This window comes from Podospora pseudopauciseta, chromosome 3 (genome assembly GCF_035222475.1).
Source record: "Podospora pseudopauciseta strain CBS 411.78 chromosome 3, whole genome shotgun sequence".
NCBI classification, from domain to species: Eukaryota; Fungi; Ascomycota; class Sordariomycetes; order Sordariales; family Podosporaceae; genus Podospora; species Podospora pseudopauciseta.
Window position 1 is genome coordinate 156,625 of NC_085893.1, and position 523,507 is coordinate 680,131.

General features: G+C 49.8%; 166 protein-coding genes and 8 non-coding genes across 174 annotated transcripts in view; 95 read left to right on the plus strand and 79 right to left on the minus strand.

Annotated features, from left to right (window-relative positions):
* The first annotated feature begins 225 nt into the window (after positions 1 to 225).
* On the plus strand, positions 226 to 2,194 carry QC763_300420 (uncharacterized protein). Its single transcript, XM_062910510.1, has 3 exons — positions 226 to 553; positions 619 to 1,139; positions 1,207 to 2,194. Exons 1-3 carry the CDS (start codon positions 350 to 352, stop codon positions 1,781 to 1,783), a joined length of 1,302 nt encoding a protein of 433 aa, XP_062766429.1. The 5' UTR covers positions 226 to 349; the 3' UTR covers positions 1,784 to 2,194.
* QC763_300460 (uncharacterized protein) lies at positions 2,146 to 4,168 on the minus strand. Its single transcript, XM_062910511.1, has 2 exons — positions 3,289 to 4,168; positions 2,146 to 3,216 (listed from the first exon to the last, which is right to left on the minus strand). Exons 1-2 carry the CDS (start codon positions 3,534 to 3,536, stop codon positions 2,223 to 2,225), a joined length of 1,242 nt encoding a protein of 413 aa, XP_062766430.1. The 5' UTR covers positions 3,537 to 4,168; the 3' UTR covers positions 2,146 to 2,222.
* Positions 4,169 to 5,235: 1,067 nt separating this feature from the next.
* Positions 5,236 to 7,025, plus strand: QC763_300470 (uncharacterized protein). Its single transcript, XM_062910512.1, has 4 exons — positions 5,236 to 5,589; positions 5,646 to 5,910; positions 5,989 to 6,307; positions 6,379 to 7,025. The coding sequence occupies exons 1-4, from the start codon at positions 5,413 to 5,415 to the stop codon at positions 6,773 to 6,775; spliced, it is 1,158 nt and encodes a 385-aa protein (XP_062766431.1). The 5' UTR covers positions 5,236 to 5,412; the 3' UTR covers positions 6,776 to 7,025.
* Positions 7,026 to 7,434: 409 nt separating this feature from the next.
* QC763_300480 (uncharacterized protein) lies at positions 7,435 to 9,131 on the minus strand (the record flags this gene model as incomplete). Its single annotated transcript, XM_062910513.1, has 2 exons — positions 7,435 to 8,745; positions 8,836 to 9,131. 2 exons carry the CDS (start codon positions 9,129 to 9,131, stop codon positions 8,409 to 8,411), a joined length of 633 nt encoding a protein of 210 aa, XP_062766432.1. The 3' UTR covers positions 7,435 to 8,408.
* A 1,867-nt stretch (positions 9,132 to 10,998) lies between these two features.
* QC763_300485 (uncharacterized protein) lies at positions 10,999 to 12,078 on the minus strand (the record flags this gene model as incomplete). The annotated part of the gene is made up of 1 exon (XM_062910514.1): positions 10,999 to 12,078. One exon carries the CDS (start codon positions 12,076 to 12,078, stop codon positions 10,999 to 11,001), a length of 1,080 nt encoding a protein of 359 aa, XP_062766433.1.
* A 376-nt stretch (positions 12,079 to 12,454) lies between these two features.
* On the minus strand, positions 12,455 to 14,861 carry QC763_300490 (uncharacterized protein; the record flags this gene model as incomplete). The annotated part of the gene is made up of 2 exons (XM_062910515.1): positions 12,455 to 13,162; positions 13,218 to 14,861. The coding sequence occupies 2 exons, from the start codon at positions 14,859 to 14,861 to the stop codon at positions 12,455 to 12,457; spliced, it is 2,352 nt and encodes a 783-aa protein (XP_062766434.1).
* A 431-nt stretch (positions 14,862 to 15,292) lies between these two features.
* QC763_300500 (uncharacterized protein) lies at positions 15,293 to 17,395 on the minus strand (the record flags this gene model as incomplete). Its single annotated transcript, XM_062910516.1, has 1 exon — positions 15,293 to 17,395. The coding sequence occupies one exon, from the start codon at positions 17,393 to 17,395 to the stop codon at positions 15,293 to 15,295; it is 2,103 nt and encodes a 700-aa protein (XP_062766435.1).
* A 242-nt stretch (positions 17,396 to 17,637) lies between these two features.
* On the minus strand, positions 17,638 to 20,620 carry QC763_300510 (uncharacterized protein). Its single transcript, XM_062910517.1, has 2 exons — positions 19,271 to 20,620; positions 17,638 to 19,207 (listed from the first exon to the last, which is right to left on the minus strand). The coding sequence occupies exons 1-2, from the start codon at positions 20,486 to 20,488 to the stop codon at positions 17,855 to 17,857; spliced, it is 2,571 nt and encodes an 856-aa protein (XP_062766436.1). The 5' UTR covers positions 20,489 to 20,620; the 3' UTR covers positions 17,638 to 17,854.
* QC763_0047270 (uncharacterized protein) lies at positions 20,536 to 20,985 on the plus strand (the record flags this gene model as incomplete). The annotated part of the gene is made up of 2 exons (XM_062905707.1): positions 20,536 to 20,657; positions 20,886 to 20,985. 2 exons carry the CDS (start codon positions 20,536 to 20,538, stop codon positions 20,983 to 20,985), a joined length of 222 nt encoding a protein of 73 aa, XP_062766437.1.
* Positions 20,986 to 21,037: 52 nt separating this feature from the next.
* Positions 21,038 to 22,511, plus strand: CDS1 (phosphatidate cytidylyltransferase; the record flags this gene model as incomplete). The annotated part of the gene is made up of 3 exons (XM_062910518.1): positions 21,038 to 21,530; positions 21,578 to 22,383; positions 22,443 to 22,511. 3 exons carry the CDS (start codon positions 21,038 to 21,040, stop codon positions 22,509 to 22,511), a joined length of 1,368 nt encoding a protein of 455 aa, XP_062766438.1.
* A 546-nt stretch (positions 22,512 to 23,057) lies between these two features.
* QC763_300530 (uncharacterized protein) lies at positions 23,058 to 23,939 on the plus strand (the record flags this gene model as incomplete). The annotated part of the gene is made up of 2 exons (XM_062910519.1): positions 23,058 to 23,102; positions 23,175 to 23,939. The coding sequence occupies 2 exons, from the start codon at positions 23,058 to 23,060 to the stop codon at positions 23,937 to 23,939; spliced, it is 810 nt and encodes a 269-aa protein (XP_062766439.1).
* An 11-nt stretch (positions 23,940 to 23,950) lies between these two features.
* Positions 23,951 to 25,929, minus strand: QC763_300540 (uncharacterized protein). Its single transcript, XM_062910520.1, has 3 exons — positions 25,355 to 25,929; positions 25,078 to 25,270; positions 23,951 to 25,018 (listed from the first exon to the last, which is right to left on the minus strand). Exons 1-3 carry the CDS (start codon positions 25,417 to 25,419, stop codon positions 24,017 to 24,019), a joined length of 1,260 nt encoding a protein of 419 aa, XP_062766440.1. The 5' UTR covers positions 25,420 to 25,929; the 3' UTR covers positions 23,951 to 24,016.
* Positions 25,764 to 27,725, plus strand: QC763_300550 (uncharacterized protein; the record flags this gene model as incomplete). Its single annotated transcript, XM_062910521.1, has 2 exons — positions 25,764 to 27,321; positions 27,374 to 27,725. The coding sequence occupies exons 1-2, from the start codon at positions 26,687 to 26,689 to the stop codon at positions 27,723 to 27,725; spliced, it is 987 nt and encodes a 328-aa protein (XP_062766441.1). The 5' UTR covers positions 25,764 to 26,686.
* Positions 27,726 to 28,526: 801 nt separating this feature from the next.
* On the plus strand, positions 28,527 to 29,930 carry QC763_300560 (uncharacterized protein; the record flags this gene model as incomplete). The annotated part of the gene is made up of 3 exons (XM_062910522.1): positions 28,527 to 28,861; positions 28,921 to 29,703; positions 29,766 to 29,930. The coding sequence occupies 3 exons, from the start codon at positions 28,527 to 28,529 to the stop codon at positions 29,800 to 29,802; spliced, it is 1,155 nt and encodes a 384-aa protein (XP_062766442.1). The 3' UTR covers positions 29,803 to 29,930.
* Positions 29,931 to 30,223: 293 nt separating this feature from the next.
* On the plus strand, positions 30,224 to 32,221 carry QC763_300570 (uncharacterized protein). Its single transcript, XM_062910523.1, has 4 exons — positions 30,224 to 30,443; positions 30,512 to 30,883; positions 30,939 to 31,349; positions 31,411 to 32,221. Exons 1-4 carry the CDS (start codon positions 30,405 to 30,407, stop codon positions 32,044 to 32,046), a joined length of 1,458 nt encoding a protein of 485 aa, XP_062766443.1. The 5' UTR covers positions 30,224 to 30,404; the 3' UTR covers positions 32,047 to 32,221.
* Positions 32,222 to 33,435: 1,214 nt separating this feature from the next.
* QC763_300580 (uncharacterized protein) lies at positions 33,436 to 35,064 on the plus strand (the record flags this gene model as incomplete). Its single annotated transcript, XM_062910524.1, has 1 exon — positions 33,436 to 35,064. One exon carries the CDS (start codon positions 33,436 to 33,438, stop codon positions 35,062 to 35,064), a length of 1,629 nt encoding a protein of 542 aa, XP_062766444.1.
* A 2,711-nt stretch (positions 35,065 to 37,775) lies between these two features.
* Positions 37,776 to 38,486, minus strand: QC763_300585 (uncharacterized protein; the record flags this gene model as incomplete). Its single annotated transcript, XM_062910525.1, has 1 exon — positions 37,776 to 38,486. One exon carries the CDS (start codon positions 38,484 to 38,486, stop codon positions 37,776 to 37,778), a length of 711 nt encoding a protein of 236 aa, XP_062766445.1.
* Positions 38,487 to 39,240: 754 nt separating this feature from the next.
* CEL3A (glycoside hydrolase 3) lies at positions 39,241 to 42,700 on the plus strand (the record flags this gene model as incomplete). Its single annotated transcript, XM_062910526.1, has 2 exons — positions 39,241 to 42,235; positions 42,294 to 42,700. Exons 1-2 carry the CDS (start codon positions 40,441 to 40,443, stop codon positions 42,698 to 42,700), a joined length of 2,202 nt encoding a protein of 733 aa, XP_062766446.1. The 5' UTR covers positions 39,241 to 40,440.
* A 1,407-nt stretch (positions 42,701 to 44,107) lies between these two features.
* Positions 44,108 to 45,488, plus strand: QC763_0047370 (uncharacterized protein; the record flags this gene model as incomplete). The annotated part of the gene is made up of 2 exons (XM_062905708.1): positions 44,108 to 44,372; positions 44,428 to 45,488. The coding sequence occupies 2 exons, from the start codon at positions 44,108 to 44,110 to the stop codon at positions 45,486 to 45,488; spliced, it is 1,326 nt and encodes a 441-aa protein (XP_062766447.1).
* A 388-nt stretch (positions 45,489 to 45,876) lies between these two features.
* Positions 45,877 to 46,763, plus strand: QC763_300610 (uncharacterized protein; the record flags this gene model as incomplete). Its single annotated transcript, XM_062910527.1, has 2 exons — positions 45,877 to 46,382; positions 46,449 to 46,763. The coding sequence occupies 2 exons, from the start codon at positions 45,877 to 45,879 to the stop codon at positions 46,645 to 46,647; spliced, it is 705 nt and encodes a 234-aa protein (XP_062766448.1). The 3' UTR covers positions 46,648 to 46,763.
* A 6,621-nt stretch (positions 46,764 to 53,384) lies between these two features.
* Positions 53,385 to 54,254, minus strand: HET-S (Heterokaryon incompatibility protein S; the record flags this gene model as incomplete). Its single annotated transcript, XM_062910528.1, has 1 exon — positions 53,385 to 54,254. One exon carries the CDS (start codon positions 54,252 to 54,254, stop codon positions 53,385 to 53,387), a length of 870 nt encoding a protein of 289 aa, XP_062766449.1.
* Positions 54,255 to 64,326: 10,072 nt separating this feature from the next.
* Positions 64,327 to 66,577, plus strand: NMD3 (ribosome-binding protein; the record flags this gene model as incomplete). The annotated part of the gene is made up of 5 exons (XM_062910529.1): positions 64,327 to 64,364; positions 64,493 to 64,527; positions 64,577 to 64,732; positions 64,789 to 65,100; positions 65,158 to 66,577. Exons 4-5 carry the CDS (start codon positions 64,970 to 64,972, stop codon positions 66,575 to 66,577), a joined length of 1,551 nt encoding a protein of 516 aa, XP_062766450.1. The 5' UTR covers positions 64,327 to 64,364; positions 64,493 to 64,527; positions 64,577 to 64,732; positions 64,789 to 64,969.
* A 196-nt stretch (positions 66,578 to 66,773) lies between these two features.
* Positions 66,774 to 68,321, minus strand: QC763_300680 (uncharacterized protein; the record flags this gene model as incomplete). Its single annotated transcript, XM_062910530.1, has 1 exon — positions 66,774 to 68,321. One exon carries the CDS (start codon positions 68,319 to 68,321, stop codon positions 66,774 to 66,776), a length of 1,548 nt encoding a protein of 515 aa, XP_062766451.1.
* A 47-nt stretch (positions 68,322 to 68,368) lies between these two features.
* ESF2 (RNA-binding ATPase activator esf2) lies at positions 68,369 to 69,667 on the minus strand. Its single transcript, XM_062910531.1, has 2 exons — positions 68,959 to 69,667; positions 68,369 to 68,883 (listed from the first exon to the last, which is right to left on the minus strand). Exons 1-2 carry the CDS (start codon positions 69,615 to 69,617, stop codon positions 68,556 to 68,558), a joined length of 987 nt encoding a protein of 328 aa, XP_062766452.1. The 5' UTR covers positions 69,618 to 69,667; the 3' UTR covers positions 68,369 to 68,555.
* Positions 69,668 to 70,067: 400 nt separating this feature from the next.
* On the plus strand, positions 70,068 to 71,753 carry QC763_300700 (uncharacterized protein; the record flags this gene model as incomplete). Its single annotated transcript, XM_062910532.1, is given in 4 exon segments — positions 70,068 to 70,157; positions 70,176 to 70,634; positions 70,702 to 71,586; positions 71,640 to 71,753. The coding sequence occupies 3 exon segments, from the start codon at positions 70,230 to 70,232 to the stop codon at positions 71,751 to 71,753; spliced, it is 1,404 nt and encodes a 467-aa protein (XP_062766453.1). The 5' UTR covers positions 70,068 to 70,157; positions 70,176 to 70,229.
* A 1,011-nt stretch (positions 71,754 to 72,764) lies between these two features.
* On the plus strand, positions 72,765 to 73,717 carry QC763_300705 (uncharacterized protein; the record flags this gene model as incomplete). The annotated part of the gene is made up of 3 exons (XM_062910533.1): positions 72,765 to 72,881; positions 72,935 to 72,993; positions 73,051 to 73,717. The coding sequence occupies 3 exons, from the start codon at positions 72,765 to 72,767 to the stop codon at positions 73,715 to 73,717; spliced, it is 843 nt and encodes a 280-aa protein (XP_062766454.1).
* A 206-nt stretch (positions 73,718 to 73,923) lies between these two features.
* ERG8 (phosphomevalonate kinase) lies at positions 73,924 to 75,771 on the minus strand. The gene is made up of 2 exons (XM_062910534.1): positions 75,200 to 75,771; positions 73,924 to 75,144 (listed from the first exon to the last, which is right to left on the minus strand). The coding sequence occupies exons 1-2, from the start codon at positions 75,466 to 75,468 to the stop codon at positions 74,073 to 74,075; spliced, it is 1,341 nt and encodes a 446-aa protein (XP_062766455.1). The 5' UTR covers positions 75,469 to 75,771; the 3' UTR covers positions 73,924 to 74,072.
* A 1,663-nt stretch (positions 75,772 to 77,434) lies between these two features.
* QC763_300720 (uncharacterized protein) lies at positions 77,435 to 81,507 on the plus strand (the record flags this gene model as incomplete). Its single annotated transcript, XM_062910535.1, has 2 exons — positions 77,435 to 77,813; positions 77,962 to 81,507. Exons 1-2 carry the CDS (start codon positions 77,778 to 77,780, stop codon positions 81,505 to 81,507), a joined length of 3,582 nt encoding a protein of 1,193 aa, XP_062766456.1. The 5' UTR covers positions 77,435 to 77,777.
* A 780-nt stretch (positions 81,508 to 82,287) lies between these two features.
* QC763_300723 (uncharacterized protein) lies at positions 82,288 to 82,898 on the minus strand (the record flags this gene model as incomplete). The annotated part of the gene is made up of 2 exons (XM_062910536.1): positions 82,288 to 82,564; positions 82,612 to 82,898. 2 exons carry the CDS (start codon positions 82,896 to 82,898, stop codon positions 82,288 to 82,290), a joined length of 564 nt encoding a protein of 187 aa, XP_062766457.1.
* Positions 82,899 to 84,905: 2,007 nt separating this feature from the next.
* CBH1_1 (Exoglucanase 1) lies at positions 84,906 to 89,920 on the minus strand. The gene is made up of 2 exons (XM_062905709.1): positions 86,345 to 89,920; positions 84,906 to 86,273 (listed from the first exon to the last, which is right to left on the minus strand). The coding sequence occupies exons 1-2, from the start codon at positions 86,754 to 86,756 to the stop codon at positions 85,099 to 85,101; spliced, it is 1,587 nt and encodes a 528-aa protein (XP_062766458.1). The 5' UTR covers positions 86,757 to 89,920; the 3' UTR covers positions 84,906 to 85,098.
* QC763_0047490 (uncharacterized protein) lies at positions 88,560 to 89,633 on the plus strand (the record flags this gene model as incomplete). The annotated part of the gene is made up of 1 exon (XM_062905710.1): positions 88,560 to 89,633. The coding sequence occupies one exon, from the start codon at positions 88,560 to 88,562 to the stop codon at positions 89,631 to 89,633; it is 1,074 nt and encodes a 357-aa protein (XP_062766459.1).
* Positions 89,921 to 91,788: 1,868 nt separating the features above from the next.
* On the minus strand, positions 91,789 to 93,394 carry QC763_300740 (uncharacterized protein; the record flags this gene model as incomplete). The annotated part of the gene is made up of 3 exons (XM_062910537.1): positions 91,789 to 92,120; positions 92,180 to 92,779; positions 92,845 to 93,394. The coding sequence occupies 3 exons, from the start codon at positions 93,392 to 93,394 to the stop codon at positions 91,789 to 91,791; spliced, it is 1,482 nt and encodes a 493-aa protein (XP_062766460.1).
* Positions 93,395 to 94,145: 751 nt separating this feature from the next.
* Positions 94,146 to 96,340, minus strand: QC763_300750 (uncharacterized protein; the record flags this gene model as incomplete). The annotated part of the gene is made up of 4 exons (XM_062910538.1): positions 94,146 to 95,088; positions 95,145 to 96,106; positions 96,181 to 96,200; positions 96,268 to 96,340. 4 exons carry the CDS (start codon positions 96,338 to 96,340, stop codon positions 94,146 to 94,148), a joined length of 1,998 nt encoding a protein of 665 aa, XP_062766461.1.
* A 63-nt stretch (positions 96,341 to 96,403) lies between these two features.
* On the minus strand, positions 96,404 to 97,055 carry QC763_0047520 (uncharacterized protein; the record flags this gene model as incomplete). Its single annotated transcript, XM_062905711.1, has 2 exons — positions 96,404 to 96,479; positions 96,925 to 97,055. The coding sequence occupies 2 exons, from the start codon at positions 97,053 to 97,055 to the stop codon at positions 96,404 to 96,406; spliced, it is 207 nt and encodes a 68-aa protein (XP_062766462.1).
* Positions 97,056 to 97,537: 482 nt separating this feature from the next.
* On the plus strand, positions 97,538 to 101,279 carry QC763_300760 (uncharacterized protein). The gene is made up of 3 exons (XM_062910539.1): positions 97,538 to 98,048; positions 98,148 to 99,421; positions 99,477 to 101,279. The coding sequence occupies exons 1-3, from the start codon at positions 97,857 to 97,859 to the stop codon at positions 101,227 to 101,229; spliced, it is 3,219 nt and encodes a 1,072-aa protein (XP_062766463.1). The 5' UTR covers positions 97,538 to 97,856; the 3' UTR covers positions 101,230 to 101,279.
* Positions 101,280 to 101,326: 47 nt separating this feature from the next.
* Positions 101,327 to 104,024, minus strand: QC763_300770 (uncharacterized protein; the record flags this gene model as incomplete). Its single annotated transcript, XM_062910540.1, has 2 exons — positions 101,327 to 103,848; positions 103,915 to 104,024. 2 exons carry the CDS (start codon positions 104,022 to 104,024, stop codon positions 101,562 to 101,564), a joined length of 2,397 nt encoding a protein of 798 aa, XP_062766464.1. The 3' UTR covers positions 101,327 to 101,561.
* Positions 104,025 to 104,562: 538 nt separating this feature from the next.
* QC763_300780 (uncharacterized protein) lies at positions 104,563 to 106,036 on the minus strand (the record flags this gene model as incomplete). The annotated part of the gene is made up of 3 exons (XM_062910541.1): positions 104,862 to 106,036; positions 104,717 to 104,793; positions 104,563 to 104,652 (listed from the first exon to the last, which is right to left on the minus strand). Exons 1-3 carry the CDS (start codon positions 105,958 to 105,960, stop codon positions 104,563 to 104,565), a joined length of 1,266 nt encoding a protein of 421 aa, XP_062766465.1. The 5' UTR covers positions 105,961 to 106,036.
* Positions 106,037 to 106,263: 227 nt separating this feature from the next.
* Positions 106,264 to 108,194, minus strand: QC763_300790 (uncharacterized protein). Its single transcript, XM_062910542.1, has 3 exons — positions 107,990 to 108,194; positions 106,856 to 107,935; positions 106,264 to 106,788 (listed from the first exon to the last, which is right to left on the minus strand). The coding sequence occupies exons 1-2, from the start codon at positions 108,018 to 108,020 to the stop codon at positions 107,679 to 107,681; spliced, it is 288 nt and encodes a 95-aa protein (XP_062766466.1). The 5' UTR covers positions 108,021 to 108,194; the 3' UTR covers positions 106,264 to 106,788; positions 106,856 to 107,678.
* Positions 108,195 to 111,578: 3,384 nt separating this feature from the next.
* Positions 111,579 to 115,109, plus strand: QC763_300800 (uncharacterized protein). The gene is made up of 3 exons (XM_062910543.1): positions 111,579 to 112,017; positions 112,087 to 112,884; positions 112,949 to 115,109. Exons 2-3 carry the CDS (start codon positions 112,093 to 112,095, stop codon positions 114,383 to 114,385), a joined length of 2,229 nt encoding a protein of 742 aa, XP_062766467.1. The 5' UTR covers positions 111,579 to 112,017; positions 112,087 to 112,092; the 3' UTR covers positions 114,386 to 115,109.
* Positions 115,110 to 115,513: 404 nt separating this feature from the next.
* Positions 115,514 to 116,064, plus strand: QC763_0047580 (uncharacterized protein; the record flags this gene model as incomplete). The annotated part of the gene is made up of 2 exons (XM_062905712.1): positions 115,514 to 115,928; positions 115,996 to 116,064. Exons 1-2 carry the CDS (start codon positions 115,731 to 115,733, stop codon positions 116,062 to 116,064), a joined length of 267 nt encoding a protein of 88 aa, XP_062766468.1. The 5' UTR covers positions 115,514 to 115,730.
* Positions 116,065 to 116,534: 470 nt separating this feature from the next.
* QC763_0047590 (uncharacterized protein) lies at positions 116,535 to 117,805 on the plus strand (the record flags this gene model as incomplete). Its single annotated transcript, XM_062905713.1, has 3 exons — positions 116,535 to 117,161; positions 117,232 to 117,384; positions 117,446 to 117,805. The coding sequence occupies 3 exons, from the start codon at positions 116,535 to 116,537 to the stop codon at positions 117,650 to 117,652; spliced, it is 987 nt and encodes a 328-aa protein (XP_062766469.1). The 3' UTR covers positions 117,653 to 117,805.
* Positions 117,806 to 132,585: 14,780 nt separating this feature from the next.
* On the minus strand, positions 132,586 to 134,457 carry QC763_0047600 (uncharacterized protein; the record flags this gene model as incomplete). Its single annotated transcript, XM_062905714.1, has 3 exons — positions 132,586 to 132,912; positions 132,979 to 134,065; positions 134,155 to 134,457. 3 exons carry the CDS (start codon positions 134,455 to 134,457, stop codon positions 132,719 to 132,721), a joined length of 1,584 nt encoding a protein of 527 aa, XP_062766470.1. The 3' UTR covers positions 132,586 to 132,718.
* A 574-nt stretch (positions 134,458 to 135,031) lies between these two features.
* Positions 135,032 to 136,645, minus strand: QC763_300820 (uncharacterized protein; the record flags this gene model as incomplete). The annotated part of the gene is made up of 2 exons (XM_062910544.1): positions 135,823 to 136,645; positions 135,032 to 135,753 (listed from the first exon to the last, which is right to left on the minus strand). Exons 1-2 carry the CDS (start codon positions 136,346 to 136,348, stop codon positions 135,032 to 135,034), a joined length of 1,248 nt encoding a protein of 415 aa, XP_062766471.1. The 5' UTR covers positions 136,349 to 136,645.
* Positions 136,646 to 136,837: 192 nt separating this feature from the next.
* On the minus strand, positions 136,838 to 139,100 carry QC763_0047620 (uncharacterized protein; the record flags this gene model as incomplete). Its single annotated transcript, XM_062905715.1, has 4 exons — positions 138,841 to 139,100; positions 137,854 to 138,758; positions 137,706 to 137,801; positions 136,838 to 137,652 (listed from the first exon to the last, which is right to left on the minus strand). The coding sequence occupies exons 2-4, from the start codon at positions 138,374 to 138,376 to the stop codon at positions 136,838 to 136,840; spliced, it is 1,434 nt and encodes a 477-aa protein (XP_062766472.1). The 5' UTR covers positions 138,377 to 138,758; positions 138,841 to 139,100.
* A 390-nt stretch (positions 139,101 to 139,490) lies between these two features.
* Positions 139,491 to 140,705, minus strand: QC763_300830 (uncharacterized protein). The gene is made up of 3 exons (XM_062910545.1): positions 140,521 to 140,705; positions 140,179 to 140,321; positions 139,491 to 140,122 (listed from the first exon to the last, which is right to left on the minus strand). The coding sequence occupies exons 1-3, from the start codon at positions 140,696 to 140,698 to the stop codon at positions 139,670 to 139,672; spliced, it is 774 nt and encodes a 257-aa protein (XP_062766473.1). The 5' UTR covers positions 140,699 to 140,705; the 3' UTR covers positions 139,491 to 139,669.
* A 2,653-nt stretch (positions 140,706 to 143,358) lies between these two features.
* QC763_300840 (uncharacterized protein) lies at positions 143,359 to 148,019 on the plus strand. Its single transcript, XM_062910546.1, has 4 exons — positions 143,359 to 143,416; positions 143,523 to 145,008; positions 145,071 to 147,066; positions 147,091 to 148,019. Exons 2-3 carry the CDS (start codon positions 144,407 to 144,409, stop codon positions 145,450 to 145,452), a joined length of 984 nt encoding a protein of 327 aa, XP_062766474.1. The 5' UTR covers positions 143,359 to 143,416; positions 143,523 to 144,406; the 3' UTR covers positions 145,453 to 147,066; positions 147,091 to 148,019.
* Positions 145,770 to 147,654, minus strand: QC763_300850 (uncharacterized protein; the record flags this gene model as incomplete). The annotated part of the gene is made up of 1 exon (XM_062910547.1): positions 145,770 to 147,654. The coding sequence occupies exon 1, from the start codon at positions 147,297 to 147,299 to the stop codon at positions 145,770 to 145,772; it is 1,530 nt and encodes a 509-aa protein (XP_062766475.1). The 5' UTR covers positions 147,300 to 147,654.
* A 167-nt stretch (positions 148,020 to 148,186) lies between the features above and the next one.
* QC763_300860 (uncharacterized protein) lies at positions 148,187 to 154,185 on the plus strand. Its single transcript, XM_062910548.1, has 3 exons — positions 148,187 to 149,458; positions 149,520 to 153,815; positions 153,918 to 154,185. The coding sequence occupies exons 1-2, from the start codon at positions 149,006 to 149,008 to the stop codon at positions 153,294 to 153,296; spliced, it is 4,230 nt and encodes a 1,409-aa protein (XP_062766476.1). The 5' UTR covers positions 148,187 to 149,005; the 3' UTR covers positions 153,297 to 153,815; positions 153,918 to 154,185.
* A 1,863-nt stretch (positions 154,186 to 156,048) lies between these two features.
* QC763_300890 (uncharacterized protein) lies at positions 156,049 to 158,342 on the minus strand. The gene is made up of 3 exons (XM_062910549.1): positions 157,349 to 158,342; positions 156,777 to 157,296; positions 156,049 to 156,722 (listed from the first exon to the last, which is right to left on the minus strand). Exons 1-3 carry the CDS (start codon positions 157,821 to 157,823, stop codon positions 156,233 to 156,235), a joined length of 1,485 nt encoding a protein of 494 aa, XP_062766477.1. The 5' UTR covers positions 157,824 to 158,342; the 3' UTR covers positions 156,049 to 156,232.
* Positions 158,343 to 161,664: 3,322 nt separating this feature from the next.
* On the plus strand, positions 161,665 to 162,369 carry QC763_300900 (uncharacterized protein; the record flags this gene model as incomplete). Its single annotated transcript, XM_062910550.1, has 1 exon — positions 161,665 to 162,369. The coding sequence occupies one exon, from the start codon at positions 161,665 to 161,667 to the stop codon at positions 162,367 to 162,369; it is 705 nt and encodes a 234-aa protein (XP_062766478.1).
* Positions 162,370 to 163,066: 697 nt separating this feature from the next.
* On the plus strand, positions 163,067 to 163,711 carry QC763_300905 (uncharacterized protein; the record flags this gene model as incomplete). Its single annotated transcript, XM_062910551.1, has 1 exon — positions 163,067 to 163,711. One exon carries the CDS (start codon positions 163,067 to 163,069, stop codon positions 163,709 to 163,711), a length of 645 nt encoding a protein of 214 aa, XP_062766479.1.
* Positions 163,712 to 164,544: 833 nt separating this feature from the next.
* On the plus strand, positions 164,545 to 166,602 carry QC763_300910 (uncharacterized protein; the record flags this gene model as incomplete). The annotated part of the gene is made up of 1 exon (XM_062910552.1): positions 164,545 to 166,602. One exon carries the CDS (start codon positions 164,545 to 164,547, stop codon positions 166,600 to 166,602), a length of 2,058 nt encoding a protein of 685 aa, XP_062766480.1.
* A 665-nt stretch (positions 166,603 to 167,267) lies between these two features.
* On the plus strand, positions 167,268 to 169,991 carry QC763_300920 (uncharacterized protein). Its single transcript, XM_062910553.1, has 5 exons — positions 167,268 to 167,994; positions 168,089 to 168,158; positions 168,259 to 168,823; positions 168,893 to 169,530; positions 169,588 to 169,991. The coding sequence occupies exons 1-5, from the start codon at positions 167,865 to 167,867 to the stop codon at positions 169,796 to 169,798; spliced, it is 1,614 nt and encodes a 537-aa protein (XP_062766481.1). The 5' UTR covers positions 167,268 to 167,864; the 3' UTR covers positions 169,799 to 169,991.
* A 2-nt stretch (positions 169,992 to 169,993) lies between these two features.
* On the plus strand, positions 169,994 to 170,090 carry QC763_0047720. Its single transcript has one exon. It is a non-coding gene; the product is annotated as a tRNA-Ile (tRNA).
* Positions 170,091 to 171,714: 1,624 nt separating this feature from the next.
* On the minus strand, positions 171,715 to 172,812 carry QC763_300923 (uncharacterized protein; the record flags this gene model as incomplete). The annotated part of the gene is made up of 1 exon (XM_062910554.1): positions 171,715 to 172,812. The coding sequence occupies one exon, from the start codon at positions 172,810 to 172,812 to the stop codon at positions 171,715 to 171,717; it is 1,098 nt and encodes a 365-aa protein (XP_062766482.1).
* A 2,841-nt stretch (positions 172,813 to 175,653) lies between these two features.
* On the minus strand, positions 175,654 to 177,211 carry QC763_300925 (uncharacterized protein). The gene is made up of 2 exons (XM_062910555.1): positions 176,492 to 177,211; positions 175,654 to 176,422 (listed from the first exon to the last, which is right to left on the minus strand). The coding sequence occupies exons 1-2, from the start codon at positions 176,903 to 176,905 to the stop codon at positions 175,775 to 175,777; spliced, it is 1,062 nt and encodes a 353-aa protein (XP_062766483.1). The 5' UTR covers positions 176,906 to 177,211; the 3' UTR covers positions 175,654 to 175,774.
* Positions 177,212 to 180,099: 2,888 nt separating this feature from the next.
* Positions 180,100 to 182,060, plus strand: QC763_300930 (uncharacterized protein; the record flags this gene model as incomplete). Its single annotated transcript, XM_062910556.1, has 2 exons — positions 180,100 to 181,300; positions 181,357 to 182,060. Exons 1-2 carry the CDS (start codon positions 180,157 to 180,159, stop codon positions 182,058 to 182,060), a joined length of 1,848 nt encoding a protein of 615 aa, XP_062766484.1. The 5' UTR covers positions 180,100 to 180,156.
* Positions 182,061 to 182,734: 674 nt separating this feature from the next.
* Positions 182,735 to 185,091, plus strand: QC763_300940 (uncharacterized protein; the record flags this gene model as incomplete). The annotated part of the gene is made up of 2 exons (XM_062910557.1): positions 182,735 to 183,451; positions 183,512 to 185,091. The coding sequence occupies 2 exons, from the start codon at positions 182,735 to 182,737 to the stop codon at positions 184,568 to 184,570; spliced, it is 1,776 nt and encodes a 591-aa protein (XP_062766485.1). The 3' UTR covers positions 184,571 to 185,091.
* Positions 185,092 to 190,031: 4,940 nt separating this feature from the next.
* Positions 190,032 to 191,177, minus strand: QC763_0047770 (uncharacterized protein). The gene is made up of 2 exons (XM_062905716.1): positions 191,026 to 191,177; positions 190,032 to 190,968 (listed from the first exon to the last, which is right to left on the minus strand). The coding sequence occupies exons 1-2, from the start codon at positions 191,053 to 191,055 to the stop codon at positions 190,249 to 190,251; spliced, it is 750 nt and encodes a 249-aa protein (XP_062766486.1). The 5' UTR covers positions 191,056 to 191,177; the 3' UTR covers positions 190,032 to 190,248.
* Positions 191,178 to 193,879: 2,702 nt separating this feature from the next.
* On the plus strand, positions 193,880 to 194,341 carry QC763_0047780 (uncharacterized protein; the record flags this gene model as incomplete). Its single annotated transcript, XM_062905717.1, has 1 exon — positions 193,880 to 194,341. The coding sequence occupies one exon, from the start codon at positions 193,880 to 193,882 to the stop codon at positions 194,339 to 194,341; it is 462 nt and encodes a 153-aa protein (XP_062766487.1).
* Positions 194,342 to 197,152: 2,811 nt separating this feature from the next.
* On the minus strand, positions 197,153 to 198,886 carry QC763_0047790 (uncharacterized protein). The gene is made up of 2 exons (XM_062905718.1): positions 197,384 to 198,886; positions 197,153 to 197,319 (listed from the first exon to the last, which is right to left on the minus strand). The coding sequence occupies exons 1-2, from the start codon at positions 198,758 to 198,760 to the stop codon at positions 197,197 to 197,199; spliced, it is 1,500 nt and encodes a 499-aa protein (XP_062766488.1). The 5' UTR covers positions 198,761 to 198,886; the 3' UTR covers positions 197,153 to 197,196.
* Positions 198,887 to 199,959: 1,073 nt separating this feature from the next.
* Positions 199,960 to 200,832, plus strand: QC763_300960 (uncharacterized protein; the record flags this gene model as incomplete). Its single annotated transcript, XM_062910558.1, has 1 exon — positions 199,960 to 200,832. The coding sequence occupies one exon, from the start codon at positions 199,960 to 199,962 to the stop codon at positions 200,830 to 200,832; it is 873 nt and encodes a 290-aa protein (XP_062766489.1).
* A 10-nt stretch (positions 200,833 to 200,842) lies between these two features.
* QC763_300970 (uncharacterized protein) lies at positions 200,843 to 201,982 on the minus strand. The gene is made up of 2 exons (XM_062910560.1): positions 201,514 to 201,982; positions 200,843 to 201,447 (listed from the first exon to the last, which is right to left on the minus strand). The coding sequence occupies exons 1-2, from the start codon at positions 201,771 to 201,773 to the stop codon at positions 200,928 to 200,930; spliced, it is 780 nt and encodes a 259-aa protein (XP_062766490.1). The 5' UTR covers positions 201,774 to 201,982; the 3' UTR covers positions 200,843 to 200,927.
* A 673-nt stretch (positions 201,983 to 202,655) lies between these two features.
* Positions 202,656 to 203,748, plus strand: QC763_301020 (uncharacterized protein). The gene is made up of 2 exons (XM_062910562.1): positions 202,656 to 203,481; positions 203,542 to 203,748. The coding sequence occupies exons 1-2, from the start codon at positions 202,891 to 202,893 to the stop codon at positions 203,584 to 203,586; spliced, it is 636 nt and encodes a 211-aa protein (XP_062766491.1). The 5' UTR covers positions 202,656 to 202,890; the 3' UTR covers positions 203,587 to 203,748.
* A 1,712-nt stretch (positions 203,749 to 205,460) lies between these two features.
* Positions 205,461 to 208,736, plus strand: QC763_301030 (uncharacterized protein; the record flags this gene model as incomplete). Its single annotated transcript, XM_062910563.1, has 1 exon — positions 205,461 to 208,736. One exon carries the CDS (start codon positions 205,461 to 205,463, stop codon positions 208,734 to 208,736), a length of 3,276 nt encoding a protein of 1,091 aa, XP_062766492.1.
* Positions 208,737 to 210,653: 1,917 nt separating this feature from the next.
* Positions 210,654 to 213,171, plus strand: QC763_301040 (uncharacterized protein; the record flags this gene model as incomplete). The annotated part of the gene is made up of 3 exons (XM_062910564.1): positions 210,654 to 212,154; positions 212,212 to 212,603; positions 212,655 to 213,171. Exons 1-3 carry the CDS (start codon positions 211,861 to 211,863, stop codon positions 213,169 to 213,171), a joined length of 1,203 nt encoding a protein of 400 aa, XP_062766493.1. The 5' UTR covers positions 210,654 to 211,860.
* A 677-nt stretch (positions 213,172 to 213,848) lies between these two features.
* Positions 213,849 to 215,296, plus strand: QC763_301045 (uncharacterized protein; the record flags this gene model as incomplete). Its single annotated transcript, XM_062910565.1, has 2 exons — positions 213,849 to 213,891; positions 214,022 to 215,296. The coding sequence occupies 2 exons, from the start codon at positions 213,849 to 213,851 to the stop codon at positions 215,116 to 215,118; spliced, it is 1,140 nt and encodes a 379-aa protein (XP_062766494.1). The 3' UTR covers positions 215,119 to 215,296.
* Positions 215,297 to 215,301: 5 nt separating this feature from the next.
* On the minus strand, positions 215,302 to 216,958 carry QC763_301050 (uncharacterized protein; the record flags this gene model as incomplete). Its single annotated transcript, XM_062910566.1, has 4 exons — positions 216,051 to 216,958; positions 215,967 to 215,995; positions 215,717 to 215,940; positions 215,302 to 215,689 (listed from the first exon to the last, which is right to left on the minus strand). Exons 1-4 carry the CDS (start codon positions 216,256 to 216,258, stop codon positions 215,302 to 215,304), a joined length of 849 nt encoding a protein of 282 aa, XP_062766495.1. The 5' UTR covers positions 216,259 to 216,958.
* A 701-nt stretch (positions 216,959 to 217,659) lies between these two features.
* On the plus strand, positions 217,660 to 219,597 carry QC763_301060 (uncharacterized protein; the record flags this gene model as incomplete). The annotated part of the gene is made up of 1 exon (XM_062910567.1): positions 217,660 to 219,597. The coding sequence occupies one exon, from the start codon at positions 217,660 to 217,662 to the stop codon at positions 219,595 to 219,597; it is 1,938 nt and encodes a 645-aa protein (XP_062766496.1).
* A 444-nt stretch (positions 219,598 to 220,041) lies between these two features.
* Positions 220,042 to 220,970, plus strand: QC763_301070 (uncharacterized protein). Its single transcript, XM_062910568.1, has 2 exons — positions 220,042 to 220,549; positions 220,603 to 220,970. The coding sequence occupies exons 1-2, from the start codon at positions 220,410 to 220,412 to the stop codon at positions 220,919 to 220,921; spliced, it is 459 nt and encodes a 152-aa protein (XP_062766497.1). The 5' UTR covers positions 220,042 to 220,409; the 3' UTR covers positions 220,922 to 220,970.
* A 961-nt stretch (positions 220,971 to 221,931) lies between these two features.
* On the plus strand, positions 221,932 to 224,739 carry QC763_301080 (uncharacterized protein; the record flags this gene model as incomplete). Its single annotated transcript, XM_062910569.1, has 4 exons — positions 221,932 to 222,477; positions 222,536 to 223,819; positions 223,900 to 224,143; positions 224,210 to 224,739. The coding sequence occupies 4 exons, from the start codon at positions 221,932 to 221,934 to the stop codon at positions 224,485 to 224,487; spliced, it is 2,352 nt and encodes a 783-aa protein (XP_062766498.1). The 3' UTR covers positions 224,488 to 224,739.
* A 117-nt stretch (positions 224,740 to 224,856) lies between these two features.
* QC763_301100 (uncharacterized protein) lies at positions 224,857 to 228,361 on the minus strand. Its single transcript, XM_062910571.1, has 2 exons — positions 228,173 to 228,361; positions 224,857 to 228,080 (listed from the first exon to the last, which is right to left on the minus strand). The coding sequence occupies exons 1-2, from the start codon at positions 228,206 to 228,208 to the stop codon at positions 226,170 to 226,172; spliced, it is 1,947 nt and encodes a 648-aa protein (XP_062766499.1). The 5' UTR covers positions 228,209 to 228,361; the 3' UTR covers positions 224,857 to 226,169.
* QC763_301090 (uncharacterized protein) lies at positions 225,213 to 226,121 on the plus strand (the record flags this gene model as incomplete). Its single annotated transcript, XM_062910570.1, has 1 exon — positions 225,213 to 226,121. One exon carries the CDS (start codon positions 225,213 to 225,215, stop codon positions 226,119 to 226,121), a length of 909 nt encoding a protein of 302 aa, XP_062766500.1.
* A 514-nt stretch (positions 228,362 to 228,875) lies between the features above and the next one.
* QC763_301110 (uncharacterized protein) lies at positions 228,876 to 230,216 on the plus strand (the record flags this gene model as incomplete). Its single annotated transcript, XM_062910572.1, has 2 exons — positions 228,876 to 229,576; positions 229,633 to 230,216. The coding sequence occupies exons 1-2, from the start codon at positions 229,135 to 229,137 to the stop codon at positions 230,214 to 230,216; spliced, it is 1,026 nt and encodes a 341-aa protein (XP_062766501.1). The 5' UTR covers positions 228,876 to 229,134.
* Positions 230,217 to 230,643: 427 nt separating this feature from the next.
* Positions 230,644 to 231,090, plus strand: QC763_0047930 (uncharacterized protein; the record flags this gene model as incomplete). Its single annotated transcript, XM_062905719.1, has 2 exons — positions 230,644 to 230,806; positions 231,047 to 231,090. The coding sequence occupies 2 exons, from the start codon at positions 230,644 to 230,646 to the stop codon at positions 231,088 to 231,090; spliced, it is 207 nt and encodes a 68-aa protein (XP_062766502.1).
* Positions 231,091 to 231,114: 24 nt separating this feature from the next.
* Positions 231,115 to 231,848, plus strand: QC763_301120 (uncharacterized protein; the record flags this gene model as incomplete). Its single annotated transcript, XM_062910573.1, has 2 exons — positions 231,115 to 231,324; positions 231,392 to 231,848. 2 exons carry the CDS (start codon positions 231,115 to 231,117, stop codon positions 231,605 to 231,607), a joined length of 426 nt encoding a protein of 141 aa, XP_062766503.1. The 3' UTR covers positions 231,608 to 231,848.
* A 545-nt stretch (positions 231,849 to 232,393) lies between these two features.
* On the minus strand, positions 232,394 to 233,893 carry QC763_301130 (uncharacterized protein; the record flags this gene model as incomplete). The annotated part of the gene is given in 5 exon segments (XM_062910574.1): positions 232,394 to 232,708; positions 232,777 to 233,237; positions 233,307 to 233,356; positions 233,426 to 233,644; positions 233,653 to 233,893. Coding segments are annotated over 5 exon segments (1,011 nt in total). The 3' UTR covers positions 232,394 to 232,668.
* A 400-nt stretch (positions 233,894 to 234,293) lies between these two features.
* On the minus strand, positions 234,294 to 235,597 carry MIA40 (Oxidoreductase; the record flags this gene model as incomplete). The annotated part of the gene is made up of 3 exons (XM_062910575.1): positions 235,202 to 235,597; positions 234,721 to 235,129; positions 234,294 to 234,669 (listed from the first exon to the last, which is right to left on the minus strand). The coding sequence occupies exons 1-3, from the start codon at positions 235,410 to 235,412 to the stop codon at positions 234,294 to 234,296; spliced, it is 996 nt and encodes a 331-aa protein (XP_062766505.1). The 5' UTR covers positions 235,413 to 235,597.
* Positions 235,598 to 235,708: 111 nt separating this feature from the next.
* On the minus strand, positions 235,709 to 236,838 carry QC763_301150 (uncharacterized protein; the record flags this gene model as incomplete). Its single annotated transcript, XM_062910576.1, has 2 exons — positions 235,709 to 236,696; positions 236,758 to 236,838. 2 exons carry the CDS (start codon positions 236,836 to 236,838, stop codon positions 235,851 to 235,853), a joined length of 927 nt encoding a protein of 308 aa, XP_062766506.1. The 3' UTR covers positions 235,709 to 235,850.
* Positions 236,839 to 237,182: 344 nt separating this feature from the next.
* Positions 237,183 to 240,062, minus strand: QC763_301160 (uncharacterized protein; the record flags this gene model as incomplete). The annotated part of the gene is made up of 3 exons (XM_062910577.1): positions 239,601 to 240,062; positions 238,893 to 239,540; positions 237,183 to 238,832 (listed from the first exon to the last, which is right to left on the minus strand). The coding sequence occupies exons 1-3, from the start codon at positions 239,601 to 239,603 to the stop codon at positions 237,183 to 237,185; spliced, it is 2,301 nt and encodes a 766-aa protein (XP_062766507.1). The 5' UTR covers positions 239,604 to 240,062.
* Positions 240,063 to 243,310: 3,248 nt separating this feature from the next.
* QC763_301170 (uncharacterized protein) lies at positions 243,311 to 244,666 on the plus strand (the record flags this gene model as incomplete). Its single annotated transcript, XM_062910578.1, has 1 exon — positions 243,311 to 244,666. The coding sequence occupies one exon, from the start codon at positions 243,311 to 243,313 to the stop codon at positions 244,664 to 244,666; it is 1,356 nt and encodes a 451-aa protein (XP_062766508.1).
* Positions 244,667 to 244,882: 216 nt separating this feature from the next.
* QC763_0048000 (uncharacterized protein) lies at positions 244,883 to 246,012 on the plus strand (the record flags this gene model as incomplete). The annotated part of the gene is made up of 3 exons (XM_062905720.1): positions 244,883 to 245,090; positions 245,164 to 245,606; positions 245,662 to 246,012. The coding sequence occupies exons 1-3, from the start codon at positions 244,910 to 244,912 to the stop codon at positions 246,010 to 246,012; spliced, it is 975 nt and encodes a 324-aa protein (XP_062766509.1). The 5' UTR covers positions 244,883 to 244,909.
* Positions 246,013 to 246,249: 237 nt separating this feature from the next.
* QC763_301174 (uncharacterized protein) lies at positions 246,250 to 247,083 on the plus strand (the record flags this gene model as incomplete). The annotated part of the gene is made up of 1 exon (XM_062910579.1): positions 246,250 to 247,083. One exon carries the CDS (start codon positions 246,250 to 246,252, stop codon positions 247,081 to 247,083), a length of 834 nt encoding a protein of 277 aa, XP_062766510.1.
* Positions 247,084 to 247,130: 47 nt separating this feature from the next.
* Positions 247,131 to 247,780, minus strand: QC763_301176 (uncharacterized protein; the record flags this gene model as incomplete). Its single annotated transcript, XM_062910580.1, has 2 exons — positions 247,131 to 247,219; positions 247,327 to 247,780. The coding sequence occupies 2 exons, from the start codon at positions 247,778 to 247,780 to the stop codon at positions 247,131 to 247,133; spliced, it is 543 nt and encodes a 180-aa protein (XP_062766511.1).
* A 151-nt stretch (positions 247,781 to 247,931) lies between these two features.
* On the plus strand, positions 247,932 to 249,143 carry QC763_301177 (uncharacterized protein; the record flags this gene model as incomplete). The annotated part of the gene is given in 3 exon segments (XM_062910581.1): positions 247,932 to 248,639; positions 248,651 to 248,885; positions 248,947 to 249,143. 3 exon segments carry the CDS (start codon positions 247,932 to 247,934, stop codon positions 249,141 to 249,143), a joined length of 1,140 nt encoding a protein of 379 aa, XP_062766512.1.
* On the minus strand, positions 249,138 to 252,415 carry SFH1 (Chromatin structure remodeling complex protein sfh1). Its single transcript, XM_062910582.1, has 2 exons — positions 250,297 to 252,415; positions 249,138 to 250,225 (listed from the first exon to the last, which is right to left on the minus strand). Exons 1-2 carry the CDS (start codon positions 252,028 to 252,030, stop codon positions 250,130 to 250,132), a joined length of 1,830 nt encoding a protein of 609 aa, XP_062766513.1. The 5' UTR covers positions 252,031 to 252,415; the 3' UTR covers positions 249,138 to 250,129.
* A 1,103-nt stretch (positions 252,416 to 253,518) lies between these two features.
* On the plus strand, positions 253,519 to 255,900 carry QC763_301190 (uncharacterized protein; the record flags this gene model as incomplete). Its single annotated transcript, XM_062910583.1, has 1 exon — positions 253,519 to 255,900. The coding sequence occupies one exon, from the start codon at positions 253,519 to 253,521 to the stop codon at positions 255,898 to 255,900; it is 2,382 nt and encodes a 793-aa protein (XP_062766514.1).
* A 1,310-nt stretch (positions 255,901 to 257,210) lies between these two features.
* On the plus strand, positions 257,211 to 258,197 carry QC763_301195 (uncharacterized protein; the record flags this gene model as incomplete). The annotated part of the gene is made up of 1 exon (XM_062910584.1): positions 257,211 to 258,197. One exon carries the CDS (start codon positions 257,211 to 257,213, stop codon positions 258,195 to 258,197), a length of 987 nt encoding a protein of 328 aa, XP_062766515.1.
* Positions 258,198 to 258,246: 49 nt separating this feature from the next.
* Positions 258,247 to 259,251, minus strand: QC763_301200 (uncharacterized protein; the record flags this gene model as incomplete). The annotated part of the gene is made up of 1 exon (XM_062910585.1): positions 258,247 to 259,251. One exon carries the CDS (start codon positions 259,249 to 259,251, stop codon positions 258,247 to 258,249), a length of 1,005 nt encoding a protein of 334 aa, XP_062766516.1.
* A 1,115-nt stretch (positions 259,252 to 260,366) lies between these two features.
* On the plus strand, positions 260,367 to 260,459 carry QC763_0048080. Its single transcript has one exon. It is a non-coding gene; the product is annotated as a tRNA-Ile (tRNA).
* Positions 260,460 to 260,543: 84 nt separating this feature from the next.
* QC763_0048090 lies at positions 260,544 to 260,635 on the plus strand. The gene has a single exon. It is a non-coding gene; the product is annotated as a tRNA-Glu (tRNA).
* A 277-nt stretch (positions 260,636 to 260,912) lies between these two features.
* Positions 260,913 to 262,055, plus strand: QC763_301210 (uncharacterized protein; the record flags this gene model as incomplete). Its single annotated transcript, XM_062910586.1, has 1 exon — positions 260,913 to 262,055. The coding sequence occupies one exon, from the start codon at positions 260,913 to 260,915 to the stop codon at positions 262,053 to 262,055; it is 1,143 nt and encodes a 380-aa protein (XP_062766517.1).
* Positions 262,056 to 262,106: 51 nt separating this feature from the next.
* On the plus strand, positions 262,107 to 263,123 carry QC763_301220 (uncharacterized protein; the record flags this gene model as incomplete). Its single annotated transcript, XM_062910587.1, has 3 exons — positions 262,107 to 262,185; positions 262,207 to 262,300; positions 262,441 to 263,123. The coding sequence occupies 3 exons, from the start codon at positions 262,107 to 262,109 to the stop codon at positions 263,030 to 263,032; spliced, it is 765 nt and encodes a 254-aa protein (XP_062766518.1). The 3' UTR covers positions 263,033 to 263,123.
* A 149-nt stretch (positions 263,124 to 263,272) lies between these two features.
* Positions 263,273 to 268,194, minus strand: QC763_301230 (uncharacterized protein). Its single transcript, XM_062910588.1, has 2 exons — positions 265,739 to 268,194; positions 263,273 to 265,676 (listed from the first exon to the last, which is right to left on the minus strand). Exons 1-2 carry the CDS (start codon positions 265,850 to 265,852, stop codon positions 263,514 to 263,516), a joined length of 2,277 nt encoding a protein of 758 aa, XP_062766519.1. The 5' UTR covers positions 265,853 to 268,194; the 3' UTR covers positions 263,273 to 263,513.
* On the plus strand, positions 266,332 to 268,286 carry QC763_301240 (uncharacterized protein). Its single transcript, XM_062910589.1, has 2 exons — positions 266,332 to 267,646; positions 267,700 to 268,286. Exons 1-2 carry the CDS (start codon positions 266,778 to 266,780, stop codon positions 268,055 to 268,057), a joined length of 1,227 nt encoding a protein of 408 aa, XP_062766520.1. The 5' UTR covers positions 266,332 to 266,777; the 3' UTR covers positions 268,058 to 268,286.
* A 167-nt stretch (positions 268,287 to 268,453) lies between these two features.
* QC763_301250 (uncharacterized protein) lies at positions 268,454 to 269,584 on the plus strand (the record flags this gene model as incomplete). Its single annotated transcript, XM_062910590.1, has 2 exons — positions 268,454 to 268,756; positions 268,822 to 269,584. The coding sequence occupies exons 1-2, from the start codon at positions 268,581 to 268,583 to the stop codon at positions 269,582 to 269,584; spliced, it is 939 nt and encodes a 312-aa protein (XP_062766521.1). The 5' UTR covers positions 268,454 to 268,580.
* A 114-nt stretch (positions 269,585 to 269,698) lies between these two features.
* Positions 269,699 to 269,780, plus strand: QC763_0048150. Its single transcript has one exon. It is a non-coding gene; the product is annotated as a tRNA-Ser (tRNA).
* A 477-nt stretch (positions 269,781 to 270,257) lies between these two features.
* On the plus strand, positions 270,258 to 270,970 carry QC763_301255 (uncharacterized protein; the record flags this gene model as incomplete). The annotated part of the gene is made up of 2 exons (XM_062910591.1): positions 270,258 to 270,499; positions 270,538 to 270,970. The coding sequence occupies 2 exons, from the start codon at positions 270,258 to 270,260 to the stop codon at positions 270,968 to 270,970; spliced, it is 675 nt and encodes a 224-aa protein (XP_062766522.1).
* A 289-nt stretch (positions 270,971 to 271,259) lies between these two features.
* On the minus strand, positions 271,260 to 275,350 carry GLN4 (Glutaminyl-tRNA synthetase). Its single transcript, XM_062910592.1, has 3 exons — positions 272,835 to 275,350; positions 272,036 to 272,759; positions 271,260 to 271,985 (listed from the first exon to the last, which is right to left on the minus strand). Exons 1-3 carry the CDS (start codon positions 273,986 to 273,988, stop codon positions 271,905 to 271,907), a joined length of 1,959 nt encoding a protein of 652 aa, XP_062766523.1. The 5' UTR covers positions 273,989 to 275,350; the 3' UTR covers positions 271,260 to 271,904.
* Positions 274,282 to 275,931, plus strand: QC763_301270 (uncharacterized protein). The gene is made up of 2 exons (XM_062910593.1): positions 274,282 to 275,423; positions 275,483 to 275,931. Exons 1-2 carry the CDS (start codon positions 274,750 to 274,752, stop codon positions 275,592 to 275,594), a joined length of 786 nt encoding a protein of 261 aa, XP_062766524.1. The 5' UTR covers positions 274,282 to 274,749; the 3' UTR covers positions 275,595 to 275,931.
* Positions 275,932 to 275,989: 58 nt separating this feature from the next.
* On the plus strand, positions 275,990 to 278,687 carry QC763_301280 (uncharacterized protein; the record flags this gene model as incomplete). The annotated part of the gene is made up of 3 exons (XM_062910594.1): positions 275,990 to 276,531; positions 276,589 to 276,984; positions 277,042 to 278,687. Exons 1-3 carry the CDS (start codon positions 276,372 to 276,374, stop codon positions 278,685 to 278,687), a joined length of 2,202 nt encoding a protein of 733 aa, XP_062766525.1. The 5' UTR covers positions 275,990 to 276,371.
* Positions 278,688 to 278,853: 166 nt separating this feature from the next.
* Positions 278,854 to 279,975, plus strand: QC763_301290 (uncharacterized protein; the record flags this gene model as incomplete). Its single annotated transcript, XM_062910595.1, has 3 exons — positions 278,854 to 279,110; positions 279,168 to 279,234; positions 279,290 to 279,975. The coding sequence occupies 3 exons, from the start codon at positions 278,854 to 278,856 to the stop codon at positions 279,764 to 279,766; spliced, it is 801 nt and encodes a 266-aa protein (XP_062766526.1). The 3' UTR covers positions 279,767 to 279,975.
* Positions 279,976 to 279,999: 24 nt separating this feature from the next.
* QC763_301300 (uncharacterized protein) lies at positions 280,000 to 280,821 on the minus strand. Its single transcript, XM_062910596.1, has 3 exons — positions 280,642 to 280,821; positions 280,373 to 280,540; positions 280,000 to 280,306 (listed from the first exon to the last, which is right to left on the minus strand). Exons 1-3 carry the CDS (start codon positions 280,720 to 280,722, stop codon positions 280,091 to 280,093), a joined length of 465 nt encoding a protein of 154 aa, XP_062766527.1. The 5' UTR covers positions 280,723 to 280,821; the 3' UTR covers positions 280,000 to 280,090.
* Positions 280,822 to 281,671: 850 nt separating this feature from the next.
* Positions 281,672 to 281,878, minus strand: QC763_301310 (uncharacterized protein; the record flags this gene model as incomplete). The annotated part of the gene is made up of 1 exon (XM_062910597.1): positions 281,672 to 281,878. One exon carries the CDS (start codon positions 281,876 to 281,878, stop codon positions 281,672 to 281,674), a length of 207 nt encoding a protein of 68 aa, XP_062766528.1.
* Positions 281,879 to 282,591: 713 nt separating this feature from the next.
* On the plus strand, positions 282,592 to 287,079 carry TEF3 (translational elongation factor EF-1 alpha). The gene is made up of 3 exons (XM_062910598.1): positions 282,592 to 283,301; positions 283,662 to 286,650; positions 286,716 to 287,079. The coding sequence occupies exons 1-3, from the start codon at positions 283,147 to 283,149 to the stop codon at positions 286,737 to 286,739; spliced, it is 3,168 nt and encodes a 1,055-aa protein (XP_062766529.1). The 5' UTR covers positions 282,592 to 283,146; the 3' UTR covers positions 286,740 to 287,079.
* Positions 287,080 to 287,891: 812 nt separating this feature from the next.
* QC763_301330 (uncharacterized protein) lies at positions 287,892 to 289,589 on the plus strand (the record flags this gene model as incomplete). Its single annotated transcript, XM_062910599.1, is given in 4 exon segments — positions 287,892 to 287,957; positions 287,975 to 288,337; positions 288,388 to 288,626; positions 288,692 to 289,589. 4 exon segments carry the CDS (start codon positions 287,892 to 287,894, stop codon positions 289,578 to 289,580), a joined length of 1,557 nt encoding a protein of 518 aa, XP_062766530.1. The 3' UTR covers positions 289,581 to 289,589.
* A 1-nt stretch (position 289,590) lies between these two features.
* Positions 289,591 to 290,776, minus strand: QC763_301340 (uncharacterized protein; the record flags this gene model as incomplete). The annotated part of the gene is made up of 3 exons (XM_062910600.1): positions 289,591 to 290,068; positions 290,128 to 290,173; positions 290,254 to 290,776. The coding sequence occupies 3 exons, from the start codon at positions 290,774 to 290,776 to the stop codon at positions 289,888 to 289,890; spliced, it is 750 nt and encodes a 249-aa protein (XP_062766531.1). The 3' UTR covers positions 289,591 to 289,887.
* A 471-nt stretch (positions 290,777 to 291,247) lies between these two features.
* On the minus strand, positions 291,248 to 294,889 carry QC763_301360 (uncharacterized protein; the record flags this gene model as incomplete). Its single annotated transcript, XM_062910601.1, has 4 exons — positions 293,874 to 294,889; positions 293,665 to 293,817; positions 291,519 to 293,607; positions 291,248 to 291,462 (listed from the first exon to the last, which is right to left on the minus strand). The coding sequence occupies exons 1-4, from the start codon at positions 294,048 to 294,050 to the stop codon at positions 291,248 to 291,250; spliced, it is 2,634 nt and encodes an 877-aa protein (XP_062766532.1). The 5' UTR covers positions 294,051 to 294,889.
* On the plus strand, positions 294,406 to 295,936 carry HET-C (Glycolipid transfer protein HET-C; the record flags this gene model as incomplete). Its single annotated transcript, XM_062910602.1, has 3 exons — positions 294,406 to 295,408; positions 295,466 to 295,584; positions 295,645 to 295,936. Exons 1-3 carry the CDS (start codon positions 295,070 to 295,072, stop codon positions 295,934 to 295,936), a joined length of 750 nt encoding a protein of 249 aa, XP_062766533.1. The 5' UTR covers positions 294,406 to 295,069.
* Positions 295,937 to 297,420: 1,484 nt separating this feature from the next.
* On the plus strand, positions 297,421 to 300,153 carry QC763_301380 (uncharacterized protein; the record flags this gene model as incomplete). Its single annotated transcript, XM_062910603.1, has 1 exon — positions 297,421 to 300,153. One exon carries the CDS (start codon positions 297,421 to 297,423, stop codon positions 300,151 to 300,153), a length of 2,733 nt encoding a protein of 910 aa, XP_062766534.1.
* Positions 300,154 to 300,835: 682 nt separating this feature from the next.
* Positions 300,836 to 300,909, plus strand: QC763_0048290. Its single transcript has one exon. It is a non-coding gene; the product is annotated as a tRNA-Lys (tRNA).
* A 1,011-nt stretch (positions 300,910 to 301,920) lies between these two features.
* On the plus strand, positions 301,921 to 303,456 carry QC763_0048300 (uncharacterized protein; the record flags this gene model as incomplete). Its single annotated transcript, XM_062905721.1, has 2 exons — positions 301,921 to 302,309; positions 302,371 to 303,456. Exons 1-2 carry the CDS (start codon positions 302,163 to 302,165, stop codon positions 303,454 to 303,456), a joined length of 1,233 nt encoding a protein of 410 aa, XP_062766535.1. The 5' UTR covers positions 301,921 to 302,162.
* Positions 301,964 to 306,128, minus strand: DBP7 (ATP-dependent RNA helicase dbp7). The gene is made up of 3 exons (XM_062905722.1): positions 303,634 to 306,128; positions 302,070 to 303,288; positions 301,964 to 302,020 (listed from the first exon to the last, which is right to left on the minus strand). Exons 1-2 carry the CDS (start codon positions 306,060 to 306,062, stop codon positions 303,189 to 303,191), a joined length of 2,529 nt encoding a protein of 842 aa, XP_062766536.1. The 5' UTR covers positions 306,063 to 306,128; the 3' UTR covers positions 301,964 to 302,020; positions 302,070 to 303,188.
* A 293-nt stretch (positions 306,129 to 306,421) lies between these two features.
* Positions 306,422 to 308,225, minus strand: QC763_301410 (uncharacterized protein; the record flags this gene model as incomplete). The annotated part of the gene is made up of 2 exons (XM_062910604.1): positions 306,422 to 306,811; positions 306,864 to 308,225. 2 exons carry the CDS (start codon positions 308,223 to 308,225, stop codon positions 306,422 to 306,424), a joined length of 1,752 nt encoding a protein of 583 aa, XP_062766537.1.
* Positions 308,226 to 309,580: 1,355 nt separating this feature from the next.
* QC763_0048330 (uncharacterized protein) lies at positions 309,581 to 311,584 on the plus strand (the record flags this gene model as incomplete). The annotated part of the gene is made up of 2 exons (XM_062905723.1): positions 309,581 to 310,472; positions 310,800 to 311,584. The coding sequence occupies 2 exons, from the start codon at positions 309,581 to 309,583 to the stop codon at positions 311,582 to 311,584; spliced, it is 1,677 nt and encodes a 558-aa protein (XP_062766538.1).
* Positions 311,585 to 312,081: 497 nt separating this feature from the next.
* QC763_301433 (uncharacterized protein) lies at positions 312,082 to 312,429 on the plus strand (the record flags this gene model as incomplete). The annotated part of the gene is made up of 1 exon (XM_062910605.1): positions 312,082 to 312,429. The coding sequence occupies one exon, from the start codon at positions 312,082 to 312,084 to the stop codon at positions 312,427 to 312,429; it is 348 nt and encodes a 115-aa protein (XP_062766539.1).
* Positions 312,430 to 312,732: 303 nt separating this feature from the next.
* Positions 312,733 to 313,567, minus strand: QC763_0048350 (uncharacterized protein; the record flags this gene model as incomplete). The annotated part of the gene is made up of 3 exons (XM_062905724.1): positions 312,733 to 313,056; positions 313,212 to 313,461; positions 313,563 to 313,567. The coding sequence occupies 3 exons, from the start codon at positions 313,565 to 313,567 to the stop codon at positions 312,733 to 312,735; spliced, it is 579 nt and encodes a 192-aa protein (XP_062766540.1).
* A 37-nt stretch (positions 313,568 to 313,604) lies between these two features.
* QC763_0048360 (uncharacterized protein) lies at positions 313,605 to 314,378 on the minus strand (the record flags this gene model as incomplete). The annotated part of the gene is made up of 2 exons (XM_062905725.1): positions 313,605 to 313,789; positions 313,817 to 314,378. The coding sequence occupies 2 exons, from the start codon at positions 314,376 to 314,378 to the stop codon at positions 313,605 to 313,607; spliced, it is 747 nt and encodes a 248-aa protein (XP_062766541.1).
* A 1,080-nt stretch (positions 314,379 to 315,458) lies between these two features.
* Positions 315,459 to 315,544, plus strand: QC763_0048370. Its single transcript has one exon. It is a non-coding gene; the product is annotated as a tRNA-Asp (tRNA).
* Positions 315,545 to 315,759: 215 nt separating this feature from the next.
* QC763_301440 (uncharacterized protein) lies at positions 315,760 to 318,505 on the minus strand (the record flags this gene model as incomplete). Its single annotated transcript, XM_062910606.1, has 2 exons — positions 315,760 to 317,669; positions 317,733 to 318,505. The coding sequence occupies 2 exons, from the start codon at positions 318,503 to 318,505 to the stop codon at positions 315,947 to 315,949; spliced, it is 2,496 nt and encodes an 831-aa protein (XP_062766542.1). The 3' UTR covers positions 315,760 to 315,946.
* Positions 318,506 to 319,287: 782 nt separating this feature from the next.
* On the minus strand, positions 319,288 to 319,656 carry QC763_0048390 (uncharacterized protein; the record flags this gene model as incomplete). The annotated part of the gene is made up of 2 exons (XM_062905726.1): positions 319,288 to 319,392; positions 319,444 to 319,656. 2 exons carry the CDS (start codon positions 319,654 to 319,656, stop codon positions 319,288 to 319,290), a joined length of 318 nt encoding a protein of 105 aa, XP_062766543.1.
* A 141-nt stretch (positions 319,657 to 319,797) lies between these two features.
* Positions 319,798 to 319,869, plus strand: QC763_0048400. The gene has a single exon. It is a non-coding gene; the product is annotated as a tRNA-Cys (tRNA).
* Positions 319,870 to 322,661: 2,792 nt separating this feature from the next.
* QC763_301450 (uncharacterized protein) lies at positions 322,662 to 323,699 on the minus strand (the record flags this gene model as incomplete). Its single annotated transcript, XM_062910607.1, has 1 exon — positions 322,662 to 323,699. The coding sequence occupies one exon, from the start codon at positions 323,697 to 323,699 to the stop codon at positions 322,662 to 322,664; it is 1,038 nt and encodes a 345-aa protein (XP_062766544.1).
* A 3,296-nt stretch (positions 323,700 to 326,995) lies between these two features.
* On the plus strand, positions 326,996 to 330,796 carry QC763_301460 (uncharacterized protein). The gene is made up of 2 exons (XM_062910608.1): positions 326,996 to 327,448; positions 327,504 to 330,796. The coding sequence occupies exons 1-2, from the start codon at positions 327,210 to 327,212 to the stop codon at positions 328,381 to 328,383; spliced, it is 1,119 nt and encodes a 372-aa protein (XP_062766545.1). The 5' UTR covers positions 326,996 to 327,209; the 3' UTR covers positions 328,384 to 330,796.
* Positions 328,255 to 330,832, minus strand: QC763_301470 (uncharacterized protein). The gene is made up of 3 exons (XM_062910609.1): positions 329,623 to 330,832; positions 328,823 to 329,555; positions 328,255 to 328,760 (listed from the first exon to the last, which is right to left on the minus strand). The coding sequence occupies exons 1-3, from the start codon at positions 329,773 to 329,775 to the stop codon at positions 328,513 to 328,515; spliced, it is 1,134 nt and encodes a 377-aa protein (XP_062766546.1). The 5' UTR covers positions 329,776 to 330,832; the 3' UTR covers positions 328,255 to 328,512.
* Positions 330,833 to 331,292: 460 nt separating this feature from the next.
* On the minus strand, positions 331,293 to 333,587 carry QC763_301480 (uncharacterized protein; the record flags this gene model as incomplete). Its single annotated transcript, XM_062910610.1, has 3 exons — positions 331,293 to 332,534; positions 332,596 to 333,110; positions 333,167 to 333,587. The coding sequence occupies 3 exons, from the start codon at positions 333,585 to 333,587 to the stop codon at positions 331,293 to 331,295; spliced, it is 2,178 nt and encodes a 725-aa protein (XP_062766547.1).
* Positions 333,588 to 334,187: 600 nt separating this feature from the next.
* Positions 334,188 to 335,207, minus strand: QC763_301490 (uncharacterized protein; the record flags this gene model as incomplete). Its single annotated transcript, XM_062910611.1, has 1 exon — positions 334,188 to 335,207. One exon carries the CDS (start codon positions 335,205 to 335,207, stop codon positions 334,188 to 334,190), a length of 1,020 nt encoding a protein of 339 aa, XP_062766548.1.
* Positions 335,208 to 335,317: 110 nt separating this feature from the next.
* Positions 335,318 to 337,964, plus strand: QC763_301500 (uncharacterized protein; the record flags this gene model as incomplete). The annotated part of the gene is made up of 2 exons (XM_062910612.1): positions 335,318 to 336,890; positions 336,943 to 337,964. Exons 1-2 carry the CDS (start codon positions 335,627 to 335,629, stop codon positions 337,962 to 337,964), a joined length of 2,286 nt encoding a protein of 761 aa, XP_062766549.1. The 5' UTR covers positions 335,318 to 335,626.
* A 953-nt stretch (positions 337,965 to 338,917) lies between these two features.
* QC763_0048470 (uncharacterized protein) lies at positions 338,918 to 340,786 on the minus strand (the record flags this gene model as incomplete). Its single annotated transcript, XM_062905727.1, has 3 exons — positions 339,875 to 340,786; positions 339,184 to 339,417; positions 338,918 to 339,085 (listed from the first exon to the last, which is right to left on the minus strand). The coding sequence occupies exons 1-3, from the start codon at positions 340,460 to 340,462 to the stop codon at positions 338,918 to 338,920; spliced, it is 990 nt and encodes a 329-aa protein (XP_062766550.1). The 5' UTR covers positions 340,463 to 340,786.
* Positions 338,987 to 339,274, plus strand: QC763_0048480 (uncharacterized protein; the record flags this gene model as incomplete). Its single annotated transcript, XM_062905728.1, has 2 exons — positions 338,987 to 339,102; positions 339,193 to 339,274. The coding sequence occupies 2 exons, from the start codon at positions 338,987 to 338,989 to the stop codon at positions 339,272 to 339,274; spliced, it is 198 nt and encodes a 65-aa protein (XP_062766551.1).
* On the plus strand, positions 340,089 to 340,588 carry QC763_0048490 (uncharacterized protein; the record flags this gene model as incomplete). Its single annotated transcript, XM_062905729.1, has 2 exons — positions 340,089 to 340,106; positions 340,211 to 340,588. 2 exons carry the CDS (start codon positions 340,089 to 340,091, stop codon positions 340,469 to 340,471), a joined length of 279 nt encoding a protein of 92 aa, XP_062766552.1. The 3' UTR covers positions 340,472 to 340,588.
* Positions 340,787 to 342,614: 1,828 nt separating the features above from the next.
* QC763_301520 (uncharacterized protein) lies at positions 342,615 to 345,632 on the plus strand (the record flags this gene model as incomplete). The annotated part of the gene is made up of 1 exon (XM_062910613.1): positions 342,615 to 345,632. One exon carries the CDS (start codon positions 342,615 to 342,617, stop codon positions 345,630 to 345,632), a length of 3,018 nt encoding a protein of 1,005 aa, XP_062766553.1.
* Positions 345,633 to 351,446: 5,814 nt separating this feature from the next.
* SKS1 (Serine/threonine protein kinase) lies at positions 351,447 to 354,031 on the minus strand (the record flags this gene model as incomplete). The annotated part of the gene is made up of 2 exons (XM_062910614.1): positions 351,447 to 353,272; positions 353,350 to 354,031. The coding sequence occupies 2 exons, from the start codon at positions 354,029 to 354,031 to the stop codon at positions 352,476 to 352,478; spliced, it is 1,479 nt and encodes a 492-aa protein (XP_062766554.1). The 3' UTR covers positions 351,447 to 352,475.
* Positions 354,032 to 356,518: 2,487 nt separating this feature from the next.
* Positions 356,519 to 357,040, minus strand: QC763_0048520 (uncharacterized protein; the record flags this gene model as incomplete). The annotated part of the gene is made up of 2 exons (XM_062905730.1): positions 356,824 to 357,040; positions 356,519 to 356,723 (listed from the first exon to the last, which is right to left on the minus strand). The coding sequence occupies exons 1-2, from the start codon at positions 357,033 to 357,035 to the stop codon at positions 356,519 to 356,521; spliced, it is 417 nt and encodes a 138-aa protein (XP_062766555.1). The 5' UTR covers positions 357,036 to 357,040.
* A 1,064-nt stretch (positions 357,041 to 358,104) lies between these two features.
* On the plus strand, positions 358,105 to 358,701 carry QC763_301540 (uncharacterized protein; the record flags this gene model as incomplete). The annotated part of the gene is made up of 1 exon (XM_062910615.1): positions 358,105 to 358,701. The coding sequence occupies one exon, from the start codon at positions 358,105 to 358,107 to the stop codon at positions 358,699 to 358,701; it is 597 nt and encodes a 198-aa protein (XP_062766556.1).
* A 2,982-nt stretch (positions 358,702 to 361,683) lies between these two features.
* On the minus strand, positions 361,684 to 365,644 carry PRP4 (U4/U6 small nuclear ribonucleoprotein prp4). The gene is made up of 5 exons (XM_062910616.1): positions 364,557 to 365,644; positions 364,237 to 364,499; positions 363,284 to 364,179; positions 362,857 to 363,225; positions 361,684 to 362,327 (listed from the first exon to the last, which is right to left on the minus strand). The coding sequence occupies exons 1-5, from the start codon at positions 365,255 to 365,257 to the stop codon at positions 362,100 to 362,102; spliced, it is 2,457 nt and encodes an 818-aa protein (XP_062766557.1). The 5' UTR covers positions 365,258 to 365,644; the 3' UTR covers positions 361,684 to 362,099.
* A 246-nt stretch (positions 365,645 to 365,890) lies between these two features.
* TMA7 (Translation machinery-associated protein 7) lies at positions 365,891 to 366,853 on the plus strand (the record flags this gene model as incomplete). Its single annotated transcript, XM_062910617.1, has 5 exons — positions 365,891 to 365,918; positions 365,976 to 365,998; positions 366,089 to 366,155; positions 366,231 to 366,283; positions 366,351 to 366,853. 5 exons carry the CDS (start codon positions 365,891 to 365,893, stop codon positions 366,390 to 366,392), a joined length of 213 nt encoding a protein of 70 aa, XP_062766558.1. The 3' UTR covers positions 366,393 to 366,853.
* On the minus strand, positions 366,658 to 371,301 carry QC763_301580 (uncharacterized protein). Its single transcript, XM_062910618.1, has 3 exons — positions 370,271 to 371,301; positions 369,665 to 370,210; positions 366,658 to 369,580 (listed from the first exon to the last, which is right to left on the minus strand). The coding sequence occupies exons 1-3, from the start codon at positions 370,331 to 370,333 to the stop codon at positions 367,130 to 367,132; spliced, it is 3,060 nt and encodes a 1,019-aa protein (XP_062766559.1). The 5' UTR covers positions 370,334 to 371,301; the 3' UTR covers positions 366,658 to 367,129.
* A 1,015-nt stretch (positions 371,302 to 372,316) lies between these two features.
* Positions 372,317 to 374,110, minus strand: QC763_301590 (uncharacterized protein). The gene is made up of 2 exons (XM_062910619.1): positions 373,654 to 374,110; positions 372,317 to 373,446 (listed from the first exon to the last, which is right to left on the minus strand). Exons 1-2 carry the CDS (start codon positions 373,904 to 373,906, stop codon positions 372,593 to 372,595), a joined length of 1,107 nt encoding a protein of 368 aa, XP_062766560.1. The 5' UTR covers positions 373,907 to 374,110; the 3' UTR covers positions 372,317 to 372,592.
* A 544-nt stretch (positions 374,111 to 374,654) lies between these two features.
* Positions 374,655 to 380,205, plus strand: cta3 (potassium/sodium eff). The gene is made up of 3 exons (XM_062905731.1): positions 374,655 to 376,339; positions 376,431 to 376,630; positions 376,708 to 380,205. Exons 1-3 carry the CDS (start codon positions 376,136 to 376,138, stop codon positions 379,688 to 379,690), a joined length of 3,387 nt encoding a protein of 1,128 aa, XP_062766561.1. The 5' UTR covers positions 374,655 to 376,135; the 3' UTR covers positions 379,691 to 380,205.
* Positions 380,206 to 380,300: 95 nt separating this feature from the next.
* DPM1 (dolichol-P-mannose synthesis) lies at positions 380,301 to 381,414 on the plus strand. The gene is made up of 2 exons (XM_062910620.1): positions 380,301 to 380,619; positions 380,688 to 381,414. The coding sequence occupies exons 1-2, from the start codon at positions 380,498 to 380,500 to the stop codon at positions 381,304 to 381,306; spliced, it is 741 nt and encodes a 246-aa protein (XP_062766562.1). The 5' UTR covers positions 380,301 to 380,497; the 3' UTR covers positions 381,307 to 381,414.
* On the minus strand, positions 381,373 to 382,622 carry QC763_301620 (uncharacterized protein). The gene is made up of 2 exons (XM_062910621.1): positions 382,044 to 382,622; positions 381,373 to 381,995 (listed from the first exon to the last, which is right to left on the minus strand). The coding sequence occupies exons 1-2, from the start codon at positions 382,416 to 382,418 to the stop codon at positions 381,480 to 381,482; spliced, it is 891 nt and encodes a 296-aa protein (XP_062766563.1). The 5' UTR covers positions 382,419 to 382,622; the 3' UTR covers positions 381,373 to 381,479.
* Positions 382,623 to 383,382: 760 nt separating this feature from the next.
* Positions 383,383 to 384,429, plus strand: QC763_301630 (uncharacterized protein; the record flags this gene model as incomplete). Its single annotated transcript, XM_062910622.1, has 1 exon — positions 383,383 to 384,429. The coding sequence occupies one exon, from the start codon at positions 383,383 to 383,385 to the stop codon at positions 384,427 to 384,429; it is 1,047 nt and encodes a 348-aa protein (XP_062766564.1).
* An 11-nt stretch (positions 384,430 to 384,440) lies between these two features.
* On the minus strand, positions 384,441 to 386,085 carry QC763_301640 (uncharacterized protein). Its single transcript, XM_062910623.1, has 3 exons — positions 385,713 to 386,085; positions 385,486 to 385,647; positions 384,441 to 385,422 (listed from the first exon to the last, which is right to left on the minus strand). The coding sequence occupies exons 1-3, from the start codon at positions 385,794 to 385,796 to the stop codon at positions 385,069 to 385,071; spliced, it is 600 nt and encodes a 199-aa protein (XP_062766565.1). The 5' UTR covers positions 385,797 to 386,085; the 3' UTR covers positions 384,441 to 385,068.
* Positions 386,086 to 387,487: 1,402 nt separating this feature from the next.
* QC763_301650 (uncharacterized protein) lies at positions 387,488 to 389,665 on the plus strand (the record flags this gene model as incomplete). The annotated part of the gene is made up of 4 exons (XM_062910624.1): positions 387,488 to 387,533; positions 387,615 to 389,120; positions 389,175 to 389,348; positions 389,413 to 389,665. The coding sequence occupies 4 exons, from the start codon at positions 387,488 to 387,490 to the stop codon at positions 389,481 to 389,483; spliced, it is 1,797 nt and encodes a 598-aa protein (XP_062766566.1). The 3' UTR covers positions 389,484 to 389,665.
* On the minus strand, positions 389,571 to 391,210 carry SPS19 (peroxisomal 2 4-dienoyl-CoA reductase sps19). The gene is made up of 3 exons (XM_062910625.1): positions 390,934 to 391,210; positions 390,685 to 390,878; positions 389,571 to 390,628 (listed from the first exon to the last, which is right to left on the minus strand). The coding sequence occupies exons 1-3, from the start codon at positions 390,986 to 390,988 to the stop codon at positions 389,924 to 389,926; spliced, it is 954 nt and encodes a 317-aa protein (XP_062766567.1). The 5' UTR covers positions 390,989 to 391,210; the 3' UTR covers positions 389,571 to 389,923.
* A 624-nt stretch (positions 391,211 to 391,834) lies between these two features.
* QC763_301670 (uncharacterized protein) lies at positions 391,835 to 393,645 on the plus strand. The gene is made up of 2 exons (XM_062910626.1): positions 391,835 to 392,444; positions 392,498 to 393,645. The coding sequence occupies exons 1-2, from the start codon at positions 392,212 to 392,214 to the stop codon at positions 393,534 to 393,536; spliced, it is 1,272 nt and encodes a 423-aa protein (XP_062766568.1). The 5' UTR covers positions 391,835 to 392,211; the 3' UTR covers positions 393,537 to 393,645.
* Positions 393,646 to 393,658: 13 nt separating this feature from the next.
* PNO1 (pre-rRNA-processing protein pno1) lies at positions 393,659 to 395,889 on the minus strand. Its single transcript, XM_062910627.1, has 4 exons — positions 394,554 to 395,889; positions 394,396 to 394,476; positions 393,940 to 394,331; positions 393,659 to 393,870 (listed from the first exon to the last, which is right to left on the minus strand). Exons 1-4 carry the CDS (start codon positions 394,767 to 394,769, stop codon positions 393,783 to 393,785), a joined length of 777 nt encoding a protein of 258 aa, XP_062766569.1. The 5' UTR covers positions 394,770 to 395,889; the 3' UTR covers positions 393,659 to 393,782.
* Positions 394,933 to 398,123, plus strand: MDM31 (Mitochondrial distribution and morphology protein 31, mitochondrial precursor). Its single transcript, XM_062910628.1, has 2 exons — positions 394,933 to 396,132; positions 396,191 to 398,123. The coding sequence occupies exons 1-2, from the start codon at positions 395,295 to 395,297 to the stop codon at positions 397,636 to 397,638; spliced, it is 2,286 nt and encodes a 761-aa protein (XP_062766570.1). The 5' UTR covers positions 394,933 to 395,294; the 3' UTR covers positions 397,639 to 398,123.
* A 131-nt stretch (positions 398,124 to 398,254) lies between these two features.
* HCR1 (Translation initiation factor 3 subunit J component) lies at positions 398,255 to 400,414 on the minus strand. The gene is made up of 3 exons (XM_062910629.1): positions 399,787 to 400,414; positions 398,762 to 399,563; positions 398,255 to 398,696 (listed from the first exon to the last, which is right to left on the minus strand). The coding sequence occupies exons 1-3, from the start codon at positions 399,809 to 399,811 to the stop codon at positions 398,681 to 398,683; spliced, it is 843 nt and encodes a 280-aa protein (XP_062766571.1). The 5' UTR covers positions 399,812 to 400,414; the 3' UTR covers positions 398,255 to 398,680.
* AOX2,PaAOX (Alternative oxidase mitochondrial precursor) lies at positions 400,140 to 402,694 on the plus strand. Its single transcript, XM_062910630.1, has 3 exons — positions 400,140 to 401,549; positions 401,623 to 401,728; positions 401,794 to 402,694. Exons 1-3 carry the CDS (start codon positions 401,185 to 401,187, stop codon positions 402,412 to 402,414), a joined length of 1,092 nt encoding a protein of 363 aa, XP_062766572.1. The 5' UTR covers positions 400,140 to 401,184; the 3' UTR covers positions 402,415 to 402,694.
* A 1,472-nt stretch (positions 402,695 to 404,166) lies between these two features.
* On the plus strand, positions 404,167 to 404,891 carry QC763_0048700 (uncharacterized protein; the record flags this gene model as incomplete). The annotated part of the gene is made up of 3 exons (XM_062905732.1): positions 404,167 to 404,208; positions 404,253 to 404,321; positions 404,664 to 404,891. 3 exons carry the CDS (start codon positions 404,167 to 404,169, stop codon positions 404,889 to 404,891), a joined length of 339 nt encoding a protein of 112 aa, XP_062766573.1.
* A 147-nt stretch (positions 404,892 to 405,038) lies between these two features.
* CRZ1 (DNA-binding transcription factor) lies at positions 405,039 to 407,371 on the plus strand (the record flags this gene model as incomplete). The annotated part of the gene is made up of 2 exons (XM_062910631.1): positions 405,039 to 406,272; positions 406,371 to 407,371. 2 exons carry the CDS (start codon positions 405,039 to 405,041, stop codon positions 407,369 to 407,371), a joined length of 2,235 nt encoding a protein of 744 aa, XP_062766574.1.
* Positions 407,372 to 408,554: 1,183 nt separating this feature from the next.
* QC763_0048720 (uncharacterized protein) lies at positions 408,555 to 409,756 on the plus strand (the record flags this gene model as incomplete). The annotated part of the gene is made up of 2 exons (XM_062905733.1): positions 408,555 to 408,980; positions 409,064 to 409,756. 2 exons carry the CDS (start codon positions 408,555 to 408,557, stop codon positions 409,754 to 409,756), a joined length of 1,119 nt encoding a protein of 372 aa, XP_062766575.1.
* On the minus strand, positions 409,455 to 411,451 carry QC763_0048730 (uncharacterized protein). The gene is made up of 3 exons (XM_062905734.1): positions 410,862 to 411,451; positions 410,003 to 410,681; positions 409,455 to 409,634 (listed from the first exon to the last, which is right to left on the minus strand). The coding sequence occupies exons 2-3, from the start codon at positions 410,642 to 410,644 to the stop codon at positions 409,602 to 409,604; spliced, it is 675 nt and encodes a 224-aa protein (XP_062766576.1). The 5' UTR covers positions 410,645 to 410,681; positions 410,862 to 411,451; the 3' UTR covers positions 409,455 to 409,601.
* Positions 411,452 to 413,205: 1,754 nt separating this feature from the next.
* On the plus strand, positions 413,206 to 421,571 carry QC763_301750 (uncharacterized protein). Its single transcript, XM_062910632.1, has 4 exons — positions 413,206 to 413,979; positions 414,124 to 419,509; positions 419,567 to 419,646; positions 419,710 to 421,571. The coding sequence occupies exons 1-4, from the start codon at positions 413,785 to 413,787 to the stop codon at positions 421,036 to 421,038; spliced, it is 6,990 nt and encodes a 2,329-aa protein (XP_062766577.1). The 5' UTR covers positions 413,206 to 413,784; the 3' UTR covers positions 421,039 to 421,571.
* A 73-nt stretch (positions 421,572 to 421,644) lies between these two features.
* On the plus strand, positions 421,645 to 421,727 carry QC763_0048750. The gene has a single exon. It is a non-coding gene; the product is annotated as a tRNA-Gly (tRNA).
* Positions 421,728 to 421,778: 51 nt separating this feature from the next.
* On the minus strand, positions 421,779 to 424,204 carry QC763_301760 (uncharacterized protein). Its single transcript, XM_062910633.1, has 2 exons — positions 423,402 to 424,204; positions 421,779 to 423,325 (listed from the first exon to the last, which is right to left on the minus strand). The coding sequence occupies exons 1-2, from the start codon at positions 423,632 to 423,634 to the stop codon at positions 421,945 to 421,947; spliced, it is 1,614 nt and encodes a 537-aa protein (XP_062766578.1). The 5' UTR covers positions 423,635 to 424,204; the 3' UTR covers positions 421,779 to 421,944.
* On the plus strand, positions 422,948 to 425,815 carry QC763_301770 (uncharacterized protein). Its single transcript, XM_062910634.1, has 6 exons — positions 422,948 to 423,668; positions 423,725 to 423,970; positions 424,030 to 424,603; positions 424,680 to 425,380; positions 425,439 to 425,685; positions 425,763 to 425,815. The coding sequence occupies exons 3-5, from the start codon at positions 424,490 to 424,492 to the stop codon at positions 425,677 to 425,679; spliced, it is 1,056 nt and encodes a 351-aa protein (XP_062766579.1). The 5' UTR covers positions 422,948 to 423,668; positions 423,725 to 423,970; positions 424,030 to 424,489; the 3' UTR covers positions 425,680 to 425,685; positions 425,763 to 425,815.
* Positions 425,683 to 429,238, minus strand: aat2 (Aspartate aminotransferase, cytoplasmic). The gene is made up of 3 exons (XM_062910635.1): positions 427,576 to 429,238; positions 427,446 to 427,505; positions 425,683 to 427,184 (listed from the first exon to the last, which is right to left on the minus strand). Exons 1-3 carry the CDS (start codon positions 427,786 to 427,788, stop codon positions 426,105 to 426,107), a joined length of 1,353 nt encoding a protein of 450 aa, XP_062766580.1. The 5' UTR covers positions 427,789 to 429,238; the 3' UTR covers positions 425,683 to 426,104.
* Positions 427,858 to 430,547, plus strand: QC763_301790 (uncharacterized protein). Its single transcript, XM_062910636.1, has 3 exons — positions 427,858 to 429,166; positions 429,296 to 429,568; positions 429,633 to 430,547. Exons 2-3 carry the CDS (start codon positions 429,517 to 429,519, stop codon positions 430,409 to 430,411), a joined length of 831 nt encoding a protein of 276 aa, XP_062766581.1. The 5' UTR covers positions 427,858 to 429,166; positions 429,296 to 429,516; the 3' UTR covers positions 430,412 to 430,547.
* LCB4 (sphinganine kinase lcb4) lies at positions 430,390 to 432,910 on the minus strand. Its single transcript, XM_062910637.1, has 4 exons — positions 432,435 to 432,910; positions 432,323 to 432,367; positions 431,177 to 432,267; positions 430,390 to 431,111 (listed from the first exon to the last, which is right to left on the minus strand). The coding sequence occupies exons 1-4, from the start codon at positions 432,574 to 432,576 to the stop codon at positions 430,740 to 430,742; spliced, it is 1,650 nt and encodes a 549-aa protein (XP_062766582.1). The 5' UTR covers positions 432,577 to 432,910; the 3' UTR covers positions 430,390 to 430,739.
* A 148-nt stretch (positions 432,911 to 433,058) lies between these two features.
* Positions 433,059 to 435,671, minus strand: QC763_301810 (uncharacterized protein; the record flags this gene model as incomplete). Its single annotated transcript, XM_062910638.1, has 3 exons — positions 433,059 to 433,519; positions 433,579 to 434,706; positions 434,768 to 435,671. 3 exons carry the CDS (start codon positions 435,669 to 435,671, stop codon positions 433,356 to 433,358), a joined length of 2,196 nt encoding a protein of 731 aa, XP_062766583.1. The 3' UTR covers positions 433,059 to 433,355.
* Positions 435,672 to 436,361: 690 nt separating this feature from the next.
* Positions 436,362 to 437,439, minus strand: QC763_301820 (uncharacterized protein; the record flags this gene model as incomplete). Its single annotated transcript, XM_062910639.1, has 2 exons — positions 436,920 to 437,439; positions 436,362 to 436,870 (listed from the first exon to the last, which is right to left on the minus strand). The coding sequence occupies exons 1-2, from the start codon at positions 436,984 to 436,986 to the stop codon at positions 436,362 to 436,364; spliced, it is 576 nt and encodes a 191-aa protein (XP_062766584.1). The 5' UTR covers positions 436,987 to 437,439.
* Positions 437,440 to 440,772: 3,333 nt separating this feature from the next.
* On the plus strand, positions 440,773 to 445,465 carry QC763_301840 (uncharacterized protein; the record flags this gene model as incomplete). The annotated part of the gene is given in 5 exon segments (XM_062910640.1): positions 440,773 to 441,022; positions 441,088 to 442,565; positions 442,575 to 443,387; positions 443,469 to 443,525; positions 444,038 to 445,465. Coding segments are annotated over 4 exon segments (2,511 nt in total). The 5' UTR covers positions 440,773 to 441,022; positions 441,088 to 442,352.
* A 684-nt stretch (positions 445,466 to 446,149) lies between these two features.
* GOR1 (glyoxylate reductase) lies at positions 446,150 to 447,416 on the minus strand (the record flags this gene model as incomplete). The annotated part of the gene is made up of 2 exons (XM_062910641.1): positions 446,150 to 447,291; positions 447,358 to 447,416. The coding sequence occupies 2 exons, from the start codon at positions 447,414 to 447,416 to the stop codon at positions 446,322 to 446,324; spliced, it is 1,029 nt and encodes a 342-aa protein (XP_062766586.1). The 3' UTR covers positions 446,150 to 446,321.
* Positions 447,417 to 448,534: 1,118 nt separating this feature from the next.
* Positions 448,535 to 450,480, minus strand: SAH1 (S-adenosyl-L-homocysteine hydrolase; the record flags this gene model as incomplete). The annotated part of the gene is made up of 2 exons (XM_062910642.1): positions 449,044 to 450,480; positions 448,535 to 448,983 (listed from the first exon to the last, which is right to left on the minus strand). Exons 1-2 carry the CDS (start codon positions 449,774 to 449,776, stop codon positions 448,535 to 448,537), a joined length of 1,182 nt encoding a protein of 393 aa, XP_062766587.1. The 5' UTR covers positions 449,777 to 450,480.
* Positions 450,481 to 450,943: 463 nt separating this feature from the next.
* On the minus strand, positions 450,944 to 453,080 carry QC763_301870 (uncharacterized protein). Its single transcript, XM_062910643.1, has 3 exons — positions 452,363 to 453,080; positions 451,834 to 452,300; positions 450,944 to 451,763 (listed from the first exon to the last, which is right to left on the minus strand). The coding sequence occupies exons 1-3, from the start codon at positions 452,414 to 452,416 to the stop codon at positions 451,202 to 451,204; spliced, it is 1,083 nt and encodes a 360-aa protein (XP_062766588.1). The 5' UTR covers positions 452,417 to 453,080; the 3' UTR covers positions 450,944 to 451,201.
* A 516-nt stretch (positions 453,081 to 453,596) lies between these two features.
* QC763_301880 (uncharacterized protein) lies at positions 453,597 to 454,070 on the minus strand (the record flags this gene model as incomplete). Its single annotated transcript, XM_062910644.1, has 1 exon — positions 453,597 to 454,070. One exon carries the CDS (start codon positions 454,068 to 454,070, stop codon positions 453,597 to 453,599), a length of 474 nt encoding a protein of 157 aa, XP_062766589.1.
* Positions 454,071 to 455,069: 999 nt separating this feature from the next.
* On the minus strand, positions 455,070 to 456,204 carry QC763_301890 (uncharacterized protein; the record flags this gene model as incomplete). The annotated part of the gene is made up of 3 exons (XM_062910645.1): positions 455,070 to 455,848; positions 455,930 to 456,107; positions 456,172 to 456,204. 3 exons carry the CDS (start codon positions 456,202 to 456,204, stop codon positions 455,070 to 455,072), a joined length of 990 nt encoding a protein of 329 aa, XP_062766590.1.
* Positions 456,205 to 515,233: 59,029 nt separating this feature from the next.
* On the plus strand, positions 515,234 to 516,193 carry QC763_301900 (uncharacterized protein; the record flags this gene model as incomplete). Its single annotated transcript, XM_062910646.1, has 1 exon — positions 515,234 to 516,193. The coding sequence occupies one exon, from the start codon at positions 515,234 to 515,236 to the stop codon at positions 516,191 to 516,193; it is 960 nt and encodes a 319-aa protein (XP_062766591.1).
* A 183-nt stretch (positions 516,194 to 516,376) lies between these two features.
* QC763_0048900 (uncharacterized protein) lies at positions 516,377 to 516,689 on the plus strand (the record flags this gene model as incomplete). The annotated part of the gene is made up of 2 exons (XM_062905735.1): positions 516,377 to 516,553; positions 516,630 to 516,689. The coding sequence occupies 2 exons, from the start codon at positions 516,377 to 516,379 to the stop codon at positions 516,687 to 516,689; spliced, it is 237 nt and encodes a 78-aa protein (XP_062766592.1).
* A 4,893-nt stretch (positions 516,690 to 521,582) lies between these two features.
* On the minus strand, positions 521,583 to 522,716 carry QC763_301910 (uncharacterized protein; the record flags this gene model as incomplete). Its single annotated transcript, XM_062910647.1, has 1 exon — positions 521,583 to 522,716. One exon carries the CDS (start codon positions 522,714 to 522,716, stop codon positions 521,583 to 521,585), a length of 1,134 nt encoding a protein of 377 aa, XP_062766593.1.
* Positions 522,717 to 523,460: 744 nt separating this feature from the next.
* Positions 523,461 to 523,507, plus strand: part of QC763_301920 (uncharacterized protein) — a gene marked incomplete at both ends in the record, with an annotated part of 1,693 nt that continues 1,646 nt past the window's right edge. The window contains one exon of the mRNA XM_062910648.1: positions 523,461 to 523,507. This exon is cut by the window's right edge and continues 1,421 nt beyond it. Coding sequence (XP_062766594.1) covers positions 523,461 to 523,507 — 47 coding nt within the window.

Here is a 523,507-nt window from a genome sequence, read left to right on the forward strand (position 1 = left end):
TTGACTCCCCCTGAACCCCTGAATCTCGTTCTTAGAATCTCGACCGGGAATATTAGTAATTGAACCGAGCCATGAAGTTAAAGCTAGCTTGCGTAAAGTTTGATTTAGTGTCTTATTTGTTGTGGCATTGGCTGCACTCTTCTGGAGCCGTTGTCATGCTTAGCTACCTACATGTACCCTAACCCAGGTGTTTCAAATCATTTCCAACCCCCAACTTACTGTGACCGCAGCTTCAACCACCCCTCACACATCGCGTGCCGTGGAACACTGTCTCACCCATCACGGGACGAACCGCAGGAAACAGAAACATAACTGATCCGAGATTCCCCGCTCTGTCTCTGTCGAAGCCATGGGGTTTCATGTTCCCGATTTCCTTCGACCATCGCGGGCCACGCATCATGCAGATGAGCTTCAAGTTGGACGCGAAGGGCTCGAACCCCTGCTGGCTTCTTCACTCTCCAACGAGCCTTGTTTACCTCGTTTCAGTGAAAGCAGCGAAGGGATAATGAGAGATATCGACCGTGATGCGAATGCCGTGGTGACAGCTGCCGAGGTATGGCCCACTCCTTCTCTCAGTTCTCGTCATCTACCTTCCCTTACCTCTCTGACACCGCCCAGAACCGCGCCGTCCGCCGCAAAATAGACCTCATCATCCTCCCCCTTCTCATCTGGGTGTATTTCCTCCAAATTCTCGACAAGACAGTCTTGGGCTTCAGCGCCATCTTTGGCCTGCCCGAGGACCTTGACCTGCGCGGTAACCAGTACTCTCTCGTTGGCGCCATCGCTCCGATTGCCCAGCTGGTCATCCAGCCTGTCTCCTCATGGCTTATCGTAAGGGTGCCGCACCGGGTGCTGATGCCAGCCTTGGTTTTGGGATGGGGTCTGGCGCAGACTGCCACTCCGTTTTGCAGGGACTTTGCCCAGCTCATGACTGCGAGGTTCTTTTTGGGGGTGTTTGAGGGGGGGTGTTTACCGCTGTTTAGTGTTATTACTGGGCATTGGTACACGAGGGGGGAGCAGCCTTTGAGAGTGGCGGCTTGGTATGGGACCAATGGGTTGGGGACCGTGTTTGCAGCTTTGTTGTCGTTCGGACTGGGGAGGGTCGGGGAGGGACATGGTGGACTTAGAGGGTGGCAATGGTGCGTTTTCAACCCTTCAGGAACCCAATCCATTGGATCGCTGACCCTGATTCGCGGACATGCGCAGGATCTTCTTGTCCACCGGAATACTCACAGTCATTACCGTCCCCTTTGTTTACCTCAGACTGGACAACGACATTCACTCTGCTCGGTTCCTAACCGAGTCTCAAAAGATTGGGGCGCTGGAAAGAGTAAGAGGCAACCAAACAGGCTCATCCTCCACAAAAGAAAACTGGAAATGGAAGCAAATACGAGAAGTCTTGTTAGACATCAAAACTTGGTTATTCTTGGGAATGGCACTGGGAAACAACCTCGGGGCTCAGGTCACCGTCACGTTTGGTCCCCTCATCCTCTCCGGGCTTGGCTACGATAAATACACCACCACTCTCCTCAACATCCCATTTGGCGTCATGCAATATCTCGTCATCATGTTCACGGCCTGGGGGGCAGTAAGGCTGAGACTTAAAGCCCCGACCTTGTGCGCCATGATCCTCATCATCCTGGCTGGGCTGACGACTCTGTACACTCTTCCTCGCAGTCAGAATCAAACAGGAGGCCTTTTGGCAGGATTCTACTGTCTTGCTTTCATCTTTGGCTGCAACACGCTGGTTGTATCGTGGATACTGGCCAACACAGCAGGTTAGACTAAGCGAGCAGCCGTCATGTCCTTGTACAACGCTGCGTCTTCGACCGGAAATATCGTCGGACCATTGCTGTTTCGGACTCAAGATGCGCCGGCTTACCTGCCTGGTTTGCGAACCACGATGGGGGTGTTTGCTGCCATGCTTGTCCTTGTTTTGGTTCAGGTTGGGGTTTTGGCTGGACTCAACAAGAGGCAGGAAAGGAGACGAGTGGGAAGAGGAAAGCCGGCGCGGGTAGGGGACGTGAGCGTGGCAAGATCCGATGCAAGAGTGGGAGAAAGAGCATTTGATGACTTGACTGATCTGGAGAACGACGAGTTTGTGTATCTTTACTAGAACAACAGCACGGGAGAGCGGAGGAATGGAGAAGACATTGGCATTAGACATCAACTACACACACTGGATTCATCTCCCATACCAATCTACATAATCTCGATCTGCGCTAGAGGTAAAAGTAGCAGAACTCCCCGCCAGTGGTGGACATGACGTTGGCAATGGTGGTCGACGGGGCAGCATAGCCCATGTCAAGGACCTCGGTCAGGGGAGTCAAGGGGGAAGGAGGCTCGTTGGCCCAGCTCTGGTGGGCATAAGGACCAGAACCCAGGTCGGTGTAGCGGATGGTGCTGAAGGGAGAGCCCAGGGCCTGCCACACGGCCCACATGCGATCCATCTGGCCGTGATGCACCCAGAAGGCGGGATCACCAGGGGAGGTGAAGAGATCACCGCCAGGATCACCACCGATGTTATAGTGCATGCCTCCGTGGGGACCGATCTCGGGGGTGTAGGGGACACCTTCGGAGACGTGGCGGAAGGCATCAATGTTGGGCTGAGAGAGGAGGGTGAGGACGGTGGTCCAATTGGCGTAGCGCTGGTTCATAGCCGGGCCGATGTCTCTCTTGAGACCGCGCGGGTTGTAACCAAGACCACCGAGAGGACCAGCAGGCACTCCCTCCAGACCACCGACGGGTCCCAAGTTGATGGTCATGTTGGCGAAGGGGCCAGTCGTGACATAGCCGCCTCCGAGGCCGGCGGGAAGCTGGATGTTGCCGCCGCCGACGCCGGGAGGAGGCACGATGACGGGGCCCTCATGAGGGATGTACTCCCCGTTGCCACCGAGACTGTAAGGGTCGCCGTTAAAGAGGGGGGAGTCTTGAGGGGCCGACGAGTACTTGGGCCAGTCCCAGTAGGGCTGAGACCCGTTGTAGCCGCACTCCTCACGGAGGGCCTTCTCGTACTGGTAGACGTACCACCGATGCCATGGCTGGAAGTTGCCGCTGAAGTGGATGTTGAGGGTTTGCTGGATATGGGTCACGATAAAGTCATCGAACCGAGACCTTGCTCCCGGCGCGACACTGGCAGGTGTGAGAGGGGGAAGGGTCTGGAGACACTTGACAGCGTTGACGTAGGCGAGACGCTCAGAGGTCGAGAGAGAACCACTGGTTGTCTGGTCAGTGGTCCGAGGAAAGATCTTGAATGGTAGGAACTGGGGATGATGAAGATCGACTTACTACTCCCGACGAAACCGCAATTTGTCAACTGTGCAAGATGGCGTAAGCCCGCGCTTGCGCATCTTGCGCTCATTGAGGGCGACCTGGTTGATGACTTTCGCCTTGGCTTCCTCAAGCAGCGAAGTGATCTGCGATGGCTCCTCAGACGCGAGGTCCTCGACCGGGGTGTCTCTGGCCTGTGGGACGACATGCCCCTGAACGGAGACAGCTGCCAGGAGGACAGATCCGAGAATGCTGGCGGCCTTCATGTTTGGCTGATGGGTGATGAGGAAAGGATGGGCGTTCGTCAAGGGGGAAATTGGAGCGCTGCCACGTTTTCGCTCTGGGTGAAGAAGGGGGAGGGCGTGATCATAAATACCACCGGTGGAGGGAAGATATGAGGTTATGGCATGCTCGGGGTCGAACCCAAAGAGTGGTTCAAGTGTTCAATAGAACCAAATGCCGAGTGAAGGCTACTGCATAGCATTCTGTATCCTGCATAGTATCGTCGAAGTGGTCCATTTTCCCACTGTGCCCCTTCATGATGCCTGACCTCACGATTCCCTGCCCGTGGTCCTGGATTCAGCCACCAGCCAATGGGCACCAGCGCAAGTTGCATTTTCGCTGGGACAAGGCCGGGGTGGAAATTCCCAAATCCCAGGGATCCATTCCACTTTGAACCCTTGTTGATCCCCGACCGTGGGTCTTTTCGGCCAAAGAAGAAGGCACGGAGGGAAAGCAAGGACTTCAAGTTGCCAGCAGGTGGTGAAAAGTCGATGCAGAGTGTAATAAAACAACATGAGGCGAGGCCTGACAGATGCCAGGGCTTCTCTTTCATTCCATGGTAGGACCCGAGACTGGTATTCCATTTCAAGACTCCCTCCAGATGCGCATGACGATCTAAGCTGGCGGGGAGAAGGACAGAACAGCAGGGGCGGCAGTCGTTGCCCGTGTCTGCACTACCTACTGCAGGCTCTTATTCCCGTCACACGCACTAGTGTACCTATGGATTGCCACTCCACCCAAGACCCGGTACTGGGGTTCGGTCCAATCAGGCACACAATTGCAACGACCATGATTCATTCAAAACTCCATCCAGCGGACGACGATGTCACCGGAAAGGGGCGACCGGGTGGTGAGGTGAGAGTCAAGACGGAGAGTCCCTAGCTCAACCGTAATTTGTTGGGCTGAGAAGGGTCTTGGGGTTGTGTTGTAATCTTCTGATATGATGCTTGACCGCGACCAAAACCTGCATTGCTCGCAAGCCAGAGGGACTCGAGCAACCCGGCCTTCATGAGGTTGGGAATTGCAGCTCCCACAGGTGCTGTGGTGATGGGAATAACGAGAGTCAACATTGCCCCTGACACCCCGGTACCTAGATGACCTCCGTCAGTACAAACTGTCGGTGTGCAGAAGGACCATGCAGAACATATGCCGGCATCCAACTGTACGTTACCTAAGACACAAACGAGGTTGCAGCCAAACGAGCGTTGAGCCAGGTCTCTAGAGTGGACCCTGGATCGTCAGTCTCGTTTATATCATCCGGTTCAGGAATGAGAGAGGCAGAAGAAGAATAAACCTGGTCACCGGGTCCATCTTGGCACTGCAAGCAAAGACGAAGGATTGAAAGTTCTGCAAATTCCTCTATGGTGAATGTAATAGGATCCCTTTGTGATAAGTTTGATTGTCGTGTTTGGCCCGGGTGCTGTTCCGGTGTCCCGGCTTTCACATGAGGGATGGATGTTTTGTCAAATCTCTTCTCATTGAAACAACACACAGGTTCTACCTTGACCAAATCAAGCATGTGGTTATGTCTGGATGCCTACTTGAGGCGCATGGCGACAGGCATTGCCTCGGAGATGTTGCTGAAGATGACGACGGGTGAGGAAATGATTGACAGCGGGGACGATGCCCAACAGACCATGTCGATAATAAAGTTTCTCGTTTCTTTTGCCTGTCGACGTTCATGCTGTCTCAGATCATCTTGCCTTGTTCTTATTCCCTGTCAGCCCCAGGTTTGTAACATCTTACATATGTACAAAAACCTTCTTTGAACCTTCTTCCCTTTCCCTTCGGGTCCGGACATTGTCGATCGTTTTTCATATCCATGTCCACTGAGGGGCCTGTGACTTTTACTTCATCATCATGGCAAGCAGCAACGGCGTCTCGCTCCCTCCCGACGAGAATAGGGGTCCCGAAATCCTCGCTATTTGCGGTACGCTGGTGGCTCTCTCTGTGCTTATTGTAGGCTTGAGGATATGGGTCCGGGCTCGCATGATCGGGCAGGTCGGCATCGACGACTGGACCATCATCGCTGCCACGGTATGTGTTTCTCCCCAGCGATGTCGACCTGCGGTCTTACCTAACCCTGACACCAGACGGTCATTTTTGTGGAGATGATGATCATCATCCCGCAGGTTCACTATGGAGCAGGACGACACGTCCAGTACATCGAGCCCCCTTCCAACGTCACGAAGGGCCTTCATCTCAACTTTGTCACCCAGCCGTTATGCCTCATTGCTCTTTGCCTGACCAAGGTAAGCGTGGGCTTCTTCCTGCTCCGCTTAACTCCATCCAAGAGGTTCCGAAGATTCGTGATTGGCATGATCATCTTTACTGTCCTATCTGCAACCGGAAACTTCTGTATGTCACCTTCCACCTTTCTTTCATTCCTACATACATCGACATGTGAAAGTCCCTACTTACAATGTACCTATCAAGTAACTGTCTTCTTCCAATGCCAACCCCTCGCCTTTACCTGGGGGGGTGTCAGCGAAGGGAAATGCATGCCTCCTGATAACCTCAAGTTTGCCGCCTTCTTCAATTCATCTGTTGCCGTTCTGAGCGATATCATTTTCGCCCTTTTACCGGTCCCCATGTTATGGAAGGTGCAGCTCAACTGGAGAGTCAAGAGTGCCGTGGCGGCTATCCTGGCCCTGGGTGTTTTCGCTGCTGTTGCTGCCATTGTCAAGATTACCTTCCTGGGGTCTTACGGAAAACACGGAGACTTCCTCTGGGACTCTGCGGACCTTACCATCTGGTATGTACCTACCCCGACGTGGCCATACACTCAGCATATCCTTCTGCTGACCACCTCGTCCACGTCTCCAGGACAACAATCGAGATCTGCACCGCCATCATCGCCGCCAGCTTCCCATGCCTCAAGCCCCTCTTCAAGACCTTGTTCGACGGCTCTTCAGCCCGCATCAGCGGCTACGGCTCCGGCTACAAGGGCTACGTCCGCGACACCAACAACGGTACAAAGAGTGGCAACAGAAACACACTCCGGTCAAAGGGCACAGTCACGGTCACCGCAGGCGGCAACGATACCGAGTTCGAGCTATATGGTGGCAAGAAGTTCTCCTCGGAAGTCAAGGCTGGCAATGCTTCCAGCACGAGCATGGGTTCTGAAGCAAGCATTCTCAAGGAAACCACCAGAGGGGACGGCATCACCAAGACAACATCGGTGTGTGTGTCTAGTGTCAGGGACGAGGAGACGGGCAGATGAGCGTGGTGTCCCGCCTGGTTGACAACGGAGTATGAGTATCAAAAAGGGTCACCATGCAAAATAGATATTCAGGACGCTTCTTCCATCACACTCCATGAGAGCTTGTTTCCTTTGTGGTATTTTTTTTACCTCGGCACTTTACCCAACTATCTACCTAGGCACATAAAAATAGATGTGGCGACATTACTAGATGCAGCCAATCATTATCTCAGCCACCACAGGGTGGCATTCCGTCTCTCCACTGATACCTTGAATTGCAGAGACACTTGTATGTCCACCTGACGCAGATTGTGGGCCACTTTGGCGCGTCACAGCTATGGGGAAGTTGAAGACGGTGAGGAGGGGATCGAGGTGACTGCTTGTAGGATTGATGGGCTGCGGAAAGACGCACATCATGGCTTTAAGTGGCTACCCTGGTATGCAGCATGCAATATTGGGGATTGGAGGTGGCGAGGTTGGGGCAGCCAAATCAGCGGGAAGGCAAAGCAGGATCAAAGAGGTAGAACCCTTGATCTGTTGAATACATCAATAATTCGGCGTCCACGAATGGCATCTATTCAGACAGGCGGGCTATGGGGTAGGTCCCTAGGGGAAAGTGACAGCAGAGCCTCTGTCAGAATCAGCTTATGCATAAAGCGAAATCATACTTCACCTCATAGGCCCTTTTGTAAATATATCTGCCCTTTCCAGAGGAGACAGCTAACATATCTACTTGCTCAGCGTGGGGCCCTAGACAAAACGACTAGGCACACACAATCTCTTTGTTTACTTTTTCTTAGGGGCACTCAGGGGAGATAAGGGGCGCACAGCCCAGTCCACACTCGTCAACAAACGGCTCAGGCAAAACGTTTCAGGGAAACAAGCAAAATCAAATTTCATAACTCAATCTCAAAAACAAAAAAAGAGAGAGCATCTTTTTCAAAAGTCCCCCCCACAAACCGGATGAGACCAGATCCAAAGAGTCAAAGAAGAAACCACTTCCCCACTCATCCGCTCGTTATCCACCACTCCCTTTCCAATCCCCCTCATCCTCCTCAAGATCCCTCGGCTTCAAGTCCCCTCCCCCCTCACCACATCCTCGATAACATTGAAAAGCGGAGCACAAAAGAAAAGTCTCATCATCATCCCCTTTTCATCCCGCTCCTCTCCGTTACTTCAGCTGTTGCAGCCCCCCAGAAGATATCCAAGTGTCCTCTCAATGAGAAGAAGAAACTTAGCGGCAGAACTGCCAGTTGGTGCGGAAGATGACGTGAATGCTGCCGTCGAAAGCGTCCACCTGTGGAAGAAATGGTCGGCGTTAATGGCCCTCGTAATTAGCCCTTCTATTCTTTTTTCTCTAATGCATTCATGATGATGATGATGATGATGGTGGTGGTGGTGGTGGTGGTGGTGATGATGATTATGATGATGATGGCAGATTAATATGTGTGTTAGGTAGGTAGGTGAGGAGGATAAGGTGGGTGGGTATCTAGTAAGTGTTGTGGTGTGTGTGTGTGTGTGTGTGTGATGTTTTTTTCCCCGGAGCCGCCGAAGGACCTTGTTCTTTTCTTTCTTTCTTTCCCCCTTGGAGATTGGTTATGGTAGAAGAGTGTGTGTGGGTGATGTGTGGAGAGGTAGTAGTAGGCAGGCCAACTCAGGCGCTTGACGTGGGAACGCAACGGCGCCACTTGAGCGCGAGCTTTTGGGGAGCACTAACAGTCATGGTTCCGAAGTAGGGGGTCGCAAGAGGAGTAATGCGGATCTCGGAGTTGACGTTGAGGATGGCGGTGGTCTTGCCGCAGGCGGAGAAGGCCTCGACACCGACGCCGGCGAGCATGTTGTAGTTGTCCTCGTAAGGGGCGACGAGGTTCTTCTGGAAGACGACCTCCTGGCGCGGGTCGCCGGAGAAGGTGTAGCCGGCGCGGACGGTACCGGTCTGGCCCTGGGCGAGGGAAGCATAACCGGTGAAGCGGGTCTCGATGACGGAGAACCTAGGAAGGGAAAGGCAGCAGGTGTTAGTATGTTCCGATGCGTGCTCGAGAAGAAGATGTCTCTTGGGTCAAGTAGTAGACTTGACTCACTGGTATCCTGAGGGGAACTGCAGGTTGATGCTGATGCGGCAGTTCTTGCGGCTGTCAGTAGCGGGGCTGGTGCCAGGGCCGGCAGAGACAATGTATCTGTCAAAGGCAACATCGAAGATGGTGCCAGTGGCGTCAACGTTGACAAAGGCGTGGCCAGCAGGGCAGCCAGTACCGATGGCAGTGACACCGAGGATCTTGATGTCGCTGGCGTCGGGGACCTGAGGAGTGATCAAGGTCTGGCGCTCAATGACGGCGGCCGAGGCGGCGCCGGCAAGGAAGAGGGCGGAGAAACGCATATTGAAGGGACTGAAAGCGAAAGCTTAAAGATCTTGCAAGGTGTGGAATGAAGAGCGAAGTGGTGACGGTGAGATGAGAAGTGAGGATGAGGATGAGGGAATTCAGAATCTCAAACTTGGGATGATCAACAGTCTTTTATACATGATTTTCTCTGCATCACTTTCTCCTTCTGACCATTCCCAAGTCCTACAGAGCTGGTGATGCTCTAGTCTGAGAACGAGGACCAAAACAGACAGCGGACCTCGTCTCCGAGCCTTGCCCGTGTCGCCATTCCCATTCTGGCCGTCGACGAGACTGAATTCCACTTCCTCATCGGCCTTCCTCGCGGCCGAGTATCACGTCACAATCAATACTGCGACCCCCACTTGCTAGTCTCGCGATGCCGTGATATCGACCAGACTCACCACGGTGGACTTTGTAGCTCAGAATAGTGTCATGGTCAAAATAAGGTTGATTAAAAGGGAAGATCCATGTGAGTCCGGGGCCGTCAAGTCCCACTGCTGGCACAGCAATCTACCCCAGAATAGCTTACAGTCTCGCTTCCCGGTTTCCATGTGCCCAAAGTCGACTGTGTTGTTATTTTTGTCGACTTTTTCATCAAAATTAATATCTGCTCACGTCTTGGTAGATTGGCTAACCAGGTGGCTGGACAGTGTCGGACTGTCAGTGTCTATCAGGATCCGCTTACGCCGTCATGCTGGTCGAGGAGGTACGAAGCAACCTGATATTGTTACGGTGCTGTTGTGCCTGGTGCCTCGCAGGACGCACCCGATGTATCATGTCTGCCCGTTCGGCGACCTCACAACGGCCTCGCAAGATGCAACGCTCTTGACCTTGACAATTGGTGTTGGACGACACATGGACGCTCTGGGATCCAGCAAGGCTCGCACTTTGGTAGTCGGTCCGCATACACGGATGTCCCCATCCGACTGGTTCAAGAAGGTCGACCAGAGACACTAGACTGCGGTTTGAAATTGCCTAGGCCGAATCAGACTTCTTCTTGGAGAAGCCCCCGGCATCGTGATGCTGGGCCCGGACGTTGAATCGCCAAGATTCTTGGCCAGACGCCGTGTGTTGGTTCAAGGGTCATGTAAGGGAACTCGCGATGTCACTGTCACGACATTCTCGTCACCACATTGGCTGGCCCTATCCGGTACCGAGAGAGCCACAATATCGGCCTCGGAAGACCACCCACCATCGGAGAATTGGGAATCTAGATGAAAAGGTTAAACTTTGTATGAGGAAACATGTCTCCAAGCCGCCTATGCTGCCCCCTTTTTTCGGTTTTGTTTTTCGACCACGTTGAGGCAATCGCAGAGCCGCTCAGACCCGGGAAAACCGCGGGTTGATGCCAGCCCAGTGAAAATAAATCAACTGCATGTGAAGCGGGCGAAGGGTTGGTGGCTCGTGGGTGTCATCGCTACCTGTTCTGCAGGGTTCAGTGTCGATGTTTTCATCTGCGGATAAAGTCGAACATGCTCTTGGCGCCTGATTTTGGTTGTTTCTCCCCGCAAAATTCGTGCCTTATACATTCGCCTAGGTGCTATTTCCAACACAGAAGGTGATTCGGGACAGGTCACGGTGCCATTTGCCGTCTAATTCTGTCTGCAGGTCGTACCCAACCTGGGTCTGGCGTTTGCTCATGCGAACGTCAGGTGTTGTTCTTGGTTGAGAGAGCCTCAAGTTTTGTTTCCTCAGATATACCAAGCTCGTTCAAGCGACCTTTGACAAGCCGACATACCCGGAAGTTTGTCTGTAGGACCTCAGCATCCGAGGAGGAGAGTAAGTAGCCCTCTTTTTTGTCTGCTCGCTTTGATAGCCGAGAGGCGGCCGACCTGCCAGAACCGTATACACATACTGATGGGACTACGACGAGGACAGCAGGTACTCCGCAATTTCTGCAAACTCCCTGCCATGTTGCAGCTTCTCTCGCCAGCGCAGTGGTATCGCCTCGGCCCCGTCCCGGGCCCCCAGGAGACCTCCCGCAATGGCGCCGTTGGTATCCGTATCCCGTCCTACTCTCACAACATCGACGAGAATGTCTTCCAACGACCTCGGGTCAAACATGGCGGCCACAGCAAGCTTGAGGGACTCGAGCACATAGCCCGAGGCTCCCCGCGGGAGCTCCTCTCGAAAGTTCCTTGCGCTCCTCGGTCCGTGGAGTGCGAAATCATCCAGCTTTACCCTATGTCGGCCCCCCTCCATCGCCCTCTGCACCTTTCCCACCCCACTCTCAACCCGCCCCCCTCCTCTCCCCTCCCTCTTCTCCTTGTCCCCAACACCCTTCAACACCTCCATGCCAGCCTGCCACGCCTCTTCCGCATTCTTCCCTTCCACCAGAGCCCCCACCAAAGCATTATACACCACACAGCTAACAACACAGCAACCGTCATCATGCGTAACCGCCGAAATCCCCATGCTCTCCTCCACCATCCTCCCCTCATCCCGTTGAAACAAGGCAGTAGGTACACATCTCATCAGACTACCATTCCCCGCCCTCCCCTCCCCCGCCCCCGACTTGCTCGCATCCCCATACGCCTTGAACGCCATGATCCCCTGCGCCGTGGCCCCCCCAACATCCCTCGGCTTCCTCCCCTTCACCCTCCCCGGCCAATCCCTACCCTCAAACCAATCAACAAAATACCACGCCGCCCTTTCCACCACCCCCTCCCCTCCCTGCCCTTTTTTGTCGTTCCTCGCCTCATCATAATAAGCCAGCAGTACCGCCCTCGTAAGGTCAGTATCGTCCGTCGCATCCCCTGCCTTCCACCCAAAGTGCCCCCCGCCGATGATGTCTCTCAGAGGGGAGGGGAACTTTTGTTGGATCTCCTCCCAGGACATGAACTCTAGCGTCGCGCCCAGGCTGTCACCTGCGTGGACGCCCAGCAGCGCTCCCAGCACGCGGGAAGTGTCTCTTTTGTCTTCTTTTTCTGGTGCGGTTGACATGATGTTGAGAGTGGATAAACTCGGAGATAAACTGTTTGCGGTGGTGATCGACAATGACGGAGATAGTGATGATAAGATAGCTAGGTAGGCTCTCGGTGGTGATGATTGTTGCGGAAGGTGCAGTTCCGTTTATTGGAAAAGGGAAGATCGAAAATCAGGGGACCAAACGGTGAAGCGGGGTATATGTCTACCTCTCTTGGCTGGCTTGCGTAGGTGGTTGCCTCGCATCAACGCCTCAGGCATCGCCCCCCCACACACACCGAGCTCGTGCAAAGCATACCGTTGAAGGCTTTTTAGTTCAAATCCATCATTACGTTGTCATCATTTTCATTAAAAAAATAAAAAAAAGAAGAGCTTTTGGCTATGCAATGTCGGTTCAGTTGAGCACGCCCTCTCCTCCCTCTTCAACCTCGCTCAATTTGAGTGCCTCGGACACATCATTCACAAAGTGGTCCTCTCCCCCTGCCAGGTCCATAATCCCGCTACGAATCAGTGTCCTGCCCACCTTGGAATCCCGCGATGGCACCCGGCTGAAGAAGATTCTGACGCCCCTCTGGCGGTAGTCTCTGACAATCTCCTCCAAGACCTGCGCACCGCTCCCATCCAGGCCCGTGACGCCGTGGATGTCAAAGATGATATTTCTGTTGGAGTCTTCCCTGCGCAGTCTGGGCAGGGCAGGATGCGCCATGCTAGTCCCGTACAGCTCCAGCCGCCGCAGTCTTGTCTTGAGCTCACCCGTGTTGGCAAAAGTTAAAGGTTCTGGGATCTTGACGATCAGGCATCCCTCAATAAACTCCAATCTGTCCGGATTGGCCTCGGCATTCTCGAACCGGTTGGTGCCCGGAATGCGACCGAGGATCTGGATGCGTGGGCGCGTGGCATGCCGGATGACTTGCAGGAGTGACAAGAAGACGCCAATGGCCATGCCGAACGTCAGGCTAAAGAATATGGTGGTCAGGAGGATGGTGAGCATGAGGCCCAGCTCGTTCCACGCGTGGATCTTGAGAAAGAAGGAGATGTCGTGAGGGCATTCCTCGATCAGTGACCACGCAACGACCGAGATCAGGGATGAAAGCACTGGTTTCTGCAAAACACTCGTCAGCATCTGATCACACGAGAATTTCTATCAAAGCACAAACCGGGAGATAGTAGAGATAGGGCAAGCAAAAGGTAATGCAGAGCAGTGTCAGGCCGCTCAGGATGATGGACGACATGGGTGTTCTCCCACCGGTCGACCTGTTCACCTTGCTCCTGCCATAGCCGCCAAACCCAGGCAAGCTCATGAAGCACCCGCCAACGATATTGGCGACGCCCAACGCAACGAGCTCCCGGTTGGGACTGAGCTGGATCTCCGCGAACGACGCTCCGCCCAGACTCTTTGCGGCAACAGACGACTCGAAGAAACCCAGCAGAGCAATCAGGAAGGCGGTGCTGGTGGCTTCGCGGATATACACCATGTTGGACCACTTGAACGGCCAGCGGAAAGTGAACGAGTGCCCACTTGCTGCCTCGACCTTGCCCAGGACAGCAACACCGGCCTTGTCCCATTCAAAATAGTATGTCAAAAAGGCCGACAGAACCACCACCAGGAACCGATCTGGAATGTAGGCCACCCCCGGATATCGGGGCTGCAATCTCCTTTTGATCTCCCGACAGACCATGATGACAACAAAGCTCGTAGCAGCCACAGTGAACGTCAGCGTGTGCGCCTTGTCCAAGTTCCCGAGGATAAACCACAGTTTGTCAACACTGCTCGCGTGTCCAACACGCGCCTCCTCCGCCAGCTTCTGCAACCCCAGCTCGGGAATCAGCTGGTCAACTGCAATCACGGCACCAATGGCACTGATAAAGCCCCGAAGGAACGGCCTCGACAGCACACTATCCAAAAACCCGAGCCTCGCCACGCCGGCAATCAGCACCATCGCCCCCGCCAGCCCGGCCACAATGCCACAAATCCTCGCATGTAAAATCGCATCATTGTCCCCTCCTTCCCCCTTATCCACGCTCCCCTTGATCACCGTCCCCACAAGCAGCGACCCCGCGGCCTCGGGCCCGATAACCATCGCCGGACAGCTCCCCAAAAGCGCGTATATGAACGGGTTGAAAACAAACGAATACAACCCATTGATGGGCGGGACATGGGCCAGATTGTCCGCCAGCGACAGCGCCATGGGGACGTACATGCCCGCCACCGTCAGCGCGGCCACAAAGTCGCCCTTGAAGTAGCTCCAGCTGTACTCCCTGGCCCAGACCAGCACAGGCATGTAATACGACATGTACATGAGCGCATTGTCCCGGATGCCGTGCCGCTCAGCAAGATCCCTACTCGTGCTCATCTTTTTGCTGCGCATCCTCGCCGCCCATGTTTTTGGCCTGCGCTGCCGTGATGCATTGTTTTGCCCCTCTGCCGGGGCGGAAGCACCACCCGTTGCCGGCTCGGCTTCACTTTCGGATTGAGCTGCGCTGTCGCCGTCTCTGGCACTGCCACTGCCACAGAGGAACGACCGGGGGCTTGTCGGGCGAGGGGAGAAGGTGCCGTGGTCGCAGGGGCCGTCGTGGACGTGTTCGTGTTCCTTGAAGTCGAGGGCCGAGTCGAGGAGAGAGGTCGCTTCGGTGGGGTTTGGGCGGCTCGGGCCGGCCGAGTGTCTCCGGTCAAAGTAGCCGGTACCGGGCTGGTCGGGGGAGGAGGACAAGCCCGAGTCGATGGATCCGTACGATCCGGCTGTGATGCTCTGGCGCAGGCCGCTCGGGTTCGTCGGCGCGTGAGGATTGCCCGCCGCCATGTTCGTCCGTCTAACAGAGCAGAGGGGTGAACAGACAGGGAGGGTTTGGTGAGTGTTATTGGGCCATCAATTATGATGTTGGAAGAGTGGAGGAGCGGTCAGGTCAGGGCTGGCTGGACAGGGGAACTGTCCCCGCGGAGCCTAGGCCAAACGTAATAGCGTCTCAAAAAATGCAACGGGAGGCTTTGCGAATTGAGAGGCGAGGCAGGCCACAGGGAAGCTTGGGGCGCGCGTGTGAGGTTACTCTACGGAGTATCCCGTATGCGTTTATCCAGTGCTGGGAGCTGGGTGACCCCGCAGAGTAGGTGGGTTTCAGGTCTACACAGCCAATCAAGGAAAAAGGGTTGCCAATTGCCAAGGCCCCGTTTGCTCGCAAGCTTGATTACATTGTTACATAATTCACGATGTATCATCCCATTAATCCGGTACTGTCATACAATAAACACACTCAGCCGACTGCCCATCAGCTCGCTCTTGGGAAGCTGCACATCCTTCTTGTCAAAGTCATGTAGCAGCAGCCAGCAGATCATCCTAAACACCAGCGCAAACCAGATGGTGTTCCTCCTGATCTCCGTATTCGTCAGTCCGTGCTTCCTCCATGTTTCAGCCCTGCTCGGGGTGGGCGGTAGCCTGCCATTGCTGAACGTCCCTGTGGCCCTCCTCGAGTTGATCCCGAGTGTCGGCGGCCTGGGTGAGGAGTGTGTCGTCGTGTTTCCGGTGCCATCCTCACTCATGGTCCCCATTGTCTGCGCCGTTGTCGTCTGCTGCAGCCCCACCAAACCAAGCCCGTCGTACCCGGGCTCGGAGTAGTGAATATCCTTGGAGGCTTGGGCAGCCTCCTGGTCATAATGCTGGTTTGTGTCGTCAAGGCTGACGGCCCTGATGCGGATATCGTCAAAGTAGTGCTTGATCAAAGCCGCCTCGCGCTTCTCGTGTGGTGTCTTGAGTAGATCGTCAAAGGACACATCGCCTGTTGCGCCTTCGTCGGTCGGCATCGGTGGGAGCAGGGGGGGTTGCGCCGGTGTGCCCGGTGCTGATGCTGACATTGGGAGGTGAGTTGGTCTCCCGGTAGGCGGCGGGGCGGCAGCTGTTGGGCTGTATTCCGCCCAGTCGATGTCTCGTTGAGAGGTGTTGATTGCCAGCAGAACCTCCTGGACATGACGGCGGAGGACGTCGAGCACGACATCTTTGGACGTCTTGTTCAGGATGCTGTCACCTACCTCGTCAATGGCCTCGTGCAGATCATTGAGGCACTTGGGCGAGTATTCTCCGTCACGTTTGGGAAGTTCTTCTTCCAGGTCGCTGGCCAGTCTGTCAATGTTGGCGAGTTCGGTTGGGGGTGTGTATTTTGGCCCCTGGTCTGTGTTGATCTCAAAGTTCAGCCTCTTGCGGAACTCGCTCAGCAGGCGCCGGGGCGAAAAGGCCTGTTTGTTCAGAGCGAATGCCACGGGGTTGGGCAGATAAGTGAATGGCCGATCCTTGATGTGAAATGGCCTTGCCAGCATGGCCAAGACTTCAAAGACAACAGGAAACAAATGCACATGCTTCTTTGTTTGGTCCGAATAGCACTGCGTCGTGTACTCGTTGCACCGGATCAGGTTGAGCGTCTCGGCAATCTCGGTACGGCTCCCCAGCTGCAGCGTCTTGAGATCTTTCTGCTCGTTGATGGGCGCTTTCCAATTCCTGTCGTCCTTCTTGTCCCGATAAAAGGTCGGGACGTTCCCAAAACTGAGCTCTTTGACCTCAGACGTCGGTATCACCCTGTTCTTCTCGAACCTCGGCCAGCCGGGCTTCTCGAACGTGAACACCAGACCAAAGTCATGGACCCTGTTCCCGAGCACACTATACCCGTTCCCCTCGGCGCGGTACTTGTTGTTGTCACGGTCAAACTCCTTCCAGTATATCCCAAGCACAGCGCAGAGCTCGATGATATGACAAATCGCCGTCGTCGCGTAAGGCCTCTTCACCGCAGGATGCTTGTCAAAACTCCTCCTCATCGGCTGAATAGCCACCGCCAGCGACACCGGCCCCTCATACGGAAGAGTGACAGGGCTTCGCATGCCGCTCTCCGTCGCAAACTTCCTCCACTCGTTCGCCTCCCACTGCTTCGAGTCCCGCTCCATCATCTGCGCCGCTTCGATGGCCAAGATCCACGTCGCCAGCTCGTTCTTGTGCGTGTGGACCCGCTCCCTCAGATCGTTGGTCGGCAGCTCAACTCTGGTCTTTTCACAGCTCTCGCGCGTGCCGTCCACGTACCAAATCTCCTTGTCGTCGATGGGACCCCTCGTGTTGTCGCTGGCGGCCATGAATATGATGGGCGCCTCGTACTGCACCTCGCCCCGGAACCACCTGAAGCTGATCTTGGCGTGTTCTGCCCATTTTCCCAAGACCTCTTTGTCGCGAATCGAGAGACCGTTGATCCTCCCAATGACGGCTTGGACATACTGCAATACTACGCCAAGCAAAGCGAAAAGTGAGATGACCAGGGCGGCAATGGCCACCTTTTCCTCCACAGTGAGATTGTTGTCGCTCATCTCTGGCGCTTCATGGATGGGTGAGTGAAGCAGACCATTTTGACGAGGCTGAGAGCAGGAGATGATGAGGGGCGAGTGCGCGTAACCTGGCGGCTGAGCACTCTTGTCCCAACTTCCATGCAGCCACTCGCCTCTCTGACTCAATTGGGATTCGCGTCAAAATTTGGACAAATGCTTGGTTGGACCTTGAATATTCTGACAGGTCTGCGCCTCTGCACTGCATCGTCGATAGTAAACAATCACGAAAAAGCCAGCAGATGTCTCTAATATTACGGGGTGTTATATCTATGGGTATACCGTACTAAACAGAACAGAACAGAAACCCCAACCTAGCTCACCAAACGCCGAGCTTTCCCTTATTCCATGTCCGTCACAACGTCGCTCGTCGTGACCGCCATTAGTAAAACAATGCAAAAGTCCAAAAGAAACATACTACAAACAAGGCAACACGACAACGCATCAACCAAACGCCTTGCTCATCTCCTCGCCCTCGACAGGCGTCACCGAAAGCTCAATGAGCTCTCGAGCCAGCTCAGCCGTCGCCAGGTCGATGCCGGCCTCCAAAACCAGCTCCTCTTCAGCAAAGCAAAGCCTGGCGAGCGTAAGTAGGTATCGCTGGGACCCTCCTTGGGAGGCTGACAGCTTAGCTCCCATTTGAACCACATCTGCTGTGCGTGGGTGTGTGACCAGCGTGTGGAGCAACAGGATTGCCCGTGCGATGAATCGGGGCAACAACGATGCAAGCTTCTCTTCCTCACCGTCTTGACCGTCGGGATCATCCGCTTCGGCCTCGTTCGTAAAGCTGTGTATGCTACCTCTCGCCGCCGGATTCTGAACTATTGCTGGCAACCCGCCATCCAAGTCATACAGTCGGTCAATAGCCCAGCACAACACTGTGACAAGACGCGGGATGACAACTTCACTCCTGGCCGCCTGCACCATGCCATACGGACTAGAGGTAAAAATCAACAGCGTTCGCAAAGTCGCGGTCCTCACCTCTAATTCCTTGACAGAACCTTTGGGCGCCCACCTCGGTGACTCATTCAGAAACAACGACACAGCCTTTATCGTCTCCTTGGACACCTGGTCCAAATCCTTTGCTTTGGAGCGGGCGGGGGATGTCGCCAACACTGGGCTTGGGATGGGCCCTATGCTGTCGGGCAAAACCGACGTCCACAGCAACGACAGCATCCCATACCAGTCTCGTTCAGGGTGTTTGACCGACAGCATGCGCAGAACAAACTCGGGCTCGACCGTGCGCCAGAACTGAACGAGGGGTGAGTGCTTCGTTGTCTCTGCGGTCTCCTCGGCCCCAGCCTGGCCACGCGCCGGTGCGGCGCATCCCAGTGCAGTAAGATATAGCAGGGCGAGACACTGGGTAACGTCAATATCAAGACTCAACTGTCGGATTGCAGGGTCGGCGTGGTTGCACAAATCCCCATCAGGGCTGTGGTGCCGCTGGAGGGCAATGAGCTGACAGGTCGTTGTACACACTGGGACCAGAGAAGATGTGATGCGGGGCGCTACCACCACAGCATTCAAATCAAGCGTGTAAAGCACCAACGATGCTAAATAGTAAATCGGTGCGTGGTAGCGTTCAGATAGACAGCGCTGCCACAAGTCAATCACGAGCTCGGCAAAGTCGGCCAGCAACAGAAGCGGCTCCTTGGGGCTGCCCAACCGAGACAGCTTCTGGAAGATAACGGTGGAGAACGTCTGACTGGGATCTGAAGGGAATGTAAACCTGGAGAAGAGATCGAACGTCGGGGGCTGGTCACGGAGTGCACTGTGATCCAGGACCAGCCTTAAGAACTAGAAAGGAATCATGTGTCAGTAAATATTGCAGCAGATGGAAGGCGACCTGGATCAACTTACGTCATACGGAAGAGCGTTGGCAGTCGATATGATGATCGTTGGGGTTATTACTTCACGAGTCGCCCCACGATCTGGTCCAAGTGCGTTCTCATCCACCTCGAGGCCATGTTTCGGGCTAGCAAAGACGTGCCCGCGCTTCCTCTTCCCACCCTTGGAAGGCGTACGCTCGCCAGCAGATGGGATGGTGGGAATTGCATCCCTCCTCCGAGAGCCTTTGGTAGGGCTTGATACGACTTCCATATCGTTGAATCCGTCGGCCTGCCCCCAAAATTTGTGGTTCTTTTTCGGTGTGGATGCGCCGTCCTTCTTTTTGCTCTTTCCTCGTCCTAAGCCCTCTCTAAGATCCTGCTGGGCAAACTGAAGCTCGGTGGTAACATTGCGAGTTGTTGCCCGGAAGTCGTTCAGTTCCCGCTCATGTTTTGCCAATGTCTCCTCGTGTAATTTCCTCAAACGTGCAACCTCGGAATCACGGTCGTTCTGTATCTTGTCGTACTTTGATCGGATGATGAGGGCCTCCCCTCTGGCGTTTGCAAGCTCCGACTGGGCGGCAGCGAGCTGGGACTGGAGCTGAGCAATAATGTCACCTTGCGGCCCTGGCCGAGCCGACTGGCCTGCGTGGGACGGCTGTACCGAGTAGGGCCTTGGGACGGGAGGAACAGGCGGTCGGGCAAATTGGGATTGAGTCGGCGCATGTTGTGGGCGCGGTGGCGGGAGCGGACGGGCAGGCGGGACAGGTCGCAGAGAGGGCGGTGCGTGGTAAGGGATTGGGCGAGAGGATGGCACTTGAGGATATTTGGGAGGCGGGGGATAGACTGGCCGGGCTGTAGGAAGTGGTATATGCTGATTCCACCGTTGGGTGTTGGCGAGATTGGCATTCAGTCGGGCCTGCTGGACGGGAAGCGACTTGGTGGCCCACGAATTGGTCTGCTTGGGTCCACCAGGCTGGGATTGCTGGGCAATCTCCTCAAAGACAACGGTGTCGTCGAGGTCGTCATCTTCGTCGAGACCGTAACTGTCCTGCTGAACATGCTGCTGCTGCAACTGCGGCTGTGACTGCGGTTGATGGTGCTGGTGCTGGTGTGTAAGAGGTGGTGGACGTTGTGAGACCTGGACCTGGGCCTGGACTTGTGTCAGTTGGATGGCATTCTCCTCGAGCTTCTGGAGGTCGCTTTCGTCGATCTGGTCCAGGAAGTCTTCGTCGGAAAAGTCATCATCCATGGCCGTCGGTTGTTCGGTTCAAGGTTGCGATTGTGCATACCCGTGCCATGCCTCTCGGGCCCGCGCTTAGGTCGAGTCGGATGTTTCTACGGTTGAGGTCAACGTCACTTGCGCCAGACGCGCTTATTAGAGTTGGGCTTGACCTCTGTCAGTCGAGGAACGCGTTGGAGTGATTACCTAATCCACCCCACCGTTGGGAGCCCCCCCACTGTGCCGGCCAAGACGGACTTGACGTAGCACCCCAGTTCCCGGGCAGACCTCGAAATTTCCACTCAAGCAGGACAAACACCAAACCAACAAACCCACTTCAGTCCACCAACGCTGCTCCCGTATGTTGTCGCAAAGCGCCCCTTGTCTTACTGCCTGTGCTGACATCGTCGTCGCGCTCCCCGCAAAGAGCTCCTCGCTTCCTCCCATCTGAGCTGAGGCCACTGTCCTCCTTTGCGCCCTCCTGCCAAATACCGATTCGTCCGATTCCGAACCGCTCGGGGACCTGACGTTGCCTGTCGTTCGGGGCCAAACGCATAGACACCCCATACCTCGCCCATCATGGCCGGAAGGCAGGGCGCGGGAGCCATCGAGCCCCAAGCAGAAAAAAAGACCGAGATGGTGGCCGAACCGGACTCGACATTGTTAGCCAAGCCAAACCCCGAAGCGACGAACACTTCCGCCGCTCCGCCGGCGACAGTCTCCGAGTATGAGAAGAAAAAGGCCAACTTCATGGTCAGGACATTTTGGACCTTGGTGATGATTGCCGGTTTCTTTGCTGCTCTGCTCGCCGGTCACATCTACGTCGTCTTGATCATCACCACCATCCAAATCATCTCCTTCAAGGAGGTCATCGCCATCGCCAATATAGGCTCTCGGGCCCGCGACTTGCGCTTCACAAAGTCTTTGAACTGGTACTGGCTCGCGACCACCATGTACTTCCTGTATGGCGAGAGTGTTGTCTACTACTTCAGACATATCATTCTTGTCGACAAGGTCCTGCAGCCTCTGTCTACTCACCACCGCTTCATCAGTTTTTGCATTTACATCTTTGGTAGGTTTGGCAAACTCAGCCGTAACAACAAGGCTGACATGACTCAGGTTTTGTCATCTTCGTCACCTCCTTAAAGCCAGGGAATTTGAGGTTTCAGTTCTCACAGTTCGCCTGGACGCATATGGCGCTGTTCCTCATCAACATCCAGGCCCACTTCATCCTCAACAACATCTTTGAGGGTCTGATTTGGTTCTTCTTACCCGCCGCCCTTGTCATCACCAATGATATCTTTGCCTACATTTGCGGCATCACCTTTGGCCGCACTCAGCTCATCAAACTCTCGCCCAAGAAGACGGTCGAAGGTTTCATTGGCGCTTGGTTTTCGACCATGGTCGTCGGCCTGGGTCTCACCTGGTGCCTGCTCCGCTCCAATTATTTTATTTGCCCTGCAACAAACCTTGCCACGAGCATTCTGCAGGACATTCACTGTGACCCCAACCCCGTCTTCATCCCGCGCACCTATACGACCCCCGAGTTCTTTTTCCTGCCTCCCGGCCATACCGTGAGCATTACGGTGGCGCCCATGTACTTTCACACCTTGGTCTGGGCCACGTTTGCATCGTTGATTGCCCCATTCGGCGGTTTCTTCGCCTCGGGTCTCAAGAGAACCTTCAAGCTCAAGGACTTTGGCGACTCGATCCCCGGTCACGGCGGCATGACGGACCGCATGGACTGCCAGTTCATCATGGGCATGTTTGCCTTCCTCTACTACCAGACCTTTATCGCCGTCCGGGACTACAACCCCGGTGCCGTGCTGGACATGCTGGTCACCGGGTTGGGCGTCGAGGACCAGGCGCACGTTGTGAAGGGCATGTTGCAGATTTGGGCCAGAGATGGTGTCATTTCCCCAACGGTGAGTATCCCTCGGGAAATTCTGTTTGCAAGAGCTTCGTCTAATATCATGTCAACCAGGCTGCGGAGCAAATTTTGAACATCTTGGGTGACAACCTCGCCTCGGTGTCTCATCACCTGACAGAGTAATGCTGTTCCTCCATTGTACTATACGTGCCCCCGATGGGCGCCTGGCGCGGTTTATCGTTTTATTTGAGGATGCATTTTTTTTTGTCATGGAGCTCGAGCGTCCGTTGCGAATGTGATATGATATTCAGGGACGGACGAAGCAGTCCGGTACATGGCAATGGCTGTGGCTACGTTCTGGAAAGGCATCAGCGACAAGTTGCGGACACTTTTTTCAACATTTGTATGGGCAACTAGGTGTGTGGATGTGACAAAGTTCATACAAACGAGGTAGAGGAGGAGCCCTTTTCCCGGTTATAATAGCGACTGTAATCTACACGGAGCGAATTGCATGGGAGGAGTACATGGAAGCATGGCTTTATATTTAGGATGGCCAATTCAACATTTCAGAAACTTTTGATACCATTAGTCAGTGTCTTCGTTGTGAATCTTGTATGTATCAAGCTCGGTCGATGACTAAGCAGCCCGAGCAGCAGTGTCTTTCTTCACATAGCCTCCTTGCCAACATCAACCTTTTGGAGTGAGTGGAACGTTGTCACCAAAAATGCAATGGACAACTCACCAGCAGCCAACATCCTTGGCACCCTCGGAGCGGTAAAACCTCCTTCTTTCCTCTTTCTCTCTCTCTCTTTCTCTCTTTTCATCGCATGCTAACACCATCCCAAGATCTGCTGGTCGATCCAGCTCCTCCCCCAAATAATCATCAACCACCGCCGCCATCACGCCACCGGGCTGCAACCCGCCATGATGATGCTCTGGGCCTGGGCCGGCGTCCCCCTGGGAGTCTACAACATCGTCTCCTCCTTCAACCTCGCCCTGCAGGCCCAACCTCAGATCCTCGCCTTCCTAAGCCTCGTCACCTGGGGGCAGTGTCTCTACTACCAGCACCGCTGGACAGCGATCGAGACCCTGTCCGTGGCGGTGCCGATCGGGATGGTGATGGCGGGTGTGGAGGTCGGGCTGGTGTTCGCGCTGCGGAACAGAAACGGGCAAGACTGGGCGATGACGCTCATGGCGGCGTTGTCTGCCCTGTTGCTTGCGCTGGGCGTGCTGAGGCATTACGTCGATATATGGAAACATCGGACCGTGAGGGGGATTTCCTTCTTGTTTGTGGGGATTGACGCGCTCGGGGATGTCTTCTCGCTGGTGTCGGTCGTTTTCCAGAAAGAGCTGGACGTGTTGGGAATGGTGATTTACGGGACCGAATTGGCTCTCTGGTTGGGAGTTTTTGCTGCTGGCGGGTGGTATGACCTCCTGCCCAAGGTCCGGCAAAGGTGGGGGTCGGGGAGGGAGGGAAAGGGGGGAGGAACGAGGGGGGAGGAGTTGGGACGGGGCCAGGCCGAAAATAACAACACGGGGATAGCAACCGGGCTGGCTACTTTGCACGATGGGGCGTCATCAACATCCGTTTTTCGGACGGCATCAAGGTGATAGAGGGATAGTAGATAGAAAAAACATTGATATCGCTTGCTATATACAGGGGGTACATAAGATACATTACAGATTCATTATTGCTCGTTGACAAACAAGCCCGCCATGCCCATGCCGGTGCCAATGCACATGCTCGTCAGCAGGATCTTCTTGCCGGTCTTTCTGCACTCGCTGAGGCCGGTGACGATTTGTCTCGCACCGGTGGCGCCCAGTGGGTGACCAAGGGCAATGGCACCGCCACGGGGGTTCATCTTGGCCCAGTCGAGCCCAAGCTTGTCCCGGCAGTAGACAGCCATGCTGGCAAAGGCCTCGTTGATCTCGACGACATCAACATCGTTCAGGGTGATGTTGTGCTGGGCGAGGAGCTTGGGGATGGCCACGGTGGGGCCAATACCCATGATGCGGGGAGCGAGACCGGCGGTGGTGGAACCGACGTATTTGCCCAGGATGGGCTGACCGAGCTTGATGGCGGTGCTGCGCTTCATCAGCAGGATGGCAGCAGCACCATCGGTAACCTGAGAGGCATTGCCACCAGTGGTGCAGCCACCCCATTGAGGGAAGGCAGCGCGGATCTTGCCGAGACCCTCGGCGGTGGTGCCAGGCCGGATACCCTCGTCCTGGGTTAGGGTGACCGTTTTGGAATTGCCGTCCTTGTCCTTGATTTGGGTGGTGATGGGGACGATCTCGTCATCGAAAAGACCGGCCTTTTGCGCCCTCTCGGCTCTCTGGAAACTCTCGGCGGCGTACTTGTCCATCATCTCGCGAGTGACACCAAAGTCAGCGCTGACGTTCTCAGAAGTCCAACCCATGGGCTGCATGCAGTCGACAGCCTCCTGGGAGTGCTTGGTGACCTCCTCGTCAAAGGGCTTCTCGAGCGCATCGCCGCCAGCGGTCATGCTCTCGGCTCCCATGGCGATACCGATTTCGATGGATCCGTTGGAGATGGCGTGGGCAATGTCGGCGACGGCCTTGAGGCCGGAGGAGCAGAAGCGGTTGAGCGAGTAGACGGAGCAGGTGTTGGGGTAGCCCGCGGCGAGGGAGGCGGCGCGCAGCTTGTACGAAGCCTTGCCATCGGAAACCTGTAGACCAGAATAGTGTCAGCGCTCACTGTTTCCAAAGACACTCTGAGGGGACGGACACGGGTGCGCACATTGCCCAGGCAGATATCTTCGACGAGAGCGGGGTCGAGGTTGCTCCGCTGGTTGACCTCCTTCAGGAGAGCGTAGACCATGTACTCGATGGTGGTGTCCTTGAAGCCACCCTTCTTGGCCTTGGCCAGAGGCGTGCGGACGGCGAGGGTGATGACAATGTCGTCGGCATTCTTGGAGGTGCTGCGTATTACGGCGAGTGGTCAGCGGCCAAGTCAAAAGTCAAAGTGGAGGGAGGGGCATGTGAAAGCCCACGGGACAACTCACATTTGGGACAGCCCGTTGCCGGGGGCAAGGTGCTTGAGGATGGAGCCGAGTCTTTCTACCGCCATTGTGAGAGTCTTGAATCCGGTGTGGTTGATCAGGAATTGAGGTCTTCGGGGCAGGAAGGGACAGGAATGTCGTGCATATTATTTATTATATCAACAATCAAGGGCAATGTTGCTGCTGACGGAATTGGTGGCGTGGGGTCACTTTGCCTCGGCATCTTTCGGCGTCTGCGGTTGTTGTTCATCGCAGATGGCCTGGTTCGCGGTTGAAAGCTGGCCCCTGGCGGGGGCAACCCGGGGCTCGCGGGGGCAAGGATGGCGTTGGGGTAAAGTGACCCGACCGGCCCATTTGAACCGCTTCCGGGCCACGGCTCAAGAGCTTTTGCGGGGAACCCATTCGCTTCCACAAGGCACCCACCCGCCCATCGGCAATTGCTTTGCTTGTTGGGGTCCTCCAAGTCCAAGGACCATCAATTGAAGCCAGCTGAAGGGAAGTCTTTAAGAATACTGAGACTTCTTCTCTCAGCCTTATCCTGCATACTTCATGCCACAGCCCTGTTTCTCAATCTCCACCACTTGAACCTGCACCCGGTGCCTGCCCTGTGCGTTTGAGCTTCAGCGTGTTCGTCTCTGCTGGGCAGTATCTGTGCAGTCGTTCGTGCCTTGCATATCTCTGTGTTCAGGTTCAGATGACAGCCATTGGCAGCTCTGCTCTGACAACTCCCTCTCATCCCATAAATAAGGGCCTTTTGATCAACTGCCATCTCAGTCCTCTCACTAAGAAAGGTGCAATACAGCGGCGCTAATCCCAACACGGGCTAGCGTCTTATCTTGCCAAATCTAGGCGGCCCTGGGTGCCTGGGCAGCGCCAGCCACGAGCTTTTGCCCCATCAAGCTGAAAGGGTCTGTCTGGTCATGGAGATAACGGGCGCTTTCAGCTGGCCGCATTGTTGTGGCCATGCAATTTCTATTGCGGCCATGTCGTCGTCCTGAACATCTCTTCATCATGATTCTTCTTGTAACTCTCGTTCATTCTTGATTCCATTCCCTCCCGTCGGCAGCGTTGGCCATACTTACGCTCTTTTTTTCTTTTTTCTTTTTTTGGTAGCTTCGGAACTACGGAGTAAACGCAAATCTAGATCTCGGACCCCCCTGAGCTGACAAAAGTCCCTCTTCGCCTTGGGAACCGACCGACGACGGCCTACAACCGCGTCAACGTCAGCATCCCTTCGGTCTCTGAACAACGAGATCTGATCCGATCAAGTTCTGACTGCCCAGCTTAACCCAACGGTTTCAGTACCAGCGCTCCGTTCCGTCCGGCCCGCGTAACATGTTACACCATGTATCACCCGCCGCTGTTTTAGCAGTGGCAGCCATGATCCTCCCGTCGATCGTCTCCGCCGACGGCCCGCTAGCGTCTGACAAACGAGGTCTCTGCTTCACGCCCAACGACACGACCCGCGCCGACGACGCAGTCTGGCCCCCGGCTCTGTCGTGGTACTACAACTACAAACCTCTCCCCGAGCCCAAATACAAGGACATTCCTCAGTCCGAGTTTGAGTTTGTGCCCATGCTATGGGGTGCCCCGGAGACGAAGGGAGACACCTCGTTTGTCACGACCATCCAAGACCTGATCAAGAGCGGCGTCAACATCACCAACGTCCTCGGCTTCAACGAACCGGATGCCCCGTACTCGTGGGGAGGGAGTTATTTGGATCCTATCACGGCGGCTCAGGTGTGGGTGGACAACATCAAGCCGTTGAGTGATGTGGGAATCCGAGTGGGTCTGCCTGCCTGCACCGCCGGACAGGACGGCTTGCCCTGGCTCAGGACCTTTGTCCGCGAGTGCTCAAAGCTTGTCAGCACGGAAAACAAAAAGGAGAACTGCACGTTTGACTTTGTGACGATTCATTGGTATGGGAGCTTTGAGGGGTTGGCCAGCCATATGGGCCAATATGCTGCTGAGTATGTTTCTTTCGGTTGTGCAGTTTTGGTGGCAAGGCTGACTTTGTCACAGGTTCCCCAACAAGACCATGTGGATCACCGAGTACAATTTCGCCCATCAGAGTCTCGAGGACACGCAGGCCTTCTACAAGATTTCTGCCGAGTACTTTGATCGTTTGGATTTTGTTGAGCGGTATTCCCTGTTCGGCGCCTTTAGGAGCGACGTGTCGAACGTGGGACCCAATGCTGCCATGTTGAGCAACGATGGTAGACTGACGGATATTGGCGCTTGGTACCTGGGCAAGGAATCCACCGGCGTCAAGCCTACTGATGGTCAATCTGTTAGTGCTGCTGTGCGTCAGACCGTGTCCATAGTGAGTGCCTCGCTTATCGGTGCTGCTGCTGGTGCGTGGGGGTTATTTTGATGTGATGTCGACACGGGGACTTTATCTGGGCTTGTAATTTAATGGCTGGATGAGACGATGCGGGGCTGGCGGGTGGAAATGTTGTCGGTTCATCGTCGGAAGTTGCCATGACCTCAACTCTTAGGTCTCCGTGAGCAGAGGGCCTCTACTCAGGCCTCTCCTGTCTTGGGGGAGTTGATGTGTCTTGTGTGCTGACCACCGGTATCCTTTCAACTTCCGGCGATCAAGTTGACAATCTTTCCACCCGTTCAACCTCGCGTCGTCCCATCACTATCCCGACATAAATCATGTATATAGTAATTCTTTGTTGTAGACGGGATGACGGGATGACCACCCACTTTGTGCTGTGCTGTGAGGCGAGGTTTTGGATCGGAGACATGTGAGACCCAGCAATCTGGGTTATTGTCTCGCTCTTCTGACACGCATACGCATGACCTGCAGATAGCTTAACGATTTCTTCTTCGGTGGTTCTGGACACTATCGAATTACGTGTGAACATCCCAAGGATTTGGAACTGCATTGGTGGGTTCCGGCGCTCCAGTCATCCCCTGTAAATCACCCCCACTAACCCTGAAGCGGCAGGCTAACAGGGCCAACCCGGAGCAGGCGAGGTCTCCGGCGATGTTGCTCGAAGTGCGGGGGTGAGAGAGGTGCCCGATGGTAGGGTAGGTGGAAAGGAAGGATATTTACCTGGGACCGGCCCCGTTTTCTGCTCTGTCGGCAGATCGACCTTTGGTGTTACCCCTTCTCTCCCATCCTGTCACCGTGATAAATAATTACACAAAAAAATAAAATAAAAAAATGGCCGAGTCCGAGTCCACTCCGGCAGCTGCGCCGCAGGCATCGGCTTCTTCACCGGCTGGTTCCCCACCTCCGACCACCGCTCCTGCCGCTGCCGCTTCCACTCCGGCATCCCCGAGCGCTGCTGAGCAGCCGGCCGCCGATGCCCAAATTGCAGTCGACTCCAACCCCATCTACCATCCCCAACCACTGGAGGACGATGACGACAATGACTCTTCGCTTGGTGATGAGAATGCTCTTTCTACTGCCTCCATCAGCTCCAGCATCCTGCAGTACCGCAAGCTTCACGGCAGGACCTACCACAACTTTGGTGGTGCCGACAAGGTGGAGTACTGGTGAGTCTGAACCACCCTTCTCTGTTTTCTGATCACGTTTCACTGAAAAAACAAACCAGGGCCCCCAATGACGACGCCCAGAATGACCAGCTAGACATCAACCACCACCTCCTCAACCTGGCCCTGGACAACAAGCTCTTCTTCGCCCCCCTGTCCAAGCCCACCCGCGTGCTCGATGTCGGCACGGGCACGGGCATGTGGGCCATCGACTTTGCCGATGAGTTCCCCGACTGCGAGGTCACGGGTATCGATCTGTCTCCCATCCAGCCGACCTGGGTGCCGCCCAACTGCAAGTTCGAGCTGGACGACGCCTCCCAGCCCTGGACTTTCCCGGACAACCACTTTGACTACATACACTTCCGGTACATGATTGGGTGCTTCAAGGACTGGCCGGCCGTGTACCGGGAGGCGTACCGGTGTCTGAAGCCGGGCGGCTGGATCGAGCACTTGGACTGCACGGCGGATGTGCTGTCGGATGACGGGTCGCTGCCCAAGGACACGGTGTTTGTGGAGTGGAAGAAGGTGTTCAAGGAGGCGGGGGACAAGATGGGCCAGACGTTTGAGGTGGTGGACAATGACAATTATGTTGGGTGGCTGAAGGAGGCTGGGTTTAAGGATGTGAAGAATACGATTATCAAGACGCCGGTGGGGTCGTGGCCAGCGGATCCAAAGTGGAAGGAGGTTGGGCAGTTCAACCAGTATATGCTCGACGGCGGGATTGAGGGGCTGGGGTTGTATATCATCACGAACGTGTTGGGGTGGAAGTATGAGGAGATGCAGGTGTTTATTGCCAAGGTGAGGGCTGGGTTGAGGAACAAGAACTGGCATAGCTACTGCGTTTGGTAAGTTATCCCCCTTCGTCCCGCCGTTGGGCACAGCAGCTGACATGTCTTCTGATCTACAGGGGTGCTGCTTGGGGCCAGAAGCCTTACGACGAGTGAAGGATATGCCTGAAGGGGGGTGTGTAATACTGGCGATGAGGACGCGAGTTTTAGATCATTACGTGCCATTTATTAGAATGCCAACTTTGTTCGCGCCCACGAATCAAGTGTTCCATTCCCCGAACGCCCAACCAACCTCCAAGAGCAGCACTGCAAACTCGTAACCCTTTCTGGCAGAACCCACCTGCAACCAAGTAGAATATTTGTCAGCTCTCACTCCTCAGCCCTCCATGTTCTAGATGCGGGGAAATATTGAAGGGGAAGCAAGGTTGCGAAACATCACTATTGACGTCTTTTCTGATGGTGTGGAGACGATCCGAGGCTCGCTTTCCCTCTTTGACCGTCTTGTTGGTGCAAGGTCGGGCAAACCTGCTGCGGGGAAGCAACATGGAACATTCAGAATGCAACCTCACGCATGCATGGAAGGGGCCCAACTGCATCGTCTGCAGGCATCGGTATTCTCTGAGGGTGGTTCCAGAAAGAAGAATAAGTAGCGCTGGGTGGTACCGCAGGTATTTCAGTTGAGCCTCTTCTCGTCTTGTCTGCCTGCCACCTTCTAGACACTCACTTGGACTGCATCGTCAGTCTGCAACGGTAACATCATGGGCTCAGCTGCTGACTTCCCCAAGATTGACTTTACGGTACGCTCAACCCCCCCCCTCTCGTTGCTGACGAAAAGTCGTCACTGACAGACAATGATGATTGGCAGTCCAATTTTCAAAACATCATCAACAACGCTCTCTCGTCCACCCCCGAGACCCGTCAGGCTGTCGACCCAAGCACAGAGGAGCTTCTCTATCATGTTCCCCTGTCCAAGCAGGCTGATGTCGACAAGGCCGTCTCCGTTGCCAAAGCTGCCTTTCCCGCGTGGAAGGCGCTGTCCTATGACGAGCGGGCGGGGTATCTCGGTCGGTATGCTGACGCGATTGAGGCTAACGTTTCCGGACTCCAAGAGCTTCTGATGAAGGAGGCTGGCAAGCCTGTTAGCAACGCCGCAGGGGAGCTGCAGTTTGCCATTGCCCATGTGAGGGAGACGGCCAAGCTGAGGATCGAGGATGACTTGATTGAGGATACTGAGGAGGTTGGTTTGGTTTGCATGCTGATTTGCCAAAGGGGTCGCTGACAGCTCACAACAGAGAAGAGCGACCGTCCGGTACCTTCCCATGGGAGTTGGCGTTGGCATCATCCCCTGGAACTACCCCGTCCTTTTGGGCCTGGGCAAGCTTGGTCCCGCCGTCCTCACCGGCAACACCTTTATCTGGAAGCCATCGCCTTTCTCTCCCTACACGGCGCTCAAGCTGGGCGAGATTGCTGCGCAGATATTCCCACCGGGTGTTGTGCAAGTTCTGAGCGGTGATGAGAGCTTGGGACCACTCTTTACTGCTCACCCCGATGTAGCCAAAATCAGCTTCACGGGTTCGTCTGCGACGGGCAAGAAGGTCATGCAGGCTTGTGCCAGCACGCTCAAGAGGCTGACGTTGGAATTGGGTGGGAATGACGCGTCGATTATTTATGATGATGTTGATGTGGCCCAGGTGGTTCAGAAGGTACGTTTTGCCTGATGCTCAAGACCAAGCAAGGTACTTAATGAACCTAACACAATAAAAGATCGGACCCATGGCATTCATGCACTCTGGTCAGATCTGCATGGACATCAAGCGCCTTTACGTGCACGAGAAGATCTACGACGAGTTCCTCGCTGCCTTTGTCCAGGTGGTCAAGTCGTTCAAGGTCGGAGGAGGAGGTGATCCCGAGGCATTCCTGGGCCCGGTCCAAAATCGGATGCAGTTTGAAAAGGTCAAGGACCTGTACTCGGAGATTGGCAAGCAGAAGTGGCAAGTCGCCACCGGTGGTGAGCCTGTCGCCTGCGATGGCAAGAAGGGCTTCTTCCTGCCGCCTACCATCATCGACAACCCGCCGGATGACAGCCGCATCGTGGTGGAGGAGCCTTTTGGGCCCATTATGCCTGTTCTCAAATGGAGCGATGAGGATGAGGTGGTTAGGCGGGCGAACAACACCAACATGGGATTGGGGGCTTCGGTTTGGAGCAATGATATTGAAAAGGCCGAGAGGCTGGCTAGGAGGCTGGAGGCGGGGAGCACTTGGGTGAACAGTCATTTTGAGCTGTCGCCTTATGTTCCCTTTGGTGGGCACAAGTGGAGCGGTGTTGGAATGGATTGGGGCATTGTTGGGTTGAAGGGGTGGTGCAACACTCAGGCGAGCTGGGTGAGGAAGAAGTTTTGAGGGGGAGGGGGGGTGATGTATTCTGTCAAAGGCAACACTTGAGTTCGGTGCATGTTTTTCTACATCATTATGTTGACGGATGAAATGAACTGCGGAGTTGAAGAGAAGCACCTAATCGGCGATTGTAATACCCAAGGCATGGCACCGACCCGGGGCGTCAAACCCAACGTTGTGCTTATTCTGTGTTGATAGAAGAACATGAGATAAGTATGTCGGTCTCATGTTTCGGTCATAGAGAATGAAACGCAAGTGTTGTTGCGCGGCGCAGACACCAGCCCGGCCGCGATCAAGACATAGGTAGGACGGTAGATAAGACGACGGCCAATGGCCATGGCCGGTCTGGCTGCTCGAAACCAGATTGGCCCGCGGGCTTGAAATATGTTCTCTTTTGGCCTGCCTTGCATGCTGTGTATCTAGGTACCTAGTGATCCAACGCTTGAAGTGTGGTTACCAAGGCGTCGTCGGTCAATGAAACCTCAAACGTACCAGACCTGCAAACATTTCACACTCCCGAAATCCCCAATTCTTATAAGAGAGTCCGAGTCGCCCGTGTATTCACCTTCATTCAATCATTCATCCCCGCTCACAAACAAAACATTACCAACTTCGTCACTTCAAACTCGAGACTTTTGGTCTAACTCTACAAAATGAAGGTAAGGCTCACCGGATGGTGTTCAATGCCTTTGCAGATTGTTCCTGACGCAAATTTGAATTTAGCTTATCACCATTCTCATCCTCTCCGCCACGGCGGTGCTTGCCGCCCCAGCACCTGCTCCTGCCCAGGTCGAAGCCCGAGCCTGCCCGGAGAACCCTGATGACTGCCTTTCGACATTCACATGAACTGCTATTGGCCAGAGAAGATGCGCCTCAAAAGAAAAGTACTCGGGGAATACGGTGGATTTCATGAAGAACAGTCTTGAAGAGTTAATACATTCCTACCCTTGTGGTACTGTACTTGCTGTGCGAGCGAATGCGTGCTCGTGATTGGGCCGCTTATAACTGAGAACCTTGTCGTGGGATATCTCATGTGCTTCCAAAAAAGATGCCAGAATGATGTTTCCCCCATTGGATACCTTATGTAGGAAAGGCTCTTGTTAATGTCATGGTCATCACTCCTCGCTCCTCAACACCGTGCCATTCACGGTGCAGAGACACATCCGGCTCCGGGGTCCACTTTTCCGGCACTTCCCCTCCCCGGGCCTTGCGAGCCGCTCCCGGCTAAATGCGGAGTGGGGCATCCAACACGGCTGTAGCAGCGGACTGAGAGCACCTGGAGTCTCCCCTCATGTTCAACCTCGACCATAAGAGGCATCCATCGGGCATTCCGGCGAGACGTCGTCAAGCTGCCCAAAGCAAACCAACCAACCAATTACTTCATTGTGATTCACCATGCCCCAAGTACGAAACCCCATCCTCCCCGGGTTCAACCCCGACCCCTCCATCCTCCGGGTGGGCGATGACTACTACATTGCCACTTCCACCTTTGAGTGGTACCCAGGCGTTCAAATCCACCACTCCAAGGACCTCGCCAACTGGGAGCTCGTCACCCGCCCCCTAACCCGCAAGTCCCAGCTCGACATGCGAGGCGACCCGGACAGCTGCGGTATCTGGGCTCCCTGTCTCACCCACGATGGTGAAAAGTTCTGGCTGGTGTACACAGATGTCAAGCGCAAGGATGGGTCCTTCAAGGATACTCACAATTACATTGTTTCCGCCCCGGCTATCGAGGGCCCATGGTCGGATCCGGTCTACACCAACTCTTCTGGGTTTGATCCTTCACTCTTTCACGACCCGGACACCGGCAAGAAGTGGTTTGTGAACATGCTGTGGGATCACCGCCGTCGCCCTCTTCTTTTTGCCGGGATTGCGTTGCAGGAGTGGGATCCTGTTTCTGGCAAGCTCGTGGGCCCACGCAAAAACATCTATCAGGGTACCGAGCTCGCTCTGGTCGAGGGCCCTCATCTCTACAAGCGGAATGGATGGTATTACCTCCTGACCGCCGAAGGAGGCACCGGCTACGACCACGCAGTCACCTTTGCCCGTTCCAGGGACATTTGGGGGCCCTATGAAACCCACCCAGACAAGCACATTCTCTCCTCCAAGGACCATCCCCATGCCGCGCTGCAGCGTGCCGGACACGGTGATATTGTCGACACACCCGATGGGAAGACCTATCTCGTTCACCTTACCGGCCGCCCGACCACCCAGAGGAGAAGGTGCGTTCTCGGCCGCGAGACCGCCATCCAGGAATGCTTCTGGAAAGACGATTGGCTCTTTGTCAAGGGTGGGCCTGTCCCCTCCCTCCATGTCGAGCTCCCTGCCGCCCGGGATGAGGATCGGTACTGGGAGACGAAAAAGTATTCGTTCGATGCTGGCGAAGGACTGCACAAAGACTTCCAGTGGCTTCGCACCCCCGAGTCGGAGAGAATCTTCAACCTGGACAACAACAAGCTCAACCTGATTGGCAGGGAGAGCATCGGTTCCTGGTTCGAGCAAGCCCTCGTTGCGAGGAGGCAAGAGCACTTTTCCTACGACGCCGAGACAGTCATTGACTTTTCCCCCACCGACGAGAGAGAATTCGCCGGGCTGACGGCCTACTACTGCCGGTACAACTTTTTCTACCTCATCGTCAGCGCGCACAGTGACGGGCAGAGGGAGTTGCTGATCATGGCTTCCGAGGCGAGCTGGCCGGTGGGGAATCTGGTCTTGCCGCTGTCGAATCCTGACAGTGTGGTTATTCCCAACGAGGGCAAAGTCAGACTCAAGGTTACGGTGAGGGGGAAGGAGCTGCAGTTTTGGTACGCTCTTGAGGGGGAGCAGGAGCTCAAGAAGATCGGCCCGGTGTTTGACGCAAGTATTGTAAGTGATGAGTGTGGTGGGCATCAGGCTCATGGGAGTTTCACGGGGGCTTTTGTGGGGGTGGCTGCCTCGGATTTGAACGGGACAGGGAGGGTGGCCAGTTTTGAGGGGTTTGTGTACACGCCTGTGAAGCATGGTAGTGATCGGTATGAGGTTTAGGGTTACTTACCTAGGATCTTGCCCTGAGATAGGATCAACACGAGAGCGGTTGTGCTCGCCCCCTTCCTGCCAAGCGTGACTATGCATACACAAATTCCCCTAACAGCCAGCATACCTCAGTCTTTGGCGCTTTAGCCCAGTGCAGGAAGAGCTTTTGTACACAGCTTCAGGTGCACTGGTCAAGGGGCAGGTACCAGGATACTTACCATGACCGGTTTTGGCAACGCACCATCCCATTGCTCATTGCCATGCAGCCGAATCGAGTCTTGTCAGAAAAGCATGTATCTCCAAGGCAAAAGTTTCAATATTCAAAACTTGGTAACCTCGTCAAAGAATGGTCAAAGACCTCATAAATAGGCTCTCCAGCCAACACATCCGCCCCCTTTCTCCCCTCGTGCTCAGCTCATCATCTACCTCCTACACCTACTCAACCTTGACCTTGCCAAAATGCACCTCCTCACGATCCTCTCCCTGGTAACAGCAGCCTCAACAGCCACCATATCCCGATGCGAAGGGTGTCGTCTCATGCCCACCGCCAATGACGTGCTCGAATGCAGCCGGTGCGAAATGGACAACGGCCAATGGCGCGCATGGCCCAGCTTGAACTTGGAACGCTGCTACATCAACGCGAACAGGAATTTGATCTTTCAGCACAAGTGCGTGCTCTCACAGACAGACTCTTCTGAGGTTAATGTTGGACATGATTTGTGTAGCGGTGCATACCCCCTATCCTGCCATGTAGGCAGTGCGAATGCTGCTTTTGACCTTCCCCGTGGCGATGCTTCGATGTGGCTTCCTTGTCCTAGGATTAATGGGCAGTTGCATACGCCGTTGGCTGATTTGTGTGAGTTGATTTGGTTGTCGTTGTTCAGGTCGTTGCTGACTGAGTGTGGTTTACCTAGTTGCTAATGTGAAGGTGGATAATGGGTTTCTTTACTGCCAGGGGGGGGTATCCAAGGTCGAAGTCCAGGCGTTGGTTGAACTAGGGTGGGATGTCTTTTGTCAGCGTTGGTGGAGAGAGAACCAAGTTGTGTTCATGGGCCCCCTTGCTGGAAGATGGCGCAGCACATTCGTTCCTTCACCATCGATCTAGGCATAGCCGACCAAGCTGACGTAAGAACAATTGGCATAATTTTAGTGGATATGAACGCGAGAGGTTTGAGCTTCAGAGGACTCGTTGCTTCCAACCGTGGTGACATTCTCTTGAGTCTAGAATTGTCGGGGATGCGTTAGTCGTCAACATAATTGGAAGTCGGCAGCATTTGGCTCGCGGCAAAGAACTTTGGATGTAATCTCTCAAATCATCTTTTACTCAGCTAACTACTCCATCTTCTTGCCTCAAAGCCATACCTCCATCTCCACCATGCGTCCCCTCATCCTCACCATCTCCCTCCTCTCCCTAGGAACAGCAGCAACAGACACCTTACTCGAATCATGCCGTGACTGTCCCCTCAAGTTAACGAAAAGAACATTCTCGAATGCGGCAGCTGCCAAATGCGAAATGGCGAATGAAACCGCGGTTCAACGCTGAACCCCGGAAAATGCTACATCAATTCATGGGGATTACTCAAATTCCAGAAGGAGTTCATATTTTCCCATGCACCCCCCCTTCCTTTCTCAAATTTCTTGTGCTAACAGAGACACCCTTATTTTTCTGATTGCAGCGGGGAATATCATCTCTCCTGTGATATTTCTAACCACGGGTTCAAAATCACCGCCGCCGTCACCGCCGAAACGTGGCTTCCTTGCCCCGATGACAAGGGCGGTCGGATTGCTTCGAATGTTCTCCTGCTTCAGTCAACTAGCCTTATTGATATTCTCCTCAAATTCATGGCTGACAGTGGCTAGATCAACATGTTCATAATGTTATGGGCGTTCTCCATTGCAACAACTTGTAGGATGAGCGTGGCGGAAAATGGGGGCTTCGGTCCGATGTCAGAAAGCTCAGTTGAATAAAGAGTCCCTCGTTGAGATGGACCGATGGTATGTGTGGGCCGCTATAGTTGAAGGTATTGGAAGACATGTTGGTGTGCACACCAGATGGGCCCTGCTGATACATGTTTAGGTAGTTGAACAGCCTTATCATTGCAGTACATTGAGCTAAGCTTTTCTTGGTTGATATATTTCATCAACCGACCATGACACATATTGCCCTCCCACAAATATTATCCCAGAAAAAGCTGCTAGTTAGCTAAATCATCGGGGCTGTTCCATCTCAATGGATCTGCCAAGGCAGCCGTCGTGTATCAAAGCCGCAACCTAACCTCTGGCTGAAATCGCTCTTCCCAGGGTTTGATTAGCGTCTCCAACCTGGAGCCTTTGGTGCCCTGACCCTTTGAGAGTTTTTCCAGATCATATTTGGACTTCTGAACACAGATCATGCAGGCAGCGGTGCATAACTCGGCGTCTGAAGGTGGCGCACCCGGCTTGCGTGAAGCCACGGGGCATAGACTCGGAGGTCGCACCATCCATCTCCCTTCGCAACAAATTTGAGGCCTTTTTTCATCAACGTAGCCAAGGCCTTTGAAAGCGGAAGAAACTCTTTGTCGCCCAGTTTCAAGGCTGTCTCGACGCGACCATATCGCAGAAAGAACTCCCGCCCAACCCCTTCGGCAACAACCTCGGCCAAGACGCGGGAACTTTCAAAAGAAGGTTTAACATCAGGTGGCCAGTTGTCCTGAAAGATTCGGCCTGGAAGGTCCCGGCCGAAATTACAATACGCCACCGGAGGCTCTGCATTCGTCGTCGAGACGCGGTGCTTGAGGGTGGGATTCCCAGGGCGACAAAGCTTCTTTCCAACCGAACTGAGCACGGGTGGGGTCGAGCACAAGCTGTCTGGCCGAAGACAGGGTGAGAGGTAGGACATTGTGACCAGGCATGCCGCTGAACTCGACGCGGTCTGGTGTCATGCGGCAGACGGGTATGTTGATATTTTTGGGTCTGAAATGAACCTGTGTCAGGTCCATAAAGTGCTCCCAAACTTCCTCGTAGAGCTTGACGACGCGGCTGATTTGTCTGTGCTTAGGCCAGGGTTGAGCTTGGCATGTCCGGTCGCAATAGAGGGTTCTGATGGTCTCGTGGCTGCAGTTGTCACCGTTCTTGATGAGACATGGAGAGCACCGCATGGTAGCGCCCTGCTTGCCGCATGCTGCGCAACTGTTTCCCAAGAGTCCCTCTGGCAGAAGGCTGTGATCGGTTTCTGGGCCTGTTACGGGGGGCTGGTTGGGCAAAGAATCTTCCTTCCGACAGCATGTGATCCAAAGGTAGAAGCGAAGGGCCTTGGCTTTGTTGCTCATATCGTCGGGAGAAGGGGTACATTTGAGCGCCAGGAGCGCTACCTGCTGGAGAATCCAGAGCGGCTTCGACTCATTCACCTCGCCGTTTCCAAGCGCCTCACTTCTGAGCGCCTCCCAATGCCCCATCAAGCTTCCTAAAAGGAATAACTGCGCCTCTCTGTCGGAACCTGCGTCTCTCTGTCGGAATATGGTTTGTTTAGTATTTGCACGGCGTATCGCGAGCCGACGTACTGCACTTTCGACCAGAACTCTTTATATCCGACCCTCACGTAGTGGTCATATGTGGGGAGGTTTTCAAAGAAGTTGTCGACTGGGTCGCCGGTGATGTCGAGTCGCTTGATCGCGTCAAGCAGAGTTTGGTCGCTGGAGATGTTGGATCGCGCAAGATATCGTCAAGCAGATTTTGGCCGCCAGAGCTGACCATTTTTGCAGAAGCCGGGTAGATTGAAAGGCGGATAAGTCGAAGTGATGCTGAGAAGGAGAAAGACAGGCAGCATTGTAGAGGGTTCAACTGGCAAAGGGGTCTGTCGAAAGAAGTTTGACGACGGGATTGAGGCAGGAAAAAGAGTATCACGGAGTCGATGGGGTAAACAACCAGAAAATTCTTCGAAGCCAGTCTTTGCAATCTGAAAGAGAGAGCGAAGGTGCACACGGTGACCGTACCTTGATAAAAATGAAAAAAAAACAACCCCTCTGAATGGCTGACAAGGTCATTTCAACAGTTGAGAACAGCAAGAAAGGCGTTTATTGAAGAGGTATATTTATCAGACCTGAATCCCCTCAGGGGTCTCGTTTGAATCTCGCTCTTTTGTGGAGGATCCATTGATGTCTCCTATGATCTCTTTGAAGCCCATCGACCACCCTGTAAGGCCTCTCACCAGTTTTGAAGTGACGGCTTCAACGAGGGTCAAATCTTTGTAAGTCTAGATTTTCTCTACAATCTACACCTTTTGCGAAGCAGAGCATGTCAACTGTCAACAGGCAACGGTCATGTTATCACCCTTCCTGCCCGGATCTCATGGTAAGTTATGTCTGACACCTGACCTGACATAGACTTTGAACTGATGCTAGAAAGCTCTAGTTTATTTCACTTTTCACTGCTCAATATCGACCACTCAAGCTCCCGGCGCCTGTCGTTGGACACATGATCCGAACATGCTAACAGAGATGCATGGTATTTTACTCGGGTTCTGCTAAGGCTCGCTTGGGTCACACAGCGCAGCTTCCGCTTGCCCAAAACAATGACCGATGCAGCCCAGGTCCAATCACACAACACGCTTATAAACAACACCGCGCATTGCATCTCGAGTTGCGTCACGGAGCATAGAATTCGACTTTACATCCCTGGGTACGAGAACCACAGGCGAACAACATGACGAACTCCCTCATGCAGTACCATGACCAGCCACGCCCTCTCCCCTCGCGGGGCGATTACTGCAACGAAAACCCCATCGACTCGAGTCTTGCTTTGCGGGGATGCCATGGCGGGAATTGTCGCATTGGCTTAATTAACCATGCCTGGCAAAGCGGCCCGGCTATGACATCGTCGCAGCAGCCACAGCCGCTTCGGAACCACGTCTCCTCTGCCCGCCCTCGAGTGCCGATCGTCCAATATATCGACCGTCTGCACCCCAGGTTGAGTCATTTATCCCACACTCTCGCGAAAAGGTTTTCCCACCTCCCATTTGCTCGCATGGTGACGTCCCCTCCCGCCGCGGACCTCGTTCCTGCTTTGGACCGCCGACGAGATCTGGTGATATATTGCATCTGTGGGGCCGCGGCCATCTGACGACGATTAAATGTCGCCTCGTTCCGACTGGGCGGATCTGGGCATCACTTCTCGGAGCCGTGTCTCTACGCCAGAATGTCGTATAAGGACGAGGAACCGGCCGGGTGAGGTGCTGTGGTGGTCTGTCGTACGGCAGGTGCTGTGAGGGAATCCGGAGAACAACTTTTGTTCCTCTTTGACCATTCTCCGACTAGAGGTGTGACATCGGACGAATCACATTTTCTCCCTCGAGTTCAAGAAGCTGAGACGTCCCGAGTGCTCTGCCGGTCTTTCAGCAATCAACATCTCGCCATGGCTCTTCAAACCTTCTTCCTGCTGGCGGCAGCCATGCTGGCCAACGCAGAGACAACAGGCGAAAAGGTCTCTCGACAAGCACCGTCTGGCGCTCAAGCATGGGCCGCCGCCCACTCCCAGGCTGCCGCCACTCTGGCCAGAATGTCACAGCAAGACAAGATCAACATGGTCACGGGCATTGGCTGGGACAGAGGGCCTTGCGTGGGAAACACAGCTGCCATCAGCTCCATCAACTATCCTCAAATCTGTCTTCAGGATGGACCATTGGGCATTCGCTTCGGCACTGGTACCACCGCCTTCACACCTGGCGTCCAAGCTGCTTCGACATGGGACGTTGATCTGATCCGGCAGCGCGGTGCTTACCTGGGCGCCGAAGCCAAGGGCTGCGGCATTCACATCCTTTTGGGGCCCGTCGCCGGTGCCCTGGGCAAGATTCCCCACGGCGGTCGCAACTGGGAGGGATTTGGCGCCGACCCCTACCTTGCCGGTATTGCCATGAAGGAGACCATCGAGGGTATTCAGTCAGCAGGCGTCCAGGCCAACGCCAAGCACTACATTGCAAACGAACAAGAGCTCAACCGCGAGACCATGAGCAGCAATGTGGATGACCGCACTCAGCACGAGCTCTACCTCTGGCCCTTTGCCGACGCCGTGCACGCCAACGTCGCCAGCGTCATGTGCAGTTACAACAAGCTCAATGGCACGTGGGCTTGCGAGAATGACAAGGCTCTGAATCAGATCTTGAAGAAGGAGCTCGGTTTCCAGGGCTACGTTCTCAGCGACTGGAATGCTCAGCACAGCACTGCTCTGTCTGCTAACAGCGGTCTGGACATGACTATGCCTGGTACCGATTTCAACGGCCGCAATGTCTACTGGGGCCCTCAACTGAACAACGCTGTCAACGCCGGCCAGGTTCAGAGATCCAGACTAGACGACATGTGCAAAAGAATCTTGGCTGGCTGGTACTTGCTCGGTCAGAACCAGGGCTATCCCGCCATCAACATCAGGGCCAACGTTCAGGGCAACCACAAGGAAAACGTACGTGCTGTTGCCAGAGACGGCATCGTCTTGCTGAAGAACGATGGAATTCTGCCGCTTTCCAAGCCGAGAAAGATTGCTGTCGTGGGCTCCCACTCCGTCAACAATCCCCAGGGAATCAACGCCTGTGTTGACAAGGGCTGCAATGTTGGCACCCTTGGCATGGGCTGGGGTTCAGGCAGCGTCAACTACCCCTATCTTGTGTCCCCGTACGATGCTCTCCGGACTCGTGCTCAGGCCGATGGCACACAAATCAGCCTCCACAACACTGACAGCACTAACGGTGTGTCAAACGTTGTGTCTGACGCTGATGCTGTTGTTGTTGTCATCACTGCTGATTCTGGTGAAGGGTACATCACTGTCGAGGGCCACGCTGGCGACCGCAGCCACCTTGACCCGTGGCACAATGGCAACCAACTTGTTCAGGCTGCCGCGGCTGCCAACAAGAACGTCATCGTTGTTGTGCACAGTGTTGGCCAGATCACCCTGGAGACTATCCTCAACACCAATGGAGTCCGCGCGATTGTGTGGGCTGGTCTTCCGGGCCAAGAGAATGGCAACGCTCTTGTTGATGTTCTCTACGGCTTGGTTTCGCCATCTGGAAAGCTTCCCTACACCATTGGCAAGAGGGAGTCGGACTATGGCACAGCCGTTGTTCGTGGGGATGATAACTTCAGGGAGGGCCTTTTTGTTGACTACCGTCACTTTGACAATGCCAGGATCGAGCCGCGGTATGAGTTTGGCTTTGGTCTTTGTAAGTTCCAGCGGCGGAGTTGGGTTTGATTTCAAGCTTTGCTAACCTGATAAAACAGCTTACACCAATTTCACCTTCTCCGACATCAAGATTACGTCCAATGTCAAGCCGGGGCCCGCTACTGGCCAGACCATTCCCGGCGGACCTGCCGACCTGTGGGAGGACGTTGCGACAGTCACTGCAACCATCACCAACTCGGGTGCTGTCGAGGGCGCTGAGGTTGCCCAGCTTTACATCGGCCTGCCGTCCTCGGCTCCTGCCTCTCCCCCGAAGCAGCTGCGTGGATTTTCCAAGCTGAAGCTGGCCCCGGGTGCCAGCGGCACTGCCACATTCAACCTCAGACGCAGAGATCTCAGCTATTGGGATACCCGCCTCCAGAACTGGGTCGTGCCCAGCGGCAACTTTGTCGTCAGCGTCGGCGCCAGCTCGAGAGATATCCGCTTGACGGGCACCATCACGGCGTAGGGAGGGTGGAGAACAGAAAGGCCCAAAAAGGTGCCATGACTTTCAAAAGTGTTGGCAGAGTTGCATATGTTTGGTAATGTACTTACGGCCATGTGATGGTCGATACCAAAAGAAGATTACATTCAACTATCATCAGCATGTGATGCCATGGAAAAGGCGTGTGGGGGCCCCTGTCAATTCAAGCTTCCCCGTAGAGCTTGGGAAGGTTTCTTGTCTTGTTTAGACTTTCGCGCCGCTCCCCTACCTTCTACTCTTGTTCCTGTCCATCGTCACTAGAGGAAGGGCAGCGGGGGTGTCGATGATGCAATCGCACAAGGGCCCGGCGCTAGGATGTTGGTCAACGTTGTGAAGTTGACTCTTGAATTAGATTGACACATTGTTATCACGACATATGCATGTATCATAAGTGGGTGCATGATGGGGGATTGTGACAAAAAGGGTAGGTGGTCTCGATTCGAAAGTGTCCAGCAGGAATGGAAACTGAGATATCTCTCGGCTTCTCGGCACAGTTGTTCTTACCCGGTTCTGTGCCTGTTCTAGCGCTTGTGCTACAGAGTCACATGGCGGGCTGGATGGTGGCTTGCAGGTGAGGGTGGAAGTCGTGCATACTGATATCGTCGATAGTCGAGATATATTTGTTGAACCGCCCTGGCAGCTAATAACCTCACCAGCAACCAAGATTATTGTTCAACGGACAGCTTCACGAAACCTTTGTCATCCAGTTATCATACCATTCGACTGCCAGAGCCAGAGATCCATGATAGCCGTGGCGGAAATATCTAACCAGCATCACCGGATGACATCGCGGGATTTAGCGACCGTTCACAACAATAGGTAGAAACAATAAGGTCCGGTTGGCTACAGCAATGCAACCTTAATTCAAGCTGAGGCTAGCAGAGGTGCTTTGCCGTGTTGTTGGTTGACCTTCCTATTACGGGAGGAGGTCTCACTACCGAGAGGATCGCCACCGAGATGCCAAGACTCAAATGCCGCCCACATATCTTGAGAGCTCCCAGATGTGGAAGTGCTTGTGGGGGATAGGGGGAATCGGATGGCGGGTGCGATTGGGGAAGGTAGTTGGATGGGAGGTGGCATCGCGTCGGTACCCTGCCTTGGCGATCCGATGAGCCTCCTACCTACCTTGGTGTGATCCGTGAACGTCGCGAGTGGATTGGCCAGGGTCTTTGATGATGCTTGGACATCTGCTTGCTTTCACGGCGGTTGGGGGGATACTATCGCTGTGATATCGCGCATGAGGGCTGACCCTCGCACCATGGTGAAGGTTGAATGGCTGACGAGTATAGAAAGGGCGTTGATCCCCGGTCTTTTGGTGGGAGTTCCCATTGATCTTCAGTCCCGACGTCAACAACACCGCCGGTACCCACATCCCCGGATACCTCAGTCACGATGAAGACCTCCGCCACGCTCTTCATGGCCATGTCGGCCTTGGTCGCCGCCGAGCCCATGTCGGTGCTGCGCCAGAAGAAGCTCGACCTCTGGTCCGCCCAGAGCGAGGCCGGTGTCTTCGACATCAACCGCTACGCTGCCCAGGCCGCCACCTCTTGCGTCAACGGCAAGGCTGGCGAGTACCAGTGCAAGAACGTTGACCTGGTCTCGTTCTTGCGCCACCAGGACATGGGCTCCAGCACCCGCCGCGGTAACGACGTCTGGGGTATGCATTCCTCCCAAGACCGTCTTTCGTGAAAGACTGTGCTAACAACTTTCAGGATGGACCCACGCCGCCTCAGGCCGTGAGTTCGGCGCTGTTGGCCAGACTGACGGCACCGCTTTCGTCGAGATCAAGGCTGACGGCTCTCTCGTCTACCTTGGCCGTCTCCCCACCCAGACCACATCGTCTTCGTGGCGTGACATGAAGGTCATCGGCAACCATGTCTACATTGGTGCCGAGTCCAGCAACCACGGTCTTCAGGTCTTTGACTTGACCAAGCTCCTCACCATCACCACCCCCCGCACCTTCAGCATCACCTCCGACCTCAAGGCCCGCTTCACTGGCTTCGGCAACAGCCACAACATCGTCGCCCACGAGGAGAAGAACATGATCTACGCTGTCGGCACCGGCACTGCCGCCGGCTGCCGCGGTGGTCTCTTCATGGTCAACGTGACCAACCCCGCCGCTCCCACCTCGGCCGGCTGTATGTCGGCTGGCGGCTACGTCCACGACGCCCAGTGCGTGGTCTACAAGGGTCCCGACACCCGCTACACCAACAAGGAGATCTGCTTCAACTTCAACGAGGACACCCTCGACATTGTTGACGTGACCAACAAGCGCAGCCCAGTCACGCTCTCCAGCACGGGGTACACCGGTTCCTCGTACACGCACCAGGGCTGGCTCGCCGACGCCGGCATGCGCTACCTCCTCCTCGATGACGAGCTGGATGAGCAGAACCGCAAAGGTCCTGCCGCCAACCAAAAGACCACCACCTACATTGTCGACATCTCCAGCCTGACTGCCCCCAAGTTCACCGGCACCTACCAGAGCCCCGCCACCGCCATCGACCACAACCAGTACGTCCACAACGGCCTCAGCTACCAGGCCAACTACGGCTCTGGTCTCCGCATCGTTGATGTCCGCAGCGTTACCACCGATCCTACTGGCAAGAGCTTCAAGGAGGTTGGCTTCTTTGACTGCTACCCCGAGGATGACTCTGTTGGTGGCCGTGCCGAGTTCACCGGTACCTGGTCTGTGTACCCTTACTTCAAGAGCGGCCACATCCTTCTCAACTCGATCGAGAGGGGTATCTTCGTGCTCAAGTACACCGGCGCTTGAACGACTGGGATGGAAATGAACAGAGGAGGGTTGAGAGTAACGGGGAAATTTTGCTGTACATAGCTTCTCAGATGAATGAACATGCCTCTTGATCAAACTCGAGAGATCTGACATATTGGGACGTGCAAACGGGGTGACAGCTGATTCAGGGGCTGAGACAGTGCGCAGGATCGGTTCCCATGACAAAGGAACACTGTGCCCATTATTATGTCATCGCCAACGTGACCAAACCCTCCTCGTCAGCAAAGTGGGCATGCATGTGTTACCCCCAGACCCGTCGGGTGCCCCCGCGTTTTCCAACACTTACTTGTAGCCAAGACCACCCCAGACATCACCGTGCAGCTTCCCCCTTCTCAGCATCGAAACTTTGATTTCTTTACCAAACAAAATGTCAGCTCAGGACTACTACAATTCGTATCAGGGCGGTGGTGGTGGCGGCGGTCAGCAGCAACAGCAGCAGCAACAGGGCTACGGGTATAGCAACTCTGGCCAGCAGACGTACGACGGTCAGCAGCAGGGTCAGGGGTATCATCCCCCTCCTCCTCCTCCGCAGCAGCAGCAGCAGCAGTATTACCCCCCGCCTGGGCAGCCACACCCGCAAGGGCAGTATGGACAGCAGCAGTATGGCCAACACCAGGGACAGCATGGTCAACACCAGCAGCCCCCGCCCTACCACCAAAACCAAGACCCGGTAGCCCACCAAGAGCAGCAGCAGCAAGGAGGTAAAGATCGCGCCGGGCTTGGAAGTGCTCTGCTCGGCGCGGCAGCCGGTGCTTTGCTTGGGCACTCGGCCGGAGGGGGAGGCAGCGGAGGCGGATCACTGGCTACGGCCGCGGCCGGGGTTCTTGGAGGGGCGTTTGCGGGGAATAAGCTGGAGGGGGTGATTGGGGATAAGTAAGTTCTTGTTTTGGTTTTGTTTTTTTAGCGACCTGGGGAGGAGTTGCTGACTCGACTGAATAGACTTGACAAGCCGAAGAAGGAGAAGAAGGACAAGCACAAGGAGGGGAAGAAGGAGAAGGACAAGCACAAGGAGGGGAAGAAGGAGAAGGATAAGGAGGGGAAGAAGGAGAAGAAGGAGAAGAAGCACAAGAAGGAGAAGAAGAGTAGGAAGGGGAGTGGGTCTGATTCGGACTCGTCGGATAGCTCTGATTCTGACTGAGGGGATTGGGAATGGGGGTGTTGATATCTTGTCCCTATTGAAAACCTAGCATGCGTTTCCTGCACAGTTATCGGAAGTATCATGTTGCCACAATCATCAGCTCCATGTTGGCGGTCTATGATGAAACAACGGTTATGAAGTCTGCGCCATGAATCTCCAGAGGGAATGATCCAACTCGTAGCTACCTTGGGTGTGAATGCGATATGCAACTTTCCCAACCCTCCAGGCACAACCATGCTGCACATACTACCTAAGAGTTACCTTGAGATTTCAATTTCAACCCAAATCTCCACAACCAACCACCAAACCCAAACACCCCTCCCCAATTTTCTCACAAAAGTCGTCACAAAGCATGCAAGGCCAGCGCAATAGACACAACCCTCCATTCACCGCCCGTCACCTGCCACCCCACCGGCTCACGCTCCTCCTGCGGCCGCGGTGAGGGAGTCGGCAGTCTAGAAGCAGCGAGCCACCGAACGGGCGACCTTCCAGATCTTTGCAGCGCTCGGCATCACAGAACTCCTTGGCCAAACCGAAATCGACAGCGTAAAGTATGTCCCCGTGCCTGCCGGTTCCCATCAGGAAATCACAAGAAATATTGCCAAGGGATCAGCGCCAGCTAACTGAAATAAATGCTGCCGTGACTGGCGATGCAAAATCACACGCTCCCGCGATTCCGAGAGACCAACAGATTTTGAACCGGCCCGCTGACCTTCTCTGAGGTGAACAATTGAGCCAAAACCAATGCTGCAGAGTCAATTATATACAAACCTGACAACGTCTGATTGGTTCTAACCCCAATCACACATAAAAGACTCCAAAAATATTAGTGAAGGAGATTTAAAATCTCTTAGCTCGATGACTCTGCAAAAATGCTCGCCGGAGTTCGTCAAGCTTTGCACTAACACGTTCAAGAGATCTGTGGCACTTGAAGCCAAGATCCGGGCGCTTGGATGTGGCCAAATGGGGGTTTGAAATTGACTTATTAGGGTATAATTTTCTTGTCCAGACCGGTGTGACATTAGTCTTAAGCCAGAATCCTGGGCTTGTTTAGTCTTCTAGCCTTGGGCCGGGGCCGGCCGGATTCTGGTGTGGCCTCACGCCAGGCTCCGGGCTCGCAAGTTGGTCAGTCCACAAATAGGTGAGAGCACAAAGTTACCAGTCAAGCTATTCTACATATGCCACGGATTACCGGTCAGGCCATACTACATATAAAGCCGCTTACTGGTAATACACTTGGTCTTCAGGCGAAAGTTACCAGTCACGCCGTTCCGTGTACGTCAGGGGTTACTAGTCACATAGTTCCGTGCCCAACAAGGGCTACCAGTTATCCCATTCAACAGCCAAGAAAGGGTACTGGTCACTGCTGCCCTTGTACATGGAAGCAAACAGGGCCATAGGACATCTGGCACTTCGTCAAGAGTTGGTTTGAAAGTGGCATCAAGCATTTTCCCCATGGTTGGGTATGCACAGCAACTCGGCGTGCGGCTCCTTGCCCGCGTGAATTCCACCACAAGTGGTTACTGGCTAGGCTCGTTCCATCGTTGCGTGGGTCGTTGTCTCGAATCATCGACAGAGTTCGGTGGAGTGGTTGTGAACGAGTTCACCGAGGTCATCTCTGTCATTGATGTCGGGCCAATCATTTCAGCCGCCCCAACTTTTTGATGCCTCAGGTAGGTTAACCTCAACTGATGTTTCTGCCAACGCCGCACGCATGTCGCGAAAACGAGATGTCCAACGGCCAATCATTAGTCGCCCCTAATGGATTTTCGAGTCAAAAATCACCTCGACCCAGATAACTCTTTGCGACTGCTTGTGATGAAACGAACGACCTTTTTCATCGCCGATAGAAGTCTATATCCTGGACGCGTTGGCACGCTCCTCGTCATGAACTGCAGAGTTTCTAAGGCGTCGACCGGCCGCTCTCGCATGAAACCCTCCAATATCGCGCAACAAAAGCTGCTTGCCGCCGTTGCGAACACGGGTGCAGGTAAGCCTGCCGGCAATGTCCCTCCTGGAGAGTGGGATAGCATGTTAACTCATCAGATGCGGAGCTTCCGCCGAGCCACAGAGAGCTCCTATAACAGAGCGGCCCTTGTCTATGCGAGGAACCAGGCTCTTTCCTATCTCGGGAAACCTGACCCCGATGGCCATGCCGAGGTCTCGACTTTCACCACGGACGGCACCAACCTCAACATGTACGCACACTATGCTGCTCCATCGGAGGGCGGCACGCTCGAATACCACCAGTATCCTATCAAGTCGGCAAACCTCATAGACTCTTACGAGGGGTTCAAAGAGGGTTGAAAATGGTTCAAGAATTCACAAGACCATGCGAAAGAGCAGTCGTACACCCTGAGGGACCAACTAAAGGAACATTGGAAGCAGTGTCGCGGTGGCCTCCATCGCATTGCCGAAGGAACCCCTTTGCCTGGTGCTGAGGGCATTTCGAGGCGACGAACGGAGACGAAGACCAAGCTGGCTATGAGGTGGTCGAGGTACCCTGCCAGCCCACGCCCACGGCATCTTCTCGACCGCGCAGGGCGTCAAACCCCATTTATTCGCCGAACTCGCTCCCTCCTGTGGATGACTACGTTCCCAGTGGCGGTGGCCAGAAATGGAAAGCCTCGTCATCAGCGTCCTCTCGCCAATCCTCCAGACACAAGCACAAGAAAAGGGGCTATTGGGAGTTGGATGACAGGAGCGGCCATTACTTCCACCAGCATTCTGATGGTAGGGTCAGTTGGATAGATGATGCTTATTGAGGACTAAGGATGCCACAACATCATATAGCACGTGCATTGAGTTGATGTTGACATCCTAAACCTTAAGTGGTGTTGATCAACATGCCCGTAGTATCCACATGCTTCGGGTGCTAACGGTTAGTTCCCTTCGCTCTAAGCCCCTCGGGACAGCCTGTTGTCTTCAAGAAGCACAAGATTGCCCACAAGCTCAGTAATGGATCGCACGGTGACAGGCACCTTACCACGAACAAATAGAGATATCCATCGAGGAGTGGATGTGATCAAATTAGCATGGACTTGATATTGCCAGATCATATCTGTTTGCCGGTCGTGGGTGGCGGTTTCAACACGAGAATATGACGGTGGTGGATTCTGCTATCTGCAGCTTGCTATCTTTTAGTCCTTCTGTTTGGAGCCTTCAGTGCATTCCATTCATTTGTCCAAAATTCAACGAATTCAGCCAATTCCGGTCTGCCGTTCGGATCTCGTGACATGCATTGATCAGTCTTTTGCTTCCATGCCGTCGGGATATCGTCCGACTTGACCCGGTCTGCAGTGAGCTGGTTAAGATGTTCAATACCCTCGAAGTTGATGCCTCAATATCGCCTGCGACCATCATGCATAGGAAGGCGTCCTGATTCTGAGGCGAAGTAGGCGCCACAGAAGTGGATAGAAAGTTACTTATTCACGATGGATCGTGCAAACCTCTTTGTTGCCGGCTGCTCAGCCGTGGTGGATGTCTTCCTTTTTCGCTGCACCTTCCGCTTAACCTTGGCCGGCCCCTCGCCATGGTCATCGATGGCGCCGGCTTCACCCGACTCGTTGTCCTCTTGTGGGTGACTCGCGTGAGATGCCACTCTAGTACCGGAAGCACTGGTGGCAAAGGATAAGTTTCCCGGGGCAACAGGCCTAAGCCAGGTGTAACCGTCTTCGTCTCCATGTGAGCACCGTTTGCAAGCAGCATCTGAACAATCTTGTCGTGTCCTTAAAGTGAAGCCGCCTGCAGTGCATTGCCGTATAATCCGCCTTTTGCATTCACCTCAGCGCCATTGTACAGCAGACATTGTGATTGGTTCACAGCCTGACTTGACAAGGACAATGCGTCCTTTGGGATGCTCACACCACATAAATTATCTGCAAATCTCAAAACCCGGGCCTTGAACTTTTATTGGCAACCAAGGATGCCAACAAATTAAATTAAATTCCGTTCCTAAGCTTATCTACCTCTCGGATTCCCTGCTCTTCTGGCTTTTCTAAGTTATATTCGTCAAATAGCAACTAAATCGCTTTCTTCCGTTTTTGCATCTTATATAACCTCCCAGAAGTGAAAAGTACTTTGTCTACTGTTAGCTTCTTTCACTGCACCAGGTATTAACTACCTAGTTCTGATCTAGTTCATCTAGTTTTTTAGAAGCAGGCCCTTCCTTTAAAAGTCGACCACCTCTATTCCCTAGGGTTATACCATCACTCCCTGTAGTCACAATCGGTGGCAGATACAGCATATTCTTTTATCGTTAACAGTCATAACCATTTTGAGGGGAAAGCTTGACGCTACTTACAAGATCACTTGGTAGGATTGGCGAAACCTCTTTGCCGGACCGAAAGACGAAGTCTTTTCGTGTCCTGGGTATCGAGATCGAGAAATAAATCCTGGCGCCATAGTCCTGGTGCAGCTCACATCCGGTTTTAATTAGAGTTCGCCATCTCTTCTGGAAATTTATACCACTTCTGTCCCTCTTTTTTATTAGCTTGGATAGTGAGTGGCTTAGCACATTTACCGACTTAGATTGGAATTCTGGTGGGGCTCGATTGCTGTCAGCCTTCTCAAGGGGTTTCTCCATAGTATCTTGGGATGTTTTTGTCGAGTCTGATCATCAGACAGAGAAAACCCAAGAGAGCTTGGGGAGGGGCACGCCCATATAACATCTATTCCATACATCCTCTGGCATCCGTAATTATGGCTCGGTGTCCGAGATACTGGATCAAGGTATTGGATTCTAGGTTCAGCGTCCAGGATTCTGGCTCCCTGGGCCGCTGTTTCTAGCTCCTTGGATTGAATTGTACGTGGGTTGCCATTTTTTCCCTACGTTGCTGCTCCCAGCACTATAACTTATAGCCAACAAGGGAAAATAAGGCCCTGACTGGTTCTAAGAACCTAATTCGATCCACTAAGATCAATCTGGATTGTGTATAATGTCAATATACAGCCCAAGTAGAGGTGTGCCCTTGGCCACGTTGCACTTAACCTTTATTTTAGCATGCGCCTTCCAAGAACAATGTATGAGACAGTAATTGGTAGTTATTTTTGCATAAGCGCCAAAGTATTTAGTTGAATCCTGTGAACAGTAGGCGCTTATCGAAGCGCGCTTATCGAGAGCGCTTCTAAATGTTAATTGATTCTGTTAATCTGATTTCAAACTACAGAGGGATTAAGGCTGCATAGCCTGGGACTTTAAGTGGGTGCTTAAACTGGGACCTGCTAAGGTAGATAGATAGATCCACTACGTAGATAACTCCCGGTGCACAATTTGCGAAATGGAGAGTTGTACTGTAACTTACCGCTTGGTTGTTATTTTCCGACAGACTAGTTTAGTGGCCCCTTGCATACTCGCGTGGAGAATAGCTACCCTATGGACAATGGTGGGTCCAACATGACACGGCGCTTACGGTAACAACCGGAATTGGTTGTTATTGGTTAATTAATATAGACAGGTGCTAGATAGACGCCTGATCTGCTGCCTAACTTTGGAACCCAGCTTCTATGGAGACAGACGAAACCAGTTGGCTCATAATAGCTAATGCCGACAGGGGGCTGTAATCTTTGGCCGCTGAACTGGAAGCCATATCACAAGAGACTCTCATCCATATCCAGGGGAGCCACGGTCACCCACGGAAGCCTTACCTAGACAACTCATATCCACATCAAGGCTGTCACATCTAGGGGGAACCGCATCCAGGAGACAATGCCCAGGGGAACTAGGTCCAGGGAAGCCGGATCCAGGGAAATCGCATCCAGAGAAACCGTATCCAGAGAAACCGCATCAAGGGAGACCTTCCGAGTGTGGCCTGGAGCCAGGATCTAGGCGCGATGTGGTCCTCTTAGATCGGGCTCCATGGATCCGGCTTCGGATCCGGTTTCCCTGGATCCGGTTTCCCTGGATCCGGCTTCCCTGGACCTGTTTCCCTGGACCTGGCTCCCATGGGCACCGCATCTGGGGAAATCACATACAGGGAAACCGGTCCAGGGAGCCCAATCTACGAGGGACTGCATCTGGGGAAACCGCGTCCGGGGAAACCGCATCCAGGATCCCGGCATCGGGCCAGGGCAAATCTGGGGAATATAGCTATATATTAAACATAACGTACTTGGTTTCTTTCGTTTTCCATATCCATTATCTAGCCACACAATCCAGACTACTGCATGTCGCCCAACCCCATTTCAAAATATGCAAGCGCCTTCGTTCCAGCTTGACCTGGTCGCACGGGCCCTTATTGCTGGTGATGCGGTGCAACTCTTTGCAGAAAAGTGTGAGGCAATACACAAGGATATGGTACTGCTCCTAGACAAGACAACTCTACTAGACAATGCACATCGACAGATAGCCGTGTGGCGGGCGCCATTAGGGCATTGGACAATATGTTTAAATCCCCGGAGAATAATGTTGTCTTGAGGCTTGCCTACGTTCAGCTAGCTCGAATGCTGGGCGTTCTCAAAGACAAGATAAAACACGATCGGGCGCAAGGGCGAGTTGTTGTCAAGCCCAGTCGACGCGATGCCACTGTTGCCATTGATCTTATCTTAGTGCCACAGGAAGAACAGATAGAGAGGAGATGCGGGAGCTTACACGCCTGGGAAACCGCTGGGCTATCCTTGCTGGAGGGTACACGCTCTTGCTAGAGGACGCGCGAAGAAGGGGGAGCCCAAAAAAACCTGGAAAGAAGCATGATGCCTTTCTTCTGCTAATCCCAGGTCCACAATATATCTATTTGCCGTTAATTATCCCAGAACCCCTTACCTCCGTACTCATTTCCAATAAGGACCCTAGACTCGCCCTTCCCCACAACCGTCTCTACCGAGTTGGTTGTCTGGTCGCTGATACGGATCTCACCATGTAAGGCTGCCGCAGTGACAACATTGCCGAGCTGGACCCTTGCACGTTCCTCTGTTCTGATATCCTTGGCGGAATTCCTTCCCACAATCGCGTCGATCTTCTGCGCAGCCGCATCAGAAATAGCTGCGTCGATTCCCTCCGCCGCATCCTTGAGTATTGTTAGGCTCGCCTCGTCCTCCACCTCTTCAATCTCGATCTCCGCCAGTTTGTGACATACGGCCTCAATAGGGAAGGCCCTCTCCAGCTCATCGACAAAGCGAGCGACCTGATCGACTATTTTCTCGAGGCTTTTCCCGTCGTACAATGCCCATGCCGTCTTTTTCGCTAGGCTCGTCTGTTTCTGTCTCCGAGAAACGTGATCTTTCAGCCGACGATGCAGCGCTCGTCCAATCGGCTTCATATCCTTATCCTCGAACACCACCAGATCCTGCTGGTCCGCAACGAGCTCGTATCGCTTCGACGTCTTCTGGGCGGACTCGAAGAGAAGCAAGATTTCCTCGATGATCGATTGCGCTAATTGCACCGACTTATCGATTGGCGCGCTGGAGTGGAAACGTGGGTCGTCGTTGATCTTGACCGCCTCGCCCCATCGGCTCAATCGGGCTTTCGCAATGTCCAGTCGGAGCTGGCATCTCTCGTAGTCGCGCCCAAAAGGGCGACCCAGCTGGACATACTCAAAACAGTCAACGCAGTTATTGAAGAGGCCGGCAACGCCCAAGGTGCCAGCAACGATCCCGAATGGTTCTGACATGGCAGTTTAAGGGGAAAGAGAAGGTTGATGTTCCTGTGCCGCTGAACGTGCCCGCTTGCTGCTGAAGGCGGGGCTGGACCGAGCGATCGAGCGGGACTCACGGTCCAAGTAGACGGAACGGACTAATAAGATGGGGACCGGGGACTGCGGCGGGGCACACGGTCCACGGTCCAGTATCGGCCAATCAGAAGTGGACCGAGGACCGTCTATAAGTTAACGGTCTACTGTCCCAAGGTCTATATATATAGAGAAACTGGCTAGTATAAATAGATAGTTCCGTAATATATAATATAAGTTATAATTATTAGTATTTAAACTATTATAATAAGATAAGCTATTTATTATATATTATTTAGCTATACCGAACTAGGATTATTTAAAGTACTTTTAATTAATATTCCTTTTAAAAGTTTTAATCAAAGGTTTATTATACGTTATATATTTATTTTAATTTTATTATAGATAAGTTAAAGGCGTTAGACAGTGCTTCCTACCTAGCCTCTGATTAAGAAATCTTTGATCTCGTCGAAACATAATATTGTAGAATCTTCCAAGCCTCATCTTTACCCCCGAAGTGCTCTCCTTCGTCGTGAAGACTAATTGGCTCTGGAAGCTAACTGAGAGGTGTCATAAAGCGGCGGCCATTCGGAACAAACCTGAGGCCCGGCTAACCCATCTTTGACATTAGCGCCGCAACCTCAGACGGGTTCACTGACAAAGCAGGGATGGATGGATGGATGGAATTAATTACACGTGTACGCCCGGAGACACTAAGCTTGAAGGGCCTATTCCACGCTAACTACATTCGGTCTATATGCCTCCGCCGTTGTCTCGTCAAATCTAAGCAGGGCACTCTTACTACAATGTACAGGGCTGTTTAAATAGGTTACGGTTTTTTTTTGAGTAGGCATTTTCATACACGGCATTTCAGACGACGGACACCGTTCAGGTGTCCCTACCGTGTGTGTACCGCGATTCTTCTGGAAGCAGGACAGAAAGCTTAGGGTGAGTTTGATAATTGAAAAGAAGTTCAAATAGAGTTTGTTCCATTATGTTGTATTCCCAGGTTCTCACCTGATTCCCCCACTTTCAAACCCTTGTTGATCTGCATCGCGTGTGCCACCCGGGACCCTGGCCCGGCATCCCTGAAACCTGCGGAGTGCCAGCCAGTAAAAAGCAGCTGCGATCGAATTGACGAAGATTCACGACAAACAATCCAACATCTTCAAGGTATCCTGTCATATAGCCTCGTTCCTCAAGGTTCTTCAGGCAAACCGCAAGCGGTGTCTCTTGTTTTTGGTCACATGCACACACGATATGTGCGTTTCGAGGGCGTCCTTCGTGTCGTATGTGTGCCGTGTAACCCAGTCCCAACGCCTGTGCCTTGAGGAACGACGAGACGAAAGGTTTTTGGCGCCGCCCTCGGAACAAAGACCCACAAACACTCGTCGGAATTCGTCATGTGTTCTCGCGTCCTTTGCGTGTTCTGCTCCGTCAGAGGATGGCACTCTGGAGATCAGCATCCAAACACCGAGTTTAATGAGGTATGTTTTTTCTCAGCTCTCTGCGTAATCCAGCTGACACTTTAGACACCCTGGCGACGTGGCTGATTTTGACGACTACCACCAGCGCTTACCAGAACAATGGTGCCCGATGGTGTCCATCATCGGTTCGGTGCCCTCTAGCGAAAGTAACTCCACGGGCGTCTCCGATTCCCGCCACTTTACTATCGAAACATCAGTATATGACCCCTCGAAGACCGCCCCGGTTTATTTCTCGGTAGTCTGCTTTGTGGAAAACACTAAACGATGGCAGAAAGTCAAGACACCCCCATCGGGGGCCTTTCTCAGTGTCACCGCGAAGCTGGCCGGCCGCACAACCGACACGAATCGTCTGGCCCTTCGGGTTCTTGACCTTACATACCTGCCTAGACCTAGCTCTGCGATCGCAACGCCGACCCCGGCTGCCACTCCGACTTCGAAACGATCACGTTGGGAAGGTCGAGCGCCTGCATCGACTCCATCGAAGAAACCACGCACCTCGAGGCCTGTCGATGGAACTACCACGCCTTCCAACAGGAATGACACGCCACCTGAACCGACGCAAGCCGGAACAAATTTGCCACCAACAAGAGATACAGCGGAGTCACTATTTGTCACCCCTTCCCCATCAACTACTGTTAACCATGAAGATTCCTCGGTCGACTCTATTCCACCATCAAGCTCTGATAATGGGATACGACCGCACCGCAGCCGCCATCCCCCGAAGAAATATGCCGAGTTGGATGACTTCTTTTTTTCCATGCTTGTATACGACGTCGAAAGCAGCTTATTTCCCCGAGATTAGCCTCGATCGGAGTGTCTGCCTACCAGTCGTGAGCGCTGCTCCGCCAAAGGACTAGCCTTTCTTAGCTACCTTCACCATTTTTCGGCACACAGCTTGTCCTGTGTACCTTCAATCCGCTCTCTGATGCTCTCTTCCGTAATACGCTGCTCCTTTACACCTCCCGCACTTTGTAATTCCTTCCGTCTTCCCGCATATTCTACAAGATATATGTCCCGCATTTACAATGGACCGTGATGCTCCCCAACCTTGGTTTTCGGCTATAACTTCGGCTATCATTTCCTGGACGTCCTTCCGCGTCCGGATTTCTCATTCTCCCTTTCCGTATATAGGGTTAACTCATATAGTAACAAAGGGATCCTTCGTATTATCAAGCCAAGACATTGGCGTCTGTAAAACTCCCGCTGAGAGTTGGCTGCAATTCTCGCAAAACCGTTCGGAAGCGTCGCTACATGCCGCTTCTTGCACTTTAAGGATAGGCTGTATGGCGGTGGCAAACCGACTTATGTACTGGGCATCTGTCTGGGCGGCTTGAGGCTGGCCATTGACGAGACTGCTGGGGATATTGTGAATGAACTTCAGCTCTTCGGCGCCCCCTCGCAAGTGAAATTCGAAGCGAACTGGACGGGTATCCATGACTCACGGTAGTAAAATACGTAGGTTAAGACGGGGCAATGCTGTAGATAGAAAGAAGTTTAAAGAGAGTTCGTTTGGATGTGCTTGTAGAATTCGTTTGGATGTGTCCGTATCATATCATATCTCAAACATCACCTCCTTTTCTGGCAATCCTTACTCGGAAAAATGCGGTGACCCTGGCCTCGACATCCCTGAAACCGGCATTGATATAAGCCACTTAAAAAGCATTCTCTTCGCAGGAACCTGATGAACGAACTTTGCTACAAATATCCTAACATCTTTAATATTCCTGTGTCGTCCATCTTCGTTCCTCAACGCTCTTTAGGCAAACCGCTTGCGGTTTGTGTCGCACAACTGCTATCTTTTTCTTTTTGTATCTCACCAGTCCCAGGTGACTGCATCTGCAATAGTTGCTTCGCTCAGCTGCTCCAACCTTTTCTCCGCTGCTGTCATATTCTCTGGCACAGTATTGCCGACGAAATCCCTCTCTCGTATCTTGGGCAGGAGCATGATGCCGTCCAACGTCCGACACCACGAGATGTGCATGGTGAGGACCAAGAGCTTTTGCGGGTCGGCAACCCATTTATCAAGGGCATCAATAACCAAGACGGCGACCTCCAAGTTCGGCTCCTCTGGACCAAAGCATTACCTGGCAGACTTTTGGAACGACTGACGTTTTACACGACCACGCCAACGTTGCTTCGGTCTTCGATCTCCCTAATTGCCACTTCGAAACCGCCTCGACCCTTTTCAGATTCCTCGCTACTTGGTCCCACCGGACAGCCGAAAGAAGCAAGACCAGAAACAGCACTGTCAGTGTAGCAGCAAAATACATCCAGAAATTCTTCTGTCCTGGAGAGTAAATATCAGACATGCTGAACAGGCTGGTGACCCAAGACAGCGGCACAAACACCAGCGCGATAAAAGTCAGCCAGCTAACACTGGCAGCCTCTCGCATCGAGCGACGCGAGTCAAGCAGCGTCACCATCGACGTTGCTAACGGGAGCATGTGCTCGATCGAGCGGTTATAATACTTTAGCTGTGACAACACGTACTTGATATCTCTCAGTATTAGATTCCACGGCTATTTATTAGCTTCGTGTTGTAATTAATAGTTAATAAACTTAGAGAGATTAGAATTACCTTACACTAGCTTTATATACTCCGCCACCACCAACGCTAGAGGTTAATAATATCGTTCAGAGAACACCAATTTTACTTGCGTATGGTGGCGAGGTATGCGGCAAATGGTGTTTTTATCTCGCTGAGCTGGCTGCTCTCCTGGGATCTTTTTCAGCTTGGAGAACCGCACTCAATCCAGTATCTTTTGACAAGCTGCTCTGCCTGTTCCTGTCAGCACATCCTGACTGGAACCGTAAATATAATCTAAGCTTAAGAGCACTTTTGCTGTCTTACGCAGTTGGTATTAGGCTTGGCTGTTTGCATGTCAGTAGCATCTTCGGCTAGGCGCCTAGGCGAGGGCTAGATCGGTTGTTACCATACATCTTAAGAGGCAGGTGCGTAGCTGAAGAATGTATGGGTTAAATCCGGAGCTTAGGCGGAGAGAACTATGCTGGAAGATATCTATCACGTTCAATGGGGTCTTGGTTACCAGCCAGTAATGCCTTGAGCACCTGGCAGGTGGCTGTCAGGTGCGCCATAGGAAAACCTGGATGGGGGCACAGTTGGCAAAGAGCAAGAGAAACAACGGATTCAAGCAACTGGAGCAATAGATCGTCGATTAGCCCGCAGTTACTAGGAATCTAGGAGCAGCACTTGAGCGTTCCTAGTAACGAGCGTAGCCGTCGCCGGCGTTCCTAGGAATCTACAGAGTTATATGGAGTGTTTCTAGTAACGAGTGTAGCCGGTAGCCGGCGTTTCTAGGAACCTAGGTTACTAGGCACCACAGCACCGTAGAATCAGGTTACTACGCATGTAGCACTGTGGTGTCCAGTAACATAGACCCACAAGTGCCTTGTGTCTAGTAACGCGGACGTTCCCTCACAGGCACCCGCGTTACTAGACATCACAGCCTGAGCGTTCGCTACGGTTACTAGACATCTGCCTGAACCCAGGATGCGGTTACTAGATATCTGCCCAGGATGCATACCCAGGACCGCCTTGAGCCCTGGATGTGGTTACTAGACATTTGGCTGACCAGTCCGCGGTCGCCCGCGGATCCAGGTTCCCGGTGCGGACCCAGCACGTTTGCGTGTGTAATAGCGACGGTGCGCTTGCCATCCGCGTTCCTAGGAACGGTGCACGCCTATGGCCGGTGTACCTGACTTCCGCGGTACTTGTAACCACACGCGGCCAGGGCTTTAGTTAGCCCTACACGTATATATAGTAACACGGCCTCACCACCACTTTTAGATGTTATTCTTAGAATAACGTGCGTGATAAGCGAGTTGACCACCTTAACAAGATTTCGTGGCATGTACACATATATACGTTAGTAAATTGTTAGTGGTCTTATCAACTGCTCATCGTATTTTCGATACCAAATCTCGTCAAGGTGGCCAACTCGCTTATCACGCACATTAATATCTTTTTAACATTTCGGTTTCCGGTATTCCGGGCAGCTGGGTTTAGCATTCTGATGACTATCGATAAAAAATGTACTGAAACGGACATCAACACTATTGATCCGTTACCGCCTGTAATTAAATCACTCCGGCAGCTCCATATTACGCAAATTCGCTGCCCGAGAGCAAAGGTAGGATACGAAAACATTCCCGCGAAAACAGAACAGCCCAGAAACCACATATCAAAAAGGCGAGGATGGGAAAGCCAGCAGTACTACTACGATCTCCGGGCTCATCAGACAGGATGTAGTTACCTTCTTTTGCCAACTACATTGAGCAAGCCCTAACGTTAGCGGATTGGATAACAATACTTACAAAGACAACAATGCATAGCAGTATAACAAGCTCGGATCTCCATATCATAACTGCGTTTAGATTACTGGATGGGACAAGAACTGGTAAAGATAGCTCACGGTCTAGGCTTGCTTATATTTAGTTGAATCGCTCACTTGAACAGATTATTGCCTCCGATCGGGAGAATAGAAGGCTCCTGAACCGATGCTCGGGTTATCGCAACGCAAGTCTCGCCATCGATGTCTATGCCAGCGCTCAGGAACAGATGAATATGTCAAGGCGGGAGGTAATTTATACAGCTCTGGCTGATTACTTGAACGCAGAAGATCATCGTTAAAGATTGAGGCGGCTAAAGTCGGAGTATAGTCGAACTTGGCTAAGAAACGCGTCCATATCGGGGACGAAGGAGAGCATGTCGGCGACAGCAGCGTAGAGGTTAAGAGGATGTTGGTCGTACACAGACTGAGCATCCAGCCATCGATCATAAAACTTTACACTCCCACCCATCATGAGAGGTATTGCTGTCCGGTGCACAGGTCAATTTTGGAGGAAGGTAGTTTCGACAGAGAACTAAAGCATGTTCCTGGTGTTTGAGTGTAGTATGTGTGGTTCCAAGAGACACCTAGTAGGCCCTGAAACGACTCCGTGACGAGTTCCAACTAGGACGTAATCTCCAAGCAAAGCCTCCTCGAGTCTCACCGACGTTGAAGATCCTCGCTTCCGCTGCCGTAATGCAAAGTGTGCCGACCAAACTCATGGAGAGATCTCAGCGTCTCACGGTAATAGCAGAGTTGGCAACCAGACCAGATACGTCCTTAGATAAGCAGGGGTTTGCTGTGGAGGTGAAGAAGAACTTACCCGAGGAGCGAATGGAAAGTCACAGAATCACCTAAAGCACCGTACCGTGTGCTTCGGTGGGGTTCGTAGGCTTTTGGTGGGGGACTTCAATGGACTTGGAGCCAGAACTTCGGTGGAGCCCTGCCAGAGCCTTGACTTCGGTGAACCTGGGTGGAAAGCTACATAGTCCGCGCATAGCGCGCTGTAATTTTTACTGTGTACATCATGACGAGCGATATCATTTAAAGCCGGAACAGTGCTGCTTACCTGAGCGGCCGGCCGACATTTATGGAAATGGGGGTATCTCTGGGAACCGAAGTCGGACATGGATATTAGCCCGTAACTCATCTCTGTCACATGCAGTATTGCAACCGCGAAAGCCAAGATTAACGTCACTGACACGCGATGCGGTGTGAAAGTAGATGGCGAGTTTGGCTCTGTGCATATGACGCCTCGGTCCTCCTTCCTCTGGTATTTCGTTTTCTTCACGCTTCAAGTTGGACACTAGCTGCGTACAGTCTTGTCCACGGGGCTAGTATGCGTGGACTACTAAGGAATAAAGTGAGCTATGATCAAGCATCTCCGGTGTCGTTGAGCAGCTTGCCAACCGTCTTGCATGTGTCAACTCCCTAGTGAGATGAGCCATCCGGGGCTAAGCAACCATCTATATTCCAGTAAGATGTACGATATGATTGTCCCCTAGTTGGCCTTAAACCATTCCGGTGCGAGGTGCACGACACAAAGGATGCAGTGATTGAAATGACATAAATTCAATAGCAATTTTATGCTTTACCCGGTCGCAGCTTAGCTCCATGAACGCTTTCCACATGATTCCTGAAACGATCCAAGTGCTTCAGCTTCAACCCCTCCTCCTTGCACTTAGGATGCTCGCAGAAGATTAGATTCTCACGCTCCATTTCTTTCATTCCCCCTAAATGCTCGCTGTCGAAATGGTCGTTTATTACGGCTGTTCGGCAGTACGGAAAAGTCCTCTCCTCGTATGACTGCCTCTCGTCTCCAATGCAGCGAGGATATTGAGTCTTTTCTATAAGAAGGGGGAATAGGTCCGGCCCGGGGGACTTCTCTTTTACGTTAGCCTATACCCTCTGCTGAATACGCTTCCGTTTTACTATATTTCGCTTATTATTCAGGGCGGTTATAAGCTCGGCGGATCGGATATGTAACCGGAGAAGCTCCTCGCCACTTAGGCCCTCCAGCTGGTTAATAAGGATTTCGACTAACTCGGCCCGTTCCGTAATGTGGAGCTTAATGGCAGGTACGATATATTTTACCTCGGCTTTTTTTTCCGCCTCGCCGCTAAACTATCTTTTGATATCCTAGGTTGGGCAGTTTTGGAAGTAGTACTTGCGGTATCCGATCTTGATGTTTTTCTTTCGCTACCTTTCTTTATTCTTAATTAGTCGACTGAGGTCTCGGATCTTGTTCTCGTTATTACGTCCTTAGATTCGGTATTAAACGCCCTTTAGCTCTGCGCGCTAGCGTACTAGATTAAGACCGTCCCATCTCATTAGCCATCCTATGGATGGGAACCCCCAGTCTTTCGTCGCGTGTGTTACAAGGTAACGCCTGATGCAGACTGTAGCTATGCTAAAGTTTGCATCCAGTGCATTGAGAATTCCAAAGTTGTTTCCGGCAAAAAAGGCGTTCGGATGTAAGAGGAACTCGCGCACTGTTTGGTGAATGATTTGGACCACTTCTTTCCCTGCAAAAGTATGTTAGTAGGGCTTTCTAAGCGCAGTATGTCATCCTGTCATACAGAGTAATTCCAACAACAGGGAGCATCGTACTCGCCCCCTGCTCTTTGATTTCTAAGAAGTTTCCTGCGCAGGAAAGGACACAATGCTCAGTGGCAATTCTCTTTCTAAAAGATCCTTTCGAGGGCAAAAACACGGCTTCGAGGTCATTTGGAATTACAAGAACATGCAAGAGTTCCTGGACACCCAATGGCCGCCTGCTAAGTAACACAAGCTGGAACATCCTTTTGCGGACGGGTCTGTTTCTAGGGATCAGGGGATGTAAAGGGGTATCACTCCACAATGAGTTTTGGCATCCAAGAAAGAAGCGTGGTCCATCCGCTCCATCGATGGTCTGGTCAAACTGTCTCTGTACCTGACATCCCAGCTATCCTACCTTTCATGAACCTAGGGTGCCACAATACCTATTCTCAACCCAAAGTAATACTAGGGACAGTCCTTACCAACTTAATTCCTGCCTCAATCTCACGCTGCCGCTTCTGCGAGAGGGCTGCAGGCTTGTCCGCCACAGGCCACTGCTCCAGGAGAGCCTTGACTGCAGCCGCAGCTCTGGGGGTTGCCATGTCTTGTTCTTGTGACTGTCTGCTTAATAGCAAACAGTATACCAATTCCTCCTCGCTGCAACCGAGCTCAGCACATGATGTCTCGGTAGGATTTCAGGGTCCGCGGCACAGGCATGACAGAGAGGGTCATCTTGCAAACGATGTTCATGGCGATACTCCGGTGGAAATAGATTGTCTTGAGCCGGGCTGGGGGAGCGGTAGCTACGTCCACGTCCCGGCTGACGGCCATGCGTTCCAGGCTCCTGAGGTATTCTGCTGCCTTGTTGCGTAAATGGTTCCTCCCATGCTCACTTTCAGTTGCAGAGCAGAAGATTACGCATATCCTTGCTAAGATGGTCGCATACAATCAGCCCGAGTGTTTGGCTAAAAGCGCGTATTTGTTGAAGAACCATGTTCATGTCGGTATGCCATGGCTGAGGATATGTGTCCCTCGTGGGCATCAACGGTGATGGGATACGGTGCTCGGATTCGAGTTCTGATAGCCAAAGCAGATGTGCAGTCGAAACAACGACAAGTGTCCAAGATAGGCGTAGATGGCAGACAATGTCAGTTCTGAAGTGCGGGGGCTTTGCTTTTTCCTCTGTTAGAGGATTGTGGAGGAAAGGTGGCCAATCACAATGTGCTGCATTTTGGACATGGCAGCAACAGATCAATACATATTGACATCCTGGCACCTGACAGCAGAAGGATGGGCCTTCCACAGAAGAGACAGCAATACTCTATACTGAATGGCCCATCCTCATTGAGCAATAGACCCTCGTGCTAACCAAAAGCAAGCCTGGCAACAAAGCAAATTGATTCAAAGCATATCAAATACAAGTCAAATCAAATAGGCCGAAACAGGGCTCAAATCGATATTTTCCCATATTTAATTTGCTTTAAGTATATTTAACTACGCCTCACCCCATACTGGTTCACCACATCACCCACCGATAGCCATACACAACACTAACCCTAGAATTGTGCGCCGCTACACCAGTCCTCACCACCCCCCCTCACCACCACCCTCACCGCCACCCTCACCATCACCACCCTCACCACCACCCTCACCAGTGCCTTCGGACCCTACAATGGGTGGTAGCCGGGCCCGTTCAAATATATTCAAAAGAAATCAAATACTAATCAAATATGACCTTTTTCATCTCAAATCAAATCAAATCAAATCAAGTCAGGGCCATATCTAATTTGATTTACTTGATTGCTAGCTTTGACCAAAAGGCCACCAGGCACGACGCAAGAGGTTTGTTGGATACCTGAATAACAATTAACACAGCTCTTAACACAAACAGGACCATCCGAGGCAGTGAGAGTCCCTTCCTCCACAGATTGCGTAACTTTCGCGAAAAGCCACTTCTTGCCTCTTTCGATGATGTCTAAAATCAACAGTCATTAGTAATATGATCGTCTCGAAATGAGTCACGTGCTGGAGTGGCGGACTCGCCAAGGGTAACGATCCCCACCTGTTGAAGCCCCACATTCAGATAAACTGCTTATCAACCAGCGCGCGGGGCAATTTTCTGTCAAAATTCTTGAGAAAGCAGCGCCCCGCCAGCAGTCCCCAGTTCGCCGTCTTGCTGTGCAAGTCCCACCATATCTATAACTGCACTCTCTTCAGGCGGTACACCTTTTTCGAATACACAACAAACCCAATACCCAGAGAGACACAGATAAACACGGAAATCATGGATCTCGACACTCCCATGGGTATGGCCCCGATGCTGGGCACAGCGCGCACTGGCGCAACCATCTTGTGCTGCAACTGCGGCTCTCCCATTGATGGCACCTCTTCCGCCGGTGCCATGTGCTACGACTGGTAAGTTTTCCTTTGAATTGCTAGTCATGGCGCCTGGACTGATAAAAATGCCTCCAGTATCAAATTGACAGTCGACATCTCGAAAACCATCCCCCGCGAAGCCCATATCCAGTTCTGCCGTGACTGCGACCGATGGCTGATGCCCCCCAACACCTGGGTCAATGCTGCGCCCGAGTCCAAAGAGTTGCTTGCTTTGTGTTTGAAGAGGTTACGAAATATCACCAAGGTCCGCATTGTCAACGCAGAGTTCATCTGGACGGAACCACATTCGCGAAGAATCAAGGTCAAGATCACAATCCAGGACTCAGTGGCTGATGGTGTCCTCATGCAACAAAGTTTCGAGGTGGTCTACGTCGTGGGTACACAGCAGTGCAAGGACTGCGCCAAGTCATACACAGCCAACGTTTGGAGAGCGTCAGTACAAGTCCGCCAAAAGGTGCCCCACAAGAGGACCTTTTTGCTTTTGGAGCAGCTTATCCTCAAGCACCAAGCGCATCGGGACACGATCAACATCAAGGAAGAAAAGGGCGGTATCGACTTTTACTTTGCTCACAGAAATCAGGCCGAAGCCTTCCTTTCTTTCCTCAAATCAGTCATTCCCATTTTTGTCAAGGACTCGAGGCAACTTATTTCGCAAGACAACCACACAGGCGACAAGTCATACAAGTTCAACTACTCCGTCGAGATTGTCCCCATTTGCAGAGATGATTTGGTGGCCCTGCCACTCAAGTTGGCCCGGTCGATTGGCAACATTACGCCCCTTGTCCTCTGCCACAGGATAGGAACGTCCGTCAACCTTCTCGACCCCAACACTCTTCAGACAGCTGAAATCAGCTCCGACGTCTTCTGGCGCGCACCATTCCAGCCTCTTGCCGGTACACCCGACTTGGTCGAGTTCATTGTCATGGACGTCGAACCAACAAACGTCCGCAAGGGGAAGTGGGTTCTGTCAGAAGTGCAAGTTGCCCGCGCCGCCGATCTCGGTGTAAACGACCACACCTATTTCACCAGAACTCATCTGGGTAACCTGTTGCATGCTGGAGACTCGGTCCTTGGTTATATGCTCTCGGGAACAAACTTCAACTCTTCCGCTCTGGACGCCATTGAGAGCTCTCGTGCGTTCGGGTCGACGATTCCAGATGTCATTCTGGTCAAGAAGCACTACCCCAACAGGCGCAAGAACAGGAAGCGCAACTGGAAGCTCAAGCGCATGGCCAAGGATGAGGGCGAGTTGCTGCCCAAGGCGGCCGATCTGGAGAAGATGGAGGCCGAGTACGAGATGTTCTTGCGGGATGTGGAGGAGGATGAGGAGTTGCGGGCCGCGTTGGCGTTGTACAAGAACACCAAGAAGAAGCAGCAGGATGCGGACGCGATGAGCATTGCTGAGACGGAGATGACGGGTGTTGACGATGGGCCGAGGATCAATATGGATGAGCTGCTGGATGATTTTGATGAGTTGGGCATTCATGATGAGTAGGGGATTAGGCTGTGAAGTTTCATGGGGTGAATGGGTTGGAGTGGGAAAATATACCATTTTTGCTTTGTTTGATGAGAACTTCTTTGATACTTTGCTGTGTTCCTTCTGTGTATTGTGAGTATCGATAAATACATGCTGCATATTTGTTGCATGACGGAACTATCTTTCCTCTTTATCCACCGTAAACCGCAACCATTCAATGCTCATCCCCACAACACCCACAAACTAGCTTTCTCCACGATCCCCCTTCCCGCTCTTCTTCTCTCTTGGGCGGTCTGTCCATCCTCCGATCATCACCCCTCGATCTAGACTTGGCTCTCTCCCGCCTGTGACTCTGTTGATGAGTTTGTGACGACTGAGATTGAGACTGAGGCGAGAGTCGAGTCACGGGGACGATCTCAAAGTCGGGGGTCATGTCCCTTTTCTTTCCTAGGCACAGATTATCGATCAGGTCCTCACGAGGAGAGGAGTTGGGTTTTCCGGTTTTGGTGATGGTTGGGTCGTGTGGAGGGCTGTTGAGCTGTTTAGGTTTGGTGATGGTTAGATTTGGGGGGGTGGGTGAGCGATGGGTTGGAGGCGCTGGGGGCGCAGGGTTGGGATGAGGCAGACGAGGATGGGTGTCTTTGCGCTGGACGTGATGGCTGTGGCTGGCGGTTGAGTCGGATGTGCGCCGGGGACGGGGGAGGTTTAGCGGGGCGGGGATGATGTCGGTCACGCTGATGCGCGCAGAGGGTTTGCGGCTGGGTGTGGTTGGAGCGGTGGTGGTGTCCATTTTTGGGATGATGCCGTTGCTGTAGGGGGTGCTAGGGCAGACGAAAGATGGGGTGTTACGGGAGGTGGGATGGGATTCTGGGTACCAGGTGCGGGTGCGGTAGGATGATGTTTTGGTATACTCCGTAACGGTGTAGTCGTGCATGTCATGGTTGTTTGGAGTGAAGTCCCAGTTTGGTTTGTTCGGTGTAAGGGGGGAGGACGGCGGAAACACGAGATGAGGTGTCAAAATCGGAGAAGTTGCCCTGGATCTGCTTAATGATCGTGGTCGGGGATGAGCCAAAGGTAATGAGTATTGCCGCTCAACGATGGGGGGGTATTTCCTGCCTCGTGAGCCGGGACCCGGATCCGACCCGCTGCCATGAAAAGAGGGTGTTCTGAGAGGCGAGGATAAATTCAATCTAGATTGACGTCGAACATAAAGCGGGCCTGGGGGTGGACTGCCTCGAAACCCTTGATTGTCGAACCCTCCGTGATATATCTCCTTGCTGCAACTCGGTGTTGGTGTTCTCGATGAAACACTGTCGAACTTGTGGTCGCGACTGGTGCTGCTTCCTCTGGATTTGCGGGTGGATGTACTCTCGCTCTCACTGCCGTATCCTAAGCCGGCTTGTCCTGTAGCTGCATAAGAGCCTGTGGCAGCAGAAGCATTGACCGGAAGGCAGACCGAGATGAATGTGGACAAGTTCAAGCCATCCCGCACTGCTTCCACACACTTCGCGAACGCAGGCTCAACACTGATGACGGGCTCCTCTTTCCACATACGCAAGTGTTTCCAGTCCTTTTGGTATCGGTGCATGAGAAGGGATTCGACGGGATATCCCTTGGGAAAAGCTTTGTCTTCGTCTAGAACCCGCTTGATGTAGCCTTGGAGCTCCGCTGCCTCTTCGCGAGAGAGTCCCAGCTTGCGAATTGCTGATTCCACGCTCTGATGATACCCAGTGTCGGGGCCATCTGGATTCGAGAAACCCATCTTGTCGCAACGTTATTCGAAATGACAGCACCTGGAAACCATAAGAACGAGCATTTGACATACGAGAAGGCCAGAATTATAGATATCCTGAGAGCAAGTATCGGCACATTTTGCTATGCAGCACCACAAAGCCCTGTTGTTCCAATCACTATACGAATTGAGGTGTTGGGTGCTAGTAAAGGGTATACGCACATGCAAAAGAGATGCCGAACAATAAAAAGGGGGCTTCAACGATCAAAAGATCTTGCTGAGCACTCTTTGCACATGCTCTGGCTGGTCCTCCTGCTTCGTCTTCTTTGCCAGCGGTACCTGTGCAAACGTCCTCCTCTTCTTTTGAGAAACCCCTTCTTGGACCGCACTGCCGCCTCCATATTCCTTCTTCTCGTCTTCTGTGGCCTTTTTCCGCTTGGCCGCAGCCTTTGCTTCCATGCCCTGCAACACCTTTGCCCTCTCCACGTTCCGCACAAACTCCTTGTTCTCCTTGGTGGATTTGCTGATTTCGGCGCGCATTCTGCTGGCTCGTTCGGCGTTCTCGGCGGCGATTTGCTCTGTGAGATGGTGCCTGTTGGCTGTCAGTATGGAGTTCCAAGATAATCAGGGAGAGAGAGAGGGGGTGGGAAGGGGTGTGGGGTCCCACCATTTGAAACCATTCAAATATTTCATGGCCCACACATCATCTCTGTACCAACTCGACTTCTTCCCACCAATTGTTTGCGCATTCAAGAGATCGACCACCTTTTTAGCATCCTTCTTCTTGATAAACTCGACCCATCCCTCGCCGTAGGACCGCTTCTTGTTACCTCCGGCGTGGACGCGGCGCGCGTGGACTGCTGGATCCTCGGGGGCGAGGAATATCCTGTTGATTTGGCCGTATGGTTCGAGAAGTGATCGTAGCTTCTGGGGCTTCATGAATGGCGGTACGCGCGATAGGTAGATAACACCTGACTTTTTGATGGCAGCTTCGGAGACAACAAGGTTCTTCTTGAGCAGTGAATTCTTGACGCCGGGCAGTTCGACCTTTGTCTTCTTCGGTTTCTTTTCTTGGGAGTCTTTTCCTTCCTCTGCCTCGTCGCCGGACTCTTGGGGTTCTGAGTCGAGCTTTGCGCCACCATCCTCGTCTTGGTCTTGGTATCGCTCGTCGTCGGTAATGTCTTCAGCCTCGCTATCCTCGTCGTTTACTCTTCTGCGCTTCGCGCTGGGGCCACCCTTTTGGAAATCATCCTCCGAATCATAATCGCGGCCGACATCTTCGTCACTATCGCCGGCGTCGAGAAAAGCGTTTCTTTTGTCAGACATTGTTGTGGGTGGCAGTCGGTGAACTTTTTGAGCTTTGGATCTGGGAAAACAGCTTTAGTTGGTTGTCGATTAAGTAGATTGGCTGAACCTTTAGTTGCTGTTCCAAAAATTTCTGGAGACTGCCATTGGCCTGTGCACTGCCAAGTTTCCAGCATTGTAGCTCCCGAAACTCATGCTTGGATCAATCAGCCCAGATAGAGGCCTTGGAAATAGTTCAAGTCATCTTTACGGTATAGAAAGATCTAACAGAATAATCCCGACTGTCCGTATACTTTCGCGATATCTGGTAGTGGAAAGCGCCGCATACGCATCTGGGCAAGATACTTGATGGCAGACACAAGGGTGCATCCTTGGCTACCCACTGTTATCTTATCTGTTATCAGTGCCGCGGGAGCTTACTGGAAGCTGGACGTCGTTGGAGGGGCAGGGCAGAGGGGCAGAGGGGCAAACAACAGGCCGCCTTAAGCTTAGAAAGGGATGACGGCGCATCGCAGCTCCTCGCCAATGTGTCACCACTTGATATTCGAGCCCGGGTGATACCGCGCTCTTGTTTTCTACCCCTACACTTAACATCTTCAACCACTCACTCAGCCATCGTTACCTCCCGTCGCCATGTCTGTCGAGGTCATCACCACCATCTCCCCCACCACCGAGGAACCCATCCTCACGCGCAACGGCATCTCCACTGAGGAGCTCGACCAGATTCCCGACATTGCCACCCAGGCGTTCAAGGCATGGCGCACAACGAAGCTGGCTGACCGCCAGATCATCATCAAGAAGGCCCTCAAGATCCTCGCCGACAGGCAGGATGAGCTTGCCAACGAGCTCACCGTCCAGATGGGACGTCCCATCGCCTACACGGCCAAGGAGGTAGCCACCGCCGTCAAGCGGTCCGAATATCTGCTCAAGATCAGCGACGACGTGCTCCAGGACACGCCGGGCGAGGAGGAGAAGGGTTTCAAGAGATTTATCCGCAAAGTACCTGTTGGCCCAGTGCTTATCATCTTTGCGTGGAATGTATGCGCCTATCTGCTCCTTGTAGACAACGAGACAACGTACTAATCACAAACTTGAACACTGATAGTATCCGTATCTGATCCTCGTCAACGCCCTAATCCCCGCGTTGCTTGCCGGAAACTCGGTCATCCTCAAGCCGTCCCCCCAAACCCCGACCGTTGCGGAACAAGTGGGCAGGGCCTTCCAGGAAGCCGGCTTGCCTGATGGCGTCATCCAATATTTCCACTCAGGATCGCCCACCATCATCGAGTCTATCGTTCGTAACCCCAAGATCGCGCTCGTCTGCTTTACTGGGTCGGTCGCCGGTGGTCTTGCTGTCCAGAGCGCCGCCTCGGACAGGGTGGTCAATGTTTGTCTGGAGCTTGGTGGAAAGGATCCGGCCTATGTCCGTGGTGATGTAGACATTGCTTGGGCTGCTGAAGAAATCGTGGACGGAGCCGTCTTCAACTCTGGTCAGAGCTGCTGCTCAATAGAGCGTGTGTATGTGGACGAGAAGATCCATGACCAGTTTGTTGAAGCCATTCAAAAAGTTCTGAAGGGCTACAAGCTGGGAGACCCCTTGGATAAGGCCACTCACCTGGGCCCTGTCGTTTCAAAAAGGTCAAAGGAGACCATCGAGGCCCACATTCAAGACGCGTTGGACAAGGGCGCCGAGAACCTCACACCCGATAACGAGACATTCAAGGACCTTCCTCCCAAGGGCAACTTTGTCGTGCCAACGCTCCTCACCAAGGTCGATCACACAATGAAGGTCATGAAAGATGAGACTTTCGGGCCCGTGATCCCCGTTATGAAGGTAAAGAGCGACGAGGAAGCGGTGGAGCTAATGAACGACAGTGAGTTTGGTCTCACTGCCAGCATATGGACCAAGGACACAGATAAGGGATATGAGCTATGCGAGCAGGTTGAAGCGGGAACCGTTTTCGTCAACCGTTGTGATTTCCCAAGCCCTGTAAGTCAGAATGCCCCGTGTGGTGTGAATGCCACTGACTGAGAGATATGCAGGACCTGGCCTGGACTGGATGGAAGAACTCCGGGAAGGGTCAAACATTGAGCAAATATGGTTTTGATCAATTCGTCAAGCTGAAGAGCTATCATTTGAAGGACTACCCCAAATAGAGGTTTGGGGGTGCCCTTGATCTGCAGCAGGCAACCGGAACCAATCTAGGGAGGGCTTCAGCAAGGGCGTTGCTACGGCGCGTCCACGAGGCATTCGGAGACATGAAAATTTGACATTATTCAGCGGCAGGCAAAGCAAATCGATTTCTATTCATTTCTTCAAGGCTCTGCAAGAACAAACTGGCGGCTTGTCTCGGGGGACAATTTCCAACCTGTTGTCAGCATTCCATCACTGGGGAAAGGAGGTGCGGAAACGGCATGAGGCTTTCTCGCTTAAACCCCCCGTCCTACATTCCAAGACAGTCTTCTTCTCCCTCTCTGCAGTTCTCTGCGAGGGGCCATCATGAGTCGTGATTCGTCCTGCATATCTCGCCACTGCCTGACGGGGCAGCTGGTTGCGAGACGTGCCTTTCATGAACACGTTCCAGCAGTTTGGAACAAGGTCGATCTGATGCGGCAGAAGCATCGTGTTCTTTTATAAGCCTGTCCCAGCTGTCTTCTGCTTCTTCTCGCTTCCCAGCCTCTTTTCTTTGACGAAGACGGCACAGATTCGTTGTCTGGACGTTGCCACCGGCCTTGTCGGATTCTATATTTGCTCACCTGCCAGTCCCCATGACACTCCTTTGTCTTTGTATTTCTTGATCTTTGTCTGCTCTAGACACCACACTCGCTTCTCACTGGCTTACCGAGGAACTGGTTCGGTTCCGCTTCACTTGTTCTCCCACGTCATTCGTTCGAATTCGCATCATACACGGCCTCGCTCTTGTTCTTAATACTTTCCGGATCCGTCAGGAACTTTTCGGCCCTACCTCTGTCCCCGTATTATTATTCTTCCAACCATCTAATCTGTCTCCTCGGAGATCCGTCGTCCGATTTTAACATCACAGACTTTTCTCCTCCAACACTCGAGTATATCTCACACGTTAATCTCTTTCGCCATTTTCACTTCAGCAATTCGTCTCGTTTATCTGTCTGATCCAAAAGCAATCGTTGGATATTTATCTCAGGAAAATGTATCTCTGTTCGGAAATGAAGAGGTTATACACCTCTTTTCAGGAGATGATCACCTCTCGGAAAGGGTCACTCAGGAGAAATGGTAGAGAGGGCTCAAAACGCCCGTTGGTGATTGTGAGTATCATTCGTCATCCACTCATCGCATCATTTACTAACAGAGGACACAGTCAGCACCATACAACTTTGAACAGATCCCAGTCACGCTACCAGGTCTCACGCCAGAAGAGTATGCTCTCTCTTCATTAGTCCAATCTTTCGCTTCCATTGCTAACATCACTTTCAGAATTCTGGTCCTCCGTGAGAAGGCTGCAGCCACCAGACTAGGAATCCACGCCGACTCACCACCATCAATAGCGACCTACTCTGCGTCTGCTCCGAGTTCATCCTCCAACTCCAGCACTCCCAACCCCAACGTCACAGGTGTCCTGCCACCGCCGCCTCCTCCCATCATCACCAACCTCCACACCTCGGGCCCTGGCCGTTCCTCCTCCAGAGCTGGGTCATCGATGCGCAGCTCCTCCGCCCGCTCAGGCACCATCTCCCGTTCCGAATCGATGGCCAGAATTCCCCACCCTAGCAACCTCCGCCACTACGCCAGCTCAGAACAGGTGAAGCCGATGCCGATGCCGATGCCGATGCCGATTCCTTCCGGTGGTGGTCTCCCAGCGCAGAGCAATCACTCTCTCCTGTTGTTGGGTGATTTGGATGACGATGTCGTCTCGCCTCTGGAACTTGACTCACATTCACGACCGGGTAGCAGAAGCAGGGGGCACGTCAACAACAATGTCGATCCTGTCGGCATGTTCCCGCTTGACCTGGACTTTGAGTACCTCGAGAGGGAGTTTGAGCTTGGCAGCCCGATCAGCCCGTTGAGTCCGCCGAGCAAGAAGAATACGCCGAGGGGGAGTCCGAAGGGGAGTGTGAGTGAGAGGGGGGCGATCAGGATCTAGCAGGGAGGGGAGGCAAAACAAAAACAATGACGACAAAATTAATAATGCAGCAGGCATGGTTCAGTTTGTAGGATAAGGCTGTCTTTTTTGAACTTTTTGAAGCGAGCAAGCGGGTAAACAAAAGAATGGATGAACTAAAAATCAATGCGAGGGTGGAAAGGAAGGATAGCGAAGGAAATTAATAATTGTGGTTGTTTGTGCTCATGCTGGCATGGGCTTGGGCAACTACAGCAGACAAATGTCGAAACAGAATGGGAGCTTGACAACCTTCCGTTGGCATATTCTCTTGATCTGATTGGCGTGTGATGATGATACTGAATCATCGGTTCTATATAAGCCCTCATCTGTTGCAACATCACAACTCCTGCCACCTCCCCCCATCCCAGCTCTCCAACCTCGCCCCCTCCACCTCCCCCAACACATCCAACAACCTCGCCTTCACCCCTTCCCTGTGACTATACTCTCCCAAAAACCTTTCGACTCTCCCCACCGTCCCCTCATCATCCCTAATCACCAACGCCGCAGCATCATACCCCCCCGCGCCAGGAACCACACTCCCCACCACCCCCTCCAGCCCCTCCAGCTCGTCCAGCATCTTGGTCTGACTGTCCGGCTCGATCTCGGCCCCGCTCTCCACCCCCATCCTCTTCATCAACCTCCTCACCTTCCCCATTGCCCATTTTATCGCCTGCTCATCCCCGACTTTGAGCGCCCCAGCCAAAACCTTCACCTCCCCCTCCAGCTCGGTAAACAACCCATCCGCCTCGGCCTTGTTCCCTTCCCTCCAGGCGTTGACCAGCTTCACCATGCTGACCGTTGCCGTCCCCCCCGTGACATCCACCATTCTGATCTTCAGCCCCTCGGCAAGATCAGTCTCCTCTTTGCTGATTTCTTGATCCCAGTCGGGGGAGTTGACCGTCTCCACGACGGCTCTCCCGAACCCTCTCGTCCCTGGGGGTGGGAGGGCGGATAAGAGGGAGGGGGAAAACCGGCGGTAGACGCAGCTGCCGTAGACGGCGCTGGCGACGTCGAACCCGGAGCCGATTTTCCCCTGGGCGGCGCAGTGGGCTGCTTGGGAGAGGTTGTGAAGGGTGCGCCGGCCTGAGGGGGTGGAGAGGTCGAAAAGGGAACGGGGGAGGTAGTGGGAGAGCAAGCAGCCGGTTAGGGAGGTTACCAGGGCGGCGGAGGAGCCGAGGCCGGTTTTGTTGGCTTTGGAGATTGTTTGCCCGAGGTGGCGGAAGCGACGCTGGGGGGTGGAAGGGGAGGTGGTGGTGGTGGTGGAGTAATAGTCGTTGTCGGCGAGGATGGTGAATTTGGCGGGGTGGATGGAGGAGAGGGTTTGCTTGGCGGGGAGGGAGACGATGTAGGAGAGGACGTAGTTGAGGGTTGTTTCGACGAAATGGTTGGGTTTGAAGGGTTTGGTGCCGCTGGGAGAAGTGTTAGTGATGAGGTGTGACAAAAAAAAAGGGGGGGAGAACATACGGGTCGAGCTGGGTGACTTTTACACCGCCGTGACCTCCCACAGGGGTGTAGCCGTACACCCAGGAGTCATCGTCAAACTGCGGACTTTCGACGACAATCTCGGTGAGATGAACGCCCTGGGTGGGCTGGATGGGGTGAGAGACGACGTTGATGCGGGCGCTGAGGCCAAAGACGAGGCCGGAGTAATCCCTGTCGAGGACAATGTAGCCGCCTGCGAGAAGAACCTTGCCGGGGGCGGAGACAACAGATGAGTTCTTGTGTTCGGGCATTTTGAATGTGAGTGAGAGAGGAAGAATCTCACGATAGCTTCAAGTATGGGTTTGTTGACGAGTGCAAGGGTGAGCTCTCATGAAGGTTGAATGAGAGCCCCTGAATGATGGAGGGGTAGGTTCAGGCAGGGCCCACTTATGCGAGCTGTTGTGGGGCACAACCCTGAGGTTTGACTTTTGTCTTTGTTTTGGAAAGAAATCGTGCGCTTTAACCCTGACTTCCAAGGTCGGCCTTGACGGCCACAAAGAACACAGAATTTGTCACCGACGGCGCCGCTTGATTACACAGACCTAATGATGTATTGGGGGAAACAAATTTCAAGGTGTTCATCTGAACCAGCTTCACGTTTCAACAGAGTACCCTCGCAGCCCGACAGCCTGGGCACAAGTTTATGCCTTCCGCCTTGTGAACTTCTCAAAAGTAAGAAGAGAAGAGAGAAAAAAGCCAAAGCACGTAGTTCACGTAAGTTACCTTGGTCTATAAGAGACACGTCAAGTTTTCGAACATATTATGCCTCTGACAAACATGTTCAAGATGTCACTGGTAGGGATTTTGTCTGCAATGTGAGTTTCGACATGTTGTCATGTCTTGTCTTATACATCTCTTGTCCTACATCTCTTGGCCACACGTTGAACAAGTTTTAAAAAACCAAAGCCCACAGTTTATCAAACATTTGAATGAGAGCTATGAGACTCCCAAACGTTGTGACTTGAACCCCATTTTGACTGAACATTATCCCCTTTAGCGAGCTTGAACCCTCAAGTAAGAAAGATAGCGGTGGCGGTCATAGATGGCAGATGCTGCAGGGTGATTCATGACTACCTACCTGGTAGATGCAATTGTGCACTATACATAATCAATTAGGAAATGCGATCCAGGATTGGCCGCGGCCCGTACTCGGTGGCCGAGGATGCTCGGTGATAAGGCAGGTCGAGAACAAGCCGGGACGGAGCAGCGGCGGGTCAAGGGCTCAGCAAACGGCGGGCCGGGCACTTTTGGCATGGCAGTCCAATCATTGGCTCTGGATTTGGTTGCTTTTCATGCACATGTGACTGTTTGCTGGCTTTCTTTGGATTCCCTGATATTATCAGATGCAACTCATCCTGTTTTCGATCGTCGATCAGAGATTGATTGAGCTATTCCAGCTGGATATCGTGCACTGCCATCTCACGCACTCGTATCCTCTTCGATGTGGCATACCCCGTTGAATGACTGCAATCGTGTCTCAACTGATGCCAAATGCTAGATAGAGACAGTTCGAACCGTAAAGAACGATTGATAACAGTGAAGAGTGGATTGCCAAAGCCGGAGTACCGTCAAAAGAAAGCACTGCTTTTTTGTGTGGACGCTAAAGTTTTCGAGAAATGTCTCAACCCATGTAACGGTAACGTCCAAAACGCCCAAAGTGGTCAAGTGCTGTTCCTGCAGCTGTCGGGGTTTGGAGCGGTGCGAGCTCCGAGGGCTCGGCACTGTTAGCGATTGGGCGGGACCACCGGTATTTGACTAACAGTTAAGATCTGAGATGAACCCCAGGTTATCTGGTCCGGGAAGTCTTCGTTGACGTGCTGGAGCAGAGTGTCCCCGCTCAACCCACGTCCGAGCCTTCCGCCAAGCCACCGCCATTCGTCATCGGCCGCCCAGCAGCTCTGGGGGAGCATGGGGCAGCTTGTCGGGACGTCCACTGACAGACGGCCGCCGACGATGATGGAAGACGGTGAGCAGAGAACAGCCCGGGCCATGCCAGAGGATAGGTAGAGGCAGCCATCCCATGTGATACTAGGGTTAAGGGTTATGGACCAAGGTGTGTTAGTGGTTGATGTGTTCTTTTCTGAAGTGTTCCATACGCCGCCTAAGGCAACGGTTATTACGTGGACGTCCACATCATGGATGCTATGAAACAAGTGTCATGAATCGACGACGATGGGGGGCTGGGATTTTCCTCAAGAAACAAATGGAGAAGAAGGGATAATTGTCTGTATATCCGAGAATTAATACACATATCTCCGTGTTTTGTGTCGTTGACTGATGAGCGAGGTTCGCTCTGACTAATCCGCGCACCCATTCCGAATCCACCCGGCTAAGGACCCCGGTGACCTGGCACAGGCTTAGCTTTCGCTTCTCCAGCGCGGCGAGGGAAAAAAAAATCACAGCTACCGGTGCTTTAAGACAATATTTGAGGTGCAGTCACTCACTCCCTTCCACGCCTCAGCCCTTCGCCCTTTTGCCGTTTCTCGTCCATCCACCACCAACATTGTACCAATCACCCCCCAAGGTCAGCGCGTTTGTTTGACGGCTTCACTGTCGTCAAATGAACCTGCAATTGCGCATAACCCCTTCACTCCTTGTAAGTCAATTGCTTGACCCCGCATCGCCTGACTTGGCTACCTTTGGTTGAAGCTATTCGCGTCTGACACCTCGTCTCCGTCTGGGAACAGAACCCCTCTCCGCCTGGTGTCTCTTAAATGCCCGCTTTCAGTTCGACTGTTTGGCAGAGCTTTATCCGGCAAGGATTTACCAAGTCCATCACCCAAGGTTACGCCCAGTCGGTCGTTGCTGCCACCCACCCTCATGTTCTAAACTCACAAAACCGCCCGTCCTTTGGGCGCCGCAACCATGCCCGTATCGGTCGCCGTCTTTCGACTCTTGGGCTCCAGTCTGCTTTCCACACCAGCAGCTCGACCGTCGCCGCTGGGCCTGTTGAGCCGCAACGTTTGGGCAAGGCTGTTAGCACCAATGGCGGCCTAGATGCTTACTTTGAGCAATTGCAAAAGACCCAGCAAGTTGCCGAGGAAGGGGCCGTGGAAGAGGTGGAATCCGACAAGGAGTGGACTCAGTTCCAGTTTCAGCAGCGCATCGAGTGGAAGCCGACACCGGCTTCCATCCTTCTCGGTTCCGATGCCAGCAAAACCCTCGCCCTCGATGTCGACCCCACCCAAGTCACCAAGCGCGATGCCTCCCCAGCCATCACCCCCGAGGCCGAGGCCGCCCTTGCCCACATCGATGCGCGTCTCGCCGAGGAGATTGAGGTTCGCAAGCAGCTGGATGCGTTGGAAGAGGAGGTGGAATCCCTCCGCGCCACGTCTCCAGCTCTGGCCGAAAAGCTCGAGGAAGAGATTAGGTCGCGAACCATCACTCCTGTTTCCCATATCCGAACTCCCGCCAGCCTCGTCCGCACGCCTCCCGTCGATCCCCAGTCCCAGTCCTACGCCGACCACCTCGTGAAACTCGCCGACAGCGGACGATATGTCGAGATTCCGGCAGTCTTCGAGGCCATGCTTGTCGCCGGCATCAAGCCCATTGCTGCCGCCTACAATGTCTTGCTTACTGCCGCTTTCCAGCTGGCACCAGACAAGTCCGAGGTGGTGAACAAGGCTCTGGATATCTACACGGATATGCTTAGACGCAAGGTTGCCCTGGACAGCGAGACGTACAACATTCTTGTCAGCTTGCTGGCTTCTCGTTCGCTGGAAGTGTCTGCGCTGCAAGAGGCTCTCGAGGTGAAGCGTGTGCGGTTTGGTGGCATGGATGAGCCCGGCAAGTTCATGTTTGCCTCTCATGACCTTGAGCTTGCCATCTTGAGGGAGGAGGAGCGTCTTGACCTTGCCATCAAGTTGTTCGAGAGCTCTGTCTCATCCAGCAAGGCCGGTTACACCTCGGAGACCTACCACCAGATGATCTCAGCGTGTGCCAAGGCTGGTCGTGTGTCCAATATGCTCGAGATGTTTGAGCACATGGAGTGCAACCAAGCTGTCCCTTTTGCTGCCACTTTCCCTGCCATGATCACAGCTTTCGCCAAGTCCGGTGATTTGATCAGCGCCGTGGAATGCTACAACGAGTACCGCAACCTTGCCATCGCCAACGACAATGGCGAGCCGACGTTGCTGAAGCGCGCCGATGCTCAGGTGTACGCCTCTGTCATCAATGCCTACGTCATCTCCGACAAGCTTCCTGGTGCCGTGAAGTTCTACAAGAAGATCCTACAGGAGTATGGTGTAACTGCTGCAGAGATCAAAGACGCTCTGCTTGCTGGTGGCTTTGTCAAGGGCTTCATCAAGCGTGGCGTCTACTCGGAAGCTCTTCAGTGGGCTCAAAGCATCGAGAGCGAGATTAGAGGTCGGGCCATGAACGAAATTGCCACGGTTGCTGCCGATAATGGCGACAAGCTGACTGCGGTTGCCGCCTTTGCCAATGCCTCTCCTTCCACCGAGATGGTTTCTTCCGCCATGGCCTTGCTTGCGATGAGCATCCGCGCCGGTGATCTCGGTGCGGCAGCTCGGTATTGGGATATCCTCTGTGGTTCTGGCTTCAAGTTCACCGTGTCCTTTGTTGAACCGGCAGCCATGTATGCCGTGGCCATGATTGGTTCCGGGCAGGTGATGGAGGGTTTGACTCAGTCTGAGTGGATGTTCCAGCGCATCCGCGAGACCGTTCCCGCTGCTCAGCTCGAAGGTGAGATTGAGGAAGCCACCGAGTTCATCTCTAGGTTCATGGCCGTTCGCGGCATTGTGGATCCTCGTGAAGCTTCTCCCGTCTCTTATGCCCCCTCCCAGTCTTTCGCCCCTTCGCCATTCCCATCGACTCCAGCTGTTGCCCACCATGACGAATCCTTCGACCCCTATGCCCAGAACACCGACTTCAAGGGATCTTCATTGATTTCGGATGAGTTGGAGGGCGCCCACGGTCGCAAGGGTCCCAAGCTGAGTGATGCACTCAACCGTTTCCGCAACATCCGTCGTGCTGGTCGCCATCCTCGGTACATCACTTACGCCAAGCTTATCTCCGCCGCCTCCAGGGAGGGCAAGATCGATCTTTGCCACGAAATTCTCGCCATGGCCCGGACGGATGTGCCTCTGCTTCCTCAGTACCCAGTGGTCCGCTACGGTTGGTCGTCCATTCTGGACGCCATGGTTGGTGCCTGCTTGACTGTTGGTGACAGAGCTATGGCCGAGCAGTTCCACCAGGAGCTCCTCGCCATGGGTGCTACCCCTTCGGCCAACACCTTTGGTCTCTACATCACCACCTTGAAGGAGTCCACCAAGACCTTCGACGAGGCCACCGAAGCTGTCCGCGTGTTCCACCGCGCCAAGGCCGAGGGAGTCGAGCCTACTTCATTCCTGTACAATGCCTTGATCGGGAAGCTGGGCAAGGCGCGTCGCATTGACGACTGTCTCTTTTACTTTGGCGAGATGCAGACGCTCGGTATCAAGCCCACATCTGTCACGTACGGCACCATTGTCAACGCTCTCTGCCGCGTCAGCGATGAGAAGTTTGCCGAGCAGCTGTTTGACGAGATGGAGGCCATGCCCAACTACAAGGCTCGTCCGGCTCCCTACAACAGCATGATGCAATTCTTCCTCATGACCAAGAGAGACAAGTCCAAGGTTCTCGAGTACTTTGAGCGCATGAAGGCCAAGGGCATCGCCCCTACCGCCCACACGTTCAAGCTCCTCGTTGACACCCACGCCACTTTAGATCCTGTAGACATGGAAGCTGCCGAGTCTGTCCTCGAGATGATCAAGGCTACTGGTCAGAAGCCCGAAGCCGTCCACTACGCCAGTCTCATCCACGCCCGCGGCTGTGTCCTTCACGATCTCGAGGGTGCTCGCCGCGTATTTGACGCAGTCGTCAAGGAGTCTTCGGTTCCTCTCGTTCCCTGTCTGTTCCAGGCTCTTTTCGAGGCCATGGTTGCGAACCATCGGGTTGTCGAGACCGAGCCTGTGCTCGCCATGATGCGGTCGAATCGTGTGGAGATGACTCCCTATATCGCCAACACCCTCATCCATGGCTGGGCAGCCGAGAAGAACATTGCCAAGGCCAAGGAGATTTACGCCACTGTCAGCGCCACCAAGCGGGAACCTAGCACTTACGAGGCCATGACTCGCGCGTTCCTTGCCGTTGAGGAGCGCGAGAGCGCCAAGGGGGTGGTTACTGAGATGCTCGGCCGCGGATACCCAAGCGCCGTCGTCAACAAGGTTCTGGAACTCCTCGGTGGCGGCGGAAACGCTGCCCCAGTCGAGGCTGCCGCCGCCGCTGCGTAAGCCTGGGCGTGTTCCTGTCCTTTTGGTTTTTCTTATGTTTCATAATATTTCCTCTGTCTCTGCTTTCTCTGCGTTCTTGGCATGATACCCCCTGTGTGCAACTATGGATTGATGGATGGGGATGTGATGGGTTCAATGGGAATGGACTCGGGTTTAAAAAGGGGGGTGTTTATCTCAAGGATCATTGGGGAAAACAACGGGCGGAGACTCAACATGGGAGCAAAAGCATTTGTTTTATCTTTCTTTCTCATCATGGGAAGCGGGCGGCGTTCAAGAGTCCTTTTCTGGGATAGATATCATGACCGGGGGCCCCGGCGTTTTTGCTAGCGAGGCTCGGTCTTATGGATGGTGGATTTCACATTTTTTTTTTTCATGGAGAGAGGGATCTAATTGATGGTTTGGGATGGACGCGAGCCCGGAAAAGAGGCGGTTGCTGGTTGCCTATGGCAAGCTAGAAGATATATAACTCCACTCTATAAAGACACAATAGAAGCGTTTTAGCGTATAACCTGTCTGGATGGATTATGTGACTGTGTGACGTCGCCTCACTAACGACATCCAATGAAAACACAAACGATTAACGCAATGGAACATGGATGCCAGCTCAGTCTATCAGCCTCCACTCTATCTTTAGCCAAGCTTGAACTTTGCGTTTCCTCTACTGTACATATGACGTATAAAGGTAGGTACCAGACCTCAACCTTAACAACAACAACAATAACAACATGACTTGGCCGCTCCTCCTTACTGATTACTAATCCATTCTATACTCTTATGCGTCTACTCTCGTATGTTCCAGAGATATTCGGCAGCCTTTGTACTGGGACTGACTTTGATATGACTGATGCCCCTGCCCCTGCCCCTGTTGCTGGCCTCCGTATCGTTGTGGGTAATAGGCCTGAGCGTTGGCTGCGTGCGTCGTTGCTGGGTAGCCTGCAGGGGGGTTATTGAGAGTTTTGTGAATACAAAGTCTGAGCATACTGAGCAGTGTTTGCGTACACGGCTGAGGACAGCGTTGTTGTAGGCGAGAACGCGCTTGATGTGGTGGAATACCCAGCTGGATGAGAGGATGGAGCAGGAGGACAACTGGTGGTGGTTGGGTACCTGTAGTAGGAAGTGTGCGTGTAAGAAGCTGGGGAGTACGGGATTGGTGCCTTGTGGTTGGAAGCCCGAGCTTGTTCGGCCTTGTCCCTTTCATGGGCTGCTTGCCTCTGCCTCGCTTGACCGGTGAACTTTTTCCGCACCTCGTGGGCAATCTCACGGTCCAGCTCGACTATTTCTCTTTCCACAGGATCTCTCTCCTGGGCCACACGGTCGCTGTAATTTTCTGGTCGGTCGCCGTAGAGGTTAAGGGCGTCGTTGTTGCTGTAGTGGTGGGACGGGTCGGTCATTCTGACTTGCTTGTTTTGTTTTGTAGGGGTGTCGGGAAATTTGTCTGGATCGTGGGTGGTAAACAGTTGGTGGGTGCCTGCTGCACCAGCACCCGCCCCCGGGAAGCAATATCAAGATCTTGAAGAGCATGGAGGTTAGTGGCAAGGTCGCTGGTTGAGGAGTCCAACTGAGAGCACATGAGTAGGTACCCGTACCTTTATAGCTAGTTGGACTCTTGCAAAGTCTACCTTGGCTTTGCCTTCCAGGAATAGGCTGAATAACTGAGTCTTGTCACCCTTTTACATGCCTCCATGATCATTCCGGAGTCGACCAAGTGTCGTAAGTTCAAAAGCACTTTTGTGGCACGTTACCAAACTTGTTTCGGGTTGTGTCATGGGTTTAGCTACCGAGGGGGCGTGTGGTGTTTTCAGTGAGACAAAAGAAACATCGAGGACGGATCAAATAACTGCAGCTTGCAATCTGCCGAGACTCATGGATCTGACTAGTCTGAGCTGCATAGATCTCACTCTACACACTTCTCGTGCCCAAACTAATGCAATTACCCTGATGAGTATGTCACGTATGACAGGCATAGTCAAAGATAAAGACTGCCTCTTAGCACAGGTGCCTTTAAGGATAGCTAGCTGGCTTCAGCTGAACAGTGTAGTATATAGGTGTTTGAAAATTAGTAATAGGCCCTCTAGGATAGTCAATAGGCCCTTGAACATGGTTGATAGGTTTTTAGAGATAGTTAGTACACCTTTGAGCCGGAGCCGGACTCGGTCTGTCTTTTGTCCGCTGTCCTCTGAACATGGCCACGGGCAGCGGAAGGAGGGAAGCTCCTGCCCAAGATGCAATGCTAGTTCTCCGGGCGTTTTGCAGCGACGCTCTTTTCCACAGGTCCTTTGTGGATCCATCAGGTCGGCTGCCTGTCTGATACTGGATTCAGGACGGGAGAGACCGCAGAGCTCCATCCCTGTGTCAGTTTTTTGCTTTGAAAAGATGGAAACGAGACACTTTTTCTTTTCTTTGGGTTTCTTTCTATGGAAAAGAGCCAGCCGAGTTGGCGGGAGAGGTCCCAGGCCGGGCTCTGACATCTTTCGTTGTACTCAATCTCCTGAAGGCCTAGTAACCCTTAGTCAACAACTTGTCGCCATGTGTTAATGCCTATCCACCATATTTCGAGGCTTATTGATCAGCTTTGAGGGAACAGTTTATCAACTAGATCTCTGCACTTCATACTAAGTTTCACAAGGTCTGCCTAGCCATATCAATTCAATAGTTGAAGAACAGCATAACCATCTAACATCTAATGATAGGTATAAGCTTTGTGATGGATGGAGTTGTGGAGAGGTATTGTCTAAACTTTTTACTGGACATCAGGAGAACAACATTAGTAAGACTCCAGAATATGGCCATCTGATAATTAATTAAATCCTGATATCGCCATCTCACATCTGAAACATGGCAGGACCACCCGATACCTATCCAAGGCATGACCATCAACATTCCGCCAGCTCTGTGGCACGAGGCCAGACAGCTGTGAAACTCGATCACTCGGCCTTGAATACTCCTCTGGTTCCTCCATTCCCCCCCCCCGCGTGGCCTTACACCTCCAACACCCAACACCATTTCACCAAGCCTCGGAAGACCGGCAACACCCCACAACCCAAAGCAACCAAGACGCACCACTACCTCACGATGCCTCCAACCCAACAGACAGACCGCACACCGGCGGCCAAAGTGGAAATTGAAGCCACACGCACCACATGTCGAGAACTCCGCCACCACCTCCTCCAAACCCACGTCAAAGACAATTGGGGAGTACAGGCAGACATGTCTCCCTGCCCACCTGCTCTCTCTCTCTCGCGCTCTCTCCCGCTCATTGGTTCTCTCTCACACACACATCGCACCCCCCAGGTTCTAACAAGCGTTTAAATACCTTGTCCCAGCTCAAACGAGACGTTTGGTTTCATTTCAAGTGCAGGTCACAAGTCACAAGCATCATCAACAAAGAACAGTGGCGTTAAGGTCAAAAAAGCTATGCATCAATTTATATACGGCTGAAGCGAAGGAAAAAGGAAAAAAAGCAATATGTACTGTTGTCCCCAATCCCCATGCAAGTTTCGAAACAAGTAACTATGTACAATTCATGCTCACGACACCACCACCACAGTCAGCCGCGCTGGCCCCACCAGAGACGTGTGTTTCCACACGCGCTTAGAGGCACTGGCTGTACCACTGGTTGCTGACGACGCAGGTGTAGGGGGCAACGCACTGGGTAGGGCCGGTGTAGCCCTGGCCGCCGCACTGGCCCCAGCGGGGGACGGTGCCACCAGGGGCGCTGGTGGGAGTCTGGGCGGCGGTCGAGGTGCTGCTGACGCGGGTCGAGGTGGGGGTGGTGGCGGTGGAGGAGGAGATGGGGTTGGGGTTGGTGCTGCCGCTGTTGAAGGTCGAGCCGATGGGGCCGAACTTGATGTTGGAGAAGGCAACGTTGGAGTTGGGGGCCTCGGCCTCGACCTCGGAGGGGACACCCGAGGTGGTGGGGCAGGCACCGCGCTCGGCACCGGGGCGACCGGCGGCGTCGACGGGGTAGGTGGAGTCGAGCCAGAGCATGTGGGCGGCGTGGTCGTTCCAGATGGACATGACGAGGACCATGGGCTTGTCGAGGGCAAGACCCATCTGGCGGAGACCGCCCTTGGCGGTGTTGTCATCCGGGTCGCCGAAGGCGATCTTCTGGGCGTCGCACCAGTCCTGGGTGATGGAGTTCTGGTTGGGAACACCGGGGATGCTGGAGACGGAGTTGGGGATGACGACGCCGTTCTGGACGTAGAAGCGCTTGATCTCGGAGAGCTCGCCGGCGGCGTTCTTGAGGAACTGGGTGACGACGGTCATCTTCTTGGTGGTGTCGACGGTCTTGCCCTTGCCGTAGAACTCCTTGTTGCCCATGCGGTACGAGTTGAAGTCGCATCCGTCGGGATCGCAAACACCGCCATAGCGGTCAGAGCTGTAAGTGCCACCGCAAGACTCGCCCTCGCACCTGCTCTGGTCGAGGATGGTGCAGGAGTGAGGAGTGTAGGCAGTGGCCATGTTGTTGGCCTCCCAGATGTCCATCTCGGAGCAGCAAGTACCGTAGCGGCCGGCACCGGCGTTGACATCGTTGGTGGAGGGGTTCCATCCCTCGATGTTGGCCTCACCGTTGATGAACTTGATGTCACGGGGGCACTGGGCATCGCAGTAACCGGTGCCGTACTTGGCACCAGCCTTGTTGCCCGAGTACTTGGCAAGACCGCCGTCAAGGTCCATGGAGACGAAGTAGAGGGCACCGTTGAGACCGCAGCCAATGTTGGAGACATCGACATCGAAGGTGAACTCGTTGCCGAGGAGGTTGAAGCCTGTCAGGGGTCGTCAGCCAAGATGATCGACGCGGGTGTCACTGTGGAAGAAGAAAAAAAAAGAAGCTTACCCTGGTACTTGGTGGCGTTCTCCATGAGGTAGGTACGCGAGCCAACGTTGGTCGAGTACTTGCCCTCGGTGACGAACTTGAGGTTCAGCTGGTTACCGCTGGTGGTGATGCCATAGGTGGCAGCATACTCGGCACCCTCAACGCAGCAGTTCTGAGCGCACTTGGTACCAGTGGTGCAGATGGAGGTATCCCACTCGTTGCCAGAGTAGCAGTTGGTGCTGCCCTGGAGGGTGTGAGTCCAGCGCCAGTTGGAGTCAAGGGTGACGGAGCCGGCGACGTTGGTGCAGGAGCCACCAGCCGAGCATCTTTGCCAGGTCAGAGGGGGGTGAGACTCGGGAGTGAGCGAGCACACCTGCTGAGCAGAGGCAGAGGCCACAAGGGCAGCGAGAGCGGCGAACTTTGCGGAAACCATTATGGCGATCTGGAGGGTTGACTGGGACCTGTAGATGCAAGGCGTGCTTGATGTCGAGGGTGGTGAGATCAAGATGGGTTCGTGAGGCCTTGGGAAGCCGACTTATATAGAGATGTGTTCGACACCCCTTCTGCCCTTGGACCACCCTGTCGGCCCAATTTCCTTTGCTTCATGGTGCTGCCACGGCGAGATCAGCGACATTGCGGATTCACGGCACCCTTTCCTCCATGCAGCTGAGGTTGCCACAAGGGGATGGCATCGCTGGTCGCCTCATGGGAAACGGCTCTCGGGCCGTCAAGGCTCGAGCGAGGACCCTGGATCATGCACCGGTCCTGGACTGTGGGAGAGGCAAGCGCTGGCGCGGGGTCGACTGGGAGGAAGACATCTCCACGATGGGAACGCGCACACTGGTGGTCCGGCGGCGACAGACCCAAAGGGTGAAGCGTCACCGTAACCAAGGACGACGATGTGACTTGACGACCGGGGCGGTTGGAGGCTGGCCGAAGCACAGACGAGGGAATCGTGGAGCCGAGGACGACGGGCGATGGATCAGATTGAGGCTGCTGGATGGGACGACAGGGGGCAACTGCCGCTCATTGGAGCGGGCTTGGGAGCTTGTCCAGGACATCACGGAGGGCATCCGCCGAATGCAACCTGTCTCCATCCTGGTGACCGTTGTGTGTGTCCAGGGAACATGGTCGAACAGCTTCAACAGTTTGCGATCCGAGTAGCCGCGCGCAGCAAGGTATGGAGTACGTACTGCGCCTGATGTACTACAACACGTGTGTCTAGCAAAGGGTCGAAGAGGGCGGCTCGTTCTGGGGAATGCCTGTGACCCCGGTTTTTCCAAGACTTCCCCACATTCTTAGCACCCGTTTTATTTTTCTGCTCCCTTGTGAGCTTGCATGGTTCGTGAGATTGGCTTCAGTGTGCATGTCGAGGCCCGACAACCCGAGAACCCGGTTTCCATGTGGCCGTCAACCGGGTGACCGGTCACCAGCGTCATCAGTGGTGCCGGCGTGTTCCGTCTTAAATGGACATGTGAGAGCTGCTCAAAATAGAAGACAGTGGTCGAATCCAGGCTGAGGCTCAACAATGTAAATTAACACACGGTGCTGGCGGGCACAGCAAAACCGGGAAACAGCAGTGTTTTGCAATTTGGCTATATTGCCAGCCGTCATGCTGTCCGGGAGCTTTGGTCGCTGTCGAGAACGCCGAGCCGCCAGATCAGGAAAGGCGGCTTCCCCACACAAACTGGGAGGTGGGTTTTCGAAGCGGACCTAGGGCCGCCCTTGGCACGATCGCAGGTGGGGATGCTTGGCATCGTGAAGGACCTCGTCCCATCTTTTGTTGGTGTCCAACGGCTGGCAATTCCGGAGACAACCCAACACCGCCCGACCTGTTTGTTGACTACTCCACTCCGACTTCAAGATCAATGTATCACGGACAGCATGGGATGGGATGTGATGGGATGGGATGGGATGGGCTACTTGCACTCAGACACTTTGGGCAACAGGAGAACTGAACCACCTTTGATCGAGACCTCGAATGATTTACTTCCAGGTTGTAGGCCCCGAAATGCCATCTGCATCTTCGGACCTCACCATGCAAGCGTAAACCTTCCCTTTCCTCACCGGACATGGCGAACCTTAGCACGCCCAATACGAGGAAATGATGAGCTGATGATATCTGCACATTGGGGCTGTCGTTTCTGCTGGGGCATAATGTTTCCGTTCCCTTTTGCTCAGGTCCCGATATCACGGCACCTCGCAGCACCAGCACGACAGCCAGAGACAATGCAAGATGGGATATGAGTGGAATGGGGACCCTACCATCCTCATCGTAGTCATTGCCTGCTCGGTATGCTTCGGATGGGTGCCCATCATCACTGTTGTCAGCATCGTCCGCCACTGCCGTGCCCGCCTAAGGGCAAAACGAGGCTCGAATGGTACCAATTCTGATGCCGAAAGTCAGGGAGGCAGACCCAGCACCGCTCCTGATGTGCCCAAGCCGCTCCAGACATATCACCCCAGCTCAACCAAGGGTCTCGAGAGGAGCGCGTCAAGTCGGACACGCAGCTCCGCTGATGGCTACGACCTCAAACGTGTCGACACCAATTCTTCCTGGAATCCCATCCGTCACTCCTTTCACTACGACAACGAATCGCTTTGGGGAGGAGACGGGCTGTCCAGGAGCAACAGTCGTCATCGGCCCCCGTACTTTCCCACCCACGTACACAACACCACACCTTCACTCAGCCGCCCAGCCTCCATCCGCTCTGTCGCATCGAGCCATCGGCAACAGAGCCGGAGCCGCCGAAGCTCAATGGCCAGCAACTCTGACAACGCACCGGCAGCCTTCCAGATCAATGACACCTACTACGACACTACACCGCTACCAAATGTGACGAGGACTGTAAACCCTGTCGTCGCCAGCAGTAGTACGCCCACCTCGTCAAAGGGGCCAGGACAATCTCCACAGCAACGTCAACAGAAGCAGCCAAAGCAAGACAATCCACACCCACCGCAGCGCAACCGCCGCAGAAGGCACTCTCTTGACGCCCGCCGGGATTCGGATTCTCTAACCCGGGACATCTCCAGACCCAACACCTCCATGACAAGACGAGAAGTCGAAGAATACGAAGACCTCGACAACCAGAAGCAAAAGGCCACCCACCGTAGCCACCGACCACCCCGGCCAGGATCAGCATCACGGCGTGGCAGCCACCCAGCACCCGGCGGCAGCGAAGAGACTGACGATGACCTGTCCATGGCCGGGGCCTTGCCGCCTGCCAAGTTGCCCCCGAGGCGAGCATCGCTCCATGCACAAACATTTGAGCGTCCGGCATGGCTGGACGAGGAGCCCCACGCCATGTGAAGTTGTTGATAAGCGGTGAGAGGAACTACCTAGATGTAATGCATATGCCTGTCAGGTGTGTTCAGCCTCCTTGTCTTTTAAGGCTGACTCTTCAGCCCCAGCCAGAGTCTGCCGTCAAATGGGAGGAAATCCCGTCTTGCCTGGCTCCAGAATAGGAAAAAGGAGAGGAAGAGTGGGACTGAAGAGAACGGTTGAGGGTTACATGGCGTGAAGACAACTTGGCAGAGCAGCTTTTTTCGGTTGAGTGTGAGTGAGTGGGGGGTAGGGCGCTAAAGGGGAGGGAAAGGGGGTAGGAAAAAGTTAACAAGAAGAAAAGGTGAGCCGAGGGGGAGCACAATCAAGCTTGTGATGTGTATGAAGGAATATCTCTGGTCAGGCGCGGCTCAGTGTCAGTCTTTCTTTGTTTGGATGATAACCCGCAGCAAAGGAATAGGTAATTGATAGCCAAGTTTGATTCGGCCTGTTTTGTTCTTAAAATAACACAAAAACTCATCTCGTGAAGAAGGAGTGCTTATCTCCGTTGTCGATCAATCTCAAAACAGTTTCTCCGCGAGGTGTCGACGCTCCTCTTCGGCCTCCAGCCCCAAAGCAACACAAAGGAGCAAGCAGCCCCGGATGTGGAGAAAGCCATCAGCTGACATCGGACGACTCTTTCGGATCTGCTTGGCGAAACAACCCTTTCCCTCGAGAAGCCAAGGAGCTTGCGCATCGCTTCTTCGACGGGGCAAAACTCTCCGCTGCACAATGCGCCGAATGCAGGACAGCCCGAAGGGAAACACGGGACGAGACGAGAGACGAAGAAGACCAAGACGCGGCCTGCCCGGACTCGGGGGACCTGGGGAAAAGACGGGGCGGGGAGGAGGAACATTGGCATCGCTTGGGACACTTGGCTGGTTCTGTTTTTGCAGTTTGTGCCGTTGTCACATGGGCTTGGGAGATGGCTTGGAGATTCCACTCGAGTCAAACTCTGTTGAGCTTGTTTTGTCTTCATCTATCCCAAGAATAAAAAACTTCCGTCTGTAGACGGGGATTACTGACTACCTACCTACCTGCCTTGCCTTACCGACTCGCTTTCAAAGACCCAAGACAAACTGGAGACTCAGAATCCCGCGAATTTAGCACAGAGAGCACAATTGAAACTACTTCAATTTTCAAGCAAACTACCTCCATCAGATAAATTGACAAGAGAAATGCTGGATAACTCTTTGTCAAATACAATCAATACTGCCCATCACTTCCATAACACTTAAAATCAGTTCTCGCAAGTACAACTACAAGTAATCCAGCCAAAAAAACACCCATCATCACTGATGCTGATGTGTACAGCCTTTCGGTTCGGGCACCGGCTGGCATCTGCCTCGTTCCTGCACGTCTGCGGACATGTCGAACTATTCCAGCCGCGTTTGCATCCCTCCTGCTGCTTGCCTGGTGTCTTGCTTAGTTTCTGAAGTGATGAGCGAGTTGAGACGATTCAAGATGTAACTTACCATTAGATTATACCCAGAGCCTCGAGTTCTTCTGGACTCGCAAAGGTGGCATCCGCCTCGGCATTCCGAATAGCTTCTGTAGAAGCCTCAGAGGGGCTGGGGAGGGCTGTGGCTAGAGCCATGACGGTGGTTAGAAGAAGTGTTGTGAGTTTCATGGTGACTGTTGTTGTATGATGATTGAATGTATGAGCTGGCCTGTGAAGGACGGGAGGTTGGACACTGCTTGGCGATGGTCTGATATCATGATCAATGGAAGAGGGAGCCTGTTTGCATTTATGCTCATCCTGATCATGGCTGATTCGGAGTCCATTGTAAGTATCAGAAACCTTCCATTTTGAGTCGAGCTCTCACCGAAATTCGTGAGACATCCTGTCGATATGTTGACCAAGACTCAAACCTCAGACCATCAGCTGGGGAAATTAACAATTTGCTTTGCCTGAATGCTGCGAAGAGAATCAAACAAGCTTACCATGATTAAGATGTGAAGAAAAGTGACCATTACACACGTACCTGGAAAGTGTTGGTAGCGAAGTCGATAGATAATCTTTGGTTCGACGCAGGTGTTGTGTTACCGAGTCCTTATGACAACATCAATCAGGTTTGTGACTGATACATCACTAGGTCAGCAAGTTAAAGATCTTTATCCAAAAATTACGCACATTATATCTCTACCCCTCCAAAACAAACTCAACCACCCCATGTCCAGTCCCCTTACTATCCCTATACACCGCCTCAACCCTCAGCCCAGCCTCTTTCCCAATTCTCTCAAACTGAGTCAACGACCTCTCCTTCCCACCAATAGCAAGCATAGAGTAGTCCTTGAAGGCAGCATACAGGGGCATTGGTCTCCCCGTCGTACCACCACCATCAGGGTTGATCTGCTCGGAAACCAAAATCCTACTATCCCGGCCCATCGCCCGTGCCACATTCCTCAAGACCAGCGTTGCTATTGGATCCGAATAGTCCCGTAGAATATGCCTCAGGTAATAAAACCTTGCCCCTGTTTTCTTTCATGTCAGCCCTCGTCAAATCCTACCCCCTTCAAGTAAAGCCACAAACCTTTCACCGTCATCTCCCTCATGAAATCCCCCTCCACCCATTCCACCGCCATCATCAGCTCATCCCCTTCCGCCTCAATCCTTCCCTGATCAACCACTCCCGCCAAATCAACCACCACGCATCTCCCATCCCTCAAACCGGCACAACCCTCCCTGAACCGCCTCAGCACATGCCCCCCACCCCCACCAACATCCACCCACATCACCCTCCCATCGTCCTCCTCCTCCACACCATCCAGCACCTTCCCAAGAGGATAAACTCCCGTCACCGGCACCCTCCCCGACGCAACCCCCATCGCCCTCGTGAAACCCCTCATCCTCTCCTCGTCCTTAGCCACACTCTCAAAGTACCCCAACTCCGCCTCCCCCGTCAACACCGTAACAGGGACATGGCCCGGCCCCACCGGTTCCTTTTTCCCGTAGGTGTCAAAGTAACAAGGCAAAATGTCAGACACCCGCACGATATTGGTGTACATCAAGTCAAACATGGCCGCCATCGGCTCCGACGATCGTAGCAACAACGAGGTTGGTGTGTGACAGAGCTCTCCGTTGTGTGTAAGAGAGAGAATGCGGGAGGAGGTGAGCATGGTTGATATCCTTGCTGTTTCGGTCATTAGCCACGGTTCTATCAAGAACAAAAGGGGGAGGGGAGGGGATGAAACCCACAGACTATCCCTTCTTCCGCATTGATCTGTCTGGCGATATCGCAGCAGGCAGTCCCTTGGGTTGGGGGTGATGTGGGGAGCATGTCAAACACACCCCAGTGCTGGAACAGTCTGACGGCGGAGACGACAGACATGTTGGCAAAGAGGGACATGATGGCATCGGACGGAGGGCGGACAGCGGCTGCCAGTTCGAGCGCTGCTGTGGCCACTTTCAGGCGCGCCGGCTCGCTGCCGGAGGTGGCATCTGTGATGTCGGTGGTGATGTCGTCTGCTAGTTTGAGTAGACGGCTGCCGCTTCCAGACGGGCTCGAGCCGTTGAGACGGTTTTTGATGTGTCCGACAATCTTGCGAGCGTCGTCCTTGGGATGAGGTGTACCTGCAACCCTTCCCTCGGCTGTTCTCCAGATGTCATCATCGGTCGCTCCACGATCAGGGCCGACACTAGGCACCTCGATTCCACACAAGGAGAGGTGGACCGGCTGTTCGTCTGTAGCTGCCTTCTCTCTTGACAATAGGCTGGAAAACCGCGTTTCTGTCTGTGTAGTCGCCATTCTTGATGGCCAAGGCGTTTTGTTGCAGTTTGTGTAACTCGGAGAGTGTGCTTTGTGCTGGTTGTCAGTAGGTCGTCTTCACCCACACGGTGAAGGCAAAAAGGACGGGGATGCATTTCATGGCATGCGGAAAGCAAGGCATGTATATATGAACTTGGCTCTTGTGTATCACAGCGGCAGATGACTTCAAATAGCATCAAGCATTGCTGGTTGTTAATTGGACAACGCCCGGATCGATGGATGGAAAGCGGCCCCTTGCCGAAGAGAGATGAGTATACAGCCAGTGTTCGCCAACTTTGCAAGTCTTCCGGGACCGAAGGCGCTGGTCGGACACGCAGCCGTTCCTATACTCCGACGAAGCCTGTCGCCATGTCTGGTGTTGATGCCGACTTCGGCTGTAGGAACCCTCCCGACGTTGTCAGCCGGGCCTTGATGCAGCTGGCCTTCGTGGCCGAATCTATTGGCGGCTGCATGCCGAGTTCTGTGGCCCGCTGGGACCCGTTGCTTGGACTTCCCTTTGTTGCCGGTCGTTGAACTGATGCCGACGTTTTCGGGCCACGGTTCAGACAAAGCAGGGGGAAGCAAGCTGACGTGAAAAGTACATTTATTGAGACTTTACTGAAAAGGGTATATTCTTCTTCCTGAACTAATGATCGCTTCGGATACTCCACGCAGTCCTGATGAAACCCCCTTATCTTCCCACGCAACCGCCTAGATACCCGTCATCTGGATCGTGTCCCTGAACTCCCAATCAAAAGTGTACGTTATGGTGTCCTTGGAAGCCTGTAGAATGCCCCCACGGGGCTCCCTGGTTTGCTCGTTGTGATGAGTGTTGCGTCATTGGCGCCGACTGGTAAGCAAGCGTGGAGGGATTTGTACCAGGGCGTGACGTGGGCAGGGCATGACGGCCGTCCTTCTGCATACTTCGTGCAATGGCACTTTCCACCATATCTCTTCTCGTCTCAAGATAAGACTTGATGTCGGTTGTTGTCCTGTCAAAATGGTCTGCCAAGGTCTTCACCTGCTCCCATCTTTCTCCATACAGCTTGAGTGTCTCATTGACCTTGTCGAGACACGAGTTGCTCCGCGCGATAGCATCAGAAAGATCCTTGTCCAATCGTTCAGGAAGGGGGGGGTTTTGTTGCGGCGGTTCGGTGGCTCCCAGAGATTGCCATAAGTCACTTTCGCCTGGGTCCCGCAGCACTGTGACCAGTTGCGAGCCCATGAAGAAAACTTTGAGGGCATCATGATAGGTGTAGAAGCCCTCACTCGGGCTGGCCTTGACAACCTCGTACATCCTGTAAAGGTAACGTATGGTGTGTTCAAAGATCAGTAGGCGCCCATGGTCGGTAAGTTTGGGTGTGCGCGGACTAGGAACGACCAGATAAACAGAGCTGTAATCGAGTTCCAGATCAAACGCGGTGCGAATTGTGGCCGGAAGGTCCAATGTGAGCTCCTTTGACCATCTCTGCGTCTCGTGATATTTCTGCCACACGTACTGGATGGGATCCCGAAGAGGGTCGTTTGAGTCGGTTTGTACCAAGGTCTGGTACCAACCCGACTGCAGTCTTCGAAGCTCGAACAGAGGAAGAGATGGATCTGACCTTTCATTGTCCACAGATGGACTCGGGAGCCGCACGGATATGTCGTCATCCTTGAAGGAAAAGGGGCGAGCGTGGACCATGCTGATTGCTCTGAAATGTGTGTCAGCAGAAGTTCATGACTCGATGGTTGATGGACTGAGACGAACCTATCCAGAGCATATACACAATAAAAAGTACGTCGGCGCGCATCTATTGTGTCTTTGCTCGACTGCTGTGTGAAAGTGTGGTCTTTGTGGAAGCCCAGGTCGATACAGGCCCGGCAGGCAAAACCTATGAGGTGCCAGCTGTCAAAGTGAGCTGGGTCGAGCATGGAGTACTGCGTGAGGAGCACGAGAGCCTGTATTTGAGTGGTGTATCCGGGAACAAAGGCGCGATCGGCGTAGGGTAAAGCGCGAGCCACATACTGCAGGGCATCATAGTAGTTTCTGTCGTTCACAGCCTTGCTCTGGGCGGCAGAAGCGATGGCCATGACCATCCAAAAGAGCCAGTATTCAGAAGACCTTATGCCGCCCAGGATGCCGAGGTCTGCGGCGTCGTAAATCTTGGGAACGAGAGCTTTCAAGTCTGCGGTTGGAAACAGGGGATAGAGAGGCAGGATGTTGTCTTGGTAAAATTGGAAATTGGCCTCGGCCACTTCCTGATACGGAAGTTCGTCAGTGTTTGGGTCGGGCAATGTGTCATGTTGTGCGGCGGCCAGAACGAGACGGGCAAAGCTCATAGGGTTCGCCGACTCTTGTTGAGTGTCGAAGCCGGGAGTGGTGGCATTGACAGTCAACAGGCCAAAATCGGATACCAATGTGTTGAAGTCTGCTTTTTCGCGAGTCCGGGCAGCTTTACGATGGATGGCAGCGGTGATGTCGACCAGCGAGTCCCTCCGTTCGGAATCCTGCATCGTCATGGTGTTATCATCGACTTCATGCAGAGCCACAGATGCCTTCCGTGACCGGGCATGGTTCAGTCTGCGATCAAGCTTTTCCACCCTTGCCTCGAGGGCAGCAACCCAGCTCCGCTCCTTGCCGCGAGCAAACTGTTGGTCACTGGCCGCCGAGCATTCATTCTCACGACCAGCCTTCTCACAGGCAGTACAGGCCGGCAATTTGCCATCACACTGGCTCAGGAGTCAGTCAGGGGAGGCTGTGACGTGGGGATACATGACGGGGTTTGGGGGGGGGGGTAACTCACCTTGACTTTAGCTACCCGACCTGTTGTTATACACGAGGCTGGAGTCAACAACGATGCTCTGGATCAGCACGGAAAGAGGCTACTCACATCTTGAACAGGCAGACACGGGCCGAGACACGCGAAGGTGAGGGTTGTGGGAGAAGCTGGACCGGGTACGCATTGTGTGGGGTCTTGTTGAAGGGAGTGGAGCTCAGGGTCAACTCCCTGGCTGTGGTGCGCCCACCTAGACGGTGTGGTTGAGGTTGAGAGCAGCTGTCTGTGGTGACTTTGGCTTCTCGTCCGGGGACGGTGCTGCTACGCTGTGGATTAGCCCTTGTGAGAGGCGCGTCTCTGGTGTCGAGTGAGAATGAAATGGATTGGGAACTGACTGTCTTTGATGCGGGACAGCTGGGTGTGAAGAGCACGGGAAGTGGGGTAGCGAGCGAGGCAAGGCGGGCTGGATGGATATCCGCCCCTTGTTCGGATTCTTTCTTTCCTAGCCGTGTCCTGCTGGGTAGATAAGGTATCTGAGGTACCTCCAGCAAAAGGCGATGGAGGACGGGAAGAAGACTGATCAAGGAGTACTTGCCATCCCGATTTGCTATCTATGATCTCTTCCACCGGCTGTTTCGATTTGGCCCCCAAATGTGGCGTGCCCAGCGCAATACAGGTGAAGTGAGGCGTTCAGCCACGATATCAGACGGCTGTCAAGTGTCAACTGAACAGATCAGGGGCTGAATCGGCTTGGCGGGGTTTGAAAGGAACCTGTCGCCAAGGCTGAAACCCCACATCGCGTTACTGCGCTGGACCGTAGTGGAGACTTCAAAATCTGACGGATCAAAGTCCGTGGAAGGCTTCCAGAACTTTTGCCTAGTAGGATCAGCAACTGCCCGCATCTTGCATTTGCCATCTCATGAGACCAGATCTGAAATGGTAGATTGGCGTGACTGGGTGACTGGTGCTGCTGTCTGGTGCGGGTGGACGCTCTGATGGCGGGGTACACCTGCTGGAACAACCCCACCTTTCCTGGATCCCTGAATCCCTGCCTGCCAGTGCCCGAGTGCCGTTCCGAGTCCACAGTCAGCTGAGCAAGGTCGCTGCTCAAGCCTCAAGCCTCACCTACTTTAGGTAAGCCACGGTGGTGGTGATGGCGTGGGATATACGAGGGGTGGTTATGTTGTTTAGGTACAAGGTAACTTGGAACACAATTAGCTAGTGGCGCGCATTCTGACCTTGTCCGGGCAGAATTGGATGTTGATCATGTTGATCATGTTGACCTTTGGTGAGCTGGGTTAGGTTCAATGGAGACCTACGGCGAGGTGGACAGGGGTTGCGTGTGCCGGCGAATCGGGAGGAGGACTGCCCTGTCCTGTCCAAAAGGATGCCCGCGAGGGAACCTGGAACGTAGGCAGCGGCAGGCCCGCCAGTGCTTCTCCAACCCAGACTTTGAACTTTGATCTTTCTAAGGTAGGGGTATCACCGTCCAGTGTCAATTCTCTCGACCATGTCCAGCTGTTCCAACGCATTCGCATTATCATTCTCCTAGCCTGAGCTGCCACGGACAACCACCCAAACACCGCCGCCGGGCAGCACGTTACCCCAGCGAGGCGCCTGGGCACATCGTCGTCGCGCCCGCTCTAATCTCCCGTCGTCCGTCCTCCCCATTCCATATTCGTAACATCGAGACTCCAATAGACATGGACGCTGCCACTCTGCTGCGCCAGACCATTGGCGCGTATGCCCCGCGACCACTCCAGCCAGGCCATTTTAACTACCCACGCCGTCCGCCGCCCTCGCATCTCGGCCATTTTGGAGAAAACCTGAGCAATGGGCCGGCCCAACACCAAGGGACGGTGCATACCTTGACAGCATGCTGCAGGTGCAGACAGGTACAGCCCTCACTCCCAGGGATCCTTACCCTGTAATGCTGCAGAGCTGCTTTTGTCTGAGTAGGTACAACCTGAGCTGACGCTTGCCTATCAACGTAGAGGAAAACGAAATGCGATCCAGCCCTCCCACGATGTAGTCCCTGCGACCGCGCCGGCCAGACATGCGAGTACTTCGACACGACAAAAAACCGCAAGATGAACCGGACCTACGTTGTAGACCTCCAAAAAAAGGTCCAGCGTCTAGAGGCCGAACTCGAACAGCTCACGGGGGAGGATCCAAACGATGACGACGACATGGTAACGCCAGGCGGGCTGGTTCATTTGGACAAAAAGTCCGTCGAATCCCCTCGGTATCTGGGCCCCAGCAGCGGCATCGCGATGACGCGCATTCTCATGGAGGAGGCGAAACGCTATACCGACTCCCTCCGCATCTCTTCCTTGATCCCGGAATTACGCTCCAGGAGAATCGACCAGCGGGACCGTATGCAAAGCGTTGTCATGGGAAGCTTCAGCGGACCCTCAGGTCCCAGGGCAGTCGACTTTCCCTTGACGGCCGATATTCCTGCCAAAGAGTTCCCCACGAGAGCCATGACAGAGAACCTGTGGAGAGTTTTCAAAGAAAGAATACAAGTATTCACCCCGGTTTTCCATGAGACTGTCTTTGCTCAAGATCTCGAGGCCGTTTTCAATGGTGATACGGACCACTACCGCCTCTTTGCTGTCAACATGATGATTGCCATCAGTCTGGCCAAGGTCGACAGGTGGGCCGGATTGCCAGATACATACTACCTTGCTGCCATGGAGCATTTCGACCACGTTGTCAGACCAAAGGATCTGAAGACCTTACAATGTTTGATCTTGATCGTACAGTACTCGCTGCTGATGCCCATCAAGATTGCCGTTTACCACGTGGTTGGGCTTGCCATCAAAATATGCCAGCAATGGGCCCTCGGGGACGAAAACACATGGGCCATGGGTGACAGCGATCTTCAAAGCCTTGATTTGAAGAGAAGGTTGGTCTGGATTGTGCTCACGACCGAGTTGGGCCTCGCCCATATGCTGGGACGCCCCAGCGGGTTTTCGAGAACCGGTGACATGATAAAGGTGAAGTTCTTCGAGACGGTTCAGGATGAGGACATCACGCCAGATGCGACGCCCGAGAGCATCCTACAGGGTCGCTTCTGTGAACGGAAAACCATCGCCATACATTACTGCAAGATGCGGCTGATGCAGGCCGAGATCCGGCGGGTGCTCTACGAACAGGAACGACCGGCACGAACAACGGATGTAGATCCTTGGGTCCAACAAATGGACCAAAAGTTGAAGGATTGGCTGGACTCTTGTCCAGAACAGCCTCCCCTGTTCAAGCCTTGGTAGGTGGGCATATCAGAACTCGTTTCTTCAAATGGCTGACCGGTATTGATTCAGGTTTACAAACCGATATCACGCCGTCATGATCATTCTCTACCGGCCATCACCCCAAGTGCTTAAGCCAACTGCCAGGGCGGCTAGAATTTGCTTTGAAGCAGCAAAGTCCATCATCACATCCTCTTCGACAGGACCTGATCGGGAGCAGCCCACGTTTGACCGGACATGGGTGTTCCTGCAGACCATCAACTCGTCGCTCAATGCCCTTCTCTGGTCTATTGGGTACCCTGAAGTTCGAGCCCAAAACAGCCGCGAGGATGTCGAGCAGCTTGTCCAGGATGGCATCAACATTATCACAAACTTCCACCCCAAATGGCCAGGCGTGCAAGAGGCCATCAACCTGTACGAAGTCTTGTCAAAGGCTTGTCTGCAGAGCTACACAGCCAAAGTTACGTTTGAGTTGTCGTCCCCCATGCCCAGTGCGCCCAACGGCCACTTCAAGTCGCCGTTTTTGACTGAAGACGGCAATTCTCCCGACTCGGAGAACTCGTCACCGCAAGGCCAACAGTCACACTCGGCAACATCTCTCTTCAGCAACCAGTCGCCATTCGGGTACAACATCGAGCCCCCTTATAACTTTGACCAGGGTGCCGAATATACGAACCAATCGCCGTTTCAAAACCAGCCCGCCTTTCGGTCAAACTCAATCTTCATGAACCCGATAAGCTCCTTGACAGATGCACACGGCCGGCGACTCTCTGAACTGGCTCCCGAGTCCACTCCCTACCAAACCCCGGCCGCAGAGCGAAAGGCAGGCACGCCGCCGATGCCTACAGGGACAGCAAGCTCGCTGCCAACTCCGCCAGAGTCGCTCCCGCCACCATCGGCAAAGTCCAGTCACATGAGCCTTTCGCCACGATTGGTTGGCACACCTCGAGGTCCAAGCCCGACTCCCACGCCAACGCTCCATCATGCAAGCCCACTGCCAATGGTCACCCGGCACAGTCCTGTTCCCGCTACTCATGGACTTGCTGAGTACGGCTTTGGGCAACCCTATGGGCAGCAACAGCCTGGCCCACCAACCTCCTCCATGGCGGCTCCATCCAACATTCCAGCCTTCACAATCCCTCCTATTCCAGGCTCCAATGCCCAAAGAGCAACGAGAGTGACCAACTGGAGCAACCCGCCCGCACCGATACTCCAACCACACACGTTTGCAGGTGCCAACTCGGCCAGCATCTGGGAGCCCCCAACCCAGCAGCAAGGAGGTTATGCCTTTGCTGGCTCCAGCCTTCAACATCCACCACCAACGCAGTTCTCTCTGCCACCAGCGCCAGCAATACAGCATTCCGCCCAACCACAACAACAACAACAACCACAACAACAACAACCACAACAACAACAACACCAAACCCTTCAACCACGATCCCATCATCCACCATCACACCAGCTACAACCACACCAGCTACAACCACACCAGCAGCTGCACCAACAACAGCTCCAACAGCAACAGCAGCAACTTCAACAACAACAACAACAACAACAAACTCAACAGGCCTACAACCCCTACAGCCCGTACCACAACCTACCGATGGAAGGCGCCCCGTGGCATAACTCTACCTCAGCCGGGGGTCTCCTCTCGTGGGAAGGGTACGGGAACCAGTACTTTGGCAATGAGCGCCACGATAGCTTGACGCAGGAGCAGCAGACGCAGCTGCTCAACATTCTGGAAGCGGATGGCATGAGTGATATTTCTGCGTATCTTGCCACTGGCAACGCTGCCAACGGTGGCCACGGCACTGGGAATTGGTAGATGCTTGTGACATGAATAGACACTGGGCATGTTGTTTTATTTGTGATGGGGTCATATTCACCTTGAAACTTGTGTGTGTGTGTGGGGGTGGTGGAAGGGGGGGCTACAGGAGTTGACGGGATACCTAAGCGTTGATTTTACTCATTTCTTTTTGTGTCTGGTTGTTCTTGGATACAAGTAGGTTTGCAGATTATGGCCACTGTGTTACTTTGTACAGTTGATGGATTTGTATATAGACTATTTTTCAACACAAAACATCAACGAGTCGGTTGGGCCCCTTCCCTTCTACTTGGTACAATGATATCGCAGTCATGCAGCCAACCAGCCAGCATCTAAACCTTCTCCGCCTCACCCCCAGGAGCAGCAACCTTTTTGACCGTCCTCTTCCTCCTCTTCTTCCCATCCCCGGGAACGATCCCCGCATTAGGCGGCGCATCCAACACCCACCTCGCCACGGCCAAAGCCCTATCGCTCCCAACAGGGTACTCCTTCTCGAGCTCATGCCTACCTGGCCCACCACCATTCCCGTTCCCTTGGGCACGAGCAACAACCCCGCCATTCCCATCGCTCGTGACCTTTTGCCCGTCAATGTCTAAATCCCCGATTGCCCCTTCTAAACTAGACCCATCATCATCCTCATTATCACGACCATTTGCCGGGAGTTGTTGTTGTTGTTGTTGTTGTTGTTGTTGTTGTTGTTGTTGTTGTGGTGGTTGTTGTGGTTGTTGTGGTTGTCCAGCCACAACACCGGATGTTATCTGCGCGCGTAGCTCAGCCACGGCATTCGCAAGCTGGTAGTCGTGCTCCGCCCTCAGCTGCCTGGCCAGCACGGCCTGCCGGAAACTCGGCTCGTCGCTCACCCGCTCGTCGCCCAAGGCGTCGAGAACAATCTGGTGATGCAAGCGGTCCTTGCGCTGTTTTTCTGTCTCGACTGGGACAGGAAATGGGAAAGGGGAGGGAAGCTCCTTCAGTTCGGTGGATACTTCTGATCCGGTGGTGTCTAACGACGGCAGTGCAGGTTTAAACTGCGGCGGCTGGTGCTGAAGATGATGCAGCGGAGAGGAACCATTCGGGTGCAAAACGGGCACCGGAGCTGGCGCGCAGAGATCATCCCATGCGCCTGCTAGCTGGATCCAGTTTCCTCCTGCGCGCAGGACCTCGACCCAGTCCGCGCGGGCGGGGGAGCGACTAGCTTGGAAGGCTGGGTAGCCGTCTGCTAGGCGGGCCAGGCGGGCGACCATGTAGGCGTGGCGGAGGAGCTCCTTGGCCGAGGTCTGGATGAGACAGTGGCAGAGTAAGAGAGCGTGGAGAGCGTCGGCCAAAAGGGGGTGGTATGTCAGTGTTTCTGTGATGACGGGAGAAAGAACGGGCGGAGGTGGCTGGTGTGCCTGCAGGGAGGCTAGGTCCGTGATGGGATACGGCGGGAGATCTGGTGGTGGCGAAGGAGCAAACAAATCCGAGAGGACGTAGATGCGGTGTGGTTTCTGTGTGGTTCTCTCGTCGTTTCCAACGGGCGACGCCGACTTGGTGGTGTGGCGGGGAACACGGACGCCGTTGGCGACAGAGTTCACCTTGCGGGCAAAGTCCTCGGCGATGTCCAAGGGTAGATCGGGCGAGTACTCGAAATGGGAAAGGTAAGTCATGTAGTCACGAAGCGCCCGCTTCGCATTCTGTCTCACATGCTGCCTCGCCTCCAGAACCTTGGGGGACAATGGCGGGGAGGCCTGGTCGCCGTCGCTGTCCGGTTCTGGCACTTGGGGAGAGCCGTCGGGGAAGGCTGCGTCAACATGCTGGCAGGCCATGGTGAGATAGACTCCAGCACGTTGGAACAAAAGCTGTGTCTCCAGGCTGCTCGGCTGCTCTTCTTCCTTCAAGACAACATCCTCGGTTCTTCGCGCCGTCCTTTGCGCCACTTGCTGCTCGGCTTCGGCCTCCTTTCCTGCATAACGGTGGGTTGGTCGGCGAAGGCGATGGACCCTCAGAGCGTCTGTGAAATCGGCGACGGCCCCTTGAAAGTCCTCCTTGAATATCTTGACGATGCCTCGAGTCCTCAGAGGCTCTGGGTCCGAGGGATTCTCGTGTATCGCTTCGTCCAATGGCTGCAAGCTCGTGCATTCGGCGAGCTGTCGACTTGGAATCTTTTCGTGAAAGAAGTGCACATATTTGGCGTCGCTGTCGTCCGGACTCCGTTGAAGCACCAAAGAAGCAACCTCCTCCAGTGCCGAAGCGCTCTGCATGGTTGAGACGCTACAGGCTACTTCATCCAGCTTGTACGCCTTGCAAAGCTTGTGGGTCGCATCTTTTCGCATTCGATGTTTTCTCTCCGGACTTAGCTTTGCTTGGTTTCCTGGACGAAAGCCAAACCCAAGGCCCAACGCGGCTGCATGGTGTAGGCCGGGGATGCTCTGCTGGCTGAGAGAAGCAACGCCGCTCGCCGCGCGCACAGCCAGGTCAATGGCCTCGTCGACGAGTCTCCTAATCTTGACGAGGTCGAAAAACACGGCAGGATCGATCGGGCGGGGTCGAGGGGTGTTGTAATTGATATTGGCCAGAGTCTCAATGACCTCGGGGGGAAGCTGGAGCCATGGGCCGTGGAAGGCGGATATGTATCGCCAGTGTCTAGGAGTTGACAAGACACCAAGTCAGCAGGGGGGAACAGCAGGCAGTGCAGGACATTGGGCGCACTTGTTTCTGCATATTATGAGTTGCTGCTGGGACCTGACCAGTTTCTGGTGACCGAGGTCGCTTTCAGCCTCGACGAGGTCCTCTTGGGACGAAGACTTCTTTTTGGCCATGGTTGTTTGCTATGAGGGCTGTTTGGAGGAGGGACAGACGGACAAGAGTCTTCTTTTACGGCCAACAATGGACGGAGAGAAGCGGTCGAAATATGGCCATTGGAGTTACCCCAAACGTCCGTGATCCATGTTAAAACTGGAACTGGAACTGGAACTGAAAATCAGAGGTTCGACTAAGCTTCCGGCCGAGGTGGGTGGTATGCGACTGCCCTGGGTAGGTACTGAGAAGGACCCCTTCGTGGTACATATGACGCGGGTTTTCCACCACCCCACAAAATGCCAAGACTATCACGTGAACCCCTCGCTTCGACCTCTTGCATATATTTCTCGGTGAGAATTACATTCCAACAAACGGTCACTTTCATTCTTTGCAAAATTATTACTAAACAGACCCGTAGTAGGTACATTCTCTCTTCCACCAAGCGAAAAAACAAAATAAAAAAGCCAAGGACGCGCAAACAAGTGTAAATGTGAAGAAATGACGAGAAGAGAGACAGAGCCTCCAGATCCATGGCGCATATTACATGATGTGAACGCCCTACCACGGTGTGGGAAGGGCGGCACGACCGTTGATGACTGGGGTGGGCAGGTAGCAGTCGGAACCTGTCGTCGATCCGCCATCGCCGGGCTTTTCCAGCAAGTGTCAGCCATGCTTGGTCTCGTTTGAGACGTCAGAAAAAAGAGGTACTCACCTGCAGCTCACTGCAGCAAAGAGGGACGGCTTGGGTAGCTGGGCACGGCGCGTGGCTGAGCACGAATTCACCATCGCCTGTTGTTGTTTTTTGTCATGGTCAGCAGCGCTTGATGAAGGAAGGGGAAGAAGGGTAGGGAGCTCACATCCGAGACCGATAAGTCCACCCAACAAGCCACCGGCGACACAGCACTGGGCAAAAGCGTCGCCGACATTGCACTGGAAGGAACGGAATGCAGTCACGATGGGCAGGGTGGTAAAGGTGACGCTGCTGGTGGTCGAGGTCGTAGTGGACGTGGTGATCGAGGTGCTGGGTGTCGCCGTGGTGCCAGTGAAGACGTCGACCGTGATGGTGCTGTACGCTGTGATGACGCTGATGGACCGGGTCGTGGTGGTCCCTGTGGGATCGGCTGTGTTGAAAACCGACACACGGAAGGCTGTGGGAGAGATGAGGACCGTCTGGATCGGGTGGACTGACACGTCTCTCCACATGATACAGGAGCAGGCGTAGTTGACTCGATTGACCGGCTCGGCCTCCCAGACAGCTGGCCGCGCAACAGCGGGCGCCTCTCCTTCTGCGCAGTACTCGGCCTCGGGCGCGTCACTGCGCTTGGCCTTGGGAACGAAAAAGGTTGGCGAGGAGGTGATGGTTCCCGAAGTGGACGTTGTGGTGGTGGTCGTCGTGGTGGTAGATGGGTTGCCTCCGTTCAAGAGGACACCCACACACAGACGCGCACCCAACACAAGGTTGCTGCAGAACCGGTTGATGCCGGGGTTGAGGTCCCGCAGCTGGCTGAAGGTGAGGCCATACGCCGAGTAGATCGAGTAACATGTATCCCCAGCCGCGACAACGTGGACTCCGCCGCAGACCAGTGTCGAAGTAGCCGACGTGCTTGTGGTGGTGGTGGAAGAAGTCGTGGTGGTGCTGGTGGTGCTGGTCACCCGGACATCAGGGAGAGTCGTGGTTTCTGTAGTCGAAATAGTCTCCCTTTGCACTCCAAAGCTAGCCAGGTCGAAGCTCAGCGTGATGGTTGAGGTCCTGGTCCGGGCATAAACAAGAGAGGAGCAGTATCGTACCGCGTCGAGCCAGTCCTGGTTGACAGCCTCGCGGAAGCGAACTGCCCGGAGCAGACGATCATTCTCGCAGACCCTGTTGATCTGGGTGAAGGTCAAGGGGTCGGGGTTTTGAGCGAGGGCTGAGCCCACCAGCACCGTCCAGGATACTACAAGCTGCGTCAATTTCATGTTGGCTTCGTCCAGGTGTGTCTGATCTGGGCTGGGGTGAGATGACTGGAGAGAGAGAGGTTACAAGAAGACAGCGTGGTGTTCAAACATAAATCATGGTTTCGGTTCTGATGTTGATGCAAGCTGGAATGCCCAACAGTCGCGTCGCGAGTAAACAAATTTCGTTGACTCCATTCCAACATGACTCCCTCTGCTGAGACACTTTCCAAAGCTCGGGACACCCTGTCTGTCCTCCCTTTTCAAAAGACGTGTTGGTATCATGAAATTGCACCACAGACTCTTGGTGGTGGCATGCGATCTTCTCTTGAATTGTCTCAACTTCTCCCTGTGCCTTGCCAGCTCCTGTAAAGCTCAGCTTGGTGTCTTACTGTCATTAGGGTCAAGAATTTCCATGAGGAGAATATGATTTCACTACTTTCTGGCAATAGATCGATCGGTAGTGCCCAGACTGCCTCTTCCAAAACAGCTGTTGGGCTGGGTGTTCCTTGCACCCGTCAGTAGCAACAATAAGGGTAGCCATCGTTATCATGTTTCAACATCAAGCGATGATAGAGATCCACATATCCCCAGCAAATTAACACATCATATCATTACAACCGCCCCATTCCCACCGCTGATCACTGCCTGCCATACCCAAACCTCGCCTCGTGGTCATATATACTCGGCATATTGTACAGCTCATGATCCTCCTCCGCCGCCTTGGGCTTTCTAGAACTTGTACACCTCCACAAGCAAAAATAGAGGGGGACCAACAGTATAAACATGCCCCCTGCCAGAACTGCATACCCCAACATCACCAACCTTGTCTGTTCCGACAGTTTCAGCCCCCTTTTTTTTTTTTTTTTTTCCATGTTAGCATTCGTCCAAATTTCACGGCCATCACGCAAGCACTCACAATCCATTATTCACCAACAACGCGACCCAAATCCCCCTCCCACCCCAAGCGTGCACCTGCTTCACCCACCCTCCATTCCCAACCACCTCCTGCCCCCCCGCTGCTCGCCTCCTGACCCAACCCCCCCATCCAACCATGACCACCATCACCGCCACAGTCAACAACCCCAAAACCTGGTGCCCTGTTCCCATCTTGCTCGTAAGAACATGCTGCCCACTGATGACAAGCCCCGGCACCATCGCGCCCAGGGTAAACAGAAAGTAGATACTCCCAGTCGCAACATGCAGCTTGGGCCACTTCCTCCCCAGGAAAGCCGCAACAAGATTGTCGAATGGTGCGATGGCCAGGGCCACAATCGCAAACAGGATCCCGTGCGCGGTGGCGGCTTTGTTGCTTGACTTTTTGAGGGAGGGGTCATCATCCGGGAAGGTGACGTGCTGAGTTATGTTTCTTGGTGTCCCCACCCCGCCGGGGCCGGTTGATTTGGAGATGTCGATGTTGAAAATGCCGTGGGCGACGTGGCGTCGGATGCGGGCGTCGAGGTCGTCGGTGGAGAAGGCGCCCGAGTTGGGGCCTACGGCGAACATTATCGGTGCGGTGGGGGTGTTGTTGGTCGGGATGGGGGGGTTGAAGGGGGCGGATTGGCTTTGGAGGTTGCGGCAGCTGTGGCATGTGCCGTTGGCCGTCATTTGGCCTGTTTTTGGGGAGAGCTCGCTGCCAGGGTGGAGGGTGATGCGGAGGGGTTGGTGGGTTGGTTCCGTGTTGCCGCTGGTGAAGGGGTTAGTCGACGATTATGAGGTGAGGAAAATGTGTGGAGGGGGGTCTACTTTGTGAACCGTGGGCTGACGGTGACTGATTTGCGGTCTGCAGATGGGTACATCACCAAAATTACCGAGTTTGCCATGCTGGACCCGAAGCCAATGGCCGAGTATTGATACCAATCTGGAGAGCTGACGTAAAAGTTGATATCGTTTGAGCCATCGTCTGGGAGGTTGATGGAAATGATGGTGTTGGCCTCAGGGATAAAGACATTTGAAGCATTGGTCTGACCCAAGACGAGATGTAATTGTGAGATGAGGTCTGTAGGTAAATAGGTTAGTTCAACACCTGCAGATCCAAGCTGTACAAACTTACAAAACATGAGCCATAGTAGTGATGAGGCCATATTCGCTTTTAACCTGTTGCCAGGAACTTGAACACCGTGGAGAACGACCAAGAGAAATGGAGACTCAAAGAAAGAGAACTCCGGACCACATCATGTATTATCATCATCATCAAGATGGAAATGGCCGTGCAAAACAATGCAACCATGCAGATGTGCTTGCCGTCGGGATGTAGTTGTCGGCGGCTAACATCTCCAGCTCTCCCTTGTCATTGGCTAGCCCTGTACTTGGAAGCGCTGCGCGCACCGTGACGGCAATACGCCTAGCACTTGCACCCCCAATCAACGACCTGTCACACGCAACCCCTTGGTGACAAAGGCCCAAAAATAGGCAAGCGGCAGTTGCCGGCTTTTGCAACTGGTGAAACTTATTAGCATCCTAGAAATGGCCCAAGCTAATTTTCCTTTCAAGGTATCCAAGTCTAGAGAACAGATGGTGTGAATTTTCCCATGACAGGTTGGTTCTACAAAATGTGTAGAAGTTGTTTAAAAACTCATTTAGAAACGGACTGGGGTGGAGCTCCGTATTGCCCTACCTACCTATCCTCTGAATACTGGAACCAGAAGCTTCCAGGGCGTGCATTGCTTGACTGCCAGTAATCAAAGAAGGAAACAACTGAGATACCCACGATAAACACAAGTGCTTAAACTATTCTAAGCTCTATGCTTCACCCCCCCCCCAAAAAAAAAAAAAAAGGATGTCGTTCAGATCATGTTTTGTTTATAACAGTGGGGTTTGCCCATGAGCCCCTAAAGCATGAACGACCCTAACTCTAAATCTCCCTTTAGTGACAACCAGAGTCTAATTTAACCACCTGCTAGACTCTCAAAGCAACTATTCAAAATCATTTTAACGCAATTTAACCTAGAGGATGTCTGGATTAACAATTAAAACCACTCTTGACAACCCAGGCTGAGAATTATGTAAAAAAACTATAAAGCCGGTTTGCCAACATCATACGTTAGAATCCAAGCAAGACATTTTATTTTAATGATTTGCCACTTCTCACGAGTATCAAAAGTATCATGGGATTTTAAGAGAAGAAATGTATCTTAATACTGGCAGAAAACAATGTGGGCACATGTCAGCTGTGACAAAATGATTCTTTTGAAACAAAGCATGTTAGAACAAGTCTCACGCAAAGTCGTTCAACGCCGGAAATGATCTCCCTTTATCTCATAGAGGTATTTGCTGCACAAATTTGCGTCTTGCATATCTAGGGACGAGAATCTATAGAGTCTAACAACTTTGGTTATTTGTAGTGCTTAGGTAAATGAGTAGGTGTAACCTTTCGCTCATTCAAAGTAGATCGCGATTAGAAACCTACATCATCCACAAGCAAGTAAATACAGAAACATGGTTGTATTATAAAGGTCAAAAACAATTTGATACATCAAGCCTTCGGGTTTGCACTGGTAGCATGGCAGAGTCTTGGATCCAGAACCGATTAGTGCCAACGTTTCACCAGGTCCTATCATTTTCCATTTTCGTTGACACAACAGCACCATATGACTCGCATCTTGCATTAGCCGACCGATTTTGTGCTGAAAGACAGCCGACGAGCCTGAGAAACATAACAGCTGTGAGGAAATAACTGGTCAAATCTGGGTCGAGCTAGCTGGTCTGCGCTGGGTTCTGCATGTTGTGTGAGGTGGCGGGAAAGACATCATTGACCGCTTGTTTTGGATTCTCTGGACAGCAACATCCCACCTAAAAGGTCTGCTGCCGTTCTCAGTTTTGAGCAAAAGGATCACATGATTTGCTATCCTACTTTTGCTGTTCTCCATTGGACTTGTGTCGGTTATTGCACCTTGCCACCCGGTTACTTTAACCTCTTTGCGGTATCGCCACGCTGGCCTCCAAGATCACCCAAAAGACAAGTTGCCGTAGTTCCGACCGGATCCTGCACCCTTTGGGCTTCAGGACTGGAACTCAACAGCTCTGCATTGTGGTGTAGGGTTCCGCTACCCTCACCCACACAGACGTTTAAGTACCATGTGAGCCTGACTGACACCATTCTCATAGAATCATTGGCACTCAAAAGTGGGTTAAACCTGTATTATATTATAAACCATACCTCAGAAGTAAATTTATGGTCCTTTAAAGTGTCTTTAAAGGCCCATGTACTTTTTTTCAACGCATATGAATTAGCTGTAAAGGCCCAACGATTATCCTTCGAGGTGTGGTTTATAATATAATATGGGTTCAATCCATTTTTGAGTGCCAATGATTTTGTGGTGAGGGTGCCTGAACGTGGGGCATATGGAAACCCGACGGTGACCTGTGCATGACTTTTCCCATTATTTTGCTGAGGTTCTGATCATCGTCGAAGTCCAGAACGCGGCACCTTTCCTGACCTGAACCCAGCCCAGCTACGTCATCAAGGAAGATGGGGTCGTTCGGCAAAGTGGTCAGCTGGTGTCTGTGATCCTTATTTCCATTGGGCATTGACCCGAGTTGATACATGTAATTATTATCTGACAGTGAACCTTTCGGCAAAATGACAGATAACCATAGAAAACGCAAAATAAAAAAGCAGCAAAACACCAAAGCCAACAGAGGAGATCATGTCTCATGGTATCATAAGTTCATCAAGCCAGCAGTACACGGTCCTGAGACCACTTTGAGTCAATCTTTCGCCCGCGCCTCCTCCTGTCATGCGCCAAAAAACACTAATTTTTATGCCGATACATGTTGTTCGAAATGAAAGCGTCACTCGAAAGGCCTTCGCTCGGGGGCGAAAACCTCGGGAGCGCAGCCGGTAATGTGCAAACAGGGAGAGTCTAGCACCCAGACAACGTGTGCAATGGCCACGCATTTTTGATGAGGGGATGTGTTAGGCTCGATCTGTTGTCCACGCCTCTCTAGAGTCGTGTTGAGAATCAAGTGTTGGCATGCCCGGCTTACGCGGGTGTGCATCATATTAAAGAATACGAGGATGCGGTGGCGGAGTATAAGTTCTGGGTCATCCGAATAGGAGTGTTTCCCGACTTGTCGGGTGGCTGTGTGTCTCGAAAACACATCACGCCGATGGGGTAATTGTGATACGGAACAGGTCGCGCTTTAGCTATGGTGTGGTGATTAGTTCCTGATAGTGAACAGATGATTGACAGAAATTGAGGCCTACCTGGACCGCCCAGCGTCCACTGTATTCTGTGTCGAGATACTGCTTCAACTCGGTGGATGTTACTCGGTTGACAGGGACAGTGTAGACACCGTCTGTGACTTGTTCAACCCCCTTGATAGGTGGTTGATTTCGTACTCTAGGGGCTGAGGGTTTAGACATTGGGATGAGATGAAGCAGGTCGGATCAAAGCAGACAAACAGAGAAAGAGGGTGGAATGGGTGATGCCAAGAAAGCGGATGCCTTGAGAACCCAGAGATGCTTGCTATCACACCAAGAAAACATGAACGAAGAACATGTAAGGACAAGTGTGCGCAGAGGCAGAAAACAGTTTATATAGAACATTTGTGGTCGTGTCGCCCCTGGACCACCAGATGAGACACAGTACATCCCTGGATGGACCTAGGTTCAATCCGACCAATAGCGTTCCTGTTTGGCCATCATCCACAAGGCGACCGATGCAATCGTGGCTTGGGTTTTTCTCAAGGCGAGGCTCCGGGCCTGAGGTTGCCAATGGTGCCTGCATGAGGAAACTGCAGTTTCTTGCTGTTGAATGTGCCTCTTTCTCTTGCCACTGCGCGCAGTTATTTAGGAGCGCTTATCCCGGTTGCCGCGCTCACGTTGTGCTCGCCTTCTTTTTCTCATTTGAATCGAGTGGACTCTTGTATCCATGAATTTGTTGGTGCTGCACTTTTAAGACAAGCACTTGTCTGCATTGTCTGCAGTAAACCGTCGCCAAGCATTGTCCCTTCACCAGCCATCTTCCTCCTCGCTGGCCAGCTGAAGCGCTGCCTCGCCTTTGGCGCTAACACTCGCCGCAAATCATCTACAGCTCCGCGCACAGCACAGAGCTCCACTCTGTAAAAGAATAGAAGGTTCGTGTATACCTATCTACCAAAGAGTAGGGCTTCCTTTTTGCCTGGTACGCTGACCTCGGCCTCCAGACCGCAATGCCTCCAATTCCAAACGTTCACGTGGTGTATGACAACCGGCGAGTCCACAGGATTGATGACAGGGGCAATGAGGCTTGGTCCTACAAACATGCTCGGAAACGCAAGACAATCAAAGTCTCCGAACAGAACCCAGAGATTATCCGACACATCAAGGACCGTCTCTACAAGACAGCCCACAAAAACAAAGGCTTCCTTGGGTCCCAAGATCGTGGAATGAGATTCGTTACTCGTGCTCAGTTTGACAACATCATCACACCCGAGGCTGTTCTTCAGGTAGTCGCCAAGCTGGCGTGTTACCAAGGCTTGACAGCAAGGGATCATATGCAAATTGCCCAAGATATCTACTGGGGCACAGAAGATGGACGCCGCTCGCCCTGTCGCCGACTGCTTGCTTCCCTCATCGGGACCGGGAATTCAGAAGCACTCGGCAGCATCAAAACACTGATCGATGAAGGCCTCAGTGACACCTGTCTTCCCCTCCTAGTTAAGGAAGTCATGGAGGAGGACACGCTGATATGTGCTCACCATGAACACCAACATGCCTCCATAAACGATATGGACCTGGAGTCTCGAGAGACTTTCACCGCCCTCTGTCGATCCTTTTCAGTGCCCTTCATCAAATGGAAAGATGGCGGGAAGCACTGTCACTACGTTTTGAAAAGCGGCGGCCCTCTTCCTATGAGAGGGCCACTTCCAATGGAGAAAAACGACAAGATGAATGAGGAAGGAGACTTTGGTGAGGTCTTCAAAGTTGAGATTGACCCAGGCGACAGGGACTTCGACCCAGAGGTAAGTGAAACTTCAGATTTTACATGACTGAACGAACGTTCAAGAAACTGATACTCTGAGGCAGAAAAACACCAACTTTTTTGCTTTAAAGAAGCTTAAGAAGCATGGTGACTCGAATGGCACTTCTCGTGCGGACGAGTTCGACCTGGAAATCAGGTCGTTGATCTTCGCCGAGAGTCGAGCTTTGAAGGTACCAGGCCCGGATGATAATGGGCAAACGAAAAGGCACTTGATCCAGCCCCTTGCAACATTCGAGGTGTACGATTCCACCGATCCAGAGCCGACATTCTACTTTCTGTTCCCACTGGCAGATTGTAACCTAAAGCAATTCTGGGAGAAGAAGCGCCACGATGCGACAAGGGAAAAGCATTGTGGTTGGATGGTTGAGCAGTTTTACCTACTTGCCAAGGCCCTGCAGTGCGTCCACAATGAAAGGTCGCTGATGTTCAGGTCAAAGAGAACTGATTCCAACGTCTTTTGCCGGCATGGAGACATCAAACCATCGAACTTCCTGTTCTTTGAGGACTCTCAACCCGGCGGTCTGGGCAGGTTGGTTTTGGGTGACTTTGGGATGGGTAGAATTCACCGCAAAGGATCCAGATCAAGCCAGCCGGCAGGGGAGAGAATGGCCACGCTTTCTTATCAAGCACCTGAGTTTGCCAAACAGGATGTGGTGTCTCTCAAGACCGACATCTTCAGTCTCGGATGCGTTTATTTAGAACACATTACGTGGCTTCTGATGGGCTTCGAGGCCTTGGACAAGTTTGCAGACGCCAGACTCGAGACAGATCCCGTGTATGGTTTCGAGACAGATACCTTTTACAACGTGTCACAGTCCAAAGATTCCGTGTGGCTCAAGGAGGGTGTCAAGCGTTGGATCAGGGACCTGAAGCAGCACAAAGACTGCGTGGAAGTTGTATATGATCTGTTGGAGATCATCGAGCACAACATGCTCGAAGCAAACCACCAGAACAGGATCAACTCGGTAATGTTGGCTAACAATTTGGAGAAAGTGTGGATCAAGTGGCAACGTAAGGATTCCCTCTACGGCGACAGGCACTGGAGAGAAAGTGAGATTGGTTCCAAAGCAATCAACAGGCCCAATTCCAGTGCTAAAGTGCTTGCTATTTCCAAAGAGCTCCTGTGGAAGCAAAAGGCTAACCGCGCGTCAAGACGGAAGATCGCTGACAACACCACTCCAAACGACCACCAGAACCTTCCGGTAAAGGAAATAACTACAGTCGAAAATCCTTCTGGTCGCTTCGCCCTCGAAAGGGGCAAAACTTTCCACTGGACAATGGAGCTGGAACTGCAGTCTGAAGATGATAGCGGCAGCGATCGTGAACTTTCGGCAGAGAGGGCAGAGGATATAATGACGAGAGTGCGTGCTTTGCGTCGAATCAAGGCGCGAGAGCGAAACGATCAGGTTGTCAATCGGTTTCAGAAGATGGACGACATCTCAAGAAGCGAAGGTGAGCCTGGTTCAACCGGCAGCCGATAATGACAGAACGCGGTTCAACACCACAATGTCGAGAGAGAGTGAATTGTGAAGAAATGGAGGGCTCGCCGTTCAACCTCGGTATTTGTAATGTGTCCGAATCTGGCTCTCGACGTGTTCGAGCATCGTCTTGGGAATCATCAAGGTTAGTTTTCGCCGTCCTCAGACGCAAGTTCTGTACTCACATCGCTCAGTGGTTCAGGTAAACTAAGGATCCAACGGTTGTCTTTCACCTGTTTTGTGCATATTAGCTTCCAGGAGTTGAAAAAGGGGCACAAATACATACGAGATAGGGGAAGAGGGTTAGGGTTATTATATGTCTGAGGTGGAAGCTAAGGACAGAAAATGCGCAGATGCTTTACCTTGACTGCGTAATTCCCAGATGGATAGGCTGCATCAAGCCAGCTCTTCAGCTTTCGCGGATCATTGTACTTTTGTCGCATAACATGTTCGTACAAGGGTTGACAAGATTGGTGCCGTCCCATGGCGCCACGCGTGCTGGCACAGCAAGAAGGGTTGGGTTTGTTGGGTGTTGAAACGAATGCCTGATTAGCCTGTCATGGAAATGGAAGAAAGGAGAGCACAGGAAGATGGGGGAGAAAAGCCCAACTCAAGATCACATGTGTCACTTAAGGTAGCCAGTCCTCAAGCTGAGTCTCACACCGCTCCACAGAAGCTGCTGCTTTCCGGGCAGTGGAACTCTAGGAAACCAAGTTGTATGTTCTGTCCACTGTTTTGGCCCACCGAACGCAGTTCATGTGGTTCAGCGTCGGTTCATGTGTTGGACATGCATCTGACCCCGCACTATCTCGCCTCTCTTGCCCTGGCATTCCGGGCGTCGCGTCGAGTGGTTGGGATGCAGCTCAGGCATTCCATAAAGCGCCGAGGCGTATCTTATCGATCATCCCTTATGGTTGAACTTTCCTCAGGTTCAAATCATTACCGAGTGAAGTGCGAACTGCCCAGGTGTTGGAAATGGGTAGGCTCCAAATGTTTTGGACGGCATGTTTTCCGTGCTCGGTAGGTGGTGCTCCTCCGGGTGAGGTGGCTGAGTTCCGTGCACCGATAACCAATCACTGTGCTAGCCAACCTGGGCGACTTCAGGCGCAATCTAATCTACGCAGGGCTTTCTGATGGGTAACCTTATTAGTGGGGCGACACAAGACTGTGGCAGTGCCAGCTCCCGACGATGGGCTGATGAAAAACAATGCATCTTGTTTGTTGGACTTTTACGTTGTGCTCTGTGCATATACCTTGTCTCTTCCTTGCTTACCCTTGACTATTTCCTACCTAGTTCATCCAACCAACGGCAAGGTGAACGTGGCCGTCATAGAAAACACCCTTCTCAATGGACTGGATCAACCCCGACTCTGGTTTTACCAACCATGATTTTACTGTCTTCAGTTACCCATACGTGCACGTCCCTGCCCGAGATCACCACACCAAGGAAGCAGAACTAGACAGCAACAGCGACCTCTTCAGTTTAGGACCCGAGCCTGAGCAGAGACAAAGGGCGGTAACAATATGGAAATCCGATGCAGATGAAGTTTGTCTTTGCGATACCCCTATAACAGCCTCCACGACAGATCACACTGACTATCTTCTTATTTCAGGTCTCATTGCGAGATCAAGTCACCAGGGACGTGGGTCAAGAACAAGTCCTCAAAAACAACCCCGTATGACCCCCCACTATTATCATCACTTTAAAACTGTGAGATGTTTCATACTTATGACCATGTTCAGGAACTCTGGACTCTGATTGAGCAAAAGGTACCGGGGACTTACACACTCATATGTCCCAGAGCCCCAGAAGTCTTTCCAGGTCAACCTTCCCTCATTACCGACCTTCCCTTCTCTGAAGACATCTGGAAATATGTAACGGACAAATTCCACGTCCACCGAAACATCACACGAACAATTCTTCGTAATGTGGCATACTTCTCAGCCATTCGTCATAGGCAAGAAGACTCCGGGCAATTCAAGATATGTCAGTGCTGCTTTTGTCCTGCAACTTGATACTTTCATCATACTCACATCACATAGCATACACTTCACAACTTCATCCCTTCCGGATGACATCGCGCTATCCTCCACTTACATCCCTTCTCTCGGCTCCACCTTCTCCATCATCTACGGCAGTGATGAATCCCAAATGGAAGCCGCGTGGCAACGACTTCAAGAGTCAGCCCCCTCCCATGCTCATAGACACCCACTGTTGATGCTGGGAATCGTCGCCAAATTGGAGAGGGAAAGGCTTGTCAATCTGGCTGAGAAGCTAGCCGACCAGTTCACCTTGTCATCTGACTTCTTGACAGAAGATGACAGCAGCAGTGAGGGTGGGCAGGGTTCGATAAAGCATGCCAAGATGCAGGAGTACCTTGGAATATGCCTCATGAGTAGGAACCTGGTAGATCACATCCGGAGCACGAAGAGGCAGCTGCTCAAAGTTCTGATTGAGCTTGATCAACTGGAAGAGTATTGGTTGTCCAAGTCTTACGAGGATGTCTTTTGCCAGCGGAAATCTCAGCATAAAAAGGTTGAAGAAGGCGCCCGTGAGGCTGCTGAAAGCGAAGGAGAGAGCAAGGCTCTGTTGAACGAGGGGCCAGAACTCGGAGACAACGAGACCTCATCCAAGGTTCTTCTCGAACAAGAGAGAAAGTCTTTCATCCGAACAAGCAACAAGATGCGTCAGCGAGTCCGCGACATACTGGATGAATACGACGACAAGGTCGATGAGTGCAAAACGATGACACAGAACTTATCCTTGGCTATGCAGGCCGTAAGTGCCCTTCATATATCGCTGCAGCAAAGTCGATCGTCAAGAGCTGACCATGTCCCCTATCAAACAGGCCTGGAACCAGACCGCTCGCCAGGATGCCGCAGTCAATGCCAGGATAGCGCAACTCAACACTACGATAGCGCTAGAGACAAAGTCTGAGAGCGCCATGATGAGGAGCATCGCCCTACTAACAATGATATTTTTACCACTCAGCTGCGTTGCTGTAAGTCCTGCCTCGGCAATTTTTCCCTTATTCGAATGCCATTTAACTGAGGCGCATGCAGTCTGTCTTCTCAACGACGCTTTTCAACTGGAGCCCAGGGGAAGGGGAACCCGTCGTGTCAAAATATATCTGGTTTCTAGCTGTCATTGCCATTGTCCTCACACTGGCCGTGGTGTGTATATGGTACCTTTCTACAGACAGGGAGAAGAAGAGGGACAGGGAGCGGGTCAAGAGCTGGGAGATTCCATTACCAGGGGAAATGGTTTGATATCCATAGGAGCAAGAGTTCAGGGGCGTGTTTGGGCGCCAGGCTGTAGATAACATAATTTAACTGGCACCACAAATGAGTCAACGCAGAAGACGATCCTGAACCATTCTTCAGATAATTAAAACTGGTTCAGAGATAACGTACATTATAAGCGAGTGCACCATATAAGCGAGTGCACCACTTTTTAACCGACGCACCATCCTTCCACGCAACATCAACTTTTTCTACACAACCCAATATGCCTCCTACTTTAAAGGAAGCCAGGGTGATTCTAGCCCTCGAAGCTCTTGAAAAAGATAAAAATCTCAGCCTCCGAGCCGCAGGAAAGATCTACAACGTCCACCATACGACTCTCTTACGACGACGCGCTGGCCGGCCTATACGACGCGATACTACGCCCAAATCGAAGAAGCTTACTTAACCCGAAGAGAATGCTATTATTTAATATATTATTAAGCTATATACGCGAGCTTTTCCACTAAGATTGCGTAGTGTGGAAGATATAGTTAACTAACTGCTACGCGTACGCGACGCGCTTCCTATTAGCAAGCTCTAGGCACATAACTTCGTTAAACGCTAACTATAGTTCCGTACGCGTTTTACGTATAGATACGACTACCAGAGGACTAAATGCGAGGATCTAAAGGTTATTACCGAGTAGTTTACGCTCGTACGGAATATTAAGGCTAAGTACGGTATTATAGATAACGATATTTATAACTTCGACGAGATTAGGTTTATAATAAGTATTATCTTTATAAATATAGTAGTTACGACTTCGGACGGCCTTAGTAAGGCGAAGCTGGTCTAGTTTAGTAATCGCGAATAGGTAACGGTAATTTAGGAAGTTAATGCCCTCGGTTAGGCTATCCCTCCTTTTATTATTTTAGCTACGTAGTATTACCTTACTAACTAATATACCGAGTGTAATCTACCGTCCACTTAGCGTATCGTAATTACCGATAATAGTTAAACTACTAATCCGGTAAGCCTAAATTAAATTAAGCATTTCGATTACTATATAGCGCTCTGGATAAAGGATAAATATTAGTTATTAATCCTCAACGGCCACGAGAGCTACTATTCGACCGAATTCGAACGCTACTGCCAGTAAAATAATATTATTACGCTCTATATACCTCCACATTCTTTATACTACCTCTAGCCACTCGATATCGGTTACTTTAGGCTATTAAAGTAGGCGTATAGCCGCTAGATCGAGGACTTAATACATATATATATTAATTACGTAAGTAAGCTCGAGTTCCTTTATACCTTCCGCGAAACCTTTTTCGCCTCTATAACGGAAAAGAATATTTAGGGTAACTTTATAGGTACTGGCCTTATACTATACGATCCAGAGAGGGTATTTTCTAAGCTAGATATAAAGCTTTATACGCTAATACCCCTATCCTTAAGGCCGGGTACGGTACTTCCTTAGGTCTCTCAAACGCCACATAACCTTCGAGAAACTAATTTACAGTTAACGCTTATTAAAACTCGCATTACTAACTATCAAAATAGCTCCCCGACTTTAATACTAACTGCGGTAAACCAACTTACTAAGGGTACCACAGCTATAATACACTAAGTAGCTTTCCTTCGTACAGAGGTCTCTTCGCTCCGTAAGGCTAATAAGGCACTAAGTAAGCGCCGGAGAGCCAAAAAAACACATGTAATGAAATGGTGAGAAAACACACAAACCAACCAAAACACCACAAATATACCCTCAACAGGGTGTATGAATGAGCGCACCTCCGTGACAGTAGCTCGCTCGCAGGCCGCACTCCACGTAGGACAAAGAAAAGACTCTATGGGCTCGCAGACCACATAATAAGCACCTGATCGGCCTGATCAGAGGGCCAGAATTGCCTGCACGCGTGCAAGGCACAAAAATATGAAGAAATAAAAGTCGATGATCCCCCTAAAACAGAATGTCCGAAGCAGACCGCTTATATACATGACCCCTGAACCTCCGAATCCTCCGAGAGCCCCACTTCCTTACTCAAACCCCTCAGGCCTGTGGCCGCACCCCAAACCAAACCTCCTTCGCATTTGACCACTACAAACCAGTGGGCAAATGCGTACAACAAAAAAACATCCCTTCCAAGCGAAAAGAAAACATTATTTAGCAAAAAGAAGAGAAAACAATTTAATCCTGCCACTCCCTCATCCATTCTCCCTTGATCAGAGAGGAGCACCCTCACTTCTCGGATCTCAGAGCATACCTCCGTCCCTGTCGAGCCATCATAACCGGCGACCTGACGATCTCCTCCCTTCGTCTCTGAGGAACTCCAGGAGCCCACTCCCATCCCATGAAACAAGGTGTGTGATCAGGCGAAAAGTGTGTTGTTGGCGACCCTGAGTGGTCATAAGTAGGGGGCCGGGCAATTACTGGCCCAGAGAGAAGCGGCGAGTCCATCGTCACAGGAGTACGGAGCCCAAAAGGAGTTGCCACCCTGCTTGGTCGTTGAGAGTCGCTTGACACGCTATATGGTCCAAACTCTTCGTGATCAGAGGGAAGACCCACGACACACTCATCTCCCTCAGCAGTGGTAACCAGAGCCAACGGAGAACCAAGGAGTGAAGCAAACCGGGGAAGTGGTGGGGATTTGAATGGCGATGAGAGGGTGCTTGGTAGGTGGAATCCTTCCGCATCCATCAAGTCCTCCAAGCCCCTCCTCCTCCATTTCTTATCACGCACCCTCTGATCAGGCTCACACCCCAAAGACCTCTTCACATAAGCCATCCACAACCTCATCATCTTCTTCCCTGCAACGCCCATGGTCTTGCAGTCTCTGTAGCAACGATCACCTCTCCAAGCCTTCACTACCGTCAAATCCTCCTCTTCACTGTACGAAGCACCTCCCTGAAAGTAGGTACGGCAATGCTCCAAGACCCAAAGACCACATTCCCACGCCCCGCCCTGTTCACCGCAGGCTGGCCTCCTTACTTTCACGTCAAGGTTGCATTGGAAAGCATGACGGATGTAAGATACCAAACAAGAAATGGCGTCCGCTTGATACCCCTTCCAATCCTTCGACGAGTCCATATAAACCAAAATGCCAGTAGCAACGTCGTAGATGCCCACTGCCCAGTGGCTTCCGGTATTGACATGAATGGGGAGGACCCAGTATCGTCGGTCAAAGGCGTTGTGGTTGTCGTTAGGCAGGAAAAAGCGCATCGACGACTTCATCATAACAGGGTTCAAAGGTTCTCCAGGGATCCATACACAACGCTCGAGGATTCCCTGAAGAGAGTACCGAAGAGCGCAGGTAAGGACCGAACTAGTGAGCCACTGCTTGGCCTCTAATTGACCTTGAAGGTCATACATTGCGCAAGTGAGGGAGGCCACATGGATACCGTAGATGTGAGTCCGATCAGGGGGTGTCGTTATTCTCAAGCCAGGAAAAAGATACTTGATAGTGTCAATCGAAAATTGCTCCACGAAAGTAGTGTTGATCCAGTCAGGCCGTCTTCCCACAATATGATCTCCTGGGTCGGCAACCAGGTCAAGGCCGAAGCGAACAGGCCAGAGAGTGTCATCGCCTTGAGGAAGGAAGATGCCGCGCGGGGGACCAGAGCCATAGACCTTATCGATACCTTGAAGGCGCGCTTTCCGCATAATCTCCTTGACGAGATCATTGGGAGGGCCGAATTCCTTGCTAGCGGTAAATTCTTCCCACGACATATCGTGAATGGACTTCGGAAAAAGCGTTGATGACATTGTTCTGTGAGAAATTGAGAGAGAGCAGCGTGTAGTGCGATCTGTGATCAGAGGGTTATCGAGAGGGAAGAAAAGCTGGCGTTCCTTTTCCTGCCTTAGGCCACGTAAATGGTGAGTCTTTGTTCTTCGCTGTCTGCCTGGCTTGCAAGGCACGATCATCCGATATTTGCGTAAGCCGTCTGAGAAGGAAAGAGCACCCTGTTGAGTCTCCCTCCTGTTAAGGCCTGTAGGACAGGTTGCACAGTCCTATCCTCTGGTTATAAATACCCGTGCTAGTTCTCCTCACTCCCACTCACTCCTCATCTTTTCCAATACTTATTGACTGCTTCCTCACAATGGCCTCTTCTTTCGGGGAACCTGCTGCTCCGTCTGATCAGGTGGTCGACGATCTCACTACTCAAGTGTCCACAACCTCTTTTACCAAGAAACTTCCTAGTCAGGTCGAGGGAGTCCTCGACCTTGCAGCGTACGACTGGTCCGAGGTTGCCATTGACTCTACTCAGGAGCCTTTGCTTGCTACCCTCACTCATCGTCCCACTGACCTCACCCGCGCTCCCAACAATCAAGGCGTTGCCTATAAGAGGCACGTCTGGGTCCGACGTCCTACTTGCATTCACGACTCCATCATGCCCAAAGGAGCTAATGCTTATCACGATATCTCTCTCCCCATCAGGCTGCTCTTTGGTACCTCAAGATTTCCCCTCTAGATCCCAGCCACGTGGCGGCTCCCCTCTACCTTGAGTGGTTCCTCCCTGATCTGACGAAGAAGGGGGGTAAGAAAGAGTGGCAGATGTTTTTCAAGGACATTGGTGCGGACAGGACTGTCACTGATCACATCTCCAAGGTGTTATCGAGCAGTTCAGTTAGGCGGGTTTTGTCGAACGGTCCAACGGGTGGTTCTTCGGGCGTTGGCTCTTCGAAATCGTCAAGCGGGCTCATCGCTCCAAAGGCTTATTTGTCCAGGCCACCGGGTTGCTGTAAGTGCTGCCCTTCTGATCAGGCTTTGGCCGACACTAATATGCGGGATTCAGTCATGCCAATCCTTGCGATGAGTGCGATCAGAGCTATCGTCGGTCTTTCGTGACGTTTCCCGATGGGACCAAGACCAAGGTGATGTGGCCATACTTTGGCTGCGTGGGAAGAAAAAGACTTCGATTGGAAATGTGGGAATTGCTGGCATAAGGGTATCCATTGCTCATGGTCCAGTGTTGATGAGGACAGCTATTACTTCGAGGATCTCGGCAGTGGTGGATTGTCGAAATTGGATCGTGGTGCAGTGAGCCTGATTCCTGGTGGTGAGAAAGTTGATTGGGACCAGGAGTGGGAAGAACAGCGGGTTGAGTACAAAGCGCTTAGGAAACAGCAGCTGGATAAGAAGAAGGAGAGAAAAGAAAAGGAATAATCTTCCTCTACCTCTGATCAGAGGGAGGAGCATAAAGAGAAAAGGAGATAGGAAAAAAGAAATGACAAGAAAAGAAAAAATAAAAACCAGAAAAATGTAATACAATAATCTTTACCCCAAACAGTCACCTCCCTTAATGTCTTTCCTCCCTTTGAGAACAGACAGCTCCAACAGCTCTGTTCTCACAACACAAGCTTCAGTACCCTCTCAAAGAATAGCAACTGCAACGTCCTCGTCATCGTCTCCCCCTGATCACCCAAGAAGTCCTCTGGTCTACCCTTCTTCAAAACCACCTCTATGCTTTTGCCCTTCTCAAATCTCCTCTGCATCTCAGCATTCTTCCGTTCCATCTCAGTCTTCCCCCTGGTCATCATCCTCCCTGGTGTTTCTTCCACTATCTCTTCTTCTTCATCCTCATCTTCCACCATATCCACACCTTCCTTCACCCTATTCCCAGGCACCTGCTCAACTCTCCCTAGTCCTGGCTGCATGTCCGTATCCTCTTCATCTACATACACGTCTTCCAACCTAAAAAACTTCTTTACCCTGTTTGGCGTATAAGAAGTTCGCAACGGCACCCCATCCAACGTTTCCAGGAAGTAGCAAGTGTTGCCTGGTTCAACCTTTCTCACTCTGAAAGGGCCGTCCCAGCGGTACTGTAACTTCCTTACCACACTCATATCCAACTTTCTATCCATTTTATACACCAACACCAAGTCCCCCCTTCTGATCATGCTGCTCTCAGGCCTGATGCTGCGAATCCCTTTCCTGTTCTTTCTCGCCGCAGCTTTCTGTCTTGCCATGCCAACCCTCTCAGCTACCAGAGTCAAATTCATCTCCTGTGATTTCAACAGTCTCGCCCTTGCCTCTATTAAATCCATAGCCGCTCTCTCCTTCCAGTCTCTCCCTGATCTGTCGGAGCCAATCTTTTCCCACTGGACGACTCTCCATGACGGTACGTCCTTTTCGATCGGCGTAATGGGGTTAAACCCATGTGCTAGATAGAAAGCACTGTACCCATGAATACCTCGTGTCGTGGTCCTATCAGCAAACAACACATAAAGGGAGCCACTGCTTCCAATTCTTCCCCGTCCCGTCCGTCATTTTTGCCAGCATTGATGCAATTGGGATGTGACCAGACTCTGTCACTCCATTTGCTCTTGCGTTGTAAGGTGAGACCACTACCCGGAGAACTCCCAACCTCTCCAAAATCTCCGCAGCTTCCTTCCTAAATTCCGATCCGCCGTCCACTACCACGATCAGAGGGTGACCCCATCTGAGGATGATATCGTGCAAGATAAAGTTCTCTACCCCAGAAGCCTTGCCTGAGTTCAAGACCTTCGCTTCTGGATACCCAGTCAAGTCATCCCTCGCCTCCAGAAGGTAGGCTTTTTCTCCGGAAGCCGTTGGTAAGAATTGAACGTCTAAATGCCACTTCGCAAATGGGGTAGCCAAAGGTTCAGTGTATAAGTGCCAGTCCTCCCAACGCTTCGGGCTCCATTGTTGACATTGCCTACATGTCTTGATCCAAGCCTCGACGTCAGCGTACATACCCTTCCAGTAGTAGTTTTCTACTACTCGGGCGTAGGTAGCTTCTCGTCCTTTGTGGCCCATCTCGTTGTGACACGCATTGAAGACTCTTTCTCGCTCGATCAGAGGGTCAACAATTCTTCTGGGGGGAAAGCCTCCTTTGTTTGGCTTAAGGAACAAAACTCCGTCTTCGAGAATCATTTTCAGGGCGTCATTCTTGATGGTCTGAACGTCAAACCTCGTCCTAGCCCTTGGCTCCGCACCAGTCGCGAGGAACTCGGCGATAGCATGGGAGTAAGGAGACCACAGTCCGTTCAAGTAGGGGCCTTGCCCAATAATTTCCTTTTTCTTCTTCCTGATGTTCACCCGCCAGACACTCACTTCCTGGATGTCGTTCTTCCAGATCCTTGCGTCAACCTCATCATCAATGTCTGGTTCCAACTCCTTCTCCCTCAGATCAGAGGGGCCAGGTGGCTTTCTCGATAGTGCGTCTGCCACAAGGTTCTTGCTCCCAGGGATATGAACAATAGTGAAGTCGAAGAGTCTAATCCATCCCAGCCATCTCATCATTAAGGCGCCGGGAACGTCACTAGCCGCCCCCTGGACTTGGTGGACCACCACTTGAGCATCCGTTTCCACCGTAAAGTGCACCCCGAAAAGATACCTTCTAAATCTCCTCAAAGCATACAACAGTCCTCTCAACTCTCTCTTGGTGGCATCATACCTCTGTTCAGCCGGGCTCCAAATACCACTCTCAAACCGACAAGGGTGCCGTTTTCCATCAGGTCCTACTTGTTCAATCACCGCTCCCCACCCCGTCAAGCTTGCATCAAAAATAACAAAAATTCTACCGAAACGGTCATCATCAAACGTCAGAGAAGCCAGACACGGTGCTTCTGTGATCAGAAAGGCAAGCCACTCCATCGCACCCTGTTGAGCTTCCGTCCATTCCCATCTCGTGTCCTTCCTCATCAAGAAATACAGTGGGACTGCGATCAGATTGAAGAGCGGTACCCATAGTCGATAGTAGCCGGTGATCCCCAGGAAGGCGCGAACATCCTTCAGATTGTGGCAAGTTCGCCATTCCCTTATCTTCGCTATCTTTGTCTGATCAGGGAGGCGTCCGTCCGGTGTACAGGAATAGCCAAGGATAACAGTTTCTCGTCTGCACCAAAGGGATTTCACGGCTGCAATGGTGGCTCCTGCAAGCTCACAGTTAAGCAAGACTGCGTCGATATTCTTCAAGTGCTCCAGGACCCACTTCCTAACTCCTGGCCTCTCTTCTTCACCATTGTAGTCCCACCTTGGCCCTTTCACTGCGATATCGTCCAGGTATGGCCGACACACCTGTGGGATAAGATCTTGAAAGACTCTGGTCACGGCTCTTTGGAATTGGGCCACCGAGTTGGTAGCTCCTTGAGGTAAGGTGCACATCCTGAACAGGCCGATGGGTGTCGCGAAGGTAGTAAGGTCCCGGCTCGTCAGAGCTAATTTAACCTGGTCGTATCCAGAGAAGAAGTCGAGCAAGGAGGTGATAAGGCACCCTCCAAAGTCTTCGCTAAACTCCTCAGTGCTTGGAGGAATGAAGGCATCTCGTTGTGTGACCTTATTGTATCTCTGGGCATCGTTGATCAGACGGAGACCACCATCCTTTTTCTTTACCAGGAACCAGTTATTGCGGTAGGGACCATGCGCTTCCTCAATAATACCTCTCTTGACCCGTTCCCTAAGGAGTTCGATGACTCTCCCCATAAGTGGTTTTGGGATTGGAATAGACTTGCTTTGCCACGCATTGTGAGGGATAGTCCTGATGTGTTGAGCAGGGAAGACCTCTTCAAGGATCCGTCCACACTCGGTGAAATCCCAAGCCAGGGCAGCCTCTCTTGCGAATAAGATTGCCGTAAACACCTCAACTTCTTGGTCTGTTAAAATGTCGGTGGTTTGCTTGATCAGATCGGCTAACCGTTTCGAAGTAAGGCGTGACCCTCTGATCACTTCAGAAAACTTAGGAACCACGATATCGTCGAATTCTGAGCCGTATTGTAGGGATTCCTTAACTGCCGCCCATCTCCTCGCTTTCCAGTTCGGGTCTCCTTCGGGAGTGCTACCATCTGACCCAGCGTTGTCAACTGGCTTTACCTTCTTATCTGCCCTCTTGTACATTGTTGCAGTAGTAACAGTCTCCGCAGGCGTTGGCCAAGCTTGCTCAAAAGTGGTAATTAGGCTGGTCTTGATGTTATTTTTCTTCTCAGAAGGGGGCGGGGGTGGAGGCGGGCGACGTTCATGTGGCTGTGTAGCGAAGAGGCTGCGTTGACCTGGTTGAGTAAGGGACCAGTTAAACATCCCCAAGCACATGGATGCAATATCGGGCTCAAATGGGGTTGTTATGCTAGTCGTCTGATCAGACGGCGACGATGTCTTTGGCAGCGGTGGCGACGGTGGTATTGATGGTACTGAATGTAGACCTGTTGTGAAGGTCGGCGGTGGTGGTCGTTCTTTCCCAGAGATTTCATCTGGAGTTAGAGTTCTTGTCGTAATTTCCACTCTTCCAGGCTGGAACAAAGACTTTTCCTTCTGACGTCCTCTCTTTCTCTCCCTCTGATCACCAACATTCTTTCCTCCCTTGCTCTTAACATTCCCCTTTTCTTTATTTTTATAGGAAATAATATCAGACGCCAGACAATGATTCAACAATGGTAAACTTGACTCTCCCAAAATAAAATTAAGTAAAGAACGCCCAGCTCCCTCATCCAGTCCTCCAATTACTTCATCCCCTTCTTCCAGCTCCTCCGTCACCCACTTAGGGACAGGTACTTCATCATTAACCAGTCCCTTAAACACTTGTAAGGGTCAGCTGGCGGGAGAGGCATTGCCTCGATCCCTACCGTTATATTCTGCCTTCATCTTATCAATCACCTCCTTCTTCACCACATGGGCCTTGATTAGCTTTCCCCCATACAACATATTCGCGCTGATCATACGGCCCTTCATAAAATCAAGGGTGAGGCTTGTATCCGTGAAGAACGGGATCCCCAACAATAGGTCATGGAAACCCAGAGCCTCAGTATTATCAATAACAAAGAAATGACACAAAATTGGAACCCCAGCCAGCACTACTGGAGCCTGGGTCTCACCTATAAACGCAACCGGATCCCCATGAAGGCCTTTAGACTGTAGGTTAGTTGACACCATCGGTAGACAGAACCTCTCAGCCACAGCCCTACTGATCAGGTTGCACTCGGAGCCTGTATCCAACATTGCTAGCACCTTCTCTGAGGTTGGTGAGACGAAGTTACAGTACAGTGATGGGACGTTGTGGGTACGAGTGACGGCTCCCAGGAGATTTCGCTCACTACCGGAAAGCCGGTCAATGGGCGTAGACAGCAGAGTCCGCAATCGCTCTTCTGGGCTGTCACCCGGTTGGACCTTGCCCTCGATGATTCTCTCCCAGATGCCTCCCTCAACCACACCATACTCACCATCCGTTGTGATGCCATACAAAGCGGGAACTGTCTTCCTCTGATCAGATGGAGGAGTCTCGCTATGTCCAGCTGTCTGAAAATTCGTCCGGACCGTTGACGGCAAGGCCTCCCCCTTCTGTGGGACTTCTCTCTTTCCATCCGGGGTACTCCTGGAAGATCCACGCCACTCGATCACCTCAGCATCCTCGGCCACACTCTTCACATAGTCCATCAACCGGTAAGCAAATGTGGGTGAAACCCTGCAATGCTCTTCCAGTGTGAACTTAGTCTGACCGCAGGCGTACTTTTGGCTTTCTCGGCAATGTAATCTCCTGGGTCCTCTGCCTCACCATCAGGCAACCTTGAGCCACTCCGGACTCTATCCCCCTGATCGGACGAGACTCCCTCCTCAACTACCTTCGGCTTCTCCTGCGCGGGGGTGAGTACCACTTTCGGATTTTTGGCTGAGGCTGGGTCATCCGTGTTCTCTTCCGGCACATCCTCGATCCTTACTCTCTTCGCTCCCTGCGCGCTCACTCCCACTTCCACCTCTTGATTGCAGACGACCATTGGGACCTCATCGGAGCGCTTCAGAATGCTTCTAGGCGACCACTTCTCTTCTGAGCAGCGTTGTAAGGCATTCCTAGTAATGTAGTCACTGGCTGAGTTCTCGTTAAATGGTCCGTAGGGTTTGGAGTACCCATGAATCCTATTTAACCGGATATCCATAGCCCTGGCCATCTGAGTAGCTGTCTGTTCCCTCCCTCTGATCAGAGAGACCTCAGGCCTGTATCCCTTGCCCTCACGAGCTTCCCAGTGCTCAGCCCATTTCGTGTAAGCTTCATAGGCCCTATTCAGTTCTGGTTTCAGCGAAATTGCCGCGCGAACCAGATCGCCAACCTTCCCTTCACGCTGCGCCTTCCTCACATCCTCTTGATCAAGCCACGCTTTTTCACTATCCGGCCACTCCTTCTTACCGATACACACTCTACCTCCTTCAGTATGGCACAGTCCCCATGCCTCATCATACTCCTTCTTTAGACACTCCGTCGACTTGGCGTAATGGCCAGACTTGCCGCACCAGAAGCACCTTCTTGGTGGCGGAGGACTATCGCGGTACTGCCCCCCTGATCTTCCGAACTGGGTCCTAGTGTCAACCAAGGAGAAGGTATTGAAGGACGAATCCATTTCCCCGTTAGGGCCAGTGCCGAAATCCGGAGAGTAGGGTGCCTGGTCTTCTAGATGTTGAACACGGGTCCTCATTACCCCAGATTTGCTGTTTCCCGGTGCAGAAAAGCCGCCGTAGATGTTCGCCCTCAAATGCTGCAGTGCCATCTCTCTGTCCACCATGGCGTTAACCGCCATGTACTGGTCGAGTACCTCCGCCGCCTGATCAGAGGCAGCAGGGGAGGGTGCAATGGTTGATTTGTCCTCCTTATAGATTTTTCCTCCCACGTCATACCCATCTTCGATCACATCATTAATCCAGTCGCTCCAGGCAATGAAATTCATGGATCTCAGGCGACGTTCGGATCCTCCTCGGTTAATAAGGGTCATCTTCATAGACTCGGAGAATTTCATCCAGAAGCGGCTGGCAACCCTGGCTCTCACTGCCTCCTTCTCCCCAGTCGGCACTCGAGAGAGCAGCTTGGAGTGGTCAAAGACAACCTTCCTTAACTCGCCTACCCCCCTCAGGGATAACTTTAGCGTAGAAGTCATCCAGCTCCCTGTGGATATCCTCGTCTTGCCGGGGGGTCGTATATCTTAAAGAGGCGTTTGAGGCGGGCAACCAAGACAGGCCAAGTATCAGTGGGTACAGGCAGGTCCACACATTCATCGATCTGTTTTCCCACGTCGAAGTCACACCAGGATTTAAACTTACGAACGCGAGAGGTAAATTCCACGACCTGGTACTCTTCACAGGCATTCTCAAAACGCTCCAGATATTCCGTAAAATGCTTGCCTTTAAAGTTGCTCTTGAAACCGACTTTCTTCGGATCAGGGAATTCACGCTGAGGAAAGTACATAGGCACCATGGGATAGGGGGTCGGCCGATCAGACGTAGGGGACCCCTGGAAGTGGCGGTAGTCGGGGTAAGCTCCCATGGGATAAGGGTATCCGGGTTGCTGGAATTGATGCGCGAATCCAGGAAAAGGAGCGGGATATCCAGCATGCCGAGTGGGAGCCGCTGTATGGTTCCTAACAGCAGGATTTGGGTTGGTACGAGGTCCACCTGGTACATCAGGAGCGTTGGGATTTGCAACTGGGCCACCTTGATCAGAAAGAGGGCGAGGGGTCCCAGTATCTTCATGGCGAGCATGGTCCGCAGTTGGGGAGAGGACGAATGGCGATGATTCCGGGAACTTAGCTACTGGGCTGACCGTTTCTACCACGGAACGAGCCGTAGGAGCTTGGTACACTTGGCCATTGCTGGGAAGGCTAGCTGAGGCGATAGGCGGGATATTATCGGACATGTCGATAGTCAATGATTGCTGTTGCGTTTGCGTTGGTGGTATGGCTTCTTCCTTGTATGTGTTGTTGGAAACAGGAAGACGGTTGTCCTTTGCAACTTTGGTAAGTAGGAATGAGTTACTTTTACTTAGATCAGAAGGAGAGTATCCCTCTTTCTTTGCTTCTGAGTCCCCGTTGTCCTGAGTCAGGTTAACCCGGAAACCCCCTCGATTGCTCACCACCGCCAAATAACACGCCAGGAGGATTCCTCCCAGCCAAAGATAAGAGAGAACTTTGATGGTTGCCGCCGAGATAAGATCCGCTAACGAGCTAATCTCGACCAGTGCTCTTAGTTCACTGCTAGGTCCCACCCGGACCACACTTAACTCTCCACACGCAGGTGGAAAGCTCGGTGTTTGACCCATGATGAAAGATGTACGTCTGATCAGACGGACATGAATTGTTTCTGTCGAACCTCGCGGGGTTCAGTGAAGTTGTCGGTGCTTGTTGTCGTTCGTGGCTTCGCACTTCCTCCAGCACCCAGGACTTTTGAGTCCAGTTTGGACCCTGAGCTTTGCTCAACCCGGGCACGACCTCCATTTGAAATGGTGAGAAAACACACAAACCAACCAAAACACCACAAATATACCCTCAACAGGGTGTATGAATGAGCGCACCTCCGTGACAGTAGCTCGCTCGCAGGCCGCACTCCACGTAGGACAAAGAAAAGACTCTATGGGCTCGCAGACCACATAATAAGCACCTGATCGGCCTGATCAGAGGGCCAGAATTGCCTGCACGCGTGCAAGGCACAAAAATATGAAGAAATAAAAGTCGATGATCCCCCTAAAACAGAATGTCCGAAGCAGACCGCTTATATACATGACCCCTGAACCTCCGAATCCTCCGAGAGCCCCACTTCCTTACTCAAACCCTCAGGCCTGTGGCCGCACCCCAAACCAGTAAGGCTTAGAGGGTCACTTACTGTATAAGAGGCACAGGATCTACTAGATCAGAAGGCCGTGGATAGGGAGGGAGTGTAAGAAACGTAGCCGGATAGTAGTAATACAGGGGAGGCTCGTACGAAGGTTTAGTGCTGTGGTGTATGCGGTAAGCCTGGCCATAATGCGCGCACTTGCCAGGAAGCTGCAGAAGCATCTGATTCAGCTGTTTCTAATGTAATTATAGTTAATTCCTTATATTAATGTGGTGTAATTGAGGATAATATTCGTAGCGTGGTGGAAAGTGGTGCACTCGCTTATATGGTGCACTCGCTTATAATGTACGTTAACTGAGTTAATAGGCTTTGAGAACATAGTTAATTAACCTTAAAAGATCGTTACTAGGCCTTAAAATATAGTTAGTAGGCCTTGAAAGATAACTAATGGCGTTTTAGTCTGGTGCGTATGTGCAGATGGACAAGTTGATGGCTGTGCTAATCACAGAGTGAGATGGGAGAGACAGGCATCTTGCTTGGACAAATAGATCCAGAATGGATTTCACTGAGCGCTTCAGTATTCAGCTTCTCTGCAAGAGGACTGTTCGGTACCTATCAACACACCAGCTTCTCGACCATACCCCCCCCCCCCTTTTACCATTTCCCCTCTAAGGATGGGTGCTCCTTCAACTGGTGTATCCATCCCTGAACACCTTTCTTCAGCAGTGGAATATCTCCATTTCTTGTGCCACTCTCGAAAAAGGTGTTCATCCGGTATCCATACCGATCAATCTCAGTCCTAGCAGTCTCAAAAGCAGCGAGCCCTGCCTGACCCAGGAGTAGCCAAGCGATGCACTCACCCGGCCCCCACAACTGCCCCTCCCCGGGACTTTTCCCGGCACCTTCCCTGGTCTGGCCGCTGTTCTTGACCCGGCCCCTATCGCCCCTCCGGTCGCCCTGGCTCTCGCCCTGCCCTGCCTTCGCTGCTGTAAGTAACGATATTTTGTTTCATCTACCCGCAGAGTCAAAGTCCTACCCTCTGGTTCTTAAAAGGTATCTCGCTAGCGTCGTCACCTTCTTCGCAAGTTATAACGTTTATTGATTTTTTGAGCTGTGTTATTAAGTTTTATTTAGAATCTAATATCTTTTAGAACTGTCTTGGTGGTATTTTGTTGGGCGCTTGCGCTTTGGCTTTTTCTTGTGTTAAGGTTTTTGGGTTTTCTGGGTCGGTTCCCGGGCCCGAATCCGCAGCCTGGGCAGCAGTTGGATGCTTTCATCTGGGCTAAAGCACCAGGATACTCGGATGGAACAGCAGTTCTCCAATTGATGTATATCAAAAGTACTGCGGGGGAGTCGATGCTCACGAGCCATCTCCAGAAAGAGGAGAGTGGTTTCAGGAGTATTTTGAAACACTGGTTCGGGAGGCTTCTCCAGAGATCAAGGTCCAGCCATGGAAATGATGGTAGGACACCGTAATTCTGCTGTGTTGTCTGTAGTTAACGGTTGCTACTGTTTCGAATTGCGCTTCAGAATGATGAAAAAGTATCAGGTACCTAGTTTACATTTGTTGTCTACCCTTCCTGCCATCCGAATCCTCTTTGTCCAATACAGCCTCTTCGTCTGGAGGATTCTTCGAGTTCTTTGCTGGCAAATCGTCTCTTCCAATCATCCACCCACCTGACCAACCAACCCATCCAGTTTCTTTCGGGCCTCGGGCAAGGCACACCAGAATGGCGAACACCAATAGCCCAACTGTGCGCTTTCAAATCAGTACCGCTCTCTCAACGCTTTTGTGATGAGGAAAAGGGAGGAACTCACTGCTGCAACTTCCACTCCAAGTCCAACCACCCTGCGCAAAAAGACGATTACCCACTGCTGTTCCCGTCAGCTGCCCAGAAAACGCCGCAACCATGTATGCCGTATTCACACGATTCTGTGCGTCTGGTCTCAGACTGTATATCGCCGCCCTGTTCCCAATTTGCGTAAACTGACTCCCCAGATCGATTGTTATTGCCTGAATCACCGGTCCTGCCACCGTAAACCCTCCGGTAAAAGTACCCACGATCACCCCAGCCAGCTCTAACCCAAGCCCCATCAGAGCTGATACCAACGGCATTACCTTATCTATGACGAACCGCGAGTAAACAGGCGCCAACAAGATAACCACCACCCCAATCAACCCAAACAGTCCAATAACCATCGAGCTGTACTCATACGGCGGCCGGCTGAGCAGGAAGCTTAGAGTTGTCCAGTAGCTCGTAAAGACGGCACTGAGACAAAAAGCCACAATGCTCGCTTGGCAAAGCAACGGCTCCGTCACCATCAACACCACAATCCCCCACAGCAACTTCCCATACCCCGTCACCCCCTTCAACGCAGTCGGGTTCTTGGAAGGGTAATCCGGCATCCAAAAATACAACCCCATCCAAACAACAAACTGAACCCCCAACCCAAACCAGTATATCCCCCTCCACTCGGTATAATTCGCCATCACCCCGCCCAATATCCTCGCCACCAACACCCCCAGCCCCAAGCCAGAAACTACAACCGCCAGGCAACTCGCCCTCCTCTCCTTCGGCGCCAGATCCCCCACCAAAGGCAGCATCAGCTGCGGCGTAACAGTCGTCGCCCCGCAGATATAGCTCACGACAATAAAAACCGTAAAAGATTGCGTCGTACACAGGATAATCCACAGCAGCGCCGTCAACAAAACCAAGCAGAGGATAAACGGCCTCCGGGGGAAGACATCCCCCAGCGGACAAATCAGCAACAGCCCACTCGCATACCCAGCCTGCATGAGCGTTGCAACCACAGACGCCCTCTCAAACGAGACGGAAAACGACTCCGCGATCCGGTTGAGGATGGCCTGGTTGTAGTACAGATTCGAGACGGTGAAGCAGGCGGCCTAGACGAAAAAAAAAAAAAAAAAAAAAAAAAAGTCAGCAAGGTGGGTGGGGGGATGACAACATAGCGATCAATTGAAGGGTAACTCACAAATCCAAACAGCAAATTGATCCAAACCGTAAACCTCGGCGGATTCCTCTCATCCCACCTCGTACGCGGCGGCTGCCACAAAAGAAGCCTTTTCCACTTTTCTTGGCCTACCCCTCGTTCCACCCCTAGATCAACTTCTTCCAAACCATCATCGTTCTCGCTGGTGGTGCTGCTGTTCCCATTCTCAAGTTTCTTCTCTCCTGTCGTCGGCGGAGGCGGCGGCGGCGGTGGTGGTGGTGGTGTTGACGACGGCAATGGTGGTGACTCCAGCGCAGGCTTCATCATCAACTCATCCCGAGACATGGTTGTCTCACCTCAGACATGCAGGTCATCATAGGAAGTGAAGAACATGAATTTCACCGGTTTTTGTTCTGGGTCATGCTCCTTACCCATTGACCTGCTGTTGTGTTTGCGGTCGGGACGGTTCCGAAAACGGCGGGCGGGCTTGGCGCGTCACTACTGCAGGGAGAACGGGCGTGAAGGCGGGTAATGACATCGTCAACCGGCCTGTTGCATTCCCGCATATCGTCATCCGGTTGGGTCGGTACTTGCGGCATCAGAACTGGACAAGCCTGTGTAAAGCGGGCAACCACAATATAAACACCAAGCATTGATCATCATCACGTTCCTACCAGCGCGAAAAATAAAGCATGTCAAACATGTCACGGTACATAGTCTGGTCATTCTTGCTGCTCTAGATTGGCTTCAATGACGCCATTTCTCCGTCAAGTTTCGATCTTTGGATTTACACTGCGTGGGCCAGTGTTCACAGAGGGTTGGGGTTGGTGGGTGTAAGTAACGACTAGGATTATTATTGATGTCTGCTGCCGACCAACAACTCTATCAAACACCCCAACCCGATTCCATCATGACTTGTTCAGCTAATCACCGAGCACAAATTTCCCCAAGAGCTTCCAAGTGCCGAGGCGCTGCGAACCGAGTTTGCCAGCTTGACACCAATCCTGTGCAGCATCCAGGCATGACCTGTGCTTCCCAGAACATTGCTCTTGCATGAGCTAGCATCGGGAAATACCTTACTGCAGACGCCCCGTAATCTCTCCTTGCACTCAGGTCCATCGGCGCACGCAATTCTGTCGTATTCTCCAGCGACGATGCATGCCTGGCCCTTGAAGCTGAAGGCTGAACCGAGCCATTCGCTCGAAAGGTAAGATCCGCTCCAGCAGGCTTCGCCGCCAGTAATGGTATCTTGACTGAGAAAGTCCAGTACAGCCAAGTCGTCATCGTAGATGCCCCCGTACAGAATGTTCCTTCGGTCAAGGAAAGAAGTCACTGCCCCAGTAAAGTAGCCTAGCGGCTGGTCCTGGTATTTCGGATCTGTAGAGTGTGCTGGCGCAAACATCCATTCACTCGGGCGGGGCGTCATCTTTGAGCCCGTGGGGAGTCCGGTTCCAACAAATGCATCGACGTCATTGGGAAAATCCTCGATGAGATAACTGCCTAGCTGGGCACCAAAGCCATGTCCAACATATGTTACGTTCTTGAAGGCCATCCAGAGGCCATGCTGGTTTGTGCGCAGTCGGACAGCGAGCTCATGCAAGACCTCGACGTGGAACGGGGGTTGGAGTACCTGCCAAGGGTCTGTCGACATCTTGGTTAGTAAAACAACGTGGAATAAGAGCATAACAAAAAGGAGGATGTCATAGGTACCGGGGTATGTCGGGCCATGGCTGTCTCCATGACCCCAAAGGTCAATGGCTAGGGTGTAGGAACCACCGAGACCAGACGCCAGGGCATCTGCCAAACTGTACTCTAGTATACCGAGCCCATGCCACATAGATTTGTCGTATGTCGCGTCGTGGACCATTAGATGAATCCGGCGATCTTGCGCAGCGACTGGCCTTTCTGGTCGGCAAAGGATGCCGTGGATGGTAACGTTCCTCTCCACAATGAGTTTCGTGGTATTGTCATCAGGATCCTCGTACATCTGAGGGTCAAGGCAAGAGGAGAAGAATTTGGTCACGTCTTTTGGAGAATTGAAGTCGACATTTCTCCTTGTTCGTCGGAAGTCGACGTTGTCAGCTGAGATGTTTCCGAGTGGTATCTGAACATAACGGCAATTGGGCGCGAGAACGGGCGGGACTCTTGAAGTGGTTTTCCTGAGCTCAGTGTTCTTGGCTGTGCTTGGGAGAGCGAAGAATAGGGCCCCGAAAAGCAGCGCGATGCGGCAGGTCATGATGGGGGTGAGCGGAGGAGGAGTGAAGAAGCGGTGCTGTAACAATACTTTTCAGAAAGGGCAGTGGGAAGATGGTCGACCAAAAATGTGAGTTGCGTCGAAGTGGAAGATGGGGAGAGAGTGAAGAGTCGAGGAGAATAGAGAGAGAGAGACGATGGATAATGCTGTTATTCAAGCGTGGTGGGCGACCACTTCTTTTCGCAGGAAGGTGCCGACAAGATGACGGGATGCCAATCGAACGATGACTCGTCACTTTGAAGGGACTCCTTCCCATCCAAAGCCAGAGGGTCCTTTTGAACAGGCCATTCAGTGAAGTTTCACCAGGCAGTGGCCGGAAGGTCGATATTCACCGGTTCCGACTTATCGGCACTCTCCCGTCGTGGATCGGAAGGTACCACCAGTTGGACAAGTCAACTGGCAGTGGCAAGCATAAAAGGCAAAGTTGTTGATGCTCATGGTTACTTTATACACCACATAAGTCCCAATCAGTTAAACAGACCCTCTATTCCCCTCCAACACCCCCAACCTCTCATCCACCTCCCAATTCCACCTCCGATCCTCACTATACTCATCTGCCTCCTCATAACCCCTACCCACCCCCAACCCCGACAACCTCGCCCCGTTTCCCACCCCCGTCCCCAGACCCGTACCAAAACCCAGACTCACAGGCGAAACCACCTCCTCCCCACCAACTTGAATCTCTTCCATCAACCGTCCCGGCGGCAGCGGAAACCCTCCCAACAACCCCTGACTATTGACGCTCCCCGTACTATTGGACGCTGTAGCAGGAGAAATATATATACTGGGATGCACAAGTTTCATCCCCTTCACATCCCTTCCTGAGCTTCCCATTGACGACCCCGTCGGTGGTCTCAGCTGCGTAGGCGGTCGGAAACTTCTCCGTCCACTGCTCACAGTAACTGTTGGGTGTGTAAAGCCCGATATTTGAGAGGATATATCCGAGACCATGTCTGGTTGTCCGCGCGCTCTTGCCTGGCTGCCTGAGTGGGAAGAGAAGGAGGGGAGGCTGATGGAAGGAGGGTGATTAGGGAGGTGATGGTGTGATTCAGCCCGGACTTGGGACAGCCAGCGGGAGATTGTGGGGCGCGGTTTGGATACCTCGGGGAGGGCGTTGGTGGTCTCAGGTGGTAGAGGAGCGGAGAGTAGTTGGCTGTAAGGATGGTGGTGGTGGTTCTGTGGGGGAAGGTCTGGATTGGAAAGAGAGTGGGCTGAGGCCCCGGGGTGCTGTTGATGGCGGTGGAAGCGAAGGAAGAGAAAAACAGCGCTGAGGATGATGGCAAGGCCTAAAGAGATGTTAGCGATCGATACCAGCAAAATGGGATAGGGGTTTACGGACCAACCGAGCTAATGACAATTGCAGCTATCTGGCCAGCGTTGAGGGCGTGTGTCGGTGCAGTCGTCGGGATTGTGAGGTCAGGCGCGACGGGGGGTTCTAAATATTTTAGAACAGGTACCCAAGCTCATCATCAGAGAAATGTACATACCAGGTGCATTTGTCCTTTGAGTTGTGTAAGAGGTGATGATGCTGGAAGAAGGGACGCCGTTGGTGCCTGTTTCAAAACCATCTACCACAATCTGAGTATTTGGGTTTTCTTGGGCTTGGGATGTCGTGGTTGGTATTGGTTTTATAGCTGACCTAGTGTTGGCTTCCTGAGGTAGCTTCGTTAACACAGCCGTTGGCGTATTTGTAGTTGCCGGGGCTGTGGAAGACCGCTTTTCGTTTGCTGTGGGCGATGTCTGTTTTCTGCCATTTCTCAGAGCATCTTGTTCCTGGTTCTTCAGGTCTTCTTTCCGGGTTCGTTCTCTCTCCTCTTCGATTTTCTTCCTTTCCTCTTCGATTCTTTTCCTTCCCTCATCAGCCTTGTCCTCAGCCTTGTTTATGAAGAATCCAAACACGCCATTGTTTGACTGATCGGTTGCGTGGACACGGTTGGACCCCTGAGGTCGCCGGTTGTCATATCGGTTGTGTCCAGTGTCACCGTCATGTTTCCGTCTTGCCAGAGGCATGGCCGGTCACCCCGATTCATAAAGGCTTGGATGTGCGTATCCTGGATCTGCAATATAAATAGGTGCCAAGTATGTGTGTCTTGCTTGTCGTGGTCCCATCGAGTGACACCTGAGGTGGATGATCCAAAATTGGAACCAACATCCTCGACGGACAACCAACCCCTTATTAACAATAGCTCCCCTCACCGAGACTCCCCATACCTGACCTCTCACCTCCCCGCAAATTGTGCTTGTTTGCCGGCCCATTGGTCTCAACCTCGGGAGCCACACGGGCGACCAAAAGCGACCAGACTCACCATGGCAGTGTCGACATATAACTGCATTTTGCGAGGCAGCGATCGACCTAGTTGGCCCAATCAAACACCTAACAGAATGCCAAAATCTTGTAATTGATAATGGCACAGTCAGCAGAGAATGTGAAACTTGGGATAACACCCTCCAGGTCCGGGGGCGAAGCTGCACACCTCAACCAGATGTCATAATTGGAATTGGCGCAAACAAATTTGAGCATAAATCTCGGCAGTTTGAGGGAGAGGTTGTGATTGTAGTTGGGGGCCAATCTTCAGGCAGCATGATTACGGTACCATCAAACAATTGACAGAAAACATGGAGGCTCGGCTGGTCAATTGCGGGAAGGTGTTGTAATGAGCGTCAGGTTGTTTAATCACAACCCCTAAGGAACGAAGAAATGCACTGGAATACCACTCCCGTCAAGGTGAGGTTGCTCTGGGCTCAGGTAGGTGGGGTTTGCTCCCCGCCGCCAGGCACTGCACCTGCGCGGGGCTAGTTCGGGTCCCACTCTGCCCCACTGCGCCGCTAGGTACCTTACTGCCACCGTCCGACTCCCCACTCCCGGCCCCGCAGCGGCACTGCTCCCATCTCAAATCTCAATGGAACCCCCGGCCCGTGGTCGGTCAACCCGGAAGTTGTCCTGGCGAAGTGCACAGTCCTGATGCTCGCTCCAGCCCGGCCCAGGATCCGGTCTCCAGCTTCGTCGCTGGTTTCCATTTTGTCCCTGCTCTGTCTCCAGACCTGGAACTTGCGTCCGTGTCCCACCGGCGCGCACGGGTAAGTAATGGTCATCTCTTCGGACAAGAGCCTTTTGGTCTTTTCTGAGGATTACTGGCATTTGATGTTCTCGCTTTGCTAACTACCTTAAACATGCCCAGGGTATATGGTCCATGCGCGAGCGCAGGTCCGAATATAACCCTAACCCCCAATTGTCGCGATCATGCCTCCCTCCCCCCTTTTCCGACTTTCGAGAGCTCAACACCACCCCGAACCCATCTCCCTTCAAAGACCAAAGAACTTCATGTCATCTGCTCCCCTCATATTTACACTGTGCCCGACGCCTTGGGCGTACACGCCAATCAACTTTCCGTTGTCCCACGAATACGTGGTGTACCGGCTCTGGGGGGTGTTCGCCTGGGTGACATCTGGCTTTGCGGGATCCAGGCCGAATACACCTGCCCATTGCTTAATCGTCTCGTTGTAGTTGTTCGCGTGGAGAGTTGTGTCGGCAGAGCCGTGGTAGATCTGCATCTTGGGTCGGGGTCCTTCATATCCTGGGTAGGCATCAAAGACCATCTTTGCCCAAACCTGCGGTGTCGAACGAACTTGGCCTTGAGCACAGGAGCTGTTCCAGGCGTTGGTGCCACCAGACTGGGAATAGAAGCAGCCAGCGGCGGTGCCGGAGTAGACGATGCCTGCAGCAAAAAGGTCGGGGTAGGTAGCAGCCATGACGTTCTGTTTTGGCCCATGATTAGACAAACACGAGTCAACTCAGGTAATAGGTAACTGACCGTCATCATGCCACCGGAAGAGGTGCCGGTCACAAACACCTTGGTGGGGTCGCCGCTGTACTGCTGAAGCGTGTACTTGACCATGTTGGCGATGGCGTTGCTGTTACCACCGCCGTCATGGGTGAGGGTGGCGCGTGAAGAAACTATGCTCTTGTTAGTAAAATGCGTCCATTTGAGGCCACAAGTTTGAGTTCTGGACGATCCGAGTTTTCTTTTCTTTCTCTTTAGTTCTTTTCTCTTGGTTATCTTTCCCCTTTTTTCTTTTCCTTTTTTTCTTTTTCTTTTTCTTTTTTTCATCTTTTTTTTCACTTTCGTCAACAGCTCAATCGAAAAAAAACCTACCATCCCAGCAAGTCCCCGAATAGGGTGATTCAGGGTAAATGACAATAAAGCCCTTCTGATCAGCGAGCTGTCTGTATGGGCTGCCACTGAAGTAAGCCTGAGCAGTACCAGTGCAGTAGTGAATAGCCACAATGATAGGAGGCTTCGCCGCGAGGTTCCTGGGGACATAAATGAACATCTTCGCATTTGAAGGATTGGACCCGAAGTTGTTGACGCGTGTGAGACTCTGAGCCATGACGCTGTCCGCCCCAAACAGGGCGAAGCCGGCTGTGAGAGCAGTCGTCATCTGGCTGAAGAGCTTCATGATGGCGATCGTTTCTGGCGGAAGTGTCTTTGTGCCTTGTTGTTGATGCTCTGGCTGGTGGAAAAGGGAGGAAGCATATACACCTTATATATACAGACTGTCCTACATGTACTTACCCCAGACTCTTCCCCGCGCTGATCATATTGCCTTGCACTTCCCTTCCCCCGCTACCACGTTACCGGGCGGTCCGTAGCGCTAAGCACGTTCGTGGTTTTGCCGCCGACTTAAACGGAGAGGCCCAGGAATCCAATAGTTACGCACTTTTATATGATAATGATTTAACCGAGGTACCCCATCATGAGCTGGCCCCAGCTCTGTTTTCAGCGGCGACGACGTAAGCAGACGATGAGATCTCGGCAGCCCATCGGCAGTCCACAGCTAGACCTTGTCTCTTAGATTGTTCATCAAGACCAGATTCGGTCATTGCGTTGCTTCCCGGTGATGCTGCATCATGGGGAAGGCTGTATGCTGGGCTCAGACATACCTGCTGATCTGCAGGGAGTCAATACCTACCTAATGGGTACCTTAACGAATATGACCGATTTGCCGGGCAAAGTTACGGAGTGACAGGGTGCTTCCATTCTTGGCCGCCCTCTTATATTACTGCGCCACTAACTGCCAGGTACAATTCCCCAGGCTGTCAATTTTCCAACAAGAATGCAAGCAATTTCAAAACAGATGTGAGTGATCTTCAACAAGCACCCCCGACTTACTAAGTCAGCCACCCATAATGAAATGCTAGGTAGGTTCCTAGGTACTGAGGTTGCTGCTCCAACTGAACATGAATATCTACCATTGAGGCCAGCGGCTCCCGACCAGACATACAAATCTTACTACATGTTCGATTGCCGAGGATAATCCCGGAGGTTCGACAAGACTCTTGTACCACAATGGCTTGCATGCGGAAGGCCAGTAACGGGATGTGGGCATGTTGATGACAACCTCTAGATTGGTGTCCAATCTGGATGAATCAACAAGGGCATTCACTCTCCGCAGACCACCGGGGATTTTTTTGATAATTTGCGGGATCAAACCCTTTGATGAAGGTAGATGTACGAAGTGACCTTTCAGCATTTAGGCGGATTACCCCCTGGCATGGCCGATTGTGGTGTTGAGTTCCTTTGGGCCTCATTGATTGACCAGGTTGCTTAGATAACAGAAGCAAGTAAGGTAAGGTAGTCAGGGGCGCAAGGGGACACCCTCCTTATAAAATAGTTGGCACAGCAAAAAGAGGTTAACTTATATCATATTGTAAACCACGCCTCACAAGTAAACCAATAGGCCTTTTAAACACTTTGAAAGGCCCATTAACTATCTTTAACGGCCTAATAATTATCCTTCAAGTTATAATCCATAATATGATATGGTTTACCTACCTTACTTTCGTGTGCCAATCATTTGGTAGGGTGGGTGGGAGGTGGGTGTTGATCGGGAAACCAAAACAGCTACCGCCTGGTTATGGAGCATTTTGTCGTGGAGGTCATCTCTTTGAAGAACATAAGGTATCCGGTGATTGGCAACTTTGCACCCCGGTTAAAAGTTTCTTTGCTGCTGAGTAGCAGCTGCAGTCAAATCCGAGTCAATAGCCTTGCTGTGGAAATTGTGACCGCGAAAATGTCATCAAACGTAATATCCACGCCTCTCGACCATCTTGGAACCATTTAAGTCGACAATTTGAATTTGAGGGCATCTCAAATTTGTTTAAAAGTCTACTGACTATCCGTCAAGACAGGTTTTATTCCCAATGGCATTCTTCTTTCGTTTTAGCACCAACCAGTCGGCTACTGCGACCCATGTGGGGTCGCAAAAGTCATTTTCACTTGCTTCTGTGAATACCTCAAGGTAGTTCTGTGAGAGTTCTGTTGTCTTTTGTTGAAATTCACAGATCCAAAGCCTGAGCGCCAGGTTTTGTGCCATGCTCCCACTGGCACTTCGCTATGAGGCGAGTCTACCTACCTACCTCAGTGTCCACATGCCTAAACAAATACCCATGAAATTTTATATCTGCCCGCACACTTGACGGTTGAGAGAGAGTTTGAAGACTTTGAGACGCTCATCAGTCGAGTTGAACCCCTTCAAGATGTTGACGATAAAAAGAGAGGATTTGGGTTCCTGATATAATAAACCTGATTAAATTTTTAAAAATTAAATCATGTTCAAATCTAGTGGTCGTTGAGTTTTTGATACCAGTATATATGTAAACGTTGGTCAACCAAAAGGCTGCTTTAGCGCCCGGCGGCACTGTCGGTCAAGAGAATGCGACCGCGGCTGGTGGCGGAAAAGTGCAGAACGCAAAGCTTGCCCATTGGTTGGAATGTCTCACCTGGCGGGATTTGGCGCGTAAAAACGCCTGTCTGTCCACCAATCACCAAACTCCAAGGTTAAACAATAGCAACAAGAGAAAACGCAAACCTGCCGTCGAGTTTCCAAGTGTCAAAGACAAACAAACACATTGTCTGTTTCATGATCTCATGAGCGCTGTGGCTTGAAGATTGTGGACCAATGGGTTGCGGGGGGACCAGACCCTGGCTGTGGCTAGTGCCCCTGGCTGTCTCATGTCGCAGAAAATGTCGGGCCAAAAGCTGACGGTTGGTGGGGAAGTCCCCTTGAGGGAAACGCTACAATTTCAACCTGGAAGCTGGTCCTCGAGTTCAACAAACCGACCTCTTCCACTCGTGCGACTGACAACCATCAACAGGTCGACAAAGACTGGAATCCGGTCGTTTTAATATTCATCACACACCCGGTGGCCGTCCAATGTCGACTTGATATGGCACAGCTACTTGTCGCTTGCCTTACCCCAGACCTGGTCGGGGCCCGTGCGTGGCCCGATGGCGGGGCGATGTGGAACAGGCGGTGCCGCACACCCTGGGCCTGGCGTCTCGAATTCGCAGACCTCCTCGACCACCTCCGACAGACATGGTTCCATCCACGTCGATCCGACACGAATCGCACAGGCGTCGCGCCCACCCCTTTCCCAAGAGAGCCTCAACATGGCACCATGTGCCAGCAGTGCCAGCAACTCGATATGCCTCTTCCTACCAAGCTGTACACACCTCCTTGCCCCTGATAATCTGCAAGCACCCGGCTTGCCATGCCTCTTTCCAGTTTCCAGCTTTTGTCTGTACTCCGTATCTCTGTCGTTCTTTTATTTTTATTTTTATAGTCATTCCCTTAGCTCAACAGCCCACAGCTCAGGTCATTCTGGAAGATCCTGGCGGATCTTGATCTACGTTGCATTTTGATACCCACTTGGGCCTTCTGTCGTTTCTGCTCCCCTGCTACCCGTCGTTTAATCCCTTGGTCTCGCCCCTGCCTAGCCTCTGGCAGCTTTTCGCTTCTTCTCCTTTTCCCTTCTGTTTCCTCACCTACACTCTCTTTTGGTGATGATCTTTGGACTTGGTTAGGAACCATCCACTGTGACTTCCTTGCCTTGACTGGGCAGGTCCCGCTTTCTGTTCACCCACTCTCTTTAACACTAATTTACAATTCTATCGACGAATACCCCGATCCGACTCGACGCCGGACAAACACACGCACGAAGCAATAATAATACTGGGACGACCAACACACAAACCGACAATGATTTGGCAAAGGACATTGGTGGCTTCGCTCCTGGCGATGGGGGCCCAGGCTGGAATTGGCGACATGGTGGCCGAGGGCATGATGAGGGGGAGTCCATCCGTCGAGAGGAGGTTACAAGAAATCGCAAAGGCAAACATCTTGTCAAGAGGATACATGGAGATCAGGCAAGCACCGGGACTGTCAACGGGCATTGGCAGCAACACACCCGTGAATCCTGACGGGACCGTCGACATGGAGAGGTGGAATGAGGAAGTCAACCAAGCTTGCAGAGACTCGCTCGAAACTCTCAACGTGGCCTCGAACCCATCAGGCGCCTGCATCTGTTACAACCTCCCCGTCCTCAACAACGTCACAGGCACCTTCGAAGCCGACCTGAGGCTTTTCCAAATTAGCCCACCAACCGGTGACTTTCAGGGCATTCCGCAGGAGCAGATCAACGTTGCACTGAGTTACAACGGCGCGTCGGTCGCCGAGAAGGAGGGAGGCGCTGCTCGACAAGGCCCAGAACCAGCCGAGGAAGGGAGGCTGCGGCTACTCCGGTCGTTCCTGTTTGTTGGTCGGATCAACAATGATGCAATGGGAGGGGAGGAGATTCCCATGTAAGCAAGCACCAAAGCTCTTGTCACCTTTGCGATGTGCCCGATGCTGACTCTGCCAAAAGGGCCCAACTGCAAGCTCTAGTCATGCCCATCGTCACGTTGTCCGCCGTCAACGCAGACGGCCAGACCGTGGCCACCAACGTGTCAGTGAACGAGGCCGCCTTCGTTTCTGGTGTCTTTTCGCAAGAGGTCGTCATGAGTACCTTCCGCCTAGCCGAACTTGCTGTGGAGGAAGAAGTTGCTCGTCTCAAGAATGGCACCACCGCTTTTGTCCTTCCCGGTGTGCAGCTGCTGATTTTCCCCATCGGTCTTATCATCACGAGCATTTGGCTGGTCATTGGTGTGGCTGCCTATGGCATGGGCACTTATGCGCGGTACAACTTCCGGGAGTCTCACAGAAGGATGGTGGCGAAGACACAGAAGGGGACCATGGCTCGTTTTTAAGCCATCGTTTCCCACTCTCCTTGATACCAGCCGCTCGCTTACACCCTGGGGGCAGCACTTTGTCTTTTTCTGTCTGAGTTTTCTACGTCTTTCGCCATCCTCACCTTGGTATTTATTACTGCCATATAATGGGACTGAAGATGCTCAGCCCAGACCGTATATTTTCTGTACATACATATCCTCATAGCGCTTGAGTTATGGTGACATTTGTTACCAGCTGAACATAGAATTATTCCAAAGCAGCAGAACCACGTCACCTTAATAATGGTTATGCCCGCAAGCAACCTCTAGCTCTCTTCCCTTAGTTTACTTCCAACCTAAGCCCTTCGCCGCACTCTCACCATGAAGTCTTTGTTGCACGCCACGCCCCCTCGATCAACATATTTGCCAGCCGAGACAACCTCAAAGTCAAACCTTCTCACAATCTCGGGCAAAACCTTGTACATCTCCATCATGGCAATTTCCTTCCCCAGACAAACTCTTGGTCCCATGCTGAACACGAAATTCGCCGCCTCCATCTCGGCTCGACGTTTCTCGTTGCCATTAAGCCACCTCTCAGGCTCGAAAGCCTCGGCGTCGGGGCCATACAACTCGGGATCACGACCCACGACGTATGGATTGCTGCACACCTCTGCTCCTTGAGGAACATGCACCCCGTCAATGACGGTGCCGCCCTTTTCGAGAATAATGCGACCGAACAGATTCGGAGCAGGAGGGTTGACTCTCAGTCCCTCCTTGATGCAAGCAACAAAATACGGCAGATGCTGTTTGGTCTCCTCATACAACACCGGCGTAGACAGCAAACCCTTCTCATCTGCCACCTCGATCTCCCTTCTTGCCTTTTTCATACACTCGCCGTGCTCCAGCATCAATCTCAGCACCGCCCCGAGCCCGCTACCCGTTGTGTCTGCCCCGGCCTGGATCAGAAGCGTGGCGTGGGCCTCCTTTTGCGCCCTGGTCAACGGCTCGCCGTTCCCATCTCGTGCGTCAAAGGTATAGTCGAGGTAATCCCTCATTTTCCCCTCCCCCCCGATCCCTTGTTCTCGTTCTTGTTCCCGCTGGGCAACGGCAAGTTTGGCTTGTGAGGCCAGATACCCGCTTCCCGTCTTGTCATCCACCTTGGGCATGATCAAGCCCCTTATCCACGGCGATGAAAGAATCAGCTCCCGGAAGCTGTTGCACCTCGCGGCGAAGGCAAACATGGGGAGGGACTCGCGAAAGGCGGATAAAAGCCGGCGCTCGTCACGGTCGTGGGCGATGAAGCCCCATGGTTTGCCAAACACGAGGAGGGTCATGACATCGGCGGCGAACTGGGCGAGCTTCTCACCCATTTGGAAGGGCTCATGATCGGGTGGGAGGAGGGAGAGTTGGTTGACGAAGAAGGTGACGAGGTTGTCGATGCGGGGTTCCTGGAAGGTTTTGAGGTAGGAGACGCTCCAGTGAGTGCCGCCGAGGGATTTGCGGAGGGATTTGTGGTCTTCGGCGGGTATGGTGGAGAAGAGGGAGGTTGGGCCGAGGGCGCCGGTGCCGTAGAGGGAGCCCTTGTGGTTATGGGTTGGGGACCAGTAGATGGGTTTGAGGGAGGAGGCGTGGGGGAAGAAGAGGAGGGTGGGGGTGATGAGGATGGCGCGGGTGGAGGGGGGGTATTTCTTGGTGAGGTTGTGGAGGAATTCGGGCTCACGGCCGAGGAGGGAGAGGGCGGCAAGGGGGAGGGAGGTTAGGCGGGTGTAGAATGGTGCTGGGAAGGAGGAGAGGGGGTGGAAGAAGAAGTTTGTGAGGATACGGCGGATGACCAGGCAGAGGAGGAGGGTTGGAGGGAGGAGGAGAAGTTGCGTGGGTGAAAGCATGGTGTTGATGCTCTACAGCCTCTAATTATGCCCGTAATGCAAGCAGTGTATCGGATATGCACCGTCTCGATCGAGGGAAATAGAGAGGGTTGAGGTCTTCTCACAGACTAAGAATACCAATCTACCACTGGGAGCAGAAGGACCTTCGCAGCCTGGGCGCCCACACCCATTTATTTACGACAACATACATTCCACATATTCATTCAAGTCTCAATTCTACTCGCACATCCCGCTTCAGACAACTACCGGGGCTGGATCATTACAGAATGGAGGAGCGGCTTGGGGCCTTATTGGACGTCCCCTAGGAGGGACGCATATCTCCCGCACAACGGCCCGCCCATCACCGGTCAAGGACTCGGGAGTATTACCGAGTCAACCGGCGACATGTGGATGCTACCTGTACGACGTTGCGATGTTTCTCCTCGGGCTGGGACCTGATATGCATGTGAGCCCTTGTGCTACTCCAACGACTCCAATATTTAAAGTGGCTTGCTGCGTCCGGTCACGAGAGGAACCATGTTTGCCAGCCTCACCATCAACTAGATAGAATTGGACTCGTCGAAAAGGGGCAAAAAGGGGGCATTACATGTGGGGGTTAGGGTCTTTTGGCCTTGGAGAAGGGGGGGTTGCACTGGGGTGGAATGAGTAGAGATCAGGAGTCAATTTCAAACCTTAAGAAAGGGCAATCCAAAGAGGTTCTGCTGGTCAATGTAATATCACTTTGTCTTGCGGATAGTTGCTGTTGGCCATTCCATCCACAGGTAAGCTTCAGCCAGAAAATAACGTTTGCTAACAGTGGGGCCTACCCCACCTCGGTGCAACGGCTCCCGAAGCTCCAACAACTGTGAAACACTCTCCTCCAAACGCCCCGCCATCAGCAACCTCAAGCGCGTCACCGCGTCTTGGTGGTACCCGCTTTCCACCAATATTTCGCCATGAGATGTCCAAAAGCATACGGCTTCCTCTGCGACACCGGATAACTTTCCTTCTCCCCTCCCCGGTTCTGCCATGAAATCGCGACCTCCTAGAGGCACGGAAAGGTCGGGTCGGTCCCCAGTTGCAACCTACCTGGTACCTCGGATCCATGTCCCGTCCTTTTGGCCCATTCCGTCGGGAATCTGGCATCTCTCTCTCCTTCTGTCAGTCATCAAAAGTCCCGCCAACAAACCCTCTATCTTCAGACATAGCACTTACTGTCGTCCGATGCTTCCCTACGAGCCCTTGCAGTCCTCTGCTCGAACAATGACGGCACCATGTGGCAACCAGAAGTCTGGCGAGGTTGTGGCAACCCGGAGACAGGGTTTTTCCCAGCTTGAGCCATTGTGTATCTGCTGTTACTGGTTACGTTGGCGCCTTTCGGCGTTTTGAATCGTCAACAGAGCGAAGGACCGCATGAACAGCATTCCTGGGACGAAAGGGGGCGATGCTCGAATCTCGCCCCTATCCGAGTCTCCAAGTGGAAGATCATCCCTCATTTTGTTTACCTGTTGGCTTCCCTGGACTTCCGTATTCTTTTTCAGTTTCCCGGTTTTGCCCCTCTTGGTGCTGAGGCTCATCATAAGCATCACCGTCCCAGCTGCTGCTATACCCCAAAGGTACACCAGCTTCCATTCTCATGCTTTACCATTACCCACGGCCGCCATCTATGGCATCCTGACGGCGATTTCTCCTTTTTACAGTTTACCTTACAAAGATACCTGGGCACAATGGAATCCACCATGGATATTGCCCAACTGGTGGCTCAGATGCAGGATACACTGTCCACCATCCACACCACTCTCGCCTCTCTCAACACCGCCGAACACGATGCGAAGCTTGACGAGCTGGAAGCCAGGCGTGATAATACCATCAAACATTTGCTAGCCGCCTTTTCTGCTGAGTCCGAGGTCCTGCACCAAAAGAGACTGGCTCAGCGTGAAGAGATTGCCGAGCGCCGCAGAATCGAAGACGAGGAGCGGGAAAGACGGAGGCGCCAAGAAGATGAAGAGCTGGCAGAAAGAGACAAGCAAGAAGATGAAGCACGGGATGGCAGGCTTCTGCACGAGACAAATGAGGTGGAAGAGGAAACGGACCACCTTATGATTGAGATTGAGGAGGAAGCCCAGAGGGCCATTGATGAGGGGCAGAAGAAGTTGATGGGCCTGGAAGAACGGAGAAAGGTCCGCAACCCCTACCCAAGAGTATTATGTGTACCCCATGTGCTAACTGTCTCTCCAACAGGAGCTCAACCACCTCATCGAGGAGCAGCTGAGGGCACCAATCATCCCTTCTCCACCCAAGAGATCGAGGCGAGGCAGCAACCTGCCGCCAGCTGTGGCTACACCAAGTAAGCCACCGGAACCTGTGGCCCCCGAATCTCTCAATAATGACGGTGCAAAGGCTCTTGAGCCCGAGGACATTTCTACGAGCAGACACGATGAGATCACCGAGACAGCCCACAAGTCACCGACCATTCCGCAGGCGGACATGGTCAAAGAGTCGACTCTGAACACAGCTGCCAACAGCCAGATGCAAGCCAGCCCGACCAATGATAGCAGACCGACATCTCGTCAGGACCGGCCTCTATTTGTCCAGCCGGTGATTTCGCGATCTGGGACCATCATCCACGCTGACCAGCTTGAGGAGACGGCACGTGCTCCTGTCGAGCCCATTGGAATTCCCAATCGAAACACCGATTCACCTGATCCTTTGGACAGCTCGAAGCCCGATATAACCTGGTGGGAAAACAAGAGAAGAGAAGAGGCAGAGCGTGCCCTGCACCATCCAGCGACTCCAAGCCCCTCATCTTCACATAACGAAGCCGAGGACACCGGAGCCCCATCACAGTTGCCAGCTGAACATGGAGTCAAAGATGCCGATCAGCCTAACTCTTCCCAGGCAACACCTGGCGCGAGTCGCCAAGCCGTGGGGAGCGGCGATGTGACCCAACCCGCCGAAGAGACGCCCGCGATGCCGCAGCTGGATATGGATCAGGCTTTGTCCAACGAGACAACACGTGGAAGGAGCCAAACAAGTGTCGATGTTATCGCCGCGGTAACGAGAGCGGCCAGTGTCGTCTCTGACAGCGCATCCGAGTACGATTTGTCTACGGCCGACCATCCGACCGAAACAACCGTTGAAGGTGAAAAACCTCAGGCTTTACAGAATCTCAATGTGCCCGAACACGAACACAGTCCCGAGGAGGTGCCGTTGCCATTGAGCGCTACCGGTGACTCCTTCGACGCGGCAGGGGATATGTCCTTCGAGTCGGCGCATGAGCAGCCTGTCAGACTAGCATCTGCTATCTCCGATCATACGCGGTCTCATGCCGGCGAGCACATCTCTTTTGCTGCCGATGAAGAACAGGAGAACACTCACAATGCTTCTTTTGAGCTCACCGAGACCAGTGTTACTCCTGAACATCACGGCTCCGAACCCTCCGTCAACGGGGACGCCGCTTCCTCCGTCTCATCGTACCATAATCAGCCGAGTATTGAGTACCGCACGACATCAGACGAGCCGCCCGCAGTTGGAGTTCCAGAAGGTATGGACGACTCTTGTTCCTTGACTGATACCTCCGAGTATTGCCTACACGAGGAGGTCTCTGACAGGCACCACCCACACCGCCCTCCGCTCGTCCATTCAGAGTCGTACACGGGAGATGAGAGGGATGATGTCGAGGTTGACATTCCGCTGCAACGAGTGCCTTCCCACCAACCGCCTAGAGAAGAGTTCGGGCATGAGGAGGTTGAAAACGATCCACATGCCGTCTCCGACCATGAAACAGACGTATGTCATGCTCTAGCGCCGGTCTCACAGGAACAAGAGCTGGATGGACACCCACACACCCCATCTCTCCAGGTAATCCGCGAGGATGAGGTCCTAGATTCTACCGTCGAGGAAACGGTGGCTCCAGAACCACAGCAGCATGGAGCTGTAGGCCTTGGGACCGAAGACAGCGCTCACGCAGAAAAGTCCATTGTGGAACATGACTCCCCCCACGGCAGCGAGCTCGGTCATGACGAAGACGTGCCAGCGCTGTCATCTTCCTCTGACCATGGTGACCATACCCATTCCTTCTACGACGACGGCTCACATCTTGAAGACGACTACGCCCAACCCGAACCCATCACGCCCAACCCCCTCATCCTGCAGCCCTTTCGGACCGGCGACGGCGGCGATCGAGGATCGCATGTTCGTGACCGAGACGTACCGAAGCTCCCGGATGACGTCGGTCGACACGGAGAGAGAGATGCTGAGCCCGGTGTCAGTAGTGCTAGAGGACAACCTGGTGATCAGGCCCATCTCGGAGTACTTCGAGACGATGGCTATGTGGGAGGGGGAGCAGCGGAACGAGCGGAGGAGAAGGCCGAGGAGTCATTAGTTCCTGGGGCAGAGCATGTCAGTGACGCTGCTCTACCGCCGGCCGGGCTGCAGAACGAAGAGGCTGCGGACGACCAGCTGCGTCGTGCTAGTCAAGTGTCAAATGAGTCGGTTGAGATGGACGCTGCGTATACGACTACAGTGAATGGGGAGGGCGAGCTGTTTGATGATGATGATGACGATGATGATGACGATGATGATGATGATGGTGATGCGGAAAGCGATGTCAGTGACATTGAGGATGCTTATCTTAATGAGGAGGGTGTTGTCGATGCTGTCGTTGCGGCAATGGGACCTGAGCCTGAAGATCAAGAGCACACTGAAAAGGATGCTGCCACAGTGAAGACCTCAGTGGATGAGGTTGCTGAGGTGCCTACCGAGGTACCTGCTGAGGCACCTGCTGAGCTTCAAGCTATTGTTGCAGCTGATGCTCTAGTTCATACTTCAACTGATATTCCCCTTGATACCGTCCTCGACCGTCCAGTTGGGCCAACTGTCGAAATGCCAGAACCAATGGCAGCACAGGTTGAGGCTGGGGCTCACATTCAGGTACCAGACGAGACGCCATTCGCGACACCAATGGAAGTGCCGGGTCAAGTTGAGCCTAAGGCCCAGGTGCTAAATATCATGGGAGATTCGGACGGCACACCCGCTGTCTCGGCTACCGTCCCACCAATTGAGACTCCAGAGCCAGATCATCCCCGGACAAGCCCCAACTGGGTCAACGAGGCTGACGACTACTTTGCTGAACTGGATCAAAGACAGGAGACACCTAGACTTCAGTTCTTTGAGCAAAAGCGAACCGATGTAAAAACTTCCTTAGCATCAGATTCACAGACAGCCAGCCAAGGACTCTCAGCCAGCAATCACAATCCTGATCGCCCTCAAACACCCGACCAAGACACAGAGCTTGCTTGCCAGGAACACCGATCAACACATCTCCATAGCCAAGAGCAACAACAATCTTCGCCGCAGTCCGTCCGCAGCCAAAGCACCATCGATTCTGCGCCTCCATCGCCCGAACAACACACCGTGACAGACACCCACGTCCCAGTCATCCGTGGCCTTGTCTCCACCCAGTCACCCAGCTACCAAACCGGCCGGCCACGGAACAACTCCCATCTCATCGAGTACGACCATCACCGCGACGAATCCGAGGACACCCCATTAGCTAAATGGCGGCACCGAGAATCTACCCTTTCCATGCCCGACCAACCACCTGTTGCCCCCCTTGATACCGCTCACTCAAGCAAGCACTCCCACGCCAGCAGCGAATCCGGCGACCAAAAAGGCGGCAGCCTCTTCCAGCGCATGCGCAACGTATTTGAGCAACAATCCCACGCCTCCGACATCAACACCTCCCGCTCGTCCCACTCTCGCCCCATCAGCACCGACCGTCACAGCGGAGGGGGAGGCGGCGGGGGCGGTTCTGGACTCTGGGGTTCCGGCGGGCCTCTCTCCGGTCGTTTCGGCAAGTCCTGGTCTTCGTCATCGAACGAGCACCACCACCACAGGGACTACCACCACTCTCCCTACACCGAGGCGGGCCACTCCCCTGTTCGTGGCACCGAGGGCGATCATGATGCGTTGGACGAACGGAGTGGCTTGGTGGGCGGAAGGGAAGATCTAAATTGACCACACTCGGCCGGAATCCTTAGTCCGGGGATTGAACAGCTGCGGAAACCTTTTGAGGTTGAGGATCAGGATGAGAAAGCAGAAGAGAAAGACGAAGTCACCTTCCCACTGCGAGCACCGATTGTGCTGAGGGATAACTTTGACAGGCTAAACGTCATCTCTGTCCGGGCGCAGGTCCCGGTGGATGATGTGCTTGACTCTTCTTCTTCTTCTTCTTCGTCGGTAGATCATCGGTTTTCGTGGGCGTCGTCGATCCCGTCGAGTTGTGTACCGCTTAGTGTTATCACTACTGCTACCACGGCGGCTGAGACGGAGGAAGATGGAGAGGAAGATATTGTGGAGGTTGTTGCTGGTAAGAAGGGTTTGGGGAGGAGGAGCTTGGTGCTTTCTCCTTCGTCTTCGGTGCGAAGGCAGAGGGGGAATGGCGAGGTGGAGAAGGGCTCCGAGTTGAGGTTGCCGTGGTTGTGGGTGCAGGGTTGGAGAGCTAGGTTGCAGAAGGCGGGGGACGAGATTGAGAGGGTGAGGTGGGAGGGGAGATTGGAAAATCATGTTGTTAGGGGGCGTGAGGAGGGGAGGCAACGGAGGGAATGTCGAGAGGAGAGGGGGGAGGAGAGGCATGAGGTGGTTGTGAAGAGGCTGCCGGCGGGGATGTCGAAGGCGAGGAGGGGGGTCGTGCTTAATGTTGGGGAGTACGTGAGTGTTGTTGAGGTTGGGGGAGCACTGCCAAAGAAAGGGAGGAGGAAGAGTGTTCATTGGGCTTGACTCCAGGGGTACAACCTACATCAGGTAGGTAACCTGTTCAGGAGTTTTGAGCTTCGTGATACACAGAGAGAATATTTTGTATATTTTGGAGACTACTATATTTAATCTTGTATTTGTTTTCAGGCGCTATCTTCCGGGTCCCGTGACATGTCTGTGATATAGATGGTCACGTCGTATTCTGTGGTAACAGGGCTCCCTATTTCGAGGATGATGTTTTGTTGATGTATCCTTATCCTCACAATGGATAAGCTGACTGATAGCGCGCATTCCTTGTTGATCAACTTTGAGTCCAACGTCCCCCCTTCCCGCAAATGCTTTCTTGCTATTTCTTCTCCAAACGCGACAAAGTCAGTTGTGTCTTCAGGGTTGGCCCTGGTCAGGATCTGATACATATCGAATGAATTGCTTAAACCAGTTGTGGTCCATGGACGGGGGCCCCATGGAAGAACAGCAGCCCAGTGAACCGAGGCTTACCTTCTGTCATGAAACGGGCTGTGCTTGGGTCCCAGTGCGCCGGCAGTCCATGATTGCAATCCACGTCCCGACTGCTTAGTTTTCCTCGAGTCGGATGCATAGTTCAAAACTCGTGATACCATCGATCTTCTTCGTCGGTGGAATCTTGCGTGATTCGCGTTGTGAACTGAAATGAATGGTCGAAGCGGTCTGCAATTGTATCGTGACGAATGCTATCCACCGCCCAGCTCGTCCGCCGTCCAACAGGGATAGTTGATAGACACTGGGGGTCCTCCAAAACCCCGATATCAATAAGGGTGACACTCGCCAGTTGCTCGGGAATCTCGTGCTTTTTCGCTCGCAAGCTCCGCTTGCAATCAGAGAACTTCACATAGTGTGGGGCGATCAGTTCTTGTAAAGTCCAGCCTCTGGTAAACCAACGGCAACGCGGTAGATGGTGAACGAGTTTCGCCTGTGGTGATGCCTGACCCGGTTTGTTCAGATTCGGCTGGAAGGTCGCTGAAGTATACATACCAAACGCGCGAATCTCCATACACCAGCGGAACATCGAGTTGATGGCTTCAGAGAGCTCTGCACTGCTGGATTTGTCAATGCAGCAATGTGTCAACCCAGGCGTATCGCAGGTCTTCAGCTGAAGCCAGCTCGAAGTTGCGTTGAATCTTGTGCCAGCCAAGTCTTGACCTAGCGGTGTCAAGGTCTTTCATGTCCTCGAATGTGGCCTCTCCGTCTTCCCAGGTGCGGGACAAGATCGCATACTTCTTGTACATGTCGCGAGAGCCGACATTTTCCAACTCGTAGGTTTGCGTGTTGGTGAGATACGCTATTGAGATGTTCTCGCGGATCCGTACGATACTGCAAGGCAAGAGTCGAAAACGGAGAGCGGGGTGGGGAGCTACCAACAACATCCAAGCCGGCACCTTAGGCCGCCAAAACAAGCGGCCTAAGTGACCTGTGACATCCAATAGCTATTAGCCATAACCATGACGCCACTCATCCTCACAGCATTTTGTACTTTTGCGAGAAACCCCTCACCGCGATTGTACCTGTCAAACATGACAGAATTTGACTGCAGAATCTTCATCCCCCTGAACCCCTTAAGTGGAGTCTTTGGCTTCCCCCCCGAATAGTTGGCCCAGCAACAAGCAAAACGACAAGCGCTGTAACTCTCGAGGAAGACGGTGAACCGCTCATACTGTGTAAGCACCCAGGAAACAGGCTTTCGAACCATTATCTGATTTTTGTTTGATGGGCTCGAGCGGGATCGGCCGGGCCAGAGCGGTCGGCAGGAGATGTCTCAGGACAGGATGGGGAATCGAATGAAATGTCTCACATAACCGTCAGCTCGGCGCGGAGAATGTTTTAGATGGTCTTGTGACCTGATGATAGATCGAGGGATTAGATCCGCGATCGGGATCATCATCCACTACATTGGCCCGGGGTCGCGGCTGGCATACGCTCTTCTACAATTACCTATCACGATGCTACAAGGGTTAAATCTGAGCACCATCGCGATATGAATTGAGAGATAATTCACTTTGAGGTACTCAAACTACAGCTCTATGTTCAACGCCGCTATGAGAACAAATGATGAACGTAGGTAGATAATAGTTACGACTGTATTGTATCCTTGAGAAACCGAACCCAAACCATGATGAACGCCCAGACATGTGAGAGAAAAAGTTAGTTAGCAAAGAAACGGCTCATTTCCGGTTGAAAAGCTTGAATCCCCCTGGGACGCCTCTTTGGAACAGTCCCTCGGGATCGTACTTGATACTTGTCTCCTGCAGCGCCCTCTTGTTCTCCTCTCCGTAGCACTCGATAACGTCTTGATGAGTCCAGGCATGGTTCATGGATACGAAAGGCACCAGCTTGTTCCTCCTTTGAGCCTCCCTCCTCATGTAGCTTGTCGCATTGCTCATGTACTTGAGGATGGCAGCATCGTCAGACTTCTTGTTCCAGTAGGTCGATACCATGATGTTGATAAGCGGTCCGTCTGAGGGGTCGAGACCGAGTGAATTACCGCCGTGGCGGACTGTTTGCCGGAGAGTATTGACCGAGTAGGGCTGGAATGTAAGAGAAGACATGAGTCCGGAGCATGCCTTGACGCTCTCAAGGGAGTTGGTGAAGATTTCAGTCGCCTCAAAGAGCGTGGGCGCGTCGGCCTTGACTGTCACGTTCATGTAGGCGCATCTAACGGCAGAGTTAGTCTGTGGTCTCGGGCGAGTGAGAGGTATGGTGACATACCGAACGTTGCCTTTTGATTCTGCTGGCTGCTCTGACACCGCCTCTCTGAGCGTCATCAACCTGACCGAGTTCAACTGCTCGATTTGAGGATGCCTATCTGCCCACGGTTTGAGCACCTCAGGCATGCTCTCGGTGGTGTCCGCTCCAGTGTAAGACAGCTGGCTCTGGCAGGCAAACTGAGCAAACTGGGAAGAGTAACCGATGCTCAACTGAACGTGGGCGTTTGGGTCGGCGGCATCCTTTTTCCGGAGCTCTGACAGGAGGGCACCGACGTGATATGGCCAGCTAGAGAGGAAATAGAAAACACTGCCGCCCCAAAATTTCCCGGGCTGAGGGAATGTCCTGAAATCGAAACGTGTGACAACCCCAAAGTTGTTGCCACCTCCGCGGAGGGAAATCCACAAGTCGCTGTTCTCATGCTCGTTGGCATTGACAATCTCTCCTGAGGCGAGGACAACCTCGTAGTTGAGAACATTGTCGCAGACAAACCCTTCGCGGGAGGAGAAGAACGAGACACCGCCTATACCCGTGTTAGAGCTTTGATCAGAGATTTCGCAAAGGGCGCGACATACCAGTCAAAGACAATCCACCAACACCACCAGAGGCAGAACGAACACCCGTGACACCCAGTCCTGTGCCGTCCAGCTTATCGTAGACCGCGCCCCATCGAGCACCTGCGCCAACTGAAACAACTGTTTGTTTCCCGTTCTTCTGGAGCTCAACTGAATTAAGGAGACCGAGGTCCAGTGTAATGCCGCCCTCAATGTTGGCGACACCTGGGAGTGGTTGCTGTCCGCCGCTGCGGATGGCAAATCGGACCGTGGCCTCTTCGCCATGCTCGCCAAGGGCAAACGGCCTCATAATCTTGACGAACTTGGCAACCTGTTTCCTGCTTTCGGGTCGGAAAATAGCGGCGGGTCTGATATCGCTCTCCATCGCGGAGAGGTACGACCCGTTGAGCGCCTCATACTCCCTCTCCCCCTCAAAGAAGAGGTTTGAGGCGGGAAGGCTGTTCCTGAGAGCCTTGATCACTTGCTCAAAGCCCATGATGTTGGTATTATCTGTTAGCCGCAAGACGAAAGGTTGTAAGTCGATGCTAAGCTTTCCGTGGGTTGCTGATGAGACGATGGAGATCAACTGCGGGGACTTTGATGGCAGCCAGGAGAACGTACATATAGTACAGAGATGATGGTCTTAAACCAGCCATTTGTGAGGCGATCACCTCTGCGCCAATGTCAGTACTTTGCATGGCTGAGACTAAGGCAGGTCCGGTACAGCCGGCGGAGGTTCCGGGCGACACACATTGGACTGACCTACGGGAGAATGTTGTGATCTCCGTTCCCGTCTCAGATGTGGGGAACGCGCCGAGACACGACTGCGGCACAGCCTTATCAACGATTGTACTTTTGTAGCCTTTTCATCCATCGGTCCGACTTCTTGGCTTTGAGGATTGCCAGGTAAGTGGTTGTTTTCTCAGTGAAATCATGATTTCGGTCAAGGAATGTGTGTGAGCAGTGCGAATTCACAGCGCTAGTGCCTGACATGCACTGCAAAGATCGTTTTGAGGCTGACCCGGGACAAGCGTAACATTAGGTTCCGGGTTGCTGGATCAGGTATTTCTGGAAAAGATGGAAGGGTGACACTGCAGGAGCTGTACCGTGTTTATACTGTACGTCTCAGTCTTACACCTGTCTATGAAGCTGGCAGGTGTGCCCCAATCACTCAAAGTCATACCTATCTTATTGAAGTTGCTCGTCGATATGAGAAATTGCTGTCGGCAACCAGCACAGACGATTAGGATCACTTCGGCCAGCTCAACTTGCTAGCCTGGAGTCCATCTGTGGCGTCCATCTTACCACAATTCAATCACCACACTATTCTGTCTCAAAATTGCTCAGATACCTACCTAGAAGACGACAAGGTGGTGTGGGGAAGCAATATGTACCATCTACATACTCAGGAACCCGATGACAGCCGGTGATCCGGTTCCTGATGTCGGTTTACCAGGAGCACCAAGATGTGAGACATTTACATCCGGGTGGCCCGGCTCTAATGGAATGCAGTCAGACTATCACGACATACAGAGCTCCAACCTCCACCGCAGAGGGGCCCACAGATAGCACTTTAGCTATCTTTCATCGCCAGTCATGGCTTCTCACCTAACCCAAGTCTTGAAGACGAGCCACAGAAAAGGAAAAACTGTGCAAATCTGTCAGACCCCTCATGAGGTTGGAAGAATATGGGTCGTCTTGCGCGACGGTACCCGAAGATTCCGCGACCAACGGTCCCCTGAGATTCATCCCTAATCCTTCACACAAGATTGTGTAGGAAAACAGGTAGGATAAGGAATCACATCACCCCGAGTAAGCTCCTCGGGCTCCGACGGCTTCAGCTCCCACCACCGTCTCCTTTTCTACCTTAATCTACAAGCCTAGCAGGACTCGGCGCCTGCACTTGATGTAAATACTAAATTGATATGCCGAATAGTAGCTGCCTATCAGGAGCAATCCGCCACAGCCGATTTGGCCAGTCCCACTGGAACTGTGCCATCAGAGCTGCCTGCCGCGGTGACTCCTTGACCAGACATTCTTGTAGCTGTAATTAGCCTACCAGTTCCCGATTAGGACCCCGGGGTACGACAACAACTGTGCCGCTGAGGGATCTTCGGTGTCAACGCGAGACAAATTACAGACTAAATCAGGGGATGCACGTGTCTCTTTCAGCCAATGCGGAAGGTAACACTGATCCATCCGGGTCTGCGGAGATCAGATAAAGCTTCCATGCCTTCCATGGAAGACCTGGAGGTTGCGCCACAGCTGGCCGGTTGTTCTACATTGTAACCCTGTCTTTGAGGCTCCGGTTAAGGTAAGATTCTGACTGGCGTGTGGGAAATCAGGCCTCATCGCGCTCGGGGAGTGCTAAAGGCACGCAACAGGCGGCCATTCGGAGACGGAATGCTGGGCGGGCACTTGCGCCTCCCATGTTCTTGGCGTTGCAGCCTCTTAAAGTGAGCCAGATCCCGCTCCAGATTCTCTCGCCAAGTTCGATCACAGTCGGCCTTTCTTTCCAAATGTCTCATCGGTGCCAATGACTGGACGCCTATTTGTGGGACAAGTAGCATTGCGTGAGATTGACACATCGCTTATCTCTGATGGCTACTCACCACCCGGATATTCCGGCTTTCTGACCATGATTTGAACAAAAGCCTGATCGGCGTTGGTGATAAGGAAACTGGAACGGCCCTGCTTGCTTCTTCGCTTTCGAAATGGGACGACTTTTGAGGAATGCTGCACAGGTGTTGCCACCTCATGATGCTACAGTGACATGAGACGTTATCTGTACTTTCCCCATGTCTTTTCTTTTTTTCTTTTCTTTTTCTTTTTTTTTTTTTCCCTTGGTGGGAGGGGGCCACCAATCACCTCAAATCAAGTTCACTTCAACCCGGTTTTAACTACCTATCAAACTCTTGCACTCATTTCTATTCTCATGGCCTAGCAGCATAGTAAGTCACGTGGCTTGAGCCTACCTAGGTACCTAAGAATGATATGCGTAAGCCCTGTATTTTATAGTCTCAGTATGACTCGTTGAGCCGTTGCAGTGCTTTGATAAGGACAACGTAAGGAACTCAAACCGCTACAGCAGAAGATATTCGATTCAGTCTGTCCTCGAAGCCCAAGGTGTGTCGATGCAAAGAATCAGGTACCGCTTTTGCCTCTGTTCATCATTAACCCCTTCTTCACATAATATCTGGCTCACAGAGACTCGCAGTCCCTATCGCGAGCTCAATTTTCACACGATGGGAATGTGACTGATGCGGTATTATTTATGACCAAAGATTGACTAGGTACTGAAACAAATATACCTATATTGATGGATGGAGCATATTGAATGCTGTGAACGCAAAACTGGCAAGGTGAGCACAAAGCTGAATGCCCTGGTGGAGAGCTGAGTAACTGCCAGTTGGAGAGGAAAAATACAACGTGGGGTTTCAGGTAAGCGTCTGGACCACGGCCTCGCAATATTGTGTACTGTTTATTCACAGTGACTGGAAGTAAGGAGCATGAGCATAAGGACCATACATATAAAACCGCACTTCGGTCTCTCAAAAAATAAATTAAGGAAATATGCAATCCGCTCTCGACTCAATGAATTCTTTTGCTTAGGTAAACCAAGAGATTGCCCTCGATCGTGTAGAATTGGCTGTAATCCCCATGTATCGTTGTTCAACCCGGATCAATGATCTTTTGGATGATTACAAATGCACCCCCATCATGACCAACCTCTCCCTTACATAATATACATGCCATCGGTCCATCACGCAATGTTTCGTCATCTCTGCAAGCAAAAGTTCGAAGCTAGAAGAGCAAAATGTGAGTGCCCCATCAGAAAACGTGACGAGCGCTATAACTTGAGACGAAGGATTTTTGGTTGACACAAATTATTGTAGAGTGTGGTGTCATTGCGTTGGCCTAGGCTTTTGGATGACATATCGAATGAACAATGCTTAGAAATGAACTCTGTAACTTTGCTCACTCATGTAACTCCTCTGTCTGAAGACAGTTCAATGTGTGTTGTTCCGGCCCGTCATATCACTCCGAGTACTGTGTGCATGGGTGAATGCCTTCTATTTTACATCCAAAAGGGGTTATAAGACACCCTGGAAGGGGCCATGATTTTTGGTCGTGATTGATTACAAAGACTGAACGGCCACATGGGATTGGCAGGGGGTAGTATTTTACGGACTGCTGTGAGTCTCGGTATAAAGTCAAGAGATTCTGCTCGTTGTCTCCTTCTGCCTCTTATCATCTCGGTATCAAATCAGCAATTACTAGCCCAAACCCCTCACAACAAAGTCCCGTCATCAGCCTTTCCTGCATTCCCTTGGAAAATGGCGGCTCTTCCAGATTTCACTCTCTACTACAGCGCAGGAGCTTGCTCGAATGCAGTTCGTCTGGCCCTTCACGAGCTCTCCATCCCCTTCCAATCTGTCAACACCCGCCGCAACGCCAATCTGAAGATCGAACCTGCCGACGGCTCGCTTACTGCGGAGGAGTACCGTGACCAGGTTCACCACAAGAACTACGTCCCTGGCTTTGTCATCACCTTTGCCGATGGACACAGGGAGTCCATCACCGAGACGCCCGCTATCCTCTCTTACATTGCTTCTCTTCGTCCCGAAAGGGGCTTGGCGGGCAAGACAGATCTTGAGAAAGCAAGGGTTCTCTCATGGGCCGTCTACTTTGCCGGCGAGCTGCACGGAGTGGGATGGGGGGCACTTTTGGCACCGAAGAGGTTTGTGGATGTCAGCGACAAGAAGTTGGAGGAGGCTGTGAAGGAGGGTGGAAAGAAGAACATCAAGGCTGCGTATGAGCATCTGGAGACAGAGCTGCAGAAGGGCGGCGGGGAGTGGATTGTTGGAGATTCGCTGACACTGGCGGATGTGTATTCGTATATCTTGTACAGGTGGGGAGTTATGCATGAGTTTGGGATGGAGAAGTATGAGAGGTACACTGAGATTGTGAAGAAGCTCGAGGCGAGAGAGAGCACCAAGAAAACTCTGGAGGAGGAAGGGCTGCCGGCTCACTTTCAGTGAGAGAGCATGGAGCAAGCCTTCGCGGTCAGGTTTCTCATCACTTCAGTTCGGTTACAGGAACTGCCTATTTTCATGCATCGAAATACCACTGGGATATTTGGATGGGTTCATTCAGTAGCTTTTTGGGCAAAGGCTTGTTTATGTATCACTCATTTCTGTCAGTTGTCTCCCATGTGATGCTTGCCTTAACCGCCGTCTGCAATGGGTTTGCCTTCCATGTGCGTGCAGCGTATGAGCATGTAGGGGACATTGGCGCCTGTTGAACAACCCACTATGGGCAGCCATCGTTTGGTTTTCAGCACACCATTTGTGCATCCGCCATCATCGCCTGTTCCGTCCGATAGTATGGTCATATGGGGAGTGGGAGCAATATTTATTTCCTTTCTCCCCACCTGGCCATGTGCTCTGGCAGGTCCACTCAGGGCTGGTATTTGTGTGAGATTTCCACGGTTTGTTAACTTCGGTCAGTTTCCCCCCAATCGTTTGCGACTTTCCCATAGCTTCCTCTGCTCCTCTTGTATGACGAGAGTCCCACAGCTTTTCCGGGAAAGCCTACCTGTAGCCTGTCCGCTATTACTTTTCAAAAGAGCCAAGGTACCGACGACTGACGGCCACAAGCCGTTCGCTGAGGCCAAGTACTGATGACAACTTTTCCTAGTAGCGATCTCTTAAAACCAATATCAGCACTACTTTAGCAATGAAGGACCCATTTTGCTCTCAGAAAAACGACCAACGACCTCACCCAGCCTCGACTCCGCCACCACTGTCGGCCATCCATGAGAAAACCAAGAACTATCAATCAAGGAGAGTTTCAGAAGCGGAAGTTACGTCATGGGGCGCTGTACCTGACCAAAAGGTTCCTATCATTGCCCTCCAACCACCTTCTACTCGGGAGAGCCAACCTTCAAACACATCCGCCTCCGGAGTCTACCCAAAACGAGGCTACATCATGGACGAGCTGCACCTCCAGCGCCCGATGAGTGATCAAGGCAATCATCAGAAAGTTGATGTTTCGCATCCTGACGGTGGACAACTGATCACCTACTACCGAGTGGGCGACCGCGACAATGGCAATATTGATCTTCTGGTTCCTTTCGACGAAGTCCTCCGGTACGTCTCGGCCAGGGAGCGCGAGGAATGGGAGGGCGGGCCGGAAAGAGCAGATACTGCCGGCCAGATCATGAAGAAACACAACAGGCAGCGTGAGAGGGTACTGGAAGCCGCTGAGCAGCGTCCAAAAAATGTGTTCTTGGAACCCACGAAGACGTCAGATGTTACGGGGAGATCAGTAACTAGATTACTGGCCAGAACCTTGCGGTACTCTTCTCAAGGGTGTGAATAGAGATATCAAGAGAATCAGGCAAAGGTTCACGCAATGCCAAGATATCTGTGCACAGAGCAGAGCACCACAATGCTCATCGAGTGGATTTGGAACACGCCTCAAGGGGATGAAATGACAGTAGGTGATGTGTACAATCTCTGGCAGCATTGCCTTTCTTTGAAGTTTTTTTGGTCATCACCTCGGGCATTCAGAGCCGTTGTTTCGAACAGGAGCCTCCATCATATCTCGTTCAGTTCAATGTCCAGGCCCCTGTCCTTGCCATCCCCGGCCACGCAGGGGTAGCTAACGCCAAGTCAAGCTACGCGCCTGGCCAGAACGCTCTCCTCTTCGGACCCTTGTCGAAATCCGAGAAGCTTGTTTTGACTGCCACGCGAAGAAGGTGGCAAGCGTGGCTGCGTGATCCAATTTCTCCTTCAGTAGGGATTCCCCATCAAATCTGATGCTGGCTGTTTGGGTCCAGAACAATTCGATCCCCTGCTCCACAGAAGGATTAGCACTATTGAAATGCGCTAGACACCTCAGCAGGGGACTCAGCTCTCAAAATGCACACTACGCCACTCAGTCGTCTGCTCTATTGACCGTGATGATCCAAAATGGGCGACACTATTGACATCACGGCCCCTTCGGTTGGGACACGATCAATTTGGAGTTTGGTGTCCAGTTCCAGACCTGAGCTGAGTTCACAAGACAATGGATTCCCCAGAATCTGATGATGTGGTGGTTGTCCGTCTCTTCTGCGCTCTTATTTGGTCGGTTTCCTCACCTGGGAGTGTCGCTCTCTTGTTCTGACTGTCATTCTTCCCTGTCTTTGTTGACAAGATCGTGTCTTCAAGATGGATTCCTCTCGCTCAAAGATGCGGCTCTTGTCGCTGGGTGCTCTCTTTCTCTCGACCAGTTCTGCTCTCCCGAACGGGCTCTACTCCCGACAGGTAGATGATGCCCCCAAATACACGGCGCTCGGCTGCTTCGTCGACACTGGAAGCCGTGTGCTGCCCAGCAAGGTTATCAGCACCCACGACATGACGGCAGAGAAGTGCGCAGCCAACTGCCGTGGTTACGACTATTTCGGCACACAGTGGTCTTCGGAATGCTACTGCGGCAGCAACAAGCCCACCGATGCCGCACCGGCCTCCGAATGCAACATGCCCTGTTCCGGAAACCCAGACGAGACATGCGGTGCAGGCATGAGGCTCAACGTCTACGAATTCGACCGAGCCTGCGACGACTTGGATACGGAGGAGCCCCCTGTGGTCATCTCGGGCTTCGAGTACAAAGGTTGCTACACAGACAACGTTCCCCAGCGCGTGCTGGGCGGCATCACGGTCGCTCAGCACGACATGACTCTGGAGAAGTGTGCTGCTACATGCACCGCCGGCGGATACGCGTTCTTCGGTGTCGAGTACGGGACAGAGTGCTTCTGCGGGACAAGTTTGGATGCCGCCAGCACCAAGGTGTCGGAGGGCGAGTGTTCCATGACCTGCATGGGCAACCATTCCCAGCAGTGTGGAGGCCCCAACCGGCTCAACATATACGAGAAGCCAAACCCGGTCGGAGCTGGGAGCAACCTTGAGTCCGTTGGTGACTTCCACTATGCCTCATGCTGGACCGACAAGGTGGACGACCGCTCCCTCAAGGCTGTTGACTGGCGCACCGATGACATGACGGTTGAGAAGTGTGCCGACAGATGCAGCGAGTTTTCCTACTTTGGCCTCGAGTATTCACGCGAATGCTACTGTGGAAACGAGTTGATCGGACAGGTTGCACCCGAGAAGGACTGCGCCATGCTCTGTGTGGGCGCTCCCGGCCAGTGGTGTGGTGGCCCGGACAGAATGAACTTGTACACCAAGGCAGCATCGACCTCGGTGACCACCTCTGCAGAAGTCACCACTCCCATTGAGACTGAGACGGATACGCCGACCATCACCCCGGAGCCTGAAACAACGACTGCCCCGACCGAGCCAGAGACCACGACTTCAGATATTCCTGTCAGCACCACCGAGCTGCCTTCCTCAACCGAGTCTTCCACCACCACCACCCAGGGGCCTGAGTTGACCACCATTACCGACTGCCCCCCTACGCCCACTTATAACGGAAACCCCGCGTACTGCTATGCATCTGGTGGTCTGCCGGCCGCTTGCCGACAGCTAGCATCTACGACTCTCAACTCGCGCAGCGTGGGATCTTCGATGAGCGCTTGCAAGAGTGCTCTTACCCGCTACGGCATGCCCACCAACCCTGCGGCTACAGCTTGCTTTCCCACCACTGCGCTCCCCGTAGTCCCATCCTCTGCGCTTGCTCGCTCCGTCGCCGACAGCGTTTACGCCTGCCTCCACGCGCCCACTGCTTCCGTCATATGCCAGTCTGATTCCGCCTGCGCCACAAACACCTACACGGTCGGTCAGGTCCCTTCCCCGACTCCCTCTACCGGTGTGGATCTGCTCAAGGGCGATGGCGGTTTTGAGGATGGCACTCTCGGAGACTGGGTCCTCGGGCCATCGACCCATCTGGTGTCCACTACCATCAGCAACGCCCGTCCCAAGTCGGGCTCGCGGGGACTCCTCATGCGGTATCTCAACGTCAACGGAGGAGGAAACAGCTTGACGTACAACCTGCCCGTCGTCCCCGGCCAGCAGTATCGATTCAGCTTGTCTTTCCAGCACACGAACCCCAGTGCTGCTACCAGTTTGTACCTTTATGTGTACCCCGACATTCTGCAAACATCCTTTACCGAAGCGCAGTTGAACGGGGCGCCAGCGAATGCTTGGGGGACAAGGGAAATCACCTTCACTGCGAAGGCTTCATGGGTGCAGCTTGTACTCAATGTCGGTGGGAACGTAGCTGCGACGAATGACGTGTATATTGATGATATCACCTTTGTCAGGTTGACCTAAGCTCGCCATTCTTCGTGAGGTTTGGGAAGAGCGCGTGGAGGTTTTGGGTTGGAATTCTGTAGATATTTAGATGCCCTGGCTGTAAATGTGGAAGCAGATTTGGAGCATGGAGTATTGTTTTGTCTGGATGGAACCTTTGTTTTCTGTAAATTAGCAACGTTTAATTGTTTACCGGGAGCAAAAAATCATACTGAGACCTAAGTGCCTTGATATGACTAGTTTGGTTGCTGGTGCCGGTAGACAGCATGGAAAATTTGGCTGATTCTGGCCAAGTTTGACGTCTGTTTTGGATTCTGATGGTTGTTGGGGGATTTTGTCGGCTTGAGGCATGGAACATGAGCTGCCATAATTTTAATGTTTTGTACCATCAGCATGATCTTCACGGAACGAGTTTTGGAATGGACAGTCCCATTTTTTTGTACAGAAGGTAATGCCACAATGATGAAAGCTAGCACTAAGAAGTACACCTAATTCTCAGTCAGCTGAACCACCCTCTCAAGTCTTAAAGGCAGCCATAGTATGGCTGCCATACGACTAAAGATAGTCATACTCACCTTCTACACTTACATGCAGTCAATGGGCCATCAAAGATGCCAACACGTCTTCCGACCTTTAAGAATACAACCAGGCCTTTTTCCTCCGTATCTTTGCACCCCTGCTAAACAGTTCTTCCTTCCCTGTGTGACCGATGCAGTCGACAATCAGAGACAACCCAATCGCAACCCTTGTCTGCCCTCAGTTCAAGCTATGCTCAAAGTGGAAATTGCTCAACACCAATTGAAACACTGGATTCTCAAGCACTCAAGCTTGGCTTCCCTTGGCATTGATTTTGGTATTTTCAGCTCCACGATCGTTTTGCCCAGTCTCCCCACTTCTAATGCAACGGAACGCGGCTTCTACCCGCAATGCTGGGTGCGGTATGCACCTTTCGAACCGTCTTGAGGTGCCCGACGACCACGATCCTCAGTTATCGGCCGAGAGAAATGGATCCTGAAGTGGAATATCGAGCAGTCATAGACTCGTTTAGACCTGCTCCGCCACCTCCGCTTAGCACGCCGCTCTCGAGACACCACGGGGGTACAGGAACCTCTTGCGCTAATGCCAGCAACAGTGTTCTTCGATCCCATATATTCCTGACTAAGGTCCCTCTCGACCTCTCTCTCCTTTAACCATCCTCGCTACAAGTTCTTCTTTCCTGTTTGTGTGATCCAGCCGACGAGTATTGTCGACCATCGATTCCTCACTCCGAATCAAACATCATCATGTCGGTCTTTGTAAACTATGGCGGTCCCAAACTGGACAAGAAACAGAAGCAGCTCGTCCGTTCCCAGGCCATGGTCTCGGTCCGCGGCCAACAGAAAATTGCCAGGGCCGCCAACGCGCATCAGCGTGGTAAGTCGGACCTTGTGTCGCGCCTTGATGTACAAGTGCTGCATGTGAGCCTGCCGTTGGGTTGCTAATCATCAGCCCTATATGGCTTCACTAGACACAGGTGTAACCAATCCTTCGGGTCCCTCGGCAGCATCCGCTACTGTTTTGAGCTTAAATCTGCGCAGGTACGTCTTACTTGGAACCCACGTGGACCCGTTTCATGAGCATTTTCCTATTTGGGAACCCCAGATCTGACCTCGTCCTGGTGTTATAACACCCCAACAGGCTTGCTCCTGCCATCCCCACCCCAAGCACGACCGATGTCTCTGAAGATTCTGAGGACTCCACCGCCATGGTGTTAGCCAAGGCACCGAGAGCCAACACTAGCCGCAAGCGCGCCGCCGCCGCTGCTGCTGCCGCTGCCGCTGCCGCTGTCGCCGCTCCTGCACTCGTCTCTAGCCGGGCCCGTCATGCTGCTCCTCCCTCCAACATCAGAGACATGTGCGGCGCACCCCCGCTGTCCACCCACTCCACGGGAGTGTCGGCCCGCACGTTCCAAGATTACCTCTCCCGATGTAACAACTACTCCTCGTACCTCAACCAGGCGTTTGATCTGGTGGGGTTCAAGCAGCCGTCGTATTTTAGGCCTGACATGTCAAAGTCGGCCTGTATCTACATTGGCTGGCTGCTTACGGCAGGTGTCTTGGACGCATACAAGGGTAGGGACGAGATGAACTATCCCTACTACGAGTACAGGGCTGTGTCCGAGCTCCAGAAGTTCATCGATGGGGCGGAGCAGAGAGAGCTCCACGAGGTTGTCTACCCGGTGGTGGTGCTCTCCATGTTTGAGGTAAAATCCCCTCGCTGATACGAAGGCCCGGATTAGGAAGTGAAGATTACTAACGGCAACGAATACAAGATGGTGCGTCTGAGCCCCAGGGCCATCACACATTCTGCTGCGGTGGAGATGTTTATCAAGTCCAGAGGGGGCTTAGCCAAAATGCCGGTGGTAATGCAACACTTGGTAGTAATGGGCGACATGCTGCAAGGCGTTTCCCTGGATGCCCCCTTGGCCTTTAACATTCTGAACCCAGTCACCAGCCTCCGAGCCGCTACAGTGGGGCCGTTCGAGGGCCAGCAGTTCAGATCATCCCCCTTCCTAATGTGTGACGCCGACGAATTCGATCTGGCCAATAAGTATGTCCAGCCACACATTCACGGGGATCTGCCTGAGGTGTTGCAGTCGGCTTTGGATTCCTTGAGGCGTTTTTTCAAAATACCATCCGAGCGGGGGTGGGAAGACGAGGCCGGTTGGCAGCACCTCGGAACAGTCAACTTGGACCGTATCATCGATCAACCATGGGAGGCCTCCGATATCTCTGGCTTGTTTCTCGAGACATGTGCCTTGACGGCCAGGATCATGAGACGGACTCTGTTGGAGGGACTGGATGCCTTCGATGACGGCGCGAACAAGGAAGACCTGCAGGTTATCTACGAAAATGTCCGATTCATTGGCCTAAAGGCTTGGGTTGGGTTGCCGTACATCTATGTCTGGGTGTAGGTCTTCTTTGTCCATTCTCTTGGTATGCGGCTTACTAACGAGGCATGACTCAGGAACTTGATCGGCTTTGAAGCATCAACCGACATCAAGATGAAGGCATATTTTGTAGCCGAAGTGGTGCGATGCGCCTTTAGCTATGGCTGTTATCAGATGGAAATCTTTCATGCCATTCTTTCCAACTTCTTGTCCATGAGGAATGCGCTGAAGGAGAGGAAATTTGCCCGCATAGCCTTGACACTGGGAGATTGTGGGTTCTTCGCTTGAGAAAATGTACCTCAGGGGTTGTTGTTGCCTGGGAGACCAGGGGATGTTGACATTGTTCAGGGGCTAGCAACAAAATGTTCCCGAGGTGATGATGATCAGTTATTGTCATTTCCACAGAATTATCAGCAAAAGTAGAGGTTTCATCCCATTTTAAATTTGCAAAAGTTGACACCAATCGTGTGGTGTGTGTTTGTTTGCCCAATAATAGGATTGAACTGTTGACCTTCGCATGACTTGATATACCTCGAAAGGTATATTAGTATGACGCTCTAACCAGCTGAGCCAATCGGGGCCTCCATCAATGGTGCAAGAACATCCAAATTGACCATTTTGCAAGCTCTCAGTGGTGAACACAAAAGGCGGAGTTGTGGCACTGCCACAGTCGTCAGTCACGGCGAAAAGAAAACTAGCTCAGGCCGAGCCAGAGCCTTCCCTGAGATTCTTTCAACCTTGTAAACCCTTCTTCGGAGCGTGAGTTCAAGCTTCAACCCGGATATCGGGCCTTTCACTAGCCATCGGGCGCTTAATTCCCACCACAGCGGCAATAGAAAAAGCTGTCGACTCAAGGGCGCTGTGCATCTAGCGTGCGCTGACGGGCCCAGTACTCGCTGATAATCAGCCAAGAGGCGGTGAATGGCAAGCCACGCCACCCGACCCCAAGAGCTGACGGAAGCACGTGGATTTTAGCCTTCCGAGAGGCGCGATGCCTGCTGACCGGCGTCATGAGAACCGTTCCGCCATACATACATAGATTTCCCGCCATGTCAGCATTCTATCGGCCTGCCCATATTGTCAACGCCTGGTAGGGCTGATGCAAAGATCCCTGCAGAATGTTGGGGTCATCTTTCTTCCCTAGTCTATGTTTCACCCAGGCAGGAGGATCATAGGCCCGCCTCTATCCAGCAGTTTGAGCATAGGTTATAGTCCCGATTGGGAATATGCTGGTGGGGGTGCAAGTTATCAGGAAGGCCGGGAGCCCTCTAATAATTATGGATCCTCCTAGGCAAGGGGCGCTCACACCAGATGCGATCTTGAGGCTCAACAGCAGCCTAGCATAGTGTGGAACTACTCCGTTCTATGAAGAAGGTGTTGTGAGGGTCGGATTGATCCAGAGCAGGCAAGAAGTCTTGAGGTAGCCATTAACTTTCACTGTCATGATGTAATGCAATGCTGTCCAACGACTACAAAGGGCGTCAGGATGCCGGCCCTGTTGATCTTCTATGTCCTGGTATCTTCTGGCTCATGATTATACAACCAGCACCCAGAGCGGTGTTCTCCCAAGTCAAGACATCATGCCCGAGGACGATACACCCTACATCTGCCACATCATCCCCTACTACCCTTCCGGCTCATCAGCTCCGCCTCCGCCTCCACCTCCACCTCCACCTCCAACGGATAACACACAAGAAGAGAAGGAATCCGGCTCAACTCAGTCATCTTCGGAAAGCGACAAAGGCGGAACAGCGAAATAACTTGCCATACGCCGTGTTTACGTCATTAAACGTTGATTCCTCCTCATGCAACGCCACTTGTCAGACTCTTCTGAACATCACACCGAGGAACACCCCGCCGTTAGCTTGATGCACTTCAGCAATCCGACGCCGTCAAGGATGAGGATATCAGCAAGCTGGACAGTCAAACTGCAATAATGGGAGCGTTTGAAGCAGCATAGGCAGGAGTGATGGAACTGATGCCACCGGCAGGTAGTCGCATTGTGAGGGTGAGGGAGGAAGGAGAGTCAATGCAGTCTGTATACCAGGCCACGGCTTGTTCTCAGCTCTGTAAACATCATGTAATGTTAATCGCCACCTACCGGCATACACCCTTTGAAGACATAGAATTAGGCACCTTATCAAAAGACCCGGAATCTATCCATAGAGATTAGGATCTAGAAGAATTTGTTCACCCTCGAAAGCTCAATCTGAAGCGCTACCGGCAGGCCCAAGTGCCCAATACTCGTCCAGATTGGTCATCAGGTCCCTGAAGAACTGGAGCCTGTTTTCAGCCCTGCCAGCCCTTTCTTCCAGAGAAAGTTTTCTCTCATCATCCTTTCCCCATCGACGACCATGACCCGACCCGATCTTGATCATGTCAAAATCCAGTTGATCGAATGGAGCCGAGGCATCAAAATTGGGCAAAATCATTTTCGTAATTATTGGCCGCCATCCATGCTCGGGCAGCCAACATGGATGATTCCGAAGGGGATTGTCGTTTCTGCCGGTGTGCAACACCCTCCAATTGCTCTCCGAGTACGCTGGTTCTAGCTCCAGGCTGGGCTCCAAAGCAACTGTCCTATCCAAATCCCAAAACGGCCAGCCGTGTTCCATGAGATTGGTGACATAATACGACGACCTCGCTTGGCCGGAAAAGATATGGTGAAATCCCGGGTAACTCGAAGCATCGTAAGATGTTCGAACTGACGAGCCAGGTTGTGGCTGTGGCGGCATCCGCACCGGCGTTTCCGCCTCAAACGTGCCGCCTTGTTCTTGGATCGGTCCAACAACCTCATCCCACGTTTTCATCAGTCTAAGAACATGAGAGTACTCGGCCGGTTGAAAGTGGCCGAGAATCAATCGGAACCACGATGGTCGAGCCATGTCTGACAGACGCTGCACTTTTTCGAGATAGCCGAGTCCCAAGCCCACGGCTGACGACAAGCATAGCAAATTCTCCTTCTCCCACTCCTCATACGTGAACTCACGGTTTGAGTGCGGTTGGCCATCGGGCTCCATCTCCTCATCTACTTCCTCTCCAGTTGGTGTGTATGCCTTCCGCAACTTGAACAACTCCTCGTAAAAGTCCATGAGCATCTCTCGATGGCGGGAAAAGACAAAACAGGCAATCGAAGTCACCTCTGCGGCAACAACGTAAGGGACCGCTTCCAAGAAGCCAGATTCGCTCATGGAAAGCTGTCTGACCGCCCGTTCTCTGTCGCTGGCCGATTCTTCCTCGGCCCCATCCAAGATTCCCAGCATGACGTTCCACCGGGATCGAGCAGTGAGCTGGCACATCATTTCATATCGGATGAAACCCCTTCTCAACCGGACTCGCTCAGCGGCGGAGGGGTCCGTAGCGTAATTTTTCCGCCGAACACCTACGAAATGTATCTCTGCTCTCAGCCAATTCATGTAATAGAAAACATGCCGGTCAATCGTTTTCATTCGCTTCAGAAAACGATGCAGGGTGCCCAGAGTAGGCCGGTCATACCGAGGCAGGGTCAAAAGCGGGCGGGCAAGGTCCTGGTTGAAACATATCGAGATGAACTGGCGCTGAATCTGGCGGACCCTGAGCATCCACTCCGGGTAGGTAATTTCGCCATTCTCAGTCTTGAACTTGGACCAGGAACTATCGAGTTCTGTTAGCATAGATGCTGACGCACAGAACAGCTTAGCTATGCTGGTCACATACCCTCTCTTCATGGAAAGACAGATAGGTGCGGATTCATAGAGGACCAGATCCAAGTAAGTGTCGCCCAGCTGGGCTTTGATGCGGTGTTTGATCTGTGCCTCAGATGCCTGGTAAAGAATCAAGATGGCGCGGCAGGACGACATGATCGAGATCAGGTCTGCGGGTTCTAGTTGGAAAAAGATAATTGCCGCGATTTCAACTGGCAGTTTGTTCCATCCCATCTTGTTTGCCGTGATTCTTTGCCAACTACACGATACTGTGAAGGGGAGTTTTCAAGGGTGAAAGTAAGAAGTATGTGTTGTGTTGAGGAAAATGAGGACGCTTTGAACATCAAGAGGGGAATGGGCCGGGTTTATAGATGACACTAGAGAAGCGAAGCTACCTCAGGCAGGCTTCAAGATACCAAAGGCTTGGCACGCAGTGGTTACCACAAATAGCCGGCTGTCATTTTTGAGTCCCCAAAAACTGTGCACCAGCTAAGCCATTTACACGAATAAGCAAAGCAGCTGTGCATCTTACACAAGAACTGAACACAGGTAGGTATTACATTAGCTAGATAGAGTAAGCAGTATAAACTTGCGCCTGCCCCTGGTCCAAAGCTTGATCTAAGAATTTGGTCATGGACTTTGAGGTACTTAATCACAGCCCAGCCACCATGTCTCCTGAACAAACAAGAGAACAACGCATCATCTCTAGCCAAAATCACCATCCTGGCCCCCGGCGCCTTCCATCAAACTCATACCACTCCAAAGATTCCTTTTTAGTCGGTACGTTGGAGATCTTCCGGATGGAAATTGTCTGCGCTCCTTGCCGTACCAATCTGGGTAGATGGAACACGCCCGTTGCTTTCAGCCAACCCGCGCCCCTGTCAAAGTCGAAGTAATAAATATGGCTGTTCTTGTAAACCACGTTTGGATACCCGCCCATGTCGCTGCAGACAAATTGGAATTAAACGCGGTTGGGGTGCCGAGGCTTCGGGGGTATGTGTCGCGGAAAGAACGCGTGCCCCTTGGGAGAGTTTGGTTTCATTTTGACCAAGGGCGTAGTTTCAATGGTGGACGACGTGTTGACCATCATCTGCTGCCTCTTAGCCCTGGCAGCTTGAACGCCCCAGGGATCAGAGATGTTTCCCACCTCTCTCTTCTGTCCCACCATTGGCGAAAGACTGGCGGGCTTGTTTTCTTTGGCCTCGTCCTCGATTTTGACCTTGCTGCTGCTGGAAAGATCGGTGCCCCAATTTCTTGAAGTTGACAGACCGATTTCTGAGCCATCATCGTCAAGACGCCTGCCACCACCGTGGAAGTAGCTGGCGTTGGAAAAATGTTGATCATCATCTCTTCTCCGCTTTCGGCGGCTGCGTCGTAGTCAGCTAACTCCTTGCTTGTAGCTTTCACAACATATTTTCCTGGCAGGTTGGACAAACCCAGCATGGCCCGGGAAGCCTCCTGTTCATATTGGCGAAAAGCAGACAACAGCCGGTGATACCCTGCTGTCCGGCGGTTCCACGCCGCTTGTTTGGCTGCCTCCTGCTCAGCTTGTTCCTGTCGCCTCTTGGCCGCCTCAAGTTCCTTCTCCCTTTGAGCCGCCTCTTTGAGTAGCTTAATCTCAAAGTCGATCTGGTCACGATCATTGTCGCGACCAAGGACAACAACCCGCTTATCAAATTCCTTCGTTATCAGCCCTGGATACTTCAACACTATGCTTTCAGGAAAGCTTTTCTCGAGGTCCCATCAGTCGAGCACGAGTGGACTGACGGGCTTCTTGTTTTCCATCCGGGGAATGATGCTGCCGTCATCGATGGTGCCCTCACCGCCCAAAAAGGTGACATGTTTGGTCGGATGCAGTATAAGCCCTGGAATTGTCCTGATAGCCTAGGTGAGCTCGCTTTTGATGTCAGTGTACCATAGTCGGAATACAAGCGCTCCCTTGGTCTTGGTAGGATCTGGCGCTTTCCATGACTGTCCAAGAAGTATTTCTTTACAAATCGTAGCGGGTGGTGATTCGCTTCCATGGCCATGTTACCATTGAGTTTGGCGAACAGTCCATCATACAGAAGCTCAAACGCGGCGTCATAGTCGGCACGCAGTCGGTCTAGCACACAGGACACGGTCGGGTCCAGATCTTTGCACTGCGAGTTTTTACTAGTTGCCCGGTACCGAACTCGGGTGAGAGAGGCGACTACTCAACTTTACCGGCCTTTACTGCGTATTCCGAGGTCTTTCTGAGATTGGCAAGAAGATCACCTTTCTTGAATTCCAGACATGGTTGCGAGTGTGTTGTTTTTGAAAGATGGAAGCCCAGTTCGCTCGAGTCGTGGTCGAGGTCTGGTCGCAGCAGGGATTGGAAAGCTCACAGCAGCAAGATCAACAAGGGACAGTGCGCACGAACCATCAAAAATAACATGAACCATCCCTTACAACTCAAACTCTTCTATTTGCATTCTTAAGTCCGCAGCTATATTTTCAACCCATCAAACAAAACACTGCATTGTACGACTTCTTCCCCCTTCCGAATCGATTCTTGTCACCCCAATAACGACCACCAAAATACCTTGCCTTCACAATTCTCTCAGTTGGAAGTCGTCCAGTCAAGGATGTGCTCATATTCCTTCTGTCCCTCGCTGACAACACCATCCCGCTTGACATGGGTCTTCTGCTCGAGATGGAAGCATCCTCTCTGAAGCCCCTCGGTGCAAAGAGGCAGCAGCTCAGAAGTCTCCATGTTGCAGTACATGCCCTCAACAAGAGACACAAAGTCGGGGCCGAAAGACGTCTCACTCTCGCAAAGCTCCGAGGCCTTGTGGAAGGGCGAGTTGGAGATGACGAGACGAGGGTCGAGCTTGCGGACGGTGCGCTTCTTGATGATCTGGCGACCGGCAATGACAACGGAGCTGGAGTCGCCCGAGGTGTAGTCGGTCTCAACCCACTTGCTGCCGTCAAAGTTGTTAGGGTCGAAGACTCCATCGTCATTGGTAATCTCAGCGGGGGTGGTGGTATTGGTGTCGTCACGCTTCCACCACTCGGTGACCTCAGCATCGCCCCAGTTCTTGTAGGCACGGAAACCGGGGTAGCCGCACTTGGAGCGGGGGTTGGGGTCGCCCGATACCCAGTTATCGTTGGTGTGGAAGCTGGGCCAATGGACCATGATCATGCCGGCTTTGACGCCATGAGAGTGGTCCCGGTCAACCCAAGTGCAGCGAGGTTGGGTATTAGCAACCTGTTCAGTCGAAAGCATTGTCAGAAAATGATTAGCCGCTGAGAGATGGAGAAAGACAGGAGGACGTACCCAGTAGTTGCTGTAATACCACTTTTGCCCGCAGTACGAACCGATGTCGCCCACCCAGCCATACTTTTGCTCGTCAACCCAGGTGGCAGACATATAAGGGATGCAGATACCATCGGCCGTGGCCTCAATGGTGGCAAAGGCAGCTTGCTGGCGGTTTGAGCCCTGGTCGACCTTGATGTCGACAAAGCCACCGTTGGAGATGAACTTTCCGTTGCTCCACCCAATGCGCTCCTGGTTCTGGTTGAAGACGTGAACCTTGTACACACCACCCTCGGGGTTTTCAAGACCACCTGAGGATGCGAGACCGGTCGAGACACGCACAACGCACGAGTTGGACTGCTTTTTGGGGAAGTTGTCCATGGAAAATTGGAGGATGCCGAGCAGGCCGGAGATGACGCCAATAACTTTGGACATTTTGGTGGTGGTGGGAATGGATTGTGGTGAGAAATTTGGTAGGTGAGCTTGCAGAAGAAGTTGAGGGGCAAGATGAAGGTGGTGGGCGATGGATGATGAGACTGATGGTGATGAAGGAAACTCTAGTTGAGGAGGACAGGATTGCCCTTATATACTTTCATCGGCATTGACCTCATCTTCTTACAGTCTTGATTCGGCCTCGGTCAAAATTGTACAAGAGCCAAAGGTGGATATGCTAGGTACTCGTCGAGACAGTAGTGCTATTGTCATCATCATCAAGGTCTCAGACGAAGTGAGGCCCTCCGTGGAGAATCTGGGTTGTCTACCTTACCATCTGCCTTGAGTCTACGGGACTTTAGATTGAATTGATCCGGTGTCACAACACCAATCCCCGCCAATCTGCCTCACCTAACCATGTGTTTGCACCTGTTTATCGGGAGCCGGCAAGGAATTCTAAATTGCAAGCATGTCGTTGACAATGCCGCTGCAGAGAAGCCTAGCCGAGTGGTGCATATGGTGGGGATAAATGTACCTAAAGAGCTTATACTTCTAGAGTATTTGCCACGACTCACGAGCGACATGCATAGATCTGGAGCCGAGTCAGATCCCAGAGTAAGCTGACAAGTTAAACATTCTTTCTCCACAACATAAGCACTTGAACAAATATCCACTGCAGGCAACCACAACGGCAAATCAAAGTCTGCTATGCCAAGCTATGCATCTCTTGCAACTCGGGAGCCTGCTGAAGATCATACTTGCGTAACAACAGGTTTGTACTTTTGGTCGAGGTTCTGGACTGGGGTGGGTGCCCCTGAATGCCAAGGTGGTGTTGAAAAAGCATTCTGCCATGATCCACCTTGATTTCTACGTTGTGGAACCAAACAGACCCTGCGATTTTTTGAGACCTTTGAACTTCGAAGCAATATCACCGAGGACGTGTCTTGCCAAACACTGCCAAAAGTTAAAAATAAAAATAAAATAAAACTTAACAGATGCTTTGTGAGGCCCTCCCTAGGTAGGCGGTTGTTCCTCCAATCGCCTGGCTTTTCCATGGACCCCTAACCCCCATACAACTTCAGAGCTTTCCGATATAGAAATCCCTGAATCCGTTTGCACTGTAAAGTTCCCGGCTAAAACGTTGGGATTGGGCGCGTCCCGGTTCTCCTATTTCTCTTCTTTTTTCTTTCTTTTTTCTTTCTTTTTCTTTTTTCTTTCTTTTTTCTTTCTTTTTTCTTTCTTTTTTCTTTCTTTTTTCTTTCTTTTTTCTTTCTTTTTTCTTTCCTTTTTCTTTCTTTTCTTTCTTTTTTCTCCTCTTGTTTTTTTTTCAACGCGTCTCACTTTCTCTCCGACAACATCTCTCGCTATCCCTCGGCTCTGTTCCCCTTTGGTCATGGCCTCGAGATGCACGCCATACAAGCCCGATCTAAAGGCACTCAACAAAGCCAAAAATCGAGGGCGTTATCCAGCAACCGCTCAAGAGGGAAGACTTCAAGAAGCTTTTATCCTGCGGTCGAACCGCCCTCTAAGGGAAGGGAAGCACCACCCTTGTCGACAAAGATGTCCGCCACACCATCCAACTGGACGCAAAACAATTCGAGCTCGGAGAAGGAACGTGGCATGTTTGGAAGTTTGGTCCTGTCCCTTCCTTCTTACCATCAAGGTGGAGATGTGATTCTACGACATGCAGGGCGTAAAATGGGTTACGCCTCTTCAACGGATTCCGTTTCGTAGGCCACGTGGTACTCCGATATCAGACACGAGATCAGGCCCGCTGAGAAGGGTACGCGCTGGGTCCTCACGTTCAATCTCTGCACCCGCCCTATCACCAATAGGGGGTCTCTCTCTACCATCTGCACCCAATTTGGAGCGCCACGAGGTGGCCCTTCATCAGGTCCTTGAAGTTTGGCTCAAGTCTGCCCCCCGCTGGTCTTATCTGCTCTACGAGCTGGACCACGACTATACGGTAGCCTCTGTTCAGCTCGAAGCACTGAAGGGCCGATAGCTTCTCTTTTTCGCTCTATTAGAGAAGGAAGAGCATGGAGACTGCAGCTTTGACTACGATGCCGAGGTGGGCTCCAAAAGTCGGTACGGTTACCGTGCACCACGGCCACCCCCGGAGTGGCACGAGTTTAGGGATATTGAACGGTCAGAACGTAGAATATTGTCAGTTTTGGATCTCGACGGTGAGGTATGGCGCGAGGATCTGCCTTTTGATCCAGATAAGGCTCTACAGAAACCCTTTTCCAAGGCCACGCGGGAGGAAACGGATTACACCGGCTACATGGGCAATGATGGACTCGAAGCGACGCATTGGTACAGATCTACCGTGAGCGCCTTTCGCTCTGTCGGCTTCTTTACTATATATACTTGGGTGAACACTCACTGTTGCTCGATGATAGGTTCTTGTGATTTGCCAGCGAGGCTGCGTAAATGAGCTCTTGCCGGACTGGCAGGAAGATGAGGACACTGAAGAAGAAGGCAGCGAGACACAAGAGAAGAGCGATGAGTCTGAGGACAGCGATGTCGTAGAAGTACCCCCTCCAGCAACCGCTTCCAGGCCACTGAACGTACGTCGGGTTGCTGTGTCTGTGGCGGGTGAGAAGAGAAGAATCGTGGAGGTGATTGACTTGATCGGAGACAGTGACTGAGAGAGAAAAACATCATATACTTACCTAGGTACAATGTCAAGGGATCTCCCTTCCCATTCCACTCACCACATTAACCCTTTCCAATTCATCCAATGCCTTCACATGCTTGGCTTTGATCATCTTCCAGGCCGTAGCACCCAACGGGGGCCTCAATGGGATTGCCTCTGGTGTCGGAACAAAAAGCATTGGAAAATACCTATGTTCATTTTCTTCCGGACCAAAACACCCGAAGTACTACAATTTGTGCCACCCGGGTTTGCATTCAGCTGGGGCCATAAAGATCTAGATCGATAAGACAGGTGCTGAGCTGGAGCTGAAAGTAATATCGACCCACTAAACCGGTCTCACCTCGCTCTGGCATTGGTGGGTTGCCACAAAACACTGCATCAAGAAGGCTAGCTTCTAGATAGAACCATGCGCCCATCCCTATCTGGAAACCCAGCGCTTGTGGAGGCAAGCTGACAGAATTCTTGTGCAATATCGTAAGAGATAAATAGTTGGAGCCCCTTGGAGAGTTGTGCATTGATTAGCTGGCTTCCAGTTTGCCTATCATCTTCTTTACCTATCCAGTGCTTCACTATCGGCGCTCGCAAAACTGCCACAATGGGTGGTTTTATGCCCTTCTTCCCCTCTGGCAGTGACTTCCGGCAGAGCGGGTTTAAAGATGTCACCCTCAAGCCTGCCGCCAAGAGAATCATCATTTGCTGCGATGGCACCTGGCAGTCATCAGTCACCAACACAGTCAACATTCCTTCCAACATCACCCGAATCGCGCGGTATCTGAGCAAGGTGGGCAGAGATGGGGACGACCCAGCAAAGGAGTGGCAGCAGGTCGTCTACTACGACGCCGGCATCGGAACTGCCGTAGGTGTTCTGGAGTCTGCTCGACAGGGCAACACGGGTTCAGGCTTTGTCGGCAACGTCATCGAAGCGTACAACTTCATCGTCAACAACTACACTCTGGGCGACCAAATCTTTTGTCTGGGATTCTCGCGCGGTGCTTACACGGCTCGGGCCGTTGCTGGACTGGTCACTGATATTGGCGTGATCCAGCCCAGAGATATGCAAGACTTTGCCGAGCTGTACAATGTCTACCAGGCCCACAGCGACAACATTCTCTTTCGCCAGAGCAAGGCCTGGCGTGAATGGGTGGAGGGAAAGCGGCTGTTTGACCCGAACCAGAAGGGAAGCCCCAAGGGGTGGAAGCAGGCACCTTCAGCCTGGGAGAAGAAACCGCATGGAGCTCCTCCGGAGGCGACGAGATGGGTCGAAGCTGTCGCTGTTTTCGACACGGTGGGTTGTCTCGGCATCCCTGAATTTGAAGGTTACATCATGGGTGGCCTCGCGTGGCTGTTGAGCTGGGCAGTTACGGTAGAGAAGTTTGGCTTCCATAACGTGACGCTGAGCCCCTACATCAAGCACGCCTATCAGGCTCTTGCGCTGGACGAGCACAGAAAGCCATTCGACGCTGCTGTTTGGCATCTTCCAGCCCCTCCTGTTCGCCCTGCTGCGGGAAGCAACATGGCGGATCTGAGACAGGCATGGGAAGAGCTCCGAGACACAGACGGGGCAACCGAGGACCAGCTGACCGAAGCTTGGGAGAACCTTGTCGCTGCAGAAATGTTTGAGGAGTTGGGCAAGCGGGACGCCGAGCCTAAGCTTTTGCAAGTTTGGTTCCCCGGTGTTCATGTGAACATGGGAGGCGGGAGCAAGGAGGCGCTGGAACAGAGAAGGGGAGACTTTGAGCGTAGGCTTGTCACTTCCCGCACGCAACCATTGGGAACGATGCTGACCGGCTTCCAGAGATTGCCATGATTACGTTGATGTGGATGGTTGAGCAGCTAACGCCACACCTCCATTTTGACAACAACGCCTTTGAAATGTTGACAGACCGATTCATGGTCATACAGCCAATTATCGACGACCTCATCACGAGCAAGAAGCAGGACCACTGGCTGATAAAGAAGATCAACGCTCTCAAGGCGAGAGATAATGCCAAGAATGGCATTGACAGCGGCTTGACCTGGGCTCGAAATCTTGCAGCTGAGGCGCTCATGGGGTGGGCGACCGGCCCAATCGTCGACACGTTCGAGGGTGGCTGGATCAAGAAGGCGACGGGTTCCAAGTACCGTACTCCAGGCGAATATAAAGAAAGTCAGAAAGGGAGGACCAATGAAGAGATTCACCCAACAGTAAGGTACAGGATGGACCGGCTCAGCGCCGAAGGTGTGGGTTATGACCCAGTGCCGCTCAAGGACTTTACGCGCCAAAAGACTGTTGTGTCGCAGACGCAAGCAGATGGCAGCATAAAGGAGGTTGTTGGCTATGAATGGGTCAAGAACAATGTCCGGATTCCAGAGTACAAGATAGCCGGGCCATTCGATAAGGAGGGGGCCAACTTTGAGCGGGCCTGTGTGGTGACAGAGTCAGCGTCGGAATGGCTGGGAAAGCTGGACAAGGAGCTGGGGATCGATTCGTGGGAGGCGCGAGGCCTGGACAAGTCTTGATTACCTTGGATAATAATCGAACAGTCGTGGGCTGCCAACCAATTCCCTGACCACGTGACTTCGCGTCCACGCTCGCTTTTTTTCTGGCTCAAGCGGTTGGTCAGTGTTTTTCCTTGGGCCCGCGCCATTTTTGACGTTTTGCACCGCACAAACTAGCCCCACATTTCATGTCACTGGAGCTGCCACTGCCCTGACAGGGCAATGACTGCAGCGTGAGCAGAAGAGTACTCCGTATACGAACTGAATTTGAATGAATCTGACAGACCACCCCTAACTGGATTTCATATCCTTCAACATCATCTCGAATGGTCGAGGGCAACCTCATTTTGAGTGACTTGCTTCTGTGGGGGAACAGCATAAAGTGGAGGGCTCGCTCTCTGTGGAGCTTGAGGTGGGTGGGTGGTCCAATGCCATGTGAGTCTGTGCGCGGGCCTTCCCGCTAACGAACTCTGGGCCGCGGTGGGCGTCGCGCGAACCGCGTAACCACTAAACCACTGGGACAAATCTCGCAATCCAACCTATCCTTCTGTCCACCCACACCCCCCTCCCCTCACCTCACTGGCTGTCCACTGCCGTTCCCTGCCCTCTCCGCCGTTGCCCAGCCTGTGTGAATTTGCTTCTTCCTGCTGGGACCCTACTGCCGCCGCCGCCAAACCGCCAGAACTCTTTGCGACATGGAAGAGGACTCGGCGTCGAATCCGCCTCGGGTCGACGGAGGACGTGTCGGAGACAAAGATTCCAAGACATTCCCGCTTTCGGCATCCAACCGAGGTGTCGACAACCTCAACCGCAAAATGCAGCCTCACCATGACACCCTTCCCCTAATACCACCGACCGCTGCAGGCCACCCGCAAGACGCCCCAGACGCGACACCGAACCAGACCCCAATCGCACGCGACCGACCAGCAACCATGGCCGTCGGCCCTGCTGCCCACACGTCCCAGCACCAGCACCAGGCAGCACCATTTTACCCTCGCTCAACCTCCCCGACACACCCGCTCGCCGTCGACGACTATCGCCAGCCTACCCTCCAGCGCAGCGACTCGCAAGAGAGCAGTTCCACAAACATCACCGACCGCGTCTTTACCCCACCTGTGAACGGCAGAGGAGCGAGCCCTGGCACCGCCAGCGCCCACCAGTCAAGTCAAGGATCGTCACAACTCCTCCAATTGTCTCAGATCGCCGCCGCCCAAGAGAGAATACCCGAGACCGCGATGGACCTATACGTCAACGGTGCCTCGTCGCGGAAGAGGATGGCCGATGGTGCCGTCAAGGAGGCATTACGCGACGGTCAGGTCCTCATGTCGCCAGGCCAGACACATATGGGTGGCCACTCTCGAAACCCCAGTGCCGTCAGTATCGCTTCCACGACGGGAAGCCGTGTTGGAGAGGTGCATTAAATCCGGCACAAGTCTCCCCTATCTCAACAGGTATGCTAACCCGCCATACAGGTATCCGCCGAACTCAAGGCGCGCTTGTCCTATGCCATGGTTAAGGTGAACCGTGGCTGGCAAACACACTCCATCGACGAGGTTGAAGATCTTGCCTCCAAGGCTGCGTCCCCCACCTCAAGTAACTCGACAATACACCTCAGAAACGGGTCGTCAGCAAGCCCACAACTGTCTGGTGGGTCACAGCGTGCTAGCAACAACACAACCCCTGCCACGGCCTTTGCACAGCAACTACCAGGACGACATGGAGATCCCTACGGGCGAGAGCCCCCATTGATGCCTTCTCGTGGAAGCTCGACATCCCCCGTCAAAAATACTGCCCCAGGTCTGGCCCCTCCCGTGTCCATCCAACCATCCCTGCATTCCGTTCACCCGCGGAGACACTCCAACCCGAGACTTACACCATCCCTCCTCTCAGTCTCATACCACGGCTCATCATATCCGGATCTTCTGAGCCCCGGCCAGTTACCGGGATACGCCAACGCCGCACAGCATCGACCATCGCTAGTCGATGCCATGGGGTTCTCGCCGCACCAGAACAACGCTGAAAAGGATGCCATAGAATCCCTGCTGTTCATGAGCAGTCCTGGAAACTCGGCCAATCTCAAACATGCGTTCCCCTCATCATCGCAACCGCTCCCAATTGGTCACTCGGGACCATCACGCACAGCACTGCCTTCGGGCAGGAGAACATTACCAAGCTCAAGGCCGATGCACCACCATCACGCTCGGTCGCAATCCCAGGTCCAAAAACGTGTAGAATTCGAGAAGCCCATCACCGAGACGGAAGTTGACGAGCCACAAGGGACGCCCAGGGGGAATGCCAGAAAGCGAATCAACGGAGGACCCGGTGACGGCGCGCCTTCTCGGCTGAAGCACCTACCTGTCTCTGCAGGTCTCACGTTGTCATCCAAACCGCCACGGCCCGTTTTGGCTGATGCCGACATTGACCGAATGCTGGAGGCTGCGGCTGCGGCTGCAGATTCCGATTCGGATGGCGAAATAGAGCTCCCTGTACGCAAGGCGCGCCGGGACGGCGCTCAACCTGTTGTGGCTTAAGGCTGTTGATTTTCTTTGTCAGCGGGGGTACTGCACCCGAACGAGTTGAGCACTCGGCAGACTTGCTCTCCGAGGGATCACGGTTGTGTTTTTCAATATACGTTTCACTCATGGGTAGGGATGGCTTCAAGCCATTGCAAGGCAGGGCTGCATTTGGGCCGGATCGGAGTTGGCGTTTTGGTACTGTGGGCTTCAGGCGGGTCAGCTACAATAGCTATGGGCATCACGTTAAGCGAAGAATGGGGCGCTCCTGACATGAGCGTTCTCTGTCTTTTGACGCGAATTTGACTTGCTATTGGTTCTGTTATGACATGTCTTTCCTGCCACGGTTGTTTTGGCAAATCGGGTTCATACCGTGAGCAGAACTGTATATTATTATTGATCATGCCCATGTTTTATTTTCCGAGGTAGGTCAGTATTGTATAACTGCTCACCCCTACTCCCTAGTCCATCAGAGACTCGAGCTATGTGGTTTTGGGTTAGGGGTTCAGGCGATCACCAAATATATCATGTTATGTCGCCAATAGTCTTCATTATGTGCTATTCTGTGTTACGGCCTAAACAATATCGGAATCTGGATATGGACGATTTTCGTTTCCGTTCTGGGACCTGAGCAGTCGCCGCTTTAACCTGAGCAGAAGTGGAGATATCCTGAGCAGTGGGAGCAAGAGCCTGAGCAAGGCCTAAGCAGGGTCAATAAAGCACTGATTAGGGTGAGTAAGGGCCCTGAGTAAGGTGAGTAAGGCGCCGTTTTTGGGTTCGCCACTTGATGTCTGGGTAGCCATTCAATTCCCAGGTTTCTCTTGCAGAGGGTATACCGCTGATTTGATCGCGGGGAGATGTATACGCCGATACCTCACCCGTACCCCTCATCATGCTTTCACTGGCCCGGGTGTGGCCCTGAATCCACGAGCGTCTGGAATGCCTGCGCTCTATATAACTTATACATAGTCCCCGAAGGATTATTTACAACTAAGGACGAATGAAGGGCCGGCCTGTTCTGCCGCAGTTAAAGGTGTTGACAGCCTGACAAACAGATTTGCAGATTAACTCATTGTCTAAAGTGTTAACCGCAGTCTAATTTCTTATATAACAGACAAGACGTCTATCCTGAAGCTTAGTTCTAGGCCTCGGCTAACTCAGTATCGAAAGCGTCGACAAACTTCCAGCTAAGGTCGCCCTTTTTCTACCCAGATGTTTTTAGTAGCCAGTTGCCCTTGCTACTTGGCCTTATACTCGATGTACTCCTTAGTCTTTCGTCGTGCGATTAGCTTCCTAAACTCGAATAGTTTCTGGACAGGTTCGGATTCAAATTAATAATAGCTCCGAAATTAACATTCTTGTTTTTTACCTAACTATTATTACTTTCCGAGTATCTTACCTACTTTACTTGATACTACACGCTTTTCCAGATTCTACCTTTTATAATTAACCTCTTTATATTATAAACGTTATTATCAATAATCGTTCACTTTTATTTTGATTTAATTACGTTATATCGCTAGCTGGTAGTTTTCGAGACTGTTATAATGTAATATCGATAACTTTATAGCCTTTACGAAACTATTATTTTATTGTAGATTCTGTGGTAGTGTCACAGTTAAACCAACAGCGGGCTACGCCACATGTGGGACGCGGGGCGCCCAGCCAATCATTAAGGAAGTCAGGGGACGGCCAATCGGGCATGGACAAAAGTGCTATGGTGCCAAGGCTCACGAGCAGTCTGCAGGATGCAAAGTGCTAGGGGTGATCAGAGGTATAGCACGACGAGCACATTGCGGGATGCAATGTGCTAGGAGTGATCAAGGCCGTAGCAGGGTGAGCACCTTAGAGTTCCAAGGTCTATATATACGGAGGAACTGGCTGGTGTAGATAGACAGTTCCGCAGTATGCAATTCAAGTTGTATTCACGGCATCTAGTGTTTACATTGAGACATCTTGTTGTGCACTGTTTAGCTGCACCGAACCAGGATTATTCAGAAGTGCCTTCAACCGATATCCCTTTCAGAGGTTCTGGATAGGGGTTCGTCACAGGTAGTTATATATATAAAAATACGTAGAGTAAAGTTATTAATAAACATCAAGTTCGTTTCTATCTATATATTTAGGATGAATAAGTCGTTGTTGTCGATAAGTAAACGTGAACTATCGAAATTAGATAAAGACTAGCGATTAAGATCTATAAATATATTATTAAATAGGGACGAGAGCGGGTATATAAATTAGAATAGTTATTATCTGAGACGCTACTATGTTAGGTATTGTAATGTGAAGAGTGTAGAGTTAGCGTCTTAGTTACGTTGAATTGGCTGAAGTTAGTTTCTGAAGTATCGATAAACTTATGGCTAATTAGTCGGGAAGAACGACGTTTAGCGGTCCGTTTCCTGTCTGGTTGTTCGCATGGCTGATCTTCTACTAACTGGGGCGTAGGCGCTTTCAGAAGCTCCAATCCCATCAACCAGGCTCTCGCCTAGCACGATTCCGGTGCGAGATTTGCCACTTCTATGGGCGTCGCATATGTGATGCCAGAATTCTGACTCCGATTGAACTTTCGTATTGCACAAGAAATACGGGCATGAAATGAGATACTCGATGCCGAAGCCTTGAATATGTCGCTGCCAGTTGTTTCGATCCAGAAATTGCTTCATTCGCTTGTCCGCTGGTAGGCCTTAGTTCCGGAGACAACAGGAACAACATCCGGCATACACAGTGGCATGACGGAACGTCACTAGGTCGCACAAGAAAGGTACAGGACCATAGTTAATGTGATCTTGACAGTGGTCCTCCCAATTCTTTTTGCCAGCTAACCCACTTGCTGCACTGGAAACAGAACTCTGCAGAACCAGATCCAGCTTCAGAATAGCTTTTGGAGCGTCACAATGGCTCCATTATATCTGGGACAGGTTGTTTTTACCTTGCAATTTCTTGAGTGCGAGAACGAGCTGGACATTTACCACGCATGGGCCGTAATACTTCCTAGTACACAATGCGGGAGTCGTTTGTTCGAAGAGCAATAAGGTCCTGTAGCGCCAGAACCGAGCACTCATATCGGATATTTTTCTGTATGTTGGCGTTTTGCTGATACTTAACGGCTTTACTGATGCTATGCTCGATCTCTTGGCACTCGTTTTCCGCGGCCAGCAAACGGTTGGAGAGGGTAAAGATGTAGTCTTTTTGCTCCGCAATTCTCCTCAGCGCCGTCCATAGCTCTTCATTCTTTACTGCAAGCTCCCTCTTCAACGTCCTGAGTTTGTTTTTTTGGATGTCATTTTGGGGCGATGGCAGTGAGGCGGTATCACCACGAAGGAGGTCCGGATTGATTTGCTCGCGCTTGCGCTTTATGCCCTGGTGTTGATTCCCTGTAATCACCATCGAGAGATGTCCTTTGGCGCTGCGAAGAGTAAGTTAGAGTCACGGATGGAGTTGAGTGGAAAGTTGCAATTAGCAAATGCAAACAAAACCCCAAATCGCCGCACTCAGTAGGGGAAGACGAAGCATCCAGCCCGGGCGAAATGTGCGTCAGAGCACTCAGGGCGATGGCCGACGGGTTGAATGAGGGGGCGAGTGGGCGAAGGGGACAGGGGAAACAGGCGAACAAGGCAAAGGGAGATGGAGGGGCAGGGACCAAATGAAGAATATTGGAGCGTGGAGTATAAAGAAGGGATATTAGAGAGGAGAGGCTGTACTTACATTGTGGCTACAGATAGCTTCGATAGTTAAAGAGATACCATGGAGGAGGATACGGCGCCGTTATTAGTAGCCGAAATCTTCCGCTTTTTGGTCATGTCATTGTTCTTAATTGCTTAATCTGGCCCTCTTTCTCCCATGTTACTCTTATTTGTATAAATATCGATGGGGCAAGCCATAGGGAGAAGATCCTTAAATATTGAATTGTAGTATCCACACCGGTCTCAATAAGTTTAAAGCGACGTAGGGTAAAGACTTCATATTGGTCAGTGGGAGCTAATAGCTCTGGCTTGCTCCTCGAATATTCCAAGACTTAAATAAAAGCGGGCGAGTAAAAGTGTGTGTACTATATATAGCACTTATCTTAGTGGGGCGAGATTAACGGCTTCTTAAAGAAAGGACCGGGTGCGCTATTGTCCTCGATCATACAAATTTCCCGAAATGGGTCGGGAACTTCTAATCTACCTTTCGAGAAGTAATCCACTTCTATTATTTATATCTGCTTGTCTCAGCCGCTTGCAACCTAGCTACAGTATTCGCAGATTTCGAAGGACCTTATTCTAACCGTTTCTTGAGCTTAGATTAGATAAAATGTCTTCGTTGGGCTCAAAGCATCCTTACATGTACTTAGCAATTTTGCCACTTTCAATAGTGGAGGGGTTCATGTCTCACCAAAGAACCAAGACATTTATATCAGGATATATACTTATCCTCTTAAACCTTCCTACCGCTTTTAGATGCGGATGGTTTCGATACGGAATTCGATAACCCGAGCGATGAGATGCAGGATAGCTTCATATATCTGTGGCCTATTAGTAGGAAAGGATAAACAGAGCAGAAGGGGATGCTACCAGGAATCAAGGCCTTGAACTCAACAGAGGTGGATGGAGTTCATCGGTCCGGGGTGAGTGTGGACTAGTCTTCTCAAAGAGAAATCTTGTCAGCTAGGAGCGGAAATTGGCGCTCAGTCTCTTGCAATCCTCTTATATGAATTTGTTCTTATGACTTCAAGTTCGCCGTGTCCCTGTCCCTGTCCTTGACATAGTCACCTTTTTCAGAACCCTGGTGTCGATGGCGGGGTGTTCTTGGAGTCTCGACTTCATCATAAACCCCACCTTTTCCTCGGTAGCTAGGGCCGATAATGGTGGTGGCTGTGGGCATTGCTTCTATGGACTTCCATTGGCGGGATATTAGGCTTGGGAGGTCCTGGCCGAAGCTGTTGACGAGTATTTGAGAGTGGTAGACGTCGTGGCTGTAGGAGGTAGCTACCAAAGCTCTCATACTTTGAGAAGAGGATGCCAGGTATGCTGGTAAGGCGGCAGTGAGTTCTCGGTGTCCATGGGAGGGGTCACGACTCGATGAGATTCTCTTTTATTGTTCAAGTCCAGGTGATGGGAAATTTCCTGACACGTCTCGTCGTACCCTCACATAAAGTGTGCGCAGAAACCGCGAGGTTGCAGGGCTGCCTGGGAAACGGCGTATGAAAGAATATCACGACACTGATATGTACACAGATCCCCTCTCTCCGGATGCAGCACGACAATTCACGAGGGCCACAATAAAAGGTTTGATTCAGACAAGTACATTTGTCCAAGGTGAAACATAGCGCTTCTGCCAGCAAGCGCACCACGCAGATAACAGTGCTGCCAACACCAGTGACTTTCCCCTTCCCGATGTATAGCTGCCCAGCCTGCCCACCGGAATGGGAGGATGACTTGCCATGCCTCCATGACTTGCTATGCTTCTCTGGTCTGTGATTGCACTTGTTTTGACTACCCCTCCTACCCCGTCAGTGCCCGTCCATCGTTCCCGAGTGTAAACCCCCACGTCTCACCTTCCACTAACCTCCATTTCCTCCCCCTCTTTCTCACCGCACCACCTCTCCACCTCAGCCACCATCAGGGCGTGTCATTCCCGACCGTGGCCCAACATGCCCGTGCCGAGAAAACACCCTAGGTAGCTGAGCTCCCAGGCCCCTCGTCACCCCTCTGCTAGTTATGGGTCGTCGTGCCGGAAGGCTTTCGCACCCGTAAACCATTCACAATGACAGGGCCTGAGACTAGATGTTCCATTTTTACCCCCTTTGCCTCCCTTACCAGTTTCTCAATCTCGCCCTTTAAGGTTTCCAATTCATCCTCATTCGTTATATCATTGGGAAGAGGGTAGGAAAACTCAAAGTCAATAGGAACGATCCTGTTATTGACACGTAAAAAGTTATGGAGCCTTGGATCCCCATGAACAACCCCGTTTTTCGTAAGCAGGTTATACATGTCCTCGAGTTCTTCGAGAAGGTGAGGACTCTCTAGCTCTTCAGTTGGAAGATTGCTTAGCGACACTCCTTTGATGTATTCCAGGAGGATGGCAGGAGTGGGCCGCTGGCTGATCTGGTACATCCTCTTCGCGTAGCTGACGGCTACTTCACCGAATAAAAACGGGATGTGGTTGCCCTGGAGCGGTTGAAGATGCAAGTATGTGTCGATTTCGTTTTCGTAGTTATCAGCTTTGTTGGGGTTTCGCTCCTTTAGAATGACAGTTGTCGGCAAGAACCACTTTGGCAGCAATCGCTGTAGCCAGAAGCTGGCGAGCTGCGGCATCCAGAATAATAGCCAGCAAGCAATTGGATTCGGCGGGATATCTAAGAGAAAGACATTTCGATTCGCGTAGATTCGTTTTGCAGGCGCTCGAAAACGTCGGAAGCCAAACTGTATGTCCTATAGTACTCGGATCAATAACAGTAACTATCAGCCTTTAGAAGTAAGAGTATATACCTTAATCTCGTAGTCTTCACCGTCTTCCATCTTAAAGGGTAGAGTGACGGAGTAGAATGGTGAAAACGCAGGAAAATTGAACGAGGTGGGCTTGGCTTAAGGTTGTGTAGAAAGAGGAGGGTAGCACAAGCAAACGAGTGGGATCCACTTTTTTAGGCACCAAAACTAAATTAGTCGGAAGCTGCAGATATCCGTACTCGAGGTTACGAGTATCCCAAACAACCAGTCCATTCCCGTCCAAGACAAGATTTCCATTCGCGTCAATCCAGTGCCATGCGCCACTCTCCGGATTAAGTTTTCGTATATAGCCATTAGGATGTGCTGGATATTGCTCGCGCTCGTTATTCCTATTAATCCAATAAGGACATCCTGACCACCATTCGAATCTGCGAATATAACCATCCAAGATCACTGCCGGGGCTCTATCAGCTTGCATTTTCTGAATCTGATGGGTCAACGTCCGGAAGAGGCCATAGTGTAATGTTACACAGTCGCTTGAGAAAAGAAGTCCCGTGACTTGGCAGTCTCGCTGCGCGATAAGCTCAGCCGACTGAGCTTGAAATATAAGGATCAAGAGGAACTGGCCGTCAAATACCAATGCAGCGAAGCATTTGTATTTATGGCAGTATCTACCAATATAGCTGTCAGCAAGTAAGTATCATCATATAGCTATTATACTTACACCCTCATCTCCTTTCCTAGCCAGCGACGATTGGTATCTGTTAGCCTTTCTCCCGTCCATCTTGCGACCTCGATTATCCCATACCTTTTGAGTTCCTCTATCACAAGACAACGATATCCACATCCCCAAGTGAAGTAAATGGTCTGACTGACATAGTGTGGCCAAGGGGTCCTGATTCTGACTGTTGGATAATGGGTGGTGTTCCCCGGCTTCAGAAAGCGGACTGGATAGGCTCGGAGACTTTGGTATAGAATATCCTGACACTGCCACCCTCATTCTATAACCATTTGGTAGTGCCGTTCAAAGGGCTCACCTCCCTATTGAGGAGATAGTCCTCAAAGGCAATTTCAAACCCCGAACACGTCATTGATCTGTTCTTGGGTAGGGTTTGTATAGAATTGATAAAAATCTCGGACCTCGTCAAAGCCCGTTACCCAGGTCTTCTGGGACAGAGTAGATTTGCCGGCTCCTGATAATGTGTGAAATGAAGCAATGTCATTTGGCAAAGGGGCCTGAAACAAAACGTCCCCTAACCTAGCCATATTATATACTGAAAATAGAAGGAAAAGGTGATTGTATATTGATGATAAATAGCAGTAAGCGGGGTCTGGTTTGTCGAGAACAAGAGACGGCTATGGAAGCAAATAGGGGAGTGTCAGCCAGACTTAAATAAGTTAACTGCCTTCACAGGCAGGGTGTGCCTTGGAAGTGAGGTTCAACTATGAAATGTATGAGGCAACATTGCGACCAACAAGATACAACGTTATTTGCTCCCCTGAAAGCTAAGACTCATCATGCCTAGCACCCCGAATCCATGATACATAGAACAACTCCTGAGCGTGCAGCTTATCACCCGCTCCTGAACAAAGCGTTCATTGGTGAGACGTGCTACATCCCTTTTTGGCGGCTATGAATACTCAAGTTGGATCGACATGCGCCCCACCCTAATGCATAAATCCCACACGAGGAAATCACACCACGATGAGGGATAATTGCAGGCTCTGGTCCAATCGTTGGGTGATGAGAGAAGACTCATGATGTAGGGCGCTACGGCAGCCAGATCATTAGCTTGTATTTATATACGGTTGCCTGGGCGGGCGGCCGCCCGTATTTGCCAGCGCTCTTCGTTGCATGGCAAGTCTACGCATAGGAAAGCGAAAGCAGACGAGGAAAAGCGGAAGCAGCGGGTGATTGAACGCTAAAATAACTGCACTAAAATAAGCTGCATGGCAGAGACGATGGTTCACCACCCTTAAGGGAAACCGACCCTTTTCCCACACCTTTGACTAACATAAGTGAGGTTTGCCAAGTTGTGAAATGACTTTTTCGGAACTATACCTGGCGGGCAACTTTTATTCTAAGGCATTGGCAGCCGTACCATCCCTGCAATGGTGTACGAGATGAACCATGGTGAAGATGGGTATAAACTGTAGGATGCGAGTGTCGACATGTATATTGTCAGAGATGTCGGTGCTGCTCACTCCAGTGACCCAGCCAAACGGACCCACCAAAAATGCTTGTGGCAGCCGTCTGGACTCCTTCAGTATCCGAGATAAGTTGAATGATGTACTTCGTGCATGAAAGGCAGAGGCGTAACGGTCTGTATGGGTTCAGGATGTTGACATCAGACGACATCCGTGATGTCCTCGTCAGATTTCGGTATGGGAGTCCGCTGATCCTGGACAGCTACTTTTCTCAACAACAAACATATCAAGGAAAATTTTGTTTCTATGTAACATACCTCTTTAGGTACCTAACACGTTGTTTTCTAAAGATTTGACTGGTGGCGAGCCAAGATATCAAGCATCAATTCATAAAATAAAGTTATCGATAAAACAAGGAACGGCAATTGGTGCTGTACTAAGATTGTTTGGCCACAGAAATTTGATCACATAAATCACGGAGAATCAGATACTCTTGACAGGTAACAAGATCACACTTCTTTTGCCTTGCCGCTACATACTCTTCCTGTTTCAGTGTGCAAAGTGTTGTCAGTCAGTGATTGCTCTGCAGTAATGTGAATAACTTATATCTGGCCTCTCAGGAAAGACTCCAATCGAAGATGCGAGAAGATGCCACTGAGAAGGAAACCGCGATAACAGCGGCATTCGGCGGGATTGTGGACGGTTGTATTGAGCCTATAGCAACCTGTGATGATATCGGTAGACAATTATGTGGAGGCGGATGCGCCCCTTGGGTTATATCTGCTGCCATGAGGGGGCCTCTGCTCCAGGTTGGGAGTGCCAGTTGGGTGATAACATGGGCGCTGTCCCGAGGGATGTGTGGGTAACGGCGGCGTTATCCATGCGCTGGCCTAATGTCAAAACCTTGAAACCTGTCACGACGAACTCAGAATGTCCTGCAAGCCTCCGAATTTGTCGCCCTGGCCCGGCCAATCCGCAATTCCCACATCTTGCAACCACAACCGCCGACGCCGCAACACAGCTAACGCCCAACTCTGCGCTACCACCTCACTTAACTGATCTACAATTCCTAGGAGCGCAGGGACCCTTCGAGCTTGGGCTTGCCCTGGGAACCGAATCTCTACGAGGTCTATCCCCCCCACAGGTGATAGCAACAACTACGTCCCTCAACAAGACCGCAATAATGAAGGCTCAACCAGCGTGTGACTGAAGCGATAATCTTGAAAGAGATTAGGAAGCATACTACCCGTGCTTTCTTGGTTTATATGTAACCAATTTACAGACCGCCACGATCTGCTCTGGGTTTGGATACCTACTGGTGACTTTTCAGCTTCGACAGAGGTACCCAAGGGTGTTCAAATGAGGTCAATGCAACCATTTAGAAGCAGGATTTGGAGGATATGCGCCTTAGCTGAAGTGAATTGGCTGGCGATCAGTTTCCTTGCATCTCCGTTTTCGATTCGAAGTGGTGGGTGTCTCTCGTAGGTAGATAGTCAATCTATCAGGAATACCATATGCTGCAAAACATGCCAACCACTCTATGTAGGCGTGAAGCGGGTGGCTCTCTAGATGACTGAGACTGTAATAAGGAACTCCTTTCTCCCCATCTCCGAGGACAGGACTGGCGGGCGGTGATTCACCTCCTTCACCAGCCCTGTCTGATACAACGGTGGAGAATGTCGATCGGGGACCAGATTATGATTTCTGTACTAAGAAAGATGAGGGTTACTTTTCTGCCAATAGTGACCTGCATTGAGACTCCGTGTGTCACATTCATTCCACTCTCGCCATACTTGACTAGCAATCCATACTACCTTACGTAGACAATCCCATCTACCACTCCGCCAGCAAACCAATTAATGACAAAAACACAAAAATACCAATCACTAAAGTTACCTCAGATCCAATCCCGAGTCAACCCAGCTAGATGCATTGACACAGCAATCAAAATGGTCGAACTCTAGACATCAAACTTATTATAGATTGCAAGACGTCGCCCCATACTGATGAAGGCTCGTTTGGTGTAGACCGTGTGTCATGATCTCCCAAGGGATAAGCCGCTCATCACTGGCGAAAAGCTGGAATTGCCGCATTTGCTATTCAACCAAGATGCCAGCCGGTGCTGTGCATCTTGCTCCCTGGGCGCCACCTGATAAGTTGGACTTGCCGTCCCAAGGTAGGTATTGGTTTCCCCGACTCCTTGTCAATGTCGAGGAAGAGTCTGGCATCGCTAGTAGTTTATAGAGACAACACCAGCTAACTGCACGTTTAAGGGAACCCCCCTTGTGTAAATCATTGCAGGGCTGGTCGAGCCCTAACCCAGCCCGCTGATATTCGAGCTGTTCTCTCCTCGAGGCCTCTGTGTGAAATTTGATTTGAGAATGGTGGAGGATGAAGTCCAGCCTCTCCATAACTTAAAGGCATGCCCAAAGGCCCTATGACCCATGGGAATACCTTTCTTCAGCTGGTTAGACAGGCGGAGGTATTCCATCATCCTCGGTTGCGCGCCCTTTCTTGTCTTTGGCTGGTGGATAGTCGATCGAAAGCCAAAAGCAAACCCCCTGAGCCCTCGCAAGGCATCATCGGCGTGACAGTGGCGGCATCGAAAATCACCTAGCCTCCCCCTGTTGTCTATGACTTTGACTCACATGTTATACCACCACCACCATGCCAGAGGCACTTGACCTCGTCATGCATGCGGTTGTTTTGCTGTATCTCTCTCGGCGGTGCCTAGCCAACAAGATATCCTGTCCCATTGAGCGTTTCTGAGTTGGATGTCCTGCTGGCAACCCTTTGTCCTATTCGATGTAGCAAGTATCATCGATTATCATGGACACGACCCCCCAGATCGCCAGGGATAAGGCTGCTCCTCTCGAACGAGAAGTTGCAACCCTTCGTAAGAAGACATCCATGATCACATCAGTCGCGATTAGACACTTGCTTTGTCTGGTTACCTCTCCTCGTAAGCAGACACAACGCTTTATACTAGACGCAGCTCGCGATTTTGTGTAGAGTTGAAGGGTAGCGAATATTGCCATTCCCTGAAACTGTATGCCCATCCCCACCGCGACATTTCGAGGATACTATCTACAGAGGATGTCGAGGTGATTGGTTTGGAGACGGGCGAAAGCAGTCCGAAAGGAAAGCATACCTAAACATTGCCTTTTTTGCATACCTAGGTATGTTGTAGTCAGCAATGAGTGCGAGAAGTGTGCCGAAATCCCCTCAAGGACGACACCCCTTGTGATAAATGATAGCCAGGTTAGGAGAGACGTTGTCAGCTCTGTTCTGGCTTGCCTTGGTTCGTGTTCAAGGCACATCCTGTCGTGTTATCAGGATTGGGAATTGCCTTTTCCTTTCCCCCCGGTGTGACATCAGGTAGGAAACCAAAGGCTCGGTGAGGAGTACAGTATCATATGCGAGGCACGGTTTCAGTCGTCGCTGGTTTGGTCGCTCCAGTTTCGGTCCTGGCTGGGAGAACGGTAGATAGTGGTAAGAGGACGAGGTGCTGTTGTCGGCGGTGGGAGGACAACCTGGAAATCAGAGTCGGAAAGCCAGCCACTTCAACCATGTCCCACTGAAATGTCTGAAACAGTCTGTGAGGTCCCCAGGAACCATGACACATCTCGTTCAAGAGCTGCTCCCCAGATGAGCCAGATCACGGCAGGCTTGACCCGTCACAGCGCCAGGTCCGGCTGGACCATTGTCTTGCTTTGTGTGTCAGTTGTGGTGACAGCGTTGGTCGGCTCTGCGGTAATGGCTAAGTTGTGCAAGACTGGAAGGGAGGAAAATGGAAAAGGGGGTGAAGTGCGGAGGTGTGGACTGATTTTATACGCAAGCAGGGAAGATTTGCGAGCAAACTTTTCAGCGGCGATATGCATGGCTGCGAGGTTATACAACCCTACAGTCGTACCAGCCGATGCCGCATTCTCCACTTGGATGATGGTTGGAAAGACACACTCAACATCTGTAGTTATTGGTCTCATTCAGGTGGTTGCCTGGTCAACCATGGACTTTCAGGGGTAATTAGGCACGGTATGCCAGACATGTTTCTTAGTTACCCACCTACGAATGAACATGTCGTCTGGTTATTCTAGTCCACAAATCAGTCTGAAGAGACAAGGAATAATCGCGGGAGGTCAATGGCATCAGCGGATTGACAAGTGCAAAGTCAAACCGCCTCAAAAGCTAGGGCAGGCACCTTTGAGTCAGCAAACACAACAAACTCTTTGACGCCCTAGGGTCCGCTTACCTCGACAAACACCTTGTTAAGTTCGAGCATCGCGATCCCCTTCCCCAGGCATTCAAATCTGCCAGAAGTTCCAAAGACAAGGCCTTGCACAAACTCCATACTTTTCTTGTCCACATCTTCCATCTCCACTAACCACCTCTCTGGTCGAAACGCGTCAGCGTCAGCCCCAAAAGTTTCCTGATTTCGGAAGATGGAGATGGCATCCCAGCAGACGTTTGTCCCAGGCGGGATTCTGACGCCACAGACAGTTTGCTCCGTGTCGCATATCCTCGGAAGGAGGCCCATCACTGGCGAAGACAGCCTCAGTCCCTCCTTCATCACAGCCTGCAAGTACGGCAGCCGCCGTGCCTCTTCCTCTGCAATGGGACTCGACACCCTCCCCTCCCGTATCGCAGCATCAATCTCGTTTTGCAGCCTCTTATAGCTCCCAGGTGAGCTCATCAGGTAAAACATGGTCATCCTGATCGCCGTCGCCGTTGTGTCGCTCCCCGCCCCAATCTGCACAAACGTCTCCAGCCACGCGTTCGTATGGCCCAACCCATGCTTGACAAAGCTCCCGAGCATATCCCGCCTCACAACTTTGTCCTCCCCAAACCGCTCCGCCGCCTGCTTCTTGGCCAGCTCCTGCTGCCTCACCACCCCCTCCAGCTTCTCCTTCGGCAACAGCGCTCTAACTAGTGGGTTCTGCAACAACCCGAGCGTCCAGGGTATGGTCGCCAGCGTTATCACCAATGGCAACGATCCCGTCACCCCGGTCATCTGCCCGTAGATATCCCGGTCGTGGACCAAGCACTCGAAGCAGCGTCCTATCGCCAGCTCCGAGATCACATCTTGTGTCATGAAGGTGGCCTTTTCCGCCAGGTCCATTGGTCTGTACACCCCCCTTTCATCATCAGATAGGTATTTTCTCTCGATCAGCTGCACCAAATCTGCCACTCGGCGGTCGACGGCCTCGTGGAGGTTGTCCACGTCTTTGCCGCTGTACCCTGGGAGGAGCTTTGCTTTTATCGCGGCGTGCTTGTGGTTGTCTCGCTCTGAGAGGACGGTGCTCACGGGCTGGTCCATGCGGAACATGTCGTACCATTGTCCTCGGTACCACGGGCCGCGGGCAGACCATAGTTGGCGGATGGCGGCGGGGTCGCTGGTGATGACCCAGTTGGGGGCGATGCGGTATATGGGGCCGTAGCGTTTGGAGAGGGAGGAGAGATGCCGGGCGAGGGATCCGGTGCTTTGGTGGTAGGTGAGCCAGAGGGTGGTGATTTTGGCTGGGAGGGGGCCGGGGATGTGAGCGAGGCGGAGGTAGCGCGATGTGCGGGAGAGGATCCGGTAGGTGAAGAAAAGGGCAGCGAGAGTGACAATTAGCGATAGGTATATCATGTCTAAAAGCTCTCTATGATTGAGAGTAACAGAAAGGTTGAAGCGGGATTCGAAGAGAAGATTAATGGAGCAGGTCGTACAGTTCTTCCCCTCACTCGTCAAAGCACAAAGCTCCTGGGGTGCGAGGAGTGCGAGCAGAGAAATCCGATCACCGACATTTGTCAGCCGGCGAATATCCCGCTTCCAAACACAGTGTCACATTGAAGGCGATGTCTGTACCATGCCGGGTCCAACCACCGGGAACCAATGAGGGCGGTGGCCAGGAAGACCGCCGGGACATGGGGGCATGAAACTAGAGGCTGCGACAATGATTCGAGGTCCTAAGGTATTGATACCCGAGAAAAGCCAGCCTTTTTGTCTTATGAGGCCTCTTGACTTCCTTCAAAGGCCATATACTAGTCCTAAAAGACCTCTTGCATATGTCGAAAGGCATCTTGTCCATCTTGGAAAGCCCTTTATGTACTTTGAAGGCCTGTTAATGCATATTGAAGGCCTGCTAGGATATTTAAGGGCGTATTGGCTATCTTTGAAGGCCTCTTGATCATGTTCCAAGGCCTGTTTGATAGATAGATGAGGTATTCACTATCTCCAAGGGCATATTGATTATATCTGGATGCCCTTATTAGGTCGAGGGACTTTTGCCACAAGAGAATGTCGATCAGCAGTGCATGCGGCATGGGCCAACCTGTTAAGCCCCAAGCTGGTGACCGTCAGTCCAGATATCCATCGCACGATGCATTGCTACACCATCCACGAAGACTGAATGATCACCAAGACTTTGGCCACTCCCTCGGTAGGAACATTATCAAATGCTTCAGAACTCGTAATGAAGTCAACGAAATCGGTCCTTTGTTACAGGGGTTTCTTGTCCCATACCCGCGTTGATAGAAATCGTTTGTCATGATAATGTGATTCCTTGTGGCAGTGGAGGGCCGACTGATTTCCACCCAATCAAGCGTGTCTAGCTGGAGCAGGATCAGGTGACTGGACAAGAGAATGTTGACAGAAAAGAGAGCAGGCTAACTGCCTATGTAGGTGCTGCCCTTCCATCACAGGGACTGACATAAGCGGGGCTTTTGTCGGGTAAACGCAGAAATTTGCGACCACCACCTGCACCAAGGATCATAGTCTTGCCCGAAACAAACAAATCAAAGACCAACCACCGATGCCAAGGTTTCAACCAATAACGCGCAAGCACCATGCCAGCAACAAGCACGCCCGACCAGCTCCAACCCCCACCCCGAGACACGATTTTCTACCTCTCTCTCGACCCCCAACCTCCCAGTCCAGCCGCACCAACCCTCATCCTCCTCCATGGCCTCACATCCTCCCATCTCGAATGGTCCCTCGTCATCCCACACCTCCAACCTCACTACCACCTTCTCCTCGTCGACCTCCCAGCCCACTCCCGCTCCTCCTCCCTCCCACCCCCATACACCATCCCCTCCATGGCCGATCAAGTAGCATCAATCATCCAGTCCCACGCACGGAACAGCCAAGCCCACGTGGTTGGCATGTCCATGGGCGGCTTCGTCACCCTCAATCTCGCCCGCCGGTACCCCTCCCTCTGTCTCTCGGCGTTTGTCTCTGGCGCCACACCTTTGGAGGGTATCACGAGGTGGTTGGCAAGGAACAATTGGGTATTATACTATGGGTTCTGGCTGTCAAACCTGATCATCACAGATGGGATGTATGACTGGATGTGCCGGGTGATGGACATGAAGGAGCATCGTGAGCTGCGGCGGGAGACTGTGAGGAATGTCAAGTGGGAGGTGATCAGGGATGTGTATGGGAGCATTGTGGAGGAGTTCACCGTGGAGGGGATGGCAGAGGTGGGCCAGGTGAGGTGTTTGAGTGTTGCTGGGGGAAAGCAAGATCAGGTTGAGGTGACGAGGAGGGTTGGTCAGGTCTGGAAGGAAAGGGGTTTGACTGGGCGGCTGGGTAGCCGGGCATTTGTGGTCAGAGGGGCGGTGCATGCTTGGGATTTGCAGTTTCCTGACGTTTTTGCTGGTGGTATTAGGAGCTGGGTTGAGAGGGACGAGTTGCCGGTTCAGTTTGAAGTTTTGGAATGAGCAAGATGTCGCGATTGTGTGAGTATTACCCATTTTTATCCTTCTGTTGTTGTTAAATACACATCGTACCATGTCATCTGCTCTCTCATACTGGTCTACCTGGGCAGTCCCATCGCCCTTCTAAAGAAGTTATTTTCCACAACAGGGAATCCTCCTTCCAGCACCTGCCCCTCGTCACCTTTCAACGTCTTCAATCCCTCATTCCACTTGCCCATCGCAAGACCGGTGAGAAACCCACCCAGCGGCTCTGTTGGAGACCAGTTGCCTCTCATTCCAAACTTGAAGACAGGGTGCAGCGCATGCCCCAAACCCGTCCTCGCAAGCCCCAGAGGTGGCATGTACTTGGTAATGCTCTTGTCCTGGTCGAGCCAGTCGATAAACCCAGGGCGGACGGTGCTTGCACGAAACAGCGGGTTTTTTTTCCTGACATCAGCCAATGCCAGTTCTGTCTCGCCTTTTGTTTTGCCGAAGATGGGGGTGAAGAGCCCCGGCTGGAAGGTTGCACCTTGGCCGGAGACATAGACAAAATTGAATGGCTTGTTGGTCGCTTTCAAGGCCGGTTGGAAAGCTGACGCAAAGGCCAATGGGTAGGTTTTGGTGATGGTGATGTAGTCCCTGTTTGATTCAGATTGGTCAGTCCAAAGCCAGCAGGGTTAATATAGGCTCGGGTGCGGGACATACTCTTTGTTCACTTGTGTTTGGCTAATACCAAGGGCCCAGACACAACCGTCCGCGTCTTGGAGTTGGCTGAGGACCTCGGGACTGTACGAGGAAAAGTCCTTGTGGATGATGACGTTGACCCGGGGGTCCTTGGCATCTTCAGCTAATTGCACTGGCCGGCGACTGAGGATGGAGATTTTGGAGATGTCGGTTGTCTTGAGCATAGCGTCGAGCACCGTGGTGCCGACCATGCCTGTGGCGCCTGTTAGGATGAGATGCATCCTACTTGGATGATGTGGTTTTTGAAACAAAAGAATCTGACGATGAACCGATGATACCGAGAAGAGACGAGAATGCAGCACTTTTTGAAATACTTTATAGTACTCTCGAAGAGTCGGCAGAACATCGCACTGCGGCCGTCTTGGCAGCCGGTCAGCCCGACACGGTGATATCGGTGTTAGTAATCCCTGCGGATGCGGGTTGTTATGGCCGATGCGGATTGATTGGAAACCCGGCGCTGAGGGCGGAATGCGCAGGTCTTCGGATAGATTCTGACATCTGACCAACATGAACAAAGGTGCATGTGTTGCCATGGATCCTGAGCCTGAAAATCAGTAACGAAACACACCCAGTCATAATACCGACAAGACGACAGAGGAAGACGGCCAACAATCTTCACTCGGATGTTAGGTACGCTGGTGAGCCTAACAAGCCTTGCCAGTACCATCTATCAGTGATCACCAGCCCATTGAGAGCCACAACAGGTATAGAAACTTAGGTTTCAAGGGCTTTCAGTGATTGTAACGGGAGGAAGAAGAAAACTTTGGAATAGAGAGAAAAAAAAGACTGAATACAATACAGTATACCTATGGGCAGACTGAGGGGCTTTGTAGATCTATCTAAGCTTTAAATTAGTTTAAGATCCAATATGTCCGGGATCTAACCTCGTCGTTCCGTGCTTTTCTAGCAGCGACCTCCCAAGCCCTGCATAAGTCATGCCATGCTTGATCTATGAGGGGGGATGCTGCCGGTGCTGTCATGGTGGCTCAGGCTGACCTCCGGTTCGATGTGGAGAGAACAAGGACCCAAAAATGGGCTGCTCAAATGCAGGATATGTTGCAATGGAACCTCGGACTAGGCCTACCGAGTTCACCACAGACAAACTCAGATTTGTTCTAATTTGCTGCCATTTATCCATCTGCTGTTGGTGACGGAATGCCACCACGGCCTATCTGCTGCCAAGCTTTATTCCAGCCGAAGGCTTTGAACCACCCTGTCGACGACTCACCCACATAAAACACATGGCGCATAAAGAGTAGATCAGACTCTCAGTGTCAAGATGGCCAAATGTTTTCCACCCTCTTTTCCGTCCACTAACAACTCCCACCGCCGGTAAAAATGAAGCTAATCCCCCTTATTCTTCCCTCCTGCTTGGCCAGCGCTCAGGCTCTAGGCCAACGCCTGAATTTCACCGTCGACGCAACCGGCCGCGGCTGTCCACCGGGCTCTGTATCGGCTGCCATTTCCCCTGACGCCCAGGTCGTGACTTTTGGTTTCGACAAGCTCCAAGCTTACATCGGCCCAGGTTACGACCTTGCTGCAAGAACATCAAACTGTGGAGTCCATATCACGATCAATCGTCCAAACAGCCACATGCAGTATGCTGTTGTTGAGAACACCTATCACGGCTATGAGCATCTGGACAAAAGTATCACTCTCACGCTCCTGTCGACGTTGTACCGCTCGGACAACGCGGGGCAGGTGATGACTACATCGGCCGCTATTCCGGGTTCAGGCGTGGGCCAGACATTCACCAGGACGGTGGCTGTTCCGGAGACCGAGTACTTGTGGTCAACATGTGGGAGCAATTCGACTCGGTGGATGTTGAGTGAAAGAATTTCATTGACGAGCAGGGAGAGGGGTGTTGAGGGAAAGTTTCGGGATGAGGACGAGGGTGTTGTACCGCTGACAAGGCAGCTGCGGCTTCTGTGAGTTTTCATTGTGGTGAGAGCTGAAGGCGGGATGGGAGCCATGCTAACTTGGGAGCAGATATCGCCAGTGCAACTGAGATGGCCGATGCTTGGGAATGTGTAATGCCTTTTGTGTAATCTTCATGCCGAAGGCCCTATGCTGAGGCGTAGCAATGGAAACAAATTTGCTGTAGCTCTCTCTTTCTTCGTTCCAACGCTATCTAAGCAACTAATGCCTGATGATCATCTTCACAGACTGGACGTGCTCCAAAATGCTTGACATTGAGGGCTAATTAATGCTCAGCCTCAATCCTCGATTGGCTCGGGTGAAGATTCCTGTTCTTCGGCGTCATTCTCAGCCTCGGAATCATCCTGTTGTTCAGGATCGAAATGGATAAACTTTACTCCGGGATCGTCTTTCTCTGTTTCGTAGGGCCTGGTGGGCGAGGAAACCTGAGCCCATTCTGACCACCTGACCTTCTTCTCTATCTTCGTCTTTTTCCTGCTGGGGTAGCAGTTGGGGGTTGTCTCCACAGCGTTATCAGCCTCCTCGGGCTCGGGCGAGCGCTTTCGTTTGAGAATGCTGGTTCCCTTCTTCTTCCTCTTGAGAATCTTGCAAGCTCGGTGTCAGTATCCGAATCGTAGAAAATGCCGTATTTGGCGGGTGAGTCCTCCTGAGTTGGCAAGGATTCATACCCCACACGGCCGCTTATCTTCCAGACCTCGATACGAGCCATGGTAATGGCCTGTTGTTGACGACACTTTTTGCGGAATTTCCTCAGTTTGGCGGGGGGATCTCCCGATCCTTGTGACAGTGGTAGTACCTCTTGACGGGGCCTCCAGTTGGTCCTCAAAGAAACCATAGTCGTCAATGAATGGGTTGCTGGAGAGCTTGTGATCCTTGTAGCGGACCCGTGTGATTTTAACAATCCTAGCATCCTCGTCAAAGTCCCCTTCGTCAGAGTCCTTTTGGTCGGAGTCTTCATGGAAGATGAGCTGTCAGGGAGAGTTGGGAAGTCTTCCTCAGATATCTGCCCCTAAAGTCAGGAATGAAGAGGACATGTTAGGAAACATAGCTGAGCCAAGAAAAGAAAATGAGATATAGTTACTGCGGTGGAGTCTTGGTCTCCTAGAGTCTTTACGATCTGGCCTTCAGCTGTGGAATCCATATCTTCAGCGATTGCACAAAGAAGTTTTTGTGTCTATGTTGCGGGTAGAGGCACAAAAGCCAAACATGTGTGATGCTGCGGAAGAAAACCAAGCTCAGACGTGCTGCAACTGCTATAGAATTCGTAGGTGATACGTCGGCAAAGACATGACGGTAAGCAGCTTGGAGTGAGTTCATCGAGAGCAAGATTGGATAAGGGATGGAATTTCCATCACATTTGTTTTAGCATTCTGGAGCACCATTGCTCCTGTGCTGGCCATCCAAACCAATCAACATGTTCTCTGCCGTTTTGTCAGAGAAAATAGGTAAGAAAAAATCTCTAAATACCATACTGAGAGTGAAGTGAATGAGTTCTCTGATGGATGAATTTCTTTGAAAATGGCACTGTGGTATTGTGAAGCATTCTTCTTCAGAGTGCTGTCAATAACATGAAGCAGACAGTAACTCGCAGTGAGTGGTGCATGTAAAATGAAAGGAAAGAGGCACAGCACATGCCAAACAAATCCTTATACCATAAAACCTGATCCCAGGACCGTGAGTGGCTGATCATGTAGGGCCTCTTCAATGCTATTGTTTAGATACCTTGTAATAGGATTCATGCAAAGCCTTTGGTACCAACACGGGAAATATGCGACAAGTGTTCTTTGTCGTCGATCGAGCCCAGCGGCGATGCCAGGTCCAAGTCCGGGTGCCTTGGGCTGCCGGTTTCTTTGTCTGCATCATAGGTAGTCAATACCCACAGATTCCTAATCAACTTCAGCAGGTACAGCGTGCTTCTTGAAACTTTTGATTGAAAAATCTTCAGCTAGCCATTGCACACTGTCTTTACGATGCCGATCACTTTGCCAAGAAGCCGCAGGGAGGAGGTGACTGTTCCGGCGATGGAAAAGCTGGCTCCTGTTCACCGTCCACTCCGTAAGGAGACTGACACCCCCGATATTCATGGGAATCGACGGCTCGCTCGGCATGGCCTTGGGGCGGCGAATAGATGGGGTATAACCCCCGACCAGCTAGTCAAAGCCGACTGGGGATGGACGCGATGGCGATGGCTTCCTCATCCTGCCCCCGTGGCACCCTATTCCGTTAGTCACCAGCTCCGGATCCTGAAGCCGCCCAAGGCAGGGATCAGCTCAAGTTTCCGCACCTGGGGGAGATCTACCAACTCTTTTATGGATGTACTATCAAAATCTAGAAAGGGGGATGCAAATGTGACCCAGACGAAGAACTCAAGATATTTAAGCCATTACGACACGTCCTTTGTGCCAGGTTGGGCAAGGGATTTGGAAAGCGACGTTCAAATAACGAGAGATAGATTCAATGAGGTGATCACCAGGCTGCATGAAGAGAAAGAAGTTGGAAAAGACGGGAGGCCAACATCATCAAGAGTCCTCAACAACTGGTTAAACACGGCGCGCAGGGTACAGGCACCTGGGACTGGAAACACAGTGGTCTCAGGGACAACGTCATCAACATCACCTGGAATGAGAACGACACCGGTACCAGGGAGGCAACATCACGAACCTAGGACCCCCTTGGATCAAACAGACCCAGACCCATCGAACCCTGAGCAATATGAGTCGAGTACAACACTTGTTGAATCGCCTAATGTGGAGCTGCCGTTGCAACTGGTGCTTCGAGCTATAAGAAATGAGCTTGTACTCATCAAGGATGCCTATCAGAATTTGAATGACAAATTCACAAAGTACCACAGATTGGCAACTCAGGGTGGACATCAACGAGGCCAGGAATCCGAGAGTGAGGGATCTACCGAGGAACCTCAGGCTCCTAAACCGCCTGGTCAGGCATTGGGGCCAACAACACCAACAGTAACAAGCCAAACAGACCAAATCCTACCACCATTGGCGCAGTCGATGACGTGGAGGAACAAACACCTAGAACTACAGAAGGCTAAGTGTGAACAACAAGCAAAGCGACAACAACGAGTAATTGACTACCTACTTGACCGAGTAAAAGCACTAAGTAGAGAAAAGAGTCCCAATGAAATCAGCAGCATACTACCCAACAACTCGGCCGACACCAGCATGACCACGGCTGCGTCTCCGCTTCAGACAGCCAGTCAAGCCAACACAGGTGCTCCTGGCACACAACCTTTGACTGGTCAACCAGGAGGAAGTGCTGCAATTGGTAAAATGGTGGAGGAAAAGATGCGGCAGTTTCTCGGCATAGCTGCCACCACAGCTCAAGCTCAGGATGCAAACATTGCCTCAACGGGTCAGGTCCAAGCTTCACATACTGCCCCGACAAGTGTGCATGTAGAGACTGCTGCCGGGAGCACCGCCACTAGCACCAATACGCCTCCCCAAGGAACTGCAGCCCAAGATCCAGACATTACACAAGCACTCGCCATCCTTGCACAGGCCCTCTCCACCACTGCTATCCAGGTACCTGTCACTGGAACCGCTCCTAATGACACAGCCTCCGCCGGAACCATCGCCGCTGCCCAAGATCCAAACAGAACCCGGGCTCTTGCTATCATCAGAAATGCCCTTGCTGCCACTGGTACTGGCGCACCTCCCACAGCAACAGCAACCACCACGCAGACCGTGTCCACCGGCGCCGACGCACCTACCCACGCAGTAGTAAACGCAGCAACCAACACTGAAGATCCAAAGACACCGCCTCCTACCACCGAAAGGGTCATCGTCAGGGGTCAAGAGCAAATCCACGCCCTCTTCCGCTCTCTGAGGCTTCAAACCAGGCAGTTCAGCTACAGCGCCGCCTTCCAGCTCGACAGCCCCATGTTGTTCGAGACAGACGTCCAAAAGAAGAACAGGGAGAAGCCGTTTTGTCCACCTGAGCTTTGGGAAAGGCTGAACCGCGATCAGAGAGCCAATCAGATATGCCAGTTGATTTTCATGTGGCTGTGGCGCCAGATACTCCGACCGGGTGTGGAGAGTTTTGGTGTGAAGCCTATGACTGCTGAGCTAGAGAGTTCAGAGAGGGGGTCACAGGAGGAAATAGCGACCCCTTTTCAGAGGTTGAGTCGAGCCATCGCCCCGCTTGGGGATAAGATCTTTCGGACGCTGAGTCCGGTGATTCAGTTCGAGTTTGCTCGAAACGAACACCTTGTTCGGAGGCGGATTTGGAAGTTGTGCCATGATGCTGCGCTGTTGAAGATGATGTTCCGGGAGGGGCCTGGGAAGCAGATGAGGGTTGAGGTACCGGGGGCCCATGGGGACCAGACGGCTGAAAACAAATGGATGGAGCGGGGATTTGACGACTTGACCCATGCTCTTCCCTTCCAGCACTGGGTTCGTGTTATAGACCTGGAGAAGTCCACGGGGAAGAGGGCAATCTCGTGTGTTCCGTTTGGAGCGCTGACGATGGTGGAAGATGGGAAGAAGGTAGTTTTGGAAAGGGCTTGGATAGTTGGAAATGCTAATGAAGGTTCTGGCCTGTTCGTGCTGCAACGGAAGAGTCCTGAAGAAGTAGAAAGAACAGGTCCAGGAACCGAGCACGAAGAGCCAAACGAATCAGATAGCGGCGAGACAGAAGACCGTGATGTGACAGAAGACGCTTGCAAGACAGAACACACTGGCGATAAGGAGATGACTGGCGAAACAGCAAAACTTGTCGAAACAGAAACAATTAGTGAAGGTCCGAAGCCTGATGAGCGGCAGAAGCCCACCAACATCACCCAACAGTCCGAGGTCATTGTTATTTCAAGCGAGGACACCGATGGTGATGAGTCCGAGTCGGAGTCAGAACACGATGACCTCATAAGGGACCCGACGTGGCGACCAACTGGCTCAACTGGCCAAAGCCAGTCGGGAGAACATTACAAGCGACCCGTTATACAGCTCATCCCACAAGACACCATCCTGGACGCTCTTCGTAGGCTGCCACCCTCAACTTTGACTGCAACTGATGTGCCACCACAGCCAACTTCAACAACGTCAACAGATCCTGTACCGACAACGTCATCAGCAGCGATACCCTGGACAAGCTCAACAGCCCCTGGTCGAGACGCAGACGTAGATGGCCAGAACAAGAAAAAAAGAAAAAGGCCGAGGATGGAAAGCGACCCGGATTGGATCCCCGGTCAAGCCGATGGGGAGACCGAGCCAAGTACTCGGAGAAGATGAATCGGAAGTTCAGAGGCCATCAAAGAAGCCGCGAGAAACACAAGAGGACGATGAGCTGTGATGATGATGTAGGGTGGTTTAGAAAGGGTTCCCTGCACAGGGCCACGGCTGGAAACACTAAGGAATTCACACCTCTGATTCAAGGAATTTTGTTGCTGTTTACTGAAGTTGTCATATACAAAGCAAAGAGAAAAGATGGTGCGGAAAGAGTGGGTTAATTCTTAAACAGGTTAATCTGATTTCGATCAGGTTGATTTGACTTCGAGCAGGTCGATTTTTGCGCTGCTTGATTTGATTTCGAACAGGTCGATTTTCAAGCTGCTTGGTTCGATTTCAAGACGCTTGATGTGATCTCGACCTGCTTGATTTGATCTCGACCTGCTTGATTTGATCTCGACCCGCCTGATTTGATCTTGACCAGCTTGATTTGATCTTGAGCTGATTTGTTCGCAGGTAGCTGGTGATTTGATCAAGCTCTGACCCACAGACCCCCTCCATCTGATCTGCCCACAAGTATTTAATTCAGTCCTTGCTCTCTCTCTTCCTCTCTTCCGGAGCTTTTGCTTCTCCCCCCCACCGCACTCACCAAAATTCGCTCTTTTCAAGCGACTTTTCCTCCTTGACTCCCTTTCAAGACTTCTGTTTCATCCCCCACGAGCATCAGCAAGCTTGTTTGCTGCCTATGATCTACTCTACGATGGCCGAGATCCATGGCGATGGCATGCCGTTCTCCTGCGCGATCACCACAGTTGTGTATACCAAGGCAAGCGTCTTTGCTCTTCCCAACGCTCTTTATGCGGGTGAGTAGGTGAGCTCCGGCTCACTGTCCTCCCCAAGCATATCGTAGCCTCTCAGCTTGTCCTGTGGGCAGGCTCAGGGGTTGTGGGATAAAACGCCCCTCCTATGGAGAGGGCAGAAACACAGGCAAACATTCTTGGTGATTCGAGACAGCGCCGGTGGTTGCAAAGGTTTTCTCTCTGGCCGATAGGTCTTCGCGCTGCCCCTGCCTGCCTTCCGTCATCTGCTCGAAAAGGCGGTTGATGTGAGATTGTTTAGTTCATTGCTTAATGGGCACAGGCGCTTGGGACTCCGGTCCGACGAACGCGTAAAGGATCCTCGTGATACTGAAAGAACGCCCCCTCCTATGTTTACTGTTGCCGTCTTGCCAGCATGTTTTTTGCTGACTGGGATCTAGCTCATCACAATGCCAGCCCCAACCCATCTACCCCAGATTGCGTAATATATGCCGACCGCTGTCCTGCTCGATCGCCAAAAGCAACGCGATCATGAGAAAGAGAGCAAGCCGCACTGGGACCGCCAGTTCCGAGGGCGCCAGATGGCACGCGAAATGAAGCTCGCCGAAGTCAAAACCAAGGAGAAGGCCGCTGAAACCGAGAGACACACCGAGAAACACCGTGTCATGTCAGAAATCGACACCAAGACTCACGACCATGCTTCGGTCGTTCGATGTGTAGCTTTCGGGGCACTCGGTCCGTTTTGTTTGTTTCTTCTGTGGCTGGTGAAATTGGCGATGATCTGGTGATTGATGGAAATGGTATTGAAGGGATTGTTTGGTGCACCAAGAATGACAAGAACAGGAAATGATGACTGTTGATTTGCTGGGCCACAATTATGTTGTGACGGGTTTTCGATGAATGCATGTCTGTCAGATATCACGGGGTGGCATGAGAGTGGTTCGAGTGACATGATTGCCTTTTGTTAAGAGGGGCAGTCGAGAGGGCAGTTTTTGCACACAAAAAATAGGCTCGACTAACAGCAGCAGATGGCACCTTCTGGGCAGCCCGTGCCTGTTGCCGGCAGTGCCTGTTACCAGTGACAGCAAAGTTGCCGAGTGGAAGAGGGGAAAGTGCGTGACAGCAATTGAACTTGACAGCAATCGGCTGATGCCTGACAGGAGTTGAGGGAAGGCAGTTGCACTCGAGGCAGGAGCAGGCAACCGAGTCGGTGGCGGGACGATACGCGAGGCTTGGAGGGATGGTAGTGAGGGAGGAGCAGTGCAGTCGGTTGTTGTCAGCTGGAGACCTGTCCCTGAGGTGGCTCGGGTCAGCAGTGACAAAGCAGGCAGGCATTCCTGGAGCTGTCGAGTGGGGCAGTGGCTGCTTGAAACATCACGACAATTCGTGTCCACGGTTCCTGCCGATCACCTCCGTCCAACTTGTCAAAACCCCTCCATGCCGCAGTGGGCTCCAGATTCAAACCCAGTCTCCGGACGCCAAGCCCCGCTTGAGTCCGGACATCCCGGCCGGCCCCATTCTGGAAGGTTTCCCTCTGCTCGGCCTTGGAAGTTGTGATTGCGACCCTGACTGCATTGCGCCTCTGCTGCCTGCAGTTGGTTCTTGCTCCCACTTTGGCCTCATTTCTTCTCAATTGTCAACTGATAGCGGAAAATAATGAACCTCTCCCAAGACCTATCGCATCAATAACCTCAACTCGGCCCAATAATACCCCATGAACATGCACCGACGACGGAATCCGGATAGACCCCCGCTGCGGGCGGCAGCCCTACCGACCATGCTACCGTTGCCAAGGATCACAAGCGATGCACCGTTGAACCCCATGCCTGTACCTGACGCTATTCCCCGCAGCACATGGTACCGAATGCGTCCGGTTTGTTTCGTTTTCACCTCTGGAGGGAAATGCGACCTTGACATGCGATCTGCTGGGCTCTGGTTCGCCTGCAATCCCAGCCGGTTAATATCAAGCCCGCATTGAATGCCACAACACTTTCGCCCTCTGTATCCATGCACGCTTGGATGCAGATCGGACGAAATCTCTATTTATGCGACCCATGGTTCATCTCAAAAGACTCCCCTGGAACGGGCGACTGACTGGAAAGATGAGACGGTGAATCGCCCCCCCTCGCTTTTACCTTCCCCATTTCTTCTTCTTTTTGTTGATAGCTTCTTCCCCCCCCCCCTACCCCCCCCCTTTTTTTTTTTTTTTTTCTAGGGGACTAACTCTTGTTTTTGTCAACCTCGTGGAACCTGATGGCGGCATATCGGTAGTGGCCGCCTCACAACCACATCGATTCGGCCAAATGTCAAGACGTTTGGCATTCCACACCAACCAAACCGGGACGACCACACCAGACACGGGTATATGAATGGAATCGAGAGGAAGCATGGAACACACGGTCAGGCCGTTCTCGATCACAGATCGCGGGCCTCCGCTGCTTGCCATTGATGCAGCTGCTCTGGGACTCGCCCTGATTGCCACGCTTTTACGATGTTATGTCCGCATACGACTCGTCCGCGCCTTTGGCGTTGACGACTGGCTCATGGCTGCGGCCATGGTCACCTTTTCGGCCTACTGTTCTTTTTCCATCGCCGGCGTCACCTACGGCACCGGGCAGCATATCGAGGATCTCCCTCCAGAAAACAATGCGACCGCCAAGAAGGTCAGTTCGTCCCATCTTTAACTCTCGTCAAGGCGTCCAAAAACTGACAAAACACAGTGGTGGTGGTGTTGCTATCTAGCCTACTCGGCCACCATGATCCTCTCCAAGCTCTCCATCGCCTACTTCCTCTTGCGCGTCACCATCAGCCGAGTCCACCGCTGGATCATTTACTTTTCCGCCATCATTACCGTTGCCAGTTGCGCCACCTTCTTTTTCGTGTCACTCTTTCAGTGCTATCCAGTGTATCATTTCTGGACAAAGCACATGGACCCCGACGGTGGGACTTGCATCGACATGCAGGTTGTGATTGGCCTGGCCTACCTCTTCAGCGCCATGAGCATCATGTCGGACTTTACATTCGCTCTTTTACCAGCATGGATTGTGTCACATTTGAACATGCGGACACGGACAAAGGCTGCCTTGATCACCCTCATGGGATTGGGTTGTTTGTATGTTTGCTGCATTCCGACCTTTCTTCTCGTCTGCTAACTGTTCGACAGAGCCAGCGCCGCCGTTGTTGTTCGCCTCCCCTATATGCACCACATTGCCAGCGAGGACTTTCTCTACGACACCACCGATATTGCCATTTGGTCCACCGTCGAGCAATGCCTGGCCATCACGGCTGGTTGCCTCGCCACACTGCAACCCCTGGCCAAGTCTATTGGCTACAGGCTGGGACTCACTACGCGTCCGAGTCTTCCCCTCAGCAACAGCGCCTACAAAATGACGGGGGGCGAGATCTCAGTGAGGAGGTCATTTACCAGAAGAACAGAGACCTTCTCGTCGTGCGCCGTCAACCTGCGAGGCATCCCACTCGAGGAGGGTGGTCTGAAGTTGCAGCCGGGAATCTCGGGGTATACCGCCATGTGTTATAACACGAGCGGTGCGGGCAGCCAAGAGGAACTGAGACCAAGTCAAGTCGACAGGCCGGAAATAGGGGGTTCGGACCCGAACCTCAAGGAAGAGGAGGTAACTGCTGTCACTGTAACGGTCAGGGCAAAGGAAGGGAGCCCATAGTCTTGCGGTGTTTACTAGGGGCTCTGGATAGAATTTCAACGTCAGCAAATGACTGTACAACAATTGAAAAAAGATATTGCACACTGGATTCTTGCAGCCACTGCAGTCAGACGATGTCGGCTCATGACTTGGTTCGCTTCCACATGGAATAATTGTTCACTTTCGGAATAGGGAACGAGTTTCTTTGTCATCAGGTTGCAGGCGGTGTGGTGTTTGAAGAGAAGAAATATTTCTTACCGTACTAGGCTGGACCTGAGTCTGCTGTCTGGTGGTTTGGTTGCACATGAAGGCTGAGTACGATGGCATCTACAATTCGACAAAACTGCAGCATTTTGTATTCAAAACATTTCTACATGTTAGGTCTTCATGTTTTCATTTGTTACTGCTTACTATGAAGCTCACAATGATTCATAATGGTTTGAATGAACATCATTCACCCCTTGCGTTGGAAAAGGGGGTGAGCCAGAATGAATCATCACAGTTGCACGAGCGACCAACCTGCATTATCGGGGGTATAGATGATCACGGGCTACGATTGTGCAATTCCTTATCGTTTCTATTCCCACACTTTAAAAGTGATCAGAGAAACTTTTACCAGCTTTTGTCTATAGACCAAGCTTGATAGCAGGCAGGTTTTCACCCTGCACTGGGCGAGATTCAAGTCCAAGATTGTGACCATGTCCCCACATCCAGGCACCAAGCCAACAGCCCAGCCGACAAGTAAGTGGCTTCCTCACTTCACCTCGCCCAATCAACACCAACGTACCCGGCAGTAAAACACGTCGCAAATTCGCGACTTTTTCTTCCCAGGAAAGCAGCGTCACTCATCTTACCCTGCAATCCTTCTCAGTTCCAAACACCACCATGACAACACAATCCACCACCACCCCTACCGCCCTCCAAATCCCCGAAATCCTCTCCCAAATATTCCTCCACCTCCCCCCTCTCGACCTCATCACAAGCACCACCCGCGTCTCCCGCCTCTGGCACTCCCTCCTCGAAACTGACCCCCTCCTCCAGCGCCACCTCTTCTTCCTCCCCGACCCCGCCTGGACCACCTACCCGTCCTTCATCCCCTCTCCACGAAAAATCAACCCCTTCTTCAAGACTGTCTTTTCCCTGTTCTTTCACCCCGCCTTTCTGGGTGAGATGGGTGTCTTTTACGCCGCTCGGGCTTCACAGCCTCATTCGAATGGCAACCCACAAGAGGGAAGGCTGGCGCATTGGAGTGACGAAAAGAGAGAGAGGATGCTGAGAAAGGGTGCGAGCTGGAGGAGGATGGGCTGCTGGAGGGGGGTACACACCAGGATGGGGTTTATGGAGAGGGAACCGTCCGGGGGGGTGGTCACTGTGCGGGAACAGGCTTATTGCTTTGTGAAAAGGGACGAGGGGGGCGGGTATGGGCATGTCTTGACGATGGGGGACTTTTACGACTGGATTATCGAGGCGTTGGGCACCGTTTCAAAAACGTTGAAGACGAGTGGGCATAATGAGGATCTCAACATGATGGTGTGGGTTATGATCTGGGGGCAGAAGCTGGGCGGTGGAAGTTACGAGAAGGGTGTGGAGGCGTTTTCTCACTGCCGAAGGGTTATCTTGAGAAATGGTGACAAGATCTTGGAGGATGGGCAGGATAACATGACAAAAGATGATGCCGCAAACCGAGCAGAGAGGGAGAGACGTGATGCGGAGCATCTACATCAAGAGCGCCAAGGTTTAACTACGATGATGGACTGTTATGTTGGGCTGGAATGGCGATTCCGGATGCTTTACATGCCACGACCAGACGCAGTGGAAAGCAGAGACAGTCGGGTGGATATCCGAAAGTTTATGAGCGCTGATGGACGTGATGGCTTCCGGACGGTGAACGCACTCGTTCCAGGCCTGGGTCGTTATCACTCCGCATGGGTTGGAGAACCCTCGATTGGCCATCTATTGGTGGGCTAACCGTTCAGATACTGGGGGAAAATAGCATACAAGTCCAGAGAGGTGGGGACATGGATGGGATGAATGATATTGGATGATAACTATATTTGAAGGTTTTTCGAATGGCTAGTAGACGCAGTCGACAAATGTGTGGATGGTGGGCTAGATTCCAGCCATACGTCCATCCCTTTCACCAGCCCGCACTCACCAGTTGTGCCAAATAGCATAATCAGTGCCGAAAGCAAACGCATCAACGCGATCAGGCCCCCAGGAAGCAACAGCCGGCTTGCTGACTAGAGTCCCACCAAGGCTTCTCCACGGTCTCCAAGCGGTGCCGTCCCAGTATCTATGCCACAATGCGCTGTCAGTCCCATTGACATAGACATCCAGCCTGTTGGCCTGGTCCGAAACCACAACAGGCGTAGACTCCAACACACCACCCAAGCTCTCCCAGCCTGCCCATCTCCGCCCATCCCACCACTTGTGAATCAAGTCCCTCTTCGCACCAACAGCAAAGACATCGATCCTGTTCGGCCCCCAAGACACCGCCACAGGGTCGGAATGCAGAGTCCCGCCGAGATTCTCCCATCCGCTGTCTCATCTGCTCCCATCCCACCACTTATGCTGGAGAGAAGAGTCCTGAGCCGAGACGGCAAACAGGTCAAGACGGTTAGCAGACCAAGCAGTCGTCGAGGTGGAACCCTTCATGCGACCGTCCATCGACTCCCAGCCTCCCCATGCGCGCCCGTTCCACCATCTATGCCAGATGGCCGAATCCTTGCCTTTGGCAAACACATCCAGACGGTTGGGACCCCAGGCCACGACGGCTGGGTCACCCTCGATCTAGCCTCCGAGATCCTCGAAGCCACCCCAGCTGCGGCCATCCCACCACTTGTGGCTTTTATCACAGCGTAAGCATGTGTTCAAAAGGGGGAAAAGTAAAAAGCCCTCACATGAGTGAACTGTTGCCCCCAACAGAGAAGAGATCGAGCCTGTTGGGACCCCACGCAGCGGGGATAGGGGAAGAGGTGAGCTGTCCACCAAGGGACTCCCAGTTATTCCACGAGCGGCCGTCCCACCAACGGTGCCACATGGCGCTGTCGAGCCCGACGCCAAAGAGGTCGAGACGGTTGGGTCCCCAGGCGACGACAGAGTGAGCATAGGGGGTAAAAGTTCCACCAAGGGACTGGCAACGGCCAGGGACCGTGAGACGGGGAGAGAGATTGCCGGGGTGGGCAGAAACGAAGAAGAGGCTTGCGCCCAGGAGGAGAGCGGTGGCGGAGACCATCTTCGGGAAGCTTGAGGCTGGAACTATGGCTTACTCGAGCCGGTGTGGATGGAAGGAGAGCCCCTTGGATGAGCTGTCGGAGGGGATTTTATAAAAGGCAAAACATCGCGAGACTCGCTATGACGGTGGTTTTGGTGAATGTTGTCGTCTCAATGCGGACGCAATGTTCAAGACCCTGCAGCAAGGTGCAAGCTGAAGTGAGTCTTTGAGGAACGTGGACTAGTCCTACATGGCGGTGAAATCCCCGAATTCTTAAAGTTGGGGTCTTTCATGACGAAGTTGTGCTGGCATGCTGACCCTATATTGTCTTTGTCGGACAAATTGGTCTTGGGGGAAATTCACTCATAGAGCAGCGGTCGAATACAATCAGTCACACAAGCCTTGGGAAAGCGAGACAGAGCTTTGTCAGCCACACATACCTTACCCATTCATATATTGGAAGCACAATCTTGAGTCACCTGCCTATGATTATGAGGCTGCTACTTGCCATACTCATGACTCGTGTCGACACCATGATGCGGTGATTCATCGGGTGCTACAATAGCACGAGTATTCCAGCAGGATGATCAGTATAACAAGATGGAGTCGTGATCATTCAATCATCTAAAGGTTGGTGGAGCTGGGCGGAGTTGACAATGGCTGCAGACAGAGAGGAGAAAAAGACTGCAGCGTGACATTCAGGCGTGATCCTGGCATCCCCAGGTCACACACACCTTTGGCCTTTGGCTGTTTCTAGCACCATCACCGACCGAGGCAGCATTGGATCGCTGATCAAGCCACTAAACCGTTGCAATCTCACAACCCCGCAGATCTTGTCTCAGAGCAGGAAGACGCGCCAAGTGTCGCCAAGAAACCTTTTCCAGTTGAAGATGGCCCAACAAACCTCGTCTTGTTATGAGCGTCATCATCCAGCCAAACCGAACACGACATGCGAGTTCATCAGGGACAATGCAACTTGCTAAAACTTTGGGTGAGGGAAGCCATTGGACAAGGCGAGAAAACGGATCCCATTTACCCCAGAAAGCTTGGATTAATGCTACGAGATTGGCAAAACGCCGCTGATCACCCCCCTGTTCAGGCATAACTTCGCAGCATCTCAATGAGGAGAGCATCACCGACCAGGGCAGTACCAAGCCCCTGGGAAGCGCACATGTCACGATGTTGCATGTGCTTTCTTGCGGACACAAAATCCTCGGCAACCCCCCAGACGGGAGACTGCAGACAGCAGCATCCTCTCCTCGGCTGCCCCCTCTCACCACCCTCCCCGCTCTGACATGTTTCTCCAACGTGTCCTGGCCCTCGGGGCTGCATGTGCAAGTCTCAGCCTCGTTCACGCCGTTGACCTCACGGGCTACGAGTACGTAGTAGTTGGTTCCGGCGCAGGAGGTGGCCCTCTGGCTGCGCGTCTTGCCCTTGCCGGTCACAAAACACTCTTGATCGAGGCCGGCGACGATCAGGGACAGAGCATCAACTACACCGTACCAGCATACCATGCCCGAGTATCCGAAGATCCCAAGCTTGCTTGGAACTTCTTCGTCCGTCACTATGCCGACGACGAACGCCAGGCAAGAGACTGGAAGACCAGCTACGACACACCAGAGGGCACCATCTACTCTGGCCTCAACCCTCCTAAAGGATCCAAGATGAAGGGTGTTCTCTACCCCAGGACCGGATCACTTGGCGGGTGCACTTCGCACAATGCCATGGTGGCCGTGTATCCTCACGAGTCTGATTTCAACTACATCAGCACCCTTACGGGGGATAGCTCATGGCGGCCCGACAACATGCGCAAGTACTTTGCCCGGATGGAGAGGAAGCAGTATATCAACGGTCTTTACAAGGGACATGGAAGAGATGGTTGGTTCACCACTGAGGTTGCCCCCCTGACCATTCCCCTCAAAGATCCTCAACTACTGGCCACCCTGACCGGCGGTGCTTCTGCCCTCGGAAGCCTCAGCAACCAGATCTTGAACGTCGGCACTCTTCTCGCAGGCGACCTCAATGCGGACAGCAGTCTCCGTGATAGACAGCCTGCCTACTACCAGATTCCCATCAGCACCGACAAGGGAACCCGTCTCGGAACCCGCGAGTTTGTGGTCTCCGTCCGGGACGCCAAGAACCCTGACGGCAGCAAAAAGTACCCTCTCGATGTTCGCCTCAACTGCCATGTCACCAAGGTCATCTTTGACAAGAAGTCTTCCCCTCCCAGGGCCATTGGTGTGGAGTTCCTCGACGGCGCCTACCTCTACCGCGCCAGCCCTCTGTCCACTGGAGCCAAGGGAACCCCCGGGTCCGCCCGCGCCTCGAGAGAGGTCATTCTCGCTGGCGGCACCTACAACTCGCCCCAGCTTCTCAAGCTCTCTGGCATTGGCCCCAAGGACGAGCTCAAATCTTTCAACATCCCCGTCCTCGTCGATCTTCCTGGTGTCGGCGCCAACCTCCAGGACCACTACGAGACGGCGGTGACAGCCCGCGCTCCCCGTTCCTATAACGCCCTCAAGGACTGCACGTTCCTCTTCAACACCACCGACGACCCCTGCCTCGACAAATGGCAGCGTCCCATCCTCGGTGACCGCGGCACCTACGCCTCCAACGGCTTCGCGGCCGCCATGCTCTCCAAGTCCACCACCACCCCGGACGGCTCCTTCGACACGTTTGTCTTTGGCGGCCCAGTCAACTTCCACGGGTACTATCCGGGCTACAGCTACGCCGCCGTTGCCGAGTCCGACCTCTGGACCTGGGCCGTCCTCAAGGCTCACCCCCGCAACACGGCCGGTTTTGTGCGCCTTCGGTCCGCCGACCCGTTGGACGTGCCCGAGATCAACTACAACTACTTCGACACCGGCAGTGGAGACTGGAGGGCGGATATCCAGACTATTGTTGAGGGTATTGAGCTCGCGCGGGAGGCGCTGCGCAAGCAGCCTGTCCGGACGAACGAGATTCTCCCTGGTGCAGGGACGAATACGAGAGAGGAGCTGGAAGCTTACATCAAGGATACTAGCTGGGGTCATCACGCCAGCTCGACCTGCCCTATTGGTCCTGACGGTGACCCGATGGCCGTGCTGGACAGCAAGTTCCGGGTCAGAGGCGTGAAGGGGTTGAGGGTGGTCGATGCTAGTGTGTATCCCAGGATTCCGGGCACATTCACTGCTGTGTCGACCATGATGGTGGCCGAAAAGGCTGCGGATGACATTCTGGCCGAGGCCAACTGAGTAGGTGGTTTTGAAGTTGGGCGGTTCGATGTTAATGTATGTATCGTAATAATGTATTTTAGAGCATGACGTAAATAAACTTGAATAGGGACATTGTTGAGGAGTTACTAAGCTCCCGAAGAGCTGCTCTGGTTGAGAATTGCTCTGGTGAAAGAAGTTGTGTACCTAGTCTCTTGTGTCAGTACAACTTTCAACACGAACTTTTGAGCTCGAGCATGGCAGGGGTGCCCACGAATTCTTGGGAAAGCATATTTATCCACTCTTCCATATCCAGCAAGACTTCCTTTTCGGGACCGGGGAAAAAGATCATTGGCTGACGGTGATATTGGTGCTGACGTAGGTAGACAGATGCGATTACTCACCACCACTTCAAGATTCGCCGCTGAGCCGGAGTTCGAGATATCATCAGCCCACTCAACCTACATGTAAGCACCACTATGCAACCTCGTGTCTTCCAGAATTCTCGTACTGATGCTTAGCGTGCTCTCGTGATGGCCGTTCCTTAGCGGTCCTGCGAAACACCGCCTCGTAGCAACGTTACTACTTCACGAACTTCCGAAATCGATCATCGTAATACTGAGACTATTGAAAATATCAGGAATGTTGAGAAACGTATGAGGATGGTGGCGGACCGCTATAAGAAGTTGAAGGCATAGCGTGAAGGCATCGCCAGGTATAAAAAGGATGCTTCCAGCTGTGTCAAGAGTTCCCTTCTCTCTATCAGCACGCAACAAGTCAACATTGGATTCAATACCTACTCAACTGACATTCAATATCCCCAAGCTTCATAGCTGAACATTAAAACATCCAAGATGAAGTCCTTCGCCGCCATCATTCTCACCGCCCTGCTCGGCTCTGCCGCCGCTGCTCCCCTTGAGCCCCGTGTCGATGCTCAGGAGTTTGACGTCTCCGAGTTTACCGCCGGCTGCATCCCCCACGGAACTCTCTGCACGTATGCTTTCCCCTCCCACATCCTTCACGATCTCTTCTAACCTCTCTCCACAGCATTCGCTTCAAGGTAGCCACCAACCAGATGCCCTACGCCACCGAGTGCGGCTTCTCTGGCACGCCGCTCGGCTCCAGCTCTCTTCCCGACACCGGCTTCGCCACATGTACCGACCCGAGCATCATCTGGTCGTTCCGTCGCGTCCAGACTGCTGATGCAACCGGGCCTGCTCCCTTTTACGAGCTTGCTCTGTCCAACGCGGGTCAGAACATTGCTGCGGCCAAGTTCTGGCCTGCGTCGGCTTTTCCCATCTTGCAGTCGGGCGCATCGTTTTATCAGCAGTATAATGGCGAGCAGAGGTTTGTCATTCATCAATGAGGGATTGCTGTTGGGGGTCATGGTAACCCGCTGGTATAGATGATCGTGTGGCTAGGAGGAAGATGATGGAAGCACGTTACCGCACAGACAGGTGGGGGAAGCAAGGCAGGGGATGGAGGCGAATAAAGTGACGGGATCTCATCTTGTTTGTCTGTGATAGTTCCAGCCTAAGCGCATAAATGCCGCCCATTGAAAGTCCTATTCTGAAAAACATGAACACGGGAAAGGGCACCTTACCGACTTTATGTATGCATGGTCCTCTGCCCAGCAGCCTAAGAGTCCACTTCTTGATTCACACTGTGAAGGATGCATTGCATCGCCTCACTTTTTCTTTGGTGAGCCTCATTGACAAGGTAGGTAGATTTCTCAGTCATCGATCATTGCATCTGCAATCTCTTGAACACTAATAGTTCACTTAATTGCATGTAATTTTTGTTGGAAACCAGATAGATAGTAGGAGGGGCCTAGAGGTACCTACCTCCTAGATACCTATCTGCACACCGGAACAAGGGGAAGCCCATTCCCAGTCTCAATCCATCATCGTGGCTCATCGCGGCTGCAAAAACAGCCCGAAAATGTGGCCCAACACAGGAAGGCCAACTGCAGTCGGGCAGGATGTGAACGAACCAATCACCTACGACAATCACATGAAGTGTTTGTCCAATATGTTCCGCTGTCTTTCCGGGTCGGCTGGGCACCTTGCTGGTACGGTCTCTATATGGCCGAAAAAAAACCTCTTGGTATGCATCGAGGCCTGCAATTGCGCACTATGCAACTCATAGCAGATTGCTGATCCAGCACCTTCAGTCTTACAAATACCCATTTTCATCTCTCTCTCTCTCTCTCTCTCTTTCTCCTCTTCTCTCCTCTTCTATCTTTTCCCTCTCCAACACTCGTTGCCAACCTACCGAAGGTAGTCAGCTTTTCTTTTCCAGTGTCATCTTTCTCGGCCTATTTGCCTGGCCTGCCTCTGTCTCTTGGGCTTTACAGGCCTCTCTCATCGTTACACAATGGTGGCTTTTGAGAGTGAGGTCCTGAGCAAGCTATGCTCCCAGGATCAGCTCGAACTCCTTGACGCCATCGATCAGCTTCGCTTACAGGGGATCAACAACTATGTTTCCCTTCCTCAAATCATCGTGTGTGGAGATCAATCTTCAGGCAAAAGCTCCGTGCTACAGGCCATCTCGGGGGTGTCGTTCCCAGTCAATGGAAACCTCTGCACTCGCTTTCCTACCGAGTTAGTTTTGCGCCGGACACCCCACGTAAGCGCCAAAGTATCTATCGTCCCAAGCGACTCTCGGACCGAATCTGAACAGGCTTCGCTGCGTGAATTCCAGGAACACCTAGACGACTTTGCGGGTCTCCCCAAGCTGATCGACGAGGCTAAGCTTGCGATGGGCATTTCAACACATGGTAAAGCCTTCGCCAAAGACATCCTCAGGGTTGAAATCACAGGTCCTGACCGTCCGCACCTCACCATCGTTGATCTGCCTGGTCTCATTCACTCTCCGACAAGGCAGCAGTCGGCCTCCGATGTTGAGCTTATCCAAGAAGTTGTGCAGGGCTATATGAACGAGCCCAGGTTTCATCATCTTGGCTGTCGTCTCTGCCAAGAATGACTTTGCCAACCAGGTGGTCCTCAAGCTGGCGCGTGCCGTGGACAGCATTGGTAGTCGGACATTGGGGGTCATCACAAAGCCCGATGACTTGACCCCAGGATCTGACCGTGAAGCTCTTTATCTATCTCTCGCAAGAAACCAGCAATTCGAGTTTCGCCTTGGTTGGCACGTACTGAGGAATATGGATTCTGAGAAAGGCACTTCAACTCTGGGTGAGCGTGATGCCAACGAAGCAGAGTTCTTCCGCAAAGGTTCCTGGACCGGGTTGCTTTTTTCTCATCTCGGCATTTCCAACTTGAGGACTCGTCTCAGCAAGGTTCTTCTGGGACAGATTGCAGCTGAACTCCCGAGCTTGCTGAGCGAGATTGACGAAAAGTTCAAAGCCTGTCAACTTCAGCTCGAAACGCTCGGCCAACCCAGAGATTCGCCTGACGAACAAAGACGGTACCTCCTTCACCTAAGCCAGGCGTTCCAGGCTTTAGTTACGGCTTCAACGAGCGGCAGTTACAACGGCGAGTTCTTCGAGGACGCAATGACAGCGGTTGGATATAAACAGCGCATCCGAGCTGTCATCCAAAACCTCAATGAAGTGTTCGCCGAGGAGTTGGCAAAGGCGGGGCATTTTCGGGCCATTGGGGATTTTGAGTCAACATCAAACCTCGGGGCTTCGCTCAAACCACAGCAGGTGACGAGGGATGAATTTTTGAACCACATTGAGAAGGTGATTCGGAGAACCCGTGGACGGGAGCTGCCGGGCACGTTCAACCCACTGGTTGTTGTGACGCTTTTTCATGAGCAATCTCAGCACTGGGGACAGGTTGCTCGCCAGCATGTCGAGAAGATGTGGCGAGCTGCTGGTCGCTTTCTAGAGTTGGTCATCGATCACATTGCAGACCGCTCAACCTCTCGTGGGCTGAAGAACGAGATCTCCGGGCCTGCCATGCAAAGAATCAGGAAGGAAGTAGCCGACAAGACCGCCGAGCTGGTTGCCCCGCATCAAAAGGGTCATCCCATCACATACAACCATTATTTCACCGAAACGCTCCAGAAGGTCCGGCGCGAGAGGGACTCCAAGAGGACAGCGAGAATTCTTCGTAACTTCTTCCAGATTTCTGACACAAATGATTTGACCAGCGTGCCGATTGCGCATCCTGACTCGGGCGATGTTGCTACGTGGGATATCCAGAGCTTGGTTACGTCCCTTGCCGACACCAACGAGCCAGATATGTGCCGCTTTGCAGCCAAGGAAGCTTTGGATTGCCTGAACGCCTACTATAAGGTGAGAGCTTGCACTCTCCCTCTCTCCCCTATATTCACCTCAAGTAAAATTTTTAACGGTCGACGTCATCACTTTTTTAGGTTGCCTTGAAACGTTTCGTTGATGATGTTGCTGTTGAGGTCATTGAGACAAAGCTCATCTCTGTTTTGCACGACATTCTTTCCCCACTCGGCGTGTATGAGATGTCAGCCACGCTGATTTCTCGCATCGCGGGAGAGTCCGAAGAGAATCGCGCCGAACGTGAACAGCTTACCAAACAGCTTGATATCTTGCGAAACGGTCTTGAGACTTGTAAGAGGTTCGCGGGGTTTCGGGCCAGTGATGGTAAGCTTGATGTCTCATGTTTGTATTCGAGTCCACCGTGTGCTTTGTTTCTGACTCGCTTCTCAGACTCAGTATTTGTGTCTATCAAGGCAGCTGGCAATTCCCCTATGACTGGTGACTACGATAGCGACATGGAATCTCTGGTGAAGATAGAAGAAACCGATGCACAGCGAGAACGGGAAACATGTTCTGTGAGGTCACCACCCATCTTGCTAGAAGAGCCAGAACCGGGACCGGAAGTAGAGCTTGAGCCGGAGCCGGAGCCGGAGCCAGAAGAGTACAACTCGTCTCCGCGAGTTCAGAACAAGAAAAGGGTTAGGAGGGCAGGGAAGATATATTATTAGAGTCACAGTGCTGGGCGTCGAATATCACGCAGGTGGAGGACAAACTGGAGCTACTAGTGATGCGGAATGGTGACTCGGGAAGTGATTTCAAAACAATGGGAGTTTTAGCAGTTCTTCTAATGGGATCCTATGCATTTGCCATGGCTCATCCAATCCAAGCCGATAGAGTGTCTAGGTTGAGACATATAATCCGCGCTGCTCAATGTTAAAGAGTTTACTCGTGGCGAAAACTCCCTACCCACACTCTTCAAGGCTGTTCTGAAAAGCCATGTTACCCAGGGTAAATGAAAGCCGTTTTACAGTCCCAGAGGTAAATGATGCTGCTCATACGTAGGAACCGTGGACCTGTTTACTCCATACATATCATCAATGATGCTTCAAACCCCGGTGAATCCTGCCCTGAAACGCCGGGCACGATTGGCTGGATCATGTATGCTCTCTTGGCCTGGATACCTTCCTCTTCAAGACTTGGTTTCGACTGATTCTGTCACATGTACCGGGTACCAGGTCGTTTTCTTGATATGACACTCTCACGATTTTCATGTTGACTTTCCAGAAGCAACGCGTATCAAACCGAGAAATGCGCGCTAACAGAGTTGGCCAGCTAGGCAGCAAGCAGCCCCACCCCACACAACCAACCATTGCTAACCATGATCTGTCAAGCCTCACAAAACAACACTTCACTTGCCCGAACAAGGCTCTTCCAGCTTGTCGAGTAGCTCATCATGAGTCTCATTGCTGCCCGCACTCGGGCTCAAAGAAAGCAGCTCGCCGGCAGCGCAAGCGGCACAGAAATCCATCTCGCTGGTGAGACAGAAACACCAGCCCCACCACTGCCATCCCAACCCGCAGCAAAGCCCAACATCACAGCCCTCCCCACCAAACCACCAATCAGCCTGACGCGTCTACCACGCGACGACCACAACCTCCTCCTCAAAAAGCAACACTTTCTCCAAAAATACGCGATCACCGTCCCCAGAACCCTCAAGCGGAATGCGCCCCACGCCGTCTCAGCAACACTCGTCTTTGCCCAGCAAGAGGCCGGCACAGCCGTGTGTATTCACCCCTCGGGCCTCCTACTAACATGTGCACACTGCGTAGCGGGGGACGAGACTGAGTTGGATCTGGAAAAGGTCCACTGGCTTCTCTTCGCGTCTGGCAGGGCTGTGTCTGCCAAGTGTCTGGCGTGGGATTCGCAGAGGGACCTTGCGCTGTTGCAGGTCACCGCGGCTTCAGCAATAGTGCCTGGGGATCTCCCAGAAGGCGTTTCTTTCCCATCAGTGACACTAGCAGATGGGGCACCCCAGCTCGGGGCAGGCTTGGTCTGTATTGGCCACCCTGGCAGTGAAGACCTCGAAGCCAGTGAGGCGGGAGTATCGACGGGGTATGATGTGCTGCATCTTAGCAGCGGGTCATTCTGCGGGTATGCCGAGGGACAGGATGTGCAGGACAACTCTGAGATTGGGGCGTTGCAGCATGATTGTTGGACGTATTGGGGCCACAGCGGCGCTCCGTTGTTGGACGCCAGGACGGGGAAGCTTGTTGGGATGCACTCTTCTTGGGATGATGAGACTGGTATGAGGAGGGGGGTTGCGCTGGAGGCGATCAAGATGTTTTTGAAGGCACGTGTTTGAAGACGGTTTGTCCGTGATAGATCATGTCGTTTATATCATCCACAGTTTCTACGAGCTTCCCCCCCCCTCGTCAAGGTTCATGTTGTGTTCCCAAAGAAAGTTGTCCAGGGATGCTGCTTGCAGGAGGTCAAATTCAGTGTTAAGCAAGTCGAGGCTGTCCTCAAATGGCGCTGTCGTTGTTCTTTCATGCCTCGATATCCCTTCCGAGAAACGACTAGTCTGGTCTGCAGTTGAATCGTCGATGCTGAACAGATCACCATCGCGATCGTAGTGAAGAAGAGATGTTGGCTCCTCTATGTAGACAGGTGCGTTGTTGGCCCGAATCAGCGGCGCACTGTCAGATTGGACCATAATGTTGTCTGATGTGTTTGGAACCACGCCCGCATAGTCCGGTACGTTTGACCATAGAACACTTGACTCAATCGTGGCGGTGGTAATAGGATCAAGTGAGTGATAACTCTGAACGGCTTCTATGTGGTTAGAAGTGGTGAAAGAAGCCTCAGGCGCAGTCTGTTGATCCTGCTGCGTGGTTGTGTCGGCCGTCAGGTCCATCAAGGCCGGAGTGCTGTATTCCTGCGTATCCGTACTGCTTAGTGGTGCCCACGCAAGGTCAGGCTCAGAGACAGTTTGAAGAAGCTGTGGGTTCTCCTGTAAGGGCGAAGGCGCAGCGGTGCGCTGAGTGTGTCCTCTTGGAGAAGCCCAACGGTCATAGATTCTGGCGACGAATGTTTGAAGGAGTTGTCTTTCTTGCATCACCCCCAGATGGAATCCGAGACTCTCTCCTGTCTCTCGAATAATGTCTGAACCTCGCTGGTTGAAAAATTCCAGAAACGAGCTGAGGTCCTCTGATATCGTGCTGTCCACGTAGGGCGAACTGGGCTTCGGTGTTTCTGGAAAAACAATGTCCCAGATTGTATACCATTGGCTCTCAAGGGAGAGCTTTGGGTTTGCTCTACTTTCCCTGAGCGCCTTCTGCTGTAGCTCAGATAGCCACTTGGCCTGAAAGACAACCTTGTCGCATGGTTGATCCCGTTTATAGTGTAGGTCCAATTCCCCGGCATTTTCAAACTCCGCGCCACACCGAACACAGTAACTTCTGCAATGGCTTCTCCTCAAATGTTGTTTGACGTCCCGAATTCTCTTTAGCTTGTACCGAAAACATTCTTTCCAATGACTGGAATCCTCTTTCCAGAAAGGACACGCCAGCAAACGGCTCGGCGAATCTGCATCTGATGGTGTCGGTTTGGGGCGAGGACCACATCTACGCCGCTCTTCCGGGTTTTCATCGCCAGAATCATCGTCGAGCTCTGAGTGTAGCCGTTTTCTTGATGACCCTGTTGCGCCACTTCGTTGCTTCTGGCTTTCATCTCGTTTGTCCGGCTCCGCCCCTGCATTAGACCCTGACTCACTTGCAGAGTTTTGGTATTCTCTTTTCCACCCCTCATAACCCCGCTCAAGAGCGGCCAAAAATACACTATTGGTGTTTGTCTCCAACAGCTGAGTCCACATCTGAGAGGGTGGAAGGATATCCCCGGGATCGTAGGTCTCAAGGGGATCTGAATCATCTTCCCACTCCGAGTTTCCTATGTCCTCGTGGTCGGTCAATGGAGTCGTTGTCGAGCTGCCTCTAGATATTGGCGAAGGGAACCCACTCGACGAAGGATAAGATGGAGTGCGTGGGCTAAACGTCTTATATGTGGCTGTTGAAGCTGATGGGGAGACATTTTCAGAAGCCGAGGTTGATTCGGGTGACTCGCTCATATACTGGGCCAAAGCTTGTGTACCGTGTGATTCTGATGGGAGTTGCGAGTTGAATTTCGCGTCATAGGGTTCGGGCTCCCTACAACCTTTTACCCAGCATTTTTCAACTGGACAGTGCACACAGAGCACGTGCTGACACGATACTTCCATGCAAACCAATGCTACAGTCGGTACCATCATACCAAATCCACAGCGGCACTACTGCGTGTCAGCGGTGTTTCTGTTAACCGCAAACAATTGAGACGTCTCGATTGTCACCAAGCCTAGCTCAGATATTGCCAACTACTCACACAAGCCCAAAACTCCTCCATGTCCTCGGTAGGCATCTTGTCGGTGAGGTACCTATGTCGCCTTGCAGCTTTCTCAAGTCAGCATGAGATGTTGTCTAAATCGTTGTTCCCTTGTTTTGGCGGATTATAGATATCGGAAATTCTGATTCCAGATCTCAAGCCTGGTGGTATACCGTATAACCATGAAAGTTGCTGGTGTCGTCACTAACGATTTATAACGACTTATCACAGTTCAGAGTCCTAATTTTTATTGGCTTTTGCCATCGCTCAGCTTCAGGTGGCGCGACCTGCATGAGTAGTAGCAGGTCAAGAGCACAGTTGTGCTCTTCGTTAGCAGATCGGATGAACCAATCATTTTTAGTGTTTGATTCAACTCTTATGGGATGTGCATTTCCATGTTCCTAACTGGATACACGAAAAGTCTACCCCCGAAATGGAGGAAAACAAAGTCTTGGGTCTATCAACAGTGCAACGATAGTATCACTTGCAGGTCTGGCTCATTGAGGGAGGGAGGTCGATTCAGGGGTATGCTCAGGGGCAGACCCACTGTTTATTATCTCCTCGTCCTAGCCTCAATAAGTGAAAGGACCCAAGACCGAGTAGTTAGTCATGCGCTGACATGTAGCAAGTGTGAAATCCAATATTTCTTTAGATAAACCCAACTATCCTCAATTTGTCCGTGTTGGGAAACCGTCCATGATGATGGCGGAATTCTGCAACCCTAACCCGAATGCAAAGACTTTGTTTGCAAAGGCGGGGTACTCGCGTCATTCAGTGGTGGATTTGTCAGTGACCCAATAGGAACGCCTCGCATCACTTGACATCGACCTATATAACATGATCCATCCTGATCAAGAACACATAGTCCACCGTGTCACACCACCTGTACTCACGTATATCAGCATCTGATTTCCAGATTTCTTCTTCTCGAGCCTGTTCCCCCTAACAGCTTAATCGCAACCATGGCATCCACTATCCCCACGACAATGAAAGCGCACATCTACACCAACACCTCACCAACATTAGAGGCCAACCTCTCCATCTCAACATCAGTCCCAACTCCGACTGTATCTGGACCCAATGAACTGCTGATTCAAGTCTTGTCAGCATCCATCAACCCAGCCGACCACAAAGTCCCAGAGTTGCCCAGCCCTGTCCGGCGGCTAGTCATCAAGACGCCTGCCACCCCTGGCATGGACTTTTGTGGCCGTGTGGTTCAAGCTGGGACAAAGGTTGACTCAATCGCACTAGGAGATATAGTATACGGTCGCTTGGGGCCTAAACAGCATGGATCTCTCGGAGAGTACATCATCGCGCCAGCCAACGTTGTTGCCGTCCTTCCCAAGGAGGGTGTGACAGTCGACGAGGCAGCTGCCATTGGAGTGGCAGGACTGACTGCGTACCGTATGTCCCGCTTTTTCCATTTAATATCACCCATCTCACTGACAACTATCTTGTAGAGGCAATCCAGCCCAATGTCAAAAAGGGCGACAAGATTTTCATCAACGGTAGCTCGGGTGGTGTCGGCTCCTTTGCCGTGCAAATCGCCAAGGTTTTGGGCTGTCACGTCACCGCCTCATGTTCACCGGCCAAGGCCGAGCTCGTCAAATCGCTGGGTGCCGACGAGATCATCGACTACACCACCACAGACGTCTGCGAGTACTTGCGTGCCAAAGGAACGGTATTCGCGCAGGTTCTGGACAACGTGGGCACGCCCGACAACCTGTACAAAGCGTCTGATGACTTCCTCATTGCAGGCGGGAAGTTTGTACAGGTTGGGAGCCCGTTGTCGCTCGGCGCGCTTCGATCCGCGGCCTCCAGGGCGCTGCTGCCGTCTTTCTTGGGAGGGGGCAAGAGCAAGTACGAAGTTTACACTATTCGGGATTCTGCGGAGGACCTGAAGGTGCTGGGGCAGTGGATCAAGGAGAAGAAGATCAAGGTTGTGATTGAACAGACGTATGAATTTGAGGATGTGCCGAAAGCCTTTGCCAAGTTGAGGACAGGAAAGAGCGCGGGGAAGCTGGTGATCCATGTTGGAAAGTGAGCTTATTTATGTCTCTGACGCGATCATCGGGGTGGCTCTGGCCGTCGTTTTGCGTTGTTTGTTTCAATTACGGGGTACATATACGAAGTGATGGTCTTCTTCATCAACGCAAGACGGATTTCCCTCGTATATTCTATTTTATCATAGTGGACTTTACCTTACTCCAGACACAAGATGCCTACAGTTCCTCGCTAGTACAGTACAACAGTGTTACAAGAGGCAACCACGACAGATCGACAAAGTGTGACAACGCTTAATAAACTACCTGCGTCAGCTGAAGCCTTCAATTTACACTCGGCAAATGGACTTGTCCCAAACACGCAAGCCTAGCCGAAGTAGAGCTTATTCATCCCATAGCCTCACCTGCATCACTGAAGTTATTTTGCTCTGAGAGCTGTACCTGGAATGACAGTCACCGCTCTTCTTCATGGGAGCGAAGTCAGCAAAGCACACGGAAGGGCGTGGCAAGTGGTATTCGCCTACTTGCCTATTTATGCCAAAGTCGCCTCTGGTCAGATATCGTCGTAGCACAACTACACAGGCCTTGTCCTCGGTCTCCGAGGGTGAAGCATCGGAACGTGCTTCGGTTGGTTAGTTACCCCTATCATGACCCAACTTTACCGAGTCTATTGGTCACCACATGGAAGTATGATTTCACTAGGGTCTCCTTTTCATGGAAGCTTTTCCGCGGCCCGGGGATGTGACAAAATTTCTCTGTGGAGAGGGAAGTCGCTTTGAGGGGCCACACAATGAAGAAAGACTAAAGAATGTGAGGAAGGCAGCCTGGAAAACTGCATAAATACCACCTTCTTTACCCTCCCCCTCCCTAGACTGTCTACTCCTCTTCATCCAATACAGTACTTACCAGACATAACACGACAATCACCAATTCTTCAGAATGCTCGCGCAAAATTTCCTCCTGCTCATCGCAGCCAACCTCGTGGCATCCATTCCCACCCTTGATAACTCCCCCAAGCCCATCAACCTCGAGGCAACCGAGCTGCAGCGTCGGTCCGCCTGCGCAGTTGCCGGCGTAGTCAACGGCCAGTGTGGCCGCTACTACCGCGGCACCGGCTGCAATGACATGATCAATGCCATTGACCCTGGCGTACGACCCAGTCTCTTCTCGCCCTCCTGTCCATCAAACATTCGGAAGCTGATATCGTTGAAAACAGAGATGCAGCGGCACCTGCTACTCCTCGGGCGATGCCATTGCCAGCATCAAAGCGTCCGGTGACGGCACCTACGGCACAAACTGCCAGGTCTTTTACGACTCCAACTGCCAGAACCCCATCGGCCAGACCGGAAACACCATCACTGGGGGAGGAAAGTGCTATACGCCGTCTGACGGTCGCACCGGTCATAGCATGCTTTGCTGGTACCGCTGCTGAATGGAGTTGGGAGACTGTATACCAGTGGCATTCGCTTTTTTTTTTTTCGGAGGGAGCCACATAGGTATGCGACAGGAGGGAGTGGAAGTGGTAAGAGGGGTGGTTGGAGATGATACACGAGCAAAACAGGTGACAGAAAAGACCGGAATGCGAAGAGATGGGTCCCACAGTGATTCGGCTTTGAAGTAGCCCGATACCTACCTATCTACTTACCTACCTACCTACCTAGGTAACTATGGGGTTGGGGTTATCAAATAAAGAAAATACATTCGTTTTGCGGCAGTTCCTACACTTTGGAATCTGCCATGTCCAAGCGGTGATGCATGTGCCTCTTCTCTGCGAGCCACATGGCTCTTTGATGCCTGCAATTTCTCTCGAAAAAGAACTAAATCTGACCAACTAGACGAGTGTGTAGGTAGCCATGTTCATAACTCAAATAGAAGTCCAGGGTTCTTGTCTCTGTACAATCGGTCCTTATCATTTCCCTCGAAAGTATCGTCCGTCGTTCACGAAAGATGGTGAATATTCGAATTATGTGCAGGGCCCTAATGTGAGTCCGACTCCCCCAGACCAGGACGGTTAAATCCTGGACTTGCCGGAAGTCAAAAACATGCCTATACTATGAGAATGTGGCAGCACTTGTATTGATGTTCTGAGTGCCAAAGAGACGTCGTCGTCAAATGTGGATACATTTTGTCCCCTCCTAGTGGATGGAGGCAGTTGCGTCACTGTGGGCCTAGCGCAGCACACCCCTGTGCACACTCACCCACTCCAACGAAACAGCTCGATGAGAAAGCATTCAATTGACCCCGTGAAAGCCTGACCAGAGACAAGAAAAGAACAGCTGAGATACAGAATCCATATGCCATGTCCTGTCGTAACCCATGCCTGTGACAAAAAAAAAGCCAAATGAAAACCGCCTGGAAAGTTATTCAGTGTGGTATGGACGGAAGCTGAATGTTCGACCCCGCCCTTGAACCGTTCTTCCCATTTTTTGATGCCCAATTACCGACATCCGCCTCAATATCGCCTCATCGAACCACCGCCCTCCACGTAGTCGCTTATTGCTCCTTGCCCTTCCCCTTGGCCTTGTAGAGATAGCTATTTGTTACCGATTAGCAATTACCCCTGCCGCTCGCCTCATTCTCTCGGAGAAAGCATCTACTCACTTGGTGAAGGCACCCTCGACAGCCCCAACAGCACCGATCAGACCCAGCCCGAGACCGACATCCTTCCAGCTCAGTCTGCCGCGCTCATATGAGTTCCAAGCCTTGAAGCCCAACCACCCGCTCAACCCAATAACGGCAATCAAATTCGCCACAGCCAACGCGCCCGCGGGACCATCGCCCATATTCTCGAACCGCTTCGTCAACCAGGTGTCCGCCTTCTTTGCCTTGCTCTTGGCCTTCTTCTTAGCGAGGTCAGCTTCGGCGCGAAGGGCTTCGGCCTTGGCTCGGGCCTTCTTCTCAGCCTCCTCCCGCTCGATCCGGGCAGCCTGCGTGTCGGTCTTGACTTCTTGCTCGGCGAAATCAGAGGGGACGGTGCGGACAGAGGGGGTGTCAACATCGATAAGGGAAGAGGTGGAGGTGGAGTCATCGACTACGACTTGGGGTGGTTGAGGGGCAGCAGCCTGAAATGGTTGTTAGCATCAGAGGCAAGGTAACTACGTAGACAGAGAAAAGCTGTGACGCGAACATACCTCCTCAGGAGTCTGCTTGGGGCCTTTGGATGCGACTTCAGCGTACGACACTGCGAAGACGTTAGCAGATATTTTTGTTTGCGAATAGGCTGTCGACGACGTAGACGAAGCAAGCATACTTGTGTTGGCTGTTTGTGAAGTTGTGATGGATGGGAGAAATGCGTGTTGCAGCAGTAATGCGGTACAAAGAGAAGTGGTGAGTTGCAGTGTCAAGTGATAAACGAGTAGAAAAAGAAAACGGTCGTGGCTCGTGATGATGGTATTTATCGTGGGTCGGAGAGACTGGCGATGTTTTTGGCCAAAAGCAGGTGATGGAGTGGGAGGGAGGGGAAGGTGACCTCAGAACCTGGCAAGGCCCAGCTTGATTGCTTCTGCCCAGTTGCCGGCCATGAACGGAAGCGGGCGCTCGGGTGGGAGCCGGGGGTTGAGAGACCGCCAAGCCCCTTCCTGGCTACGATGACGTCTGCGGCTCCGCTTGTTTTCTGGAGGGCCAAGGCAGCCCACCAATCGAACAGCCGCGAAGCTGCTGGAGCTTGGGCCTGTTCAGCGCCGTTTTTGATGCCGTTTGTGTTGTCGTGCATCGCCATACCCCTGGACAGCTCAAGCATCCAAGATGTCACGTTTTAGGGCCTGCAAGATCCCGAGGATCAGTCGAGATCTCGGCGGGTCCAGAGCCAGGCATGGGAACGTTTGTCAGCGACAGCCCTCACCCTCCTATCTCCCACGTCCACTCCAGTCCTAGTGTAGGTTTTCAAGACCGCTTTTGAAGCATTGATGTCTTTAAATGGTACATAATGTACCTTATACACAAAGCAGCAGGACGATAACATACAATCCAACCCAGTTGGCCGGATTTTGTTCCGTTAGCACCACGCTAAATACCTTTCTCTAACCCAACCCAACGAACCGGCCCCTTAAAATTAGAACCCTAATCGAGAATGTCTATTGTTGTCGTGATGTTGTACACGCCGGCCTACCAACACCCGGCTATTGCTTGTTGTTGGCATCGGTAGCATCCACCGCCTCCTTGGGCACAGGTGATGGCACCGCGTTCTGGTTTTCAACCTTCTTCTCCTCGACCTTTTGCTCAACCTTCTTCTCCTCGACCTTTTGTTCAACCTTCTTCTCGGCCTGCTCCTTCTTCTCCTCCCCGGCTTCCTTCTTCTTCTTGGCCTGGATATCCCCGACCAGCTTCTGGACCTCCCGATCTTTCTCAGCTTGCTCAGCCGACTTCGCGTCAGACTCGGGAGCCTTGGTCGCGACCTCGATGCCCTCGGGGGCCACAACAGTCTCGTCATCGTCGTCGTCGTTTAGCTCGGATCCATAGATCTCGGGGTACTGTCTAAAGCAAGTTTGCATGCCCCTGTTTCCATTTGTCAGCATCACGGAGAAGTGGTGGCACGGTAAAACCTACTGGAACTTATCAATGCACTCAATGCCCTTGGGCTCCTCTTTGCTGTAGACGAAGCAGCTGAAGGCCGCCTTGAACTCCTCACCGCAGGGACCGTGGGCCATGCCGCCCAGGCAGGGACAGTCCCAGTTGATCTCTCCGGTCTCGGGGTTGAAAGCACCCTGCTGGGAGGCTTCTTGCTCGAGGGCCTCGGGCGAGCCGGGCTCAAGTTCTGTGGCAGCCGTCACTGGGGACTCGGTTGTTGGCTTAGACTCCTCCTCGTTGGCGACCTGCTCAATCTCGGCTGCTACCGCGGCCTTGGTAGCTTGTGGTGGGGGTGGGGGAGGGGCATGGCGACGCTTCTCCTCGATGAGGGCGTCGATGGTGGGGAGATCGGCCTCGGAGAACTCGGCGGGGGCGGTTTGCGGTTGAGCTGTGCCGGGCCAGAATGATTAGCACCGCATGATGGAGCAGAAAGGCATGAGAGACCAAGGCAGCAACTTACGGACTTGATCAGCAAAGATTGGGCTGGTGTTGTAGTAGTATAGCGCAGCACCGGCAAGACCCCATCGTACCACTGTTCCCTTCCATGTGCCAGTCTTCTTGGTGGAGGCCGATGTCGAGGCGAACCGGCGGGTGGGAGCGGTTACTAAGCTGGATGTGGTCGTCGGCGCTGGCCGAATTGCGCGCAAGGCGCAGCGCGCGGAGCGATACATTTTGGCTGCAGACTGGATTGGCAAGTGGTGGGTGGTGGTGAAGAAAGCAGTACAAGACAGGAATGCAACAACACTGTGCTCCGGCCGAGTCCGGTGATCAACAAACGGCTGCCCCAGAAGATGGGATGGATCCCAAAATTTTGGTGATGACCTCCAAGGCCCATCCGGCACAGCGCAGGGAATTTACCGGATGCAATATGATTGGCCAATGGAGGGGAAGAACCCACAAATTCAGTCAGCTTCGGCACGGACATTTCTTGACTGCATCGCATCAACTGACATAATTGATGACACCTGCCAGGAACAGAGCTACCTATTTATTTTGACCTGTACTATCTCGGAGTTTTTGCTGCTAGTACACTAAATACAGAAGAAAACACTCTTCATAATACCTATTGCTGCCTTTGTCAACAGTCCACCACTCTTTAATCTCCTCGCTTACTCGGCGGCACATGTCGACCCATCCAGCTGGTTCTCCTCGGCGAGCCAGTCCTCATTCTGATACTTGCGGTTCTTCTTCTTTTGTTTTCCCTTTTGCTTGACCGGCGCCGCAACTGGCTCGGCTGGTTTCTCACACTTAGCGATGGTATTTTCAGTGTTTTCTTCAGTAGCCCTCTCAGCAGCCCTGTCAGCACCCCTGTCAGCAGCCTTCTGGGCAAGCTTCTCGATAGCCTTCTCGGTGCTCTTCTCGAAAGACTTCTTCGCAGCAGGCTTCTCGGCGGGCTGAACAAGGTTGCTGTCGGCATTCTTGGAAGCAGCCTGATGGGTTTCTGTCTGTCTTGGGGCATTCGCTGTCCGCAGGCGAGGCTTCATCATTTTCCCCCCGGCACCGCGCTGTCCAGCATGATATGCCCGCGCCTCTTGCCCATCCACTGCAGCATCGCCTCTGAACCTCCGCGGCTTCTCGTTACCCGACAGAGCGGACGACACAAAGGAATAGTACACGGGAGCCATGCCCTTGCCCTTGCCCTGCTCCTTCCCTTGCATGCGATCTTCCTGTTCCTCGTCCCAATTGATAGTTTCCCAGCTGTCATCGATCGGGGCAGAGTCGTACAAGAGGGCGTTCTTGACTCGGCGGAACTTCCTGGAAGCGTAAAGGCTGAAGGCAGCGATGCCATTCTCTATGCAGGCCGCTTTGATGTTGTCACGCGTCCTGGGCATCGACACTTCTACCAAGTCATCGTCGTCCCAGTGGTCATCCCCTGGTGGGGTGACGGGGCTGCCGAGATCTACCGGGTGCATCATTTCTCTTTCGGCCTCGGCGATGATCGATTCGTTGCGTGGCTGCTTCCTCGTCAGTTATATTTGACTCGACGGCCGTTCCTGGAGGGGTTGGAATGCATACCTGCAACTTTGGTCTGGATGGTTTGGTTCGTCCGTTTGCGTAAGCGTTCCGGATTTCCTGGATGTTGATCTTGCCGCTCATGTGTGCCCCAGCCCCTGTGTCGGTATTTGGTTGTCTGGTGCTTGTCAAGGTGAGCGTGGACAGATGCCTAAACGACAAAAAGAAAAAAGCCAAAGAGAAAATTCCAAAGTGCCATGGGCTTCTTTGAGGCTCAAAGTTACCTTAGTGTGTAGTGGAGCTTACCTTATCGTCCATCACACCCAACGAGAGGCTTGATGGCGCATTTGGAACCCTACAACTTTGCTCTCTCCTGAACCTTGACAATCGGCACGTACACCGAACCCTAACCACATGAGTGGAACAATGCAAATCATGCTAACATTTACTAGGCCGCAAAGAATCTTGTCATCAGCAAAACCATAATATCACCTATTTCTCCCAAGCCCCAACGCGGCCAGCAGGTTGGCAAGATCTCCCCCACCACCGCCTCCCCTTCCCCCGTTACCGCCATTCCCACCTCCCCCATACCCCCTGTTCCTCGCGACCCCCATGGTACGCGTGGTCATCCTACACGTCTCAAGCCACATGCTCGCCTGCTGGGCCTCTGTACTCCCCTGCTTCTTCGTCCCTTGATACGCCGTCACCAGCTTCTCAAAGCACATTTCGGCTTCTAGCCACAGGCCATCCTTCACGTACGACATGCCCAGCATGGCGAGCGCATTCTGGACCTCTGCAACCTTGAGTCCTTTCCTCGGCTCCAGCCACTTGAGGTAAAGCTCCATCCAGGGCCTTGACGCAGCCGGGAAGACACCAGGCCGTGGGGTGCCTGTCTTGGCGTAGAGTATCGCCATGGCCACCACCGCGGCCATGGTATCGGGGTGGTCTGGCCCGAGCGTCTCCTCCGTCTGGGACTTGGCTCGACGTAGCAAGTCACCGGCCTCGGTGATATCACCCAGCAGGATCTTGAGCTTGCCGTGGTTCCTCAGCGCGCGGAGGGTGACCCGGTTGGTGGGACCGACCGACTGCCTGAGCTTATTGTAGAGGTTTCGAATGCCGACTTCGGCAGAGATCACTTTGGGATTTGTCTTTTCGAGACCATAAGGGTCTGCGTCTGGCGAGGGGGTGCTGATCTCGACCAGGTCAATCACTGCCGACACTACCAGGACGTGGTTCTCGCCCAGTACTTCGGAGAGGGCTGCGAGACGGTGCTGCAGCCTGTTTTGGGCCTCTTCTGGGCGCTTGAGAGCATGGCATACCACCCCGAGAGCACGCTCGGTTGTGAGAGTATCGAGGTGGTTGGGGCCGAGGGCATCCTGTTGGTTGACTAGAGTGTTGGCCAAGATGTTTTCGGCGTCCTCCCAGTCGCCCTTGTCCGTGAGGATCTCGCCCTCGAGCCTCTTGAGCTTCAGGATCAGGGGATGCTTGGGGTTCAAGAATTGGCTGCCGACTTGAAGCGCCCAGCCGGTCCATCTTTCGCAGTCTAGAAGATGACCCGTGTCGTTCGCCGTGTAGGCGATCTCATACGCTGCACTGATGGTCTCGGCGTTCTCCTGGCCTAGCATCCGCTGGTGCTCTTCAAATACCTGTCGTTCCAACTGGCGCACTTCTTCCCACTTGTTGGCGTTTCTGAGTTCAGCCTCTCGAACTGAACTCGTATCAGCTGGGTCAGTGGGGAGATATATGTCGCCATAGATTTCCTGCGCGGCGGGTTCTGGCGAGACATAGCCCGGGTCAGATGGTGGTGAGAAAAAGGCGGGAGGCTGCGGCGAGACGGATCTCCTTCCAGGGGTGTTTTGTGCCGACATAGGTCGTGGTGGAAGCACCGGAGGGGAGGGCCGGTCCTGGCCATCCCAGCCATTAATGATCGGAATCCTAGGCTGACTGATGGCTGGCTGTGGTTGTTTCTCCAACGCCTTGCTGTAGATATCCTCAATATTTCGTCGAATCTTCTTGAGGTTGTCTTGGTCTTTCTGTGTGGTGCCGATCTTGCACAGCGAGCTGTGGTCGCCGTTGAGCTTCACCACGTTTTCGACATTGCCGGGAAGACCAAGCTTGGCGCTCTTTGGGGGAACAGTCTTGGAAGGGCCTGAGGTTAGACCGCCATGCAAACGGGTTGAGACAGGGGGGTGAGCTCTCACATAATCTTCGGAACCCCAGAACGAGATGATATCATACTTCATCAGTTGGTGCTGCCACATCTCGGTCAAGATGTCGGAAAACAGACTGCCCTCTCTCAACACTTCCATGACGTCGTCTCCGGGCTGGAAGCCAGTGGCAGTTGCAACTCTGGCCACGAGAGATCCAAGGCTCACAAGCTTCCAGTCTCCGCCGTTGTGGGGTGTCGCAAAGAAGGCCAGGCCTGTGGTGACATCCTTGATCTCGGTGAACTTGGGGTTGTTGTGAGCGTTGATCAGGGCTTGCTTGATCAACAACCCCCCGAGGCTGTGTCCAATAAATAGTATCGGTCTAGTATCATCCTTGTCGCGTTCGCATCGCACAGTCTCCAGGAGCTCTGTTGCTTTGTCGACGAAGGTGGATCTGTCCTTGCCAAAGACGGCTTTGGAGTCGTACTCATACAGGAATATTCTCGCATCGGGCACAACGCGGGGAAGGTCTTCCTTCAGCCAAAGACGGCCCTCTGGACCCTCTGGTGCGCGCCATGTATCCCACGCGTGGGCTGAGATATCTTTGCTCCGCGGGTTGAGACCATGGACAGCGAAGATGTCAATCTTGTGCGTCTCGGTATCCGAGCTGGATGGAGGAGGGTAGAGTTGTCGGCAAGCCTGTTATGGGCAAGGATGAGCGAGGGAAGTAATGCGGACGACATTTCTTAACAGACTCACCATAATAATTTGCTGTCCTCGTCTTGCGCGACGGCTGGCTTATCTAAAACCAATTGTTCGGTGCTTCAGCTGCCTACCGCTCAGCGAAAGAGTGTGTAGTTGTCAAGCCCAAAGCTTCGTTGGGAGGGGTCTTACCCCCCCCCCCCCTCCTTATGATACTCTCAGAGGTCCGGCGTTTCCAGCTCCAAAGTGAGGCTGAGGCACAGGGGCTGAGACCATGTGCGCATATATGAATCGTTCAGGATCAAAGTCCCATTCGCTCACATCTCCCCCCATGTTCTTGCTCAGTAGCAGCTGAAAGCCTGCAGAATGGTATGTCAGCCATGACGGCAAGCACACAGCTAGCATCTCGGGGTATTCGGAACTGGAAGGATGGCCGAACCAATGAGCTGAGCCCAACGGCATCCATCCAATACAAAGTATCAGCCGAATAAATTGCCGCCAGAGGGCCGCAACGCCTCGGCGTCAAATTCGTCCGTGACATTGGTTGATGGCCGCATGCTCCAAGCCCTGCAGTCCAAATGGAGTCAAACCCCAGGCCATCGAAAACCCCCTTCTAATGTGAGGCAGCACGTCGTGGACAAAACGGTGGACACTACAACATAAAACAAAGACTTGAAAAGATCATGAAAACGCCCTCGATTATTTTGTCTAGGCCTATCGGGTACCTAATCCTGAAGCACTAAAATGTATACTTTAGGCCCATCACCTATCTTAGAAGCGGCTGTCACGACCTTTCACTTCCTATTCACTACCTGATCTTTCAAGGCATAATCACTATCTTTAATGGTGTGTTTGTCATCTTTGAGGGCGGTACTACCTATGTCTCAAACATCGTCCCCGGTGAAGCTCATGGGAAAAGAAGAAGTCGGTCCCCCGCTCCGTTACCAATCCCTCTTCCTCGATCTAATCTCCTCCAATTCTACGCTTCCGCTAATTCTGCCAGTTACCTCCCAGCAGCGCCACCCGATCACGATGCAGCGCAAGGCAGGAACCGCGGCAGCCGCCTTTCTGAGCGGCTTTTGTCAATAAAGGAAGGTCTTTGTACATGTTGGCAGACACAATCCACAACCGAGCAAGCCGGTGCATGTTCTGCAGGGGGACGAGGAGAAAATCGAGGCTTCGGCGTGGGTCAGATCCGTTCATGTTTACAACCAGACCCTGTAGGGAGTGCCTCGTGGTTGCTGCCAACAGTGTCTGATTGCCCCAAGTTCCTCCAAGGAGCAGGGACATTTCTGCCAACTGCATCGGGGTCCGGGGCCGACGCATCTCCAACTCCCGGGCACCCACCAGGTAGGCAGGGCCATATTTAGACCCTCTATCTGTCTCAACGAGGACAGCATAGCCCGAAAGGGCCTCGGGGTCGAATAGGTCAACCAAATTGTCGGTGATGTAATCTTCGATAGTCTCTGTGTTGAGTCTGACCTCTTGAAGGAAGGCGAGATCGGCTGGCTTCTTCCTCAACGCCTCTGGTTTCCATACCCACATAGCGTCGAAGAGACCCAAATGTGTGAGGCGTAAAGGCTGCACTCCTGATTCGGCATACTCCTCACAGAGCCGATCAAAGAAGTGGACAAACACGCCAAAGCTGCCCTCGCGTTCAAGTTGTCGCACAACGCCTTCGGCAGACAAGCCGAGTTCCAGCCGGTGGAGATTCGGGGAGTGGCGCAATAGCTGGACAGTCTGCTGGCGTGAGCGGTTTGGATCATCAAAGAAGTTGCGCAGTCAAATGTGTTGAAGGTTTCGAAAGAAGGCAAAGTCTTGACGGTAACAGGAAGTCCCCTCAAAGCCTGAGTAAAAGTCTACAGCAAGCCGATCATGAGTGATTTCCCAGCACGGTTTCAGCCGAAGGAGGCTAGGGAAACTGATGCGCAAGTTCCTCAGCACAGGACACGCCTGTCGAACAGCGTTCAGTGTTGCAGGCTCAAGTTGAAACGGCTCTTCTCATCTGCATTGACGGTGTAATTAACAAATACCTAAGCCGGACACAGCCAGAGGCTGACGAGCATTCTTACATCAGACTTTCAAGTGATGGCATCTGAGAAACAAGGCGCCGGATGCTTCTGTTGATGTGCTGAGATTTTGAATCGCTCCACAGCGACTCGGGACAGCCCTTGACCCGCTCATTCAAATGCCATCCATCAATGGTAATATGTTTTGCCAAGGCCAGGCTGATATTGGCTGGGTCGATTCGATCAAGATTATGGTCCACGTAAAGGTACAGCCACTCGCAGAACTCGGCGTTGGACAGCTTGTTGGTGAGGCAAGGGTTGTAAAGGACTGGCTTCAGAGTCAGAAGGGTTTTTCCGACATGGTGTAAAAGAAACGCGGTGCGAGGGAATCGCTGTTGGCTGGACTGGTGGGACGACATGTTTCCACTGGGCCGGGGGTGGAAAAATTGAAGGTTTGTTGTTTTGGTTGTCCGCTTGATTCTGAAAGCACCTGTTCCCTTTGCCCTACCCACCACGACGAAAGAGGTCACAACTGTGGAAGTTATGGGCACTAAAATGGAGTACCAGACTATTTTCCAGTGACCAGTTACTCCGTCGACGGCGGGTTGCCTAAGGTACCTGGTAGGTACTGTACATAGTCGGCTGCGAGGTTTGTTGCAAGAACAATCCCCATTGTTTCGCCGTGAGCTTTTGACCCATTCGGTCCCAAGTAGCAGCGTTGTTATCGCCACAGCGAGCTGGCCAACTTTAAATACAAGCATTGTTTTCCAGACAGCCGAGGGTGGCCGTTAACTTTAGCATGCCTTAGGTATAAACCAATGGACCTAGATGCTGATAGAATTGCATATTCAAAGGTGGTAATATACCTGACTCCCTTACGCATACTAATTCAGTCCGCTGTACTGTATCTCTCTCTATATCTCTAAATTTTTGGTCAGGAAATGACCATGCTCGTGACAATCACTAGCCGCGCTTCAATCAGGGGTGTTAAGCAGGGTCATCACCCCAACTGCCACCTGCTCAGTTTGCATGCCTTGCAAAGGGTTACCGTTCTGGCTCCAATATGTATTTGGTTTGGTCACTGTGGTAGCGTTTGCTGGTTGGGCCATCCAAGCTATCTGGGGCTATAGAAACGACAAAAGGTCAAAGGACCACCACGTCCGGGCTCTCAAGTCTCAAATTCGTGAACTGGAGCTTGTCATGCTCTATCGGGATGCCACCTTTGGCAATGCCGTTGCTGCTTTTGATGAAGCACTTGCGGCTATCCCGCGAGATCACGCACCACAGTAGAGCTAATCACTTTCCAGCATTTGCGTCTTTGGTATTTCTTTTATGTTGACTATACATCCCAGCGAGGGTCATGATTGATTGTCCTTGTCATTAATGCTTCCCCCGAGATTTAAATTGATTTCAGTTGATTCTTGTGCCTTCATTTCTATTTGAGGTTCCGAGTATTCCTGTCACTTGTGATATGGTATGCTGTTGTATGTCAGAAGTGCTATGCCTCTCTTCGCTAGGAAGTGGTCTGAGCAGAGCCACTCATACCTGGCTTTGTTCTGTTGTTTTGGCCCACATGAACCTTGCTTATCATTGCATTCATTGTCAACCCACCTGAATCTCCACATACACGTTTGCGGAACAAACAAAGAGCCTCATTAGTTCCAACAACTCAACGTTTAGACCCAGCGAGAGATACCTATAGTTGCATGGGCACGGTGGGCTATTTGAGTGATCAACCGCTTTTGCAACAACTTCAGAATGGCGTTTCATCCATATCGTAGGGAGTCCCGTACCGGTTGGGGCCGAGGGAACCAGGCAGGCCAGGCCGGGCGTGGTCAAGGGAATGCGGGGAGAGGCGGTGGTCATAATAGCATGTATCTCATCGGGGGAGATCCGCCGACCAAAGCACGACAATACTACAAGTTCGTCCGACAGAACCGGGGCCAATTGGTGGAGGATGAGTCACCAACACAACCGAATCCAAGCGATTCATCGGCCAACGAGATCAACGCTCATGACCCAGACCCATTCCATTGGTTCATTGCGCCTCCAGGTTACGTTGCCGCTGTCCAAAACGAGGACCTGATCCCTGATGAGGACGACCTAATGATGGACGCACCGGCAGAGGGTCCTGGTCGAGATAATTACTATTATGACCCAGAAGACCGTAACACGACGCCACCGCCGCCATACGACAGGACGGTGACGGGAGGTGAGACAAACATGTGGACTGACATCAAAAACTGGATCATGAATATTGCCGGAACTCCTGCCGCTCATACCGAGATTCCGGCCCCTTATGCCGTCTGCAGCGCGTGTCAACTAGTCGAAATCGACATCAAGGGAATTCCAAAGTCTCACAACCCAAACTATAGCGTGGGTCTTGGGATCGTTTTGATCTGTGGCCATATTCTCTGCGCCCGCTGCTACAACGTGTGGTGCAGGGACAAGTACAACACCACTCACGGTTTCAACTGCCCCATGTGCCGAGCAAAGCTGCAGTGCGATTCCAGGGCCTGCAAGGACATCTTCTACCCCTACATCATACCGCCGGCCCGCCATGAGAAGCCCCCAGGCAACGGCTGGAAGGAGTTTCTGGATTATGTGCCGTTGACTCTGGGCGAGGGCGGCGTGAGGCCCACGCAGTGTCACATCTGTCGAGCGACTCGCCTTGTTGTGCTGGGACGCATCGCCAAACGATTATTCAACGAAAACTGCCGGAGGACCCTGACCGACCCCAGAGCCCAGTACATGGGCGTGCCATATTCCGACGCGGAGATGGCCTGGTTTCTAGAGACCACCTACGAACCCACCGAAAACATGCTCAAGAAGCTCAAAACGCAGTTGATTCAGGAGCATCCCGGCTGGGGAGGACCGGTGCACCCCACAATGCACATCGTCTGGAATGTGAACCCAGTGCAGGACAACTATCTGGTTCACAAGCGGAAGGTCAAGCTTGCGTATCGTGCCATGGCTCAGGAGGACGGTGCTCTTGAGGATGGTAGGCGTATTGAAAATTTGGGAGAGTTGGAGGAAGGGGAGCGTGTCAAACCACCGGCACGGGTGACACGAGTTCCTGTGGCATTAAGGACTAGTGACTTGGCAAACTTGTAGTTATGTATTCAGGTAGATGTTTGGAGAAAGTAATGCAATGGCTTCTACATACCTACCTAGGTAAATAGCTGTTCTGTTGTATTCTTTATGCTGGTGTTACAAAGATGCGAATAGTTGGACCAATCAAAAATGTTCGACACGCGTACCTCTCCAACGTATACCTACTTGTAGGTAGGCAGCAGCTTACGGATTCCCTAAGAAATCAACAGGGTGCTTGGAATTTTTCGCTTCACTTCTTCTTCCATGTGTTTTCAGTCAACTGACATAGCTCGATGCCGACATCAAGAGCGCCTCAAGGTAATGACAGCTGCTGGCCAGGAGAATAAAGGGATGCCTGACCATCATCGTCCTTCAGGGGCTGATGTGATCAACACACTGCGGTCGTTTGGGCTGCTACCCTATCTTCTAAAGGAGAACCAAGAAGGTTGCTAGGCTTCTTTTCTGTCTCTTTCCCCAAGTTCATACATTTTGTTCTGATACTGATCGTCTCATTTTAGCCCAGTTCTGCCATGTATACGAGGGGCGACGACATTACGACCTCGTTGATGATAGCATTGGTGCCTGTGTGACAGTGCTACGGCGCTGGGTCGCTTCTTGCAGAGAGGACCACCCCGAGTGCAAGTTTTCTGTTGTCGACAAAATGGAGGAAACTCCACGAAGGCTGCTTGATCTCAGTGACCCCCTGCAGTCTCCTGAAAACAGATGGTCGAAGCTGCCTAGAAGAGTGCGAGTGATAGAATCAAAGGGCGAAATGTTGGCCTACGTTGCTATCAGCTATCGATGGCCTCATGCTTCCAAATACTGGCCACGCTTGACGTTCAAAAACTACACGGCACTTACTACAGCAGGTCTCCAAACAGACGTTCTACCGAGACTCATTCGAGATGCCTTCACCATCGCGTTGCTTGCCGGGATCAGATATGTCTGGATTGACTGCTTGGTAGCTCTACCTCCATGCCCTTTCTCACATAGTATGCATAGCTAACATTGAGCAGTGCATACACCAAGGGAACGACGATGAATGGGTCATTGAATCCGCAAAAATGGCCTCGATTTACGGCCGAGCAGCTTTTACAGTTGAGTTCGTCGACCAAACCAGTCTCGTTGACGCCGCTGAAGCGTCCCGCGGTATGTTTCTCAAGACCGAGCACGGGGATCATGATATCAACGGGGACTTCAGCCCACCATACAACCCTCTCAGCCCCGAGTCGGTTTACCAGTGGCTGGAAACCAGCGGTAACTTTCCAAGCCGTCCCAATGGAGAACTTGATACCAGAGGCTGGGCGTTCCAGGAGAGACTTCTTTCTCGTCGCATTGTCAGCATAACAAAAGAAGGAATATTTTAGGACTGTCTTCGGCTGAGCGCTTGTGACTGGCGTCCGCTAGGGTTTCTGGGCGACTTTTCACCCAGGTTTTGAGATAGCGACGAGCGAAAGATCAAGGGGGCCTTGTTGAATGGCAGAGCCCACGCTCAAGAAGAACATGGTCTCTCGGCCACAGTTCGTAAGAAATACTACCTTTTATGGAGGCGACTCTTACAGAGCTACACCTGCCGAGCTTTCACCAACCCTCCAGATCGCCTGATGGCAATTCAAGGAGTCCTTCATCGGTTACGATTTCTTCTTCAAGAGGAGGACCATCACTTTGGGGTATGGGAAGGGGACGTCTTGAGATCTCTGATCTGGTTTGTCGAGACAGAGGGCGAAAACGCGCGCGTCCTGCTTTCCGAACCATTTGTGAAGGTTCCGTCATGGTTGTGGGCGTCAGTGGACGCTCCGGTCCAGTACGGACTGTGGCACCCCTTTTGGCGGTATCGAGATCGCGATATCGAGGTCGTGGCACCACCGCACACGGTCGTCAAGAATGTTTCGGTCAAGGCATCTTCACCAAGGCAATTGTCAGGCTGCTCTGGTGAGGTTATTCTTAGGGGTCCTTTGGCCACATTGGAAACGACAAAAGTCGGGAGGTTACCTGGGTGTAAGCTCGTGTTTGACCCCAGGCCCGAGGCTTGGTATTCAAATCAGGTCTCGCCTGACTTCATTCGAGATACCAGCAGGTTGACAAGGTACTATGAGGTCGACTGTTTGCAGGATCTGGTCATTATGAAGATCCTGGAGGGCGGCTACTCGGAGGATCAAATGGCACAGTACTGCCTCATTCTACAGCCATGTCTTCCTCCGAAGCCCCTTTCCCGACAAAACGGCGTCAAGCCCCACCTTGGATCGCTTCCCTCGTCACCCAGCTATCATCGAAGACTTGGACTCTTGGTGGTGGACAAAACACTGGACAACTTTTGTGCCGACGATCCTGATATCTGCAAAGACGATGGATGTTTGTTAGAGAAGAAGCAAAAGAGAGATGGCCGGCTCGTCTCTCGGAGATGTTTGGGACGGATAACAACCATCGCTATTGTGTAGCTACCTCCTTACCTAGAGAGCTGATCCGTCTGGATAGGCACCCCTGGCTAAACCGTCTCAGTCGAGTTCTCGGTTGTAATCCCGCCAACCTTGTCCTCCTCCTCCAGCATCCTCCGCGCCCTGTAAAACGCCGTGACTGTATAAACCACACAGCCCCTAAGATCCTCATGCTCCATCGACCACGCCCCATTGATAACCCCATCAGAGTAATCCCCAATCGTGTTACAGAACTTGTATACATACCTGCCCAGAAACTGGTTTCGACATTCGAATCATTGACCTTCTTATCACCCGCGGTATAATCATTACCACAATCCGGCCGGTTTTGTTCAGGGACTGGATTCAACCAGGGAGGACTGGCTGGATCGTAGGTGTTGTTGGTGAAGGTCTCATAGGCGAGGCAACATCCGGACATGCTCCCTCCTTGAGTGAGCTCTTCACCGAAGGCGGTATAGTTGAGATTGGCATAGCTGAAGGCTTCTTTGCACTCGGCTAGCGAGAGAGTATAGTTGGCAAACAACGAGTCCGAGGAGCAGTTGTGTGATGCTGGGGGGGTGGCCCAGGTGCTCACGCTCAACCAAGTTGGGATTCGTCGTTCGGGATAATCGTCTTGAGGTGACAGAAGAAGAAGTAGTTGACTCTGACGACCACCCTTCACGATGTCCTTGTTGAAGCGGGTTCTGAAGCCATGCTCCATCCGGTAGAAAACATAGCACTGCTCCTGCACTGCTCTTGTTGAGGAGCGGTCAGCTCCACTGTAGACAGAGCTGCTTGAGCCCACAGCCGTCAAACAGAAGGCCAATGGGAATATACCTGGGTATTTTGACAGGGAAATCTGGACTCTCATCATGTCGATAATCCAGATTCTTGGTCAGGTCTCAAGGAGATGGCTCACCTCATCCTGTTGGTGCTGCTTGTCAACACCTACGCCTACGCTGCCTCCCAGCCGGCGGCTACAGATACTGGGTCAACGAAACCCAGCCTCCAGCGTGACCCAAACTTTCATGGCCTACCCGCGCGAGGTCCTCTACCAAGCCCGCAGCGCCGCCGCTCGCCTCAACGATCAGCTCGACTTCGACTTCCACAACGTCTTCCACGCCATCTTCAAGGTCAGCGTCTGCACCCAAAACACCTACCGCTACTCCCCCGAGTACGACCACGCCTGGGGTCCCACCGCAGGCGTCCCTTGGCAAATAGTATCAGACACCATGTTCGGCCTGGGCAACAACTGGCGCTCCACAGACAACCGCATTGACGCCCACCTCCGCATCTACTGCAACGACGGCGCCAGATACGAACACTCGGCCAACGGCCAGCTCTGGGACACCGTCGAGCACTTCTACCGCCCCGCCGGCGACGGCGGAGTCCACGCCTGCCAGGAGCAAACCTTCCACCGTTGCTACGTGACCCACCTTCATCAACTGGGCGATACTGGAGGGCGTGTCCGACGTGCCATTTTACTCCGTCATGGACATCCGTCAAAACCTGTGGAACGTCCTCGGTCAGCTGGACCAGTCCCAACTCCGAGGACTATCGATCGGGCTCAGATGGCGTATGGGGGAGGGAGGGAGGGAGGAGAGAGAGAGAGAGAGAGAGAGAGAGAGAGAAAGATGACATGCACAACCTGGCGGTTTTCTCCCTCGGGCTGGAGCAGATGCCCGTCCAGACGCTGTTCCACGAGTGGATGCACGCCATGCCGTTTCTCGGGCAGGATTATCCAGACGCCCGAGGTATGAGCGGGAGTTGGGACTATGTGATCACTCTGTTCATAGAGCAAGCGTTGCATGTTCCAGAGGCCTACAGTGAGTTCTTTTACCCTTCCTACACAAGGCTGTTTTGGATGGCAGCCCTAACAAAAGAAAGTATATCTCGGCCTCTGGGCTGCCCTTGCTGACCTGAGCCCAAGCGGTTACCTGGACGCCAATGGCAGGGGAGGTGGATACACAATCGACCGCTTCTGGGGCATACGGCCTGAGGAAACCAAATGGGACCAGAATTTCCTTGAGGACAACACGGGTGAAACCGACAATCCGGCTTTTGGAGGCTGGATTACGGCGTAAAGAGACTTGACAGAGCAATAGAAATACTAGATGATAACCGGAGGGGGGAAATAAAAAGACACAGCTCACAGCAATTGTATTATAGACGATTTGATCTGACCCGGTGAGAGAGTAGAGCTACCTCATGAGGCGCACTCCAAATACTCAAACAAATTCCATGTATCGCCGAAAAGAAATGTCCGCCCTCCTAACCTTGAATTCCCTTTTTTATGCCGCCTCCCCCGTGTTAAGCATATTTCCAAACGCCCCCTCTGTTCACCGCTCTGCACCCAGGAAGAAAAAAAGCGAAGGTCTCAACAACCCAATCCCGTAAGTCGTAACGCAAAGGCGGTGGTGGCTAGTACAGTGTATTGCAAAAGAAAATAAAGGGCCCCCAACCATTCATGGAGCCTTACTCCATGGTTACAACCAATGAACTACTGCATCAGCCTTGGATCAAACAACGCCACCTCTTGGTGAGGAAAGACGGGTTGAAATGGATTTGGCGAGCCGTTATCCATGTGATGGTGATGATGTAAGGCATGCTGTAGCTGGATGGGAAGCACATGATTGGGAGGCAAAACTGCCGCCTCGTGTGCAGGCAGCAGCTGAGGATAATAAACTGGTTGGTTAATAGGCGGCCAGATGAGGGCCGGTGGAGGCGCATGGCATGCACTCGCAGCAGGACGGTTCCTCAACTTCCTCGGGGTCGGTGATTGCCTCGCCAGCGCCGTGGTAACGTCCATTGACTTTCTTGTCCGGATTCTCTTGGACCTCCGCCGGCCGGGGGTAACATCGGACTGGACAAGGTTGATCTCGCTCGGCTCGGTATCAGAAGCATGGGCGGCATCGACGAACGGGGTTAAGGACGACGATGGGCCCTGTTCAGCACCAGCATGATTAGGAACACGCAAGCCCGGCTGCTCATCATGGGCCCGGCCAGTGCCGCCACCGTTGTATCCAGAAGTTTCTCTCTGTCTGGTGGTTCTTTTGCTCATGCCACTTACCTAGAGTGGCTTGGCATCACCAAGATGTAGATTCAGTGTAAAACGAGGCAGCTTGCGATCGCGCTCAAACATGAACCCGCAGTTGTTGCAAAGAGACTGCGCCATCAGAATGTCAGCATCAAAGCATCCACATACATGAAAGACGAGACAAGGTGTGAAAAACATACCCTTGGCCCATAAGGACCATCCCGAACAGCCCAAACACTTGTCCCCCAAACCTTGCAGTGGGAGCACCGCCAAGTGTTCCTCTCATGCTCAGCAAGTGTTCCGCCACCCCCGTAACCTCCAGCACCGCTCGTGGCATCTGGAGTACCCCTATATCCACCGGGAGTGCCCGCTCGGCCGACCGGCGACAGACTCCTGAAGCGCTTCTTCTTTTTGCTCCTTTCACCTCTCCCCATCCTCTCCTCCGCATCTTGCTCTATAAGTCCGGTGAAGCCGAAGCCAACGGGCACGCCACCGGCGCCCAGCCCAGTATTACTGCTGAAGCGCGCGGTCTCTCTCCTCAGCCGACGAATCTGGCGCTCCCGGTCACCTTCCCGTTTCTCAATCTCCTCCTTGCTGAGATACTCCAAACGAGGGCCCCAGGATTCGGCAAGACCGTCAGGATCATAGCGCCAGCCAGCACCTGCGCCGCTGGGGTTGACAGCGTCATTCGGGAACTCAATCACTCCTCCTGGAGGCAGGACACCACCGCTGGCAGTGAGAGCAGACGAGGCGCCAACCCAGCCCGCAACCAAACCACCCGACTCGCAAGCTTCCTTCTTGAGACGTAGGACAGCCTCATATATGGCATGCGTCATGGCCGGCACCCATTCGCCAGACAAACCCAAGTCACTACAGGTCTGCTTGGCGAAGAGCTCGGCCGTTCCCGGCGGGTGCAGCAGCGACCACTCAAACTTGTCCGTGTACACCTGTGACGACAAGTTGATGTTAAGGCTGACGATGCATCTATAGGTATCGTCGGGGCTCTCGTAGCTATCAGCTGACGTTTCAAGCGGGGTAGCGCTGGCGGTCACGCCTTCTCCTTCAGATATCGCGCCCGGCGTCGCTGGGGCATTCCCCAACTTGGACGGTGTCACGGGAACGTGGGGGGTATCGGCTCGGCTGAGGGAAGAGGTTGCAAGGTTTTGAGGGGCCGGAGTGGCCGACTCGACACGGATCGAAGCTTTTAAGGGCTCGGCGTTGGGTCGTGAACTGTGCGAGTGGAAAAGAGGATGAAGCGCAACACCGGCATATTCTTCAAGCTGTGTCCGAATCTGCTTGCTGATTTCTGAAATGGTCTGGGCACGGTTGGGGAGATCGAGGTCCTGAACCAAGGTGGTGGCAAACTGGTCAGTTGTGATGACTGTCTCGTGCAGATTCCACATGAAGGTGTCGCGTAGACGGTAAGGCACTGTTGGTTCTTGGGGTTTGAAGAAGGGGTGATTTGGGTCGGCATGGCCACCGACGGGCAGGGCAGGCGGGGGTGTGTAGCTTGGAATGTCGAGATCGATGCGAATCGGGATCAGCGTCAGCGGGAGACAAGCCTGGGCATAGTTTTGGGCATCTGCCCGGCGCGTCCTGTTCATCCAGTCGCGCCAGATGCCCTGCATCTCAACTGGGGCGACAGCTTCCTTGCCGACCTTTTCGCTGGGGTCTACTTTGGAGGCGCTGTCGTCGCGACGGAGGCTGCGCAAACCGGTAGGTCGGCGACGGTTGTCGTCGTCATCATCGTCGTAATCATCGTACCCATCCTCGGCATAGTTGATTATAGTCGTTCCTCGCTTGGTGGTTCGCGACAGAGGATTCGCCGGCACGGCGCTGGGAATCACAGGCTGGATCAGAGCATTCTGGTAGGTGCGCAAGCGAGGGGCCAAAGACGAGAGTATCGCCTGTTGCGACTCGGACCGCAAAGCCATTGTGACGGTGAGAGGGCGAGATTGATTGATGCTCTTGTGATTGGTTCTATCTCATGGCAATGAAAAAACAAACACGCAGAGTGTCGTGTCGAGTCGAGTCGAGGCGAGGCTGCCCGTTGGGGGGAGGAGAGAAGTTGGTCGACTCAAGATGGCCGGAATTCAAGGGCACAAAAGATGGGAAAGACGGACGCAATGCTCAGTGCAATCAATCAACTGGCGGCTGTTGACTGGCCGTGCATGTGTGTATCAGAGAGACAATAGAAATCTCTCTGGAGCAAACGGCAACAATGGCTCTCAACGAGCGAGGGTTGTTGTTGAATGGTGGAGGGTTGTTGTTGAGAGCTTGCTCTTTGGTGTGTGCCTTGCTCTGAGCGCCCGTCAAAAACGCGACGTTGATTTGCGTGCATCGCGCTTCAGCAAAAGCTTAGCTGGTGGCCTGTGCACTCAAGAAGATTAGATAATCAACACATTGGTGGGTGAGTGGGTGGGTCCAGGCCTCAAAACACCAAGCAAATCACGTGCCTCACATCAAACATCATCACGATATCCTTCACCACCCAAGGTAACCTTAACTTCACCACCAGCCCAAAGCCATCTAAACGACACTTTTATATAACCAACTTTGTTTCTCATCAACCCCTCCACCGTTCCAGAGCCTGGAAAATAGGGCTAGCTTAACCTTTGTCGTGGTGAAATCTCTAACTCGTGCCTGCCATCCATGGGCTTCCTTCCCAGCCACATGCTTCTTGGGCTTCACGTGGTAGTTGCTCTCTGTCAAGTAAGCTAAGGATAAAAATCAGAGCCAGGGATTTCTCTCCCTTTGTTCTCGTTGCTCCGGTATTTTGAGTGGAATGATTAGCCTCAAGTTTGAAGACTGGTAGCGCCAATCACATGATACCTACTATCAAGTTCACTTTTATCTTCTCACCAGTGAATTTAAACAAAATTCTCTCCAAATCTCCCAACTTTCTTCTTTTCCCTCCAAAGCAGGTCCTCCTCTCGTCGGAACACCATAGTTCTTCCACAAACATCTATCACCTGCTCCTGTAGTTACACTCTAAGCTCCTAGGAGTTCCCCTCTCCACTTTTCTTGGGCCCTCCAGTTGGTCAAACCACGATAGCAGCAAGCCACATCCAGTTTTCACCTCAGCTCACTTATACTTGCTCCTGACCGTCGTCGCTGTGGGCCCCGTGCTCGCCCCTTGCCCACCTCCAGGTATAAAGGAATCTCTCCCTCCATCCTCTCAACGGTCTTCTCTCCCCCACAACCGCCAGTCAATACAGAACACTTCACTTGCCTTCAGCCTTACCCAAGCACCAACACGCAAGCTACCTCGCCTCACTCTCATCCACCTTCTATTCATTCATTCATCCATCCATCTACCTTTTACCCATCTTTGGAATCTCTTCCATCACACACATCGACGTCTCATTGGCCGATATCATCACGTCGACGTCCTATCTTAAGGTAGATTGACAACAAGCAAAATGTCTTCGGCCAAGGATTTCCCCGAGGCCGCCATCAGGGACTCTCAGGCGATCTTGCCCGTCGAGAACGCCGACGCTGTCACCGTCGCGACACCTGCGCCTCGTCCTCATGAGCGCAAGCTCGCCACCATTCGCCGCATCTCCTCCCTCGAGAGGCTTACCAAGAGATTCGGCTTGGCCACAGTTGACGGCTGGAAAGTCTTGATCCTCAATGAGGAGAACTTTTTGGTCGGCGAACTCGTGGTGTTCTGCGAGGTGGACTCATTCACACCCCACCGCAACCCCTACTCGAAGCTCTTCGCTCCTTGGGGCACACTTCAGACCATGTATGGTGAGAAGGGCTGGCGTATTGCCACCCAACAGCTCGAGTTTCGCAGCGGGTCGGAAAAGGTCAAGGTCACTTCTCAGGGCCGAATTTTCAAGCTGAATGATATCGGGACCATCGTCAGAGAATTCCGCGCTCTGAAACTCAAGGCTGCCTCGACCGATCACACCAGCTTCGAGGACTACCTTCGCGGCGTTGACTTCTCTGAGAAGCTCGGCATCAAGAAGTGGGAGCCCGAGTCTTCTTCCTCGGCCAAGGTCACGGCTTCCGCCAATGTCACCACTTCGACTCCTGTCCACCGTCCTTCGGCTCCCGTCGCCACTTCGGCTTCCGTCAAGGCTTCGGCTGCCACCATCGCTGCGGCTCTTGTCGCTGCTTCGATGGCGCCTGTCCAAGCGGCAGCCACTATGCTGAACCCCAAGCCGCCTGCGTTCATGCTCAGCACCAAAATGGAGAGGCATCAGAACTGCCCCAACCTTTTCAATAAGCCCAAGTACCGCCGCCTCGTGTACCAGCAGACGGTGAAGCTCGACGGTTCCGCCATGAGCATTTACTTCGTCAACAAGGACTCTCACCTTTACCACAGCTTGCCCTTGCTGAACTCCCGCGTCGCTCCCTTCTACCGCAAGACCTGCGTTTTCGAGAACGGTCGCGCCGGTATTTGCAGCACCAACAAAGACATCATCTACAGCACCGAGCCCTGCGAGGCTTTCGTCAACACCGCCGTTGGTCTCGGCCTTCCGAAGCTTCTCGCGAAGTTGGATCTCAACATCGCCTTCCAGGGTGAACTTGTCGGCCACAACATTTGCGGCAATCCCTACGGCTACGCCGCTCCTAACGACAAGGCCAATGGCAAGATCGGCGACTGTGGCAACGGCTTTGACTTCTTCCTCCACTCCATCGTCGACCTTCACACTGGCAAGAAGTGGAAACCCAAGGCCGTCTGCGAGTTTGCTGCCCAACACCAGATTCGCCACGTTCCTCTCGAGGGCTACGTGCGAATTCGCGAGATCGCCAACAGCCACGACGAGCTCCAGGCCATGACTGAAGCCGCGCCCGGCGAGGGCTTCGTTTTCAAGTGCTTCGAGGACCAACGCTCATTCAAGGTCCTGAGCACCAAGTGGATTCTCGAGAAAGGCGATGAGGCCCTCGCTCGTGGCGAGCGTCTGCGAGACCGCACTGCCCCCGTGGAGCAACCCCATTCCATTTTGCGCATCGGCGGCACCCAATCTGGGGAGGTTAGACTCCCCGCCCCAGTGACCTCTGCTGCTGTCAAGGCCAAGCAGATCGCTGTTGCCAACGCCGTCGCTCCGCTTCCCGCGACTTCTGCTCACGTTCTGAAGCCCGAGGAGAAGAAGCTAGCTTCTGAGCCTATCCCCCACGCGGCCCCAAAGACCTCTGACGCCACGAAGCCGGTCATCGTCGCTCCAACCGTCCAAGCTCGGGCCGTCAGGGCTCAAGCCATTCAGGCTCCAGCTGTCAAGGCTCCAGCCGTCACGGCTCCGGCCATCAACGTTACCGTTCCCGCCGAAGACGCCGTCAAGCGGGCAAGGAACGACGAGCTCTGGGCCGAGCTCACTCCCGGCATGCAGTTATTCGAGGCCTGGGCCTCTGGCAACGACTACCAGAACATCATCGACTACGTCAACGCCTGGAAGGCAAAGCACGTGGCCGACCAGGCTTTCAACGAGATCTGCCAGAAGAAGAAAGCTGCCCAGGATAAGATCGCCGACGAGCAAAAGCAGCGTGCCATGCTGCGCAAGTTCGCGAAGGAGCAGCAAGAGAAGGCTCCAGCCAACGAGGCCTGGCACCAGACTTTGGCCATCAGCAACGACATCCCGACGCCTGAGCCTTCTTTCAATCTCGACTGTGCCGCTGAGGAGTCCGACAGCGAGGTTTCCGGCGTTGATGAGGACCCCGGGACGGATGTCGTTGCCCCCGAGTCGACCACCACCGTCATGGCTCCCAGCGTGAGCATCACCATGTCGCCCAAGCGCGCCCCAGTCAAGAAGACGGTCACTGTCTCCAAGGAGACCCTCAGCTGGCTCGGCTTCTAAGCCACAGACGCATTTCGCGATGATTCCTTGACATGGCCGTGGCATCATTGCACATAGCGACATCATTCAACATAGCATCCTGGCTTTACCGATTCTCGAGACGTTCATATGCGCAGACCATCTTGGCCTCGACCTCAACATTGCTCGTCGAGGTTTCTCTTTGTTTTCGCGGCGTTGGAGATTGATTTGGGCGACGTTTGGGGTTGGTTTGGGCAGCGTGGCATTGTTTTATGGTTTTCAGCGGTGGAATTTGGGACATGGCGGGAAATAGGGTTCAGGGAAGCAAAAAATGGAGTTCGGGACAGGAAGCAAAAATGGAGTTTTTGCCTTTCAGGAAGAGGGAAGAAATTGGGCGTGCGGGGGGAAAAGGCGGTATTTAAGGAATCGGAAGGCACCGGTGTCTTCCTCATGGTTATTCAACATGGGCTCGTCCCGGATAACACAAGTTCGGCGGATTTTTTATCACTCTGATAGTGATTAGGGCAAACAGAGTCTTGATTTCGGGCACAACTGCATGCATTCTGAATGTGAAATGTGATAAGACTGTACGAGAGATCTGAAGCGTATTGAAAAACATGATGTTTGTGACGTGCCCAAAGGCTTCAATGATGTTGTTAGGAATGGTACACGTCTATCTGTGGTTAGGTACAGATGAGCAAGATGTTGAGCTATAATGCACAGGTAGTTTACGGGTTGGGTTTCAGTGTCCAGTCGTTCTAGTATATAGGTAGACACGAGGTCAGGGGTTGAGATTCTGACAGTTGGGGCTGCAATAGAAGCATACTTTTAAACAGTCATCAGCCTCTCACAGCCAGCAACTGTCGCATCTTCCACTTGCTGAAAGTGCCTCACCAAAGAGATATTCCCGACCTGTCTTCACCAGGCCCACCCGTGTTATCTCCCCCCTAGCTATATCCAGCCAGCCTCGTGACGGTTTTCAGCAAGCGAGTGTGAGTCCACTTACGACTCTAGGCTTAGTGATCGCCGTTGCCGAGACGCTAGTCAAAATTTTAACAGATCAAGTAATATGCGGTGAGTCTAGAGCCAGAGCCTTATTGTCTCCCAACCCACCGTCTTCCCTGCCGGGCAGCTTCCGAGGACGTGAGACAAAGGAAACGTGCAATGCTCCAGCCCACCGGTACGCCACACTGCACATATCGGCGACACACGTTTTCAAAGCCTTGTCCAGCTTCCTTGTTCTCAAGCTCGCTTATAGCTCGAAATTGCCTATCCAAGCCCATCAGCATCAGCATCAGCAAGCAGCTTGAGGCCTGCCTTCTTTAACATCTTCAAGAACTTAAACCGACAAGATGACTGTCAACGACTCCCATGTTGAATCTGCCCCTAGCAGCAATCCTCGGGATGGCCATTCCTTCACCACCACCGCTCCTGCTCATCAAAAGCTTCACCTCAGTCCCCGGAGCGAGGACATGGTTCGCCGTGTGCCCTCCCGCAATGAGATGAACATCCACCACATCACCGAAGACCTCTCCTCCGCCCCCTCCACCACCTTCACATACTTCACCCCTGACACGGATGAATGCTACATCGGCAGTCTCCCCCTCCCGTCCTCGTCACTCACACCGTCCCTAATTCTCGAGTCATCCTCCCATCTGGAGCGGATCCCCGACGGTCTCATCTATCCCCTCATGCCAGGGAAGCCTCTCATGGCGCTGATTATCGCGCCTGACTCACCCCCGGAGGATTCAGAGACAGGAGCGTACTTCATCCGCCGGCCCAATCTTTTGAATTTTGACACCAAAGACAAGGACAGGGCAGAGCAGCAGCAGGCCATGCTCCTCAGGGAGGCTGTTATTCTCCAGCAGTTGGCGCAGCATGGCCATCCAAACATGATTCGCTATCACGGCACAAGAACCAGGAGAGGGAGGATCACGGGATTGGTGTTTGACAAGCATCCATACACCCTGTTGGAGTACCTGGCCGAGGTGAAGGAGAAGGGCAAAGGAAATGAGATCGAGGTTGAGTCGTTCGTGAGGGGGTTGGAAAGTGTGGTGAGCAGGCTGCACCAGCTGGGTCTGGCGCACAACAGTATTCGGGCTGAGAACATTGTTGTGGGGAGAGGCGAGGGTGGCGAGGGGGTGAGGGCGGTGCTGGTGGAATTTAGCAAGTGTTTGCCTTTTGGCAAGAAGTTCAGGACATCGTATGATGGGGAGCTCAAGGTTTCGTCAAAGGAGAACGATCGCCGGGCAGTCAAGGACTTCAGGTCGTGGCTGGAAGGGGTGGTTGACCCCACGCTGATCACCCCTACACAGGACGACCAGCCTGCCAGTAGTTGACCCAGACACTTTTGTATCGTGTTAATGACAATCATGTACATGACGTTGCTCAATCCCGCCCACATTCCTTCCCATGTCCCTCTCCACGCCGCTCCTCCTTCTTCAACAGCGCCAACGCCTCCACAAGCACACTCCCATCCACCATCTTGGCCACATGCTCCCTACTGCTCGCGGTCCTGTTATCCACCCTGGCAATGTACTTCTCCTCCTCCCCCAGCACATCCACCAGATCCTCCGGGATTCCCCCACTCCAGTCATGAACCCGCCAAACCTTCTCCAACAACGGCACGCTCACATTCACCGCACCCGAGACCCTCGCATAGACCTTCTCCGGCTCCTCCTCAAACACCCTCTGCGCCTTGATCAGATTCTTCAAGAACACCACAATCTCTTTCCTTTTCTTCTTGTTCGCCAGCTTCTCTTTGGTAGAGTGCAAGTTGTAAATCTCGCGGTACACCTTTCTGTCCTGGAAGACCACCGTCTGCCCCGCGGGGAGCGCGTCGATGCCCAATTGGAGGGTGGGTTCCCAGATGCCAAACGCGTCAATCTCTCCTCTTGCCAGCATGTCCGGGAAGGTCCTGTTCCCGCAGGGCGCCTCGTGGCAGATGTTGCCGGCGATGGTTTGGTAATCCCCGTATTCGAGACCGACGGTTTTGAGGAGCTGCTCGACAAAGTAACCCGCCGAGGTGCCGTTGATAGTGCCAACTCGCTTCCCCTTGAGATCGGAAAGAGAGGAAATACCGGCTGCGCGGTTGGCTACCAGGCGGTAGGGGACCTCGGCAATGTTCCAGATGATCCGGAGGGAGGTGTTATTTGCGTAATTGCGGAGGGCTTGGGTTTCGGCGTTGGCGCCGAGGTCGATAGAGCTGTTGCGGACGAGGGGCGCGACCCCGCCGTTGACGAAAATTGCGGAGGAGTTGTAGTAATCTTCGGAGGTGGTAAGGAGAGGGACGTATTCGATTACGTTGAGAGCGGCCGAGATGGTGAGAACAGCTGCTGCAGGAACTGTGAGCAGGCCCAAAAGGGGCAGAAGAAAGGAAAGGCGTGCCATCATGACGGGGAGGCCGGGAATGGCACACAGATGTGAGGAAACGGTCTCCGAGATGAGGTCAGGCGGGTGGTTATGTACTGCTCGGGCCGCTCGCTGTCTTCCACGGACGAGCAACGGACGACAGATATTACCAGCATCAAGGACCACCTCGGCTTCCGGTATAGCTTCCTCTTACAGCCAGCAGCATCTCACCACCCACAACGTCCCGAGTGAAGCCACCAATAGGAAACATGCCGAATGCCTGCCTCCTCGTTTCAACCCTTCCAGAACCCTGAGCCGTCTCTTGTGTTTTTCCCAGGGTCGTGTGCGGAGTCGGAATCGGAGTCTTGACCAAACCGAATGCTCAAAATATGATGACTGAAGACTATAAGCCATAAGCTGCATACAGTGGTTCGAAGTCTAGGCTAATTGATCCACAGTCTTTTGCCGTTTTGGGTGGCAGGGTCAGAGAGGGGTGGACAGTCAGGGGAAAGGGGGTAAAAAGGGTACAGCCGTCCCCGCATTTCGGCTCTTGCCGACAAGTCATCCAACTCGGTAATATGTGTAGGTATAATGTCGACGGGGATGCCGGTATGGTATCGGGCCTGCACGCTGGTTTGCTATATGACTCTGTGACAAGGCCGTTTGTGGGTATCGGGTTGAGCTGTGGCGATGATGTTCTGGTGACGAAATTGGACGGCATCTATTCGGATTGCTTGTCTCTTGAAGTCTTGCGCTCTCTGTGAGGTAGGCTGGGCTTCTTGGGAAAAGTGTGTTCCAGTGGCCAGCCTGTCGAGTGAAGCTTTTGTCTGGAGAGGAGCCGAGAATCAACATGTCCAGCTTACAGCTTTTTGGTGTGCTTTGCGGCATGTCTCTTTCATGACCTCCTCAGGGGTTCGATCAGGGGGATTAACAGGTACCTATTTAAGGTATTTGATAAGTTGGTACCTACCAATCAAACCGCGTTGCTTGCGCTATCTAATTAGCCACTCAATGCCTACAAAATATTGAATAGGGCCACCTCATCATGAAATGATTTTGTAATTGGAAAAAGCCCGGCGCAAAGGAGATAAAAGAGAAAAAAAAGAAAAAAGAGAAAAATTGTGACAGAGAACTTCTCTTCACTTAAAAGATTTGGATGCCCAATAACAGGATTGAACTGTTGACCTTCGCATTACTATGTACTGTTGCCAGTATTAGTACGACGCTCTAACCAGCTGAGCTAATCGGGCTTTGTTGGATGTGTTGTTGCCAAGGAGCGTAGGTTAAAGAAGAGATCAGCGATAATGGAAAAGGGAAAAAGGCAAAAGAAAGGACTCGGATACCGGGAGTCGAACCCGGGGCTGTTGAGAGAACAGGCACTTCTGAGAAGTGAGAGTCAACGATGTTACCGCTACACCATACCCGATAGGATGGCTTCCGACAAGGATTGTTGCTGAAGGCTGAAGAAAAAGAACTTATGTTGGGACAATTTTTCGTCTGTGTGGTGGGGTTGGCTGGGAACTTTTGGAGGGGTGGAGGGTGGAAGGGTTACCCTGTCAAGGGCATGTGACGTCATTAGGGGTGGGTGCCTCCAGCGCAGCGTGCTTCGAAGGGATCACTTTCACATGAATTATTGAATACGCGTACGGGTTCCAGGACACGAGAATGAAATCGGACGGAGTTATGGAAGAGCTCTGTCGAAAATGACGCGCGAGATAAGTCCACCTCCGCTGAAACGAAGGAGGCTGGTTCACCAGAGTTCCCCGGAGACCAAGTCGCATTCTTTTCGAGTCTTTTCCTGGAACATCAACGGCGTCGATGCTTTTCTCCCCCCCACCAACTCAAAGATCACTACCTTCTTCAAGCCTACCAACTCTCCCAGTGGTCGAGCCAGTCCACCCAAAACAGACCATGAGACGACAAGCAATTCACTTCGCGCCTTCTTGTCTCGTCACAACTGGCCAGAGGTCTTATTTTTGCAGGAACTCAAGATCAAACAGGGTGACTGCAAGACTGTGGCCGCTCTTCTTACAGCCATCAATAGCCCACTAAGTAAAAGCGATGTCCTATCCCAGGAACGAACTTATACGCTTGACACAGTCCTACCTCGAGACAAGTACAACGTTAGAGGATTCCAGGGAAAGCTTTATGGAGTCGGCACCATCATAAGAAAGGACTTTGCCAGGGGCCACGTTTCCCTCATTCGCGAAGCCGACTGGGACCTTGAAGGCCGGGTGAGCATTGTCGAGCTCAAGAAAGGATTAGTTCAAGACAGGCCACTTGCGCTCCTCAACATTTACGCAGTCAACGGGACTTCTAGCCCCTATCGTTCACCTGACACGGGCAAGGCTGTTGGAACAAGACACGACCACAAGATTGTTTTTCACAGCCGCTTGCGCGATGAGTGTCTTGAACTTGAGGCTCAAGGCTACAACGTGGTGGTTGCTGGGGATCTAAACGTTGCGCGCGGTGTTCTAGATGGTCATCCAAATCTGAGAACATACCCAAGCCAGCATTGCCTCAACAGAGCCGACTTCAACGCCAAGTTCTTTGGAAAAGAAGATAACAAGAGAGCCCGGGCGCATGTGAGGACCAGCAATGAGAAACAGGCCTGCTTAGATGCAATCGACGTTTTCCGCGCCCTTCACAGGACTGAGAGGAGGTATACTTATCACCCTCGCACAGCACACTGGGGCAGCAGTTGCGACAGGGTGGATCTCATCCTGGCTTCCAAAAGGCTCTGGGAAGAAGGCTTCGTTCTCAGCACTGGGATTCTGGACTCTCCTCAAGAAAGAGGACCCAGTGACCATGTCCCCTTATGGGTAGAGTTGAAAGGCACTGGGTAGAGAATCTTCTTTCGCCATTCCAACACCTCGGACCGAACCATACGGCCGATAATGTCAACATCCAACGCACACGTATCGGTTGACAGAAAATGCCGTACAGATGATGCTCCTGGGGACCTAGCGCCATCCCGTTAGTTCTTTGTCCTCAAAGACTATTCCGACACCCTGGCGCCGGTGTTTGCCCCTAAGAAGGGGTGGGTGACCGGAATCCCCGCAGGGAAATCGTGGCGTCTTTGTTCGTACCAGTAAGTTATTTTGCCGTTGCCCATCAGACTCCAGTTCCCGTCCTATTCTCTTGTCAGCTCGCCACCTACCTCTTGACCGCCCACCCCACAACAGGCTATCGCCAGATTATCCATGAATCCGTCATTGATCAAGACCTCAGCATGGAAAGGAAAAAGTCGCAAATAGAAGAGAGGATAAACGCTTCCAGGCAAGCGGCTTATGGCCTGCCTGGGACGTGGAATGGCCGTAGGCAAGAGGCACAACAGACGGCGAAGATTCGACCGCGCCAATATCGAGCCATTCAGCAGCGCAGAAGAACAACTCGTCGAAGGACAGGCCATGTCCCATTACCACCACCGCAAAGCAGTCATGACCATACGCCAGGCCTGATCATAGAATACACACCATCGCCTCTATATATATCACCAGCACCGTCACGGTCATCAAGCCCTTCATCAGGTGCCTGCGAGGAGTGCCCCGAGGAACACCCAGAGGACAGTCTCATCTCACAGCGGGAGGAACCCAAGTGGGGGTTTTGGCAACAAATACGCCGGCAGGCTTATAGTGGACGTACCATGTTCGGCCAGACAGCAGGCAGTGGTACCCAGATGGGAGGGCAAGAGTTACAGCGGTCGCCATCATCATCCAGATCCCAATCCCCACCACTAACAATCCGTCATCTCGCTATACGCACCCGTCGCTGTAGGGACAACACCCCTGTTCGCATGATTAGGAGGAGATCCGCTGGATAGCAGTTAGGAGTGAGTTGGACAGTACACAAACCCATGATAGATAGAATGATTAGCACATGCCACCAAAGTAATAATTACGATATTCCTGCACATATCACGATGTCCATAAATCGTGCTGAGATGAAGCGTGTGTGTGTTGGGAAACATAAAAGAAGAATCAGCACCAAGGTAAAAAAGGAATCCCCGGTCAAGTACGAAATGAGGAGCCATTAGAGAGTCACGGGAAACTGGAAAAAAGCATGGCAATCCCAGAGGTTTGGAAACGCTTGCATTCGCCTATCTTAAACGGTACTTGCCTTAGATCACATCCCGTCCCAACCGTATATCAACCAATAAAGACGCACACCCCTGCTGGAACTTCAGGTAAACCTCGCTCAAAGAAAACTACTTGACCTTACTTTTTCTTCCCCTTTCTTTTCTGGTTCTGGAAAGATAAACACGCCATCATTCGGCGTCTCCTTGACAGAAGGAAAGCAAGCCACTAGCACTCCACCACCTTCTCCCCAGACGGCATCTCGATGGTGTACTCCAACGTCAACTTGACGCTCCGTCCCGCGTTGAGCACCACCTCCCAGTTCACCTCCCCGCCCTTCTTCAAAAACGACACCGCCTTGCCCCAGTTGGCCTCCTCCTTCCCGTCCTTACCCGGCACTCCGGTCGACATACCCCCTCCGCTGACGCTCATCCTCGGGTGCAGCAACTCCACCCTCAGCTTCTCATCCTCGCTGACGGGAACCTGATCCAACACCAACACCTCGACCGGCTTGGCCCCTTGAGCAGCCCGCGTGTTGACTAGAGTGATCGCCCGGGTATAAACGCTGTTATGCCCCTTGGTGAACACCCCGGTGGTGCTCCTCTTGACCTCTGGCTTGGGGTAGGCAACCTTGATGGCAGGGTCAACACCCAGCGGGATCTTGAACGTGTCCCCGGCGCTGCACCTCGGAAGCGTAGACCGGCCCATGAACGTCCCGTCCAGCGTCAGGCCCGTCGGGCCCTTCAGCAGCGTCAGCTTGCTCGTGTTGCGGAGCTTGGCCTTGAGGTACGCGGCAGGCTTGTACTTGGCCACGACGGTCCTGGCGAACACGACGTTGGAGAAGGTGATCCTCGCGACGCGCTGCTTGGAGGCGGTCGAGCTCGGCCTCAGTGTCTTGGGGTTGGGGAGGTCGTAGGTGGCGGTGAGGCCGGTTTCCTCAAAGGAGGAGTCTTGGAAGGAGACCTCGGGGGTGGGCTCGAGGACGGTTTGGGCATCGTAGTCTTCGTATTCCATCGACTCTGACACTGCACCGTCGGGGGGATTTCCGCTCCTGCGGCGTTTGCTCATTGCCGACATGTTTGCGGAGCGCAGATTTAGCCCTTTCGCTAGGTCTGGTTCCTCTATTCTATACGCTAACGGCGCTGGGTTGCTCGGTGGTGGTGGAGGTGATGAGGCTTTACCAAGCAGAGCAAAAGCAACCCCCTCCCCCCCACCTTGCGTGTAAAATTGACCGTGTGGCTGTGGTTTGCTGACGCCAAACAGCTCAGCGCGCGGCTTTTGCTGCTGGGAATTATTTTGCGCCGCATTCCATATCTCTTTCTGTGTCCTCTCCTCACGACTGTAAATGGCTTGGTCGCTGGTAAAATGGGCAGCGCGGCCACCTAGCTTGATCCGCCAAGGCAGAAGCCTTGGGGACTCGTCGTGGAGGCCAGAGAAACTAGCCTGCGATGTGCTCAGGATCACCTTGGCGTTGGTCCAAGTCTCCGAGGTCATGTTGGTCAGCTGGGCATCGAAACAGAGAATGGCAGAGTTGGTGGTGGTGGACAGGGCCAAATCATAACTGGGCGACCAGAAAGCAGACGTGGTGACGTAGCTGAGAGACAGATCACAGTACGTGATGGTATCTTCCATGGGCTTTTCAGGGGCCAGTTTGACATCAGCAGCGCTGGCAACCGAGCTCCGGCGTGACGAGGAAGGGGACAGACTGGTAGCATCAAGCGTGACGCGGATAGTATAGCATGATTTGGGCCAAAACTGTTCCCGCTCTTTGCGAATGCGGGCCTTCTCCTTCTCCTTTTTGGCCATGCGCCGGAACTTCTGAGCTCTAACCTTGTCCTTTGCCCTTTGGACCTTTGCTTTGGCCTTGTTGATCTTGGCCTGTTCCTTTGCCTCCAACTTGAGCAGCCGTGCCTCGTCCAACTGAAGCTTGTCGATCTCTGCGGCAATCTCGCGCTTCCGAATGGTGGCGCTCATCTTATCCTCGAAGGTCTTGTCCCGCTCCTTGCGATACATCTCGAGGCTGTCATCAATGTTGAAGTTGCCCTTCTTCTTCTCCAACGAGCGGCCATAGGATTCGAGAAAACCTTGGCGATTGATAGCACTCTCGATAATCTCATCCTCGCGGTCTCTCTTGTCATACAATGTCTGGAGAGAGTCACGCACTGCCTTGAGCTCGTCGTTGGTCTTCCTTGTGAACTCGTCATCCTCCTCGGACTCGTCTTCTTCCGAGTCCGAGTCGGAATCAGGATAGATCTCCTCAAAGATGTCACGATTGGGGAGCAACTCAATGGTGATATCGGTGATGATGGCTGAACCAATGCCCTCGACTTTGATAGATTCCTCGTCAACAGTCGGAGATAATCCCACCACGGCGATCTCGTTGGCTCCCGGCTGTCAGTTGTTAGTGGCTTGTTCTGTGTGTGCGTTGGCCAAACTGTGGGACTGGACCTTACCTTCAGGGCAACCTCTTTGATGTCTCTGACAACCTGTGCTCTGGTTGGGAAGAGAGTGACAGTCCGCGTGGGAAGATCACGGATGTGGAACTGCTGCTCGTGTAAGAAATCCATTGGCCTTGCAATGGAGGGCTGGTGATAGCGGTATGTGTGTTTTGGTGTTTGGATGAGGGGATTGGTGGTGAACTACACCACTCAGGGGTCGAATCAAGAGGTATACTTATACCTCGAGGTACCTGGTAACTGGAGCCAAGGCATTTGCAGGAAGCAGTGCCACAAAGGAAAGCATCACGAAAAAAGCGCTTGATGACTTGCGCGGCTTCACAAGGCAAGTGATATGCTTGACCCTGCAATTAGACGGCTGCCTCCACCAATTCATGGTGGCGCTGACGTTGCGGCGGGTTGTACAGAAATAATGCCGCCAGACCGAACTAAGGCACGATTAAATTGTCCGGAAAGCCCCCCACCATCTCGGCCCCGGACCGAGCCCAGGGGTTTTCTGCTCAAATGTGCACTCGGACTTGAACGGGCAGCTGTTTTGGGAATAATTGGCAAGGAATAGGGGGTCAGCCTTGTGATTTTATTGATTTGAGGACATCTCTTCCCTTCCCTACCAACCATCCCCCATCACCCCCCATCATCATCATCGCCATCCATCGTTCGTCGTCGTTCTTCTTCACGCTAGCACAACATGACGGACGGGATGTGGATCTTGGAGAAACCGAAAGGTCTCAGTTGATCGGCACAAACTAAAATGACGCGCGGGGAAGTGGCCCAAGCTCCCTTTTCAGCTGCCTTTGTGCTTTGCGCCCGTGCCACATCGGATGCCACAGCGGAACCCCAAATGCCCCAAAAATCCCGACTCCCAGCCACCTCGAATTTGAGATGCCAAAGAATTGCCCTCACCCTCACCCCATGTGGTTTCATGTCATGTTTTTAGCCGTTGCATCGTTTTGATCTTGCTCTTGATCTTTCCATGTGAATATCTTGTTTCTCCCAGCTTTGCTTTGTTGATGATAGGTACTTTGACACCGCCAGCATGGAGAGACCCGATAAGCCACTGACTCCGCCCGACGACCGGGACAGGAAGCGTGGTCGAGGCGACAGGGACCGAGGTGACAGAGACCGTGGCGACAGAGACCGTGTTGACAGGGACCGCGTTGACAGAGACCATGGTGACAGAGATCGCGGTGATAGAGATCGCGGCGACAGAGACCGTGGCGATGACAAAGCCCGCGGTGATGACAGAGCCCCAACTGGAGAAGCAGCTTCCTACTTTACCGCCGCTGCTCCCATAACCGGACCCAACGGCTCGATTGACCCCTATCCCATCGTCACCGACAGCTACCGTCCTCCGCAAGGTCCAGACTCGTCCTATCCACCACGCCATGACTATGGCCGTCCACCTCCTGGCTCAGGCTACCCTCTCCCTTCCCACAGCACCGGTATCTCGCCCAACTACCCCCCAGTGTCGGGTGCCAACGGCGCCTCTGCATTCTACTATGGGACAGGCGTTGAATCGATGCCCGGTCCAGCGGCTACTTCAGGTGTTGGGATGAGCTACATTCCCCCTGCGCCTCTGTCCGGTCCTCCTCACCATGGGGCACTACCAATCCACTCGACAACACCGCTACCTCTCGCGGTGCAGTCGTCCTACTACAAGCCCACCCTCAAATCTGTGCGCCAGAAAGCTGAGAAGGAAGTTATTGAACTCGCCAACCTACAACGCCAGAGGAAGATGATCGCATCCAAGGGTACCAGAAGAGATTACGATGAGATTTCGGACAAGATCAGAGCCCAGACAGCCACGGTCCTCGGTTATCTCAAGGGCCTGAGACAAGAGATGATTCAAATTGTGGAAGACGCCGAGGACCAGAGGTGGAGAAGGTGGATCGTTGGCACTATATTGTAAGCTCGGTTCTTGCGTTCCGTCTTCAAGACCACACTAACAATATGTACAGTGGCACTTTTATCCCTCTTGTCAAGAAGCTCTTCCGCAGACCTTCAAGCGAGAAAAAGACCAAAACCAGGACGGAGTATGCCTTCATTAAGTCCAAGAGTCTACTCGGTCGCATTCTTGCCGCAACCAAAGGTCACAGGCCCGGTCTGACGACTGTCACCTTTTTTGTTTTTGCCGTTTTGTACATCTTTTCAAATGAGGTGTCGCTGAGAGTGGCCAAGACGGCCTCCAAGCGGTTGAAGAAGCTGGTGAACAAGGTGGAGAGTACCAGTAATGGCAGGGACGGTGATGTCCTCAAGGATGACGACATCAAGTTGCTGAGCGGGTGGAGGTGGAGAGTGTTGGAGTTTATTGATTGAACATGGGGGTGTGGTCTGTGTGGCTATGGAGAATGTGAAATGAGGAATGACGAGATGACGGTGATGAGTAACGATATGATTTTGTCTTTTTGTCTTGTCTGTGTTTACTCAGAAAGCAGGCGAGGTGTTGGAGGATGAATGCATAATATGTTTTATATTGTGGCCTGTTAATGTATTTCACTGTTAAGGTTTTTGCCTCGAAAAGATGGTATTTAGAGTGTCGTTGATGAAATTGTCATTTCATTCTATCGTACGTGCTCAGCATCTGGTGGATGGCTGAAGCCTCATCAAGTCTGGTCCAAATACCGTTAGTCCTGCAAAGACGGCATGTTCTCCTCCCAGGTAGAGCACACATCATTTGCTCAGTCGGACTTCTTTACCCCGCTTGGCCGGTGTTGTATCATCAGTGGAAGAGTGATTCACAGGTTATGAAGACGAGTTTTTATCATGTGTAAATAACCAAGACCTGCGAAAGCGATTCAGTTTCACACAGGTTCCTGCTTCTCATCCCACTTCTGTCAAAATGTCGCTAACAAACTGGTTGTTCACCCCTTTTCCTCCTCTGCCAGCTACCATTCTGCCCAATGCTGCGTTTTGGAATGCTACAAACCCAGTCAATAATATCACCTACCAAATTCAAGTATCATGGCCCTTTGAATGGTCGTCTCGCAATGTCGCCAACAAAACTGCCCTGTCAATGTAAACATTGTCCCTGAACCCGCGTCCCCCTCCCCCTTATCCCAGACCCACTACGTTGCTAACAGTTTGGACGAAAGGTATGTCCTTGACGGCAACGCCCTAGCCGGCACCGCCTCGGAAGCTTTCAAACGCCGCAAACCCGTCTCCTTCTCCCAGCCCGACGCGGTCGTCATCTCCGTCGGCTATCCCCTCACCGACTCCGTCTACGACCTTTCCCAACGCGCCACCGACTTTCGCCCTCCCCTTTCCACCCCCCAAACCCCACCCTCCGGCGCCGACCCCTTTCTCGCCTTTCTAACCTCCAGTTTGCGACCCTTTGTCAAATCAACCGTCTTCCCAAACATCAACTTTACCCGCGACGCCCTCTACGGTCACTCCTTCGGCGGCCTCTTCGTTCTCTGGTCATTGATTCAGAACCCCAACAACTTCGACACTTACCTCTCCGCCTCCCCCGCGCTGGATTGGAACAACGCTTCTCTGCTAAACGACATAACAACAAGACTAGGAAACGGAATTGACATTCCTGGCGAGCTCTACTCATCCAACCTCACCTCGTCCAAGCTCTCCAAACCGGCCGTGATGATCACCTACGGGGAAATAGAGCAGTTTCCCCAGCGGAAGAGGACCGAGACGGAGGCGGAATTCCAGTTTCGCAAAAACTTTATCCAGCCGTTCAAGATGACGCGGTATGCGCGGGAAGCGTTTGACAGGATCGAGGGGAGCGGAAGGGTGAGGGATGTGGCGGTCAAGGAGTACAAAGGGCAGGACCACAGCAGTGTTGGGGCGAGCGCGGTGAATGATGGGGTGGATTATTTTATTGATTGGTAGCCTGTACGAGCTTTTCGTGAATGATGAAAGGGTAAAAATGAAAATAGGTGGTAGTTTCATGCAGCATGATCCTTTGAAGAGATGCGGTAAATATGAAAAAGAGGAAAAGGAACTCGACGTGGGCCTGATTCGAACAGACGCTCCCGAAGGAACAAGATTTCTAGTCTTGCGCATTAGACCACTCTGCCACCACGCCTGGAGTGGAGTAGTGATACGGCGGTAGACTATATGGAGTGTACTGCTTTCCCCCAGGCCTGACACAACTCGGGGGCACCAAGGGAATCAGAGATGTGAAATACCTGACTGAACTCTAGACATCAACACACACTTCCTCAGCCATCACCGAAAATTCCCTAAACCGGTCTCTCACCCTCTTCTCTTGCATCTTCACGACAAACCGGGCGTACGCAGCCAGGTCTTTCCCTCCTCTGATTGACCGGGCAGTGGCTTTGGGATCGACCTGGAAGCAGCCAATCTGACTCCCGTATCCAAACAATTTCCTCTCACCATAACCCTCACCCGGTTCATCCACCCTCATCCACATCTTCAACAGTTCCTTGAGCCTCTTGCCCCTGATGCTGATGGGAACCTCATATCCTTCAATACCTCTCCGGCAACTTTGTTATCCCCTAGTTTATTCACCGAGCTCGTGCATGTGAACTCCGCCAACGCCATGTCGGAATATGTATCCAAAACGCCGCACAAGGCATCAAGAAAAAGACCCCCACAACATCCGCGCCGGATGTTTGGGTTGATGCGCCTGCGCGTTCACCAGTGCCGGCCTGTTCAAGCTGCTTTTGCGGCTGACGATGAAATCGACGATTACCCGGTTGATGGAGATGTTTTTGTGCGTTATTTTCCTTCAAGCATGGCATCAAGTCAGGAACATGGCGGCTTTCTGTGCCGCCCCCACACGTAGGCGCCGTGTCTTGCCACCCCAAACATCACCGAAGCCTGGGAGTCTGCGGGCATCCCCAGCCCGCCCATGGAAACGGTCAATTTCTCGAGACTGTCCATGTACCGGAAAAAGAACTCGCCCATCCGACGGACAGAGTGGACGTACCCGCCGGTGCGAGTGATCATCTTGCGTGCGCGGCCGCCGTCGAGGGTGGAGGTCATGAGGTGAACCTCAAAAGACTCGAGCATAGAGCGGTAGTTCTTCCGCTCTTGCGACTGGAACGTCGGAACCGGGCGGGGGTGCCAGTTCTCGAGGATCAACTTTCGAGGCGCAATGCCGCCACCCTTCGATACCTCGTCAAAGGTGTTGCGCCAGAGCCGGCGCATGGTGATATTCAACTCTCGCCTCAACACGTCGTCCCAGCTCTTCTCAAGGTTCTTAAATATGCCGTCTACGCTCAGGGGATGAAGTCCGCCTGCTGCGAGTAGTCATGCGGGAAGTTGATGCTGAACGTCTCCAAATTCGGGAACAGCCTGTCTGGGTCCTTGGCGCGAGCAGCTTAGAAAAGGGCAATGGCGCTTGGAGGGAGTTGGTCCCGTGGAGGACGGGTACTATAATCCTCCCGTATAGAACCGCGGGAAGTCCAATCCTCCCATAGCTCGTCCAGCCACTCTTCGTCTTCCTGCTCTTCTCTCCGTGCTTCATCGCTGTCATACTCCGAGTTCTTGTCCGGGTCCGGGTCCGGGGCATCTTCATCAGATTTGCCGTCAGTGCGTGGGGACGTACATGATGCTGCTGTCTCGGTGCAGAATGGGCCGCTTCCAGAGGTCTGTATCCATGATGTCGTCCGTTTTGTAAGCGTAGCCGACAAAGCGGAGGGTTTTGACATACTTCCCATGGCTTTGGGCTGCGAGCAGGGTGGAATTGGATATGACCTGGGCGTTGGAGAAGGTGAGTGTGTGACAGAGGAAGGGGAGGAGACGCTGGCGGACAGAATGACTTGTCTCTGCACGAGAAATGCGGTCGAGAATCGAGCCGAAAGTTTCGAAAGGCAAGGTCGCGAGGGGGTGCGTCACGGTCATGTTGGCGGTGCCGAAGGGGAAGTAAAGATTGAGCTTGACGAATGGAATTGGCACAGCCGTCCGGCTTTATAGACATTTTGGACATGAACACATCAGCCCTTGCTGTAATAGTTGATGCCGATGATTTGCCAAATGATGAGGTTACCTGATTAGAAGTGGGGCAAGTCCCTCGCTGCCTGGCCGCTCGCATGTACATCATACCATGATGCAGAGGGAATAGGTGAGAAATAAGGCCTACTGAAATCGGGGTCACAGGCTAACTCTATTTATGATGCTAGGGATATCTATAGAAACTTGCGTAATCTGAAACATAAAGTAGCCCAGTCGTCATTCCATCCACTTAGCTCTTCTCCTTGTCCTCCTTGAGCGACACAATCCGGTTCAGAACAATCTTGTCATCTCTGCTATCCGAGTCCATGGCCTAGAATTCAGGTTAGCATCAGGCATATCCACCAAAACGAGGAGACTTACAAAGTAGCCAACACGCATGCCCTGGAACCGAACAGACTCGGGACCGCCCTTGCCGAGCTTGTCCTCGCCGGCAGCCTCGGGCCAAGGAGCGCGTTTCGTGACCTCATCAAAGCCAGACTCAACCAGAGCGTTCGGGTAAATGATCTCACTATCGGGATTAAGGTCGGACAAGAAGCCACCTTCGGCACCGGTTGGGTTATTGGACTTGAAAAGGGAGTTGTAAATGCGGGCCTCGCATCTCTTGGACCCAGCGCTCTCAGCAGGCACCCACTGGATGAAGGTCTTTGGCTTCTTGCCAGAACGGTCAAAGACAGCCTTGATCTCGGTCACAAGGCCGGTGGTCTCATCCTTGGTGAAGCTTGTGGCGGTAATGGGGAAGGGTGCCTGGAGCAAGCCCACCGTCTTGCCTGGGGCCAAGCGGAAGTAGTCCTTGCTGTCGACCTCACGGAAATCGGAGCGGTCGATGTACACAGTCTGCGAGAATTTGATCTTGTGGTCTCCCATGGCCGGGTTCTTGGGTGAGAAGGGGACGGTGAGGTCAGTGCCGTCAAACTCGCTTGACTCCAGGACCACAGGAACTGGGTCCAACACCAGCATCAAGCGCGGGACTGTTCGTTCAAGGTAGCGCCGAATGGTCTGCTCAAAGCGGGACATCTGGATGATGCTGTTCGTCGTGGTTACGCCGAGCTCGTTGACGAATTCCAGGATGGCACCCGGTGGGACGCTATCAACATATTAGCATATCCGACTCAAACTCAAGAGGCGTCAGAAGGACATGACAATCGAGATTCTCACTCACCCCTTTCGGCGTATAGCGATGAGCGTGTGTAATCGGGGATCGTTCCAGCCTCTGACGATCCCCTTATCGACAAGCTCCTTCAGCTTGCGCTTGCTGAGTACGGAGCCCTCGATGCTCAGTCGGCCATATTCGCGCTGCATAGGCTGATATTCAACCAGCCTCTCATTCAGCCACTCGTACGACGTCCTGCTGAGGAAAAACTCGACTGTACAAAGCGAGTGGGTGATCTTCTCGAAGCTATCACACAAACAGTGGGTAAAATCGTAGGTGGGGTAGATGACCCACTTATCACCGGTCCTGTGGTGAGGTTTGTTCAATACTCGGTACGCCGCCAGATCCCAATTCTGGGGGTTGGGGTCATTGATGTCCTGCTTCATGCGCAGAAAAGCCTCCCTGGGCTTGTACTCGCCGTCCCGCATGGCCCTGAACTTTTTGAGGTTTTCCTCGACAGACTGGTTGGCGTGCTCGCATCGGTAACGAGGGCTGGCTCCCTTCTCCCCACCGCGCTGCTTCTTCACCTCCTGGTCGTCGCAGTGGCACACGTATGCGTTTCCCTGCTCGATCAGCTTCTCGGCGAGCGCGTATAGGGTATCAAAGTGGTCGCTTGAATAGGTGATCTTGTACGGTTCAAAGCCGAGCCAACGGACTGTTTCTTCGATCGAGGTGAAGTACTCCTCCTCCTCGCTCTCAGGATTTGTATCGTCCATACGTAAGTAGGTATATCCTCCATGATATCTGGCAAAGCCAAAGTTGACGGCGATTGCCTTGGCATGACCGATATGTAGGTGACCGTTTGGCTCGGGGGGGAATCTGGTAATAACTGGCTTCACGGGACGCTCCTTGTAAACATCGTTCAAGAAGCCCTGTTTGAACATGGAATCCGTGTCAATTGGGACATCTTCGACCTTTTCCTTCTTCGGCTGCTGAGTCTTTGGCGGCGCGGCAGCATTGCTTGCCTCCTTGTTCTTGTCCTTCGACGCCTTTTTTGCGCGTTTTGCCAGTCTCTTCTTCAGTTCTCCCTTGGAAACCCACTCGCCGGTCTCCTCGTCAAGCTGAAGCTTTGGGGCATTGTCGACCGTAGGGGCAGTATCGGGCGCGGTAGGCGCGTCGGTGATGTCGAGCTTGGCCGTCGAATCGGCGATGGAGTCAGCCATGGTAGCGGTGGATTTATTCGATTGAAAGAAAAACGAAGGCGCGCAGTCGACGGGACGGAGCCAGACGTTTAAGACTGACTGGAAGTGGAGGTGATGTGACAGCGTTATCGCCGGGTGAGTCAGTAAAATGTTTGGAGTTGCACAACTGCCACTGCCACAAAGGGGTGTTTGGAGGGGTCCATCCGACACTGAGTGGAACCCCACCTTGTCCCGCCTCTGGCTGTGTCTCGGCGCGATAAGATAAGCTGAGGTACCACGGAATTCCCAGGTTCCAGACCTCAGTGACTCCCTCTCTGCTGGAGACCGGCCAGATGTCGATCTTCTCTCGGGCCGTCCGATGGTGTTCTAGTGCCCTGCACCTGTGCGGGCTGTCAACGTCACTGGACGTTAGCTAGGGAGCAGAGAGACAGCCATTATTGGCCTGGCTATGGGGGATCGCTGATTACTTGAGACGAACGATCAGCCATATACTACTCCCGTCGTAGAATATTAGATCAGACAGTTTGGAGCTCAAGAATTTCATGACTTTTTATTGTCGCCTGGTCCCGTCCGTTGCATGCCCGCTTGCTAAAATTACCCCGCGATTCTAGAACGGCCACCACCCCGCATCTGTTGATAGGTAGGCTTGCTCAAGCTTTCCCATCGCACTGCTCACCTGCTTGGCCACGGGTACGCAACCTACCTTACCTGTCCTAGTCCATACTTTCACTTTGCCCATCACCTCAGTTTGCTGAGTCTTTTCCCCAGCATCAACAACATCTATGTCCTTTCGGCACATCGCCAAGATGACCGTCCTCGAGGCTGCCGACATCCCCTCCGTCTCCCTTCTCTACAAGCTCCACAAGCTGTCAGCCGCACCCGCTGACACCAAGCTTGTGAAGACTCTCTTGGGACCGACCGAGATCCCTCCCCCTTCTAAATCTCTCAACGACCGTGTTGCCGTGTACCGTGCCGACATCACTTCTCTCGCCGTCGATGCCATCGTCAATGCCGCTAACCGCTCCCTTCTCGGGGGCGGCGGCGTAGACGGTGCCATTCATCGGGCAGCTGGCCGCGGCCTGTACGAAGAGTGCAAGAAGTTGAATGGGTGCAAGACTGGCTCAGCCAAGATCACAGACGCCTATGACCTGCCATGCAACAGGGTCATTCACGCTGTCGGCCCCGTCTACGACCCGGCGGATCATGACACGAGCGAGAAGCTGCTGGTCGGCTGCTACACAACAAGCTTGGAGCTCGCCGTTGAACACGAGTGCCGCACAATCGCCTTCAGTGCACTCAGCACCGGTATATATGGCTACCCAAGTCGGGAGGCCGCGCCCGCAGCGTTGAGTGCCATTCGCAAATTCTTGACCGGGAAGGACGGGGACAAGATTGACAAGGTAATACTTGTTACGTTTGAGAAGAAGGATGTGGATGCTTACACCGAGTTCGTCCCGTAAGTTTCTCCACATGCTGGCCAAGCACTACCTCCAACGTGCTGACGAACATACACAGACATTACTTTCCTCCTGTTTCCGAAGGCTCAACATCCGATGCCGTCGCACAAGAGCTTCCCAGCGTCCCAACATCGGACCTTGTGGATCCCGAAGAGGCCGACAAGAGATAGGCATGGCTAAGGAGGAGAATAAGGCAAAAATAGGTGGTAGATTTCACGGAGTTCCGGAAAAAAAAGTGACTCCCAGACATGTTTGGGAGGAGGGCGTAATTGGTAGCTCAGTGCTTGGAACTGGGAACTGGTGGGTGGGTGGCTTAGAGGCACAACACAAGACGGTCCTCGGGTATTATCTTGTGTGGCGTTAGTATTATAGGTCCGTTCTTGACAGCTTGGTGCTTGCAATACCAAGACTGAAACTCGCTATGGTCAATGTGAACCCAAGGGTGAACTCTACCTTTCTTGTATCCCATGTGCACGTGTAAAGACAGGGTTATGCTTTGGCGCCAAGACCCTAAATGGATTAAGTTGATGCTTGTGGAGACCACAGACAACAACGGAGCAACCTGGGACGATTCAACTTGTTCCTTTGGCATCATCCAGTCCCCCATCCAGTCTGCCTTGCACCATTGAAACATCTCCTCTCAGATAGCTGTCTATTTGTGGGCTTCCATTCGATGTGGCACCAAGGTCCATGTACCTATTCCCACAGTTAGTTGTCTTCTGTCCACTGCCAGCTTGACCATGCATCAACCCTGAGCCTCAGCAGGCGCGCTGCCTTTTTCTGCAACGCATGAGCATCTTTACGCAGAGCATGGGTGTTTTTCGTCAGGTCCTCGTTATAACAGCCATCATGTGTTTCTGTCCTTGGCTGCCTGTTCTGTCCCCGTTAACTACTCTTGAAGCCTCGACATCCCAATTGTTCGCGCAACCCCAGGACAATGACCAGACATGATGCGACTATGGCACACAATACTAGCAGTTATCACTCTCCTGGTAGTCTCTAGGTGCCAGGGCTGTGAGACTGACTACTACCCTTCAGTTTCTACTGCTGAACCATGCGCCATTGTAAGCAGTTCCTGGTCTTCCCAACAGGTCTTCAGTCCATCTGGTATGTTTTTCCCACTGAGGCAGGTCAGAATCGATGACTAACTGGCCTGGACAAAAGCAACTCCGACTGTAGCAGCTGAGCTGGCTTACGAGTGTCTTAACTCTATCCCGCTGCACAAACAGGAAGCACTTGAGCTTGTCGATGCCATTGAGCCTTACTTGGAATGGCAGAGTGACTCGGCCTACAAAGCCGACCCGCCCGAGGGCTACTTTTTTCCGCCTTTCGATATGTTTTCTGCATTGGCGCAGGTCCGCCAGAACTTGGAGGAAGACATGTACGGCAACGAGTATGATTTTCAGGAGGATCTATACGTCTCGGTGTTTTGTCCCGGGCATGATGGCCATTATGTCTTTTACCCAGATGCCTTAACCCGCGTCTTTGAATGGAGGCGACAACGCGCTCTTGTTTCCGTCAGTGAGGATGGGGTCTCGCTGCCAGTCATTAAGATTTATGGTATTTATCTCAGGAGAGCGAGTTCATTGACAGCCTTGCTGACGACCTACTGACCAGAGGATATTACCGAATCTCCAGAGACTGCGTCGGTAGTCAGCCTCATCAACGGCGTTGATGCAGCTACCTACGTGGCGGAAACCATATACAAGGCAACTTACAACCGAGATCCAGACGCCGCCTATAATAGCATGTTTTATGAAAAGGCGTCTGTTGCGGTGGGGAGTCCGTTGGGCTTTTTTGCAAAGGGTGGCCGAGTGAGATACGTTTACCCAGGGCCAAGCACGACGTTCACGTTCGAGAATGGTACCGCTCTCTCGTTGGAGAATGTTGCTGCTGTCAAAGCTGACATGACCGGCGTGGTTGACGGCCCTTCTTATTACGCTAAATTCTGCAATCCAGACGGTGGCAATGCAACTACTATCAGAGAAAGCCCGGTTGATGAGGCTGGAGATGGGGAAATTGCTGTTATTGGCTACCCAAAGCCTGTGATCATCACTCAGGATGGCGTCGTCTCTGGTTATTTTCTTGAGGGTGATGGCTTCGAAGACGTTGCAGTCATCGCTGTTCTTTCTTTCGAGCCTCGATCCCCTACCGAATTTCAGGCAGTTTGCCAACGGTTCTTTTCACTAGCAGCACAAGAAGGCAAGACTAAACTCGTTATCGACTTTCAGGGTAATGGCGGCGGTTATATCCTCCAGGGCTACGACTTTTTCAGGCAGCTATTCCCTTCCATCGTCCAGGAAGGACTGAGCCGGTTCAAAGAAGACCCCAGCTTTCTCTCTCTTGCCAGTATCATCAGTGATCTCGTGGCCGGTGTCAACCCTTACACAGAGCCGAGCGCAAATCTCGTTCGAAACTACCAAAACTGGTTCAACTATCGCTACGACCTCGATCTCCACGGCCAACTCTTCCCGTCGTTTGACGCCAAGTTTTACCCGCACATCTACAAATCTACCCCCTACACCTCACTGCTGCGCTGGAACCTCTATGACAGCCTCACGACCATCAACACGACCTTTGGATTAGGCATCGAGGTGACCGGCTATGGTGCCCGAACCAACCTGGCGCAGCCCTTTTTCGCCGAGAACATTGTTCTTTTATACGACGGCACTTGCGCCTCTACCTGCGCGGTGACCTCCGAGTTCTTCAGTCTGCAGGCCAATGTCAAGTCGATCGCAATGGGTGGCCTCCCGGAGCCGGGTTTAATCCAAGGAGTGGGCGGCGTCAGGGGCGCGCAAGTGCTGCAGTACAAAAATATCTACGACTATGCCAGCTCCTACCTACCTTGGGCCGGGAATCCGTTCCAGGCTGCTGCGATCTCGCGATACTCCTCGTTACCGGTGAACAGGAGCACGTCGGCGGCGGTCAATGCGAGGGATGAGATTTTCCCGCAGAACATCTACGACGGGTTGCCGGCGCAGTATGTGATGCAGGAGTCGGATTGCCGGCTGTACTGGACGGAGCCGATGATCAGGGATGTGTCTGAGGTGTGGAAGGCTGCTGCTGATTCGGCATTCAACGGGGCGGGGTGTGCTGCCGGGGGGATAGAACGAACAGAGCCTGGCATGTGTCCACCGAGGCCAGGCACGCCGTCGCCGCTGCCTGTGTACGGTCCGTGGCTGCCAGAACAGTACAGGAAGGTGAATGCGCCGGTGGATGATGTGGGGTGGATGGCCGTCCATGGGATGAAGGCGATTCTTTAAGTGCTCTGTTTTTCCAACAAACCGGGCTGTCATTGGCGTTTTCTTGCGCATACTTTTGGTTTGTTCAATACACTCCATTCTCTTTTGGTCAATATCATTCTATCGTCCGCACGACATATCGCATCAGAACTCTTCCGTAATTCTACTATCGCTCAAACTGCGCACAATGCCTCCAACACGATCAAGGACGTCCTCTAAGGGAGCCAGCCTGGAGTCGTCATCTTTATCTTCTGATTCGAAGGAGGGATCAGGTGTCCTCCTTGCCGAGGAGCAGCAGCCTAATCCTACCGGCGATGGTACAAGTCAGCAGGCTGATGCGCAAGAGAATACCCTCGTGCCTGAGCAGCAAGCCGAAGTACAAGGCGAGGCCACAGTGCCCGAGCAGCAACCTGCTGTGCAAGACGAGGTCGTAGGCCCCCAGGAGTAAGCACCTACTTGCCCAGAAATAATTACCAAAGGCTGTCTAACTCATGCTTACAGGGCCCCTTTCACTCATTTCTGCCAACTCTCACAGTCCCAGCAGGATCAAGCCAACGCGGAACATGCTGTCAGTGTGCCCCTTGTTGCCATGTTGATGTGAGGTAGTGCTGACAGAACTACAGATCGAGGTCATATTATCCTACTTCATTATAGACTGGGACGCGTCCAAGCACTGGACAAGTCGAAATCGCGTATACAGTTGGCATGAACCTTTCCATAAGGACGGCAGACACCCCAATGCCACTTTTACCTGCACCTCCAAGGGAGACATCACCGAATTCGCCGTGCTCGACGCTTTGGATGTCGAGAGGGACTCACCAGTCAGAAAAATGATACAAAACAGAGACAAGACACACAGCGTCGAGTTGACGTATCACATTCTTGTCAAGGCCTTCACGCGGACATGGAACAGCTATCTTGACTTTTCGCAGGAGGATAAGGATGTGATCAGAAAGTTTTCAAGGAAGGTGACGAATGAAGGGAAGCAAACGATTTCGGACTGGTTCATTATCGTTGTTTGCGGAGCGCCTTTTCGGGCATTCGAAGTGGAACCTGATCCTTGGTCCGATGACAGCTTCGTGTCTTGGTTCGAAGGATGAAGGGGAGTATCACAACGTGTTGGTGGAAGATGGGACGATGCCACGGTCCCCTGCGTTGGCAGAAATTAGAATTCATGGCATTACACTGGAGGCACCTGAGGAACGAGGTTGCTGAGATTTGTTAAGAGGTGGTGAGGAGGAACACTTGGACTCACCTTGATGACAGTGGGTTGTTGGAATGACTTGATAAGCAGCGAAGATTACCAGGGTAGTGCACATTCAAGCATATGATAACACATATTTGCATTACATTTCCATTATTCTGACATGATGTGACCTTTTGACATATCGTACACAAACTCTTAAGCCCTATTATCGTATCAATTACTCCTGATTTGGCTTGCTAGCGCTGGCAGCGCCTTCCCTCCTCATGCCCTCGCATCCTGTCAGCTTGCCGGCAACTTCCTCCACTTTCCCATATCCCGAGGTGGCCGGGTCACGGTTCTGGGTCGCTTGATTGAGTGAAGCACGGGCGTGGGCCTTGTCTTGCTCGCCCGAGGTTTTCCAGGCGTGGGAACCCGAGATGTCGCCGATTGCGGACTGAGAGGGAGTCGCTGTTAATTATTGGACCGGAAGGCAGAGCTTGAGAGAATGGGAGTTTGTTACCTCAGCTGCCCCCTTGATATACTCGGCGTGGGAGGAGATCAGGCCTGGGTTCTCGGTAGGCTGGTTGGTGCTGCTGGTGTTGGGGTTGCTCGAGGAGGAAGACATGGTTGTGGCGTAGGATTTGTGTTGTGCTGGTGGGTGTACTGGCTGTTTACTGTGGTGTGATACCTGTGGAGGATGCTTCAATGTTGTGGTTTTGGATTTGCGATGGTGCTGGAGATGGATCTTGTAAAGAAGAAATAGGGGTTCATGAAGACGGTGGGGTGTACCTTATGCCGCGACATGGTGACGTCGGTCTGGGGTGACGTCATTAATGGGCTGCTGGATTTGAGGCTCGACTTGTGCACCATCAAGAGCCGAGGGTGATGGCTATTTCTGGCGTCTTGCTAGTTCAGCAAAAATGGAGAGAAAACAATGCATGTGTAAAACAAGTTGAAGGAGATTCTTCCGAAATGTCCTCACTGTGGGAAGAGGGAAGCATTGTTATTGTCTACTGAATTAGATATAAGAATTATTGTAATTTTTAATGGTATCAATGATTGTTTGTCAGCAGTTTCAATCTGCTATCTGGGCCTCCATTTGGGGCGAAGATGACCCTCGCGATGTAGAAGAGCCGTTGTAGTGTAAACAAGCCCCTGAGAGCATATCGGTTGCCCGGTTAGATCTGTTTAGTTTGGTAACCACCTTGATGTGCTATTTCACGTGAAGGGCACGTGCGTCTTTCCGTCAATGGTGGCAGACGGCACATGTGGATACCGCTTGACCCCGCGGAAAGAAAGAGATCTTACATGCCCCGGATTTTGGCGAAGAGGAACAGCGTTTCGGCAGCAGGGGTCTTTTCCTGAGCCTTTTGAGGTTGAGTATGAGATGAGCCAAATGACGCCGCGAAGTGAAGTACCGTGCGGGCGAGTTGAAGCCTGCAGAATTGCGGTGAGACCTGCCTACTTTAGAGTTGCGGATGGTGCTCAGACTGGCGCAACATCGAAGCGGAACGTGGAAGGTGTTTAACCTGGCGTGGGGGGCGTTGGCATATCTGACAGACGTTGGACATCAAGTGGATGAATATCCTTCCTTCACAGTGTACCCGAGATAATCAGGCAGTTGTTTTGTCTGTAGCTTCTGTACGAAACAACACCTGGTTCAAGCTGCAACAGCAAAGAAGCCACGGTCACCCACAACCATCCCTTAACCAACCAGGAGATCCTGGAAAGAGTCGAGGCAACGTCTGGGCATGACTGGTGATCTAATATTTATCCGCTCCTGGTTAAAAATATGAAGCCAAGTTTGGTCGAACCCGTGTCAACGACGGCACCGGAGCCTCTCCTCCATCACTCTTTCTGTGCTACGGTGGCGAAGTACCTTAACAGAAGCGGCATGGCGGGGGCTGAGGACTGCTCCCGGGCGGCGTGAGATGATATTTTGCTGTTGATAGGGCTTATCGTTGATATTGCGGCACCTGTAGAAGAAACGGGGCCTGATATTGGCCATGAATCGCCAGTGGCCCATATGTTGAGCCAAATGACAGGCTTCCCCGCGATGAGGAGAGACACGCGGGTGAAGCAGGCCGGGATGTGCTAGAGGCATTGCTAGCTCCCATGAAACCATTGGGATGCATCAACGTGGTGCAGGCTCGCATATGCTGGCGCCAGCAGCGTTCTGCAGAAAGGGAGATGGATAGGTGAGAGGAAACTCGAACGTGAGACGTTACTGCCCCGCCCCTCGGTGGACACCCCGAAAAAAAAGAAACCCCTCCAAGAGCCCACTCAGCGCCCGCTCAACGCTCATGTTGCCACACAGTACCATGGCTACCGCAGTTTTCCAACAAAGGCCATCTGATTTCAAGGCGCGCATTGTCAGACTCACACAAGGGATCGTAGAAAAGGCAATTCAATAGCCTTTGATCAAAATGGGACGGCAGAGGAAGAGAGGCCCCAACAGCGGGTGAAGGTTTGGGACCTACTTGTTGGGGCTTGGAAGGAAACTTTTTTCTGCATAACGACCGCCTCACCGCCCTGGGAAGTGGGCCATTCTGGGATTAGCGCTCTCGCTGATAAAGCGATAAGCAGGGATCAGCGAGGACAAGCAGGGATGTGTCTGAGTCGGCAGCGGCTGGATGCACACCAATCATTGGGGGGGCAATTCTTTTGGACGACTGACGGGCAGGTGGCCGAGAGAGAGAAAGTGGTTGGCCCAGCAGCCCCCAGATGCTCCAGAGCCCCCTCCCCCAAGAGCAAAGGCGAAAAAAAAAGTTTTCGGTGATGCCTACCCCTCCATCCCAATTCTGTGCCTCCCTGTGGGTCCGGCGGCGGCGTGTGTGTGTCGCAAAGCGCTGTGTGGTGTCCAGTGTGCCAGTGCAAAAGTGAATCAATCTGTCCTGGGCCGAAGGCAAAGCCTGGCTTGCACCCTTTAAATATTTCCCCCACCGCCCTCCCACACCCACAAGTTTTTCTTTCTGCCACCTCCAGGTCTCTCCTCAGCTTTCTTTCTTTTTCGTTTGGACTGCCAGCTCTCCACTCAGTCTTTACATATTCTTGCGACTTCTCTCTAGAAGAGCCAGAATAGAGTAGACGTCTTCGACCCTCCATCGAGATATCTACGGGCTCGCCTATCGTCGCCGTCGGTCACTTGCCTTTTCGCAGGATACCCCCGAATAGACTACCCTCCACCCTCCCAGCAACATTGTTTAGACGGCGGGATTAGATTCCTTAGACGTCTTCTCTAGTCTCCACGACATTTTTTCGACGTTTCGATCAAATCACACAAAACCCGATAAAATGGCTCCCTCCGAGAACGCCGCCAGCATCAAGGTGCTCGATGAGCTCATGCAGAAGCTCACCATCTCCAAGGAGGCTGATCAGATCAAGGAGGCTTCGGCCGCCCTTGCTTCCTTCATCAACGGTCGCATCGAGGACCTTGATACCCCCACCAAGTAAGTTTTTTTGTGTTGGGCCCCGCTCCCCTGTTCGCGATAACCCCTCGCCAAGCCCAAACCCAAGCCTAGTCCAGCCACTCCTTGACAGCAGCAGCAGCGCGGCATATCGGGCATATCGTGGCTTCTTGTTTCTTTGTGTGCGTGCGAGCGACACAAAGAGACACATTGGCCGGGCTCGCTGCCTGTCGCAGACCGCCTCGACAGGAGGTTGTCGTGCCGTGCTGCGCTGTCAAATCAGGGTGCGGCTTTTAGCTGCAGGGACCAGTTTGGTGGGAAAAATTTTTCAGATGGCATTTCGAGCGTCGCACCAGAATTTGGAGAATTGGAGGCTGACATGTGAACCCCTCATTTTCGCAGGACCGTCGAGGCTCTCAAGAAGCAGCTCGCCAACAAGAAGGATGCCACCGTCCGCGAGAAGGCCCTCCTTGCCATCCAGGCTATTGCCCAGCACTCCGAGGTCTCTTCTGCCGTTGAGCCCTACCTCGTTGCTCTTCTCCCCAGCGTCCTGGCTGGCGCTGGTGACAAGATCACCGCTGTGAAGAATGCCGCTTTCGCCGCTGCTCTGGCCATCGCCGAGGCCATCAACCCCAACGCTGTCAAGGCCGTTCTCCCCGCCTTGATTGACTCCCTCCGCAATGCCCAGAAGTGGCCCGAGAAGATGCTTGTCCTCGACTTCATCGATGTCCTCATCAAGACTGCCCCCGCCCAGACTGGTCTCCGTGTCCCCGACTTGATCCCCGTCATTTCCGAGGCCATGTGGGACACCAAGAAGGAGGTCAAGGACCGTGCCTACAAGACCATGGAGCAGCTCTGCCAGCTTATTGTCAATCGCGATATCGAGCGCTTCATTCCCGAGCTCATCAAGTGTATCGCCAAGCCCGAGAATGTCCCCGAGACTGTTCACTTGCTCGGTGCCACCACCTTCGTCACTGAGGTCCAGGAGCCCACTCTTGCCCTCATGGTTCCCCTTCTTGATCGTGGTCTCGCCGAGCGCGACACCGCTATCAAGCGCAAGTCGGCCGTCATTGTCGACAACATGTGCAAGCTCGTCGACGACCCCAACATTGTCGCTCCTTTCTTGCCCAAGATGATGCCCGGTCTCCAGAAGAACTACGAGAACTTGGCTGATCCCGAGGCTCGTGAGAAGACCAAGCAGGCTCTTGACACCATCATCCGCGTCGGTAACGTCGTTGACGGCAAGATCCCCGAGGTCCGCAACCACGGTGATATCAAGACCATCCTTGGCCACTTCAAGGAGGTCCTCCCCGCCAAGCACGCTTCTGCTCTTGAGAAGTTCGCCCCCGTCCTCGAGTACGCCGCCGCTGTTGCTGGCCAGCTCGTCGACGAGAAGGAGACCGAGTCCGCCGTCTGGGCCGAGGCTGTCAAGCCCTACGTCGCTGTTGTCGTTGGTGATGACGAGGCTCAGTCCATCACTGACGCTCTCCGCAAGCGCGCCAACCCCGACCTCGCCGAGGGCGATGACGGTGAGGAGGACGACGAGGAGGGTGAGGATCTGTGCAACTGCACCTTCTCGCTCGCCTACGGTGCCAAGATCCTTCTCAACCAGACCCATCTCCGCCTCAAGCGCGGCCAGCGCTACGGTCTGTGCGGTCCCAATGGTTCCGGAAAGTCCACCCTCATGCGCGCCATCAACAACGAGCAGGTCGAGGGCTTCCCCAAGCAGTCCGAGGTCAAGACCGTGTTCGTCGAGCACGACTTGGACTCTGCCGATACCGAGATGACCACCATCGACTGGACCATGAAGAAGCTTGCCGAGGCCGGCGTCGACGTCAGCCAGGCTGAGGTCGAGAAGCGTCTCAGCGAGTTCGGCTTCTCCGAGGACATGATCAAGAACGAGATCACTGCCCTCTCCGGTGGTTGGAAGATGAAGCTGGCCTTGTGCCGTGCCGTCTTCGAGGCTCCCGATATTCTCCTGCTCGACGAGCCCACCAACCATCTCGATGTGAAGAACGTGAAGTGGCTCGAGGACTACCTCATCAACTCCCCTTGCACCTCCATCATCGTCTCTCACGACAGTGGTTTCCTCGACAACGTGTGCCAGCACATCGTCCACTACGAGCGCTTCAAGCTTAAGCGCTACAGAGGCAACCTCGCCGAGTTTGTCAAGAAGCACCCCGCTGCCAAGTCCTACTACGAGCTCGGTGCCTCCGACATGGAGTTCTCCTTCCCCGAGCCCGGTTTCCTCGAGGGTGTCAAGACCAAGGCCAAGGCCATTCTCCGTGCCACCAAGATGTCCTTCCAGTACCCCGGCACCGCCAAGCCCCAGATTTCCGACATCTCCTTCCAGTGCTCGCTCGGTTCCCGTATTGCCGTCATTGGTCCCAACGGTGCCGGCAAGTCCACCCTCATCAACGTGCTCACTGGTGAGCTCATCCCCACCGCCGGTGAGATCTACCAGCACGAGAACATCCGTATCGCCTACATCAAGCAGCACGCTTTCGCCCACATCGATAACCATCTCGACAGCACTCCCTCCGAGTACATCCAGTGGCGTTTCCAGACTGGTGAGGATCGTGAGACCATGGATCGTGCCAACAAGATCATCACCGAGGCTGATGAGGAGGCCATGAACAAGGTCTTCAAGGTCGAGGGCACCATGCGCCGTGTCATTGGCATCAACTCCCGCAGAAAGTTCAAGAACTCGTACGAGTACGAGTGCTCTTTCGCTCTCGGCGAGAACATTGGCATGAAGAACGAGCGCTGGGTTCCCATGATGACTGCCGACAACGCTTGGTTGCCCCGCTCCGAGCTCCTCGCCTCCCATCAGAAGATGGTTGCCGATGTCGATATGAAGGAGGCCCTTGCCTCCGGTCAGTTCCGTCCCCTCGTGCGCAAGGAGATCGAGGCTCACTGCGCCAACTTCGGTCTCGATGCCGAGCTTGTCTCTCACTCCCGCATGCGCGGTCTCTCCGGTGGTCAGCGTGTCAAGGTCGTCCTTGCCGCCTGCTCGTGGCAGCGTCCTCATCTCATCGTTCTTGATGAGCCTACCAACTACCTCGATCGTGACTCTCTCGGTGCCTTGTCCAAGGCTCTCAAGAAGTTCGAGGGTGGTGTCATCATCATTACCCACTCTGCCGAGTTCACCAAGGATCTCACTGAGGAGGTGTGGGCTGTCATGGATGGCAAGATGACTCCTTCCGGCCACAACTGGGTGCAGGGCCAGGGCTCTGGTCCCCGCCTCAAGGGGGATGACGGCGAGGAGGAGGAGAAGTTCGATGCCATGGGCAACAAGATTGTTAGCACCAAGAAGAAGGCCAAGCTTACCAGCTCCGAGGCCCGCAAGAAGAAGAAGGAGCGCATGGCTCGCCGCAAGCGTGGTGAGGAGGTATGTCTCTTCCCCTTTCCATCTACTGCTCTACCAAGACAGCAGTTTGCTAACTCTTTCGATAGGTCTTCAGCGACGAGGACGAGTAAACGTCACGCGCTCGACATCTTTTCAGCATGAGTTAAGCGTTACGAACAGGTTCACAAAAGTTGCTTTTTCACATTCTGGGTTCGGGTTGCATGGGTGGTCTGGCCTCACTGGGTTTCTGTCTTTTATGTCCTGTCATGATCATAATTTCTCTTTTAGCCCGTTACTGTATCTATGCCTGGCAGCATTGGGGCGCATGATCTTCCAAGGACTGGAGACCCTTGGATGCATGGTTGTGTTTTCTAGATGCCGGACAGGAGGGAGAGATACCAAAACGAAGGGGTGGAGAGTTTGTCTCACGAATAGAGAGCAATATAGATCTTTAGATACGCCTGTGTGTCCATGTTGTGTGTTTATTGTGTTTATCAGTTGGGGTGTTGACTTGATGTGTTTTGACTTGGTTGGGTGAGGGTTGAATGGTTGTCTGCAAAGGGTAACTGATTTGCACTTTGTACAATCAACAATCGGGGGCTGAATAACGTGCTTTTGGCGTTTTGGGGCACAGCCGGGAAGCCTTGGTACAACCCCACGATCACGACATCTCAGATCTTGTTCCTGAAAATCTGGAGGCGTTGTTTGAGCATGGATATGGACCCCGTCCAGCAGAAAAGCTTGATTAGGATCGGTCCGGCAGCTGAGCGATCGGCGCGCACGTTCTAGACCGGCATTTCCCCTTTTGGTCCTGATGATGCTTTTTTGGGCCTCCTTTCCGTATGAGCTGTCTGCAGACTGCAGAGACTATCGATAGTGCGTCAACTGCTCGGTCCGCTTACCGACCACTGCCGGCCCATCCATGTCGACGATCAGCTTGGTCGTCCCCTGACAATCTTTCTGTCCTTCTGAGACATGCAGCCATCTAGAGAGCACGTTCTCAGCCAAACCTAGCCGGCAGACGACGATCCGACCAAGATGTGGTTCGTGCACTTGGTGGCACGGATGATCTTGCACCTTTTTCTCCTCAAGAGGCTGTCATTGAACCCAACTTGGTCCAACAACTCGGATTGGCATCGTGGGGGTGAAGAGTTTCAATGCCGTGTTGGTTGGTATCATCACTCAGAAGTGTGAATGGCATCATCTTTTTCATCGAGCACGACAGGAAAGGCGGCGGGTGGTGATGGTTGACAGAACCCATCAAGGAGGAAGTGATGGGCAGGATGGCGATGCGTATAAGTAGAAGAACAATCAACATAACTTCTCAACAATCTCATCAGATCACCATCGTCACTCCTCTCTTCAGTATTCTTACCATCTTCGAAACAGCATCAGCACCACAATGCAAGGTCTCCTCGGCTTCACACTCTTGGGAAGCTTCGTCTCCTACCTTCAAGGAGCGGCTGCCAGTCCAGCAACTGCCGGTGGCACTGAGAAAAGGAACCCTCTCGGTCTCAGTCTTCCCCCTTTGATTCCCTCCATCCCGGGAGTCACTGAGCCCCTGGCTTCCAATGCACCCCCTCTGCCTATCCTGCAGCTTCCTACGCCCCCCTTGGCCAGTCCTCCGTTTACTGCCTCCAACATCAAGCCCAAGAAGATTGGTTACTTCTGGACTGGTGCTGGTGACAACTTGCACAAGGACTTCCTGGCGACAGTCAGCTTGGATGATGTATGCTCTCCCCTATTAATGGTAAAGTCTGGTTGCTGACCGCTAACAAGGACACCTTTGGCACATTCATCCAACTCACCGATGTTCCCACCAGCGGTAATTCTCCTCATCATCTTGGAGCGTCTTATGACGGCAAGACCTTGATTGGCGGCGGTCTTTTGTCTTTGCTCAAGACTCAGGATACTGCCTTTTACTTTGACGTCTCGGACCCGTACCGCCCCAAGTTTGACCACAGCAACCGTGCCATCTTGTCGTCTATTGTCGATGAGATTCGAGCCAAGCCTGATGGGTATGTTCTTTCTTCATCGTCCGACTGTCTTCTCTTGCCTACTAATCTTGTTGTGTGCACCACAGAGGCTTCTACATCACCTACATGGGCTCTGCAGTGGGCACCTCCCCCGGCCGCCTCGTCGAGACCGACGCCCGCGGCAACATCATCCACGAGTGGCCCGAAGTCACCGACATCCCCTCCACCCTCAACATCCTCGGCCAGCAGTTCTCCCCCCACGGCCTCACCGTCGACTACGACAAGCAAATCGCCCTCACCTCCGACTTTGTCGTCCCCATCACCATCCTCAAGCCCACCCTCGGTATACAAAAGGCCGACACCCTCCGCCTCTTTGACCTTCGCACCCACAAGATCCTGTCGACAATCACCATCCCAGGCGGCCAGGGCATCCAGGACGTCAAATTCATCCCCAACCACCCCGAGACGGCCGCGCTCGCCACCGCCGTCGGCCTCGGCCAAGTCTGGGTCATCTACCCCTTCCGCACCAAAAACGCCAAGCAAGGCACCGCCGAGCTCCTCTTCGACTTTGGCCCCAAGGCCAAAAACTCATTGGCCATCTACTCGGACATCTCCGACGACGGCAAACTAGCCTACTTCACCTTCACCCTCGGCAACCACGTCGCGGCGCTCGATATCTCTGATCTGAGCAACCCTGTGAGGCTGGACGACCCCAACGAGACCCAGCCTATCATCGGCCCTCACTACGTCAAGATCAGCCCGGATAAGAAGAACTTGTTGGTCCTTGGGTATTTTGTCCAGGCGGGTGACATCTCGGTTGTCAACACGCCTGGTGATTACAAGGCTCACTGGTTGGATCTGGACGCGAACGGCAAATTTAGCTGGAACAAGACGATTGATTTCGAGAGGGAGTTTGCAACCACGAGGGGGGGTGCGAGGCCGCATAGTGTGGTTATTTATGACTTGAGCGATCCGGCTGATCCAAAGTATTATTGAGTGGCGGAGAGAGGGGATAGGGGTGAGGAAGGGGGGTGGTTTTGAGGGGGTTGGTTGGTCATTCGCTTCTCAGGGTTGGGGGGGCATTCACCTGTTTTTAATGCTTGTTGTCTCTTTGGATTGTTGGATGACTTTTGTTCTTGATGAGGATAGTTAGTTGAAGTGGTATAGATAGTAATGGTAGTTTTTCCTTGTTTGCTACAACGCCTTGATTTCCCGCTGATACCCCTTTTGACCCTTCAACTTTCAAATTTGAATCACCAAGATGTATACTTTCCCCCTTTCTCCCACCCCCTTTGTAACACCCTCATAGAAGAACAATGCGCACATCCTCCGCTTTCAAGACCCCATCAACAATCAACTCAGCCACAGTCTTTGGCAGCTCAAACTGCACCCCATTTCCAGGCTGCCCAAACCACGGCCTGATCGGACCAGACCGGACGACAAATGGGACGAGAACCGAGTAGACGTGGTAGTTGTATGGAACCCTGTTTGACACATCATCAGCCAATCTCTTCTCAACCAACTCATTTTCGAGAAAACATACCCAGTATCAGCCGGAGTATTCAAGTTCGTCGGCGGCAGCGCCCTCTCTGTCAAATCCAAATCAGCTTTTTCATCCCCCCTCACAGTGGTAGGTATTTAATCAACCCCACAGAATAAACAAACTCACGTTGATAACCGGCCCCAGCAGGGCTGACAAACGTCCCCGTCTCCCCGCCAAACCGATCGAGCAGCGTCCCCCTCCCGAGCGTGACCTCCCCCACAATCGGCAGGCCGCTGTCCCCAAGGACGAACCCGTTCTCCTCGGGGTACCACCACCACCCAGTACCGGTGACGTTGAACCAGGTGTCAAGAAAGACACCAGGGCACAGGCCCCCGAACCGGTCGTAAAACTCGGTGATGGAGTCCAACGGCTCACGCCTGGGGAGGCGGGTAGGGCCGAGGCGGGAGTCGCCGCAGAGGTACTTGTTGGTTTGGGAGGGGTCGTAGGCGGTTCCTTTGCAGTAACGGGGGCCGTTCAGTTTTCCGCACGTGGAGGAGGAAGAAGACGAGCCGCGACCTCCTTGGTGCCAGTGGGGTGGGAGGGCAATGTCAGCGGCCGCGGCGACATCGGCGTTGGCAGCCTCCTCGGGGACAGGCAGGGGGTTGGCTAAAACCAAGGGAAGGGCAGCGAGGAGGAGTTGGCGGATCATGATGGGCAACTGAAGGGGAAGGGGAAGGGGAAGGGGGGATGTCAAAAAAGAGTGGACAGGGGTGGGACAATGGTGAGTGGCCTGGTGTTCAACATCGTGAGAGGGGACGACGGGAAGGCCATTTTATATCTGTGTTTCCCCAATAACTCAGCTGTGAGATGTTCACCGTGTGTTCCCAAAATCAGACTCGGCTGCCACGGAGGGGAAAAAAGAAGCGGTCGGTGATTTGGATCACCGTGACACGAGAACAGCGTACCGGAAATGTAGATTTTGCGGGCCTCCAGGTCCAGAGACTGAGACATTCTTCGAGTTAGACTTTGAAGATCCTCGATAGATCTATGGAACGCGTCTTGGCATGTGCCGCATCGCGTTCTCAGAAAGGAGTTCGGGGTAAATGCTATGAATTAATGCTACCCTAACTCATACAGGGAATGATTCAGCATGCTCCGGACTACACGCGTCTTACCTGTCTTATGTATAAACACTTTCTGTCCACGAATTTACTTGCAAGCCCTTTTCCGCCATCGGCGCGTCGCGCAAGAATTCTAATGGCATCCAGACGAGGTGGCCCTTGATTTGGTCTAGCTTTTGTCTGACTTCGTGACCAGGTATCATGCGATCGAAAATGTGTCCTGCCTTTACGCCCTTGGGCGGCATGTAACCGTTGTAATCATCAAACGTTTTGACTATACGCATGATGGGTCAGTAAAGATTGATCCAGATCTATGGTCGAGTAGCATACCGTGATCATCTGGGTCGGCATGGAATAGCTGCCGGAATACCTCAGTGTTTTTCGACGCTCGGGACGTCCACATCTCCCAGAGCTCATCGCTCAGGGGATCCTCCACAAAATTCCAAGAATCATCTTGATCTCCCACATCGTTGGGCGAGTCGTCGCCGGGCGGTTGTGCATTCGGGTCATCGCTGCCGTCAAGATCCTGTGGCGGAAGCAGGCCGAGGTGTTCGCGCCAGAGATACCGCCGAAGGGTGGCAGCATGCCAGCCGGCCTCGTATGGCTTGCCGTCCATGGTGGACTGAAACGTCTTTGTATCCTCCATGACAATGCTCAATTCGCTGTCGTGATAGCCTAATTGGCTTCGGTCATTCAGGTTGCTGGATCCGCAGACGACGATGCGGTCGTCGACGATGAGAAGCTTGGCGTGAATGTACAACTCCTCCTGGACCCAGTGATTGACCTCATCCTCCTCGTCTCCATCCCAAGGAACCTCTGACAACTTCCCTTGATTGGCCATGGCGTAATGAGCAACACTTACAGGAGAGTTCACACCCATGTCTCCATTCTTGGCTGCTTCAAATCGCCGCTTGATATCGGTATCTCGTTCACCAACTGAGTTCTCTCTTGCCTGCTCCAAATTAACTGGCATCTCACCATGAACGGTCCGCGCCTGACCACCATGTTGCTCACTCCTGTGACCCATATGGCTGTCACGACCACCATCCGTGTCTATTGTGCCGTGGATACCCTCGCCCATCACCTCCTCAGCTTCAGCACGCTGCAGTTCCTGGTACTTGATTCCCGACTCTTCCTCTTGCTTCTTGATGGCTGACGTCCTGTTAAGACGGTCATAACTTCTCAGGTTGAAGAAGAAAATGTGCTTCGTTGGATCGACACCCTCCTTCTTGATCTGTTCAAAGATGCTGTGCTCGCCCCTGCAGATTGACTTGTACTGGTAATCCATGATGGCTCGAGTCCCGATGGCTCCGTCCTCTCGCAGGTCTCCGGCGAAGCCGGGCACTGCTGGGATGAGGATCATGACGCGGAATTTGCGGCCCTCCTTGGCAGAACTCACTACAGCATCTACAATGGCACGGCCGATTACGTTGTGGATGGGGTTCTGCTGGTCGCCTGTCGCTGTGATGAAGAACTGGTTTTCGATGTACACGTAATGCTTGGCGTTGCGAATGATGTCGGAATAAGCGTTCTGAATGGAATGGTCAGTGAGAATGCCGCTTGACCAATCGGCACTAGACCGGATGATCTGTGCATGAACACTCCCCCGATGGTCAAGATGCTTTGTTTCCATGGGTGAGAGCGGATGGGTAACATAACCACCGACAGGGTGCTTGGGCCTTTGCACGCCCACAAGATCTTCATCCTCTCCCTGCCGACTTCTCAACTCGAGCCACTCGAACCGCTTGTCCCTTTTGTACTTGTCTCGCTTGACAAAATTCCAGCGGAGAACGAAATGTTCGGCGATGTCGTAGACGCAGGGCCCAATCACCCCCATGGCAACATCATGCCAAGGCATCCTTCCTGACTCTGCTTTGCTCAGCTCGTTTTGTTTCCAGTCATCAACGTTCTTAAAGTCCATGATCCGGTTGTTGTTGAAGTCTTGACCGGGCCAGACTTCGTTGCTGACACCCTCTGGATGCAAGTCGGAGAGAGCATGGTTGTGGCTGTCCCATCTCCCAAAGCACAGATCCAACCCGCCAATGAAGGCCATCTCGTAGTCAATAACGATCAACTTTTCGTGATGAGCCCAGTAAAAAGTCATGTCGGCCGCGTTCTCTAGCACGTTGTGATCTGGGTGACGCATAATTTTGATGTTGCCGTAGCCAGGAGAGCCTTCAGGGCACAAGGCCTGGAGCGCATGCTTTGTGTGCTCCGAGTTGCAAGTGAGAGCAGCCTGGACTTCTCGGTAGACCATGACGTAGATCTTGACCCCAGCTTCGGCTCGACGTTTTAGCACTTGGTCTAGACGCCATTCCTTGTTGAAGTAAGGAGGCCGGCGTAAAAAGAGTTCGGGGGACAGCCACCAGTCCGCAATGTAGATGGTTTCCTTGGCCTTCTCGAGGGCGACTGACACTGCCTATTTCTGAGTTAGAAACAAGCTGAAATGGCAACATAAAGGGGACAAGTGGCTTACCCAAAAGTAGTCCCGTCCATCTACATACCACTTGACCATATTGCCCTCTCTTTCAGGGAAATACGAGTCGAAACGGTGGGACTCAGCTATCCTAGCGCGTTTCTCGTCACAGGCTTTCTCATGCTCCTCATCATGGCGATGCTCGGGATTGAACTATGGCGGGTCAGTTTGCCATTGTCAATAAGGGGGCATTGAGAAGTAGATCTTACCAAGTTTGCAAACTTGCCAATTTTATGCTTCGTGTGAACCATGTGAACCTTGGTATCGTGAAGATGGTGGTTGTGGCTAAGTTTGGCCTTGAGATCATGAAATGGGAGTTTGATCTTGTCCCCCAGGCTGTGGCGATGCTCGCCAGAGACTTTACCAGTAGCAGATGAGTGGGCCATTGTTGTGATGGTGGCAGTTCTCAGATTGTTTGACAAGCAGGTGCTGAAAGGTGGTTAGTTAGTGATTGGGGAAAGGCCGGTTTTAAGGCTAGTCCCTCTCTTCAAGAGGTTGGCATCTGGTGTGGGCGGCGGGATGTCGTGCGATGATGACGGCCGGGTTAGGCGAGCAAGTTCAAGGGAACAAGGCAGAGGCACAACACCAAGAAGACTGGACATGTGGACGTGCCGACTTCCGTTCGGGAATAGGTTCAAAATTCGCAAAGAGTTGGCGAGTTGGCGGGGGACGGGAGCTGGGACGGGGGACTGGGATTCCTCGAGACCCTTAAGGTAGCAGATATTCTCGAGGGGTCGTCATTGGCTTTGTCGGGTGCATGAACTGTATAACGTCCCATCAAGAAACAAGTGCATCAGTCCTCGGCTTATGAGCGGCTCTAAAGTGGAGGGGGCCGTCGTTTGGTAGGTAGCCTGGAAAACAGCTGTGGACGGGTGCGCGGCGCCGCCTGGATGACGTCATGTTAGGAGGATGCAATTGTGAGTGAGTGAGTGCACTTGAGGTGGGAGAGATGGGACTAGGAAAGTAATGGCCATTTTGCCCAGGTTCGAGAACTATTATAAGCTTTATTCAATATCGAAGCTGAAAACGAGACGAATCAGCTGGCAGGATGGGGTGCTTCCTCAGCTGGCCTGTCCCAGCGAGAAGTGACTGCGCATCATTCGACCTTTCCTGCCCATGACCTTTTCTTTGTGCCCGAGGGCTCTTTGAGGGTTGGAAGATAGCAGTGCTTGTTTGATTTGAACCCCGTATCTCTCCTTTCAAAAACAAGTGCCCATGCGACGGCAATGTCCGCATTTGCCAAGAGATTGGTCGCAACATCACACCTTCACCTTCAGACACACGTGATGGATACTCACCTTCACCAAGCCAACAGTGAAGCGGCTGCGGGGGCGGGGTAACTCCCTGTCCTGTTAGGGGCGAGGGCGGGGCAGCGGCTAGCGTAGCGGTTAGGGGTCCGTCGGGCATGTTCCAGCTCCCGTCCAAGGCTCAATTGACCGCCTCGTGTTCCATGTTCCTGCACCGAACCCCCAGCTTATCTCGAGTCGAGTCCAACTTTCAACCAACCTTCACCATCCAAAACACCACCATGGCCGCCGCCGCCGTTGTCCAAATCCCCGCCGGGGCTACCTTCCTTGAGACCTTCAAGAAGTCCTTCGTTGATGTCCCAATCGATGCCGAGAAGGGCAATGCCATCTCCACCGCCGAGTTCCTTGAGGCGGCCGAGTCCTTGACCACCATGTTCGATGTGCTCGGCTCCATCGCCTTCTCCCCTGTCAAGAAGGATATGTTGGGCAACGTCGAGGTGCGCTGCTATTATACCCGTTGGTTAGGACGTCAGCTAACCACCCTTTCCTGCTAGAAAATTCGCAAGCGCATGCTTGCCGCCCCCCTCGAATCCCAGAACATCCAGGATCTTGTGAGGAACGAGCTCAAGACCAAAAGCCATACCGCGACGGAGGGGTTGCTGTGGCTGGTCAGGTGAGGGCGCCTTGATCTGTTCCATAGCCAAGTCAAGTTACTGACAGTGGTCTGTGACAGGGGTCTCGAATTCACATGCATTGCTCTTAGCATGAACATCGGCTCTACAGAGGAGCTCGCCGACTCCTTCGGCCGGTCTTACAGTGCGACTCTCATGCGACACCACAGCTTCCTGGTGAAGCCCATCTTCAGCGCCGCCATGAGAGCGTGCCCATACCGCAAGGACTTCTACGCCAAGCTTGGTGACGACGAGCAAAAGGTTCAAGAGGAGCTTCGCAAATACCTTGCTGCTCTCGACAAGATCGTCAACATTCTCAAGGGATTCTTGGAGAGCAAGGAGGCCAAGTGGTAAACGGTGGGGAAAACCATTTTCGGGGGACGCAAAAAGCATACGCATCTTATACGGGATAATACCTACCCATGCCACACATGCAATTCTCACTCAAATTGCCAGAGCTCAGCTCAGGTCCCGGCTCTCAGCTCTCAGCTCCCAGCCACTGCCGACCCTCACCACCGGCTGTGCTCCGCTCTGTGTAGTCTCCACTAGATAGGAGCTCAAACATGGTACCATCCCCCACCATCAACTACACCACGTCTCACTTGTATGTAGTGCAAAGAGCTCCACCATCGTCCACAAGGAAATGATATATTCTGCAATATCACCACGCAGGTAGCCGAGGCGCAGGCCCGCAACTGCTCGCATCTCGCTGTGCTCTGACAGTGGCAGCTTAGGGTGTCCCCTGAAAGTCTGTCTCAGATGGCCTCAAAGTCTTGGCAGACGACGTCATCGCGAGAATGCGGCCGCTGAAGCATCTGGCGAGGCAAACAAATATGAGCTACGGGCTTTTGTAGGTTTAATATCAGGTCCAGCCATTAGTTACACTACCTGGGGGGAATGCAGATTGACTGAGCGCACTCTGCCTAATACCTATCTTGGGACGCCATCACGTTAGACTGGTTCCACAGAATGATGTGTGACTGAACAGCCACACGGCGACCATGGAGCGGCCAACTAGTGACAGGACGGACTTGGGGCCGGCGAAGAGGCATGACGGGCGTCGGCAGACGGGTCCCAGAATTTCTGTGGCAACATCTTGGCTGGTGTTGCAAAGTGACTTTGGAGCCGCGCCTCATCCATGCGCAAACGCGGTGGGAGACGGAACTCAGTATGTACAAGTCTAAGACTTGAAAGTTTGTTAGCTCGGGCGCTCGGACCAGCAACTTTAAACAGCCATATCTTTTGGCTTATAATAGCTACAACGAAGCGGAAAAATAGATAAAATAGATGAGTAAAGGTTCTCGAGTTTGTAAATACCCTTTTTTCCGCGTAAAAATTGGTGCTTGTAGAGAAAAGTTGTGAAGTTGTTGGAAGACGGCGCCACTTTAACGAACTTGGAGTGTATTCTCATAGTCCGGCCACTCGTATCCAGCCACTACTCGTAAAGTGCCAGCTAGGTAGCCAGCTCGGTAGCCAGCTAGTTTTGTGGCAGCCAAGGACCGTGTTCCACAGCGAGGCAGAGTATATGCCCGAGCTGCCCAAGGCTGCTTTTTGCAGAGGCAGAACTTCCCGGTCAACAGGATGGATGCCTTTCAGTCCAATCCCACAGCGGGAGCGCTGCCCACTCACATGCAGTCACTGCAGTCTCCCCCACCTGTAGCCCAAGCCCCGCCATTGGTAGGTAGGTACCTCTGCCCCCCCAGAACTTATTAGACGCTGGACCCAGCCTCACCGGCCATGTTCCGTCGCCCGACTTCTGTCCACGCTCTGGCTTTCTGCCTTTATTCTTAACCCTCCCCTTTCGACCGCCGCCGTCCTGCAGCAGAGCTGTTGTCGAAATGGAGGCGATCAGGAAGCCCGGGAAGCCCAAGAAATCGGCATCCAAGAGCACCATACTCGGCTGGTTCCAGGGCACCAAGAAGACAGCCAAGGGCAGAGGAAAGTCAAAGAAAGCGCTGTCGCGAGCGGTGCCCATCCTGCAGCTCCCCCCAGAACTCATCCTCCTTGTCCTCGAACTGCTCGATATTACCGATCAGCTCGCCTTCAACAGCACCAACAAGTGGTTCTACTCGGTCATCAATACAGAAATCTACGCCAGAAATGTCCGCTTCGGCGGCTCAACCTGCATGTTATGGGGTGCTGAGCATGGCAGGCTGGGCACCCTGAAGCATGCCCTCGCTGCGGGGGGGAATCTTGATGCTTCGGGGCCGCTGGCTCGCAAGGCAAAGGAGTCGGCGGCGAGCGACACGGAGACAGAAGACAGCGACAATGACAACACCGACGGCGATGACACTAACGATGACGATGCCGACGTCGTGCCAGCGACGCGCACGCTGGACTCCAAACTCCAGCCTTATGCCACCCCACTCCACCTCGCCGCCAAGAATGGCCATCGCGATGTCGTTATCTGGTTGCTCGACAACGGCGTTGATATCAATGCGCCCTCGTTCCGGGTCTGCTCCTGCCACGCCATGAAGTTTGACAGGAATCCCCTGCGAAGGGCTGCCGACTGGCCGAGATGGCGGCCTCTGCACACTGCCATGTGTCACAACGAACGACTGGTGGCCGAGCTGTTGATTCACCGCGGTGCGTCTCTCAGCCTGGATGCCACCCCGGAACACAACCACATGGCCTTGCACACGGCTGCCGCCAACGGGTTGGTTCCCGTCATCAAGCTCCTCGCTCTCAACGACCCCGACCTCGACGCCAACCAGCGTGATCGGTGGGACAACACAGCTCTTCACTATGTTGCCGAACTCTTCAGCGCCCGCGGCTCTGCCGACATCCGAGACACCATCGCCAAGCTGCTGGCCCTCGGCGCTGATCTCGAGGCTCACAATGAGCGTGGTCACACGCCGCTGTTGAATGCATGCTTCAGAGGCAATTTTGCCGTGGCACACAGGTTGGCCAGCATCGGGGCCAATCCCGACCCGCATCGATACATCCGTAAGTTCCGAGATATTCGGCCTCTCTACTTTTGCACCCTGCCACGAGCCGACTTCTTCAACCTCGACGAGGCTCCAGTGAAGCACGATGAATTCGAGGGAAATCGGGTCTCGCTCATCCGGGCACTGGTGGAAGGCGGGGCTAGGGTTGACGCACGCTTCGACAAACGTGGCCATCGTGAGGCCACGGCACTAATGTTAGCCTGTGAGCTCGCTGAACCACGAGCTGTTGCTATGCTAGTCAGGTGCGGCGCCTCGGTCAATGCGCAAGATCGCAGTGGCAGGACGCCGCTGTATTATGCGTGCTCGGTCAGGGTCGATCACCGCGGCGAGGTGGCAGAAATAGCCGTGCTCCTGATTCGTCACGGTGCCCGCATGGATTTGGAGGAGGAACCGATGAGCAGCCCGCTTGACTGGGCTGTGATGCAGCTGCGGTGGACGGAGGACAGGATTTTGCAGGAGATGCTCAAGGAGGCCAACGAAAACAGCGTTACCAGGCCAAAACTGAAGGCTGCTCTGAAAAAGTGCGCCTCCAGCGGGAACTACAAGGCTCTCAAGCTGCTGCTAACGTTTGCCGACGAACACTTTGACGTTACAGATCGGGACGTTAAGTTCTATCTCGACCTCATCATTGAGCAAAGCGACCCGTGGAATCAAGTGGAGACGCTGGAAACAACTCTCAATTTCGGGAGGGTCGTATACAGCAACGAGATGCTTCTTCTCAAGACGATTATGCAAAAGAACAAGGCCCTCAGCATTGCCGTCTTGAACCGCTTCGTGTCTGTCAGTGAACCAACCTTTCTCGGTGGCCAGACATACCTGCATCTTGCATGCCAGTGGGGAGAGGTAGAGGTTGTGAAGCAGCTTCTGGAGAGGGGTGCGGACGTGGACGTGTTTGATGATGAGCTGAGAACACCTCTGTCTATCGCCGTCACGGAAGACCACCCCAACGTCGCCGCCTGCCTCATGAACGAGGTGGCTGATCCGTACCTGGTGCCGTCGGATGATGTGCTCCAGAAAATTTATGAGGATGACCCTGGTGAGTGGCGCTACATGAAGAAGAGGTTCCTCACAGCGTTCGACCTCGCCGTTCGAGAGAGCAGAATCTCTATCATTAAGGAGATACTCATGCGGTACAACCTACCACCAATACCGCCTCGCCAGTGGAAGGGCAGCTATCTTTACCGAGCCTGTCAGAATCCGAATCTGACACCGCTGAAACTGATCCTGGAACGACTAGAAGACTCGGAGGCGGCAGAGATGTGCTCCATGAGTATCCTCAAAGATGTTTGGAGTGAAAAGATCAGGATGGACGTGGCCGTGAGTGCACTGCAAGCGGCCAAGCTGCTGACGGACGTAGCTGTGGTGAGACACTCGCCTCAGTTCTGGGAGCTGGTGCAGGAGATAGCCATGTGGGAGGGGGCAGACCTACACAAGCTTACGATTTGGGATATGATAATGAAGGAAATGAGGCTAAAAATCACGTCTTGCCATGACAAGGTGGAGGGCGATCTGGCGGACGCAGAATTCCCAAAAGGAACGGGCAAGAAACCGATGGTCTCCATAACACCCGACATGACAGACGAGGAACTTCTCGAGTGCGGATTACCGATTCCCAAAGATTGAAGGGGGGACGAAAAAACAAGTATTACAGGAAGGATGGGTAGTACCGAGTGTTTACATAGACGCGCACATACACAGGGGAATCTGGGTTTCGGCGGATTTACTTTTTCATTTGCTGGAAAACAAGAGTAAGGACGGATATTCAACGGATATGGTGTTTTCTCGTGCCGGGTGGGTTGATCAAGATGCACCACTCACATATTAGGGAACCACAGCACATAAACTGGACGATGGTAATGACATGGTATGGGACTTCAAGGCTGGGAGGGATGGGGGCGTTTCGGAAGAGCGATATGAGCGAGCATCTGTTCTACTACACCTTGCTTTGCTGTTGGTCATATGGTATTCTAGACATGGAAAACAACTGGTCACTGGAGGATTGTGAGCTAACAAATATTGATGTCTTTTCATTCCCGACGCTCGTCAAGGGCGTCGATCACTACCTTTTGCACCTCCTGACTACTCAAGAACCATACGCTTGTCAGTAAATCGGCTCACTACAACGATTTCCTATAAGATGGAGGAGCCCCTTTTATTTCTCTACCCAAGTGGCCAGCCACCTCATGGAGTTCTGTCGGATAGGTGGGTATGCTCAAAGTCCAAAGCGACGTGCATCCTGCATCCTGCATCCTTCCGCTAGTTTGATAGGTCAAAGCCTGGAACAATTGTCACCAACAACAAAATAGCCCGTGTGGCGCAATTGGTTAGCGCGTCAGACTTTTAATCTGAATGTTGCGAGTTCGAGTCTCGCCATGGGCGATATCTTTTGCCATATGATGATCTTGACAACACAAATCCATCTCTCCAACATTTTTTTGCATCATCACAATCACATCTCGGCATTTTCGGAATTTGTTTGCGACCCTGTTGGTGTGAACCAACACACAAACAACCCAACATGCAACAGGAAAATAGGGGCTCAGGGGCCTAGCTTGACAGTTCTCTGTGCCGACTTTTTATTTTGTAACGACGCATATCACGATCTGGTCACACGTGAAGCTGCGGAACTGTAGTACCATATCGCCTCCCGAATATACAAGTCTTAGGTGATCCGAACGTTGAGATACAGCAGAGGATACGGCCTTCCACGAAGGTTACGGCATCAACACGCCCTTCATAACACCACGTCATTCAACGTAGATAGAAGGACCGCGCTTTATCATAGTTAGACCTTGACTTGATATCTACGGAGACACCATTATGCATCCTTGTAGCTCCCGCAATTCCCAAGAGATACGCCAGATAGGTAAGGCAAGCATGGGATCAGTAACCACCTTATTCGCGGAAAGCTGCTCGCAGATCTGCATCGACAATTTCCTGGTTATTGAAGTCGGACTGTCTCTTTTCAATCATAAGACAGACAGACAGGCCTTGGTTTTCAAGAGTCCGATGGTGGGATTGCATGATGCGAGATCGGCTCATGTGCATATCGAACCCTCCGAATCAGTACGACTCTCGTACAGATTGCCACCGCAAGACGAGATACGGGGATTACGCTTGCACACGACGAAGAATCATTTGCAGAAACCCTAAAAAGAGAGGCAGGAAGGAATACAGTACAGTGGTTCACGCGGACGCCTGACTCTACTACTACTACGACGTGATGCTTACACCGGGCCAGTGCCGATCGTATACCAGAGACGAAAGTTCGGGCACTTTCGTCAACTATTGGCGTTGAACGGTGGGCAAGACATTGGCTCGTTGTAGTAGCTCGTAACCCATAGCCTAATGGCATCCAAAGACGTTTCCCCCCCCCTACCATAAATAATAAATACCCAAGTCCCCGTGCAACACCTCTTCCCACCTTTCGCCTCCGGTGTTTTCAAGAACGACACAGTGATAGACAAGACTATCATTCCCATGCCGCCAACTATGGATATTAGCGTCATCATTGTAGGAGGAGGGCCGGTTGGACTGACAGCAGCCCACGCATTCTCCAAGCTCGGGATCGACTTCACCCTTCTCGAGCGCCGCGACATTATCGCCGAAGATGTCGGCGCCAGCATCGTTCTATGGCCGCACGGAATACGCATCATGGCTCAACTCGGCTTGCTGGACCAGCTGTTGTCCATTGGTACAGGATTAATGTCGGGTACATTTCAAACCGTAAATGGCAAAGCCTTTCTTCGGACAAGCTCTCCCCAACTGTGCAAGACCAAGTAGGTCCTTGATATCCGCAAAACCTGGTTGAAAGTCACTCATCACAACTCCCACAAAAAGCCATGGAATCTACCCCCAATGCTTCGCCCGCGCGGAGCTCATCTCCACTCTCTACAACACCCTCCCCCCCTCGGCCCGATCCAGAATCCACACCTCCAAAACCGTCACATCCATCTCTTCTGTTCCTGGCGGCGACATCAAAGTCCTCTGCTCAGACGGCACCTCCTACACGGGAACCTTCACCCTCGGCGCAGACGGAATCCACAGCGTAGTCCGCAAAACCATCCTCTCCCTTTCCCCCCTCCCATCACCCCGTCCCCGTTAAAAACGCGCTACTCCCTCCTCTGGTTCTCCCTCCCCCTCCTCCCCACCATCCCGGCCAGCTCCGCCTTCGAAGTCCACTCCAAAAATCTCTGCCTCCAAGTCCTCGCAAACGAGAAATCCAACGTCCAATTCTGCTTTCTCTACCAGCTCCTTCCCCCTGATCACTCACCCTCCAAGAAATTCACCCAGTCCGATATCGAAGCCATCATCTCCCGCCCTGATGTATCTTCCCTCCCGCTGGGGGGGTCCGGCCTAACAGTCAAGGACGCCTGGCCGTTAAAGTCAAAATGCGGCATCACACCGCTAGAAGAAGGCATTCTCAAGCCGGAGTGGCATTTCGGAAACCAGATGGTTCTCGTCGGGGACGCGGCGCACAAAGTCACGCCGACGATTGGGCAGGGGCTGAACATGGGCTTGTTGGATGTGGTTTCGCTCGTAAATCAAGTGTCCGAGTTCGTGGGCTCTGCCGGGTCCAGCCGGGAGAAAGTTTTGGGGGGTTTGGATGGGGCGTTTAGACGGTACCGAGCGGAGAGGCTTGAGAGCGTGGAGGAAGATTACAAGAGGTCCGGGGTGGTAACGAGGCTGACCTGCTGGCGGGATTGGCGGTTTAAACTGTTCGACAGGGTGGTGATGCCGATTCCGGGGGTCGATGTCCTGCTTGTGAACAAGGTTAACTCGCCCATCATGGCGAGGGGCCTTGTGTTTAGGGGGATAAGAGTGGAGAGGGAACCATTTGAGGGGAGGGTCAAATGGAAGGAAAAGATGCCGCTTCTAGACGAAACAGCGCATGATGAGGGCCTCTTGGGCAAGCGGCAATGGTAGAAAATGAAAAAGACGCATTGTAATACCTAGGATTCATTGTCTTCCCAAACAAGATAAACTCGGGGTATATAAGTAAGGTTAAAAGCCACAAGAAACCAAATGACTAATGCACCAGAAATAGACGCCATGCCCATTTTATGTAACCACCCTCGCCCCGACGCGAAAGAAACCCATCACCCGAGGTTGAACTCGCTTGCCGAGTTCATCGACAACATCTTCATCTTGGCCTTCATCCTCTTAGCCGCATCCTCATCCACCTGGCCAAACTCGTCATCATCAAACTTGCTCTTGCTGCCACTGCTAGGTTTGGCAGCACCAGAAGCGCTAGCCCCACCACCCTTCTGCCCGTTGGTAGCTGGCGTAAATTTGTGTGTCCTCCTCGAGATACCCGATCCAATACCACCGGGCGCCTCGCGCAGACCGAACGCCTTGGCCATGTGTCCAAGATGCAGTTGCGTCATGTCAAAGTAGACTCTCTCTTCGCGGACGTGAGTGGCATAAGCTCTGATGTGAGATCTGAAAGCTTGTCTGCCGGCATCAAGCAAGGGGTTGTCCTTCTTCACTGGCTGCCTATTCTTGCCGCCGGTCTTGCTGAATTTACCCTTGTGGCCTTTGGGTCCTTCCTCGGCATCCTCGAATCCGGGCGCGGGCGCCAAAAGACGCTGTTCAAAATGCAGCTGAAGAGCCTCAGCACGAGTGGCCCACGTCTCCCGCTTGTTGCTTTCCGTCTCGGCATTGTTTGTTTGTGAGGAGGCTGGAAGGTTGACATTCGTGGCAAAGCCTTTCTGCAAGATTGATTCATAAAGCTGGGGTGTTATGGTGGCGGAGGATGGCAGGATGCTGGTGTATCCTTCCTCAGGACCAGGGAGCAAAAAGAGAACCGCTTTACCAGAACGACCAGCTCTGGCGGTACGGCCGATGCGATGAACGTGATCAGGCACCGCAAAGGCGGGATCGTACTCAATAACCAGGTCGACGGCCGGCACATCGAGACCACGAGATGAAATGTCTGTCGTGATGAGAACAGCCGGATCCTTGCACCCCGAGAAAGCCTTTAAAGTAGCACTGCGAACCGGTTGCGCCAGGGAGCCATGAAGTTTATGGAGCATTACCCTGGTGTTTGCGGGTGAGGTGATATAGGCAGCCGGTGCCACCGTGGTTTCGATGTGAACATCCGGTTTTTTTGCTGGTGCGTCACCCTCTTGGGCTGGTGGTGGTGGTTCGACCGTCACGGTGTCTTTCAGGACCTCGTAATGAAAGTCGACCGAATCAGCACAAGAGATGAAGATGATTGCCTTCATAACCGACCCCTTCCTCGCAAATGTCGACTTGAGCAACGCAATCAGTGTGACCAGCCTCAACTTGGCTGGCACAATGATACACGACTGTTTCAGCTGCGCAGGCGCTGTGAAAGCAGACTCGGTGCTTCCACTGTTTTCCGCAGCATCCTTTTCCATCTCCGACTTGGAAGCGGTAATGTGCACCGCATCCTCCAGACTGATCTCGCCCAATTTCTGAACGTTCATCTTCATGGTAGCCGAGCACAGAACCGTGACCCTCCTCTTTGGCAGCACTCCATCCAGTACCAGCCCCTCAGAGTTCTTGGTTGCAAGCTTGTCCGCCCTAATCTTGCCAACGATCGCCTTGATATCGTCCTCGAAACCCATCTCCATCATCCTGTCGCCTTCGTCCAGCACCAACCATCTCACAGTTCCTACATCCAGCACCTTTGTATTATCCAAGTGATCCGTCAGTCTTCCTGGAGTCGCAACCAAGATGTTGACACCCTTCCTTAACCTCGCCTTTTCCGAATGCTTGCTCTCTCCACCGATAACAGTTGTGCAGACTAGCCATGGCGCGCACCTGAGAACCTTCTCGAGGACTGCTGAGATTTGCTTGCAGAGTTCTCTTGTCGGCGCAAGGATGATCGCAAAGAGCCCCGAATTTCTGTGTACCTTGGCATCCTTTTTGGGAGTGCCGTCCTCGTTCATACTAAGCTCCATGATTCGATGAACAATGGGCAACAGATACGCCAGCGTCTTTCCGGAACCGGTTTCTGCTTGAAGGAACGCATCGCTGTCGTCTTTGATAAGCACGGGAATTGTGTTCTTCTGAATCGCCGTCGGGGCTTTCATCTCAAGCTTGGTGGCCAGGTGGTGGGCTACTCGTCTCGCCAGGCCGAGTGTGTGAAAGTTCTCTGCTTCTTCGCTGAGGGGCGCATTGGAAGGTTTTGCCGGCTCGGCGGGTTCGGCGGGCGCTTCTTCGTCGAACTTGGTCACGACGGTGGGGATCGAAGTGAACAGGCTTGAAGAGACAAGACCGGTCTTCATGGCGTGGGTTGGCACCCAAGGGATGTCACTTGTCCTGGGCGCTTTCGCCGGTCTGTGATCGTTGCCATCGTCGTTACCTCGTGGTCTTTTAGTAGGTCGATTCGGATCGTAGGGCGCTCGTGGTTTGGCAGCTGGCTCGGGGCCTCCTTGCGATGCGGCTTTCGCCGACTTGTTGGCTTTAACGCGGTCTCTCCAGCGGCCGCCCTTGAACTTGACCTGACTGACGAGAGGCGCATCGCCAATCTCAAAGTTCAGGAGCATTCCATCGTCGGCCATTTTGCTGATTGGTGTTTTGGCGGTGTTTACTCGCCTTGGTTGGACGGGGAAGGTTTTGGTGGGAACGTGTCGGCAGAAAAAAAGTTGGCCCAGAGCTGGGACCCCGCGACCGACCATCAAAAATTAAGTGGGTCCCGAGTTAGCAGCATCGCTTGTGGAGACGCTACGGCTGCCAAACTTGTGCAGGTTATGAAGGTAACACAACGACGTGCACATTTTCCCCTTATCCGTACAGTGATTATACTCTGCAGAACATCAGTGGGAATAATAATTAAGATTACACATTAACTACGGTATTAAACCAGCCATGCTAAATACGTCTCGGTCATCATCTCATACACACCCATCCTCCTTTGCCCTCATGCACATATCGTTGCGCCGATATGTTGAGCTCCGTGCTCATGTCGATGCCGAAACCCTGAATATCCTATCTCGCTACTTGGAAGTCCCGAAATACGACGATGAGGCGTCCCATGGTCCTCGCTTGTCACCTTGGAAGCCAAGTTCTCTGCAAATGGCGATCGTTTCCGGAGCTCTGGTCCGTAGTAGTAGATGGCGTAGACGGCGCAGACAAGGAAAAGCGAGATGCAGAACAGGATGGTGCTCGCAATCTCTAGGTGTTTCGAACCTCCGATATTTGTGTAGAAGGGCGTCGCCGGTACTGTGAGAACGCCTGCCAAGAAGTCCCGGGACCAACCATTCCCGCCCGTCGCCGAAGCTGAATACGGCCCGTACGCGCAGATCATGTACTGTAGTGTGGTCAGCATATTGGACTCTGGGACAAAGCAATGTGCAACTTGCATCAATCGTGGCCATGTATATGGAGTAGTTGGCAATGCCAATGATGGCAGATCCGACCATGGTTCCAATCCAGTGCACCGGCGGGCCTCCAGATGTCCAGGCAAATATGATTAGACCAAGTGGCAGACATGGTGCCGTATAGAGCAGCCACCACAACCTCGATTCATACTGGGCGTGTTCATCGCCAGGCTTGAGTGCTCTTTCCTTTCTGTTTCGTTGGATGGCTGGGATAAACGAGATCCAGGCAATGATGTAACCAATGCCAATAGGAACAAACGCCAGCCCGATGTCCACAGCCGAAAACCCCCATTGTCTGTAGACCAGCACAAATGATTGGATCTGCATGAAGATCAGGGCGTCCGAGAATCCAGAGAGCAAGGACAGCGTGAGAACGATAGGCTCAGTAAGAAACATCCGGAATGGGCGCACCCATGTCCAGATTAGCTCCTTGAAGGTAAAGCGCTGCCAGAAAGGCTCGATCTCGTTGGGCCCGTAGAGGTTGGGCGACTGTCCAGACTTGCGACGTTTCTGAGCAATCCTGTCCAGCAGGATGGTCGTTCTAGTTTCTGGCACAAAGATCAGATGCAGAAGTTGAACAAACACGCCGAAGATTAGCTGAATCCAAATGGTCCATCTCCAGGGCAGATATTCTTCAACAAACCCGCCAATGATAGGCCCCAGGATAGAGCCGCCGACAGAGGAAAACACAATGTAGGCGACGGCGCACTGTTGCTCATTCGGTTCGAAGATGTCTGCAATCATTCCCAAGGTCACACTTCCGCCAGCGGAAGATAAACCTCCTAGTGCACGACCGACCATGAGGGAGGCAAAGTTTGGTGCCAGGGCAACCGGAAGACACCAGATATTGACCAGCCCGAGGGATAGCTGGAGGATAAGCTTTCGTCCGAATTCTTCCGACCATGGTGCCCAAAGCTCGCACCCGAAGGCGTAAGTGATGAGGAAAACTGCAGCTCCAGCACGAGCTGCCTGGGCGCTGACCCCAAACTCCTGCGATATCCCGTCGATTCCATTCGAGTAAAGTGAGGTGTTGAAGTTCATGGAGGTCTGCACCAGAAAAATGATGGTGAGGATGGTCCATTTCTTCCTCGTTGGGAAACAAAATCCCAACTCTTTCCATGCATCTTCCTCCTTCAGCTCGATCTTGTCTGTTGGAGGAGCGTCGGTTGCGGAGAATTGGCGAGCGGGTGCGACTGTCTTGCTGGGCGGAACAGCGCCGGTTATCTCGTCATGGCTGGTATCTGGTCGGTCTGGAGTAGACGCTTCGGGGTCAGTTTGGTCGGAATCCGCATGGGTTTGCTTCTCTGGATCCTCTCCAAGACGGCCATTCGATATTTGCGACATGACGTCACCGGACGAGTATTCAGGGGTATGTAAGGGTCCTATTGATCCCGTAGGGATAACGAGTAACAACTGGAAAAGGAAGAAGGAAACGAAGTGAAAGTCCCTGCATTCAGAAATGTCATGGGGGAGAGGAATTCCAGAACGAATATACGTTCTGCCTATGAAGGCGAACAGCATCACTTGATGACATCGGTTTGCGAAGTCTTGGGCGGAACGCCATCACACATCACACGAGCTGCCAAAAGCTCCGTCGCTTTCCAGAAGAACCCGATCATGAATCGCGCTGCGTTGAATGTTGTTCCTGGAAGAACGAAACAGGCCACGCAAGCCGCACACCTGTTTATGACCCCGAAGAGGGGCAAAACGACGCGCAGGGACCTTGGGTGCGGATGGTTTTCGCGACGGTGGAAGCCAAGTAGAAGGACCGGGAGCAGGGAGGAAAGCAGCGGTGGGGAGGCGTTCAATTTGCCGCTGAAGGGTATAAGAAGTAAGCCAGATAATGAAGAGAATTCAGGATTACAACACTCCATACTTGAAGTATGAGAGGCAAATAACTGTGCAATATCGGCTGTCTTGTGACATTTCGAGTTTGGGTCGACGTTGGATCTCGAGAGATAAAAAGCGTTGCTAAGCCTATGCCAAGATAGCCGCCGATTGGTGGTGGGGTCACGCTAGCGGGCAGGGGACCCGGAGATCCACAGCGTCCACCTTCCTGTTCTCCACATTTCACTTCACATCATGGGCTTCAATGACCCAGTCCTTGAGATATATGTCCGAATGTAGCTCGCAAATTGCACTCCTTCGCTTTATCTATGCCCCACGAGCGAGCGAGTCAACTACGTGTAAGCCTGGCAGGGCACTCAACGTCGGGCGAGTGTTCAAGAGCGAGCCGACAGAGTCGGTGTCGGCATTCTGATGTCCCGCTGCAGGCTGACCAACGGCAGTATCGCCAGTCAGGTCGGACACGAGTAACTGTTGTCGGATCCGATCTGGGGCTCAAATGATAGAGTAAGTAGAGGGATACGGCTAGGTAGGTACCTGGGTCATAAAAGTAACCGTATCGCCGGTTGCAGCAACTGGACTTCCCCAAACACCGACTCCGAAACGTGCGCCCTAAATATATTAGCCAGAGAGAACTTGACGGGCCCAAAACAGTGATCGTCTATTCTCTGGTCTCGGTGTTCCGGACCAGCTCCAGGGCAACTGACAGTCCCAGAGGTCTTATTTAATCAAACCACCATCAGATCGACTTGCCCTTCAACATGCCCCCCATCAACAACCTATTCCGGCCCTTTTTTGCCCAAAACAGCAGGCTTCTCTGTCAACCCTTCTCGACACCTAGACGCGCCGAAGTAATGACGACCCAGGTCGCTTTCGCAGCCGCCGCTGTTGGCATTGGCGCCTATGTGTACATGAGAAGCGGTGCTACTGCAGCTCCCGCCACGTCGGCCACGAGTGCCAACAGCGACACCACAAAGCCATACTTCAGCGGCTTCGGATTCCGCACCCTCAAGCTGCACAGCTCCGAGGTCGTCAACCACAACACTAAGAAGCTCCGCTTTGAGCTTCCAGATCCGAATCAGTCGAGCGGCCTCACCCTCAGCTCCGCTCTCTTGACTGTCTCTTTTCCCCCTACGAACGGCCGGTGGACTCCCGTGATCCGGCCTTACACACCCACCAACCCTCTGGACGAGCCCGGGTTTGTCGAGTTGACGGTCAAGCTCTACCCCGACGGAAAACAAAGCGGATACTTGCACTCCCTCAAGCCTGGCGACATCATCTCCTGCCTTCGGATACCCGAATATGTCTGGCAGCCCAACAAGCACGATCATGTCGCTCTGATTGCAGGTGGAGCTGGCATCACGCCCATGTACCAGCTCATCCAGGGCATCTTGGCCAACCCCGAGGACAATACCAGGATCACTCTCGTTTGGGGTGTTAACGGTGACAGGGATATATTCCTCAAGAAGGAGTTTGCCGAACTGCAGTCAAAGTACCCAGGGAGATTTAGAGCCGAGTATGTTGTTTCCCAGCCAGAGGCCGGCTCGACGCATCGCAAGGGATATGTGAACGGGAAAGTACTTGAGGAACTCGGACTGGGCGCCAATGAGGCGAAGAACAAGAGCATCAAGGTCATGATTTGTGGGCCGCCGGCGATGGAAAAGGCATTGAAGGGGGGCAAAGGCCCGTTTGCCAACAAAACTGGCGTTCTCCACGAGCTGGGCTACAAGCCTGATCAGATTTACAGTTTTTGAGTGCGGGAATGACTGAGGGTGCTGAGTGTATGATTATAGGCTAGGGAATACCAGGTTCTGATTTACACATCAAATTCATAGACGATTGTTGAAATCAGTTGTGCAAGAATTGACACAGTGCTGTAGGCCTCACCCAGCACCAAGGCCAGATCGCTCCTTCTTCACAAATCTGATCGTTCCACCTTTTGTTGCTGCCAGCCTTCACTCTTGTCAAGATTCAACCCAAGTGTTTTCCAGTTTTTGTTGCTGGCGCCATTCATCCTCTTGGTTTTTCCACCTTGGGCCTTCACTTTACCTATGTTATCTACATCCATTTTAGCCCGCTTGAAATCTTCACCATACGGCACCGATTATCCATCACGACTATCCATCAAACTGCCGTGTCACATGCCTTTTCGACTTCCCCTCAAGCATCTTCCCTCGCGATACCTCTCTATCGCTCCCGAATTTGCCAACCGCCTCAAGACCATCAACCTAGAAGTCGAACGGAAAGTCCCATGCCTCGCCATTCCCACTCTGAGCGACCCTTCGCTCTGGTCCAACCCCGCCTTCATTTCTGTTGATCCTCTTCCGTTCAAAATCTTCCACGATGTTTACTACGACAACAATGATACCTTGAGCTCCCACGGTCTCTGGGTTCGGCAGAGAAATGGTGTGTGGCAGGCCAAGGTCAACCCATCAGTCAGGAGAGGACGGGCAAACACAAGATTCGAAGAGTTACGGATAAAATCTGATATCCAAAAGGCTGTCGAGGCTATCACCAGAGTGGAGGCGCAAGCCACAGCCAATTTCGGGCTGAACAAAATGGCTGACTTTACAACCTACCGAGAAGGGTGGAGAGTGGATGGCGACTTTATGGTTGTGAGAGACAATACTAGCTTCGGGTGGGGCATCGTTGAAATTGAGCTGGAGGAACAGATAAAGTGTGTGGGGGGAGAGGAAGTCGATGAGAAGTGGAAGGAGAGGAAGATGGAGGAGATGGATAGGAGAATCGAGATGTTCATGGAGAAGTATAGCTGGGCATGGGGTAAAGGGCAGGTGAAGGGGAATCTGAGTGCTTACTTGGACATGACGAGGGGAATCAGAAGTGGAAGGGTGAGGTAGTGTCGTACAGTCACCTCAAGATAAAGAGCATGTGCCAGGCATTCAAGGTCGCGGAAGCTTGATGATAGCCATCCAGATAGAGTTTTGCTTCGAAGAATCATCGTTCTGTGTGACCGCAATCCTCTATCTCGGGTGGCATAACCTTAAGTGGAAATTGCTTTTTAAAATGTGAGAGCATAAAAGTCACCAGACCGCAAAGTTGGAAGCACTCCCACAACCTTATATAACCAGCTCTTTTTCCTAAGCCCCATATAACCATCCTCTTTTCTCAAGACCCTTTTTCTTTTCTCCCACGCCACACATCACACTGGTACAATGGAGAAACAAGCCTGTCATTTTAGAGTGCTCACCACAAGACCACAACCTCACCACACCACCAAAATCCCATCACAATACCAAAATCCTCACTCCAGTACCAACCAACGCATAATATCTGCCACACCTCAGCCAATCCCCGCAACTACCTACGCCAAAGACGAGCATCAACCCCATCAAAGATGTGCCAATACATCACCCGACTCTACCCCTGCGGGTATCAGTCTCCCATCATGATGCTCCGCTCGTGCGACTCAGACTGGAAGCCGGCCGGCACTCCCCGGAAGCCGCGTTGCCCTCTGGTGGAAAAGTACACCCAGTTCTTCAAGTCCAACCTCGAGAAGATCAAGATGAAGGACAGCAATGGCTGGGACGGCAAGGGCGTGTTTTGCGAGGGATATGACAGGGATGAGTGCAAGATCCGTAGGGCTTGTTTTGCGAACCCCAAGGGTCCGGATTATTCGACCCGGCTGGAGGTCTATAGAGAGGTGAAGAAGATACTTTTGGGAGAAGGAGAGGAGGAGAACTAGGAGTGGATATCAAGAAGGGAATTAAGAGGGGGGGGAATTGGTTACACAGGAATAGGAGAAGTAAAGGGGGATGTTAGGAGAGAATGAAAGGGGAAAAGAACTGGCTGCGGGGGAGAAGAGTCTGGTGTTTTGGTGATGGCGGTAATGCGTTTATGTAGTTGCTATGTATTCGGCTTGGAGTGGGTAAGTAAGCAGGGGTTTTTATGTCAGTAAGGTTGGCTTCTACACATGCTTTCTGGTAAATGTTTATGATTTGCAGTAACGAGGAAACACATGAATCATAGATCGACCCTAATATAGTTATCATGCAACCCGATATCCATCCCTCAGCTCTGGCGGAACCTGAAATGCCCCATAGAACGCCACTCGGCCCTCTTCCAGCCTCTTGTACAGCTTTTCACCCTCAAGATCATATCTTTGCACGTCAGATGCCACCTGCACAAAGGAAGAAAACCCAGCCACCTTGGTTATTTTCCCGGTCTTGTCTGGCATGTCCTCTACCACACAAACTGGTGTTCCGCTTTGACCAAACACTCTAGTGTTGGCAGGTTGCCCGAACTCGATAGAAGATCGATCTGGCAACCAGGTTTTTCCAAGTGGTTGGGTCATCGCTTGGATCAGCGGGAGCTTTAGACAAGAGGTTTCTGAAAGATCGGCTGGGCCTGCTCTGTTGGTGGACGCGGAAGATGCCTTGGCCAACCATCTGTGTAGCTAGAGTTGTATACCCAGTGATGGAGGTAAGTATCAGGTACCTGGTATCTTAGATAAAGGGACGTACGTACCTGACATCGACTATCTACTACTCCAATGCTCTTGGCTTCATCTTCAATCAAGCTGTCATCCAAGAGAGCGAGCTTGCTTGAGTTGTGCTTGATTCCTGGCCATTTGTCTTGTGACAGCCATTGGAGTGACAACTTCGGCTTGGATGAGTTAGCTGCTGGTTTCAATGCAGTCCAGCCGATGGTATCCACCAAGCTGACATCGTGGGTGAAGCCCGAGGGGAAGGTTTGCTGAGGAGAAGGGTCGAAGGCCCTTGTAACTTTCCCCAGCTAAGTAGGTAGGTACATATTCCAAGGTTAGCCAATGCCTTGAAGCTTTTCAGATGCGCAGTTTAAAGATACGCTTACTCTTACCTCATGACCGTGTTTTTCAGAAGCAATTTGGATGTTGGAAGCTCAATCAGGTGTTGCTGCACCTGATTTGGCCGTTACCGCCGTCATGGCAAGTGTATCAGTTGATACGGTGATGTATATTTTAGTCTGGTCTGCTTCAGGAATCACAAGGACCTCAAGCTTCCCTTCAAGCCGGTCTTTGGATTTGCTTTCACTGGGAGAAATCCGTACAATACTCCCAAACACCGCTTTGAAAGACAGTGTCAGAGGCTAACCTACCACATCGGTTGCGGCAGGTTGGTTGGCTGTAGATGGCTGGCGTCCGATTGTAGTTGTTGAAGATCCCCCTGTCAGGTGTACTGGTGTTGACTCTGCTCTGTCAGCAGTTGGGTAGAAAGACTCTCGGATGAAGTTGACTTTGAATCCCCCAAACTCAGCAGGGTACTTGTGCAGCTCCTCCTGGTAGTCAAAGTCCTCTGGGACAATGACCTGCAGCTGGTGGTTGATGAGATGATAAAAGCCAATAGCGTGGGTTAACAAGTTTAGAATCTCCTCGACGGTCTCATTTGCCAGCGGCCTGATTGGTGAGATGACGATGGAGTGCGGATCTGGAGGTTGAGACATCAGGGGTAAAAGCGGATGATGGAACCGAACTGGGATGACGACGGGAACCTTATCCACCGACAGGGGTACTGACCCCGAGTCGGGGTCAGTTACAGTATCTGGAGGTGTGCATGTCCAGTAGGCGTTAACGGGGTCCTTTTTGCTAGGCTCAAGATCTTCTTGCAGTGCATCCGGCAGCTGCTGTAGACTCAAGTGGTCCCCCATCTCTACCATGGTCTTGGATTGTCTCCTGGACCGGCTTTGCTTGACCTTGCCTGCGTATAATTCAGGCTCTGGAGTCCGTCTCTTGGCTTTGGTAGACCCTAGGGCCTCAGGAATCTCAAGCGCATTTTGCTTTATATTCTCGTTCTTTCTGTTTGGTTTGAGACCTCCAAACTAAGAGTATCTTGGTGAATGGAACCAGTGGGAGAAAACTGAAACGTCGCGGATAACTCGTTTTTGCGCTCTTTTAGGATCGTCCGAAGTCTTCAGAATACCGTCCCAAGTCCTCCATGGCTTTGCACCACACTGACTTTTTTAGGCACAACAGGAGTGTTTTGCCGATTTGGTGGCGGTAATGATTTGCTGGAATTGGCGAGCCATGGATGAGCCAGGCATTGTCTTATCGTAAATCTCTTTTCAGGATTGACAATCAAGATAAAGTCAATCAGACCCACCAAAGCCGTTAGTCTGCTGAGGGCACAAATCGCGAAAGTCGCGACTTACAGGCTGGGTCACTGATTGGATCCCAATACGGTGACTGATACTCAAAGCGACCACCCAAAATCTGTTGATTCAAGTAGTAGGGAAAGTCCTTACTACATGAGATCCTCAGATACGGGAGGTAACCACAAAGACAAATATTCAAGACCACCCCGAGCGCCCAAATGTCAACTGTTTTGCCGTGGAGCTTTTGGGTGATATTTAGGGATAGAAGGGATACAGTGCAGTACTGGAATTTTCTGTACGTCAAACCTGAATCATGCAGGGAACAGAGTTTTTGGATTACGTGCTATCATCGACCGGTATAACACAGATTGGGTAGCATGACTTTGGTCTTGACCCTTGTTCAAGTGATACTCGGTGCGGCGCAGGTAGTAGGGTCGTTCGCCCCCATCACAGGGGACTGACCGGACGAAGCTAGGGCAATGAGCCCTTATTAACTTCAGATGTGGTTATTGAAATATCCAAAGCAAAAGTTCGGAGTTGTGTGTATAAGATAAACAGTTCTATCCTCAGGGGCTCAGGGGTCAAAAAGTCTCCACCCTGATACCCACCCAGCCTGGGGTGGATAACAAAAATGATGGTTATGGTCTCTCCCGCCGGGAATTGAACCCGGGTCTCGAGCGTTGACATTTGAAGCTGACAAGCTCACATACTGACCACTATACTACGGAAGATTTGCAGGTGTTGGCACCTGTCGTAGCTTACATTTCGAGAGTGAAATGTGTATTTATCACTGTCGGACTGTACGACCTACGAAAACGGGCGTGGGTTTGTGTACATACAGCGAGTTCCTCCATGCGCGGCGAATTGGTCCGAATGCATCATTTTAAAATACGAAATCGGGTCAGCCCATCGTGTTGATTACCTCAAACTTCACAGTTCGACGAGGATGCTTTCTCTTAGACGCTCTCTTTGCATAAGGTACCTATGTAACCCAGCACCGTCAACTTGTCGATTCCTCCAACCATTAATCAGCACTTCCCTTCCATGATGTCAACCATGATATGAACCAAATGCAACCTCGCTATGATCAACCCTGATAAAAAATGGAAAACAGAAAGAAAGCAAACAAGCAACTAAGAATGCTCCCAAATCTTGAACGAAAATGGGCTACTCTTCGGCCTCCCCCTTTCAGGGCCAAACGTTTCTCTTCTCGTCCTCTCAAGCACCTCTGGCGGCGCAAACCCATAATACACCCTCCCATTCCCAACAGTTGAGGCCCCGGTCGAATTGGCCGTAGTTGGCCTGTTCGACAACCCTGTCCCAATCTGTGGCGTGCCGACGCTCTCCCGATCAGAGATAACCCCATACCCCAGCCTGGTCTCCTTGATCTCCCACGGCACCTCGCCCCATTTGCTTGTCTTCCACGGCAGTTCCTCCAGGCAAGGAGCTCTGGTCGCTGCTATAACAGAGGAGACTTTGACATCCCTGACATGGTAGTTGTTCTGCGCCAGGGCCGCGGTTCCCAAGCCGACGCAGATGATGGTAGCCAAGATGGCAATCGAATAGGCTATCCACAGATCGCGCTGGACATACAGGTACGAGTTTGCGATGCGGGTTTTCACGCAGGGGTATTTCGGACTGGTGTCGTCTTCAGGTGATTCGGAAGCTGTCACGCCGGAGCGGGTCTGGGGTTCCGCAGCCCATGATACTATCATGAATTGCGGGTTGGAGAGCAGCGAGAGGGTGATGTTCTCGTAAAACTCCTGAACAGCGTCCATGAGGTTCGGAACGGCGAGAAAAGTAGCCTTGTCGATGAGCCGAGTCTGGGTAGCATCTGTGGTCGGATTCGGGAACGGGATGTAATGAATCTTGCCTTTTAGAAACTGACGAAAACCCAGACCTAGGGAATGGTACGCGGCTGATAGCCGGTAGAGCTCGTAGTCCGGATATGGAAGAATATAATTTTTCTTAGGCTGGGCAGTCGTAGTGTCATTGGTGCCATCCGAAAGAGTGCTGTTAGCAGTCTCCAGTTTGGTATCGATGATGGGCTTCAAGTGCTCTTTTTGGATGACTTTAGTCGACTGGGAGGAGAAAGTATGATTAAACTGAACAGTATACCGGGTTACGTAGTGTTCACATCGAAATATGACTGGTTCGTACCCGGACTGGAAATCAGCGTTGTCCTTTTTGGATGGCGGCAGAGCGTCGTTTGGCCTTGTGCGAACCGAGTGTCCTATCCAAAGGACAGGCTCTGTGCGGAGGGCACCCAAATGTCTCGGAAATGGCTTTTTAAGGGGCACGCCCCCTTCCAGTGTGTCAACCTGCGGTCTGGCATATTCGCCAGCCATAACATCGGCAATGTAGGCATAATCTCCTTTTGGGATCAGATCAGAGGAATCAAAAGGTGCTCCTCGATCTCGAAGGGCTTTGTTATCCATATTCAGGCCTCGACCTAGTTCATCACATTTGTAACCTGGTGCCTCAAAGGTGATAACATAGCTGCAATTCCACCCCCTTCCGCAAGTGTCAAGAGCCACATTTTCTCGAGGCACGACATTTCCGGAGTAGGCGGTTTGCTTTGTCACCAAATCAGCAGGCTGGCTAATGCCATCCCAGTAGTCGTAGAAAGTCTGGTTGTAGGGCTCGAAGACCTCCGACGAGTTGGTCAGTGTGCAATTCCAAAGCGAGAGCGAGAAACCGGGGTAGCCATAGAGTCGATCAGCCAGCCGCCAGTTCTTTTTGCGTTCGGTGTCGAAATTGAGTGTCCGCACAGTGCTACACTCGGCCTGCTTTGCTTCTTCTCGAAGCTCGACGGTGAGAGAGGAAGGAGTCAAGATGACGACGAGGGGAAACAGCCTTGCTCAGGGCGGCACACGGTCAGTTAAATCTTACACACATGGATTTTGAAGAGCGACTTACCACATAATAACTGCAAGGAAAATCACCACCTTGCTTTTCCTCCAGATCTCGGTGTTGAACAAGCCTGTCAAGTCTTGGCTGATGGCGAAGATTCCGTCGACGGTCTTGAGCCTCAAACGGCGCCTTCTCACTGTTACCCAGACCTGTTGCCGGTACGCAAAAAAAACGGCAGCGAAGAGGGATGCTTTAGAGGCATACGAAAGGAAGCCGCCGAACCTCATCATCTTCAACTGGTCATCCGCTGGCTTCCCGTTCAAGCTGACGTAGAAGGCATGATGGGAGCCTGCAAAGACGATACCAAGAAACAAGGCGGCATACATCACCCATGGTGCGTTGAGCCAGCTCCATGACCAACGTGGTGGTCGTAGCGGTGGCTTTTCTGGGCCATCCGGGGACAGGTCTCTGTTCTGATATTGAGAATAGAAGCCGGGCGTGTCGGGTATTCCGGCGTAATACTCGTTTTGGTGAAGACCATGGGGTATTTTGGTCTCATCATATGGGGGACTGCCAAAAGGGGAGGCTTGTCGAACTCGGCGGTAGTCTGTTGTCCCGCCTTGTTGATTTATACCCAGCCCAATGCCTGCTTGCGACCCATTCCTTTCTGTTCTCTGGAAAAAGGTTACACGTCGAGGAAGGGGAGGGGATGCTGGGGAAGAGGTCATTCCGGGAGTCGGCGCAATAGGGTCTGACAAGGTAGGGTCCTGTTGTTGGAGGCCATGATAGTCGGCATTTGTCGATTGCTGCTGACCGTATTGAAGTGTGTGAGAGGCCATCGCTTCTCAGCAAAAGCTGCAAACGTGCTATTCCTATTGCATTCGGGTGGCAAGGCGGGATGGGTTCGCTAGGTTTGCGGTGATGATGGCGTGTGTTAGTGCGTGGGTGAACATGGAGGCCCGACACCAGATGCACAGATTACTGCTTCCCAGACTTGAGATTTTGTGAAGAAATAAAACACCCAGGGGTACTCGGGTGCACGTCAGTTCTCGAGTCCCGGTATATAAGAGGAGCATGGGTGGCAGACAGGGTCAACTCTTGTCTCACCACGCTGAAGACGGGAAGCCATCAACTGCCAAGAACAGGGCTTGTGAAACAGAAGGTGCAAATGCTGGTCGCACTGCAGGCTGGGAATAACTCATGGGTCTGGCAGGATATAAAAGGGGGGGAACCTGACCAGTCGTGGGATTCTTCCGAGAAGGCGAGGAACAAACATGGGATGAATCCGCCCACAAAAGCCCAGAGGCCAACAGCACGAGCGAAGCGAACAAGTGCGGCAGTGCCGGCTTGGGCTGTTGACGATCAGACGTATCTCTCATTACTTACTGCACACACCTGACATTAAGCAACCGAGATCTGGACATTTCCGAAATACCGAGATTCAAGACCACTCGGAATAGCTCCTCACCGCTCAGTGGTGCCAGTTCCCGGGTAGGGCAGGGTTCATGGAGGCTGTGTGCGGATACTGCGTGGCTTCATGGACAATCCTGCAAGACCAGAGCCATGGAACCAACCACAGATGGTATTATCGAGGACTCGTTCTGCAGCGGGGGTACTCGGATCACCGCTCTCGAATCACTCTGGATTGTTGGTTGGATGGTGTTGGCTGCCCGACTATTGGCCGCATTTTCGAGGCCGCGCGCTTCAAGCTCGGCAAGCAAAGGCACTTGTTACTATCGGCACCCTAGCAGACACTCCTAACCTCAAAGATACAAACAAAGCTTTGGAGGGAGATTATTGCAGTTTGAAAACTGCCGATGAAAGCAAAAATTGGAGAAGAGAAGGGAAGCCCGCATCCGCAGTTTTGGTGGGATGTTGGACTGGGCTTCGACCACTGGGAGATATGCCCCACAATGCGGCGCCAACACGCCGGTAGCACAGTGCGCAGAAGCACGGTCATAATGTAGCCTCCGTCCCCCACATCTGTCATTGCATACATAAAAGCCCAGTTGTTTTTGAATATCAATCAAATGATTCCCAGACAAACACTTCGTCTATGATGAAAAGGTGCCAATAAACAAAAGGTACATCTACTGTAAGTCCTGGATATTGAAAATATGGGCAAAAGGATAGGACGAAACGTGATTTGAACACGTGACCTACCGGACTGCAGCCGGTTGCTCTACCCCTGAGCTATTCGTCCTGGGATTTTGATTTGTTTGATGTAAAACTTTTGGAAGCTTGGTATTATATAACAAGCATATCCAACCAAAATCAGCAAACGTCATGCTCGGTCAATAGCTCCGGCAACTGCAACCCGCCGCACTCCACAATATGATCACCACACTGCCGCCTCACATCATCGAACAGTAGGATTTGTTCCACGAGACCGCTAGACCATTCCTTAAAATACGCATGTAAACGATCGACCCTCCACATTCACAACACCCACACTGATGACGCAGCTCGGACTCCCCCATTCGACCTCGGAAATCGGCAGCTTATCATCTTGAAAGGATGCCACCGTTATGTAGCAGGCAAATGCCACCGAACCATAGTCCGCACGCATGTCGGTTTAACAACACTGTCATTTTGACGTAGTTACTCAATACTACGCTATCTGTGTCCAGAACCCTCCAAGTATCCTCCTATATCGGCTCCGACTGCTTTTGAACGACCTTTGGAGGTATGACAGCCCCGCCGTGCCTTTTCCAATCACCAGTCGCCTGTCCTGGACCAGGTATATTTCAAAGACCACTGGATGCCAGAAAGCTGGTAATCTTCTCAAATGACTTGGCAGCAGTCGTGTGGAAGTTGATGCCATGCCCCGTTTTGGGCAAGCTGATGGCCTTGAATGCCTTTGCTTTGAGAAAATACTGGCCCCGGGTTTTCCAAGGACACCATCGCAACTGTTTTCTACCTGTTAATGGCTGGAGTTCTATGGTAAAAAGAAACCGACTCACTCTGCCATACAGTAAGGGAAATCATATTTCCCTGAGAGTATCTGTGGAAATGCGGTCGGTTAATCTCAATCTTTTAATATATTCAACTGCGCACACTGCCTGGACTGCAGGAGCGCCATGTCGTTACAGTTTCAACCAAGCCTTGAACTACGGGAGCGATGCACACCATATTGCTAGTGGTGTGAACATCCTGGTTCTGCCAAGGTCGTGCCACCAACCATCTTGAAATCAAACCATCCCGAAGAGCCATGGAAGCACTTTCGCGGGCACATACCGTATCGAGTTGCCTCCATTTACCCGGTTTCTGGTGGGCAGCGATCTGGACGCCAGCTGCCTCAAGGAACTCCAGCCCGTTCAGATGAGTCGAGTTGTAACTGAAGCCTGTGGTGTTCCGCCAATCCAATCTGTCAACCCCCCCATCTCCTCGTATAGAGAAAACGCAGTCTTCGGACGGAGCCTACCAGTCAAAACAACCCCATCAACCAGTTTCCTGTTCTTCCTCACAACCTCGGATGAGATCGCGCTTCCAAAACCATGCCCAACAAGCACAGTTTTCGAAGGCCGCCCGGTACCACCGACATAATGCCCGCCCTTGACCGGCTTTGCCAACTCGGTCAATATGGCCACTTGGTTCGATAGCTGCGCAACATAACCCAATCCTTGTTCCGACTTCTCCACACCCAACCGGCCATAGTAAAAGATTGAGTAGCCCTTGGTCAGCAGCTGGCTGGGGATAGTAACCATTTCACAATGAAAAAGGATCCAAGCACATACGTCCGGTCAAAGTTTAGCCCATGTGTTCCAAATCACCGCCGTTTTTTTACCCTTGGATCCGGTTTCTCGTGCCCGGGGCGGCAAAATGTCGCCGAGATGGTGTATGTCTCGGTCATGTTGACGGAAAACGGCGAGAGGACCGAGGCCGAGGTCTCGGAGGTGTGGCTGGCGATGGTGGCGACAATGTTAGCGACGTCAAAGTCGGACTCGAAGGGATAAAGTCCGAAGACTGCGTTGTTGGAGCAGACGGTGACGTAGCTGTTTACTCCGGCGCTTCCCCAACCCGAGCTAAGCTATACTTGTGTCAGCCACAGGCACATGGCTTAAACCAGAGGTGTTTTCCCGAAATATTTACTGCGATCACTGATGCAATGGAAAGATTTGCAACCGGGAATATGAGAACTATGTAGGTGGAGTCTCTCTCTTATGGAAAGACTATGTAAGTGGGTATGTTGGCTGGCGAGGCACCGGAAACAACACTGCCAACGCCAGATCAGGGGCGTGTCAACGTCGCGGAAACCATCGCCATGATCGAACCCGATATCCCAGGAACGGGAGGCTACGGGATTGGCTCCATTTCCAAAGAGACCAGAAGAGTCGTTTCCAATCCTCAACCTCGCTGCTGTAGAAAATGATAGGAACGGTGTGGACGCAAAGGCTCCAACCTTCAAGGTCACCATGGCCTACGCTGATCTTCCAGGCGCGGCGCTCGCCAACGACCTGAACCTTGTTGTCCTCTCAGGGGATGGTAAAAGGCATCGACATGGAATCAATGTGGTCAGGGCTTCCTCGCCGATGCCAAGAAGCCGTCGGGCAGGTTGTTTAGTGAGATGTGACCGGGGATAGTGTTCAGGTCATGGTTAAGCTGTACCATGTAATGTTGGCTAATGTACCGTTTGCGTACGCTTGGAAGTTATTGCGAGCATAAGACCTAGGTGTTGGTTGACATTGTTTGAATTTGGATATCTTGGAGGCATCTTGACTGCCCTTAGCTAGTGAGAACGGTTTTTTCAACCCCTGGCATGAATTTTATTTGGCATATGCACTGCATCTCACTGTGGACCAGCAGTGCTTCGCGCATTGCATTTATACAGCTGCATACATCGATGCAAAAAGACAAGATTTGTAAGATACGTGAATAAAGGTAGTTGGTAAATCCCGACTTTGCTGCTAATGGTGTTGGTTCACCATGTACTGTTTCCTCCTATATTCATCTCACACGTATAAGAAGTACCACTGTACCAGCAACCGAGCACTTCTAGCTCGGCAACTCCATAGCACTGTGCTGCGGTGCTTGGCTACCCATGTTGTCCTCTTGACCCGTATCATGACCGAAGTGAGCTGAGTGTGGCTCCAACTCTGTGCTGACGAATGCCGGATAACCTTGGTGGGTGTAGTGGGCAGAGTGGCCATGCTGGGGAAAGCTTGTGGCGTAGTTGCCTTGGGCTGGATAGCCCTGCGAAGAGAATACTGGGGGGTAAGCATATGGCGGTGACATGCCTGCTGTATAGGGCTGGTGATGCATGGCAGGTCTCCCCATGCCATGGCCTGACAATTCAGATAGACGTGAAGAGTGTGGAGACGTGGGCGAGCTGGCTGCGAGCTCTGATCTCAGAGTCTCAGGGCGCGCCTTACTGTCCGTAGATAGCTCGCCGACCACTGGTGACTTTTCTGTAGTCAACTCGGCCGCTACCTCACCCTTCTCCCAATTAGCATGCTCCCCGTGATCCGCTCCAGCAACCGAATCATTAACGTGCCTTCGATGGCGGAGAGTACGAACGGCAAACAAGGCACCCAAAATGAGCATTAAGCCCGCAACCGCTCCGAAAGCAATGCTGACCTTCTCTGCCGTTCCAAGACCCCCGAAGGGCGCGGCGACAACAGGTGTTTCAGTGGCTGAAGGGACGGCCTGGAATTCATTGGTTGTCGTTGCAGATGAGGCAAAGGCCAAATCGGTATCGGTGTTGGAAGAAGTCGCCGACGACAAGTCAGACGTGGTAGTGGTCAACAACGAGTCAGAGGTGATAATGGTTACCTCCTCGGTTGTTCTGGTTCCTGTTGGAGTAAAGCTGTCTTTCCACTGTATAGAATCCCCCAGGTTCAGTGGGAGACTTGCAAAGCGATTGCCGTTCTGGTTTTTTGCCGTCAAGACGATACGGGATTCGATGGCAGGACTCGCCTCGGCACTGCACAAGCAAAGATCATCAGATTCCTGCTCTTTGTTGCGAAGGGCTTTAGGCTTCCCTTTTTCTGCACACCCAACCCTTCGAATGGTCAGTAAGAAGGGCCTTACCATGAAGTTGGCTACAGTGTAGGTTGGATGACCAGGAAATGGCCCACCCACAGAGGTGGCCCACATTGGCTTGAACTTACCAGTGCCATTTTCCACATTAAACCCTCAACAACCCTGGACCTCCGAAAGCCCCCCCAACTTTATATTCCACCCCCAGAGGTCAAAAATGGACCATTTCTTTTTCTTCTTTTTGCTCCAGGTACCCATTAATGGCCAAATATACCGAGGAAGATCTCGCAAATGCCGAACAAGACATTCTTGCTGGTATAAGCCAGCGCCAAGCGTCCGACAAGCACGGGATTCCACGTTCTACACTGAGGCACCGCATCTTAGGAACCCAGGTTTGCAAACAGGCCCATGAAAATCAACAGCGGCTTACTCAGGGCCAGGAAGACCTCATCGTTCAATGGATCCTTCGTCAGGAAAGCCTTGGCTACGCTCCCACCCACGCCAACGTAAGAGCTCTGGCGGCCAGTATACTGGCTGAACAAGCCGATATCTACTCCATTGGGAAGCACTGGGTAACCCGCTTTATTGGCCGTCATCCCAGTATCAAAACAAAGGTAGGAAAGAAGATTGACTACGCCAGAGTCAACGAAGCTCCCCCGGAGAATATCAATAAGTTCTTTGACCTATATTCTACCGTTAACTAGATTAAGCCCAAGAACAGGTATAACCATAATGAAGTAGGAATAATGGAAGGTCAGGGAGAGAACGGCTTGGTTGTGGGGTCTTCAATGAGGGATAAAAAGTCTATATACGTTAAACAGAATAGAAAAAGGACCTGGACTACTACACTAGAGTGCATCTCCTAGGATGGGAGAGTCCTTCTCCCCGGGGTAATCTTCAAAGGCTAAGACCTTTAAAAGTAATGGTTCAAGGACCAATTCGATAAGGACTAGTATATAGCTGTATTATCGAACGGTTAGACTAGTAATGACCTGGCCGTTGGATGGCTTAAAGAGGTCTTTATACTAAGGACTAAACTTGAGGATCCATTAGAACCACGTCTTCTTATTTGCGATAGCCATAGCTCACATACCACTAACGACTTCATGATCCGGTGCTACAGGAGTAATATTTACCTTCTTTTCCTAACCCCCCACTACTCTTACGTCCTTCAACCCCTTAATATTGGCTGCTTTTCCAGTGTGAAGAAGGCGTATAAGAGGCTTATAGCTGTAAACGACGCCCTCACCAACTATACGCCTGACGGTAAGGTCGACTTGGTCCGGCTGTATGACCTTGCCCGCAAGCAGGGTTTCAGGAAAGAGAATATTGCCGGCGGCTAGCGTGGGACAGGATTATGGCCCATACGTAGGCGCAAACCGCTCTCTTCAAGCCAGGTGGTAGTCCCTGTGGTGCCGTTGGATCTCTCTTCAAAAACACCTACTTTCCATACCGTGGGGGATTCCCAGGTGGCCAAGAAGGTCAAGGACCTACTCAAGAACCATACGCCGGCCGGGAAACGGCTTGCGGCAAGGACTCTCACCAGTACTATACTCACACTGAGATCTGAGGTATCCATCCACAAAGCTGATGCGGCAAGGCACCAACAAAACGCCCACAAAGCCCAGGACGCAAAGAAAAGGCGCAAGTTGAATAGAGAAGATTCGAATTCCAAGTTTGTAAGGCTTTGTGACCTGGAAGAGGCTCGTATTGAAGGGAGGGTGGTGGAGGAAGAAGTGGTGCCTAAGGAGGATGTGGAGCAGCCGGAGCCAGCCGAGCCTGTGCGGCGTAGCACACGTTATCGGGTTCAAACCCGGCGTAAGAGGGAAGCAGACGAAATGTCTGACTCTGACAGTGATTGAGCTACATTTTGGTATAACTTCCATAGAAATTGACCCAATATTGGTCTTGTTGTGGGCAGTGTTAGCATTCAGGGGTAATCTCATCAAGGTTGTGTGGCTGGTGTGGGGGTGGTGGTCCATATCCGTGGGTGGGCCATTTCCTGGTCATCCAACCTAAACAGACCACAGACCTCTGCCATCCTCATCGACGGTCGATTGCAGAAAACCATTCCCATCCATGGCTGGTCTGAATAAATCTTCTCATTGGGGCAGCTTGAGTCCTCGTATGTGCTGTCGGTGCAGCCCGCCATGTAGGTGAGGCCCCCACCATAGCTAAAGCAAGCGTGGCCCTCGGCAAAGCAGAAACCAGCCTTCCCACAGCACTGGACGTGTCCAAAAGCAACATTGCCACAAGATATAAAATTCGAGTGTGACTCTTCACCAGGACCCCAGTAGCAGGTACCGTTGGAGATGTTGATGTCTTCATCCGAGTCCCCCATTCTTGCCTTCTTTGTGTTGGTTGGTGATGGATGACGTGACTGCAGGACAGAGGAAAGCAGTGACAGGCCCCGCCGTTGTTGGTTGGAAACACCGGGTTACCTTATCGAAGTTTGCACTCTGCTGCCATGCGACTGTCTGGAGGCACTTTTCAGACGGAACCGCCCAGTCAGGTCGGGCAGGAGCAACTATTGTGTACTTACCGCTTCCATGTTGTGGCCACTGCCACAACCGACAACCACTTGCCCGGTGAAAGCAGGCAACCTTGCCTGCTCCTGCCATTTTGATCCCGTCCATATCTTCTCTGCGACTTTCTAACGGGATGAAAGTCGCTCAACCTGGAGCCTAGAGCCAGAATAAAAGCCTCGTCGATGCCCGGCACCAAACCAGACGCTGGGCTATTGCACTCGTCACTCACTTCGAATACCCTATTGGAGATTCTACCATGCAACTCTCCACGTGTGATGGTGCTCCCGAAGACAAAACCCGTTGATTCTGTGTAATGTTACTCCCGTACTGAGACTTGGTTTGGCTGAGGAACCCAACCCATGACAATCTCAATTTCCCTTTGTTTTACACGGAACCAAAAGGTGAGCTGGGTAGACAATGGGAGCAAGTATAGATTAGACATGCAACAATAATAGAAATCATGCTCAAAGTAATTTATCTGTATTTGTTTGAAACCTGAATCATAGAGTTCAGTCGATGGAACAAGTCATAGACGATGAGAGCAGCCATAACCCGAACCCTTAAAGGTGGTCTTTTGGAAGGCTCGGCGAGCTGTAAGAGACTTGTGTCGCGGTGATTGATCTAGAAGCAGTTCCTGTGATTCAAGAAATTGCCTGGATCTAAGCTATTGAACAGATGAGTTATTCTTCACATGCATTATACATATATCTTGGTCTCTTTGCGGCACACCCCCAGTGGTCCAGTGTTGGCTGCTTGCTGACTCAGCACTGGTGTCTAACCCACGCATCTTTCATTTTCCCCTTTCTCTCCATCTTTTCTTGAAACGACTAGGCATGTAAAAGATAACAAACAGCTCACATTGTCTGCAGAGAACACAGGCTTTTAATTATATTCTGACCAAATCACATAGCGCCTTTTTCCATTTTGCTAGACTTATGCTTGAAATAGATAACGCGACACCCAACCTCCGACTCAACCTTGCTCCCAAAGGTGTGAAGAACAGCAGACGGCCTGAAGACGCGCAGTGACAAGCGCCATGCCTCGTCAACTCCCGTGGAAGATCAATCGAGATGGACAGACATCGGTGGAAATCAGACAGAGTCCCAACCCAACATCAACTCGCAGCCCGGCTCCTTCCAATCGCCCCTCAAGGCCTTCGACAGCCGCGCCAAACCCGAGATCGTCGCATGAAAGATTCGACGCTCCTAGACCCAGCGCTGGTCGCAGAGGTCGTTCACCCTCAACATCGCCACCGCCAGAACCGCCAAGTGAGGAGTAAGTCTCGGGCCCTGCATTGCTCTACAAACAAACCGCTAATTATGCCGACCAGGCTCATGATTGAAGGTGTCGACCATGACGACCGTTATCGCATGGTAGAGGATGAATTCCTCGCAGTAGCTGGCGAGTTTACGCGCCATCTTCACGCGGCAGAATACCAGCGTCTGAAAGGCCTCGCCAGATCTCAGAATGCTGATACCATCTCGAACATCTCACGCCCCGTCACTGGCGAGATGACCGAAATGGTCAAGCGCCGCCATGCTGCGCTCAACATTGCATCGAAACAACGAAAGGGAATCACTCAGCTGAAGGGACTATCCCCTCAGACAACAAGTGATACCGATGATGAGGGAGCACCGTCACGAAAGCAGCCGAATCCGAATTCCCTCCAGGGACTAATGGACAGCCCGCGTAAGCAAGCTGTACCGCTGACTTCGGTTTCATCCCTGCTCCAGGGCTCAAGCCTCCGGGAAACAAGCCCTTCAAGTGGACGCATGGCTCCCCCTGGTTTGAGGAGGGCAGAGTCAACCTTCTCGGTCCCGATCAAGCGAGAGCCAACCCCAGACTCTGATGATCTAGACAGCCAAGCACCTTGGCCAATCAGGCGAGCGTCGACACAGCCATCCATCAAGCGCGAAATGACAGCAGCTCAGGAAACATCATTCGCTGACTTTCCTGCTCCGCAGCCCAGAGCAAGATCCCGCGCTGCTACCATTGAGCCATCAAGAGCGATGTCACGTCCGCCAGAGCAGTCTCAAAGACAGGCAACTCAAGATACAAAGAAAGAGGAGGACGACGACGACGACAATGATTTCCTTTCTCGTATTCGTGCTAGAAGACTAGAACAAAGACGGCGCCGAGAATCCAGAGCACAGCCAGGAATCAAATCCGAAACTCAGGAAGCAGCCCTTGACGATATTGCATTTGTCTGAGTGAGAACCTGTTGCTACGATTGATTGAAAGATGACTCAACTTCAGTCTGAGATTGATATGCACGCTACCCATACACAAGAAAAAAGAAACGACAAAGATGTAACAGCATGACCCGCCTTGTTGCCTCTTCAACCCTTATAAGGAGTCTCAAACGGCCTTTCCGCCTGGGGCGTCAGTCTCGCCAGATGTCTCCGCTGGGCATTCTTCCAGTCGATCAGCGCCGAGTGCTGGGTAACTCTGTTGTCCCAAACGACAACGGTGCCTTCCTCCCACTTGACACGGGCTTGGAAGTCGGCGCCGTAGGCGAGATGGTCGTAGAGGAACTTGAGGAGGACGTCGGACTCCTCCTTCTTGAGGCCGACGATGTCACGGGTGACTGGACACGAACACCATCAGCGGATGTTGCAAACAATCATGCAAAGAGACAGGGGTGCTTACACTGAGGATTGACGTAGATGGCCTTCTCGCCTGTGACGGGGTGGGTTCTGATGATGGGGTGCTCGTGGATCACGGGCTCGCGGCGGACGATGCCGCCCCTCAAGGCCGAAGCATTGGCCTGCTCGTGGGCAGAATGGGTGGCCTTGAGGCCGTGAAGACGCTCCTGGAAGGCAGGCGAGAGACGGTTGTAGGCCTCGGCGGCGTTGACGAAGAGGGTATCGCCGCCAGATTCGGGCTTGTCGAAAATGTACAGGAAGGTGGTTCCAGGAGGCTGGGCCTCGTAGGAGACGTCGGAGTGCCAGGCTACGGACGAGGTGCGGTTGGTGAAGAACTTGTCGACTGAGTTGTCGCCTGCCCCGCGGTGGACGAGGTGGATCTCGGGGTAGCCTTCTGGCGCGCCGCTGGTGGGGTGGATGTGGTGTCTGCCGAAATAACCGCCGAACTCGAGGGCTTGCTCGATGGACAGATCGCGGAAGTCTTGGTCGCGGAAGGCGACGACCTTGCGCTCGGCAACGAAGCGGGCGAGCTCGTCTTTGCCGGCGTCGCTGAGGGTGGAGAGCTGGATGCCCTTGACTTCGGTGCCAATGGTTGGGGTGAGGTGGGTGACGGCTGTGCTCTCAGGGAGAAGGTTGGGGAAGGATGGGTCCGCGTCTTTGCCGTGCTCGTAATGCTCAAACGGCTGGAGTGGGGGGTACTTGTCGTTGGGGTTCCAAGTTGGGAGGTAGTGCGGGTACTAGGAGATGGGAAGGTCAGCAATGCGAAGGGCAGACATGAAGTCCAACGCTGTATCAACGGCATACCTTGGCGGCTTTGTGGCCCTTCAGGCCGGCTTCAGCATCCTTATCGAACTTGGTTGTGGCAATCTCCTTGTACGGACCCGTGGTGGCGTTAAGCTTCAAAGTGCCGATGTTGGGAACTGTGGTGGTCTCAGTTTCCACAGCGGAGGGGGCCATTGTGTCTGTGAAGTGTATATGGTGAAACAATCTCAGACTCTCAAGTCTCGAACTGCTTTGGATAGAATTCAGATCCGTCTTTCCAGCACACGCGACATCACCCTCCTACTTATAAGCTTCCGACAGTCCCTTCAAGGCAGTACGTCCTCTACCCCAGATCACGACATCCCGCTCCCGGACTATGCGGGGGTTGGATTGGCAAGAAAGGGTGGGCTAAGATGGGTCATCAGAGGATGGCATAGCACATGGATAGGATTGCGCAAACAGTTGGCCGTTCCAGTCGACGAGCTCTTCTTCGGCTTTTGGTGGTACGGCACCTGTCCCTGCCGGTCTCTCTCCTACCCTGCTGATCAGAAAGGTAGACGGTTCATGCCAAACTCGTGGCAGGCAAGGATGCCTCTAACCAGTGCCGATTGTGGCTTATCCCACCAATCCGTCACATCTGATAAGAACTGCGAGGCAAGCCGGGACCGTGAACGGCAATGGACAAACGGGCAACGGCCTTTACGTCGGATGGAAGGCTTAGAGGGTCCTGGGAGAGCTTGTGTATGGAGCGATGCTTGATGTTGCTAGACGCGGAGCGAATCACGTCATATCGCGTATCGGCGACTAGTGCCGCCCATCGGTTTGTTGGTGCGTAGTGGACAGCACATGTTTTTTTTTCTTCTTGGATTGGCAGTCTCGTTGAATTTGATAAACTTCCCCAAGAAAGCACGCAATTCCTTGGGACGGGGTGAGTTGAAGAGAACAAGGCTTGTCCCCGCCGTTTTGTATCTTGGGTGGTGTTTAAGGACGGGTTAAGTCCGGGGATCACGGCGAGCTGTGGTTACTGGGTCCGGAGATAAGACCTTTTGCGAAGGGCTTTGGAGACGTTTATGGGATTGGCGTTGTGATCTATCAATGAACATGAAAGAGAAATTAGTCAACGTGGGTGGGAAGTTGTATAAGTAGTAGGTAGATACGTTGTGCCCAAGGCACTTGGTCTAACCAGTGAAGTATGAACAGAAGCCCTAATCTGTTCATTCCTGGGAACTTCAGTTGTCCCTGTGAATTTTCCCAAACATATTGCGTGCTAGAATGTAAGAGGAGCCTTTGTCCATGAAAAATTGTAGTGAGTGTCTTCGTCGCAAGTACTGTTGACGTCATTCTTAGTGTTGGGGGAACGCCAGGCTTCTATTCAGGGGTAATTCTCGCTTAGTCATCGTCAAGAGAACGACGCCATGCTTGCCCCTGAAGGTGAATTTTTGATAGGTATGTAAACATATAGCGCGGAAGAAAACCCGGGGGACCGAAATGTACCTTATTTCGGTGAAGCCTCATGCGGGCCCACGTATCACAACACCGAGTGGAAGGATCAAAATATGTGTACGAATCAACGCTGGTATCTGCTAGCTATTGGTAGATCTATGAATCAAGTAAGGACCCAAGGTATCAGTTTGAGCACTATGCACTCGCCAATGTAAACTGAATGCTCTTCCCTCCAGCTTTTAAGGAAGCCGAGAATCAAAAGAAAACGCCTAGAGCCACCAGGCCCAAATGAACACCAACCCGGCCCAGATACCCCAAATGGTGTAAACCGTCACGAAATCCAGCCCTCCACCCCAAATCGGATTACTTCTCTCCTCCCAGCGCTTTGCCTCCTCTCTGGGGCGGAATAGAAAAGCGGTGGGCGCCCCTGGTCCGTTGTGGACCTTCTGGAGCAAGTCATGGTTCTCGCCGACGTTGGGGGGCCAAATGGCGTACTTGATCGGAGTAAAGCAGGCTATCGTAAGAACAATGAAAGCCTGATTTGAGGGCCAGAAAACCCAGAGCAGAATATTGAGGAGCTTCTCCGTGTTGTTTGAGGCCTCGGGAAGATTCTTCACAGCGACCCAGGCCGTGACGAGTATGGCTGTGACAGCCACACAGTGCATCCAGACACCACACTCAAGAAGGATGTGGTTCAGTCTCTTCGACAGGCCTCCCCGCCGCGCTGGAAAGCGTTCAAAGAGCTTGTCCTTGAGACTGCCAGTTGAGACGAAGGCAGCGGCGCTGGATTTCTTTGACTGAGTGGAGTTGAATAGCCCCGGGAAGTATGTCTTCATGTAAGCAACTGTGTAATGCGGGCTTAGCCACTTTGTCATGCCCCAATCCATGATCGAGGCTCTATACCCTGCCATGACGCCGACGTGAACGTGATGGAGATAGGAAAAGAATACCGAACCGGCATGAATCCTGAGCAACCGGATCAGCTCCTCTGATCTGTCGGGAGACGTAACAATGAGCGGGGTCTTGGTAAGAAAGAGGAGAGGGAAAAGGATGAGCTGAAGGGTGGCGAGGTGAGGCTTCAGATGCATCATCATCAACCCAACCATGGTAACGGGCGCTTTCCAAACCAGCTTTTCCAAGAGAGATATCCAGGAGTGCCCTGAGAGTTGATGAAGGTCCTGCACGGCAAGGTTGCTGAGGTACCAGCGAGTGTATTGCTTGAGTTGTGCCTGGTAGGTATCAGGGACCAGGCCACATTGCAAATACTCGGCAACAGCGGCGGTAATCCAGTGGTTGGTTTGGCCCAGAAGAAACTGCGTGTAGAAGTCCTCGCAGACACAGGTTGTCGGAAACTGCCCACCAGGTAAGTCATCCAGGGCTTTCCGGCGCATGACCCAGCCTGACCCGGCGCATTGGCCCTTCCCCGCTTGATCTTGGATGGGGTGGTAGCATTTGACACGGAGAGAATTGGATTGGTTGGTTGGGTCGTTGTCGGGAATGTTGTAGAAAGTCTACTAGTTGTTAGTTGAGATTTCCAACACCACCACATACTCCAAATGATCAAAATCGTACCTGAACCCCGCAAACCAAACCTATCTCTTTTCCGTCCTCCTGATATCCCCCAGCTGGGTAAAAATGGGGAATCGTTGCTCTGAGCCATGCTCTGTCGGGAATCATGTCTACATCCAGCACGGCGATCAACTCCGCTCTGCCTCCAGGAAGACTGTCGATGAACTGAAGGGCATTGTTGAGATTGGCGGCTTTGACTCCAGGAGGCTTCTCCGTTGCTTTGCCGTAGTTCGAGGTGTAGAATACATTTCCGACTCTGCTTCGGAGCGCAGCAAGTCCGCTCTCTACCGCGCTGTCTCCGCCATCGTCGGTTACAATGACCCTCAGTTTGTCGAGAGGATAATCGAGATCGAAAGCAGCAAGAACTGTTCCGTAGACCATAGCTTCCGATTCTTTGCAAATACAAATAACCACATCGACAGACGGGAGATTGTTCTCGCCCAACAGCCGAAGACGAGGACGCCAGGTGCCGAAAAAGCTGTAGCTTTTGATTTGCCACGCAACGAGTAGTTGGTCAACTAAATCTCTGTTAGACTATCCCCCTCAAAATACGACACATAGGTAGCAAACTTACCGGCCCACAGAATCTCGACAAGAAAGAACAGCGTTGCCGAGAGCATTTGCAATCTTGACAGGGCAATGTAGCTTGACTCATCGCCTGTCCAGTAAGAGACAATAGTGCGTCCCTGGTAATAGGCAGCCCATAGCAGAAGCACCGCCGGTAGAGTAGCTGTAAACGCGACGAACCTCACAAGGTAACGCTGCCACATATGAGGACAGAAAAGAACCGAGGACGTTTCCTCGGAGTCGGTAAGGGCTTGGATATGGGCCCGCAAATTACCGCCGTCGATTGCGTTCCTGTCGAACTTTTCCTCATTGTCGTGCTTGCTGTTGGTTTTCTTGGAGGGATAGTTGGCTTGGGACACGTCCGTCGACCGAACCCAAGTCGAGGTCTCGATGCCGATGGCCTCGTTCTCGTTCCACGAATGTGACATTGTGAGCGATGATCTTCAAGGCAGGCGGTTTTCCGCGGTAGAGGGAAGACAGCCGGGGTAGCTGCTGACGATGAGGGTGTGTAACTCGGAGGCCAGTAAGACAACAGAGTTGCCAGTTTATGTACCGGTAGAGGGCACCCTGGCGCCGCCGGTGAGGTGGGTCTGAAGAAAAATTTTGGAGTGAATATCTAAGGTGAATATGGATGTAAAGCGAACATTCGGAGTGAATAAGGTCAAGAGAGCAACTCGAAACGTTGTTCCGTCCCAACTACCAACCCAAGCAACCAACAAACACAAGCTGTGTGCGCACAATCTTCATAGAAGGCGCAGAGTGGTCACGACCGAGAACACATCTAAACAGAGAAAAATTGCTGCTAATGTCTCAGAGCTCTCGTGGTAGAGAAAGGTCAGCAAATTGGAACTCGGGATGCGATGTTTAATTGTTTCATGATAACTGGGCATCCTGTGCACCTTGCCAACTGAAAAACCACCTGACATCCCAGGTCAGCCGAATCGAGTATCTTGCATCCCGTCACACTTGTCGGTGTGGTGGACTTTCCTTTTTCACATGTCGATGATGGCATAAGGGACCTCTCCTATTTATGCACTATTCTGATATAGCGGAGAGACCTCCACTTCTCTTTGCCAAAGAGCCCAAGGTCTCCTGACGGTGTCCTCGCACATTTCCGATGCCGCCGTGGCTTCTGCTTTGCTCAAAAAATGAATACCTGGATCTGCACCGGTCGGAAAGGTGCCTACCACGGCCATGGCGGCATTTTGCATGATGATGGCCTCCTTTTGCACCGCGGCATTTTGGGCCGTATATATCGACTGGAAGACGACATTTTGTAGGTTGGAGGCCACAGTAGTAAAGCCGTGCCCTCTCATGAGCACCACGGTTGTTTTCGTGTCGATAAACTTGTAGGCTAATTTCCGGCCCAGAAACTCGTCTTTGACCAGCAAGCCGCTGCTCCCACTCCCATCATCTGGTGGATTTTCGGAGTGAGCCGGCCCCAGCCTCATCCCCTCATGATTCCTGGTGTCAAATACAGGGCATCCTTCAGGACGGAGGAAACCAGCGAGGTGGATACACGGCCGTAGTCGTACTCGATTGATGGTGAATGGCAACACAGCCTGACAATGACTGTGCACAATGGCGTTGACACTCGGGTACTGCCTGTAAATTTCCGAGTGAATGAACCTTTCGCTAAACAGCTGGTTTTGGTTTGACGTGTCTGTCGGCTTGGCCCCGTCGATGGTCAGGGTTATCAGATCATCAGCGCTGGAGACCAAGGCAGGGGCCATGCTGCGGGACATTATGAAGGTATCTCTCATTAGGGGATTTCGAACAGAGAGGTGGCCGTACGCATCGAGAACACGGTGGTAGTGGAGGATATGAAGGGCCGTGATGAAGTCGTGTTCGAGCCGGTCGAACTGACGCTCGTTGAGCGTCTCCATAGGGGCCGTTGTCAGTTGCTGCACCTGGCCGATGAGTTTATCTCGGGAGTTGGATGAGCAAGGGATGGAAAAGAAAAGTGAAGACGACGAATGTCTCGGATGACGACGCCGTCTGGGGACCGGAAACCTGGAAAGCTGAGGCCCTGTCCAGCACACAGACATGAGCAGAGCGCAAACTTAATCTCATGTTGGGTGTCTGTATGTCGTCATCCCGGTTTTCGAGGCCATGACTGAAAAGCTTTGCGTGCGTATGTGTAGCCGGCGGCACGAAGGAAGATGTTATTATCAGAACCCTAACCCTTGCGCGATTCGACCCCCACCATTCCCACTTTACCCCCACCTTTGCTTTCCAACTCTCGACTCAGAGCTTTCAGATTGGAGCTTTCAAGTAATTTTACAAGAATAAACCGCGGCCAATCCAACAACAACGTCTGGGTTACTTATCAGCATCTGTCATTTGCAATCATCACTATAAACTTTCAGCTTTCTACTCCATGTGACATTGCATTTATCGGTTGGCCGATGATATCTGAGTCTGTGACTTTCGAGCCTCATCTCTTCGTGCAGCACATCTGCCCCACATGGCGCCTCGACCAGCTCGACGAAGCGCGAGGGGTGTGAGGAAAAACTACAATGAGGCAAGCAGCATTGTGCTCGATGACGACGAGGAGCCGATTCAGGTCCCGGATAACGACAGGGATATCGACGACGACCTTGGCTCCGGATCCAACGGTGTACCTGACTTTGACGCAGACGGCCATGGCGCAGACGATGACCCCAGTAGCGATGGCGATGAGGTAGACGAGGATGGGAATCCAAAAACGACCACAGCTTCAAAGTATCAACAAAAAGGGAAGCGGAATGCCGGTGCCGGCATGATACAGTCTCGCAAAGGCTTCCACGACATCCCCCACTACCCTTTGGAAACGCGTATCGTGACCCGCGTGTATGCCGGTCCGCTTAGACGCTATGCTCGCTATTCGGCCCTCAGAGATTCCATGTACGGTCCTGAGATCCCTCGCATCAGAGTTATTTGGGCTTTGGAAACCAAATGGAGCGCCTTCCCCGTTCTGCCTCCCAAAGCCGGCGCTTCAGAAGTCAGAGGCATCATGCCGAGCCCTTGGGTTCCGCAAGGCTTTGAGAAGAACCAGACATTAGCAGCATCAAAGTGGTATGAGGGGTACCACCTTCATTGTCCCGTTGAGGAGCTCCAGGTCTGCCATCACGTTGCCGCCCACCAGGGGGAAAGTCTGGTACCAAACGCAAATGGAGAGCTGGTGACGCTGCTGGGGCCATGGGATCGCCAGCGAGAGTTTATTCTGCCTCGGCGCGGAAGCTTGGAGATAGCAGAAAACGGTTCGCCATTTACAGAGGATGATATCGTCACAGATGGTGAAGAAGCTCGATCGAGAGGGTGGATGATTGATGTTGGGGGCATTCCTCTGGCCATAGCTTGGGCACCTTTCTTCCTCAGGAACAACAGACAGGTCCTTGCGGTAGCTACCATCCCTTTCTCGGACCAAGATTCGTCCCTCGTCGTCGAAGAGAATTCCGGCAACCATAATGCTACTTCGGAGATCCAAGGATCTGTCCAGTTTTGGGAATTCGCTGCTGAAGAAGACAGCAGCAAGGAAGGGATGGCAACGCCTGCCAAACGACCTTCCCGTCTTTTGGGGGCAAAGTGCTTTTCGTGGGGCCGGCCCAAGCGTATGCAATTTTGTCCAGTCCCCATGGACGAGTCCGCGTCGCCTTCAACCAACGGCATTCTTGCCGTGCTGTGCAGCGATGGAAGAGTCCGCGTCATAGATTGTAAGGCGATCCATGAAGATCAAGTACCCGATTACGGTTCGTGTTGCCCCAAATAGTTCGGCCCAAGACGAGTGCTAACCCGTTACAGCTTGTATGGAGGCACCGATGGTCACGTTTGGACAGGACAATGACTACAACGTTGAGGTTACCTGCCTAACCTGGGCTAACACGAACCGCCTCGCGCTTGGTCACAGTGATGGATCAATCACGCTGTGGTCAGTCTATCCCAAGACGCTGCTGCAGCGCCACGGTGCTCACACGACCTACGTTATCGACATCTGCTCGGCCTATCCGTCGAATCCATATCTGGTCGCCTCCGTCCCCGTGGGCGGCTGCGCGACTTTGACCGACATGTCACACCCCAGCTCCGAGTTCACCTACTTCCCGGTTCCGGCGATTAGCTTCCAGCCCAATCTGCTCTGTTGGAACGAGTCGATGCAAGGCTTCATGGCGCTGTACCCCTCGTCCACTCCCAACACCACCATTGCGTTTCTCCATCATCGCTTCTTCGCCCAGGCCCGCAGCATCTGCACCGGTCCCAACACGCTAACCTGTGTCTCGGTTGGCACGACGCATCCTTTTATTCTTGTCGGCTGCGCAGATGGGTCGGTCTTCGCTTGCAACGCACTGCAGAAGTTGTTTAAGCAGAAAGGGGAACCACTGAGGAAACTCAAGATCTTTGAGCATGAATACAGACCAGTCGTCGCTACTCGGAGCAGCCAGGGCAATTCCATCCGCGGTGCAGTTCGGATACTCCAGGGATACTTGCCCGAGGTCAACGATGACCCGCGAACAGAAAAGAGAAAAGAAATGGACCGTAAGAAGAGGTTGGAGAGGGAGAAAAAGAGCAAGTACACGGCCAGCGGGAAGAAGAAGGGTAGGCCCAAGAAGAATGCTGGTCTCGAACCTGAACAGCCTGAAGAGGAGCACGACCTTGAAGGGGAGCTGCAGGAAAAGCTCGCGTCCAGGGTCGTAATCCACGAGCCACTGACCAGAGTCACGGCCGTTGCGTGGAACCCGAATACTAACTTCAGTTGCTGGGCTGCCTGCGCCATGGCTTCCGGCATCATCAAAGTCATGGACCTGGGCGTGGAAGACTTCAGAGCGTAAAGAGCTCAAGAGCCAGAGACTCGGCGAACTCTCAGCATGGACCCTGCATTCGGCTCATGAAGAGCCCCTGAATTGAGGTCGGATCGACGGGATCGAGAGTTGTGGAAATCGAGAATGGCCGTGTCGCAGTCGGCGTTCAGGGGCAGTCGCAGACGGGCTACGGGGTCGGAGCCGGCGACCGGGGTGGGTTGGCCCAGATGGTTCGCTGTTCAGGTACCGGACTCGCAAGCCCCGCAAAATCCCATGCTATCGAGAGCAACCTTCCGGAACCGTTCTTGAAAGGCCGTGGATTGCCAATGAAGATCTGGCCGGTTCCAGTCGAGCTCAAGTCTACAGTGGGTGTGCCTTTTTTTGACCTCATGAATGATACTCTGGCGAGCTACGTGCTTGCTGCATTGCAACAAGCAAGCACCAGTAGCAACGGTTTGTCAGTGTAGTGCTACCCTCCACATGCACCTTTGTCTCCCAATGTAACCTCGAACTCGGGCAGTTTGAAGTTTATGCTCTCGACACTCGAGATGCCCGAGAAAACACCACACCACCACCAGGCCACGGAACAATTGTCAAACGGCCAAACGGTTAGACGGCTTCCCGGGTAAGAGCGGGCTGTCTCTCTCTCTCTCTCTCTCTCGGAGGAAATACCCAAATGCCACCCTTCGGAAGGTGAAATGGGAAATTAGTTGCATTATCAGTGCTGCCCCTGGTCTCCTTCGGTTGGATGATGAGCTGTTTAGTACTTTGCTATGCAAATTAGATATGTTCAATATGCATACTCTCTGTATGTGTCTGGTGTATGTACGCGTCCTTTTGTCTTGTGGTTCGTTCGTCGTGATGAAGTGGTATCCAGTAACATGCTTCCATCAATACCCTCAAATTTCCTTTTTCCAAAAATAGTTCTATTTTTGGCGATGTCTTCTTCTCCTCTCATGCTTGCGTCCTGAATTGAGCCGAGATCATGAAGCACACAATGCTCCGACACCGGTAGAATGGTGAAAGTCAAAAGCCTTTGTCATTCCGTATAAATGCGAGGCCGCGGCAAGCAAGACAAAGATGTGGAAAAGCTGATGAGAACTTCCAAAGATGTCAAACTTTCCTGGGAAGCGACGCTCTGGGAAACGAGCCTATCCCATGTCTTTTCGTCAGTCTTCAACCTCTCTTTCCCTGTCCGCACCGATCTTGGTAACACAGGGAGTGCACCCGCAAACAAGAGAATACTGACCGCATACAGGAACGCCCCAAAAATATACAACGCCCCTTGGAAGATGACCCAGTTAAGACCCATTCTTTTGTTAAGCTCGTCGTATGTGTAGAGAGTGATTAACGCATGGATAATAGGCAATACCCCTGAGAGACCCAAAGACACGAACATGAGGGCACGGTAAGGCCTCCAAGCGGGAGTGCGGAAGTGGTCGAACCACGATACCATGATGCAGCCAGAGCCTAAGAGGCAGATCTGTATCGGTTCAGTCAGCTTCTCTTCAACGTCAAAACACCAAACACCTTCCCCCCTATCCAACCGTGCCCCTTTTTCGTCCAACAAGTGTTCCCCCATCCCTTCCTTACTTTTTCACTGTGACCCTTATTTTCAACGGCACCGCGCCTTTCTCCTGGCTATCTTGCGAACAACGCCACCAAAACCTCAAGCGAGAACCCTATCACAACAACTCGAGTGAGAAGCCCCAGGTCTCTAGCGAGATGACTTCCAAAGGCTCAAGTGAAAGCGACACTGTTCCCCTCCTTATACAGATTTCCCCCATAACCTGACCACCAAGCGCACACTTCCCCTTCCATCTTTGCACAATCCCAGCCCAATTCCTCAAAACAGCACTTTCCCCTCTATCTACCTTATGTCCCCCCGCACACGTCCTACGAAACAAAAGACCCTCAAGAAAAAACGAAGAAAAACTTACCGCTCCCAGATACACCGTCAGCTTCCCAGGCTCGCACCAAAACCCATACCACAGCGCCGGCACGTAACTCCCCACTATCAAGAAAACGATGCCGGTGTAGTCGAGCTTGTTCCCCCACTTGGCCACCTTGTCCGAGTGGTTGCTAATCGCATGGTACGTCGCGCTCATCCCCAGGCACAAGAAGGCGCCCGCGAAAAAGCAGGAAAACACCAAGATGTCGGCCGAGGAGGCGGTGTCAAAGCGGGGGTGAATCAACCGATACAGGTATGTGGCCAGAATGACGGAAAAGAAGGCGCCGAGGAGGTGAGACCAGATGTTGACTGATTCGTTGTGGAGGTAAAACAACGACCTGAAGGAGGCGCGGAAGGAGTACGAGGTTGGGCGGTAGCCGCGGAGGATGGAGGGGTTGTCGCGGCGCCATGGCTCAAGTTGGTCGAAGAGGAGGAGTTCGAGCCTGTGCTCGATGTCGGTGGCGGTTTGGACGATGGTTTCGGTGAGGGAGGGGCGGCGTTTGCGGAGGCCGGAGCCGGAGCCGGAGCCGGAGCCTGGACCGGTGGTGCCGGGATTTTGTTTGGCGGGGCCGGGCATGGCGGTTGAAGGGACGGCTGGTCGGCTGGCTGACTACCTACCCACTTTGGTGTGACAAGTGTTACTCTGGAGGTGCTCAGAGGCAAGAAAAGGGGCATGTAACGATATTTTGCATTTGTTGCGAGACTGGCTTCTGGGTTACCATCCGATCTTTACTTGATTTTATGTCTCTGTTCATGAACATACATATCACTGTTCTGCGGGATGATGACGACGACTAGATAGACCAAGAATCCATTCTCTGCCAACAATGCTTTAAGATGGCATGGTTTGATGTGCTGTCTAGGCGTGGTTTTGTTGGGATTTCGAGTCGTTTGAAGGCTGTCCACCTGGCAGAGGTTGAGCGAGATCCACAATAAATGCCGAGGCCGCCGCAAACTGGGAGGAGCCGTTTGCATGTGGGAGCAGTTGCCAGCTTCAGTGGTCTCTACCGTAATTGACCCCGCTGTTAGTAGCTGCCTGCCCATACACCGCAGAGCACTAACGGGGTGTGCCATACTCCATAGGTACGTAGGGTAGGTACTCCACCATCGATGGCCTCGACACTCCAGGCTCCCCAACTCAACCTCTCAGAAATTCACAATGACGCGGCCCAACTCCCTTACCCAGCCAAAGGTCCAATATTTACCAGCTACCAGCAGATTATCCCTTTAACAAAAGTCACCGTTCACAGTGCTACCATTTCCGTTCGCTTTCATTCCGCGGTTCGCTGTTCGCTTACCTGTCCTTTCCTCGAATCGCTTCCAGCAGCAAACGGATGTTCGATGCCGATCAATTGCACGGCATCACAATGAAAAGCTCTAGCCCCAACGGAGACCGATCCTCCATCCTGACCAAAAGCAAATATCACGGCATTTCTCACCCTCAACTCCCACAGGTGCACACCAACCACCAGCTCTTCCCAAAAACTCAACGCAACGGTGTCATGTCCCTGGCATATTACCTGCAGACCCCGATAGTGAATGTGGGCACACAAATGGAACCATACACTGATGAGTAGGGTCTCGCCCCAGAGCAGTGTCGTCTTCGTTTCCTGGAAACAGATTACCTCTGGCAGAGAAGCTCGGGCGTTGCTACCAGCTGTTCTTATTACACGCCACTGTCTCCAGATACCCGGATCAACGAGAACCACGGTCAACTCTATTTCTATTCTTGGACATGCCAAAAAGTTCCCTGTGGAACCCTCCCATGTGATGACCAACGACGACAAGTGTCAACTTTAGACTACCAGTCGGTTGTGGTGATGGCTTCAAAGATCGCATCGCCAACATGCGCCAAAGTGAAAGTGCAAATGCACTCCATCTCTTTCATAGGAGCCGATGCAGTGCGGCTTAAGAACCGCAGCATTTCACATTCTCATGCCCGTTTTCCTGGCCAGCCCTTTGGTCTTGGCTATCCGATGTAACAGCTTTGAGTCGAGTCTCCTGTCTAGTGGACAACTACCGCCATCGAGCGTGCGGGCTAGGGAGTGAGAGCCAGCGTTCTCTCTGGATGTTGGGGGAGGAGAGGACTTGGAAATCACGACGGCGTCGGTCCAAAAATAGCAAGGCTCCTCCCGCAACTTTGTGTTCAGAGTCAACTCGGTTTATTGCGGCCTTGGACCGCCGATGACCCAAACTGGCTTGACTACGCTATGGATATAGGCACAATTATTCACAGTGCAACCTTACTCTGGGGTTGTTCACTTATCGTCGTGTCTGGGCACCTGACCGAGACAGGCCCATGGCCAAACGACGCCTGTTGACGGCCCCGGATAAATAAGCCGAACCATATCGCCATTTAGCTCTCACCCTCGTTGCTTCATCTATTCCATATTGCTCACAGATTGTCGCCACCAAACTCACATCCACAGCATCAACCACATCACAGCTTCGGGCGTTCCTCGCGTTGTTCTGGGAGCGGGGCCGGTGCGTCGATATCATTGCAGGCTTCTATTAATACTCTCACCGGGGGTTGTGGTGAAGATGGCGACACTGGATATGCCATGGCGAAACGGGTGACGGGCAGGGGACGGGAGAAGGCGAGGATTGTGTATATCAACACATGGGAACCGCCACCTGATCCGGGCTCTTGAGATACACGACGTCAATCGTGAACCCTCAGGAGTCGACAACGATATCTCCCCCTCAAAACCAGCTCCCGCCGCCACATCATGGCCGGATCTGTCTTCGCCCTGTCCCTTCTCGGCCTGGGCGCCGTTCAGGCTGCTCCATCGGCCCCGACTGTGGAGACCCGGCAAATCTGGATCGGAGATGGTGGAGGCGTGTTCTGGCCCGGCCCCGATCAACCCGTTGCACCCTGTCTCGAGAACGGCTCCGGCGCCCCTCAGGCTCCATGCCTCCTCCCACCTATCCCTGGTGATGTTACCCTTCCACCCGGATTCTACCTCCCTCCCAAGGACAAGAGAGACGCCGAGTCGGTCGATAAACGTCAGATTTGGATTGGCGATGGCGGATCCCAGTTCATCCCAGGACAAGGCCCTCTCAAGCCTTGCTTGGTGACAATCCCCCTCAAAGGTCAGCCGCCGTGCTTGTTGGGACCAATCCTCACCGTGCCCAAGAACAAGAGAGGCGTCGAAGTCCGCCAGACACTCATCATCGGAGGCCCTCCGGGCTCTTTGAACCCTGGCAACCCAGGCCTTCCCGGGGGTGGCATGCCCGTCTGCCTGCCGTCTGTGCCGCTTGACCAGCAGCCTCCATGCATGCTTCCGCCCATCAGCGGCGGCGGTGGCGGGCTCATCCTGCCTCCCAACTGGCCTGCCCCGAGTTTCCCGCCCAGAGAGAAGCGGGAAGCCGAGGCCCCTAAGCCACCCAAGCTTACCCTCCCGCCTGACTATGCGACCAACACCAAGCAGGTGATTGTGCGACTGGAGGCCCGCCTCGTCGCCTTGCAGAATAAAAAGTACAAGACCAAGCAGGACATCGAGTTGATCAAGGATCTCAAGGAGGCTCTGCTCTACTTGGCTGGCATCACCAACATCTCAGCACCCCCTGGTACCGGTACTTCTTTTACCCCAGGAAAGCGCAGCGAGGACGTCTTCCAGCTCCTGCCCCCCGACTACATCACCAACACCAAGAAGGTCATCGAGACGCTGCAGAGGGAGCTGATCGTGCTGCAGAACAAGAGGCGCAAGACCAAGGATGACATCGCTAAAATCCAGGCTATCAAGGATGCGCTTCTCTACCTAGCCGGCATTACTCACATTTCAGCTCCCCCCGGGTCTGGCAGCACCTTCACTCCCGGGAAGCGTGATACCTTCAAGCTCCCCCCTGACGCCACGACCAACCCCAAGAGGGTGATCGAACAGCTGGAGAAGGAGCTGATCGCCTTGCAGAACAAGAGGCACAAGACCAAGGAGGATCTCCAGCTCATCGCTGATTACAAGGCAGCTCTCCTCTATCTGGCCGGCATCACCAATATCTCGGCCCCCCCTGGATCTGGGAGCACCTTCACTCCCGGCAAACGTGATGTCTTCAAGCTTCCCCCCGATGCTACCACCAACCCCAAGCGCGTCATTCAACAGCTTGAGACAGAGTTGATCGCCTTGCAGAACAAGCCGAACAAGTCCAAGGCCGACTACGAACTCATCGCCGACTACAAGGCCGCACTTCTTTACTTGGCCGGCATCACCAACATCTCGGCGCCCCCCGGGTCAGGCTCCACTTTTACCCCTGGCAAGCGTGATGCCGTGTTCAAGCTTCCCCCTGATGCTGCCACGAACCCCAAGAAGTTCATTGTGCAGATCGAGAAGGACCTTGTGCTTCTTCAGAACAAGAAGAACAAGTCCAAGGCGGACCTCGAGCTTATTGCTGCCTACAAGGCTGCCCTCCAGTACTTGGCCGGGATCACCAACATCTCGGCCCCCCCTGGGACTGGAACGAGCTTCACCCCGGGCAAGCGCGACGTGATCTTCAAGCTCCCGCCTGATGCTGCTACCAACCCCAAGAAGTTCATTGTTCAAATTGAGAAGGACTTGGTGGTCCTGCAGAACAAGAAGAACAAGACCAAGGAGGATTACCAGCTGATTGCTGCTTACAAGGCTGCTCTTAAGCACCTTGCCGGCATCACCAACATTTCCGCGCCGCCTGGGTCAGAGACTTCTTTCACTCCCGGCAAGCGCTCGCCTGTGGTTGATGTCAATGCCGTTGGCGCTTATGAGAAGCTTTGCCCCAACATCAAGGGTGCCCAGGATGCCCTCCAACAGATGCTGCTCAAGGACCAACTCACTGCCGAAGAGATGGTTGTCGTCCGGGCGCTTATCAACTTCCTCAGGGGATGCGGCGTTGAGCCCGGCGAGGGTCCCAGTTATGGCCCTATCTTGACGGTTCCAAAGCGCAACACCCCGGTGCTCTCTGCCGAGTTCGACCTTGCCGGTCTCGAGGAGGCTTACAAGGAGCTTCTCACCACGGCACAGCTCGCTACTGCTGCCGGCCAGCCCTCCTTCGCCAACTGGATCACTCTCTCTACCATTGCTGACATCCTCGAGCTGTATGGCGTGAAGGTCGACCGCTCCCTTCACGTTTTCACCCCTCTGCCGAAGCGCCAAGCCGACAGCATCACCATTGGTGGCCGGACATGCAAGGTGATTGACATTCTTGGCCTCCGCGCTGCCCTTGCGGCTCTCCAGATTGCCTACGGTGAGGACGTCACCAAGGCTCCCACCACCATCCTCCTCATTCAACAAGTCATTGTCACCGCGCTTCAACTCTGCGGCCAGTCAGTTCCGGGCTGGACCGTCATCGTCCCTGGCAATCCCGTCCCTGGTGGTCCCATTGTTCCCCAGCCCACTGTCCCCGGCGGACCTTTGGTTCCCGAGCCAAACGTCCCCGGGTCGCCTGTCGTTCCCCAGCCCACAATCCCCGGTGGTCCTTTGGTTCCTGAGCCATACGTCCCCGGCGCGCCCATCGTTCCTCAGCCTACCATTCCGGGTGGTCCACTCAAGCCTTCGGACAAGAGGCAGGCTCCTGGTCTGAGCAACGCGACAGAACTTCTTGCTGCACTCAACATCCTCGAAAAGGCATACGGCACATACGGCAGCGGAACAATCCCGGTGCCTGTTTGGTTGATCATGGTGAATTTGGTGACGATTCTGCAGACGATTCCGGGAACGGTGGTGCCCGGGTGGCCAGTCTTGGGACAGGGTAGCGTTGTTTTGACTCCGTCTCCTTAGAGTGGTATCGGGGTTGGGAGAGTTATATGATATCCAGAGAAGAGGGCGGCGAGACAAAAAGGGGGCTTGATTCAGCGATGGGTCGGGTTTGTGGGTGGTGCTAAAATCCCCTTTTTGAAGTCTTTTTATTTATTTTCTTTTACTTTGTTCTAGTCAAGCTCGAGGTGTATCCCTATTTTTCCTTGACACACGCGCGTAATCTTTTTCGCGTCTGGTCTTCCCTGTTCTTTTTAGGCTTGATTGACTCCTTTTTTCTCTTTTGATCTTGTCTTTCTAGTCCAGGTACCATATGTTCGTGACTGTGCTCTCAAGGTGCTAGTTGAGCTTATAGCTCCATACCATTGATACAGGGCTTTGCTTGCCATCAGTGATATACCTTTTAGATCATGATACATTCCACGTGAACCACCTGATCTCTTCCGTCTCATCACGCATGGTTTACTTCCATGCCCGGTTCAACAGCGTCAGCATTGGATAGTTACAGTAGCTCGCCCGCCATGAGACAGCACTGATCAAGTGGAAACACATGTCAAATCCTTTCATCTCAACCCTTGTCGCCGTCTTACTTACTCATATGAGAACCTAATCTTCATATTTTCACATAGGAATACTACAATCTCCTGTCGCAACAATAACAACCTCCCAGTAACGACTAGAAACTTCTCTCCGCATTACGCCCATCGCCTCTAAACCTCCTGCCATCAAGCTCCCGACGTCATTCCCCCCTAATCGCTTGAGATCCTGTCGTGGCAATTTCCTCCGGGGATCCTCTCAACGGCTAAGTCCAAGGCTGACAGGTATATACTTCTGACACGCCCCCTCCCCACAGATGCCGTGGTCTAAGATCGTCACTCCACGCCGTTAGAATGGGTCGACAGCATGAAACTCAATACTTCTGTCAAGGGCTCAAGCTACTGAGCGACGAACTCCCACATGACATTACCATCAGCCAGCCGTGGCTTAAAATGGGTTGAGGGGGAAGATTGACTCGTCCGTTTATCGGGATTCCCCGCAGGCCGTTGCTGAATCTTTGTTGGTATGCTTCTACGCGTAGGGCTCGTATCGTCTCAGGCACAGAGGACTCGCGAGGACTTCGGATGCAGGCTTTATGCTTCTCACGACTGGGACCTATTCACAATTCTCGACCTACGTTCGACCTACGTTGGACCTACGATGGACCTAGCTGGACCTTGGTGTCTCTTTTTCCAGCGGTCTTTGGACCTATCCTGGACCTTTTTGTACCTAGAATAATCATTTATCGGACCGTTGGGCCTTTCCCGGACCTGTTTTTTTCTTTCCCCCCTTATCCGAGAGCCCTCTTGCCACCCCCCAAGACTAAATCTTCTAGTCTAATTGAAGCCACTCCCCAAGCTCCGGAAAAGCTAGGTCCAACGCGATTGCATATACAAGTCCATGAGGTCCATTAGGTCCCTTTATTTTTTTGTTTTGGGGTTTACAAGACAGACAGCTCCCTAGGTCCGCGCCACGTTTCACGCGGACCTAAAACGACTGGACCTAACGGTCAGAAAACTCGGGAGCATCTCCTCCTCGCTTCGTTTACTGAGGCGGACGACCAACTGAAGCCCCTTAGACCCATTGGCACTCGATTTTGTTTTCCTGTAGGTCCCCACTCGTAGGTCCAAACGGGGGGGGGCGTGTGTGTGATGGATGGAGGACGTCTGGTGTTTACTTTGCTTCCATTTCCGGATGCAGCCAGCCCCTTTTACCACTTCCCCCCTTTGACCGAGTCTGAGAGACATGTATACAACCTTGGAATCATGCAGAGGGGCCGCGCTCTTCTCCCCAGAACCGGCACTAGGTCCGGTAGGTCCCTTTCGCCGTCTCCCTCACGAGCACCTGACCCTCACAGCAACGGTTCGTGTCGTATCCTGGACGGACCTAACTCTCTTGTTCATGGACCTACACCACCAACCCACATCTGATCAGTCAGCAGCGTCTTTTTCCCTCCCGTGGAAAAGCTGTGCCACATCTGCCTAGGTACGGCAGCCCCTCTCCCTGTCTTCTCAACTCACATGAGCAACTGGCCGCATGCAGCACCGCCGTCTCTACTGCGCAACAAAAGCCTGCCCGGTTTTCCTCAAATCCACAATCATGCATCATGGATGGATGGTGGTGTGGGTTGTAGGCAAGGACCAGACCACAGATCGAAAGCATCTGGACCTTTTCCCATACCACCATAGTGTAGGTCCAAGGCAGATAGAAGAAAACCACGCCATCAACCGCTTTCTTCAAATCAAGTTTTTTTTGGCGGGGGGGGGGAACCGGACATATGGGGTGTGTTTGATGAATACCGTCGAGATAGAGGGGAACAAGCCGGGCATGTCGGCAGTGTCTCCTATCGGTTTTTCTAGTAACTGGGCACACATCTCCACAAGCAAGTGGGTTGTTGATATTGCATGTTGCAACATGCTGTGCGGCAACCGATATTCTCTCTCTCTCTCTCTCTCTCTCTCTCTCTCTCTCTCTCTCTCTCTCTCTCTCTCTCTCTCTCTCTCTCTCTCTCTCTCTCTCTCTCTCTCTCTCTCTCTCTCTCTCTCTCTCTCTCTCTCTCTCTCTCTCTCTCTCTCTCTCTCTCTCTCTCTCTCTCTCTCTCTCTCTCTCTCTCTCTCTCTCTCTCTCTCTCTGTCTCTGCCTGCCCAGAATCTGGAAATAGCCACACAGGCAGACAGACAGCTATGGTGGAGAGATAATAGGGAACATGCCCGTAATAGCCGGCCACACACACCACCTTTAGTTTGAGGAACCAAACCAAATTTGCTGTTGATGTGGTAGGTAGGGAGTATGCGGAGAAAAAGAGTCAAAAGACAAGAAAACTGAAGAGTTGCACTGCCACACCAAGGCATGGTCTGGTGGGAGAAAGTATGTACGCCAAGTAGGCGAAAAGCAGGAAACGAGATCCATCATGAGCATGTCTGTGGCTTGCCTATTTTACCCCGTGCTCTGCATGTTTTGTCGACGGCTATACTCCGGTCGTTGGAGCTGCTGTGCATGAGGTCTGAGAGGCAGCAATCTGCAATCCTCGTAGGTTGGTTGACTCAGGCACCCGCTTACCAGCCAAGAGGGAGGTCGGAGTCGTCCCAACTCTCTTTACCAGAGCGGTGTGATTTAGACTTCCAGAATGAATCTCCTTTCCCCTAGCTTTTGCCTAGGCAGTAGTATACTTATGCAAGATTCAACAACCTGGGCTGGAGGTATGCCGGCCGGCTGGTTCATCACATCTTGTCCAGCCCCTCCTTGGTGATCTTGGTCAAGATCTCTGCGGTCATCATTGTTCGGATATTAATTCCGGCAGCACACATGATGATGATGACTGTGTCCGCTCCTACACAGAGTACGGACTGACAGGCTCACACTTGTTGAGACGGACCGGACCGGGCTTACTCTCCGCGCCACTCACCTTGGTGTTGTTGTCAGCCCCCAGACTCTCTCTCCGCAATATATGTAGGTTCGTACATAGGTCTGTCGGCGGCGTGGAGCTTACCGCAGACAGAACCGAACACGGCATAGTATCAATGTGTGCGCTTGTGGCGCTGTTCACACTCAATGTTTCGAAAAGCTTCACAAGCTCCATGAAGAACGTCTTGATATCCCCATTCAGGCATGACTTTCACACACATTGGATCGTCAACAACTGGAAATCGGAATCGGACTGGTGATAGCGCACCAGTAGCGCAGGTAACACCACGTCTTCCGTCTGCACCAGACCTGCAAGCCTGCGCCTTGACGGTTCAGATTTCCCCTTTCTTTGTCTCGTGCAGCATGGGAAGGCGGACTGGACTTTCAAAGACCCAGAGCCATATCACCCAACCCACATGCCATCCCAATATCAGAACAGGATGCATTGCCGACAAGCCGCTGCGTGGGCTCTCTCGCTGGTCGACTCCCCATCTTCACCGCCATGTTTCCGAAGCCCAATCGAAAAGGGCGGCGCCAGGTGGTTGTGCCTTCATGCATCTGCAATCGTTTGCTGCTTGATGGTTGACAGTCGCTGATTGGTGTCTGGGCCAAGAAAGCCCATGATGCAGCAAGAAGGAGGTGCTGTGTGGCAGCCCAAGCACGTTCCGGCGGGGACGCTAATGCAAGCACTTAAGCACTCGCGTCTTGATCCCACCTCTCTGTCTGTCTTGTCTTGTCTTGTCTGGCCTGTGGTGGCCTACCTGGGAGCGGTTGCATTCGGGTCTGTTTCTTGTTCAGGCTTTGGCCCTGTCTTGTTCTGGTCTTGGTTTTCTTTGCTGATAAGCAAAAAAAGAGAAGCAAGGAGAAGGCCCAAGGGAAGCTAGTGTCAGAACCCCGCTTGGGTATTGTCAAAGTGTCATGTCAATCGCTTGCTGTCAGTGCTAAGACAGGCTACGCACGGTAGGTCGCCTTTTTTGGCCACCCGTCCATCATCACCTCACCGACACCGAGGCCTTGGGAAAGGCGGCCCGGCGTTTTTGTTTCCTTTGTTTTCCGCCAGACTGGTTCCAAGCGAAGAGCAACACGGGAAAGAGAGAGGTAGCGCCATCCACAGAGGCGGGACGGGGTTGCTAGTGACGAGCAGGAATTTCTTGAATTTCTCAGCAAACAGACAAAGAAATGAGCAGTTATTCAGATTGGGGGAGGGCCGATGACGCGATTTGGTCAAGGGGAAAATGCCTATCACGTGTGGGCTGCCCCTCCGGTTCTGTTGGTCAAAGATCTGAGTAGGTCGTGTCGTATGCTGTAGACAAGAAGGAAAAAACTCTTCGGGTCACACACTGGCGAAGATCAGGAGAGGGAAATTTGTCGAGGCCAATATTGGCGCCACTGGGTGTCATCGTGGTGGCCATTGGTGGTTGGAAAAGAGGGAAGCTGGGAAAAGGAGGGGCACGAGAAAGAGAGAGAGAGAGAGAGAGAGAGAGAGGGGGTTGGGCCGATGGAGGGGTAAGTCGATGAGCAGCTCTGAGTGGCCCATGCTCCACCACACCGCCTGCTTTTCCTGCTTCAGTTATGAGATGAGGCTGCCAGCCATCATACTACAGGTATCATAACAAATAAACAACCTGATCGACTGACTGGGTTGCAGCGTAGGCTGTAGCAAATAGCGCGCTTGCCGGAGAAAGCCCACCGCCTTCTCTGACACTACAATGTTAATTTACAACTGCATCTGGGTCCTGGGAGAGATCACCGTCTGATTGGACCTCAGCACAGCACGCCACGTCGCCCTACATTTCTGGACAGCAGCATGTACATCCGTACCATGCGCGCATGCATCATTCATGCATGCATGCAGCCCTAGATTTTCCCCCTCTTCTCACTTGCCCCGATGTGACTGGTCCTCTACGCCCGATTGTGGTGCTGGTGTGGTTGCGGTGAGGTCCATGGTGGGTGGTATCGCCAATCTCCCTTCCACCACACAGCAAATGGGATGAACGGGTTGGGTGGAAGGCTGGCCGATGCGCGTCACCCAGACTGTTTCCTTCTGTCCCGTGCCTTTGTGACCTCGTCAGACGGGCGTAGATTGACTGAGATTTCGGGACACAGGGTGTGTGACAGTGGCAACTGCAACGCGAGGCGACGGCACACTGCAACGGTACGGTACTTGTTTTCGACAGAACCGACCGAAAGAGCGATAGATGCGAGCCGTTTCCTTTGACCAGTCCAGTCATTCTTCATCATCATCCTCATCATCATCAGCATAGAACACCAGTCACGTGTGGCCACTGCCCCTGAATGACCAGTTGCTGTTTGTTTGTTTGTTGTGGTGGTGCTGTTGTATCCAGAATCACTGGACAGCAAGCCCAAAAAGTAATTGTATTTTCAAAACGTATGTAGAGTGTTTGCTGCGCGAGAAACAACACCCCACGCCGGCGTGTCTGGGCTTTTGACCCAAAAGCCGTGTCTAGCAATAATTTGTTCCCTCCCCTCGTCGCCATGGTTCCATCTCTTCATTTTAACCCCCCTTTCCACAAGAAACGTAAACGTAACGTAATAGTAATGGCAACCACAGCGAAACAAAAGCGTAAAAACTGGTATCATCATGCCTCGGGCAAGAAACAAAAAAAACCGCATGCCTCTCTCTCTCTCTCTTCCCATCCCTTTCTATTGCCGATAAACGATGCTCAAAAAAAACGTAAACATATTTCCAACGTCGATGTTTGATCCTGACTGCCAACACATGGCAGAGCCAGAGCAAAGAGAAAATTGATCCAAGTGTCCACCGGGGTATTAGATAGGAAAAAAAGACCACGTCAACAAAGCCCCCCCCCCCCCCCCCAAAAAAAGATCCGCTGCTCCTCCATGTCCTTCTTGGAACACGTGGCAGTGAAAAACTCCAAAAAGTGTATCCCCATTCCCCATTGATCCGAGTGCGCCGATATTGATGCAATCCCTATACCGATAGTTATTCCCTAAAACAAAAAGCAGAAGAAACACCGCCGACCGCTTTCTTTCCCCTATCCCCCAGGGTTTGATGTGAAACCCAACTCCACGCTTTGTATCCAAAAAGACAAAATACCGTCCCGATCCTGCCCCACTTGTAGAAAATACATTTTGGTTTTGATAGAAAATATAGACATTGAAGAAATTTGGTTCCTTTTTGGTGTTCCGGGTCTGAAGTCGGCTTTGGGCGCTCCTTGCCGTGGCAAGAAGAAAACGAAAAGGCCACCGGGTATATTATATTCGAGAATGAATAAGAGAGACGCAAGAGAAATGAGATAAACGTTGTAGGTGATCAAGCTTTGTGTGCATGATCTTCGCTCGACGTATCGAGCCGCGAGGGTCAAAAGACGAAAGCGAATAAACAGAGGATCCGAGGCAAGAAAGTCCAATCCGGGCAGGGGGGGGAAGTCCAAAGAGTCCGGCTTAGTAGCAACCTTGCATGGCAAACAAGGGAACCTGATGATGGAATGGAACCGGGTGGTGGAGCTGCGGTGGTTGAGCAAACTTCAACATGTCCCAGACATACTGGTGCAACTGTTGGAACTTTGGTGGCGCGCATACCGGCTGGACAGGGGCATGCAAGGGCTGCACTGGATGCACTGGATGCATATACTCCTGTTGGGGGTGGTAGGCCACAACTCTGAGTTCCTCTGGTGCCTCGTAGATGGGCGGGGTCTTGGCCTCTGGGATGTCCTCGAACAAGTCGTCTTCGTCCTCCTCGAGGTCTCCGATGCTTGAGCATGACGAGGTGAGTGATCCTTCGTCGGACGAGCATGTCGACTCTCCGTCTGACGAAGCAGGGGAGAGCGGCTCATCGTAGTCGAATTCGTCGTCGTCGTCTTCAATAGCCGATCCATCGGCAACGTAAACGGTGGTGTGCCCCGGCGAGGCCGGCGGCGTCGACAGAACCTGTGCTGTCGGTTGTTCGGTGAACCGGGAGCAGGCGAGTATCCTCGCCCGCAGTTCGGAGAGGGTAATTCTCTGATCCGGGTTCCGGGTAAAAATCCTTCCAAGGATGTCGTTCAACTCGTCCGATACGGGAAGGATAGTCTTGAGAAAATCCTGGCTTCTCGCGTAGGCACGGTAAGTAGAGTCTTCATAGGATGCCTGCTTCCACGGGTTGCGCCCGCAGGTGAGGTTCACCAGGACGACGCCAAGGCTCCAGACGTCATTGGGGGCACAATAATAAAAAGGTCTCCTTGACGAGTGGTCCAGGCATTCTGGAGGGGAAGGAAAAGAGAAGCGTTAGTGGGTGCCCAGGGCGAATCGACAGGAAGCTTAGAGGGGTGACACCTACCTGGCGACATGTAAAAGGTTGAGCCGCAGCCGTAATCATCGGACCGCTCCGAGGCAATGGCCAGGCCAAAATCTGCCAGCTTGACAGTCTCTCCTTGGTCAGATACCAGAATGTTTTCCGGCTTCAGGTCCCGGTGATAAATCCCCAGGTTGTGGCAGTGCTCCACGGCGTCCAGGATCTGGAGGAAAACCCTCTTGGCCAGTTCATCCTTACCAACATAGCGGCCGCACTCGGTGATGTTGTAAAACAGGTCACCTTCGGGGCAGTACTCGAGGATAACGTAGGTGCAGTCAGGAAAGTCGATGATCTTGAGCATGGACACTACGTTGGGATGGGCTGAGGCGGTGTAGTGAAGCTTGATCTCCCTGGTCTGAAAGGCGACTTGACGACGATCCAGCGGGGTCCCGTCGGCATTGAACTTGCTAAGGCACTTGACGGCATAACGAACATTGGTGTGGATGTCGACAGCAGAGTAGACGACGCCATACGCGCCGGTCCCCGCGATGCCCGTCAGCTGGAGCGAGGGCGTGATGAACTTTCCTAACCTCTCCTCGGGGGCAACGGGCACATATCGCGGTTGCTGGTGGTGGGCGGCAAGATACTGGTTTGGAATGGCACACCTCTGACCGAATGCTGGTGATGCTGGCGGAGTGGGATATCCGAACATTGGAACATGCTGCATGATCTGGGGAAGTGAGGTGACTGGGTTGGTTTGCGTTGTGAGTGGGCCTTTGCTTGGACCTTGGGCAATCCGGCCTTCCAGGTGTTAAGAGAGTGCGGAAAGGAAACAAGTGTAGGAATATGTAGTCAAGAGAAGAAACAAGCTATTCCCCAAAAAAAAAGCCTCGGCTTAGGGATGGGTTGTGTCCTCAAGAGCAGAAGATTTAAAATAAGGGCTTCCTTTGTTCTCCCACGGGCTGACCTCGGTGACTCTCCTCGGGTGAGCAGGTGCTGGTCTGGTGGCCGTGTCCGGGCTGGGCTGGTAACAAAGGTGCAGGCAGGTCAAACTTGAACCGAGTGAACGAGTCAAGCCGTCGTGATTAAAGGTGTGTAAGGTCGGCAGAAAGGTGAAGAAAAAGGAGGAGTCGGAGCAGCAGTGGTCGGCAAAGGGGTGGAAGAAGGGGAGTTCGTCGAGATTAAAGAGTGTCGAGAAGAAGGGCGGTGGAAGAGGGGGAGTGAAGCACCGGTGATGCGGGCTGGATGGACTGTCGATGATATTTGTCGATACAGATAGCAGTGACTGGCTCGCCCGCTGGTCTCTGCCGCCCCGTTCTCCGTCAAAGGCCGGTACCAGTTGTGCCCCCCTGCTCCCCTGCCCCCTTCCTCCTCCTGCTTCCTGGTCCCTTGCCCTTGGCCATCTCTTTGAATTGCGTGGTTTCGCCGTCGTGATCCCGCGGCTTGATTGGCGGGCGAAGCCCATGTCAGACTGGGCCCGGTGGACCAAGAATTTTTCTCTGATTGACCAGACATGGGTGGCCCCCGGTACGTATCTTGTGTGAGTGTGGCCCCTTCGATGCCCTGGATGGGCACAGGCCAGCACATCCTGTCTTCAGACCCATGGCACAATGCGCCAACCTATTCTTAATCTTGGGTGCGCGGCGCTAGTGGTGTGTGGGTGCTGGTAGTGCTGGTGCGTGCTCGGCATGCTAGTGGTGGCCAAGATGGAGGGGCCTAATCCTCAAGAGGCTTTGCCGCTAATGCACAGCGAGAGTGATTTGTGACGACGAGCCATTACGAGGACAAGGGCTGGGCTGACACACACAATACACACCCACTCCACGTCGCCCGCTGTCCACTCAGACGATGTGTGTCTCACTCACGCCCCTCAAGAAGCGAGAGGAAGGTGTGTCTTGGCTTGGGAATGGGGTGTGGTTCCATGGTCTGTCTGTTTCTCTGTCGGACACTCATCACTGGGCGACAGCGGCTGGGGAAGGCAAAAATGCCATCTGCCGCCGGTCTGTCGCTCACCCTGGGCAGTCTTTTCTCAGGAAATGATGACGGAGAATTCGATGGGCAAGCCGACTAATCTTTGTGGCTCAGACGCTCTCAGACTGGGGCCGGCAATCTATCGAATCGAGCGAAATCCCTAGCTTCTGGGGAAGACGGCAACCGTCGAGAAGTTTGTGCTTTGCACGTGGTGACTGTTTGCGCGAAAAGTCAGCAGCTCACCAAACCAAGGGTCTCCCTTCCTGTGGCTCGTCAGTTGTCGATGTGTCTCTCTTGAACTGAGCAACCGGTTCCGGTCGAGCCGCACCGCCCCTCAGTGCTTCGTAGTGCGGTTTGTCACAATCGTCAGTTGATGATGATGCCTTCTGTGAATGTTCCAACGGGCTTGGAGGGCTAGCAAAGCCGAGAGTGGCCCCTGCGCCTCTGATCAGAATGGGAAGGGATTCACCAGACCTGCAGAGTGATATCCTCTTGCCGTACATTTGATGCGAGATAGGTAAGTAGCACGCCCGTAATATGGATAAACACCCCAAACACCCAGTCTGGCATCGGTGTGGTGTGCGGTATCACCTTGTCAGCGTTCAATGGATGTGAATGGGCGCACCTTGGCAGGGCGCCCGACGGTGGATCGGCTCATCAGCTTAGCGATGAGCTCACACCAGAAGGCGGCCAAAGCCACCGATGTCTCGACGCCGTCGTGCCCAGCGGGACGATCACGCTCCACCAAATGGCCCCAAATGCCGTTGGATGATGGGGTCATTGAAATTCATCGTCATAAACTATGTGTCTACCATTATATCCGAAAGGATCTGAAGGATGGGTCCCAGGGAAGGAAAAAGGCATCAGCACCAGAACCAGCACCAGCATCATCCAATCCGTCCGACGGCGCCTCGTCTGACCCACAGAGGCACACCACTTTGCTGCTCTGGGACAAGTGAGGCTGTCAACCCCGGTCTGCTGGCCCAGAACTTCAAAATGGCCTGTGCAGGAAACAGAACATCCCGTCATTGGTGGCTTTCCCAAACATCAACAATTCAAGCAGAGGCACGTGGATCGCAGGTGATATTCATTGACGAAACATGGCCAGTGTGCGAGGGTGTTTCATCGCGCCGAGGTACATTTCCTGTCTGGTAATCTTCGTAGGTGGTAGGCAGGTCCAATATTGTATGTATCAATATCAATATGGTTGTAGATCTGTGGCACAGGCATCTGGAGAAAGCCGTCAGCTGGCAGCGTGTTGTGCCGCTGGTTGGCTTTTGACAAGAAGAACAGGCGCCCAGGCCGCAGGTGGCCGCTTCAACAAGAGCGTCATATTTTCTCCCCCAAACATTCCGTGTGCAACCCGCGGGCCGTTTGGACAGACCACCGTCGCAGGCGCCATCTCAAAAGCTGCCAAAAGGCCAACCCCGGTGGATCGGGGAGAGGGTCTTGACATCGGGTCACAGCATCATCCATCAAGCGGCTCGACGGTTTTAGTAGCAAGAGCAAGAGGAAGAGAGAAGAATATTGGTCAGGTTCGAAACTCACCGCCGTCTACACCCGCGAACCCTCATCGGACCAGTCAGAGTCTCTGCCTGGGCTCGGCTGAGATTGCTGGGTAGCACGATGGCAACCTTTCGTGCGCGGGAATCAGGTCCTGGACCATGGGACGCTTCGAGAAGCCCTTCCGACAGACCAGTGGTCCAGTGTTGCCTGCGCGTCACTGAACGGCCGGTGAAAAGCAACATCATCCACATCATTGGCTGCACCCGCAGAAACATCCAGCAGCGCCACCAATCCGCAGGCGGTTGCAGAGGTCGCCCGTTGTTATTATGGCCTCGGCCCTCGAACGATCCGTGACGACTGCATCAAATGCCGATACTCACTCTAGAATTTCGGTAGACGAACCACAGCACCCGGATTTACCACACCATATCCATCCTCGGAATCCAGGGAGAAAGCCATACAGTCAGAGTCTCTGGTCGTCTGATATTGTGCATGCCTTGGGACAGGCCGCAGACGCTTCTCAAACGCTGCGAAGGAGGTTAGTGGCGATCATGATTCACAGCAACACAGCATCATGCACTATCTGCCGGACCTCGCCCGTAGCCAGTCACACACGATCAGACATGGTCCAAGTCGCGAAGCAGGAAAGACAACAGCGTCGATCTTTGTTGAGGAGGGGTTCACAGGGTCTTTTCTCCATCATGCCATATCAACGGCCGTTTTGACGCTTGGCGGCACCGGCGGGGTCTCAGGTAGCATAAGAAAAGAAGAAAAGAAATGCCCTTCGAGAAACTCAGTCGAAACAACACCCCTCCAAGCGAAGGGGAAAACGGCACATCCCGAAACTGATGGTGGAATGTTGTGCTAACGCTTCGTCGTAAGCGAGCATTGCGAGTCTGGGGGTTATCTCTACCTATAAAAGTCCCCCGACTGTGTAGTCGATACTACCATGTACGAAAAAGGGGCTTGTTTCTGGTTAGTGCTAGTTGCATATCACCACCCTTCCACCAACCAGCTCCCCTCGGTCGAGAATATTGACCTGTGGCCAAGGCAAACATGGAGCATCGCGAGAGAATCTCGATGGCAGGAGGGGCTACAGGATAGACAAACAGTCACGAGACCAGACTTTTGCATCATTCTGAAGGGATTCAAACCCGTGTAATCAGTTTCATTCGGCTCACCTCACCATCCGCAGGCGTCATGATGAACCGACGATCCTCTTTTTGGTGATCAGCGAGAAGGCCAGACCAAAGCTCGAGCGTCATAGCTGCGATACCAATAAGCATCTCACAGCGATGCTTATTCCATCACACCTATCGGAGGATGAGATCGACGCTGCGCCGCCTGCTCGTCCGGACCACTATCACACAACTCCCAAGGCCTTCCCCTGGGTGCGTGAACTCCATATTTCCTCACCACCGGGTTGTTGTGGATTCTCGCACGGACAGCATCTCCGTGTTGAACCACCGGAGCAGGACCTCGCTCCGAAGACCCGACCCAGCCGATCGGTGGTGGGGGTCTGAGCTGCTTTTTGAACGACATCTGGAACTCCAACCAAGTAGTAATAAATTGCTCTTCATATATTTCATCGTCATTTTGGATACACCACCAGAGGCACGGGCGTTGCAGTTTGCTGATCGTGATGCCAGTTACATACACCTCTTATTAAATCAAGTAGATCGTCACGCTCTTTGGTCCTCACATATTGCGAGGGAATCAACAACACCGAAGCCTGCTGCTTCTCTCCCCTTTGTGGATGTGAGGGTGATTTTCGCTTGCAGATTCTCTGCCAAGATGACGAGGATGGGCATGCCTGTTACGACAGGCAAGCAGTTTTGGACGAGACATCATACAGTGACGGCATCATATGGGTATCGAATGCCCCAGAGTATAGTGTTCTTTGGCACTGTTTTCGGCTAGCCCAACGATGACCTGTCCCATCACGTTATACTGGCTTCTCCGAGACCTAGCACAATGTCTATGGCATGTCTGAAAATCGGTGCGAATCTTCCAGTCACGCCTTGGTCAGCATTCTGGGATGGACAGACAACCCTATCCTTTCTCTCAACCTTCGAGAAACTAGTTGTAGGATCTCCTCAAGCCTCTTCCCTGTTCCTTCTTCCCAGCCTAATTCTCAGGCCTTTCATCAGGTCCACATAGGACGTACCAACACGGTCGATATGATCAAGCCCCATCCAACCAGCTCTCTAAGGTTTGCATCTTTTGACATCAAGTGATGTGTCGCTACAAATCTTCCCCGGGAAGTGCAAAGATCGGAGTTTGGCTGTTTGATGACCGAACCGGGCTGAAGTGGGCTTTTTCTGAGTTAGCTGGTGGCCGCCTCGCACCACAGAAAACACAGGAAAAGCTCAACAGTTAGACTCCTCTCCGAGCGGCTCGCAAAGTACACAATGGGCAGAATTACCACCTTTGGCATCTTCTGTACCTAGGCACTCAAACATCATCAAGGGAGGGCAACCTGCTCTTTTCTCCCTCTCCACTGCCGCATCATCCCAAGGCTCGGGGCCTGCCAACCAGCGGCACATTCAGAGTTGTCTGCGGCACGACGCTGAGAAAGGTCTCAAGAAGCATGAGGGGAAGAGTCGGCGGGTGTTGTGGAACCGGTCGCGAGATCTGGCCTGAGCCAGTCCGCCAGTTCTGACTGACTGTTGACTGCCGCTACGGACGGTTATATGCTGTGTAATATGTGGGTGACGGCTGCACGACAATAGAAACAGCGACGACAGCCCCCCAATGAACACGGTTCAAGGACATGATTGCGGACCTTTGCCGCCCACCGTCACATGAGAAGCTGAGAAACAAGACCTCGCACCGCAAAGTGGCTTCGGTGTCTACGTTTGAGACTCAGCAGAACAAGTCCCGAAAGCCTTGGGGTCAAGAAGCACGGTGGAACGGGAGGCAGGGTAACAGCGAGGGTGTTGAAGTCAGGCATATGAAGCGTGCAACGGTGGGCGGAACACTCTTCGGCAGCCTACATCTTGCTTCCTGCCCGGAGCCGATGGTTTGGTGTTGCCGTCCTGTCCTACCGGTCACGGTATTCGTTCTGTACAAGGCCATCAGCCAGCCGGGGGGTGGGCGCTCACCCAGCCTCAACCAGCACCAGCCTTGCCATTCAATGTCTGTCCACATATTGCACCCGCCGCCCGTTGTCCCCCCGTGGAAGTGTCTCTGTTTCTCTCGGTCTAGGCGCCACAAGACTGCTGCCCATCGTCCGACCGACAGTCGCCCAGACCACCGGAGCGCCCAGTGCCCAATGCCGTGCTACCTTCGGCGTCGGTGGTCACCCAGTCAAGTCATCTACTCAAGACGAGACAAGACGAGGCGAGGCGACACGGCCGTGTGTTGAAGTTCGTGGTTCCGGTAGCTAGCATGTCAAACAGTTCCGGGCTGAGAATGAAAAGAGTAGAGACCGCGCAAGGCGAGGTAATCTACTGCCGCCTGCAAGAGCACTGTGGTAAAGTGGTGGGTGGTCAGTTGCACGACCGACTGACCGTTTCCCGTTCGTTTCTGCTTTCATACATATGTGCTGTTCCACGGTTTTGTGCCACAAGTCGAAGGGGTCCTTGTTTTCATTTTTCTTGCACACACCCCTTTCTCAAACTCTGTTACTGTGCCTACCCCGGACCATCAACCATATGGTGAAAGGGTTCGCCAAAATCCGAAGTCATCGGTGGGTAAGGTCTCGAGCCCCCAGCTCCTTGCCGCCAACAAGCATTCCCTCGGTCGAGTCAAAAGGTTGGGAAGGAATCCATCGGAAGGTGGAGGCGGCGCAAGGGTAGGAAGGCAAGGCAAAAAAAGGCACAGCACCTTTCAAAGTCCCTGTGTGCATATCGCTCCTCTAGCAATGCTTGGACATCCGGGACCTAAGGCTCCTCGGTGAATGGTCAAGTCATTTAGACTATTTACACTACAACATACCTCGCGGCGTGATACTGCCCACCCGGTAGTTTAGCCACCTATGTGCATACCATACGGACCTAGTCACTGCAAAAGTGCTCTCTCTCCTCCCCAGTTCGCTCATGACTGGTGATGATGATGACAAGGCGTGTGTAAAATTCCCACCCCTAACAAGTAACCTCCCAAACACAGTCAGCACCACATGTCCATCTCCATCTTCCAGCAACTGCAACCCAGCATTAGCATCGCAACCCTTTCCTCACACAGTTAACCTCCACGGCATTTCCCGCTCCTCATCCTGCACAGCTTCTCCTGTTGACACCCCCCTTTTCGGATCCATCACCCCCAACCCAAACCACCCATCAGAACCAAGGAAAGCAACTACCTACAGTGGCTAACCGACATCAAACTCCCCGAAGTCCCAGAACTTCAACTGCAACAGCAGACGTCGGTCTCGGTCTCGGCTGTGGTGCCCTTAAAAGACAACGCACTCACTAAACCACGAGACACAAGCTCACGGAGGTAGTAGTACTGAAACATTCAACACTCCCTGCTTTGACTCTGATGAATGCCCAAAGACAAACCCGGCGAGAAAGATGCTCACCCAAACCGAGACAAAACACTCAGAAAAGAGACCACCACTTTCCAGATTCTGGCATGATCGTAAGCTTCTGCTGCACAGCCTGAAACCTACAGACCTACCCGCATATGCATCCAATTTATCACACAGAGCGGCAGTCCTACCCAACCGTACCAGTCATGAAGTGACATGAGCCTGTGAGCCTATGGGCCTGGGATAGTTCTTGGTTTTGCATTTCTTATTTCTCTCGAGTTCCAACGCGGCTGCATGGAATGCATTTTATACAAGCAGAACTGGAACCATTATCCAGGAAAAGATTCCCTTCCAAGAAAACAAGAGAATGTGTAAAGAAAACAAGAGAATGTGTAAAGAAAACAAGAGATTGTGTAAAGAAACCAAGAGAATGCGTAAAACAAACAGTAAAATCACCAGGTTTACTTCTAATCTAATCCTGATGCCTATGCATATGTCCCTTTGGCAGTGTCATGTCGGGTTGTGCCATGTTTATACCACCCTCATGCTAGACAAACAACATCAACTCCGGTCCAGTTCCGGTCCCCTTGATTACCCAGCCAGTCCAGTTGACCCCATGGAGAAACGAGTCTTCAGGGTGTCCAAGATACAACCCTGTTTGCAGACGATATCGAAACAAAAGCCCCCCGTTCCGTAAACAAGCCAGCCATCCGGCCCATATCTAAACCTAGCCATCCAGCCATCGCCGCAAAACGACATATGCAAGAGGTGGGGAAGTGCCTCCTCTCACCGGGGCAGCATGCAAACATGCCTCTTCTCAATGGCCGGACCTAGTAGAGGGCCCGCTCTATCGGGCGGCGGTGGATGGGTACGTCTTCTGAGGAAAAAAGGGGTGGCGTAACGCCTCTGCAGGCGTGAGCCGTTTGTCGGGATTCAGCGTCAGGCAACGCTCAAGCAGGTCAATGAAATGGTTCAAATCCCTGGTCTCCGAGTCGTTCATACCGCTCGAAGCCGCGAGGAGGCGGGTACGCAAATCCCGGGTTGGCTTAACGACAGGCAAGGTCTTCACTGTGGTCTATAAGGTAGGTCAGTAAGGACTGTCAACTCTCTCTTTGGATGGGCGAGTGCAACGCAGGAAAAAGGCTGGCGGCGTTCAACGAGGGCTGAAAGAAACATTTCCCCAGCCTTGGCACAGGCATGACGGGCAAAAGAGGGGGGCGTCGTCGGGCAAAGATGGCCATCACAAGCGACGATTGGGACCGAGGCGTTCGCACTTGACGGGTGTCTGCCGCGCATCTGGGGCACGCTTCTGCACATCGGAATAATGAGATGACCTGGCTCGAGGCCAAGCTCATACTCCCCGACCTCAGCAGCAGGGGTTATGGCCCGTTAGTGGCCACGAATTAACAGACCACGGGCACAGCACCCGCCTGACCCGTTTTGCTGGCCCCAAAAAAAAGAAGCGGAATCCAAATAGAACGGGCGTCTGGGTTGCCGCGCCAGTGTATCAAAGGGGTGTATGTGTGTATGTGCTGTGGGAAGTGGAGGATGGAAAGGGATCGCGCATTAAACCATGCAACAAAACACAAAAAAGCAGGACTCACCTTTCCAAGAACCTTGTCCCGTTCCACGCTGATGAAGTTGCCGAGCTCGTCAAAGTGTATGCTCGACAGTTGGCCGCGTCGGTACATCTTGGCACTGAGCTTTCCGCGGATCTCCATGATGTTTTTGAGCATCTGGTTGTTGCTATCGCCAGTAAAGAGAATCTTGCCGGTATACAACTCGTAGAGGGTGCATCCAATCGACCACATATCCACGGCATAGTCGTAAGGCATGCCCAAGATGATTTCAGGGGCACGATAGAATCTGCTGACCAAATACGGTGTAATCTCTGTCGACGCCGTTGCCGCGTCAGAACGATCGATGGCTGTTCCCAAATCGCAAATCTTGAGCACATTCCGCGCCTCGTTGACCTGCAAACAGAGTCAGCATATGAGTCCAGTTCCTTAGCCTGTCACGTCTTCGTCTTACCAGAATATTGTCGGGCTTCAAATCAGCATGGATGATGCTGCACTTGCGCATATGTCCAAGGGCAATGAAGATTTGGGAGGCATATATCCGAGTCGCATTCAGATTGATGCCGACATTGTTGCCAAACTTCTTCAAAACTTCGCGCAGGTTCATGCTCAAATTCTCAAACGCCATACACAAGTGGCCCTTGTACTCAAATGATCTTTCAAACCGAACCAGATGCTTTTTGTTGTCCGGGTCGGCCGCGTTGAGCTTCTGAAGAATGGCAATCTCTGTGAAACCGCCTTTCCGCAGCGCATCATTGTTCCGCATGATCTTGATGGCAACCACTTGCTTGTTGGTGACATCAACAGCACGTGCTACCCCTGAGAACATGCCACGGCCAAGGGTAGTGAGAACCTGATAGCGACCATCGAGGAGCTCACCAGGCCGAATCTTGTAGTAGCCGTCCTTGTCGTCCCCCTCGATATTTTTGCCGCCTGCGCCATGCTGAGGTCTACTATCGTCAGCTGCCGCAGCCTTCGGCTGCGCTGGAGCTGCGAATTTCTGCTCGTCGAAGTCATCCGCAAACATGTCGAAGTCATCGTCGTCTTCGTCTGCTTTCTTGGTGCTATTCTCTTGCTCCCCCGAAGCGGAAACCGTGGCAGCCTCTGGCTGAGAGGGGTCTCGCAGCTCACCATGTAACCCTACGTTGCCATGTCGCTGCTCATCCCGTTTCTCGTCTTCCTGCATGTCCACGGTCGGGTCATAATCTGCAGCTGAAGGGCCATCCTCGTCATGAGACTTGGCTCGAATGTGAGCATTAATGAGAGCTTGATCATCAGCAAAATTGAGGGCCGTTGCAGACATGTCCTCTGGGGCTTTACCAGGGGACAGAGCTGGTGATGAGATGCCGTCTATAAAATGTTAGTGGTGTTGAAGTTGAAGATGGAGAAGAAAGTTTGAGCACTTACTAGAGTTGGGAGTAGCTGCGTCCACTTTCAGGAGACCAGGGGTGCTCTGGCGAGTGGATGCTGGACTGGACACATTCTTTTCGCCAGCCTGCAATGATTGAATAGTGGGGGTTGAAGCTCCAATACCTCTCTTGTAGGCAGCTTCTCTGAGGCGGCGACGACGTTCGATTTCGGCCTTCTCCCTAGCTTCCTCGTCCATGACAGCATCCGGGTCCCAGTCCATGTCAGGTTCGGCAGCCTGAGCAGACTCTTGAGTGGGAGTACTAGCACATAGAGGATTAGGACATTGCCGCTGAATTCAAGGTCATAAGAAAGCTTACCCGTTCTGTGAGATGGCAAGCTCATTGATACCGCGTTCAGCCGTTGCACCTTGGTCAGTTTTAGCATGGTTTTTGGAAACACCCGAAGCTTCCACAGAGCTGGCCTTCTTGGAGAGGGAGCCGTTCTGCGACTGTCTATCCACATGGGCACTATACTTGTGTTCGTCTGCCGCATGACGGTCCGAGCCATAACGGCCCCTGTCTCGCCTTCCCCGATCACGGCGATCTCTGGGAGAGCGACTGTGATTTCTAGGCCGCTTGTCTGGGTAGTCATCATGACCGCGGTCCCTGCCATAACCTCGGTCAGAGCCACGGTTGCGGTCACTGTCACCGCGATAGTCTCGATGTCCAGAGAGAGTCGGGCGTTCGTCGTACAGCAATTCGGATCCGCGAGAGGGAGGGCGATCTAAGTCGCGGCCATGGCGATGGTCATCTCGGTAGTTGTCCTCATAGCGTACGCGGAACTGGCGTGGTTCCCGTCTATCGCGAGTATGGCGGTCGTCCCGATCATCGCTGGGTCTTTTCCAGCCCCGAGGAGAGTGGCTACGTCGAGCTGCTGTATCATACTCGGGCTCGCGGGACGCTTGTCTTCCTTGGTGATGTCTGCCTCTTCGGTCAACATCAATGTTTCGTTCAGCGCGAGGCAGGGAAGTTGCCTCTACAATTTCCCCTTCATCCGAACTGGGAACTGGAGATGCCATTGTACCGACCGCCTTGCTCTGAGTCTTACTGTCTGCCCTGTTTTCCACCAAGACCTTTTTTTCCAGCGCAGCTGGCAACCAATCTGCGCTCTGCTGTGGAGGAGGAGCAAACAAGTGTCAGCCGTGAACTGTCAACGCAATAAACCAAATGTGGAGGGCTGAAGCCGACCAGTCAAGTGTTTCCAACCTCTTAAGCCTTGTGGGTGGTGGTGCTGTGGATTCAGGGGATATGAGTGATATGATGCAATAAGACAAGATGATCTGATATCCGCCCTGCGAACTTGGTGTGCTGTTGATGATGCTAACCTGACTCGAGTGGAGAAAGGCGAGAGATGAAGTCGCTGCCCACTTGAAAGTCCCCAGGTGTGACGCGGGCGCGCATGCCACGGCATTGGGCCTTAGACTGGGGCATCCGTGCGTCAAAAAGGTGCTAAAACAAATATGCCGGTATTTTACCGGTTGACCGCCCGGTGGTTGTGGACCTCCTATTGTGACTTAAACTCCACTACCAGCGTCTCAACCGCGGGGCAAATCATCCTGACAAAGTTCACCAGGCTCCTGATTTCTTTGCGCCAGTTCACCAGCATCAACCACACCACCATTTTTTACACTTCTACACAAACAAAAGTCATCATGGGCGGACAAGGCAGAGAAGGCAAGTGTCGCTGTGTTATCATCCCCCTCCAAAGACCTCACTAACCTCTGCGCGCTTACACAGGTGGCAAGGCCAAGCCCCTCAAGGTCAGTCTCGTTCTCGATCGATAGCGCACCGAAAACCAAAGCGCCGACTAGATAATATGCAATGAGCCAAGGACTGACGGACAACGGCAGGCCCCCAAGAAGCAAGCCAAGGAGCTCGATGATGAGGACAAGGCTTTCCTTGAGAAGCAGCGTGCTGGTACGATACCCACAATGCAATATGCGCTCCCGCGCAGAGAATGGACAGCAACTAACATGATTGGGCCAACTGCAGCTGAGAAGGCCAAGAAGGAGATGGCCGCCAAGGCTGGCGGTAAGGGACCACTGGTGAGTCGCCCTGTCATCAGCCATCAGGGGAGTCAGATCAGGCCTAACCTTTCTTTGTGTTGTGTAGAACACTGGTGCCCAGGGTATCAAGAAGTCTGGAAAGAAGTAAACGGTGTACCCTCTGTGGGGCTTCGTTGGGAATGGACACTATTAGGGCGTTTTGGGGTTGTGGGTTGCGGGGTTGTTATCAGGTTAAGGGCTCAGCTCGGCAGGTAGCAAAGGTGCTCGGTGATGGCTTTGTGGCGCAATAGAGATTCAGTCAAGTGCTGACTGCTTGCTGCTTGGTATGCATGGCATCTTTCCTGTCTTCGCTAGTGCGCTGTCGAAGATGTCTCTGTCTGACCCAAAACTGCCGCTGAACCTCATAAGGTTGGCATGGAGTTATAACAGCAATATGTTTTAACGTTCCTGTACGCGACATGTAGACGAGAGATCACCCCATTCAGATTGATATCTACAGCAAGATCTTTGTTCCGTAAATACTTCACCAAAGTATATAACATGATGGGGGATGGGTAAGGTACCCGAGCCCCACATCCAAAAGTAATTACATGAAATTATACATTCACCTCGGAACCCTCTCTCTATCCTCTTTTTCTAGAATCTGCGCCTAGTCTTCTTGTGTCCCCATTGAAATTTGTAGCGTGACATGATGTGAACGTGATTTGGCGTGCTAGAAGCCAGACAGTCCACACAGACTTAACCTTGAAACAAGGTGATTACAGCAAATCTATTCAGAAAACAACGCCCGAAGACCATGCTTATCTAACCAAATGCAATGATTGTTGTGTTTAATCCCCACCCAACCACGGTTTGCTTCTATTCATCATCACTTATCCAAGGAAATTAGCCCCTATAGGTGTTGCCACCATTGCCGCCGCCCGGAGGGCCTGGTGTTCCTCTCCGCGGCCCTCTAAAGTAGTCATATTGTGTCGGGTCTTGACTTGTCGCTGGCTGGCCAAATTCTTGATCGCTCTGCGGAAGACCGCCATAGCGGGGCCCCCCACCAAAGATGCCAGGCGGAATGGTAGGAACACCAGGTCTGTAAGTCCCAACGTCACCATCATAGCTCCCGTCTCCCGGGCCACCAGCGGCTGGTGTGGTGGGATAACTCGATACCGGCATCAGCGCGGCTCCCTGCACCAGGTTGGCACCACTATCATTGCCAAGGCTGTATAAAGGACTCCTGCTGCGACTGGGCACCTCATGTGCGCCCAGTGTGGGGGGTGAGTAGACGGATGGGCCCACGTAGCCACTGGATGAGGGCCCAGCCCCAGGGTCGTTGTACGGTGACAACAGCCTGCGATTGGCGCCGAAGCCCATTCCTCCACTCGGCGTTCCGGGTCGAGAGTCTGGCCCACTCATCATGGTGCCCGGCGTGCCCGGCCGATGGATGTCTGATCCAAAGAGCTCGCCTGCACCATGGTCTTCTGCGAATTCGTCGCGGTTCTTGTAAAATTCAAAGTCAAGACGTGATTCGGGTACCACTTCGAAACCAGGCATGCTCGGCGACGCCTTGCCAGCCTTGCCGGACATCATGGAATCCATAACGTACGTGTCGCTGTAGCCGCTGACAGATACCGAATCTCCCAGGCCACCCGCTTCCCTACCGTCGCTCAGCCGCCCTTGATAGATGCTCGCAAGAACATTCTGTGCCTTTGCGTGAACCATGGGTGTGATGAGGGGCTTGTAGAGAGCCGGATGGCCAAAACGAGCCGCAAGACGATCGTTCCGCATACTTTGCTCCTTGACATTCAGCCCTTCTTCAGTCCGTCCTTGCTTGGTAAATCTCGTCGCATAAAAGTGGATCTTATCATCGTAGACGCGGCTGCAGACTATCTTGAAAACGATCAACAAGATGGGCAGCGGTGCCAGAGCATATACCTGGGTCCGATCGACCTGGATGCCACGGACCCAAACGACCAAGAAGGTGACCAGGTTGGCAAGAAAGGTCCCGAACAGGAAACGGTTGAACAGCACGCGCCAGAACATGCCTCCGCTTTCCGTCTTCGTAACGAAAATGTAGAGCAACAAGTACTTCTTGAAAGCCACATCGATACAGAAGAACAGTGCTGCCGCAGGGAGGACAAGAGGCTGAATGGGGGCATAGCAGAGGGCGACGGTGGCGTAGAAAAGGAAGTAGTTGTAGTAGCTGGCGTAATCAAAGGGCGGTGGTGCTGTGAGCTCGATCAGTTCCCGAGGCGTTGGGTTAGAGAACTTTCGCACAACGAAGCTGTAGAAGAGAGTCCACAGTTGTGCAAGATCAATCGCCGCACCGAGCTGTCTCTGCAGGAGCCATGAGACCCAGAAAGGAGACACTTTGATGAGTGAGAGGAACAGGAGAAATCCGAAATCGGCTTCGTAGATGGCCTTCCAAGCATCCTGACCGTTGTTGGTCCTCTGAACAACCGTAGCAGTAAATCCCCAGATGGCACTGAAAACGGAGAAGATGAAGAGGTTGTTGAAAGTGAAGAAGGCGTACAGTTTCGCGACGACATGGCGTTCTCTTCCCGTTTTAGTCTTGTCGCCTGCTCTGATGGACATGCGGCGGAAAGCAATCGGAAGTAGCAGGTAAACAAGTGACATGATTGCCGGAGATGCGATACCCTGAACAATGGACCAGAACTGGGGGCTGCTGGCCAGTTCGTCCCGGAACTCTTTCCATACCAAGCCCAAGTTACTCAGATTGACCAGGAAGACGGCGATGAAAGCATTGGGAACAATCCACAGAATAGTGAGAACCGCCATCCAGAAATTGTTCCACAGGCGCCTCCTACGGCGAGCTGATGGACTCAGCGGCATGTTCTCCCAGATGATGTCGTTTGGCCGAGGAGCCAGCTTGATGATCGCACCTTGAGGCTTCTTCTTCCGACACAGGTAGGCGATGGAGTGTGTCTCGGAAATATCTGAGTATGACGCAAAACCATACGGCATGGTCACTCTCTTATCCACCCTTTGCCGAACATCTTTGATCTCGAGCTCCAGCAGCTTGATGCGCTCGGTAAGATAGTCAATGGCGTCGACTTTGTGGCCCTTGGGATAGCTTGCGTATGAGTGGTCCTTCTTGGAAGGTCGACAGAGAGGTCTTGCTGGTGGCAGGTTTTTGGGGTCCTTCAGATAGACTGCCAGGACCTTTTCGAGCTTCCTGACTGTCTTGCCATGCGACTCAATGAGACTTGGGAGAATCCTGACATCACGAGCGATGGCAGTTCTTGAGAAGGAAGAGCTCGGGACCACACTATCGATGATTCGAGCGATACCCTCGTCTGAGCCTAGGTTCTTTGGAATATCGTACACCTAGAAACGCACAGTGTCAGCCAAGCACTCCTGACTTTGTCACATGGTATAACCACGATGGAGTGCAAAGGGGGTGTTCCATACCATTAGCGTACGGCTGTGCAAACTGTGTTGATACTCCTCGCTCTCGTAGTACTTTCGCCTCAACTGGACAACCTTTCTATAGTTCCACCAGAGAAAGACACAAACAACAATGTCAAAGATCCAGGCCACGCTGACACTCGCCCACTGAGCCGACCCCCACACCAAGTTAGGCGTAATCTTGGACAGCCAGTTGTCTTCGATGCCCACGCGAGTCGTTGCAGTCCAGTTGACAGGAATCAAGATAGCGCAGCCGAGAACTGTGAGGATGGCAAATATGTTGCGGCACATCCTTGTAAATCGCATGAAGATGGTGGCGTCCATCCCGATCAAGTTGACCATATCCTCCTCGGTTGTCTTCCACAACGGGGTAACCCAAGCAAAGAAGCCCTTCCCCATCGGCGGCGGGGCATGTTTTTCGTCGGCATGTTTGAGCTTCGGCGCATATACAACACTATTGAACGGTCGGAGAATCGAAAAGAGGAAGGCGATCACGGCTGTGGTTCCGATGGAAGAGCCCAGCGCAGCAATGATGGCAGTTTTTTGCAACTAGCGGTTTGTTCGTCAGTGGTCTTGTGTTGTCAAATCGACATGACGGGATAACGGTACCTGTGTTGAAAAGGGATCAGCCAGCAAATCCAGGAGGATCTGCCCAGGATCCTTTTCCGCCATGGTGGCTCTGGGCTGAGAGTGAAGCAACGCCCTCAAAGGGCAAGATGAGTAAAGGAGGTCCCCAGATTCCGAAAATCAGGGTCCAAAGCGGATGGATGGATGGACAGAAATCGAGCGGCAGCTACAGTCTAATCAGTCTGGCCCGGCTGTATACCCAACCCGTTCCCATTCGTTGTTGCAACCAACCCACGCGGGCTGCCCCTTTATCGTTCTTTATCGTCACGTTTCAAATGTTGTCGTGCCGTCGTGAACAAAGGCTGCTTTGGTTCGCCAAAGCCGGACGATGTCCTCGTGCAAGATGTCGCCGAGCGTGCCTCAAATACCTATGGCTTCTGGGTTGTGTGGGCGTGTTGTCGAAGCTGGATGGAATTCGGGGAGAAGCAGCGAAAAACGACGTGGGTGACGTATAGGACAGGCGCCAAGGCGCGAATGCGTTGGGCTTGGAAGATCCCAGAGACAAGCGATCTAGATCGGCATACTTTTTGGACTATGTATTCCAGTATTCTGGAAGTTTTGGAAACTTCCACGAGGTTGAAGGGGCGCCCGAGGTGCAGCACGCAAATCAGGACAAAGAATAGGCGCGCAAAATCACAGGAAAAAGGAGTGTCAGGAGGAATCGAAATCAAAGCGAATGGTATTTTCGAGACCCCCCCCCAGGTAGCGAGTGAATATGGAATGGCGTCCTTTGGGGGGGAAAAACACCGACTGGAGTTTGGAGTTCTTGGTGTTCGCCAGAGCTGGGGAAGGAGGCCCAGACACCGGCGCTATCCCGCCCAAAGGCCGTGCACAGGTCAGGGTCCCAGGCCCGGAACGGTTCCTCCAATTTTTTTGCTGTCACCGCCTGACAACCTGTCTAGAAGGATTTAGGGACTGTAGTACGATTGGCCACCCCTAAGGAGAACTCCAGATGACCAAGCTTTCGGGAGTGTGGTGTCGAGGCAAAGACGCAGCAAAAAGTCCACAGCTTGCCCAATGACCGGTTTTGCATCCACGGCATCTTTCCAAGATCCGTGTTCTATTTTGGCACTGCCTCTCGATTGGGATGCATCACTGGATCTGGGCGCCCCACCTGGACCCTGTGGGCGTGACATCCCTCAAAGAATACGAGCTTCATCAACGGCCCAAAACCTGTGTACCTATCCCCATTGCTAACCTCCTCGCCAACTGTTCTCTGTTGTGGCAGTCGATCACTCATGAGGCCGCCTGAGGGGCCACTTGCTGTTTGAAACAGTGTTTGCGTGTTCCCATTCCTGCTGCAGGCCGTTGCATGAACTCCAAGCTTCCCTTTAGCGTTGGTGGCAGGACATCCCGGGCCCGGCTCTTCTTCCCGACCCCGTCCCTTGCCGACTGACTGGCGATCATTTTACCCTTTGATCGACAAGATCCAGCAACAGCTTCTAAACTCCGCGTGCAAGATATTTATCGCGAGAAGGAAAATGATGGCGTATAAGAGTAAACATTGCCAGCAAGTCCAGTGGAAGGGAGAAGCTGCGGGCTGGTTAAGGGAACTATGCATGACATTTGAATATGGGACGAAGCTGAATCCGACAATCGGGCGAGTGTCGTCATGCTACTGGCCCCGACCAACGTTGACGACCCGGAAGGCATCAATCGGGGGTGTTCGGCAGGCCCGGTTGGCCAGCCATGACCTTTCAACCAGCCAACGTGCTCACCGGAAGTCAGCCTCTTCAAGCCACCCACCACATTTCCCTCATAACACCCTCCATCATCCCGGATACGGAAACATTCTCTTTTGAACTCACGGAGATAACAGTCTATGCTCAATTCTGTCAGTCGTGTCCGAGGGAGATTTGCGGCAACGATAAGAACATCCAGCTTTGGTTCATATAACCGCGTTAGACAGGCGATGACAATGTGGATTCATCATTTTTTTTTGTTGGCCTCTTCCATCTTTTCCATTTGCAAACCAGATGTCCCGGTTGAAAAACGGACAAATATATTTCACGCTTCCAAAGGATAGAGACGCCCCTGATCATCCCCTGAAGCATTCAGCTCTTTGGAAGTCTTTGCGAGAGGCCATGGTGTTTCAGATGGCACCTGAAAAATACTAGATAGCTGTTGGCAGACTTATGAGTAGCTCCAACAAGGTGATCTTCTGACAACTGCTGCTTATTTACATCAGAATTCTGGAGAAATCACATTTCCAAATCAAATCCAAAACGATCCCAAAGAAAAGGTCGAGTGTCGAGCATAAATGTTAGTTGTTCTCAAGCCTTAGCTTTCCCTCTCAATCGAGACTTATACCGGACCTTGGCTTCTTGTCTTCCTCGCTGTACGTCCAACTGATGTGAGAATTTTGCGTTCTTTCTGCTGTTTCTTGGGCCGGCCGGGGCCGCGTTTTTTTGTTGGTATCTCGCTCTCATTCACGGCGTTGGTGATGCTGATCTCGGGTTGAGCCTGCGTCTCGCCGAGGTCACCGTTGCTATCCCCGAAAGCCTCCTCTGCCTTTCTCTTTCCGCCTCCAAGCGGCGGTATAGATGCTGCTGTTTTAGTCGCTGCTGTACTGTCCGGGGCCACAGGAGCTTCACCCATCTCAACATCGTCGTCCCTGGTGTTGCCATTAGCACTAACAGCTGGCGCATGAGCGGCTTTGTCATTTTTGGCATCTTCTGCCACCTTGTCAGTATTAACCTCCGTAGGCTTAGCTGAAACGTCCGAGGTAGCTGCCTCCGTGCTTTTCTGAGGTGTATCCGTCGTCTCAACATCTTTGGTGGTGCCGTTTGTCACCGTCTTGACTAATGCGGCTGGCAACGTGACGGATTCGGGGGGTGTAGCTTTGGTCTGACCGCTAGGCTCGGTTTTGGCGCTGTCCAAGTTCTCTTCTGATGTCGACGGCTCTGCGAGGCTCTCTGAAGTTGGAGCCGGAGCCGGAGCCGGAGTCGGAGTTAGGGTAGCTGAAGACGGTGCGGCGATACGTGACTCCACAGGACCGCCTGATGCAACTGGGGCGACCTGACCAGTTTTGTTATTGTCGCCGGTTGCTTTATTGTCAACATCGCCATTCGCCACTGCATTGATGTCGGCCAGTTTTGAAGTTTCGCCGACATCAGTCGACGAAGCCGGCGATGCAGAGGTTAGCTCTTGATAGGTGACTACCGATAAGCGGAGACTTGATGTTAGCAGTGGACAGTAGGATACGCGTATCGAAGCCCTCGCTGTCACGTGTCACCGCCTTAATCGTTCTTCAACTGCGTAGCTGCGTGCCGACATCCATTGGGATCTCATCCGTCATTTGGACGCGCAAAGCTGAGCCCATTGACGAGTGATGATGGCTATTCCGCGTGGAGGCTGTCTCGTACCTTTCTCCGCTTCCCCGGACATTGCGAACGAAGGCCGAAGTGCGATTGTAACAAGCAGCAATGACGTAACGTCGGAGGACTTGGCGCTAGATAGGGAAAATAGGAATTGAAGCACGGCAATTGTCAACAGGCCAAATTGGGCGCGAATGATAGCTGTTGTACTGTAACTCGATGACAGGTTGAAAATTTGAAGTTGATGCAGAAGCACGCAGGAGGGCAGATCGCAGAGGTTGAGACGGCAGCAGCATGCCATTGTCTTTTTGTCTCGAGATGCTCCCGTTGCACAGACAAATCAGGATTGGTTGGATCTCATCATGGATCTGCGGCTCTTGAAAACATGACGGGATCGGGGAATGACATGCCACACTAGTGTGCATCCATTCTACACATCATGCCATGAGCTAGTCTTCACCTTGGTTGAATACCGCCTCTCGCCATCTCTCACCTCATCATTCACTTAACCTCACCGTGGGTGCTCACGTCCCAGTTCCATCTTCACCGGGGTTGGATATATGCTTCAGTGTGGAGGAAGCTATCCAGCCACCGCACTTGGCGGGGTTGGCGGGGCTCGAACGGACGGGAGCTTGGGCCAGGTGCAGAACGGGTAGGCCAGGGTGCAGGTGTCAGGCTAGAATTCTCTACACCCTTCTACTTATAAACGTTCCTGAACCAAAAACCTCATGGCGGCCTATCATTTGCTTCCTCATGCCCACGATGGGGCCAATGGATATGCATTCGGTGAGACAAGAGTGACAAGGCCCCAAAGACTCAGGCTGCCCACGCTGTTGCAGAGTCTGTCGTCCGGGAGGCTGCTAGCGCACCCCACGATGATCGGCAAGCACCCTCACTGGACACTAGGTCGTGCAGCCAAAGCTCGCTGTCATTTTTTTTCGTGGTTTGCTGCCACCTCAACGAGGAAAGGGACGAAAAAGGAACCTAGAATCATGCATGAGAACATGCCGCACAGCTATTATAAGGCTTCAACGGCCAATTGGGCCAATGACATGTTGCTGTTCCCACCACCGTCCACATATCCCGTCAAAGCTGCATTTGTTTCTGCTTGAGGGCCACTTTGATTGAGTCGGCTGTGGCCAATGCTTGCCGGTTAGCCGTCTGTGCCGTCTCCCCAAGAGGGAAGGCATTTAACAACACCAAGACTTTTGAGATTCGTCTAGTGTCTTGTCGATTCGAAAGGAACACTCTCTGCAAATTGCAAAAGCGAGCTTCTGTTGGTCCCTGCCGAGAATAACCGGAGATCCGTCCCCTGTCCAGAGGCACTCTGCAAGGCTGTTTATCGCTGGCCTCGCTGTTCTCACGACGTCGCAGCATCTGAGGGATTGCGTGACGCTAGCGGGGCAGCAGAGTCTGAATCTGGTCTGAATCTTCCATCATCGCCCCCACCATGGAGCAGCGGACGGAGAACACCAGCCACTCACACCACCCGCCCAGCTCGGGCCAAGACATGTTTGGTTGTCACACTCCCGACCACGTGCCATAGCGCGCATCTGAAGCTGTTTCTCTGAACAAGAGCGCGTTAGTAGAGGCGGGCGGAAATGCAAGCAGCGGTTGCACGGCGGGGTCCGGGGCGCAGTCGCCGGAAGCCATCGCTGCGGTGCGGTCTAGGAATGGAGCCTCGAGGCATCACCGCATCCGACCACCTGAAGAGGTTTGAGGTTCTAGAATGGCAGCAACATCGCATGGTGCCAAGGCTGAGGCCAAGAGCTCTTGGCGAAGAGGAAAAGCGGGCATTCCCAGCCTTTGCAGCCAAGCCCTGATGACCTCCTTTGCCAATCCCGCGTCCGGCTGGCCCTATCAGAGCCCGGCTTGGAGTGTGTTAGTCTTTGTCGAGAACCAGGGGATGACGCTCATCCGTTTTCAGTCGCCACCCGATTGCAGTCTTATCACTCCTACCGAACGCCGCCGTCACCCACAGCGGGGCTCTCGAGGACGTATGCCACGCCCAACTGCTTGGCTCGCCCAGCATCTCACAGCATTGAGCGGGTTTGAAGAGTCAATCCAAGGTCCGAGGCAGCTGTGAGAGCCGGGATGGAGTTCTTGGGACTTCTTGGCCTGCTACCCGCCAAGTCCACTGTTGCTTTGGCCGCCGACTTATCGGTGAACAGCATGCAAAAAGATGCTGGGCCCTGGCCGGTACCTCGACGGAGCACCCAGTTTCTGTGCGGTTACTTAAACAAAGCAGGTACCCCGTCATCCCCCCGTGATCTGGGACTCTCTTGCGTCACTGTCCAGAGGAGGAAAAAAACAAGCTTCTCTCCCCCATCATCCAAGCTTTGTGCGTCGTTGGCTCCACGGCGTTAAACTCCATCATCAGAGTCCGGACTGTCTATAACGGCCGTCCCTTTGCCCATCCTGCTGATCCTCCCTACCAAATGAGACAGACTGCTCAACACTCGAGATCGTGCTCACCCCGTCAGGTCAACTGGTGAACGTATCGCCCTCCTCCCCTCCCCCAACCGCCAACATGGCCGGTGAATTCCCTAAACACCCGTTCCTCCTCACCCCGGAGGAGACGGCGCAGGCTCTGGGGACCGATATCGACAAGGGCCTCACCTCGGCCCAGGTCAAAGAACTCCAATCCAAGTATCCTACCAATGAACTCGATGTAGGCGGCAGTATCGCCTGGTACACCATCTTTATCCGCCAGCTTGCCAATGCCATGATTCTGGTATGACCCCTCCCCCTGAAGCTTCCCAAACAAGCTTTCGCACTGCGGGTGCCATTGACTTAAGTGGCGCATCGACTGACAACTGTGCTAGGTCCTCTTCTTTGCCATGGCCCTGAGTTTTGGCGTAGGAGATTATATCGAAGGCGGTGTCCTTGCTGCCGTCATTGTGTTGAATGTGTCCATTGGTTTTTATCAAGAATATGGCGCCGAGAAGAAGATGGATGCGCTCCGTGCGCTTTCTTCCCCCTCTGCCAATGTGCTCCGCGACGGTAAGATGCAGGTCATACCAAAGTAAGTTATGCCCTTTCAAATGCCGCTCTCCTCTGTTCGAGCTGGTCTGGTGCTGACCAGTTTGCGCCGCCAAATAGTGCCGAGGTCGTTCCTGGTGACATCATTGCCCTCAAGATGGGCGATACCGTTCCAGCCGACATGCGCATGTTTGAAGCCATGAACCTCCAGTGCGACGAATCATCCTTGACAGGTGAGGCCATGCCCATCGAAAAGATCACCACCACCGAGATTTATGTCGAGGGCGGCGAGAAGCTGGCACAGGACGAAGGTGAAGTCGGTATCGGTGACCGCATCAACATTGCCTATGCTACCACTGTTGTCCAGAAGGGCCGTGGCCGTGGTATCGTCATTTGCACTGGCATGCAGACCGAAGTTGGAAAGATTGCCGCCTCGACCAGCAAGAAGAGACGCAAGCCCGGCAGGTCCATGAACTGGAAAAAGTACGGAAAGGCTGCCCCGGTCAAGGGTGCCTTCAGACGCACCTATGACTTCCTCGGCAAGTTCCTCGGCTTGACCGAGGGTACTCCTCTCCAGATCAAGCTGGCGAAGCTGGCGTACCTGTTGTTCTTCTGTGCCATCGTCCTGGCCATGATCGTCTTCAGTGTCAACAAGTGGCCCAACCCGCTTCCCAGCGAGCTCGTCATTTATGCCATTTCCACCGGCATCGCCATCATTCCCGAGTCTCTCGTCGCTGTCTTGACTATTTCCATGGTTGTGGCCACCACTGTCATGAGAAAGGCCAACGTCGTTGTGCGTGACTTGTCGGCTCTTGAAGCCCTTGGAGGTGTGACCAACATTTGCTCCGACAAGACGGGCACTCTTACCCAAGGCGCCATGATCGCGAAGAAGGTGTGGACACCTGCCTCCAACAGCATCTACACTGTCAGAGACTCGAAGAGTCCCGCCGACCCCACTCAGGGACGCGTCACAGTCTCCAGCGCCGACGTTCCCGTCCAAGAGGAAGAGGGGAAGCGCGATTATGACGAAGAGAGAACGACCGCAGCCATCAAGTTTGATGGTGTCCCCGACGAGAAGCTCAACCCCAAGCCACAATCATCCCCCGAGGCCGAGGCTGAACTCACCCCCGAACTCCGCATGTTCCTCCTCTCGGCAGCGCTTTGCAACCTTGCCACAGTGCGGTTCGACGACAAGGAGGAAAAATGGAAGACGACCGGCGAACCCACCGAAATTGCCCTGCAGGTCTTCGCTCACCGGTTCGACCTCGGCAAGAAGAACGTGGAGGCGACCGGATGGAAGCAGACGGCCGAGTTTCCCTTTGACAGCTCCATCAAGCGCATGTCCGTCATTTACGATGCGCCCGAGAACAACGAAAGCGGATTGAGCACCGAAAACAGTCATGTCTTCACCAAGGGCGCCGTCGAGCGTATCATCGACCTGTGCTCCCACGTCGGGACGACCGATGTACCCATGACCGAAGAGTACAAGGAAAAGATCCTCAAGCAGATGACCGACTTTGCGTCCCAGGGCCAGCGCGTTCTCGCCATTGCATATCGTGCCTGGAATGGCCGCTACGTCGCTGGCAAGAACGACGGCGTTGACCCCTCTCTCCCCAAGAACGATGAAGCCCAACGGTCCGCGGTGGAAAAGGACCTCATTCTCCTCGGCTTGGCTGGTATCTACGACCCTCCCCGCCGCGAGACCACTCCCGCCATCTTCGACTGTGCCCAGGCCGGCATCAAGGTGCACATGTTGACTGGCGATCACCCCGAAACGGCCAGGGCTATTGCTAGGGAAGTTGGTATCATCCCCCGCGACCTCAGTGTCCTCCCCGCCGGTGTTGCCCAGTCCGCTGTGATGAAGGCTACCGACTTTGACAAGCTCACCGACGAGGAGATCGACGCCTTGCCAGAACTTCCTCTTGTTATTGCTCGTTGTGCGCCCGAGACCAAATCTCGCATGGTGGAGGCCCTTCGCCGCCGTGATGCCTTCATGGCCATGACTGGTGACGGTGTCAACGATGCCCCATCCTTGAGCCGCGCCGATGTCGGTATCGCCATGGGATCCGGTTCCGACGTGGCCAAGTCTGCCTCCAAGATTGTCTTGACGGATGATAAGTTCAACTCGATCGTTGCCGCCATCCGCGAAGGTCGCCGCATGTTTGCCAACATTCAGAAGTTCGTCCTCCATCTTCTCAGCAGCAACGTTGGTGAAGTCATTCTCCTGATTTGCGGTCTCGCCTTCTTTGACGAGTCCGGCATTTCCGTCTTCCCCATCGCTCCCCTCGAAATTCTCTGGATCAACATGGTCACTTCGTCCTTCCCCGCTTTCGGTCTCGGTCGCGAGGCTGCCAGTGCCGAAGTCATGCGCAAGCCCCCTCACGACAAGAGGCGCGGTGTGTTCACCAACCAGATTATTGTTGACATGATCGTCTACGGTATTCTTATGGGCGCCACCACACTCTCGACCTTCATCATTGTCGTGTTTGGAAAGTACGATGGCCAGCTGGGCAGGGACTGCAACAAGCACTACTCGGAGGGGTGCATTCCCGTGTTCCGCGCCCGCGCTGCTGTTTTCGCCGAGTTGACCTGGATGATTCTCCTCACCGCTTGGGAGATCAAGGACCTTCGCCGGTCCATGTTCCGGCTGAACCCCGATTCCGAGTCCAAGTTCCCCTTCTTCAAGGACGTGTACAACAACAAGTTCCTCTTCTGGGCCGTCGTCATTGGCGCTGTCTCTGTGTTCCCCACGGTATACATCCCCGGCCTCAACAGGAACGTCTTCAAGCACACCGATATCAGCTGGGAGTGGGGTGTCGTTTTCGGCATGACCATCTTCTATGTCTTTGGAATCGAGGTCTGGAAGTGGGTCAAGCGGACGCTCAACATTCTGGATGACCACAAGGTCAAACAGGGCAAGTGGTCGCAGGGCGAGGAGGGTCAGAAGATGCGGTTCGCAAAGTCGATGTCCTTCTCCAGCTTGAAGAGTTGGGCCTCCAGATCCAAGGCTCAGTCCAACGGCGACTTGACTCCAAGCACCACGCAGCCGCGGTCGACTTCACAAGCACCCCAGAGCCGGGTGCCACAGACCTCGCCCGTTTGAGGGAGAGACGACTGAATTAAAGCAACGGATGATATGTGGCGTATGGGACGATGCGCTGCTGGCCAGGCGGCCGGGTCATGTTGCTTTTTGTGTATATCTGAGTTGACGATGTTGAACGATGATACCACGCATATTTTGAAGCATGTTGACGAAGAAAGATGCGAAGGGATCGAGATAAACAAAGGCTCGGTTAACACCCTCCTATTATCGAAGGAAGACTGTTTGGGGGGAGGGGGGGGGGGGGTGCGCTATCATGAGTAAAAGGCATCTTTATGCCGTGGTTGTTTTTTGCATTGTATTTTGTTTTATGATATCCAGCATTTGATCGAACTGTTGGTTGGCGATGGTCTGGGCAAATAGGTACTGCCCTCAGGATCAGTAGAACATAGCGTAATGTTTGGCTGTTAGCATTTGGCACAATGGAAACTGAAAGTCTTTACATGGAATTTTGTTCATGGGAAAGTGTTGAACTTGAGAGGGATTTTAAAACAAGTTCGTGTGACCTGCTTCCATCGAGATAAGATTGTAGGCAAGTACGTAAACCCCGGGGAGAGTCCAAACCGCGGTCAACCCCTGAGGAAAAGGCTCCCATGCCACTCTGGGGAGGGGTGGGTCCACAAGTTCAGGGCGCGCTAGTGTGTAATTGGGGGAACGCCGCGTCGCCAATTAAGGACACGCGCAACCATCCCGTCCCGTCCAACGTCCAATTGACAACGAGACACAATCTTCTGCCCTTTCTTGAATCATCACTTCGAATCGACCACCAACTACTTTCCCTTCCTTAGTCGAGCAGTTACCAATTTCACAATGGCGCCTGCGAAATCATCTACCGGCGGCAAGGACATGTACTCGGTCATCCTGCCTACCTTTAACGAGCGCCAGAACTTGCCCATCATCACCTGGCTCCTGAACCGCACATTTACCGAACAGTTGGTTCTCCCTCGCCATGATCAAGTCTCAATCGCCGTTGGACTAACATGTGTAAATCATCATACAGGAACCTCGACTGGGAACTTGTCATTGTGGACGACGGCTCCCCAGACGGAACCCAAGAGGTCGCCGCCCAGCTCATCAAGGCTTACTCCCCTCACATCCAGCTTCGCCCTCGCACCGGCAAGCTCGGCCTCGGCACCGCCTACGTCCATGGCCTCAAGTACGCCAAGGGCAACTACATCGTCATCATGGACGCCGACTTTAGCCACCACCCCAAGTTCATTCCCCAGATGATTGAGAAGATGAAGCAGGGCGACTACGACATCGTGACGGGCACCCGCTATGCCGGTGACGGCGGTGTGTACGGCTGGGACTTGAAGAGGAAGCTGACGAGCAAGGGCGCCAACATCTTTGCGGATACCGTTCTTCGGCCTGGAGTGAGCGACTTGACGGGCAGCTTCAGGCTGTACAAGCGGGCCGTGCTGGAGAAGCTGTTTGAGAGCACGGATGCGAGAGGGTTCACGATGCAGATGGCGCTTGCTGTGACGGCCAAGGCGAAGGGGTATTCTATCGGAGAGGTCCCGATTTCTTTTGTGGACAGAGTGTACGGTGACAGCAAGCTGGGCGGCGAGGAGATTGTGGAGTATGCCAAGGGGGTGTTGCAGCTTTGGTGGTCCATCTAAGGGGCTTGAGGGAGGGAAGAAGCTGGAACTCGTGGAAGGGATGAGGTTTGGGATATTAATTCTAATGCTGATATTTACACTGTTTGGAAAGCGAAAATGAAATGGCAGAGATGATGAATGTCAGGAGTTATACGCAAAAGATTTTTCGATTTTCTAGTCACGGCAGCACTTATCTACATGTTCCTACCACCCGTTACACTGATTGTTTGTCCGGAAATATACGAGCTCAGGGGGGAAGCGATGGCCAACACAGCACTCGCAGCCTCGGTCGCAGTGCCGGGTCTCCTGAGTGGGATGTCCTGGTATGGAACGATGCCTGGAGGAGCTTGCTTCTGCTTCTCCGGGATACCCAAGGCAACCTTCTGCCCATCAACCTCAACAAACGCACCGGCCTCCTTATTGGCCGTCAGTCTCGTCTCGATATGCCCAAAGGCAATCGTGTTCGCTCTCACGCCGAACGCAGGGCCCCATTCCTTTGCGATAGTCTTAGTCATGCCGATGACACCTGCCTTGGCGAGCGCATAGTTGATCTGACCGGCGTTCCCGTGGACACCAGAGGTGGAACTGATGTTGATGATGTTTCTTGGCTCGCCGTCCTTCACACGGAAGTAAGGGGCTGCCTCACGGATGATTTTGAAGGGGACAGTGCCGTGTAGGGCGACGATGGTGTCCCATTGTTTGTCGGTCATCTGTCCACGCCGTCAGTATTGTCCACTTGGGGGGAAGGAGAGAGGTACCTTGTGAAGAACCGCATCCCAGGTAAAACCAGCATTATTCACAATGATGTGGATCTTTCCACCTCCAAACTCGGCTGCTTTGGCCACCAATTGTTTGATGTACTCGTCCTTGAGCAGGTCCCCTGCCACAGCGATGGCCTGGCCGCCACCGGACCGGATCTTGGAGGCTACCTCTTCGGCTTTGGCGCCGTCAATGTCAGAGACGACGACTTTGGCGCCCTCGTTGGCGAAGAGACGTGCACACTCAGCCCCGATACCCTGCCCTGAACCGGTGATGATGGCGACTTGGTTGTGGAGGAGACCTTTGGGGTAGTTGAGCTGGCGGGAGAGCTGGGCGGCGCGCTCAGCCATGCGCATCTTGATCACGGAGGTCATGGTGGCAGAAGTTGATGATGCAAGTGTCAATGGGTCAATGAGAGCCAGAGAAGAAATGGTTGGATTTGTGATATGTAGAAGATGGACATTGAATGGCTATATTTCTCTTGATATATATAGGAATACATGTTAACCCGAAGCTGGGGGGGGGGGAAGTGACAGCCATCTCCGCACGGGAACAAGCCCGGGCAAGAGGATGCCGAGGCATTTCCCCAGATTCGAGAAACTTGGGGGCTGCAGTTACCCCATACCCCGCGCATCACCACCTCATCTTTGGGTTAGGTTAATTGGGGTGTTTTGGTTGCGTTCAGGGGCAAGTCGCTGGGTTGGAGGCGTGTCAAGAGATCCGGGTCAACCTCATTTACTGATCTACCTAGAACCAATCCAACCTGAAAGCCAGCCGTAACAGACAAGTCGTAACTTAATGGCTCCCACGGCTCTTGATGTTTTCATGGTCAGGGGAAGATGGATTAGATGAGGACTGCGCTAACCCCGCATTCCAGCCGTGCGGAACTTACAACTGGGCACCCTCCCCACAGAATAATTGGCACAGCAGGTAAGTTAACCCAATATTATACTGTGAACCATGCCTCAAAAGTAAATTAATAGGTCTTTAAACTATCTCTGAAGACCTCTGAACTATCTTTTAAGGCCTTTTAATTATCTTTAAAGGCCTATAAGCTATCTTTAAAGGTGTATTAACTATCTTTTAAGGCCTAATGATTTTCTTTCGAGGCATGGTTTATATGATATAATATGGATTTAACCCACTTTCGAGTGCCCCTATTATTATGTGGTGAGGGACCTGGCGCAGGGATCGAGGACAGCCAAACAATCCACAACTCAGCCCAAGTCCCACCGTTGACATCGACGCCGTTTGAACCTTGATGGTTTGGCATTCAACGCATGCAGAGAAGACGCCTCTCAAACGCCACCCGATAGAAGGCACACACGGAGTAGTAATATGCAGAGAAAAGGTGCCAGAGCCTTCTCGGGCCACAGCTACGGCCACACAGGTCACCATCATGGCGGCGGCGGCAACCACTACTCCCGTCTCAAACCAGTCGAGCTCGACCCCCTCTCAGAATACGGCCTCCCCTCTAAAGGCGAAAAGAGACTACTCTCTCCCAAAGTCCAAGAGTCCTACTACTCCAAAATAGCAGAACGCTACCTCGCCTTCTGCACCGAAGCCGGCGACAAAGACAACCTCCAAAAACAATTCGCCCGCCTCGCCGTCGCGGACACCACCCCCTCTTCCTCCGCCAGCTTCCCAGTCATCTCCGTTCCCCCATCCCCCTTAACCTCCGCCCCTCCCACCGCATTACCGCTCCCAACCCCCACCTCCCTGCCCACCGGCAGCTTCCCCGACATCACCTTCATCGCCACCGACAACAGCAAAGAACAAGACCAGTCCGGCTCCCTCCCCTCCATCCTCTCCGCCCTCCGCAAGCTCCGCGAGGCCCTCGTCGCCACCCAGCGCCGAGACCCCTTCACAATCCAAGTCTACCTCTTCGCCATCCGCCTCGGCATCCTCGCCAAGTCCTTCGAGTCGTACTACCCGGCTCTGCTCTACCTCCTCCGCTCTGTCCACCCCTTCTCCAACCTCACCTCTGTCGAGCTGGCCGAGTGCGTGTCCTATCTCGTTCTCGACACCGCCTGCAGAAGGCAAGACCTCGCCGGGGCGTTTAAGTTGCGGAAGGAGTACAAGTTGAAGGACAAAAAGGTGGACGCGGTGCTCAAGGCGCTGGTGGGGGACAACTATGTGCTTTGGTGGAGGGTCAAGAGGGGGGTGGATGGGTACCGGGTGAAGCTGATGGAGTTTGCTGACGGGGATGTCAAGAGGCGGACGTTGATGGCGATGGGGAGGGCGTATTTGAGCTTGCCGAGGGAGTTTTTGGAGAGCCAGATGGAGGAGAGCTGGGAGGGGCTGAGGAGCAAGTATGGGGTGGGGTGGGAGCTCGGCGGGGAGAAGGGGGAGAAGGTGGTTATACGGAAGGTTGGGAGGGGATGAGGGATAGGGGGGTTATATATGGGAAGAATGGCATAAGATATCGGTGTTGGGATAGGATATGGTTTCAACATGTTTGGCTGGGATGAGGAACGACCATTGGTATATTATACTACTCATGATGTGGCACGGCATGGCGAGCGTCGAGGGATAGAAAATGGTGGCTTTGGCAGCGAAGTACAGATTAGGGATATGGGATTATGACGTGATTAATGATAATACCGCGCCTTGCTTGAAGGTCATCGTTTTTCTTGATGACTTCCAATCGAGGGAGTTTACAGAATCGTTTTGCAGCATCTTCCAACTATTAGAGAACGACACTGACATGCTTGGTTGGAATATATACATTTCAAGCCATGAGCGGGTCTCAAAAGTAACGCGGGCCATCGTTAGCCCCATGCTATACGGAGAAAAAAGCCAGTACAAAACGTCCATGGCCCCGGCTCTCCACCATATTGTTACACTGCGCATGGGGCTACAACAAGCCAAGAAAGTAAATTATCAAATTGGGTATTTTCAACTTCGCAAAACATCAAGCAACGCCGTCCCTCACGCTCCGAGCTTCATTTACCGTCCACCCAGCCCCCCCTTATCACAGCGATGCCCTAGGCCAAGTTCAAACGTCCTCCCACTCGTTCAGATTTAGAGGAGAGCAAAGGCAGCAGCAAGACCACCAATGGCACCCAAGCCGGCGGCGACGGTGGGACGGGGACCGAAGTTGGTGCTGGTGCTGGTACTGGTGCTAGAGGCATCCTGAGCATCAGCGTCGGTCTCGGTCTCGGTGGCGGACGACTCCTCAGGGGCATCAGTCTCGGTGGTGCTGGGAGCATCGGTGGCCTCGGTAGTAGCGGTACCGGCGGGGGTGGTCACGGCGGTGTCAGTGTTGGCAGCGGTAGTGGTACGAGTCGAGGTCCTAACGGGAGTGGTGGCCGAGGGGCTGGCAGTAGCGCAGGTGACAGCGGTAGGGAGATCATTGACGCCGAAGGCCTTGCAGAGCTGTTGTGTCGAATATTAGCCATCTGAACACGGATATGGATATTGCGCAAAGCAAGAACATACCGTCGCAGCAACGGAAACAGCGGTCTTCTGGTCCGCCTCATTGCAGACGTCGACGAGGCAGCAGGCGATGCTGTCGAGGAAGGTGCTGTTCTTGCAGATGCACTCGGGGTCGCTACCACAGTTGCCAATCCCACCACGGAGGTACTGGGTGGCACAATCACGCTGTCAAGAAACTTTAGTCAGTTTACCACGTCTCTCCTGGAGAGCTTTTGGGGCGCCGAACATACAGCGCATTCGGGAAGATCAGCCAAGCCCTGGGCGGCGACGCTGGTGGCGAGAGCCAGGGAGACCAGAGCAGCAGAGTACTTCATGGTGACGATAGGGTTAATGGATGAGGTATTAGAAGATGTAGGGTATCACGAAGAGATGATTGCTGGTATATGGTAAACGAGAGACAGAAACTGCGAAATGCAAGATGCGAGATAGAAGACCAGAACCGAGCACGCAGGAGAGAACTCGTGGTTGTTTAAATAATATAATACCCACTGGATTTGGTCGCATATTCACCCGGGATTGGGGATCTTGGCCGCCTTCTTGGGAAGGGGAAGAGGCCAATGGGCTGCCTTCTCCGAGACAAGGGTGGCCAAATCCCCAGCGAATCCCCAGCAGCGACTCCTGCAATTTCACGGCCAGCTTGTGCCCGCAAGCAGCCATCATTGACCAACCGAACACCAGGCACCGGGTTTGTTCATGAGAGATATATTTACTGAGTAATTTTTTTTTTTTTTATTTTTTTTTTTTTTGCCTCGCCATGTCTCTTCTTTGTGACTACATGGTGAACATGAGAGCTGCAGGTAACGTGTAACATATGACCGTCAACCTGGATGGGATGCGAACATCCCTACATCGAAGTGGGTATCTTCCATGCAGTTCGCATGACGCTTCGATGCGGTTGCTTCCGCGCCCCTGTCCAAGACTCCCGTCCCGTCGACTTGCACTTACACCACAGCCTCCACATGTTGTGGTGCCAAATGCGAGAAGCCCGTTTGTAAGACCACAGCCCAGCTACGTACAGCTAACAGCCAACGTACCTTAGCTACCAGCGTTTGTATAAGTTGGGGCCGTTGGTTATTGAAACTCAAGTCATTTCTATACTGGTATATGCGGTCTTGTCAGGTGGAGTTAGTGCCCTAGACGACAAGCTGCTGGAAACAGACCGCAACGATCTGCGTGAAGATCGGAATAGGGGGTCCTTAGCATATATTGTCAGCTGTCACTTTGAGGCCTCTTCCTGTTACAACGTCAACAAAAGCGTCCGAACTTTGCCCGTCTGACAACAGAGACTGGCCATACCTCTATTGACAGTCTACCTTCACGCTAGAGTTGCCAGGGGAAAGGATAGGGTCTCCGCAAAAAGCCAACGATTGGCAAACAGAGAACTTTGCTGCCAGGCGAAATCCATCTCAGCAACCATTTTCTCGCGCCACAGACCGCTCTTCTGACCCCGCCAATCTGACCTTGAACCAGTCCCAGTTGTCCCACAGGCACAGAGACAGGTGTGGTGAGGGAGTGAAACTGCGCTTTCTCGGTGCCATTGAATCAACTCGTGGATGATCGTCGGGCTCTCGTCCAACCCCGCGCCCGAGATGTCGATTTGGAGATTGGTGGCTCCCCGTCGCTGGGACTCTTGTGACACCTCAGAGCACTCATTGGTCCGACGGGAGACCCTGGGCTGGAAGCACAGAGAGCTCGGATCCCTGTCGGTGCTGATGCTTGGCAACAAAAAAGACAAGACCCAGAAACGGAACGGGCGACCGTTCGCTGCGCAAAGTGCTGAGCCGCCGCCGTGCTGCCAACATCCGATTTGTGAGCCGTGACTGGATGCATCGACTTGATTGCGCCGCGAGCACAAGTCTTTCTTTGCCTACATCTACAACGACGACTCCCAAAGGCTCCACCGACTGGACTTTTTCCTCCATCCAATCTACTTCTTGTGCTGAACGATGCTCTTCGCCTGACCCACCATATTATTCAGAACACCCGACACGACGGTGACGACAGGATGGGGCTGGGAGTGCTGGAAGATCGGGTGATGGAACATGTGCCTGGTACGGATACTTGACACAACTGAATCTCCATGATACCACTGGAGCCGTCGTGGCTGACAATTGTTTTTCCTCTGCTTTCAGGCACAACCAGATACTTTGACGACCCGGAACGGCCGCAATTCTCTAGCGAGGGAGTCGAGGGCCTCAAGTGCGATACAAGCGGACGGATGCCCATCATTCTCGTCCCTCAACCATCAGATGACCCTAACGACCCCTTGAACTGGCCGTTATGGAAGCGCGATCTCATCACCTTTATTCTCTCCGTGACGGCCATCTTTGCGACGTGTCTTGGTCCAATTCTTGCCGCCAACACGCTGACCCTGACCGAAGATTTCTCGGTCAAATTCTCCAAGGTCGCCGAACTTACAGGATGGTATCTCTTCGGAGTCGGAATTGCCGCCTTCTTCTTCGTCCCCTCGGGTCGTCTGTGGGGAAAGCGTCATTTGTTTGTGGGCGGAACCATCCTGCTGATCATCACCTCGGCTTGGGGAGGCGCATCGCGACACAACTATGCGAGCATGGCTGCTGCGAGAGTGTTTCAGGGTGTGGCCACAGCGCCGTTCGAGTCGCTTGTCAATGTTGCGGTGGGAGATCTGTACTGTGTGCATCAACGCGGCATTCGTATGGCCTTCACCAATCTGGCCGTCTTTGGTGGTGCCTTTTTCACCCCAATCCTGGTGGGCAAGATCACCCATGAGATTGGATGGCAGTGGACCTTTTACTTTGTCGCCATCTTCTGCGGCTTGTGCTTGCCGGCCGTATACTTCTTTTGCCCCGAAACCGCCTATCGGCGAGACCAGTCTCTCAACACTGATATGCTGTCGTCCGATGGCCCAGGCGCCCAACAGTTCTTCGCGAACACTTTGAACGCCCCTGAGAAGCCTGAGAAAACGACGAAGAGAGACGCTCCGTCCACTCCTGATACATTGGTTGGTGATGACGCCAACCAGACTCAGGTAGGACTTAGCGAGATCCCCATCTCTTCGGCACCTGCAGCTCCAGCCACTTCATCGACAGCCGCACCCGTCCCAACAGCTCGAGCGTCAGTGGTCCCTCCGCCCAAGGCGGCATTCAAAGACTCTCTTGCCATGTTCAACGGCCGCAAAGCCGACGAGAATTTCGTGAAGCTGATGTTGCGGCCAATCGTTCTGTTTTTCCATCCGGCCTTTTTCTGGGCATGCTTGATTCAGGGTTTGATGATTGGCTGGACAGTCTTCATTGGTGTCATTCTTGCTCAGTTCTTCATCGGCCCTCCTCTCTGGTGGGGCGAGGTTGAGACCGGATATGCATATACAGCGGCGTTTGTTGGCGCTATTGTCGGCTTCCTCATCGCTGGTCTCTTGTCCGACTGGAGTGCCCGTTTGATGACTAAGTGGAACAAGGGCATCTATGAGCCAGAATTCCGTCTGTTTCTCATCATTCCCATGATGATTTTTGGGTGCATTGGTCTGTATGGCTGGGGGCCTACCGCGGATGATCTTCTCTGGGACATTCCTCCTGCCATTCCGCTCATGTTCTTCGGTTTCCAGGTTGCTGGTATGGTTATTGGCGCAGTGGCCAGCTCGCTTTACATTGTGGATGCTTATCGTAAGTTTTGACGCCCTGTCTACTTGCGGTAATTCTGATTAACTTCTTCTATAGGCGACCTGGCTATCGAAGGCTTCACCATCATGATCGTCTTCAAGAACTTGCTCAGTTTTGGCCTCACCCTCAAGGCCTTCCAGTGGCTTGTCCTCAATCAGACCAAGGCTACTCCGTTGTTCAACATTATTGGTTCTGTGCAACTGGTTGTCTGCCTGTCCAGCATTCCGTTGTGTAAGTTTCGACTGGTGTCCTTTTTGTCTGTTACTCGTGCTAATACCTCTCCCCCCATCTGCAGACGTATTTGGTAAGCGCATGCGCAGCTTTTACCATCGCCACGACTGGTTGGCTTTCTGCAAGGTCAGGTAAACCATAACTTTTTCCACGTAATGAAACGGACTATTAAGATTGGTTACTTTTACCACCAATGAGTCCCATACATGATGTATTTAATCTAGCTTTTTATAACATGAAGCGGCTGCTGAAGAATGATGGAGGTACTTCGGTCACGTATATACTTAATTAATCTTAATCATGGATTTTCTGTCCCATTCTTATCTGTGTCTTGGTTCGTGTTTCAACGCCAGCGCCTCTTGCCACGCTGCATACACCAAATTGAATGTCGTCTCCGATGGAGTGGCATAATCCTACATTGTGACATTTGTCTGTTCCGGTTCAAGTCTGGTGATCACACGTTCCGAGACAGCAGTTGTGCAGTACACCGAGAAGAAAAGATCAAATCAAATCTTTGCCAAAAGATCGCTCTCGCTTTGTGCAATTGGAACACACCTCAACATGATCCCAGAGCCCTACATCTTGGCCTTCTCCTTCCTCCCGCTCTTCAGATGCTTGCTAATCGTACCAGCGAGCAAAAAGTCAGGGTACTGCATGTCGTCGTCCACGCCCACCGCCGCGGCGCCTTGCCTCCTCCACCCCGCGCCGTCCACCACGAGGGTTGTCCCGTTGATATAGTTGCCCGCATCGCTAAAGACATACACAGTCGCATCGGCGATGTCTCTCACCGATCCCCATCTACCAATCGGCACGCCCTTCGTCCTCGTCTTCGGGTCCAGCTTGGAAGAGGCCAGCCTTTCCATCCCTTCTGTTCCCTCAATCGCACCGGGGGCGATGCTGTTGGCAGTCACGCCAAACGGGCCGTACTCGAGCGCGACCGAGCCCATGAGGGCGTCGATGGCGGCCTTGGCGGCAGAGACGTGGGATTGGAGGGGCATTCCGGTGTAGTGGAACGTGGCGGAAGTAGAGACGAAGCGGCCGCCGGTGGTGCCGGCATCATTCGGATTGGGATTGCGAGCGGCAGACTCTACGAGGTAGGGCATCGTGGCCTTGATGGTGTTAAAGGTGCCAATCGTGTCGATGTCGATGACGGCTTTGAAGGCGTTGGGGGAGAGCCCGGCGATGGGGGCGATGAAGTTGCCTGCCGCGCCGGCGACGACATAGTCGATGCTGCCGAGCTCCGTTACGCAGCGGTCGGCAGCGGCTTTGAGGGAGTCGTACTACGGTCGTGTCAGTGAACTGATTGATGACGGTGAAAGTGTGGGTGAGAGCTTACACTCCGGACATCAACGTTGCCGATCCCGATGACTCGGGCGCCATTCCGGACTTTGGCAATCTCCTTGGCGGCGTTTTCTGTCTTCTCAACGCTGCGGCCGATGATGCAGGCGTCGGCTCCGAGATGAACCATGGCGCGGGTCTGCGCGCTGCCGATGGAGCCTGCACCGCCCGTGATGAATAGTACGCGGTTGGCTGTTAGACACTTGTGAGCTTGCATTTCTGATGTTGGAGAGGCGGATAGACTTACCAAAGATGCCATCCTTCCAGACAGTGCTCAGGTACTCTGATCGGGGGACAGACATTGTATAGAACGAAGTTTAAAGGAGGTTGTTTTAAGATGTCAAAGATCTTAGCAATATCAGACTCAGAGCAGAGAGATGAAATGGTGTCCAATGGGTATAAAGTGCTTGCAAAGCTTCAAGCGCTGTATTGCTTCAAAGTCACAAGGGATATTGGATATTTGAGAGCTGCAAGAGCTTCGAGCTCTCGTTTCTCTGCTTCATGTTATCCGGGGTCCATTGCGACGCTTCGTCTTACCTTTCTGGGTCGAACCTCGGCATCCTCCACTTTATTTGTGATCTTGGCTGGAGGAGCCCCACATGGCAGGGACAAGGGATCGGTGCTTGAAATCCGGGGAACTGGGTCAGCCTCAAGACTGCCCATCAGCTGAAGATATCAAGACCTCGACATCTGGTGACGAGACAATGAGCAGGTCCTCAACCAACAGTTGTGGATGCATAGAAAGACAGGAAAAATTCTAAATTTCTGCAAAAGTCACACGACAACAGCGGCAATCCAGTCCATCAGTTCTTTTATAGTGCAAGGCCTTGAGCTTCAACATTAGAGATGCGTAGAACCTCCAACAAGACAAGAACAACAACCCGGCGATACAGTTGAGCCAGGAGTGGAAATGTAGAAATATATTTGTTGACGGGCAGGTCTTGGGACAGGGTTAGGAGTCGCCGTCATTCAAACAGAAATTACAGGAATGGCGGCGTATCGTAACATGAAATTACACATGCATCTAAACCGTAGAGTACTCTGGCGGGGCGGAAAGGTTGCCAAAGCGGTGCACGCGCCCAGATCGTGTTACATAGTCTGGTTAGCAGCCACAGCACGTGTCCGTTTGAACGTTAACCCCTCCCTCAATTTACGCGAGTTGGGGAAGGCTTCAGTTGGTAGGTTCCTTACCACGCCTTAACACATCTCTCCAACCACACTCCCACCAATGGCAGACCAAAACAATGGGCAGAGAGCCGAAGGCAAATTTTGCAGAATCATCGCTCGATGTCAGGAGTAGCTAACTCGACTTTTTTGCATCAATCAATTGAACCGTATTTCCCACCAGCCTTTGCCTGGCTTCCTCTTCCGTCCCATTCCAGATTGCACGCGCTCTCTACAAAGAAGACCACGACTGGCGACAGCTTTGTCAAAGACGAAGCCTTTCCATAACCACTCATTGTAACGCAGGAAGTCGAGACAAGTCATCAACGCCGGTTTCGGTCAAGCCGCTAGCGACAACAACATGGCGCGTCTGCCTTTCGAGTGCAGGGAATCGCAACCAAAACCTGTGTTGCCTATTGCCTCCGGGTCCGGGGACGACGACGATGACGACGCTCTCTCTTTATTCCGACACTCGAAGCAGGTTTTCCCCAAAGTTATTCGCGAAGCAGAAGAAGAAAGCCGCGATAGAAGCAACGAAAGGAAGCGCAAAAGCTCGCTGTCGGAAGAAGAGGGGAATGAAAGAGTTCGGAGGAGGTAGGTTACAAAGGTGTTCAACTCTTGATCCGCGTTGCTGATCATTTTCATAGGAGAACCTCTTCCCCGGGGCTGTCCTCAAGTCCGCCCAAGCAAATGGCAGGCCTGGCTGATTCGGATGACGATGACGACGACCTCATCATGGACGTCAAAGGCAAAGGGAAAGAAGTTGTGAGGCCGACCAAGATAGTCACTCCCGTCAAGCCGCGCCACGCAGCGGTGTCAGCAACTCCTGTTGTAATGATTGACGACAGCGATAGTGATGACGCCCTGGACAAGAAGCCGGTCAAAGCTGACCTGGACAGCGACGATGATTCTGATATCCAGGAATTCAGTCCCTTCGAGAAACAAGAGTCGCCCGACAGCCACGACGACGAGCTGCAAGAAATGATACGCAAGCAGCGAGAGAAGCTCGGAAGGGTCAAGGAAGATCTCGTGGTGCATATCTATGTCGATTCTCCCATTCCGAACATGAAGCCGATTCTAGTCCGGCGAAAGGCAAAGCAAGACATGGCACCCATCATACCTACCTGGATCGCAAAACAACGGGAAATAGGCCTGGACATTTCCAGCGAAGAACTCAACCTTTTTGTGACCTGGAAGAACAACAAGATCTACACTCCGAACAGCGTTGCTTCGCTCAATCTCGACATAGACGAGGATGGCAATATCGTCTTTGGTGACGGGGAGGGCTACCGTATGTTGAGACAGGGTCCAGCGCTCCATATGCAAGTTTGGGATGAGGATAATTACAAGGACTTCCAGCAGTGGAAAGACAAAGAAAGATCAGTCAGATACGGTCTAGTTGATTTGACCGAGGCAGATGATGCGGAACCTGTTCCCGAGGAGCCAAAGAAGAAGGGGATCAAAGTGGTCCTCAAGGCCAAGGATCTCGAACCGCTCAAACTGTCCGTGCAAGAGGATACCACGGTGGGGACCATGATTGAGGCGTTCCGTCAGAAACGAGCAGTTGGTGACGCGTGGCAGGTTTCGATATGGCTTGAGGGAGATGAGCTGGAGGAGGATGCTTTAGTGAAGGATACTGACATTGATCCCGATGAGCCGAACCAGTTTGAGGTTCATATGAAGTAGAGGCGTACTGATAAATAACTTGGAAGCTTGCAGCACGTCATCCGACAATAGTCTGCTAGCGAGCAAATAGATACCCGTATATCTCTTTAAATATGACATTTCACATGAATTCTCTCTCGATTGCTTTTCCGCGAAGCTGACACTACCATCAAAAACCATAGCTTTGTCGCCTTGCAACCGTACCAACTCCTAAACGCCTGTCCCAAGTGCCCGTTTCCCCGTATCCGCCGACCCTAAACAACAGTTCTAAAATCTCTCCTTCATTCTCCCAGCAATAATTCTCAGACTGTTGAAGGCCTTGCCTGGTTGTTGACCAAGCACCAATGAAACGATGCTAAAGTGAGCTGTTAGTCTGGCACGTTCTCGACTTGGCAGTGGGGAAAACAAAACGGGGGCCGCATACCTTTCGCGAGCCATGCCAATATTCTCAAACGCACCGAGAATATGCACCCTTGACCCAGCAAGCACCACGCGTGTCTTTGTGGCATTCTCAATCGCAAACTTCATCTTTCCGTCCTTGCCTGCAATACGACCGATAGCGCGTCCGAGCGCGTCAGGCCCAAGCGTTTGCTTCACATCCTTGATATCGAATGACTGAATGTAGAGCGAATCGAGGCGGAGCAGGGCAATCGCATCGTCAATATCGAACCCCATGGCGAACGCCGAGATGAAGTCAGCGCCCATCTGGAGAGCCTCGTTGCTGACGGTGGCCCTGTTGGATCGGAGCTCTACGCGCTTGTCCTTGATGTTCATGCGCACCTGGAGCTTGCAGTGGTCCACGAGCGGGGGATAAATCTGGACTGTGTATTAGCATCTCCCAGCCCCTCTCGTTGTAAATCTGGGGGTGTGTGTGACGCACCTTTGTCCAATTGCTCTTGAGAGCAGACATGCGATTTGGTGGAATAGGGATCTTTCTTGTCTCTACACGACGGACAGGATCCTGAAAACGGAAGACAAGCCGTCAGTTGACTATCCTTCGGTGCTTCGGCCAACGAGCGCTTGTTCGTCACAACATACCACATCTCTCCCTGGCGCAAACCTCGGTCGCCCCTCCTCGTCGACCACCATCTCACTCTCCTCGCCGTTTGGTGGGGGCGCGGCAGCAGCTGGGTCTGTCAGGCCGGTGGCATCTTGAATGTCGAGAATGAGCTCCTCCTCCTGCTCGGTCTGGATGGGAATGGCGGTGTTTTCGGAGGCCGCAGTCGACTGGAGGAGCGCTGTGGGCGCAGGCATTTTGACGTTGATTCTGGTATGTGACTGTGGTCGCAAAAGACTGTTAATGTGACGGCAACAAGGCTCGAGAAAAAACTTATCGTCGGTCGTTATCGCTGATGGATGGCTGTTGAGTTTGCAGAGGCCTGTCCGCCTTTTTTTGAATGGTGGGGTTGAATTCTGTAGACTTTCGTGGACCCACCATTGGTATCTGGGGCTTATCGATTGGTTTTGGTCGATGCCTAGCAAGCGGCACACCCAGCAGCGATCCTTGTCCCACAGGCTGGGGCGCCGAGCTTAGCGTCATTCACTGACAAGGCTTTCAAGCGCGGCCGCGTTCCAAGGTTCCCGTTGCATTTCTTCACTTTTTAACTTCAACTCCAGAAAAAAAGTGGCCGGCGCTCCGGCACAATTGCAACTCCTCCTCGCCCTTTCCCCCCTTGTTTAAAGAGTCGACAAGGCCCTCTTTGGCCATGACTTGAGCTCTGCTGGCCCCGTCGAGCTCCTGCTGCCCCCCCCGCCTGTGTCTCAGCATGCCTTTCAACAATGACATCTAGCGCCGCAACGACCCAACTGGGCCGTCATCTTTGGGGCTCGATCCGAGATTCCGTCACCATTTTCGCCGCGAGGCTACCACAACGCCCGCCGAAGCCAACCCGCACGCCGTTTGGCCAACTCTGCCAGCCCTTCCATCCCGCAAACCCGAGTCACACTTCGCCATTGATCCACCCAGCGAAGAGCTTCTCGAGGGCTTATTCTTCAAGAGCAGCCCGACCTCCCCCCAGAAAGAGCTGCACCTCCGGGTGTTTGCTCCTCCTGGGATTATCACCAAGTCCATCTTCAACAAGCGCAGTGGTGACGACATGCGCTCGCAACACAAACCAAAAGGCCCAGCTGAGCTATATGGCACGGCAGATATGGAAACAGAGTCGCCAACCCCGCAATGACCGGGGCGAAGTGAGCATCATCGGGAGGAGGGGCAAGAGCTCCAGCACCAACCGAGACGGCGATAGGAACAATGTCATTGGTCAACCACCACCAAGGACTGAGGTCGAGAAACCACAAAATGGCCCTCCAAAAACACCCGAATCTGACCTCAGTGAAGCCGAAAGTATCGCGGACTCCATGTCCAAATACTTGCACCTTCCAAAGATGCCGCATAGACCGACGAAAGAGGAGCTTCTTGCAGCGACGAATGGGTTTCTTCAACGACTAAGAGTGCGGTTCAAATGGTTTTCCATCAGGAGTATGCGGCCATGGAATGCAGATGAATGGGGAGCTTTTGTGTCGTGGTTCTTGTTCGGGCATCTTGTCTGGATCTTGGTTGGGACCACTACCTTCTTCTCCCTTATCATTCTGTTTATCAATACCGTCTTTGCTCAGGGTAGGCTCTTTCCGTATATTTCTGCTTTGCAAGACACGATACTGATAGGCATGTTCAGAAACGCTCGCGAAATGGATTGGCGATTACCTTACTCAGTCTGCAGGACTTACGGTTGTTTTCGAGTCGGCTATTGTCCCGAGATGGAAGGATGGCGTCATCACCTTCCGGAATGTGTTCGTTTCTCGGAGGCCAGGCCAGCACGGCAAGTCGACTGTCAAGAAGGGTTCCTCCAATGCTGCAGCTGAGGCGGCAGCCGCAAGACAAACGGCACTGGAGGAAGAGGCAGATGATGGCAACTATACGCAATTCGACGTGACCATTGATACCGTCAACGTCACCTTATCGTTTCTAAAATGGTGGAACGGGAAAGGGCTGCTCAGGGATGTAGAGGTCAAGGGTGTTCGAGGTGTAATCGACAGGACCTCGGTTGTCTGGGGCGATGAGGAAGTTGACCCTCTGACTTTCAGACACGAACATAACCCCGGCGACTTTGAGCTTGATTATTTCAAGATGGAAGATCTTCTTGTTACGGTACATCAGCCCGGCGGATTCCGGCCCTTTTCCGTTTCGATATTCTCGTGCGAGCTCCCTCAGCTTCGAAAACAGTGGCTCTTTTACGACTTCCTCTCCGCCTCGCATATGTCGGGTGCATTTGACGGCTCCCTGTTCACGATCCACCCTCGACAGATACACGGTGTTTCAGCCGCCGCCGCAGAGGACCGGAGGCAGGACGAGTTTGGCGCATCATCTGCGTGGAAGAAATTCTCTCGTTTACGCATTGACGGTCTCAAGATCGACCACCTGAACCGCGGAGTGGAAGGTCCGTTTGGGTGGATTTATGAAGGAAATGTCGACATCGTAGCCGATGTCATGTTTCCAGTTGATCCCGCAGAAGGGATTGGCAAAGTTGTGGCCGAGTTCTATGACAAAATGGAAGAAGCCGTCACGAGTAACCGGTACCTACAGATATTGGACACCAATGGCACCCGTCGCCGAGAACGAGAACAAAACATCATCAACAACTCAAGGCCTTACTCGGTACGTCATGACGAGAATCTGCTGTCTGGAGAGAACCCATCCGCTCCCCTTCCGGCATCCTCTCACCACCACCCGCCCCCCTCACAAGAAGAGGTTCCCGGGTATCTGGTCATGGACTTGCGCATCCATCTTAACAATGTGCGCGCCGCCGTTCCTCTCTTCAATAATCCGCACATTAGCTATGTCAACCAAGCTCTAGTGCGCCCGATTGTTGCCTATATCAACGCCAAGCGCACATATATTCCCGTAAACTGCCGCATCGTGAAGCGTGTAACCGACTTCGATGGTTCCTGGACGGTCTGGGACTGTGGTCTGATGGATGACACGAGCGCAGAGGTCTACTCTGCGTTTGCGTACAATGTCGAGGACCAGCAGAGCCGAGTTCGCCGGTTCAAACGGGTTGGACTGTGGACTGTCAGTCTTGTTGTTCATGCTCTGCTTGCTGGCGTGGCGGGCGATTACATGTAGCCTATGAACGATACCTATTTAACGATTAATATCTTCTCTTTTTCTCTGGCCGATGGTGATTCCATCCAGGCATGAGATATGTATCACTAAAACAAAAGGGGGTTGGATTCCGGCGGGATGGTATGGACTTTTAAATACACTGGCTGGTGGGACTGCATCATTACGTTTCAGGGCATATTGGCGGGTGGGTTTGGGATAACTGGAGGAGGTTTTGGCTGTTTTTCTTCTATAGCGATCAGACTCACTTGGGGCGTTGTGGTATACTCTTTTGGGGACTTGGCTTTCACGTCCGTCATCATGTCACGATGCGAAATGACTGGTGGAATCGAGGGGAAACAGTTGCTAACCCTCGAGCTGTATCAAATACATGACAGAGGGAGCGGAATAAGTAAGGTTCAGCAACATTATAGTGTGTCCCGTCTTATCACTGGCATCAACGATAGGCTTGAATACATTTAGTCAGGATACTCTGGAGAAGAAAAGGGGCAACATGCACGTGTGTCGGCCCTAGGACAACTCGAGGGTATCGTGAAAAAACCTATCAAGAAACATGAGCTCTGTTAAGAAAAGCCAAATTGTCTACGATGATGCGGTAAATTCCACCACGAAGCCTGCCATACCACCTCTTGCTTCACAGATTTTGAGCTACCTTTATATTTCCCCATTGCTCCGCTAATCTATGGTCGTTCTGGCTGTCTAGATAACCACCCAAACGCCTCCGATATCGCCGCTTTCTCGTACTGAACTAGCCGCTGGCTGAATGACAAATTCCCTCCCGAGCTACACTCCCAAGCCCATTCCAAATTTTGTTGTACTGTACATGCCAAACTCTCCCCGGCCTTGACGCGGTGGATAGGGGTTGGCAGCATCTCCCATCATGTTCTGGCCCGGCTTCTCCAGTGCGCAGGTTTTCCATCTGCCAGGTAACCCCATTTGAGCTTCTTGTGTCCCAAAGCCCAATCTCTCGCCTGGCATTGAATGTCAAAGTCTGTGACGATGGCGGAATTGAAGCGGCAGGCTGCTGAATCATTCGGGGGAGCTTTCACATGAAGTCATCACTGGAGAGTAATTGTGTTAGCCAGCGTCTGTGCATTACCACGGCAAAAAAATGTTGAGGACTTACTCTCCAAAGGCCTCATCATCATCGTAGGTAGCGGTATCTTGAGCAACACCACCGCCACGGGACACACCCGCCAGAGAGGTCTTGGTCTTGGCAGCCTTGGTCTTCTTGCCGCCCTTCTCGGCCGCCTTCTCCTCCTTCAGCTTCTCGTTACTGAGGGCTGTCAGGGCGCTGGCGACCTTCTTGATCTCGTCAGACTTGCAATCCTTGATGATCTGCTTGAAGTACTCCTGGGCAAAGTTGACGAAGTGGGCTTTCTTGGCGTTGGAGGCGAGGAGAGGTGCTGTCGCGTTGCGGAGGGTCTCGAACTGGCCCTTGGTGAGTGGGTTGAAGATTGGCAGGGTCGAGAGATCGATGGTGTTGTTGGGGTCGCTTCCGGGGAGCTGGACAACGCTGGCGGAGGCGTTGGCCTTGCGGCCGCTGCTGATGCCGATGGCGCCAAAGAGATCCTGGGCGTGGGCAAGATCGGCTTCCTTCTCGGTGCGACGGAGACGCTCACGCTTCTGGGCCTCGGTTTCGCCGTCGCTCTCGGATTCCTCCGCGAGCTGGCGGGCGCGCTCGGCCTGGCGCTCGGCAATACGCTGGGCCTTGCTCTTCTTGTTGGCAGCGGCTTCGGCTTCGGCCTTGGCCTTGGCTTCGGCAGCCTTCTTTGCCTTCTCGCGCTCTACCTCAGAGTCCTCGGCGGCGTCCCAGGAGTCCAGGACATCGCTGTCCTCGGCCTCCTCATCGTCGAACTTGCGGCGGCCGACGGGGGCAGCGGTGGTTGGGGCCTCGGTGCCGGAGCTAGACTCCTCCTCTTCATCGTCTATAAAACAATAAGCAGGGTCAGCTTGCGGCTACTATGAGGATGGGTTGCGAAATCATGGCTGCGGACAGTGTCGTCTGTCGCAATGCGAATTGAACAAATCTGAACCCTTGCTCGATCCTTGCCGCGGGGTCGTGTACCACCATGGAGGGGTAACTCAGACGTGGCTTTTCGCGCATCGATCGCGGGGTGATTTTGCGAAAAGAAATGCTTGCTCACTTACCCCACCGTTTGTTTGGTCCAGGCATGTTGATGGTGTTGTTATTTGCTGTACTGCAAAAGAGCGATGTCTGGAAAAATCTAGCGTGAGGGAAGGATTTCTAAGAAGTGGAACGGTTTATGTGCTTCTTCTGGACGGCCTGCGCAAAAGGTTGTTGCGGTGGATCAGGTTTCCAGCAGCAAGGTTGGGCAGCAGAAAGGGGGGAAAAAAGATGGTGTCGCCGTTCGTGGTGGAGGGCTACCATTTTAGGTTCCAGGTTGTGCGCACTCCAGCGATGCCCCCCAAGTTTCACAGCGTCCAGGTTTGCTCCCAAACAGCAGCCCCGCACTATTTGATATTTACCTTCTAAGGTCCACATAGATACAGCGGCTTCAAGCTTCCATCAACATACATCCACTCGCATCCGGCTGCCACCTCTTTGAACGGCACTGGGACCTAATGTATCACAATGGCTCCCACTTAGCATTGTCCCTGCTCATCTGGGTGAATATCCTGCAAATTGCCAGACCATGACAGGTATCCTTGCAAACAGCCTCACCTGGTTCAGTCGGGACGAGTCATGGCTTGGCAAGAGAATCGGTTGACTAAGTCGATTCCATTCACGGGTCATCGCGGAAGTTCAGTGTTGAAGTCCAAAGAGCATATGACAGCACTTGAGAGCAGGGGGAAGCCGGACGGCAGGTTTGGGTTTGCTGCATAGCTTTCAATCATATCGTCTTTCGGCTATCAAAGTTGACGTCACGGTGTAGAATGACTTCTTCCATGGGCCAGATATCACCATCTCCAATGTTTCCAAACAACCGTGATGCTCAGTAACTAGATTATTCTGCGGCTTCTAAGGTGCTGAGTCACCGGGTCGGCTGCTTCTATTTCTTCTGGTATAGCAATCTCACGCCGGAGGAGAAACAATGACAGGGCAAAGCTGACCCGAGAGATCCCGACCACGCCGAAAAATACCTACGTCCAGCTGACTGGCCAGCACAGCCTTACGAGCTCTCCCAACATATTTTCGTGGTCAAAGATGGGCCAACTCCTTGTCCTGTCGGGCCTGGTGTTTGTCGTCCAGTTGGATCTTGTTCCGCTGCCGTCTCAGGAAATGCCGCCCCCGAGGCTGGCGGTACTGTTTCCACGGAGAATTACCGCTTCTGTTGAGAGAAGGGCACAGGATGATGGGGATCACCGGACGAACCCGGAGTGTGTTGAAGCTCGTATCGGTATCCCATGTGAGATTCCTACGATTTGTTTGAGTAATACTCGGGGTTGGTATTCTTTGTCGAGGTTTCTAGGGGCCATATAAACCAGTAGAATAGCCACTTCAAGGATGAAGGCGTCTCCTAATCAGCCTTCTTCAACGAACACAGATTCCCTTGGAAACCTTGATATATTCCTACCCACACCACAATGATATCTTCCAAAACTAGCAACCGCATATGCCTCTGCTCCCCACAGCAAACGGCACGGATCACTAGGATTGTCGTCTCCTCTCGCCCAGCTTATCTGACGAGGCTTGGTTATCCGGTTTCCCTTCGACTCAGCTCAGCTGTATCTCAGTCCTCCTCCCAACACACCCGCAGCTTTTCCTCAACAAGGGCTGCTCATCTGAAGGATTTCTTCCCGGTGAAGGAGACGGCCTATATACGGAAGACACCACCAGCATGGCCTCACCATGGTTATACCGAAGAGGAAATGTTGGCAGTGGTGCCTCAGCACCGAAAACCCGGATCACTCAGTGATTGGCTTGCGTGGAAGCTGGTTCGTCTGTGTCGGTAAGTCAAAGTTCTATACTTGGAATATCCGAAGTCTTTGTTCGGAGGAGCATGCCCTAAATCATATATCCAGATGGGGAACAGACATCGCCACCGGCATAAAGCCCGAACAGCAAGTCGACAAGTCAAACCCAACCACTGCTGTGGCGGCACAGAAGCCGCTGACAGAAGCTCAATGGGTAAGTAACCACACCTATGGCAAAACCCATCCTCCCGGCTCCAAAAGATATCCTAACCAGGCCAGCTTGTTCGGTTCATTTTTCTCGAATCTATTGCCGGCGTCCCTGGAATGGTGGCAGGTATGCTACGGCACCTTGAGAGCCTCAGACGCCTCAAACGGGACAATGGCTGGATCGAAACCTTGCTCGAGGAGTCATACAATGAAAGAATGCATCTTCTCACCTTTATGAAGATGTGCGAGCCAGGCTGGTTCATGAAGACGATGATTCTCGGGGCGCAGGGTGTCTTCTTCAACGCCATGTTCCTGAGCTACTTGATCTCGCCACGAATTACACACCGTTTCGTTGGCTACCTCGAGGAGGAAGCGGTCCACACCTATACTCGATGTATCCGGGAGATTGAACAAGGCGATCTTCCCAAGTGGTCTGATCCGAACTTCCAGATTCCCGATCTTGCTGTCACGTACTGGAAGATGCCCGAGGGAAAACGGACCATGAGGGATCTGATCCTTTACATTCGTGCCGATGAGGCAGTTCACCGCGGTGTGAACCACACCTTGAGCAACCTCAACCACAAGGAGGATCCCAATCCTTTCGTCAGCGACTACAAGTGCGATGCTGACCATCAACGACCCAACCCGGTGCTCAAGCCGACTGGGTTTGAGCGGAGCGAGGTCATTGGTTGAAAAATGATGGTTTAAAATAACCAGGGCGAGGACGTCTGTTCGACAGGAAACTGCATCAATTCTACGTATTTGGTCATAATTGGGCTCTATTATAGGCATCTTGGTGGGCATGGTCGAGGTTTGGCGGCGTTATCATGGCTTAGACAGGATACCAGCACCTCCTCTCATTGACCAGGCTTTTGGCGCATTCGGGTAAACAAAATAAAAGTAACCAGACGAGGTATAGATACTGCATAATGCACTGCTTTCTGTATCTTGTGATCTGTGCGGGTAGGGGAGCTCCTTCGACGTATCAGTACGTGTAGCGCCGAACACCTCAGCCACCATTGGCAGACATTACACATTTGATTCACACTCAGAAAGTAGGGACTGCGACATGAAATCAAGGGCTTACAGGATAGTTGACATACTTCAAATACTACATAGGAGGCCTTTAGAATTTGCCGAGAAGCCTTTGAGGATAATCGAGAGGCTTTTAAGGATAGTCGAGAGGCCTTTCAACATGGCCTTTAAGACCTTAGGGTTTGGTCACAATCTCTCGGAAGATGCCAAAGCATAGCCTCCTTCACCAAGAGTCTTCCAGATCAGCGCAGGTTGCAGGTGTTGAGCTGAGGCGACAAGTTGCAGGTAATAATCTAACTCATTTGGGTCTCGAGTTTCAGGGCCTGCCTATTACCACCCGTGCCTCGCACAGATAGTTTGTGATTAATGCATCATTCTATCCCGATCAGTGCCCGAATAAAGTGTAACAAACACAGGTGGTTATGGTATTGACAGGGCTGAATGTGCATGAAAAGCAAGCGACAAATAGCGCATTCTGGCCATGATATCAATCATGTGCCTCCATTTCTTTTGGACCCAAGTTCAGAAGAAGAGCTGATGTTACCGCCACCGCTACTGATTTGGGCTTATGGTATTATCCATGATAGGGCTGAGGACCATTGCCAGGACCAACAGGCTCCAAATCCGATGGGGTGTGAATGGATAGATGGGCGAATAGCTTATCTTGTCAAGTGCCGCTGTGCCTCACATGGAATAATCCGATGGAACAAATGGAACTTGTCAAGACTCGAATCACATTTCGCCGCCATGACGCTTGGCTGTTGCTTCGTCGGGACGAACTGCGAGGACGAGCAAGTGGGAAGAGATCCCAGGCTGTTAATTCGTAGGAAAGCGAAGGGGACCATCCACTGACACAAGTCACATCACTACTGCGCGGTTCTTATCAATGGGGCACGGTGTCCACACTGCCTTTACCCCTCTACAAGACAACAATTTGGGGATGCCATAACGGGGTGTACAGTGCGATGTCAACATTCAAGCACGGGCATATATATCATCGGATTGGATGAAGGGGGGAGCTGGGGCACCCGTTTCAACACCTCCTTGAATGATCATCCGAATCCAGACCTGTGATTTCCGGCCCGTATAAATAAAGCGTAGAGGAACTCTTCTGATTTACTGACCCCATTTGGCGCTTTGTAAAAGTACAGATGGCGGTAGAGGACCATGATTGTGAGGAGATACGATCTTGCCCCCCCACCAGTTGAAGGGGTCCCCCTTACAAGACTCGTGATATGTGCCCAGCCAGACTCCATGTCCGGTCTGAGAATATCCACTCTCGGGGCACCTCCGTTTTCTTCACCGCAGTCACAGTGACCCATCCCCGAGTTCCCCGCTTAATCTGTCCGTAACATTGCCCTGTCGTTGGGCCTCAAAACCTGCACATTCTCAGGGCCCTGACGCCCGAATATGTTCACGACTTGGCATCCCTTGGCCAGTGCACTTACACCAGTATTTTCATACCGAAATAGGATCCAGTCTCCCTGCGCTCACAGGGTCAACAGCAGGCGCATAACATTAACTTCCAGTTCGACAGGCGCCAGCCTTGTGGTTCGTTAGGCCAGGTAAGGAGCACCCCTATTTCCCCCATGATATTCCAATCTATCGACCTACAAAACGGCCCAATGCGTCCCGGGCCTGTCGAGGAAAGCGCTTGAGTGCAGCGCAGCACATACTTTGTCTGCTCATGAAGCTTTCTCACCTCACCCACAGATCACCCACAGGTGCAGGGCGCCTGCTATCAGACACAGTTCAGACAGAGTGTGAGGAAAACCCCAGCTAATAGCTCACACAAAGATCCTACTCAACCACAATTGGCCGGCACAGGTTGACTCGACCCCACCATTCGCTCTGCCCCCCGGTCATCCCCCCCGTGGGCCCCTCCTTGCCCGCCTCCATCCAACAAGCACAACGCACCCGACGCCCGCATCTCACCCGGGAAGCGGTTCAAAAAGCGGGAGAAGAAGAACAGGCTCGGCGGCTACGAAACGTCGTCGCGTGGGTTCCCCTCTCCTCCTGCCCTCTCGCTCGTCCATCAAACGACCGAAACACATCCAGAAGGTGGGGTTGGACCTGCCAGCGAAGCACCTTTTACTCGTTCCATCGTCGCTGCACGTTGCTGCATACCTACCTAAGCACCCAGCACAGCCTCGCTCTCCAAAGCACTGCCACGGTGCCTGGAAGGCTGACTCCCAAACTGCCTCGTCGCGCGTTCTAAAGACAGAAACACCACGTACAACACCATTGACTCTCTAGCGGTCCGACAGCGAATCAGCGAATTCATGGACCAACAGCTTCCCCAGGCCCGCGGGCGATCGCTCTCGGCCGCATCTACCGGCGGGGGACACCACCACCAGCAGCCTCCCAATATAATAAGAGATCACTCTCCTTCGCCCGCCCGCTTTCCCAATCCGAATGATGCCGTCGTCACTTCTATCGGTCTCGGTCTTGGCCTCGTCGACCAGCAGTTTCCCACCGCCCAGCCCGACTACTCAGCTTACAACGCAAACTCCAACAGCTTCTTGAACAACCATCAGCCCTCGCCCCAGCCCTTCTCCCAGCCGGACTTGTCTGACCCCTCCAACGTCCCTACCTTTGACCTCAACCAGAGCTTCACGGACCCCCTCAAGCCCGAGAACTCTTCCTTTGGCACCTCCGCCTCGAGCACTTACCCCCAGCCTCAGACGCTCCTGGCCCCGAGCTTTGGCGACGCTGACTTCACCATCTTTCCGCCGACCCCCGGCGAATCTCAGTACGACGCCCCGCTGTTTGTTGGCGACAGCCAGCAGCAGCTCAACAGCGCAAACGCCAACATGATGGCACAGTCAAACCACAACCAGACCCCTCCTCACCTTCTCAACCCCGATCCTCAACAGCCTGGCTCTGCCCAGCACTCTCCGTCCTTCAACCAGCATCAGTTTCCTCCTCCCGGGAGGCATTCTAGGAACGTGTCACTCGGGCCCGAGGCGGCGCTTCTTCCGGGCCAGGTAGACTGGACCCGTGCTCAATTTCAGGGGCATAGACGCTCCCCCTCCGAGTTCTCTGATGTCTCCTCCGCCGCGCCTTCTCCCCTCCTCGTCAGTTCCGATAGTTTCGAGCAGCATGATGGCCATTCACCGATGGTACGCCCTCAAGATGCCGGTCTTTATCAGGAGCTACATGGCATTGGAAGCTTTAGCATCTCGGACCATGGAGCTCACAGCCCAAATCACCCCGGAGCCAGGAGTCCATCACATAGCCCAGCCATTTCTCCACGTATTCTGCCTCAACAGCTGCCTGATGTGAACCAGAACAACTTCATGCTCCAATCACAGGGCAATTATGGTCACCCTTCGCCATATCTGCAGAGTTCCCAGGAGGCCTTTCCCTCGCTGCCACAGGAGACGGAGAATATAGCCCCCAACCAAATGCCAGCACCTCCTTCCATTAATATCGATTTTGCGCCGACAGCCGTTAGAAACGGGTTTGATCAGCCCAAGAGCCTCGATGTCGACTCTCTCACACCGCCGGAAAGAGGTATGTCCTTTTTTTTTCTTTTTTTTTTCTCCTTTTTTGTTTTTTGCAAAGAAAATCCGAAAATGTCAAAAACTAACATGAGCCTGTTCCTTGCTCAGGACGAAGATTGGCTCGACCTCGTGCGGTAACAGATCCGTACAACACGAGCGGAGCGCTTCTTGGTTCCCATTGTAGCCCTTCCGCCACTGGGAGTTTGTCTCCCAACTCTGCTTCGGATGGTCGCTCCGATATTTCCCGCTCACTCTCTCCACTTGACCGGTCTGGGGCATCCCCTAACAGACGGCGCCAATCTACCTCGTCGGTGCCCAATAATGTCATAGCCCTTCGGCTGGCGGACCCAGAATACAACGGCGGCGTGGCTGGCGAGGGTGCCGGTGGCTCAAAGCGTGTCCAAAAACACCCAGCAACCTTCCAATGCACACTATGTCCAAAACGCTTTACTCGTGCTTACAATCTGCGGTCACATCTCCGCACTCATACCGACGAGCGTCCGTTTGTATGTACCGTCTGCGGAAAAGCTTTTGCTCGACAGCATGACCGCAAACGACACGAAGGACTGCATTCGGGGGAGAAGAAGTTTGTCTGCAAAGGAGACCTCAAGAGCGGCAGTCAATGGGGTTGCGGTAGACGGTTTGCCCGTGCGGATGCGCTCGGCAGACATTTCCGCTCAGAAGCTGGGCGGATATGCATCAAACCACTTCTCGACGAGGAAATAAACGAGCGACAACGGCAGTGGAACGAACAGCGCATGCAACAAGCTGCGGTGCAGGGCATGGTCATGCAGGCTCCTGGTATGATGATGCCTCCCGGCATGGACCCGAACGCGGGTGCGTACCCCATGGACCCCAACGGCAACTATGCGCTGCCACAGGCACTCTTGGCGCAATACCCAGCTTTGGCACAGATGAATTGGTCAGACATGGGCGGCGGAGGCGGCATAGAGGACGATATCAGCGGAAGAAGCAGCTACGATGCCAGCGACTATGACGACGAAGCTGATGGCGGCTACGTCAGCGGGCCTGGTACCGGGTTTGGGCCCGGGGGGATGCAGGAGAACTTTGGGGAGATAGGGTACGCAAGCGACTATGGAGGACGCTGATGATCAGGCTGTTGCTTCCAAAACACAACACAAAAGATGAATTCGTGGATGGTCTTTGCGTAGCGCGGCGATTTGATTGAAGGGAGTTTCTTTTACTTGTCCCTTTTTTTAACAGCATCATTACTTTGGGGGGGCCACATAGATGGGAGACAGTCTCCCCTGTCTTATATTTCGCTGGAGATATCCGATTATGGCCGCAACTTTTACAGAGGGCATCGTTTTTCGGATGACTTGATGATGATTTTTTTCTAATTTTTTTTTTCAAGTATCGGCCTTATTTGGGGATTTTAGCCCAGGATACGGCGGTGGGCTGGTTTGTTATGGCGAGGGAATTTCGAAAAGGAAACATGTTGGTGTTCTTGGATTCGATTTTTGAAATTACATCGGGCGAGATCGCACGCATCTGATGCGATTTGGTTGCTTATAGATACCAATCTACTATGTTTTATTGGCTTCCACTAGACATCTTTGGTCTTGATCTCCAGAGATTGTAAATATCTATCAGCGTCAGAGACTGAATCGCACACATCTCTGGGCGACGAAAATAGTGTGGGACGGCACGTATAATCAGTTCAGTTGGTTCATGGTGCCGGATCGACCAGCGAGAGCCATAGAAAGACCTTGTAGGTGTCCTGATCGACCTTTAACACAAATCGATGTGGAAAATAACGACAGTGAATCGATCCTCCCACCCCTGCCAGGATACGGACGTCAGATCAAGCCCCGTCAGATCCAGAGACGATGGGTGTATCGAAGCGGGTATCGTATACGGCCTGAGCTACTTTTTGTCTTCGCCCTGCGCACCACACCTCTTTCCCAACAAACTGCATTGCCGGATAGCGTTATACATGGATGTAAAGTGGTATCCCGCTGCCGGTTGCTGGCCCGCTCTCGGAGGGGAGGCGCAGACAAGGCCATAGGGCAAAGTTGGAATACGCTGTGGCACGGTGGTATCTCGGGTTGAAGGTGGGATGAGCACTCGGGCGAGAGGAAGGATGATGAGATGATGTCTGCATAACAGGAGGTTTTTCACTGGCGGGATGACGACCGATGGACATGAGGTTGCAGAGATGCAACATGTTCATATCTCCTGGTTGATATCAATTGCTTGTTAGCCCACCCCCTTCTTGCCTTTTGCTACAATCATCATTGAAACTCCTTTTCTGAGCACACAATTGCCAGAATGGCTCTTCCTAGCGAAACGAGGGCTGTCATCATTGCCTCCATAGGCAAGGCCGAGATCATGTCGGTCCCCCTCCCTACGCTTCGAGACGACTACATACTCGTCCGGACGACAGCCGTGGCGTTGAATCCCACAGATTGGAAGCACGTCTACGGGATCAACCTCGGACCTAATCAGCCAACCGTCATCGGCACCCGTGTAGGCTGCGACTACGCCGGCATCGTCGAGCAAGTTGGGCCCAAAGTGACCAAGGCCTTCAAGAAGGGAGACCTCATCTGCGGCCCGGCCCACGGATCCAACGCCGTTCAGCCAGAGGACGGGACGTTTGCAGAATACATCGTGGTGAAAGGGGATGTTCAGATTAAGGTGCCTGGTAACCTCAAAGACTACGAAGCAGCCACGTTGGGAATTGGGATAACAACTGCTGTATGTATTGTTCCTTCAGCCCCCCCCCCCCCTTTTTGTTTTCTCACAATCACGTGGGTATGGACAATTGACGCCATCACCAGGGCCAAGGCCTGTACCAAGCCCTCTCCCTCCCCCTCCCTTCACCAGCTTCCCCTGTCCCGGACCCGGACCCGGACCCCAGAAGAAAGATCTTGATCTACGGCGGCAGCACGGCCACCGGCCTCCTCGGCATCCAGTTCGCCGCTTTATCTGGATACACCATCGCCACGACTTGCTCCCCGCACAACTTCTCCCGAGTCCGGTCGCTCGTCGGCAACGGCAGCGTTTCTGCATATGACTATCGCTCTCCGACCCTAGCGTTAGACTTGAGAGCATGGGCTGGCGACGATCTGACGGTGGCATGGGACTGCATAGCGAGCACTGACTCGGCAAAGTTGTGCGCTTCTGTGCTGGCGAAGGAAGGCGGGAAGTACAGGTCTCTGCTGAGGGTGCCGGATGAGGTGGTCAAGGGGGTGAATGGCAAGGTTGACAGCGGGTTCACGTTTGCGTATACGGCCTTGGGGGAGGCGTTCAGAAAGGCGGTGGATATCCCGGCTGTGGAGGGGGATTTTGAGTTTGCGAAGCAGTTTTGGGAGCTGGCTAGAGAGTTGTTGGCGCAGGGAAAGGTGAAGACTGTGGAGGCGGAGGTCAATAGGGGTGGGAAGGGGGGGTTGGAAGGGGTGTTGGTTGGGTTGCGGGAGTTGAAGGAAGGGAGGGTGAGTGGGAGAAAGTTGGTGTACACTTTTGAGAGGTGATGGCTCGGCTGATTTTTGATATGCTCTCATCTATACGGGTCTGACTCATATATCTTGATCAAACTGGGCTGAAAGACTTGTAGATTACATTAGAAAGCAGGGGTATCTTGGACTTGGGGCGTGAAGGGCTACCTAGGAACAAACTCGACAACATGCATTGAGTGATTCAGCAAAAGTCCGGCCCATGCACCCACTATGGCAGGGTGACCGTGTTTTCCTGACATCAGACAAAAGATTTTTGACCTACACCACTGGCAAGGCCTCCGCCGGCGTCCCAGCATCTGCGACAGCAGGACCAGTGTTAACCCCAGCAGCGGCAGCATCAGTTTTCCTGGCGACGCCATCCACGACCCTCTGCAGGATTTCCTGATGCGCACTCGAAAACCTGGATCTGACAAAGTGTTTGACGAAAAAGTGGCAGTCGATTCCCGCAATTTCCACCAGCTCCCACTCTCCTTCGTCACCAGGCCCAAGCAACAAGTCTGGGCCGTCTAGCACCTCCCCCCTCCTCCTGACTTCGTAACTGCTCCTCACCACCACGCCTGCCTGGGCATTGGCTCGAACCCGGACGCCATGTTCAAAGCTCTGCATTACACACGGGATGCCCACCTCCTTAGTGCCCCAGGCGCCGAGACCAGGAATGACAGGGACCCGGTCCATCACTATAAAGGCCTGCAGCTTGGTGCCAGATTCGAGAAACAGGGGATCATCTACGACTTCCGAGACATCGAGGTGCCGCTGCTGAAAGTGGGCGACGTAGGGGTTGGCTTTGATGAGGGGCTCGTAGGCGTGGAGGCTCGCGAGGACGGCCTTGGGATCAACCCTGGCGGGGATGGGGACGCGTGTTATGACTGAGAGGGTTGGTGTGTGGGTGTTTGTGGCTGTCATTGTAGTGAACGGTGTAAGTTCTTAACGGTAGGTGGTTCTGTAGACGTGGTCAGCGCGCAAAGAAAAGGAAGAGGTTCAACGTTATTATCCTGATATGGCGGCTTTGTTTCTAGATGGGCCAAACGAGGGGAGGCGCACGCAAAGTAGGCACCGCTCAAAGTCAAAGAAAGGCTGAGCTCGAGCGGCCGAGAGAATGCAAAGCTGAAGGCGCTCTCACCTGGGCGGGTGGGTGTCGGGTGTTGAGGCCAGCATAAAACTGATGAGGGCCGATATCTATACCAGAGGCAAACGACGATATGAGGTGTGATTGACCAGTGACTGTGTGTTTTATAGTATATGTGCCAGCAAGTTGCAAAACGACCGAGATAGGGATGAAAATGGCAGCAATTGTTGCTGTTTCTAGAGCTGTGTTTGGGATGCCGAGTGGATGGCTGGAGTGGGTCGAGACTGGGACCGTGTCAGTGGTCGTTCTTTCCGCACTGGTTCGTAGCTAACGGTTGGCAGAGTTTCTTTAGTATGGAGCCTTTTCACAATTGTCCAGCGCAGACAAGGTTCGAAATATACAGATACAACAACCCACGGTAGTCACACTCATTAACTGCCCGACATCCACTCCCCCGCGTTGGGACCAACATGAAACGGTCCAGGGTTGGTGGACTCGACTGTTCTAAATACGGTGTGGCTCAGCCCTCTTTGGCCGTGCAGCTGCCGCGTCGGGGGCCAAAAGGCAGACATGATGGAGGTGTCTGGCGCTTCGGTTCTTCAGCCCCGTCGACAGCCCGGTCAGTTCGCCGGGGTACAGGCCGGGGATCGCTCAAGTGGACACACAAAGGTGGGCCCAGCCTCCGGAAGGCTTGACGATCATTTCGGGAGGAGCCGTTATCAAGGTCAGTGTCGCCTCCGGCTCCGAACATTTGACAACTTACACCCACGGCTACTCCGTACTGATGGTACCTATCACAGTTGACCACCCTTCACTCCTGAGCGGACGACAGCCCTATCGGATTAGACACGTCAAAAAGAGAGCATTTTCTTGCCCCAGGCGCATTCTGGCGGTGAGGAGGACGACAAATGGGACGGGCACCTCTTCTGCATCAACTCTGCGTCAAGCTGCATGAGCGGGTCACTGCCTGTCGTCCCATGAACTTTTGATGTTCTCTTTTGATAGGGAACCCCACTGCATATTATGGAGGATGTGGTGTATGGACCACAGTTGTCAAACATGACGCGGATCTGAGCATCCATCATACTGCTTGTTCCCGTCACAGTCTCTGCTGCTGGCTCTCTTTTGGGGAGACTGTGTCAAGCTGTTTGCTCCTTGTGTGCCTCTGTGCAACTTCTCTGTGTCCCAAGATCAGAGACCACACCAGGCCCTCACAACGCAGCCATCGAAATCCTCGCTAGCGGCGCATAGCTGCCCAGCCTGCAACGCATCTCAACCTTGGGCAGAAAGATGATTCGCCATTGCCCGTCGCGTTTGATGCAGGAAGGGTACCCCCAGATCGCGTTGCGCGCATCTCTTAATCTCCTACCACTTACACACGAGTCTGTCGAGTCCCGAACGACTTTCGATGCCGAGCCCCCATGCACTCAATGCCAGCAGCCAAAAGACAAGAACCCACCATGGCGCGCTGCCGAGTCTCATGACGGGCATATCGATGGCTACCAACGTGTGGAATCATCCGAACCGTCAATTGCCAACGTTCATCGGGGAGCCCCACCGATTTCGGCTGGGTCAGGTGGGCGACAGAGACATGGCCGAACGCTACCCTGACCCCCATGAGCCCACGCGGGGCATTCACGATTCCCCGCTATCTTGGCCAGAGAGGGTGAGAGGGGCATCATGGAAGTCGTCACCCATTGCACCATGTTTCGGGATGCCGCATCAACAGCAGATGAGGCCCTCTCCACGCCGACACACACGATGGCAGGACCTGTACGGATACCAGCAAGCGATTGGCCAAGGCGTCGAGTGTTGGATGCTGTCTTCCGGTGGCATGGTGCACACATATAATAACTATAGGGGCCGTGGACTCGGCTTGGTCCGTTCTGTTATATCAAAGCTTGGCTGGCCTATGGCACCCGTCTTTAGCCGTTTGATTTCGAACGCTCTCTCACGGTTTCACATTGTGCACAACGTCGAGAGCTGGGTTTGGGCTGTTGACAGGGGGGAATTGGCGAGGGGCAAGGGGAGCTTTTGGTGTCGGGACTGGGATGGATCACCTCGCCCTAACCGGATTGGAGCAGCCATCCCTTGCAACCAGCCAATGGCAGCCATCCCCAGCCATCCCGCAAAGTGCGCTCCAGGTCAAATTGTGGTGTCAAGCGCACGGCTGGGAGTCGGTCGGGGACATCAGCACAAGTCGAGAGAGAAAGAGGAGGAGCACCAAGCAGTCCCACCTACTGACCACTACACGCGTGACTGGGTCAGAGAGAGGGAAAAGAGGGCGAGCGCAATTGTTGCTTGGTTAGCGCGGGGCATTTCCCTCTTCTTCAGTAAACCAAGATCAGGAAGAAGAAACAGAGCAAGGCGGTGGCTATCGCATAACATCGCCGTGGCTGTTCTCCGATTTGTCCTGCGACAATCCGGTACATCAAAGTACCTTCGGCCGTGCATGAATACCTCTTTTGTACGGCCACGGAACCGTGCTCTCCTTTCCGCCTCTCTTTTGCCTGCTCTGGTTTCTGTTTGACCACCTGTGCGCCGACCACCCATCCTGTCCGCACCCTGCTGAGGCGGGGGCCATAATCAACAAGACTGTATCGCACTGCATCAGCGGTGTGGTGGCACAACGCGACGCGGCCTCGACAATACACCAATCCCTATCCCGCCGCCGTGTACCTCTGAGATCCGGCCGGGCGATTGGCTCTTCAAAACACCCAGATTTTTCACCAGGCGACGAATACCTTTTCAGCAGGGAGAAAAAAAGTCTTTTCGGAAAGGGGCTGCCCTAGAAACAGCGGTCGACCATCGTGAACACTCCTTTCCGCTCTCTCAACACACTTGATTCGAAGGCTGCCTTGTTTTCTTTGCGACAAACACCGACTCGATCGGATTGTAGCTTTGAACCCGTCGAGGCTGCACCATATGTGTGTTCCAGTCGTCGGTTGACACACCGTCAGCTCCATCAATCTTCACCATGGCCGCCCTTGACGCTTTGCCACTCCGCGATAACTGGGCGGACGATGTCAGATTGGAGGCGACCAAGATCATATACTCGATCAACGGGCTTACATGGGACGGGAAAGACGAGCGCCACCAAGATTCGGATTTCATAGAGGCTAGGCTAGCCTTCATTGCACGGAGCTGGATTGCGCTTTGCGCAGGCCCCAAGGTAAGGGGATCAAAGGCCCCCCCTTTTGCGCGCCTGTTTCGTGTTTGGCCAAGAGACAATGTTCTCAGCCAGTTTTTACCAGCATCTCATCGCTCATGTGTATATGCCTGGCTCTTTCTCAGCAACTGACAAATCGTTACCTAGGGCTCGCCAACCTTTGATGCCGACTCACGAAGAATCGTCAAGCCTCTCACCATCCCGAGCATCATCTCTAGAAGTCGGGCCACTGAAGAGACTGGGAGCCCGGAATGGGATGTTCAGGATCTGACAGGAAGCGGCGCATATGCGCAAAGTCGTCACCTCTCGGTAGACCCTTTACTCGCGGATGTTCTCGCGGCCAGGTCTAGAGCCGGAGGAAGACGTCATCAGAATGACATCCTTGCTGACCCGACCAGAGATTATCAGATCGATCTAGCCACAAACGAAGGTTTCCGACAGGCCGCGAAGAAGAAGAACAACAAGAAGGGAGGGGCGGCGAAACCCAACTATATCAGCAACAACAGCAACAGCAACGGTAACAACGACGAGGGCGAGAAGAAGGACGCTGAAGGAGGTGACGCTGGCGCCAATGGTGATGGGACCGGGGGCTCTGGCGGTAGCCCCAACGGAGATGGCGGCGGTGGGGACGAAAACAAAGATGACGACAAGAAAGAGGATGAGAAAAGAGAGGAAGGAACGGTAGAAGAAAAGGCAGAAGAGAAGACTGAGGAAGCTCCGCCGTCTCCCGAGGATGACTTGGTCGGTACTGGTTCTAAGAAGAAGAAGAAAGGCGTTGCAGAACCCGAGCCTCCGGCAGTGGAAGATCCGAAGAAGTCTACCGATTCTGGTTTAGCCGCCGCTTCAGCAGGGCCTACCTTTGATTCCTTCTCGAACATCAAGATGAACGGGAATCGTGATCCGCCTCGGAAAGAAGAGCCCAAGCCAGCGCAAAAGAGCGGGTTTGGTGGCTGGAGTGGCTTGGGATGGGGTGGGCTTGGTCTAGCATCAAAGGTTGTCGAGAATAGCCCGTGGGGTCTCAAGTCCAAAATCGGAGTGGGCTTCTCTTTTGGAGACGGTTCTGGTTCTGAAGAGCACATTCAGAGACCGAAATCAAGTGCAAGACAGGTTGAGAAACTGGCTGAGAAGCCAGTCGAAAGACCAGTCGAAAAGCCGGTCGAAAAACCGGTCGAAAAGCCAGTGAAAAAGTCGGCCGAGAAACCTGTCGAAAGACCAACTGCGCCAGAAAAGCTTTCGGATGACCCACCGGCAGACGACTGGTTCGCCTCCGCGCCCGCCGCAACAGCTAAGAAGAAGAAGAATGATCTTCTTGTCCAAGAGGCCAGGGTGGAACCGGGCTCTAAATCAGGAGGGAATGATGCATGGGACTTCTGGGGAGCGCCCAAGAATAAGAAGAAGCCCCAACCTGATCCCGAACCAGAACCGGAGCCTGCGCCAGAGCCTCCCAGGGAGCCAGATCCTAAGCCGGAACCGACCAAGAGCACAGAAACAGATGATGCCTGGGGAGCTGCTCCCGTAAAGGGTAAGAAAAAGAAAGGTAAGATCACCATTGCCGATGAACAACCAAAGGAGCCGGATCCTCCCCGTGAACCAACAGCTGAACCCGAGCCTGAGCCAATTCCCGATCCAACACCCGAGCCACCCAAGTCATATGAAGAGGACAATCCATGGGCGAACATTGCCACAACATCGAAGAGGAAGAAGAAAAAGGGGAAGAACGCCGTGCCCGAGCCGGAGCCCGAGCCTGTCAAAGAGCCCGAGCCTGAACCGGAACGAGCGCCCACCCCTGAACCTGTTCCTGACCCAGAGCCGGAGCCGGAACAGGAGGTGGAGGATTCTTGGGGTTGGGGTACTTCGTCCAAGAAGACCAGGTCGAAGAAGGGCAAAAAAATCGAGCCTGAACCAGAGCCAGAGCCAGAGCCACCCAAGGACCCGGAACCAGAACCTGAGCCTGAGCCTGTCCCAGAGCCCGAAAAGAAACAAGAAGATGACTTTTGGAGCTTTGGCGTCACTGCGACTAAGGGGAAGAAGAAGAAGGGCAGGAGTAAAGACCCAGAGCCCGAGCCTGCCAAAGCACCCGAACCCGAACCTGAACCCGAGCCTGTTCCGGAGCCCGCGCCGGAGCGTTCTAAGAAGGAGGAAGATGATCCATGGGGCCTTGCAGCTACTTCCTCCAAGAAGAAGAAGAAGGACAAAGGGAAAAAGGCTGCTGAGCCTGAGCATGAGCCTGAACCTGAACCTGCGAAGGAACCGGAGCCCGAGCCCGAGCCAGAACCAGAACCGGAGCCTGAGTCGGAGCCTGACATTTTAGAACACAGTATGTGGAGCTTTGGGTTTTCTACTAAGAAGAAGAAGGGCAAGAAGGAGCCCGAGCCAGAACCTCCAAAAGAGCCTGAACCAGAACCGGAGCTGGAGCCTGAGCCTGAGCCAGAACCCGAGCCTGAGCCAGAACGTCAAAAGAAAAGAGACGATGACGATCCATGGGGCCTGAGCACATCATCGAAGAAGAAGAAGAAGGAGAAGGGCAAAAAAGCTGTCGAACCCGAGCCTGGACCGGAGCCAGTCAAGAAGTCGAAAGACAAGAAGGACAAGAAGGGTAAGAAGGTGGTCGAGCCAGAACCAGAACCCGAGATGGAGGCTGTTCCCGAGCCGGAACCAGAACCGGAAAATGACGACGACGATGCATTCTGGGGCTCTCTGAGCGGCAACAAGATGGCCCATCACGAGACTTCAAGCACCAAGGACCTTCTTGACTTGGACAACAAGAACGGTAGCCATGTCGAAGCTGACCCGCGTGCGTCTACCGAGAGCAGCGGCGGCTTCTTTGGTTGGTTGTCAGGCAAGAATAAAAAGAAGTCTGGGGAGTCGTCGGATGTGTCCAAGCCGGAACCAACGCCAGAAGAAATTGAGAGGGCTGCTGCCGAGGAGGAAAAGCGCAAAGTGGAGGAGGCTGCAGAGCAGGCACGCAGGGAAGCTGAAGAGGAGCTTGCCAGAGACGAGGAGCAGGAACTAGCTGCTCTCGTGGCCAAGAAGAACAAGAAGAAGCGAAAAGGTATCTCGAGAGCTGAACAAGAGCGGATGGATGAGCTTGAGGCGAATGCCAACAGGCGGGCATTGGCAAAAGAAGCGCGTGAGGCAGAAGAAGCAGACCGAGAACGGGAACGACAGGAAGAGGCCGATCACGATGCCAAGAAAGCTGAAGAAAAGGCAAAGCTAGAGGCTGAAGAGGCTGCTGAGCGGGAGCGCGAAGAGGAAGAACGTGAACGACAGGAGGCTGAGGCTGCAGAGGCGGCGGCGGCGGCTGCTGCAGCAGAAGAAGAAGAAGCTGCAGCGGCAGAAGCAGAAGCTGCAGCAGAACGAGCACGGGCAGAGGCAGCAGCAGAGGCCGAGGCAGCGTCTTCCAAGAAGTCTAAGAAGGGTGATAGAAAGAGTAAGAGTAAAAGGGATAAGGAACGTGAGCGGGAAGAAGAGGAGGAGAGGGAACGTGACAGGGAACGCGAGAGGGAGCGCGAGAGGGAGAAGGAGCGTGAGAGGGAGAAGGAGCGTGAGAGGGAGAGGGAGAGGGAGAGGGAGAGGGAGAGGGAGAGGGAGAGGGAGAGGGAGCGCGAGAGGGAGAGGGAGAGGGAGAGGGAGCGCGAGAGGGAAAAAGAAAAAGAAAAGGACAAAAAAAAAGATAAGGATAGGGATAAGGATAGGGATAAGGATAAGGACAAGGATAGGGATAAGGATAGGAAGAAGGATAAAAAGAAGGGTAAAGAGAAGGAAAGGGAAAGGGAGCGAGAAAGGGAGAAGGAGAGGGAAAGGGAGAAGGAGAAGGATGAGGAGGATGAGGCCAACTATCTAACTGCCGAAGACGAAGACGATCTTTTCAAAGACCTCAACGATGCTGATATCACAGCCGAGCAACTCGAGGAGCTACTGGATGACGGGCCCGCGGGTAAGGGACTCAAAGACAAAGCGTCGATTGAGCCAGTTGAAACGAGGGATGGGCCCGGCGATGACCCCTTCAGCTTCTGGGGGGCTGCGAAGAAGTCAATCTCCAAAAGCCAAAAAACCAGTTCGCTTCTGCCTCAGGCACTGGACAGTCCACCGCAACCACCAGAGCCGGATATTCATACAGGTAGCAACCATGCTGAGTCATCGTCCAAGATCCTGTCAGCTCTGGGTGCTTTCGGCGGCAAATCGGTGTGGCACACCGAAGCCGGCACCTCGCCGTCACCCGATCTGGCCAAGCCGACGAAATCCAGAAGCAACAAGATCGCCGATCGCATGCGCGCCTTTGAAGTTGCCGACAACGATAAGGATATCTCGGGCGCTGAACACGACAACGACAAGGACAATGACGATAGGGGCAAGAGGCGCGACAAGGACGATATTTACGCCGAAGAGAAAGACAGTCGCGACAACCACAGGGCCGGAGCTTGGGGTGAGTACGGCGGCTACGAACAATACGACCCCTACGAGTACGAAGCACCGATCGACGATATTCCTCCCCGAACCGCGCCACCACCTCCCGCTCCCGTTGAGGTTGTAACGCCCAAGGAGGAGAGGAGGAAAAAGAAGAGCAAGGACAAGAAGGGCAAAGAAAAAGACAAGCCCAGAAGCTCGGAACCTGCTATCATCGACGTCGAAGCCTTTGCAGCTCCTCCGCCTCCTCCCCCACCTGCGCCGCCTTCTCCTCCGCCAGCAGCAGCCCCCTACCTCCCGCGCTCAACACACACCGGCTTTCCTGGCGGGTTCCCGCTCGACGACGAAGACCACCTCGACGATCACCCCCGCCGGCGCAACATCATGGATTCAGGAGACGATGACGAGATTGTTGATATCATCGAAATGGCGTCGGAAAAGAAAGTCAGTAAACGGTCGAGAAGGGCTGCCAGCTCTCCCGAGGTCGTTGATGAGATCCATCCACCACCACCTCCTCCTGTTCCGGTACCGCCCCCTGCTGTTCCTGATCCGCCGCCTCCGCCCATGTCGCCCATGTCCCCTCCTTTTTCACGCTCTGTCAAGAAAGAAAGGACCAAAATCAATCGCGACGGTGCATCTTGGAACATGTGGTCAGCTGCTGCTCCGCCTCCGCCTCCGCCTCCTCCTCTACAGGAGCCTAGTCCCAAGAAATCATCATCAAGAAGTAAAGAAAAAGAGAGGGAAAGGGAATCAAGCTCCAGGAAGAAGGCGTCCTCTGCTGCTAAAGCTGAGAAGTCCTCATCCAGAGATTCAGGGTCGGAGGATAGGCCAGAGAAGATTGACAGGGTGCGCTCCAAAGACAACCCGGCAAATCGATTCCCTAGCGTTTTCGCCAGCACTCCCCCCATCTCTCGGAATGTCACAACCCGTGAGAAACGACACACTTCAAGCAGCAAGCCAAGCTCACGGCGGCAGTCTGTGGAAATGTCTGGTGGAATCATGAGCCCACCCCCTGAGGAGATGTCGTCCAAGGCGGCCAAGATCCTTGGTGTCGGTGGTGCTGCCGGTCTTGCTACTGGCCTCGGCATCGGCCTTTCAAGATCCAGCGGTAGACGCAGTAGAAAGTGTAAGGATACATCGGTCGATGGGCGATTTGGTGACCACTTTGCTAACCGTGTCTCAGCCGTCGACGAGGAGGGAGATGTGGTCATGGTCGATCCCACACCACCCAGCCCGGACAAGGCGGAACGGCGTCGGTCGAGAGTGAGTTGGACAACCCCGGTATCGAACCCCCCCGGACGGAATACTGACCACGGGCTGCAACAGCAATACCCTCCCCGTCCGGAGGATGATGTTGTCATGGTTGATGCCGGGGATGCGACCCCTACTCGACCTCCTCTCAAGCGCTCAGCCTCGAGCGCGAATAAGAAATCGGGGTTCTCTTCTCTCTTTGGTGGTGTCTTTACACCGAGCAAGTCGGATCCCCGTTTGGATCCGCGCTCCACAGACCCTCGTCTGGATTCGCGCCCAGAGCCTCGTAGGCGCAGCACTGCTTTTACAACGACGGATGAGGAAGCTGGAAGACGAGTCGAAGAGGATGAAGCTGAGCGGGAGGCTCGCCGCGCTGCTCGTCGTGCTGCACGCCGAGCCGAGAAGGAAGCTGGAGAGAGGGGTGCAGGTGAACAAGCAGCCGAGGAAGCCCGCCGGGCCAAGGACGAAGAACGCCGTCGGCGACGCAAGAGACAAGAAGAAGAAGAAGCCCGCAGACAGGAAGAAAAAGAAGCGCGGCGTGCGGAAAGACGTGCTCAACGTGCTCGGGAGGAAGCTGACAGGCGATATACAGAGCAGCCGGATTCTGAGAGAGCGGAGCGTCGCAGGCAACGTGCAGAGAGGGAGGCTGCCGAAGCCGATGCTCAGGCCCGCCGGGCAGCGAGACACCAGGAGCGTCGCCGCGGTCACCAGCCGGAAGAGCCGGCTCGGGATATTGTTGAAGAAGAACGCCACCACCGTCGTCACCGCAGCCACCAGCCCGAAGATTTTGCACAGCGTGACCCAGAAGAAGAAGAACGACGCCGTCGCCGTGATGCAAGACGCGCTGCGCAAGAAGCCCAAGTGAGGGAGGAGCATCATCATGTGAACGGACGACATCGTTCTGAACCTCCTGTCAAGCACTCGGTATATCCTAATGAGCACCAGCACGCAAGAGAAAACACGGCTGGCTCGTGGCCGCATTCGGGCACGTCATCCTGGGTGAAGGAGCATTCTGATGCGCCACCGCCTCCAGAAAATGAGGAAGAAGATGAGGGTCCTCTCCCCGTCGAAGAGGTGATTGATGAGGAAGAGGCACGCCGTGAAGCTCGTAAGGCGAGACGTCGGTCAAGATATGCTGAGACGGCAGCTGTTGAGAATGGCGGGATGACTGCTGAAGATCTTGACGAGGAAAGACGAAGAAGAAAGCGACGCGAGGAACGGGAGCGGGATAGGGAGAGGGAGAGGGATCGTGCTGAGCGTGATCATCGCTACCCCCCCGAACGGGACTATCACAAAGGATCGGATGGCAGTGGAGATATGCGCCGTGATCCTCGACGCAGCTCCACATTCGATGGTGCCACGCCAAGAAGCTCGTGGTGGAAGAGACTCGCTGGGAAGAACTGAATGTTGTATGAGAGTGATGAGAGATGACGGCTGGTTCTTTTTTTTTTTTTTTTTTTTTTGAGACGATATGAAGTGTTGAGTACAATATTTTGGATGGGTTGCATAAGGTGGTTGGTTGGTTTGTTTAGATTGAGGGAGCACTTCATCACTTGTTCTGTTTCGGTTTATGTTTACTTCACTTTGTTGGCCTCTTGGATTGTGATTGTGCAAACTTTCCCCCTGTACTCATTCGTTTGTGTTCTTCATGGAAGGGGCGCTCGGTTTTGGACATCGGCATATGCATCCTGGTCTTGAGTTGGGCTCGTTGAGACCTGGGGATCATCCATCAGTTGTCGACCATGTACTTCTGTGTAAGGGAGATATATCCAACATTTGTCACCATGTCTGTTTTATAATGGTAGATGTATAGCACAGTTTTCTTCATCCATTATCTCGTTTTGATACCAGAATAGGTCTCACAACCAACCGTATTCCATGTCCGCCTGCTCTCACACTGCATGAGCAGGCACCGGTTGGCTCCTGACCCAACGATGCCAACATCAGCCAAACGACTGGTCCCAGCAGCAACAAAAAAACAGAAGCAGTTGCGTGTAGTGTAATGTGTAAGCCTGAGTGGAGTAGTAGTTAACTCGTCGCCCTTCCAAATCTGGAGCAAGGCGGAAACTCGGGTGCAAATCCCGGCTCTGGCAGTTCTTTTTGCTTTCGGTTTTTCGTTTCTTTGTTATTTATAGTTGTTCAACTTTTTTCTATAAATTAGCAAGGCCAGGTACGACCGCCAAGGCCACGTGTGAACACCACTGTCATGTTGTTTCTGAGCCAACTATGAAGTTTTCAACATGAACGTTATGCTGCTACCTCCAAATGTCTGCAGCTCCCGTGGGTATACACACCTCAAGAAGTTTCCTCTCAGGGCCGTGATGTAACCGCTCTTTCCTTTTCCTCCTCTTTGAGCTTCCGCACTCTTCTCTCCTCTCGCCATCCAGGGCCCCATTTGGTCAAGACCCAGAGGATAGGAGAAAATAACACGAGAACTAGTCCCCAGAAAGTAAATGTCCATCCCCTCCCCATAACCCTCAGCATGTACTCGATCACGGCCGTTCCACCAGCGCCAAAGAGACACCTGACGAGATTCATGGCCGCTACGGCGGTGGCGGGAGCTTCAGGGTACAAGTCCACAAGAAGAGTATTGAGTATCGAGAAGGACCCTGTTACACAGAGGCCGATTAGGAAGACTAGTGCCAGTGGTCCTGCAACATGGGTTTCGAAGTGAAGTACCCAGCCATAGCAGATTACAGCCGCTACTCCGGCGAGAAGGAATGGTGAAGCTGGTAGTATGCGAGCCTTTTCTATCGGAAAATTCGAAAGATCGTCGCCACGCTTGTAGTCAATGGTGAAACCTATCTTGCGGGCTATTCGGCGGTAGTTGTGGTCCAGAATGTACCCCTGCATGACAGCGGCAAAGCAGCATCCGACTCCATAGGGCAGGTAGCATAGACCGAGCTGAAGGTCACTGTAGTGATAGATAGCTTCAAGCTCGGTAGACAGTGTTGCCGCAATGAGAATGAACACCAAGTAGGTCAAGGTGCCGTAAAACAGAAGAAGGGCGAGGTCCTTTTCGAAGGCCACCTTGAGTGTATTAAATGGGTTCGGAAAGCGCAGCTTTTGCTTGGTGCGGGCGCCACCCAATGATTCCCCATTGCGCTTCCGGCGGCGAGCACGACATAGGTCGACAGCCGTCATGTTCCACCAGCTCTGGGCTGGAATTGAACCATTGCCCACCACGTTTCTGCATGTCTCAGGCACCGTCAGGGCGTACGGTATGAGCCAGACCGCGGCGTAAATCATACAGAACCAGAATATAGCTGGCCAGCCGAGGTACTCGGCAAGGAGACCTCCAAATACCGGGCTCAGGGCAGGACCAATATTGATGCCAGCGCCAACAATTCCCATGTATTTACCCCTCTCGGCACTGACTGCAACGTCCGCAATCACAGCAAAGCTAAGAGCTACTGTCCCACTGCTGCCTGCACTCTGAACCATCCTCAAGACCAGAAGCGCGGCAAAGTTCTTCTGCAGAGCTAGGCCGAGGTTGGCAAAGATGTAGATGACGAAGCATATCAAAAAGGCCGGTCTTCTGCCAGCGGCATCTGCTAGGTCGCCAACAAGGGTGGGGGCGATGGCTTGAAAGATCATGTAAGTGGTCAGGGTGAGATTGATCATACTGACCGAGACGTCAAGATCCCGAGCTATAGGCACCAGAGCCGGAAAGTATATATTTGCTGTCATTCTTTCTCGGAGGTTAGCTAAGCAAGCACTTGTATCGGATTGCTCACCAACTGGGAGGCAGTGTGGTGGTGACTTACGGTGAGACGAAGCTGGAGAAAGCGATCATGGTCACGATCCATCGTTTCGTACTTTTAGAGAAGACACTATAAGCTAGACCGCTGGGTACTTGGGCCAATGCTTCTGGATCTGAATCAGATGTGGTGTCGTTGATGTTGCTCGAGCTGTTGTCTGCTGGCCGGCCATCACCGGCATCTTCGGCATCGTATTTTTGACTCTCTTGTTGGAGCGGCGGATCTTGATGAGGATCCATTATGCTCGGTAGGGTCAGGCCTCACGTGGGTAATGTGAAGATAAGATGAGATGGACAGTCAAGAAACATGGAGGATGAGAGGAATTACATCAAGTAATGAATCATGCTCCACCGTTGCCTTCACTACCTACTCAACGCGATCAGCCGGCCTTGCAGGACGGCGGCAAACCAGAAGAGGTTAAACGGTGCCTGCGCACAATCGGTCGCCTTGCAGGAGATAGTCCCTGGGCCCAAACTTTTGTCGGATAAGGGCGTGGAGGAAGGAAGGCCTTGTTATTCCCGAAGCTTGGTAATGGCAAAGATGATAACAAAGATGAGCCTCGAAAGAGGAAAACTGTAAGTGAGGCGGACTGCGGCTTCGGGCCCACATGGCAGGGAAGATGCTAAGCTTCTAGTTCTTCAAGTTGGAAGGATGTGCCTCGAGCCGTGGGTACTCCGCCGGCCCCAGCACCGAAGACCGCCACCCAGGAGAAAGTCGTATACCCATCACTGTCGTCATTGAGATCTCATTGGGGACCATATGACTACAAACAATGGAAAAGCGGTTACGTTCAAGCAGGTAAGTTAATGTGATTGTGGACTCGGGCACTACCGAAAACCGGAATGGAGGATGGGCCTGTATCTCAAGGTAGTGGTACCTGAACGGGAGCTGAAGAACGCCATGACCAGCCGAATGAGGACCGAAAATCCGGGGTGAAGCCGAACAGTGGGTCAGCAGGCTCGGTTCTTGGCAAGGTTTCGCCCGCCGAGACAGCCAGCAAGCCACAAAGCTTGGGCCAACTTCGTCATCTCCCAAACCGCCAAAGCCACGTCAAGCAGTTGCCGGCGATAGCAACAACCCGAACTTTCATTCACATGGCTGACCTTACCACAGCGTTCAACGCCCTTTTGAAGGGCCGGGAGGCTCCTCCAACCAAGCCTTTTAATCTGGATACGGCCGACGAGTTCCTAAAAGAAGCCCACAGGATAGTATGTCTCCGACAACCCTGAAGCTTGACCCCTGAGCTACTCCTGTTCGTCTCTTTAACACGCAGCCTGAGCATAGAACACCCTTATTGCCCGTCTCCATTCTGAACTGCGTAACCTGAGACAGGCCTATCTTTCCACCGCCGCCCCGCGCAAGACTCACCTCCGCAATGCCTCCTCCCAGCCTATATTCCTCACCGACCGTGACAGAGAAGAGATCGACGCCAACGCCAAGATGACGATTCGAGATCTCAATGCTCGCATCCGCGCGCTCGAGGACGCCGAGAAATTACGCCAGAGCACGGCGGCAGCGCTTTTAAAGAAACGGTTCTCCCACGGACTTGGCGCTTTGGGTTCTTGGGCAGCTGGTGGAGCTATGTTGGGCAAGAGCAAGGAGCAGGAGATGGCAGAGGCTGCGGCGCATCAGCTGGAAGCCCACAGAGACAGTATCATCTGGTATCTCTCAACTCGCTTACGGGAAACCATTCGGACACAGCAGCGCATGATGGAGACTCGCTTGGCCAGGGAGCTTGAGAAGAACAGGAGTGTGCTAGCCAGGGCCAAAGGCTCTGTGTTGCTGGCCTCTGGAGGGGGCTACACTGCCGAACCATTTACTGCAGGGGCAAGGCCGAATGTGCATAATGCCAGTCTAGCTGCTGAAGAGGAGCAAAGGCCAAAGCCACGCCTTGATAACGACCTTACCGAGGATCAGATTCAGATGTTCGAGAAGGGGAACCAGGATATGCTTAAGCATTATGAAAGCACACTGGATAAAGTCAGGTACGAATCTGTCACAGCCGAGGCTTATAGACTCAACTGCATGCTGACAGTTGAACAGGACTGCAGAAAAGTCACTCATCGAGATTGCCGAGTTGCAGAACTTACTAGTTGGCAATCTCACTGCTCAGTCGGCTCATATCGACCAGTTGGTGGCCGAGTCGTTTGACACGACGGAAGGTATTGGGAAAGGCAACAAAGAGCTCAAGAAGAGCACCTCGAGGAGTAGCCCTGCTCGATACACTTTCTTTGCTGCCGCAGGGCTATGTACCGCGCTTGTTCTTTGGGACTTGATAATTTAGCCAAATGTATTTCAACTTGACCCCTTGCTTGGAAGGTAAAACCGAGGACCTGACATTTCAATGACCATATCTAATGAAGCAAGAGTGGTGCGACTCCTGTCCAGCACACTTCTGTCCAGCACACCTCTATCCGCAAGTACAAAATCATTCATATTCCCAATGCATGTCCGTAATGCTCATGCACTTTTCTTCTCCACCCCAGCGTTCACATGCTTAACCATCTAAAGAATAACCCAAGGCACCCAAGAGTCTCTCGGAGGTACCATTACAGACAACTGTCAAAACTCGGCCATTGGCCAGAAAAAGCTTTTCGAAAGGAAGAAAACGACGCGAAACAGAACTCCATGTCCCACAAACAACCCAGACTGACTGGTTCATTTCGGAGCTGTTTGGGCAAAAGCCTCAACGGGCAAACCAAACTCAACTCATGACAAGTCACGCACAACCCTGTCAATGGCCTTGGCCACGTACTCGACATTTCTGGTGTTCAGACCAGCCATGCTGATGCGCCCGTTCTTGGTCATGTAAATGTGGAAGTCTGACCTGATCTTCTGGACCTGAGCTTCAGACAGGCCAGTGAAGCTGAACATGCCGATCTGGTCGGTGATATGGTTCCACTGGCCAGGCGTGCCCAACTCTTCCAGCTTGGACCGCAGGGCCTGGCGCATGGCAATAATGCGGCCAGACATGGTGCGGAGGTTCTCTTGCCACTCAGCAAACAGATCCTTGTCGTTCAGCACGATCGAGGCAATGCGGGCGCCGTAAATCGGCGGGTTACTGATCTCTGACCGCTGCAGAATGGCCAACTGGGAAGCTACACGGGTGGTGACTTCGGCAGCGTCCGGTGCTGGAGGGGCCACAAAGTGGAAGCAGCCAGCACGTTCGCCATAGAGACCAAAGTTCTTGGCAAAGGACTGAGCGATGACGAGCTCGAAGCCCTGTTCGACAAAGTAACGGATAGCACCGGCATCGCGGTCCAAGTCACCCGAAGCAAAACCTTGATAGGCCGTATCAAAGAATGGGAAGTGCTTCTTGGCCTTCATGAGCTCAGCAATCTCACGCCATTGCTCGGGAGTGGGGTCAACACCGGTGGGATTGTGAGCACAGGCGTGCAGGAGGATGATGCTGCGGTCGGGGGCATTGGCGAGGGAGGCCTTCATCCCCTCAAAATCCAGGCCCTTGGTCTTCTTGTCGAAGTAGGGATACTGCTCAATTGGGATGCCGACATTGGTGAAGATCTGGTGGTGGTTCGCCCAGGTAGGGTTGCTGAGGTAGAGCGTGCGGTTGGCGCCATTCACCTTGTAGAATCTGGCAAGGAAAAGGGCACCCAAGTGGACGGCACCAGTTCCTGAGATGGTCTGTACAGAAGCTACACGCTTCTCGGCGATGGCGGGAGCTCCGGTGCCCAATAGTAGCTCGGCCGCTTTGCTGGTAAGCGACGCAAGACCAGCAATGGGGAGGTATTCGTGGTTCGCTTCGGGGTCGTTGCGTAAAATCTCATCGGCCTGGTTGTTCCGGCTGGTTAGTGACTGGCCGTCTGTTGCCTAGACTCCTTGGGAGAGACAATGTGGGGGAGAGCTGTGGTTCTTGGGAATAGTGGGGCAGTAGCGCTAAAACCGGGGGCCTTGCTCTGAGCACCCTGCTGGCTGGCAGGAGAGCTCTTCCCGTTGGGAAGAGCCTCCCGCCGTCTCCCCGGCTAAATGTGAAAGCAGCAACGGTGCTACAGCACAACACCACGGGCAGCAAAATAAGGAAAAGTAACACACCTTCTTGACAACCGGGAGAACCCACGGCTTTGCATTGTCGTCGCGGTACGCACCGATTCCCTAGAGTTGGACGAGTGGTCAGCTTGCGAGCTGCAAAGACGTGGAGAGGTGTCACACAGCTCTGACGTACGAGATCTACTTTGTCGGGGCTTTGGTCCGCCTTGTATGCCCTCATGAGGCCAAAGAGAGGGTCTTCGGGGGCCTGAGGCACAGCCTCGGCGGGAAAGTTTGTTATTGATGCGGGAGACATGTGGTTGGCGATGGTCTGAAGTCGGGAGAGGGAGATCGAGGTGGAAGTTGATGGGGAGGAGGAGACGGTGAGACTGGGTGCTTTGGACGACATTTTGAACGGTTGGAGGGGTGGTGGCTTGCGGTACCGGTGACAGTGCGACCGCAGTTTTGCGTGGTAGGACTCGGCGGCACAGCCCGCAATTCAATTGCCCGACAGCGGACAGTCAGTCGGTCAGGATCTCTCGTCCTTACTCGCTTCCAGGTTGTGATGCAGCCACTTTGCTTCTTCCGTCTGATCGGAACAGGGTGACAGTGCGATTCATGCACGACCGTCGTTCGATTCGCCGTTGTAATCAGGCACTTGCGAGCCTACTTTAGTGTGGGTGCCGGTCTGTGTGATGTGTAACGTTTTGCGAAACGTTGGGGGGGCAGGCTCGTATTGGCACGGCAAAGATAAGCACAATTAGAGAAAAGATGAATGGTTCAAACAGTCTGGGGAAAAAAGACGATCTGGCCGGGGAGGTGGGCGCTGAAGCTTCTTTGTAGAAAGTTGTCCGTCAAGGTGCATGTGAAGCTGGACAAACGACCGAGTCCCGCCGAGGCAACTGTCATGGTCATCGGCCCATGATCGTGGTAAAACCGGTGGACCGTTTCCGTCAACAGCTCGCCGTTGGCGCACACACATGACGGGGAATTCGTCCACCTGGTTTCCACCGGTCTACGCAGTATGTTCGACCCCTTCCTCTCCAAGACCTCTTAGCCAAGGTGCCCGTTCGAATTACGTGATAGAGAAGCCACGAGACGCCTTGAAACTTCCATACCAGGATCGAAGCTCCATCCAAGTTCTACCCTTGATGGCTAGCAGCGGGTTGGCTTCCTTCCAACCAAGGCCTAGTGCCATCTTTCAGGTTGCTAGCTGCTGCAAGGGGGATCATCTTTCCCGCCCCGCCCGCTTTCTCCAGCTATCGGCTCTTGTGGGAGTTGTGGAGGAACTGGAGAAGAATCAACAAGCACCGGTGCTTGTTGGAGACAAACAGGCGGTAAGAGCTCAAAAAGGGGTCATCTTGGGCCGGGATGGTGACAGCTCTCGGCCAGGCTCGCTCATGGCGCTATTTTTCAGACGTTGCAGAGCTTTCATTGACAGACTGCCTGTCCCTCCTGCAGGGGCTGGTGTTTATCCGACAAATGAAGCAGAGCCTTTTTACCTCATGTTAATCCCTCTCGAGCAGACGACATCTGTGTGAGTGGAGAAGAAAAAGCAGAAAAAATACGGTCCAGACTCGGGATTGAGGGTTGCACGACAGTAAAAGTCTTCGCCCCGTTGCGACAGATAGGATAACTGGCCGTCCTTCCGAGATAAGACATATGCAGCTCTCATAGATAGGATCCAACGATACGGATTAAGTTGCGACTGGTTGGCGTTTCATCAGTTGTAGTCCAGGCCGGCTCAGTCTACCTGGCACCAGGTGTAAGCACATACGATGAGGCATGTAGGTGAAACGGCTTTTGGTGGCGTCACCAAGCCCAAAAAAGCAATGAGCTGGGGAAAGCTGGACTTCCATAAGGCAGCCAACCAGAAGCCAAGCGCATTCAAGCTGACCGCCTTGTGCGGCTGATAGACCTTGAGTGGGGAAGATATTTTCTGCCGGGCGGACAAGATTTCGTTCTCTCAACATCCATCGAGTCCGTTCCTGGTGCAGCTTTCTACTCTGCTCAAACCATTCACTCGATCCCTGCCTCCCAGTCAATCCCGCCGATCCTGATTGTGTCCTTCAAACAGCCCACCAGAAGCCACAACTTAATATTCGAAAGCACCCATCATCATCGTCACCGTTTCAAAATGGCGTCTCAGGAAAGGAGCATGCCGTTCATCAAAAACTTGGCTTCAAGTGGTTCGTAGCCCCTTCCTTCTGTCAAAGGTAAATAGTGCGGGCGACCTGCTAATGGCACCAACAGACCGTAAAATCCGAACATCGGCGCTTGCCTCTCTTCATACCTTCCTCTCGTCCCGCCAAATCTCTTCCTCTCTCACCACCCTCGACATCCTCAAACTCTGGAAGGGTCTCTTTTTCGCCTTGTGGATGTGTGATCGCGCGATTCCTCAACAAACCCTCTGTGCCGAGCTGGCCAACCTTATCAATGTGCTTCCTCGCCATGCTGTCGCCCCCTGGCTGCGCGGCTTCTGGGCGACCATGGCGCGCGAGTGGACAAGCATCGATGTGCTGCGCATGGAAAAGTTCTTGCTGCTGGTTAGGAGGGTCGTCGCCAGCGGGTTCGAATGGATGAAGAAGGGAGATGAAGGCAACAAGAAGAAGAGCGGGAAAGAGACTGCTTGGGATATGCAAAGGGTGGACAACATTCTTGATCTGTTGAATGAATGGCCCTTTTCCCTTGAAGATGAAGCGCGTGTGGAGCAAGGAACAGAAAAGGAAGAGTTGGTGCCCCAGACGATACCCGTAGGGTTGAGGCTGCATGTACTGGACATATGGGTGGATGAGGCTGAGAAGGTCGGGCTGTTAGAAGCGGACGATGTTGAGGCAAGCAAGATCTTACAGCGCCTTATCGATCAAGTGGACGCTTTAGAGCAAGCCACAACGAGACCAGCTGTGCGCATCCGATCTAAAGATTCTCTGGGGGATGAGCGTCTCCCAGGCAACCGCAAGCCCGCGGTTGAAGAGGATCAAACGACGACAGATGGCGGGGATGGAGGCGACTGGGATGGTTTCGAGGACTAACTTCATGGAAATCTAATTATCTGATGGAGCATAGAACGCTTTATGCCAATTTGTTGATTCTTCGTACTTCAAATGCCGCAACGTATGCTTGCATCTCACGCCAGACCATGTATAGAAAAGAGTACTTAATCCCCGACGTGTGGATCTAATGCCGAAGTGAAGAAAGAAACAAGGAAAACACCTGCCTCGAATCGGCTTAGAAGCTTGCTCGTTCACACCGCTGCCTCCACTTCCATGGGTATATCAAACTCATCTCATCAGTGCCTCCAGTTCATTATCCGAGCCCAACCATAAAAGAAAAAAGAAAGCTAATCACAACACTACGCTATCACGCCAGTAGCCTTTCACTTGTTGTGACTTTGTCCCAATTAAGGGGGCCGGGTGCCTCGAAGCAGCCGTTTTTGGACAGTGTCAAGCCCAAGCCTTGATGGATCTCGGCCTGGAACGGCTCAAATGGTCTCGCCTCGCCATCAATGCTTAGGTAGCCGCCCTTTCCTGCATTGCGTGGTATGAGACGGTATGCCGAAATCTTGCGGTAGGTGACCAACGGACTATCGAAGAACTCGCCTGTATCGACCGCCATCTGGAGGCCCACAGACTTGAGTGGGCTGACATCGCCCTGGGTGATGATGAGATCCATGAGTCCATCATTTGCAAGGGCAGCCGAGAAAAAGTTGGCATCGGGCGCCATGTAGGCCATCTAGACACCCGCAAGGTCAGTTTGAGTTTTCAACATATCACGGGGGTCGCCTATTCAAAACTCACGTTTCCGCAGTAGAAGCTACCAAGTTTTTCATAAGGCACCAGTTCCCATCCCTCAGGGAGCTTGTCCATGACGGTACCATACTTGAGTGGTGGGAGGCCCGGGCCACCGTCGTCCACTGCCGCACTCGGGGATGGGGATGATGATGTCGTGGGGCACCCATCGGCGTCTGTTCCATCGCAGGCTCTGGATTGTCCGCTGCCGTTGCTCGCTTCGACGTCGGCGCTTCCCAGCGTGACGCGCTCCCGGTAATGCCGTTTCACGCTTTCCTTGTGTTCGATTTCAACCTTGACGGCAATATCGCAGGGGTATGTCTTCTTCTGCAGAACCAGCATGAGGAAGCCAACAGTGAAGCGGGCGGCTCCCATCCAGCGCAAATTCTCGGTTCCCAGGTCCAAGTCGGCAATCACGCCCAGGGCCTGGCTGAGGAAACTGACAAACCGCTCTTCGCCCTGTGTGATGCTGACCAGGTCCAAAGGGGTGGGGATCCCCTTGATGATGGCCAGCGCCGCCAGGGTCGGCCGGTGAGTGCCGTAGAGGTTGCAGCTCATTGCATTTCCAGAACCGCAGGGGATGTGGCACACGGCAATCTTGGACAAAGCCCGGCGGGCGTCTGGCCGTTTTGCCAGGCCGTTGAACACCTCGTGAGGTAGCCCATCACCGGAGCACGGGATCGCAATGTCATAATTGTCGATGTCCAGAACTTGGGCCAGATCCACTGCCTCGCCTGAATATGTTGTCCGAACGATCGTCATGGGTATACGCGCCGCCTCAAAGATAGGCTTGACCTGCTTGTCCCAGATCTTGTCGGCCCCCCCTGGTCCAGCATGAGGGTTTACCAAGACCCAAGCACGCTTACGGCGGACGGCAGTGCCGTAGGCCCGCTTCAGGAGGCTCTCAACCCATTTTATCATATAGTCGTCTGTCTGCTCGGCAGTCTGGGCCGGGACGGCAAATTTTAGGTTGCGAACCACGAGATGATGCGGGCTATCTTCATGAGCATAGTCCACTACGAGCCAACTACGGTCTTCCGAAGTCTCCGCCCAGAGAATGGTGTAATATGGAATGCTGCTTGGTGTGCCTTTCTTCGTTCCTGGTCATTGGGTTAGCATATGCTGTCTTGTTCAACACTGCTCATCTATCTGTACCTAGACTGGGTAAACATGATCGGCTGGGTTTGGTTACCAATTGGTCTGCGCCGGTGTCAGCTTTTGATAACTCCCATGTGCCCAAGAGCTTCATTTAACAGTGCGGGCTTACCTGGTATAAGAAGAGACTCGGGCCCAAGAGTGAGTGTAACTCCCGGGGAGAGGACAAGAGCATTGTTCAATTCCTGACCAGCGGCCTCGACGACTTCCGGGCTTGCTGTCTTGGCTGGATTCGCCATCGCGTCCTGGTCCATCGTGTTGGTTCGCGTTTGTTTGTTCTGGAGATTAAAATATACTGCGAAGGCCCGTTTCTCAGCAAAAGACGGCGACCAAAACAATGCGCGCGGTCCACAGAAGAGAAAGTGTCGCCAACAACAAAACAGTGCAGCAAGGTAACAGGGACGGCAACAGACTAAGGGCAATCGTCAGCGGATGATCCTTTCCCCACAGACGTCGGGTGTCGCAAAGGTGATGGTCTCCTCAAACCACCGCCCGCTATCAATAACACAACACGGCTGGGGAATAAAGAAGAGGCTACGGATATGGGGGATCCCAGGCTACAAAGCGGGCCTGTGGTGGGTTTAATCGACTCGCATTTTCGCAGCGAAAACCGCCCCGGGTTCAGAATGCGAGGGTTCCATCATTAACAAATCGGGAAGCTCGGAAATTAGCCCAGAGCGCGCCGCCAGCCTGGGTTGTGTACTGTTCAAGGAGCCACTTACATACGACACAATAATACAGACCCTGTTCTATTTTTCATCTTGATGTATGCATTGTGCCACAAGATAAGTGTCGCTGTCTCATGCAAACCACAACATTCTCACCTGCCCATCTGCAGACAGCAATCAATACTACTGTACTGCATGCGTCTGTAATGTCGCTTTTGTTTACCATCAAACTACCATGATCAAACCCAGTTGAAGCTGCATGGCCCAGCCTACATCAGCGCCCACCACCGTTGCCCATTTTCACCAATAACTAGTGTTCCAGAAACAACTTTTCTCGGCCGCTTGGTAGTTTCTACAACCTCTTCTTAGGCGAGCTCTGTCTTCAGCGCTTCTTGAATCTTGGGGGCCAGAGACTCCAGGACACCGTCCATCGTCTTCTGCATTGTGGCCGCGAGCTCCTGAACCTTGACATGGTTCTCATCTAGAGCCTGGGCTGCCTTGAGGCACTTTGCGGCCAACACGTACTTTTCTGCATCATTGTGTTAGCAAGCCGAAGCTTTCCGTTCATCACTGACACGAAAGACTTACTCCTGCGGATGTAGACCTCAAAGCCCGCGATCTGACCCTCAATGTTCTTGGGGCTAAACTGGAGAAGTGGCTCCAAGAACTTCATCGCATCTCCCAGGGGATCCTTCGTCTCGGCGAGCTTCACCCCGTTCGGGTCATCATCCTTCTTCTTGACTTCCTCCTCCTTATCCTTCTGTGCCTTGTTGGGGTTTTGCTTTGCGGCACGTTCTGCCGCTTCCTTCTCCGCCTTCTGTGCCTCCTTTTTGGCCTTCTTGGCCGCCTTCTTCTTCTCGGCAGCGTCTTCCCCGTTGGCGTTGTTGCCATTGGCGCCGTTCACGCCTTCTGGTTTGTCGTACATGGACAGGTAAAGCTTCACGGCATCCAGAGCAGCCCGGAAGTAGAATGGATGCTCCCTGAGCTTGTCTTCCCAGCGAATCATGTCCACGTATGCGCGGATTTGACCCTTGCGAAGAGAGAAACTGTGGAAATCGAACTGGTCCTCCTGCCAAATGTCGAAAATGTTCAATACAGTGTGGTAGCGCTTCAAAGCTAGAGCCACGTTTCCGCGACGCTGCCACGCCTCGCCATCCTCGGTCAAAAACCACATCGCTTGCATATCAATCAAGTCAGCCAAGGGGCCGCCGACAGTCTCGGCCCTTGTAAAAAGGCCGAGTGTGTTGAGGGCCTTCTCGTTCTCATTGTTCCTCAGCTGGTATTTGGCGGCCTTGGTGTTGATGTAGCGATCCTTTGTATCAAGTAGGCGAGCTTGGTCCATGACCTCGGCGGCCTTCGCGATATCGCCTTGGTGTTTGAAAATTCTCGCCTTTGTCATTTGAAAATCGACACTCTTTGGGTCCAACTGGATGGCCTTCTCGACATACTCGAGCGCTTTGGTAAGGTCGCGGCTCATGTGATAGTTGTAGTGCTGGGCGAGGAAGAAAAGAGCAGCCCCTACTCCCTTGGAGCTGTCGCTGCTGGCTTCTGCGTTGGAACCCTCGGCTTCTTGGAGGTACTCTTCGGCCAGCGAAGGAAGAGTATCCTTTTTGAAGGAGTCAGAGTACAAGTGCTTAAGGTTGGCAAATGTTGATGGGACACCCTTGTTGAACATCAGGGCCAGGTATGCTTTGGCTGCAGTTCGGAACTCGTCGCCTGTATCAAGAGGTCAGAACAGCTGTTTCATGGGCCCAATGTACAAAAGCAAAGGACGAACCTGTCAAAAAGTCCAAGGGCAAACGACGAGCAGCATCAGAGCGGGGATACTTGGCAGAATATTCATCAAAGATGGCCTTTTGCGCAGCCTCATCCTCGGCAGTCAGGCCCAACACGTCCACCAAGCGCCTGTAGTAGTCGGTGTGGTCTGGGTTTCGATCAATCAACGCCCGATATGCCGTTTCCGCCTCCTCCTTCCGTCCCAGCTCGGCAAGATAACGGGCCCGTAGCTCCATAACGGCCAACCGATCCAAGCACTTTTTGCACTCTTGCTCCAAGTGTTCCAGGGCCCGCTCTGTCTCTCCTTGCTCAGCAATGATGGAGTTTTTGTAAAGGAGCGCTTCCGAGTTCTCAAAGTCAGTCTTTGAAGGGGCCACCGACACGGACTTTTCGTAAGTGGTCAAGATCCTCTCAGCTTCCTGAAGATTGCCCTCGAGATGGTGAGCAATAGCCAACGCGGTCCAGTTCTGACGCAGTTGCGGGCGCGCCTTGAGCATCGCGAACCTGCTTTGAACGTAACCTTCGTAGTCGCGGGTTTGCACCTGGAGGATGGCCAAGTCGCGCTGGATCTGTTGCGACTCAGGCTCGAGCTTGAGGGCAAACTTGTAGGCCTTGATAGCCTCCTCAAAGTTCTTGTTGGTACGGTACAGGATGCCGTACACATGCCAGCAGATGTGTGACTTGAAGTCAACCTTGAGAGCTTCCTTGGCCAGGTTGAAGGCCTCCTCTGTTTTACCCTGTGCGTTCATGATCAAGGCCTTCATCGACATGGTGTCGCCATGCTTGGGGTTCCTTTTCAAGATCTGCTCGGCCGCCTTGAGGCCCGCTCTGTATCGCTTCTCCTCATAGTCACGAATGACCTGGCGGAAGAGGTTGGCCTCTTTGGTACTGAGTATTTGTGGCATCGGGACAGATTGCGGGGGTTGGCTACGGTGGTAAGCCGGTGGGGGAGCGGTTCGAGAAGAGAGAAAAGCGGAGGACAAGACGGCTGCCGGTTGGTGCTTGCTATGTGCGACAATGGGCGGAGAGAGGGGATGGAGCGAGAGTACACCGGCGGAGTGATGCCAACTGCGAATGCCAAAGGTCAGATGTCAAGCTAACGCAACCAGTGACAGAAATGCTTTTGGTGGGGCCAAACCGACAGAGAGGGTGCCTCTTCGATTGGAGGTTGCTTGTAGAGCCGGCCTGTTTTCTGCGGTGCTGTTTGTCGTTGGTAACGTCAAAAATCGTGTGGTCCGCGGGATGCTGGAGATGGTGTTGCACTTCGCACAATGCGGCGGTCGATCAATGTGGGCTGCTTGGCTAGTTGAGCAATCAGTGGGAAGGCGCGGTCCCTCTTGACCCCACCATTGCCCGCCTAAAATGCCCCCGGGCTCGGGGCTCTCGGCAGCCACCCGGGAGCTTCAAAGCTTCATCTGAGCTCTCCCGTGCCTGGCAACCCGGCGGGGAGCTCTCTCAGCCGCCGGGATCTTCACGGGGCAGTAGTTACTAAGAGTTGGACTTTGGTTCACATGTTCTACATACTCATACAGCCACAACATCCGTCGTGGTACGCCTTATTCTTACATCACTTCACTTGACCCTGCCGCTTCGGGCTATGACGCCGTATGGAGCTTTCGCCAGCGAGCAAGAGCATCTTCCCAGCTGTTTTCGATATCACCGCATCTTTCCCGAACAATTCCCCAGCTTCTTGCCCGGACGATGTTTTCAACGCCCATTTCCTGCCGAAGTATTGTCGCCAGCTGCTCGGTTCGCGCCTCTCGTGGGAAGAAACGTGACGAATATGGATCCAACCTCTCGTCCACAACACGCTCCCTGTTTTTCTCTTTTTCTGTCTCCCTGAGAGTGGCTTCAGGGTCATCGGGATCAGGGCTCGTGGCCACCAAGGTGCAATAGCTCAACACATCGGAGCGGGACTGCCACGACGGAAATAGAACCTGGTTCTTGAAGGCTTCGCAGGAGCTTGCATCAATCTGCCGTGTGGCTGGCCGCGCCAGGCGAGAGGTGGAAGTTGGATCAAACCCCGCTCTAGATGGTGTTGCTAAGGCATTGAGGTTTTGTGTGATTGTGTCATCAATGGTGCCCCTCGACAGCCGAAGAAAATCTGAGGCTCGGTGTTAGCCAAGGTTTGGTCTTGGTTTGAAGAGGCCTACCTCGAAGGACAGTTGTCGAGAAACAAAACTGCGGCGTGAGCGGTGGCAACGAGGATGGTTGGGTCATTGGAACAGATGTGTGAGGTCTTGGAGCTGGGGACGCCGAAGGAGAAACAGTCTCCTGCGATGGAGCTGCCGGCTTCGTCCATAAAACACCCGCCACCTTGTCTGACACGCGATTGCTTGTTGATGATGGATCCAGGGCGTCGGCTCCAGGACGATTTGCCCAAACTAGTATCTACGTTTATAATGCTGATCAACAGAAGCTCTGCCGTGTCTGTTTGATAGATGCTGGACGCTGACGTGCACGTTGTGCTTGTCTTCCAGGTTGGATTCGGAAGTGGCGTCACCCCGCGTTTGGCGTTGGACGACTCATAAATGCCCCGTGGATCGCTCTGGCCCATTAGGACTCGGGAATTGCCAATCACATCGCTCAAAATCCGGTAATTCATAATAGCGCGCTGGAAAGTGCCGAACACCAAATCAACGACACTCCAACTTTACAGACCCGATGTTGTAACAGAGACTTCTGCCAGCGACTTCGCACCATCCACCTCATGTGTAGCCACTGTTCGCAGCGGTATGTTGAGACAACCTACAGAGAAATGCCTGATGCCTGAATACTGAGCCGGGGGCTTGTCTTGGACACACTCTCTCGCCGAAAGGTCCTGAACGCAGAGCAGCATCCAGTCTAAATCTCACGGCAAAAGACATAGGGGCGAGGAACGAACAAACTAGATATTTCTAACTAGGTGCACGTGCTGCAAACACCGACACTCGAGAACAGATATCACATCCTCACGTAGGCTAGGGTGGCCTGGTGGTAATAACGTGGCAGACACATGCGTCTGGGAGCCGTTTCAGGCCTCAAATGATGGTAATCTCTCGACAATTTCAGCATGTCTGGCTGAGCGGCCATCCATTCAGCTGAAACAAATTTTCTCCACGCCTAGGCTATGATGGAGTAAACGAGACCATCCTGGATACGGATAATGTCACACGCAACGAATGAGGTAGAGACAAGATTGACTGCACGGAATTTGGTTTGACAGCTCGCCTCCTTAACGAGTGGTGGGATCAGGCAGAGGCACCACACCGAGGCTCATATGCCAGTCTTTAGCGCAGCACATCACAAGACTTGACATTTCCCGCAACAGAGAACCTCCCACTGGTCCTCGACCAGCAGCTATGCCAATCATCCAGACGGCATGTCGGCTGCCCCCAGCCAGCCAAGCACAACAAGCGCATTGGTGACCAACTTCCTCCTTCCGAACTACTTCCTCATCTTCGGCCCGTCTGTCGAGGGAGAGCAACATGGCTACGTGCTCGATGGAATGGTCAGATATGGCCAGCGAAATCACTTCGTGGCGTTGAACATTGGTCTTAGCCCTATGTCCGTCGGAACAACAGGGCGGCTCAGCCGAAACAAACGCTGCTCCAGACATGCAATCCTCACTCGAGAGCAAGCCCATCTGCATCTGCAACGCTGACGTGTCGTCAAAACGTGCACGCTTCTAGAAGAAGGCTATTGCAGGGCAGGACAAGTCGACGACATTTTGGACGGCTCCCTTCATAGCCATGTACAGCGAGGCTCGACAATCACGGAGTGAGGGTCAAGTATTCAATGATGGTGTTGATGATGATGATGGCCCTCCCGTCTAGCTCCAGGTCACTTTCTGTCTGCTACTGGTAGGTAGAGGTACCTATCTGTGTCCGGACGGACGGGGATGAGGTATGGTATTCGAGAGGCTTGGCCCCCCTCTGGCAGTACTGGCCTAACCGGGCCGCAAAGCCGGACCGATTTGAATCTGGCACTCCACAGCGGCACCTTGCGCGATCTGAAAATATGGCATGGAGACAACCATGGGCCGACGCATATCCTCCGAGTCGCTTCTGGTATCAAGCTCCGCACAGATGCGCTAGGTCCCAGCCAACGTTGCATTCTCGACCCAAGCAGAAAGCCAGCGTCGTCCACGGTTCTCTCACGATCCCGGCTTTCAAATTTCACGGATTGCATATGCACGAGAGAGAAACGAGCCATCGAAACGCGTCTTGGCGCCGTGCAGACAAGACAGGCCACAGGCGATCGGCGCGGCAGGCAGAGGCGAGCAGCCTAATATGCCACGTTGAAATCAGCCAAAAGTCCATCAATTTGGCCGATACACGCCGGTCCCTGCCCAGATAGCAGAAACGTACTATCGTGCCAAAGAAACGGGATGCTCGCCCGGGACGGAGGCTGGGGGAAAGAGGTAGAAGCCACCAAGAAACCATCTACAGCACCACACACCCACAACTACCCCAGAGATATCGAGGGTAAATGGCAGTCCCGGGAGTGGCCCCCTTAGCAGCATACACGAAGATGGGTCAGCAGCGGGTAATGTTTCTTCGCGCCTGGTGGTGCCGCCATAGGCGATGCTCTTTGTTCTCGCGCAAGCGCTCACGCGGTAGCTACTCTGGGGGCTGTAGTCGTGCCCGCTGGGGATTCGATCATTCACCCTCCACCCTCGGCAAGGCAGGCTCATGCAAGCTGGAGGCGAAGCCTGTTGGTCCGCAGCGGCCAGGGCCACAACCTCATGGTCGTGGTGACGGTCGAGGAAAGCACACCCGGTAACATGTGAAGTGGGGGTTCTCGTGCTGCTACTAACCTCACTGACCTATCTTTTTGCCTCGTAGGCTCTCTCGAAGCCGTCATCTCAGATGAAGACATCACTATGGTCTGCCAGCCCGGGCACTCGCCCCTAGCTAGGAACCGGAACACCTCCAGAGGATCCCAGCTCAGTACAGCTTAAGGTCCAACAGTTTTCTCAAGCTATCTGATGTAGCAGCAGCCCTCGCCATAGTCTGTTCTTCCGGGACCAGGCGGAGCTGCACAGTTGGCATGTTTCATATGGGATAAGAGGGGAGAAAACACGGAGACATCTGCATGCCTCTCCGGCGCGGCTGGGGAAGGAGGCAGCTGGCGATCTTCTCCTGCTCACTGGTGGTTGAATTTGCGAGAGCACCTGCAGGTCGACAATTTGAGCCCGGCATTTGATACTCTCTTCCTCGGCCATCATCGTGGTGGTTGTGCTCATGCGTGGCGATATGGGTGCACCGGCTTGCGTCTTTGGACCATGTCCTGTGATATTTCATGACAGTCTCGAGCAACAGGGCAATACTGGAATATGCCCTGACGAGAGCCTCGGGTGCCTCATTAGGATGCCTCATTTCTACACAAGTTATCAGCTTATGCATTGAGATGAGAAGGATGGGGGCATCTTGTGAATGGGGCCTCTATTCTATTAACCGACCCGTTGAAAGGCCGTGGGACAGTAAAGACAGAACCCCGTGTTGGATCCCAGGCCATTTTTGAGGCCTGTGCCGTATAGAAGAGTTGTCGAAGTTGGGGTCTTCATTCCGGGCCCGAGGTTGTTGAACAGGCAAGGCCGGTCGTTGATTTGGAGATTTACGCATCTCGCGAGCCAACGAGATCAGAAACCGCAGGATTGTCCAGCACAAGATATCTCCGCATTTTGGTGCTCCGACTTCCACATTGGTGATCACACAAAATGACAGCATTTAGTCAACGGCCACAACAATGGCTGGCTGTGTGTTGATGGAAATGACGTTCTGAGAACTCGAGAGTATACATGAACAGACTCGGCTTCTGCCGGTGGGCGAGTAATCGGTTGTCAAAACTGAGATCAGCGCCCCTTGTCTGGGGGGAAGGTTCGCTAATCGGCAGTCAACACCGTTTTTGTCGGCTCCAATTGCATTAGCGAGGGTTCGAGAGGAAATCCGGAACTTGGGCACCATGAGCCGTCTGAAGTCATCAGAACCGGGTCCCCTGTGTGGACCGTTGACCATGGTTGAGCAATTCCTGGCTCAGATGGTCAGGATGTTGGAGCCTTGGCTTGGCCTGCCTCAGCGAGCAGCTCATTTCACCTCCAATCTCAATTTTCATCTCAGATTCTCACTCAGAGTCTTTTTCCTTTTCCATTTTCAGCCTTCGGTCTCGGTCGCGTAGTCGCCTTGCATCCACCTCACCTCTTCCGACCTCCCCGACACGGCCACTTATTGCACACCTTCTTCTTACGGAGGAGGCTTGAATAACACGAGGGCCTGTGCGTCCCCTGCCTCGGCTTTCCAAGTCTTGTCTCGAATCTGACATCCCCAGCGACGACTCCAGCCGGGCGGGTATCGAGACTGAGGCACAAGCATGTCTCTCGTCTTGCAATGAGTCCCGTTCACACGTGTAGAAAACGTGACGGTTGAGTTTGGACCAGAATAAACGTACTATTTATGGCCAGCGGTAGAGATACTTGATACACGCCAGTCCACATGTATTTTAAGCCGTGGTCCACTCTCGTTTTAACCAAACGTTCAAACGCCCAAACGGTCTCGCTTGTCATCCCCAGGATCCACACCGCTGATCCACTCGTTCATGCTTCGACATCAAACTCGCTCGCTCGCTTCTGCCCGTGCCGGCTCCAGTGAGGGAAAGGGGGCAAGCGACCTTGATCTCTTTTCCCCAAGGCCACCGTCTTGGGCAGTAAGGACGACGATAGCAACCTGCTGTAGAGTGACCAGAGGGCACACTACTATATGCAGCGATGAGCAGGAAGGGGTATGGTTGGGGCTGTGGTGTATGGGCAGCTGTGGTTACTGGTCGCAATTCATGCCTCTGCCGCCCCCATTGGAGAAGAGGTCCACTTCATTTTCCAGCGTCACCGATCCTAGCCAGGGGGAAAGTCAAAACAGCCTGTTTGGCCTGGGTCACCGTTAAGTGAATTCTGCCCCACGGTCTATGCAGCCGGGGATCACAGGAGGGGGCGGCTCAGGGGAAAAAGAGGGCAACAGAGGAGAGGGAGGCAAAAACGGTCGTGTTAAGCTTCTTTTTGGTCGCACAAGAGGCGCCGCCCTTGTGCTGGCCGGAATTCATCGAATGCCAGGGATCGCGCCGACGGCAGAAGCGAGCGATGGACGGGCGACGAGATCGTTAAGGCTTCTTCCCCCGGGCCCCAGTGGCCCCCCCTCCCCTCCCCTCTCCCCAGGCCCCGTTAAAAGGCCCGTACGCCGCACAGCCAAGAACCTTGGGGAGGGTGCTGCGGGAAAATAGTGACCAGCAAGGAACCAGGTAATGCAGCGCGCAAAGCATGCGGGTTCGAGGTCGCTTCGTGGTCGCTTCTTGTCAGTTGCTCACAGCAGAACAGCAGCAGAAGCGCGCATTTGCAGCTTCCCACACTCCCCTGCGCGCAGGCCAGAAAAGCACAGGCCCACCAATCTACAGAGAGACGTATCGTTGAATTTCTCGAGAGCAGCCACACACCCAACAACAGGCAGGTCCATCAGTCGACGCAGGAAACCCGGCCCAGGGTCGCGTTCATCCCCTGGTCGCTTTTTTTTAGGGTCAGGAATCGTGGCTCCATAAAAAAATCTAATTAAATTCCCAGCATGGCTCAATCCCCCGAGTCACCCCAGTTGCGACTGCAGTCGTCTCTGGATTCGAATCCCGTAAAGCCGCGCGTGCTGCCAAATATCAACACGCTCGACGAGCACCTCCAGTCCCTACCGACCCAACCATCATCCCAACAGCTGCCCCAGCTGTCACAATCCTCACGACCCTCAGAGCCCTCACAGCCCTCACAGCCCTCACAGCCCTCACAGCTCTCACAGCCCTCACAACACCACCACCCGCGCTTTTGGACACCACCACCGCCGACACAATCACAAGCACAGGCACAGACACAGGCACAGGCACCACCGCCGTCCCAGACGTCACAGCCTGCCAGTCTGCCAGAGAGCACCAGTGCCGCCACTAGCTCCAGCACCACCAACGGCGGAGGACGCGGCGGTGAGAAGGACGCAGCCGATGAGAGCTCGACCGTGAAACATAGTAACACCTACCATCACGCGCCGGGAGCCAGCCCTGCCGCTGCCGCTGCCGTTGCCGTCGGTGCAGCAGAGAATTCGATGCACCAAGTTCGGGGCAGTCAGTACGAGGCGCGATACAACGGCGACGCGCCAATGTTGACCGCGTCCATGATGTCCAACTCGCAGCCACTCCCCGGGCCTCCCCGCCAACCCGTCAGCTATGCCGGCTCGATGCCCTACCATCCCGACAGCCTACCGCCGACATCGCACTACCCGTATCCGCCGCAGGCCGTTCCGCCTGCCGATCCTTACCGACCGACGCCAACGTCCCTTCCCAGCATGCGAACCCTCGATCACGGACACGGGCACGGGCACGGACACGGACACGGGCAGCCACAGCCGCCACCACAGCACCAGCACCAGCAGCACGGTATGGCGCTGGGTGGCCACATGGTAGCCCCAGTGGCCCCGGGCCCGTCAAGCTTGGGATATCACTATGTCCACCCACATGTTTATGGTCTTCCCGACCCCTCTGCCGCCGGCATGCGCTTCGCGATCGCGCCTGGCCTGGCAGCCGACCCGCGCATAGCCATGAGCGGAGGCAGACACAAAAAGGTACCGGAGAACCGAAACAGGCCCCTGATACCCCGGGATGAGTCGGCCTGCTGACTATGAGCTTTTCGTTATGGCTGACAGGAGATCAAGCGACGAACGAAAACCGGCTGTTTGACATGTCGCAAGCGCAGAATCAAGGTGCGTAGACTCCCTTTTAACAGTTGACATTTTTCCTTTTTACGCTCTTTGGATTGCGGTAGTTGGGGGGGCGTCTTTGGGGGAGGGGAGGGGAGGGGCGCTGGTGTTGTCGTGGTTGGCTGGCGTTGGACAGAGAACGTTGTTGGGTAGACATTTGGAGTTGCGTTTAGCGCAGAAACCTATGTCTGCGGCTTTGTGGTTGGCAACAAGCGCTGTCCGATTTCTCGGGTCAACTTGATGCTTTCGCTTGTGATCGCTTGGAGCAGCTCACCCGCCGCCTTACGTCGGGGCTATTCCAAAGCGAGCAAACCAGCGAGCCAGCCATCCTTCCACACGTCACTTGCCGTTACCGAAGGCGCTTGGACAAGACCCCGAATTTTCGGCTCCAACTGCTTTTCTCCTGGCGAACCCCCCCTCAATCAATCACACACACATTCTGTATATATCCGCACTGTTTCCCACCCCCAAACCCAAACCTGCTCGGCTTCTAACGTGACATTTCTCTGATGTAGTGCGACGAGGGACATCCGACGTGCAACAATTGCAAAAAGTCGAAGCGCGAGTGCCTGGGCTACGATCCCATCTTCAAGCAGCAACCGGGCCCAAGCGCCATCCAGCCTGCCCCGAACAACCAGCAGCAACCCTCGACACCGTCCACGCTCGCGTCCCCCGCCCCGACTGTCCTGTCGTCCTCCACCACGCACGTCTACCCTCCCCCGACCGCGACGACAGCCACATACCCGCCCCCGCCCGCTCCAAGTGTTGCATTTGACTCCCCTGCATCCGCAACCCCGCAGAGCATCAAGGCCGACCAAGCATACGACTACTCGGCGGCTATCGACCCCGCTCTCCAAGCTGCGGAAGCCTCAAGCACGCCTGCATCTCACTATCAGCAGCATATCAAGACTGAGGGGGGCACATCCCACACCGTTGGTGACAAGAACAATTTGAGAGGTGGCACCCCATCCTCCCCTTCCACCCTGCCTGCGCTTGCGCAGACTCATTCGCGGGAGATCATGTCGGCTCATACAAGTTTCCCAGCAAAGAAGATGAAGGTCGATGAGCTGATAGCACTTGGGGGCGCCTTCCCCCCAGCCCCCAGCTCGCCCCCGTCCCCCGAAACTATCGACGAGATGACCAAGCTGTACTACGAGGTCTACGTTCCAGGTCTGACGCTCTTTTTCGAGACGCAATGGTATGATATCGCAAAGGACCGGATCGCGACGGTTCTCTCTGCCGCCACGCTCCCCCACGGCCAACCGCTCGTTTCTCTTTTCGCTTCCTTTGTCGACTCCATCTCCAAAATCCACGGCACCGACCCGAGCAATATGGTAGCCTCGGGCCATCTTGAAACGTGTGTGATTTGGGCACTCGCTCGGCTGCCGCTGCTGCCCTCTTTGAATACTGCCCACCCACCTTCAGCATCAAACGCTCCTGGGCGGGATTCGAACGAGGCATGCGGTCGTCTACGTGTCTTCGAGACGCTCATCTCCGGAGAAACGCTAGAGAGCAATCCTTTGACACCACCGGCAGCCAGCATGAGCCCATCACAAAGGAGCGAGCTGGAATTTTGGTTTCATCTGGCCCAGTACCTTTTGCACACGCATGCCCCATCTTCTGGATCTAGTACTCGTGAACATCTTCTTGGTCTCATGAGGTCTCTGCTGGATGGTCGAGAAAATCGTGATGTGATTTACAGCATTGTGGTGCTCCGCGAGTTTACCCAGCGTTGGGACGCTGGCCCGAACGAGCAAAATGTGGGAGCGCATTTGGAAGAATCGGATCCGCGCAGCAAGCTCGCAGTTGCCACGCGGTTCATTCGAGACGAAGCTGCCTCAACGGGCGGGACGACAAATGTTGTGCGGCGTCTTTCCGATCTGGCCTATCGAGCATTTGTTCGACCTGGTGTCAACGTCAACAGAACCGGCAGGGGTGGTTAGCATTCATGGGTGAAAGGTATCAGCCGCCGCCTCTATATCTACCAGCCTCGCACGCTTATAATTCGCCGTCTGTATCAAGGGTCCAGCTGGTGCCGGTCCGTCTATCACGCGCTTCGGTATTTTTCTGATCGCAAATCACCATTCCCACGGCAGTTTGATGGCGGCCTGGGTCTTTCCTTGTACAATACGTTTTGTGGGATTTCTTAGGGAAGCGGAAGAGGGGGTATCTCGTCGGGTTGCTGTCTGCTGTCGACGAAATCGTTCTCTGAACAGAAATGAAGAAAAAAAAAAAGGGGGGGGTGTCGGAGGCTAGCATAGTCCTGCATTTGGGCGTGGGGTGCACAAGGAGTTTCATGGGGCTGCAAAAACTTGATATAAAAGAAAGCTGCATCTGGTGGCAGGCGGTGGAATCTGCATTTTCTTTCTTTCTCTGCTTGCATACAACCTGGCGTTCTTCTCAGTGGGAGCCAAGGTGAAGCGGTCTCTTACATTTTAGATTTTCAAACATTGTAGAATCTTTCAACTACATACTGGCCAAATACATTGAGCTTCGCGGCGGAAGGGTGCAGGAACTTCGATCCCGTCCCCGTGTCTTCGTTTGTTCATATGTGGTGGACTTTTTGCCTCAGCCTGATGAGGCCTTTTTATATCATGTGTGTGAACTTGACAATTTGGTCTATAGAGGACGAGACGGCAACCACGCCAGCTTGAGGTTTTCTTCCGTAATTTCGTGAGAGAAATCTACTCCAGCACAAAAGATGGCAACATGCTTCCACAACTACTAGCGACTCAACGATGCGCTCCGGTTGGCCATGACAATATGCAAGAAGACACTCATTCTCAACTATCCTCATTTCTACCGTTCCATGCTCTTCTGCTCCGGCACGATACTCCGCAAACGACCAGATTCAACAGCCATGCGCACATTGCTAATCGCCCATTCTTCCATCTTAGTCTCCGTCTCGACGGTAAAGGTTCCCATGTGTGGGACCAGAAGGACGCGGGGGTTGGCCAGCAACCCAGGGTGGACATCCGGCTCGTTCTCATACACGTCCAAGCCGGCAGAGCTTACATGTCCAGAATCAAGAGCTTCCACCAGCGCTGCTTCGTCGATGACTGCCCCTCTGGCCGTGTTGACTATGACGACGCCTGCCTTCATCTTGGCAAACTCGTTTCGCGAGACGATGTGACGGGTTTTTGGGTTCAGGGGCAAGTTCAAACTGATGACGTCGCTGCCAGCCAGCAAAGTGTCGAAATCAACATATTCAGCCCCAATCTCCTTCTCGATATGAGCATCCAGCCTCGTTCTGTTGTGGTATCGGATCTGCATACCAAACACCAGCGCCTTCTTGGCCATGTTTCGGCCTATACCGCCCATACCCAAGATGCCGAGGACTTTGCCCTGGGGATCGTGTCCCAGCGGTGGGAGGGTCTTCCCGCGCCACTCCCCTGCTCGTAGAGAGGCCATGCCGACGGCCACGTTTCTCAGAGCTCCGAGAAGGAGGAAAATCCCCATGTCGGCCGTGGCGTCGTCCACGGCCGTCGGGGTGTTGGACACACGGATGCCGCGAGCGGTACAGGCGTGGACGTCAACCTGATCATATCCGGCTCCGTTGTGGCACAGGAAACGGAGGGAATCCGGGAGTGCCTGGAGCAGTTCGCCATCTATTTTGCCTGTCACTTCGAAGCTGTCGAAGGTGCGGTAGGCGGCAACGCAGCCGTCAAAGGCTCCAGAGGATGCTTCCTGGATGAAGTCGGCTCGGTTGTTCGACTTTGGCATCAAGATTTGAGCTATCTCGCCAACGGCTTCCCACGATGACTGGGCACTGTGCGGCCGTCCGTGAGCATACATCTGGGGCTGCCAAAGGAATGCGACAGAGAACGAAACTTACTGCTCAATTACGCCTAGCAAGAGCACCTTTGGTCGGCCTGCACTTTTAGAAAAAACCATTGGAACGTCGTCGTCGGCGGGAGTACTAGCTAGAGTTGGTCTGGCGAACGTCTCAATTCTGATTCAAATTGAGAGGCTGGCTGTCGAGCTTGCTTGCAAAATAGTATCAGACAATATCGCCTTCACCACTCGATCGTGGCGCGGGGTTGTTCAGAGAATACCGCGGGGTGATTTGTCCGCAGCAAAGTGAAAGTGTGACTAACAGCCAGTATCAGAACGAAAGCAAGCAATTGTCTCGCAATTTGAATGGTGTTTTCCAGATACAGATAGGCCTGGGATACGAAGGATGGGATGTGTCAAAACTCCGGGTATGGTTCACAGAGAATATCTCGGCTGATCCCAATGTCGGCGTCAACGGCTTGGAGCATCATGAAGCTCATCCATCTCTTGCAAGGTTTCCGCCAGCCACCTCGACTGCTGCCATTGGTTGTAGAGGTGACGGGGGCCAATTCTTGTCCCGTGATTGATGAGAGATAAGAGCCTCAGCTATTGGCGATGTTATCAGTAGAACATGGCGTGCCAGTAATCATACCTGCCACTACACCGAACAACAGCGGAACTGTCGACTCGGTTATTCCCGATGCTACTACATTTGGCAACCGTGACGAGTACTGATGACATGTTGAGTAACACACACCCACGCAGCCACTCAAGTTGCGCAGAAATCACACCGTGTACAAAGTATACACACAAAAAGGACTGGGTATTTTATTGTGTTGTCCCTCTATTCGCAAGACCTCGGTTGACGGGGTCGTGTCCTCTAACCGTCCCTTCTCTCTTCTACTTTTCTCACCATAAGATGTAGGCGCTCCAGCGCCCCAATGTTTAACGCCTGCCAGTGTGGGTGTGGGTGGATATCATGAGCCAAAGCCAACGCCGTACTTTTTGTTGAAAATGCGTACCATGCCCCAGCCCATTTTAAGTTACCCTGCCCAAACCCTAGATGAATCATGCAAGTCATGCCTGTTGAAAACAATGCCCCAAAACCCCATTACATGCCGTCAAGACCTGTCCAAGATCGGTGTTGTTGAACGAGATCCCTGGTAGAAAGCCCAGTGTGCCCTGGTAACCACTGCAGGTTTGCGGAACACAAGATATATTAGAAAAGGACAAGGAAATTAGTAGCGGTAGTGGTCGCTCTTGTAGGGACCCTCAACGTCGAGGCCGAGGTACTCAGCCTGGACGTTGGTGAGAGTCTCGAGTTCGACGTTGACGTGGTCCAAGTGAAGACGGGCAACCTCCTCGTCGAGGATCTTGGGGAGGACGTAGACCTTCTTCTCGAGCTTGCCACTCTTGGCGAACTCGACATACTTCTTGGCGAAAGCCTCATCGTTGTTCTTGAAGAGCATGATCTGAGCGAGCACCTGGTTGGTGAAGCTGCACGACATGACGAAAGAGCTGTGGCCAGTGGCGCAGCCCAAGTTCACGAGACGGCCCTCAGCCAAAAGGATGACGTGGCGGCCGTTCTTCATGAGGAAACGGTCAACCTGGGGCTTGATGTTCTGGACAGATTGGGCGTTGGCCTTGAGCCAGGCAACGTCAATCTCAACGTCAAAGTGACCGATGTCTAGAAGTTTTGTAAGCGGCGGAAGATCAAAGACTCAAGGGCATAAGGATCTAAACATACTGCAGACGATGGCATCGTTGGGCATGGCCTCGAAGTGCTTGCCCACCAGAATGTCACGGCAGCCAGTGGTGGTAACGAAGATCTGGCCGACCTTGGCGGCCTTCTCCATGGTGGTCACCTGGAAACCAGCCATGGCAGCCTGGAGGGCGTTGATGGGATCAACCTCGGTGACGAGCACACGGGCACCCATACCCTGGAGAGCGAGAGCACAGCCCTTGCCAACATCACCGAAACCAGCAACAACACCAATCTTGCCAGCAATCATCACGTCGGTGGCGCGCTTGATGCCGTCAATGAGGGACTCGCGGCAGCCGTACAAGTTGTCGAACTTGGATTTGGTGACAGAGTCGTTGACGTTGATGGCAGGAACAAGGAGCTTGCCCTCCTTGAGCATGCGGTAGAGGTGGTGAACACCAGTGGTGGTCTCCTCAGAGACACCGTAGCAGTCGGCGAGCATCTCGGGGTACTTGGTGTGGACCAGGTGAGTGAGATCACCACCGTCGTCAAGGATAAGGTTCAGCTTCTTGTTGTCCTTGAAGGCAACGAGCTGCTGCTCCAAGCACCAGTTGTATTCCTCCTCGGTCTCGCCCTTCCAGGCGAAGACCGGCACACCGGTGGCAGCAATGGCGGCAGCGGCGTGGTCTTGGGTGCTGAAGATGTTGCAGGAAGTCCAGGTAACCTCAGCACCAAGGGCGGTCAGGGTCTCGATGAGGACAGCAGTCTGGATGGTCATGTGGAGGCAGCCAGCAATGCGGGCACCCTTGAGAGGCTGGTCGGCAGCATACTACAAGGAGAATTAGAGACATTGTGATAATCTTTGAAGACAATGCGAGGTCTAACCTTCTCTCTGGTCTTCATGAGACCGGGCATCTCGTTCTCAGCGAGCTCGATCTCGCGGCGCCCGAAGGCAGCAAGGGAGATATCGGCGACCTTGAAGTTGGACATTTTGATGTGATGTGGGGGAAGCTGTAGCGACGACTGTTGGTTAAAATGAAGCCACAGGATAAGGTAGCTTGGTAGTAGAACTAACCTGCCGATGGGAGGGAATGGAAAAGGTGAGGGGCGGGGGAGAATAGTCAGGGAAAAAAGATGGGAGAAGGGTCGGGGATTTTGCTTACTTTTAAAAGAGGGGCGGAGTCGGCGGAGTGAGGGGTCGCAATCTAGGCGCTGGGCAGGGCACTGGGGTTCAACTTAATTGCCGTCACAATTGGCAGAAAGCACCGAACACCGAATGCAGGAGCACAACCAGAGGCTGTAGCTGGTGCAATTGATAGCCAATTATGGCAGTTTCAGATTTCTTGGCTCTATAGCAGATTCAATTGTGTTCTCGTCAGGACAACGAGCACAATGCTAGCGGACCGGAATAAGGAGACTTCCAGGACCACCAGGAAAAGAAAATCAAACCCGAGCCAAAGCGGGACAGCCATGGAAAATGTGGGGTATGAAAAAGAGCAGCAACCTGAAGGCCCTGTCGGTGAGTGGTTCTGGGGCAAGCTATGCCGCTTTGGACTGCACAACCCCACCAGTCTGCCCCTCTTCCCTCCATCGCCGCACCCAATTGTGAGAGGAGAGCGAAACGTGGGAGGGGCTTCCAGCACGAAGTGGCCTTTGACGTCTTTTCGGCCTATACAGCAAGCCATAAAACCGCAAAATCCATAGCTCTCAAGAAATTCGCACAGTCTGTCACAAAGCATTGGCTTTGGATCGTCAGCCCCCATGCATCCGGACCAATTTGATATGTGGACTCCGACTCCGAGGATAGACTCCGGGCTGAGACCGTGGTCCGAGGAAGCATAGAGAGGCTCGTACATCTTACATCAACTCTTACGTCAATCAAGATAGGTTCCTGGCAATGGGGTACCCCTGTGCAGCCAGACCCGTCAAAAGCCGAACATCTTGTGGGTATTGTGGTACTGTTGGTGTTTATTTATCCACGCCTAACGCAGGCCCTCCTATCTAGTTGCCTTTCGCCCTGGTGTCTCTAGTTCGCTCTCGGCCCAGAAAATTTCCATTAAGCAAATGGACAGCATGGCTGGCCCGGAAACTAAGCAATCAGAAAAGATGCCCATAACCCGGAACGCCAGACCTAATGCAGTCGAGAATACCCGCCAACGCTCGTCAAACCCCCTTTTCACGCACGCCATGCACATGTCTGCCCTTACTCAGGCAGCAAATTTCCCCGGACAGCAAACATCTTGGAGGTAATTGCAGCTGTGAACCCATCCACCTGCTTGCTGTACTGCTCAACCTGTCGCGCATTCAGCATGCCCTCGAGCCGACTGGGCTCTTGTGGCAGCTTGAACAGTCTTTGCCATTCGTCCTCGGGGAGAGGAGCCTGCTTCGCTGCAACACGGGCAGCATTTTCCGCCTTGCGCTTTGTCTGCCATTGAGTGATCTTAAACTGCTCGCGCGTCAGCTGACGCTGATAGTACTGGTGGTTGTTGAGATCGGTGTAATGGGCTTCGATACTGTCGAGGAGAAGATCGCATGTCTTCTCGAGAAAAGGGTCAATCGACAGATCAAGGGCGTCGAAAGATGGGTTCGCAGGTAATCTGGCAGGGTCACGAGAAATGTCGTTTAGCGACGTGGGAAGCGGAACCTCGGCGGTCTCGGGGAGGGTGGGCATCTGGTGCAGGAATGTGGTGAGGAGGTGAGAGTCGTGAACGATAACAGGGACTTCCACAAGGATGTCCTTGAAGCTCAACTTGGACTTTTGCAGGCTACCGGTCGCGGCATATTAGCGTCAAACACCGTGATCAACTCGATAAGCCAGACTGGCGATCACCTTACCTCTCTGTTGTGAACTTGCCCTCCTTGTATGCAGCCATGAACTCGGGTGAGAGTCTGAACGCGCGCAGGCTGAGCGCTCCTTGCGAGCTCCTGCTGACATCATGAACGAGCGCGACAGTCTTGTCGTTGTCGCGCTGATAGTGGTATTGGTTCTCAATAAAGTTGAGGGAGACAAAGTTGCCCATGGTGGCACTGGTGTACCAGCCGACGTTGTTAGCATCCACGTTGACCTCCTTCAAGTGCTTGATCATCTCGTTCTGGTAGGCGATATTGGCCTTTGCGCGGGGGGCGGCGGCGGCGAGGCTTGAAACATCGTTCTGGTGGCCGTCGGCATTTGCAACATCGACCGTGGGGAAGGGAAAGGCATTTGTGATCTCAAGGACACCGTCGTTGTCCATGCCCACCAAGGAACCGGTAGCTGTGGTGGGAAAGCTGGCAGAGCAGTGCTTGACAATCTTGATTACTACCTGCCCGGACGTTAGTATCGCGATCGCTGCTCGGGCGGGGCTCTGAGGGCGCAGGGACTCACGAGCGCCTCGACCTGGGCCGATTTGAACGGCACATCTTTTTGTACGTCGGCCATGGTGAAAGTCTGAGTCGGCAATGAGATCGGTGGATCGGGAGTTGAGAAGACGTGCGTGTGTCCGTTCGTACTTGGGTCCGATGCTGAGGAAGACTGCCGGCAACTTTTCACGAGGTTTCTGGGAAATCTCGCTAGTTTGTGGGCAAGCTGGCGTCGAGGTGGCTTGAAAGGCCGAAACGGGGAGCAGAAAAGTTTTGTCAAGGGGTCTGGTGTGGCTTATGTCCCACTATATGTGGCGCATGCGAAGCCTGGGGACGCTTGCAGCCTGACTTCTCCACCGCATAATGCCAAGAGGTTGCGGACACAGTGTGGGTCATTGTAGCCCGACCCACCCATCCACATCGGTAACAGCCCACTGCCAATTTGAGGAGCACCAGAAGAGCACTGCTCGTAGCCGCGTATACTAATACAAGAAGGAGCGAAACATAAAGATAAGTTCGACGAAGCCAGCACAACTAGCAAGAAAGTTCCAGGTTTTACCTGGCTACCTATACATCCATCTATGTCCCTGAATGGGAAGCTTATGGTTCTGGAGGTGTCGTTGTTTAAGGGAGGGATTCGCAAATGGTCACGAAATTCGAGCACTGGCCAGTGATTTGACAAAACACCAAACCATCCCACGCTCCCCCACGTCTTGTGGCTCATCTCGCAATTCGTCAGTGATGCTTAAATGGACGACACACCCATCTTTCCGGTGCTCGTTCTTCTGGTCTTCTCTTTTCTTTCACTACATCTCTTTCCTCTATAAACATATAACCCTTTCGGTACGAGGCAGCGACTTGATTCATTCAGTTATAAAGCCGTCTATTATTCTATGGATATTTCCCCGCAGTCTTCTATAAAAGCCATAATGATGAGACCAAACTCGGCCACCACACGCAACTCGCTCAGTCAGTCCACTCGCTAATAGACCACCCGTTCACGCCTTCGTCTATGGTCAGTCGATGCCGGTCGATCTTCCAAAATGAATACAAATGTCGTGCGGCACCGGCAGCCTTTCGGTGAGCAGGGCCAACCCCTCCTTTTCTTGCGTCTTCGTGAGACCTCCACACACACGTTGCCAGATTGCGACCCTCAATATCAGGAGTGCCAAACCAGTACCTGCCATACAAGCTCGTCAGTTAAAGTTGGGCTATTTCTGCTTACTTTCTGTTGCCTGGGTTTCATATGAGACAAAGACCTACTTGAGGAACCCACCGCTCGACGTGGCTTCCACGTGGGCTGCTTTGTCGAGGGTTCCTAACTCTGCATAGATTGTCGTGGGAGGGATACGGGACCGAAAGGCAACAATGTAGAAGGAAGTTTTCCTCCATGCATGTTGTCTCTGGTTGGCAAGTGCCCGGAGAGTATCGATGATGTCGGGCCAGTTGAATGTGTCAAGGTATGGCGCTGTGGCATAGTCATCCCGCAGGCACCTCATGTGTGTCAGGGCGAGCGCGAGAAGTTGGTTTTCGGTGTCGAGGGTATCGAGGTCAAGCAGATGTTGCTGCTCTGTATAGGGCGACACTACAAGATATCGATCAGGCCCTGGCGAGGGCGTTGGCGTGGCAACAACCTCAGACTCGGACACGATGATGGAGGCTTTGGCATACACTTGGGGCGTGTTCGAGTCTTGGGCCTCTGCCACGATTGCTGGCCCCTGGGAGATGGTCATCGTGTGGCGAGTATGCCGATGCTCTTGGTGGTGGAACAGATTGCCACGCGGGGCAGTGGGTGAGAGGTGTTATATAAATCCTCTGTTACCGTGGAGCGAGATGGACAAGCAACATCGTAAGAGTCAGCTGGGCAGCAGAACAGTTGTCGATGGGAACAGGCGGATAAAACAAGATGATAACAGGATGCAGGAGGGCGAGGTCGGATGCACTGGCGACACACCGACAGTCAAAGAGACTGGTGACATGTCGTGAGCGAATCACGAATTCATGCGGAACATGAGCTAGGATAGGGCCATTACTCTCGAGGCCTAGTTATGGGCATGACCACTGAGCGGTTGCTCTCCGAGTAGGAGTAAGCGTCGTCGCGGAAACCCTTACCGATGGCGCCATCGATCGTAACAGTGGTGACATTGCAGTCAAACTCTGCTCCGGCTCATCTCTGGTTCTTTGACGGATGAAAGAGACGGGAAATTCGGGACAAAGCCTTGTTTCACCCTTCTTTGCACAACACCGATCCAAAAGAAAGCAGCGCTCGCACATCAGTCAACGTCTCGCGTCATATAGGTGTTGCTCACCGCCAAATGGGCAATGCAAAGTGTGCATTGCGACTTGCAAACGAACCTGGCGGGGCTTTGCGTGGTAGCTATCAACAATGCGATTTCCAGATTACCGGGTACCACCCCCATATCTGCAGATCCGACCCTTGGCTTTCTGCCGATAACCCCCGTGCCGTTCTTCCCCCAAGACCACCCACGGGGAGTTTCAACAGAGTCCCATTCCACTGCCTGACCTGAAAACAGACGGTTGCTGCTCATCAGCGACTTCGGAGCTATCTCTGACTGGAGATAAGAATACACTGTGTACGGAAGACCAACACTCCGAGGGCTCTTCAATATGCCGCTATGGTGCATGGTTCCTGGCATTGGCCATGCGGCGATCAGTCATCTTGCTATATGGAGGAAGCCGATTGCTGTTCTACCGCAGTTCGCTTTAAAGCTTCAAGAGAAGTTAGGATGGTCTGCTGATGTCCCCTTGAGCCAAACCTTGGCCATTTCGTATGAGCCCAGATATAAGCCACTCCCCAGGGCCGTCCATGTCCCACGAAGCATAGCTCCCCGAAAGAGGCCACGCACCCCCTCTTTTCGGACTATCCTGCTCGTAATTTCCCATGTGGTTTCCGGGGCTGATGTGCTCCCGGCGTTGAGCATGATCCTCGTTTTGACCACATCTAATGGAGTGGTCAGCAACGCTGCAAGGCTGCCCGAGACTGCAGCACTTGCTCCCGTCACCAAACCTGTCTCAACAAGAGCCGACTTGAGGCCATTCTGGCGCGTCTCCTTCGACTGCCTGGTGTCTTGTAGTTGGCCACTGTCCGCGTAATCTTTCCGTGTATGTGAGGATTCTGCACCTCCCCTCTTCCAGTTCCAAATTTGGCCCCGAAAGATCTCAAACAGCGGGAATTGGAGTGCAGTGAAAGGCAGATTTCTGGCGACAAGAGCAGTGTAGCCTGTCCATAACCTTTGTCCGGCGCCTCCCTCACTCCGCCACACCATGTGCAATGCTTCGATGGATGATGATCTGCTATGACCAGAAGAGCTGGAACGCTGTAAGACTTGAGCATTTTGCTTAATCACCTCAGCTGGTGTGAGAACAGTACACGAGGCCAGTTCGGCGCCAGCTGAAGCCAGAGCGTGAATTGCTGGCTGGGGGGCTGTACTGGGCAAAGAAAACTTCAGGGCAGACTTTGCAGATTCATAACTGATGAAAAATATCGCAGCTACACTCCGCCATGAGCACAGCTAAAGTCAGTTGGCCATTCATGTACAATGTTGACAAGCATGGAAGGAGTGAAGCGTACCGGCAGGCAATGTCGCAAAAACCACACTACCAATTCCTTGGTATAGACCTCTGAGCCCATGAGATACCGGCGCTGGACGTCCTGGCTGACCAACAATACCTTGACTCTGGTATCGAGTCTTTATTGTATCCAAGGGGTAAACAAGGAGGTCAACAGTAAACGCTGCCACCGCACCGGCCTAGCAACAACCTTGATCAGCAAAGTATTTAAGCCTTCAAGCTTGGATCTGCGTGGTTACATACCGCCAATATCTCCGCCTGTGTGTTGTCCCTCATTAAGACGAATGACGCCTCGTTTTTATGCTCATAGGAATCTTATCTGACTGAGAATCTTTTCGCAACGTACGTAGTTGGAGGGTGGAAGTGTGAGTCTGGTGATCACTAGCGATGTGTCTAATAGCAGGGGTCTAAAAAGCTAGCTAGGCACCATGACATCATAGCTGTAGATCTGGGTATCTGCCGCTCGGGTCATACGCAACCACCATTCCTTATAGTAAAGGATCACGGTATGTACTCTTGGGGTTTTCTAGCGCTATTCAAAGTTGAAAATGAGAAAGTAGGTAGGTTAAGAATTTCTTGTAATATTGTATAGAACGACGAGACTAGCAAAAAGCACTAATAGCATATAAATACTAAAGAATATATGCTATAGTATAGCATCCACAAATCTTTGTTCTACTAAAGTTCAGAAAAGGATTTGGGATACTTCTAATTTTCCGAGATTTTTCTACCTAAATTAAAGTTCCGAAAAATGTTTTTTCAGAAATCGTAAAACTTTCTATGTTATTATCATATATAAAATTATAAACTTAAAATATAGTATAATTTAATATATTTTCAAGAAAATATCGAGTCGATTTTCTATGTAGATTTTTTCAAAAGAATATCTTTTTTTATTAGGGTTTTTTTTTCTTTTTCAAATTAGATATCTCTTCTCTTTTTGAATTTTAGTGAAATAGTAAGCTAAATATAGATGTTAGAAAGAAATACCCAAAGTAAGTAAATAAGTCTAACTACATAAAGCTTACTATTTAAAATAAAACAGTAACTTAAATACAAAATTTATATTTTAATTAGGATTAAAAGAATAGGTATGATCTTAAACTAATATAAAATAAAAAAAATAGAATAAGTAATTTTTTTTAAAAAAAAAAATAAAGCTGGACTTTAATATATAGAAAACAGAAATAGAAGCTTTATCTATAATTAAAATAGTAAAGTTTGTTATAAATAATAAAGTAAGTAATCTTCCAAACTATACACGTATTTTTAATTTTCTAGCGCTTATTTAAAGCCTCGTTAGCTTTACAAAGTAAAGCGTTCTCTATAAAAAAAAAACCAGCTAGTATATTATAGCTATTAAATCTTTAGTAGATTAGTTTACTATCGCTAATATTAAATTCGGAAAGCTATTTTTAATAGCTAGTTATATAAGTTTCTAAGCGTTAATTGTAACTTAGCTTCTCGGGGGTTTTATAGTATCTAAAATACTTAAAGTTATAAAGTACTAGGCTGCATGTCACGGTTAAGCCAACGGGCAAGTCAAACTATGTGCGGGGTGCAATGCGTACAGCTAATCGCTAGTGGAATTAATTAGGACGGGAGTAGCCTTGCCTATAGGATTATTATTAGGGGGCAATAACATAGCGCAGGGTTATTAATAAGAATCTATAATCTAGGATAGGATTATAGCCAAGGGTTAATAATCTAGGAGACTACTAGGTCTATATATACGGAGGAACTGGCTAGTATAGATAGATAGTTCCGCAGTATGCAATTAATTACAAGTCTTAATCGTTAGTATTTAGACTATTGTGATTAAGATAAGCTATTTGTTGTACACTATTTAGCTGTACCAAAGCAAGATTATTCAGAAATGCTTTTAACTAGTATCCCTTTCAGAGGTTCTAAATAGGGGTTCGTCACACTGCAAAGTCAGGGATTTTAGCGTAGGAAACTTTATATCCAGCTTAAAAAGTACCCTTTCTAGCTTGTGCAATATGGAGCTAGTACGCGCAAAGCTACCCTATATTTTTCTCCATTATAGAGGCGAAAAAAAGCTTTATAAAAAGTTTAAAGGAAGTTAACTTTACTTATGTAATTAATATACAGGTATATTATATCCTTGATTTAACAACTATATATTTATTTAACAGCTTAAAGTAATTAATATCGAGTAGCTAAAAGAGGTGAAAAAAATATGTTAAAATACAGCTTTTATTTGTGGATTTTACAGTATATCTAAGCCTTATATATTACAGGGCCTCAGAGGCAATACAATAGCTTAAATCAGCAGTGTTTAGGGACCATAATTACCGGAACGGAAGCTCGGCCTCCGGAAGCAATCCGAGGCCCCGAAAAGCCAAACGCTAAGGCCAGTGCCCTGCAGCAGTCAAACGGTAGCGCAACGTAGCCTATAATGTAGCCCCTAACCTTATATTTACTTAGCGCATTTAGCGGGCGTTCGGGCCCAGGAACAGGCGTTCAGGCCCGGGAACGGAGTTACCCTCGGGGAACAAGTAGAAGGCCGATGGCCTATAAGACCTCTGCCTCACACCTTATTCACTGTGGTATTTCTTAGTCTGTAAGGTTCAATCAATATACTGGTTCCCCACACTCATCAGTGCCTCGCAAGCCTATATTACAGTAACTCTCTTCTATATATTACAGGGCGACGCCCCTGTAATCCACCGTCCTTCAGTGCTACGGCAACTGTCGAATGCTGCAGTCAAAGTCTTCGCTCTCAGTGTACTGCGCCGATAGCTATTTAAGCCTGTATTTACAGGCCTCAATAGCACCTATTTCAACATAAAGCTTAATCAGACTAATAAGCTTTATATATCTCGGTTGGTACTGTACCATAAACTGCTTGAAGATAAGATAGATAATTAGTTAATGTTTTAATAATTAATTGAAAATAAATAAGATTACAATTAATACCAACAAGTAAAAGAAAGACTTTTATACCTATACTCTCTTGGGAAAGGTGAATATTAACAGCGTTCAATTATAATATAAAAAGTTTTGAATAAAACTTTTATAAATTAAACTTCAAAATGATTTCACTGAAGTTAAAGAATAACAATTTAAATGATGAATATTATAAACCTTCAAAAACTTTTCTATTAATTTTGTATATTTTATCACGGCACTAGTATGTAACTTGTGGGGTAAGTTTGGGTGTGAAAGCTATATAGCTTTTAAAGCTCTTGAAGCGATTCTAGGTAATTGAAACTCAGATGGGCTCGCTAGATTAAAAACCGTATTTATATAAACTTATCGATACTTTCCTTATTTTTTTCATGATTTATAATTCATTTACTTAACATAACTTCCAAGAATAAAATATTTCTGTATATATTATTCCGACTTTTGAATAATATGACACCAACGCTTTTCAAAATAATAGGGAGAATGATACTAGTTGTATACTTATCTTTTAATATGAAGAAACATTTGATTCTATTATTACCAACCTAATATTGAATAATATTGAATAATGTTTTTATATTGTTTTATGAAAGTAGGGATTGTAATAGAGAAAAATATGACGACACGAAGATAATAAATAATAGTATTATTGGTTTATTGTCGAAGGTTATTAATGATATTGAGAAGGTTAGCGCATAGGTGTATTTATACTTCTAAAAAACCCCCGCTTTATCTCTAGTCCTGCTACTAAAGACTTAGCCAGTTGGGCTCCCACGAATACTTATTAAGTACATTAATACCTATGCTTACTCTTGATTTTAAAAATTAAGGATAGATTTATATCATAACAAGTATTATTATAATTAATCATATCATTATTCATGATATGAAAAAGTTCATTAAAAACACTAAAATACTATAGAATTAAAATTATCGTATCGTTATTATCAACAAAAAACTATAGACTAACATAAATATACAAAACAATCTAATTGTATAATTTGTTAATTTTATTAATAAATATATATGTATATAGAACATATAAGTTATGAAATTTACATACCAATCCAAGGCTGATAGCAAACTTCCGAAAGAACTTGGTATCACATCTTCAAATAAGTAAATAGTTAAACGATTTATTTTATATATTTATTAAAGAAGTTTGTATTTTGGAAAGGAATTATAAGTAAATTCTAACTTATAATAAAGCTTTACATTTGTTAAAAAGAAACTTAATACTATCGCCCACATTACCAAAGTTAGTTAGTATATTAATTACCAAGAAAGAATTATAGTAGACTTATATCGAATTTCGATAATTATCTGCCGCTACTTTTATTAATTTTAACCGTTATAAAAACTCCTATACTATAAAAATCTTAATAGTCTAAGCTAAATCATATCATTAAAACAAGAAACCCTTGCTATTATCTTAACAACATTAAAAGGCTAAAGTTAAACCTAAAACTTAAGATCATAAAATGAACCTGACCATTAGTAATGATTTTCCTTTTTCAACATAAACTGAATCATAAGAAATGTTTTCAATATATATAATATTTTTTAAAATTTAGGAGCACATCAATACTTGTTCATAAACGAGTTTTCCGTAAAGAATATTGATAATGGTTAAAAAGTAATACAAAATAAGGCCTCTAAGTTGGAATCAGTACTTCTTCAAATGAAAATAACATGAAAAATGAAAGAAAAAAATATCTACGCACTTAATTATTTAGGAATGAAAGTATATTTCATCGATTCTCCTTATCATTAAAAACTTATATAATATAATTATATAAAGTAATAATAAAATAAATGGAAAAGTACCTTGAAAGTATAATTAAAACTATTTATTATTTCCTAGATATATGAAAACCTAAGGTAGTAATTTTAACTAAAAAATAATGTTAATAATTCACTAGAAAATTTAAAGTCCAAAAAAAGGAAATGTAAAATCTCCGCCCGATAATTACACAAACCGCGCTAAATTGATGACATTCTTTCTGACCTTTAAAATTATGTAATATAGAAAGTTGAATTAGATAGATTGTGTAGTATTAAAATATAGATTTCTCAGGTATTTTAAAAACCCGTGAATTAAAGAAGAAATTTGTAAAATATGATAAAAAAATTCTATCCGCTTAAAAATACCTACAATTAGTAGCGATTAAAACGAGATTTATAGAATAGTATCATAACTAACCTGTAATGCAATAGTAGTTAAAGTTGCTCAGTTGTTTAAAACAATGAATAGAAAAAGATTCTATTAAAACAAATAATCTGGATAAATAAAATAGCTTTATTGAAAACAGACCATAACAACAAATAATTATTCAGATATTTTCCCATACTAAAAATGAACTCAACTTAATACTATAATTTATTCAAAGTGTTTTAGGAAAATAATCCAAGACTATCCAACTACATTATTTTTATAATTGCTATTTAATATGAAGAGTAAATACAATGTTAAAGATTTGAATTGCGATTTATCATCTAAAATTTCATAAATAAATAAATTATTTACAAAACTCGTAGCACAAGAATACACAATGAAAAGTAAAGAAACAAAATTATATACCGCCTTAAATAAGCCTAATATTGTTGTACAATAAATTAAATAAAAAGATTATTTTTATATTGTAAATACTGGAAATTTAATCTATTATGAAGAATACGAATACCTCTTTCCTTCAATTAATCAAGTTAGAACTTATACTAGATAAACTAACATCTTCGCAAAAACTGATGTTTTCAAGGTTTTTAGTTATACATACACAAACAATAAATTCTAATGACTCTGCGAATAAAGTATGGAATTCATAATTACAAAATATGATTGAATATGTACTTCGTTTACTTCTTTATAATATACTAGTTAAATTTGATAGCATATTCAACCGTATTTTATTATATTTATAGTAATACTGTTTTGATTTACTTCCATAGTGAAATGGAGTTGTAACACTATATAAAATAGAGATTAAAGAAACTTTAAAAATTTAAAACATAGGTTAATTGTTGGGAAAAAAATATATATTAGATTTTACTCTTAATTGATCCAAAAAAAGAATATCATGAATAATGAAATATTACAAATAGATATTGACGGTATATAATTTTTCTTCAACTTTTATCACTTTTACTACTACTTTATACCAGCGTACAACGAAATTGACTAGCGTTTAACGAGCTTATTAAAAAAACAAAAACTTATAAATAGTGTTTTTTATATTAAACAACCTTGACACAACTGAAGTAGGATTCCCTAAAATCCCTATTCCTTTATTACTTAAGTACATGTTATGAACAGATTTAAAGACTAGTATTTTCAATAATATATTCATTAATGTATAATTCTGGAAGTGTAGAATGCTTTATGATATTCTATTTTGAAATAAGATAAGTATAGGACATAATTATTTTATTAAAAAAAAACCATGAACTATAATAAAATTCTCCCAAATATAAGAAACAAAGTCTATCAATTGACAAAGCATACGTTCTGAAATAATAATAAACTATAAGCCCTTAAATGTTTCTTTGATAAATAGTTTTTAAATACTTAGGGAGTAAAACCAATATATTAAACAATACTTCGATATTTCAATTTGATATACCGTTTCAAAAAAGAAAGTATATTAACAGCTAAAAGTTTTATCAAAAAGTACGCCCTATTCCATAGTACTATTCTACGTAATTCCACAAAATATCTCCTAAATTAATAAAGGTAAAGTAATTATAATTTAAGAAAATATATTTACCAGAATAAAAAATACAGCATACTCTATTAGCGAAATTTGAGTTATAAAAAGGAAAAATAGTATTCATTTTAACATATCTCTATAAGCCTTAAATCAACAATAACCTTACTAGTATTACTCTCTTTAAAAGTGTAACTTACCCCTTCTGCAAATAGTACAGTAAAACAATATATACATCAAAAATAAATAGACATTCTAAGCTAATTTAATACTGATATAACAAAAACGTTTAATAACTTTTTAGAAAAAGTTGAACATGTACTAAAATTATAAATAGACTATGTTCCTTAAAGATATTTATATACTATAACAAAAGCACTAATATTCTTTTAATATGGATCGTTAACAATTAGCAGTTCCTTTAAGAAATATAATACTAATTATATATACATACTTACTTGAATTCCGTAAATAAAACCTTTTATTTTTTACCTAAATTGTTCAAATAATAGTGTATAGTATGATTGAGCAAAATAAATAACCCGGGATATCGGAAAAACATTATTTCAACCTATCTTAAATACTCCTGTCCCCTAGTATTAACATTTATACTATATCGAAGGTAGCGGGTAGCCGGCTCGTTTTCCTAAAGTGCTTGTAGGTATACCGATAAAGAACGTAAATTGTGAAAGAAGTTAAAGTACTAAACAGATAAAAGCGATACGGGTTTATACGGTCGATACCCTTACCGTTAAAGAATACTAAACACTCTACAAATTTAGCTAGGGGGCAATAGAAGTTGGATATATTAGACGGATAAGTAAATCAATTATACCTTATTAAATAAAGTGTTTTTTGTTTATCTTGTAACTACTTTTTTATAAAATAGTAATGCATTAGCAATCTATTTGAATAGATTGATTGTAAAAATTATGAACTTAAATTTTACGTTTAATAGATATGCTATTTGATACCTTTATACCTTCTATTATATACATCGTTTTTTTTCTTGGATTCTTTTTATATTTCTACATTTCTATCTTTTAAACAACATATGACCGATATGTTAAAATAGTTTCTTCTAGAATATTACGTTAGTATTGTACGTTATCAAATGTTATAATATTTTCTATTACTTTAACTCTACTGTTATTACTAATATATTGAATATATTGATATGAAATTCTGATATACTACTACTAAACTATTAGTGAAAACCGGTTTAAAATCATTTATTAAACCACAGTATTATAGTTTATTCAACATTCATTATATATATATAATATATATTTCATACCGATTTCTAAAGAAAAGGTTCTATTAGTATAGGTTTGATAAAGTTGTCAAGCTTTATTATGTATAGACTTAACAACTATGATGAATTACTAAACTAATACTGAAGAAATATAAAGTTTATACAATAATACCCTTCATCAAATACCGAAAAACAAGAACATTTATTACAATAATACATCTTCATGTATTAAACTTTATGTTATTTGCAAAAACTACATTTGGCTTTATCATGTTATAGAAGTTAATCAGCATAAATAACTTAATAACATAGTTAAAATATATTTACATTGTTTACTTGAAATAAGTTTTAAATCCTAAATTTTGAAATGTTTTACCCTTAAATTACATGAAAAGTATGACTGAACAGAACTTATGAAAATGTTCAATCTATTACAAAGCTTCTTAATATTATTATAACCTAGATCTTTAAAATAAGAAAATAATTAAATGAAATACAATATTAAGACATTTATTGGAAGCAAAAGGAAAAAAACATAATACCGCAATAATATAAAATTAGCGGCAGAAACTATAGTCTAATAATTGTTGAAAGTAACGAAAGTACTTGCAGAAATGGATATATAGATACTTTATAGCCCTGAACTTCATTCATTTAGCCCCTATAGAGAAACCCTTACTCAGAAAAATCTAGTTAGCTAGGTTTCTATAAGAATAAATAAATCTTTATCAATTCTTCTAATTACTAATATTCTTATTTTTCTAGCTTCAATATTTTCTTTCAATCATATAACAACTTGAACTTTATTTTTTCTAATTTTCTTTGTACTTTATTTGATATCATTAATAGTTATCTATGATGATCTTTACCTTCCTTATTTTGGAAATATCGTGTATAATTTAAATATTCACTTATTTATATTGTTTATTCTTTTATCAAGAAGAGTTTTACAGCGATAATTATAACATTATATAGGAGCACTTGCTTTACTAAATTTATATAAATTAGATGTTCATGCGCATTTTTTTTTAGTATGAGTAAAGTGATAAATGTATTCTTCCAAAAAAAAGAATAAACTGAATTGGTTTCATTTATAAATATGATCACCGTATTGATTTATTCTACTAGTTTTCTAAATAATTTGTTAGGTTTATATTGATAGATAACTATTATTTAATATATTGGATTAGCGCTTTTATAAATAAGCCGGATAGTAGGATTTGTTCTGTAAATAGGTTTATTAAAAAAAATTAAAAGTCAACTGATTAAAATAATTACATAGATATTTCTGTTAAATAATAACTTTCATGGGTAAGTTTTAAAAAGCAGCGCCTGGGCGCAACGTAAGATCCAAAATAGTAGCATTGCCCACTGTCAAAACTGCAAAGTGAAACGCAAGTAACGAGGGCCTAAAATAGCCCCGGAGTAATAACTTTAGTTTATAAGTCAAAGCATTGACTTTTTATAAATTCACTAATTGTTATAATTATTTACAGTAAAAAGAATCATAAAAAGTAAGAAGATAAACAATAACTAGTAAAAAAGTTACTTCATAGTATTAATACTTAATATTAGTAATTTTAATAGCTAGAACAATTCTACTAAAAAGTATAAATATTCACATTATATTCTCATAATAAACTACCGTTCAACTGTGAAACTGAGTAAACTTGTATAATATAATACTATCATTTAACCTTTCTACCATCTTTTGTACCACTAGTTACTTATAACCTTATTAATGGCTCCGTTATTATTTATCAATTTGCAAATAATAATAAAAAAATATATTATTCTTTTCTCTTTCTCGTTATTCCTTTTATATACTGTACCCTTTTTTATTACTTTATATTTTCTATATTTATTAATTATATCATAGAAATAGATTATTTTGATTACTATCCTTGAAAATTTAGATATTCATTAATCAATAAACTGCATATAACATTTAATTTCTACTTATTATAATTATTTGTAATGACAAATTACTGTGTTGATTTAATCTCACTCTAAATGAATAGTAAATTTAAGTAATAACTTTTTCGAAATAGTATTTGTATTAAAAGGTAAAAACTAAAAAGAATAAAAGAACTGTGACCGACTCCTATCCAGAACCTCTCAAGGGGGTACAGGTTGAAGGCACTTCTAAACAATCCTGGTTCGGTACAGTTAAATAGCGTACAACAAATGGCTTATCTCAATGACAATAGTCTAGATACCGACGATTGTGACTTGTATTGCATACTGCAGAATTGTCTATCTACACTAGCCATTTCCTCCATATATGTAGACCTAGTAGTTTCCTGAATCATTGACTCTTGCCAATGATCCCACAGGTGAGGCTATTCCCGTCCTGATTGGTTCTACTAACGATTGGCTATGCGTGTCGTACCCCGCACACGGTCCGTCCTACCCGTTAGCTTAACTGTGACAAGAACCTAGATATAATGGTGATACTTAGTATATAGGTAATAATTAAAGTATCGGTAAGAGAATTAAAAGGCTTTTTAAAAAGTAAATATTTTCTCTACAGAGGTATAAAATTTATATTTTTGGTAGGGTAGGTAAGAGGTAGGACCTAAGAATATAATATAGCTAATATTTACATTTAAACCAAAAAGCCTAAGGTTTCCTTTAATTTAATTACTTTATTTTATTACAAAACCTTGTTTTAAATATTAAATACTAACTTGGAAAAAGACTACGGATAGCCTTATTAAACTATAGGTATATTTAGTTTTTAACTGTAGATTTTTTTGCATTACTTATATAAGCTTTTTAAACTTTATGTATATTAATATTATACCTACTTTGCTACATATATAACTGTTATCATTTTTAATATTTTTTCTATTCCTTATAATATTTTTTATACATTAATCTTTAACTTTCTTGCTATTATAATGACTTTTTTGTATTTATACTAATTTTATTAAAATAACAATAATATTATAATGTTAGGCTTTAATTACATTAAAAAGTTTGGGTTTAAGACTCAAATTTTGAAATTATGATAAAATATTAAATATAGTTTTCAATAAATCCGAATTTACCTGAAATTTATTACTACTGTATTTCTTTGATAATTTCAACATTTTAGGTTAACTTTAAATGTATTTTAATTTTATATTCAGTTTATATACTTTACTATATAAATACTTTTTATTTTCAATGATTGACTTTTCTTTTAAAAAGAAAGTGCCTGGGTCCAAAGTAAAATCGTGAACTAGTAGACTTACCCACTATTAAGTTGACAAAGTGAAACGCAAGTAACGAAAGGCTAAATAGCCGTAAAGCGTGGTGTTACAGGCACTTAAAAAAGCTACGCAAAAAGAAATACCTTTCTATTATATAACCAAATATTAATAATAAAATGGTTTATAGTTGCTTATATTGTTCCTTGAATGTATATTTAAAACACAATATTAATAATCCTTTCTATTAATAAATACCTAATCAATTAAGATTGTATTAAGATAAATCTCTTGTAAAGCTTAAAATGAAAATATTTAAAATATTTATATAATAATTTTTCTAAATATCTTTTGTACTTTTAATACTTGGTTGAACATATGTTGTTTTGTTCATTTTATACTGCTTGAATATTATACTTTTCCCTTTTACCTTAACCAAAAATGAAGAGTGGATATTTGTATACTTATGCCATTTATTTTAAATATTTTAAATTATATGATAATATTAATGATTGTTTTAATAGGTTGGAGGCTTCTATATACCTTTTTAAACTATACTTTCTATTTCATTACAAATTTAAAGCCGAAACAGATTAAAGGTATTAATTTAAACTTTCTAAACAAAAGGAAAGTATATTATAATAATAAATACTGGTTGAGTAATTAATAACTAGCTCTTTGAAGGCTAGAGTAATATAAAACTTACATTATGTAGGTTATTTAGCTTTATAACATAATGGAAATAAATATTGTTTTTTAATACGGTATACTATTTAATATATGGGAATTTAATATTATAGTAGATAATATGTTTTTTAATATTTATTTGATAGAAGTATTATAAGTTAACCCGGCGGTAGCTCGCACAGTATATGGGGCGCGGGGAGTCCCAAACTTATCAGTAAAGAGATAGGAGGCAACAGTCGAAGCAGGCCAGGAATGCCACGGCGCCAAGATACGCGAGGACTCCCTAGGGTACAAAATGCTCGGGGTAATTGAAAGCATAGCACGACGACCACTCTACAGGATGCAAGATACTAAGAGTAATCGGGCCAGAGCGCGTTAAGTACCTTATAGTCCCGCAGTATATAATATACGTTATATTCCTTAGTATTTTATGATTATAAATAAGTCAATCTATTATTATATATTATTTAGCTACATCGAACCAGTTATCTAGAAGCATCTTCGATTAACTATCCCTCTTAGAGATTCTAGATTGGGGTTTGTCACAAAAGAGCAATATTATATTAATATTAATTTCTTATAGTACTAATTTAATAATCTAGAATGATAAAAAGTTTTCGATATAAATGAATAAACTAATCTTATTAGCCTTTTTAATGGTTGAGAATTCTACTACTGGGAGTTATTTTAGCCCTTTTTTCCTTTACATTCTCTTATCGTTTTAATAGTAAGTGAAACTAGTAACTTCGTTTTTTACCCCGGTGTTTTTATGTTTATAACTCTAAGCTTCTTTACTCCAGACTATAAATAAAACCCTTCTCCTTACAATAACCTAACTAACTAGGCTTTTATAAGTAGAAATAAATTTTACTTCTATATCAACCTATTATATTTCTTTTATATCTCATCAACCTAAATTATAATTATTACGTTTAATATATTGTAGGGCGCTATCTTCATAAATTATTTTCTTTTAGCAAAATATTACTATTCATTACTATAATGAAAGGATTTTTTACTCTTAAAATATTACGCTGATAACTATTGAAGCCTATATACTATGGGTCATAGTCGTACCTACTTTATATAGACTATTATATAAAGTATATTAATAGAAATAAGAATTATATTTTTTAGTATTCTGTTTCGATTATTAAGATTCATATAATTAAATAAAAATGAATTCTTATTTTCTTTTTTTATTTGAAATAAACCAATGAAAAATATATATTATAAGTATATATCATTTATCACAACAATAATATGTATTATGATAATTCCTTCTATAAGTTTTATGGAAAGAATGAATTCATAAGATCAATTCAGCCTCCGTAAAGAGGGCTTTCTTTAACGTATAGCTTTTTGGGCTTATATGTATATCTATAGCTTAATTCTTTCTTAAATATCTTTCAATATCAAATTAAAAATACCTTTACCTACTATTGTTTTATTATCCTAATATCTTTTTTTATTCTTACGCTTTTCTTTGAATACTATCTTTTATATTTAATCAAATTACTCTATAAACCCTTTGTATTTAATATAGAATTAAGAAGTTTAACATCATTCTTCTTAATTATAGTTTACATTATTAATATTAGTTGATCATGTGTCTTCAATATAATTTTCCTTCAAAGAAACAATAGTTTAGTTTATGAAATATTGCTCAATATTATAAAAATAATAACATTTAATTAAACTTTAATTATTTATATATTACTATTTACATTGGGAAATTATAAAGTAAAGAGTTAAATAGTACGGATAAGGTTATAATTTTATCATCAGTATTTATAAGTGTAGAAAAGATGAAGGCTTACTAATTTACATTTCTTGAAATACTTATTATAATAAGTTATTATAATCTTCTATTTAATAGAAATTTTTTTTCGAGTTTATAAGTTTTTCATAAAAGGGGAGTTGATTTTCAACATTGTTTTAAAAAACTTAAAAATGGTATTTCTATTTACGGCTTTACAACTGTTTCTAATTAAGTTTAATTTTTTATTCTAGAATAGTAACTAAAACTATTATTAATGTATAAGACTTTATTTATTAACTGTTTCTTAATACTTCTTTTAATTTCTAACTTGAATTATAGCAAATATAAAATACTAAAACTGAGTAATCTAGGTTGAACTTTTTATCTTTGGAATTATTAAAGCTATTAAAAGTATTTGTAATTTCTTTCGATAAATTGATCCAAGGTTGGGTTTCATTATTGTTATAAAAATGATTAAAGTCAGGAGGATAGTATTAATTGCTATTACTTTAAAAACGTTCTTTTGAATACAATAATATAGTTTTCTTATAAATCATTATCATAATAGTCATTTTTGGTATTTTTGTGATTTGAATTCTCTTGTAGATTCATTAGTATATTTAATATTAAAGTTTTGAAGTTTCATTTCATTTTTTTAAATAGTCTTTTTGTACCTTATTAGTTTTAATAGCTATGGTATTCTTAGTTTATACCGTTAGGTTTTAAAAATTAATATCTAAATTTCTTCATAAATATTATATATTTTGGTCACATTTAATTAAACCTTTCAAACGAATTAAACTAAACGCTATCTAATGATATTCTATGTTAGAAGCTACTCGTTCGTTAATTACTATAATTTTAAAAACACTATACATTATGCATATCACTGTAATTTTGAATGGATTTACGTTAAATGTTGATGTATTTCTGAAATATATTATACAAGAGAATATTGATATATTATTATTTACTTATTTAATTATAGTTTTAATTGTTTTTATTCTTTGGTAATGTAATACACTACTTTATTTTAAAGACATTTATTTCAATATTCTTAATTTATATAGTGTCTAAAGAATTTATATAAGTTAATATATTTCAAAAGTATAGTAATTTTTAAAACTATTTTAATGTATCAATTAAATTAATGGTAGTTATTTTAAATAAAATACTAAATGAAGTCTATACCTGTACTTTATTTCTCAAACAAGTATATAATCTACAAATACTATAATCTTGATTATGAGGTATGTTATTATTCTTTTATCTCCTACTGATTTTGTAAACTATTAGGGTTATAGGAACATTTTTAGTATTAAAAAGTACGTTAAGTTTATTTTATTTCTAGTATACTGTTTCATATTTATTATACTTTTTATATAAGTTAATTAAGGATTCATAAAAAGAAGATTAAGGGGGTACATTCAATAAATGTATTATCATTATTTCTGAAAATTAAATAAGTATAGTTTTCAACTAATTTAAAGCTAGATATGACGAAAAACAGGGCGATTGAAAATTTTCGGATTATGACTGTCTTTAGTTTAATTTTTTTCACACTTTGTTTCATAGTTGGAAGGAAATATAACCATTAATAATTTTAAATGAATTTCTAAACTTAAAAGGCGATTTTAGTATTTAAGTTAGAATTTAGGACAGATTTTACTTTTAGTAATTCTTAATAACTAAATATTATATAGTTATTAATAATTACTCTTTACAAACCAATAAAATAAGGATTTTAATTAATACTAAATTATTATCGAATGATAGAGTGATAGTATTGTTAAATATTAAAGTTATATATATAGGAAATATTCAATAGGGTTTTTTAAATGTTATAAATAGAGTAATTAAAGGAATTTTTGGAAGATTTCAGAACGTTATTATTTAATTGCAAAGATTATAGTAATTAGTAACGCTTAATAATACTTAGGTATTACTTTAAGTAGTTTAGTACCTATTCCATCATAGGAGTATATAGTTATAGAGCCGTTTATATATTATATTATATTTACTATTTAAGACTTAGTATATAGGGTAGTTTCAATAATGTTAAAGAGCATAATACAATAAAGAAGAGGGTTTTTATTAGTAATTATCTTAAAGCAATATAGGATCTTTACTTGGGGGGGAGGTGGGTCAGGGGTAAGACCCAATAATATAAACCAGCGTATAGTTACTCTTAAAATATAAGGTTATAATCTTATTTAATTTTAAAATCTTATTTCATTAATAGATCTTTTTTTTAGGTAATAAACTATACTTTCTTTTACTAACTTTCTACTCTTTTGTTATAATACGTTTTAATCTATTTTCGCACAAAGTATTAATATTATATGTAATAGAATCATTTCAGTACCCCAAAAATCTTAAATTATAGAACAATATTTTTAAACACTTTAATAGTATTTAAACTTATATCGATTTTTTACAACTATATTTTCTATTTAAATATTAGCGTAACACAAAAACCTAGATAAACTGTTAATATATATATTATAAAAAGTAATGGCTATGATACATTTCATTGTTAATTCAAAATTATAAGTCTATATTATTTTTTCATATATATTATCAAATATTTTCCAGTAACTAATAGTACAAAAACTAAATTACCTTTTCATACTATTAGTACATACGTAATATAAATTACTTAGATAAACCTGTTTAATAGATAAGTTTCCATGGAGGACCTCTTTATAAAATCCAATACAAAGAAATCTACAAGTATGAAATATTAATATATTAACTCTTCTTTTAAATATTGTATCATTTTCATTTACTTAGCCCTATCTTTTTCCCTCCATAAAATCTTAATATAATATCTTTCCTCTTTATTTTTATCGGAAATCATTTTGTTAAAGTTATTAATAGATAGTTAGCATTTTGAAAATTAAAATAGTGCAGGTTTTAAATTATGTAGCTTTTACTTTTCAGTTTTATATCTATTAATGGGGAGGGACCCAATTGCCTATGTCTCAAAAAAAAAAAGGCTGCTTTATAAATGAATACTATTAAAAAACCGTCTGAGGTTATACAATGCTAATATATTAACTTTATTCAATATTTTTATTACGTTTTATAGTAAACTAATAATACTCCCCGCTATTAACTTTTCGTTATCCTAGTATTATATTTATGCTTTTACTTTAAATGAAAATATAATTTCTGTACTGAATTTAATCGTTCTATTAACTCAAATTTCCAAATTATTTAATCGTATAAATCAACCCTTTCACAATTTCGAAACACTCAAAAGTTTTTCTGATATATACGTTTTAGTGCTTCACATAAACCTATCATAAATCAAAGTTATTAATTTATATTCATAAAAGATAAGGAATTATAATATATTTTTATTAAAATATTCAATATTCTGGAATATAATTTTAGGAGTAATAAGAATTTTCATTACCTGATAAAGAATAGTACTATATCTATATTATATACGTTAATATTTGTTAGATAATCTATGATATTAATTAGTTTCTTATATAATGAAAACATAGTTTTCTTCTATATAATTCTTCTAAAAATTTATAAGCCTACGGTATGGCTTTACTTTTGTTTTGCATTATAGCAATTTTACTTTCCCCTTTTCATAATAAATAAAGCCCATATTCCTATAGTTTACATTTCATCCCGGTACATTTATTAAAAATAATATGCATTATTGAATTTTCTTAACATAATGAAAATATGAATAGTATTGAATATAGTAGAATATTTATCATTATACAGTATTTAGTATAAAATTATATTTATTAGAGGTTCATTACTTATAAATTTTACTTTGTTATTCAATAAATAATTCATTTTATTGTAAAATTTCAATTGTAATATTTACTATCATTACTAATTTTTATCATTATTCTGAGTTTTTAACATTAACTGTTGAATCTTTTTTTTTAGAAATACCAGTATTACTATTTTAAAGAAACATTCCCCGTTTTTAAAATTCCCTATTTAATTTATATTTTCTAACAAACCAAATCAATCCAGTTTCATATCATATTTAATATTATCCCTAATAATGTTATATTTCTATATTATAAAGTATACACTTTACCTAATCTGTTTTACAATACGAGGCACTCTACCATTAATTTCTTTACTTTCTATACTATATACATATTCCCCATTTTATTTCTAACGCAATATAATTTACCTCAAACTTCTTTTTTATTGAATAAATTATCTATTTTATTATATAAATCTTTATTTTCAATATTGAGATTAAAACAAGACAGAAAACAAACATTAAACGTTGATTCACAGCGTTAATATCCAACAGTGGGCGAATATTAATATAACATAAAAACTATAAATATATGAGATCTTAATTATTGAGTTCTATATCAATAAGAGGCCGCTTAATAAAGGAGGGCTTCTTAAGATTATAAATGTATTTGCCTCTTAACTTTCTAAATATCTTTAGTAACATCACTAATTAATTAATAGTACTTTTAATTACAACCTTTTTGTTTTTCGGATATATTTTTCAATATCGCTTATAACCTAATATAAAATTATATTTACTTTATCTTTAAATACTTTTATTTTATGAATAGAATTAAAAAATGAAATTATATAGAGAATCCATATCCAGAACCTCTGAAAGGAAATCTGGTTGAAAGCACATCTAAATAATACTTTCTTGTTCGGTATAGTTAAATAGTATATAACAAATGGCTTATCTTGACAATAATAGTCTTAATACGAACAACTGGAATTTAAATCTATTACACACTACAGAACTATCTAACTACACTAGCTAGTTTCTCCGTATACATAGACTAGTAAATTACCTACATTACTATACTAAGCGTTGTCCTGTATTACTTCTCCTAGCGTTAGCTTACTATATAGATTATAGACGAAGAGTGATCCTAGATCACTTTCGTTACATTAAGATATTTCAATTACTACGCTCTTAACGCTTTAGGGCGCTCCAGTTCCTACGAGTTCCCGTAGCAAACAATTAGTATTCTCTACACCATATATACTATTTAACTTCCCTATTAGCTTAATTAACATATGTTACCCCTCCTTTTAGATCGATACTTTGGCGATTACGTCTCAAAAATAACTACCTTTTCTTTCTTCACTTAATGTTCCTTACTAAATTTCTTTTCTTTACTTTTGTTCCTCAAGGCCTTTAACTATAGTTAACAGTATATTTGAAATTTCTAAAACAAAATCTCTCTAATGAGTATCCCTCATAATTATTATTTTTCATTAAAAGAATAAAACTTAGGGTATTCTTACTACTATTTAAAAGGCTTGACGTATAAAATATCAAAACGCTTTTATTTCCTTATAGTAAATATATTTGCCGCCAGTATACCTATAACAATATATATATTCCGGTTTTAGTATATATATTTTGCGCTTTATATTTTTTGTTCTTTTATACTTATATATAGTTAACCGTATGATAGCGGAGACAAAATGATTAGCCTGTAAAAATAAACTCAACAAAAAGCGTCTTTAATATATTTAGTGTAAAGTCAAAAAGAGTTATCGTATGGTTAAGGAAATTCTTACGCCTTTGACTTATTTCTATTATTAATACCGCTACCTTTCGTGATATAGTACCGAAATAGTATAGTTTACTTTATTCTCTTAAATGAAGTTATGGTCATTAATTTTTATAATATTATTCGGATTAATTAATGTACTTATAACGTTTTAATTTAACTATACGATCCTAAAGCACCTCGATGAAATAGCAATATATTATTTCGACAATCTCTCTATTTACTAATATATTGTAAAGAAGTATTATTAATATACTATGAAAACTGAATAACCCATATAATTGAAAATTTATATTACTTTTGTTTTTAAAAAGCCACTTGTTAATAGTTATTGTATTAACATTTATAATATACTATATACTGTAGAGAATTTTAAATTGGTAACTAAATAGAAAGTATTTTTTATAGAAATTTATATGGATTTGGAACTTATTTGTAAGTTTACTAATAGTATAATATAATTTAAAATTTTTACATAACTAAAATCGCTAAACTAAAGATCGAGTCTAGATGTTAATTGTAGTGAAGAGGAAGAGTGTATTACTAGGATAGTATAGAATTAGTAGGAAGAAATATAGTATGTTAATTATGAAAGGTAGTATTCTAAAAATATTTAGAAGATTCATGTATGACTATTTAACAGTATTGATTATATATTTCTATTTAAATGCTTAAAAACTTATAAATATTAAGTTAACTATTGTATAATGATGTATAAATGTTATATAAGATTTTTTAATATTCTCTAGGCTTATCAATATTAATATTTTGCACATAGATACCGAATTGATTGGTTTTTTAGTAATAAAAGCCCCCTCTATAAGGTAAGGGTTTTTTATAATAACAAGGGACTTAAAATTAGTTATTAGTTTTAAAAGGTAATATTTATTTGGTGTAAAGTATAAAGTTAAATAAAAGTATCTAAGCCACATTGAAATGGTATTTTACATTTTATAAGCCACTACATTATTTTTCTTTTCACATAAAAGTATATTATACTATCTTTGTAAAGCTTAGTAATTCTATATCTATTATGTAATTACTATTGAAGTATTCAGTAATATTAGCTTTATAATTAATCCTTTTAATATCTTTTTATCACTACCATATTGTTCAACAGCGATAATGACTTTAACGCTAATAACTTAATAAATAATACTACACTTTTAAAGTCTAATTATTAAGCCTTATATTGTCTATATTTCTATTTTTAAACCATCCCTTTTTTAATACTTTATGTAACATTACATTGGCCCTCATTACTAATATATTTATATTATATTATAATATCATATGGCGTAAAATTAAATAAGTATATGTAACCTACAATACTTATTTAGTGATACACAGCTTACTACGTTAGTTTCTCTGATATATATTTTTACCGTACTAATACAACTGTTTTTTAATATTTAGTAGTATTATTAATACAATCAACTAGTTTTTTGATATTACTTTATTCTTCAATCGTAATATTTTCACGGTAATAGCTCTAAAATTAAAGTTTTAGTTAAAGATCGTTTTAAACCTATTCCCTTTTATATCTTCTCGTTTTAATTTCTCTTTTAATACCGTTTTAAAGAACCCTATTAATGAATACTTATAAAAATAACCGTTTTAAAACTAAATGTATTTATTTTTGAAAGTTGTTAGCGGAATAATTAGCTATATTGTGCTGCTATTAATTAAATAATCGGTGATAAATAAGTTACTGTTCATAACCTTGATTTGTTAATTTTATCGGGGTACTAATCTTTTAAATATAATTACAAATTATCGAAAATCTTTTAAACAGAACGGCTTATTTAAATCGTAAAATAGTATTTATTAAATTACAATAAATACAAAGAAAATACCTAAATTCACCTACTATCTAGAATATAAATAGTATATAATGTATTACTAATAACAATAATGAAAACTATATTATTTTTTTATTATTTTTAAATATAGGGTAGATCCAGAGTAGGGACGTAATATTAAAGTATTTAGTGCTAGAGTTGAGGTATATAAGTTACATGTATTTTATAGTAAGCTCAAACAAAAATTAAAGGTTTTACAGCAAAGGCTATAGAAATCTTTAAATAGAATAAAATTCGAGGGACCCTACTTTAAGGGGGAGAACATAGTACTTTTTTCTATATTTAATTTACGTATGAAGAGACTTTGTAAAAGGCTAGGCTATGGGAAAGTACACTTACTTAAGGTTAGCAGGAACATAATAAATATAATATTTAAATCAAAGCTACATAATACTATGCGTTTTTAATAATACACTGTTTACAACTTTCTTTTAAAACCCGTGAAAGCGGTAAATAAAGTTAATACGTAGAAGATAGCGGAAGACGAAAAAGAAAAAGATAGATATAAAAGAAATATTAAATTTATAATTGAATAAACGTTAACTAAAATATTTAATACATGCATTAAAATATCCGGCTATATATAACTCGTAAGAGTTAATGATAAATTTTTAGTATTTTAATAAACTAAAAAAACGTTACCGGTAAAACTTGAACTAAGTAAAATTAATATACGTAAAAGCATATATATATTAAAATTCCTACAAAATCGAAAATCCTAATATATTAGAACTTTAACGGCTATCGAACCCGCGCTTTTAATATAATAGTACACGTACTATATACTAAATCATCAAGATAATAGATTTCAGAATTTAGGTATAATCAACGTTATATGTTGTAACTACTTTAAAAAATTAGAGGTGTATTAACGGTAATACTTTATGCTAGGATGGAAAGACAGGCTGTACTAAAATTAAAAGAAAGGTTAAAAGGCTAATCAAAGCTTAAAGAAGGGTCCGAGGAGTAAAGAATCTATAAAACGGTACTTTAAGCGGCGTCCAGCCGTATAAACGTATCCGGTAAAGAATTAAATAGTACTACGGTCGCGGCTTTCGTTATCTTGATTTTTAATTTTTAAATATCCTACGTAAATAAACGATCCTTATGGATATGGAGAACATATTGCGTCCGTTTTACCCGAAAAAATCTAACGGTTCATTAAGTAAGTTAATTTTTAAACTTTTACTTTTTACGCTTAAATTTATTTCACTTTTCTATCGCTCGCGTTATTGTGGAGAGATTATTTTGAATGTGAAAAAAAAACAATGCATTTATAAATAGAACCTATAATAAATCCGTTATATAAGATCTTATAGCGTATATATTCGGAGTATCGAAAAGATCCCAAAACTATAATATGAATGATTCCGGAGGTAAGATAAATACATTAAAATACTACAGTAAAGCTGGCATAGAGGATGAGCGAAATAAAAGAAAAGAGCAATTTAAATTTATATTAACGTATTCATGCATAATTAAACATAACAACAGTTAAAAAAAAGAAAAAAAGAAAAACATATACAATCGTTAGTAATAAAAGAAGACTGGGCTATAGGGGTTTCAGCTTAGAAAGGTAGTAGTATTATATTATAGTTTTTAAAGTAAATGGAAATGTAAGGAATTATTAATAAGTAAACCGGGTAATTGAGAGGATTTTCGATTGAAATAAATAAAATGGATTAATAGAATTAGGACCGGTGAGCGTAGCGGGGCTTACGTTTTACGGTCTAATATCGGCCAATAAGGAAAGAACCGAGGAACGTTCAGAAATTAACAGTCCACAATCCCTAGGTCTATACATACGGAGAAACTAACAAATATACTTAAATAGTCCGTAACATAAAATATAAGTTATAATCATTAGTATTGAAACTATTATATTAAGACAAGCTAATAATTATATACTATTTAGCTACACCAAATCAGTATTATTCAAAATTGTTTTTAACTAGTATCCTTTTCCGAGCTTCTAGATAGGAGTTGGTTATATATTACTATTTTTTAAAAAAGTAAACTATTATTAGAATTATTAATTTAGTTTATTCGGGTAAGTAATTTAATTAGTCAATTATAATTACATTAGCGTTACTATGAATACTTTGTAATTATATAGATTTAACTAATTTTAACGATTATAGTTACTAAAGTATTAAATATAATTATCTTTCTAACACTTTTAGAATCTTCTAACTTTTTTTAGGCTGTAGTATTTTGTTTTCGTGATTATTATAGGGTTAAAGTGTAACTAAGTTAAAGTTAACATCGTATTTTCTCTTTATAAAATAGTACTTTTTCCCAGCTTTTTATTAGCTAGAGCCCTACTTTTGCTTTTTTATTTTTAGCCGTGGTTCTTACTCCCTATATAACCCTAACCTAATATTCTACTTATAATTATATACCGTTTTAACCTTAATCTATTACTATCTATGAATTCTAAATAGCTTCTCTCTACATAAATAAAAAACTTTTATTTTTAATATTATTAAGTTTTTATAATATAATCTCTTACTATTATTGTATAATGGTTGTTGAAGATTTTCAATCATTGATTAAGCGCAAACAAAGCTTCGAAAGTTACTAACTCACTTTAAATAACTAGAATATTAAAATATAATTATCTTAAAATACATTATATTAAATACAATGATAGTAAATAATAAATTAATTTTATATTTCAATTAAAAGATTTTGAAGTTTTATTACTTATTCTTAGTAGTACTTGCTTTTTATTTCTTAATACTACCGCTTCTATAATAAGCTAACTGTCACAGTTAACCCAACGGCAGGTCGCGCAGTATGTGGGGCGCAGGACTTCTCCAGCCAATCATTAGGGAAGTCAGGAGATAACTAATTGGGGCCGGCCAGAAGTGCTATGGCGCCAAGACCCACGAGCACTCTGCAGGATGCAAGATGCTCAGGTGATCGAAGGCATAGCAGGGTGAGCACTTCATGGTCCCAAGGTCTATATATACGGAGGAACTGGCTGGCGTAGATAGACAGTTCCGCAGTATGCAATTCACGCTTGTATTCACGGTATCTTGTGTTTACATTGAGACATCTTGTTGTGCACTGTTTAGCTGCACCGAACCAATTGTCAGAAGTTACCTTCAACCCGTATCCCTTTCAGAGGTGCTGTAAAGGGGTTCGTCACACTAACCTATTTGCTATTTCTATTGACTATTACAGTACTGGCCCGATGTTAAAGGACTAATCGATACTAGGCACGTCCGGGCCATGTGGGGCATACAGGACGCTGGGAGCGAGAGTAAGTGGTTAAAGCTTGCCCTGTTAAAAAACCTTACTTTGCAGGCACTATTGGAATTTACTCTTTTTTCTTCTTGAACTTACAATTAAATTATTAGTATAATATAACTATTACTTTATCCTAGAATTTGTCTATCAAGCCGTAATATAAATAATTTAATATATGTGTTTATTTAATATTTATAGGTAACTATTTATTGTGAATTATAATATTTCGGATCTTTGTTTTACTTTTTATTACAAATACACTTTACTTTTACTGATACAATATCGTACATTAATTCATTATTGAATTTAAATCCACTGGTTTAATCAATTCGTTTCATTTATTTTATGAATTTTATAAAATTATCACTAAAAAGCTAATCGTGTATTTCAGGATAATAGGCCCAAACTACTTTAAGTATTACTCTTAGCTTTGTTATCACCGCTCTTAAAACTTCCGTGCGAACTCAATATCACGGTCCGTATATAAATTTTAATTATATATATATTATTCTAATATAGAACAATACTCTACCCGTCAATTATTATAGCGATTAGGTACCTCTATAGATTAAAAAGCGCCATTATCTAACAAGCCTGTCGATTACTATAATTATTTTATTATGCTTAACGCCACTTGTTATATTTTTTTTTAAATTTCATGATTCAGAAGTAAAGTACATTATGATTAATTCTTATAGTTGTTCCGCTATTAATAATAACTTTAGAAAGTCATAAAACCTATATTTGATAACCTTTATTTTCAGTAAATATAATATATTAAATCAATTTCTTTTAAGTTATCTATAATCTTTAATTAGTTAAAGTATTACATAACTTTTTCTAAAGTCTTTAAAATACCTATATATTTTCCGAATTTTGATTTATAAGTTTGTGTTATTAGCACCATTTTAGTATTTAATTTTACGTACGCTCAATTTTAATATTATAGTTTTCCCTAACTATTTTTTTCGAATACCTTATAGTTTTAATTCTTCCTATCAGTATTACTCCGTAATATGGTCGATTAATTTCTGTTAGTATTTATTATACATGAGTTACTCACGATATACTATGTAATACTTTACTTACGACTTAAGTAAATATTTGACCATACTTTTCAACATTTCTTTAAATAATACTAATAACTCTTTAATTGTATCTTTATAATAATCGGCTTACCGGTTTAATACGTTTACCCCAGCGTTGTTTAAACCCTTCTCATAATTAATCTGAAAATTAAATTCCGTAAAAGAAATTTGTTATATTGTGTTTGTCGTATATTAAGGGCCTCCGTAGTAATAAAGTATCGTAAGTTCTTTATAATCTTTATAGACCTATATCGTATAGTTAATATTATTAAAATATAGCCTTTACTACTCGAATATTTCGATAATAGCGAATAGTTTCTCATTATAGATTAAATAGTTTTAACGTATCCCCTTTAGCTTCTTCAAATAGAAGGTTACCAGGTATAGCTTTCCGTTATTATCTCGTTAATTTAAATATATATCAACTATATAGTTTTATATATTAACTTCGATCTCGAGTGGTTGATTAAGGTTTGGTAATTTAAGTACCGGATTTTTTAAGATAACTTTCATTAATTTTTAAAAAGCTCACTCTTTTGTTTATTCTTACCGGAACTCTATACCTTTTTTTCAGTTAAGTAATTAATTAATCAACCACGTAATTTCTATATATTCTGAAATATATATCTGTTAGAAATTTATAATACTCAGAAAACTCTAATCGGATAATTATGATTCTAGTGTAGATCAATTTTGAATTACTGTAATTTTCTTAAATTCTAATTAGACCTCTCCTAATAATAATCAATACGTTTAATATATTCTTCCTTATATATTGAACCTGCTCTCTTTTTTATTTTATAAATGTCTAGTTCCATACAATACGTCAAGTATTTGTTGTATATATTACTCATATTTCTCGAAAATATATAAGTAAATATAAGTGTTACGAGAATAAAATATCACTATTTTATTAAAGTACTTTTAAATTATATAGTTAACAAAACATTAAAACATTATAGGCCAATTAATTAACTCAAATAATATTATAAAATATACGAAACGATATGTTCTATTTATCCTCTTCTTTAATTTATATATAGATGTATTTCATATGTATATTTGAACATAAGAGATACTACGCTGGGACTATTTAAATTTTATAATTTAAATATTAATAGTAAAGAATTGTTATTTTTACCATTTCGCTATTTAATTAACGATAATATATATATAATCGTAATGTACCGTTTTTCTTTGATACAAAGAATGCGGAGTATTTGACTAACAATATAAACTCTTTAATCTATCGTCTTTTAACTTTTCATTTAAATATTTCTATAAGTTTTGGTTTTATTTATTGCTAATATAATGGATTTTAAATAAGTATAATTTAGCGTTTTCGTTTAACTTAATTTTATAATCTTACGGTCCCCGCTTTAAAAGTCACTCTAAATGTTTAACTATAAACGCTAAGTATTATCGATATTTTATTAGTACCGCTTTTTTCTTACTTTTCTTTACGTTATTATAATAAATATGTTTTTTAAGCTTCGATATTTCTATTAATGTCGTCAATCATATTTATTGGATCGTACCGCTTATATTGATGAAATATATTATTACTTTTTAAGCTGCTTATGATCATATCGTGGAGGGTATCGATTCTATACTCCATTCTATACGTACTTTTAATCCCCTATCGTTAATTAAATATCCTTTAAGTTGTTTTTTATTATAAGTAGTTGCCGGTCTTTTAATAAATATTTAAACTACAATTTTTATATTAAAATTACCCTAGGATTATATGTTTCGAGGGATTTATATTTATAGCATGAAATATATTTAAAGTTATTTTCTGTTCCACTATAATATTTAAAGGTGATATTTCTCCATGAACTTTTTATATCGAGAACAGTCTTTATGGTATAATATACCTTTTTGTAGTATTGTACTTTAATATAAAACTATTTTAAAATTAAATTTGTTTCCGCATTAATATTACTATTTAAAGATCCTTTTAATGTACTATAAATTAAAAGCGTTTGTTTTTTTTACTCCTCTCTTATATAGTAACGACCTCGCTAATAAGTATCAGATTATTATCCTGTACCTTCGCTTTGCGTTAATACTTCTGATAATATTTTTTGTAGTACGTTAAAGATTACTGGCCTCTACGAAGGGCTACGAGTTGTTGTTTAAGAAATTGTATCATTTAAAAATATCTTTTTATTTTAAATTATTTAATAACGCATATTCTTTTAACTATATCCGTTTAACTTTTTCTTACTTTATATCTTTTACTTTTTTACTATTTCATTGTACTTATATCTAATAGTAGTTCCGCTCCTTAATTGTTTCCCTAGGCTCCTTTACTTAATAATAGTACCGATTAAATTTTTTGAATATGTAGCGCGTAGCCCGGGCTTAAGTATTACGTAAATATTATCTCTCTTTATAAAACTATATTATTATTTTTTACCTCGTTCGTTTATTTACTCGAAGTAAGACCCCATATACCTACCTATATATTATATTATTTAAAGGCTCTCTTTTAATTTCATTAGGTTCTAAAATCTTCAGAGAATAATTATTTCTTTCTTTTTAAAACTTTTCTTACTTAGTTATTTGTTTTTTAACTGATTAAAGTTTACCTTTTATATTTACTTAATATATTCGTTAAGAGCTAGATAGTAACTTACTTTAATAATATACCCTAGAATTTTATATATTATATTTAGAGTAAGGTACTCTTTAAAGTTCCGGATTTCAAAAGTAAAACTATACTGTATTTACTTTACAAAATATATACTGTATTACCTAAGCTACTTATGTTAATTATTTTGCAATTTTAATACTAGTACTTCTTTTATCTTCTTAACTTTTCTTAGTTTTTATATACGAGTTTTTACCGCTATATACTTTTTATATAGAATCATCGTCTTCAATAACCTCTGTAATAATTTCCTTAGTAATTTCCTTAATAACGTAAATTCATTAATCCTACAGCTTCGATATTTAAAGCTCTTCTTTTTTATACTTTACTTTTCGGTTTTTTTATTATTTTGCATAATTTTTAACACTTTATTTTTTTATATTAATACATTAATTTAAGTTGTCTTCGAAATTTAAAGCTTTGCTTTTTAAATATTTACTAAATCCGACCTCTATTACTCTGAGTCTTTTTAAAATGATATTTAATGTAACCTCTTTTTAGACCCGAATCGTTTACATACTTTATAATCCTTTTTAAAGTATCTTACTTTACTATAATTAAAGTACTTAAATTTATTTTTACCCTAACCCTAGCCTAATAGTCTTTATTATTATATAATATTGACCTTTATCAGTTATAATATATATATATATAATACCGGAAAAATGAATATTAAAATAATTTCTAGTTAAACATACTATTAGAGCGGTGATTACTTCAATGTTTTTTACTATTACCTTTTTTTATATAATATTCAAATTACCGATCGTTGATTCGTATAGCCATAGCAATATAGTTATCGATAGTATTAAACCACGGTTGTTTATACAATTTTACTTTCACCTCGTCCATAAAGCTATTATAGAAAAGCTGAATAAATTTCTTTCTGGTAATAACATTACGTAGACTATTAATTTTAAATAAGGTCATAAAACTACCATTAGGCGCGTTTGGTATAGCTTTACAAACCTCTTATTTACCTGTTTCGCTTTATTTTGCTTTTTAAATTTTTTTCTAAATTTAATTTCTAACATATAATAGCTTTTAAAGTATTAAACCGCAATTTTTTTTAATCTTCCTTCCTTTTCGTAGTAAGTACTGAAGATAGGCCTAAACTATATAAAAGTACTATCCTTGAGCCTAAATACCGCGAGGATTATTTTTAATTTTTTGTTAACGAATTAATTTGAATAATTACAAAAATACGGTTTACACTAAATTAAGAATCCTTTAAATTCTATTTTTCTTCTTTTATAATACTAGATTAATAGAAATTTAAGAATGGACTGAAATATAATCGTTATAATATTAATTTAATACCGGATTTCTTAAACTTTACTTTTAAATTTTTCAACGCGTTCAATAAGCTCTTCCGTAAATATAATATTAGATTTAGTTATTATGGTAGAAGGCCCGTTACTATCTTGATTAAGCGGAACGCCTCCTAGTTAAACGTTCTTAGGTCCGGGTATAGTAATAAAAAAAAACTTTTTAACTTATCCGTAGTAGGGTTAAAGTAGCTATATAATATATAACGGATCTTTATCTAGAATCTCTAAAACGGATATTAATTAAAGTTACTTTTACATCATCTTCGTTCGTTACACGTAAATAATATATAATAAATAGTTTATAGTAAATAAAATAGTTTAAATACTAACGATTATAGCTTGTATTATATACTGCGGAACTATCTATTTATGCTAGCCAGTTCCTCCGTATATATAGACCTAGGAACCGTGGACCGTTGACTTCTAGACGGTCCTCGGTCCTCTCCTTTACAGCCGATACTAGACCGTGCCCCGCCGCGGTCCCTGGTCCCAATTTTATTTGTCTATCCTGTCTTCTTGGACCGTGAGCCCCGCTTAATTACCCGGTTCAGTCCTGATTAGTTCCTTGCGTCTCTACTTAGTCTCTATTTGGTCCCAAAACCATGAGATAATATCCCATCCCAAAAGCACTTTAAATAATTCTGGAAATGAATCGCATTTTTAATAATATAATTTACTAATATCTCTTAAAAGTTTAAGAAATTAATTCTAAAGATAATGAAAAAACCGTTTATAGTTTAAAAATTTTATTAAAAGATTTTCTTTGTATAAGGTTATTATGTTAAGTATAATAGGTACTAATATAATCAATAATGCAGTTAAAATTTCTTTAACCGAAGTATCATGTGAAATTTTCCATAATAGGGTGTTTATGCACCTAGATAACCTCTAATACTATTATATTTTCTACAAAATGAATCTTTACTAAATACTATACTTTTTATGGCCATTTGATTATTGTGTTTACTTTTATTTACGTTATTAAGGCCAAAAGTTATGTTTTTATTAAAAAATTGTTTTTGCATAAGTAGCTATAAATAATTACTACTGATCTTTATATACATAAATAAAGCTAAAGATTTGAATATTACTATTAATCCGTGAAGATTCAATTTCTTATAACTACTTTATTTACTTTACTATAATTTTAAGTTTTTTTACAATTGTGGAAAAAAAGTTTTTGAGTATTTTATTTAAGGTAAACCTTTAACTGAGTATATTACGGGTTTGAAGGAGTTTATACATATTTATTTAAAATAAACATTTTGGAGGTAAAAAACAATTTAAAAATATAAAAGAAGCTAAAAGAATATAAATTAAAGAAAGACAGATATGCATTTAAAATATATGGGGAATTGTGATCGTAGGTTTAAAGAAGATAAAAATATGTTGGATATTGAAAAATCTTAAAGAAGTTATAAAATATTGAATTCCTTGAATTTAAACGTTAAATAAATTTGTGTTTTATAGAAGTATATTACTATAGATATTAAGTTGTTTTTCAAATTTAATTATTATTTGTATTTCTTTCTTTCTTTTATTAGAGAATTACGTTACCTTTTTTGCTTTTCAAGAAATATATCGTGAAATTTTTTTCACAACAAAGTTAATATTCTATGAAATAGAAAAAGATCGTTAAAGTACTTATTCCGTTATTTTAAATAAATAAGGAAAGAAATGAAGCTTTGTTTGCCTTTAAAGTTTGGTATTAAGTTTTACTAATGAAAGTAACAATTAATATTTACTATTTAATTAGCGAACATATTTTAAACCCTAATTTTAAAACTACAATAATTATAAAGAAGCTCAACCCTTGATTTTATATGTATATATATAAAGTCTTCGAGTTAGATTACTTACTTTAAACAAACAAATAAAAATTTTACAATTCAAATATGATAATTAACTATAAACTCAATCAAAATTCTTTTATGAAGCTTAATGATCTAACCTTAAGAGACTTCTTAAGTTTACTATACTGAAATATAATTTAATTAATTTAGTAGGTAAAGTTAGTAAACATAAATCTAATTAAAAAGAAAAGCTGACCCATAATATTAGGTTTATAATAAAAAGCCTTAGCTATTTTATATGTTAAGCTTCTAGTTACTTTAAGGACTTAATATTGTTTTATTGTAAAATTTCATTTAACTAAGGTAATTGTTAATATTCTTTAAAAACGTAGAAATTCCAAGAATGACTTATAGTTATTATTATAGTTATTCTAATAATTGCGGTGATAATGGGTTAAGTATTAGATTGGGTAATGAGTTTAAAAAGTAAATTACTAATTTAAAAAAGGGTATTTTAAAAAGAGTCCATAAATAATATAAAACCAGCTAGTATTTTATGAATAATAAATAAGATTAAAAATAGACAATACTTGGAAAATACCGGTAAAAAAGATAAAAGTAGAAAATAAAGACTGTAAAGCTTATATTACTAACCTTTAGAGGATCTGACCCAAAGAAATTCGAAAGACTAAATAAAGCCTTTCCTCTTAATACTGTTAATTAAACCAAGAAAGCAAAAAGAGTAAACCTACTTTCAATACAGAAAAGTTAAATAGTAATAAGGGATGTATTAAATAGCGGAAATTAAGTGTTTCTAAGAAGTTTATTTTATTGTTAATGAACTTATACTTCTACTTAAACGCGTTTGGCCGTTTAATCAAGTGATAAAAAGACTTAGATGGAGATTTTTAAATGTTTTTATAAAGTTTTTCATGTTATTCTTTCTAGTTTATTCTTTAGTTAAATTCTATTAAAGCAAAAAAATTAAAGAAGATCATTACTAATAACAACTATAAATGGCTGGCCTTTCTAAACTTAAGCTTAAATAGTTTTTAATTATATGAGTCATTTAATAATAATGATGTAATAGAAATGAGTATAGTTTTTAACATGGTATATTTTTAGCATATTAACATTGAATTTTATAATAAATAGTAGGTCTTTGTAACCTTGAATAAAAATTAATATTATGTTAGTATTATAAATTTTTATCATCTACTTAACAATATATATACTAAACTAATTTCGGTATATAACTTTTTTAGGGGTTTATATTAGTATCATTTATGTTTCACTTTATTATCTTAATAATATAGTTATTAAATCTGTTATCTACGTTACGCTCTGGCGCTTTCTTGAAAAAAGTATTTATTTATAAAGAAATTAGAAGAGGGATATCTAATCAAATAGAAGATTCCATACTATAATTAACTAATAGGTTCAATAATATAGTATTGCAAATTTTGAATAAAACTTCTTTTATATATTTTATTTATATAAGAATAAATATTTATAAAATAAAACTTACAAGTTATCGACTGTCGATATAAACTTATTTCAAATACATACTTCATTAAATAATACAATTCTACGATTAACTATATATAAAAGAGTTTACTATTCCCCAAAAATATATTACTTAAACAGACGCTATAGTCTAAAGAAATAAAAAAAAAGTATAAAAAAATACACGTTCTATTAAATTGTGACGAACCCCTATCCAGAACCTCTGAAAGGGATACTGGTTAAAGGCACTTTTGAACAATCCTAGTTCGGTACAATTAAACAGTGTACAACAAATGGCTTGTCTCGATCACAATAGTCTAGATACCAGCGATTGTAACTTGTATTGCATACTGCGGAATTTAATTTTATACAAAATAATATTTTGTATTATATTTAATAAAAGCAATAATATATTGATATATTATCTTTTCGTAATAATATTTTAATAGTTTATTTTGTTAATTACTTCTTTTATATTTAGCTTTTTACAAATTATAACGGTATTAGTCAAGGTTTCTTTAATATTCTATCATTTTTCTTTCACTTTATCATTTTGATAATCAGCAACGTGCCTAATCTAATATTTTACGTTACGCTCCGCTACTCTTTTTACAAAGAACTATCTATTTTAACTTTCAACTAAGCTTCTTAACTATCATATATTTTATCTTTATATTTGTGACGAACCCCTGTACAGAACCTCTGAAAGGGAGACGGGTTAAAGGTAACCTTTGATAATTAGTTCGGTGTAGGTAAACAGTGCATAATAAGATATCTTAATGTAAACACAATATACCGTGAATATAATCTGTAATTGTATATTGCGGAATTATTTATTCACGTTAGCTAGTTCCTTCGTATATATAGACCTTGTAGTCTCCTGGATCATTACCCTTTAGTAATAATCCTATTCTAGATTATTAATTCTTATTAGTAATCCCGCGCTAGATTATTATTTTTTAGTAATAATCCTATTCTAGATTATTAATTCTTATTAATAATCCCGCGCTAGATTATTATTTTTTAGTAATAGTCCTATAGGTAAGGCTACTCCTATCTTAATTAGTTCTACTAACGATTAACTATATACGTTACGCCCCGCATATGGTTTAACTTACCTATTAATTTAATTATAATATAATGCCCCTCCTCCTAGGTCGAATTCCCGTCGACCTAGTTGTAAAATAACCGGGTATTTCCCGTCCTTTCTATTTATTAATATTCTGCTTACTCTTTCTTTTATTTTACAATATTTAACCATATAAGTAAATAGAAATGTTTAAAAGCGTTTAGCCGATAAAGCCTTACGGAAAAGATCTTCCGCACCGCGATTATAACACTATTATTCTATTCCGCGTATATTTCGTATAACCTATTTTACGTCCTTTCCTTTTCCGATTCTTTGCACTACTATAAGTACGTCCGGTGTACTTTTCCTTACTATAATACCTTAGGCGTTACCTTATATTAATTATCCTGGATTATTTCGTATTATAATACCGTGGAGGCCGAACTAGAGCGAGTTAAGGAACTAGTAAAGGCTATTAATGTTAAAGTACGTCGCCTTTACTACTAAAAGAAGGTTTAGCTAAAGAAGATATCGCGGTCCGTATTTTATAGTTTCAGTAGCGTAGAAGAACTAGAGCAGGTTAAGCGTCAAGAGTAAGCTATTCGTTTTATTTCTTTTCGGGACCTTTAATAGCGGAATAGTCCGCTATTATCTATTCCGACTTCTCTTTTCTAGACCCTTCCCTAGGTCTCGATTAGCCTTCCGACCTTCCTTTAGATCTTAATACTACCGGTCCTTCTTTCCTCACCGCGTTAGATACTACTAATAGCGCGCCTTCCACTTCTTAAAGTGATTAAAACGCCTAATACTATTTATATTTAGGTCTCTTTATACTCTTTATACCTTCTAACCTTACAATATAGTATATAGTACGTCGGTTACTACGTCGAAGGTATAGGTTCGACTCCCGTTGAGGTTCTTTTATATTTAAATTTATATATATATCTCCGTAAACTTAAATACAGATCTCTTTTTACTATCCTGCGAGGGTAATGCATTTCGACCTTTTTATAATAGTGGAGGCGTAGGGTATTAATTAGGCCTTGATTCCTTTATATTCACTAACCTTATACTATAATGCGTAGTATATTAATTACTACGTCGAAAGCGTAGATTCGATTTTTATTAAGGTTATTTAAATTTAGGAAAACACAATAGGTTTTTCTGGATTTAAATATTTTTTTATGTACTTAGGTTTTGGCCGGTTTAGGTATTATCGGTAAAATTATTTTTATTTATTGAAATAATTAACATTTACCTTTAATTCCTACAAATGATTTATAATTAAATACTTTAACTAACTAATTAAGTACTTTAATTAACCTTTATCAAACCGTAAATTCAATATTTCTTTTATATTATACTTGTCTTCTTTATTTTTTACTATTTCCTATATATTAACTTTATTTATATGTAGTATAGGTTCTAAAAGTAAAATGTATAAAGTATACATTTATGAACGTATTATATTAGGTAACTTTAATTCGAATACTATCTCTAATATCTTCCTTTTAACCTTAAATGAGCCTACTCTCTTATAGTCTAGCTTCTTATTAGGTCTTTTAGTACGTAAAGTATATATAGAAAGGAATATTATATTTCCCCCTTTAAGGTAAGGTTCCTCGAGCCTTTTAGTATTATAGTATTTTTATGTCTTTTTCTTTATAAATTTTAATCTTTATTTAAGCTTATTATAAAGTATATATAGCTTATTTACTTTAACACTAGCACTAGGTACCTTTTTATTTAGTTCCTACCGTAAATTTACTTTATATTTAAAGTTTACGAAGAACGGTATAAATTTAATTATCTTTATTACTAATATATTATAATTATATCATAAATAACAGTTTAACCTAATTAATCTATTCGAAATTAATATAATTCTGTAAATACTGTTTTATAATTTAATTAAGCCGTTCCGTCTAACCGTCCGTTTAAAGGTAGCAAGCCGAGGATACTTTACTTACTACCTTTAGTCTTGTTATTAACGCTCTTTAAAACTTCGATATAAATTTAATATTGTGGTCCATAATAAACTCTTTTAACTATATATATTACTATAATATACTATAATTCTATATTCGTTAATTACTTTACCGATTAAGTCTCCTTATAAAGTAAAAAATATATTTATTTTATAAGCCTATTGATTATCGTTAATATACTATTATATTTAACGCCGGTTACTATATCTTTTAACTTTAATAATTTAATAGTAAAGTTTATTATAATTAATCCTTATCATCGTTTTATTATTAATAATAGCTTTAGACATTTAGAAAGCTTATATTTCGTAACCATATTTTATCTTATATATAATATAATTAAATAGCTTCCTTAACGTTATCATTAATTTTTAATTAATTAAAGTACTACTTAATCTTTTTTATAGTCTTAATAATACCTATATATCTTCCGAACTTCGATCCGGAAATTTTTATTATTAATATCGTTCTATTACCTAGCTTTACGTACGTTCGATTTTTATCCTATAATCTTCTTTAATTATTTATTTAGATACCTTATAGCTTTAACTCTTCCGATTAATATTATTTCGTAATATCGTTACTTAATTTCCTTTAATATTTCTTAGAACTAACTTTTTCGCGATATATTATATAATACTCCATTTACGGCTATAGTAGAGACTTAAAAGTACTATTTAGCGTTTCTTTAAGTAATAATAGTAACTTCCTAGATATATCCTTATAGTAGTTGGTTCGCCGGCTTAGTATATTTACCTTAGCGTTTTCCGAACCTTTTTTATAGTTAATTTAGAAATTAAATTTCGAGAGAAACTCTATCGTATTTACCGTACATTAAGGACCTTCGTAATAATAAAATATCGTAGGTTCCTAAAATCTATATAGACTTATACTTTATAAATAATACTGTTAAAACATAACCTTTATTCCTCGAATACCTCGATAATAGCAAATAACTCTTTATTTCAATAGGGTATTTTTAATATACTTTTTTTAATTTCTTTAAAAAATTATTACTAAATATAGCTTTCCACTTCTATCCCGCTATCCTAATTATTTACCGATTATATAGTTTAATATATTAGCCTCGATTTCGAATAGTTGACTAAGGCCTAGTAATTTAAATACCGGGTCCTTTAAAATAGCCTCTTTTAGCTATTAAAAGGCTTACTTTTTTTTCTACTCCTACCAGAACTTTACGTTTTTCTTAATTAAATAGTTAAATAGCCTGGTAATATTTACGTAGCCCTAAATAAATATCCGATAGAAGTTTATAAACCTTAAAAATTCCTTAACTTATATTTATAATTATAGCGTAGGTTAGTTTTTAACCACCGTAATTTTCCTTAATTCTATACGAACTATACGTAACGATATTAAATATTCTAAATTTATTATTTTCTATATACAAAACTTATTTTTTTTCTTTATTAATTAAAAGTCCGGTTCCGTGTAATATATTAAGTATTTTTCGTGTATATTACTTATACTTTTTTAAAATACGTAAATAAATATAAATATTAATAAAATAATATATTACTATTTTATCAAGGTACTTCCGGATTGTATAGTTAATAGAAATTTAAAATATTACAGGCTTATTAATTAACCCAAATAGTATTATGAAGTACTCGAACTAACTATAGGGTATATAAAATATTATTTTTTATTTATTCCTTTCCTTAATTAATACATAGTCGTACCTTATAGGTATTTTAAGCGTATAAAGTATCGTACTTTAATTAATTAATTTTATAACCTAAATATTAATAGTAGTAAGTAATTATTTTTAATCGTTTCGTTATTTGATTAATGGTAATTTATATATATTTATAAAATACCGTCCTCTTTCAGTATAAAAAATACCGTGCATTTTATTAGCGATGTACACTCCCTAATATATTTTCTTTTTAAATTCTCCTTTAAGTACTTTTATAGTTTTTTACATTATTTGTCGTTAATATAATAGATTTTAAATAGCGGTAGTTTAGCTTTTTCCTTTAATTTAATTTTATAGTTCTACAATTTTACTTTAAAAGTCTTTCCAAATATTTAACCGTAAAAGCTAAATATCCTCGATATTCTACTGCTACTACTTTTTTTTTTACCTTTCTTCATATTTTTATAGCAAATATATTTATTAACCTTTAATATTTTTACTAATATCGTTCATCCTATTTCTTCGATTTTACCGCTTATACTAATAAAATATATTATTATTTCTTAAGCTTCATACGGTAGTACCGTAGAGGGTATTTATTCTATACTTTACTCCGTACGTACTCCTAATCTCTTATCGTTAATTAGACTTTTAAAGCTCTTTTAATTATAACCAATTATTATTCCTTTAATCGATATTGATATTATAATTTTTATATTATAGTTACTTTAGCATTATATTTTCCGGGGGTCCTATATTTATAAAATCGAATATAATAATATTATTTTTCGTTCGATTATAATATTTAAAAGTAATATTACTTTATAGACCTTCTACGTCGGAAATAATCTTTATATAAAAATTTATTCTTTTTTTATAGTATTTTAGTTTAGTATACGAATTATAGCGAAATTGAATTCGTTTCTGTACCTTTATTTCTTAATATTACTACCTAGATATCTTTTTAGTATATTTTAACCTAAAGGTATTTTTTTTCTTACTTCCTTTTCATACGGTAGCAATTTCGCTAATTAATATCGGGTCGTTATCTTATACTTTCGCCTTATATTAATATTTTCGAAAATATTATTTATAGTTTATTAAAGGTTACTAACCTCCGCGAAGGGCTGTAAATCGTTTTTAAAGGAATTATATTATTTAAAAGCGGTATTGTTTCAGATTATTTAATAATATAAACTCTTTTAATTTCTTTATTTAGCCTCCTTTTACTTTCCCTCTTTTACTTTTTTAATATTTCTTCGAATATATTATTAATAATATTTTTATTATTTAGTTAATACTTTAGGCTCTGTATCTTAATAATATTAATTAACTTTTTATCGTAGATATAGTACGTAGTTTAGAGTTAAATACTACTATAGTACTATTCTTAGCCCCGAGACTTTACTATTAACCGTATACTTTTCGTTTATATATCCGAAATAGTATCTTACTTACTTTAGCGTAAACTAAATTATTTATAATTTATTTTTTAAGTAAATTAGTTTTCTTATTTTCTATAATAAATAGTCGTCTAACTCTTTATTAACTTTTTTTATTTTACGATTATTTTTCTAATTAATTATAGTTTACCTTCTTTACCTACTTTATGTATCGGCTAGTAGCCGTATAGCGACTTATTTTAATAGTACTTTCTATATCCCTATATAATATATTGGAACTAAAGTACCCTCCGATATTCTGGATACCTAAAATAAAGTTATACTATATTTCCTTAATAGGATATATACCGTATAAACGTATATATATTTTCTAGTAACTTCGCGATCCTAATACTAACGACTTTCTCATCCTTTTAATATTTTTTCTAGCTTTTATATTTAGGTTCTTTAGGCCCTACTTATATAACGGTAGTCGTATATTTACTATATTACGTTTTTAGCAATATTTATTTAATACGCTCTTCCTATTATATAGAATTATTGTCTTTAGTAAACTCTGTGGCGCTTTCCGTATTAGCTTATATTATTTATTTCTATAATTTTATATTTAAAAATTTCTTTTTTTATACTTTACTTTTAGCTTTTGTATTATTTCCTATAGTTTCTAGAACTTTATTTCTTTTTATTTAACGTATTAGTTAGAGTCTTTTTAAAAATTTAACGCTTTATTTTATTAGTACCCGATAACTATAATTTTAATAATCCTCGGTTTATTCGATATAGTAACTATTGCGATTTCTTTTTTTTACCTCAGTTACTTAAGTACTTTATATTTTTTTAAAAGTATTTTACTTTACTATAGTTAAAATACTTAAAAATATTTTTATTTTAGCTCTAACTTTACTGCTTTTACTACTAAATAATATCGACCTTTATAGGTCCTGCGTAAGTAATCCCTAAAACGTAAGTCCTATAAAGGCGTCTCTTTTCTTATCGTCAAGGTAGTAAAGTCTTTATATATATATACTTTTACGCGCCTTACGGTATTAATATTATTGATTATCAATACGGACTATTATTATAATATATTTATTAATAGTCTCCGGCCTCTTTGATCGATATAGCTTATCTTTAATTTCCTCCTTAAACCTATTATAAAATAATTATATTAACCCTTTATTACTAATTACATTCCGGAATATATTTATTTTAAGTACTGTAATGTAATAGGTAATAAATTAAATTTACTTAAGCTTAACTAATTATTTTTAAATTGGTTTACCCTTAATATATTCTCTAAATACCTTTATAATTTTTTTTTTAAATCTACGTACAATTTAAAATACTTTTTAGTAATATTCTTTCTTTAATTATACTTATTATCGAAATAATTTTTCAAGATCGGTTGAAACTAAATAAATACTTTATTTTTAAGCTTAAACGTAACGTATATAACTCTAGATTCCTCGTCCGGGAAACGAGAAGGATAGTACTGGAAATATACTTTAAACTAAATTAAAAATCCCCCTAGCTCTCCCTTTATACTTCCGTAACGATCGCGTGCTTTAAGCCTAGCACGCTTTCCCTTTTTACGTAAAGTATTAATCTTTTATTCAAGTATAAGGTTTTCTTACGTAAAAGTATTATAGGAAAAACGTAACTTATTTTTAAGTTTTTAGATACGAGCGAGAAGCTAGTCGATAGTAGGTTAGGTTAAAGTCTTTAAGTACTAACCTTTCCGGCTAGAATGTTATTTTAACACTTTTAAATTTTTCCGTAATAGAGTTAAAGTAAAATATATAACATATAAGGAACTCCTATATAAAACCTCTAAAAGAGATACGGGTTAAAAATAACTTTTAATAATTAGTTCGGTATAGCTAAATAATATATAATAAAATATTTCAGTATAAATATAAAATACCGTAAATATAATTTATAATTATATATTACGGAACTATTTATCTACGGGAGCTAGTTCCTCCGTATATATAGACCTTATGGTCTCCTAGATCATTACTCCTTAGCAATAATCCTGTCTTGGATTATTAATTCTTATTAATAATCCCGCGCTAGATCACTGCCTCTTAGTAATAATCCTACAGGCGAAGCTACTCCTGTCCTAATTAGTTCTACTAGCGATTGGCTATACGCGTTGCGCCCCGCACATAGTCTAACCTGCCTGTTGACTTAACTGTGACAGTATTAAGTAATGTTCAACTTTTTTTTTCAATATTGGTTTTGTTGTAATTCCCTTCTGAAAAATGGAACTTACTTTGAGGATAATAATAAATATATATACAGTAAATCTCTTTAGCTAGCTCTTTACCCTCTTATATCTAATGTTTTTTTTTAGAAAAAAAAATTACTCTTTCAATTTTTTATTACTAATTTCTTACTCTACCTCTCTCTGCCTTTAGTCTATTTATGTTACAGATTAATTATATAGTAAGGCAGAGTGGAGACTGCAGTAGGCCGTGGGAGACCAATGAAGTAAGATCTAATAGCGGGGCTGCAGGACAGCGGGGCGCTCACCTCTTGGCAGAGCTGAGCCGGCTCAGTAGGCTCAGCAACTGGGCATGGTGAGCCATGGTGAGCTAGGTATGGAGGTACCTGGGGGACTAAGGTCTATATATTCGGAGGAAATGGCTGCTGTGGATAGACAGTTCCGGTGTATAAAATAATATATTATATTAAAATCTACATCCATTTTTACTCTCTACCAAGATTATACGGCCTAGTTAATATAAGAATTATACCATTTTAACTCTCTACCAAGATGATACGGCCTAATTAATCAAAGAATTTTACTATTTTAATTCTCGAAAGATTAATTATAATAAATAACGTGTATATATATTTACATGTAAAATATCTTTTTTACTTTTGTTCTTACTACATTCGGATTATTAACTTTAATATATTCTAGCTTTAATTTAATTATGAAATTAACATTGTAGTTTATAAACGTTTTGAAAGATTTCAAAATTATTAAAAAGCCTTCTAATAGCTCAAATTATATACTTAATTTTTACCTTTATTTAAAGGCAAAAGAAAAACTATAATACCAGGGTAATATAAAATTACTAGAAAAGAGTATAATTAATTAGTTTTTTAAGGTCATGAAAGTACTTACAGAAACTAGTATATATATATTTTATAACCCTAGAATCCTGTACTTTAACCGCTATAGAAAAGTCCTATTTAGATAAGTAATATAATTGAATGGTTTTTAGAATGTAATTTCTTTTTTATTCTTTTTAAAGAATAAATAATATAGTTAGTACTGATATATTTCATTTAAAAAAGGTATAATGTAGAATTTTAAACGAAATATCTACTATATAATATATATACTTTCTCTAATAAGGCCTCAATATTGTAATCAATAATAAATTAATTAAAATAATAAAAGCCTATTAAAACTATTGTTTATTTTGGATAATAAAGATATAGAGGTTTATGAGAGGTATTAATAATATTCAAGATCCGCCCCAAACAAATATATTTAAAAAATATAAATATACTACTTAAGGTAAATGGAACAGGTATGATATTTTAGGAATATTCTTCCTACAAGTAAAGAGTAATAGAGGGTTATTAAATTTCAATATAAATAAAATCGTTATATATTATGTTGAGAAATTCTAATAATATTTAACGTAATAACAGTAGTTGTTAATATTTCTAGGGTATTATTAATGGTGCATCCTAGTGAATAGTAGTTTTGATTAATATAACTTATTATTCTTATAAATCTTTCAAATACCTAGAAAAATATAATATTTAAATTACTAAATTTTGTTTTATTCTTAAATAACTTTAATAGTTTGAGAAGAAATTTTAATTAGTCTCTATGGATTAAATATAGGTTTAATGATTGTGTAGTATGTATTGCCTTAGCTTCTGATTATTTATAGATAATATGACATATTATGAAAATGGCTATAAAAAAGGTAAGGAATATATATTTTAAAAGCTTATATTAATTCCTATGGTTACTTTTTAAAATATACAAAATAATTAATTTTGGTCTGGATTCACAATTAAAAAATCGAAAAGTGTTAACATTGAAGTAGGATAATAACAGCCCATCATTTTTTAATAGTTCATTAAGGAAGAACTATAATTCACCTATTGATTAAAAATTATACAAATTACTTAATTATTATCAGAAAACTTCATTTACAAATAATCTTAGAATTAAATATGAATTATGTAGTATTTTTCTTAAATAGTATTATATTTTTTTATACCTATAAATGTATCCTTTTCTTTTCAGCCCTTTTTAATTATAAAGTATATATACTGTTTTTCAAAGACTTATTATGCTTCAAAGATTGTAATTAAAGTCTACGAGAATATTAAAAGGATTAAGGGTTATGAAAGATATTTGAAAGATTATATTAAAAACCAAATTTATAAGAAAAATAAACAATATAAATACATTAATATTTATAAAAGCCTAATAGTAATAAAAATCTTTAAAATAAATATACTAGTTAGTTACTTTCGAAGTTAAGTTTTGTTTTCACATTATGTAACAGAATCACCATATTAAAATTAAAATTAAACCTATCTATTAATTGAAACTACCGAACTTTTAAATAGTTATTAAAGTATTGACAAATAATTAATTAACGCAGTATATTATAAATTCTAACTAGGCTAGGTTATAAAAAACCACTTTATTTAAAAGATATTAGACGGCTTATAGTGGTAAAAGGTCAATAAAACTCATTAATTAAATATATGATAAGAAACTTTTATTTGAAGTTAATTTAAAGTGCTAGGATTTGCATTTAGACAAATATTATACGGATAATGTTTGAGATTTGTAAATAGTTTGAACAAAGACTTTTAAAAGAAAATTTAAATTAGGTGAGGTTATTAACTTATTTACAAGAAGGACAACTAAGTATAGTAGTATGGGATAAATCTGTATTACAAACTTTAAGTAATAGAAAAATAATGAACGTAAAGATTTGTCTAAAATAGTTCACGTTGAAAGGAAAGTGAAATATATATAATGATATTTAATATAATGGATGCAGTAAATAAAATAAACGGCTAAGAGTATATTAGAGTTTAGTTTTCAATATTTAAAAGTAAGCTGATATTTTACACGTATATTTAATATAATAATCTAACTATAGAAACTGAAGTTTTAATAATATTAGTTAATAAATCTGTAAAGAAATTCATTATTTGAAAAGTATATCGCCTTATTGTTTAACTTCCACTTTCACTTCCTACAATTTTACCAATTCATAATTATTTTATTTTTATACAATAAAGATATTAGTTAAAAAATTCTTTCGCCCACATATATATAATTTTAGTGTGGAAATTAACCTAAATATTTGGAAAGAAAATATCTTTATAATTGCAGGTAAATGTTTCTTTAGGGATTATAACAGTAAGTAATTATATGTACGATAGTCGGTTAAGATTATATTAAGAGCAAGGATTAGCGATTAAGATTAAATATCTATAATAAGGTTACGGTTAATAAAAATATACCAAGGAATATAAGTAAGGTAGCATAAAAGAATTCCAAAAGATAAGTGGGTCAGTTAAAGAATTCCCCTTTTTCTCATCATTTTATAATTATTTTAATTGTAAAAATATAACGTGGGCCCTGCCCTATTCAAGCTATATTTTCGTGATACTTTATAAAAGAGTTTAAATAAAAAATGGCTAGAGTAATTAAATAAAGTAGAAAAGAAGAAGTTGGTTGTGACTAAAAGAGATAAATATCTTTATATTAGCTACTAAAAAGACTAGTTAGTGGGTTTAAATATGAATATCAGAGCGGTTTTACCTTCTATAAAGTATAGTAGAAATAAAAATGCTTTATTTTATAGGCGCGCAAGGATGTACTTAAGATAAAACGGCCATGTAAATATATTATTTATTCTAAGATACTAAATAACGATGAAAACTCCGTCACCGAAGCTTGGTAATAAAGGCAGGGCTTATAAAAGTTACAGTATAAAAAAGAACTAACTAATTGCTAAGTTCTTAGGGATTATAAACTAGGGCCGTAATATTCCCCCCTATTCGTTAAGCATATGTTACTAAAGAAAGCTTTAAGAATTATATAAACTTCTATTAAAAATATTAGTATCTGTCAAAAATTATTACCGTTATAATACTAGCCTTTATTTTATCTTTACTATTTATACTAGTATAATTTTTATTAAAACCAAAGGATATTCTAATTTAACAAATGATGCTAATATCTATTAGCTCGTCTATTAGTTTAATATTAAAAGCAGGATTATTATATATCTTGCCACATAAAATAGAGTATTTCAACGTAAACTACTAAACTTTTAAAATATTTCAGTAAACATAATATAATAACCTATATAATTCACTGGATATAGGTCTTTATCGATAAACTTAGATAAAAAACTTATGAATTAGGGTAGAAGAGAGACGTATATCACTAGGACAGTATATAGTTAGTAGGAGGAAGTGTACTTAATAAATTATTAGAAGTGATAAAGATATTATGAAAAATTCACTATATGGATATCTTCTACTTTTCGATTTTTCTACGTTAATCACCATAATAATTCTCCTGTTTGTAGAAATGTAGTTAGTTAGATCTTCACGAGTAGGGGAATACGTTAACAATGAGAAATATTTATAAATTTTTTTAAAATTATAGGGCTAGGTTATACATTAATTATTTAATTCTAAAAGAAAAATTGTATTATAATATTGAAGTTGAAATTTTTTATAGTAAAAGTATTGAATAAATATAGTATTTATAAAAGTAGTCACTTATTATTCAAGGTTTCGAGAAGTATACGGTTTTGAAAAATCAAGGTGATATAATTATCAACGTTAATGATAAAATTAACTATATATTGTTAGAAAATAGTTGGAAGGGTAAAAGAATAGAGAAGTTATTTGAAAATAATTTAGGATAATGAAGATAAACTATTTTATTAAACTGTTTTGATTAAAAGTTCTAAAGTTCAATAAATTAAATTAAAAATGTATTTTTTTAACATGAAGCTGTAGAAATAACTTTCCTACCTTAATCATAATAAAGGTATTTTGAATACCTTGAAATATACTTTCAATGTTTGAAGAACCAATAGAATATAAAATTGTTATTATCTATAGTTGTAAAAGTTTAAAAGATTAGTAATAAATTTTCCGATTAGTTATTAAAATGTTATAAAATATATTTAATAATAATCATCTTTTTTTGAAATAATTTAAGGTAGAGGAAAAGTTTTCTATTAGGGCTTTGAAAGGTTGTGTGAGGATATTATTGATATAACAACTTTTTAATATTTGATATACTTAGAAAACAGGTAATCTTTACTTTACTATAACATTCAAATTTAAATATTGAAAGTATATATTGTAGTATATTGCACTGAAATGTTATTAAATAGAAACCTTGAAGAATTAAAAAGTTTTCTTTGAAAATTTTAAGAGTTTAAAAGCATTATTTTAAGAATATGATTAATATATTAGTAGTATTTCTAAGTTTTCATTAGTTTTTAAATATTGATATTTTTTATCCATTTGAAATCTTAATAAAGCTTTAAATACAATTTTGTATTATACGTAGTAATCAAGAAAATTAACTTTATTGTTAAACGCCTGGATATAAACTAAAATCTCTATATTATTATAATTATTCATGCTGACTGAGTTGTTGCTTATAAACTATTCTATAATATATATATGTATATATATATATATATATAAGTAGAGTTTACACATAAAATTGAACTTTATTTTGAAATATTAACTATGAATATTTTAAAAATAAGTTAAATATTATGAATTATAGCTACAGTAAGTAAAGAGATAAATACATATTATATATCAAGGACCGTAATTTAACTATTACAAATTAGGAAAACTATAATACTTATAGAAAATGAAAGTATTATTAAAATTTATTAAATATTAATATTAATAAAAGTACTAGTATTTTAAAAGGTAGTTCCTACATTAAATCCTACTATTAAGAAATTTCATTAAGATTTGTATAGGTTTCAAAGATTTTATAGATAATATTGTAAATAGTTAAGGCTATATTCAATATAATAAATTTAAATTTTCAAGTATTTACATTATAATCAAAATTATATTACAAGTATTTCAAGTAATAATTGATTAAATAAATAATATGGATTTAACTATTTATTTTCTAAAACCTAAAATCATGAATAATTAAATTTAATATCATAATGTATCGCGTTTATTGTATTGTTAACTTAATTATATGGTAAATTCTATAAAGTTTAATGCAGAAAGAAATTGCAATGTAGATATAATTAATTTCAAAATTTTTATCAATAATTATAACATATTATTTAGCTTTTATAATTAATAATAAACCTACTTTAGAGTTACTTTAAATCACATTAACAAGAAAACACTTTTAAATCATTTAATGAACCTTGAATTATAACTTTAGGCTTCTTAATAGAGCAAGTCTACACAATGAATTATTACTATTCAATTTTGGATATTTAAAATTATTATACTCTTACTATTCAAGAATAATACACATTTATTAATCACAATCGTTTACCCATAATAATCAGCAACACAGTGCTAAGTGATGGTGGCTAAAATATAATACAAGTAAACTGAATTGAGTTAAAGAAGTTAAAGGAGGAAGAGTCTATATATTGTAAGGTACTATAGTACCTATCCGTTGCCTAATATATTATAGAATCCTATCAATTCCTCTAACTATACCTTTGAAAATATCGACGCAATAGTATGTAGTTTCTATATGCCATTATTTAAATATATATATATTTAAAAGGAAAAACGAGTCTGATTTCGTGTATTACTAACCGACATAATAAGGATACTTCTATTATTCTAGAGTACTGTGATAGAAATAAATTTTTTATTATTTACTACACTTTAAACAGTAATGGTAATATAACGTAAAAAATCTATTTATTATATATTTCTTCGCTTCTTTACGATTGCTTTTCTAAAATATTACATACTCAATCTCTTTTTCATTTTATTTCTTCAGTTCTTTTTCATTACTTTAACTTTTCCCTTTATTATTTTAGATTTCTATAGTAAACCTAGGTCTATCCTTTAACTCCCCATTAATACTTTCAAGTTTATATTATAGACTGTATTATAGTTATTAGGTTATATAATACGATGATACTAATTTTGTTTTATTAAGTTTTATTAGTTTATTTATTATTATTTCCTTGAATGTAAAATATACTTGGATTAAGAATTTTTTTTTAAAAAAAAAAAAAGTCTAACGTAGTTTTGGTTTATATAACTTATGCTAAATTTATAATTATGATTTACGTATTGTTCATTAACTGAATATAATTAAAACGGCTCTAGGTATTTTATTATAAGTTATTTTATTAGTATATATATATTTCGATATATAAATTAATCTTATTTAAGCAACTTAAAATTTTTTTTTTCTTATTATAATCTTTTTTAATACTTTTTATAGGTATATTGAATAAGTAATCATTTAGGTGAGTATTCTATTAATGATGTTAAAGCCCATTTATTCACTGTAATAATTAAATATAAGATGTTAATCAATTTAATTTATATAATGCTAAGATTTTACTATTATCAAGGAGAACTATGTTAACTATATGCTTTAATACTATATAATAATATTTTGAAGCGAGGCTATTTAACATTTAAAACTTTATTTTAAACTTTATTTTAATTGAATTAAAAGTTTAATAAATTTTGATTTCTTTTTAATACTATATATACTACCTAAGTTTATAAAAGACAATACCTTTATCCATTATATTATTATAAACTTTATTAATATTCATTTTTAGGTCTTAAAATATTTCTTTGATTAGGACATATATATATATATTACTACTTAATTTACTTGAATACAATAGGTTATACTAAATCAACATCTTTGAAATGAAGACACTAAAATACTTTTTTATTACCTAACAATTAATAAATTTCACTCTTTTTATTTTTTTACAAGAAATATCTTTGCTAACAATCATTGTACTATTTTATTAATCTATATAGTAATTTTAGAAATGCTTGAATATTTACTTAGCTTGATTAGTTCTACTATTATAGTTGATTCAATAGCAAAATCGATCCTTCTTCCTTGAAAACAGTTATAGAAGTTTATTATTTATAAATCTATGATATTAAGAATAACGTTTAGAAGTAATCTACAGAGTTGAAACGTATAAGCGTGATATGATTTTATTTAATTATATTTCTTCAGCTATATTAACATTTTTTTAATTATAGAAGTCTTGGGGTAGCTATACGAGGTGGTCTGTCTTTTTAACCGATTCTATATTATTTATTAACTTTACTTCATCGGTTAACAATGAATTTTTCTATTTAAGATTATTACTTTAGTATTTATTTTTAAATCCTATTACAACCTTATTACTTTAACCGTCGGGTATTTATTACCTATATTTTTATGGAAGTTATCTTTTTTTATAAAAGGAATTCTCTATTCAATATGTTTTCGCCGAAGCAATGAGTTAGGTTATATTATATATTATGTTTAAACTTTCTAGTAATATTTTTTTTACCATTAGTTATATCCTTTAAAATATTGTTTTTCCAAAATAATAAGTATTTACGCTTAACTTCTTAATTTTTGATACTATATATTTACCCATTATTTAGTCTATTCTATAAATCTTTTAGAGTTCTACTATTTTACTTCGTAAACTCTTTTGACTACTTGTCAATCTAATTTATAATTTAAATCGTTATAATTTTTATTTATTTTCAAGGCACCAATTTTATACTGGAGGAATATAATCGTGATTTTTTTAGTGTAATATAGTTATGAGATAACGTTTAAATATATATCTATACATACTCTCTAAACTTCTTAGAAATCATTTATTATCCCGCCAATTTATTATATGAATTCCGTACTTTCGTAATATGGCGACTTATTAGTAACGAATCTTTTTAATTAAACTATGTGACGAACCTCTATCCAGAACCTTTGAAAGGGATACTGGTTGAAGGCACTTCTGAACAATCCAGGTTCGGTACAGCTAAACAGTATACAATAAATGGCTTGTCTTAATCACAAAAGCTAAGATACCACGATTGTAACTTGTATTACATACTGCAGATCTATCTATCTATACCAGCCAGTTCCACTATATATATAGACCTAGGACTCTAATTTATCCGTATCTAGATCTACCTTTTAATCCCTAGATCTGTTGGATCTAGCTCTGAATCTATAAATCCACGGATCTATCTTCGAAAGCCTAGATCTCTTAGCCCGTGCTATTCCCTGCCCCACAGGCTCCCCCTATTCGTCGCTCCAGTGTTACTGGTCCTGGCGACCCCGCTTGTTCTGAACCGTGAGAAGCTACAAATAAAACTGTATATTGAATTATAGAAAGTCTTCAATTATTCTAAGTAATAGATATAAGTATATAATACTTAATTGTCACAGACCAACTATATAGCAAGGCAGAGTGGAGAATGCAGCACGCCGTGGGAACCAATCAAGTAAGATACAGCGGCGGGGCTGCAGGATAGCGGGGCGCTCACCTCTTGGCAGAGCTGAGCCAGCTCAGTAGGCTCAGCGACTGAGCGTGGTGAGCCAGGATGGATCACCACCGCTCACCACTGAGCCATGGTGAGCTAGGTACGGAGGTACCAGGTGGATTGAGGTCTATATATACGGAGGAACTGGCTGGTGTAGATAGACAGTTCCGCAGTATGCAATCACAGCTTATATTCACGGTATCTTGTATTTACATTGAGACATCTTATTGTGCACTGTTTAGCTGCACCGAGCTAATTGTCAGAAGTAACCTTTAACTAGTATCCCTTTGAGAGGTTCTGTACAGGGGTTCGTCACAGTAATACAACTCATAACGTATTATATTGTAAATAGTAACTTACTTAAATCTTTTGTAATAAAATTAGGCTTAAATATCTTATAACGCATAGGCTTTTTAAATATTAATAAACTTTTAGTTAAACTATTAGAATAGCATAATTGCTTATTTTCTATAACTTTTTTATAATATTTATTACTTGAGTTAAATATGTGCTAATATTACTAAAACTAATAAAAAAAAAGATAGTAATTTTATTGTAAACTATGATATAGATATACATAAATCATATCCGTTTTTTGAAATTCAAGAATTATAATTCTCTATTTTAAGAAAAGAAATATAGCACCTATACTATGATTATTAATAAAAGATATCTATCTAGAATATTTATTACGAGTATGTTTTAATAAATATAGACTTTGAGACTGTTTTTAATATATTTCAAAATATACTAATATAGAAAAGGAAAGAAAATATCTAGATTATATTTGAAAGATTTCTGAGAAAAGTTAATTTTATAAATAACATAATTTCAATTTTATGACTTTTCGAATGCTAAGGAACTAAGTCTTTATAAATAAAGTATTTCTTTGTAGAAGTTAAAGTAAAATGGCCTAAAACTATTAAATAATTTTCTAAATTTTAGTATTTAATCAACTGTATTTTTTTCTATCAACTTTATATTACTTAAATATCATAATCTTCTTCATGGTTTTATATAGTAATATAATGTTTATATTATTTTATTATTTTACTTAATAAACACTTCTAAATTATATAATAATATTAATAACCTTTTTGATGATTTCTATATCTGTGACGAACCTCTATCCAGAACCTCTGAAAGGAATATCGGTTAAAGGTACTTTTGAATAATCCTGGTTCGGTGCATAATAAGATGCCTCAATGTAAACACTAAATGCCGTAAATATAATTTAAATTGCATATTGCGGAACTGCCTATTTACACCAGCCAGTTCCTCCGTATATATAGTCCTTATACTAAGCCGTAACTAGTCTCCTAAGGCTACTAATTCCCTCTGCTTAGTTTGCTTAGTGCCCTAATTATACTGATTACTCTGCTTAGTCTGCTTAGTGCCCTAATCACACTAATTACTCCTGCTTAGTTTGCTTAGTGCCCTGATTACACTAATCACTCGTTTTCTACTGTGATTAGCTCCCCTATATGTTCTCCTAATTGGCCTCTATTCCCGTAGCCCCACAACCGTCCTGCACTAGGGTTATAATACGATACTCCCCCTCTTAAGCTAACGCCCCGATAGCCTAACTCGCTTATCTTTTCTATCGATAACCTTAAGTAAGTTTTCCTCCCTTATTACTATCTTTCCGCAATATCTAATCGCGTTAAGAAATCTACGCCGAAAAGTCCCTTAAGTACCCTTCGCCGCCAGAATCTTATAAACGCTTTCTCTATTTTTAGTAACGAGATACTTTCTTGTTCCTCTTACGAGGCCCTCGATATCCCCGATTATTGCGCTTCCGAGCGTTCCTTTAAATGTAACTACTGTATACGCTTAAGTCGCTCCGACTATAATTTTAGGTTTTACTTCCGCGATAATAGCCTCCTTACGTCGTTAGAAAGAGAAACTAGACGCCGATAAGCGAAAAGCTTATACGGCTATACTATAAGCTACTTCGAAATTCTTATGGGTAAATACCTAACGCCGTACTTTAATTATTAAATTCCGTCGCCTAACCGCTTGCAAGGAGCGGGTAATTAAGGATTTAAAGCGGGAAGAAGCGTAGGCTTCCTCTACCGCTAATCTTCCCTTAGCCTCTTCCCTTAACTAGGCCTCCGATATACTAGACTGGTCTAGCTAGTTCTTGCCGGACGACCTGTCTCCCGCCCTTAACGTGGCCGGTCCTTCCTTCCTTACTACGTAAAATGCCGCTAGTAATGTAGCTTCCATTTCTTAAGGTACTTAAAGCGCGTAATACTACTTATATTTAATCTTTTTTATACCTTTTAACTTTATAGTATAGTATATAATACGTCGACTATTACGTCGAAAGTATAAGTTCGATTCCTGTCGAGGTTCTCTTAGCTCCGTCTTATAGCTATCTAGCTTTAAGCCAGGGCTAAGTTTTTTTATTTACTTAGGTTTTAGTTAGTCCGGATATTATTAGTGGAATTCTTTTTACGTATTTAGGTAGTTAAAGTATATTTATAGTTCCTATAAGTTATCTATAGCCGGATATTTTAATTAACTAATTAAATACTTTAATTAACCTTTATTAAATTATAAATTTAATAATTTTTCTATATCGTATTCTTCTTTTTCGTCCTTCGCTATTATCTATATATTAACTTTATTTACGTATAGTATAGGTTTTAAAAGTGAAATATAAAAGGTATATAACCGTAAACGTATCGTATTAATAACTTTAATTCGAATATCGTTTCCGATATTTTCCTTTTAACCTTAAATAGTCTTACTTTCCTATAGTCTAACTTTTTATTAGGTTTTTTAATACGTAAATTATAAATAAAAAGAAATACTATATTTCCTCTATTAAAGCGAAGTCCCTCGAGCCTTTTAATATTATAGTACTTCCGTATCCTTTCCCTTATAAACTTTAGTTTTTATTTAAACTTACTATAAAGTATATATATTTTATTTACTTTAATCTTAGCTTTAAGTACTTTAACTGTAGGTCCTTACCGTAGGTCTACTTTATAATCGAAATTCGTAAAGAATAATATAATTTTAGTTATCTCGGTTAGCGATATATTATATATTAGTTATACTATAAATAATAATTTAATTTAATTATTTTATTTAAAATTAATATAATTCCGTAAATACTATTTTACGATTTAATTAAGCCGTTCCGTTTAACCGTTTATCTAAGGATAGTAGGCCGAAAATACCTTATTTACTATTCTTAACCTTGTTATTAATACTTTTTAAAACTTCGATATAAACTTAATATCGCAATCCGTAATAAACTCCTTTAATTATATATATATTAATATAATATACCGTAATACTATATTCGCTAACTATTTTACCGATTAAATTTCTTTATAAAATAGGAAATATATTTATTTAGTAAGCCTATTAATTACCGTTAATATATTATCGTACTTAACGTTAATTACTATATTTTTAGACTTTAGTAATTTAATAATAAAATCTATCGTTATTAAACTCTATAGCCGTTTTATTACCGATAATAGCTTTAGAAATCTATAAGGTTTATATCTCGTAACCTTTATTTTTTCGTATATATAATATAACTAAATAGCTTCCTTAACGTTATCCTTAATCCTTAATTAATTAAAGTACTATTTAATTTTTTTTATAATTTTAATAATACCTATATATCCTCCGAACTTTAATATATAAATCTTTATTATTAATACTATCCTATTACTTAGCTTTACGTACGATCGATTTCTATATTATAGTTTTCTTTAATTATCTTTTTAAATACCTTATAGCTTTAGCTTTTCCTATTAATATTATTCTATAATATTATTATTTAACTTCCTTTAGTATTTATTAAAAGTAACTTTCTTATAATATATTACGTAATACTTTATTTACGGCTATAATAAATATTTAAAAATACCATTTAACGCTTTTTTAAATAGTAATAGTAACTCCTTAAATATATCCTTATAATAATCGGCTCGCTAGCTAAATGCATTTACCTTAACGTTCTCCGAACCCTTTTTATAATTAATTTAGAAATTAAATTCCGAAAGAAACTTTAATTATTATATTTACCGTACGTTAAAAACCTTTATAATAATAAAGTATTATAGATTTTTATAATCTATATAGACTTATACTTTATATTTAATACTACTAAAATATAACCTTTACTCTTCGAACGTTTCGATAATAATAAATAGTTTTTTATTATAAATTAAGTAATTCTAATATACTTTCTTAAACTTTTTCGAAAAGAAAATTACCGGGTATAGCATACCGTTATTATTTTACTATCCTAATTATTTATTAATCGTATAGTTTAATATATTTACCTCGACCTTAAATAGTTAATTAGAATTTAGTAATTTAAATATTAGGTCCTTTAAAATAGCTTTTTTTAGTTTCTAAAAGGCTTACTTTTCTTTTTACCTTTACCGGAACTCCTTATTTTTTTTAATTAAATAATTAAGTAATTTTATAATACTTATATAATTCTAAATAAATATTTAGTAAAAGTTTATAAACCTTAAAAATTCTTTAATATATATTTATAATTACGGTATAAATTAGTTTTTAATTACTATAATTTTCCTAAATTCTATACGAACCTTACATAGCGATATTAAATATTTTAAATATATTATTTTCTATATATAGAACTCGCTTTTTTCTTTATTAATTAAAAGTCCGGCTCTATATAGCACGTTAAATATCTTTTATACATATTATTTATACTTTTCTAAAATACGTAAATAAATAAAAACGTGGTCGAGGTAATATACTATTATTTTATCGAGGTATTTCCATATTATATAATTAACGAGAGATTAGAACGTCGCGAGTATATTAATTAACTTAAATAGTATTACGAGATATTCGAAATAACTATAAAGTATACGAAACGCTATTTTCTATTTATCTCCTTCTTTAATCTATATATAGGCATATTTGATAGGTATATTTAAGTATATAAAGTATTATACTTTTATTAATTAATTCTATAATCTAAATATTAACGGTAATAATTAACTATTTTTTACCGTTTTATTATTTAGCTAACGGTAATCTATATATAATCGTAAGCTACTATCCTTTTTTAGTACGAAGAATATAGGGTATCTTATTAATAATATAGATTCCTTAATATATTTTCTTTTTAGATTTTTATTTAAGTATTTCCGTAGTTCTTTATTTTACTTATCGTTAATATAATAAACTTTAAATAACTATAACTTAGCTCCTTCTTTTAATTTAATTTTATAGTCCTACGGTCTTGACTCTAAAAGCCTCTTTAAATACTTAGCCGTAAAGACTAAATATCCTCGATATTTTACCGGTACCGCCTTTTTCTTACCTTTCTCTACGTTATTATAATAAACGTACTTATTAACCTCCGATATCTTTATTAACGTTATTAACCTTACTTCTTTAATTTTACCGCCTATATTAATAAAATATACTATTACTTTTTATATTTTTTACGGTAGTACCGTAGAAAGTACTTATCCTATACTTTACTCCGTATATATTTCTAATTTTTTATCGTTAGTTAAATATTTTTAAAGCTTTTTTAGTTATAAGTAATTACTATCCTTCTAATCGATATCTAGATTATAATCTTTATACTATAGTTACCTTAAGATTATATCTTTCAAAGGTCCTATATTTATAATATCGAATATAATTAATATTATTTTTCTTTCGACTATAATATCTAAAAGTAATATCTCTTTATAAACCTTTTACGTAGGAAATAATTTTTATATAACGATTTATTCCTTCTTTTTCTTCTATAATATATAGGCTTAATATACGAACTATAGCGAAATTAAATTCGTTTTTATACTACCGTTTACTAATATTATTACTTAAAGATCCTTCTATTGTATAATAACTTAAAGGCGTTTATCTTTCTTATTTCCTTTTTATATAATAGCGACCTCGCTAATAAGCGCCGGATCGTTATTTTATATTTTTATCTTACGCCGATATCTTCGAAAATACGGTTCGTAATCCGTTAAAGGTTAATAGTCCCCGCGAAGGGCCGCGAATCGTTTCTTAAGCGGTTATATCGTTTAAGAATATCCTTTTACTCCGGGTTATCCAATAATATAAAGTCTTTTAACTATACCTACCTAGTTTCCTCCTATCTTCCGTCTTTAATATTCTTTTATATTTACGCTCGATAGCGGTTTTTCTACTTAGTCTTAAGCGTTTTAACTTAATAATATTATTTAACCTTCTCCTTTAAATATATAGCGTAGTTTAGGCTTAAATACTATCCTAGTACTACTTTCTCCTATAAGCGTATATTATTGTTTATATTTTAACCGTTTACGTATTTAACGTAATACTTTATATACCTTAATACGATTTATATAACTTAAAAGCTATTCTTTAGTTTAATTAAATCCTAAACTTTTTATAAAATATAGTCGTTTAAGTCCTCCTATTAAGTCTTTTCCTACCGGGCTATAATCTTTTTAATTAACTATAGTTTACCTTCCTTACTTACCTTACGTACTAATTAATAATTATATAGCGACTTACTTTAGTAATACTTTATATATTCGTATATAATATATTAAAACTAAAATACTTTCCGATATTCCAGATACTTAAAATAAAGCTATACCGTATCCCCCTTATAAAGTATATATTATATAAGTATAGGTACGTCTTTAATAGCTTCGCGATTCTAATACTAGCGACTTTCCTACCTTTTTAATACTCTTTTTAGCTCTTATATAAAAGCTTTATAGGTTATAATATATTTTATAAAATAGTAATTCTATATTTACTATATTACTTTTTTAATATCGTTTATTTAATAGGTCCTTATATAAAATCCTTACCTTTAGCGACTTCCGTAGTAACTTCCGTAGTAATTTATATTAATTAATCCCGTAAGGCTTATATGTGACGAACCCCTATCTAGAACCTCTGAAAGGGATATTGGTTAAAGGCACTTCTGAACAATCCTAGTTCGGTACAGCTAGACAGTATACAATAATAGCTTATCTCTATTACAATAGTCTAAATACCAACGATTGTAACTTATATTGCATACTGCGGAACTATCTATCTATACTAGCCAGTTCCTCCGTATATATAATCCTTATGCCAAGCTATAATTAGGCTCCTAAGGCCATTAATTCCCTCTATTTAGTCTGCTTAGTGGCCTAATTACACTAATTACTCTACTTAGTCTGCTCGGTGCCCTAATCACACTAATCACTTATTCTTCACTGTAATTAGCTCCCCTATACGTTCTTTTAATTGGCCCTTATTCCCGTAGCCCCACAACTATCCTGCATCAGGGTTATAATATAAAAAAAAAAGCGAGTTTTACGTATAAAAGATAGTATATTTAAAATATCTAATATCGTTAGGTAAGGTTCGTATAGAATTTAAAAATATTACGGTAATTAAAGACTAGCTGTGACGAACCTCTATCCAGAACCTCTAAAAGGGATATCGGTTAAAGGCACTTCTGAATAATCCTGGTTCGGTGCAGCTAAACAGTGCACAACAAGATATCTCGATGTAAACACTAGATGCCGTGAATACAACTTGAATTGCATACTGCGGACTGTTTATCTACACCAGCCAGTTCCTCCGTATATATAGACCTTGGAACTCTGAGGTGCTCGCCCTGCTACGGCCTCGATCATTCCTAGCACATTGCATTCTGCAATGTGCTCGTCGTGCTATACCTCTGATTACCCCTAGCACTTTGCATCCTGCAGACTGCTCGTGAGCCTTGGCACCGTAGCACTTTTGTCCATGCCTGATTGGCCGTCCCCTGACTTCCTTAATGATTGGCTGGGCGCCCCGCGTCCCACATATGGCGTAGCCCGCTATTAGTTTAACTGTGACACTAGCCTATTCTATAATTATAAATATTTATTAGATATTTATCCGGGGCTATATAAGTATTACGTAGTTACTTAATTATTTAATTAAAAAGAATATAGAATTCCAGTAGGGCTAAGAAGAGGAGTAAGCTTTTCAAAAATTAAAAAAAATTATTTTAAAGGACTTAATATTTAAATTATTCGACTTTAATTAATTTTTCGAGGTAGAGCTAATATATTAAATTATATAAGTAATAAATAATTAGTATCTTAATATAATTATAAAATACCGTAAATATAAGCGTAAAATTATATACTACGGAACTATCTATCTACACTAGCCAGTTCCTCCGTATATATAGACCTTAGGACCCTGAAGTGCTTATCCTGCTATGGCCCGATTACTCCTAGCACATTGCATCCTATAGAGTGCTCGTCGTGCTATGCCTTCGATCACCCCAAGCATCTTGCATCCTGCAGAGTGCTCGTAGGTCTTAGCGCCATAGCACTTCTAGACGGCCCCAATTAGCTATCTCCTGACTTTCCTAATGATTAGCTAGGGGCGTCCTACGCCCCACATACTGCGCGACCTACTGTTAGGTTAACTTAAACACCGTTGGTTTAACCGTGACATATATATACGAAGAAACTAGCTAGTATAGGTAGATAGTTCCGTAGTATATAATTTAAGTATTAACTGTTAGTATTTTAGTTATTGTAATGGAGATAAGCTATTTATTATATACTGTTTACCTATACTAAGCTAGGATTATTCAGAGGTGCGTTTTTCCAGTATCCCTTTCAGAGGTTCTAGATAGAAGTTCGTTATACCTACTATTTAAATATATTTTATATACGTTGAGTTTTCTATAGACTCTTTAGATTTTTATTAAGATAATCAAAATCTATTAAAGAATATAGTTTTTCTAAAGGGGTAGTATTTAATATTATAGAAGTTTATTTTTATTTTTATTACTGCTTTAATAGTAAGGGGTAGTATTTAATATCATAGAAGTTTATTTTTATTTTTATTACTGCCCTAATAGTTGTTTTACTGACGAAGCTGGTGCTAGTTAGGTAGCACAATTTCGCCGACTGCTTAGCTTAACACCATGTGAACCAATCCAAAAGCCCAACGACGCTGCCCAACGATACCTTCTACCCTTCGCTCCCTTCCACACACCACTGCTCCGGTAACAATACTCAAATATGGACTCCCAGTATCACAGTACCCTTTTTCACATCCCGTTCGAGGTTCGGGATGCTATATATTCATCTCTTTTCAGTTCTACAATACTTTCCTTTGCGACTTCAGTTCCAACCGACGATGCAAGACTCAATAAACTCCAGGCGCCATTACATGCCACCGCTCTGCTCCGCACCTGCCGAAGGGTTAATGCGGAAATCTCCAAGTCATGGCTCAGTCACGTCCTGTTTTATTTCGATGATCCGATGTCGCTGCTTGACAAGCTCTCGCCTATCCCCTTGGAAGAGCTGTCCCTCATTCGATATATCTCCGTGCGTGGGGATCCTCTGCTGCTTACCTACCCGCCAAAAATACAAGTACATCACAATCTGGTTGGTGTATTGAAGCTTCTTCCCCGACTACAGCTACGCCAGCTTACGGTTTTGGGGAGCGGTAGCGACAAGTTCCAATATCGGATGTTGGACGAGATGATCAAGCATGGGAACGGTTGGCAGGAATTACGTTTCATTAGTCACGACTCTGGGATGCTTGGGTATGCTTATTATTGCCTTGATCCGACACTTTGTGACCGGTACCAACGGCGACCACAACCAGAGCATTGGCAAAGAGTGATGGAGGAGAGGGACGGTGTACATTCTTACCCGTCAGTCTCAATTTATCGAGGAAAGCGGGCCGGTCATCGCGGAGCTGTCTTCAAGCCTGAAACCCGGGAGGTGATGGCGCAAAGTCACAACGGGGCACCATTTTCAGTGGATGATTACGGAACAGCGGAGGACCCAGTGTTTATCAGTAAGAGTGAACGAGGCAAGGAGCTCATGGTGGCTGTCAGAAGAGGCCAGCGAGGTGTAGACTACGAAGAAAAGACCAATAGTCCATTTCTTCCAGGTCGCGACATTCAGAGAGACTTTCCGGGCAAGACTTGGGTTGAGATCCGCGCTGCATGTACCAAGGCAGCATATTGATAGTCGGACGGCCTCCCACTTGAAAACAGCCTCGATCTCTACCTGGGCATCGATGAGCTCATCTGAACTTCGCGTTGTACCTATACCCTAACAATCAGAGCACCACTATTAGAAACACCCTTGTACTCTCCAGGACCACGAGCTCTTATCTGTATCTGTTGAATATTACAACATCGGGGCCAGATGGTCATATCGCACTCTCTATCCACGCTTCTAGCGGGCTTAGGCTGCCTCGACTTCGAGGATACTCTTGACGGACTGTATAGGCCTCCAGATTTCGACAATGTTGAGCCCAGCACTGGCTACCAACTCACGCCATCTTCCTCGGACCGCTCAGCCGCCGCAAGACATGCCATCATGGTAAGATCGGATACAGTAACCCTTGAAGGCGGCTTCACGCTGCTCACCAAACTTTCATGTCAGCAGTCTCGGATAGCCTTTCCTCACAGCAGGTGCCAAGGTCTGCAAGATCTTCTTGGCCGTCTCAGCTGGTTAGCCATGCTGTAACTGGATGACGGGACCGACATTCACTCCATTGAGGTACCGAGTAAACCTTGAAGGGCCAGACAGCCTGGGGCAGTCTCTGGATGCCGGGCCAGAAACTTCTTCAAATCATGACCTTGACACCGCCAATATTTATGACAAGCGGGCGAATCTTGTCGTTGTCGATCTGTGAAGGAAAGGCGAGGATGGTATCGAAAGGATGTATATCGACCCAGGGCGTCGGGTTGTATTTGGAGTGGCACTCCAGAGCATGGTTGAAATTTGATGTCAGGGGCGTACTTGTCCATACATGCCAGCAAATGAAAGATCCTCAATCAGGCCTTTGCCCACGGGTTCGCGCATATGTATATTGTGCAACTTATCTGATCAGTGACTGGCCGGATATGTATGGCACGCATCATGCGCCCTACAAGTTCACCGCTCCAACATCAATGTCCGTGTTCCGTATCACACTTTTAAGCAAGATGGAAATGCGAATGAGAAGCTCATCGGCACCCGTGAGTTGAGCCAATATGGAGCATGTTATGGGGGCTCCTTCACGCTCGGCCGTCCATTTTGTAAACACGCCAGCGTCGATGAGGATTTTTACTGCAGTGTTGATGCTGGGGATGACCCAGTTTTGGTCCCAGGCAATGTCTCAAGGACATTGAATTCTCCGCAGGGCTTCGGAACGCTGCGCCTCTCGCACGCATTATTTCGGTGTTTGAGAAGTACGTGGCATCAACGCACTCAAGACTGGCCAGGAGCTGGTCTGTTGGTATCATATTGTGCTGTCGGTAAAATGTTATCTCATTTGAGGCTGTCGTCGAGTGGTAGATTGGCACGGGGCCGTGTGTATTTATCATCAACCTCACTCTCCCCTCATTCCGATACCGCCACGCGGCCCCACGTGCGGATATCTGTGGTTAGAATGATATGGAAAGTCTAGGGATAAGCATAGAAAAGACTGCTGCACAATACAAGTAGTTCGTCATGGCCCCTGGTCATAGGCTTTCTTTGTGGCCCACCTGACCACTTTTATGTTGAGTACACATTGGTATAACAACCATATCCACCCCTTGCTAAGCACTGTTGTCAAGCTTTCCGTATAAGCTCGAATCAGGATATTAGGCGAGCAAAACAGCGCCAAGCACCAACGGAGTATCGAAAGTTGTATAATCTTGTTGATGACCTGGAGCACCATTTTGATCCCACCTGCGGTGGGCTCAGGTGAATATCATTCTTAGATCCAGATGTCCTCCCCAAGCATAGCGCTCAACGTGGGTGAAAAATGAGTGAGGGATTACACGAGTACACTAAGAGGTTTCAGTACATGGCTTGTGTGATGTTGGGGACTGGGGAGGGTAGTTTGCTAATCGAGCATGCTGCGCAGCGTCTGCGGTGAGTGACTTTCATAGCCTGGTTCAATCTTATCCACTCGGTCTCTCGGGGATGCGCAGTGTCCACGAACAGGGACAAAAAGGAACAATCAAAAACCCACAGTTTGCAGTTTCCAGTTGTTTGTTTCATTTTAGCTTCGACAGTGGGTGGGGCCTTATTTGGGTTCCCCCCACCATACTCCGTTGCTCCTCTCGCTCTGCCCCCCCTCTTCAAGCCTCTCTTCATCTCTCTCCAACACTGTCTACATTTTCCCTAACCCCTCCACTCAATCTTTGCAACCAACCTGCTATGTGGGGTCTCGAGCTGCCACCGAAGTGTTGTGTAGTCTGTAACGTGTGTGTTAATGTGTCACGTTTATTAGCCGAAGGCCATCGCTACGTAGTAGTAACGACCTTGTACAAAATTATTTAGGGATAGGTATAGGTCGACTTGTAATAATAGTTAGGAGTAATCTCTATAGCTTATTAAACCCATTAGTGTTTTATATTATTATTATAATAATAAAGGTAGAGGTAATAAAAACATTCCATATATTAAGTATTTCACTTTAATATTGGATTTTAATTTAATTTAATCAGTAATATATGATATTATTGAAACTAAAATCTGGTACATAAAATATACATATATATATATATATATATATATATACATATTTTTTCCCCTGAATATTCCGTAAGCAATAGCTTTTATTTTAAAGATGTTACTATATACCTCTTCATAATATCAACATCTTTTTAAATTAATACTTTAATGTATTAGTTTTTTAGCTTCATAATATAATTTTTCTTTGTCTTCCCTACTTAAATGATATTATATATTTCTATTCTTTTTTTAATTTTTTATCTACTATAAATTATAAACCCCTTTTTTTTCGTTTATATATTTTATAATATTTTTCCCTTTACAAATAATTTTATTTAATAATCGTAGTACTTTTAAATACTTTTGTACTTAATTATACAGTATGTAAAGGGTAAAAATAGAGATAATGGAATATAATAAATAAATTTGCTATTCTGAATCATAATTTTTATTTTTCTATTAATTTTGGTTATTATTAATATATTATAATGTTAATTATTGTAGATTTAAAATTATTATCGCGATGTCTATTAGCTTGAATGATGTTAGAATTTATATATAAGTTCTATAAAATCTAAAGTTAACAATTTAAAAAACCTATATATTTCGGTTAATTAACTACATTAAAAAAGTGGGTTTAAAAGTTTATTCTTAATTTAATAGTAATAGAAGTATAATATCTAAAGACAAAATATTAGATAATCTAGCGTCATATTTAATTTATAATATTACTATTAATATTAATATAAATCTTTTAAAATAGCAGAATTTATTATAGAAACCCGCCGAAAAAATATGCGTAAAAAATTTCACATTTAGAAGGATGTTAAACTTTGTAATTTGCTTTTTATAAATATCATAATTCTTATTTTTAAATAAAAACCATTAAAGGTTATGCCTCATACAGCCTGTAGGTGTCACGGTTTTGGTAGAAGGTGGAGAACTGGCGGACCAATAAGAACTGGACGGAAAAGTGAGCGGGGCTTACGGTCCAGTAGCCAGGACGGACTAATGAAATCGGGACCAGGGACCGCGGCGGGGCTCACGGTCCACGGTCCACGGTCCCCAGGTCTATATACACAGAGGAACTAGATAGGTAGCAGATAGTTCCGCAATATGCAATTCAAGTCAGATGCGTTGGTATCAAGACTCTTGTGATTGAGACAAGCCATTTGCTGTGCACTGTTTAGCTGCACCGGACTAAGATTGTCTAGAAACAGCTTCCACTAGTATCCCTTTCGGAGGTTCTGGATAGGGGTTCGTCACAATAGAATTATAATTTAATAGAAAAAAAACTGAGGATATAGACTATTAAGAGATGTCATTAACTTATAGTAAAGACACCGCGGATTATCTACAGTGCTCGCTGCACTACTCCCACGACTCCCCCGGAGCAAAAAAAGTTAAAAATGCGAGGCAGAATCAGTCGTCTCCATGTCTCTGGCTCTGATCATCCAATTCTTTGGTGATTCCCCATCCCTATGCCACGGTTTCTCGAGACATGGCAGAGAGATATCCATCAACAAGGCAAACAAGGGGTTTGTCAAAACCCCTCTCACTGGATCCCGATGACAGTGTTCGAAAGGTCTCTTGATACCTCCTTGCCTGAGCAGAAGGTTGATATTTGACAGCCGGAGACCAGAAGAAACAATAGAGAGAGGCGTCGCCAGCATCCCTCGAAAGTTTACCTGCTCTGTAAGCCTCACCACCGGCACATTTTTGATCAATTCAAATAGCATGAATGGTGAGCGCTCATTAAGTCTCCCACAATGATAAATTAGGTACGGGAGGTATTCCGCCTCGGGATCCATCACTCATGCCAGCATTCTGACGTGGAAGGAAATTCGAGCATGCGCTAGCAGGTAGCCCCAAATCTCTTCCAGCGGACTATCGTCAGATCGCTGGAGATAAGAGTGCAGGACGAAAAGCCCTTGAACCCTGTAGTCCTCCAACGCCACCAGTCTGGCTTTGCGGTACAGCCAGTCAGGGTCGTGCTTGAAGCAGGTCTCGTTGCAATACTTGATCAGCGATCGAAGACAACTTACTGCATCGAATCTTAAGCAGAGCTCCAGCAGCAGGTGCGTACCCATAGTGTGATGCAAACGGTCGTTTTCGCCGTCCAAAGCATCGCGGTACATGAGTAGCCCGTTGATAGACTTCTCAGCCTCCTTGTCAGTGAAGTCTCCGATGCCGAGAATATACTCAAGCCAATCTTCCCGATCACTTTTGATCGCTTGATTGACGAGGCTGTCATCGTATTCAAAGGGAACATCCGTGACATTGGGACGGGTGCGCTCGATGTCAATGATCCCAGCCATGTGTTTGTTGGCTAGAGCCAGATTGAGCTGATCTTCGGCTGACAAATAATGGGATCGGAGCAGAAGCCGGATGATGTGTTGAGCTTGCTGGGAGGAACCCAATGTACCGGTTGTCGGCATTGACTCGGTGTTGATGGCCATACTGACCAGATGAGGCAAGTATATGAGATAATATAGCGTTGATGGTGATCTGGTGCTTTGTTGGCATGTGTGTATTGATGATGAATGAAGTTGGATGGCCTAGAAGTAAGGTCTGAAGCTGGGAGGTGGATTTCGATTACTGAAATATGCTTCTACCGATAGATAGCATTGTTAAGTCACAAATCCTTTCTCCATCCTGAAACATACATGTGGCCAAATAACAGCAAGGCAGTCCTGTAGGTAGAATTGTATGTCCTTGTTGCTTCTACACAATGACTTTGTCCCCGGCTATAGACATGTCTTTTTTTCAAAACAAAGATTTGATGGCCAACAGAAACAGCGCCTTTTCCCAGCCATGCCCAAAACACCAAGCTGGCCAGGTTCTGTACAAATGATATTCCGACAGGCATAATACATGCGCCGCTCGATCCATCTTTGATCAAGCAAGCCGGTCATCTTCTTCAACCCGACTTGCCACGCAAGAGAGCCGTTGCAAGGGTTGCAGGCTGCTCCAAGATGACAGCTGGACCAGCAATGACCGACTCCTTTGTGGGCGCCCCTTGTCGATCCGCAACGCACGCAACGATGACCCCCTTGGTCTCAAAGTTGCGAGGGATAGTCACCCAGATCTCCTCGCGGGGCCAGTGACGCGTGTTAATGGGAACACTGATACTGGCCGTTGCATGAAAGAACACGGCATAATACTGGATGCGCTTGTTGAAGTAGGGCTGGTTACGTGGGTCGTCAAAGTGCAGACTGATCCTCGAGCCTGGCGTCAGGCTTACAGTGTCCTTCCCAGCCGAAAGGGCCGGCAGCCGTTGTCGGTTGTGGGGAAATTCCGGGTTCTCACGCGGACAGCTTCCAGGGACAATGAATGCATTGGTGGAGTCCAGAATTTCACCGGCGAAAGGGAAGATGGTGTCGGATGGACCGCCGAATGGATCTGCCTTCCAAATGTCCAGCAGCGCCCACACCTCGTGGCGGGTCTCAACCTCGGCGATGGCCAACATGGCTCCTTTGTTGAAGTCGAGCTTGGGAAGCTGCACCAGACCTGTAAGGAAGGCCATGCTGGAAATCTCAAGTACCGTCATCAGCGCCATATACCCAACGGGCTCAGTGAAGGGGAACCGGTATTGGCAACGACCGGGCTTGATGGAGGTCGGCGAGATTTGGTTCTGGAAGATGCGCAGATGACCGGCCTCGTTATTGCGGATCTCCATCAGGCGCCTATACGTGGTGTTGGGCATCCCCGCCTTGACGAAATCTTGTGGGGTGAAGGCCTCAATGCCTTGCTGATAAAACTCAAAGATTAGCCATTCGGCCGACAAGAGGTTCTGCCAAACCCAGTCATCAACACCAGGGGGCCCTTTCTGGGTTGGGAAGATTGGATCCGAAATGTTGCCTGGAAAAGGTCTATCGGTGCCCCAGTAATAATTGTAAAGATCTGACTGGCCTGGAATGGGGCCGTATGTGGGATCCGCCAGTCTCTGGGCTTCTCCGGAATAATGAGGCGGTACCAGAGAAGCCGGGACTGCTCTCACATGGTCGCAGAAGAGCGTCACTGCCCATGCCAGGAGGGGGGATTTGACGGCCATAATGCCGAGAAGTATCGAATCTGAATCTCGGACTTGATTGTTTTGAAGAACCTGAAGGTTGAGGCCGGACTGGGAAGATATTATATGAAGACAAAACGGGGACTGATCCCAGCACGCGATCAACTTATTTCGAAGGTAAAGATGACAGACAGGAGGCGGTCTTTTGAGATACGAGGGAATTGAAACTACTCACGGAACGGGCCCAAGAACACCCAAGAAAATCCGGCTCAAAACCATCCGGTACGCGACTCATTCCGTCTGCGCACCGGGAGGAAGACTGCAAGTAAAACGTGCGGTAAACTAGGAACGTGGTGTTTTCACACTGAAGCTGCCTCAAAGCCACTCGCAACCGGGCGAACCTTGGGTAAGTAGTCGGTGCGATGAAAGATTCTCGGGTCGGAGTCTTGGGTAACGGTTGCAGTTGAAGAAGGAGGCAGATTTGGACGGTCCCTCATCCATTGCCGCCGGCCTTGCGTATCGCGACCGACGATGCACCGGCGTATATCAGTATTCTCTCGGATATTGCTGGAAAAGTCATTGAAAACCTGGATCCAGGCGCCGTGGGTGACGTCCTTCCCTCCACGGAATATCAACGGCTGACCGAGCATTCGGGACTGTCTCCAAGCTCCGGGATCCTGTCGCACTACATCAAGAGAGGAGACGGTTTTCGTGAGCAATGCCTTTCTTGAACCTCTCACTCTTCTGTTGACTTATACCTACCCTGCGTTTCACCTTTCTGTTATCATGTTCCTGTTTGCCCTCGCAGTGGCAGCGGCTATTTTCGTGTTCCA

What these genes read in the sequence shown, in the direction of transcription:
- QC763_300420 (XM_062910510.1), top strand. Translation starts at nt 350, where the DNA reads ATGGGGTTTCATGTTCCCGATTTCCTTCGACCATCGCGGGCCACGCAT. An exon ending in CCGTGGTGACAGCTGCCGAG is followed by an intron (nt 554 to 618) that starts GTATGGCCCACT and finishes GACACCGCCCAG; the next exon opens with AACCGCGCCGTCCGCCGCAA. An exon ending in GGACTTAGAGGGTGGCAATG is followed by an intron (nt 1,140 to 1,206) that starts GTGCGTTTTCAA and finishes GGACATGCGCAG; the next exon opens with GATCTTCTTGTCCACCGGAA.
- QC763_300460 (XM_062910511.1), bottom strand. Translation starts at nt 3,536, where the DNA reads ATGAAGGCCGCCAGCATTCTCGGATCTGTCCTCCTGGCAGCTGTCTCC. An exon ending in TTGCGGTTTCGTCGGGAGTA is followed by an intron (nt 3,217 to 3,288) that starts GTAAGTCGATCT and finishes CCAGACAACCAG; the next exon opens with TGGTTCTCTCTCGACCTCTG.
- QC763_300470 (XM_062910512.1), top strand. Translation starts at nt 5,413, where the DNA reads ATGGCAAGCAGCAACGGCGTCTCGCTCCCTCCCGACGAGAATAGGGGT. An exon ending in GGACCATCATCGCTGCCACG is followed by an intron (nt 5,590 to 5,645) that starts GTATGTGTTTCT and finishes CCCTGACACCAG; the next exon opens with ACGGTCATTTTTGTGGAGAT. An exon ending in ATCTGCAACCGGAAACTTCT is followed by an intron (nt 5,911 to 5,988) that starts GTATGTCACCTT and finishes GTACCTATCAAG; the next exon opens with TAACTGTCTTCTTCCAATGC.
- QC763_300510 (XM_062910517.1), bottom strand. Translation starts at nt 20,488, where the DNA reads ATGGATGATGACTTTTCCGACGAAGACTTCCTGGACCAGATCGACGAA. An exon ending in CCAACGCTCTTCCGTATGAC is followed by an intron (nt 19,208 to 19,270) that starts GTAAGTTGATCC and finishes ATTCCTTTCTAG; the next exon opens with TTCTTAAGGCTGGTCCTGGA.
- QC763_300540 (XM_062910520.1), bottom strand. Translation starts at nt 25,419, where the DNA reads ATGGCGGTAGAAAGACTCGGCTCCATCCTCAAGCACCTTGCCCCCGGC. An exon ending in GGCAACGGGCTGTCCCAAAT is followed by an intron (nt 25,271 to 25,354) that starts GTGAGTTGTCCC and finishes CGTAATACGCAG; the next exon opens with CACCTCCAAGAATGCCGACG. An exon ending in TGGGCAATGTGCGCACCCGT is followed by an intron (nt 25,019 to 25,077) that starts GTCCGTCCCCTC and finishes TCTGGTCTACAG; the next exon opens with GTTTCCGATGGCAAGGCTTC.
- QC763_300570 (XM_062910523.1), top strand. Translation starts at nt 30,405, where the DNA reads ATGGGCTCAGCTGCTGACTTCCCCAAGATTGACTTTACG. An exon ending in TCCCCAAGATTGACTTTACG is followed by an intron (nt 30,444 to 30,511) that starts GTACGCTCAACC and finishes GATGATTGGCAG; the next exon opens with TCCAATTTTCAAAACATCAT. An exon ending in TGGCCCAGGTGGTTCAGAAG is followed by an intron (nt 31,350 to 31,410) that starts GTACGTTTTGCC and finishes ACACAATAAAAG; the next exon opens with ATCGGACCCATGGCATTCAT.
- ESF2 (XM_062910531.1), bottom strand. Translation starts at nt 69,617, where the DNA reads ATGTCTGACAAAAGAAACGCTTTTCTCGACGCCGGCGATAGTGACGAA. An exon ending in TATTTGAATGGTTTCAAATG is followed by an intron (nt 68,884 to 68,958) that starts GTGGGACCCCAC and finishes GACAGCCAACAG; the next exon opens with GCACCATCTCACAGAGCAAA.
- ERG8 (XM_062910534.1), bottom strand. Translation starts at nt 75,468, where the DNA reads ATGCCCGAACACAAGAACTCATCTGTTGTCTCCGCCCCCGGCAAGGTT. An exon ending in AAAGTCACCCAGCTCGACCC is followed by an intron (nt 75,145 to 75,199) that starts GTATGTTCTCCC and finishes CACTTCTCCCAG; the next exon opens with CGGCACCAAACCCTTCAAAC.
- CBH1_1 (XM_062905709.1), bottom strand. Translation starts at nt 86,756, where the DNA reads ATGGTTTCCGCAAAGTTCGCCGCTCTCGCTGCCCTTGTGGCCTCTGCC. An exon ending in GAACGCCACCAAGTACCAGG is followed by an intron (nt 86,274 to 86,344) that starts GTAAGCTTCTTT and finishes GACCCCTGACAG; the next exon opens with GCTTCAACCTCCTCGGCAAC.
- QC763_300760 (XM_062910539.1), top strand. Translation starts at nt 97,857, where the DNA reads ATGGACGCTGCCACTCTGCTGCGCCAGACCATTGGCGCGTATGCCCCG. An exon ending in CATGCTGCAGGTGCAGACAG is followed by an intron (nt 98,049 to 98,147) that starts GTACAGCCCTCA and finishes CTATCAACGTAG; the next exon opens with AGGAAAACGAAATGCGATCC. An exon ending in CCTCCCCTGTTCAAGCCTTG is followed by an intron (nt 99,422 to 99,476) that starts GTAGGTGGGCAT and finishes GTATTGATTCAG; the next exon opens with GTTTACAAACCGATATCACG.
- QC763_300790 (XM_062910542.1), bottom strand. Translation starts at nt 108,020, where the DNA reads ATGGCCTCATCACTACTATGGCTCATGTTTT. An exon ending in ACTACTATGGCTCATGTTTT is followed by an intron (nt 107,936 to 107,989) that starts GTAAGTTTGTAC and finishes ATTTACCTACAG; the next exon opens with ACCTCATCTCACAATTACAT.
- QC763_300800 (XM_062910543.1), top strand. Translation starts at nt 112,093, where the DNA reads ATGCCTCCAATTCCAAACGTTCACGTGGTGTATGACAACCGGCGAGTC. An exon ending in ACAGGGACTTCGACCCAGAG is followed by an intron (nt 112,885 to 112,948) that starts GTAAGTGAAACT and finishes ACTCTGAGGCAG; the next exon opens with AAAAACACCAACTTTTTTGC.
- QC763_300830 (XM_062910545.1), bottom strand. Translation starts at nt 140,698, where the DNA reads ATGTTCATTTATGTCCCCAGGAACCTCGCGGCGAAGCCTCCTATCATT. An exon ending in TTCGGGGACTTGCTGGGATG is followed by an intron (nt 140,322 to 140,520) that starts GTAGGTTTTTTT and finishes ACAAGAGCATAG; the next exon opens with TTTCTTCACGCGCCACCCTC. An exon ending in CTTCCGGTGGCATGATGACG is followed by an intron (nt 140,123 to 140,178) that starts GTCAGTTACCTA and finishes GGGCCAAAACAG; the next exon opens with AACGTCATGGCTGCTACCTA.
- QC763_300840 (XM_062910546.1), top strand. Translation starts at nt 144,407, where the DNA reads ATGATTTGGCAAAGGACATTGGTGGCTTCGCTCCTGGCGATGGGGGCC. An exon ending in GGAGGGGAGGAGATTCCCAT is followed by an intron (nt 145,009 to 145,070) that starts GTAAGCAAGCAC and finishes CTCTGCCAAAAG; the next exon opens with GGCCCAACTGCAAGCTCTAG.
- QC763_300860 (XM_062910548.1), top strand. Translation starts at nt 149,006, where the DNA reads ATGGAATCCACCATGGATATTGCCCAACTGGTGGCTCAGATGCAGGAT. An exon ending in GCCTGGAAGAACGGAGAAAG is followed by an intron (nt 149,459 to 149,519) that starts GTCCGCAACCCC and finishes TCTCTCCAACAG; the next exon opens with GAGCTCAACCACCTCATCGA.
- QC763_300890 (XM_062910549.1), bottom strand. Translation starts at nt 157,823, where the DNA reads ATGGGCTTTGAGCAAGTGATCAAGGCTCTCAGGAACAGCCTTCCCGCC. An exon ending in TGGTGGATTGTCTTTGACTG is followed by an intron (nt 157,297 to 157,348) that starts GTATGTCGCGCC and finishes ACACGGGTATAG; the next exon opens with GCGGTGTCTCGTTCTTCTCC. An exon ending in GAATCAAAAGGCAACGTTCG is followed by an intron (nt 156,723 to 156,776) that starts GTATGTCACCAT and finishes CTCTGCCGTTAG; the next exon opens with ATGCGCCTACATGAACGTGA.
- QC763_300920 (XM_062910553.1), top strand. Translation starts at nt 167,865, where the DNA reads ATGTCGGTCTTTGTAAACTATGGCGGTCCCAAACTGGACAAGAAACAG. An exon ending in TTGAGCTTAAATCTGCGCAG is followed by an intron (nt 168,159 to 168,258) that starts GTACGTCTTACT and finishes ACACCCCAACAG; the next exon opens with GCTTGCTCCTGCCATCCCCA. An exon ending in TGGTGCTCTCCATGTTTGAG is followed by an intron (nt 168,824 to 168,892) that starts GTAAAATCCCCT and finishes AACGAATACAAG; the next exon opens with ATGGTGCGTCTGAGCCCCAG.
- QC763_300925 (XM_062910555.1), bottom strand. Translation starts at nt 176,905, where the DNA reads ATGTCCAAAGTTATTGGCGTCATCTCCGGCCTGCTCGGCATCCTCCAA. An exon ending in GGTATTACAGCAACTACTGG is followed by an intron (nt 176,423 to 176,491) that starts GTACGTCCTCCT and finishes TCGACTGAACAG; the next exon opens with GTTGCTAATACCCAACCTCG.
- QC763_0047770 (XM_062905716.1), bottom strand. Translation starts at nt 191,055, where the DNA reads ATGGAAGACGGTGAAGACTACGAGATTAAG. An exon ending in GTGAAGACTACGAGATTAAG is followed by an intron (nt 190,969 to 191,025) that starts GTATATACTCTT and finishes CGAGTACTATAG; the next exon opens with GACATACAGTTTGGCTTCCG.
- QC763_0047790 (XM_062905718.1), bottom strand. Translation starts at nt 198,760, where the DNA reads ATGATATACCTATCGCTAATTGTCACTCTCGCTGCCCTTTTCTTCACC. An exon ending in TTAACAAGGTGTTTGTCGAG is followed by an intron (nt 197,320 to 197,383) that starts GTAAGCGGACCC and finishes TGCCTGCCCTAG; the next exon opens with CTTTTGAGGCGGTTTGACTT.
- QC763_300970 (XM_062910560.1), bottom strand. Translation starts at nt 201,773, where the DNA reads ATGCATCTCATCCTAACAGGCGCCACAGGCATGGTCGGCACCACGGTG. An exon ending in CAAACACAAGTGAACAAAGA is followed by an intron (nt 201,448 to 201,513) that starts GTATGTCCCGCA and finishes TGAATCAAACAG; the next exon opens with GGACTACATCACCATCACCA.
- QC763_301020 (XM_062910562.1), top strand. Translation starts at nt 202,891, where the DNA reads ATGAAGCTAATCCCCCTTATTCTTCCCTCCTGCTTGGCCAGCGCTCAG. An exon ending in CAAGGCAGCTGCGGCTTCTG is followed by an intron (nt 203,482 to 203,541) that starts TGAGTTTTCATT and finishes ACTTGGGAGCAG; the next exon opens with ATATCGCCAGTGCAACTGAG.
- QC763_301070 (XM_062910568.1), top strand. Translation starts at nt 220,410, where the DNA reads ATGAAGTCCTTCGCCGCCATCATTCTCACCGCCCTGCTCGGCTCTGCC. An exon ending in CCCCACGGAACTCTCTGCAC is followed by an intron (nt 220,550 to 220,602) that starts GTATGCTTTCCC and finishes CTCTCTCCACAG; the next exon opens with CATTCGCTTCAAGGTAGCCA.
- QC763_301100 (XM_062910571.1), bottom strand. Translation starts at nt 228,208, where the DNA reads ATGCCTACCGAGGACATGGAGGAGTTTTGGGCTTGT. An exon ending in TGGAGGAGTTTTGGGCTTGT is followed by an intron (nt 228,081 to 228,172) that starts GTGAGTAGTTGG and finishes GACACGCAGTAG; the next exon opens with TGCCGCTGTGGATTTGGTAT.
- SFH1 (XM_062910582.1), bottom strand. Translation starts at nt 252,030, where the DNA reads ATGGCTTTGCGGTCCGAGTCGCAACAGGCGATACTCTCGTCTTTGGCC. An exon ending in ATGGTCCTTATGGGCCAAGG is followed by an intron (nt 250,226 to 250,296) that starts GTATGTTTTTCA and finishes CTGATGGCGCAG; the next exon opens with TCTCTTTGCAACAACTGCGG.
- QC763_301230 (XM_062910588.1), bottom strand. Translation starts at nt 265,852, where the DNA reads ATGGATTTCTTACACGAGCAGCAGTTCCACATCCGTGATCTTCCCACG. An exon ending in TCAAAGAGGTTGCCCTGAAG is followed by an intron (nt 265,677 to 265,738) that starts GTAAGGTCCAGT and finishes AACAACTGACAG; the next exon opens with CCGGGAGCCAACGAGATCGC.
- QC763_301240 (XM_062910589.1), top strand. Translation starts at nt 266,778, where the DNA reads ATGGAGAGACCCGATAAGCCACTGACTCCGCCCGACGACCGGGACAGG. An exon ending in TGGATCGTTGGCACTATATT is followed by an intron (nt 267,647 to 267,699) that starts GTAAGCTCGGTT and finishes CAATATGTACAG; the next exon opens with TGGCACTTTTATCCCTCTTG.
- GLN4 (XM_062910592.1), bottom strand. Translation starts at nt 273,988, where the DNA reads ATGGCTGACTCCATCGCCGATTCGACGGCCAAGCTCGACATCACCGAC. An exon ending in ATCGCTATACGCCGAAAGGG is followed by an intron (nt 272,760 to 272,834) that starts GTGAGTGAGAAT and finishes ATATGTTGATAG; the next exon opens with CGTCCCACCGGGTGCCATCC. An exon ending in GCATGCGTGTTGGCTACTTT is followed by an intron (nt 271,986 to 272,035) that starts GTAAGTCTCCTC and finishes CCTGAATTCTAG; the next exon opens with GCCATGGACTCGGATAGCAG.
- QC763_301270 (XM_062910593.1), top strand. Translation starts at nt 274,750, where the DNA reads ATGTCCTTTCGGCACATCGCCAAGATGACCGTCCTCGAGGCTGCCGAC. An exon ending in GCTTACACCGAGTTCGTCCC is followed by an intron (nt 275,424 to 275,482) that starts GTAAGTTTCTCC and finishes GAACATACACAG; the next exon opens with ACATTACTTTCCTCCTGTTT.
- QC763_301300 (XM_062910596.1), bottom strand. Translation starts at nt 280,722, where the DNA reads ATGGTGCACAAGTCGAGCCTCAAATCCAGCAGCCCATTAATGACGTCA. An exon ending in TCACCATGTCGCGGCATAAG is followed by an intron (nt 280,541 to 280,641) that starts GTACACCCCACC and finishes CATCCTCCACAG; the next exon opens with GTATCACACCACAGTAAACA. An exon ending in ATATCAAGGGGGCAGCTGAG is followed by an intron (nt 280,307 to 280,372) that starts GTAACAAACTCC and finishes ACTCCCTCTCAG; the next exon opens with TCCGCAATCGGCGACATCTC.
- TEF3 (XM_062910598.1), top strand. Translation starts at nt 283,147, where the DNA reads ATGGCTCCCTCCGAGAACGCCGCCAGCATCAAGGTGCTCGATGAGCTC. An exon ending in GACCTTGATACCCCCACCAA is followed by an intron (nt 283,302 to 283,661) that starts GTAAGTTTTTTT and finishes TCATTTTCGCAG; the next exon opens with GACCGTCGAGGCTCTCAAGA. An exon ending in GCCGCAAGCGTGGTGAGGAG is followed by an intron (nt 286,651 to 286,715) that starts GTATGTCTCTTC and finishes CTCTTTCGATAG; the next exon opens with GTCTTCAGCGACGAGGACGA.
- DBP7 (XM_062905722.1), bottom strand. Translation starts at nt 306,062, where the DNA reads ATGGCCGACGATGGAATGCTCCTGAACTTTGAGATTGGCGATGCGCCT. An exon ending in GCAAGCGAGTTCAACCTCGG is followed by an intron (nt 303,289 to 303,633) that starts GTGATGGGTTTC and finishes GTTCACAAGCAG; the next exon opens with GACATCGACCCCCGGAATCG.
- QC763_301460 (XM_062910608.1), top strand. Translation starts at nt 327,210, where the DNA reads ATGCCTCGTCAACTCCCGTGGAAGATCAATCGAGATGGACAGACATCG. An exon ending in CCAGAACCGCCAAGTGAGGA is followed by an intron (nt 327,449 to 327,503) that starts GTAAGTCTCGGG and finishes TATGCCGACCAG; the next exon opens with GCTCATGATTGAAGGTGTCG.
- QC763_301470 (XM_062910609.1), bottom strand. Translation starts at nt 329,775, where the DNA reads ATGGCCCCCTCCGCTGTGGAAACTGAGACCACCACAGTTCCCAACATC. An exon ending in AGGGCCACAAAGCCGCCAAG is followed by an intron (nt 329,556 to 329,622) that starts GTATGCCGTTGA and finishes CCCATCTCCTAG; the next exon opens with TACCCGCACTACCTCCCAAC. An exon ending in CATCTACGTCAATCCTCAGT is followed by an intron (nt 328,761 to 328,822) that starts GTAAGCACCCCT and finishes GTTCGTGTCCAG; the next exon opens with TCACCCGTGACATCGTCGGC.
- PRP4 (XM_062910616.1), bottom strand. Translation starts at nt 365,257, where the DNA reads ATGGCATCTCCAGTTCCCAGTTCGGATGAAGGGGAAATTGTAGAGGCA. An exon ending in TGAAGCCCGACAATATTCTG is followed by an intron (nt 363,226 to 363,283) that starts GTAAGACGAAGA and finishes CTCTGTTTGCAG; the next exon opens with GTCAACGAGGCGCGGAATGT. An exon ending in GGGACAAGGTTCTTGGAAAG is followed by an intron (nt 362,328 to 362,856) that starts GTGAGTCCTGCT and finishes CCTACCTTATAG; the next exon opens with ACCACAGTGAAGACCTTGCC.
- QC763_301580 (XM_062910618.1), bottom strand. Translation starts at nt 370,333, where the DNA reads ATGGCGGAAAAGGATCCTGGGCAGATCCTCCTGGATTTGCTGGCTGAT. An exon ending in CTGATCCCTTTTCAACACAG is followed by an intron (nt 370,211 to 370,270) that starts GTACCGTTATCC and finishes ACAAACCGCTAG; the next exon opens with TTGCAAAAAACTGCCATCAT. An exon ending in TGCACAGCCGTACGCTAATG is followed by an intron (nt 369,581 to 369,664) that starts GTATGGAACACC and finishes GTGCGTTTCTAG; the next exon opens with GTGTACGATATTCCAAAGAA.
- QC763_301590 (XM_062910619.1), bottom strand. Translation starts at nt 373,906, where the DNA reads ATGGCATGCTGCTGCCGTCTCAACCTCTGCGATCTGCCCTCCTGCGTG. An exon ending in GTCCGGGGAAGCGGAGAAAG is followed by an intron (nt 373,447 to 373,653) that starts GTACGAGACAGC and finishes GCTTATCGGTAG; the next exon opens with TCACCTATCAAGAGCTAACC.
- cta3 (XM_062905731.1), top strand. Translation starts at nt 376,136, where the DNA reads ATGGCCGGTGAATTCCCTAAACACCCGTTCCTCCTCACCCCGGAGGAG. An exon ending in TTGCCAATGCCATGATTCTG is followed by an intron (nt 376,340 to 376,430) that starts GTATGACCCCTC and finishes CAACTGTGCTAG; the next exon opens with GTCCTCTTCTTTGCCATGGC. An exon ending in AAGATGCAGGTCATACCAAA is followed by an intron (nt 376,631 to 376,707) that starts GTAAGTTATGCC and finishes GCCGCCAAATAG; the next exon opens with TGCCGAGGTCGTTCCTGGTG.
- DPM1 (XM_062910620.1), top strand. Translation starts at nt 380,498, where the DNA reads ATGGCGCCTGCGAAATCATCTACCGGCGGCAAGGACATGTACTCGGTC. An exon ending in AACCGCACATTTACCGAACA is followed by an intron (nt 380,620 to 380,687) that starts GTTGGTTCTCCC and finishes ATCATCATACAG; the next exon opens with GAACCTCGACTGGGAACTTG.
- QC763_301620 (XM_062910621.1), bottom strand. Translation starts at nt 382,418, where the DNA reads ATGACCTCCGTGATCAAGATGCGCATGGCTGAGCGCGCCGCCCAGCTC. An exon ending in GGGATGCGGTTCTTCACAAG is followed by an intron (nt 381,996 to 382,043) that starts GTACCTCTCTCC and finishes CGGCGTGGACAG; the next exon opens with ATGACCGACAAACAATGGGA.
- QC763_301640 (XM_062910623.1), bottom strand. Translation starts at nt 385,796, where the DNA reads ATGAAGTACTCTGCTGCTCTGGTCTCCCTGGCTCTCGCCACCAGCGTC. An exon ending in CTGATCTTCCCGAATGCGCT is followed by an intron (nt 385,648 to 385,712) that starts GTATGTTCGGCG and finishes GTTTCTTGACAG; the next exon opens with CGTGATTGTGCCACCCAGTA. An exon ending in CTGTTTCCGTTGCTGCGACG is followed by an intron (nt 385,423 to 385,485) that starts GTATGTTCTTGC and finishes TCGACACAACAG; the next exon opens with CTCTGCAAGGCCTTCGGCGT.
- SPS19 (XM_062910625.1), bottom strand. Translation starts at nt 390,988, where the DNA reads ATGTCTGTCCCCCGATCAGAGTACCTGAGCACTGTCTGGAAGGATGGC. An exon ending in CTGGAAGGATGGCATCTTTG is followed by an intron (nt 390,879 to 390,933) that starts GTAAGTCTATCC and finishes AGTGTCTAACAG; the next exon opens with CCAACCGCGTACTATTCATC. An exon ending in GCAACGTTGATGTCCGGAGT is followed by an intron (nt 390,629 to 390,684) that starts GTAAGCTCTCAC and finishes ACACGACCGTAG; the next exon opens with TACGACTCCCTCAAAGCCGC.
- QC763_301670 (XM_062910626.1), top strand. Translation starts at nt 392,212, where the DNA reads ATGGCGCGTCTGCCTTTCGAGTGCAGGGAATCGCAACCAAAACCTGTG. An exon ending in AATGAAAGAGTTCGGAGGAG is followed by an intron (nt 392,445 to 392,497) that starts GTAGGTTACAAA and finishes TCATTTTCATAG; the next exon opens with GAGAACCTCTTCCCCGGGGC.
- PNO1 (XM_062910627.1), bottom strand. Translation starts at nt 394,769, where the DNA reads ATGCCTGCGCCCACAGCGCTCCTCCAGTCGACTGCGGCCTCCGAAAAC. An exon ending in TTGCGCCAGGGAGAGATGTG is followed by an intron (nt 394,477 to 394,553) that starts GTATGTTGTGAC and finishes TTCCGTTTTCAG; the next exon opens with GATCCTGTCCGTCGTGTAGA. An exon ending in ATTGGCATGGCTCGCGAAAG is followed by an intron (nt 393,871 to 393,939) that starts GTATGCGGCCCC and finishes AGCTCACTTTAG; the next exon opens with CATCGTTTCATTGGTGCTTG.
- MDM31 (XM_062910628.1), top strand. Translation starts at nt 395,295, where the DNA reads ATGACATCTAGCGCCGCAACGACCCAACTGGGCCGTCATCTTTGGGGC. An exon ending in CAATACCGTCTTTGCTCAGG is followed by an intron (nt 396,133 to 396,190) that starts GTAGGCTCTTTC and finishes AGGCATGTTCAG; the next exon opens with AAACGCTCGCGAAATGGATT.
- HCR1 (XM_062910629.1), bottom strand. Translation starts at nt 399,811, where the DNA reads ATGCCTGGACCAAACAAACGGTGGG. An exon ending in TGGACCAAACAAACGGTGGG is followed by an intron (nt 399,564 to 399,786) that starts GTAAGTGAGCAA and finishes ATTGTTTTATAG; the next exon opens with ACGATGAAGAGGAGGAGTCT.
- QC763_0048730 (XM_062905734.1), bottom strand. Translation starts at nt 410,644, where the DNA reads ATGACAGCCACAAACACCCACACACCAACCCTCTCAGTCATAACACGC. An exon ending in CGGAGGCCTTGCCAGTGGTG is followed by an intron (nt 409,635 to 410,002) that starts TAGGTCAAAAAT and finishes CCGCCTCCACAG; the next exon opens with TCTTCACCTTTCCCTGCGCC.
- QC763_301750 (XM_062910632.1), top strand. Translation starts at nt 413,785, where the DNA reads ATGGCCGCCCTTGACGCTTTGCCACTCCGCGATAACTGGGCGGACGAT. An exon ending in CGGTAGACGCAGTAGAAAGT is followed by an intron (nt 419,510 to 419,566) that starts GTAAGGATACAT and finishes ACCGTGTCTCAG; the next exon opens with CCGTCGACGAGGAGGGAGAT. An exon ending in CGGAACGGCGTCGGTCGAGA is followed by an intron (nt 419,647 to 419,709) that starts GTGAGTTGGACA and finishes GGGCTGCAACAG; the next exon opens with CAATACCCTCCCCGTCCGGA.
- QC763_301760 (XM_062910633.1), bottom strand. Translation starts at nt 423,634, where the DNA reads ATGGATCCTCATCAAGATCCGCCGCTCCAACAAGAGAGTCAAAAATAC. An exon ending in TTCTCCAGCTTCGTCTCACC is followed by an intron (nt 423,326 to 423,401) that starts GTAAGTCACCAC and finishes CCTCCGAGAAAG; the next exon opens with AATGACAGCAAATATATACT.
- QC763_301770 (XM_062910634.1), top strand. Translation starts at nt 424,490, where the DNA reads ATGGCTGACCTTACCACAGCGTTCAACGCCCTTTTGAAGGGCCGGGAG. An exon ending in TAAAAGAAGCCCACAGGATA is followed by an intron (nt 424,604 to 424,679) that starts GTATGTCTCCGA and finishes GCCTGAGCATAG; the next exon opens with AACACCCTTATTGCCCGTCT. An exon ending in AGCACACTGGATAAAGTCAG is followed by an intron (nt 425,381 to 425,438) that starts GTACGAATCTGT and finishes ACAGTTGAACAG; the next exon opens with GACTGCAGAAAAGTCACTCA.
- aat2 (XM_062910635.1), bottom strand. Translation starts at nt 427,788, where the DNA reads ATGTCGTCCAAAGCACCCAGTCTCACCGTCTCCTCCTCCCCATCAACT. An exon ending in GCCCCGACAAAGTAGATCTC is followed by an intron (nt 427,506 to 427,575) that starts GTACGTCAGAGC and finishes GTCCAACTCTAG; the next exon opens with GGAATCGGTGCGTACCGCGA. An exon ending in TTCTCCCGGTTGTCAAGAAG is followed by an intron (nt 427,185 to 427,445) that starts GTGTGTTACTTT and finishes CGGAACAACCAG; the next exon opens with GCCGATGAGATTTTACGCAA.
- QC763_301790 (XM_062910636.1), top strand. Translation starts at nt 429,517, where the DNA reads ATGGCGTCTCAGGAAAGGAGCATGCCGTTCATCAAAAACTTGGCTTCA. An exon ending in CAAAAACTTGGCTTCAAGTG is followed by an intron (nt 429,569 to 429,632) that starts GTTCGTAGCCCC and finishes TGGCACCAACAG; the next exon opens with ACCGTAAAATCCGAACATCG.
- LCB4 (XM_062910637.1), bottom strand. Translation starts at nt 432,576, where the DNA reads ATGGACCAGGACGCGATGGCGAATCCAGCCAAGACAGCAAGCCCGGAA. An exon ending in ATCATGTTTACCCAGTCTAG is followed by an intron (nt 432,268 to 432,322) that starts GTACAGATAGAT and finishes CCCAATGACCAG; the next exon opens with GAACGAAGAAAGGCACACCA. An exon ending in GTAGCTTCTACTGCGGAAAC is followed by an intron (nt 431,112 to 431,176) that starts GTGAGTTTTGAA and finishes GCGGGTGTCTAG; the next exon opens with ATGGCCTACATGGCGCCCGA.
- QC763_301870 (XM_062910643.1), bottom strand. Translation starts at nt 452,416, where the DNA reads ATGGCCGACGTACAAAAAGATGTGCCGTTCAAATCGGCCCAGGTCGAG. An exon ending in CGGCCCAGGTCGAGGCGCTC is followed by an intron (nt 452,301 to 452,362) that starts GTGAGTCCCTGC and finishes ACGTCCGGGCAG; the next exon opens with GTAGTAATCAAGATTGTCAA. An exon ending in GGCAAGTTCACAACAGAGAG is followed by an intron (nt 451,764 to 451,833) that starts GTAAGGTGATCG and finishes CGCGACCGGTAG; the next exon opens with CCTGCAAAAGTCCAAGTTGA.